General features: G+C 44.4%; 4 protein-coding genes across 16 annotated transcripts; 3 read left to right on the top strand and 1 right to left on the bottom strand.

Annotated features, from left to right (window-relative positions):
• The first annotated feature begins 7,417 nt into the window (after positions 1–7,417).
• ABRAXAS1 (abraxas 1, BRCA1 A complex subunit) lies at positions 7,418–105,772 on the top strand. Of its 6 annotated transcripts, none has more exons than XM_029599423.1 (10): positions 7,418–7,523; positions 14,176–14,505; positions 21,086–21,176; positions 49,544–49,580; positions 60,577–60,643; positions 61,134–61,327; positions 68,045–68,164; positions 90,193–90,277; positions 92,327–92,438; positions 105,179–105,772. In XM_029599423.1, the coding sequence occupies exons 2-10, from the start codon at positions 14,485–14,487 to the stop codon at positions 105,607–105,609; spliced, it is 1,158 nt and encodes a 385-aa protein (XP_029455283.1). In that variant the 5' UTR covers positions 7,418–7,523; positions 14,176–14,484; the 3' UTR covers positions 105,610–105,772. The 6 variants fall into 6 exon arrangements, with proteins under 6 accessions (XP_029455283.1, XP_029455302.1, XP_029455293.1 ...); XM_029599433.1 differs by lacking the exon at positions 7,418–7,523 and adding an exon at positions 11,854–12,630; XM_029599442.1 differs by lacking the exon at positions 14,176–14,505 and having other exon boundaries at positions 7,449–7,523.
• A 31,333-nt stretch (positions 105,773–137,105) lies between these two features.
• Positions 137,106–161,849, bottom strand: MRPS18C (mitochondrial ribosomal protein S18C). Of its 2 annotated transcripts, XM_029599466.1 has the most exons (6): positions 161,692–161,849; positions 148,683–148,741; positions 148,507–148,590; positions 139,001–139,058; positions 137,359–137,418; positions 137,106–137,276 (listed from the first exon to the last, which is right to left on the bottom strand). In XM_029599466.1, exons 1-6 carry the CDS (start codon positions 161,750–161,752, stop codon positions 137,200–137,202), a joined length of 399 nt encoding a protein of 132 aa, XP_029455326.1. In that variant the 5' UTR covers positions 161,753–161,849; the 3' UTR covers positions 137,106–137,199. The 2 variants fall into 2 exon arrangements, with proteins under 2 accessions (XP_029455326.1, XP_029455335.1); XM_029599475.1 differs by lacking the exon at positions 137,359–137,418.
• A 6,090-nt stretch (positions 161,850–167,939) lies between these two features.
• HELQ (helicase, POLQ like) lies at positions 167,940–355,567 on the top strand. Of its 7 annotated transcripts, none has more exons than XM_029599498.1 (18): positions 167,940–168,087; positions 179,885–180,647; positions 191,750–191,928; positions 195,489–195,689; positions 210,648–210,720; positions 227,493–227,590; positions 232,180–232,278; positions 236,113–236,258; positions 251,705–251,944; positions 264,080–264,221; positions 265,141–265,245; positions 287,177–287,399; positions 289,496–289,653; positions 301,594–301,692; positions 313,057–313,230; positions 320,761–320,874; positions 337,144–337,278; positions 354,987–355,567. In XM_029599498.1, the coding sequence occupies exons 2-18, from the start codon at positions 179,909–179,911 to the stop codon at positions 355,092–355,094; spliced, it is 3,033 nt and encodes a 1,010-aa protein (XP_029455358.1). In that variant the 5' UTR covers positions 167,940–168,087; positions 179,885–179,908; the 3' UTR covers positions 355,095–355,567. The 7 variants fall into 7 exon arrangements, 6 of the variants coding, with proteins under 6 accessions (XP_029455358.1, XP_029455349.1, XP_029455368.1 ...); XR_003856394.1 differs by lacking the exon at positions 354,987–355,567 and adding an exon at positions 306,076–306,104 and having other exon boundaries at positions 167,943–168,279; XM_029599489.1 differs by having other exon boundaries at positions 167,943–168,279.
• Positions 355,568–378,535: 22,968 nt separating this feature from the next.
• Positions 378,536–454,515, top strand: HPSE (heparanase). Its single transcript, XM_029599551.1, has 12 exons — positions 378,536–379,069; positions 389,582–389,727; positions 398,478–398,603; positions 398,985–399,158; positions 427,652–427,823; positions 429,570–429,617; positions 432,665–432,758; positions 434,460–434,566; positions 435,584–435,698; positions 441,393–441,520; positions 448,886–449,032; positions 453,384–454,515. Exons 1-12 carry the CDS (start codon positions 378,870–378,872, stop codon positions 453,541–453,543), a joined length of 1,617 nt encoding a protein of 538 aa, XP_029455411.1. The 5' UTR covers positions 378,536–378,869; the 3' UTR covers positions 453,544–454,515.
• The last annotated feature ends 21,161 nt before the right edge of the window (positions 454,516–475,676 follow it).

Here is a 475,676-nt window from a genome sequence, read left to right on the forward strand (position 1 = left end):
CCCAGGCAGCAGCTCTCTCTTCCCCAAGTCCCTTCTCCGTGCAGAAGGCAGGACACAGGGAGGAGAAGCGGAGGTGGTATCAGATGTATGTTTTACTGTGGGAACTACAGGGCAAATCAAGCAGGTGGAGGAAAAGGTGCCGATTCTGAGTACTGCCATGTATCCCCTGATTATGTCGGACAAACTCTCTTGCCTCCAGCCTTTGCTGTCTCTTTGCCTCTCTCGATTCCCTCCTCAAACTGCATTCACCTCCCCCGCCCCCATCACTCTCTGCCAAGACTATGGCTGACTACTTCCATGATAGTCACAAAATTACTCTGGGATTCCTAACCAGATCATCTCTGCCTTTCCCCTCTTCCCCCCTCCTTCCCCCTTCATCTTGCCCTTGCCACCCTCTCCTCTTTTTTTTTTTTGGAAGAAACTGCCCATCATCCAGGGCCGGGGCTAGTTTTTTTGTTGCCCTGTGCGAAAAATGATTGTGCTGCCCACCCGATTCATTCAGTGCCTGTCCGGGGCCTTTGAAATAAAGTCCAGCTCTATCTTGCAATCTATATTTTTAAAATTGACAAGCCCCCGCCCAGAACCCATGGATAAGGACGTCTATTAGGTACCCTAGGCAAACCTTACAGCCTTGCACACACTCCCCTGCCCCCTCACACACACACACACACACGCCCAACTCCCTTTACAGACACACAAAAAGTTTACATGAAAAAGAACATTCAAGAGTACAGCCTTCTGAGGCAAAAAAAATGCTTACAACATGCATAATATATTTACAAGCACTCCTGTGCTGCCAACCAGAAAACTCTGCAAAAAAAGACACTTGGAGCTCCTCTGGCATTAGACATTTTGTAATGCGTATTGGATGTGAGCTTGGCCATCAGAAAACCATGAATAAATTGAATTACCATTACAATATAGTAAACCTCCCATACCAAAACAACCCTAACAACCTTATCTACCAAAAGACAACACTGCATATATTACACCAGGCCCTAGAACACCAATAAAAGCTTTTATTAGGAAACTAGGCTATTATAGATCCCTACCAGAAATTACATGCTAGCAAAATACCTCACCTCAGTCACATGCGCAGAACACAGAGAGACCTTGACCAAATACAGCATAAAGAGATCAGAAAGTATAAACAGAAAAGTGCTGAGAAGAACTGAACCAGAACCCACAACAAGCCAGCCTCTATATGCAGAGCAACAATGGAAAAATAGAAACATTACCATTCTTCCTAAAAACATTAAATAAAACCAAGAAATATAAAACAATAATCAGAATAGTAAAGTCATATACATAAAAAGAATATTTCAAACCAGTTAATGAACAGAATATAAAAAATTTCTCAAACACCAAAAAAATGTTAAAAATCTGATGAATAAAAAATCCAATTAAAAAATGTTCTATTCCCCACCCCCTCAAAAAAAAAAAAAAATCAAAAAAGCAGAATCATCAAATTACACTAATAATTAAAACTAATAAGGATTTAAAAATCTACTCTCCATACATGGGATCTGATTTCCAGCCTCACTGAAATTGTTGTGGATTGGGGGAGGCAGGGCCACACAAATGTCATCTTCTCTCTCACACACATGTACAATAACAGATTCATTCTCTCACACACTCCCTCTCTCTAATATATACCGCTGCCTCTCCCTACTCTCACAGATATATTATGTGTGTATGTATGTGCGTGCCTAAGAGCCTAAATGTGACACATAGGCTCTCACAGGCACACAAACATACTCAAACACACAAGCTCTCACACAGACACATTCACAGGCACACAGGTTCTCACACAGACACACACACACACATAGCATCTCACACAGACACACACACATGCACACACAAACAGGCTCTCAGACGCACACACAAACAGGCTCTCAGACACACACAGGTTCTCATTCACACATACATACAAGCTCATACACACACATGCTCTCCTGTTTTCGTCGGGCCGTGATGGGATGAGCTCCACCACAGCCTCGCGGGCCTCCTGCTGCCTTCAGGCCATATGGCCCACCAATCTTCCTGCTTGGGTGGAAGATACAGCCCGAAAATAGCAGGAGACCCGCACACTCTCTCCTTCTTCGGCCACCAGTTGGTTAGGCTCTGCCGGCAGCCTTTTCTGCTACCACCAGCCTGCCATCTCCCCGGGTGTGCCGCTCCATGCAAATGCACGGTATGCACACCCGATTGCGCCGGGCTTGCCATCCTCCTCTTCCAAATGTATTACTTGTTCCTCCATTTCCACTCAGCTCCTCAACTCTCTTTACCCTGGAGTCATCTGTCTCATCCTCACTCTGTCATTTTCCACTGAAACTATTCCCACTGCCTTCAAACATGCTGTGATCACACCACTTAAAAAAAAACCCTCACAGGAACCTACCTGCCCTGCTGTTATCCCATCTCCTTCTTCCCCCTCACATCCAAACTACTCAAATGTGCTTTCACTTCTGCTCTCTTGAATTTCTTGCATCTCAAACCATTCTTGATCCCCCACTATGTACCACAGAAACAGCCCTTGCCAAAGTCTCCAACAGCCTATTGATGGCTAAAACCAATGGCTTTTGTTTGATCTTTTCCCTCCTAGACATGTTTGCTGCTTTTGACACTGTTGATTCTGTTTTATCACTTGGATTTCAGGGGCTTGGTTCTCTCTTGGTTCTTTTGCCATTGCACTTTTAATGTGTCCTTTAGTGGATCCTCCTCTTCCCCCATCCCACCTCAAAGCTCTATCCTGGGGACTCTTCTCTTTTCTTTCTGTACAAATTCCCTTAGTGCTCTGATCTCCTCCCATTGCTTTCAGTACCATGTTTATGCTGATGACTTCCAGATCTACCTCTCTATGCCAGAAATTTCATCAGGAATCAAGTCCCAAAAACCAGCCTGCTTGTCTGATGTTCCACCATCACCTTAAACGCAAAGTGTCTATGAGGAAACAGAAGTTTTAATTGTTAGTATTATTTGTTTGGAGTAGAGGAGTAGCCTAGAGGTTAGAGTAGCACATTTTAAACTAGGTAAGGCAAGGGTTCAAATCCAGTTGACATTCCTTGTGATCTTGAATAAATCACTTTACCCTCCTTTGCCTCAGGTACAAACATAGGGCCTCATTTGCTAAGCATTTCCTCATAGACACATAATGGGGAAAAGGCCCTAGTAAAAATCAGACTCTTAATATTTATATTCCACGTTTTTCAGCACTTCAGAGTGGATTACATTCAGGTACTGTAGGTATTTCCCTGTCCCCAGAGGGTTTAAAATCTAAGTTTGTACCTGAAGCAATGGAGGGTAAAGTGACTTGCCCAAGGTCACAAGGAGTGACAGCGGCACTTGAACGCTGGTCTCCTGGTTCATAGCCCACTGCTCTAACCACTAGCCTACTCCTCTTAGATTGTAAGCCCTCTGTTTATAGGGTAAAACCTATAGTACCTGAATGTAATCTGCTTTGAAATGGCTGAGTCACAAAAGGAAGAATATACAAATAAATTAAGTCTGTCATGTAAAATTCCTTTCAATTTGAAAACATTTTTTCTGATGATCTTGAGCTGAACAGCAGGTGGTAATACACAAAGCAGTGGTCAGTAGGCACTAGCAGTTGGAGCTGAAGGGATGAATCCCAGAGTCAGAATATGCTGCTGCTGTCACTCTATTGCTGAGGATTTATTAGGGAGACAGTTGGAGCTGGTTTAGGGAGTAACAGTTGGAAATAGCTGAGAGAGGCCTGTTTCATCCAGGAAGATTACACAGGACACTCAGATATGTCTGAGAATGATGCAGCATTTCACTGTGTAGAAGTGATCTTCTTTAATTATATCTTTATTGAATTGTACACATTATTATAATGTAAAAACCAAAGAAAAAAGTGAGCCATACACAGGTAAATACTACACCACACAATAACACTAATGCTTCCATGGTACGGCCAACACAAATCCCCATAATAGGGGGGAAAAAAGAGGAAATACCAAGAAGAAAAAAATATATATATCCAGTGCTGCATTTAAACATTTACTGTAAATGCCCTAATTACCTAAGGTTCAGCACTATTAATCTTATCTAACAAAAACATCTCTAAATGAGCAGGGTCAACAAAAATACCTCGAAAGCAGTAATTTACAAGACTGTTTTAAATAAAAGGTAGCTCCCACATCTACAACCTGCTGTTTTAATTGCAGGAAGAGCTTCCTTCTAAACTGGGTCTCTCTTTTTGCTACACATCTGGGAAGTTTTGAATACGTTGACCAAAAAGACTCGTTCTTGTATCCAAAATACTTTTTAAGTACTAAAGCTCTGTAAGAATCAAGAGAAAATGTAACGAATAACGTAGCCCTAGTCTCAATGTTATTTTGTGAATCCTAAGGTTCCGCCGATTCCACATCAAGCCTGGCAGCTGTCGCTCTACGCGCATCTATAGGAAAAGAAACTGGCCCCCCCCAAAGCCTTCCCTGCCTCATCGGGATAGAAACGGTGGAGGGAGCAAGCCGAGTAGCCAGAGGTGGTTTAAATTAGCCCCGGCGCTCTGATGACGTCAGCGTCTCGGCAGTGGGAAACAGCGGATTCCAAATCCGGTGGGGGCTAAGCAGAGAGCGATGACGGCAGCACTTTCTCCAAGAATTACCTACTACCCCCCCGCCCAGAACAACTGATTTAAGTATAGCAGCTAGTTATTATGAAAATTCCTTTTCTTTTTCTCTCAGTTGGTTGTTTGCAGTTTTTCAAGCTTTTTTAAAGTTCACTATAAATTATTTTATTAATGAGCAATTTAGGCTTTTTTTTTTTTTTTTTTACAGATACGTGACCCAGGTAAGTGAGTTGCTATAGGATCCCGGTATTTCTAATAAACCGTTTCTGAATGCCTTTCTGAGAACCCTGTGATTGCAGACTGTCATGAGGTTGTGGTGTTGGGGTTGCCCAGAGGCAAGCGGAAACCCAGTTAGCAGGTGGAAGGTTGCCAGGAGAAAGGCACATGCACAGGTCAGGCAAGGCCTGTGCAGTGCTTGCTGGAACCCTGAATTGGCCAAGGGTTTAATTCCTGGCGGGTGGGAGGGATATCTCAAGGACATTACATAACAGACCTTCTTTTCTGATGTTAACAGCAGGACAAACAGGCTCAGTGTGTAGGCTGAGGGTCACCACCTACTTTATGATTATACAGAGGGAAAGGTCTGTTGCTGGCAGAGAACAGGCACACTGCCCAGTCTCCAACTGAGAGGAGAGGTGACAAAAACCTCCTCTCAACAAAAGAGGGAAAAATACTTCACTCAACTGTTCTGAAAACACTTCTGGCAGTGCTACTGTCACTGCAGCCCTTCTCCGACCTAGAAGGAAACTAGCCTTCGGCTACACAGGATGGCCCTCTCCAGGAGTAAACCAGGCTGCTCTCCAGCCAAATAATTTACTATTAGGAAATCTTTTTAAATAAAGTCTCTGCTCTCTGAGGTAGATCCTTAATAAGTAGGCAGTGCCTGGAAAAGATTTTTCTTCCCCCCCCAAAAAAAATAAAAAATAGCTTCATTGAGGGAATAGGCCTCGCTGTAAAGGAAAACACTCAAAGAGCTCCTCTCTCTTCAAACCCTTAACTCAAATATCACACCTTCTATTACCTATTTATAAATAAAGGTCCACCCACTCAAACAGCCTCTGATCTAAAAGCACCTGTTCCTTGCTACTGTCAGAGACAATAAGGGATGAATTTGGTCTACCCCTACCCCAAGGTCCTGAGTCAGTGTCAGTTCCTTGCTATCCCCCATCCTCAACAAGCCTCCAAGTCCTATGTGATGCTGTCACCTGGACCTTGGCTCCAGCAGCAATCCACACAGCACATCATTCAGGGCTGATGGAAGGGTATTAGGCACTCTAGGCAAACCTTCTGTCTTGTGCCCCCTTTCCCTGGTCCAGGCCCCAGCTCCGACCCCCATCCTTATTCACTCTGACAGACCCCCTCTCTTACACACACTTAGGTTCCTTGGCTTATTCACACATGCATCCTTATACAGGCTCCCTCCCTTTCTCTCACTAACACCATTGCTCTGTTGTATATACACAACCCCTCTGACTCACAGACGAATAGAGGTGCCACTCGTGGCCCACAGAGACTCTGCTTCTCTTGGCCGCAAGTAGAATGGGCACTGCTCGTGTCCCGCCGAGTCTCTACTCCTCTTGGCCATGAGTGAGATGGGCTCCACTCGTGGCCCCACATGGCTCCTCTTTGCCACCCCCTAATGGTTGACACCCTAGGCAACTGCCTAGTTTGCCTATTGGGATGCACCGGCCTTGACAGCATGGGACTAAGGCTTTACTCATAGGCCCTGCTCCCTGCATTGAAGGCCAGAGGGGATGGGGGTCTGTAAGTGCAGACTTTGACCTAGTGCTCATTGCGCTGTGAGATCACCACTGGAGCCAGGATCTAGGGTGAGGGTGGCAAGGGCAGAAGCACTAAGGGCCTTTTGGAGGTCCGGGGTGGCAAGCAGGCACTTTGCTCTCCCCCACATTTTCCAACTTAGGTACAGGCCTAATATGACTGTGCATAAATCCAGGCCTAAAGACAATATGATAGGCTAGACAGACCACAGGTCTGACCCCTATTAGCAATTCTTACATTTTTAACAGGAGTGTGGAAAAAAGAATTAGGATGAAAATAAATGAGAGGATGCTAAAGGAGAGAGGGTAATGTGAGAAACCTGAATAGAGTCAAAAGGATCAATAAAGGGAAAGGAAAAAATCATATAAACTATATCCATGTAGAAACTGTACAGAAGAGTGCAGAGAAAATCACTCACAAAAGCTTTTTGATTATAGATGGTTGGAGAAATTACAGAAGCTTTATTTATAGGATATTTTAGAAATAAAAACCAGTACTGTAGGTCAGGGAGGCTTCACTATTCCAGGGGCTCAGATAGGATGGAGAGCTGTGTCTATCAAGCCGTGCTATAGACATGGTTAGTCTAAGCAGCAACAGCTGGGTAGTTAGTGGCTTCAAAAACAGTGACCTAAATTCTCCCTTAGACTGAAATCCTACGGTTCAACTATTAAATCAGAAAGTGCAGGTGCTGCTATCAAGATACAAGCTAGGGTTTGTCATCAGTGACACCATCACTGCATTGTGACAGGAGCAGTGAGCCTGGACTGTACAAACCTGGAGTTACAAGTCAGAAAGAAGCAGAGCTCAGCCAGAGAGAGAAAACCCCTGTACAGAGAGGACCAGGAAAGCAAAGATGGGATATTTCAGGGATTACTTATTACATTGTTTTAATTGCTACTGAAATTAATTCAGTTCCTCCTCCTCTGCCACCTCTCCTCCTCTCATCAGCCTCAATGGTCTCTCCCACCCTCTTGTGAGGTCATGATGACAACAGGAGGCTTATAAAAGGCAGAGCTGCCTGGGCTCAGTGGCATTTCACAGGAGGGCAGCAAGCAGTGAGCATCTCTGCTGGCTCTGGCTCTGGATCTCAGGAGACTGAAGGACCTGAAGTTTCTGGAGCTGAGCTACAAGCAACAGAACAAAGGTGAGATTATTGCAGCACAGAACTAAAGTTTAACTCTACTTGGAACTCCAAATTGTAACAAATCTTCCCACCCCTCTCCTGTCCCTTCTCCTACTTCACCTTTCCTCCCCAATGTTTCTCTCTTTTATCCCTATTTTCTCCCATCTCACCCTTTCTCTCTCCCATCAGTATCTTTCCTCTGCCCTATCTCTTCCCTATTTCTCATCCCCTACCTTCCCTTTCCACCCTCCTCTTCCCCATATCTCTTCTTCCCTCTCCCACCATTTCTCCTCTCCCCATACTTTCCCCCTTCCTTCATCCCCCCCTCGGGTTGGTGCACATCCCACAGCATATTTAAATAGTGTGTGTATTCTGTATACACAACATAAAAGCTTGATATATTTTTTGTTACACTGCCACCCTGTGATCTGTGGTTGATGCACTTATAGTACAAGGGCATGTAACCTTTGATCCAATAGAGCATTAAAGCTGGTCTGACACTTCTGAGTGTGACATTCCCCGTTTTCCATTTCCTGACCTGAGTGTAATCTTTTTCCCTTACAGCACCCAGGGCAGCTGTTTCTCAGGCAGGGCATTCTCCATTTAAGATAAAGGGATATGAGCTAAGCCTGCAACACTGTCCGTCTCTCTGTGACATTAAAAAAAAGCTTTATCAACTGCATTCAGCAAAGATATTCCAGAATGTTTCAGCACAGCTGTAACAATTTAATGATTCTGTAGTTATTCCTGATTCCATCTTACAGTAAGCTCTATATTTATTCAGTTGTTCAGAAATTGATATTTTGGCAATTAAGAAGCAACTCAGTCTGAATATCTAAAGTTGGATCAGAGGTTAACTATCTGTTTAGAAGCACGGAAGATGGAGAGTGAGCATAAGTCAGAAGAATGCTATAGCAGGCCAAAGGTAGAGGATGTAGTCTTAAAGAGAACTGCAATTTTCTAAAATTTCAGATATAACCACAAATTGAGAACTTGGGGGATCTGCTGCTAGAACTTGAATTAAATAAAACTGATCAATATCTGTCCGATTTCAGTTATTTAGATATCACTGCTGGGATGAACACTGTGGATGTGGCATCCCTCTGAGTTGGCCACTAGATGTCACTAAGACCCTGCTTAGAAATTTACAGCTAAGAGCCTTCAACACTTTCTGCCCCTCCCAACCTGGAGGATTTGGATTGGACGCTTCATCCTACTTAGTGCAGCCATTTTAGTAATCTGTGGAATAATTTTGTGTTAGCATTAGAGCAGTGAGGATGCAGTATTTCCATTTTCTGAGGAGCCTCCCAGCCTTATAAAATTATTTTTCAGACAGCAAGAATTCGAATATTGTTTTGTGGGGAGGTTTTTTTGACTTACCCCTCCCACAGGGTTGCAGGGCTGGGATAGCCTGGTTCCTATATTCCAGAGCCTTTTCCTCCAAGGGATGTCACCAGTACCGGCATTGGGGAAGGAGGAGCAAGATCTTGGGAGTTTTTCCAATCTGATCTCTCACTCCATGGAGACCAGGACAGGCTGAGCAATCATGAATAAACTGGTCTCGAGTAGGACTTTTTTGTGTTTGAGGGGACCCCTCCAATAGGATTCCTGTTTAGCCCCTTGGGAAAGCTTTTGGTCACTGTAAAATCATCGTGGGAAGCTTTACCCAGTTACCTAAAATAATGGACACCTACCCAGAAGAGAAAAAACATCTTTGTACATCAGTCTGCTGTAAATTAATCTTTATTGAAAATGGTCTTAAATTAAATATTTACTGATTCTTTAACAATTAGACACCCAGAGCCTTGACCTGCCTGGTTGTCCCAGCATCTCATATCTTGGGATGCAGCAGCTAACAGTAAACAGAGAGAGACACGCCTGGGCCATAAGCAAGAACTTCCCCCTACAAAAAGGATTCCACCCTTGGGACACAGAGTAAAGTTATGGGAGAAGTGCTAGCCGGAGCAGCCTCTAAGAAAACAAACATGTTTGTGTGCCCTTGGAACTTAACCCCCCCCCCCAGGAAGGGTTACATGGAGAACCTACCATATACCCTTCAAGAGAAATGGATCTCACTGGATTCAAGATACAAAGGAAAATAAAGTTGCCTTTCCTCATTTTGAATTCTCCTTAAGGCCTATTTGTTACTTGACAGACTAGAAGTTATATTTAGCACATCAGGGATGACTAGTGCAAGCTTCTGCAGAATGAAAAGTTGACTAAAAGCTATGATAAGCCAGGGATACTGAAGAGACTGCCACCATGTCTACACCTCTTGTAGACTGAGGACACGTGCAGAGAAAAATGAGGGAAGAAACAAGGGAAGGATGGAGAGCAGTGAGAGGCTGGAAAGGAATGACTGGAAGATGGGAAAGCTGGAGAAAAGGGGAGAGGAGAAGTAGTAGGTGAGGGGGATGGGCAAGAAGGTAGGTGTGTTGAGGAGGGAAGGGAATGTTCATGAAGTGGAAAGCGGGAAAGAAAGGGAGAAGGGACAAGCAGGAGGAGAAAGCAAGGAAAGTTAGATGGGGTGAAAATAAAGGGCAGGACTGAGTCAGGAAATGGAAGAAAGCATGAGGATGAAAGAAGGGAATAGAATGCAAAGGGAGGGAGGGGTAGGGGAAGGAAGGTCATAAATAGGAGTGGGGAGGAAAGAGCAGAGGGAGAGCAGGAAGATGGCAAGAAGAGACAAGGGGTGTGGGAAGGGGAAGGTGGAGAGAAAAGAAAAAGCAAAGCAAAGGGCATGGGAAAGCAGAGAGAGGCAGGAAAGAAGAGTTATAGGCAAGGGGAGAAAATAAGAAGAATGGAAAAGAAATGGGTAGGGAGAGAGGGGGGAAAGGAATGGTGGGAAAGTAGAGGAAACAGAGGGAAGGGAAGAGTAAGAAATTGGGAGAAGAGAATGGAAAAAGGGTAGGGATGAAAAGGAGGAGGGATGAATAGGGTATAGAGGGAGGGAGGTCAAGAATAGGATGGAGTGAAATGGGGATGGCAGGAAAATGGAGAAGGTACGAGGGATGAGGAGTGGAAGGGAGGAAGAAGGGGAAGGAAAGGAAGAGAATGTAAGGGAATAGGAAAGAGCAAGGAGAGGAAAGAGGGAAAATGGAAGGAAAGAGTGGGGGAGGGAAGAGGATAACTGGGGAGGAATGGAGGGAATGAAAGATGAGGTGATGGAAGGGATGAGAGAATGTGAGGAAAGGGCAGGCAAGGGGATAGAATACAGGGAAGGGCTGAAAGGGAAAGGAAGGCAGGTGGACAATTGGGGTGGAGAAATGAGGGGGAATGGCTAGGTAAAGATGAGTGGAAGGCAGAAGGGGAGGAGGAGAAGAAATAACTTGAAAAGAGGGGAAGGGAGAAAGTGTGGGAGGATAGGGAAGAGGGTGGTTAGGATACAGAATGGAGAGGGAAGGAGATGAAGGGGTGGGAAAGGGAGGAGAAAGTATGAAAGGGGAGAAGAATGGATGTTATTTGAGAGGGGGAAAGAGGGGAGAGTGAAGTGAAGGGGGAAGTTGAGAAGATTAGGAAATGGGGAAAGGATGGAGAAAGGTGGAAGAGAGGAGATTGTGGGTGGGGTGGAGTCCATGAATGGGGAGGGGAGAAGATGGGAAGGATTATGTGAAAGGAGGAATAGGAGATGGGAGGGGAGTTAAGGATAGTATGGTTGGGAAGGGTAGGTTGATCTGGGGGAGGAAGGGAAGAGAGAGTAGGAGTGGGAGGATAGCATGAGAGAAGAGGGAGGGGTAGGAAAGGTGGTAGGTGGGAGAAGGAAGAGGAGGTGTGAAGAGCAAGGAGGACCAATGGTAAGGAAAGGAAAGCCAACGAGATAAGGGGAGGAAATTAGGGCAGTGAGGGAAGAGGAGAGAAGGAGGAAAAAAGGCAAGCAGAGAATGTAGGTATGGCTAGAAAAAGAAGACAGAGTGGAGAAAAATAGAATTGAAGGGTAAGGAATATGAAGGAAGGAAAGGGGGTAGAGCAGAGAGAGTAGAGGTAGAAAGGAGGAAGGATAAGAAGTGAGGGTGGGGAGAGGACTGAAAAGGCAGAGAAAAGGGAGGGTGGAGAATACTGGAAATGAGGGGAGAGGTGTGGGGAAAAAAGAAGAGGAAAGGTGGACTATACAGGAAAAGGAGGAAAGGATAGGAAAGGGGGAGAAGAAATAAGGGGGAGGCAATGGGACAGAAGACAATGATGGGAGAGTCAGGAGGGGAAAAATGAAAAGAAAGAGGGTAAGGTGGGAGAGAGGAGAGAGAAAAGAAGGAAACATTTAGGAAGAAAGGAGAATTGAGATAAAGGACATGAGAGGTAGGAAGATTTGTTACAATTTGTAGTTCCAGTTAGAGTTAAACCGTAGCTCTATGCTGCAATAATCTCACCTTTGTTGGGCTGCATACAGCTCAGGTCCTTCAGAGCTCCAGAGTCAGCAGAGATGCTCACTGCTTGCTGCCCTCCTGTGAAATGCCACTGAGCCCAGGCAACTCTGCCTTTTATAAGCCTCCTGCTGTCACGACATCACAGGAGGGTGGGAGAGACCATTCCTCCAAAGCCAGCTTGATGGCGTGTAACTTGCGGTCTACAATGCTGGAATTTTGTTCTGCAGCAGAGAGTTTGCATGAGTAGAAGGAACACGGGACCACAGATTGAGAAGCAGAGCATTGGTTCAGGACCGCCCCCACTCAAATCGTGGAGGCTTCTACCTCAACCAGGAAGGGGCGATTAGGGGCCGGATGATGGAGACAGGATCCATTTAAGAAAGCCTCCTTGAGTGATGAAAGGCAGAAACAGCCTCCGGGGTCCAGTTTTGGGTGTCCTGACCCTTTCGGGTCCGAGCTGTAACAGGAGTTGCCAACGTAGAGTAGCTCGGTATGAAGTGGTGGTAGTAATTCGTGAATCCTAGAAAAAGTTGAAGTGTCTTCAGGCCCATGGGTTGTGGCCAGTTTCGGATTCCTTTTAGTTTCAAGGGATCCATCGAGAATCCTTTTTGGGAGCTTATGTACCCCAGAAAGGGCAAGCTGAATTTTTCAAATAGGCACTTGTCCAATTTCGCGAACAGATGGTTTACCCGAAGATGTTGAAGTACAGTACGAACATCGCTACGGTATGTGGCCAGGTCCTTGGAGAAGATAAGAATGTCATCCAGGTACGCCACAACTTTGATGTATAAGAGATCCATGAAGATTTCATTAATCATTCGCTGGAAAACTGCAGGTGTGTTACAAAGGCCGTAGGGCATCACTAAATATTCGTAATGTCCAATTCTGGTGTTGAAAGCAGTCTTCCAGATGTCATCAGGGCGGATATGACCAAGGTTATAGGCTCCACGTAAGTCTAACTTGGTGAAGATAGAGACTCCGTGTAGCCGATCAAACAATTCTGATGTCAAGGGCAGAGGGTACTTGTCCTTAAGAGTGATTGCATTCAGACTGCTGTAGTCGATACACGGTCTTAAAGAGCAGTCCTTTTTCATGACAAAAAAGAACCCTGCACCAGCAGGAGAGGTAGAGGGGTGAATGCAAGGTACATGGCAAGGCAAACAGAAACATATCTTATGTTCTAAAGGGAGACAGGAACTAGGAAAGAGAATACTCAGAGCCAGAAAGCCGCTAAGAGAGAAGACCAAATCTAAGACAGGAAACCAGAGGGCCAGTACAAGGAACTAGGAAATTCCAAAATGAGGTAAGGAGTTGTGAGCAAGGCAGGCTTTTAAGGCGTGGCAGTGCATATTCATATGCCTTTGAGGCAAGCCTGCATAGCTCAGACTGTGGCCCACTGAGGGCTCCTGTAGCCAGGGGGGGGCCCATACAGTGGCCAGGATTTTTACAGATAGCGTATTCTCCTTCCTGCCTGTATGGGTAGGAAGAAGGACATGACATCGAAGCAGTATTACCAGCATGATGGTCTGGAGGAGAAGTAGACTACAGCATCAGCCGAAGGAGCAGTGCAGCCAGCACTGAGGGAAGGAGCAGGAGGCCAGAATAGAATTGTTCCCTGCCCTTGTGGCCTGATAGAGCAGCCCTTTGGTCTGGAGAAGCAGGTTGCAATGATGGTCAAAAGAGCAGTGCATCTGGTGCCGCAGGAAAAAGCAGGAGACTAAAATGGGTCATCACCCCCGCCCCCGACCTGAAGGAACAGTGTGGCAGGCTCTGCCAGAAAGAGCAGAAAGTCAGAATAGATTTGGCTTCTACCCCCACAGACAAAGTAAGAGTCATCCCCTAGGTTGGGGGATGAAGAAGGAGGCTGCTACTCCAGAGGGTGAAAAAAGTGAACGAGTGAGAGAGGAAGCGTGTGTATGTGAATGAGCATGTGTGAGTGACAGAGCATATCTGTGTATACTACAGAAAGAAAAGAAAACTTGTGTGCAACAACCCTCTTCCTCTCTCCCTATTAATCCAAGACAATCTGAAGGCATCTGGAAATCAAAACTTCACAGTTTAGGAGAGCTGTGAATATTTTTCTATCTCTATTTTAATTATTGCATGTTACTTGATGTCTGCTGTTTTTAATATTTTGGTGTTTGGCCAATTTTTATATCAATTTTTAATTATTAGGTGTTCTATTCATCAGCTATTTTGAAATATTCTTTTCATTAGTGTGGTTTTACTGCTATTGATATTTTATATTTCTTGATTTTATTGTTTTATGAGAAAAGGTAATGTTTCGTTTTTTTCTGTTGCACTGCATACAGAATCTAGCTTGTTGCGTTTCCAATTTTCTCCTGGGTGAATTCTGAGCTACTGTGGAGTGAAAAATATGCACAGAATTCCCTTCCTGCACAGAAATTGGAGCAGGTCCAGCGTGGCGCAAATAGAACCAATTCTGCTTGTAGCAAAGAAGGAAGGAGCAGCCCCCAGCTTGTTGCGTTGCGGTGAAGGAAGCAATAGGCCCCCGGCATGCTGCATCACGGCAAGCAGCAGGTCCTTGGCGTGCCATTTCACAGCGAAGAGTGTGCAGATCCCGGCAGCCACAAGTGGAGCCCATTCCGCTCGCGACGAAAATGGAGCAGGCCCTGGAGAAAGTGAGTGAGTATAGAGGTTGTTTGTGTGAAAGACTGAGAGGCTGTGTAAGGGTGTGTGTATGATTGTGAGCCGGTGTGTGTATGTGTATGTGAGGGAGCATGTGTGAGGGTGTGTTTGTATGCCAGAGAGATGGAGTCTATGTGATGAGATTGTGAAAGAGTGTGTATGTATGAGAGATAGGGAGCTGATGTGTATGAAAAAAGGATTGTGTGAGGGTGCTTGTTTGTTTCTGAGAAAGGGAGCCTGTGTGAAAGGATGTGTGTAAGTGTGAGAGAGAGGAAGCTTGTGTGTAGGTGTGTGTGTGTGTGTATGTGAGAGAGAGAGAGCGGGAGTCAATGTGCAGAGGTATGTGAGAGAGATAGGTACCCTGTGTGAGGGTGTATGTGTGAGAGAGAGGGGGAGCATCTATGGGTGTATGTACAAGACAGAGAGGAAGCCTGTATGAGGGTGTGTGTGTGTGTGTGTGTATATGAGAGAGAGGGAGCAAGCCTATGTGAGGGGCAGAACTGAGAGAGGGGTCAAACTCTAGGAGTAGAGCTAGAGTGGAAGGAGTTGAGCCTAGCGGGGAAGGGGAGAGATAGTGGAAGGTGGAGGAGTTGGGAGATCTCAAAGGCAAAGTGAAAGGAGACTGGTCAGGGGAGCAGGGAGAGGATGGAAGGGACACTTTTGCAATGTATTTCTAGGCTAATTCTGCTCAAAATATTTAAAACTCTGCATCTCTAAGTAATAACTTTTTTCTGTATTATGTTTTAAATTAATTACTTAAAGACTGTCATGTATATTGTGTTACTTCGACCAATATAAATAATGTAGGATTTTGCAGAATTTTCCATTTTTGTGCGCAGAATTCCCCCAGGATTACAGCTTGTACTTGGTGAATGTCTGTCTGTGTTTTGCATGTCTGACCTGTAGTTTTTGTGTAAGAACTTATAACGGCCTAGCATGTTCTGTTTTCTTAACAAGAGATGTAGACTTGGGGAAGCCACTACTTATCCTGGTTATGAGCAAGAGGGTTTGGACTGGGATCCTACTGTGTACTTATGATCTGGATTGGCCTCTGTCAGAGACAGGATGCTGGGTTTGATGATCTTTGATTTGACCCAGTATGTTCTTATGTATTGATGTTCTGGAACCTGGTATAATAGGTTGAGTTGTTGCTGTTTGAGTGCTAGAGTTAATATTGTTTTGGTATGAAAGGTTTATTATATTGTGATTCCATTTATTCATGGCTTTCTGACAGCCAAGCTAACACCCAACATATGATAGATAGGACTAATACTATATGGGTTCCAAGTGTATTTTTTGCAGGGTTTTCTGGTTGGTACCACAGCAGTACATACAAATATAATATACATGTTGTGATATTTTAACCTCAGAAAACTGTACCTTGAATATCCTTTGTCATGCATAATCTGTTATTATAAATGAATAATTTTTAATTGTGTGTGTGTGGGGGGGGGGGGGCACGCCAATGGTGTCAAATGCCCTTGCCCCGGCCCTATTTATGCCCACTTGGAAATCCGCGGTTCCATCACTGGCAGTATATAGCACTTCGCGCGCGCTTTTCCCTGTACCACGGAAACCCACGCCACTACTTCTTGGCAGACGGGAGCTATCAGCCTTCAAATGCCTCTTTAAAAAAATAAAAATAACTAGTGTGTGAGAAAACCCTTCTAAATCGTGCGCTCCGGCTTCCTAGCACAGCCCACCCTTTCCTCCGCCGCTTCTCTCTCGGAAGAGGCTTGGGCGTGCACACACAGGGCTCCTTCCCTCCAGCAGAGGTCTCTGTGCGCCCGGCCCCGGGAAGCTGCCCTGCAGCAGCGGGTTTCTCTCTCTCTCTCTCTCTCTCGTTCCTTTCTCTTTCTTTCCCGCCTCTCCGCAAGCATTAGCGGAGGGGAGGGAGCGCTAGCGGGGAGCCGCGCCGGGCAGAGGCGGGCATGGAGGGGGAGAGCACGAGCGCGCTCATCTCCGGCTTCGTGTTCGGCGCCCTCGCCTTCCAGCACCTCAGCTCCGACCTGGACACCGTGAGTAGCGACGGACGCCGGCCCGGGATGCGCGTCCCTTAGCGTGCACCTCCTCCTCCTTTTTTTTTAGTTTTACTTTCAGTACGTTTCCATGCACCTCCCCGGGTCTCCTGCGACTGTGATCCAACGGAAGGGGGGGGGGGGGGGAGAGAGACAGCAGATGTGGAACTGGCTCGGTGTGGCTCCGTCTCGCTTTCTGCCACTTCCTGTATAGTTGTGATGTTGCCGTTGCTAGGAGCTTACTCAGACGTTTTATGTCCGCGGGTTTGTCATAATAATAATAATAATAATAATAATTGATTTCCTAGCTCTCTCCAGACAGTCCCCGCTCCGTGGAGCTTACAGTCCAGTCAAGACACATGAGAGGTTTGCGCGAGGTTCGGGGGACTGCTCACGCACCAAGCCGTGCTCTGTGTGTGGGGGGGGGGGGGGGGGAAGCCAGCGGGAGGATTTAGAAGGTGGGAGGGGGCGGCTAGGCGGGATTTGAGGGGGAGGGGGCGTCACTTCAGCTGAGCGAAAGCTCTCCGCTGCCCCAGAGTCTCCATCATGAGGCGAGAGGCCCTCGACTGTTACCAGAGGACGGGTCCTGTCACAGTCGCTATCTATGATCGTGTCCTTTGTGCAGCTTTTTTGAGTTTTAAGATTAGTTGTGTTTTTTCATTGCCATGCCTTATGGAGCCATTAAATGAACAGTATACGAAATTTATTGGCAAATACAACAAAATCTCCTCCACAAGGTTCTTTCTGTATGTTGATAAAAAAAAACAATGAGGGAGCCTGCAGACCTTTCTGGGATGCATGGAAGGGTCTCCTAATGGATTGTTTTTATGCATTTCCTGTTGGAGGAGTAAACTAGTGGTTAGAACAATGCCCGTTGAACCAGGGTTCAAATTCTCCTTGTGACCTTGGGCAAGGCACTTTACTCTCTCTTGTACCTTAGATTGTGAGCCCTCTGGGGATAGAGAAATAGTTACAGTACCTGAATGTAATCCACTTTGAAGTGCTGAAAAGCAGAATATAAAAATTAGAGTAAGTTTTAATAAATAAACATGTTGGGTGTGATTTTACTTCCAGTGCCAAAGAGAGCTTCCTTCTGGAAATTATAGTGTGACAGTATCTGGGAGTGCAGAACATGAGAGAGAGTAAATTTACTGGGGGGGGTGGGTTAATGTTTTACAGTAGAAAGGTCATAGTAACATAGCTCACTTGAGGAAGATGACCCAGCTAGTGTACAAGGTTTTGGAGAACTCAGAAATGAGTAAGGAAAGAAAGCAACCATCTAAAATCTGTTAAGGCAGCATTTCCCAACTTTTTCAAGCCCAAGGCACATCTGCATTAACAAGAATATTCATGCCGATACAGTAAAAATCGTGGGAGAGCTGGTGCTCAGTGTTGAGTGCCCACTCTCCTGACGCTCGCCCTGCCACCTCTCCTGAGAGCACAATTCTGTATATAAATGAGGGGTCACGCTAATAAGGAGGCGCTAGGGACAATAGCGCATCCTTAGCACCTGCTTATTAGCAAAGAGGTGGCTGTCAGTGGGTCCCAACAACCAATGCTCTATTTTACTAGCATCTGTTTTCGAATCTGCTGACAGCCATGAGTTAGGAAAATGGACGCTGGTAAAACTAAGCGACCGTTTTTCTAACGGCTGACCGGCGGGCAGATTTTTAATTTAAATTTTTTGAATTTTTGGTTTCTCCGACTTAATATCGCTAGGATATTATAGTATATTATGTATAGAAAAGCAGTATTTTCTGCTTTTCTGTATGCTTTTCCGGGTTGCTCAGAATTTAACGCCTGCCCTTGGACAGGCTTTACTTTATGATGTAAGGGGTAATAGCGCATCGAAAACGCACCTTACTGTATTGGCCTGATTGTGTGGCACACAGACCTCCATGGAGCAGGCAGTGTGATCATGTGGCCAAAAGATGAGCTATTCAGGAACAAAATCTCCACCAGTCTCTCTTCCAAAATGTAAAATAAAGGAAGGGAGTGCGCAGAGACATACATGAACTCATCACAATGGGCCAGCTCGCTCTCCGTATGCAAGTGCAGGAGAAGGGGAGGTGTGTGATGGTCAGCCGACTCAGTTACTTACCTTGGCTGTTACATGTGGATGCCAGAACTTCTCCACTGCTGTCCAGTGCTCAGTACACACTCTCCCCATCTCATTCAGCCTGGAAGGACTCAAAGGAGTACACATATGATGGGCAAGAGGAGGAGCTGCTGGGTGAAATGTGTGTACTTCACAAAGTGAGGCCTAGCCTTCTATGTCCTGCATGCTGCCCCTTAATTACTACACCCCAGGGCTCGTGCTGTAGCTAGGAAGGAGAGGCATGCAGGATTACATATGTTCTCAGAAAAGAGCTGTTACATGTTTAAGAGCCACCACTGGTGACATTTCTTGTTGTGAAGTGCTGTAGCAGAGCCCAGCTGCTGGTCTAGATCTGAGCATCCGATAGTGGTGACTTTCCATGGCACAACTGATCAGGTCTGAAGCCACAGTGGTTGGGAAAAACTGTATCAAGACACCAGGACTGAAATGTATCCAAGAGTAATATGGGAAAGGAAGGAAATGACTCCATATCTACTGAACCTAATAATATTTCGAGACTCAGTCATGTTAGGGTAGAAATTGCAAAACTGGCAAAGGACATATGCAGTCCTCACATTCAAGAGTTCAAACTATGTAAAACTTGCATTTCTTTGCAAGCACAGGGTCTAGACTTTCTAAGGATTAAACATCTTTTCTTTTTTCCATCGTAAAAGGCAGATATTTTGGTAAAAAACAGCCTAGTGTTCCAAAGCAAGGATCAAGCAACTCTTCAGGCTAGGGCTGAGGTGGCCATGAGGAAGTAATTTTGAGGCAGGAGTGCCTATAGTAAAGCGTAAGCATGTTTTGCTTATGCTTTAGGAGCTAGGGTTAGATGGCTTACAAATTATAGAAAGGGTTCAACCGTGGAAGAGTCAGAGTTTAGTAAAGTGTTTCAGTTCTTTGCAGCCAACTTTTGAGGTATGAAGCATATGATGTTATGAGATCCATAAATGTCTTGACATGTGGGGCCCATACTTAATACATTGGTCAGTGGATACTACATCTAAGGATGACCTTTTGACGTTACCTTTAAACTATATATAGGCAGTCTGGGCAGAATGAAGGACTTTTGGCAGTTTTATGTATTGTATAGTCCTATCAAGATACTGTAAATTGTTGGATGAGGAAAATGTTAAGGAAAGTTCTCATCATGCTAGAGCCTTTTTGCAAATTCTGGGCAGAGAAACTGAAATATTCATGTCACGTTTTGTGCAGAGCTGCTGCTGTCTTCCCTTTTCTTAACCATAGACTCTGTTTGAGATGCCCATGTTGCTTCTATTGGTAGAAAAGAGCATGCCAAACTTTAATGCAATAGATTCCTTTCATATGTTTCCAGGGACTGTTTAAGCCCAGTGATCCAGAATGATGTATGAAAAGTGAAGGATTTGTCTTGCCTGTTAGTTTTGGTTTTGAGAGTCTTTGTACATCATTCTGGACCAAACTTGCCATTTTATTGAAACTTGTAATTTACTGGGCTGGCCTGCATGCACCACAGAGGTGGTGCGTTTGGACCTGAGGAGGGAGGGAAGGTGACAGCTACTGCTGTGGTGGACCCTGATGCCCAAAGAGCGGTACTGGGGGTGTGACTTGGAAGTGCCCAAGCTTGTCATCTGCATGTAATACCTTTACTGCATATAATTAGCCTTACAAGTAATAACTATTATATGTAATAAGCCTTGCAAGTAATATCTATTATATATAATCAACTTACACCACATGATAAGACACTGATGATGCTTATACAACCTGTTGCATGACTCTGTAAACCGTTCTGATGGCAAAACCGAATGACAGTATACAAAACACGTTAAATAAATAAATAAAAAAAATCTGGGAAATGGAGTTTGAAGATAAAAGGGGGATAAGACAATAAAACCCTTTGTAAGTGCTGGAGAAGAGCATGTTCTGATGGGCTGAGGAAGACCATGTACATTAGGCCAAAAAAAAAAATAAAAAATGTTCTTATCCTGTTACACCTGTTCAGAACGACTGGGTTTTTATGTCCTCCCAGCAGATGGAGGCACATGCTTAATTAACAAGCAACACAGTCTTCCGCCTAACCATTCCATAAGAAGTCTTATGATTGAAATCCTTTCTTGAGAACACACAACTCACTTTATAATTCCCTGGTGGAGAATTTTGATTAACTTGCCCATTATATTTGTACTTTGGAAATAACTCATTGTTCGTGAAGGTTGACAGCTTTAATGAAACGAGTGACAGGCTGACCTCCTTCAGGAGACCCCGTAGTTCTGCTGCTCTCTGCATTCCTTCTCTGTGTGCTACCTCGAAAAAAAAAAAAAATACCCAGATCATAATGATCCTCTGCGCCAGAACAGTGTTTGTGTATACAGTGAACTTTAAAATACTAGTGCTGGTTTTATCATTGCATCTCCATTGCAGCAGATTATTTTGTCCAGCCTCTGTTAATACTGTTGCTCCCATCTGTTTACATAGGAAGGCTTTCTCCTTGGAGATGTGAAAGGTGAAGCAAAGAACAGTATTACTGACTCTCAGATGGATGACGTGGAAGTGGTTTATACGATTGGTAAGTCTTCATGCTGCCTTATGCTATGCATTTGCTAAATTGTGAAGTAGGTACCTGTTGTTTAGTTTAAAATACCTTTGATAATTTTGCACTGATAAAACCATGTCAAATCTTTCATCCCAGTTGGCTCCTAGGAGGCACCCTTGTACCATGCAATTGTGATCTCAATCTCTTAAAAAAAAATGTAATATACATTAAGTTTAACCATTATGAAATGGTCTTTATTTCACCTTGGATGAATTTGAAAAGCATTTCACATTTGATGTGACTTGCACACATTGAAAGAGAGGTCCTTAGGAAATTTATCCATGCCGCATTATCTTTTTATTATCAACAATTTGTTACCACCAATTTTTTACACAAACTCTATTACATACGTGGACTCTTCCCTATATTTCCTGTACTAGTTATACCTAATTACTAAATATCACCCAATCACGCTTTACCCTTCAATTACTTCAGTCATACCATACATGTATCCCACACATTCAACATTCATCCTTCACATAAAATATGAAAAATACTAAAACTTGTTTTGCACAAGTACAGTCATAATTGTCTAAATACTTATAACACGTTCAGTGCTTTCTTCAGGTATTTTTCAAAGGAAAAATGTCCCTACTCTTCAACAAGACAATTACAATTCAAGCTAGTACCATTATATTCAATTATCTTCATATGCTCCTATAATTGTATTATATTGTCCATATGTATTCCTGTGATCTTTGTCCAACGAGAGCCTCGTTTCACCCTAATACTTAGAGCTTCTTCAGGGACATCGCTCTTTTAAATTTCCATACATATCTTGATTTGTTGCTTCAATCATATCCTTTTCATAAAAGCATAGAGTGTTTATGGAAAAGGATATGATTAATTCAGATTAGCAGTTACGATTATGTTTGTTGTATTGTAGACATTGAAATAATACAACACTATACAGTGGACCATTTGTTGTGAACACAGGGGCTAGACTCTCTATAATTGAAGAAAGCACTGATCGTGTTATAAGTATTTAGACAATTATGACTATACTTGTGAAAAGCAAGTTTTAGTATTTTTCATATTTTATGTGAAGGATGAATGTTGAATGTGTGGGATACATGTATGGTATGACTGAAGTGATTTTTAGTAATTAAGTATAACTAGTACAGGAAATATAGGGAAGGGTCCAAGTATGTAATAGAGTTTATGTGAAAAAATTGGTGGTAACAAATTGTTGATAAAAAGATAATGCGGCATGGATAAATTGCCTAAGGACCTCTGATTTAGTATATAGTGTTTACTGAGTTTTCAGAGGACATGCAGTTTTGTATTTACCACATTGAAAGAGAGTCATTTTTGCCCTGTTGGCTCATCTCCGATATCTTTTTGAAATTCAGCAAGAAATGCATTTGAAGCTTGGTTTATTGAGATTTCATCATGCACCTGTGCAAAGCGCTTTGGGCAGATGCACTTTACAAATTACACAGAAGTATGATGCTCCGACTCTGCAACAGGCCCTTTTGTTACAAACCTTGTCTATGGCTAAGCAAAGTCATGTTCCCTGAATACATCTTGTATAGTTCTTTTCATCATAGTCAAATAGTGACATAAAAGTCCTCTCTGGAACAAAGAAATTAAGGGAATATACTATATTTTGTAAAAAGAAAAAAAATTAAGACTGTGTAACTGCTAGAAACAAAAGAACTTTCTGATATGCTCACTCATCAGCCACTTGGCACTCAAAGATTAAAGCATGGCCTTGTATTACTAGGCAGCTGAATAAGACTCCTCCAAATTATTATAACCATAAGAACTAGCAGGTTGATATTCTTTCTTGAAGAAATATACATACCTAACAGCAGGGTCAGTAAAGCCCTTGCTACTGACATGCCAGATACATAAGCCTTACCAAATGACATTACATACATGACTGATGAAGGCTTGTTTGCCTATCACTAGGATACATGAGGTGGTGTGTACTGCATGTAAATAGACACCCTTTGGATGCAAAACTGCAGGATGAATAGAAAACTTACATTGGTTTGCGAAATAGCTGCTGGGGGTTCAAAAAGTGCACATATGTATTTGGAAGCTTGCATTATTGCTCTGGTTTTGTGTTATATTAGAAACTTGGCATTATGCTTTTAGTTTATTACTATAGTTAAAAAAATGTGGAACATGTTTTTTTAGCTTTTCCAGTACGTTGCTGTTCATGGCCAGATTGCCATAATTATAGGTTGTGGCCCAGAAAACAACAGGAAATGTACATTGCCCCCAGCATCACAGCCCACAATTACAGCGAGCGCCACTCCCAGATGCCAGCTAGTGTGTGTCTGTCTCTTCTTCCACTCAGTTGTTTGCATGTAGGGCAAGTGTGGAACCTTTGGGTGAGAGGGGGAAATTAGTGCATGGAAGCGACCCAGGGTAGTGTTCTATAATGCACTGTAGTTGGAACCTAGTTTATCCTGCTTTCAGTGATAATACTGCTGATTTAGTCCAGACAAGAGGGTTTTGCATCCCTCCCAGCAGATGGAGGCAGAGAATAAAAACTTTTCAGGCACTGCTACTTAACTGAGAGTGCCACCTGCAGTCCCTTCTTCATGACTTCATTTTAGAATTTAAAGCTGATTTTATGTGCATTACAGAATCTCGGTTACATGATTCTGAACAAGTTTATTTTTAATCAGCCATGTCCTAGTGGTTTTATTGAGCATTACTGCTACAAAATCATATTCTGTGAACTCTAGAAGAAAATTCTTTTTGGCACAGTGCAAGTACTAAAAGAACATTAATAGTAAATTTGAGAAATCGAGATCATTCCCAACATACCTTGGCTTACCAATGATGTTCATTCCTGTCAAGGTATGTGCAGAACTGCCCCGGGAAAGAAGGAGGGAGTGTAGTGTTAATTTGTAAAAACTTTTTTTTTTTTGTTAAACAATTTCTATACTATATTTAGGGGGAGGGGGACAGAGTATCTTTTAGTTAAAATTCATGCAACCCACTATTTAGGAAATGTATTGTCTGTGTAGCAGTCCATGCGCTTGAGGTAGTCTTTCATGGGAAGATGATGGGTATTAAGCCCGCCAACTGGAAGATGATTCCATTATGCTTGCACTTAGATCACTACCTTATCAGTTTTCAGATAAGGGTGGGAAGTTTATCAGAGATGGAGAAAATGTGTGAAAATTTTGTGCTAAAGAAAATGTAGTATCTACCTAAGCTGCTGAAAATTTTGGACCCTTTACTCCTGCAATAGGAAGTATAAACATTAGTTGATCTTTGGAATTCTGATATGCATAAGGCCATTGATGAGATTGCTCTCGCAAAATTAGTAAATCTGAGAAGGAAGAAGGCATCTCCCTGATTCACAAGAGGACTCAAATACGAAACATGAAAGTAGAAGGCTAGAGAGATGTTGGCTGAAAGTCAAATCACTTGTTTCACAATTGTCTTTTAAAAGACATGTTACTAATAGGAAGGCAATAACAATTGCTAAGAAGGATTTTTCTAATGTAATCCAGGCATCTCTAAATAGGACCAAGGAGCTATTTCATATGGTTCAAGGCCTGACAGTCTGGTCTGAGAGTCAGAGTGCCAGAGCCAGCTACTGACCTATTTAATCAATTTGCTGAACATTTTGAAAGCCAGACTGCCTTGGAATTCCCAAATTTTGATGCTGTAGTATCTGCTAGCATTGATAGTGAGCTGGCTTCAATGTATGGGACAAATTCCAGTGTTACAGGACTGTTGACTGCTGATTTGGTAAACTCAGGGGACACCGTACTGAATATTAGGGCAATGTTAGCCCGGGCTGGTCTTCCTTTTCATGAGAAAACGAATAAGGCATTAGATGCTATTCTAACTATTAGGATATGTGAGATGTTATGGTTGTGTTTTTTTTTTTTGTTTAGTCCTATTGTTTAATCTATTTCAAGTTTAGTCCTTACTATCCACGACTCCTTCAGATAAACAGGGCTAGTTCTAGGGCAAATGGCACCCTGGGCGAAAAGCAGCCCCCTCCTTCTCCTGGACCTCTCTTCAGCTGCAGCGGGATGGAATCTACCACAGCCACGCCTCTGCAGGGCGGATGATGCTGGTGGTGCCCAGGGCGCCCTCCAGTTTACGGCATCCTAGGTAGTTTACCCATCCCGAAATCTGGCCCTGAAGATTAGAATTGTTACACTAAAAGACCCATAGGCATAGCAGTTTGTTACCCCTCTAATATTTTGTACCCCATTTTAGGTGAATTTCTTATTCAGAAAAGGCAGGTAATAAATCCAGATAATATCAAGCCAACAAGAATTGGATCTCTATCCATTCTCCTTAGTCAAAAGTGCAAGGGATGAGCTTATTGATAGGCTAAGGTTAATGATAAATGCCTCACAGCTAGAGAGGTCTTTCCAGCACTGCTTGAACAGGTAGTAATCAGACCATTCCCTGTACGTACCCGGATCAGTCCAGACTGTTGGTTGAGCCTCCTTTCCAGCAGGTGGAGACAGACTAAAACTGAAAGGATATCCTATATGAGGACAGAGCCTATCCTGTAACCCTTCAGTATTTGTCTGTCTCCAGCAGGTGCAGCACGTCTCCCTTTGGTCTCCTGATCTAGGCTAGTCAGCCTTCTTTCTCTTCCTTCCTTCTGGGATCAAGCAAGTACTTATTCCTTAGGGATTTTGTAGTTTTCTTCCTGTCAAAATAAAGTTAAAAGGTTAGTCAGGAAGTTGTGGATTTTTTCTTCAGGAGACTGTTCAGTCTCCTGGCTCTTGACGGACTCAAAAAAAAAAAGTGACACAGAAACAGGCTTAAGTTTAAAAGTGCTTCCAGTGCTTTTAATACTTACCTACAGCAGCAGACCAATATTCTGTGTCTTTGTCTCCCACCTGGGCTTGAACGGGCAGCCAGACAGGCAGGAGTCAGCAGGTTTCCCCCCTGCTTCACTCCGGGCCTCCAGGCTGTCAATCAAACTCTTCTCTGCAGCCTTTTTTTCTTCAGAGCGGCTCTCTCTTTGCCGTGGCAGGTAGCCTGCCTCTTCTCTGCCAGCCCCTTCGTGTTTTTTTGCGAGGGGGCCTCTTCTCTGCCTCCCTGTCGGGTGGGGTAGGTCCCTCCTCGGCAGGGCTGACAAATTTAGCCCAGGGATCGACTCCCCAGAGCTTAGCCAGGCCGTTCCCAGGTCGGGAAAGCCTGGGAACGGCGGCCAATTTGGATTTTTTGTCGGCTCCGTTTTTGGAGCACCCTGGGACTGGGGGGCCGATTTTTTTTTTTTTTTTTTTTTTTTTTTTTTTTTTTTTGCAACTACCCCCTGATTTCAGCCCCCTGACCCCCCAGAATGGGTTTTCTGTCACCCTCTCGCCTCCCCCTCCCCCACCCGGGACTTCCAGGGCTCGTTTTGTATCTAATTTTGCCCTCCTCCTGCATAGATTTTATTTAGCTAGCCTGCAGGTAGAGGAGGAAGGTTTCCCCCCCCCCCCCCCCCCGACCTCCCGGTGGATCCGGTACCCCCAGATCCTGCCCACAGCAAACTTGCAGCAGGCCAGTATTCTGTTTACTTCGTCATTCCCTAACAGGACGGGTCTTCGTCCGATCTTAGGCTTCAAAAGAGTCAACCAGGTTTTCAAGATCCCGCTTTTCCGCATGAAAACTCTGCGAACGGTCCTTGTGTCGTTTCGCCCCGGAGAGTTCCTCGCCTCGTTTTGACAGAGGCATATTTCCATATTCCGATTCATCGCGGCTACCGTAGTCTCTTCGCGTTCACATCCTCCACTGGGACTTCCAATTCGGGGAGCTTCCCTTGGTCTCGCGACGGCACCTTGCGCCTTCACCGAAGTCATGGTGGTGGTGGCAGCAGCTCTCCGCCAGATAGGGATCCTCGTTCATCCCTACCTGGACGTCTGGCTCGTCAGGGCTAAGGCGGAGGCTCTTGCCGGCAGGCAGTGGATCGCGTGTTAGCTCTCCTCGCGTCTCTCGGGTGCATACTGAATTTCTCCAAGAGCTACCTTCAGCCCTCCCAGGAGTTAGGGTTCCTGGGAGCCCACTTTGACAAACGGGTGGGCAAGGTCTTCTTGCCTCGTGCGCGGGCTCTCAAGTTGATCGGCCGGTTTCAGAGTCGGATCTTGCTGCCTTCTCCGACGGCCTGTGTCTGCCTGCAGGTCTCGGGCCTCTTGGCTTCTGCCATCGACCTTGTCCCTTGGGCTTTTGCTCATATGCAACCATTCCAGAAAGCTTTGCTGTCCCGTTGGCAGTGTCGGAACAGTTTCACACAGTCCTCCCGTTTTTTGGACCTTACCGTCGCCGACTTGCAGTGGTGGCTTTCTCTTCCTCATTTGCTACAGGGAAAGCCTCTCCAAGTCCCTCGGTGATGATAGTAACCACGGACGCCAGTCTCTCGGGCTGGAGTGCGGTCTGCCTCTCCCAGTACTCCCAGGGGATCTGACCGGCAGCTCAGTCTCGCTGGCACATCATTCAGTTGGAGGCTCGGGTGATGTTCCTAGCTCTTCTGGAGTTTCTCCCCCTCATCCGCGGCAAGGCGATACGGGTCTTGTCCGACAGCTCCTCCACTGTGGCTTACATCAGTCGCCAAGGAGGCGCCCGCAGTCCGCTGATGGACCTGGAAACCAGCCGTCTCTTCGCCTGGGCAGAGCAACATCTACAGTGTCCGGCGGCCTCCCACATTGTGGGCAAGGGGAATATTCAGGCCGATTTTCTCAGTTGTCAGTCGCTCGATCCCGGAGAGTGGGAACTCTCTGACACAGCCATGAATCTCATCGTCGACAGGTGGTCCCCCACCACCTGGGCCTCATGGCGACCCTTTGCAATGCCAAGGCAAATTGGTTCTTCCACCGCTGGAGGGAACACGGCTCGGAGGGCGTAGATGCTTTGGCTCTCCCTTGGCCGGCGGACGTCCTTCTGTACATGTTCCCCCCCCCGTGGCCCCTGTTCGGGGAAAGTTCTCAGCAGAATGGAACTCCATCGGGGTCCCGTGGTTCTGGTTGCACCAGAGTGGCCGCGCAGGCCATGGTTCTCGGATTTTCTCAACCTAGCACCGGACGGACCTCTGCGGCTACACCATCTTCCTTGGCTCCTTCGTTAAGGACCTGTATTTTTCGACCAGGCCTATCGCTCCTGTCTAGTGGCCTGGTTTTTGAAAGACGACGCCTAAGGCGCAAGGGCTATTAGGAGGAGGTCATCTCCACCTTGCTGCGGGCCCGGAAACAGTCGACTTCCCTGGCGTATGCGTGTATCTGGAACGTGTTTGAAGCTGTTTGTGCGGAGTCGGGTATCTCAGCGCTCTCCGCCCCGATCTCTTTAGTCCTCTCTTCCCCAAGAAGATCTTCTCCCCTCTCAGCTCTCTCCTGGGTCGGGTAGAATGTCATCACTGAGCGGGCCATCCGGATGTGATTGGTGCTTGAAGGGTGTCAAGCATCTATGTCCACCTTCTCGGCCGCTTGCCCGTCGGAGTTTTAATCTGATCCTTTGGGCCCTCTGTGCGGCTCTGTTCGCACCTCTCCTTCGCGCTACTTTGAAAGCTCTTACGCTTAAGACTGTCTTTTTGGTCTCTATCTCTTCTGCTCGTCTGATCTCTGTGATCCACGCGCTGGCCTGTTGGGAACCTTTTTTTGCGATTTTCCGATTCCGGGGTATCCCTCGCGACGGGCCCTTCGTTCTTAGTGAAGGTTCTTCTAACCTCCATGTCAACCTGTCGGCAGAACTCCCTGCATTTTCCCCTGCGACTGGGGACGATTTCTGTAAACTTGATACCATACGAGTTCTACTTCGCTATCTCCAGCTTACCCATGGCTTTCGGGTCTCGGTTCATCTTTTGTCCTCTGGAGTGGGCCCATTCGGGGTAAGCCAGCTTCTAAGACCACTATCGCGTGGTGGTTGAAGGAAGCGTTCTCCTCGGCCTATCTTTGTCGAGGTCGGGCGGTTCCCGAGGGCCTTACGGCTCATTCACTGCGTTCTCAAGCTACTTCCTGGATGGACAGTCAATCGGCTTGCATACTTTTGCTCGACACTACCGCCTGGAGGTGCAAGCTCCGCTTCTTAGTTCTTTTGGGCTACAAATGCTTCTAGCGGGACTGTCTCGGTCCCACCCGGTTTAGGGAAGCTTTGGTATATCCCACAGTCTGAACTGATCCGGGTACATACAGGGAAAGGAAAATTAGTTCTTACCTGTTAATTTTCGTTCCTGTAGTACCATGGATCAGTCCAGACGCCCTTCCCTGTTTGTCTTTTTTTCTGTCCTCTCGAAGCTTGTTTCTCTTGCAGATTTGTAGATTTCCACACATCTTTTTTTGTGCATGAATACTGAGCAAATACACCGGAAGCCTTGGTTGCCCAGCACCAAGTGTATGCAAGAGCGGTAAGTCATACCATATCTATCACATTGTTCTACATCTGCTCCATTGAGCTTTCTGGTTACTTGCTTGATCCTATTCTGGTTTTGTTGTTTTCTGCTTTGACAATGGTTATACTGAAGGATTACAGGATAGGCTCTGTCCTCATATAGGATATCCTTTCAGTTTTAGTCTGTCTCCACCTGCTGGAAAGGAAGCTCAACCCACAGTCTGGACTGATCCGTGGTACTACAGGAACGAAAATTAACAGGTAAGAACTAATTTTTCCCGTCGATAGCAGGGCTGAATTAGCCATGCTGTATGGGAACTGTCAATCAGGGCCCAGGAGGCGGAGCTTCATAGCAGAGTGAAGATCTTTTTGATCCTCTGCGGCTGCGCGTGGGTTCCCGCGCAGGAGTCAACGGTTCTCCTCAGTCTGTTTTTTTCCGCGCGCGGGAGCGCACGCGGAGCCTTCTTCTCCTCAGAAGAAACTTTGCAAAAATGTCAAAAAAGCAGTCGGGATTTAAACCATGCCCTTGCGGTAAGATCATGTCCGTCACCGACGGGCATGATCGCTGCTACCGCTGTTTGGGGCGCGACCACATTCAATCTGACTGCGAACATTGCGACAGGATGTCACCGAGAGCTCATCGGCACAGGAGTTATCGCTGGCTGGAGCTCTCATTGGAAGATAAGGCGTCCACTACCCATTCTTCCCCGGGGTCCAAATCAAGATCTTCGGCCTCCACCAAAAGAGCGGCTTCCTGGGACCCTCAGTCACCGAAAGTACGTGAGGCTAAAAGGAAACCCAGGGACAATGCAGACCAGAGACTCGATGCCGGGAAACAGAGGCCTTTCAAACTGTCTGAGCCCTGTTCTCAAAGGCCACTCCAGGACAATCCAGTAAGGGCCTTGATACTTTTGAAGCAACTGTTGCCTCAGGCCACGGAGCCGAAGCCGCAATCGGAGCCGGCACGAAAAAGACCAAAGGCGACACCGAAGGGCTTGGAGCCGGCGCCGGGGACTTCCCAGTCGTCGCCGAAAAAGCCACACTTGGCGCCGAACACGTCTCAGTTGGCACCGAAAACGCAGTCGGCGCCGAAGGTAAAACCGGCGCCAAAGACACACCCGGCGCCGAAGGAATCGGAGCGGAAGAAGTCAAACTCCACTTCCGGACCCGAACCATCGGAGCCGTCGGCTCGGCATCCGGCGCCGCAGCATACGTCCAACTCAAAACAGGGGTCCTTGGAGTCCGAGTGGCGAAACATAAAATTAAAGCCTAGCGGAGCAAATACCGCATCGCATATCAAAACTACATCGACAGCGCCGCTTCAGGTGCCAAACACACCTGTACGGGGGGAACAGCCGAGACAGGACTACCAGGCCCTGACAACAGCAGATCCTCTCCAGATATCAGAGCGTGACCAGTTGATATCGGACGATACACACAGAAGTAAATATGGGTATAAGCCACGAGACAGATCTCCACGAACGGAGAACCACTCATGCAGAAAGGCACGCTCGGACAAGGATTCCCGAGACAGTAGAGCTTCCTCTACAAGGAAGAGACATCGTCACTATTCTAACTCATCGCCCTCCCCTAGTCGAGGCCATGGGCAATCAAAGCAACATCATGTTTCCCATCACAGAAAGGGAAAATCTTCTTCTTCATCCTCCTCCCATTATAGGAGTAGATCTAATCGCTCTCACTCGACTTCGCACGGAGTAATACCTATTTCATCATCTCCGTCTCCCAGCAGTACACGCAGTGTACAGTCCAAAAGTCACCATGGAGCGAACTGGAGTGATCAATCAGACTTGGAGAAGGATGTTAATCCTCTTCCTTCGGAATTAATGCAATTGGCGAAAAGCTCCCCAATGCCACCTCCATACTTCAAAGGCTTTTTGGGACCTCACACAATCCTTAGCGGGATTCTTTGAAACCCTGCAATCCTCGTACACTCTACCACCAGAGTCTACTGTCCTGGCAGAGACTGCGTAAACCCAACAACAAACTCAACGGGATATTCCATCCACATTGTCCCGCTCTCCACCAATCTCTCCAGTTTCCCCTTCTCCTCACAGAGATTCCATATCGACACATTCCTCACCTATATCATCTACAGGTTATCCATCTGATCTGCCGGAGCAGCCGGCGGAACCATATTCCCCCCCCGGAGGATCTCACGTATCCCAAGTTCGTTGATAAAATGGGAAACATCCTAAAACTGGATATACAGAAATTACCAGAGCCGAGAGCAGAGACATTTGGGTTGCTCAAGATCTTCGACGCCCCGGGGGAGCCGTCGGCTCTTCCACCACACGCGGTTCTGCACGGAGTCCTACAAAAGTCATGAGACACTCCCTTTGCTTTGCCTGCAGTATCTCGGAAGACCGACTTGAAATTCAAGCTACAAAGACCATCTACGACCGCCATCCCTCAACTACCACATGAATCCATAGTAGTAGAGTCTGCACTTCAAAGGTCTCGAAAAACAAAATCGCATGCATCCGCCCCTCCTGGGAAGGACAATAAATGCCTAGATGACTTTGCGAAACGTGTCTATCAGAACGCAATGCTCACGGCTCGAATTCATCACCATCACTTGTACATGTACGAATGCCTACAAGCCACCAAAGGCATGTTCACGGCATTGGGGGAAGACATTCCGTCCCCGATATCAGACATGGAAGAGTGCACTCGTCATTTGCTGAGAGCGGTTTATGAAGGATTCGAAAATTCATCAAGGGCTTCAGCTATGGCGATAGCTGCCAGACGTCTGGCCTGGCTCAAGGCTAGTGCCATTAGAGAAGATCTCCACGAAAAACTCGCTAATTTACCATGCTCAGGCGATAACCTCTTTGGAGACCGTCTGCATGATACGGTTAGTAAACTAAAAGATCAGGCACTAGCGGTTCAGTCACTCGCAGCTCCAACGTCTGCTAAACGATATTTCACTTCCTCGCGCAGACAGCCATTCTCCAGGAGGCCATATAGGAATTATGAGAACTTCAGGCCGCAGTCCTATCTACCTTACCATAGACAACCCAATAATAATCCTCCTCAGCAACAGCAGAGGAGAGGCAAACCACGTTCACAACGCCAGCAACAACCACAGCAGTCACAGCAAAGACTGCACAGTCTTTTTGAGCTCACTGCCACCCTTTTTACCAGAAGCTCCCCCGGGCAGGATAACCGCTTGTTATGCCTCAGAGAACTCAACAAGTGCCTAGTTCGGGAAAAGTTCAAGATGGTATCCCTGAAGTCCATCCTGCCCTTATTACAACCCAAGGATTGGATGTGTTCTATAGACCTCAAGGATGCATGCACACACATTCCGATCCACAAATCCTATTGGCAGTACCTATGTTTCCAATACCGCAATCAACATTACCAATACAAGGTCCTACCTTTTGGACTTTCGGCAGCACCCAGGGTATTCACCAAGTGCATGGTGGTAGTGGTGGCCCATCTTCGCTTACAGGGGCTAACTATATTTCCTTACCTCGACGACTGGCTACTAGTAGCGTCGGATCCGAGCCTTCTGAAATCGCATCTCAACATAGCAATAATCTGTTTACAACGACTAGGGTTGATCATCAATTATCCAAGGTACAACCCTCACAAATTCTACAATTCATAGGAGCCCGACTTGACACACTTCAAGCCAGGGCATTCCTGCCAGAGGACAGGAAACTAATGATGTGCTCTTTGCGCCAATCCCTACAGAGAGCACGATCTACCACAGCCCGAACCATACTGAGAGTTCTGGGACACGTGGCAGCGGCGAACTTCACGGTTCCAAACACAAGATTACACATGCGACTCCTGCAGTGGGGACTAAAACGTCAATGGACGCAACACACTCAACCATTACACAAAAGAGTACAATTAACCAACCAGATGAGACAGGAAGTCGACTGGTGGCTCAGGGTGCCAACGCTGAACAAGGGAGCTCCGTTCAACCCCCAGCCACACAATGCAGTCCTCACAACAGACGCCTCGCGGAAGGGCTGGGGAGCTCATCTAGACCTCCTGGAGACACAAGGACTTTGGTCGCCAGCCGAACAGGAATTACAGATAAACCTCTTAGAGCTCAGGGCGATTCGCTATGCCCTGCTCACCTTTCAGGAGTATCTACGCGGTCGGAGGGTGATGATTTACATGGACAACCAAGTCGCCATGTTCTACATAAACAAGCAAGGCGGGTCCAGTTCATGGCCCCTCTGCAGGGAGACTCTGCAGATTTTCTCTCACGCTCACAGACAGTCAATTCACCTTCAAGCCACTTATCGGCCGGGAATAGCAAAAACCAGAGCGGACAGATTAAGCCGCATCTTTCACCCTCACGAGTGGAGGTTGAATCCCGAGGTACTACAGACAATCTTCGACAGTTGGGGAACGCCGACTATAGACCTCTTTTGCCACGGAAGCAAACACTCAACTTCCAAAGGTTTGTTCCATCCGACCCAGCCCGTCCAGGTTAGCTCAGGATGCGTTCCTGATTCCTTGGGCGTCAACTCTTCTATACGCCTTTCCGCCGATTCCGTTAATCACGAGGACAATACAAAAATGCATCGCAGACTGCAGTCAACTCATTCTCATTGCGCCGGCTTGGCCTCGGTAACCATGGTACAGCTATCTCTTGCGTCTGTCAGTAGCAACCCCAATCCGCTTCCCAGACCGTCCGGACCTTCTCCTCCAAGACGATGGCCTGCTCATTCACCCGCTCCTCTCCTCCCTCCATCTGACTGCGTGGAGATTGAGTGGGCATTATTAACCGAACAAGGGGTTTCACACACGGTGCAAACCATTCTTCTCGAGTCTAGGAAACCGTCCTCTAGAAGAAGTTACTCCTTCAAATGGAAACGCTACGCTAACTGGTGTAACGAAAGAGATATTTCACCTATAGACTGTTCGCCAGCATCCTTACTAGATTATCTGCAGTCTCTCTATGAGTCAGGTTTGGCAACCTCTTCTATCCGAGTGCATCTTAGTGCGATTGCAGCTTATCATAGGCCACTTGATAACCACTCGGTGGCAGAACACCCGCTACTATCTAGATTCCTCAAGGGTCTTCTGCACTTACGCCCACCGGTGTCTAAACCACCGGTACCTTGGAATCTTAACTTACTTCTTGAACAACTAATGCTACCTCCATTCGAACCCATGGAATCTGCGCACATGAAATATCTCACCTGGAAGGCAGTGTTTTTAATTGCCATAACCTCTGCGCGCAGGGTTAATGAGTTGCAAGCTCTAGTTCATTACGAACTGTATCTACAGTTTCATCATGACAAAGTTGTCCTACGGACTCCTCCATCGTTTCTTCCAAAGATAATTTCCTCGTTCCATCTCAATCAAACCATAGACTTGCCTATATTCTTCCCAAAACCACACTCGAAAGATAGGGAGCGCTTGTTACACACCTTGGATTGTAAAAGAGCGTTAGCATACTATAAGAGAAGAACACCTTCTCCCAATAGGACTCTTCGTATCGTTCAACCCGAATGCTCCCGGATTGCCAGTGGCAAAGCGCACAATCTCCAGTTGGATTGTACAATGCATCCAGTTTTGCTATTCTAAGAAGGGAAGCACACTTCCTTTCCGGCCAAGAGCCCATCAGCTAAGGGCTATGGCAACGTCGGTAGCGCATCTACATAACGTTCAACCAGTGGACATCTGTAAGGCAGCCACTTGGTCTTCGCTACATACCTTCACGACCCACTACTGCATAGATAAACAATTTGCAGGAGATGCAACACTGGGGCAAGCCATTCTGCACACCATCTCTAAGTAATTCCACGACTGCCACAGTATTATGCACGCTAAGAGAACATTACCACAGCGTGTACTGGAGCTTTGGACTCCCATACAGCATGGCTAATTCAGCCCTGCTATCGACGGGAAAAAGCAAGTTTGCTTACCGTAAACGGTGTTTCCGTAGATAGCAGGATGAATTAGCCATGCTGACCCACCCACCTCCCTGTCAGTCGTGGCTTCCCAGCTACGCTCAAGCTTAATTACAGACTGAGGAGAACCGTTGACTCCTGCGCGGGAACCCACGCGCAGCCGCAGAGGATCAAAAAGATCTTCACTCTGCTATGAAGCTCCGCCTCCCGGGCCCTGATTGACAGTTCCCATACAGCATGGCTAATTCATCCTGCTATCTACGGAAACACCGTTTACGGTAAGCAAACTTGCTTTTCCTTTGTTAAAGAAACCTTTGTTAAATCCCCCTATCTCTCTATTAGTTCATAATAGATCTCTTTTAAACCTTCCCATATTAGGAAAGATTGTTGAGAAGGTAGTAGTTGCTCAACATTGGGATTTCTTGGAGGACAGTGGCTTGCTTAGAGATGAATTTTCAAATAAGTTCCACATGAAAAAGCAGCATGTATATGTTTGTATGCTATTATAAATATCGATAGTACGCATATATTTTCGGTGTCTTAGCATTTGGATAGGTGGATCCAGAACCAGTGGGTTATGTACCCTCTACCAGCAGATGGAGATGGAGCAAAGCTGACATCACGCTATATATACCCTTGCACAGACATCAACCTGCCAATATTCTCAGTCTCCAGCAGATAGTGGACGTGCATCTCCCTACTGGGGATTGCCTTAAAAAATGTTTATAGGAAGAGAAGAGAGTTTATTGCCCTGCTCACTTGTGGTGATACTTACCACCTCGAGGATGGAGAAAATCTCTGGGGCTGGAACTGTATAGAACTATGTTGCGTTTCTTTAAAAGAGATGAGTTACTGGCTCTGATTTCCCAGACATTGAAGATTCTTGAGGTACTGGGGATTGATTCCATGTCTGAGCCAAAGAAAGATCCCATTTTGATTTCTTTGTGTAAAGCATCATGTTTATTCCCTATTATGGAGGCTATTCAAGAATTGATTGATCTTGAATGGGGTGCTTCGGAAGCCAATTTTAAAGGGGGACGAACTTTGGAAGGGCTGTACCCCCTGGATCTGGCTGCAGGAGAGCAATTGCGTTTTCCGAAAGTGGATGTGTGTGTGTGTACCGTGACCAAGCGGACGACTATCCCCGTAAAAGGGGGAGCGGTATTGAAGGATGCACAAGATCGAAGAATTGAGGCAATCTTTAAACAGGCCTTTGAAGCGATGGCAATGAATTTGCAGATAGCTTCTTGTTGCTCCCTGATGGCTCGCTCTTGTTTCATCGACTTCCTGAGAGAGAAGTAATCTGGAATGAATTCCACAACAGTGGTGGAACTGGCAGCTGCCTTTTTGGCGGATGCAGGCTGCGACCCGGTCCGCACTTTGGCCAGAGGGGTGGCCTTGGTAATAGCAGCCAGGCATCATCTATGACTCAGGAATTGGTCGGCTGTTACAATTTCAAAGTCTAATCTTATGAAAATGCCCTCTGAGGGATCACTCTTCTTTGGGAGTGAGCTACAAAAAATGGCCCATAAGTGGGGTGAGGCCCAGGTTCCTTAGTTACCAAAGGATAAGAAGCAGATGCTGTGCTCCTTCAGCACAAGAGATTCTGCAAGGGGTTTCATATTCTTTCGATCCTTCTGAGGAGCAGCTTCCCAGAGGGCTCAGCCTTTGGGTAGGTCTCAGTCCTTTCATTTCAGGCAGCCTAGAAGGGGCGCAGGCTCTGGTAGTGGTTCCCCCCCCCCCCCCCCCCCCCGAGCCTCTCAATGAAGTTGTGCCGGCCCTCTCCCGAGAACAGGAGATAGGGGGGGTCGCCTCTCTCTTTTTTTTTCTCGAGGTGGGTTGAGATCATGTCGGACCAGTGAGTTCTGGAGGTGATAATAGATTGTTACGCTCTAGAGTTTCTCAGCTTTGCTCGGTCATAGTGGCTTCATGCAACTCTCTTCTCAGAAGAGACAAAAGGTAGAGTGTACATTGTCACGATTCCTTAGCCTGCAAGCTGTAGTTCCGGTGCCCAGGTCTCAAGAAAATATGGGCCGATTATTCCATTTATTTCATTGTGCCAAAGAAGGAGGATTCCTTTCGCCCCCATCCTAGATCTCAAGGGAGTCAAGCATCATTTACGGGTGATTGTTTCGCATGGAAACCTTACGCACAGTGATAATAGCAGTACAGTTGGGGGAGTTTCTGACATTTCTGGATTTGTCAGAGGCGTACCTGCATATTCCTATTCATCTGGAGCATCAATGTTTTCTGTGTTTTGCTGTTTTGGGATGAAAATATCAGTTTTGAGCATTGCCTTTTGGGTTGGCCACCATGTCCAGAACCTTTTCCAAAATTGAGGTGGTTGCAACATTGTTGAGAGAGGATGGCATTCTGGTTCATCCATTCTTGGCCAGTTGGCTGATTCGGGCCAAGAGTCTGGAAGAGAGCCTTAGAGTCTCATGCAACAGGAACTAGGATGGGTGGTGAACTTGGCCAAGAGCAATATACAGCCATCCCAGACACCGGAGTATCTCTGTGTTCGGTTCAACACGAAGCAAAGCAAGGTGTTCCTGCAGGAGGGCTGCATTCAGAAGCTGATGGCGCAGGTGCGACTACTGACAGAAACAATAGTCCTCTAACAGTGTGGTCTTATCTACAGGTGCTCGGTTTGATGGCGGCCTCCCTAGAGGTGGTTCCGTGGGCAGGGACGCCCTTTTCAGCATACTCTGCTGGCTCGTTGGAGTCCACAGTCTCAAGAATATTCAATATGGCTTCCCCTGCCAGTAGAGATTGGCATATAGCTGCAGTGGTGGTTGCATGCGGACCATTTAAGGAAGGGGGTTTCCCTACGATTACCAGCTCGGCTAGTACTAACAATGGATGCGAGCCTTCTGGATTGGGGGGCCCACTGTCGGGAGTTGACAGCTCTAGGATGCTGGAGTACAGAAGAGTCTCTTTGGAGCATCAATCGGCTGGAAGCCCAGGCCATGTGGTTGGCTTGCTTAAGATTACCGATTGCAGGGTTGGGCAGTCCGGATAATGTCGGACAATGGAACGACAGTGGCAAACATCAATCTCCAGGAAAGAACCAAGAGCCAGCAAGTGTCGCAGGAAATAGCCCAACTCATGGAATGCTCGGAATTGCAACTTCAGGAGATCTCAGCCTCCCACGTTGCAGGAAAAGACAGTGGAAGAGCTGACTTTCTCAGCAGACAGAATCTGAAGCCAGGAGAATGGGAATTGTCAAACAAGGTGTTTCAGCTAATAGTGGACTGCTGGGGCCTACCGTTTCTAGACCTGCTGACGACATCTCGCAATGTGAAGGTTCCTCGCTTCTTCAGTCACAGGAACGATCAAAAGTCCTTGGGTATTGATGCCCTTGTGCAGGAATAGCTGGTGGGAAGCTTCTATATGCCTTTCCCCATGGCCCATGTTGGGCAGAATGATTCAGAGGATCGAGAGTCACACGAGCATGGTGCTTCTGGTGGATTCAGGTTGGCCTAGGAGGCCATGGTATGCAGATTTGCGAAGGCTCCTGGTGGACCTTTCTATCCGATTATTGGTTCACAGGAATCTGCTATAGCAGGGGCCGGTTCTTCATGAAGAGCTGACTTGATTTTGTCTTACGGTATGGCCCTTGAAAGGGCTTGGATGCTGAAGCAGAAATATTCCACCGCGGTGATTGCCACCTTGCTACGTGTGAGAAACTTCTCCACTTTCTTAGCCTATCTGTGGGTTTGGCTAGTATTTGAGGCTTGGTGTGAGGATTGAGCTTTTCTCCCTCGTTCGGTTAAGATCCCGCTCATTTTGGAATATTTGCAGGATGGGTTGCAAAAAGGGTTGGCCTTTAATTCATGAAGGTACAAGTGGTGGCTCTTGCCTGTTTCCGGGGTCAGGTGAATGGTGGACCCTTGTCAGCTCATCCAGATGTGGCTCATTTCTTAAACGGGGTGAAGCATCTTCGTCCTCCCCTGTGGTTGCTAGTACCCTTGTGGAGTCTTAATCTGGTTTTGGATTTCCTGGCAGATCCCACCTTTTTGACCATTGTGCAGACTTTCTTTGATATTACTTACATTGAAAACTGTGTTTTTTATGGCAATTTGTTCTGCACATAGAGTCTCTGAACTGCAGGCATTAATTCTTGCTGGGAAACGTTTCTGTGAGTGACTCCAGGGGGTGATACAGTTACGTAGTTCCATCTTTTTTTGCCAAAGGTGATCTCGGATTGTCACTTGAATCAATCAATTTCCCTGCCGACTCTGGACAGGGAGAGAGATGTGGAGGAATATTGCCTGTTATAGTCCTTGGATGTCAAGCGACATATTTTGAGGTATTTGGAGGGTTTTGAGCTCTCAGGAAGACTGACTGACTGTTTATACTCCATGGTGGGAGTAAACAGGGTGAGCTGGTGTCACAAGCTACAATAGCCCATTGGATTAAGGAGGTAGTCATGGCCATGAATGTTGATACTGAGCAGCAGTTGCCTAGTCAGGTTAGGGCTCATTCCACTAGGGCTCAAGCAATGTCATGGTCAGAGATTAGATTACTGTCTCCCATCGAGAGGGGGATGATCCGCGGGTGCTCCAACTGTTCAGGAGAGACGAGTTGGATCCTCTGATACCGCATGTGCTCACTGAGCTTGATCTTCCAGCTCTGCAGTTGGTGGCGGATCCACATCCGGGGGATCCTGTATTGTCCGGTCTTTGCACCCTTCCTAGGACCTTTCCTTTCCACCCGAGCCTTCTACAGCTCATGACTCTGGAATGGGATGAATTGGAAGCCACTTTACGCATTAGTAGGGCCATGGAGAAGCTCTATCCGCTCCCGGATGAGTTCTTGGAACTCCTTAAGGTTCCTAAAGTAGATGCAGCCGTATCGGCCATCGCCAAGCGCACACGATTCCGGTGACAGGCGGCACCGCCCTCAAGAATCTGTTATGGTTAATGGTATTTGGGTGGATCCTTGGACACTGTGGCAGCTGACCACATCCACGGGGGGCAGTCCTGTGAGGGACCACGGTGTCAGGCTAGACTCCGGACAGACAAACACAGATTTGAATCTTTTATTAAACAGTGTGAATGACCACCAGAGGTGGCAGTAGTGAGTAGTGGTTGTAGAGCCCGGCTGGGCGCATCTCACACAGAACGCTGGAACAGCGGATCCCCTGCAAGGCAGTGCTGTAGTGGAAAGAGGCTGAGAGTTATGAGCACACAATAAGATTAACATTCAGTCCCAATGTAGAAATAGGAGAAGCTCTGAGACAGGGAGAGCAGGCCCTCGAGGAGCGAGTACCTGATCCCTTAGAGCAGAGAGATTCGGTAGCGTTGTACTCATTTAGCAGTAACAGAGATTCCACTGGCACCGGAGCAGAGAGCAGGCCCTCGAGGAGCGAGTACTTGATTCCAGTGAAGCAGTACTGTGGAGAGAGATGGTTTCTGTACTCACTGATGGTAACTGTAAGTTAGTTCTTCCAAGTAGAAGGGTAGAGGTTGCAGGCAGCGACACAGGGAACATGGGCCCTCGAGGAGCGAGTACCAGTTTCCTGATAGCACCTGAAAGAAGCAAAGAGGCCCCCGAAGGGTAGTAAGAGTTCCAGATAATGCTGGAGAGGCAGAGTGAATCCCATCCGTACGAATCCTGTTGCTAACTCAACGAGCTAGCAAATACTGTAGGCAGATATACCCGGAAGACATGACGTCAGAACAGGGGGACGTCCCTGAGGTTCGCGCCAACGTAGAGTTAAAGATGAGGGTGGCATGCGCACGCGCGCCCTAGAGGTACCTTGAAGGAGAATGGCGGGAGGCAGCACCAAAGCCGGTCCGGGGACGCCAGAGAGAACGGCAAGCAGACGCCGAGGCGGCCATCAGTCCAAGGTGAGTGGGAGGAGCCGAGAGTAGAGAGAGGTAGGCGGGACGAAGCCATCTAAGACCGGATGCAACAGGATCTACAGGACAGGAAACTCGAGATTCTTCTTACAAGGATATTTGAGGTGTCAGCACTTGGCGTTAGGGCGGCCGTATGCAGTAGCCTCATGCAGAGAGCCACCCTTAGATGGCTACAGCAGCTGCTTACGGCCCAGGAACTTCCACCGGCAAAGGCGGAACAGGCGGACCGGATGGAAGCAGCTGTCGCTTATACGGCGGATGCTCTGTATGATCTCCTGAGAACCTCCTCTCACGATGTCATCCGCTGTGTCAGCAAGAAGATTGCTTTGGCTGTGCAGTTGGTTGGCTGGCATTTCTTCCAAGTCTCAGTTGGGATCTTTCCCATTTAAAGGGAAGCTCTTATTTGGAGACTATCTGGAAAATCTTATTAAGGACTTGGGGGATAACAAGGTTTACAAATTGCCGGAGGATAGACCCAAGTCTACTCGTCCCTTCAGCTCCTAGAGGGGTTGTTTCCGGGGCCAACGGTGTTTTCGGTCTAGTAGGGCCCCATCGTTTCCTCCTCGACAGGGGCCGTCGAGGTCCCATGCTTGGGCCCGTTCCTTTCGAAGCAGATGGCCTTCCCGAGATGGGGCCTCCCAAGGATTCTCTGCCAACAAATCTTCCCAATGAAGGCGTGCCGGCCCATTCCTCCGTTCCGGTGATCGGGGGTTGTCTCTCTCTCTTTCGAGAGGGATGGCTCAAAATCACATCAGATCAATGGGTCTTAAATATTATAGATAATGGTTACGCTTTAGCTTTTACTCGCCCACTGTGGGTCTTTTCTTGGTGTCTCCTTGCGGGTCTCGGGCAAAGCAGCAAGTAGTGCTTCAGACCTTGTGTCGTTTGAAGGATCTGGAAGCGATCATCCCAGTCCCGCCGGGTGAGTGTCGGACTGGCAGGTACTCCATTTACTTTGTAGTTCCCAAGAAGGAGGGCTCCTTCTGTCTGATCCTGGACTTGAAGAAAGTCAACAGGGCGCTTCGGGTTCTGCGTTTTCGCCTGGAAATCTTGAGGTCCGTCATTGCGGCCGTTCACAAAGGCAAATGTTTGGCCTCTTTAGATCTGACAGAGGCATACCTGCATATCGGCATCCAGGAACATCATCAAAGGTTTCTACGGTTCATGGTGCTGGGCGAGCATTATCAGTTTAAAGTACTTCCGTTCGATCTGGCGACAGTGCGACGCGTATTCACCAAGGTAATGGTGGTGGTAGTAGCATCTCTTCGGTGAGAGGGGATTCTGGTTCATCCCTATTTTGACGACTGGCTGGTTCAGGCGAAATAGGAACACCTTTGCAGACAGGCAGTTCAGTCGGTGTTGCTGCGTCTTCAGTCGCTTGGCTGGGTTGTCAATTTCCCCAAGAGTCAGCTGGTTCTGACTCAAGTGTTGGATTTTCTGGGATCCAGTTTCGACACAGGGGTATGTTAGGTTTTCCTCCCCATGGAAAGGATGACCAAGCTCATGACTCAGGTTCGCCGTCTGTTAGCCTTCCCCTTGCCCAAAGTTTGGGACTACTTTCAGGTTCTTGGTTCTATGGCTTCTACTCTGGAGTTGGTTCCCTGGGCGTTCGCTCATATGAGACCTTTGCAGAGAGCGTTACTTTCCCGCTGGGATCCCAAGTCCGAAGAGTTTCACCTCCGCTTACCTCTCCTGGATCCAGCCAGGAGCAACCTTGAATGGTGGCTGGTCCCAGAGCGCTTACAGCTGGGGATGGACTTGGAAACTCCACAGTGGCTGATTGTGACAACGGATGCCAGTCTCTCCGGTCGGGGGGCAGTTTGTCAGTCGCGATTGGCCCAAGGACAGTGGTCAACTTAGGAGTCCAAGTGGTCCATCAATCGTTTAGAAACCAGAGTGGTTCGTCTAGCGTTGCACAGCTTCCTTCCCCTTCTCCGCCATTAGTCAGTAAGGGTCCTCTCAGACAATGCCACTACTGTGGCGTACATCAACAGACAAGGAGGAACAAAGAGTTGACCGGTGGCCGCCAAAGCGGACAAGCTCATGGTCTGGGCGGAACACAATCTGGTTAGTCTAGCGGCATCTCACATAGCCGGGGTGGACAATGTCCAGGCAGCCTTTCTCAGTTGTCAGCAGCTCGACCTCGGAGAGTGGGAGCTGTTAGAGGAGGCGATGCATCTCCTGACCCAGAGGTGGGGAATCCCCCATCTGGACTTAATGGCAACGCGACTGAACGTAAAGGTGGCTCAGTTCTTCAGTTGCAGGAGGGAGCATGGGGTGGAAGGAGTAGATGCCCTGGTCCTTCCGTGGCCCCGCAACATTCTTCTCTTTGTGTTTCCTCCTGGCCACTGGTGGGCAAGGTCCTGAGGCGGATAAAGTCTCACCAGGGGTCAGTAATTCTCTTAGCGCCAGAATGGCCCCGGAGGCCATAGTTCATAGACCTGATAAACTTGGCAGTAGATGGACCCTTGCGGCTCGGTCACCTTCCAAATCTTCTTCATCAGGGTCCAGTATTTTTCGATTAGGCGGATCGCTTTTGTCTAGCGGCTTGGCTTATGAGAGGAGACAGCTGAGAAAAAAAGGGTATCCAGATGCGGTGATTTCTACTCTGCTCCGCGCACGAAAGACCTCCACTTTGCTAACTTATGTAAGGGTTTGGAAGGTTTTTGATTCCTGGTGCAGAGGGTTGAAGGTGTCCCTGCGTAAGGCCATGGAGGTGCATATTCTCACCTTCTTACAGGAAGACTTGAAGAAAGGTTTGGCCTACAGTTCGCTTCGTGTTCAGGTGGCGGTTCCGGGCTGTTTACGAGGTAAAGTTGACGGTGCTTCCCTTGCGGGGCATCCGGATGTAGCACGCTTTCTGAAGGGGGCCAAGCATTTACACCCGCCGGTGCATCCAGTATGTCCTTCGTGGAGTTTGAACCTGGTTCTACAAGCGCTGTGTGGTCTGCCTTTTAAGCCTCTCAAGCGGGCTACGTTGAAGGATCTGACACTCAAAGCGGTGTTTCTCGTGGCTATCTGTTTCTCCTCAGGAGATTTGCCGATCAGCTACTTGGAAATCTTTACATGCCTTTGCTAGGCATTACCGCTTGAACGTCCGAGCTCTGGAGGTCGAGTGTTTTGGTAGCGGAGTGCTTCGAGCGGCACTTTCCAGGTCCCACCCCAGTTAAGGCAGCTTGGGTAAGTCCCAGCAGTCTGGACTGATCCGGGTATGTACAGGGAAAGGAAAATTGGTTCTTACCTGCTAATTTTCGTTCCTGTAGTACCAAGGATCAGTCCAGACGCCCACCCAGGTGTTCTGGTAAGTCCGCTCGATTTCTTTACTTATCTTCCTACACAGGGGATTTGGAGTCTGCACAAGGTGTTTGAAGACTATGCCCAGCTTCATATAGGTAAGAACGAAAGAGAAATGGAAGAATATCTACTCCTTGCATGTACATAGTTGAACAGGTTGGGACCAATTATTGTAAGTTCTTTTGGTCTAGTCATTGGCTGTTAAATTGTTTTTTCATTCTACTTTGATATTGATTATACTGAAGGATCGCAGGTGGCACCCTGGGTTATCAGGGGGTGCCTTTCAGTTTTTTCTCTGACTCAATCTGCTGGAAGGGAGGCATAACCCAGCAGTCTGGACTGATCTGTGGTACTACAGGAATGAAAATTAGCAGGTAAGAACCAATTTTCCTTTTTACTCTCTCCAAAAGTACAAAGACCAGTGGACACACAATGAAGTTACTGGGGAATACATTTAAAACTAATAAGAAAAAATATTTTTTTACTCAACATGTAATTAAGCTCTGGAATTCATTGCCAGAGGATGTGGTGAAAGCTATTAGTATAGCTGCATTTAAAAAAGGCTTGAACAGGTTCCTGGAGGAAAGGTCCGTAAATAATTATTAAGGGAGAGTTCCAGAAATCCACTGCTTATTCTTGGGATAAGCAGCTTGGAATCTATCTATCCCTTGGGATCCTGCCAGGTACTTGTGACCTGGCTTAGCCACTGTTGGAAACAGGATACTTGAATGACCCTTGGTCTGACCTAGTATGGCAAGCCTTATGTTCTTATGACAAACAAAAAACACTGAAGTCCCAATTCTCCGAGGAACCACATCTTCAGCCTTCTCCTCAAGATGTGTCCTAGAGGCCCTGTTAAGTAACTGTCTCATAGTAGTTTCCCAAAAAAAAAAAAAAAAAAAACCCATGCAAAAGTATGCAAAAACGAGGCAGAAATATGAACCGCAAACTTTGGGGTAGATGTTCAAAGATTTGTGCGCGTCCAAGTGCACGCACTACCCAGACCGCACACATGGATGCCCGATTTTATAACATGCGCGTGCAGGTGCGCGCATGTTATAAAATCAGGGTTCGGTGGGCGCAATGGGGTGCACACTTGTGCATCCTGCGCGCGCTGACACCCGCGGCCTTCCTCAGTTCCCTTCCAGTCCGCTCCAATTTCGGAGCGGACTGGGAGGGAACTTCCCAACCCCCTCACTAACCTTCCTTCCCCTTCCCCTAACCTAGCCTCCCCCCCCCCCCCCCCCCCCCCAAATCTTTATTTTACCTTTTGCACCTGCCTTGGGGCACGCGCTGGCACCCTGCCAACACGCGATCCCCCGGCACAGTGGCAAATGGCGGGGAGGGGCAGGGCCTCTAGCCCTGCCCCTCCCCGCCCCTTTCCTGAGGCCCTGGGACTTACACGCGTAACTAGGCCTTTGAAAACTGGCCCGATGCGCGTAAGGCCGGTCATGCACATAAATCCCCGAAAATCTACCTCTATATCAACCAGCAACCATGTGACCAATGGTCTTTTGGTGGGGATAGCGAAACCAGCAGAAAAGGGAAAAAAAATCAAAAAAGGACAGTGCTCTTCGTCCTACAATAAGTCTCCCAAGTAACCAGTAGTACATGCAAGTGAGGAGAAGTGAAAAAAAAAAAACATGGCCAGATTCAGCAGGCTTAAATGGGCTGTTTATCAAAGAAATCCCCCAACAGGTCAAGCCAAGTTAGAAATCAGGCATGAAACCACATGGTGAGGTCAAAGAAAACAAACAAAAAAAAAAGTATTGAAAAGATAACCCCCCACCTGAGTGCAGCAAACCCAGTCAACTGAGTGATAAAAGAAGTGGTGTTAAGCTGGCCTTCTGTAAATTCCATTGTTAATCGTTCGTGCACCCAACCAGTTCACAGAGTCCAAGTAGGCTTGCGCTTGATCTTTAGTGGACAAAATCAGTCTTTCCGTTTGCAAACACAAATCTTTGCAGGATATTATAGGGAGAATTTTACTTCCTTGCGATAGAGAATTGTGCAGTTCGGCGCCATTTTGCGCCTCACTTCAGAAACTTTCATGGAAAATAGTTAAATAACAATAAAGATTTACCTTTGCGTTTTTGAAATGCTTGCATTATTTTAACTTTATCCACAAAGTTCACAGTTCGTGCAATTACTGGCGGAGGTCAAGTGTCGCCATCTCTATCTCCAATCCCTATGAGCCCTCTCAATAACAATGGACTCTGTTTCCAAGGACAAGCCCAGCGCCTCTGGAAGCCATATTTGAAATAATGCATGAGATCAGCATCAAGAACAGACTACAAGATCTTTGACACAAATATTATTCCTGTGTGTCCTGTTCTCTTGATCTTAGAGTCTATCCAGAAGTGCTGCATTCCCCTTCTTCAGGGCCATCATTTGCCCCGTTAGTTGGTCAGATACAAACTCTGCGCAGCAAACCTGTTGTCGAGTTTAGATATTTTTGTAGCCTGCGTACCATTTTTTTCTGACATTTCCTCCGTCGCTGATTGTAGCTTACTCAGCTGATCAGTCAAAGCAGCCATAATGTTTTGTGAAATATCTCTTATGAAATCCTCTTTAAGGTTTTGCAAGGATTGCTCGGTCATAGTCGCCATCTTAGAGTCAGGAGGAATAAACTTCTCCTTATTCTTATTTTTATCTTTCTCTTTCAGTACCCACACTGATCGCGTCGACATTCCAACCAGCACAGCCTGTAGAGCACAAAGTACTCACTCGTGTGCTATTTTAGAACCTGAATCTTTCACCAAGGCAGGCAGGAGACATAAAAAATAAGCAAGCCCTTGCGGAGCTCCCCTTACCTGCGACTTCTCAGATGGCCAGCATAACCAGAAGTCCCATACATAGTATTTTATTAACTGTGAAGCGCCTGCATTAATCTCTGCATGTCCACTTAAGTGTGCAAATGCTGTATTGCGGATAGGTTTGCAAGTTGGACTTCCTATGTATATCAGTCTGGTTTAAAAGCCAAATATAGTGCAGAAGCTGCAATAGTGTCTTTCTTAGATAATGTTTATAGGGGTTTGGATTATGAGAGCAGTGCAGTAATGACTTTTATTTGACTTGCTGACTGCCTTCTACACTATAAGCCATGACTTATTGATTGTACCGCTGAAGGTGGTTACCTGTCAGACCAATTTTTAAATGGCTTGCCTTTTTTTTTTTTTTTTTTTTTAGTGGACGATCTCAAAAAGTTAAGCTAGCATTGCTCTTTGCTCTGCAACTTCTCATGTAGGATCCTGTGTTGCTTCTGTTTTAATTTAACATTGATGCTGAACTGCTATGCAATGAGCTTACAGTACTATTTGTTTTCAGATGATGTGCACTTGTGACTTCCTTATATGAGGGGGGGGGGGGGGGGAAGGAGGGCTAGAGGAGTTAAACTGTAACATGTAACAGCAGTTGTTTCTTGGTTCACAGAGCATAAACTTGAACTAAATGCCAACAAGATTGAAGTCTTACGGATTGGAAATTTAGGCCCACATCCTGATTTTAAGTGTTCATTAGATGATGAATTTTACCATTACAGCAGAAAGTGAGGAATTCAGGGGTCTAATTTGACTTGAGGATGTGCTCATTTCCTTGATCATCAGTTCCTGTTATTGGCCACCTTGAAGTCATTCGCAACTTTGTTCGGTGTTGCCGCCATCAGATTTACCTTCACTGTAGAATAGACTACTATAATGCAGTCTGTATTGATCGCTGAAAAGATTACAGTTGTTACAGAATACAGCTGCAAGGATTCTTGAAGAGTTGAAATCCAAGGGATCATGTTTCTCCCTTGCTTAAAAGCCTGCACTGGCTCCCTATAGAATACCAGTTGAGATTTTAAGATTTTGCTATTGATTTTTTAAAAAGTTAGACTGGACCAAGGCTTTGTCTGTCTCACAGACTAGAATGATTAGCTAAGAGAGATCCATCTCCAGCAGGACTACCTTCACTTTAAGAAAACTCTTAAAAACCTGGCTTTTTACAAGCATTCTGTTGAAATTATGTTGGTTAACTATTCGATTTGTATTTCTTTTGCAAGGCTGAGATGAAGTTATTTTTTTTGGCTGTGGTTTATTCATTAAATTAAATTTGGGTAGCTTATTGATTTTTTTTGCATTGTTATAAATGCAGTGTTCTGTGGATTACTTATGGTTTTAAATATTATTAGGCGCTGTCATATTTTACCTGTTGGCAATAATATTAAGGCTGGATGTTATTGTATTATATAGCATCAGCATTCGTTTTATTATTGGACAAATTTGAATGCTATAATGCCGACTTGTATCTGTGTAGATTTTTACTGTGTTGTAAATTGCCATGAGCCTTTTTGAGTACAACCAGCAATAAATGCAAATATAAATATACTTAAAAGATTTATATTCTGCCTTTGCAGAAAACCCCCCGAAAATAGCAGATTACAATGTAAAACATAAAAAGAACAGTAAGTAAAGTGGGTTCATGTGATACCCATTGTCTGTCTGCATATGCAGGGAAGTTAGAATTCTCTAAGACCTTTCCCATAAGTTCAGAATGTGGGAGCCCGCTGATAAATTAGCCTTTGTTCCAGATTAAAGTTGTGATGGCTGCCCTTGTGTTTGCAAGCTCTAGATCTCTAAATTGGTATATTTACCCAATCCTGAACTTTCATTGTATTAAAGGGGGGGGGGGGGGGGGGGGGAAATCCAAATGTGTGATTCTTTCCTTTTTCAAATTTGAAAGATTAGGAAAAGAGAGAGTTGCATCTTCCAATCAGCTGGCTCCCGCTGCATAGAGCTATTCAGGGGTCAGTCTTCCAGCTTTTGCTGCACCTTAGAAGTAGCGATAAGCATGGACTGCTTTGCTTCAGAGTGGCTGCAGACCCATGGGTGAAGCAGTTGAAGCACAGCCCCTCTCTGTGCAGAATTCAAGAATCTGCAGAATGAACGCTTGACTAAAGTGTCCAGTTAATTGATCCATTTTCATTTTCTTTCAGACATACAGAAGCATGTGCCGTGCTATCAGCTTTTCAGGTTAGTATTTTAGCAGTGTGTGGATGATGGGGTTATTTAAGATGAGTAGAACCTGCAGCTGGGCAAGGATGAGATATAGCAGCAATAGTTGCTAGATTCCTTGAATACTAGCTTGCCTTCTGCTTGCTCTGCTGCTTCATTTTTTTGGGGGGCAGGTTTATTCTAAAGTCTATAAACGTTTTACTCCTTCAAGTTTAATTTTTCGTGAATATATGTTTTCTGGGTAAGACTTGCAGTGTTTTACAGCAAAGACTAGAAAATTCTGTGCCATGGGTTTTGGGAAGTATTAAAACTAAACAAAATATATAATCAAAATTATATTAACTACATTGATAAAAATAACAAACCATAATATAAATAAAACCAAATAAAAATATATTAGAAAAGGTAAGAGACACCTACTAGGTAGCAGGAGACAATAAACTCTGAGGGCAGAAATTAAATGCACTGGGCCTTCTCCATGAAAGGCTTTAAATACAAGGCAAGGAATCTTGAAATGTACCATCCAAAAGACTGGTAGCCAATGTAAATCTTGTAATGTAGAGGCGCTATGTTCATATGGACAGGACCCAGTAACTAGCTGGGATATTGCATTTTGTACAAGATGAAGCCCAGAAGCAGGCAAGCCCCTATAAGCGGCATTATAATAGTCAATGTGGGGGAAAAATGAGGATTTGAACCACAGATCTAAATCATTGGATGGAAACAATGGTTTCAACTTATAAAAGGCAGTTTTGGTAATTGATTTTATTTGTGCCTTCACAGAAAGATCAGTCAAACACAGTTCCTAGGTGTCGAAGCTCAGTTTGAACTGGTATAGTCACATCATCCTGGGAAAAACTGGAAGTCCCACCAGAACTGGGAGCTGGCTAAGTTATAAAGATTTGGGTTTGTTTAGGTTCAGTGCTAATTTATTTTCCGTCAATAAGCAGGATTGAATTAGACATGATCTGTGGGTGATGTCATCCAGGGTCACTGAATGGGATTGTCTCTCCAAGCTAGTAGAGTTTTGAGCTCTACAGAGCATGTGCAGATATTCCCAATGAATCTCCTCAATCTGTTTTCGTCCAAGCTTCGCACAGATGGTTTTGCTTGATCTCGCCTGATAATTTCTCCTTAGTAAAAAAAAACCAAAAAAAACCCTTATCGCTAGACTTTAGTGACCCACAACAGCACTTTTCAGTCCTACTCTTTAAAAATAAATAAATAAGTGTACAGAAGAAAAACTCTCTCTTCTTCTGAGAATAGTGAAGAAATCTACCAGTGACTTCAAGGCCTGCCTCTGTGGCTGGATTATGCCAAAAATGGATGCCACAACCTTTGCTACCGATGCTTGAGACCAGAACAAGACCAACCAAACTTCTTGTATGGATGGATGTCTCCCAGGTCCCAGAGATTCAGAGCAGCAAAAATACCTAGTCTGAGAGCCAGTAGCAAAAGTAGGTCTTGTTCAAGAAGTCACAGCATAGAGTCCAAGGCTGTATCTTCTAGCAGAGAAGATCCAGATTGGGGAGCCCCTCATCCATCGAGTCCAAAGTGACTACGATAGTCGGAGTTGGTAACAGGGTATGGCAGGGGTCAGGAACCTTTTTGGCTGAGAGAGCCATAAACGCCACATATTTTAAAATGTAATTCCATGAGAGCCATACAATATGTTTAAAACTAAATACAAGTAAATGTGTGCATTTTATGTAAGATCACACTTTTAAAGTACAATAAGTCACTGAAAATATTACACCAGGCCTTAAGACACCAATACATCTCCTATTAGGAAAACGGACCAAGTCAGGCTGCTATAGAGTCCTACACAGAAACTACACGCCAGCAGAAAACCTCACCTGAATCACGTGCTGTCCCTCACCTAACATAGAATAAAGAGACCAAAACGCATAACAAGAAGCATGCAGAAAAAAATGAATTGGAAACTGCAACAAGCCAGAGTCTCTGTATGCAGTGTAACAAAGGAAAAAAGAAACATCACCCATCCTTATAAAACAAATCAAGAAATATAAAATCATCAGCAGTAAAACTGTACTAACAAAAAGAACATATTTCGAAACAGCTGATGAGTGGAATATCCAATAATTAAAAACTCATATAAACATTTCCAGATACCAACAAAATATTTCAAAATAGCAGACACAAAGACCCAGTAATGAAAAATAATAAGGATACAAAAATTTTTTTGCTCTGCATACCTGGGAACGTTTGATATCCAGGTGCCCTGAGATTGTTCTGAATTAGCAGGAGGCGGGGTGGTTTGCTTGGAACTTTCTCCTCTCTCTCAGTCACATACCAGCGCTCTCTCTCACACTGGCTCTCAATGACACACCTATACACACATGCTCTCAGTACTCACATATACACATGTTTTTTCTCTCTCACTTATATAGGCTCTTAATTACACATTTACACACATGCTGTCTATCTTTTCACGCTTACACACACACACAGGCTTTCAATCACACACATACATGCTGTCTTTTTCTCTCACACACAGACTCATTCACATGCTTACAAACATGTCCTCTCTTTCTCTCATTTACACACAGGCTCTCAATCACATACTCACATGCTCCCTCACCTAAATCAGCTCTCAATCACACACAGACACACATGGTCTCTCTCTCTCATTTAAACACAGGTTCTCAATCACATACTCACATGCTCCATCACCTAAACCAGCTCTCAATCACACAGACACACATGATCTCTCTCTTACTTATACACACCGGCTCTTAATCATACATACACATGATTTCTCTCACACACAAAGGATCTCAATCATACACACATACTCTTTCACACAAACAGGTTTTCAATCACAAACTTACACATACAGGTTCTCAATGGTAAACTTACATTCATGCTCTCTGTCTCACAGACATACTCTCTTTCACATGTACAGGCTCTCAATCATTCACATACATGCAATCTCTCACTCACACACACAGGCCCCCCCCCTCCAGCTGTCAATCATTCATATACATGCAATCTCTCACACACACACACACACACGCACGCGCGCACCCCCCCCCCCCCCCCGCGGCCCGGAAGAGGAAGTGGAGAGTATCGGGTGCCTGCGCGGGAAGAAGAGGCCACGCTAGTGCGCTCGGCATCGGCCCGAAGAAAGGAAGACTGCAGCGCGGCTCGGAGGAAAATGAAAGAGGTTCAACCGCGGCCGATGGGACTCCGCCTCCGCGAGGGCTGAAAATGAAGAGGTTAGTGTTGCGAGGAGGCTGCTGCTGCCTCGAGTTCCCGGGGTGGGGGGAGAGAGAGAGTGAATGAGCTGTTTGCTCGCTCATTCACTCTCTCTCTCCCCCACCCCGGGAACTCGTGGCAGCAGCAGCCTCCTCCCAACACTAACCTCTTCATTTTCAGCCCTCGCGGAGGCGGAGTCCCATCGGCCGCGGTTGAACCTCTTCATTTTCTCCGAGCCGCGCTGCAGTCTTCCTTTCTTCGGGCCGATGCCGAGCGCACTAGCGTGGCCTCTTCTTGCCGCGCAGGCACCCGATACTCTCCACTTCCTCTTCCGGGCCCCAGGGGGGGGGGGAAGAAGAGAGCACGCCGGTGCCGCTGACTCCAGCTGTCCTGCTGCGTTCCGCCCGGGCGGAGGAGGACCGGGGAGCAGCTGGGTCAGCGGGAAAGTGTGGCGACACTTGTCTGCGAGCCAGATGCAGCCCTCAAAAGAGCCATATCTGGCTCGCAAGCCATGGGTTCCCGACCCCTGGGGTATGGTAAACAAGCATAAAGACTCCTTGATGAACTTCATGTAGGTTGGCCCCAATGCCATTGAAAAAGAAATGTTGATGCAGCATAGAGGAAAGAAGCCAGATGAACCATTGCTGATGCAGCATTCAATGCACAACACACCAAAGTCCAGGAAAGTACGTGTTTCGTCGTCCAAAACAAAATAGATGAATAGATCGACCGCATATTGTGTCAAGTCACTCAATACACACTGCATAGACTCATTCCAGTCACTTGATACATGAACCATCGATATGTCTGATGCACAGTACGTTGACACACATTACGTTGGAAAACCTGGTGCAAAAAGGCATTGAAGCCTATAACAAGAGGATTAAGCTTCACCGATCCATAATGCATCTGATTATCCTTATACACTAGGTGCATCAAAGAAATCATTAGCAAAATCCGATTTGTCAAAGAGGGAAATGTCGACATATCAGTTGATGCATGTGATTGTAGAATCGCTTCCACTTATACATTCACAGCTGGAAATGATCTCAGATGAAGGACAAATTCTTTCATAAGTATCGCCATGATCTTCTGCTTGTAAAATGTCCAAGGAAGGAAAATGACACCTGCTAGTGCTACAGAGTCAACCAGGAGAGTAATATGCACCCGAGATTCTAAGAGCAGTACTACCAACACAATTATATGCAGCTTATAGTTCTTCACTAGTAGAAGTCCAGCTACACCTGCCCCCTTCCATTACCAGGACCCTTCTATTTCCCCATCTATTAACTCAGGGCCCATACCTATAATCACCAGAACCACTTTGCTCTATTTTACCAGAAGCATCTAATCCTCTACCTATGGTAGAAAGAGCCCATTCTCAAATCTGAGGCGGATGCTCCACTGCTCACTCCAGCACAGAGATCCTAGCAGGACATGGTTACTGATATTGTACGAGGTTTATTCGCTTCATTTGTACCGGAACTGGAAGAAACTACCTTCCCCCTGTTTATCCCATTATCTCCCGAGAGGATCATGCCTGGAGCACCATCTCCGCCAGCATCCTCCTACTCAAATCAAAAGAGATCCAGTCCAATGAACATCCACCTCTTCATCCCATTCCATCTCAATTACTTAGTCCTCCTCACTCTCTGCAATCATCCTGGTCCAGCTATCGATCTCTAGGGAAGTCTTCCAGCAGCAACACGGGCAGTCCATCTGATTTGCCACCAGGACTGCCAGATCATATATCTCCACCAGAATACTTATGCTACTCAGATTTTGTGGAGAAAACAGGAAAAGCTCTTAACATTGCAGTACATAAAGATCCGGACCCAAGAGCAAAGGTTATGGGAATTTTGAAAATCTTGGAAATTCCTGTGGAACCCTCAGCCTTGCCAACCCATGCAGTATTGGACACTGTCCTCATGAAAATGTGGGAGACCCCATACTTGGGCTCCACCATGGTGTGCAAACAGGACCTAACATTTGTATGAAGTCTCTGTGATTCATAGAGGTACAATCCACCCCTCCCCCTCACATAGTTCTGTAGTAGTGGAAAGTGCTATGAAAAAGGCAAAGAAGACCTGGCTTCATTTGAACAGATCTCTAGATAAAGATCAGCATATCCTAGAAGGCTTCAGAAAGAAAGTCTCTTTCAGGATACATTGCTGATTGCAATGATCATGCAGAATCAGTTCTATACAGTTCATTATATCTATGATTGCGTGCAGAACTTAAAACCTTTCATCAAGACGGAGACCGGTGACCTATTTTCCCTACCTCCTCTCTACGATTTGGAAGAAGCCATCTGACACCTTTTACAGACAGTTTACGAGTCCTTTGATACTACAGCAAGAACATCTACTAGTGCATGATGCATGGCCTGTCTGAGAGCCAGCACAATTAAAGAAGAAGTCCATGAGAAGCTTGCCGACCTATTCTGTCTTAGGAGACAACTTGTACAGAGAAAAGCTATGGGAAACCGTAGCCCAAATCAGGGAGCAAAATATAGCAGTATAATCACTATCTACTTCAGCAGACACACATTCTTCAGTTAGAAGATCATATATGTCTTATAAATATCCTTATTGGGGACCACGTGATTCTGTGAGAGAGAGGAGACATGCAGCCTGATCTCTCTGAGGGCTCTGTCCTCTAAATCATTCTTTTGCAACGAGTTTAGAGCTGCAATTCGACAATTTCTTTATGGGTCATTTTCCATTTATCCCAGTGCTCCGGACATAGTCTGTGTCTGTCGCCTTACATTAGATAATGGCAAAGAAATCATCCAGGAAAGAAAAAGACAAACCTAAAGGGAGCAGACTATAGCCCAGCCTCCTCCAACCCAGACCTGATGATCACAGAGGTAGCTGCAGCAGTGCTTTCAGCTCTAGAGAGGAAATTTGCCCTGATCTCCACACAATTACAGGTGTAAGCATACAGCGTACTGAGATCCAACAACAGATGCATATGGCAAAGCAGCGTATATCTGATATTGAAGACAAGACAGTTCATGCTGCAAACAGAAATGGCCGAAGTGAAAAAAACAGTGCGACTCACTCCAGTTGAAAATCGACAATCTCAAAAACAGATCATGAAGGAACAACCTAAGAGTAATAGGAATACCAGAATCTGTACCAGACAGTTCATTGGGGACCCTAAAACTGGATGATAAACATGGCACACTGTTCATTGAAAGAGCTTATCATTTGGGCCACCCCGGGCACAGGGGAAAGTGTCAATTCTAAACCACAGGTAGTCCTTTTTCGGGTCCCGAATTTTCCACACAAAGTTGACATTTTAAGAGCGTATCGTCAAGAAGGGGAATTACAATTTGAGGGAGAAAAAGTACTTCTCTTTCAGGATTTCTCAGCTGCTGTAGCGACGAGGAGGAGGGCATTTGCCCCCATATGCACCCAATTGATAAAAATGCATATCAGAGTGACGCTGCTATTTCCAGCAAAATTGAAAGTTCTACATAAAGGGAAAAATGCCTTCCTTAATTCTGTTGAAGAAGCTGATACCTTCTTACAAGAACTGAATTCAGGCTGATATCTCATAATTTCACGCTGATGTTCCTTTGTGGATCCACTGTAAAGAAGTGATTCCCAGTGTTCCAGTTGTCTGGTCTCTTTATACTTGTTTTTGATATATGAAACTATTTGCTGTTTTCTGTTGAACTCACCAGTTGTGGGGAGGGTCCTCATAGCATAAATGGTTTAATTATCTTTTTGTTATAATTTGCCTGCTGTGCTTGGCAGATGGGTTAAAAAATATTTTTCCTTTGCTCATTGTGTAATAAGGTTGGGGATTTCCATTTGGGCACTGTTTTGAAGGCTTTAAAGCAAAAACTAATAAGATATATTCCTGGTAAGCAAATCCTTCTAGGCAACATTTATGCTCTGAACACATATTTACAGCCCTTTTTTTAAATAAGATTTTAGATCTTCTTTTATTGCACTCTCATTTACTTAAATACATTTTTTTTTAATTTTTTAATACTTTTTTTTTTTTTTTTTTTGGCAAAATGGACATGCAACCAGCCAAACCCATTTTACAATCTAATCAGAATCATGGTCTACCTTATTTATGTACTCATCTTGATTACTGGATGTTTGGAAGGCCCTTCACCCCTTGGAGAAGGACTTCACACATGTTTCCAGGGCACGTGGTTCAAAATCTCATTTAGATTACTTAATGTTAAGCAAGGAATGTTTCTCAAGTGTGGTGGGACCAGAGATAGGTCCCCTTGAGATTTCTGACTACACCTGGTGAGGTTAGGCATTGAGGACCTCGCTCCCTTGATTACCAACAGGAGATGGCGATTTTCTCCATATATTTATCGTGATAGTAACTTCCATGAGTATCTGCAGGAAAACTGGAAGGAATATGAATATTTCTATCAAGCCCACAAGACAATCCTACCTTTTTTATTGGGAGACTGCTAAAGCAGTACTAAGGGGAGAGGTAATAGCATATGTTGCTAAAAGGAGGAGAGAGATTGCTAATGAAATCTTACGTTTGGAAAAACAGTTGAAATTAGACAAACATAGATATTGTCAGCACCCTTCGGCGGACAGCTGAACGCAATTTTTTGCGACTCAAAATATGTTGCATGAACTTTTACATCAGAAAACTAAAAAGAATTTGCTGTATTATAAACACAAATTTTTCCTTTATGGAAATAAATCAGGGAAGCTAATGGCCACCATTATAAAGACTTGGATTGGTAAGAAATACATTTTAGCCTTGAAAGATAACATGGGTCAATTGAAACATTCCTCTAAAGAGATTGGCGACATTTTTTTTATCAATATTATAAAGACCTATATTGAGCAGAGCCCTGCGATGATCAATCGATCAGGCCTATTTAGCTAAAACAACTCTCCCCTGTGTGTCAGATGAGAATCTGCAGTGTCTGAATGCCCTAATCACTCTTCAAGAAGTATTGACAGTGATTAAATCTTCTTTATACAAATCTCCATATCTTTCTATATGTTCTGTGATTTTGATATTTGGAACACTTTCCACTATTTTTCCTGGCACTGAAGTCAGGCTAACTGGTCTATAGTTTCCCAGATCGCCCCTGGAGCCCTTTTTAAATATTGGGGTTACATTAGCTATCCGCCAGTCTTCAGGTACAATGGATGATTTTAATGATAGGTTACAAATGTTTACTAATAGGTCTGAAATTTCATTTTTTAGTTCCTTCAGAACCCTGGGGTGTATACCATCCGGTCCAGGTGATTTACTACTCTTCAGTTTGGCAATCAGGCCTACCACATCTTCTAGGTTCACCCTGATTTGGTTCAGTCCATCTTACAGACTGATCCCAGTGACTGACTAACTCTTGAGTTGAACTGCCATCAATATTTTTATCAGCTAGGCCCATGAGTCTGGGGAAATACTGGGACAGCTGTTAGGCTTTTGTGTTTTGCTGTTAAGTTCACTATCACCAGGGAAAGCTTAAGGATGTTAATTTGCTGGTTAAAAACTTCCTCTCCAATAAATATCACCTCTATTATATGCCCCACGGTCTGTATGGGAAAACTAACAACCTGAATAAAACTCATAACCTGCAAAAAATCTGAAGCTTTCACAGGGATGATCTGTGTCTGAATCATCACTTTTTGTTCCCTTTTCCCTTTTCCCTTTTCCCATTCCCTTTTTTATTTTTATTCCATTTCCTTTCTCCCAGTTCACTCTTATGCTTTCTGTAGCCTTTCTTCCTTAAATGTGCCTCTTCCTCTCAGCTCTCTCCTTTTCACCCTCTCTCCTCTCATATCTCCAGTCCTCCCTTCTCATCTCTAACCCCATTCATTCACTCATCTCATTCACTGTCCATCCTACTCCTCCCCATCACATTCCCCTTCCCTACTCTTATCCTATTGGTACATCATCTCCTCCCGGCCCTCTGTTGTGGCAGAACCAAAGATACCAACAGGAACAAGCTTGCCCATAGCTGTTACACTCCTGGGATGATGGGGGTGAGAACACAGTGTCCCAGCAGAATCTTCTAGATGAAGGAAAACTGTCTCAACCCTGCAGGCCTAAGAGGGGGGGAAAGTATGGCAGATGGGGGAAGGGCAAGAAAAGAGTATGGTGGTTAGCAGGGGATATCGGAGGCACCAACTAGGTGCACAAGACTGAAGGATACTTGGAAGCGCTTACTAGGATCTCTGATTTTTTTTCACAGTTCATGGAAAACAGGAAAGTCTGTGGCAGTTGCCATGGCTTTCAATGGTGGAAAACCAGGGGTGCTGTGTATATGATTTTTCTTTCTCACCTGGCTCTCTTCTTGAGCTTCCAGATCCTTCTCCAGCCTCAGGAGTTTCCATTTACAATGGGGGTGAGGGTACAGATGGTAGTTCTGAGGCTGAGATGTAATGAGTCTTCATTTACAATTAACTGAGTTTTTTTCCCCTCCCAATTAGAATTGTACATCTCCCTTTTCTCCCTGTCCAATCTAATCTCTGAAATAGTTCTCTGACTGAAGGGTGGGGATTGTGGTTCTCTCCAGAATTTGGTACAGGTGCAGTGACCAGGCCTTCCTTTCTCCAGGGACAGTGAATGATGGCTTTATGCTGTCCCCAGTCTCCACTGGCCTGAGAAGCAGGAGAAACTGTTTGTACTGATTAGCAGAGTAATGAGAACAGGAAATTCCACACTGCATGGAAATCTGAAGAAGTGCTTTGGCAGAGAGTTGAAGGCCACAGCCACCTTGGCTGTGGCTGTTGTCCTTTGGGTTACCAAGGAGGAGTGCTTCATGGCACAACTGCAAGACTGCATTGATTCTCAAACCAGCCCTTGGGAGCCTCCTAGCCAGCCAGTTTTTCAAGATATCAAAATGAATACATCTAAGATGGATTTGAATATATTGTGTTTCAAATGTATCTCATGCACATTCATCATGAATATCCTGGAAACCGGAGGATTGGGTTAAGAAGTATTGCTGTAGGACTTGGTGGATTATGGAGGACGAGATCTCTGAGACTGCTAGTGATTGGTCATTTCTGGCACATACCAAACCCAGTTTCTCTGTCTTTCTGCAGACCTGCCTCCTTGGCCTGTACGTAGGGTGGCAAAGTCCCCTGCCAGAGCGCCAGTCTTTGATCTCTCTGCTACAGCAATGGTCCCATTGGAGTTCCATGAGGATGGGCTTCTGTGACAGGAGATGAGGCCTGCAGGCACAGGCTGACTTCGTCCCCACGCTCACTGCACCATTGCTGGAGCAGAGCCCCCTGAGATCTGGAAGTGGGGGATGGAGGGAAGGGTTCAAAGTCAGTCAGGGTGAGTCAGGAAGCTGGAACTAACAGTGCCTATGGGCACCATTAGCCAAAATCCATTGCTATTTTTCAGTATCCAAATACAATGGTGCTTCCCCCACCTCCTAAAATGGACCCTTGCACAAGTGCTGGAGAGGGTGATGGCTGCTTTGGGATTATGAACAGATAATCCTGAAGCAGAAATACAGGACAGATCCTCAGAGAAGGAGAACCTGAAAATTAAAACCATTCCTAAACGTTCTATTTTTGATAGCTGTAGAATTGTAAATTGGTGTATGGGGGGGGGGAGGGCAGAATATTAGAGTGGAGGAACAAGAATTATGTCCAGAATCAGGTCATATCCTACCATCAAATTTAAGTAACGTTGGTTTACCCTAGACCTATCCTAGTCCCTGAGCTGGTGACTTCTCAGATTTAAATGGAAATGGCTGATTTCCTCTGTCCTTTTCCATAGGAGCTGTTGCATACTACAGTGCACTTACTGTCCTTATTTTTGTCTCTTCCAGTTTTTACAACTCAATTGGTGAAGTGAATCAGCAGGCACTGAAGAAAATACTTATGGGTTGTAAAAAGGTACATCTTATGCTTTTAAAGTTTGGTAAATTCTTACTCTGACTACTGTCAGTCAGCAGCAGAAACCCCCACTTGGCTTCCATCCTGATGCATCTCTTTCCTATGGGGCCGGGATGCTAAGTACTGCAGGGAGGCAGGCTGGCTGCACTGAAACATGGCAGCGGGGCACGTTCCCTGTCATGGCAGAGCTTTATAAATAAAACCAGTAATCATTTCAGTATTTTAAATTTTCCTGATAATTGCTCACCCTAGCATCCTCCCCTCTCCTCCTTCCCCTAGCTGCAAAATCTTGGAATAGCAGGGAAACTAATATCACTTCAAGCGCCAAACATGAAAAATGAAAATCTGCCTGTCGTGCCATTTTCATTTCATTCAGCAGGTCCTTCTTGCTGCAACTTATCCAAAACAGAAGGAGCAGCCTTTCGTAGAATACTGTGATGGGGGGGAAATGGGAGCACTAAAGGTATGTGGCGTGTGTTTTTCTACTTAGAATGTGATAGGCTGGTACAAATTCCGCCGCAACACGGAGCAGACCATGACATTCCGGGAGAAGCTTCTACACAGGAACCTGCAGATGCACTTAGTGAACCCGGGGCTCGTCTTTCTGTTAATAACGTCCAGCATCACCACAGAAAGCAGCTCCACACACAGGCTGGAATACGCTCTGCATAAGCCACAAGAGAGGTGAGTACCGCTGCCCGCCCCCTCCCTGGTGTTCTGGGGTGAATGGAATTTTGTGTTGTGGTGATGCTGGAGCTGACATCTGCTACCTTGTTCTGCTCATTCTGGGGGGGGGGGGGGGGTTTAGTGGTAAGAATGATAGACGTTTATTTCAATAATCTTTAATATAAAACAATAAGCTAGAAATGTGGCAGAGTATCTTGATCCTTGCATATACAGCCTGGCCATCACCTTTCAGTAGTTTCTTTCTTTTCTGGGGAGGGAGGAGGATTGTTGCATTTAAATTTTGGAATGATAACAGGTGCATTGTTCAGTTATGCAAGTTATTTTTGGTTGGGATGGGGGATGTAATTTCATGTCCTGTACTGTCCACATGCTCCTCTCTCTATATTTTTAATTGCTTCACATGTCTATTTCATGCAAAAAGAATATATTCTTGTGCTTTTAATTTTTATTCATATATTTTTATTGCATGCACAAGAATGTTTTATTACAATTTGAGGAAAACAGCATTGTTGGGGGGGGGGGGGTGCAGTTACAGGCAATATATTGTACAACAGAGTTTATCTATAAAAAATCGTTTTAGTATCCTCAACCAACACATGCAAAGGGGCTGATATTCAGCTGCAGAACGGCTAGTTCCCTGTACATACCCGGATCAGTCCAGACCGTGGATTGAGCCTCCTGTCCAGCAGGTGGAGACAGACCAAAACTGTGAGGGTATCCTATATCAGGACAGAGCCTACCCTACACCCCTTCAGTATTCGTCTTGACTCCAGCAGGTGCAGGCAGCTGAACCTATGGTTCCCCCTTCTTCTTCTTCCCTTAGTTTCCCTGAGGGGATTTTCTTTACTTTTCGTGTGGATCAAGCAAGTATTAAATTCTTGTTTAAAAAAAAAAAAAAGAGGACTTTGAAAGTTTTCTCCCTTTTTTTCCTCACAGAGACAGTTCAGTCTCTTCGCTCTGCTGGGAGCCTAGGGGGGGGCTTGCCCATCCTAGGCCCCTTTTTCCCGGTGACCAACTGGGATGATACTGGTGGTGCAGTCCCTCTCCCATTATCTAGCTGTCCACTGTAAAACCGTACCCTCTCAGGGAGTGTTTTCCCCTGACTTAGCTGAGCAGTTTAAAAAAAAAAAAAAGGGTACAAGCAGGGCTGTATTTGTTACTTGTATTTGTTAATTTTTAAGAACTGTGGACAGCTCCGGCAGCCTGCAGAGTTCAGTCGCTGCCTCCGCTGACCGACTTCAGCCCTGCACAGCTCAGCTGTTTTTACTTTTTTAGCAAATTTTTTTTTCTTCAGCGCTGATGCCCCTTTCCAGCACCTGTAAAGCATGTGGAGAGTCTGCCACACGTTTTTCCCACGGAGGCTTCTGTTCAGCATGCCTACCGGGTGGGGAGGGTCCCTCATCGGTCCCCTCGCCTACAGCAACCTGGGGGCGAGTTTCCGCCGCGTGGCCTGGAAAACCACGGGAACGGCAGCCATCTTGGAAGTAGGCTCAAATGCAGAATCGGATGTGCAGGAGAAAGGTGAGCCCGATTTTTTTTTTTTTTTTTTTTTTTTTTTTTTTTTTTTAATTTTTCCTCCAGATTTGAGCTCCCCTCATGCCCCGGAGGGGGTGCCTGACCTTTTCCTACCCCCCCCCCCCCCCGGGAAGTCTAAGTCTTGTTTCTCTGCGGATTTTGTGCTTCTTATGCACAAGTCCTATTTAATCAGCTTACAGCAGGAGGAAGATCCATCCCTGGAACCCCCCCCCCCCCCCCTCCACACCAAAAAACCCGCAAATCTTTCCTCCACAACCTTCGAAGGCGCCGGAGGGCCAGGATTCGGTTAGGGTGGTCCCAGGGGTCCAGCCGCCTCTGGATCTGCCACAGCCGCCGCCGGTCCCTTTTCCAGATCCGGATGATCCTCGGGTGCTCGCTTATTTCAAAAGGAGGAACTAGAACTGCTCATTCCCGTCATTTTGCAGGAACTGGGAATTGAGTTGCCCCCGGCAGATATGGTTATGGCCGCAATGCCTGCCTACATGGACCCGGTCCTGGCGGGACTCAGGGATCTTCCATGTAATTTTCCTTTTCACCCTATGCATAAGCTGATGCTCCTTAGGGAATGGGAGTGCCTTGAGGCAGGACTTCGAGTGGGAAGGGCTATGGACAAGCTCTACCCCCTTCCTGAGGACTGCTTGAATCTACTTAAGATGCCCAAGGTAGATTCCTCTGTCACGGCTCTAAAGGATGTCCAGGACCGCAAGTTGGAGTTTTACCTCAAACGCATATTTGAGGTCCTGTCCTTGGGAGTTCGGGCGACAATCTGCTGCAGTCTCATGCAGCGGGCAAGCCTCAGGTGGGTTCAGCAATTACTCAGCACCCAAGACCTCCCGTCTGCAGAAGCGGAGCAGACTGTTCGCTTGGAGGGAGCGATTGCATATGGGGCAGACGTCCTGTACAATCTTCTGCGAGTACAAGCTAAGGCAATGGTCTTCGCAGTCTCTGCCAAGTGCCTGCTCTGGCTGAGAATTGGTCTGCAGACGCCTCTTCCAAAGTGAATTTGGGAACCATTCCTTTCAAGGGCCAGTTGCTTTTTGGTGAGGACCTAGAGCAACTTATCAAATCCCTGGGAGAAAATAAGGCTCATAAGTTGCCGGAGGACCGCCCGAAACAGTCTAAGTCCTTCTTACCCTCTTGCACTAGATTTAGGGGGCAACGCCGATTTTTCCACCAGAGCAAGGGGCTCGTTCCCGAGGGGTAATGCTTCCCAATCTCAATCCTGGCCTCATTCCTTTTGGGGACGTTGGCCTTTCAGGGATGGTAGCCAGCAACACTCGGTCACCAAGTCCTCCTCTCAATGAGATGGGGCCAGCTCAGTCCTCCATTCGAGACTTATATGGACGACTGTCCCAATTTCTTGGGGAATGGGCCACCATAACGACGGACCAGTGGCTCCTAAAGGCGATAGAAAAGGCTACGTGTTAGAATTTGCTCAAGACCTACCGGATCTTCACCTGGTCTCCCCCTGCGGAAGTCGAAAGAGGCCTGCGGTCGAATAAACCCTGCGCAGGCTGCTGGAACTGGGGGCCATAGTCCCAGTCCCAGTGGAAGAACAAGGGTCCGGCCAATATTCCATCTACTTCGTCGTGCCCAAAAAGGAGGGCTCCTTTTGTCCAATTTTGGATCTCAAGCGTGTCAACCAGGCTCTCAAAGTTCCCCATTTTCAGATGGAAACCTTGAGGTTGGTGATAGCGGCAGTTCGATCCGGAGAATTCTTGGCCTCACTCGATCTGATGGAGACCTACTTACACATCCCGAATCGCTGTGATCACCAGTGGTATCTTCGGTTCGAGATAATGGGCCAACATTTTCAGTTTTGAGCACTCCCCTTCGGTCTTGCCACAGCACCGCGCACTTTCACCAAGGTAATGGTGGTAGTGGCGGCCACCCTGCATTGAGACTGAGTCCTAGTCAAATCAAAGTCTCTTTGCCAGCTGGCGGTCAGCAAGGTCCTGTCATGTCTGACCTCTCTGAGGTGGGTCATCAACTTTCCCAAGAGCAAGCTTCAACCCTCCCAGAAATTGGAATTCCTGGGAGCGTGATTCGACACTCGAGTAGGCAGGGTGTTTCTTCCGGAGAAACGATCTCTCAAACTCAGGGGCCAAGTGCGCATTTTTCTCTCTCTTGCCCTGCCAATGGCCTGGGATTATCTCCAGGTTCTGGGGTCCAAGGCCTCCAATATCTATCTGGTCCCCTGGGCTTTTGTGCATATGCATCCGTAACAGAAAGCCTTGCTATCCTGCTGGAAACCGGTATTGGAACAGTTTCAGAAGCCCCTGCTCCTCTCCGAGTCTACCGTCGCAGAACTGCAGTGGTGGCTATCGCCTGCCCATCTTCAGAAGGGGATGTCCCTTCTGACACCGCAGTGGATCGTGGTAACAATGGACGCCAGCCTCTCCGGCTGGGATGCTGTATGCCAGACCAGGTCTCCTCAGGGATATTGGTCTCCGACCCAATCTCGCTGGCACATCAATCGACTGGAAGCTCGAGCTGTCCAATTGGCTCTCAAGGTCTTCCTTCCCCTACTCCTCCACAAGGCGGTGCGGGTCCTATCAGACAATTCTACCACTGTAGCCTACATCAATCAACAAGGGAGCACCAGGAGTCGCCTAGTCGCTCTGTAAGCCAGTAGGCTCTTCGCATGGGCGGAACGTCACCTAGAGCGCTTAGCGGCATCCCATATCGCGGGGAAGGAGAACGTTCAAGCAGATTTCCTCAGTCGCCAGAGGTTAGACCCAGGCGAGTGGGAATTGTCAGATGCAGCGATGAACCTGATCATCCGCAGGTGGGGTTCCCCTCAATTGGATCTGATGGCCACCATGTGCAATGCGAAAGCTCCTCGGTTCTTCAGCCGCAGATGGGAACATTGCGTGGAAGGGGTGGATGCCCTGGGCCTTCCCTGGCCCCGCGACATTCTTCTGTACATGTTCCCTCTCTGGCCGTTAGTGTGCAAAGTACTCCGAAGAATCGAGCTTCATCGTGGGCCTGTCATTCTAGTGGCTCCGGAATTGCCTTGCAGACCGTGGTTTGCAGACCTCGTGAATCTAGCCACGGACGGTCCCCTCGCCTCGGTCATCTTTTCCATCTTCTTCGGCAGGGTCCAGTATTTTTCGATCAGGCAGATTGCTTCTGTCTAGCGGCCTGGCTTTTAAACAGCGGAGATTGAGAAAGAAGGGATATAAGGAAGAAGTTATATCCACTCTATTGTGGGCCAGAAAGCAGACTACCTCGCTTGCTTATGTCCGAGTATGGAAGGTTTTTGAAAATTCGTGCGTCGTCTCGGGTATCTCGGCTCGTAAGGCTCTGGTTTCCCAGGTCCTTTCTTTTCTCCAGAACGGTCTCGCAAAGGGGTTGTCGTTCAGTTCCTTGCAAGGGCAGGTCTCCGCTCTCAGTTTCCTCTTAGGCACCATTGACGGTTATTCAGTGGCAGCTTATCCAGATGTCGTCCGTTTCCTCAAGGGAGCCAAGCACTTGAATCCTCCGGTCCGGGTTACTTGTCCCTCGTGGAGTCTTAACTTGGTTCTCTGGGTTCTCTGCGAAACTCCTTTTGAGCCCTTAAGGATGGCTACGCTCAAGGATTTGACCCTCAAAACCATCTTCTTGGTGTCCATTTGTTCAGCCAGAAGAATTTCAGAGCTCCAAGCGTGGTCGTGCAGAGAGCCTTTTCTACATTTCTTGGTTTCAGGGGTATCCCTTAAGACGGTATCCTCTTTCTTGCCAAAGGTCGTGTCTTCTTTTCATGTCAATCAGTCCGTGGAACTTCCGGCTTTTTCTTCGTCAGAAGTAGCAAATACAGCTGGAGGTGATCTGCGGCGCCTGGATGTGAAACGGGTCTTGCTGCATTCCTGAAATACCCAGAATTGATTTTGACTGCTCCTTTACATTCTCATAGTACTTTTGTGCTAAAGCCTTTTCCAAGAGGTGTTTCACACTGTCTTCCTAAATTCCAATAAGCTCTTTTGACATAGGGGTTACTCCTTTGCTTCAAGTGAAAGCAACCTGAAAATGGATCACTTGAAGCGAGAGAAGACTTTGGCAATTTTGTGACATACTCCAGATATGTACTTCGCTACTATGGTTACATTCCACTGAAGCACTATCAAAGCAACGTTCGACTAGAACAACAAGTAAAATACAACTAGAAATACCATCACTCCCATTAGCCAAGCTATCCAACACAAGGAACAGAGACATATCCATTGCTGGCCCAAAATTATGGAACTCACTACCAGAACACTTGAGCTCACAAAGCAACATTAAATCATTTAAAGAGCTCAAAACATGGATATTTAGTCAAACATTCAAAGATGATGTTGATTAATATCACTTAACATAGCTCATGCATATCCTTTTCGGGTATGCAACGGCTCTAATAAGACTATGACACAGATAGCTTGATGCTAGAACTTGCATAGTTTCTGTTCACAGATATACACTGTTATAAACGTTGAAGCTGTTTGTAATATGTAAGTTTCTCTGTTTAAGTTATATGTAATAGGTTGTATTTGTAAACCGGAGTGAAGGCTGCTAGCTATACCTCGGTATAAAAAAAATGCTTAAATAAATAAATAAATAAAATAAATCTACTTGCTGGATAACGATCAACAGTGAACACCTGGCAGTCAGGCTATTGATTGCAGCCACAACTACTGTGTTGTCTGATTGAAGCACTAGCCACCTGTAGCTAACCACTCTGTTTCCATAAAACCAGTACTGCTAAAATTGGAAGGCATTCTAGCCAATTTACTGATAGAACTAAAACACGTGTATGATCACCTGAAACATGATTGTTTTCTTATCTGTGGATAATCAGATATTGGTGGTTGTTGACTGAGAGTGACTTCAAAAAAGTAGGAGCAGATAATTTTGAAAAAAAAAGTAGAATTTAGGTGTCACAACAGCTTTGCATTGCAGTTTCCCTGTCGTCTCTTACTTTATGGTTTCTTTCTGATATGTACAGAATACCAATGGAACCCAGTGACTGATTTGACAAAGTATTGTATATGAGAGAAATACATTGAACCCAATCTAAAATTCTTGTTGGAAGCCAGCCAATCTGAATATTGCAGGGATGGAAATTTTTATTATAGGGTAAAAGGGGAGTGCACTATAGAGCAAGTTCAGTATACAGCTTCTGAGTAGACCATGGCTAAAAAATCTGTTCTGCCTGGCCAGTCTTTTTCAGAGAGTTCCTCTGGTGGTCGCCAACTTGGGCATGTCTGAGCAACAAGGGTACAAGACCGTGTCAGGAGCCTGTGTTTCCGTGGGCTTTGGCCGAGCAGTGAAAAAGCACAGGTGAGATCTGCATTTCACACTGGAGCATGTGGCACTTGCAAATTTTAATGTGCACTTACAAAACAAAGAGGAAATAATCTCTAGCAGTTGAGTAAAGCTTACATTTGAACAAGAGATGTGAATAGATCAGGTCTTTACACTGTCTTTTTTTTTTTTTTTTTTTAATGCAGTTCATAAGGCCAAAACATTCTTGCTTTCTGGCAGAGGAATCAGAGAGCTAAACAGTGCTAAGCTGCAGAATGTTACACCAATTATGAGTGGCCATTGATAATCAGGGAAGGGGTGGAAATGTTTTCTCAGTCGTCAAGCAGGGTGAATTAGCCATGACGTATGGGTTGATGTCATCTAATGGCACCAAACAGACCCTTCTCTCTCAGCTCATAGAGCTTTTGCCCTACTGAGCATGTGTGGAAATTCTCGCATGGGTATTGCCTCATGAGCCCCCTCACTTTTTTTTTTTTATTGAAATTTTATTGTGTTGTACACAAAATACACAATTCACTGAGAGCCAAATGAACCCACAGCACTACAACAATAGATTTTTACATAAAAATATCCCCCCATCCCTTCCCCATTTTCCCCTCGAGGACTCGACAGTGCATTCTGTACAAACACAATCAAAAGCTTATCTCTCATTGTAGACAAGTGTTTATGAGCTGTGCTAGGGGTGGTAGTGGTACACATATAAATCAAATCATATTGTTACGTATGGGGGGGGCGGTGCCCTAGCTTTAATCATGGTATGTCATCCTTCCAAGTAGCATACTACTTCACATAAGAGGGCCATATAAAATCAAAATTGTTCATGGAATGCCTCTTCCACATGGTGACCTTACTCAGGCAATATACTCGATGCAGCCGCTTAATGACAGCCGAGAAGGCCTGGGCCTCAATCTTCTTTCAGTGTAGAGTGATCGTGCATCTAGCAGCAAGAAAGACTTTTTGCACCAAAGACTATATGTGTCGATCAGAGTGAGGTATAGGAATACCCAACAAAGCATGTTTAGGAGAGTCAGCATTTTCCAGCCCTGTGGCATTTTTAATAAAGGCGCATATTACCCCCCCAAATTTACAGATGGCAGCACATTCCTATCAAATATGATAAATCAAGCCAAGGGCCCTACACCCCCCTTCAGCATTTATCATCCACATGAGGATAGTGGGGCAGAGGGAGTATTTTTATAGCTTTGTACTTTTCCACAGTTTGCTTTTTCCACCTGGGTTCAATGTTCCCTCTAAGCTGCGCAATCGCGCAGCCGCGCACAAGTTAAATTCCTGCCGCGCACATGTTTTAATCTGCCGTGCAAAAAAAACGCCCATGTCGGCTTCCATTTTCCCCGGAAAGAGGGAGGGATAGAAGCCGCCCGCCACCCACCGCAGCGACGCCACTGACTACGGAGACACTACTGGGCGTTGCTTCCGCAGAGCCATGACCTCTTGCGTGACCCACCGAGACTCTGATCACATTTCCGTTTCCTGTTTTCCGTTTGATTGTGTGGTGTGGTGAACGGCGTTCATGAGAAAAGGTACAAGCTGACAGAAGATAGCGGAAAAATATGTCTAAACGTGAATTCAAAGACGGAAGAAACGATAAACGTTTGAATAAGAAAGCGAGATTGAACTTTAAAGTCGAATGGCTCAAGGAATATGTAGAAGCCGATATGCCGGAGTGCGTCATCAAACAGCGAACGATTCTTGGAAATATTTTAAGTTCAACTCGGAGAACTCTGTTGTCTGCGACATTTGCAAACATGCGAATGCTGATTGTGCTTTCGCCCAAGGAAAACAGTGGGACGAATGGAAACTGGATTATTTAAAGCGACATTTACTCCAGAAAGTTCACGTTCAGTCTGTCGATTTGCTAAGAAGTCAGCGTCGGGGAACACTTCGGGCATTGCTGAAGGAAACTACTGAAGAAAAGAAGACAAAAACTGAAATTTCTGAAAGAAAGTCTGCTTCCAGTGAGGAGGTAAAAATTCTAATTGATAATGTCCTCCTTGCCATAAAATTGAATTCTTCGATGCTATCTGTTCAGGAAATTCACAATCACATTGGAAAACATGTAAAAATACCGGAATCTTGGAGAAGTAAAAATTATGCGTTTGAATTTCTAGAGTGCATAAACTCAGTAATACAAAGAGATATGATAAATGATTGGCGCCAGTCGACATTCCACACTCTCATAATTGATGAGAGTACAGACATCACCGTGACAAAAATGTTAATTCTTTATGTAAAATTTCGAAAAGAAGATGAAGCTGCTTACTGTACTTATTTTGCTGGAATTCTGAAGCTGACAGAATGTAACAGTGCAGCTATTGTGACAGCCATTACCAATTTCTACCAAGAGAACAATCTTGACTTGAGCAAAATGGTAATGTTCACATCAGACGGGGCTTCTGTGATGCTCGGGAAATATAATGGTGTTGCTGCAATACTTCGGCGATCTAACAAACATTTGCTTGAGCAACATTGTGTGGCACACAGAGAGGATTTAGGACTTGATGATGCTTGGAAGCATAACGCTATGTTGAAAGATATAGAAACTCTAATTCGAACAGTTTACACGATTTTTAGTCGGTCATCTGTGAAGAAATCCAGGTTTGAGGAACTTTGTCAGGCATCAGAACATGATGCAGTTGCATTCAGGCCCCTTAATGAAGTCAGGTGGTTGTCTCGACATTTTGCTGTGAATGCCTTAGTCAAGAACTACGATATGCTGATTCAATATTGCAGAGAACGGATAGAAGAAGAGGATGACCCAATACACAAATACTGCTTAGACAAGTTGACAAAACCTGAGTATCATGTTACATCATTTAAAGTAAAGATGGTATTAGGAGAGTTGGCAGAGTTGTGTAGACGTCTTCAGAGGAGCAATCTAACAACTGTAGAGGCGTTCCAGATGACAAAAGCCAAAATAATGAAACTTCGATCACAGTATCTTGGTGACACCATTCATTTCTCAGGGGAAGTTCGTAATGTTATAGCAACGTACGCTTCTGTCAACACCACTGCTGTCATCCATTTCATAGAACGTGTCTGTGATCACTTTAACAGTAGATTTCCTGAAGATGAACTTGGCGAATGGTCAGTCTTTGATAAAGATTCCTTTGCAGCTGTTGAAAATGTTAAGAATTTTTTATTTGGTTCTGACAAAATTGAAATACTGGCAGCTAGATACTGCACCTTGCTAAACAAGCCAGAAGTTGTTCTTAAGAAGAATTTAGTTGCTCAGTATGTGGACTTTAAATTCATCATGAGTGAAAAATTGGCACAAGGTGCACTGAAGAATTTTGACGACATGATTGTTTATATTAGGCAGCAGGATGGGTTTTCTGACTTAGGCCAATTGCTTGACATTTGTGGAACTTTCCAGGTGTCTAGCGCAGATTGTGAGAGAGGTTTTAGTCTCATGAATCAGATTAAAACAAAGACCAGAAATCGGCTAGAAGTCAACCATCTGGACAACCTCATTAGGATAAAACTTTATTTAATGTCAGGACAAGCAGTTAATTTGGACGATGTGTATTCATTTTGGAAGAACTGCAAAGGACGACGAAATACTTCTACGGTTGATGTAATGTAATGTTTTCTCTTTCAGCTTTCTGCAAATGTTCATATTTCTGCAAATGTTCATATTTGAATCATATGTCGAGAAATTTTGCACAATAAAATTGACATTTGAAAAATTTGCACATTAGTTTCAATTTTTGCACACATGCCACCAAACCTTAGAGGGAACATTGCCTGGGTTATCAGTCTGTTCTTTTAGAAGGTGGAGAGAGCTGGAAATCCTACAAATGGAGTACATATGGTAAAATGGGGATATAATAAAGTTTAATTCATTGGTTAGAAAATTTAACCTCACCATAAAGGACAGCTTCTACGTCTCACAAATGAGATACTTTGTGAGTTTTGCAGAGATTAAAAAGGACTTCCAGCAGGGCAAAACGTTTTTTGAATGTCTATGTAATACAGCTGCTAAGTCTCTAGAGGGTTTATTTCAAAATTATATGCCTTGTTGAATCAGCAACTACAGGAACCCCTTAAGCATATTCAAGCTTGGGAGACTGACCTGGGGAAGGTCCTATCGGATTCAAAATGGAGCTCTGTTTTTTCACACACTGGGAGAAGTTCTATTTGATCTATCATTATGGAAAGTGAGTATAAAGTGCTGATGCACTGGTTCCTTACTCCAGAGAGGTTGGATAGAGCTTATCCAAATTTATCTTAAAACTAGAGACCTTGCTAAATCGCCCTATTTAAGTCACAACTCCTACTAAGGATTGAACAGGATCCACTAGTATAATCAGAATATCATCTACAAACAACTATAATATATAGTTCTTTTCCAATACAAGTCCCTCTACAGACAGGTCAATTCTAATCTTTACCGCAAAGGGCTCCAGGAAAATTGCAAATAGTAGGGGTGACAACGGGCACCCATGACGCGTTCCATGGCAAACAATAAAATATTAGTGTAGCTCCCAATCACCTAGAACAGTCATATAATTTCTGAATCCTGTTAATGAAAGCACCCCGAAAGTTCATCTTTGTCAGAGTTTTAAAAAATGGCCAGTGCACCATATCAAACGCTTTCTCAGCATCTACTGTTAAAAGTAAGGCAAAAGTTCCCTCCCTTTTGACCTATCAAATAATATCAGTCTTTTTTTTTTTTTTTTGTCTGAGCATCAATACAAAATTGTACCCTATCTCTGTTTTTTCTTGATATCTTTAGTAAAATTGTTTTTATACTTTTTTTTTAGTTGTCTTGCTGCCTCAGCAGCCCCCCAAACAGCACTTTTCAGTGCTATTAAACCAAAACAAAAAAAAATGTTCTTCACAGGACGGCTGACTCCAAAAAGGTCACCATTAGTAACTTCAGAAACTGTATTTAGTAAGAAAATGTCCATTATCTATGGACATGATATCTGGTACCTTTGCCTTGGACCGAACCACAACCAAGCAGATTGATATTGCTGTAGCTGGATATATTTGTGTTTCTAAAAGTCCAGGGCCTGGAAAATGGAGGAACTATGTAAGTCTCTCGAGCCATAGTATTTCATCCTCCCAGTGTGAAGCCTTGACTTGCTCCCCAAGTGCCATATTGAGCAAGAGCTCCTCTAGGAAGACTCTCTCTTTGTTTAACCCTGATGATTCAGCTTGTTCCATCAACATAAAAACCCGTAAATCTGTGCTGCTAAGAAGAAGAAGAAGCAGCACCCTTCTTTGGAGCTGGTGGAGCATCTGGTGCCAAAAAAGCATCAACTCTCAGCATCGTTGTAGCTGGCACATCATTCTCTGGCATATGGAGCCCTGACATTATCCATGCTTACTGCACCAGCACCATCGACGCTTAAGACCTCAATGCATTTGATTCATAGAGCCTAGATAACCATTATCGCTTCCTCCCTCAATACTTTGAGCATTAGAACAACTTGGTACATTGTCAACACACCAGACTGCGGAACTTCCAATGCAGCTGTTCACTAGATCACCAGGTACTTCCAGGGGATTTTCAGGGGTGGAAGGAGATATGTGCCACTTACCCCTCCAATTTCTAGGGCATTATCAAGGTTACTAGCACACCATATCTATGCCTAGATACACCCATCTGCTGTGTGGTGCCCTTGATATCTAACTGGCCCTCAACACTGATTTTACAAAGCATCTGATGTGCAAGAAGATTCCATCCTGGTATCTGAAAGAGAAGTTCCAACGCCTGGCCAGAGGGCACCTCATCCCTTGGATCAAGTGGCAGAGTTTGTGAAGACTTTCTTTACTTCTCTGATGGCTCTTCTTTCCAAAATATCAGATTTCTTCCTGCAAGGAGTCCCAGTAACCCCTGACTGAGGTATTCCCATCAGAACCCCTGCAAGGAGGTTCTAGTCCCCGGCATTCCCTTGCAGAGGATATACAACAGGAATATACCCCTCCAAGGACCTCTCTTCAGTCACCTGCTTCATCATTGGGGTCTTGAATTTGTGTTCCTTACCCTCTTGGTTCTGAGGAAGAATCAATGGGAATCCTCTCCAACCTCCTACCTGAACCTCCAGAAGCTCAACCTGAAGTCCTCGCTTACTCCAGATTTCTGCATATTGGGTAAAGCATTCAGAGTTAATGATCGTAAGAACAAAGATCGTCGCGCAGAGGTCTTTGGCCTTCTCCAGATTTTAGATGCCTCGGCGGAGCCAGCAGCCATTACAATCCATGCTGTTCTGCAAGAGTTACAAACAAAAATTTGAGAGAATCTGATTTCCTGTGTCCCAGTAGTGAGGAAATTTAGACCTTAATATAGAGTTCAGAAAACTCCAGGTTTTGGAGTAGTCCAGATACCACGTCAATCACTTGTAGTGGAGTCAGCTCTTAAAAGAGCAAAGAAAACAAGAATATTTTTGCATACTCCACCAGGGATCCAAGACTTCTAGACAATTTTGATAAAAAGGTGTTCCTGGGTTCCATGCTTAATGCATGTTTTTCTGCTCATCAGTTTTATATGGTTCAATGATTGCATGTAAAAACCGAAGCCCTTCCTTCCTCAATGTGATAGTGGTTCTTCTTACCCATAGCCACTCCTAGATGTGAAAGAGTGTATATTTTATCTTATTTGATTAATTTGAGGCATTCAATATGGCAGCCTGCTCCTCATCAGCTTCCAATGGCACACACTGAATGGCTTGGTTTGGAGCCAGTATTTTGCGCGATGACATCCAGGATAAGTTAGTGGATGTCCCTTGTCTGGGAGATCATCTCTTTCGAGACAAAGTCAAAGAGATGGTTGCTCAAATCAAGGAGCAACATGTGACTGTCCAGTCCTTGTCAACAGGTTCACAGCAACAGTTAAATTCACAGCAGCCTTACTGCACTTTTAAAAGGTCATACTTCCAGAGACTCCCCTTTCGGCAATTTCAGCGGTACTAGATCTTGTCTCTATTTCTGCAACAGCAGCAACTTCTGACTTGAAGTTAGCAAAGTGAGCACTGCCAACCAAAAGTGATGCAACAGGTCCAGTCCAAACCTGGACTAAGTTTTGACTAGTCTCCAAATCCAGTAGAGGACGAATCCAGCTCTGAAGGAATGGAGTAAGATTACCAAAGATCGCTGGGTTCTCAAGAATGTGGAGTCTGGATAGTGCTTGTGTTTCTCCTGGCTTCCTACACTTCTTCAGTGTTCACCCTTAAATCCAGTTCTTCTCACTCAGCACAACTCCTCCTGGAGGTGGAGTCACTTCTCAGTTAGGAGGCAATAGAACCTGTTCCATCCCAGCAGCATGGCCAGAAGTTCTACTCCTGCTATTTCCTTATCCCTAAGAAAATTGGGGGATTGAGACCCATCCTGGATTTTAGAAGTCTAAACAAGAATCTACTCCAGGAAAGGCTCAAAATAAACTCCATTCACACAATTCTCCCCTTCATCCAGATGGGGAAATGGATGTGTGCCCTGGATCTGAAAGATGTTGTTCTTGCCTACCCATTCACATAACCCACTGGCACTACCTACGCTTTGTGGAGGACCCCTCTCACTACCAGTACCGAGTACTCCCCTTTGAGCTATCAGCAGCACGGAGAGTCTTTACCAAATGCCTAGCTGTAGTAGCAGTGTACTTCTGTAATCAGGGAATCTGTTTTTCCTTTCCTGGATGACTAGCTAGTGACTGCAACTTACCAAGAAGATGTATTAACCAACCTACAAATGTCATTTCAACTTCTATAGTCATTATGATTCCTAATGAGGTTTGAAAAAATTGACACTAATTTCATCTCAGAAGATCAAATTAATCGGAGCTTAGATAGACTTTTTACCGAAGAGAACCTTCCTTCCATTAGATTGAGTGAATACTCACAGGACCCTTGTGTTCCGATTACTGACCACAGATCAGAAAATAAAGAAGCCAGACATCCAGGATTCAGAATCCCAGGAAAAACTGGATTACAGTGGGCTCTGGCAGAATAAGGCTTGTGATGAAGACACCCACTCTCCCCACTGGTACTCTTACATAATGCATTTTCTGCATTGGAAAATGGAGTCCAAATAACAGAATATAAAATGTCTGAAAGGGAAATAGTTGCACAATGCTCTCAGAAACCTTCTTCATGATTAAATGCCCTAAAAGAAATCTATTTCTGCTGGGAGATTCAGTCAGCAAAGGAATCAATTTGGGAACTCATTATGATGGGAACAGAATAGTTAAATGCCTTCCAGGATCTTCAGCTAACAAAAATGCAAACAAGGTGATCAATCTAATTATAGAATAAAGTAAGAAATCTGATATCAATGTTAGAATTCATCTGGGGAAAAATGACCTTGCTAGAAACAATGCCCATAAAGTACAGAAAGATTTCCAAAATCTAGGGAAGAAAATTAGACACATGGTAAAACTATTGCCTTTTCAGAATTATTACCTATTCATGGAAATAGAAAGGAAAGGTGGTGCCATATATATAAACTTCAATGCCAGGCTCAAAACCTGGTGTAAAGAATGTGGATTTGGATACATTGGAGGCTGAGACCGTGTATGGAGCAATAAAAAGATTATATGATAATGATGGCCTACATTTGTCAATGGCAGGAAAGAGGATGCTAAGAGAAAAATTCAAATCGTACATTATCAGGCATTTAAACTAAGGAATGGGGATGGCAGGAGGTAGCCAGGGAACTTGGCATGTCAGCCCCAAGCAAAACTTAGAGAGGGAAGAAAAAGTAATAAAATCAATCAGTTCAAAAATGTAGAAAAGTTGACTAGGAAGAGCAGCTGGAAAGTTATGACTACAAATATTCATAGTCTGGGTAGCAAAATCGCGGACTTGGACATTGTTGCGGTTATGGAGACATGGTTCATCGATTCTCATGATTGGGTATACAGACATCCCGGGCTATAACTTGCTAAGAAAGGAAAGAGAGGACAGAAAAGGGGGAAGAGTAGCTCTTTATGTCAAAAACAATATCCAAGCAACTGAATTGCAAGGGGCGTGGGGTAGAGAAGAAGCATTGTGGACCATCCTAAAAAAAGAAGATACTTCCATTTTTACTGGTGTGATCTACAGGCCACCAACTCAAACTGAAGAACTGGATAGAGAACTTATAGAAGACATCCAAAAGGTGGGAAAAAAAGGCAAAGTATTGCTTGTTGGAAATTTTAATCTGCCGGATGTGGATTGGAGTATCCCTTCTGTGAAATCTACAAGAAGTAGAGAGATAGTGGATGCCCTTCAAGGGGCTCTGCTCAAACAAATGGTATTGGAACTTACGAGAGAAGCTGTGATACTCAAGGTAGTGCTTACTAATGGTGTTAATATCTCTAATGTTCAGGTAGGAGCTCACCTGAGCACCAATGATCATCAAACAGTATGGTTCAATTTTGCAAATAAGATACAGAGAAGACACAAGAAGTCCCGAGTTTTGAATTTAAAACTTTGACAAAATTTTGACTTTGACAAAATGGGGATGTACCCAGAGGAACAACTGAAAGACTGGGAGAAAAAGGGTGAGGTGGAACAACGGTGGGCCAAGTTAAAAGGAGCTATTACAAAGGCAACAACTCTATATATTAGATAAGTAAACAAGAGAGAGAGGAAAAAGAAACCGATCTGGTTCTCTAAGGAAGTGGCTGAAAAAATAAAGGCAAAAAGAACAGCATTCAAGAAGTATAAAGGATTCCAAAAAAAGGAACACAGGGAAGAATATCTGTTAAAACTGAGGGAGATAAGAACATAAGAAAATGCCATACTGGGTCAGACCAAGGGTCCATCAAGCCCAGCATCCTGTTTCCAACAGTGGCCAATCCAGGCCATAAGAACCTGGCAAGTACCCAAAAACTAAGTCTATTCCATGTAACCATTGCTAATGGCAGTGGCTATTCTCTAAGTGAACTTAATAGCAGGTAATGGACTTCTCCTCCAAGAACTTATCCAATCCTTTTTTAAACACAGCTATACTAACTGCACTAACCACATTCTCTGGCAACAAATTCCAGAGTTTAATTGTGCGTTGAGTAAAAAAGAACTTTCTCCGATTAGTTTTAAATGTGCCCCATGCTAACTTCATGGAGTGCCCCCTAGTCTTTCTACTATCCGAAAGAGTAAATAACCGATTCACATCTACCCGTTCTAGACCTCTCATGATTTTAAACACCTCTATCATATCCCCCCTCAGTCGTCTCTTCTCCAAGCTGAAAAGTCCTAACCTCTTTAGTCTTTCCTCATAGGGGAGTTGTTCCATTCCCCTTATCATTTTGGTAAAAGGTCAAGCAGAAGAAAGGATGGCCAAAGAGAGAAAGTGAGTATACAAAACATTTTTCAGATATATCAGTGAAAGAAGGGCGGTCAGAAGCGGTATAGTGAAATTGAAAAGTGACAAAGAACAGTGTGTGGAGAGTAATGAAGAAATGGCAGAAATATTAAACAAATACTTCAATTTTGGTATTTACTAAAGATAACCCTGGAGAAGGTCTGTTGCTGATTAATAAGTCTGTAGATGGGGATGGAGTAGACCAAACTCTGTTTACAGAAAAGAATGCATGGGAGGAGCTAGGCAAACTGAAAATGGACAAGGCCACCCAAGGATACTGAGAGAGCTCAGAGAAGTGCTGATAAGCCTGCTGAAGGATCTGTTTAATAGATCCCTGGAAACGGGAGTAGTGCCGTGGGATTGGAGAAGAACAATCATGGTCCCACTTCAAAAGAGTGGTAGCATAGAGGAGGCTGGAAACTGTAGGCCAGTTAGCCTCACCTCAGTGGTGGGAAAATTAATGGAGACTCTGCTGAAGGAAAGGATTGTGAACTACCTACAATCCAGTGGGTTGCTGGACCTGAGGCAGCAAAGATTTACCAGAGGAAGTTCCTGACAGACAAATCCTGGTTTGTTTGTTTTTTGTTTGGGTGACTAGAGAATTGGATCGTGGAAGAGCACTCAATGTGATGTACTTGTATTTCAGCAAAGATTTATATATGGACCCACATAGGAGGCTTGTGAATAAACAAGAAGCTTGGGAGTGAGCGCCAAGGTGGTGGCGTGGATTACAAACTGGTTGACTGATAGGAGACAGGATGTAATGGTAAATGGAACCTACTCTGAAGAGACAACCTTGTTAAGTGGAGTGCCAAAGGGATCGGTGTTGGGACCGATTTTTTTCAATATCTTTGTGAGTGACACTACGGAAGGAATAGAAGGTAAAATTTACCTATTTGCGGATGATACTAAGATCTGCTATAGAAAGGACACACCTGAAGGAGTAGATAGAGTGAAAAGAGATGTAAGAAAGCTGGAAGAGTGGTTGAAGATTTGGCAGCTGGAATTCAATGCCAAGAAGTGCAGTCATGCATCTGGGGTGTGGTAATCCAAAAGAGCTGTATGTGATGGGAGATGTAAGACTGATGTGCACGGACTAGGAGAGAGATCTTGGGGTAATAGTATCTGGAGATCTGAAGATGGCGAAACAATGTTACAAGGTGATAGCTAAAACCAGAAGAATCTGGGATGCATAGAAAGAGGAATAACCAGTAAGAAAAAGGAGTTGATAATGCCCTTGTACAGGTCCTTGGTGAGGCTTCATTTGGAGTACTGTGTTCAGTTCTGGAGTCCATATCGGAAGGGGGATAAAGACATGCTAGAAGCGGTCCAGAGAAGGGTGACCAAAATGGTGTGAGGTCTGTATCAGAAGACCTATGAGGAGAGGCTGAAGGATCTGAATATGTATACACTGGAAGAGAGGAGGTGTAGGGATGTATTTTAGGTATTTATGATGTATTTTAGGGCTTATCAATGATGTGTTTGATATAGCATGATATTTTATGATTGTTGTGAACCGTTACGATGGGACCTTAGTAATGGTATATAAAACCTAATAAATCTAAATATCATACAGACCTTCAGATACTGAAAGGTTTGAATGAATCACAATCGTCAAACCTTTTGCTTTGGAAAGAAATCAGTAGAACTAGGGGTCACGAAATGAAACTTCAGGGAGGACAACTCAGAACCAACGTCAGGAAATATTTCTTCACAGAGAGGGTGGTGGATGCCTGGAATGCCCTTCCGGAGGAGGTGGTGTAGTCGAGACAGTGAAAGAATTCACAGGGGCATGGGATAAACACTGTGGATCCCTAAAAACTTGAGGATGGATAGGAGTAACTTGCTGGTGAGGTGGTTACTACACTCAACCAATAAACCTGATACTTTTTGATGCAACTTCAACATTTGCTCTCTGCTTTAACAGCAGGGTGTAATAGGGAATTGGATTCAGACAGTAACCAATGAGGGCCCTGACTTTTACGGTTTGGGAAATTGATAAGCACAGCACGACAGATATTACCATAAGCTTGCTGGGCAGACTGGATGGACCATTTGGTCCTTTTCTGCCATCATTTCTATGTTTCTTTGTAACAACCAGGGAAGTTCCAGTGGTTCTGGGCCACATGGCAGTCGCAGTTCTTATAGTTTGTTAGCATCGCCGGACGCAGCAAGCCGCGACCGGGACCGGGTGTCATGGCCGCCAGCCGCGGCGGACCGCGACTGAGGCTGGGCCAGCGGGTGCGGAAGGAATAGCTTACCCGGGACGCCGGGTATTATCTGAGGCTCCTGTGGGGGCAGGCAGCCCTTTCCTCTTTCTCCAGCGGCTGCCGCCATTGCTGGAAGCGGCATCATGGCTCCGCGGCAATCCGGCTCCTCCTCTCCTGTTCCTAGGAGCCGCGCGCGTGGTTGATGGGTATTCTTAAAGGAGCCATGACAGGAAGTGTCATGGCTTCCCCGGAGACGCCTCCCCTGGCCTCCTGTACTTAAGGCAAGGGCTGAGCATTCAGTCCTTGCCTTGGAATTGAGGTTCCTGCCTGAGTGTGTTTCTGGTTCTTCGTTCTTCATCCCGCTCTGCTCCCCTGCTCCGTGGATTGATTCTTGGCTTCTGACTTCTGGATTGGTGGACGTGTCTTCTCCTGGCTTGATCCTGGTACGGCGTTGGACCCTTCTCCTGGCTTGATCCTGGTACGGCTTTGGACCCTTCTCCTGCTTAGACCCTGGACTGGACTCGGACCCTGCCTGTGTATCGAACCTCGGACCAGCTTTGGACTCTTCTACGACGCCGTCCTCAGACTGCTACGACTTGCTGGAGGCGCCAGCCGTCTGGAACCCACGACCTGCAGGAGGCGCCTGCATCCAGACCTTTCTACAGTCTTCAGAGGAGTCGCCTAAGTCCCAGCGGCCGGACCCCTACAGGCTCCTCCTGGGGGGGTTGTGTGCTTCCAGGGTGAAGTCTTCTATCAAGCCTCTCCAGTCCAAGCAGCCTCACCCTTCGACGGTAGCTTTCTACCTCGAAACAGGGTCCACTTTTATAACAGAATACCAAGGCCATGAACCCGGCAGAGGCCTCAGCTCGACAAGCCATTCCAGGACGAGCCCAGAAGGTCATGGAACAACAACGCATACTGGAATCCATGGCATCCTCCCTTGAGCGACTTAACACACGGCTGGACTCCGTGGCAGCAGCTCAGGCTGCTTCTTCAGCAGTGCCAGCGCTGATGTCAAACACCTCCCGAACTGCAATTCCGCTACCTATACCTCCACGCTATGCAGGGGATCCTCAGTTGTGTCAAGGATTCATCGACCAGTGCAGCATGCATTTCCAGTTTCAAGCTTCCGCGTTTCCAGACGACCTCACTAAGACTAGTTATATTTTATTGCTCTTGGAAGGGAAAGCGCTGGCATGGGCTTCTCCCTATTGGCGATGATCAGACCCAGTTCTACAAGATCTCTGAAAGTTCTTGGAGCTGTTCCTCGCTGTTTTCGACGATCCTGGGAAGCAGGTAGTAGCCGGTTCTAAACTTCTGCAACTTCAGCAAAGGAACCGAGCTCTCGCAGATTACACCATCGAGTTTAGAACACTGGCTTCAGAGCTTCACTGGGAGGAGAATTGTTTGCGTTCCATATATTTGGAGGGTCTGTCATCTAAGATTAAGGACAAGATGGCGGCCCGAGAACTACCAAGGTCCTTGGACTCTATTATAAATTAGTAACTCGGATAGACCATCGACTGCAAAAAAGAGCTCGTGAAGGAGCCAATTCCAGAAGAACCACTTCATGGAACCCTCCTCGTCCAGTATCGACCATTTCACGAACTACCTCTGCTTCCGAAGGAATTATAGAAGAACCTATGCAACTGGGGCGTGGTCCTCTGTCTCCTGAGGAACGACAAAGATGCCGTTGTGTAGGCCTCTGTATGTACTGTGGAGGAACAGGTCACCTCATAGCCAGTTGCCCGATCCGTCCAGGAAAACTCCAAAGCCTAGGCTCCGGCGGGGGAGTAACCCTAGGCATTACCTCTCCAGCTCCCCCACTCACACTACGGATCTCTTTGGAACTGAAGGACCTCCAATTTTCTACCGTGGCCTTAGTAGACTCCGGTGCAGGAGGGAGTTTCATCCTTCAAGATATCGTGGAAAAACTCCATATTCCCCTTCAATTTTGCCCCAGGCCATTGATCATATCCTCTATTCATGGAGATCCTCTACCAGGAAGGATAACCCATCAAACTGTTCCTCTGGTGTGTCGCATCGCTCCCAAGCATTCCGAACAAATTTCATTTTATGTCATCCAGAGAGCCATACATCCCGTGGTATTGGGTATCCCCTGGTTACAACGTCATAATCCTCAGTTTGATTGGACAACCTTAAAACTTCTGCAATGGGGATCTACTTGTCAAGAGACTTGTCTATGAGGAATCATGCCAACCGACAGCTACGTCTGCACCGCACTGCTTGAAGGTCTGCCCACACAGTATAGTCAATTCGCAGATGTTTTTTCTAAAACGGCTGCTGATATATTGCCTCCGCATCGAGAATTCGACTGTGCCATTAACTTAGTTCCAGGGGCCTCACCTCCCCGAGGGAAGGTCTACGCATTATCTGTCTCAGAGACTCAAGCTATGACCAGCTACATTCAAGAAAATCTACAGAAGGGGTTCATTTGATGCTCTACTTCGCCAGCCGGAGCTGATTTCTTCTTCGTGGGAAAAAAGGATGGGACACTGCGGCCATGAATTGATTTCCGCGGACTCAACGCAATCATCATCAAAGATCGCTACCCATTGCCTCTTATCGCTGAACATTTTGATCGTTTACAGGGGGCCCAGATATTTTCACTAGCGCAGAATCCAGAACCAGAAGCCACAATACCAAGGCAAGGTCTGAGAAGCAGACCTTGCCTTAAATACTTAAAATGAGGGAGGAGTCTCAGAAGGGAGCCACGACCATTTCCTGTCGTGGCCCCTTTAAATCTTATCTTCGGCCTCGCGCGCGGCTCTAATGCAGCCAGGAAGGGGGAGGAGTCAGCTCAGCCCTGCTGGGCTCCGCGGCCGGCCAAGGCAGCGGGAAGAACGCCGGAGGAGGCTCCCTGCTCCTGCAGGGGCCTCCGGACTCACCCGACGCCGCGGGTGAGTAACTGGTCCCGGCTGCGGACCGCCGCGGCCGGCGGCTATGACAATCAGCCCCGGCCGCGGCCGGCTGCCATAACAATTTCTGTGGAGGCAGTGGTCTCAAAGTTGTTTAGGTTGGCATTGTGGGTTTTAGGAGGGGCTTTGATAGGAGATGTGGATGTAGGAAATCGTGTTGTGAGTTTAGATATTTTGTCATCGAAGTACTGTACAAGTTCCTTGCATTTTATTTTGGTTTCTTCGCTGGGGATGGGAGTTGAGGTTTTAGTAAGATTAGACACAAATGAGAAGAGGGCTCTGGGATTAAATTGTAGATCGTGGATTCTTTGCGCATAGAAGTTTCGTTTGGTTTTAAGAATATTTTCACGGTAGGAGTATAGGAAGGATTTATATTTTGCTAATTGGGTGGGTGAAGATTCCTTGCGCCATTTCTTTTCTTGAGTTCTCAGATTGTGTTTCAAATTTTTTAATTCTGGGGTGTACCAAGATTTTTTGGTGATATGTGCTGGTGTGTTGAATGATATGTTAGTTGCTATGAGTTTGATAAGGGGAAAAGGGTCCCTGTCTAGTATACCTGGTGGGGTGTAGATTAAGCATATTTGCAAATTAGGAGATTTGAACAGGCCTATTTCAAATTTGGGGGAGAGATTGACTGAGTGCTGTATAAGCTTGAAATCTTTTTTTGCGGCGAGTAGTATACCTCTGCTTCTTTTCTTGGGTCTGGGTATTGAGAAGATATCATAGGTGTGGTTAGGTGCCCTGCCGACTCAGCCCGTGCCATCGGACACGCTGGCTCCGAGTCTACCATTGAGGCCTCCAAATATTACGATTCCCATACTGGGTTCCTCTGAGGAGAAGGAGGCGACTTCCGGCCCGATCCTGGTATGGGATCCACCGATCCCGGAGCCCATTCCAGGGCCATCGGGATTGTCGGTGTCTAAATGCACCTCATCCACCTTGGAGCCTTCGATGCCAGCACTGCTTCCTTCGATGCCACCTCAACATCCATCGATGCCTTCTCACCCTGTAGGCTCTGGCATCATTCTTCCCTCAGGAATCCTGGCAGGAGAGGAAGAAACTCCCTATGATCCATGGGAGGAGAAATCCTCGGACCATTCCTCACAAGCTTCCGATGAATTGCTCTTAGAGCCTTCACCCCCGGAAGAAAAGCGTCGTTCTCCACCGGAAGACCTCTCTTTTGCCAGCTTTGTCAAAAGAAACGTCTGAAACCATACCATTTCCACTGATAACGGAGGAGGACGCTTGCCACAAAATGTTGGAGGTCTTACAATTTGTAGATGCTCCAAAAGAGGTAATGGCGATACCAGTGCACGAAGTTGTGCTTGACCTCTTGCACCGCCTGTGGGACCATCCAGGTACTGTACCTCCAGTAAACCGGCAGACAGATGCTACTTACCTGGTCCAAAAGCCCCAGGATTTCAAAAAAGCCGATTGCCCCATCATTCTGTAGTGGTGGAATCAGCCCAAAAGAAGGCTAAAAGATCCCACCCACACTCCTCTGCTCCTCCTGGAAAGGAACAGAAGGCATTGGATGCATTGGGGCACAGAGTCTTTCAAGGATCCATGTTGATAGCGCAAATAGCAACGTATCAATTATACATGACCCAATATAACAGGAATCTTTGGAAACAAGTCCAGGAATTAGCAGAGACTTTACCCACAGCAACATCAAGAGACCTTGTCCTCCATCCTACAAAAAGGATTGGAAACAGGTAAAAATGAAGTCAGAGCTGCTTACGACTCTTTAGAAACAGCATCCAGAGTCTCAGGAGCAGGCATCAGTGCTAGATGCTGGGCCTGGCTCAAGGACTCGGACCTACGCCCAGAGGTGCAGGACAAACTTGCAGATCTCCCCTGTACAGGTGAAAACCTGTTCGGGGACAAGATTCAAGACGTAGTAGCCCAGTTAAACGACCATTATGAAACCCTACATCAGCTTTCAACTATCACCTCAGACACACTCTCCATAGCCTGCAGGGGCACACACAGGAACACCAGGAAGCAATTCTTCAGACCACATAGATATTTTCCTCCCACATCCCGTGCTCGACCAGCTCGGGCCCCTCAGAGAGGACATGCATGCCAAGCAAGGATACCTAGACCACAGCCAGCTCCACAAGCTGGTCTTGCAACTGGATTTTGACTCCTTTCCAGAGTGCAGCAGCCACCCCTCCTTGATCCCACAACCCAGATCACCAGTGGGAGGCTGCCTCTGCCACTTTGCAACCAATTGGCGCCCAGTTACTGCGGACCAGTGGGTATTATCCATCATAACCCACAGTTACCGTCTAAATTTTTCAACGGTATCCCCGGACTCCCCATCTAGTCCAGCGTGGAGCCGGGACAATCACACAATAGATCTCGAGTCAGAGCTCTCAACCCTTCTGTATGCCAGAGCCGTGGAACCAGTTCCCTTGACTCAGCAGGGGAAAGGGTTCTACTCCCGCTATTTCCTAATCCCAAAAAAGACTGGCAGCCTGCAGCCTATTCTGGATCTCCGTTCCTTAAACATATTTCTTCACAAGGAACGGTTCAGAATGGTGTCCCCGTGCACCATGCTCCCCCTCCTACAACAGGGGGATTGGCTCTGTTCTCTGGACCTTCAAGATGCTTACTCCCATATTGCCATCTTCCTTTCTCATCGCAGATACCTGCGATTTGTAGTAGGTCACAGGCACTACCAATAAGGAGTACTGCCATTCGGCCTGGCCTCGGTGCCCCGAGTGTTCACAAAATGCTTGGCAGTCGTGGCTGTACACTTGTGCTGCAAGGGCGTCCACGTCTTTCCATATCTTGACGACTGGCACATAAAAAGCCAGTCCAGACAAGGAGCCCTCGACTCCCTCTGTCTCACTTATATGGCTTCTGCATTCTTTGGGATTTCTGATCAACTACCCGAAATCCCACTTGACACTGTCTCACTATCTCTCCTTTATAGGAGCAGACCTAGACACCAAAGTGGCCAAAGGGTTCTTATCCAATGACCGTGCAACCACGCTGTCCAACCTTGCCAGCTTTATCCGCAGTCGACAAACAACCTCGGCTTGCCAATTGCGCACATTACTCGGCCACATGGCATCAACAGTCCACATCACCCCAATGGCACGCCTAGCCATGAAACTGACTCTATGGACCCTAAAATCTCAGTGACACCAAGCCACTCAACCACTTTCATCCCTTGTCCACATAAACAACCGGCTTCGTCTGTCCCTTGCTTGGTGGACGCACAAAGCCAACTTACAAACAGGTCTTCCCTTCAAGCAACCAGCTCCTCGGGTGACCTTAACCACTGACGCCTCCAACCTAGGTTGGGGAGCCCATGTCGAAGGCCTTCAAATCCAAGGGATGTGGACAAAAGCCGAAGCGACCTATCAAATCAACTTTCTAGAGCTTTGAGCACTGCAGTATGCCCTTTATGCATTCAGGGACTGCCTATCCAACAAGGTCGTCTTGATTCAAACAGACAACCAAGTAGCAATGTGGTAGCTGAACAAACAGGGGGGCATGAGCTCTTATCTGCTCTGCCAAGAAGTGGCGCAGATTTGGGCATGGGCCCTGTCGCACTCAATTCTACTGCGAGCCACTTACCTGACAGGCACACAGAATGCAGTAGCGGACCTCCTCAGCCAGAGTTTCCAGCCCCACGAGTGGTCTCTGGATCCCTCTGTTGCGAGCAGAATCTTCCACTGGTGGGGTCAACCGGACATCGACCACTTTGCATCCAGCCAGAACCGCAAAGTGGAACGATTCTGCTCCCTACACAGGGACCGAAGAGCACCAGCCATGGATGCCTTCGCCCCCCACCCCCCCCTGGAACACAGGCCTGCTATATGCGTACCCTCCAATTCTGCTAATAAGCAAGACTCTCGTGAAGCTACAACAAGACCGAGGCTTAATGATACTCATAGCCCAGTATTGGCAACGCCAAGTCTGGTTTCCCATACTTCTCGACCTCTATGTCCAGGAACCCATTCGCCTGGGCACGGCGCCCCTCATAACACAGAATCACTGCAAGTTGCGCCACCCGGACCTCCAGACCCTGTCCCTGACGGCCTGGATGTTGAAAGGTTGATCCTACAGCCCCTCAACCTTTCTACTAGCGTCTCTCAAGTCCTCGTAGCTTCACGAAAACCTTCCATGCGGCAGTCTTACTGCTCTAAATGAAAGAGATTCACCGTCTGGTGCACGCAGAAAGGGTTAGATTCCTTTACATGCCCCACACCAGCACTCTTAGATTATCTCTGGCACTTCTCGGAATCTGGTCTCCAGACTTCATCCATCCGAGTACACCTCAGTGCCATCTCTGCTTACAATCAAGGAGTAGGGGATGCCCCGATAATGGCTCAACCCCTTGTGAGCAGCTTAAGCCTCCTCTATGACCACCAGTCATGGCATGGGACCTCAATGTGGTACTCGCAAGGCTCATGCATCCTCCTTTTGAGCCCCTGCACTCTTGCGAACTCAGATATCTTACGTGGAAAGTAATTTTCCTATTAGTTATCACCTCTGCTCGTAGGGTCATTGCAGGTCCTTGTGACCTATTTGCCATATAGAAGGTTCCTCCATGACCAGGTGGTTCTCCGCACTCACCCTACGTTTCTTCCTAAGGTGGTAACTGATTTCCACTTAAACCAATCTATTGTCTTGCCCACTTTCTTTCCAAGGCCTCACACTCACCCGGGTGAGTGAGCTTTGCACACCTTGGACTGTAAACATGCCCTTGCTTTTTACTTAGACCGCACCGCAGTCCACAGAAAGTCCACCCAACTCTTTGTTTCTTTTGACAAAAACAAGCTTGGAGTTGAGGTGGGCAAGCAGACTCTCTCCAACTGGTTGGCAGACTGCATTACATTCTGCTGCCAGCAAGCAGGCCTTTCACTTGAGGGACGAGTGAAGACGCACTCAGTAAGAGCCATGGCAATGTCAGTAGCACATTACCGTTCAGTACTAATTGCTGACATCTGCAGGGCCGCGACGTGGAGCTCTCTCCACACTTTCGCAGCCCACTACTGTCTTGACAAGGCTGGACGACAGGACTCCGTCTTTGGCCAGTCTGTCCTACAGATTTTATTTCCAGTGTAGAAACCCAACTCGTCCTACCTTGACCTGCTGTGAATTTCAGGCTGCCTCATCGTTGCCAACAGCACCCCAGTTGTTTTGCCTGTTGCACATATTGGGGCGGATTTTAAGAGCCCTGCTCGCCGGTGCGCCTATTTTACATAGGCCTACCGGCGCGCACAGAGCCCCGGGACTCGCGTAAGTCCCGGGGTTCTCCGAGGGGGGCGTGTCGGGGGGCGGGCCCGGTCGTCGCGGCGTTTCGGGGGCGTGTCGGCAGCGTTTCGGGGGCGGGTACGGGGGCGTGGCTACGGCCCGGGGCGGTCCGGGGGCGTGGCCGCGCCCTCCGTACCCGCCCCCAGGTCGCGTCCCGGTGCGCAGGAGGCCCGCTGACACGCGGGGATTTACGCCTCCCAGAGGGAGGCGTAAATCCCCCGACAAAGGTAAGGGGGGGGCTTAGACAGGGCCGGGTGGGTGGGTTAGGTAGGGGAAGGGAGGGGAAGGTGAGGGGAGGGCAAAAGGAAGTTCCCTCCGAGGCCGCTCCGATTTCGGAGCGGCCTTGGAGGGAACGGGGGTAGGCTGCGCGGCTCGGCGCGCGCCGGCTATACAGAATTGATAGCCTTGCGCGCGCCGATCCAGGATTTTAGTGGATACGCGCGGCTCCGCGCGTATCTACTAAAATCCAGCGTACTTTTGCTTGCTCCTGATGCGCCAGCAAAAGTACGCCTATTCGCATAGTTTGAAAATCTACCCCTTTGTGTGCTGCTTAGCCTCCTTCATTATGAGCCAGCCTGTAGCTTGCTATTCACCAATATGTGAGGACTATCATCCTGCTTGTCCTGGGAGAAATCAGAGTTGCTTTCCTGTAACAGGTGTTCTCTGGACAGCAGGATGTTAGTCCTCACAAAACCCACTGCCACCCGCGGAGTTGGGTTCAATACCGTTTTCTTATTTTATTTTCGCTCGTACTTTTTGCTACAAACAAGACTGAAGGGGGACCCTTTGTGGCCACAGGGTTAGTAGCATGCTTAGTGTGCCAGTCAAAGTTCTAGAAACTTTGACAAAAGTATTCCGTGACAGGGCTCCATCTGATGATGTCACCCAGATGTGAGGACTAACATCCTGATGTCCTGGGAGAACACCTGTTACAGGTAAGCAACTCTGCTTTCCAAAATGGAGCCTTCTGGTCAGCTCCCACTGTCTTCCTCTTATTAGCAGGTTTGTATTTTGCTGCAGGTATGAGGCAGTTGTTTCACACTTGTTACTGAACCAGCTTTGTATAATCAATCACAATAAAGCAAATAACTACTGTCTTCATTGTGCTGCTTGTCCACACTAAGAGCAGTTTGTAATGTGTTCTCAGCCACAAAAACTGCTACAAAGCACAAAACTTAAGATAGTTTTAGTATGCTCCACACACAAGCAGCTGGCAAAAACTACTCATGTGGCTTGACTTGGGACCTGATATTTTGTTACATAATGTAGGCTTTTTTGTTATGTAAATGCATTATGTCTGTTTCTATGTCAACAGGTCAGATTTCTTTAATGAAGATGGCTCTTTAAAGGAGGTTCACAAGATCAACGAGGTGTATGCTACACTGCAAGAGGAGCTAAAGGTAAAGAGTCATCTGCGTGCAGAGTGCACATATCACTTATTTATTTATTTAAAAGGTTTTTATATACCGCGTATACACACAAAGTGGAACTAAGCGGTTTACAAATTAAAAAATACAAAATAATATTAAGAAAATAAAAGGAAATGACACAAGTTAAAAGTAAAGGTTATAATTACAATCACAAAAAGTTGAAGTGGAGCAAGGATGGATTTGAAAAATAGGGTTAGCAATGCAGGTCAGGGAAAGCTTGTGAAAATAAGTAGGTTTTTACTGCTTTCTTAAAGTTGTGTTTTGTGGTGAGCTGACAGATGTAGTTGGGTAAAGAGTTCCATATTTGGGGCCTGCAACAGAAAAGGTGCGGTTGCGAATTAGGTTTAACCTGGCAGTTTTTACAGTGGGAACTTGGAGATAGTTTTTATCAGAAGAGCGTAAGGGGGGGGGGTGAGGATTGATAAAATTTGGAGAGTAGAACATAGCCATATAGAAGCAGTACTGTATATCAAAGTATGAATAAGCATTAAGATTTTGTATTGAATTCAGTGACGAATGGGTAACCAGTGTAGTTGCATAAGAATTGGAGTTATGTGGTCCCCACGTGGAATATTGGAAGCCTTATGAAGCCTGGCTGCGCAATTTTGAATCACTTGAAGTGGTTGTATTGAGTGTTCAGAAAGACCGTATAGTGAGTTGCAGTAGTCACGTCTGGTTAAGATGAGGGACTGTAACACACAGCAAAAATCTTTTGTAAAAACTAACGGTTTGAGGTTTTTAAGTAAGTGGATTTTTGTAGAAGGATGATTTTGTGTTGGAGGCGATATTTACAGACATCAATAATTTAGAATTATTGAAGACACCTAGGTTACGAGCGTGGTTACGTATGGGTATATGATAGTTATCGTAGATAAATTCTGCTGGAGAAGCACAGGCGGAATTTGGAATCGTAAATAAGTGTATAATTTCGGTTTTTGCTGCATTGAGGGTGAGACGGTTGTGTGTTTATCATGTATTTATTGTTTGCAGATATATTGTGGCTAATGAGAAGGTGTGTTTCCAAGACATATCTAATGAAGGATGAATTGAATGTAGTCTGTGTAAATTTTATAGTTTATGTTGAGGCTTCATAAGAGTTGACATAGAGGGAGGAGATATATATTAAACAAAATTGCAGAAAGAGCGGATCCTTGTGGTACTCGGATTGATATTTGCTGAGGGCGATGCTGTAAAAAGGATTTGAACCAGTTGAGGACTTTACCGGTGATGCCTATATTTTGTAGGTTGGTACATAGAATAGTATGATTCAAAGTATCAAAGGTGGCAGAGACGTAGAGAAGGATGAGAATGTAATCTATATTGGAATCGAAACCTCGAATTATGAAATCAAAGGATGAGAGAAGGAGAGTTTTGGTACTGTGACCTTTCCAGAAGCCATGTTGGTTTGGATGGAAAATGTTATTGTCTTCAATATATTCATTTAATTGGTGTAAGACGACGGATTCAATTATTTTGGCTGGAGTGGTGAGAGATGCATTTGGACAATAATTGCTTAAGAGACTGACATCTGTTGTTTTTTTCTTGGGAATGGGCAGAATCAAAGTTTTTTTTGAGCGTGGTAGGGAAAATACCAGATATCAGAGATGAATTGATTAGATGGGTTAAATGAGAGAAAACTGTTTCTTTTTTGTATAGTAAATCCTTCCCAGAAAAAATATTTTAGCTCTCCCTCATATACTTTCATATGGATTTTTAGGATGTGTTTGACCAAATTAGCAATTGAAAATGCCAGATTTTTTTTTAAATTTTTTTAAATTTATTTTAAATTCCTTAAAAAAAAAAAAGACTTAACAAATACAATTTTAAGACTCTCCCTGCAGCACTATACCACCACCACTTAATCCATCCAGAATTTTTTGGATAGTCCAAGAAAACTGTTGCACCATAAAACTTTCCACTATAATAAGCAAATATCAGAAGTCCGACAATCTCTTTTGAAAAGATGGGTGTATGAGCAGGCTCATTGTGAATCATCATTCTTTTCCTTTTCTTTTACAGAAGACGTGCACTAAGGTAGAGAAAAGTGAGCGATCAGTAGAGAAGCTCTTGGCAGATATAAACAAACTAAAACAAGAAATAGCAGAAAGGAAAACACAAATGCAAATGTCAGGTAATCTGGGATGTACTGCAGCTGTAAAGCCATATCTCTCTAACTTGTGTTTAGCTGCATTTTGAGATGGTTACTGTGTTTGTGTGGATGCAGAGATACAGAGAAACGGGTAAAGGTAGGCAATCGAAATAAGTCTGGACATGGTGAGACTGAAAAACCAGGCAGGGATCAATCAACTACATAACATGCATACAGTCAAATAGACATTCTGTTTCTTACATATTTGAGCTCCCCCTTTCTCATGATCCACTGAACTCTGTCTCCATCTCATCTGCTTTATTTATTTATTTGATTTATATTCCACCTTTCAGCTACTTCAAAGTGGATTACATTCAAGTACTGTTAGCATTTCCCTGTCCCCAGAGGGCTCACAATTCTAAGTTTGTACCTGAGGCAATGGAGATTGAAGTGACTCTCCCAAGGTCTCAAGGAGTGGCAGTAAGAATCAAACCCTGGCTTCCCTACTTCACAGCCTGCTACTCTGCTGTGGTCTTTAGTAATTCCTTGTTCCTATAACTCCTATAACTCCTTTTTTATATAAAAGGTTGATTTATTTATTTATTTATTTATTTTATTTAAGTTTTATTTAAGTTTGATGACTGCACTGACCTAGGTGGCTGGGAAAGCACAGATCTATCTCCAATGCTATTCTCTGGTTATTCATGAGGGTCTTGCCAGAAAAGCAGTGCTTGTCCTCCATCTCTAGCAGTGATCATATAGAGGAGGGGGGAGGGAAGTAGGATTGTGCCCTGGGGATGGCAGTCAAGTTTCTAGCAGAGAAGGCTGATCTCTAGATAATCAGGCTGGGCTAAAATTGCATAGGTGTGGTGTCATAACCAGAAACAGAGTCAATTCTCTATAATTGCATTTTTAAAACTGCTCTACAACCCAGTATGCTAGCTGGAAAGAGACAAATTGGCTCATTAGCATGGCTGATACAGCATTTCCCACCATGTAAGAACATAAGAACATAAGAAAATGCCATACTGGGTCAGACCAAGGGTCCATCAAGCCCAGCATCCTGTTTCCAACAGTGGCCAATCCAGGCCATAAGAACCTGGCAAGTACCCAAAAACTAAGTCTATTCCATGTAACCATTACTAATGGCAGTGGCTATTCTCTAAGTGAACTTAATAGCAGGTAATGGACTTCTCCTCCAAGAACGTATCCAATCCTTTTTTAAACACAGCTATTCTAACTGCACTAACCACATTCTCTGGCAACAAATTCCAGAGTTTAATTGTGCGTTGAGTAAAAAAGAACTTTCTCCTTCATGTCTAAGATACGTTCAGTGATGCGATTCTTATTGAGAGACTTTTGCCATGTCTGCTCCACATGGTGGTGCACTCTGTCTTCATGAAATAATTTAACAAGGAAGCTCTTTTCCAATGTGTCACAGCCATAACTGTATAAATCAGGTGCACAATGTCTTGTCAAAATAAAGCAACACGTGGCCTTAATGCACAAGCTGTTGAGTCAGAGAAGCTTGCCTGCTGCCTAAATGCTGCCTGATATAGATGAACTAAATTATTTAAACATTTATGGGACCTGTCTTACAGCTAAAGAGTATGCAATGCTAAAGTGGCTATATGTTTGTAAAGCTCACTAGGCTTCACAATAGATAGGGTGGCCAACTGCCTGGTTTTGGACTGGACAGCCAAGTTTTCAGGCATTCTGTGCAGCGTCCAGTCAGAACTACCGACCAGATGCTAAAAGTCCGGTTTTGCTCTTTCCCACAGCCTCTTAGAGGGAGAGAAAAGTCAGGGTCTCTGAGGCAAGCTGTGCTGTATCCATACCCCTTGCCTCCTTTCCCGTGTTGTAATTAGCCAGCATAGGGAGAGGAGGTGGGGCACAGCACAGCCCTCAGTTCCCAGATGTCTGTAGCTATGGCGCTCTTGGTCCCACCCCCCTTCCTTACAGGATGCTGGGCCAGGAACCAAGAGAGGGGCTGCAGTGAGCCTGCCAAGACAGGTACAGGCACCAAGGAGAAGGTAGCGCAACAGATGGAGATGCAGGTGTTGGGTAGAGGAGAGGAGAGACACAGAAGGGACAAAGATAAAAGGGGAGGAAAGGGGAGATTGGCACATGAGCGTGGGAGGGTTGAAATAGAGGGGATACATGGAGGGAATGGGTCACAAGGTCTCTCACAGTCCAGCTAATAGCTACAGCTGTCCAGGAGGCTGCTCTGAAGGCTGTACCTTCCTCTCTCAGGTCTCACTCTGGACCCATGTCTTGCCTCTTATTAACTTGAAATTTACCTGGTGTTAAACAAAAAAACGCATACTGTACTGCAGTGACCCCCCCCCCCCCCCCCTCTGCCCATGCTTCTACCCCTTTCCTGGTCCTTTCCCTGCCCAGCAGCTCCTGCCCTGAACCCACTCTTCCCTCACCTTGTTCCCCTCAGGCCTGTTGTTGGGCTGCCCAGTACCCCAACCAGTGCAGGTAATAAGACTGGCCACGGGGGAAGGGGAGCAGTGCCTCCTTGGATGACTTGACTGGCCAGCTAAGTCAGCAGCCACATAGGGGCTAAGGGGAATAAGTATTCCTTATTCCACTACAAGCCGTTAAGCCCGTTAAAACGGGCTACATCCCTCTGTCTCTCACCTCCCCCTCATTCTCTCTCCCCTCACTCTTCACCACCCCCTCCCTCTCCTCTCACTCAGTCCCTCCCTCCCACTCAGTCTCACTCACTCCCTCCCCCTCCTCTCCCTCCCTCTCACTCACTGTCCCACTCCCTCCCTCTCTCTCCCCCTCCCTCTCTCTCCCTCAGTCCCACTCACTCCCTCTCACTCAGTTCCCCCCTCCCTCTCACTCAGTCCCTCCCCCCAGTCCCTCCCCCTCACTCAATCCCTCCCTCCCACTCAGTCCCTCCCTCTCACTCAGTCACTCCCTCTCTCCCTCTCACTCACTCAGTCCCACTCACTCTCCCTCAGTCCCACTCCCTCCCTCTCTCTCCCACTCCCTCCCCCTCACTCAGTCCACTCCCTCCCCCTCACTCAATCCCTCCCTCCCACTCAGTCCCTCCCTCTCACTCTCTCTCTCCGTCCCTCCCCTCCCACTCAGTCCGTCCCTCCCTCTCTCTCTCTTCTCCCTCCCTCGCTACTGGCCGCTACCGCCGCCGCCGCCCGCTGCTGCCACTGGACTCCGCCATTTTTTTTCTTAGCGTCAGACCGACGTGCTCGCCCGCACATGCGCGGTAGAGCTGGTCTCTACTGCGCATTTGCGGCACGTCGGTCAAGCTTCGTTTATAGGTATTGATAATGATAATGGTGGCATGAGGCACTGGTGCCCAGCCCTCTGGGCAGTTGCCTTCCCCACTTGCCAGCCTTAGTACCCCTCTCTCCCCCCTCCCTGCCCAGCAAGCTTCTATAAATTACATTTCAAGCAAAATTAACAGATTAAAAATTGTTTAGGGGGAAAACTTTATTAACATTTAGAATTTTATTACTAAGAAAAGCAACTTGCCTTTAATTGTGAGATCTTGTGAGATGGAGCACATGTGTGCGAGTGTGATATGTGAAAGAATTAATGTGTATGAGGGACAGAGGAGAAAGTTTGTGCCCCCCCCCCCCCCATCACCTTCTAATAATCCATGATAAGAAATGGGAGCAGGTAAGTGGCAGGAGGCCTCCTTCATTGCCTTGAGAGGGTGGAACAGAAATTGTTGCCTGTATGCATCTCATTACTGCCCTTTAATGTTTACATAGATAAACTATATAGGCAGTTTACTGGCAGGATCTAAAAGTTTTGCAAATGAAGGGTACCATCATCCCAGCCCCTCACCCACCCACCCACACATCCTTAAGTGTCCATTCCTAGTCTTTGAAAAAGTTGGCAGTCTTAACTACAGAGTTAATATGTAGAAATTTCCCAGAGCGGGGAGTTAGCAGTGAGAGTAGAGTTTTTCTGAATGATAGTTCCAGTCTATCCCCAAAAGGGCGAGCATTTGCTTTAATGTTATAAAAGTGACTTCATGAGTCACTGGGGTGTGGTCAAGCAGAGGAGCCAGGGAGAGGCAGCTGCCTTTCTTTTCCAGTGGGAGAACAGGGTTTCCCTTTTTATTTATTTATTTTTTTTTTAACACCTTTATGGAGTAAGTTCCAGGAGGGGACTGGTGGAACAGTGCTGGTGAACATTCCCAGGTCTCAGGGACAGAAGTGCACCCTTTTTACTGCATCGTTCGTTGAACAAGGCATTTGAGTACTTCTCTTCTATGTGAGAGCCACGGATTTAAAGTTCCAATGGGGTCCTCAGAAAAAGGAAGCCATAGGGAAGAAGAGGTCTAAGTTCCTGCAGTTGTAACTCAAGCAGCCTGAGAAATGACTTCTTGCGATTTTATTTAAGAACATAAGAAATTGCCATGCTAGATCAGACCAAGGGTCCATCAAGCCCAGCATTCTATTTCCAACAGAGGCCAAACCAGGCCACAAGAACCTGGCAATTACCCAAACACCAAGAAGATCCCATGCTACTGATGCAATTAATAGTAGTGGCTATTCCCTAAGTTAACTTGATTAATAGCAGTTAATGGACTTCTCCTCCAAGAACTTATCCAAACCTTTTTTGAACCCAGCTACACTAACTGCACTAACCACATCCTCTGGCAACAAATTCCAGAGCTTAATTGTGCGTTGAGTGAAAAAGAGTTTTCTCCGATTAGTCTTAAATGTGCTACTTGCTAACTTCATGGAATGCCCCCTAGTCCTTCTATTATCCGAAAGTGTAAATAACCGATTCACATCTACTCGTTCAAGACCTCTCATGATCTTAAAGACCTCTATTATATCCCACCTCAGCCGTCTCTTCTCCAAGCTGAACAGCCCTAACCTCTTCACCCTTTCCTCATGGGGGAGCTGTTCCACCCCCTTTATCATTTTGGTTCCCTTCTCTATACCTTCTCAATTGCAACTATATCTTTTTTGAGATTCAGCAACCAGAATTGTACACAGTATTCAAGGTGCAGTATCACCATGGAGCGATACAGAGGCATTATGACATTTTCCATTTTATTAACCATTCTCTTCCTAATAACTCCTAACATTCTGTTTGCTTTTTTGACTGCTGCAGGACACTGAGCTGACGATTTTAAAGTATTATCCACTATGATGCCTAGATCTTTTTCCTGGGTAGTAGTTCCTAATATGGAACCTAACATTGTGTAACTACAGCCAGGGTTATTTTTCCCTATGTGCAACACCTTGCACTTGTCCACATTAAATTTAATGTGCCATTTGGATGCCCAATATTCCAGTCTTGCAAGGTCCTCCTGTAATGTATCACAATCCGCTTGTGATTTAACTACTCTGAATAATTTTGTATCATCCGCAAATTTGATAACCTCACTCGTCGTATTCCTTTCCAGATCATTTATATTTATATTGAAAAGCACCAGTCCAAGTACAGATCCCCGAGGCACTCCACTGTTTACCCTTTTTCACTGAGAAAATTGACCATTTAATCCTACACTCTGCTTCCTGTCTTTTACCCAGTTTGTAATCCACAAAAGGACATCGCCTCCTATCCCATGACTTTTTAATTTTCTTAGAAGCCTCTCATGAGAGACTTTGTCAAATGCCTTCTGAAAATCAAATACACTACATCTACCGGTTCACCATTATCCACATGTTTATTAACCTCTTCAAAAAAATGAAGCAGATTTGTTAGGCAAGACTTCCCTTGGGTAAATCCTTGTTGACTGTGTTCCATTAAACCATGTCTTTCTATATGCTCTACGATTTTGATCTTTAGAATAGTTTCCACTATTTTTCCTGGCACTGAAGTCAGGCTCACTGGTCTATAGTTACCTGGATCGCCCCTGGAGCCCTTTTTAAATATTGGAGTTACATTGACCACCCTCCAGTCTTCAGGTACAATGGATGATTTATTTATTTTGTTTCTTGTCTAACTGCTTGGCATTGTCTACCTATTGAATACTGTGAAGAACTGTTTCTTTTACTTGTATCATTTTGTGCCAAGTAACCCTCTTTTTCTTAGCGTCTAGCAGATGGACTCAGGACCAATGAGTACAGTGTACTCCTGATAGCAGTTGGAGACGGATCAGATTTCAATCTGACGTCAGCCCTAGTATATATACCCCTGCAGGAAGTGCAGCTCTTCAGTATTTTCCGTCTCCATAGCAGTTAGGGACTCTATGCACACTAACACAGCGTTAGAGTAAATTTTACCAAAGAAATCGAAATTAAGAAGAAATTTTACCTCTACAGATGAGCCCCGCTCTCCTGTGGTGACACCCGTTGGGTCCATCCCCCATCGAGATTCCCGAGGTGATTTCCACGATCCCTCGGAGGTAAGCCTCGGTCTGGCGGCCGACCCTCAGCGGGGACCTAGCTCCTGACATCGGGTGAGGCTGAGAGGCAGCGGGTGCAACCTCGAGCACGGCGGTGACGGTATCTTCCCTCTCCCTCCACAGCCGGAGATCGCCCGGAACAAAACCGGGAAGCGCAGAGACAAGGTAAGGTAAAAATCTATTTAAAAGTCTCCGGTCTCCGAAACTCGAGGAGACGCACAGGTCGCCAGCCGGAACCAGTGCCACTGGGTTGATCTGCCCTAGCAGGGCTAGACCCTGGTCAAATCAGAGGGTCCTCCCATGTGGAGACGCTCCGAGGTGGTTGCCATATTGTCTGCATGGTCGCCGTCACCATTTTGGCTCTGTTCGCCACCCTGTCCGCCGTCTCGATCCGTGCACACAACGTCGCGGGCAGAAGTACCAGGCACACAAGCGAAGCGCATAGCCACGTGCTCACTGTGCCGGGCGCACAACAGTGCACACATTGCTCTGTAAGCGCTCACCAAACCTACGCATGCAACTTCGACGCACACCGGAGCGCACAACTGCATTGTATGTGCACAAGCCATGGCACCACCTGAAAATAAGCTCAAAGCTCAGGGCCTTTGCCCAGCATGCCACATTAGAGCTACACAGTATAAGGAGGCCACGGCCCTGTGTATACAGTGCAAAGAGGCCCTAGGGGACCCAACTCATGGCCCTCCCCAGCCAGTACCAGACCCCAGACTCTCGAGCGGTACGCCGGACCTAGCATCACAGTGGGACCCCTCCTCAAACGGGGCTCCCCAGGGACACTGCACCCCCCCAGTCTAGACCCAGCTTCTATCTCCTGGGTGGAATTCTTCAAAGGTCTGCATACCTTTGTCCACATGCAACCGGGGCCTCCTAAAATGCGGTCACAGGCCCCACCAGGGGACCTCAACGTGCCAGGACCCTCTATGCCCACGGAAGTGATCCCACCGCCCTTAAGCCCCACCCTCGGGGACACAGACATCTCAGATGAGGGGTCAGAACCCCCGGAGGAAGGGGAACTCCTTCCGGGGACAGAACCCTATCGAACCATGAGACGTTTCTTCACCAAGGTCGAGCTTCCACACCTGGTCACACACAGCTTAAAAGAGCCTCGGGGGAACCTAAGATGAACCCACTTTTGGAGGGACTTTGTCAGACCTCTCACCATTTCCCACTATTACAAGCCGTCAAGCAACTATCTGATATGGTATTTAACCATGAAGGTCGGTATAGAAAAAATGTTAAATAAATAAATAAAACTAATTGACCTGCAATGGGATGCCCCAGAAACCACGTTCAAAGGGGGCCAGGCTCTGGCAGCGATGTACCCTCTGGACCCTGCCGCCAAAGATCTCCTGGCATGTCCGAACGTGGATGCCATGGTCTACGTGGTCTCGAAGCGCACCACTATCCCCGTGGAGGGAGGAGCAGCACTCAAGGATGCTCAAGACAGACGTCTGGAATCTATCCTCAAACAGTCCTTTGACGTCTCAGCTATGTCTTTACAGATCACGGCATGCTGTGCAGTGGTGACACGCGCCTGCATAGCACAGACCAGGAACAACACTCCTGGGGAAGCCCTGGAACCAGCTGTAACATTCCTCACGGTCGCCGCTTCGGATATGGTATGCACAGCAGCTAGACAAGTCATCCGCCATGGCAGCCAGAAGACAAATCTGGCTCTGAAACTGGTCAGCCGACGCATCCTCCAAAACGCGACTCACAAGGATGCCTTTCAAAGGAACACTCCTATTCGGAAGCGAACTAGAGAAACTAGCCCACAAGTGGGGCAAGTCACCACTGCTGCGGCTTCCGGAGGACAGGAATAAGACAAGTCAGCGATCCTTCCCTCGGACCTCCAGGGGCAGAGGCTCACAGTGCTTCAACCCATACAGAAGCTCATATCAAGCGGCCCGCCCCGCAGGCTGGAGCCAGTCCTTTCGGAACAAGCACAATAAAAGGGGAGCCTGCTTGGGCCCAGGCCCCAGCCGCACCCCACAATGAAGATCAGCTGACCCATCCAAAGGAAGAAGCCATAAGGGGCAGACTGGCCCTATTCTACCAAAGATGGGTCGAGATAACTTCGGACAAGTGGGTCCTATCCATCATTCGAGAGGGCTATTACCTGGATTTCCTCCACCTCCCTCCGGACAAGTTTGTGGAATCTCCCTGCCACGACCCTTCCAAGAGAATGGCAGTGGAAGCTACACTGACCAGATTACTAGCCTTAGAGGCTATAACACCGGTGCCTCCACAACAAATAAATACTGGCCATTATTCCATCTATTTTATCATTCCCAAGAAGGAAGGAACGTTCAGACCTATCCTGGACCTCAAGGCGGTCAACTGTCACCTGAAGATTCCCCGCTTCCACATGGAAACCCTACGCTCGGTAATAAGGGCGATACAACCGGGAGAGTTCCTTACCTCCCTGGACCTGTCGGAAGCCTACCTACACATTCCGATCCATCAAGAGCATCAACGTTTTCTACGCTTCTCGATCCTGGACCGTCACTACCAGTTCCGGGCACAACCTTTCGGGTTAGCCACTGCACCCCGGACGTTCATCAAGATCATAGTGGTGGTGGCAGCAACACTGAGGAAGGAAGGAATCCGCGTGCACCCTTATCTAGACGATTGGCTGATCAGAGCGAAATCCCCAGAGGAAAGCCACCAGGCAACCAACAGAGTCAAAACTCTACTGGAGAGCCTCGGGTGGGTTGTCAACACAAACAAGAGCTGCCTTCAGCCTTCCCAATCTCTAGAATACTTGGGAGTCCGGTTCGACACCAAACAAGACAAGGTCATCCTGACACCGACAAGGAGATCAAAACCTATGACCCAGTTATGAACCCTGTTGAGCGAGCTTCGCCCCACAGCATGGGAATACCTACAAGTTCTCGGCCTCATGGTATCCACACTGGAAGTAGTCCCATGGGCACGGGCTCACATGAGACCCTACAATGCTCACTACTATCACGATGGAATCCACTGTCCCAGAACTACACCGTACGACTTCAGCTCCCGGACAGAGTTCGGGCCCAACTACTATGGTAGCCACAAGAAGCCCATCTGAGCCAGGGAACGAGACTATCCTCCCCAACCTGGATCCTACTCACCACGGATGCCAGCCTATGAGGATGGGGAGCACACTGCCAGGAGCTAACCACCCAAGGGCAATGGAACAAAGAAGAGTCGGGATGGAATATCAATCGCCTAGAAGCCTGGGCAGTCAGACTAGCCTGCCTAAGGTTCATCCTCAGACTCCGAGGCAAAGCGGTCAGAGTAATGTCGGACAACGCCACAACAGTGGCCTACATCAACCGTCAGGGAGGAACCAGAAGCCAACAGGTGTCTCTGGAAATAGACCCCCTAATGTCATGGGTGGAAGTGAATCTTCAAGAGATCTCGGCCGTCCACATTGCTGGGAAAGACAATGTCGCAGCGGACTACCTCAGCAGAGAAAGTCTAGATCCAGGAGAATGGAAACTGTCAACCACAGCATTCCAATTGATAGTAAACCATTGGGGAACACCCACCATGGACCTCCTGGCAAACCGGTCCAAGCCCAGGTACCCAGTTTCTTCAGCCACAGGAGGGAACCCCAGTCCCAGGGAATTGATGCCCTGGTACAGACCTGGCCACAGGAGACTCTGTTATATGCCTTCCCGCCGTGGCTCCTATTGGGCGCAATCATCCACAAGATAGAACACCACAGGGGGCCAGTACTTCTAGTGGCCCCAGACTGGCCAAGAAGACCGTGGTACGCAGACATGGCAAAGACTGCTGGCAGGGAAACCCCTGCCGCTACCTCCACACAGAGACCTGCTCCAACAGGGACCGATCCGCCACGAGGATCCAGCTCGATTCTCTCTTACGGTCTGGCCATTGAGACGACTCGCCTAAGGAGGAGAGGATACTCGGGGGCAGTAATTGACACCCTACTCCGAGCACACAAGTTCTCCACATCCCTAACATACATAAGGATTTGGAGAATATTCGAATCCTGGTGCGAGGCCCATGACATCATACCACACAGTTAAAATTCCTGCAATTTTGGAATTCCTACAGAAGGGATTGTCCCTAAACGCCATCAAGGTACAGGTGGCTGCCTTGTCATGCTACGGAACTAAGAGCGAGAGCGGCAGCATAGCCTCTCACCCGGATGTCTCCCGCTTCCTGAAAGGAGTCAAGCACATCCGACCACCCCTAAAGTGGCCGGTGCCTCTTTGGAACCTTAACCTGGTCCTAGATTTCCTAGCAGGAACCTCTTTCAGACCTCTCTGCGGCCTGTCTCTCCGACTATTAACATTGAAGACAGCCTTCCTGCTGGCAGTCTGTTCAGCCCGTCGTATATCCGAGCTACAAGCCACTGTCCTGCCAAGAGCCGTTCCTCAGACTTACCCCAGGAACCATCCAGTTACGCTCAGTTCCATCGTTCCTCCCCAAAGTGGTGTCTCACTTCCATCTCAACAAACCATCTTGCTACCATCGCCAGATGAGCATAAGAATTCGGAAGAGGCTCGAAGTCTACGCCATCTCAACGTCGGCAGACTCCTAGTCCAATACCTGGAAAGATCGGAATGCGTAAGAAAGATGGACCATCTATTCACCCTTCACGTGGGAAGAAGCAGGGGGAAGTGGCCTTGCAAGCAACCATAGCCCGCTGGATCAAAGAAGTCATCAAGGCGGCCTACGTGGAAGCAGTCAAGCCACCGCCTTTACAAGTCAAGGCCCATTCTACTAGAGCCCAGGCAGTGTCCTGGGCGGAAACCCAGATGCTGTCACCCGCCGAGATCTGCAGGGCAGCGACGTGGTCCTCCATCCACACCTTCTCCAGGTTTTACCGCCTGGATGTTCAGGCTCTGGAGGACACATCATTTGCAAGGGCAGTACTAAGTGGGTCATGGGCAGCCTCCCACCCGGTTTAGGAGTAGCTTTTATACATCCCATTGGTCCTGAGTCCATCTGCTACACGCTAGGAAATGGAGAAATTACTTACCTGATAATTTAGTTTTCCTTAGTGTAGACAGATGGACTCAGCATCCCACCCACGGCTGCCGTTACTCATGGAATTCTCGGGGGACATCCCCGGGAGCGAGTGATTCACGAGTAAGCCATGCTTTCCTTTATCTAGGACACCCATCCGACTGGGTGTCGATGTTTCTCGATTGAGGACACTGGCGGTCTCTAGCTGTAGCCAATTCAACCAGTTCAAATTATTCAAGTTAACCAAGTTATAAAGTTATTCAAGTTATTCAGTCATATATATATATCCACAATGCTTTTTGAGGAGAATACTGAAGAGCTGCACTTCCTGCAGGGGCATATGCACGAGGGCTGACGTCAGATTGAAATCTGATCCGTCTCCAACTGCTATCAGGAGTACACTCCCACCCCCTTTTAATACCTTGTTCGCATGTTTTAATCGTTCAATGTAAAGCGCCATGCCTAGCGCCAGTTTGTTACAATGTGAACCGATATGATATCCTGGATGAATGTCGGTATATAAAAATTTTAAATAAATAAATAAATAAATAAATACACTATACCCATTGGTCCTGAGTCCATCTGTCTACACTAAGGAAAACGAAATTATCAGGTAAGTAATTTCTCCATTATGATTTCATAACTGACTGTGTGGGCAGTTTTGATTAAGAGAACTGTGCGAGTGATTCCCTGACTCTTATGGCTTAGCTATCTCTCCATGGATGAATCTTGATCTGGAGTTACTGCCAGGTTTTCCTCAACCCTATCATCTGAAGGTGACCTCTTGCCCATTTCAGGGACGAACCTAGAAAAAGGAATATATGGTTTTTTTGGTGAGGATTTTGGTGTTTTCTACATTTTTTACTTGCTGTATTGTTTTGTTATGTTGTGCGTTGCTGAGATCTCACCTGGATTAGCGGAATGTAAAAGATAACAAATAATTAAATACATAAATGAAACATGTTTTGTCAGTTTGTAAAGATTGCCTGGTACAGGGTGTTGATACAAAGGGATAAAAATTGTCTAAAAATAGTGAAAAGGGTGGGAGAAGTGGTTTGAAGAAATGTTGTTCCTCCACATTATGTTGAACGTCATCTTTTTTTATTGACAGTAACAAATTACACTAAAATGCTGAGACTGTAAATAAACTGTTGATGGGACACAATAGACAAGAATGGCATATAAGAATGTTTTCTTTATTGGTGTTTTTACTCTTTTTGGATGCTTTCTGAGCCTCCTTTCTGACTTTTTTTTTTTTCTTTTACAGGAAAAGGGGGGAAGGGAGGATTATTTATTTTTGTGAGATACTTTAAAGTATAAGGTAACATTTTTGAAGATAAAATTTTCTGTTTTCAGTTTGTATAGGTTTGTTGCTGTCATCTTCCATAACACCCATTTCTGAAATGTGTTTTTTTTATTATACTGTTTTTAGGGGAGAAAAAAATTGAAAGGGATGAAGAGGAGAACGTGTTGCTGTGTCAGGCCCTGCGGACATTTTTCCCAAACTCCCACCTCCTCCAGACCTGCACCGTGTCCCTGAGAGGAAGGCCGTTTCCTCACTACTGTTGCACTGTTGACCACAACATCAACATGGTGGATGAACTCACTCTGATGGTGGAGGAATGCAATATTCCAGAAGCTAGGACAAGGCCACTGGGCAAGCGCAAGGCTAGCATCACCCAAGATGGACCACATGAGCTAAAGAGGTCACGGTTCTTGCGCAGGAAGGTGGCGAGCAGAGCAAATCAGAGGGACAGCAGTGATGGAGAGAGGACACTTGCACTTTCTGGGCCGGAAACAGATGAGGATGCTTTGGAAACCATAAACAGCGACACGAAGCGTCCAGAGTCGCCTACTTTTTAACCCTTTTAGCCACTTTCTAGGTGGGCTGAAATTGGACTGTTATGCCCCCATGTTGTGTGGATCAGCTTAATACTGCTGGCAATCTGACTTGCACAGCATTTGCTGCTGGAGTATTTCCAGTTTTGCTGGGAAGCAGAATAAAATTTCTATGTTTGGTATTTCATGATTGTTCTGTTCTCTATTACATGACTAACAATATAGAATGCATTTGACATCTACATCTGGCGAAGTAAAATCTGTGCCTATAAGTATTGCAAACTTTTTTTTATTTTTAACTTTCCCCTTAGTATCTCACTTGAGTGGCTTCAACTGTTTTCCTCATTCTCGGTTAGAAGCAAATGACTGGTGCAGAGGGGATTGTGTTTATTTTTAATTTTGTAGGTGTTTTTGTTTCATTTGTATAGCAACCCCAGTTGGGGTGCTTTTCAATAAGTTTTATATAAGCATAAATCCCTGATCTAAAGAGCTTATCTAACTCTAATGCAAGAGGAACATATTCACTTAATAGGCAATAAAAAGAAATTAGTAAATTTAAAAATCCATGTTTATAAAATTATATATTTCCCTGTACGTACCCGGATCAGTCCAGACTGCTGGGTTTTGCCTCCCTTCCAGCAGATGGATTCAGAGAAAAATTTCAAGAGCGCCCTCTCTTAATCTGTGTTAAGAACGGCCTCGAAAGGCCTTGCATTCTGTTGTGTGCCCATGGGTCTCAGCCCGACCCCGACCTTCAGGACCGAGCCAAGGGTTGACGGTGGCTCCGTGTGGCTGAACAATCGTGCCCTCGGCCAGGCCGGCAAGCTCCCATGGCCAACATCCGAGGATGTTGGAAGGTGAATGGTCCTCCGACCATTCCGGGCCCTTTCGGACCTGCTGCAAGCAGCATGGAGCAGCAGGCCTGGCCTGAGGTTGAGGGCAAACGGCCTTGGCACGAAGACATGACAAAGAGTGATGCGACGGCATCTAGACGAAGACAGAGGGTTGATGCAACGGCATCCTTGGACGAAGACTCGGGGTTGATGCAACGGCATCCATGACAAGACACTTGACATCCACATAGGCAACACAAGGCATGGACATTGGCACTGTCTCTCAGGGCGCCCTACTCAGGCCACCCGCGGGACTGAGTCGTGGACCACCCTGTCCCATTACGCGCCCTACACAGCCCCAAGAGGCTGGTCACGGACCACGACGGGAGCGGGACAGCACAGGAACGAGTCCAACCCAGGCAGAGCTTCGACGGAGCCATAAGTCGCCCGGAACTCCACATAGGCTGGCAGGCATGACGGCTCCAGAGCGCAGAGACAAATCCCTCCTGCAGGCTGCTCCATTCCCGGGCACGACATCCTCCGGAAACACAGCCAGACAGGACATGAAGGCTCAGGAGCATCAGACGAAGACACTGGAGAGGACATCCAGGAAGACAGGAACATCAGGACGAGGAAACTATAACGAGACATCTGGACGTGGACAGGGACCTCAGGCAAGACACCAAGATGAAGACGTGAAGAAGGCAGGCAAGACGAGGAGCTCCGGGCCGCAGGAGAATCTTCAGGCCGCGGCCCAGCCGCATGAGAGGGCCGACGACGGCGTCCTGCCGCGTCGGCTGAAGATCAGCATGGTGGTGAGTGTGCCTGCTCGCGGGGAAGTCGGCGGGCAGGAGGGTTCATAACAATCTGGTGAGCCACCTGCTGCTCCTCAGTATTTCTCTGTCTCCAGCAGATGGAGGTGGTGCAAAACCTGCGGTTCTGATCCAAGCAAAAAAAAAAAAAAAAAGGATAGTGTTTCTTTCTTCTTGGAGTCTCCCAGGGGGTTGTGAGGTCCTGGTGGGACCATTCCCACCAGGCATTTGGATGAGCAGGGATTGGGAACCCCGATCTTTGTTCCTGAATCTGCCGGCGGGTGATAGCTGGTGGTCCAGCTCCCTCCCCCTCCTACGTTCCTCTTCCTCAGCTCTGCCAGCCTTCAGGAAAGTATATTTAATTTTATTGTTTAAAGTTTTATACAAAAAAAAAAAGAAAGGGCACTTTAAAAAAAAAAAAAAAAGCGCTGAGGTTTTACTGTGTGGAGGAAATTCTTGGCTCCCTTGGCGGCAGGCAGAGCAGGAGCTCTTGTGAGTAAGGGAACTCGGGGTTCTTTTCTTATTTTTAATCTCTCCTCCGTGCTGGCCGGCAGCTGCCCTGCGGCGTTTACCTGTCAGTCATGCTGCGCATGAGCCGGTGCTCCTGCTGCAGCGATCGGCTCCCTACCTGAGCAACTTCGGAGTTTCGTGATCAGTGTCTCCCCGGTGAGGAGGGCAGTTTCAGCAGTTATGCGGCAGCAGATCTTCAGCAGCTCAGTGCCGGGAGGCTGCTTGCTGCTTCGAAGGCCCCAGTTGGTCTGTTACCGCTCGGCGCGGGAACGGCGGCCATTTTGGGTGCTTTTCGCGCCATTGAGGGAAGAGTGTTGGGGGGAGGGGATCTCCCTCCAGCCCTCTCCCCAGCCAATTCAAGCCCCATGCAAGCCCAAGAACCCGTGGGAGTTTCCCCCAATGGAGATTCTGACCCTTTGGAAGACACTTCAGCAGGGCCTGCTCTGTTTTCCCCGCAATTTCATATTGATGCATCAGGCTTTCCTGGCTAGCGGTGGTGAAAAAAGTGGGTCCTGTTCTCTGCAAGGGCCCGGAGGTCCACTGACCAAAGTGCCTAGAAGGGAGGAGACGCTGGTGGCAATGAAGATCCATCTGGTACAGCCCACGGGAGTCCACCTGGGAGACCTCTTCAGCCGATTTGGACCAGGGAGAGGGACCAGTGGCCCTGTTCCTCCTTCGGACATTCCTGATGTTGGCACCGCCTTGGACCAGATTCCTCCGTGGAGGGGGATGACCCTAAGGGGCTCCGTTTATTTCAGAAAGACGAACTGGCGCCTTTGATCCCCCACGTCTTTGCGGAGCTGGGCATCCCAGACCCTCCCTCTCGGCCAAGTCCAGACATGATGGATCCTATCCTCGCAGGCTTGTGCGGTCCTGCTCAAACCTTCCCCCTGTAAGCTATGTTGAGACAGATATTCCGGGAGTGGGATTCTCCGGAAACAGGTCTCAAGGTTAGCAGGGCTATGGACAAGTTGTTCTGTTGCCTGAGGAAGTACTGGAACTACTGTGCAGTCCTAAGGTGGATGCTTCAGTCTCCACGGTGACCAAGCAGCCTTGAAGGATTTGCAGGATAGCAAATGGAAGGTTACCTCAAGAGGATTTTTGAAGTGTCTGCCCTGGGCACCCGGGCTGCAGTCTGCAGCAGTTACATGCTCCGGGTGAGCCTGCACTGGATACAGCAGTTGCAGAGTGTCAAAGATCTAGTGCCTTCGGAGTGAAGCAAGCCAAACGTTCGGAGGCTGCGGTGGCATATGGCTTGGATGTGCTTTATGACCTACTTTGCACTTCATCGCGCACTATGGTGTCGGCGGTGTCAGCCCAGAGGCTCTTGTGGCTGCAGAACTGGTCTGCGGATGTATCTTCCAAAGCCCAGTTGGGGACTCTTCCTTTCAAGGGCAGGCTCCTGTTTGGAGAAGACCTGGAGCAGCTGATCAAGAATTTGGGAGAAAACAAGATCCACAAGCTGCTGGAGGATAGGTCGATAGGCCAGAAGGCTTTCTTCCCCAACTGCTCTTGCTTTTGGGGGCAGAGGCATTTTCGTCAGAGCAGGGCTCAGAATGCAGGCAACAGGCAAACCTCAGCGAGTCTTGGGCCCCAACTTACCGTGGACGTCGCACACCCCGGGACAGAGCCGGACAGGGCACTGCGGAGGTCAAGTCCACTCAATGAATCGAGGCCAGCCCACTCCACGGATCCTGTGATAGAGGGACGGCTGTCTCTGTTTCTCCAGGAGTGGGTCCATAGCACGTCAGACGGTGGGTTCTCAGTGTGATAGAACACGATTACGCGTTAGAATTTGCTCGCCCACTCCGAAGCCTTTTTCTGGTGTCCCCTTGCGGTTCCCTAGCAAAGGAGTCAGTCGTTCACCAGACCCTGGGCGCCTCCAGAGCCTAGGGGCTATCTTACTGGTTCCTCCAGTAGAACAGGGAAAGGGTCATTATTCCATTTATTTCGTCATCCCCAAGAAAGAAGGAACTTTTCGGCCCATCCTGGATTTAAAGAAGGTCAATGTAGCCCTCAAGGTGCCCTGTTTCCACATGGAGATGCTCCGGTCGGTCATCGCAGCCTTGCGAAAGGGCGAATTCCTGGCGTCCCTAGACCTGACAGAAACCTATCTTCATATCGGCATTCGAAGGGACCACAAGAAATTACTCAGCTTTATGATCCTTGGACAGCATTTCTAGTTTTGTGCCTTGCCACAGCTCCGCGAACGTTCACCAAGGTAATGGTGGTGGTGGTGGCGTCCCTGAGGAAGGAGGGAGTGCTGGTGCATCCCTATCTGGACGACTAGCTCATTCGGGCGACATCGGCGGCCCTATGCTCGCAAGCTGTAGAGATGGTCTTAGCCCATCTGCTCTCAGTGGCTTGGGTGGTCAACCTCACCAAGAGCCATCTTGTTCTCTCCCAGGTCCTGGAGTTTTTGGGAGCCCATTTCGACACTCAAGTGGGCAAGGTTTTCCTTTCCGGGGACAGAATCATCAAATTGCGTGGTCAAGTGCAGTTCCTGCTGCGAGCCTCCGTGCCCAAAGTCTGGGATTACTTGCAGGTCCTTGGTTCCATGGCTTCGACCTTGGAGTTGGTTCCATGGGCCTTTGCACATATGAGGTCTCTACAAGCAGCTTTATTGTCCCGTTGGAACATGCTGTCGGAGGAGTTCTATCTTCCGTTACCACTTACGGATGTTGCCAGGTCCATTCTGTAGTAGTGGCTGGTGCAGCAGCACTCGGAGCGCGGCGTTGATCTGAAATTACCCTGGTGGATGGTGGTGACGACCGATGCCAGCCTCTCTGGCTGGGGAGCAGTGTGTCAGGATTAGGCGGTACAGGGCCAGTGGACTCCAGATGAGTCGTCATGGTCGATCAATCATCTTGAAATACGGGCCGTTCACTTGGCTCTGGAGAGTTTCCTCCTCCTTCTGCGCCATAAGGCAGTTCAAGTTCTGTCTGACAATGCAATGACAGTGGCCTATATCAACCGGCAAGGAGGAATAAGAAGTCAGTCCGTAGCTCTAGAAGCAGATCTATTGATGGCCTGGGCAGAGCGCTATCTAGAAATGTTGGTGGCATCGCACATTGCGGGGGCAACGAACATACAGACTGACTTCCTCAGTCACCACCAGTTAGACCCGGGAGAATGGGAGCTGTCTGATGATGCCATGCGCCTGATATGTCGCCAGTGGGGCAAACCTCAGGTGGATCTCATGGCGACCCACACAAATGCCAAGCCGTCACACTTCTTCAGTCGCAGGAGAGATCATGGCACAGAAGGAGTTGATGCTCTGGTAGTTCCCTGGCCTCGCGACAACCTCCTGTATGTATTCCCTCTGTGGCCACTGGAGGGAAAGGTACTCAGGAGGATCGAGCTTCACCCAGGCTGAGTCATGTTCATAGCTCCGGAGTGGCCACGCCGTCCATGATTCGCGGATCTTGTGAACCTGTGTGTGGAGGGACCCCTACGATTTAGTCATCTACTGAATCTTCTTCAACAAGGTCCCATATTTTTCAATCAGGCAGCTCGCTTTTGTCTTGCAGCCTGGCTTTTGAAAGGTTTAGGTTGTGGAAAAAGGGATATCAGGATGAGGTGATCTCCACTCTTCTTAGGGCTCGGAAGACTTCTACCTCCCTGGCTTATGTTAGTGTTTGGAAGGTTCTTGAGTCCTGGTGTGAGTCTGGGGGGTGGATCCTCGCAAGGCCTCTATTCCCCTGGTCTTTTCTTTCCTGCAAGACGGGCTTCAGAAGGGGTTGTCTTTTAATTCCCTCAAAGCCCAGATCTCCGCTTTGGGATGCCTGCGGGGCCAGATTCAGGGCTCTTCTCTCACAGTTCATCCTGATGTTACATATTTTCTTCACGGAGTGAAGCATCTGTGACCGCCGACTCGGCAACTATGTCCCTCCTGGAACTTGATTCTCCGTGCTTTGTGCGATGTGCCTATTAAGAGGGCTACCTTGAAGGACCTCACGTTGAAGGTAGTTTTTCTGGTGGCAATCTGTTCAGCCAGGAGGGTGTTGGAGATTCAGGTCCTATCCTGTAGAGAGACTTCCCTGCGCATCTTGGACTCTGGAGTTTCACTTCGAGAGGTCCCATCCTTTTTGCCAAAAGTGGTTTCCGCCGTTCATCTGAATCAATTGGTGGATCTTCCGATTTTACGGATGTGGAGTTGAAGGATCCTCATTCTAGAGAATTGAAGCGTCTGGATGTCAGATGGGCTTTATTGCACTATTTGGAGGCTACCAACGGATTCCGTTTATCGGATCTTCTCGCAGGACAAGCAGGATGGTAGTCCTCACATATGGGTGACATCATCAGGATGGAGCCCAATCACGGAAAACTTCTGTCAAAGTTTCCAGAACTTTGACTGGCCCCTACTGGGCATGCCCAGCATGGCACTAACCCTGCAGCCAGCAGGGGTCCCCCTTCAGTCTTCTTTTTTCCACACAGCAGTAGCCTCGTGGTTTAGGAGCTCTGAAGAGATTCCTGACAGGAATTTTCCTCACGGACGTAATTAAAATTACTTCGCCCCACAGGGGTCCCTCCTCTAACTTTTCTCAAGCCGCAGTACTCCGGTAGGTTTTTCACCGTTTTTCGTCGATTACCGTCGAGTTTGGCCCTTGCGGCCTACTGGCCATCGACCGTACCGTGGCTCGATTTTTCTATGGCCATGGCATCGGGCTTCCGTCTGTGCCCGGACTGTACTCGCACCATGTCTATCACAGACCCTCATAGAGTCTGTGTAATGTGTTTAGGCCGTGAGCATGATGTCCTGACTTGCACCAAATGTGCCCTCATGACACCAAAAAGTCGCAAAGCCAGAATGGAGAAGATGGGACTCCTTTTCCGTGCTCACACCCCGACGCCGTCCATCGCATCGACGTCATCCGAACCGGCACCGTCGAAGTCGCACCACCATCGACAACCGTCCGGTGACCTCCCGCCATCGACTCCCGTTTCTCCCCCTCGGGATCGAGGAGATCGTAGGGAGAAGCATCGGCATCGTAGTCTCGGACTGTCGAGGGAGCGAAGTCATCGATCTCACCACCGTCAAAGAAGCCCCGTCCAGGAGCGGCACCGACCACTCCTGTGACCGGAACATTGAGGCCACCCTCACCCGATCAGGATTTGGGAGTCGCGATTCCGCCTCTAAAGGTGGTCCCTCCGACTTTGCCTCAGCCTCCCTCTTTCGTCACGGAGCCAGAGCTGATTGCCCCAGGTCTCCGGGAAGAACTGGACCGGCTGGTCCAGGAGGACATCGACAAGGCGATGCAACAACTCCAGGTCCCTCCGGCACCAAGAGTGGAACTGGTCATCGACCCGATTCCAGCAGCGCTGGCACCGCTGCTATCCCGGATGGAGGCGCTCATGACTGCCCTTCCACCAGTGATTCCCGGGTCTCCTATGGCTCCGGTGCGCTCCCCCATGACTGCTTCATCGGGAGGAGAAACACCGTTCCGCATTCCTCCTTCGGGGGTATTGCCTCAGCCATCGATGCCATGTCGTCCCTCACCACCGATTCATTCATTGGGGGCGATACGCACATCGGCGCCATCGATGCCTTCGATGCCGGCACCGGTGCCCCCGGCGATTCCTTCAATTTTCTCGGAGCCTCAGCCGGGCCCTTCGGGTATTCAACCCCCTTCTCTTCCTACAGGTCAGCCTGCTGATCCTTATGACACCTGGAGTGATGATACTTCCACAGACACCGATGATTTACCTTAACCACCTCCTCCTACTGAAAGTAGAAAGCGTTCTCCTCCAGAGGACCTCTCTTTCATTAATTTTGTGAAGGAAATGTCGGAATTGGTCCCTTTTCAGCTTCAGACGGAGCAAGATGATAGGCACCAGATGATGGAGCTTCTCCAATTCCTGGATGCCCCTAAAGTGATCACTTCTATTCCCATACATCAAGTTCTGCTTGACCTCCTCAAAAAGAACTGGGAAAATCCCGGATCCATTGCCCCAGTACACAGAAAAGCTGACACTACTTATCTAGTACAGTCAGCCCCGGGCTTTCAAAAATCTCAACTTGACCACCACTCAGTTGTGGTAGAATCAGCTCAAAAGAAAGCGAAGAGGACAAAGCCACACTCCTCTACCCCTCCTGTCAAGGAACACAAGTTCCTAGACAATATTGGTCGACGAGTGTTCCAAGGGGCCATGCTCATCTCCAGAATTGCTTCTTACCAGCTGTACATGACTCAACACAATAGGGTCATTTTCAAGCAAATACAGGACTTCTCTGAAACCCTGCCTGACCAATTCCAAGAACATCTTCAAACCCTTGTCAACAAGGGCTTTGAGGCAGGGAAGCATGAGATACGAACAGCTTACGATATCTTCGACACCTCCACTAGAGTGTCTGCAACTGCCATTTCGGCAAGACGCTGGGCCTGGCTCAAGTCTTCTGACCTTCGGCCAGAAGTACAAGACAGGCTCTCTGACCTGCCCTATATAGGAGATAATCTATTCGGTGAACAGATTCAGCAAATAGTGGCTGAGTTAAAGGACCATCATGAGACCCTCAAACAGCTCTCATCGATACCTTCTGACTTCCCTTCTAGACAGCCCTTCAAGAAGGACTCCAAGAAGTAATTCTTCCATCCAAGGAAGTATTATCCCCACCAACAAGGTCCTGAGCTACGAGGCCTTATCAAAAATCTCAGCCTCGCCAGCCCTGGAAGCAAAAGCCACAAGCAGCTCCCCAGCCGGGGCCTGCTTCAGGTTTTTGACTTTCACTTGGAGAGCAGCAGCCTGATCCCTCTGCCAAGCATACCAGTGGGAGGCCGATTATGCCACTTTCATGGAATATGGCAATCAATCACAACCGACCAATGGGTGCTGGCAATCATTGCTCAGGGTTACCATCTGAATTTTCATGCTGTTCCACCGGACTTCCCACCTCTATAAGCGTGGAGAGTAACCGACCATCTGTCCTTCTGGAGCAGGAGGTTTCCCTTCTTCTCTAGTTAAGAACAATAGAACCCGTTCCTCTTTCGCAACAAGGCCTAGGGTTCTATTCCCGGTACTTTTTGATCCCCAAAAAATCCAGGGGGCTTCGTCCAATCCTGGACCTACGTGCCCTCAACAAGTACCTTCAGCGGGAAAGGTTCAAAATGGTAACCTTGGGCTTGCTTCCACCTCTTCTACAAAGAGGAGACTGGCTCTGCTCTCTGGACCTCCAGGACGCATACACCCACATTGCGATAGCTCCAGCTCATCTCAAGTACCTCCGGTTTTTAGTAGGCCCAAGGCTCTACCAATACCGGGTGCTTCCATTCGGCCTAGCATCGGCACCACGAGTCTTTACCAAATGTCTCGTAGTCGTCGCAGCTTTTCTCAGGAAAGAAGGTGTTCATGTCTACCCCTGTTTAGATGACTGGTTAATCAGGGCCCCAACCCAGCAAGCCGCTCGGTCGTCCATGGATTTGACCCTACACACTCTAATCTCTCTGGGATTTCTCGTCAATTACGAGAAATCCTATTTAGTCCCATCTCAAACCTTATCGTTCATTGGGGCAGACTTGGACACCTTACAGGCAAAAGCCTTTCTACCTCAACAACGAGTGCAAACCCTCGTGTCCCTCGCTCATCAGTTGCAGTCTCAGTATACAGCAACAGCTCGACAATTCCTTGTCCTTCTCGGACACATGGTGTCCTCAGTCCATCTCACACCAATGGCCCGCCTGGCCATTAGAGTCATGCATTGGACTCTGAGGTCACAATGGATTCAAGCGACTCAGCCTCTGTCAACCATTGTCCACATCACCGACGCACTCCGTCTGTCTCTCGCCTGGTGGAAAGATCAGAACAATCTCCTCCAGGGACTGCCTTTTCACCTGCCAGATCCTCAACTCATTCTCACCACTGACGCTTCCATCCTCGGCTGGGGAGCTCATGTAAACGATCTGCAGTCACAAGGTTTTTGGTCTCCAGAGGAAGCCAAACACCAGATAAATTTCCTGGAGCTTCAAGCGATGCAATATGCTCTCAGAGCTTTTCAGGATTGCCCTCGAAACTTTGGGCCGCCCGGCCGACTCAATCATTTGCGGCAAAACAGCTATTTTTCAATATATTTTTTTATGGTACTGGGAGTTTTTTCAGCTCTTTTCTTTTTATATTGTACAATCCAAACCAGTTTAAAGTTGTGAGAAATTTTTTTTAGTCTCTATAATTTGAGCAGCACTGTCAGGCTGCTGAACTGCCCATTGTTCATGAAAGATGGTTTTCCTCTTCCTCGTATACAATGAAAAGGTACGGTAATTTCATCACCTTCATTTGGTATGAAAGTATTGTAACTGTAAAAGACAGTTTGACTTAACCTCTTATCACAGCAACCAGGAGGAGGCAGCATTGCTAGGACTAAGAAAACTAGTATAGGCTGAAGGCTGAGACAGAATATGATAATCAAGATCCCTTGTTTCCTGTGAACCAAGGCAAGATCTACAAAATCCTAACTGCAGAATTAGCAGGAGGCCAAGGCCAAATCCAGGAGTCAGTGGCTGGCTGAATGTGTGCAATCAGGTGCGTACCCCACCCCATTACTGAGCCAGAAGAGTCATCTCATGTGGTTCAAAGCACAAGTCATGCCCTGTGTGGCAGAGGAAGCAGAATGGCTTGAGGCACCAGTGCTCTTCTTCTGCCAGCCCAGACTCTCATTGGGAGGACTGTCAGGATGAAGGAGGGGAGGAGATGATGATGGAGGCTAAAAAATCAGAAAGGGGAGGGAACAGCTGAGAGAACAGTAAGAGGTCTGTGTCAGGAGGGTGGGTGATGTGTGCAAGATTGGAGGTGTTTGTGTGATATGGGCAGAGGGAGCAAATAAGCGATTTAGGTGGCATGGGGGAAAGGGAATCTGCACCAAGATATGTGGCTGGATGAGAGGGGAAGGGATATTAAGATCCCTTTTCCTCCCTCCAAAACAACTTAAGAAAAAAATTGTTTACCTAAATACGTGCCACATAATTGCTTCAGAATTTTTTCAACTCTTGTGGCAGAATCTACCCCTGAGCTGCATAAGAAGATGAGGGCCGGGATGATAATATATACAAATAAGAAAGTTTGCTAAAGTTTCTGCTGCAGTAGCATTGCTGAAACAGCGACTTCTTGTTTCTCTTCTCTGGTCCCAATTCTAGTATACTTAAATCTAGATATATGTATTCTAAGAGACAAAAAAAGAGGTTGAATTTTTTTAGATAATCATCTTAAGAAATAAAAACCTTATGAATATATATATGAAAGATGTATAAATAGACAGGGTTGAGAACTTGACTGTTGGTGCTACTGCTCAAAAAATTAAAACATGTGTTAATTCAAACTTTTTGGGTCCATTACCATGTGCCCAATGGAAGCATATTTTTTGTTACTAAGAACGAACTCTATAATACACTTACTATACAAGTAATAATTGCAGTGATGCTAACTGTGCACCTATGCATGGTTTGGTTGGTTTATTTATTTATTTTTCAACTATTAGTCTGGTACAAAATTCCAATGGCCTCTGGACATGGAACAGCCTGAAAATACTCTCAAAATCTTACCCTGTGCAGTCACATATACATAAAACCAAAACCTAAAACAAATCTTGGGTGTAGTCTGAGGCTTTGTACAGATTAGGCACTGGCAGATGAAATCCAGCTGTTTGCAGGAGCCTGATCCTGGGAATACACCCTAGCAGGAGCACAAGCAAACAAATTTAAATAAAAGATAAAGATAAAACTGGTTGTTAGTAGCTAGGTTCACAGGAAACCTATAGAAGATCATTTGTAGAGGATGACAAATTAGAAATCTTCTAAAACAGTATTGGAAATGCATTCAGACCCATTACAGTACTTATAAGAACTGTGAAGAAAATAAGGATCTAAGATGGCTAACATGTAACAACGTACTGCACAGACTCCACCGTGTGTGTATTTCTTAGCTATGCCGGCACGTGCAACTTGCTCCAAGGTAGGAGTAAAAGGTGAGATTAAAAAAATCGGGCTAGTTAGGATACGGATAGGGGGGAGGGCAGGATAGGGGAAGGGAGATTAGGCTAGGGGGTTGGGAAGTTCCCTCCCAGTCCGCTCCTTAATTGGAGCACACTGGGAGGGAACTGGGGAAGGCCCTGATGCATCGCCGCGCATAATTGTATAACTCTACCCCCCTTTGCACGCGCCGACCCGGCATTTTATAACGTGCGCGCATGTTATAAAATCACATGTCCATGTGTGCTCTCACACATAAGTTCTGAAAATCTACCCCTATATGCATTGCTATTGAGGGCTTTGTCCTGCACCTAAAATAAGTGCTGAAGTGGCAATAAAGACCATATCTCTCTGTATATAGCAGAGGATTCCATGTCACTGCTTCTTCATTAGTTGCTCGCTTATGGTGGCTAAACTTATGGACAAAGGTGTGAGCTAAGAACATAAGAGCCATAGGGTGTTGAAGAAACGCAACTAGGAAGTCCCTGGTGAGTTTGGGGAAAAATTAGACCAATAAGTTTCTGCATGTTTAATATCATACATTTCTTTAGCTGGCAAAACAATGGGTAAAATCAAGGGGATATCATAAGTACCTTGGTGGCAAGGGCTACGGGGAGTAGCAGCTATAATACAAGTCATTACCATAGTCCAATTAAGGGAAAATGTTGCTAAGCTTGGGTTAACACTGTGGGATTCGTTCCTACAGCCAGGTCTAATTGGTGTGGTTTAATGGGTAGTAGAAACATAATCAGATCTGGCCCAAGAAGACAATCATTCAATGTTTTAGAAAGATGGAGAAACCAGGAGTAAGACTCAAATATTACTTACAAGGGGTAATGCAATGGGGACCTGAAAAACACTGGAGCTTACCCAAATGTGGGAAGGGGCAGGGAAGAGCTTATGAGCATAGCAACAAGGTAAGAAATAGAGAACTGAGCGAGACAGAAGGGTAATCAAGAGAAGGAGTGGTAATGTCTGAGTAGTGTATGCATGCAGTGACAAAATATGGAGTTATGAAAGCATGGGCAATGCTAGTTCTTGGGAGTGTTTGCACCACACCAAGGCACTTCTTGAGATACTTTAAGGGCCTGAAGGATCTCTACCTACTACTGCCAGGGTTTTTTTTACTTGCCATCCTGAAGAAGAAATCTGGTGTGGATGAGTCAAAGAATTGCCTTCTATTTCTTTGGATGTCTCTAACCAATTTTTTTGAGTCTTCTAGTAGGGCAAACATGACATCAGCCACTTTAATTGTGAATCTGGTCTTGGAGCCAGACAGGGTTTAGAAGTCGTTCTTCAGATATCATGATGAACTTTTTTTATAATCAGAAGGTAAGAATTTTTCCAGGCATGGTAAGAGGCACAAAGAAGGAAAAAATTGTTGCTTTTACAGTCAAGGGTTCTGCAGATTGGGGCATTGTGTTTTTGCAGTATCCATCCAAATATTTAATTAAATATCAAAATGTAAATTTTTTTTTAACCCAATCAACTAACTTTTTTCTTAGTGATAAACTGGCCTTGCAAGTTACGAAATAACATTTACCTGGAATTAGATTATAAGGTTAAATTTTCCATTGTTACTGGATGATTTGTAGAGCATAGTTCTTATTGGCCATTATTTGCTTTCTTGGTGTATGGTCCATTTAGCCCCTTAAATTTGTGGACTTTTGTGCTGTGGTGAGGATTTATATTTCCCTTTCAAGTTTGATTTAATGTTTTTTTACTTAAATTTTGAATGCATTTTTCCTAACAAGATGGTGTATATTGTATTTTTTTAAAGCAATAAAATTAAATGAAAAAAAAATTGTTGGTACCTTGACTAAGACCAGCATGGTTCTGGCAGTTCTGTGCTTTTTTTTTGGCTGTGTGTGACCAAGAAGAGATACTGCTTGGTTGTTCTGAGTACTGAAGTGTTATGAAAAGGACATCTCTATTTTGTAAGCTTTTAAAAAAACTCATAAAAGATAATTTTCTGCAAAATAAATTAGAGAATTTGAAGAATGTCATCAGAAGAAGAAATCTGAGATTTATTAATTTTCTAAATACTATAACTATCATATCTGTGGATGTGATTAAAAAGTATCTTACAAGAAGAGGTGAAGTATGCCCTGAAGCCTTACCACCTATTTCAAAAAAAGAAATTTCTTACCTGATAATTTCCTTGAGTCCAGTCAGACTAGACCAGACGAGTGGGTTATGCTCATGAGCCAACAGAGAGAGACTGAGACAAATAGGTTTGCTGCTATCACCCCTTACAGGCATATGTGACCTCAGCCTGCCAGTATTATCTGTAACAAGCTAACTCCAAAATGAAGCAATTAACCCCTTAAACTAAAAGGGCTTCCAATGACAGAGAAGAAAGTTACTGTAAACAGAGAAAAACTATGTACAGAAATGGTATTTAACATACCTTCACAGTCTTCAGTATAAATAGTATGGCCATCCAATTTTCACCTCCTTTCACCTATCTTCTTTTCCTTTTTTTTTTTTTTTTTTTTAGATGACTGAGGATATGAAATAGTTTGGCAAAAAAACTGGAAGGCTCTGGACGAATGTGACTGGATTTAAGGAAAGGAAATTATCAGGTAAAAATAAATTTCTCCTTCCTCTTCATCTAGTCAGACCAGAACAGATGAGGAAGATGGATCCAGCTACTCCTGAACTGGGCAGGCCCCTGCCAAATCTGCTTGTAATGCTTCCAAAGTGAATGAGATCTCTGCTCTGGCCCTCACATGGAAGTGATAATGCTTTGAGAGAGAATGTAAGGAGGATCAAGTCACTGCTCTGAACATCTCCTGTGAGATACCAAATGAGGTTCTGCCCAGGAGATGGCCCTTGGGCCCTAGTTGAATGTGCTCTGACCCTTTCCAGCAATATAGTTGCCTGGTTGCCACTTCCTTTTTTTTGCTCCACTGAATAAAATAAAAAGATGATCCTATTTCTTGAAATAATTTGTGACTTTAAGATACCTCAGTAGAACTCTCCGAACATGCAAAGAATGAAGGTCCTTGTACCCTTGTCTCTCACAACACTTGCCAAAAAAGGGGCAAACATACCAACTGATTAGATAAAAACTGACACCACCAGAAATAGCTCCCTACAAGATAAGGCCTGCAATTTCAAAATCCTTCTGGCCAAACAAATGGCTACCAAAAAAACTGCCTTCAAGGTAAGAAACTTCATAGAAATCTTCTTTTTAGGTTCAAGTTCCCATCCCTAGAGGGAACTGGATTCCTGACCGAAATCTAATGTGTTTGATTCCTCTTAAGAATCGAGAAATACCCAGATAGGATGACAAAGGCCTCCCCAGCATGTGACCTCTATAACATGCAATAGTAGCAACTTGTACCTTTTAAGGAATGGAGTGCTAATCCCTTCACCAAACCATCTTGCAGAACCTTCAGAATGCTGGAATTTATGCAGCTCTGGTATCTTCTCTACCACTGCCTGAACATTCTCCAAATTTGAACATACACCAGGGAAGTAGAAAATTTCCTTGTCTTCACCATGTCTTGAGGGTATCCTTTCTTTGTCAAATGAGTCCTCTCAAGGGCCAAGCCATAAGACAAAATTGATCCAGGTTATTGTGAAGAACAGGACCCTATGAGAGAAGATTCCTGTCCTGGGAAAGCTGTAATTGACTGCCGTCTAATATCTGACTAGATCTGCATACAAAGTACACCTCGACGAGTCTGGGTGCAACCAGAATCACCAGTCTTTGATGATTGGAAATTCTTTGCAGAAGTCTTCTTATCAAGGGCCACAGAGGAAAAAAATACAGGACTGACCATGTTGGCCATTCCTGAATCAAGACATCCAGACCTGAAGATCCTCTTTCCTTTCTTTGACTGCAAAACCTCCACACCTTCATGTTCCCGGAGGTAGTCATCAAATCCATCAGTGGAATTCCTCCACCTGTCCACTACCTGGTTGTTCACCACCTGAGTCAACGACCAAATGCAAAAGCGCCAACTAAATTGCTCTGAGCCCCAAATGATTGATAGACCATACCACCTCTTGCACTGACCATAAACTCTGAGCAATCTGATCTTTACAGTGAGCTCCCTAGCCTGAAAAGCTGGCATCTGTTGTTACTGTGATCCATTTTGGGGTCTTCACCTCCACTCCTCTCTCCAGGTTCTTGGACTTGAGCCACTAAATTAGACTCTTCCTGACATGACTTGTAACTGGAAACCTCACAAAGTAATTCTGAAATTGAGGGTCTCACCTGTATAACAAACCTTTCTGGACAGGCCACATGTGAGTTCTTGCCCAGGGGACTAGGTCCAAGGCAACCATCATAGAACCCAAAGCTACTGACAACTCCATACAGTTGGGCTCCTGCCTGAGGACCAACAAGAGAACTGGCTCAATCATTTTACAAATACTTTTTGCCATCAGTTAAATTTGACCTAACTTTCTTAAAGTGCTCCCAGATATTTCAGCGACTAAGATTGGATTTGATTGAGCATGGAGAAGTTCACTATTCATTCCAGTGCCTGCAAAAACTCTACCACTCTCTTGGTAGCCCAAGTACTTTCCTGCTCCAATTTTGCCTTGATAAGCCAATTGTCCTATATAGATGACCCAAAATACCTTTGCTTTCATAGCACTGCTATTACCACCATCACCTTTGAGAAGATCATTGGAGGACACTGCCTGAAACTGAAAATGACCTAGCATCACAATCCACAGATACTGCTGATGTACTCCCCTTATTGGAATGTGCAGATAAGCCTCCATGAGATCCTAGGAGGTCAGGAACTACCCTTGCCTCATCACCACTATAATAGACTTTAATATCTCCATCCTGAAATGAGAAATTTTGAGGAACTTGTTGACCATCTTTAGATTTAGAATGGGACAAAAGGAACCTCATGTCTTGGGAACCACAACGTAAATTGAATACGGATGTTGTCCCCATTGAGTATCACCACTCCTAAGGAAAGAAGGCAGTGTAGAGTCATCTCTCTTTTGGACGGAGTGGCAAGGAGAAACCGTAAAAGTGTCTGAAACTGAACAGGAGAATTCCAGTGCATAACCTTCCCAGATTATTTCTATGACCCACTGGTCTGAGTTGATCTGGACCCATCTCTGACAAAACCTTAATAGGTGGCCACCTATTTTTGGAATCTGCAGTTGGGCCATCCTCCATTCATTAGGAACCTTGCAAGGTACCTGTTGTACCAATGGATCCTTCCTTACCAACTCTCTTATTGGCATGAAAGGACTGAAGTTTGCCAAATGGTCACAATTTCTGACCACTTTAGGACCAACTCAACTTCAGTCTTCTAGAGTCTCAAAACCTACTGTGTCCTCAAGCTGAATGTGTAGAACTCTTAGGCTTGTCTTCCATGAACCTCAGTACCTTGGATTCTCCCTCTACCTTGGCTGCTACCCCAGATACCCTCCAAACAAAAACTTCCCTTTAAATGGAAACTTTGTTAAATTGGTCTTTGAAACTGAGTACACCAACCAGTTCCATAACCAGATGAGATGCCTTGCAGCTACAATGGATACTATACTCCTGGAAGATGTCCAAACAAGATCAAACTGGGCATCAGCCAGAGATGCCACCCCTGGCTCTAAGTAGGAGAGTTTCTTGACTACCTCCCTACATGGTTCTAACATCTGCTGGACATGTTGAGACAAATGCAAGCCCAACCTTGTGTCAGGGAAAAAGGTCTATTTCCTGGTCTTGAACCAGGGTCTGCTGATTCTGGGGTTGGTGTGCTGTGCATGATGCTAGGGGATAGCTCAGAGAAACCCAACTTCAACCTAAAGAGAGCCTGCTATATGGCCCCAAGTGAGGATCTGGATTGGTCCTCAGGGGAACTCAAAAGGAGGGCTGGGTCACCTTCCGGGTATTCCCAGTATTTAGACGTATGGAGGCCAAAGAAAGGTGTAGGATTCCGGAGGAGATGTGCATTCTTGCTGCTGTTATGTGTATTAATGCCATATTGTAAAGTTTGGAAAGCTTGTCTCTAATTGTAAGAAAATATGAAATTGCCATACTGGATCAGACCAAGGGTCCATCAAGCCCAGCATCCTGTGGGTGAGCAGTTACTGGAAAGAATCCACCATCAAAGACCCAGACTGATATCTACACTGAAAGTAAGTCTTATCTCATTTGTGATTTACCATCATTGTGAATTATCCTTTTAAGTTTACCTGCAGTGCATAAGTCAGGAAGTGTTCTATTGGCATTCCTAATAAACCACTATTCCAACATAAATACCATGTTTGTGTGTGTGTGTTGCAAAGATCTTCAGCTTGACACCTTGCAGCAGCTACAAGTGGCTATCTGCAGTGCCATACTAGCTGCCTTGAAGGCTTGCTTTAACATCGACTCTTATCTTTCTGCCTCTGGAAGAGTTCTCTTGGTCACAGAGCAAACCAGGGTTTCTTTGGGAATCTCAGCTTTTCCTACTGCTGCACCATTAAGGTAAATAATTTAGTCAGCGTACATCCTCCCTTAAAAATTTGCCTCTGGAAACTCCCCCTCCAGATCATTCAAATCCTGAACTGCCAGATGCAAAGTACAGGATTTTAGGAGACTTTCTGATACTAATCATGATGGAGTCCTCTGCGGAAGAAGAAATCTCTTCTTCACTTCTGCAGTATTTTAAGGTCTGCCAAGGCTAAGTAATTAAGAAAGAAAATTCTTCTCAATGAAAAAGACACACCATAGCCTAACCTTCTTCTCTCTGGAAGAAATTCTCCCTCCTCCAATACACTCTCACTGCTAGTGGCTCTCAGGATATTAAAGTCTCCAAGGAATCCTTACAGCCTGGCAAACATCTTCCTCCATGTCCTTGTTCTTTTCTTTCCTTGGCCTTTTTTTTTCTCTCCTGCAGTTCCAATAACATAGAAATCTGTGGAACAGATTTAGAGATTGAACTCTGTCCCATTGTGAAAACCTGATGCAGATATTTGAGAAATTCCTGGAAAAACACCCAGGAGGCAAAGGAGGCTTCCAGGAAGAAGGAATGGATGCTGCAGCAGTGCTACCCTGTGCAGGAACAGTAACCTCAAAAACATGGTCCATGGGCGACAGAGCTGGGGGTTCTGCTCCGCATCACCTCTCCGCATGCCCAACATGGCTGCTTTTTCTGCCACAGCGCTTATCACATCACTGTAAAAAAGTTGAATAGATAGTTTTGCCAGCATAGTCCCCCACTAGACCACTGAAATCCTCAGCTCACTGTTTCTTGCAGTGCTCTGCACACTGCCAGCACAGCTGTTCTGCTCCCCTCAGTGTAGCATGTGACTGCTGCATCTACTGCAGAGTGTGATCTTCCTGTGTTCTTTAGAAGAGGCCACAATTCCTTTTTTTTTTTTTTTTAATCCTCTCCAATTGAAGGAATTTATTAAAGAGCAACTCTCAACAGCAGGTGAGGGAACATCTGGTCCCCTGTCATCTTAAGCAGCATCCTGTCATTTGTTTTTGTCTATGCAATATTCAATTTTACAGATGTGGCATTAGTCAATTGCTATTTTTACTTGTATGTACTTTGTTTAATATTCAATTTTTTTGTCTTTAATCCTTCACTCTTTTTGGTCTTGGGTTGCCATGAGTATAGCAATTCTATTAAAATTGATGTTCTGGCTCTGGGGGTGCATGGCTCAATTTGCCTGCAAGAAGTTTTTTCAGTTTGATCATGTCCATCCTTCCTATGGTGGCATTGCGCTGTGCTCTCAGTTGCCTTCACTCTAGATTTTGTCTTCATCATTTTTAAAAATATTTGATGTAGTAAACTTACAATCTCGAGCTAAGCAATAAACTTGGACCAGAAAAATTAGCAAGGGCAGTTGGTACCAATATAAGAAAATTGAAGACTGGAAGGCTCATCTGCACCCCACAGCTCCCAGCAAAGGACTCCAGAGATCACAGTGAGAGACCCAGGCTTCGAACTCCACAGCCCCAGCTTCAAGAGGCCCTGCACCCCTTGCAGCAGAAGAAGACCGGAGGGCTCATCTGCATATTCTACCCAGCAGCCCCCGGAAGAAAATTCCACAGATCACAGTGAGCGATCCTCATCTTGAGTAGTGTGCTCAGTTCTGGTCACCACATCTCAAGAAAGATATAGCAGAATTAGAAAAGGTACAGAGAAGGGCGACCAAGATAATAAAGGGAATGGAAACAATTCCCCTATAAAGAGAGACTAAGAACATATGAACATGCCTTACTGAGTCAGATCAAGGGTCCATCAAGTCCAGCATCCTGTCTCCAACAGAGGCCAATCCAGGCCATAAGAACCTGGCAAGTACCCAAAAACTAAGACTATCCGATGCTACTGTTGCTAGTAATAGCAGTGGCTATTTTCTAAGTCAACTTAATTAATAGCAGGTAATGGACTTCTCCTCCAAGAACTTATCTAATCCTTTTTTAAACCTGCCTACACTAACTGCACTAACCACATCCCCTGGCAATAAATTCCAGAGTTTAATTGTGCGATGAGTGAAAAAGAACATTCTCTGATTAGTTTTAAATGTGCCACATGCTAACTTCATGGAGTGCCCCCTAGTCCTTCTATTATCTGAAAGAGTAAATAACCGATTCACATTTACCCGTTCTAGCCCTCTCATGATTTTAAACACCTCTATCATATCCCCCCTAACCTCTATCCTATCCCCCCTAACCTCTTTAGTCTTTCCTCATAGGGGAGCTGTTCCATCCCCTGTATCATTTTGGTCGCCCTTCTCTGTACCTTCTCCATCGCAACTATATCTTTTTTTAAGATATAGTTTTGAAGTGACCAGAATTGAACACAGTATTCAAGGTGCGGTCTCACCATGGAGCGATAGAGATTTAACTACTCTGAATAATTTGTTATCATCCGCAAATTTGATAACCTCACTCTTAATATTCCTTTCCAGATCATTTATAAATATATTGAAAAGCACGGGTCCAAGTACTGATCCCTGAGGCACTCCACTGTTTACCCTTTTCCACTGAGAAAATTGACCATTTAATCCTACTCTCTATCTTTTAGCCAGTTTGTAATCCATGAAAGGACATCGCCTCCTATCCCATGACTTTTTAGTTTTCTTAGAAGCCTCTCTTGAGGGATTTTGTCAAATGCCTTCTGAAAATCCAAATACATTACATCTACCAGTTCACCTTTATTCACATGTTTATTAACCCCTTCAAAAAAAATGAAGCAGATTTGTTAGGCAAGACTTACCTGGCGTAAATCCATGTTGACTGTATTCCATTAAACCATGTCTTTCTATATGCTCTACAGTTTTGATCTTTAAAAGAGTTTCCACTATTTTTCCCGGCACTGAAGTCAGGCTCACTGGTCTATAGTTTCCCGGATCGCCCCTGGAGCCCTTTTTAAATATTGGGGTTACATTGGCCACCCTCCAGTCTTCAGGTACAATGGATGATTTAATGATAGGTTACAAATTTTAACTGACAGATCAGAAACTTCATTTTTGAGTTCCTTCAGTACCCTATGATGCATACCATCAGATCCAGGTGATTTGCTACTGTTTAGTTTGTCAATCTGGTCTACTATAACTTCCATGTTCACAGTGATTTGGTTCAGTTCGTCTGATTCGTCACCCTTGAAAACCATCTCCAGAACTGGTATCTCCCCAACATCCTCATTAGTAAACACAGAAGCAAAGAATTTTAGTCTTTCTGCAATGGACTTATCTTCCCTAAGAGCCCCTTTAACGCCTCGGTAATCTAACGGTCCTACTGACTCCCTCACAGGTTTCTTGCTTTGGATATATTTTAAAACGTTTTTATTATTAGTTTTTGCCTCTATGGCCAACTTCATTTCAAATTCTCTCTTCGCATGTCTTATCAATAATTTACATTTAACTTGACAATGCTTATGCTTTATCCTATTTTCTTCAGATGGATCCTTCTTCCAATTTTTGAAGGATTTTTTTTTGCTAAAATAGCCTCTTTCACCTCACCTTTTAACCATGCTGGTAGTCGTTTTGCCTGGAATACATCTGGACTACGCATCTAGGATTGTATTTTTAAACAGTGTCCATGCCTGTTGAACACTTTTAACCTTTGCAGCTGCACCTTTCAGTTTTTTTCTATTTTCCTCATTTTATCAAAGTTTCCCTTTTGATAATTTAGTGTTAGAGCTGTAGATTTACTTATTGTCCCCTTTCCAGTTATTAGTTTAAATTTAATCATGTTATGATAACTATTGCCAAGTGGCCCCATTACCGTTACCTCTCTCACCAAATCCTGCATTCCACTAAGAATTAAATCTAAAATAGCTCCCTCTCATTGATTCCTGAACCAATTGCTCCATGAAGCAGTCATTTATTACATGCAGGCACTTTCTGTCTCTAGCAAGTCCTAATGTTACATTTACCCCATCAATATTGGAGAAATTTAAATCTCCCATTATTATTGCATTGCCAAATTGGTTAGCTTCCCTGATTTCTCTTAGCATTTCATCATCTGTCTGACCATTTTGTCCAGGTGGATGGTAGTATTCTCCTATCACTATACTCTTACCCAACACACATGGGATTTCTACCCATACAGATTCTACTGAGCATTTAGTCTCTTGTATGAACTTTATCCTGTTGGACTCTATACCCTCCCGGACATAAAGTGCCACACCCCCACCAAGTTAATCCTTCCTATCATTGCGATATAGTTTGTACCCTGATATAGCATTGTCCCATTGGTTATCCTCCTTCCACCAGGTCTCTGTGATGCCAATTATGTCAATTTCATCATTTACTGCTATACACTCTAATTCTCCCATCTTACTTCTTAGACTTCTAGCATTGGCATACAGACATTTGAAAAGTGTATTGTTTTTTTTTTATTAACAACCTGCTTTTCAGTTGTTAGGGATAATTTGGAAATCTTTAGCTCAGGTGATTTTTTTACATATAGGCACATGGACTCCCCAGGTCGCGGCCCAGCGCACAGGAGGCCCGCTGGCGCGCGGGGATTTACGCCTCCCTCTGGGAGGCGTAAATCCCCCGACAAAGGTAAGGGGGGGGTTTAGACAGGGCCGGGCGGGTGGGTTAGGTAGGGGAAGGGAGGGGAAGGTGAGGGGAGGGCAAAGGAAAGTTCCCTCCGAGGCCGCTCCGATTTCGGAGCGGCCTCGGAGGGAACAGGGGTAGGCTGCGCGGCTCGGCGCGCGCCGGCTATACGAAATCGATAGCCTTGCACACGCCGATCCAGGATTTTAGCGGATACGCGCGGCTCCGCGCGTATCTACTGAAATCCAGCGTACTTTTGTTTGCGCCTGGAGCGCAAACAAGGGTAGGCTATTCGCACTCGTTTTAAAATCCGCCCCTTAGAGAATAGCCACTGCCATTAGCAATGGTTACGTGGAATAGACTTAGTTTTTGGGTACTTGCCAGGTTCTTATGGCCTGGATTGGCCACTGTTGGAAACAGGATGCTGGGCTTGATGGACCCTTGGTCTGACCCAGTATGGCATTTTCTTATGTTCTTATTGGAACCTCTTGTTGGGATGCCCTAACTCTCCTGTTTCATTAGTATCCTTCAAGAATACATTCCTCCGAACCATGCACTGCTGAGTGACTGTTGGCTTTCCCCCTTGTCCTAGTTTAAAAGCTGCTCTTATCTCCTTTTTAAGAGTTAGTACCAGCTGCTTGGTTCCACTCTGGTTAAGGTGGAGCCCAACCTTTCGGAAAAGTTTCCCCAGTTCCTTACAAAACTGAATCCCTCTTCCCTGCACCATTGTCTCATCCATGCAGTCAAAACTCTGGAGCTCTCCCTGTCTCTGGGGACCTGCACGTGGAACAGGAAGCATTTCAGAGAATGCCACCCTGGAGGTCCTTGATTTCAGCTTTCTACCTAAAATCCTAAATTTGGCTTCCAGAACCTCTCTCTCACATTTTCCTATGTCGTTGGTGCCCATATGTACCATGACAGCTAGCTCCTCCCCAGCACTTTCTATAATCCTATCTAGGTGACGCATGGACTGCCATCTTCACACCAGGTAGGCAAGTTACCAGGTGGTCCTCACGTCCACAGCCACTCTGCTATAAGAAAATTATTATTTACCTGCTAATTTTCGTTCCTGTAGTACCATGGATCAGTCCAGACAGTGGGTTATGTCCCCAATCCAGCAGATGGAGTCAGCACAAGCTTTGAGGGGGCGTATCCATATATACTACTACCCCCTCTGCAGGAGTTCAGTATCGAGTATATCAAAGCCCGAGTAGAAACCCCCGAAGGATCAAGTTTGTGGAAACAGATAATGAAAACAATTGTAACCGCAACAAGTAACTGCAAACATCCTACCAACTTGTAGGGAGCTGTGAAAAACAGCGAAAAGAAACAACTGTGAAGACACAGAACACTGCGAGCAAGAAGCAGCGCAGAGCTGAGCAGGATCAAGAACCCAAACGCGGTGGGCGTCTGGACTGATCCATGGTACTACAGGAACGAAAATTAGCAGGTAAATAATAATTTTCTTTTCCCTGTACGTACCTGGATCAGTCCAGACAGTGGGATGTACCCAAGCTTCCCTAAATCGGGTGGGGTCCTGCGAGGCCTGCTCGGAGAACCTGCTCGCCAAAGTGTCCAGAGACCGAAGAGGCGAGGTGCAGACGATAGTGCCTCGAGAACGTGTGTAACGATTTCCAGGTGGCTGCCCTACAAATTTCCTGCGAGGATACCGAGCGAACCTCCGCCCAGGAAGCCGCCTGAGAACGTGTAGAATGCGCTACGATTCCGGGTGGGGGAGTCCGACCCGCCCCAATGTAAGAAGCAGCAATGCCGGCCTTCAGCCATCTGGCAATGGTAGTCTTCGAGGCCTGAGACCCCTTCTTAGGACCGGCCCAGAGTACAAAGAGATGGTCAGAGGTTCGGAACTCATTTGTAGCCTCCAGATAGAGGCGCAGAGTGCGCTTGACATTCAAGAGACGGAGAGACTTCGGCTCTGAGGAAGAGAAGGACAGCAACTCCACCGTCTGGTTCACATGGAATGCAGAAACCACCTTCGGAAGGAAGGAGGGAACGGTGCGAAGCGAAACTCCAGAGTCGGAGAAACGGAGATAGGGCTCTCTACACAACAGAGCCTGCATCTCCGAGATGCGTCGAGCGGAACAGATGGTCACAAGAAATACAGTCTTGAGAGTGAGATCCTTTATCGTTGCGCTGCGCAGCGGCTCGAACGGTGGTCCCGACAGGGAGCAAAGCACAAGGTTAAGACTCCAGGAGGGACAAGGGTCCCGTAACGGAGGACGCATATGCTTGACACCCTTGAGAAAACGAGCAATGTCAGCGAACCAAGGGCGGCCACCTGAACCCGTAGTGAATTATAGGTGAGCCCTTTTTCCACCCCCGCCTGTAGAAACTGAAGGATCTGAGGTACAGAAGCCTTAGCGGGTCTCGTGGCCTGGCTGGTACACCACAGCTCGAACACCTTCCAGACTCGAACATAGGCCGATGTCTTTCGTGCCCGCAATAGCGTGGATACTACCGCCTCCAGGTAGCCCCGACGCCGGAGGCGGCGCCTCTCAAAAGCCAGGCTGCAAGACAGAAGAATTCTGCCTGCTCGAAAAATACCGGGCCCTGATGTAGGAGCTGGGGGAGGTGCCCCAGCCTGATTGGCCTGTCGATCACCAGCTGTAGCAGGTCCGCAAACCAGGGTCGCCTGGGCCATTCTGGGGTGACGAAAACCACGGTCCCCTGATGGCTTTCTATTCTGCGGAGCATCCTGCCCACCAGGGGCCATGGTGGAAAAGAAAGATATGGCGGCCACGGGAGGACCAGGGCATCCACTCCCTCCGCGCTCTCTCCGGCGACTGAAGAAGCGTGGAGCCTTGGCGTTGAGAGCGGACGCCATCAGATCCAAGTGGGGGGCCCCCCACCGATGGACGAGAAGTTGCATTGCTTTGTCGGAGAGAGACCACTCTCCGGGTCCAGCAGTTGACGACTGAGGAAGTCCGCCTGGACGTTGTCCACACCGGCGACGTGCGAGGCCACTAGCCGGACGAGATGACGCTCCGCCCATTGCATCAGCAGCGCCGCCTCGAGCGCGACCTGCGGGCTGCGCGTGCCTCTTTGTCGGTTGATGTAGACCACGGTGGTAGCGTTGTCCGATAGGATTCTGACTTCTCGGTTCCGAAGAAGCGGGAGGAAATGTCGCAGAGCTAGCCGGACCGCTCTGGTTTCCAGACGGTTGATTGACCACTTCGCCTCCACCGTGGACCACGTCCCCTGCGTGGCGCTTCGATCGCAGACTGCACCCCAGCCTGCTAGACTGGCATAGGTGGTCACCACCACCCAATTTGGCAGATCGAGGGACATGCCACGGGCCAGGTTCGGCGGATCCAACCACCAGCCCAGACTGTCCCTGGCATTCTGTGGGAGCGGGAGAATCATCTGATAGTCCTGCAATACTGGTTTCCAACGGGAGAAGAGCGCCCACTGTAAGGTCCTGAGGTGCGCGAAAGCCCAAGGTACAAGGTCGATGGTGGACCCCATCACTCCCAGGAGTTGCAGGTAGTCCCAGGAGGTGGGCTCTGGTAACGCAGAGAACCGTCGTGTGTGATCCCGCAAGGATTGAGCTTTGTCCTGGCGCAGAAAAACTTTGCCCAGTAGGGTGTCGAAAGTTGCCCCCAAAAAAAACCCAAGCGTTGCGAGGGCATGAGGGAGCTCTTGGAGAAGTTCACTACCCATCCCAGGGAATGTAGAAACCGTACTACTCGAGTCACCGCTGAGCGTCCATGATCGAATGACTTCGCCCGGAGGAGCCAATCGTCCAGATAAGGATTAACCAGGATGCCCTCCTTCCGGAGAGCTGCCGCCACAACTACCATGATCTTGGTGAAGGTGTGCAGCGCCGGCGCCAATCCAAATGCGAGAGCCGTGAACTGAAAATGCTGGTCCAGAATTTTGAAACGAAGGAAACTGTGGTGGTCCGGGCGGATGGGAATGTGCAGGTAGGCCTCCGTTAAGTCCAGGGAGGCGAGGAACTCCCCCCGATGCACCACCGCAATCACTGACCGGAGCGTTTCCATGCGGAACCGAACGACTCGAAGGGATTTGTTGACTTCCTTGAGGACTAGGATAGGCCGGAAGGAACCGTCCTTCTTTGGTACGACGAAATAGATGGAATAGTGGCCCGAGCCCACCTCTCCGAAGGGCACGGGCGCAGTAGCGCCTATCTCCCGGAGTCTGTCCAGAGTCAGCTGCACCGCTCCTCTCTTGAGGTCCGAGCCACAGGGGGAAAAGATGAACCTTCCCTGCGGGGGGCGGACAAATTCCAATGCGTAGCCGTGTTTTATGGTATCCAGGACCCACTGGTCCGAGGTGATCCGTGCCCACTCCGCTTAGAAATACGTTAGTCGGTCCCCAATCCTGGGGACAGGGGAGTGGGCGAGACTGGCATCATTGTGAAGACTTGGTATAGGGGTTCCCGGTTCCGGGAGTAGTGCGTGCGGGCCGATGCCCGCGGAAGGCGCGCAACCAGGACTGAGACCTGGGGGCGGATGGCCGGGAGCCCGTCTGTCTGTAGCCCCTGTAGCGCCGTTGCGCTCTGGCTCTGGTCCGAGAAGAAGAAAACGCTCTGGATGGTCGAAACCTATCCTCCGGCAGCCGATGAACAGCGTTCTCCCCCAGGGACTTGATGATCTGGTCCAAATCCTCCCCGAAGAGGAACTTGCCCCTGAAGGGAAGAGAGCCCAGACTGGACTTAGAGGACGTATCAGACGCCCAATTGCGTAGCCACAGTAGTCGTCGTGCTGCCACTACCGAAACCATGGATCTTGTGAGGACCCGAAAAAGGTCGTACGAGGCGTCCGCCCCATACGCCACTGCGGCTTCTAGCCGATCTGCCTGGGCAGCCTCATCGGACGGCAGGTTCTGAGACGTGAGGAGTTGTTGCACCCAAAGGAGACTAGCCCGCTGGGCAAGCGAACTGCACATCACCGCCCGCATACCCAGAGCGGAGACCTCGAAAACCCGCTTAAGGAAAACTTCCAACTTACGATCCTGTGTGTCCCGCAACGCCGCACCTCCCGTCACTGGGATAGTCGTCCTCTTCGTGACCGCCGACACTGCGGAGTCCACCTTTGGGACCTTGATGAGGTCCAGAAAATCTTCGGGGAGCGGGTACAGCTTTTCCATAGCCCGGCTGCTCTTCAGGGAGGCCTCCGGGGTGTCCCATTCCCTGGTGAGAAGTTGTAAAAACGAGTCATGAATGGGAAAAGCCCGAGCCCTCGGCCGGAGTGCCGCCAGGACAGGATCTCCCTTCCTTGAAGAAGTGATGACAGCGGGAGCTACTGGGGCAGGCGGGTCTGGTGGCGGATCCAAATCTAATTCTTGGATAATCTGCGGGATGAGGTCGTCCAGCTCTGCCCTCTGTCCTGCCCACCGAAGAGGCGTAGGGTACGCGGATCATCCCCCTCCTGTGTGCCGTCCCCTTGTCCCCCGTCCGGGAGGTCAAGTCCATGTCCCGCTGGGTCTGGCACCGCCCCCACTGCCGCGGGCGTGGATCGGACCCGGGTAGGAAGGCGGGAGGCCCCCACTCCCGGAGGGTCGGGGGGGGGGCCGGCGTCGAGGGCGACATCCGAGGGATCTTAGGAGGGGGGGGGGGGTCCCACAGGTGCTTCCAGCCCCTGCAGATAAGCGGTATGCATGAGCAGGATAAACTCCGGAGAGAACCCCGGCCTGCTCGGGTGCGCTTCGGGGGCGGCGTGGTTCCTGCTCCCTGGCTCTGGGTGCTTGGTTCCTGCACCAAAATCGGGGGAACACCCCCGCTGGTAGAGTCCTCCAGGGATCCATTCTCCCTCGTGGCCTCCAGGGATCCGTTCCCCCTCGTGGCCTGCGCCTCAGGGCGCTCAGAATGTAAAATGGCCGCCGTTCCCGCCAAAAATGGCGGAGTGGCCGGCCCGCACCGCCCGGGCAAAAAAGAGAAATCAGTCAGGGACTGTGAGGTACCTTCCCCCCCGGGAAGGCATCGTGCACAGATGCCCTCCCGGGAAATCCGGGACCCCGGGTCTCCGCAGGCCGCACAGCGGGACGGCCGCGGCATCGGGATCGCTGCAGGAGAAAAGAAAAAGCCACGGGGGGGGGCCACGCGCACAAAGGCGCCGCTGCGGGGGGGCCCGGTCGGCCCGCACTGCCCGCTGTCTGAAAATAGAGGAGGGTGCCGCGGGGGGGCCTTCCTGGCCACACGACCCGCCCCAGACATCTTTCCCTAAATGGCTCAGCAGCCCATGAGGAGCTGTAAAATGGCCGCGGGTGAGGGAGTAAAGAGCGAAGAGGCCAGCTCCACCGGCTTTCGCGGGCACCGGGGGCTGAGCTGTAAAGGAAAAAAACTACAAAGGAAAAACAAACTTACCCCTGGCTGCAACGAGAAATAAACAGCAAGGCCGCAGAGAAGAGACAAGGAAGATAAGCCACTCCCCAGAAGTTGAAAGAACTCTGCCTTTTTTTTTTTTTTTTTTTAAACTTAATACAAACTTGATACAAACTTGATCCACAGATAAAGACAACAACAAGCCATAATCAAGCAAGAAAGTGAAGGAAAAGGAGGGGAAGCCTGATTCCCCTACTCGCATCTGCTGGAGTCAGAAGATACTGAACTCCTGCAGAGGGGGTAGTAGTATATATGGATACGCCCCCTCAAAGCTTGTGCTGACTCCATCTGCTGGATTGGGGACATAACCCACTGTCTGGACTGATCCAGGTACGTACAGGGAACAACATTTCTAATAATTGAATCACCAACTATCACCAATCACTTCTCTGCTCCAAGTTGTACTTATCCCTGTTTTATTGTAACTGTAACTGTTTTTTGGTTCAGCACCTGTTATTTACTTCGTTCTCTATACCTTTCATCACTCCCCTGTTTATTGTAAACCGGCATGATGTGACACTCTCACGAATGCCGGTATAGAAAAAACTAAAATAAATAAATAAATAAACTATGATGGCCGGCCTAACCCTTCCCTTCTGGGCAGTAGCCCTGGGAGACTTGTCCTCAGTGCAAGAGGACAATATATCACCTGGAGAGCAGGTCCTTGCTACAGGATCACTTCCTGCTACATCAGGGTGATGTTCTCCTACTGGGAGAACTTTCTGATCCAAGGCAGCACTGGGGCTGCCAGACTGCATTTCGGACTTGGCTACTATGTCCCTGAAGGTCTCATCAATGTACCTCTCTGTCTGCCTCAGCTCCTCCAAGTCTGCTACTCTAGCCTCCAGAGATTGGACTTCTTTCCTGAGAGCCAGGAGCTCTTTGCACCGAGTGCACACATACAATCTCTCACCGGTGGGTAAAAAAAAATCATACATGTGACAATCAATGCAAAAGACTGGAAAGCCCCCCCCCCCCCCCCTTGCTGCTGGACTGCTGCCTTCACCTTAATTTTATTGAGTTCCTAGTTAAGTTTAGGATACTAAGGAAGTTGGAATTAGAGTACTTTAAATTTACAAGTGTATTTACTAATTAATCTGCTAGTTAAATTTAGGGTACTAAGGGAGTTGGAATTTACTAATTAATTAGCTAGTGTCCTACAAGGGGATGATTAAACTTTCAATAAGGGCTGGTACAACTGTAAGATTTAGATAAGAGCCTGATTGTTTTTCCACTCTCTCATTCTTTTATTTCAGTCTTAAGATATTACTGTTCACATTTTTTTTAAAGCTCCTTGCATTTATCTACTCTCACCAGTACGAATCTAAATATGTAACAGGGTGCTGATATGATTCTGATCAGAACCTCATGCAAGCATGACACATAGACACCTGTAAAGTAAAAATATATCACAAACTACACACTGGACAAGGGCAGAAGGGAGTGTGGATCCACAATCCTTGCCTCTCATTTTTTCAGTATCTAATCAGTCAAAGAAACCTTTTCCCATCTATGGACAGTAATTTTTCTGTCTCTTCTATGTACTTTGTATAACGTATCACTGCTGAAATGCCACAGAATTCTGCCCATGTTTACTATTTTGGCTGTAGAATGAAGCCTTGTGCTGCTACCAAAGGGGGGCTGCTTCCACTATTCGTCCTTAAAAGCATCTTTCAGAGATGTGGGAAAGGATGCCCTTGGAAGCAAGTCTCCATAAATTCAATCTTCAGCAGTGTGGTTGTAGTTCTGATACAGGCTAGCTGCTGCAGGTCTTTATAAGAGAAGGTAAAGATCACTGTTCTTTATATAGCAACTGAAACTAATTGAATGAGACCATACTGTTCCACTCACCGGAAGCCTGGGACCCTGTTTTCCAGTCCGTCCCCCCCCCAGCTGCCTTTTTCCTCCTCTCTGTTGGGTTTAAGAAATGGCACCATGTTCCCTCCCTATCCTAGAAGCAAACAGCACTTAACATGAGTAGGCTCCAAGCAGCCCAGGTGTGATGAGAGCTCCCCTTCAATTCTAAAGCAAAACCCTGTTCCTTAGGACCAAGATTAACGACAGCATCATCTAATAAGTCTACATAAGGATTTATAGTTTTGTTTTGAATACAACGATTTTTTAAATAATTTTTATTACAGAAAGAAAGTTATTAACAGAGTATGCTATTCAGGGTGCCTGATGTCACAGATTTTGGGGTCACCGCGGAATGCAGGATGCTTGTAAGTCACTGGCATGAATCCTGCAATGAAACCACACTCCTGTTAGTTTTAGTAAATTAACTCAAGATCTTCCTTATCAAGTCATAGTCTTTGGTATCTTACCCATTATTTGAGCCCTTTTAATGGCTTTAGAAATGTTTTTCTGTTTCTTCCCACACAAACCTGCAAAGATACGGATGTCTTTCAATTGTAAAGTTTACCTGACAAATCAATTGCTCTGTAAGCAAGTCCCTCTTTTTATTAAAGTAATTTGCCTGCCGTGCTAAGCCACTTGACCGAACAGAAATCAAGGTTAACAAACAAAATAATATAAGGTGATACCTTTTAATGTGACTAGCTTAATACATTTCTTAACTAGCTTTCAGGAGAAAATACTCCCTTCCTCAGGTCAGAGGAGAATGAGCAAATGATGACAATTACCAGAAAATAAAAGTAAATCATAAAAGACCCAGCGATAGTGGGGAGGAGGAGGGAGCAGGGGCTTTGAAGGGTGATCAGAAAGTGATAGGCCATTTAAATTTTTGGCTCATAATCAGTTAAGAAGCTTAATCCTTCAGTCCTTTCTTGTCAGTTTGAAGGGTCTGATCATTCTAACTTTAAAAGGCATATGTTTCTGGATTTTGTTAAATTTTCCCTTTAATTATCCTGATCAGAAGGTCATTGATGCAATGATCTGGTTCCAAAAAGTGAGCCCCATGGAGGTGTTGCCTTGGTCTTCCCTGTTGTGATTTATCTTGGGTCTGCGTGAGTTGTCTCTTGCCTTTAAGGTCTGGCCTGTCTCATCAATGCAGCATGCATGTTCTAGTGACGCCACAGCCAATTTGGGTTTTCAGGTTATCCGCAATGAATCTTCATGAGATACAGCTGCACACATTAGAGACCCCATTTATGCAAATTTATCTCATGAAGATTCATTGTGGATAGCCTAAATGCCAGATTGGCTGTGAAGTCACCAGGATAGGTCTAGGAAGCCATGCTTTACCAACAGAAACCTGCCTCAAGTTGTTATAATTGCTTTAAAAAAAAAATGCATTTGAGGAAAACAATAACCAATAGGAAAATTAGGCTGGACTGTGGACATTTTATCAGGAGTAAGCAAACCTAAAACCTAACTGCCCACCCTATTCAGTTCACCATGAGCAGTGTGAATTTTCTGTCTTGGCTACAGAACTAAGGATGAATTGGGGGGGGGGTGGGGGGGTGCAAGAACAGACAAAACAGTGTAACATTTCTAGCCATGATACAGTATATTTACATTGCAGCAGGCTTCTGAAGATAAAAGGTATTATGTAAAAATGAAACCTTTTTGTTGCCTGTGGGAGGCTAGTCTACAACTTAAGTTACATCTGCTTGGGTTATTGGTAATCAAACACTCACTTTTAGCACATTCAGTTACTGCACAATAAAAACACATTGAACAGGGTTATTCTCTCAGGATGTGACATCATAAGACAAAGCCTTTCTGTTGTCACTTCCGGAAAGAATCATCCAGAGCCCTGAATTCTTTTTTTTTGGCTGGGGGAAAGGGAAACATTTTGATGTCTTTATTATGAAGAAGCAGAATTTGATTGGTGGCAGACTTAATTTGAAGGACATGATTTGTTTGTTTTATAACCAGACACTTATTATAAAGGCATTTCTTATAAGCAGGGACAACTCTAGTTTTACTATATGACCCAGCACTTTGAAATATCATAGTCTGTAGTTGTTCAAAGATCAATATACCCAAGAACATGGAAATTACCTGTTATATGTCTGCCATAAATACGCCCTGTGTATGGTGAAATGAACTGAGACAGGAGCTGTTTGGAAAAAGCAAAAAAAAAAATCCAAACTATTTATAATCACTTTTAATAAAAGCAAAATAAGACAGTCAAACTGGCAAAGCTTGGTCGTGATAGGTAAATATAAGATCCTACATTTTTCATTAAATGTAGGGATTGTACTTTTGCTGTAGCCAAACTAGTTTTTCATTGCTGATGATCAAGTTTGTGTAACTAAGCAAAAACAGAACTTCCCATACAAGCGCAAGCAAAGGCCATGCAGTTGGAAGACTGCATTCCCTATCCAGCCTATCCCAAAAACTCACTCTCTCTTGAGAGCTCCTCCAAGAACAAAGACTCCTCTTCCACGCAGCTTTAGTTCTTAAAGTAGCAATGGCTGCTTCAGAGAGATTCAAAATTACTTTTTAAAACCGCTTTCCTTACCTGCAAAGGATTTCTTCAGTCTCCTACGAATTTTTCTTTTTAATTTAACTTTGAGAATTAGGCATTTTCTGTTCAGTCCAAGGACCCAAGGATGGAGGGGGATGTGGGCCAAGCTACATTCTTTGGTTTTACTCAGGCCTTTCTGTCATCTCTTTACACCCTTCCCCTCCCCTCACCTCATCTTTGCTCTTCCGGTCACAGCTTCCCAAACCTATCCTAGTGACTCCACAGGTAGTAGGATTTTCATAGTATCGATAATGAACATGCATAAGATATATCTGCATACATTAGAGACCCCCATATAAACAAATTTCTCACATGACGAAAGATCATGGATAACCCGATAAGCAGATTGGCTGCGAAGTCACCAGGAGAGATTTGGGAAGCACTGCTTTATCCAACAGAAACACTCAATAATACTGCAAATTAAAAAAAAAGAAATAAAGAGATATGAGCTTGTAGCCACATTTAAAGTAGATCCTCCAATTAAAAAAAAACAAACCCCACAAATGAGGTTGGCCTGATGGCCCAGCCGCAGCCCTGTATGCTAGAGTCCATTTCTGGAGCTGGTTCCAGCAACCTGGGCTGCAAGGGTGGCATTCTCAGCGCCTGAGATAGAGAGAGCCCTGGATGGAAGGGACCCCACCATCTGTGTCTCTTGAGTAAGGGCTGTTGCTGTGCTGGCCAGATGGGGTGGTGTGGAAAAGTGAGGAACATAGCATGGAAAAGTTTCAGTGGCTGCAAATGAAAACTCACAATGAGGAGTGGGGAAGGTGCCAACCAGTAAAAAGAATAAATCGTTAAACTTTTTCTAATTCTCGGTGACCTGGGAATGAAAGGACTGTCTGCATTATTTAGCAAGAGGGGTCCAAAGGACCCGGCATTCATATTTGCTTGTAATTGAGCAAGTAATTAAGTACTAAAAGAATCAAATTAAAAGCCGAGACATTATAGATCCAGTCAGCTGCCTCTCCCACACAAAGCACAGAAGGAACGAACTGTTTTAGGCCTTACAGGGACGTTTACTGTGGCACAGTCCTTCCATTGTATCGCTACTCTCTTACAAATGCCTATGGCTTCCTTTTCTTGCGTGGAGAAAAGCAAGTTTGCTTACCGTAAAACGGTGTTTCCATAGATAGCAGGATGAATTAACCATGCTGTCATGGGAACTGCCAATCAGGCCCAGGAGGCGGAGCTTCTTAAGTGATGTCAGAGCTTTGCTCTGAGGCTGCGCGTGAGTTCCCGCGAAGGAGTCGACTCTCCTCAGTCTGTGATTAAGCAAGCGTGGTCGTAATGCGGAGTCAACTGTTCAGGGAGGTGGGTGGGTCAGCATGGCCAATTCATCCTGCTATCTACGGAAACACCGTTTACAGTAAGCAAACTTGCTTTTTCCCGTCGATAGCAGGGCTGAATTAGCCATGCTGTCATGGGAGTCCTAAGCTCCACAGCACACTGAATTAATTAATACTGTCTCATTCTTCAGGCAGTGTGATGAAATTAGTGACAGTTGACTGTTAACTCTGTGGACAATGTTTGTAGAATAATTCTTCCCAGTTTGGCATCTTCCGCAGTCTGTTGGTCTAAACAGTAATGGGAAGTGAAAGTGTGGAGAGAGGCCCTCGTGGCAGCTTTACAAATGTCCAGTGGAGCCACGTGTCAAAGATGGGCCAATGAAGTTGCCACTGCACTGCATTGTTGTTTTTCAAAACAGAATTGTATACATTGGGTGATCCAGCTAGAAATCGTATGTTTTGCTACTGGAAGACCCGGAGCATTGGGATTGAATGAGACGAACAGCTGAGAAGATCTGGCTTGCAAGTTGGTTCGTTGTTTATAGTAAGCCAATGCTCTTTTACAGTCTAAGGCAGCACTTCTCAACCGGTGTGTCACGACACACCAGTGTGTCGCCAAGCACCGGCAGGTGTGTTGCGTGCTCCCGGTCTCTCCCACTGCTCTTCCTTCCCTGCTGCCATTGCCACCGAGCTATCAGCACGTTCAAGCCCAGTGGGAACGGCAGCGGTGCTAGAAGAAGCTGTGGCACCTGCGGCCGGCCTTTTCTTCTTCCCGGCCCCCCCTCCCCCCCCCCCGTGACCTGGAACAGGAAGTGATACACAGTGCGGTGCGCGGGAAGGAGAAAGAGACGTGCCACGTGTAAAAGTAGCTGCGGCGGCAGCAGCATCGCCCCCCAAGCAGTCGAAGCAGCCGGTAATCGGGAAAGGAGACAGCAGCATGAGCCTCCCGCGGCCGATGGGATTCTTCTTTCTTGGCCTGCGGGGGCTGGAGGAGGGAGCTGCTACAGCTACCATTTGTGCTCGGGGGGGATGGGAGAGGAAGTGAGTGAGAGAGAGAAAGAGAGAGAAGCAGCCAGCCTGTGTGTAAGTGAGAGAATGTGTGTGTGATTGAGAGAAACTGGTCAGAGAGCTGATGTATGTGTATATGTGAGAGACAATGAAAGTGACTGCTCAGGGAGGTGACTGTTGTGTATATGAGAGATTAGTCAGGGAGGTGACTGATGTGTGTGTGAGTGAGAGAGAAAAAGCATGGAAGTGAGAAATCTGGGTATGTGAGAAAGCATGGGAGTAAGAAGCCTGGTGTTGTGGGGGTGTATGTGAAAGAAAGCATGGGAGTGAGAAGCCTGATTATGTGAGAGAGAGCATGGGAGTAGGAAACCTGTGTGTGTATGCATGCATGAGAGAGAGACTGGTTGGTAAGGTGATGGTGTATGTGAGAGAAAGAGACTGGTGTGTGTGAATGTGAGAGAAAGAATGTGATTCAGGGAATGAGAAGCCTGTGCACGTGGAGAGTGAGCATGGAAATGAGAAAGAGACTGGTGTGTGTTTGTGTGTGAGAGAGAAAGAAAGTGATTATGGGAATGAGAAGCCTGTGCATGTGAAGAGTGAGCATGGGAGTGAGAAACCTGGGTGTGTGTGAGACACAGCATGGGAGTGAGAAACCTGTATATCTGAAAGAGAACATGGGAGTGGGAAGCCTGTGTATGTGTGTGTATGCATGAGAGAGATCAGGTGACTGGTGTGTGTTTGTGTGTGTGTGAGAGAAAGAAAGTTATTATGGGAATAAGAAGCCTGTGCATGTGGAGAGAACAAGCATGGGAGTGAGGGATTGTTGAGTGTGTGTGTGTGTGTGTGTGAGACAGAGAAAGTGATTATGAGAGTGAGAAGCCCGTATATGTAAGTAGAACATGGGAGTGGGAAGTCTTTGTGTGTGTGTGACATGAGAGAAACTGTTCAGGAATGTGACTGCTGTGTGTGTCAAAGACTGGGAGATGATTGGTGTGTGAGAGACAGAAACTGGTCATGGGGGCATGCATGACTGGTATGGAGTGTGTGTGAGAGACATGGGCCCTAAGGAAGAGGACCATGAGTATAGAGCTTAGCCTCTACTTCTGCTTCTGGTGTGTGCTGCGGCCTGCATGGAAGAGGAGTAAGAGAGCTGCTGGAGGGAGTAAGTAAAGGTGGCTTTTTAAGTTTATTTTTCTTGATTGACTGCCATTTTAATTATTTAATATTATGTGATGTGTCTGCTTTTTTGAAATATTTTATTGGTGTTTGGAGAAGTTTTAATAGTTTTATGAGTTTTTAATTGTTGGATGTTATTCTGTTCATAGCTGTTTTGAAACATTTATTCTGCTTATTAGTATAGTTTTACAATTATTTCAGTGTGGGGATCTATAGCTGCTTGTTAGTTCTGTTTTCCTAATAAGAGGTCTATTGGTTTTTAGGGCCTGATTTTATATTTGTATTATGGAATACACTCAAACAGAAGCAACCCTATCTATGTGAGGATTAATTTATGTGCATTACTGCAGATCCTGGGAGTATGTTAGGTCGGTTCTGTTTGTGTTACTGAGGTGAGATATTTTACTAGCATGTAAGCATTTGTATCAGTCTTATTTGTTGTATTTTCTCAAGAGGACATGCATTGGTGGTAAACTGCTGTCTTTTCATAAGTAGGGCTATTGAGCCTGGAAGTAGAAGGAGTTTGAGTTGCTGTTACTGAGATGACACCAGAACCAGAATATCTTTTTTGTAGGGTGAGTTGTATGGGGAATGTCATAATTCTGCTTTACATCCATTATTGTAGGTCAGGGGGGTTCCCATGGATGCAAACTGTACTTCTACATCTAGCCCCGTGATGGTCCTCCTTGCTGAGGCTACCTGAATAAGAGGCTGTCTGAAAAGATGTCAGTAATGTTGTGAGCTTATGCTTCCCTCTCCCCCTTCCTTTAATCCTTGTTCTCTTAAACGCATTATTTAAGTTGGATAAGTTCTTGGAGGAGAAGGCTATTACCTGCTATTAATCAAGCTGACTTAGGGAATAGCCACTGCTATTACTGGCATCAGTAGCATGGAATCTACTTAGTGTTTGGGTACTTGTCAAGTACTTGTATCCTGGATTGGCCACTGTTGGAAACAGGGTGCTGGGCTTCATGGACCCTTGCTCTGACCCAGTATGGCAACTTCTTATGTTCTTTATTTACTGTTGTTTTTTAATTAATCTTTTTATATGTATAATCGTGTTATTTGCATAAGATGTAAAATGGAGAAGTTTGTGTAATTTTGGGGAGTTCTTGTTGTATTATATCTACTGGAAAATGTAATAAAAATGAATATTAAAAAAAAAAAATATATATATATATGTGTGTGTGTGTGTATAAAACTCTTCCAAGATAAGAGCAAAAGATTACAATAACAAATTACATCTTTATCAGTCATAGCCACCTCAGCTTCCAAGTTGTCAAACTTTAGTCTTGCTTGACCACATCACAGGCCACACTAATACCTTTACATGAGCTGTTTTTGAAAAAAGGCAGCTTTTTTATGTTTGTGAAATGAGCATAAGAACTCAAGATTATCAAATTCCCATGTCATTACCTGAGACAACTTCCTTTTAAATTCTAATTGCAAAAGCTTATAAAATGTTTACAAGGCCTCCTGCACAGCTTCCATCTGCAGCCCTAATAGAGGCCCTGATATAATAAGACTGAGTAAAGCATGTACACTAAACTTCAGTGCACATTTTCTTTACTCAGATGCTAAACATATGCAAATGCATTGCTATTTAAAAAAACGTACACAAACCTAAAAATGTGTGCCAAAAAATGAACTGCATGCATAAATCAGGTTTAATGCACACAAACCATGCTTTATGTTTATAAAACAAGATTTATGAATATGGTTTAGAACAGCGATTCTCAACTGCTGTGTCACCAAGCACCAGCAGGTGTGTTGTGCATGCCCACTGGACTAGCTGCTCTTCTCTTCCCCTTCAGTACGAGTGAGTGCAGTCATCTTTGCACTACTGTCATTGCCATCTGGGCTGTCAGCATGCTGAAGCCCGGTCAGGAACAGCACCAATATTAGTGGGAATTGGCAACTGCAGCATGGCCTTTTCTTCTTCCCGCCCCCGCGGTCCATAAGAGGAAGTGATGCTCTGCGGGGCGTGAACGAAGAAGAAATGGCCATGCTGCATTCAAATTAGCAGCAGCATTGGCCCGAGGAGCAGCGTGGGCCCAGAGAAAAACAGCTGACAATTCACAATGGGAGACAGCTGCATTAGCCCCCCCACGGTTGATGGGATTAATTCTTGGACTGCAGGGGCTGGAGGAGGAGGCTGCTGCAGCTCCCAGTTATGTCTGGGCAGGAGGGAGACAGTGAAATTGAGAGTGAGCCAAGGTTGTGTAATTGGGAGAGAGAGAATGTATGTGACTGAGAGATTGTTTTTAAGTGAGTGAGATCATGTGTATGTAAATGAGAGAGAGCATGTGATGTATATGTAAGTGAAAGAGAAAAAGCATATGATGAGAAACTGGTCAGCGAGTTGGACTGGTGTGCATGTAAGAGAAAGAGAGACTGGTCAGGGAGGTGTGTGTTTGAGAGAGATTGATCAGGGAGGTGACTGGTGTGTGGGTATGTGTGTGAGAGAGGGAATGGTGAGGGAGGTGACTGTGAGAGACAGAGACTGGTCAGGGAGATCAGTGGTGTGCATGTGAAAGATATCAAGGAGGTGACTGCATGTGAGAGAGAGATTGGTCAGGGAGGTGATTAAGTGTGAATGTGTGAGAGAGACTGGTCAGGGAGCTGACTGGTCTATGTGTTTGTATGAAAAAGAGGCAGAGATACTGGTCTTGGGTCCTAAGGAAGAGGACCATGAGGACAGAGCTAAGTAGCTCCTGCTATTTCTGGGGTGTGCTATTGGCCTGCAAAGGAAAAGAGTAAGAGAGTTGCTGGAGAGGGTAAGTTAAGGTGGCTTTATAAGTTCATTTTTTGTGATTGACTGCCATTTTAAATATTGGGTATTATGTGATGTGTCTACTGTTTAGAAATATTTTATTGGTGTTTGGAGAATTTTTAATAATTTTTATGAGTTTATAATTATTGGATATTATTCTGATTATCAGTTGTTTTGAAACATGTATTCTCTTTATTAGTATAGTTTTACAATTATTATTTTATATTTCTTGAGGAACATATAAACAGAAATTTGCAGACAAAACCTGAACTGGAAACAGCAAGAAGCCAAACTCTGTATGCAGTGCAACAATGGAAAACCAAAAATATTAGCTTTATGGTCTCTTTATTCTGTATTTGGTGAGAGTCTGTCTGTGCTCTGTATATGTGACCCAAGTAAGAGTATTCTGCAAGCTTGTTCTGAGTAGGGATCTATAGCAGTTTGGCTTCTTCTGTTTTCCTAATAAGAGGTGCATTGGTGTTTAGGGCCTGGCTTAATATGTGTAGTGCTGCCATTTCATAGGTTGGGTTGTTACTGTTTGAGTGTGTTCCATAATACAGGTGTAACTTTGTATGGATTAGTTTGTGTGCATTACTGCAGATTCTGGGAGGGTGTTATGTGCTATATTTCTATTTTCATTTCTCCAGGTTTGCAATGCATTCAGAGTGGCTTTTTTTGGGTTTCCATTCCAGTTTCTGTCTCTGTATTTGTAATTTGGGGTCTTTCTGTATTTGGTGAATATCAGTTTTGTGTGTATGACCAAGATGAGGTATTTTACTAGCATGTAGGCAATTGTATCACTTATTTGTTGTGTTTTCTCAATAGGATATACATTGGTGGTGAATTGTTGTCTTTTCATAAGCAGGGCTATTTCGGTTGGTAGTAGGGAGAATTTGTGTTGCTGTTACTGAGATGACACCAGAATTTTTTTTGTATGGTGAGTTGTACGAGGAATGTCCTAGTTCTGCTCTGCACCCATTGTTGGGTTTCCGAGGGTTCCTGTAGATGTAGAGTGTATGTTTATTTTTAGCCCCGTGACAGTCATGTATTCAGTGTGTCACACACATGAGAACTGCTGTCAGGTGTGTCCCAACAGAAAAAAGGTTGAGAGCCACCGATTTAGAAGCACAAAATATTTATGTGAAACAGTGTTTTGGTTAATGCACACTGTGTGCAGAAAACATGATTTCTGCACATAAAAGTTGTGCACAAAACATGAGTTGGCTCATAGAAGTTATGCGCACAAAGTACAGGACCCCAACACCATGATCTCCAAGCTCAATCCCATAGACTGAGACTAGCTCCAGAAACTTTACCTCTGACCAGATGTTCATTTTCTAGCATTAAGAAAACAGGAGTTAAGCCAGAGAACTTGCACTGGAGGGGGTGGGTGGGGGTGGGGGAAAGAATGGCTAATGCCTTGATTAACATTGGATTTGCATGGAGGAGCACTAAGCTGCATGCGCATTTTTACACGGGGTTGTGTGCATATTTTTGTGTGGAAAATTTGTTGCTATATCTACACATAAAAAGGGTGGCAGAACCACACACTGACATATGCGCACAGCCTCAGGGCTGGACTCTCTCATCTTAGTTGTACTTTGCCATTTTATTTCCCCAGACCAAAGAGGATTCCTGCACCCTAGAACTTCACTTTGGGGCCGATGCAATACAGTGAGTTCAGCCAAGCGCACTGTATAACCAGCAATCAGACCCGGGTTGAATAGGCGCTAATGAATCCCCTAATGCAATAAGGGGATTAGCGCCTATTCAACGCGTGTCCTAAGCGGAATGAGTCTAATAGCGCTAATCACATGCAAATGAATGTGATTGAGGCTATTTGCATTCACTCCAGATGCAAAAAAAAAAAAAGGTGCATCTAGGATACACATCAGGCGCTCAGCAATTAACGCATGCCTGGAGCAGGCGTTAATTGCTGAGCACTCCTTAAACCAGTACAGAAAAGCAGAAAAAACTGCTTTTCTGTACTGCCTCCTACTTAATATCGTTGTGATATTAAGTAGGAGGAAAAACAAAATTAAACAAAGTTTAAAAAAAAAAACACTGGCAGTCGGGTGCAGGAAACAGATGCTTAAATGACAAGCATCTGTTTACTGAACCCCCTGGCTGAGCGGCGTTTAGGAAAACCGACGCCAATAAACTTGGCATCGGTTTTCCTAACCGGTGGATCACCGATGCCGATCAGGTTCGCGTTAGCAAGGAGGCGCTAGGGGCGCGCAAGCAATCCTAGCGACCCCCCTAATTTAAATATTGCATGGCGCCCCCAAGGGGAGCGCATTACGAAAGCGGGCACTGACTGTTCAGTGTCCGCTTTCTACGCACGTTTATTGCATCGGCCCCTTTGAGAGTAACTTTAGAACAGTCAGCCTAAGGCTGAAATCCATGTGTAGAAAGTACATGCAGGGGATCAGTCCAAAGTTTCAAAATGGACTCACACACAGAAGTCCGCTCTGAAAATTAGGAAGTGCACGCGGAACACATGCTCACATGCTGACACTTGCTCAGAAGCAGGGGTAAATGTATAGGCGAATGCCAATATGTATTACTTTCGAAATTATCTCTGGTCCAACTTTGTCCCCCCGCGCCAGGAACACCTTTGAAGTAGGTGCAAAATTGCTTCCACACTTTTAAGCGCACATCCCCTGCAACAGTTTTCAAAAAAATCTATTTATGTGCGTAAAATCACATTTTGCATGCATAAATGCTTTTGAAAATCAGACCCTATAAGGCGGCTCAGGAAGGGTTATCTACAAATACTCTACAAGGCACTCACCTGTGTGTTTTTATAGTCTATAGATATTCCACACAAAATACACTTTTTAGGAAGCTCCTTGTATGGATTTTCCATTTCTTTAGGCTGAAAATACAATCCAAGAAACTAATTAGAAGTGGCACTTTCTCACTGTTTATTTCTAAGACAGCAGTGGTAGCTTTCTAAATTTTTCTTACCAAATCATCGTGATGGAACACTAGACCATCTTGTAAGCTATAGCTCCTTCTCCAGGGCACTGAAACAGAGAGAGAGAGAGAAAAAAAAACCCCAAACAAATCAAATTTGATCTAGTAAAACAAAAAATCCAAGCATGGTTTCAGAACATGTGGCAAATGTATTCAAGGACTCTTCACACTTATGTTTGAGAAGATTCTGGGTATCTTGCTCTAAAATCTTAGTTTAAAGTATTATATTCTACTTATTGTAAAGTTAATCAGTATTACAAATTAATTTTCTAATACAGCCTATAAAATAAAAGTAACTTTCTTTGCACAGTAGGGTGAAATCTAGCACTTGCAAGAGAAGAGAAAGCTGACAGGTAAAATCTACTTTAAAATGGCTGGCTTTTGTGGTTGCTGCTGTAGTATTTAATACTTTAAAAGAGAAGCTTGGTAACCCAGCAGTGTGAGAATTCTTTTAGCCTCCCTTTCTGACACAAAGGCTGTGGATACTATATACCCACCATCAGGGTACAAAAAGCCCTTTCCCCTTGTCCTTGCATACTGCGGGCAGACAACAAAAGATTTTCCTAACACAAATCATGGAACTGACAGCCTTGACCTTGTACTGGGTAAATGGAGCCCAATGGGATTATTCAGACCCTCTTGCTGAGCATACTAACAGCCAAACTGTTCTGATCCGTGCACATCAGCCCTTCACCTCCCATCAAATACATTTCTTGCGGATTTCCACACCCCATATGCATGACTCTGCACTTCTTGGCATTGAATCTCAGCTGCCATAACTTCGACCAGTCTTCCAGCTTCCTTAAATCCCATCTCATTCTCTCCACTCCTTCCGGCGTGTCCACTCTGTTGCAGATCTTAGTATCATCCGCAAATAGACAAATCTTACCTTCTATCCCGTCCGCAATATTGCTCACGAAGATATTGAACAGGACCGGTCCCAGCACCGACCCTTGCGGCACTCTGCTCATCACCTTCTCCAGTGCAACTACCGTATATCTTTTTTGAGATGCGGCGACCAGAATTGTACACAGTATTCCAGGTGCGGTCTCACCATGGAGCAATATAGAGGCATTATGACATTTTCCGTTTTATTAACCATTCCTTTCCTAATAATTCCTAACATTCTGTTTGCTTTTTTGACTGCTGCAGCACACTGAGCCGACGATTTTAAAGAATTATCCACTATGATGCCTAGATCTTTTTCCTGGGTGGTAGCTCCTAATATGGAACCTAACCATGTAACTACAGCAAGGGTTATTTTTTCCTATATGCAACACCTTGCACTTGTCCACATTAAATTTCATCTGCCAACTGGATGCCCTATCTTCCAGTCTTTCAAGGTCCTCCTGTAATGTATCACAATCCGCTTGTGATTTAACTACTCTGAATAATTTTGTATCATCTGCAAATTTGATAACCTCACTCGTTGTATTCCTTTCCAGCTCATTTATATATATATATATATATATATATATATATATATATATATATATATATATATATATATATATATATATATATATTGAAAAGCACCGGTCCAAGTACAGATCCCTGAAGCACTCCACTGTTTACCCTTTTCCACAGAGAAAATTGACCATTTAATCCTACTCTCTGTTTCCTGTCTTTTAACCAGTTTGTAATCCACGAAAGGACATCGCCTCCTATCCCATGACTTTTTAGTTTTCTTAGAAGCCTCTCATGAGGGACTTTGTCAAACGCCTTCTGAAAATCCAAATATACTACATCTACCGGTTCACCTTTATCCACAAGTTTATTAACCCCTTCAAAAAAATGAAGCAGATTTGATAGGCAAGACTTCCCTTGGGTAAATCTAGGTTGACTGTGTTCCATTAAACCATGTCTTTCTATATGTTCTACGATTTTGATCTTGAGAATAGTTTCCACTATTTTTCCTGGCCTGAAGTTAGGCTCACTGGTTTATAGTTAGCTGGATCGTCCCTGGAGCCTTTTTAAAATATTGGTGTTACATTGGCCACCCTCCAGTCTTCAGGTACAATGGATGATTTTAATGGTAGGTTACAAATTTTAACTAATAGATCAGAAATTTCATTTTTGAGTTCCTTCAGTACCCTAGGATGCATACCATCCGGTCCAAGTGATTCGCTACTCTTTAGTTTGTCAATCTGGCCTACTACATCTTCCAGGTTCACAGTGATTTCGTTCAGTTCGTCTGACTCCTCACCCCTGAAAACCATCTCCGGAACTGGTATCTCCCCAACATCCTCATTAGTAAACACGGAAGTAAAGAATTAATTTAGTCTTTCTGCAATGGCCTTTAACCCCTCTGTCATCTAATGGTACAACCGACTCCCTCACAGGTTTCTTGCTTCGGATATATTTAAAAATTTTTATTATGAGTTTTTGCCTCTATGGCCAACTTCAATTCAAATTCTCTCTTCGCCTGTCTTATCAATGTTTTACACTTAACGACAATGCTTATGTTTTATCCTATTTTCTTCAGATGGATCCTTCTTCCAATTTTTGAAGGATTTTTTTTGGCTAAAATAGCCTCTTTCACCTCACCTTTTAACCATGACGGTAATTGTTTTGCCTTCCTTCCACCTTTCTTAATGTGTGGAATACATATGGACTGCGCATCTAGGATTGTATTTTTAAACAATGTCCATGCCTGTTGAACACTTTTAACCTTTGCAGTTGCACCTTTCAGTTTTTTTCTATTTTCCTCATTTTAACAAAGTTTCCCTTTTGAAAGTTTAGGGGGTAATTTTCAAAAGAAGTTACATGCGTAAATGTAGCTACTATTGTAGCAATTTTCAAAAGCCATTTACTCAAGTAAAGTGCACTTATGTGAGTAAATCCTATAGACAAGTCAATGGCATATATTGTAGCAATTTTCAAAAACCCACTTACTCAAGTATTTACCCCAGTAAACCTGGTTTTTACTCGAGTAAATGCTTTTTAAAATCAGGCCCTTAGTGTTAGAGCTGCAGATTTACTTATTGTCCCCCTTCCAGTTATTAGTTTAAATTTGATCATGTTATGATTACTGTTGCCAAGTGGCCCCACCACCATTACCTCTCTCACCAAATCCTGTGTTCCACTAAGAATTAAATCTAAAATAGCTCCCTCTCTTGTTGCTTCTTGAACCAATTGCTCCATGAAGCAGTCATTTACTACATCCAGGAACTTTGTGTCTAGCAAGTCCTGATGTTACATTTACCCAGTCAATATTGGGGTAATTGAAATCTCCCATTATTATTGCACTGCCAAATTGGTTAGCTTCCCTGATTTCTCTAAGCATTTCATCATCTGTCTGCCCATTTTGTCCAGGTGGACGGTAGTATACTCCTATCATTATACTCTTACCCAACACACATGGGATTTCTACCCATATAGATTCTACTGAGCATTTAGTCTCCTGTTGGACTCTATACCCTCCTTTATCCTGTTGGACTCTATACCCTCCCGGACATAAAGTGCCACACCCCCACCAAGTTGATCCTCCCTATCATTGTGATATAATTTGTACACTGATATAGCACTGTCCCATTGGTTATCCTCCTTCCACCAAGTCTCTGTGATGTCAATCTCATCATTTGCTGCTATACACTCTAACTCTCCCATCTTACTTCATAGACCTCTGGCATTGGCATACAGACATTTCAAAGTGTGTTTTTTGTTTGTATTAACAACCTACTTTTCAGTTGTTAGGGATAATTCGGAAATCATTAGCTTCGGTGATTTTTTACATATAGGCACATGGACTATGTTTGCTTTTAATGGAACCTCTCTGTTGGGATGCCCTAACTCTCCTGTTTCATTAGTATCCTTCAAGGATACATTTCTCCGAACCATGCACTGCTGAGTGACTGTCGGCTTTCCCCCTTGTTCTAGTTTAAAAGCTGCTCTATCTCCTTTTTGAAAGTTAGTGCCAGCAGCTTGGTTCCACTCTGGTTAAGGTGGAGCCCATCCTTTCAGAAAAGTCTCCCCTTTCCCCAAAAGTTTCCCCAGTTCCTAATAAAACTGACTCCCTCTTCCCTGCACCATCATCTCATCCACGCATTGAAACTCTGGAGCTCTGCCTGCCTCTGGGGACCTGCACGTGGAACAGGAAGCATTTCAGAGAATGCCACCCTAGAGGTTCTGGATTTCAGCTTCCTACCTAAAATCCTAAATTTGGCTTCCAGAACACCTCTCCCACATTTTCCTATGTCGTTGGTGCCCACATGTACGACAGCCGGCTCCTCACCAGCACTGTCTATAATCCTATCTAGGTGATGCGTGAGGTCTGCCACCTTTGCACCAGGCAGGCAAGTTACCAGGCGGTTCTCACATCCACCAGCCACCCTGCTATCTACATTTCTCATAATCGAATCACCAACTAAGATGGCCAGCCTAACCCTTCCCTCCTGGGCAGTAGCCCTGGGAGACTTGTCCTCAGTGCAAGAGGACAATACATCACCTGGAGAGCAGGTCCTTGCTACAGGATCACTTCCTGCTACACCAGGGTGATGTTCTCCTACTAGGAGACCTTTCTGATCCAAGGCAGCACTGGGGCTGCCAGACTGGATTTGGGATTTGGCTATTATGTCCCTGAAGGTCTCATCAATGTACCTCTCTATCTGCCTCAGCTCTTCCAAGTCTGCTACTCTAGCCTCCAGAGATCGGACTCGTTCTCTGAGAGACAGGAGCTCTTTGCACCGAGTGCACACAACCGATCTCTCACCGGCGGATAAAAAATCATACATGTGACACTCAATGCAAAAGACTGGAAAGCTCCCCTCTTGCTGCTGGACTGCTGCCTTCATCTTAGTTTTATTGAGTTCCTAGTTAAGTTTAGGACACTAAGGGGATGATTAAACTTTCAATAAGGGCTGGTACAATAGTATGATTTAGATAAGACCGTGATTGATTTTTAATCAAAAAGTGTCTCATGCCTAAAAATTAAGGGTTGAGTGGGTGGGAAAGACAGACCCTAGAATTAACTATCTCTGGCTTGCTTATTACCTCAGACACACACAAACTCTAAAGAATATATCCCTTAATTTCACCTTTCACCAAACTTTTATAAGCCCAAACATTTCTGAAAACTATACTTACCAATCTTCTTTAACCACCTATAAATTAATCTTCACTCAGTTAATGGAAGGGCTTGAGTAATGGCGCATGCTTCCAGTCCTCCTCTACTGCAAAGGGTGCGGGGCCTCTGGAAGCTGGGGCTGTGGACGTCAGTCCCTGGATCGCTTGCGGTGACTTCTGGACTCCTCTCCCGGGGGATGCTGGGAGCAGTATGCAGATGAGCCTTCCGGTCCTCCTCTACTGCCACTTTGGTCTCATCAGACTATACAAAACCTTCTCCCACATTGTACAGTGTCCCCTAAGTGTTTCTTTACAAACACTGTGTGGCACATCATATGGCTTTTCTTCAGCAGTGGCTGCCTTCTTAACATCTTCTCATACAGTCCATGTTTGTGAGAAGTCTTGAAATTGTTGAACAGTCAATAATGTCCCAAATCTCAGAGAGCTCTGTAGTTCTTTAAAAGTAACCTTCGGCCTCACAGGTCCTGAAGTGCTTCAGGAAGCACTTCAGGACCGAATATTTCATCTATCTACTGGTGGATCTAAATGAAAGATAAGTGCATACATTTGCTGGTACATTATACACAGTGTCTGCACAAGCAACTCAGCCTTGATTGGAGAAATTGCACCTATAGCAACCTATGATTAGATAAGCCCAGTACTTCACGGGCTTGACCATATAAGCCATTAAGTTTCTGTGGCAATTTATGACGAGTTCCTTTTCCAGCTGAATCCTTGTTTTTTGTGTTTTTATGTCTAAATCCAGGCATGCTTGGTGGTGCCAAACTGTTTCCACTTTACAATGATGAGCTTGACAGTGCCTCAAGGAATATTCAAATACATTGAATTTTTCTTATACCCTTCCTCTGTATCCTTGAATAATGTTATCTTAGAGTTCCTTTGGCAGATCCTTGTTCAGCAGTTTTTTACCTTTGCTTAAAATTCACTTCATACAACAGAAACAACTTGACTCTTCATTCAGAAGTATTCAAATCACCTCAGCTATTATGAATGGACACAGGTGGGCTTTAATAACATACCATACATACTGGGTCAGATTGAGGGTCGATCAAGTCCAGCATACTGTTTCCAACAATGGCCAATCCAAGTTACAGGTACCCGGCAAGTAAGCAAACATTAAATAGATCCCATGCAACTAATGTTAATAAGAGCAGTAGCTGTTCCCTAAGTCGACTTGATTAATAGAAGTTTATGGATGTCTCCTCCAGGAATTTATCCAAACCTTTTTAAAAACCATCTAACTGTCCTAACCGCATACTCCGGCAACGAATTCCAGACATTAATTTTCTCTGATTTGTTTTAAATGTGCTACTTGCTAACCACATGGAGTGCCCCCTAGTCCTTCTATTATCTGAAAGAGTAAAGACCTGATTTACATTTACCCATTCTAGTCTTCTCATGATTTAATAGACCTTTTTCATATCCCCCCTCAGCTGAATCTTCTCCAAGCTGAACAGCCCTAACCTCTTCAGCCTTTCCTCATAAGGGAGCTGGTCCATCCCCTTTATTATTTTGGTCGCCATTCTGTGTGCCTTCTCCAGTGCAACAATATTTTTTTGAGATGCGGCGACCAGAATTGCACACAGTATTCAAGATGGGGTCTCACCATGGAGCGATATAGAGGCATTATGGCATTTTCCGTTTTATTAACCATTCCTTTCCTAATAGTTCCTTACATTCTGTTTGCTTTTTTGACTGCTGCAGCACACTGAGCCGATGATTTCAAAGTATTATCCACTATGATGCCTAGATCTTTTTCCTGGGTGGTAACTCCTAATATGTGTGGCAACCCTATCAGGTCTGGCCACTAAATGGCACTATCCCTGTATCTGGGTATTTAGAACACACTCACAGGCCGATACAGAACGGTGCGCGCCCCGTTTTGGCCACTCGTTTTTGATGCGCTATTCTTACCCCTTATACAGTAAGGGGTAATAGCGCGTGGAAAACGCGCAGCCAAACCCCCCCCCAAAAAAAACTAATAGCGTTCATCACATGCAAATGCATGTTGATGAGCCTATTAATTACTCACCCAAAATACAGAAAGTAAAATGTGTGGTGAAGTTGCACATTTTACTCCCAGAAATTAATGCCTGCCCAAAGCAGGCGTTAATTTCAGATGGCACCGGACAAGAGTACAGAAAAGCAGAAAAAACTGCTTTTCTGTACATCCTCTGACTTAATATCATAGCGATATTAAGTCGGAGGCCCCCAAAATAAAAAAAAAAAGCCTTTAAAAAAAAATCTGCCTGCAGCCCGGAAAACGGACGCTCAATTTTGCCGAACCCATGGCTGTCAGCGGGTTCGACAACAGACGCCGGTAAAATTGTCTGTTGTCAGACCCACTGACTGCTGCCGCTTCCGCCAATAAGGAGGCACTAGGGACGCGCGGGCCCTAATTTAAATACTGAATCGTGCGCCCAGGAGAGGTGCCTGGGTGCACATCGGGAGAGCAAGCGCTCGCCTCGGAGCGCTGGCTCTCCCGCGAAGCTTATTGAATCGGCCTGTTAGAAAGGGAGCCATCCATACCATTCAGTCCCTCCTACCTGGAGATTCTGATTGGATGACTCAGTGCTATTTAGCCCAGCCATTTCAAGACTCAAGGAGTTCAGTTAGAGAGAGCAGCTGAAGAGACATGTACTTTTTACCCACTCTGGTAGGGCCTCCCAGCCTTACCCAAAGGAGCTTTCTTTTAGAAGAGACAGCTCACCCCGTGCACTCCCTGCCAGAGGGTCCTTCTTATAATTTACAGTGAGATAAGACTTTTAAGCCTGGGCCAAGGGGCTTTCTTCAGGGGACCAAAGACCTGTAGTCTACTCTCTCACTAGGTAGGCAAGCACCAGTGATGGATCCTGCTACGAGAGACAGTGAGGGCAGAGAAGCCATACAGATTAAGATTTAAAGCATTTTTGGAACTAAAGAATAGTGGGGAGATTTTGGATTCCCCCTTCCCCACTGGGATTGCAGTGCTGTGAATAGCCTGGTCCCCAGAGTTTTCCACCAGAGAAATCACCTGAAGTAACAGCTAAGGAAAATGAACAACTGAATCCAAGGAAGGCTAAGAGAAGGAGATCCCATCCGAGTTTCCCCCCCAAGGAAACAGAACAGGTTGGGTGTCCATGGGAGAGAAGATGTCTAAAGGTAGGATTTTTGCAAAGCAAATGGGACCTCCTCCACTAGGATTCCCATTGCACAGCCGCTGGGAGAGTTATGCACAATTAAATTCACCAGAGGTCTAAAATAAGGACACCTACCTACATAGAAAGAAACCCTATAACTACAATCAGATGTACACTCAGCTATTTTGGACAATGGACTTTAAGAATCAGTAAACTTTATTTTAACACCCAGTTCTGGTCCTATCTGAGTTCTTACAGCCTTTCACCTCTTGGGAAGCACCTAAAGTATAGCACACACACTGGTGATCTTTCATCATCTGTGCCATAAGTAAGAGCTTCCCCCCATAAAGAGAGTCCCCCCTCAGGGATTTAAGAGTCAGCATGGGAATGACCAGCTAGCTGGAACAGCCCCAGAAGGTATAAATAAGATTGTATGCCCTTAGGAGTACTTCTCCTAAAAACAGGGTTACATATGGAATCTAACATCGTGTAACTACAGCAAGGGTTATTTTTCCCTATATGCATCACCGTGCGCTTGTCCACATTAAATTTCATCTGCCATTTGGATGCCCAATCTTCCAGCCTCGCAAGGTCCTCCTGCAATGTATCACAATCCACTTGTGATTTAACTACTCTGAATAATTTTGTATCATCACCTTACTCGTCTTATCCCTTTCCAAATCAATTATAAATATACTTAAAAGCACAAGTCCAAGTACAGATCCCTGAGGCACGCTACTTTTTACATTTTTCCATTGAAAAAACAGACCATTTAATCCTACTTTTTGTTTCCTGTCCTTTAACCAGTTTGTAATCCATGAAAGGACATTGCCTCCTATCCCAAGACCTTTTAATTTCCTTAGAAGCCTCTCATGAGGGACTTTGTCAAATGCCTTCTGAAAATCCAAAAACACCACATCTATCGGTTCACCTTTATCCACATGTTTATTAACCCGTTCAAAACAAATGTAGCAGATTTGTGAGGCAAGACTTCCCTTGGGTAAATCCATACTGGCTGTATCCCATTAAAACATGTCTACATATATTTGTGATTTTGTTCTTTAGAATAGTTTCCACTATTTTAACTGCCATTGAACTCAGGCTCACCGGTCTTTAGTTTCCAGATCTCTCCTGGAGCGCTTTTTAAATATCAAGGTTACATTGGCCACCCTCCACACTTCAGATACAAAGGATGAATTTAATGATAAGTTAAAAATTTGTATTAATAGGTCTGAAATTTCATTTTTTATTTCTTTCAGAATCCTGGGGTGTATACCATCTGATCCAGATGATTTGCTACTCTTCAGTTTGTCAATCTGGCCTACTACATCTTCCAGGTTCACTGTGATTTCATTCAGTTCAGCCGAATCATCACCCTTGAAAACCATGTCTGGAATCGGTATCTCCCCAACATCCTCTTTAGTAAACATGGAAGCAAATAATTAATTTAGTCTTTCCACGGTGGCCTTATCTTCCATAAGTGCCCCTTTAACCCCTCGGTCATCTAACTGTTCAACCAATTCCTTCGCAGGTTTCTTGCTTCGGATACATTTAAAAAAATTTTATTATCAGTTTTTACCGCTACAGCCAACTTCATTTCAAATTCTCTCTTAGCCGGTCTTAACAATTTTTTACATTTACCTTGACAATGCTTATGCATTTTCCTATTTTCTTCAGATGGATCCTTCTTCCAATTTTTGAAGGATTTTTTTTGTCTAAAATAGCCTCTTTCACCTCACCTTTTAACCATGACTGCAATCATTTGGCCTCCTTCCACCTTTCTTAATGTGTGGAATGCATATGGACTGCACCTCTAGGATTGTATTTTTAAACAATGTCCATGCCTGTTGAACACTTTTAACCTTTGCAGTTGCACCTTTCAGTTTTCTTCTATTTTCCTCATTTTATCAAAGTTTCCCTTTTGAAAGTTTAGCGTTAGAGCTGTAGATGTACATATTGTCCCCTCTTCCAGTTATTAGTTCAAAGTTGATCATGTTATGATCACTACTGCCAAGGGGCCCCATTTCCGATACCTCTCTCACCAAATCTCGTGTTCCACCAAGAATTAGATCTAAAATAGTTCCCTCTCTTAGAATGGGTCTTGATAATTCAATTTTTGGAACCAGAGCTAATTTGGGTTTGCTATGACAAAGGGTTTGAAGACTTACACTATCAAGACTTTGAGGGGGAGGGCTGAGAGGGGTATTTTATTTTTATGTTTCAAATAACATCACAGAAAACATCATCACCTGTCAATCCATATAATATAGATCAAGAACAATAATAAACATAGCCACTGATCTGGGAAAGGAAATGGAGATTTAAATGCCTCGTACAATTCTTCATTTGCTCCAATATATTCATTACCTCCCTTCTCAGTGCTTCCAATCTTTCCGTATGTTCCTTAATCCAAAATGCCTGACTCTGTGCCAATAAATTAATATTTTGTGAGAGCAAAATTCTATCCATAGAGCAAGGATTCACCAGGACTTCCCAAACTGTTCCAGGGTAACCACCGAACATTTCAGTGGGGGAGGGAGAATTTCTTTACTGACCAGCTTGAAGGAAGTTGATGTCACCAACGGCTCTCAAAGTCTCACCATCTGAGCTGAACTTCCTTCTGACTCAGAGCCCTGGCATTCACTCCTCCAATAGCCAGTCTCTATTCTCTCTTCTCAGCCATAGAGGTCTCCTCCTTCACTGCCTCTAATGCTGTTCGAGGGTGCAACTGAGCCTGCTCCCTCCACAGGATCCCTGGCTCCTGCATCATCCAGAAATACCGGGTTACTGGCCATGCTGTGACCGCACTCCCTTCTCAGTAGTGGCATGTGGTCAGGAGGGCTGCAGGAAATATCATTCAAAGTTGACTTGATCTCTTCTCCGATCAAGTCGGAAGTGGAATTCACATCCTCCACACCCCAGAACCTCAATTGGAGCATGAGAAAAGTGAAGACCTAGAAGGGAAAGATCCACACCTTTCCTTTCCTCTCCTCTTGGAAGGCATCATCCTAGAGATTTACGAAGGTAAATGATTAAAAAAGAAATATACAAATTCCCAGTAGGAAGAAGTCCAGTCACCACAGCCGTTCATGCCACTATCATGGCTCTTCCCTTTTTGTTTTGTTCTTAATTACTTTTGGAATATTTCTATTATTTCTATAATTGTTCTTTCACAATTAAAGTGTAGGGTAGTATGTTATGTAGATCACTGAAACGACTAATGCATTTTGATTTACATTTTTTAGACAGCAGAATGTGAAAAATGTTTGGGGTTAGGGTGGAAATTAAAACAAAAAGGAAATGCATGTGCATGTCTGTACTTTTTTTTTTTTGACAAAGTAAAAGTACATACCTAATAGCCTTGCATTGGCCCTGCCCAAAGTATAAGGCCTTACCACCAGCTCACACTGGCAGGAAGCAGGGAAATGCCTCACAGCCTATCTGCATGGGCCTACACAAGCTAGAAGGTACAGGCATGCTTGCATCAACCCCCATAGTCTTTAAGAAGGTGGAGGTGTGTGTGCGTGCATGCATTGGCCTACAGAACTAGGAACCAGCAGCATGCAGCTGGTTCCTAGTTCTGCAGTTGGTACAGAGGAGAAAAACTGAAGCAAAGGGGTGACAGCATTAATTTAATGGGGGATGGATGGCAGCAAGGAAGGGTCGTGATTAATATGGAAAAAATAAAAAAGTACCACTGGAATTACAACCATGTCACTACCACCAAAAGAGAAAGTACTGTACCAGAGCAGCCAATGGTATATAAAGTGGGGAGTTTTAATTCTGAGTATCTGCTCCAGGCACAGAAAAAGCTAGTCCTGGCACTATTCTAATGTACTCCCACTCTACCAATTCAGGAAAAAAAAAAACCTACATTGTTAAGTACCACATCTTTACTTTTAGCAATACCAGACCATGTCCTGGCTACATTGAAAAAGCTACTGTAAAAGTTCAGGCACCAATCCTGTATTCACAATATAAAAGTCTACATCATTTCTCAACTCATTATTGACATGCTATTAAATCTTTCACAATTTAATCTACAATATTTACAAGCTGGCCCCTGTGCCTTGACATTCTACTTCAAGGAGGCTTCCCAAGTGGAGTTAAACTCGTCTCCAGCATAAGAAAATGGGAGACTATCAGGCTTCTTCTGAGATTAAGGTGCTTGACCCCAGGACCGTGCTGAGGATGTTGTTAGGGCAGCCCTCCTATGACCACAAGAGTTACCCAGCAAGATGACGTGAGCAGGAGTATACCGAATCTCTGCCATATACAGGTAGAGAAGTGAAGGAGTATACTATTCAGCGAGTCAGCAGCTAGATGCCTGTTCCTAAAGGGCAGACTCCTGGCCAGCCCTGGGTTTTGGATGTGAATTTCAGTGCATTGTAGGATATGTAGTCCCAAAAGCACAAAAGAAACAGTGATTGATTACCCCAACCATATAATATTCAAAATCAACAAACGATGGGGCAGTGAAGTCTCACATTGTCCAAATGGCAAAATCTTTAAGAAATGTTTATTTGTAGTCGCACAGATGTGTCAGAAGGTGTTACAGGTTTATTATGCGTTTTCATTGCCCCATCGTTTGTTGATTTTGGATATGTAGTCCCGCCAATTCGATTTGAGATCGGATCTACAGACACCAGAGCGGAAAGGGGTGAGTAATCCGGCAGGACCTGAAGTCTACCGCCAGGACAGATGCAAGGCGGGAGACACACAAAGCACGTTCTTTGCAGCCTGCCCATCACTCGCAGAATGCAGAGCGCGTGCGGACTCGCTCGCGCCCCCGTTACCCGGATGTGCAGCGGCTGGAGTCGGCAAAATGCGACGGAATAATCCGCCAACTGCCTGCATCTCCCGAGCAGCAGAAGTCACCGTCCTTCCCGGCTTCCGTCAGGGCCGCCGTCCGACAGACGGAAGCGCAGGCAGCTAACCCTTGACCCCCTTCCACTTTAGCACGACTTCCGCCACACTGAGAGGAGCAGCCTGTAGTCAAATGCCCGCATGTCTTCCCCTGGAAGATTGCTTGTTTTCTTATGGGAGGAAAAAGGCGCTTCGCTTTATCAAATAGAGCTGGACAATGTAACATTCTAAGCCCAGATAATTAACATTGTTTCTCTGTCACAGCGGACAGGCCGTTTGGCGCTTGAAGTCTCTTTAATTTGAAGTAGCGCTCTCCACCAATAAAAGTCGCTTTGAGAACTCCAGGCTTCGGTGTGTGTGCCTGAGGCTGATCTGTGTCTCGTCGTTCATATCTGCTTTCAGATTTAAATAAATCAAGAACATAAGTTGCCATACGGGGTCAAACAGAGGGTCCATCAAGCCCAGCATCCTGTTTCCAACAGGTTGCAAGTACCCAAACATTCATGTCGGGTGTTAACCATTTGTACTATTTGCAGGAGGAGACATTAATAGACAATTTCTACTGTCTGATTTATGTCATTGCTTGACAAAACCACCTAGAACTATGCATTTTGCTGTTATTTAGCAGGATGGCTGACGAAGTACCTCAAGAATAGGGGATAATTGCATTTAGAGCATAGTGGCACCACCTATTCAGATTTATGCCAACAGAGAAAGAAGCAGACATAGATAAGAATTGTTGCTGTTCCTGTTGGCAGAAAGGAGAAGGCAACGGATTATGCCTTGTGAGTGGGCGGCAGGGTGAAGAAGAGGATCATATGGTGGAGAGGGGATAAATAGTGTATTAGAGGAGATGGACTGGGAGAACAAATGCATGGATGTGTGTAGAGGGATAAAGGTTAATTCACTGTACATACCCGGATCAGCCCAGACTCCTGTGTTTTGCGCCCCCCCCCTCCTCTAGCAGATGGAGACAGAAGTTTTCAAAACAAAACTCCGCCTTATATAGGATGGTGCCACCTACAGTCTGGCAGTATTTCTCTGTCTCCAGCAGATGGTGGAGATACAAGGCTTACAGTCTATGCTGATTGCTTAGTGGAGTTTAGAGTTGTGAGTTTTGTGAGGTTTACAGAGTTTTTGGTCGGTAAAATGTTTTTACTTTGATTTAAAAAAAAAAGGAGCAGTTTCTGTCCTGAGCCTCCAAGGGGGATTGTAAGGTCCTGAGGGGACCATCCCCTGCTGGTTGTTGCGGCAGCTGCATTACAGGGTCGAGGGCCCTCTTGTTCCAAGCTAGCAGCTCTGGGTTCGACACCAGGGAGCCCGGTTCACTCTATCCCGTCGGATCAGGACCGTGGACCACTGCTGGGCAAGTCTTTAAAAAAATTTTTTTTATTTTCTTTCATTTTCTGTCAGTGTCACCGGCACTGCGGCTCTCTTCCTTCCCTGACTTGGCGCTTGGGCGGACCGCGATTATTTTTCTATTTTTTTACAGAATTGAATTTTAGCTTTCTCTGGCCTGCTGCCCAATGCCACGCTCGTCTGCGTGCCTCACATGTGGCTCGGCCCGTGCGCATCTTTCTCAGGAGGGGCTGTGCTCGGCGTGTCTTCGCGGCAGGGGGAATGAAGAAAAGAGGACTTATATTCAGACAACAACCAACAAGGACTGAATTTGCACAGGCTGGGTAAACAAATAAGCGTAGGAGTAGCTTGCTTATTGCAGCAGTTACTACCCCTAACCAATTAAGATAGATACTTCACTTAGATGCGGCTCCAGCACTGCTCTCTACATCAATGGCGGGGGTGGAAGGTAACTAGAACCAAAAAGTTACTAATAAGGGCTAAGAGTAACAAATAAGTATGAGAAAAAAATAAATAAGTGTGAAAGCTTGCTGGGCAGACTGGATGGGCCGTTTGGTCTTCTTCTGCCATCATTTCTATGTTTCTATAAGAGCTGAAGGCATTATTGGCCTTATAGTAATAGATGTTGAGGTCAATATTCAAAAGCCATTAGACAGATAACTCACAAGCGATCCGTCTAAATGACAAAAATGGTATATTCAGCCACTTATTCAGCTAAATTATAGTTGGAGAACTACATATCTGGATATAATTTAGCCAGATAAAAAAAGGGCTTTTCAGGGGCGCTCTGAGGAGGAATTGAGTTATCTGGCTAACGTAGCAGAATATCACTTATAACCGGCTACATTAGCCGGATAACTTTAAACCTGCTCGGAAGCAGGTTTACAGATATCCAACCTTGTGTTTCTGGTTAACTTGCTACTTAACCGGATATCTTTAAAGATATCTGTAATGTGTGCCGTCCGTGGCAGACCCGCTGCACGGCCCCCTCACCTTCTTACAAGGACTCCAGCTTCTGGTACCTCCTCGCTAGCGGTGGTGGGCCACCAGCTCTGACCTCGGGCCTCCCCCGGTGCCTCCGGCTCCGCCATAGTCCCCAGTGTTTCAGGTCAGGATACCATTGCTTGTCAGGCCTCTCCGCATGGCCCGCGGAAGGACGTCACTACCCGTGCTGTGCCCCTCCCTAGGTGCGCGCGCATAACTGATCCTTATGAAGGGCCCGCGGCAGGAACCTGGCCCCAACCCCGGATGATGACGTCAAACTCTTCATTATATTTAAGCTCAGGCCTCGCTCCATAGCGTTGCCTTTGCAACAGGTCTCCTCGATACTCAAGTACTTGTTGCTGCTAGAGATTCGTTTCTACTCTTCATTCCCGATCCTCATTGTTCCTGGTTCTTGTTCTCTTCGATCCTGCCCTGCCTATGCTTTGGATTGATTGCATGGACTTAGATGTCGCTTTGCCTGACTATGCTACAGCCTACCTCCAGACCCAGACCTCCACTACGCCTGACTACGCTACAGCCTATCTCCAGAGCTTGATCATTGCTTCAATTGACCAACTCTATTGACTTCTCCGTGATCAGATCTCAGCATCGCTTTCCACAACCTTCGCATTGCCACCGGCCCTGATCCAAGCCTGTCATTTGGCGCCTCTCTAAGCCTACTCCCTGGATGTGGACTTAATAGGCTTTGGCCTACCTTTGCTCAAGCGCCACCAGTCAGCCTTTGTTCCATTGGTGCCCGAGTTCCGTACCTGACCCAGTCCAGAGTAGGACTGGGTTAGGTACGGAACTCCATCGCCTGCTGTCTCTGGGCTGAACCAACCACTCTTGCTACTCTTCCTCGAGGCCCACCTAAGTCCTTCCAGCCCCAGCACCCAAAGGCTCAACCTGCGGGGAATGAGGGCTGGTATAGGTGAAGTTCCAGTGGACTCTACCTTCAGCCCACTCCACCTGCTGATGGTGGGGACCCGTAGGTCCTCACCTACGGGTTGCGTCAACCCCACCTCGGCCCAAGGGTCCACCTCCGACGCAACAGAGGCCATTGTAAAACAGCATCTCGAGCATTGTAAAAGAGATGACTTGCAATGAGACACTGTATGAAAAATTGTGGTGTAAAAACAAATGCCCAGATATTTGAAACCATGAGACACTTTACGAATCAGGTATTCTGACATATCTACCAAAGCTCCAAGGAAATTTAAAGCAAGCATCTCAGTTTTATGCCGGTTAACCCTATAACCAGAAAGTAAAGAATAAGTAGAGATAAGAGCAAATAAATGGGGAAGAGAGGTGTTGGGGTTCACAACGAATAACAACACATCATCGGCAAATGCAGACAATTTATACACTTCTGAGCCAATGGGAACACCTTCAATGTTGGAATTCTGTCTGATGGCTAACAATAAGGGTTCCAAAGCCATGTTAAACAGGAAGGGAGAGGGCACCCCTGCCAAGTACCTCTGTTCAACAGAAAATGGGATGTGATCCGATTATTAAGAAACAAAAAGGCAGTCGGGGAGTGGTAAAGTAACTGTACCCATGATAAAAAAAAGTAGGACCAAAGCCAAACCAGCAGAGAGTGTCAAATAAATACCTCCACTCCACATGATTAAAGGCTTTTTTAGCATCTAAAGATAGGGGCAAAATTGGGGAAGGGAAAGAAGCGGCCTTTTCCTGCATATGAAGGAAGGCGAGCATTGTTTGTAATTAACTGATTTTTAATAAACCCAAATTGATCAGGGTGAATGAGAGAACACACAACATCCATCTGTTATGGTTTTGATGAATTTGTGAACCCCTGGCCGAGGTGAGAGATGTCTCCGCCCACAGGGAGGAGCCCCATGGGCCTCACTGTCGGTGGGCGTGGTCTCAGCGACGTAGGACACAGCTGTGAGAGACACTTTATTAAGGAGAAAAGATAGTACATAACCCGAGGAGCGGGAAATGTAATAAACACAGTCTTTGAGCAAATACAGTAGTCAGGATGATGATGTAGATACGAAGGTCTGGTAGTGGCCCGCAGCGCGGGATACACCCAGGGATTCCTGCAGGCTGATGTAAATACCTCTGAGTGCAGTTCTGGTAGTGGCCCGCAGTGCGGGGTATGCCGAGGAAGCTGTACTATAGATGCCAAGGAGGCAGAGGTCTGTGAACAGGAACCATGCCGTAGACCTTGTATAGATGGTATAATATCCTGAGGCACAGATAGAGTAGCGTAGACAGACTGAAGAACAGTAGTGGCCCGAGGAATGGGGTACGCCATGGAATCTTCAGTAAGGTTGATAGAAGTTGGAGAATGTACTCACACAAGGAAGTCCCAGCAGAGATACCCAAGGAGCGGGTCAGGAAGTCCCAGGCAGGAGGGCCCTCCGAGGAGTGGACAGCCAAGACACGGAAGAGCCCCCGAGGAGCGGGTACTCAGAGTGTCCAAATGCCAGGAGTAGAGTCTGGAACAGAAGATTAGCGCAGATTTAACAAGCGAGAGTACTCCTTGCTAACTCATTTTAGCAATGGGCCAGTCAGTATAAGTACACTAGTGGTGTTGGCGTCATCGGGAGGGGATGCCCCCCCTAAGGTTCCCGCCATGATGTATTCATAAGGAGGTCCTGCGCGTGCGCACACGCCTAGGTGATGCCGGAAGTAAGATGGTGGTTGGCAGCGCCCACGCTGTCCCGAGGACGCCGGGGAAGTCGGCGTTGGTTGGCGGAGGCCACCATTCTCCCAATGATTGACGGTGCAGGGAAAAAAGAGGTGAGCATGAGAGGTCGCAGCCATCTGCGACCAACGGGAGCAATACCATCAGCCTGATAGCCAGGATCTTGGCAAAAATTTTGTAATCAGATTTCAATCAACTAGAGATTAGAGATCAACTGAGTATCCCGCCCTGGCTTTGGAAGAACCACAATGCAGGCTTCACAGAAAAAGGAAGCAGAGGATGAGATACCATGTCAGAGAAAAATGTATGTAAGTGAAGGAGAAGCAAATCCTGGAAAGCCTGATAAAAGTCCAGGGTGAAGCCATCAGGTCCTGGGGCTTTTACACAGGATAGATGAGATAGAGCCACTGTTATCACCTCCTGAGTTATAAGTCCATCCAGGAATGCCCGTTGCTCCTTGGTGAGAGAGGGATGAGAAACCTGCAAAAGAAACTGATTAATATCCACTGTGGAAGCTGTGGATTCTGACTGGTACAAATTAGAATAGAAATCTCGGAAAGCACATGAGATATCAGTATCTAAAAGAACATCACCTGATGGAGATACGTTTCTTATCTTTTCAGCCCTTAAGATATGTATGAACCTGCCGATTTTGCATTGACCTGATAAAAGAAGCAGACTTGGCAAAAATTAGGCCAATAAAACTGTATCACCGACAATTTGTTTGCTGACCTATAATTTTACCCATTCAAGCAGTCTACGCACATTTCACGAAGTGCAAATTTGTAGAATACGTTCAGGTACAGATTACATTAAAGACAGAGTACAATGTACGCACGTGAACAAATTAGTAAAAAAGCTAGCTATAACCTGGCGCTTTCAGAGAAGAGTTAATTTATGACAGCTCCGTCAAAGCAGGGCAGCAACAGGCAACCAATGACATTTAAAAAAAAAAAAAAAAAAAAAGATCAATAAATACGCCCAGCAGCACCAAATGACCACAGCAGCCTCTGTGAGTCAGTGCCTCCAGTCCCCCTCTAATATGAAGCAGCTCACATCAAGACATCTATATAGGGTTAAAGCGTAAGGACGAGGGAAGACGTGACCTATGCCCAGAAAGAGAAATTAAAAGCGACGGGCAGAAGAAAGGCGGAACAGCAGCAGACTAGGAGTCACGTCGTCCAACTACAGCCTGCTGCTACCGCAGCCCTACGGCGGGGCGGAGATCTTCGCCGTGACGTCAGGACGGAAATGACGCTGTAGGAGACACTTTTCAAAAAGAAATAGAGCAAGCAAGGAAGGAAGGAAGGTTGGTCGGTGGTTCCGCGGGCGGATGGCGGAGAGCCGCATGTGCGGGGCGCCGCGAGTCCAGCGCCGCTGGCCGGCCCGTAAGAGGAGTCTGCCGGCCTCTCGCAGCTTCCTGACCCCGGACAACAAGAGGTCGAGCAGCGGCGGCTCTGCCGCCACTACCGCTTCCTCTCCCGGACCCTCCAGCGCCGAGGTACGGCCGCCTCCTGCTACCCCCCCCCCCCTATCCGTGAATGCCGCGGGACCGAAGCGCAGAAATCCCTCCCCATGCACAGTAGACGCACACACACATGCACAGGGCTTCCTTCCTGTAGCACAGCAGGGCCTCTCGGCACCTCTTGTTTTCATTTAATTCTTAGGAACGGTATCATTGTGTAAGAACTTTTCAAAAGTAAAGTATAACATTGTAAATAACTAGGGGTGAAGGATAGAAACAAACCAGACTGCTAAAAGCTCCATCAAAAGAAACAAACAAAAAAAGAGGCCATTTATTAAAATATCTATATAGAGAGAGGGCATCTTTAAAGCAAGTGTAAGCCGGCGGCGAGACTAGCTCGCACTACTCCGGCTTCTTCCCGCAAGTTGTTTGCATCACGGTGACACCAAGGGGCTTCTGATGTTACGAGATGTGGAGTCTGGGGACCTCGCTGCCTTTCCAATGTGTTTTTTCAGACCTTGTAATCCTACTTGTCTACCGTGATTATTCGTATAATGGGAAAAGCCATATGGAGAGGCTGAAACCCAAAGAAAGTTATTCAAGTTCGGGTAGGATGAAGGGTGCACAAAAATAAACTGGGCCAAGAGCTAGACTTTTGATCTATGTAACAACTTTTATTTGTGCTCTGTAAGAAAGAAGAGAGGCTATTAAAAAAATTAAATTGGTTAAAACAGCTAAATCTCTGAAAGTTCCAGATACAAATGTTTTTACATGTACTCAAACTATTTTTTCTATTCACTGGCATACTTCAGTTTCCTTACAAACAGCTTCAGACAATTTTTTTCTTGTATCCCCCAGTCTTTGTCTTGTACTTCAGGCTTGACTCTTCGTATTTATTTAAAAATTCTTATATACCGCCTATACAAATTATAGATCTAAGCGGTTTACAAAAATGTACATAAATTCAAACATTATGACCATTAAAAATTGAAGATTAAAGGGATAAAAATACACAAGTGTAAACAAACATGGAGAGTTATAAGAGTTGGACATATCATTAAGAAGGTATGAATTAAAAGAGAAATGTTTTAGGGTGCTTTACACTTATTGAAGATGAGGTGCATAAATATGTGTTGAGAACTTTCTTAAATTCTTTTCAGTTTGGGATGAGATGGGTATAATCTCTAAATAAAATTGGGGCAGCAATTGAAAACGTGTGCCTACGGGTCAAGCCTAGCCATTTTTACTGTGGGAACTTTCACTGTTTCTATTTATGCACAGATTATACAACACAAATGAACAATTGCAGAATACTGTGCTCTGGAAAACACTTATGGAAACTCAGTTTCCATTAGACATGATAGTGTGATTTACCCAAAGCAATAAAACTCTGATCAGAATTCTGGTCTCATGTAAGTGTGTGTGTCTGCGTTTGCAACATTTGTGAGCTCACCATTACACTTGTATGGTGCATAGTCAAAGGTAGACTACAGCTGCTGACAATCTTTTGCTCACTTTTTACAGTTACATTCTGCTTTTTATGTCAGGTTAGACACTTCAAAGCAGATTACATTCAGGTACTGAAGGTATCCACAGAGAGCTCACAATCTGAGCTTGTACCTGAGACAATGGAGGATGAACTGACTTGTCCAAGGTCACAACGAGCAGCAATGGGATATTAGCTTTGGCTTCCCTGGTTTGTAGCCCACTGCTTTAACCACTAGGCCAATCTTCTCCCCCAGGAGTCACAGTCAGATGCAGAATTTCTCTCAGCCCCCTCTTGATCCCATCGCACTATCTTCCAGACATTACCTGTCTTCCTGTCAAATTGCAGTACTTTGTATTCCACACTGGAGTATGTCTCCGTGATTGAGAAGGAATAGTTTCCTCTTTGATAGTTCCCTTGGTGCTTGCAGCCATTCATATTAGACAATTTTTTGTAGGTCCTCTTCCAATAAGATTCACGTCCCCAAATTTTGTCACAATTCAGCAACTTTTCTAAAGCAGGCATGTAGTGTTAGCCCAAAACACTGGCTTCAGGCCTTCTGGATTCCCCTGGGGTTTGTCTGTGTCAGCAGGGGCTCAAGGTTACCTGCTGAGGTTTTTTTCACACAAGTACTCCCAATGTTATCCCAACTAATGTTATCACAGGAAAAACAAGGTTTAATAATTCCCCATTATTGATTTTGTTTCTCAGGACCTGTCTCATAAGAGAGTCCCCGATCCCTCAGTGTCTCTGTTCACAGGCAATAAATGTTTGACTTAAACCTTGCATCCAAAGAGTTCAGTCATTAAGCCTCTTTTGTTCCTCATACTTGTAGAACTCTTGCTGTTGTTTTTTTCTTGGGCTGCAAATTGTAATCTGTGCCAAATCTTCCTCTCCTTCATCTGCCTACTAATTGCTTTTTCTTGCATATCAGATAGCTTTCTTAGCTCAGCTACCAGCTCCCAAACCTCTTAAAGAGACAGCCATTTTCATCGGTAGATAAATACATAAAACAGCTTTCCCATTTTTTTTTCCATTTCTACATTTTAATCCCTGATTACACATCTAGGGAATTTTTTTTTTTTTTTTTAAATCTACAGAAAATCTTCCCATGCTGACTTTCTTGTTTTTGCAAACAGGGTTTTTCTGCAGTTGAAAAAACTGACTTGCACCTCAGTCTATAACTTTCCCTGTTGTAGGTATCCATATAAAGGGTAGACTTGGGCTCCAGATTTGTAGCGCCATGACATCTGTCTGTCTGTGGTGGAAGCAAACCTCTTTTCAGCACCTGAATTACCATAAATTATTACAAAAAGGCTATTGCTTGTGTCCTGTTAAGAAGTTTGGCTTTTTTGGATTCAGTGTTTCAATAGGGCAGAAAGACTGTAGGGCCTGCCTAGTGTACCCATCCACACTAAATCATTCAGCTTAAAATTCCTATCATGCATCCATCACCCTTTCTGTAAAGAAATATTTTCTTAGATCATTACTGAGTCTACCCTCTTTCACCCTCTTCCCAAGACTCCTAGTTCTAGAGCCTCCTTTCCATTGAGAGGCTTACCACCTGTACATGGAAACCTTGGAAGTATTTAAGTGTTTCCCTTATCTCCCCTGTCCTGCCTTTCCTCTAGGGTATATATATTTAGATTTTTCTGTCCGCGTATGCTTTAGAACAAAGATCGCTGATCATTTTAGTTTCCACCCTCTGAACTACAACTGGTTTTTATCCTTTTCATGGTGTGGTCTCCAGAATTACATGCAGTATTCCAAATGAGGTCTCACGAGAGACCTATAATGAGACAATATTACCCCCTTTTTTCTGCTATTTCTCTAATATGCAGCCAAGCATTTTTCTGGCTTTTACACTCATTTTATTCATCTGTTTGGCTATCTTAAGATCATTTGAGCTCCAGTGGCGCAATTGGATAGCGCATGGTACTTATCAGATATGACCCCCAGCTCCTGCTCTTCATTTGTACTTTAAGGAATTTCATTCTATACTGTACCTCTCCCTTGTTTTTTTGCACCCTGTGGGGCAGATTTTCAAAGGGATACGCGCATACCCCCCGAAAATTTGCCCCAAGTTCTCCCTGGGCGTGCTGAGCCTATGTTGATTAGGCTCGGCGGCACGGGCAAGCCCTGGGACGTGTGTAAGTCGCGGGGCTTTCCTGGGGGGGTGTGTGCGCAGCGGGGGCATGTCGTGGCGACTCGTCATCCGGGGGTGGGGGCCGCGGGCGTGGTCCCGGCCCGGGGGTGTGGCGAGGCCTCCGAAACTGCTCCCGGGCCGGGGAATCACGCGGCTGGTGTGCGCGAGTTACGCCTGCCTCAGGCAGGCGTAACTTGTCAAACAAAGGTGGGGGGGTTTAGATAGGCCTAGGGGGGTGGGTTAGGGAGGGGAAGGTGCTGGGGGGTGGGGGTGGTGGAAGGAAAGTTCCCTCCGAGGCTGCTCTGATTTCGGAGCGGCCTTGGAGGGAACGGAGGCAGGCTGCGCAGCTTGGCGCGCGCAGGCTGCCGATTTTGCACAGCCTTGCGCGTGCCAACCCCGGATTTTAAAGGATACGTGCGGCTATGCGTATATCTATTAAAATCCGGCGTACTCTTGTTTGCACCTGGTGCGCGAACAAAAGTACGCGGGGGCGTACCTTTTAAAAATCTACCCCTATATATGTAAGTACCTGTTTTTTAGCTTTAAATCTTAGATACAAGACCCTAGACCATTTCTCAAGCATCGCTACAACCCTCCTCATATTTTCCACACCTTCTTGGCTATCTGTCCTGTTACGGAAAAAGTTTGAGCAATATGCTTTACTTGGACCAATGTGTGTGGTGATTTTGTTGCCCAGATGTTTAGACCTCTGAAGATGGCCTTCTTCAACCCTGATACTTCAGGAAAATATTGGGGTGTTAGAGAGTCGTTTACCCTTTGTCCAACTCCCTATCAGGTAATAGCTGTTGGTTTGGCGAGAGATTCACATTTTATGTCATTGATTTCTGCGGTGGTCTCCCACCTGAGCTTTGCTGCTGTTTCATGACAGTTAACATATGCCATCCATTTCTACTTCACACCCCATGTCCCTAAAACTTAAAACAACCTGGCTAAAAGGAAATGAATAGCATACCTAAACAAATGGCAACAAATAACATTGAAATCAAATTTCCATTATCTTCTGCTCCACCAGTCCCAAACCTATGGGTATATCCCCTCATCCAGCTCAAATGGAGGCAGAGCTCTAAAATATATATATCTTTTTTAATGACATCACTAGAAGATAAGTGATACATAGAACACATTCAACCGGTGTTCACTGCCTCCAGCAATTGGATGGGAGTTTGAAGTGTTAGCGCTTGTTGAAGATAAAGAACATTTATTATTTTTTGCTTTCAGCTCTTTACTGTAGTCAAGGTGCTGCAGCTTGTGGCCATGCTTCTGCGGACTTCTCTCCTGCAGTGAGGCGAGCCCTGAGACTAGTTAATTTATTCCTTACTGTCTGGCAAAGTAAGGAAGTATAGTCTCTACTCTTTAAATCGCTCAATTTGGGGATTTAGATTGTTTACCTGCTTTCTGCAGTGTGTATTAGCTGACCTGCCACAGCTGGAAGCTGAGAGATGTTTTTCCACTATGGCTGAGAGAGCCTGATGTTGCAGCATTTGCGGGGCGAAGCACAGCTCCACTGAAGGATGCAGCTTGCTCTGTGTGCCACAGTAAATCTGAGTCCTCTGATTTGAACTCTGCTGTTGCTGCAAAGAAGGTAGTTGACTTGTCTGGGAAGCAAAAGCCTTTATCTAAGGCTGCTTCTGTGTCAGTGTTCTAATGGCTGCCTCAGATGTGGCAGCCATCTTGATTGACACGCCAGGATCGGCGTTGTCGAGGGGAGTGTCTATTTTGAGCCAGGCTCCTCCCAAATTACTTCCTGCTTTTGATTTATCTGCCAATTCGAAGCAGGAACTCCTAGGCAATAGTACTGGTGTTTTCTCTCCTGAATTTAAGTTTTTACATCAAGCCTTTAATGTTTTACAGGGGAGTGATGTTGCTGACCCTAGCCATTCTAAATTATCTGCTGAAGTTTATAAATCTCAAAAGAGGAAGAGGTCTGACCCTGATGAGTCTGAAACTTTTTCTTTAGGTTTGGACTCTTCTCCTTATTTAAGGTTGGATGATGAAAAAGGAGGGAGCATTGTAGATTCCTTAGAGCAGTGATTCCTAACCCTGTCCTGGGGACACCCCAGCCAGTCGGGTTTTCAGGATATATACAATGAAATTGCATGAGAGAAAATTTGCATGTTATGGAGGCAGTACATGCAAATTTTCTCTCATGCATATTCATTGTGAATATCCTGAAAACCTGATTAGCTGGGGAGTCCCCAGGACAGGGTTGGGAACCACTTCCTTAGAGGAAGGTGAGATTTATTCAGCAGAGGATGGTGATGACCAGATTGGGCCTTTCCATAAGGAGGATATGTCTGCTTTGCTATCACAGGTTATTACTGTGTTAGGTCTTGAGGAGCATAAATTTGAAGAGACTCCAGGCTGGGATCCAATTCTTAAGGGTACTTGCAGAATGGCTTCTACTTTTCCTCTTCATCCAGAAATTGAGGCTATGATTTTTATCTGTGTGGGATTATCCAGAGGCGGGTTATAGACGCCTGAGAATTTTTAGTAAATTGTACCCTTTGTTGGAACATCGTTTTTAACAGCCTAAGGTGGATGCGTCTGTTGCTAGGAAGACTACTATTCATGTTAAAGCAGGTGCTTTCCTCCTTGATGCACAGGATAGAAAGTTAGAGGTAGTAATTAAGAATCTCTTTGCTGCCGGATCGTTAATTCTGCAAGGAGCAGTTTGTGCAAGTTATGTCTCCAGGTCTCTTCTTCGTTGGATTCAGCAGATGTCTGAGGTTTCTAGTTCTGTAAAGCTAGAATCGGCGACAGCATTTATTTCTGACACTTTCTATGACATCAGAATAACAGCTAGATATTTGGCTCTCTCTGTGGGAGTCAGAAGGCTTTTTTGGTTAAGAAATTGGTCGGCTGACTCTTTGTCAAAGGCAAGACTTTCTCGTTTACCGTTTATATGTAAATATCATTTTGGAGAGAGTTGGATTGTTTAATGAAAAATTTAGGAGACTCAAAGACACACATTACCTGAGGATAAGGTTAAATCTAGCTTCCACCTTTATAGAAGTCATAATCAGTTTATGGAAGCTAAAAAGTATAGGCCTGGCAAATGTGTTATGCCTCAGTCTTCGAGAGATAAGAAGAAATCTCAGTTCTTTCGCGGAGCAAGAAAGCCCGTTCTGCTGGCTGGCGGATCAAATAGTGCACAATGAAGTCAGGAGGATTCATTTTCCAAGAGAGTCTATAGGGGGCAGGCTATAGCCTTTTCTTGGAGAATGGGTCCACATTACTTCGGACCAATGAGTCTTAGACATAATAAGATCTGGTTATTCCCCAGAATTAAAGAGGGGTATAAGATCCTTTTGAAATCTTTCCTGTCAGTTCTCCTACCAAAATTGTTGCAGTTCATGAGACATTAAGCAAGTTAATTCATTTACAGGCTATTTACTTGGTTCCATTAGCAGAAAATCAAAAAAGGATATTATTTGATCTATTTTGTGATTCCAAAAAAATAATGGTTCTTACAGATTTAAAAGGGGTAAATCAGAATATATATCCCTCGTTTCCATATGGAGTCTCTTCGCACAGTCATGGAGTCGGTACACAAGGGAGAATTTTTATATTCCCTAGATTTGAAAGAGGCCTATTTTCATATTCCAATAAGTCAAGATTTCCAGAGATTTTGTATTTGCATGATTGGCCATCATTTTCAATTTGTTGCCCTTCCCTTTGGTCTATCGACTGCACCCAGGACCTTTTCAAAGGTGATGGTGGTAATAGCAGCCTTTTTATGGGAAAAAGGCATCTTAGTTCATCTGTATTTGGATGATTGGTTAATAAGGGCCAAGTCTTATTCCAAAGGGGTAGTTTCAGTGGAGACTGTAGTCTCTCTATTGCAAAGGCTGGGGTGGGTGATCAATTTTTTTGAAAAGTCATTTTCAGCCCACCCAGAAGTTGGAACATCTGGGAGCAGTGTTCGATTCAAGAGCCGGCCTAGTTTATTTATCAGATAAAATAATTTTAAAGCTTTGTGCCCAGATAAAGGAATTCTCTTTATGTCGAGCCCCATCTGTGTGGGATTACCTTCAAGTGTTAGGCCTAATGGTGTCGACTTTAGAGTTAGTGCTACTTTGCAGGTGGGATCCTCAGACTCTGGATTATCAGATTCGACTTTCTTTATCCGCGGATGTCCGCCCATCTTTGAAATGGTGGATTCAGGTATTGAATTTAAGGAAGGGAATGCCTCTAGAAGCTCCAGTTTGTGAGTTTTTGACAATGGATGCCAGTTTGGCAGGTTGGGGTGCTCATTACAAGAATCTTTACATTCAATAACTCTGGAGTCAGGAAGAGAGAAAATGGTCAATAAATTGTTTAGAAACCAGGGCTGTCAGGTTCCCTCTTCAGGGGAAAGCAGTAAAGGTACTTTGCAACAATGCCACAACAGTAGCGTATGTAAGCAAGCAGTGAGGCACTCGCAGTCGAAGTGTGTTGGAGGAGACAAATCCGTTGTTTGCTCGGGCCAAGATTCACCTCTTACATTTGATAGCTCAACACATAGCAGGTCAAAGCAATGTGCAGGCAGACTATCTGAGTTGGAACATAATAGAGCCAGGAGAATAGGAGTTGAATCAGGATGTTTGTCTACAAATAGTGTAGCGATGGGGCACACATCAGATAGATTCGATGGCATCCAATCTGAACAAAAAAGTGGAAGGGTTACAGTCTTCTATATCTTTTTCCTCCATGGCCTTTAATAGCTTGAGTTTTGAGGAAGATAGTGTTAGTTGCTCCCGATTGGCCAAGAAAGACCATGGTATGTGGATCTAATGAGACTTCTGGTGTATCAACCCTTTCTACTTCCTCAAATGAAAGGTCTTCTACATCAAATTCCTATAGAAATGGAAGATCCAACTCCATTTTGGCTTAGGGCCTGGCTATTGAAAGGAAATGATTAGCAAATAGAGGCTATTCACAATCATTTATTAGTACCATGTTCCATTCCAGGAAAAGATTCACTTCTCTTTCTTATTTTCTTATGTAAGAACATGGCGTATATTTGAAAGGGACTATCTCCTTGGAAGGCTCGGATAGGAGATATGTTCTCCTTCTTGCAAGGTGGTTTAGATAATGGTTTGCCTTTAAATTCTTTGAAGGTGCAGACTGCGGCCATTTCTTCTCTTCGTGGGAAAGTTAATGATTGCCTGATTTCTTCCCATGGGGATATTATTTGTTTCTTACACAGTGTAAAGCATTTGTCGTCCTGAGAAGCCGGTTTTTCTTCTATGGAGTTTAAATATATTTTTACAAGCTTTAACAGATTTACCTTTTGAGCCTTTATGGAACTCTACAGTTAAGGACTTAACTCTTAAAACAGTCTTTTTAGTTGCTATAACCTCGGCAAGGCGAATTTCGGAATTACAAGTTTTATTGGTGCAATCTCCGTTTTTGCGTTTTACAAAGAATTCAGTTATTTTAAGACCAGTTCCTTCTTTTTTACTGAAGGTTGTATCCTCATTTCATTTAAATCAACAGGTTGTTTACCTTTTAGTAAGAAGGAGTGTAAGAGTGATTTATAGTTTTTAAGATTTTTGGATGTTAGATGTTTAAAGCATTATCTTGAGAGAACTAAGGATTTCTGGAAATCGGAAAGGATGTTTGTGCTGTTTTGTGGTCGTAGAAAGGGAGAATCTGCTTCTAAGACTACAATTGCTAGATGGTTAAAGAATGCTATTGCCTCTGGTTACATGTTGAAGGGTAAATCAGTTCCTATTATGATTAAGGTTCATTCTATAAGAGCGCAGGCGTCTTCATGGGCTGAGGGAAGTTTTGCTAGTCCAATAGAAATATATAAGGCGGCCACTTGGTCATCTCCTAGGCACATTTGCGAAGCATTACAGGTTGGATCTGCTCGCTAGGCAAGATACCAGTTTTGGTTCATCTGTCTTGAAAGTGGGGTTGTTATCCACCCACCCTTAAATGGGCTTTGGTATGTCCCATAGGTTTGGGACTGGTGGAGCAGAAGGTAATGGAAGGAGAAATTATGTCTTACCTGTTAATTTCCTTTCCTTTACTACTTCTACACCAGTCCAGACACCTGCCCTGTATTGGTTTTAGGATGAGTTTTTTTCTAATCAGTTTATTTGAATTTTTAAGTTTTACTATTGCTTACATTTGAGCATGCTGTCCTTCATGTAGCTTTGATAATATTAATTTAATTTGTGGTTAAATATTTTTTCAGCTTTTGGCTGTGACACTGTAATTGAAATTTTAAATATTCTGTGTAACAATATTTCTTTGTTTTTTTTTATCTTTGACAATAGTAAACTGGTTGAATATGTTCTATGTGTCACTTATGTTCTAGTAATTAAAAAAAATATATATTTTAAAGCTTTGCTTCCATTTGAGCTGGACTGGTATAGCGAAAGGAAATTAATAGGAAAGACATAATTTATTCTTAGCATTTATAGATTTTCAGATTTCCCTTTTACTAAGCTTGAGTGTGTCTCTTTATAGGGAAATGCTTATACTCAGTTTGATTGTCATCCAGAAGGATGTAAATACCCACCTATGAGAACAAATTTTACATCACAATAGTAGACCCTAAGAAATTTAATTCAAAGTGGGCTGCTGCTGATGGGAGCATTTATTGGCAGCCAAGCAATTGAAATCCACTTACTCCTGGGGGAATTCTGCGCTACTGCAGAATGCAGAATTCCTCCTTCGCGTAGATTTCCTCCCTCACCTTGCAGATTTCTTCCCTCACCGCAGTTCCCACAGATTTTAGTGCCACCGCGCAGATCCTCCCTTGCTGCCCTCGCCGGAAATGGATAAAAAAGAACCAGAAGCATGCTGCGCACAGACAGCGGCCAATCCGGGACAGCAATGTCAGGTGGCGCACGGAGAGTGGGGGCATCACAGCACGGCACCGACGGCTCATGGAGCAAGCAGCAAGGAGGAGAAGAGGGAGAGAGAGAAGGGAGGGGAGCAGAGGGGAGGGGGAAAGAGAGAATGGGGAAAAAGGAGGAGAAGAGAGAGAAGGGAGGGGAAGTCAGGTGGTGCACGGAGACTGGGGGCAATGCATCACAGCATAGCACGACGGCTCGAGGTAAGCAAGCAAGCAGAAGAGGGGAAGAGAGAAAGAGAGAAGGGGGAGGGGGAAAGAGAGTGGCTATAGAGGCCCTGGCCCTGTGAGTGTATGTTTGAGCCCTTGTGTTTGTTGTGAGCCAGTGGGTAGGTGTCTACCTGGGAGTCTGTATGTGTGTGTGTGGGGGGTGGGGGGGGTATGTTTGTGTGAGAGAGTTGTATGTGGGGAGACAGAACATGTGTGTGACAGATGGCTTGTGAGAGAAAGCATGTGTCTGATATCAGGTAAGAGAGACAGTGAGCAGGGATACTCAGGTGGAGAAGTTAGCAGCAACTGCAGCAGTCCCTGCCAGCTTGGCTCATCTGCCAGCAGCAGCAATTGGCTCTTCTGCCAGCAGTGTCAAGTTGCCAGGGACTGGATTGCACTGAAATGCAGAAGAATTTGCAAAAAATATTGTGTTATTTTGAAAAATAAATGTGCAGAATTCAGAAAATGTGTGTGCAGAATTTTCAATTTTTTTGCGCAGAATCCCCCCAGGAGTAACTTGTCCTCCAAATCACCATAGCTGGGGAAGGACACGTATACAAATCTGCTCAATAACTCAAAGTGAATTGTTTTTATAGTAGCACAAAGCCTGCTTTAAAGTAAGTTTGCTGAGAATTTACTTGGATCTAACATTTTCTGTTCAACTCACTTGACTGGGCCATAAGAGTTGGGTATTATTAAAAATGACTTTTTTCCTATTCTACACAGAAAACATTTATTGAATAAGCCTCTTGACTTCTGAGTTAAGAGTGTTGCTCTTCTAGGGCACTAGCTGATAAGTGTCTTTCATTCCGTGCCATTGGAAAAAGACTTCATGGAGTAGGACTCTACTGACTTGAATAGTGTGCTGCTAATGATGTTTGCGAAGATGACTGAACTTTACATCTTATGTAATTTTTCCTTTCTTATGCAGTATAACAGTGGCAGTGATGAAGACATGTTTGGTGGTTATGACAGCTTTTCTGAAGACTTGCCAATGCTTGTTCAAGTGCATGATACGGAAGGAAAGTGTACAGAGTCTACCGATAGCTTAACCTCATTTGTTGGGAATTTGGACCCCAAAGCTACTGTAAATTCTGTAAATAGAGCTCCTGAGCTGCAAATTGACAAGAACAGTGAACGTGTTACTGATCAGGAAAATGTTACTGCTTGGAAAGATGAGAAGCAATGCACGTTCATAAAGACTACAGGGGACTGGGAGAAGAGGAAGAATGAAACTGGTGATGCATTTTCAGATGATTTGCCTTGTTCTCAGCGCTTTTATGATGCACACATGAACCGAACTCTGAATTTGGAGTCTAACAAAGAAAGAGAGATAATAGAGAAGAGTAATCAGACACATTCCTGCATTAAGACAATTTTGAATTTCTCTTCCAGTCAAGACACAGAGTATAACAGAGGTGGTGGTGATCCTTTGTCCAAAAGCAAAAACTCTGATTTCAGTAGGCGAAAGAGCCTAGCAGATCAACTTAAAAATACTTTGGCTGGCAATGCCCGGGCTCCAACGCCGCAAATATCCAGGTCTAAGCAGCTCAAGGAAGCTATCCTCTCTGAGGAGATTGATGTTGCTAAGAAAACTATTGAAAAGTCCTCTGTGGATATAGGGCCTTTTTATGGATTACCCAGCAAAGTCAAAGATCTCTTTGACCACCTTAGAGGAATTAAGGAACTTTATGGTAAAGCTCATCAACTTTTGCTAAGAAACCAGGATTACTTTCTGCTGTTGGATCGATATAGCTCCAGATCTTCAGCATATCTTCTTTATAGATGTCTAGACAATTTTCCAGTGGTTACAAAGAAAAAAAAAGTATTGGGCCTCAGTAATTGAAGCACTACACAGAAAATGCTCAGTTGCCTTGCAGACCATTTTAAATAAAAGAAGCATGTGCTTATGACTTTAGGCATTGTAAAATCTGCTATAATGTTTCCTAGAAATTGCAGGAAATTTGTGGTTTCACTCCTATAGTTTCCAGATTCTTCTAGTTTTTGAGGGTTTCTGTCCTCTGCTATTCTTTCTTATTTTTCCCTTCCTGTTTAATGCTGGTAGTTTAAATCTTCCAGTTTTCTTTTCAGCTTTTGATATACAGACAGGCTGGAATGTGATCAGCTCATATTGTCAAAATAGAAAATTACAGCCAAGCCTAGTAAAATACAGGACAGTGATGGAAAACTTCAAAAACTTTAGAGAAACCTGAACTTTCAGCATTTGTATTTTTTGTGGACACACTTTTACAATGCTCCTGCTTACATAAGACCATTTGTTTCACTTCAAAGAGGCAGTGTATATATGAATCCAATCAGCATTTTAGCTGTAATTCACCTGATACTGTGAGGCCTTTCTGGCCTCTTACAGTAGTGTGCATGGAAGCTGAAACTTTTTCAGGGTAAACTGAGCTGCTAATTTTGGCTGATCATAATTTTCTAAAGTAGCAGCACTAGCAGACATTTTTAAGCCTACTTTCTAAAGAAAAGAGCTTCCCTTCCCAAGTGTCCTATCCACATCATTTTTCAGGGCATGAAAAAGGAGTCTAAGAAGATCTTGATGGGGTTAATTAAAAAAATTATTTTCCTCTTCGTCCAGCCAGACGAATCCAGAAGCATTGGTTATGCCTCCCGACCAACAGATGGATTTTGATGATGTCATCCCTTATAGGCTCCTATGCTGACCTCAGCCTGCCAGTCTCCAGCAGTGAGGCCTGGTTAGAAAAGGTGGAGGAGGGTCTTTGTCTTTAGATGATTCTATCATGTTTATTTTGGAAAGCCCTCAAGATTGTGGACTTTGCACAAGTCAGTTAAGGCTTTGGTTGACTTGCAATAGGACACTTCTGGAAATAATTTTAAAGGTAGAAGGTTCTTGGCGAAGCTGTACCTCTCCCAAGACAAGGGGAAATGTCTGTAAGCTGTATGAACTCTTTTCTGTGGTAATGGAAAGGACTAATAATCCAATGGAGGGAGATGTGGATCTCAGTAACCCACTGGACTGTAGCTGACGTGACGACCCTTTAGGCTTGCCTTCAGGAAGTCTGGGAACCTTGAATTCTTCCCATGTCTTAGCCATCTTCTCAAGATCCCTGCAAAATAAAAAGTTTCCCCTTCAAGGGAGTCTTGGCCAGATTACTTAAATCTTCAGTTCTGAGGCCATACTAAATACTTAGCTGCTACCACAGCAGCCATGTTTCTTGCCAATGTGCAAACCAAACCAAAGGATATATTTGCAAAAAAAGGTTGTCCCAGGCTGCATATGAGTTGCTTCATCCAGAGCAGAGCCAATGTCTTCTAGTGAAGTCTCTTGTAAACACTGAGATAACCTTAATCGGTAACAACACTGGATGCTACCTGAAGAACTATATTAGAAGCCTCAAAGCCTGCTTACGAACTGCCTGTATCTCAGATTTGATTTAAGGAATCTGGCCAAGCTTCCCTTGAAGGGGAAACCTTTTTTTATTTTGCAGGGGAGAAGATGGCTGAGATATGGGAAAAATTCAAGGTTGACCTATGATAAATCTTGTTTCGTTGTACATTGGACATATTGATATAGGCATAAGAATTCAAGGTTCCCAGACTTGCTGAAGACAAACCTAAAGGGTCTTCAAGTCAGCTACAGGCCAGAAATGGGTTCAGAGATTGGAATGAAAGTAATCCAGGAAAGTTTTCAGTGGACCAGAGATCTAGATCCTTTGGTGGCTTTCAGTCATTTTGTAGTTCCATAAGAGGCAGTTAGGATGGAAGTTTAGGGAGCACAGGAAGCTCCTACAGCTCCCAGTGCAGGTGCTGGTACCCAGTCTTCCATATTCTAAATAGGTCAATTATCAGATCTTTTACTAGACATGGGTCCAAATCACTTCAGACCAGTGAATCTTGGGTTTAGTATGGTACCAGGGAGGTTTTCCATCCCATTTCAGATGCATTTATGGTTTTCTTGGTTCCATTCTGCTCACGAGGTTAAAAATAATTATGCTCAATCGACATGAGGGAAGTAAGTCATGTTCCAGTTCCTCATTGTGGTCAATATAACTTGAAGTCCTCGGGAGAGGAGGAACTTTTTGACCTATTCAAGATCTAAATCAAGTCAACAAGGCCTTTACTAGTCTTTACTTCAAGGTCAGTTATGGCGACTGTGAGGCAAGGAGGATTCCTAACATCTCTAGTAATATGGGAAATGTACCTACACAAATGCATCCAGGAAGGTCATCAGAAGTATCTTTGTTTGCAGTTTCAGGCCCTCTTTTCCGGGTTGTCTGCTGTCTCAGGACCTTTTCCAATGTTAGAGTTGTAGTTAGGGCAGCCCTATGTTGAGAAGGGATTCTAGTTCATCCTTATCTGAATAATTGGTTAATTTGTGTGAAGTCGCCCTACATAAGCAAGGCAGCATCCATCAGATTAGTGAACTTTGTGAAGAGTAGCTTGCAGTCTGCTCAGTTCCTGGAGTATCTGGGGGCTGCTTGTGACACAGAGAGCTATATCCATCTGTTGCTACAGGGGATCTAGATGTGGCAAGGCATGTGCATTTATTATTGAACACAAGCCTTTGATGTGGTGTTATCTGCAAATCTTGGCTCCTATGGCGGCGGCTTTAGTTCTGGTTCCTTGGTCAAGGGTGCATAGGTTGTTCCTGCAGAAGGCCTTGCTGTCCCAGTGAGATCCTCAATCACAGAATTGAGAGAAGGCTTTTGTCAGGATAGGGTTTGCTCTTAAAGTTGACTCCTCAATCCCAGCTGTATTTCATGAGATTCAGTCTGACCTCATAAGTCAGAGAGAGTTTTTTGCTTTGAGAGCTAATGTGCCTGACAATGGGAGTGGACAATTATTGAATCTCCTTTTGGAATTTGATGTCCTCTCGGGCTGTGGTGCTCAATGTAAAGGTCTAGTGACTCAAGGAACTTGGGATCTGGTAGAAGTGAAGTGGTCCATCAATCAGCTGCAAATCAGTGATAGGGAAGGCACTCCATTCAGTTTGTTTCTGTTCTTTAGGGTCAGGCTGTCATGATCTTGTTACCAAATGCTGCAACAGTAACATATATATCATTCCCTGAGGTGGGGGTCGGGGTCAGCATGTGGTGGAGCTGGTTGGTGTGCCGTAAGTCTGGGCAGAGAATAGAGAATGTACAAGTGGATTTCCTTAATTGTAACAGGCTAGGTTTCAGAAGATAGCCTGTCCTAGGAGGTGTTCTTCCAGATGGAAAGAATCAGTGATGGATTTGATGACAGTCAGCGGCAATGCATAGGAGGTTCATCTGATGTGGATGTCCTGATTCGACTCTGGCTGGTTCAGGTTTTCTTTAGGTTGCCTCCATGCCTTCCGATGGTTAGAGACTTGCAGAAGATTATTGGGAGTCAGGGGCTGGTTATATTATCTCAGCGTTGGCCAAGGCATCCTTTAGTATGCAGATTTAGTGAGGCTGCTGAATGGGATCCTTCATGGTTGCATCAGGATAGGAGCTCACTGTTCAGGAGCCGGTGGTTCACAGGAATCTGTCATTTTTCAGCTTGGCTTTGTGAAGACTCATCTGTCAGAGAGGGATATTCTCGGGATGTAAATTCCCTTTTGTAGTCCAAGAAAATTTCCACTTTCTTGCTGTGTGTGAGAGTCTGGAAGTTTTTGAGGATTGGTACTCGGATAGGAAGATCTTGACTAGCAGAGCTTCAATACCAGTTATCAGTTATCTCCTGCAGGGAGATTTGGTTAAGGGTTGAGCCTTAACTCCTTATAGGTTCTGGTGGCAGCTACTTCTCGTTATGAAGGTTAATTGTTAAGCAGACCTTGATTGCCTCATTTGGAGGTGTTTTAAGCTTCATTTACTCAAAGAAGCATTAGAGCCTCTGAGTGAGGTATCACTTAATCTGCTTACGTTTAAGGTGGAGTTTCTGGTAGCAGTCTGTTCTGCCAGGCAATTTCAGAGCACGGATTTTATGGTGTAGAGAGCCCAGCTCCAGTCCCAGTAGGGCGTGTCCGCCAGCTGTCAGCTTGAGCCTGGTAGGTTCACCTATCAGGCTGCGTCAACCATGCCACAGCCCAAGGGCTCACTAACCATGACAAAAATTTTGAGTGGAGAAGAGTAGGTTCAGTTTCGATAGTTAGGAAAGTTCTTCTGTTATAATTAAGGATTACTGATAGTTTCAAAACCTCAGAATATTGTAGGGTGTAGTGTCTGGAAATGGTTGGAGCACTTCAGACATTGATAGCTTGTTGAAGTAAGGAAGTGATGGGTTAGGCTTCCATATTCAAGGAGTTTCGTTTCTCAAGACTTTCAGGACCTATTCAGGATACTGGTGGCTTCATGGGCAGAACTTCACCCACTGTCACCATTGTAGATTGGTAGAGCAGCGACCTGGTTTTCCATGTATGCATGGAAGAGCCTTCCTGTGTTTCAGAAGTCTTCAGAGCAAGCTTGGCAGTGGCACCCAGTAGAGGGATAAGTTGGGTACTTCCAGTGCATCTGGACTGGTCTGGCTGAATGAAGTGGGAGGAGGAAATTTTCTTACCTGATATCCTTTCCAGCCAGACCAGTCTAGGACCCTGTCTGTTCTGTCAAGTATATTCTCCTGATTCATTTTCAGAATAAATGTGTGTATGCTAGTCGATATGCTGTATTTTAAAGTAATAACTTTATTAAGAAGTGCAGGTTATGTCTGTGCTGTTTCTTGTTTGTTTCTCTCTTGGAAACCCGCTGGTTTTTATTTAGAGGGTGAAGGAAAGGTTTATTGTATTAAAATGTATGTCTTGGCTTGTTACAGAGAATACTGGCAGGCTGAGTTCAGCCTGGGAGCTATAAGGGGGTGACATCGGCAAATGTGTTAAATCTGGCTCCATCTTCTGGTGGGGAGACCTAATACATGCGTCTGGACTGGTCTGGCAGGACTCAAGGAAAGGAAATTATCAGGTAAGAAGTAATTTGTCCATATAGATGAAGACATGCGCATGCTGAAAACTAGGCTCTATCTAGTTCTGCTTGGAGCTTCTTGTTAGATAATTGAGTTGCCAATTAAAACAAAGTAAGTCATTGGTCAGTCTGGTGGCTCAGCAGCAGTGCTGTGTACTGCCATATGGAAGACATGGATTCAATTCTTGGGCATAGCTTCAGCTACTTGAGGCAGCTGGGAATGCTGTGGAGGCAGAGTTCACAGCACTTCAGGAGAGTTTTAGCCACTGCAAAACAGCAACACCTGTGGCCAGACTCAGGGTGCGCGCATATTGGGTTCTAGAAGGAGGTATAGTTTTGGGTCTTTGGTCAAAGATTCTTTGCAATGGCTGTGCTAGGTGAAAACACCTAAGGAGTTGCAAGTGAAGGCTCATGGTTCCACAGCCTAGTAGAGGCTGATTCTTACTGAGCTGGACACCAAAATAAACAGGAGGATGTCATGGGGCCAAACATTGAAAACCACCTTAAAATAGCTTTAAGTAACTTGGTTTTGTTCTGGTTTGTTTCTGAAACCTTGTCTTCAGTAACAACTTCCTCAATGTATTGTAGTGAAGTAGAGTACTGCTATGCTGGCACTTACTGAAGCCTCCTTGCGGGTGTTGCACTAGCCTATGTAACACAATCTCCAAGGAAGTGGTTCTCGGCCTAGCCAGTGACATTTATAGAATGTCCACAATGAATATGCATAAGATAAATTTACATGCACTGCTTCCATTGTATGCAAACCCATCTCAATGAATATTCATTGTGGATATCTTGAAAAACTGACTGCGTGTGTACTAAGGACTGGCTTGAGAACCACTACTTTAAGGACAAGCAGAATTAAATTCCCCACAGTTGGATGACATCAATGGCAGCATGGGTTGGAAACTTTTCCAGGAGCTGTGGAATGCTTTAGAATATTCTCCTTGAGAATAATGGAAAGTCTTGCTCTGGTGTCATCTGATGTGTTCCTATGGGACAAATTCCTGTTTATTATTGTTGGACTTTTTTTTTTCTTTTGCTGCATTCAGCATCTCCTCTAAAATCTGCTCTTTTTTCGGTAATTTGTTTACCGAAAAAGAGCTCATTGTAAAGTGTTTATCTTTTTCGATGTGCCACACTGTCCCAAGCTTTTTTCTTGCCTCAGTGAAGCCTGTTGGTGATTTTCAGTCCCCCTTCCCCTCCCTCCCCTTAATTCTGAAAATTGCATCATTTGATTTTGCTTTGACAACTTTCTTTAGCATGACACAGAAGAAAGCTAGCCGCTTCAAGAAATGTCCTTGATGCAGTCAAAAGATATTCTTTTATAGACATTCATTCCAATTGTATGAGAACATGACATCCCTGGTTGCAACACATTTCAAAAGATGCACAGAGGCAACAAAAATAACGCTTAGATCAGATTTTTGTTTAAACATCAAAGCTTGACTCTCCTGCTTCAGCACTGAAGGACCTAGGAGCTGCACTGATCACTGGTATCCCAAAGGAAGCATCATACTTTCCTGAAGCAAGCTCCAAGCATAGGCACAGGAGTAGGAAATCTTCCACTCTTTCCTCCTAATGGTTGTAGAGGGTTGGTCTGCATCAACACTGGCATCGAGGGTCATTGATGTAGGTGAAGGCTTCAAAGCATCGATCCTTATCGATGCATGATGCTGAGAGCAGGAAACAGCTATGTATCCTCCCAAATAGCTTTCACCTTCCTGGTATGGCCATGACAGTCGTCAGAAGGCCATACCAGAGCCATTGGAATTTCCCTTAAGTGACTCAGGAAGACCCTTTCTTATGAAGACATCCTATTGGTGACCTTCCCAGAGAACCTCAACAGATGGTTTCGTGAGTCTGTCTCTTGCCATCTGTTCACCATTGATGCAGCAGTATTGAGTGCTTTATCACTGAGAGAGGCATCAATGGAACTTGTCCTTGAGATGTTCAGGCAAGGGAAATTGTGCCTTGTTAATATATTAAAATTCTTTGGAGGTCTAAATAAACATTTGGCTAAATGTGAGTTGGTTGATATAGTGTATTTGGAGTTTCAGAAGGCATTTGACAAAGTCCCTCATGAAAGACTCCTAAGGAAATTAAGAAGTCATGAGATAGGCAACAGTGTGCTATGGTGGATTGGCGATTGATTAAAAGATATGATTAAATGATCATATTTTTCCCATTAGGGAGGTGAACAGTGGAGTCCAAGTGCCTCAGGAGTTTGAAGGCAACCAGCATTGTTTTAACTTAATGCTGCTTTATAGTCCCAGTACAGATCCCTGGGGCACTCTACTAGTCTCCTTTCTCCAATGAGAAAATTGACCATTTAGCCCAATTCTCTGTTTTCTATCTTTTAATTGGTCCTCAGTCCACAATAGAGCATTGCTTCCTATCTCATGACTTTTCAGTTTCCTAAGAAGTCTCTCATGAAGGGGGACTGTGTCAAATGCATTTTGAAAGTTCAAATACACTATATTAACTGGCTCACCTTTATGCACATGTTTATTCATGCCTTCTGTTTAGCTTCTATTGGAAGCATTGTTAAATCATTCTCAGTGACCAATGATTAAAAAGGTCTAATGCTCCCCAGAGCTTCATGAGTCTGTAGCTATTCGGGCACGTTATATGAGGTCACTTTGAATTTACAATTTATTGACCTATATATATTTAGTAGGATACAGTCGTGTTATTCGTGGTTTCCTTGCTCGCTTGGATTCATTTGCTTAATGTATTCAAAAAAAATGTAGCAGTTTAGTGAGGATAAACTTCATTTGGCTAACTCCATATTGGTTTGGCCCATTAAACTATGACTATATGTTCAACAATTTTATTCTTTATAATAGTTTCGATCACTTTTCCCAGCACTGATGTCAGACTCACTGGGCTGTAGTTTCCTGGATCACCTCTGGAACCCTTTTTAGAAAAAAACTGGCATTACATTGGCTACCCTCCAATCTTCAGGTACTATAGCTGATTTTAATGATAGATTGCAGATTAGAAATAGGTCTGCAATTTCATTTTTCGGTTCTTTCAGTACTCTGCGATGCATACCATCTGGGTCACGTGATTTTAGTTTGTCAGTTTGCCCTATTCCATCTTCCAGGTTCACATTTTTTTCCATTTTCTCAGAATGATCAACTTTAAATATCACTTCTGGCATGAGTATTTGCCTTATATCGACTCCTCAATAAAATCTGAAACAAAGAAATTGTTTAATCTCTTCTATGGCTTTGTTCTCAGTTAGTGCCCCTTTTACCCCTTGATCATCTAACCAAATGACTCCTTTGCAGGCTTTTTGCTTCAGATGTACTTGAAAAGTTTTTATTATGAATTTTTGCTTCTTCAGCAAGTTTCTTTTCAAATTGTCTTAGCCTTCCTTATCAATGCTTTGTATCTAACTTGCCAGTGCTTATTCTGTTTCCTGTTTTCTTCAATGGATCCCCTTTCCATTTTTTGAAAGATGTTCTTTTTGAGGTAATAGCCTCTCACCTCACCTTTAAACCATGCCAGCAGTCATTTGACCTTTCTTCCACCTTTTTAAATCCCCATTCTTCTTCCCCTGCACCTCCCCCCACCTCCCGCTGACATAATTACCTTGTCCTCCCTTCCCTGTCTGTCTCCACCCACTTGGCATAATTACTTTCCATTTCTTCTTCACCATTCCCTGGTATAATCATCCCTTCCCTTCCCATTAGAACATAAGAAATGCCATACTGGGTCAAACCAAGGGTCCATCAAGCCCAGCACTCTGTTTCTAACAGTGGTCAATCCAGGATACAAGTACCTGGCAAGTACCCAAACAGATCCCATGCTACTAATGCTGGTAATAAGCAGAGGCTATTCCCAAAGTTAAGTTGATAATTCTGAGAAAATGGAAAAAATCTGTGAACCTGGAAGATGGAATAGGGCAAACTGACAAACTAAGATCACCTGAACCAGATGGTATATATCCCAGAGTTTATGGACTTTTCTAGGAAATTGTACAAATCCTTTTTTTTAAACCCAGCTACACTAACTACCTTAACCACATCCTGTGGCAATGAATTCCAGAGCTTAATTGAGCACTGAATGAAATGATTTTCTATGATTTGTTTTAAATGTGCTACTTGCTGACTTCCCAACGCCTCCTTTACTTAAGTCCCCTTCCCAATGGCCCTCCTTGGCTTCTTTCCTCCTACTGCAGCATCAGTCCCTTACAGGTTTCTCCACCCTCATCTTTTATGACTGCTCTGGCTTCAGTGACTGTTCCAGCAGCAGTAATAGCTCTGGCCCCACGTTGCATTTATTTTCTGTCTTGTGGGCTCCTGTAGGCCCTGCAGCATTCTGTCCCTTGCATGGGTTTCCTGGTTACATGATCCCTGTGCAAGAGGAGGGAATGGAGTCAGAGCAGGTAGCTGGTGTGTGCGCACCGACAGGCTTTGCAGTTTCCTGCCTCTTGCAAGAGTTTCCTTAGTTACAAGAGACTTGGATGGGAGGAGAGGGTGGGAGCTGCAGGGCTTGCATTTTTTTTTTCTGTTGAGCGGTGCTGTCCCAACCAATTTATTTTACTTCTGGCAGCAATGGGCCAGTCAGCAATAGTGCAGCTGGGGACTCACTGAATCCCTAGAAAGCTCTGATGGCACAACACTATGGGCAGGTATGATGCCTGCATGGGAATCTGATAATCTCTACAGCAGCATCCTTATTTTCTTTTTTATAATGGTGTGGCAATGGCTAAGAGTGTTAGCGAAACCTCAAACACTAATGTCAGTTCAGGAGTGAAATCTCAGAATGAAGAAGGTTCTTGATTTTGTTGACTTAACTGCTCACTGAATTGTAAATACAAATAATTATTGGTACTGCTACTTTAAGGGAAGGTATTGGGTCTGTCAGGCCCAAGAATTCTGCAAAATCAAAATATTTTCCCAAAATGATCAGTGCTGTTAGATTCTGTAGACTTAAGGACATAAGAACTGTTAGGCTGGGTCAAACTGAGGCCCATCAAACCCAGGATCCTGTCTGACAGTGACCAGTTACAAGTAGCTCTATTTCTTGTTAAGCCTTCCAAGGAATAGCGATGGTTTTCCCAAGTCTGCCTGGCTAATATTTTATGGACGTTTCTTCCAAGAACTTGTCCAAACTTATTTTAAAGCTGCTTATGCTAGTCGCCTTGACCACGTCCTCTGCCAACAGATTCCACAGCTTAATTTGTTTTGAATATGCTGCTGTTAGTTTCATGGAGTGTCCCCTTGTTTTAGTATTTTTTTGAAAGGGTAAATAACTTTTTTTTCCAAGCTGAAGAGCCCTAGCCTGTGTAGCCTCTTATCATAGGAGAGTCGTTCCATTCCCTTTATCATTTTTGTCGTCGTCTTCTGCACCTTTTCTTTTTTGAGATGGCACAACCAGAGCTGTGCTCGCGTCATTGTCAGGTTGGTGTCCTTTTAAGGTGTTAAAGGTTTTCAATACAGATCTTTTCTGTTTTTAACAGGCGATTCATAACTAGTCTGCTTACGTTAAAGGTTTTGTACCCTGTTGGAGCTGAAGCAGAATGGCTGCCATTCCCCATTTGTTTTTCTTTCTGCTTTATGTGTGATTGAGGCACTATGGTACAGGTTAATATTTCTGTTGTACATTACTGTGCTAATAAATGCTTTCCATTGTTTTGATACTTGTGTGACAAGAGATCTAATCCACCACTGCCTCATGACCTTAATCCTAAAAGTATACCTTGATGGTTTTACTTATGGGCATATGATAATTCAATGATAAATTAGGCCCAGGCCCTACTTCTTTTAATTTGCTTCCACTTGGAGTCTAAAATAAGCATTATTTCTAGGATTATTTTCAAAGTGGTAAAATAAGGAAAATATGTATTTGAAGGGGAATATAATGTGTTTTGTTTGATTCTACAGAGTGGCAACATACTTGTTTAACATTAGAATCCCTTCAACAAAGAAAAAACTTAATATATTCACTGCCAACGAGTGGTGGAAAAACACTAGTGGCTGAAATTTTAATCCTCCAAGAATTGCTCTGCCGGCAGAGGGATGTACTGATGATCCTTCCCTATGTGGCCATTGTCCAGGAAAAGGTATTGTTTTTGCTTTTTTTCATTCTTGTGGCACTTTGTGTACTTCTTATATGTCTAATTTTGAGGGGACATGATGGCAGGTGTGATGCAGTTTTATAGTTTTTGGGTTTTTTTCATCTCCTTAAGATAGTTAACCAGCAATTCTAGAAGTCAGCTTTGAAAACAGGTTTAAAAGTCAACTCATCAATATGAATTTTTGGGAGCCTATTTACTAATTAGTATAAAAATGAAATCTCAAAAATAGAGGGTGCCAGTGACCAGCTATCACAAATTTGTACAGGATATCTGGGTTTTCTATCGATTAAGCAGGACTGAATTAGCCATAATATATGGGTGACATCATTAAGCAACACCAAATGGACCTCTCATATCTGGTAGAGCTTTTGCTCTTCTGAGCAAGTGTGGGAAGTCCTGCTTGGCATTGCCTCATGAGACCCCTCAGTCTTTTTTTTTTTTTTTGTCTGAGCACTAGTACTTCTACTCTGTTTTTCTGAAAGATCATGTGAACTTCTTTAAAATTGTCTTGCTGCCTCAGCAGTCCCCAAACAGCACTTTTCAGTGCTCTGATTTCGTTGCCTATCCCCAAGTTTGCTGGTTAGCCACATAGCCAGATAAGTGACTTATCCGGCTATCTAGCAGCCACTGAACATAACCTATTCCACAGCTGCTAGATAGCCAGATAAGTCCTGCTCATCAGATTATCCGGCGTCTGAATATCGGGCCCCAAATTTATTCCATGGGGCCTGAACAGCATTCTGGCACATTGATGAAGCCATCATTTGGACCCATAGAATCAGATTCTCTAAAGTTTCTAACTTGGTAAGTAATCTTTCTGGTAGCAGTAACCTCAGCCAGAAAAGTCAGCGAATTTCAGACCGTAATTCATTATCCTCCTTATGTGCAATTCTTTCACTATAATGGTGCTTTGCATCCACCTGAACTTTCTTCCAAACTTGTCAGCTTTCCATATTTATCAAGACATCGTGCTAAGAACATAACATAAGAAATTGCCATGCTGGGTCAGACCAAGGGTCCATCAAGCCCGGCATCCTGTTTCCAACAGAGGCCAAACCAGGCCACAAGAACCTGGCAATTACCCAAACACTAAGAAGATCCCATGCTACTGATGCAATTAATAGCAGTGGCTATTCCCTAACAGGCCGATACAGTACAGTGCGCTCCGACGGAGCGCACTATTAACCTGCCCTTGGACGCGTATTTTCGCATAACCCTTATTCAGTAAGGGGCGGAAAATGCGCGTCCAACCCGCGGCACCTAATAGTGGCCTCAACATGCAACGATTTCAATGTGTTATCCACTATGACACCTAGATCTCTTTCTTGGGTTGTAGCACCTAATATGGAACCCAACATCGTGTAATTATAGCATGGGTTATTTTTCCCTATATGCTTCACCTTGCACTTATCCACATTAAATTTCATCTGCCGTTTGGATGCCCAGTTTTCCAGTCTCACAAAGTCTTCCTGCAATTTATCACAATCTGCTTGTGATTTAACTACTCTGAACAATTTTGTGTCATCTGCAAATTTGATTATCTCACTCGTCGTATTTCTTTCCAGATCATTTATAAATATATTGAAAAGTAAGGGTCCCAATACAGATCTCTGAGGCACTCCACTGACCACTCCCTTCCACTGAGAAAATTGTCCATTTAATCCTACTCTCTGTTTCCTGTCTTTTAGCCAGTTTGCAATCCACGAAAGGACATCACCACCTATCCCATGACTTTTTACTTTTCCTAGAAGCCTCTCATGAGGAACTTTGTCAAACGCCTTCTGAAAATCCAAGTACACTACATCTACCGGTTCACCTTTATCCACATGTTTATTAACTCCTTCAAAAAAGTGAAGCAGATTTGTGAGGCAAGACTTGCCCTGGGTAAAGCCATGCTGACTTTGTTCCATTAAACCATGTCTTTCTATATGTTCTGTGATTTTGATGTTTAGAACACTTTCCATTATTTTTCCTGGCACTGAAGTCAGACTAACCGGTCTGTAGTTTCCTGGATCGCCCCTGGAGCCCTTTTTAAATATTGGGTTTACATTTGCTATCCTCCAGTCTTCAGGTACAATGGATGATTTTAATGATAGGTTACAAATTTTTACTAATAGGTCTGAAATTTCATTTTTTAGTTCCTTCAGAACTCTGGGGTGTATACCATCCGGTCCAGGTGATTTACTACTCTTCAGTTTGTCAATCAGGTCTACCACATCTTCTTACTTTTGTAGCTGCTCCTTTCAGTTTTTTTCTAACAATTTTTCTCTCTTTTTTTTTTTTTTTTTTTATCTGCTGTGTCTCTTGAAGACATCTTTTTTATCTGCTGTGTCTCTTGAAGACATCTGCAAAGCCGCAACATGGTTGTTAGTTCACACCTTTATGTCCCATTATTGTCTGGACAATCTTTCAAAGAATGACAGTAAATTTGGACAAGCAGTTTTCCATAGCCTGTTCACCCAGTAGTCTGCTCTCCACAGTGGGGACTGGTTGCTTATTCAGTAAATGCTCTTCTTCAACCCTTCGGTTTGGGACTAATTCAGCCCTGCTTATTGATGGAAAAATCAAGTTTTCTTACTGTAAATATTTTCCATACATAGCAGTATGAATTAACCATACTAAATATCTGCCCGCCTGCCTCCCTGGAAAGGACTAACTAGCTAGACTTAGCTCTAAAATAAACTGAAGGGGCTCAGGAGGCAAAGTCTGGTGAGAATGCTAAGTAGAGAAAAAGCTGTACCAGCTATGAGAGAGAGGTCCAATCAGTGCTGCTGGATGAGGTCACCCACATCTTATGGTTAATTCATCCTGCTGACTACGGAAAACACAGTTTATGGTAAGCAAACTTACTATCTGTGCATAAATGAAGGGTTTTATTAAAAAAAAAAAAAAAAAAAAAAAAAAAGACTTTTTGTTCTGTGCTTATGGAAAAATTCTATATTGAATAAGGCATGTACATTGTGCCATAAAACATGTCCTCTTAGATTATTGTATGTGGAGCTTCGAAAAACTTTATATTCTCTGTAGACCCACACAGAAGAATACAACAGATGTGACTGGGTTGTTTGGGCCTGTTACCATCAAACGTTTCTGAAAGGTGGTATAATAATTCTTAGCCTGTCTTTTCCAAATGGTACTCAAGGATGTTTACAGCATTATTAGAATTCAGGTACAATGTCCCTTTCCAAAAGAGATCAGTTGAATACCTGAGGTAACAGAAGATGAAGTGACTTGCCCAGGGTCACAAGGCTTGTTTAGGAGAAGTGGGATTTGAACTCTGGTTTTTTTTGCTCGTCTGCTTTTTGTCTTAACCACTAGGCTGGAACTCTTTTCTGCATAGTGCCAAAATAGCTAGAAAGAAGGAGAAAATCTTACTTAATTTCTGTTTCTTACAGATGAATTTTTAACATCTGGGCTGAAAATACACATTTATCTTGCCTTAAAATTCTTTTCCTGACATGTATGGACAAAAGTAGTTAATGAATTTTATTCCTGTTTTAGTTTTGACTCTTTTAAAAAATTTTTATAATTTTGTGCTTTTGTAGGTTCGTGGTTTGTCAGGTTTCGGCGTGGAACTTGATTTCTTGGTTGAAGAGTATGCAGGAAGTAAAGGCAGATTTCCCCCTATCACAAGAAGAAGAAAAAAATCTGTATATGTTGCAACAATTGAAAAGGGACACAGCCTGACAAATTCCTTGATTGAAACGGAGCGAATTGACAATTTGGGGCTCGTTGTAATTGATGAGGTTTGTACCAATAAACTTGTACAGCTGTACATATTCAGTCTGCTGGTGGACATTAGCAATCTCTCTCAGAATTAGCAGCATAGAAGTTAAGCTGTATTGACCCACTGGATAACCACACCATGCTTATTTAAATTAGAGTAGCTATCCTGTAGTGTTTGAGTGAACAGTAGGAAAAGAATCAGTCTTCCCATGTTAATGTGGATTAAGGTGAACATAAACATGGTAAAATGTTCTTTTGATTTAATGTTCTATCTCCATTTCTAAGTACCTTAGGGTCTCATTTTCTAAAGTATCACAGGCCTGCGATACTTTATGGAATGAGGGGCGGGGGCCGAAACGGGGTGGTCCTGCGCTAGCCGGCAGCGATCTCACCGCCGCAGTACTATCGCTGCCGGTTTCGCACCCAATAGCGCCACCATAGAAGGTTTGGCTATTGGGCGCGAACTAGGACGTGAAAAGGGCCTTACCTTTTCGTCGTCTGCGGCATCTTCGCGGAGTTGGCCCCGGTTACGTCTCAACTCCTCCTCTTCCGGGGCCGCCCCCGCCCCCATTTTGGTATCGCATGCGATCCGTCTGGAAAATGAGGCCCTTAGTCTCTGTAATAGTGAAACAAAAGGGCTTGCATCCTCAGCAATGAGATTTTTTTGTATAATAGCAGTCATCACTTTGATGTTAACATGTTAGATTGTTCTCCAAGATAAATTGGATTAGAATTTTTGTCTAGAAACTGTCATATAAATACATATGGTATCAACAAACAAGCATTTATTGTAGTGGAGATGTAAAAATGCCCGACTCAGGCCGAGTTTCGCCACTACCCAAGTGGCTGCCTCAGGGGCTATGATAAAATACATAAATATCAGTACATATATACATATATATACAAGATTATCAATTGCCTTTATTTATATGCTTAAAGTTGAACTCAGTATTTTTACTATTTATTTAGATCAAGTGTTCTGATTTGTTCCAAGATTTGTTCCATGTAAACTGCCCCCGGCAGTAGTTCTTATTGTTATTTGTAAACCGGAGTGATATGTATTGTATATAGGAACTCCCGGTATATAAAAACTATAAATAAATAAATATATATATATATTTATGCACATATTCATAAAAATAAAAACATAAATATGGTACACACCATTACATAAATAAAATGCTGAATAAAAAAGACATAAATAATAGTAGCGAATAAAATGGTGACATCACATACTAATTTAAAACAGAACATCAAGCAGATAAAAATCATAAATACAAGAACATCAAGTAGATAAAAATTATAAATAAACCAACCATATCAGTGAGCAAGGTACACAACTAAAACACTGAATAAAATGGACATAAAAAAAGGTTGCTGATATTGAGCACAAAAAATCATTTAAAATGGCTATATACGTGATATTGTAAAATCTAATGTAAACTGCACACATAAGGATAAGTAAAACCAAAAAGACCGATGTTACCCAAGGTGAATAAGAGAGGCTTCTGAATGAAAATGAACATACATATATTAGAATTAGTTTTGAATGGAAGTATGTTTTTAAAAAAAAAAAAAAATAGACTCACCGGCTTACCACGTTTTGAGTTTATACATGCTGTTTGACTGACAATAGCAAAGCAGGCTAGAGAGCCATTAGCTCGGTGCAACGAACGGTGCACATGTACATGTAGTATTGATTCACCATAAGAAATAATGGATAACCAAGCAATCGTGTTAAATTAGATCAGATTGACCAAGACACACACAGAGTGAATAGACAATTGAGAAATGTTACATTTACAGTCATATATATTGAAGTATCTATTGCAGACAGGTATTGACTGGCGCTGTTCAAACCTGCAAACTAAATGATATATGTATGTTCAGATCCTTGAACAAGTCAGGTAATCTCATTATCATTCAGAAGCCTTTCTTTTTCATCTGACATCTATCTTGTTTGTTGATACCATTACGGCTTTCATAGATCGCCTCCCTTCTTGTTTTGTGGGTCCATATAAATACATATGACATGCATATATTGATTCCCATTTGTATATGGACTATGTAGATATACGAAACATGTATTTGTTTTTAAGAAAATATGTAGTTTCTTAGCGTCCAGACAGATGAATCCAGAACCAGTGGGTTATGAACTTCTGTCAGTAGATGGTGACGGAGCAAACTGACATCACAGTATGTGTACTCCTGTAGTGACAGCCTGCCAGTATTCTCTGTCTCCAGCAGATGGTGGACTTGCATCTCCTTACTGGGGATTGCTTCAAGTTTTAGATGAGAAAGAAACAAGGAAATTTTAATTCACCCTGCTCTCCTGCAGTGATACCAAATGGTCCCTCTCTCAGTTGAGAATTCCTGAGGTGATTTCTGTTGTCCCTCAGATGAGGGCCTTGGTCTAGTAGCTAGCCTTTGGGCTGGTGTGGATGTAGATGTGTAAAAAAAAAAAAAAAAAATGCAAGCGGATGCAAGAGGCCAAGTGTGGCGGTGACGGTATTTATCCAGGACAAGCAGGATGATAGTCCTCACATATGGGTGATGTCACTGGACGGAGCCCTATCACGGAAAATTTTCTGTCAAAGTTTCTAGAAACCTTTGACTGGCACACTGAGCCCACTGAGCATGCCAAGCATGTCATGATCCCTCGAGCCACAGGGGTCTCCCTTCAGTCTTCTTTTTTCCGCGCTGCAGTTAGCCTCGCGGTTAAGGAGCCCTGTGTTTTCTCACGGAAAAACTAATAATTTCTCTTAGAAAAATTCCCTCATTGGGGTCTCCCAGTCTCAGGATCAATTTTTCCATCGATCGGTGACAAAATTTATATTTGTGGTCAATACCGTCTCTTTATTTTTTCGGTGGACGCAGGCCGTCGACGGCTGACCGGCCTTTCACGATGGCAACCGGCTTTAAAAAATGCCCGAATTGCCCCCATACCATGTCCATCACTGATCCACATATCGAATGTGTTCTATGCCTTGGCCCCGGACACAAGGTTTCATCATGTCCACAGTGCGCTGAGATGACTTCTAAAGGTAGACGGGCCCATCTAGATAAAATGGAACACCTTTTCAATATCCAACTCATTCCATCGTCATCGACACAGTCGTCACCGGCAGGAGTAACAAAAAAGGTAATCCTTAAAACACGCCGGGTGCATGGGGGTAGTGGGGACCCGCTATCCCCAACTCCATTGAAAGCATCAACAAAGTCGGCATTGGTACTTGAAAAATGAGAGCACCGTGAAAAGCATGGTCATTGGCTTCGACTGGAACCGCCCGGCGCCAATTCCGATCTGGGGGTGAGTTCAATTCCTATTGACCCACCCGCTAAAAAGCCTAGGATTGAAGACGCTATGGTGCCATCGACTCTGGAACCAAGGCAATCCCCACCGACATCGGTGCCGCTTACTGAGCCCCCACAGGGACCTGTGGTGCAGCCAGTTTTGCCTCCTTTGCCACCCCCTATAGCTGCTCTGTCCACATCAGCTATCAGGGAGGAACTGGATGGATTCATTTGCTAGGCAGTAGTCGATGCCCTCCATGACCTCTATCCACCGGTGCTGGTTCCCATACCTCCACCGACTCCAGAAGCATCGATGCTTCAGCCGTTACTGTCTCGGCTTGATTCCTTACTCAGTGCCTTGCCAACTCAACTGGTGCCATCAAGGCTGAAGACCACCGATTAAACATCCGGATCCACTGGTGCCGATTCCGGATTCTTCGAAAGCTGACTCCTCCGATTCCGATCAGCCTCTTCTAGGACCATCGGGCCTATCGGGATCGAACTGACCGATTCCAGCACCAATTCCATCGATGCCTATTCCACCACCATTGATGCCATATAAAAAGAAACAAAAATCATCGATGGAGCCATCAAAATCTAAGTCTCCATAGATACCATTTTCCATTCCTCCTGCTAGTCCACGTCCACACATGTTCTCGGACACCTGGGAGGATGTAGACTCCGATTCCTCGACTGAAGGCATCTTATCTGACCTGTCACCACCAGAGGAAAGGAGGAAATCTCCTCTGGAAGATCTCTCCTTCTCTAACTTTGTAAAAGAGATGTCTGAGATGATCCCTTTTCAGCTGGCCACTGAAGAGGACACTAGGCATAAAACTTTAGAATTCCTACAATTTGTTGAAGCTCCTAAAGAGATTGTTGCCATACCTGTACATGAGGTTCTGGTTGATCTCCAAAGACGTCTTTGGGAGCATCCATGCACAGTGCCACCTGTAAATAAAAGAACAGATGCCACCTATTTAGTTCAGCATATCCCAGGATTTCAAAAGCCGCAGCTACCACACCAGTCGGTGATGGTAGAGTCTGCGCAGAAGAGGTAAAAAAGAATTAAACCGTATTCTTCCACGCCTCCTGGAAAGGAACAAAATTCCTAGATACCTTAGGTTGCAAGATGTTCCAGGGTTCTCTCTTATCTCATATTGCCTCATATCAACTATATATGACACAATACCAGCGGAATTTGTGGAAGCAAATGCTGGACTTTTCAGAAACCCTTCCACAACAGCATCAGGACTCTTTCAACTCCATCATTCATAAGGGTCTAGAAGCAGGAAAGCATGAAGTCCGTGCTGCCTATGATTCATTTGAAACCGGTATCAGTGCTCGTAGATGGGCTTGGCTTAAAGCTTCCGACCTCAGGCCTGAGGTTCAGGAAGAATTAGCAGATCTACCCTGCACAGGTGAAAACCTGTTTGGTGATAAGGTGCAAGCAGCAGTCGCCCAGCTAAAAGATCACAGCGAGACTTTACCCCAACTCTTCAGATACCGGCGGAAACTTCATCTTCTATAAGGAGACCTTCCAGAAAGGATACAAGGAAACCTTTCTACAGGCCACGTAGATACTATCCACCACCTTCTCGTGGTAGAACATCCAGACCGTCACAAACAGGTAAATCAAGACAGAACAAAACATCCAGTCCTTAGCCTCCCCCCTCAGACAGGCCAGCCATCTAGTTTTTGAAGTGATCCCAGGGAACAGCAGTCTCTCCATGAACCCGAATCGAAACTTGCCAGTCGGAGGCCGGGTTTCCTATTTTCTAACAAGCTGGTCATCCATAACCACAGATCAATGGGTTCTATCCATTATAACACAAGGTTATAATGGATATAATATATATAATATATAATAATATATATAATATATAATATATAATAATTAATATAATATAATGGGCCGTAGAACCAGTTCCCCGACCTCAGCAGGGCAGAGGATTCTACTCCCGCTAATTTCTCATTCCAAAGAAAACAGGAGGCCTATGTCCCATCTTAGACCTCCGAAATCTCAACAAATTTCTACGGAAAGAAAAATTCAGGATGGTATCCTTAGGCACCATATTTCTCCTCCTTCAAACAGGAGATTGGCTCTGTTCTCTGGATCTTCAAGACGCTTACGTTCACATCCCAATATTTCCTCCTCATCGCAAGTTCCTGCGCTTCCTGGTGGGTCGTCAAGACTTTCAATACCGGGTCCTGCCATTCGGACTTGCCTTGGCACCCCGAGTATTCACAAAGTGCCTAGCGGTGTCAGCGGCCCATTTATGCAAGGAAAGCATATACGTTTTTCCTTATCTGGATGACTGGTTCATCAAAAGCCATTCAAGACAAGGAGCTCTCAACTCTCCCAAGCTCACAATCAATCTGCTTCACTCGTTGGGATTTCTAATCAACTACCAAAAATCCCACTTCATACCATCTCGCCTCCTACAGTTCATCGGAGCGGAATTGAACACCACCATGTCAAAAGCCTACCTCCCAAAAGACCGCGCAGACACACTCTCCAGATTAGCGAAATCTCTGCGCACAAGGAAAATGGCGACAGCCCATCAGTTCCTAACTTTGCTAGGCCACATGGCTTCCACAGTCCAGATTAGCCATGAGAATAACACAATGGACATTGAGATCTCAATGGCTCCAAGCCATTCAACCACTGCCATCTCCAATTCAGATAACACACAGACTGCAATCCTTTCTCCTCTGGTGGACGAACACGAACAACTTGCTCACAGGCCAACCTTTCCAACAACCAGTTCCACAAGTCACCTTAACTACATATGCATCCACCTTAGGTTGGGGAGAGCATGTAGACAATCATCAGATTCAAGGTACTTGGACAAAACTCGAAGCAACATTTCAAATCAATGTCCTGGAGCTTTGAGCTATACGTTATGCGCTTTATGCGTTCAAGGACTGCCTTTCACACAACACTGTTCTAATACAAACCGACAACACAAGTTGCCTTGTGGTACTTGAACAAACAAGGGGGTACAGGCTCTTATCTCCTTTGCCAAGAAGCCACACAAATTTGGGACTGGGCCCTAAAACATTTCATGTTCCTCCGGGCCACTTATCTAGCAGGCATACACAAAGTAGTTGCAGATCGCCTCAGTCATCAGTTCCAGCCCCATGAGTGGTCCTTGGATCCTTTCATAGCGACCAAGATATTACAATGTTGGGGTCAACCAACAATGGACCTCTTTGCATCCAAGATCAATCACAAAGTGGACAAATTCTGCTCCCTGCACAAACAGGGAAACCAATTAGCCAAGGATGCCTTTGCTCGCCCCTGGAACTCAGGTCTTTTATACGCGTATTTCCCGACACCGCTAATAACCAAAACACTAGTCAAGCTACAACAGGACAAAGGGTCAATGATACTCATAGCCCCTTATTGGCCTCGACAAGTATGGTTTCCCATACTTCTTGACTTCTCGATCAGAGAACCAATTCACCTGGGCACAGCACCCACTCTCATAACTCAGGATCAGGGCAGGTTGCGCCATCCCAACCTTCAATCCCTATCCCTCACAGCCTGGATGTTGAAAGCTTGATCCTGCAACCACTCAATCTTTCAACTGTCTCGCAAGTGCTTGTAGCTTCACGAAAGCTTTCCACTCGAAAATCCTATCGTAAGTGGAAAATCCTATCGTAAGTGCACACAGAAAAGTATTGATCCTTTTTCCTGCCCCACATCATCTTTATTAGACTATCTCTGGCACCTTTCTGACTCTGGTCTACAGACTTCGTCAGTTAGGATACACCTGAGTGCTATCTCAGCTTACCACAAGGGAGTAGGCGATGCCCCGATTTCAACGCAACACCTTGTCAGTAGGTTTATGAGAGGTTTAATTCAACTTAAACCCCCATTACGACCACCAGTCACAGAATGGGACCTTAATGTAGTACTAGCAGGGCTCATGTGTTCTTCCTGTGAGCCCATAGATTCCTGCAATGTTAAATTTCTTACATGGAAAATTCTCTTCCTAGTAGTATTACATCTGCTAGAAGAGTTAGTGGGTTACAAGCACTTGTAACATACTCACCCTATACCAGGTTCCTACATGACCGAGTGGTCCTCTGTACTCACCCTACATTCCTTCCCAAGGTGGTTACAGATTTCCACTTGAATCAGTCTATAAATTTGCCCATTTTCTTTCCAAGACCTCACTCTCACCAAGGCAAAAGAGTTTTACACACCTTAGACTGTAAATGCACGCTGGTGTATTATCTAGGTCGCACTAGAGTCCATAGGAAATCCTCCCAGCTCTTCATTTCTTTTGACAAAAACAAACTGGGTAGGGCAGTGGGCAAACAAACCCTCTCTAACTGGCTAGCAGACTGTATAGACTTCTCCTATGAAAAAGCAGGCCTTTCTCTCCAGGGATGAGTAAAGGCGCACTCACAGCAATGGCAACCTCAGTAGCACACTACCGTTCAGTACCGATTGCTGACATAAGCAAGGCTGCAACATGGCGCTCTCTTCACACGTTTGCAGCCCATTACTGCTTGGACAAGGAAGGACGACAAGATTCAGCCTTTGGACAATCTGTCTTATTTCCAATATAATCCCAACTCCTACCACATCCAACCTGCTGTGATTTCAGGCTGCCTCATTTTTTCCAACAGTACACCAGTTGTTGTGCTTGTTGCACAAGTTGTACCCTGTTGGTCCAGCACAATGATGACTTAGCCTGTAGCTTGCTAATCACCCATATGTGAGGACTATCATCCTGCTTGTCCTGGGATAAAGCAAAATTGCTTACCAGTAATAGGTGTTAACCCAGGACAACAGGATGTAGTCCTCACGAAACCCACCCGCCACCCCGCAGAGTTGGGTCCGAAACATTTTATTATTTTATTTTTGCTAATGCTTATTGCTACAAACGAGACTAAAGGGAGACCCCTGTGGCTTGAGGGATCATGGCATGCTGGGCATGCTCAGTGGGCTCAGTGTGCCAGTCAAAAGTTTCTAGAAACTTTGACACAAAGTTTTCCGTGATAGGGCTCCGTCCATTGACGTCACCCATATGTGAGGACTACATCCTGCTGTCCTGGGATAACACCTATTACAGGTAAGCAATTTTGCTTTACCCTCTTCCCCTCGCACGGATGATGAAACCGATCCGGATTCCTTGGAGGATGGGGAGATTCCTCCAAGGCTGGGGCCATATAGATCTAGCAATGGTAACATGGAATAGACTTAGTTTTTGGGTACTTGCCAGGTTCTTGTGGCCTGGATTGGCCATTGATGGAAACAGGATGCTGGGCTTGATGGATCCTTGGTCTGACCCAGTATGGCATGTTCTTATGTTGTGTTTTTTTCATAGAGATGAGTTCCCTGTACATACCCGGATCAGCCCAGACTGCTGGGTTATGCCTCTCTTCCAGCAGATGGAGACAGAAAAACTTGAAGGACACCCCTGTAAGTAGGATGTGCCACCTGCAGCCCCTTCAGTATATTTCACTGTCTCCAGCAGATGAAGGTGGTAGAACCTGCAGGCCTGGCTAATTGATTCTAATCAAGGAAAAAAAAAAGAGTTGCAGTGACAGGAGTCCTTTAAATTTGTTTGGCTGAAAAAGCAGAGTAATTTCTCCTCGGTGGTAGGCCTGCTGAGTGCGTTGCCCTTCATTCCAGTGTACTAGGAGCAGCAGCCGGCGAGTGACAGGGGATTTACCGGTGGGCCGGTCCCTCCCCCCCCCCCCCCCCTCCCCAGCCCAGAGACAACCGCGGATTGTTCTCTGGTGAGGCCATCGCGAATTAAAAAAAAAAATATATATAGAATCAGAACGCGTTGTTTTTTGCCGCTGCGCTGCTCTTATTCGGCCTCCCAGACTCCGGGGCTTATTTTCGCGGCTTCCCCTTCTCGTTCAGTGTGGCGATGCCACGCGCTTCAGCCTGCAAATCCTGTGGGGAGCCGGCAGCACGGCTCTCCAGAGATAGCCTCTGCTCCTGGTGTCTTCCCTGGGGCAAGGGCCCATCAGCGGGTGCAGCTGGCCAGCAGGGGGATGCAGGCCCATCGGTTCCGTGGTGCGGGCGCCCCGATGCTGCCTTGTGATACTCAGCCTGCATGCTCCCACGGAACGTGGGAACGGCAGCCATTTTAGGAGCTTTAGATGCTGATGCAGACAGCTCAGCAGGGGGAGGGGATCTCCCTCCTCAGTTATTTCCGCAGGATTTTTGGCCCGGGTCTCCCCATGAATTATTTCCTGCTTTCCATGCTCTTTTGGGTACCCCCCCTCGGGAAAATTTAAAGGACCAGCATCCTTTTTTGGCTGATTTTATTTTACTAATATATAAGGCTTATTTAGCTATGCTCATGGGCATAACATGGGAGAAGAGACGGCTGAGGGGGGATATGATAGAGGTGTTTAAAATCATGAGAGGTCTAGAACGGGTAGATATGAATCGGTTTTTTACTCTTTCGGATAATAGAAAGACTAGGGGGCACTCCATGAAGTTAGCATGTGGCACATTTAAAACTAATCGGAGAAAGTTCTTTTTCATTCAACGCACAATTAAACTCTGGAATTTGTTGCCAGAAGATGTGGTTAGTGCAGTTAGTATAGCTGTGTTTAAAAAAGGATTGGATAAGTTCTTGGAGGAGAAGTCTATTACCTGCTATTAATTAAGTTGACTTAGATAATAACCACTGCTATTAATAGACATAGTTTTTGGGTACTTCCCAGGTTTTTATGGCCTGGATTGGCCACTGTTGGAAATAGGATGCTGGGCTTGATGGACCCTTGGTTTGACCCAGTATGGCATGTTCTTATCTTCTTATCCTTAGCCCCCTCCAGGGCGGCCTGGGGATGGGCCCTCTCTTCCTGTGCGGGTTCCTAGGTCGGATCCTCCTGAGATCTCCCGGATTAGGGTGGTCCAGGAAGGGTCCGGTTCCGGGAACCAGGGGGCGGTGACGCTGGCAGATCCGCTTCAGGCGGACATGGATGAGGATTCCGAGCGTGTGGCCCCGGTGGAAGGGGATGATCCTCGGGTCCTTCGGCTCTTTGGTAGAGATGAGTTGGAGCCGATGATTCCACATGTCCTAGCGGAGTTGGGCATACCGGCTGGTCAGAAGCAGACGCCTCAGGATCAGGGCACAATGGATCCGGTGCTGTCTGGTCTTCATCCCCCGGCTAGGACATTTCCTTTTCATCCTATGTTGCTCCAGCTAGTGTTTCGGGAATGGGATATTCCGGAAGCTAGCCTTTGCGTAGGCAGAGCTATGGAAAAATTGTACCCGCTTCCAGACGACTCTCTTGACCTCCTTAAGGTTCCCAAGGTTGATGTGGCCGTATCCGCAGTCACCAAGTGTACGACTATTCCTGTGGTTGGGGCGGCTGCCCTTAAGGACCCTCAGGATCATAAGCTGGAGGTGCTTCTCAACCGTATCTTCGAAGTATCGGCTCTGGGGGTTCGAGCAGCTGTTTGCAGTAGTTTAATGCAGCATGCGAGTCTCTGGTGGTGCCAGAGAGCTCTCCCCGGAGGAGTCGGAGCAGGCAGATCATTTGGAGGTGGCTGTAGCATATGGGATTGGATGCCTTGTACGATCTCCTTTGTACATCTTCGCATATTATGGCTTCTGCGGTGTCAGCCCGCAAGCCTTTATGGCTCCGTAATTGGTCGGCTGATGTTTCCTCCAAGTCGCAGCTGGGTGCTTTTCTGTTTCGGGGGAAATTACTTTTTGGAGATGATTTGGAGCAGCTTATTAAGTCCTTGGGGGACAATAAGTTGTACAAGCTCCCGGAGGATAGGCCAAAAGCTTCCAGAGATTTCGGCCCTTTTCGGGGGCAGCACTGTTTTCGCCAGTCTAAGCCGGCTCTGTTTGGCCAAAGATAGTCATCCGGCAGGTCGCAGACCTAGTCTCATTCCTTTCATGGCCGTAGACCCACCCGAGACGGAGGTGCTACAGGGGCGACGGTAGTCAAGTCCTCCCAATGAAATAGGTCCGGCCCACTATCCTGTTTCAGTCATTGGGGGGCGGCTGTCCCTGTTTTAAGAGGAATGGGTCAAAATAACGTCGGACCATTGGATTCTAAACATTATAGAACATGGCTACGCCTTAGATTTTGCTCGTCCCTTATGTGATCTATTTCTGGTGTCGCCCTGCGAGTCTCTGGAGAAAAGGTGCCAGGTGCCTCTCACACTTCGCCGGTTGTTGGACCTCGGGGTGGTCGTTCTGGATCCTGTGAACGAACTTCGAACCGGCAGATATTCGATTTATTTTCTGGTTCCGAAGAAGGAAGGGTCCTTCAGTCCGATTTTAGATCTGAAGAAGGTCAACAGAGCTCTGAGTGCCCCGTTTTCGTATGGAGAAGCTACGTTCCGTAATTGCCTCCATCAGAGCAGGGGAGTTTTTTTTAGCATCCCTTGATTTGACGGAAGCGTACCTACACATTGCAATTCGGAAGGACCATCAGCGGTATTTCCGGTTTATGGTCCTCGGCAAGCATTACCAGTTTCAGGCACTTCCTTTCGGGCTGGCGACCGCTCTGCGCACATTTACCAAGGTGATGGTGGTCGTGGCGGCGGCTCTCCATCACCAGGGGATCCTGGTCCATCCCTACTTGGACGACTGGCTCATTCAAGCGAAGTCAAAGGAACTATGTGAGGCAGCGGTCGCCAGGGTGGTGCAGACACCACATGCTCTGGGTTGGATCATCAGTGTGGACAAGAACCAGTTGTCCCCCGCCCAGGTCCTGGATTTTTTGGGGGCGAGATTCAATACTCTGATTGGGAAAGTCTTCCTGATCCAGGATCGGATAGACAAACTCCTGTTCGGTATCTCTTGTCCCTGCCAGTTCCCAGGGCAGGGACAAAAGGTTTTTGGTTCTATGGCGTCTACTCTGGAGTTGGTCTCGTGGGCTTTTGTTCATATGAGGCCATTGCAAAGGGCTTTGCTCTCACATTGGGACCCCAAGTCGGAAGCTTTTCAAGTTCCCTTACCTCCTCCAGGAACCGGCCAGGTCCAACCTAGCTTGGTGGCTGACCCACGAACACTTGATCCGGGGGATGGATCTGGAGGTCCCTCAGTGGACTGTTGTGACGATGGATGCCAGTCTTTCCGGCTGGGGGGCAGTTTGCCAATCTCAGGCAGCCCAAAGCCAATGGACGTAGCAGGAAGCGCAATGGTCCATCAATCTTCTTGAGACCAGGTCAGTCCGCTTGGACCTGCAGAAGTTCTTGCCTCTGGTTCATCGTCGGTCGGTGAGAGTGCTCTCCCACAACGCAACAACGGTAGCATATATCAACCGGCAGGGAGGCACAAAGTGGTGCCCTGTAGCGGCGGAGGCGGACAAGGTCATGGCCTGGGCAGAAACTCATCTGCTCAGAATAGCGACTTCACACATTGCCGGTGTAGACAACGTACAGAAGGATTTTCTGAGCCATCAGAGATTGGATCCCAGAGAATGTGAGCTGTCCGATGAGGCGTTCGCGTTGATATCTCATCGCTGGGGGCTTCCCCATTTGGATCTACTAGCGTCTCGAGGGAATACCAAGGTGCCGCGCTTCTTCAGTCATGGAAGGGGTGGACGCTCTTGTCCTCCCATGGCCTTGCGACATTCTGCTTTCACATTTCCTCCTTGGTCTCTGGTAGGCAAGGTCTTGAGAAGGATAGAAACCCATCCGGGAGTGGTGGTGCTGGTGGCTCCGGAATGGCCACGAAGGCCGCGGTTCCTCAAACTTGCAGTGGATGGGCCACTCCGTCTGGGTCAACTTCCGAATCTCCTGCAGCAGGGTCCAGTATTTTTTGACCAGGTGGATCGCTTTTGCCTAGCGGCTTGGCTTATGAGAGTTGGCAGTTGAGAAAGAAGGGGTATCCGGATTCAGTGATTTCCACTCTTTTACAGGCTCGCAAAACTTCCACCTCTCTTACATATGTCCGAGTCTGGAAGGGTTTTGACTCTTGGTGTAGCAGGTCGAATGTTTCCCCTAGACGGACCTCGATAGTCCACATTCTAGCCTTCTTGCAAGAGGGTTTGGCAAAAGGGCTAGCTTTCAGTTCTCTCCGGGCTCAAGTGGCGGCGTTAGGATGTTTACGTGGAAAGGTGGACGGTGCGTCCATAGCGACTCATCCAGATGTGGTTCATTTCCTTTGGGGTGCTAAGCATTTGCATCCACCATGTCGAGCTGTTTGTCCATCCTGGAGTTTGAATTTGGTCCTTAGGATGTTGTGTGAGCCTCCTTTTGAACCACTCAGGTGCATCACTCTGAAGGACCTTACACTCAAAATGGTGTTTTTAGTAGCTGTCTGCTCGGCTTGGAGAATTTTGGACATTCAGGTCCTATGTTGTCGCGAACCTTTTCTTAGTTTTTCCGATTTTGGCGTTTCTCTTAGAACTGTGCCGTCCTTTCTGCCTAAGGTTGTATCGGCTTTTCATGTGAACCAGTCCCTTGGGTTGCTTGTGTTCCCGGATTTGAATCAGAATTCTCCACATGCTCGTGATTTGAAGCGTTTGGATGTCAGACAGGCGCTGATGCGTTACTTGGAGGTCACTAATGATTTTCACCTGTCGGATCACCTTTTTGTCTTATGGAGCAGTCCCAGGAAAGGGCATAAAGCTTCCAAGGCTACTATTACCCGATGGCTGAAGGATGTTATTTTTTCAGCATACATATGTCACGGGCGAGCAGTTCCAGAAGGTCTTAAGGCTCATTTGCTCCTGAGTGGCTGTTTTTCCAGGGATTACTGGTAAGTGTCAATCCAGTACCTGGACTAGGGTTATTGTACTCCTTGTCTGAGCTCAGTGGTTCCTGTTGGCTGAATACTGTACTGGTTGTTTGTAATAGTTTTGTTAGTTTGTCCACAGTTGGCTTTTGCAGAGAATACTGGCAGGTTGATATCAGTTGCAGGGGTATATATACTGTGACGTCAGCTTTGCTCTGTCTCCATCTGCTGGTAAAGGTGCATAATCCACTGGTTCTAGCTCCACCTATCTGTACTAAAGAAAAGGAAATTATCAGGTAAGTAGTAATTTCTCTTTTTTGGTAAATGATTTGCTCTGCTTCCTGAGTATTTTGTCCCATGGCATTATGGGGTAATGATTTTTCAGCTACTTTTGATCCCTACCCAGGAGTCTATGTTGATCAGATACTGCTGTATTAGATATGTATTTCAGCAAGAAGAGAAATAGGAATGCTTCAGATACTATTTTGTTGAAGAATTCAGTTTTTGAGTCGTAGAATATGTATAGTTTTCAAAGTTCACAGAAAATTGAGAGGCTAAATTTTAAAACCTTTTCTTTTAAACTTATACCTGTCAGCTGAATATCAAACAGATTCTGTTTCCAAACATTAATTAATAAATGGGTGTTTTGATAGTGTCCATTGATATTTTGTTTGTAAGGCAGTATAGAATAATTTTGGAGGTACCTTTTTCTATTTTGGGATTCATGCTTGTAGAATCATTTTTGGGAGTAGCTGTTAATATTTTGGGACTTCCAATTATGTCATAAATAAACTGATGTTAGTAAATATGAAGAGTAGTTTTAATTAATGAAATGAGCCTGCAAAAACTGTCTGTAATATTATCACCGGTTGCAAGTGTGTCACTTCACAATTTGTGTTACGTGATGAGTGATGCTGACACCTTTCTGCCATGAATTTTTATTATTAATTTTTCAACTGTCAGTAATTTATCGCTTTTATTTTTGTTTTCTTTGTACAGTTGCACATGCTTGGTGAAGGGAGCCGTGGTGCTATACTGGAAATGACTCTAGCTAAAATTCTTTACACCAGTAGTAAGTAATGTCCATACTGTGTCTACATTCAAAATGATCAGCATGGTTTTATTTACATTCTTATAAAATTGCTTGATGTTTGCGCCTAATTTAAATGTATCTGACATTCAACAAGCAACAGGTTTTCAGTCTTCCAGACTTTTAGCTACTATGAAAAGAAAAAAACTTTAGGTTATTGCTTTCTATATTGGTTTTCAGAGTGCTTTAATATATTTTGTTCTCTGAGGGACGAGCAGGTGACGACATCCTGATGGTGCTGAGCCGGACATTTTTTTCCAGAGCTTTCCAGGAAATCCTTTATCTCCTCTGGCCAAGAACGGTAGTTCTGTGCAGCTGTACCCTTGCAGCATGACTCAGTCTTGATTTTTCCCCGAGGTTTCTGTTGGACCTTTTAGAGCAGCCCATTCAGTATAACTTGCCTAGTTTGCTGTTAGTCTTCAGTATGCTTTAGTGATATTTTTTCACTTTCCCTCTATTTTCTAGTTATGTTTTGTTTTAAAATTTTATTTTCATTATCCCTCCATCAAGCCCTTCTTTCTGCGGTTCCTTACAAGCCTTGAGTCAGCATTCCTTTTTGTCTCTCTATCCTGGTCTTCTTTTTTTTTTTTAAGCAGTCATTTTCCATTTTGATTTCACAATTAGTTTTTGGCAATGGCAAAAAAAAAAAACCAACTAGTGGTTTCAAAAGGTGGCTGGACTGTGGTCAGGTGATGTCCCTCATCAACCTCCACATGACATGCTAGAAATGTCTGACTGAGGACCATGTCATTGCCAGCTGCAACTTCTGCACACAGAAGTTGCAGACAGCTTTCAGGTTCCACAGTGAGAAGCATTGGACCCATCTCAAGAAGATGCCCAGTTCTACTAAACTGGCATCAAGACTCTCACAGCAGAAGGACATTGGAGTAGTATGAATGGCTAGAGGCAAGAAGTTGCTTAAATATGCTTGCCTTCAGCATCAAAGCCTATTGCTAAGCCCAAAAAGCGAGTCCAATTTTGTGCTCTGTTTGTGTTGACTAGAGGGCTCTGAGTGTTTAATCATTTCACCAAGGAGATCTAGCATTGAGAGGCCATTGAAGGACAAAGACTGTTGGCGTAGATCTCCCATGTTCCACAGCTCTGAGCGGAGGATTCCAGAGTGCACCATCTGATCCAAAATGGTCACATTTGAAGGATAATGCTGCCTCTGAGTAGTTGCTATGTCTGTCTCTTCAGGTCCAGGTCTCAGGCTGTCTACTTTCCTCAAAGCACGCTGTGGAAGGTCAATCCAATGGTTCCCATTGACTCTTTGCTTCAACTATCTTAGAGGAGGAACTCGGGAGACACATTGCAGAGGCTGTTACTCAATACATGAACAGTGACCTGTCTCTTACATTTTGGCTCCTGTTGGTGCTTTGTGACCCTCCTTTTTCTTTTGCCTCCTTGTGCATCATGCATTCCTGTTCCATCAATAAGCTTTGAGTGTCAAGGTTTTGCCATTCAGGTTTTGTCGCTGAAGGAAGCCCCCCTAGGGGCTTCCTTCAGCGACAAAAGACAGTTGACTAGGTGTTCAAGTTTCCAGTTTTTTATGAGAGTAACTCTGATTCCTGGGATTCATCTTATAGATCAGTAAATATGGTCTCTGAAGAAGAGTATCCACCTGATCTGTCCACTAACATATTTCCTCCACGCTCTAGGAAAAGTTCCACACCTGACAATCCCTTCTTTTCCTGTTTTATCCTAGTAATGAGTAAGGTCATTCCCATTAAGTTACAGGTCGAGGGAGAGCCCAGGGTACCTTTTTTGGCTGCCTCAAGTACCTGGATGCCCCAAAAAAGATTGTAGCAATACCCATCCACTCGGGGATGACCCTAAGGATTGTGGGGCCCAGGGCAAATCTGTCGGGGTGGATCTCCTCCCACCCATTCTGATTAAAAATGGCTAGGAGCAGTAGGTGCTGGCTGCTCAGATCTCCTCTACCACATCTCCCAGCCCAAGAATAGCAAGTGATGATGGCAAGTAGAGGGCAGGGCTATCATGGCAGGGCTGGGCAGTTGCTCTGGTTCTCCCTTCTCTCTGTCCCCCCAGGACCTTCCTATATTCATTGTCTCTATCATGATGGATTTGGAAAACCCCATCCTTCATGCTCCCAGTGATTAAGAAAGTGGATGTGAAGTATTATATCCAGGTGGCTGTAGGAAAAGGCTCAACTGCCATACCAGTCTGTGGTTGGCAAATCTACCTTAAACAAGCCAAGAAGTGTTCTACTCGTGTTTCCCTTCTCCTAAGTCATGTTTTGGGGAAAAAACATTATCAGCATATTATGCTCTATCCCTGCATAGCATCGTACCATAAGAACATGCCATACTGGGTCAGACCAAGGGTCCATCAAGCCCAGCATCCTGTTTCAAACAGTGGCCAATCCAGGCCATAAGAAACCTGGCAGGTACCCAAAAACTAAGTCTATTTCATGTTACCGTTGCTAGTAATAGCAGTGGCTATTTTCTAAGTCAACTTAATTAATAGCAGGTAATGGACTTCTCCTCCAAGAACTTATCCAAATCTTTTTTAAACACAGCTACACTAACTTGAACTAACCACGTCCTCTGGCAACAAATTCCAGAGTTTAATTGTGCGTTGAGTGAAGAAGAACTTTCTCCGATTAGTTTTAAATGTGCTACATGCTAACTTCATGGAGTGCCCCCTAGTCTTTCTATTATCTGAAAGACTAAATAACCGATTCACATCTACCCGTTCTAGACCTCTCATGATTTTAAACACCTCTATCATATCCCCCCTCAACAGTCTCTTCTCCAAGCTAAAAAGTCCTAACCTCTTTAGTCTTTCCTCATAGGGTAGCTGTTCCATTCCCCTTATCATTTTGGTCACCCTTCTCTGTACCTTCTCCATTGCAATTATATCTTTTTTGAGATGCGGTGACCAGAATTGTACACAGTATTCAAGGTGGGGTCTCACCATGGAGCGATACAGAGGCATTATGACATTTTCTGTTTTATTCACCATTCCCTTCCTAATAATTCCCAAAATTCTGTTTGCTTTTTTGACTGCTGCAGCACACCGAACCGACAATTTCAATGTGTTATCCACTATGACGCCTAGATCTCTTTCTTGGGTGGTAGCACCTAATATGTAACCTAACATTGTGTAACTATAGCATGGGTTATTTTTCCCTATATGCATCACCTTGCACTTATCTGTATAGTCCAGTACTTGCACTGCATGTTTTTTCTTCACTGAGCAGCTCCCTTACGATGTCCAGGTTGAGTTTAGTTAATTTTTGGCACAAGGCATAGAATGTGAAAAGCATCTTAGCTGTTTGGCATTCAATACTTTTGAGATAGCATTGAGAGCTTCTGCAATGACTATTGAGTGCAGAATCTCATGGCTGCATGCATCAGGCCTACATGAGGACATGCAGGAAAAGCTTGCTGATGTGCCATGTATAGGAGGGAATATCTTTGGAGATAGTCAGAGGCTATGGATCTCTTCAGGGACTACCACATCACACTTCAAGCTCTCTCTTCTACCACAACTTCCAAGTCAATATCCTTGTTCAGAAGGTACCAGAGTCATGAGGTCCGTATCCTCTGCCTGTGGACATTGCACGACGTCCGGGGTTGTAGTTTTTGTGATCAAATGACCCCCCAAGGGTTGTCTTGCCTGGTTAGATAAGATGGAAAAACATTTTGGTTCCAGGAAATCCGATCCATCGACTCCGGCATCAGGGACGTCGACACCGAAAGGCTGTGAGTAGCCCATGGACACTCTGTCTTCTGGGGCCCTCTTGGGGAAGAGGTGCAGGAGATAGGCCATCGTCAAGATAGTCATGCTCCAAGACATCAGAGTAGTCTCTGTCCACCTTGGCACTGGGGAAAGACCAGGCCGAGCACAGTCGGAAATCTTAGAAGCATCGTACCGGTCACCGTTACATGGCACGGGCTCGGATCAGCCCCGGCGCCTGCTGTGATGCCACTGAAGCGACCTCATGGAGAGGAAGCATTGACCTCCATGGAACCCGTGAGTCCCAGGCATTCCCTACTAATACTGGTGCTGGGCTCCGAGGGAGTTCTAGTGATGCCTTCTCCACCACCTCCTTAGTCCGTCCTATAGTCTGTGGGCTTCCAGAAGGAGCTGGACCGCAGGGTGCAGCTAGCGGTGCTCTGGGCCCTGCAGGGCATCGAGCCACCAGCGACCGCCGGTGCTCCCGCCGTTGTCGGAGCCTGCACCTTCAATGTTGGCACCGCTGCTGGAGTGCTTCGAAATCCTCCTGAGCATTTTATCTACACAGCCGGAGCCTGGGGAGGCATCAGCGATTCCCATCATGGCTTCCTCCGAGAAGGATGAATTGTTGCAGCCCTCAACACCACCGGGGCCATCGATACTGCATCCAGTGTTGCCCGCTCCAGTTCCCAGACCTTTGGGGGTTTTTGTGCTATTGATGCCCTTGATGCCCAAACCGAGAGGCCTGGGCAGGAACTCTCCACTACGGCCCCTAGGGGACCTTAGTGAAGAGGATGTCCCTTATGACCCGTGCAGGGAAAATACCTTGGAGTCTTCCTCGGATGATTCAGGGGATCTTTCTTCAGACCTGTCTCCTCCAGAAGAGAGGTGCTGGTCTCCACCGGAGGATCTAACTTTTGACGCTAGACATAATATGCTGGAAGTCCTCCAATTTGTCAATACCCCCAAAAGAGGTGGTGGGCGTTCCATATATTTAAGGAGTTACTCCTTCAGATCTGGGAACACCCCATCTCTGTTCCGGTCAATCGGAAGGCAGATGCAGTCTACTTGGTACAGCAGGCCTTGGGTTTTGAGAGACATCAGCTCCCACATCAATCAGCTATGGTAGAATCTGCCCTCAAAAAGGCCAAGTGTTCCCACACCCACGCTTCTGCTCCCCTGGGTCAGGAGCATAGGGCGTTGGATGCCTTGGATAGGAAGGTATAAGAGGGCGCCATGCTGATTGCCCGTATTGCTTCCTATCAGCTGTACATGACCCAGTACAACTAAAACCTGTGGAGGCAGGTTCAGGAGTTGTCCGAGCACCTGCCCTAACAACAGCGGGATGCTTTTGTGGCGGTGGTCCAACAGGGCCTAGCGTGTGATAAACACGAGGCGAGGTCCACCTATGACGTGTTTGAGACGGCAGCTAGAGTGGCAGCCGCGTACATTGGGGTACGCAAGATGGCGTGGTTCCAAGCATCTGACCTCTAGCTGGAGGTTCAGGAGAAGCTTGCGGACCTGCCCTGTACTGGCGAGAACCTTTTTGGAGGCAAGGTCAGGGATGCAGTGGCTCAGTTAAAGATCACCATGAGACCCTCCAGCATCTATCGGCCAGTATGTCTGATCTGCTGTCCTTGTCTAGGAAATCCTCGCACCAGGGCTCCAGGAGGTCCTTTTATCGCCAGAGGAAATACTATCCTCCTACCTCGCGCTCACGAACTCCACGCGTGAGCTCTTGGGGCCACCCTCAGCATCAGTGGGACCCCTAGGCCTCAGCCAGCCCCCAGCAAAGCCCAGCTATGGGATTTTGACTGGCTGTGGGGGGATCATAAGCCTTACCACTGTGCCCTTGACACCGTGCCCTCCAGTCGCAGGCCGGCTGTGACTTTTTGCGGACCATTGGCCCCAGGTTACCTCGGACCAGTGGGTCTTGTCCATTCTTCTAGGGTACTGGTTAAACTTCCTAGTGTCTCCGCAGACTCTCCCCCATGCCCATCTTTGGGCCTGTCCTCGCAACAGGGAATACTTTTGATGGAGCTCTCCAGCCTAATAATAGCCAAAGCGGTCGAACTTGTTATACTGCAACAGCAGGGGCAGGGGTTCTATTCTCATTATTTCCTGATTGCAAAGAGAACGGGTGCTCCACCCTATTTTGGACCTGAGGGCCTTGAACAAATTTCTTCAAAGAGAAAAGTTCAAGATGGTCCCTTTGGGCACCCGATTCTGCTTCTGCAAAGAGGAGATTGGCTTTGCTCCCTCGATCTAAAGGATGCCTATGCCCACATCGAGATCTTCCTCAGTCACAGGAAGTATCTTCGGTTTCTCGTGGGTGAAAGGCACTTCCAATACAGAGTGTTGCCATTTGGCCTTGCTTCATCTCCATGGGTCTTCAAGTGCCTGGCAGTAGTGGGGGCACAACTCCGCCAACGGGGGGTGCCCATGTTTCCCTACTTGGATGACTGGTTGGTCAAGAGTGCTACCTAAGAGGGGGGCGGTTTGCTCTCTGCATTTGACCATTTAAGTCTACAGTCTCTCGGGTTTGTCATCAACTACCCGAAATCCCATCTCAGCCCATCACCTCAGTTGAGCATCATCTTTGCCCAGCTGGACACTGCTCAAGCCAGGGCATATCTTCCCCACGATTGGGTACTTGCTCTGGCGTCTTTGCGAGTCTGGTCCGTCGGAGCCGGCAGGTCTCCGCCCGCCTTTTGTTTCACCTTCTAGGCCACATGGCTGCATCTGTCCATTTTACCCCCTTGGCTTGCTTGCACATGCACAGGGCTTAGTGGCCCCTGCAGTCTCAGTGGCAGCAAGCCACACAGGTCCTCTGTGCATGCATCTGTGTCACATGTCCTCTGTCTTGGTGGGAGAGTCTACTCAATCTGGAGCTTGGGAGTTCCTTTTTGGTCTCCCCTGACACAGGTTGTACTTGCCACAGATGCATGGGTTGGGGTGCGCATGTGGACAACCTCCACAGGCAAGGTCTCTGGTCTGCTTAGGAAGCGCAATGCCAAATCAAGTTTCTGGAGCTGCGGGCAATCCGCTAGGTATTTTGGGCGTTCCGGGATCACTTGTCCAGCAAGACGGTCCTGATCCAGACAATTATGTTGCGATGTGGTACATCAACAAACCCAGGGAGGCACTGGGTTCTTCCTCCTGTGTTAGGAGGCAAAGGCCTTCTGTATGCGTGTTCTCACTTTCCCTGGTAATGAAGTCTCTCTTGAAGCTCCAGCAGGACAGGGGAACCATGATTCTCATTGTTACCTATTGGCCGAGGCAGGTCTGGTTCCTGCTCCTGCGGGATCTTTCCATCAGAGAACCGATCGGTCTGGAGACCTCCTGCGACCTGATCATGCAGGATCAGGGCAAGCTGCACCACCCAACCTCAGGGCGTTATCTCTGTCGGCCTGGATGTTGAGAAGCTAGTCTGCGGCCCCTTGACCTCTCTGATGACATGTCTTGGGTCCTGGTAGCTTCCAGGAAGCCTTCCACCAGCAAGTCTTTCGAAATGGAAGAGGTTTTCCGTCTGATGCAAGGGCCACAGCTTGTTTCCATTTGCCTGCTCCACTCTGAAGTTGCTGGACTTCTTGTTGCACCTTTCGGAGGCTGGTTTAAAGACCAGCTCAGTCAGAGTACACCTGAATGCCATCAAGGGCTTATCACCACAGTGTTGACGGTACGCCAGTCTCTATGCAGCCCATAGTGGGGTGATTTATGCGGGGTTTGCTTAAGAATATAAGAACATGCCATACTGGGTCAGACCAAGGGTACATCAAGCCCAGCATCCTGTTTCCAACAGTAGCTAATCCAGGCCATAAGAACCTGGCCAGTACCCAAAAACTAAGTCTATTCCATGTTACTGTTGGTAGTAATAGCAGTGGCTATTTTCTAAGTCAACTTAATTAATAGCAGGTAATGGACTTCTCCTCTAAGAACTTATCCAATCCTTTTTTAAACACAGCTATACTAACTGCACTAACCACATCCTCTGGCAACAAATTCCAGAGTTTAATTGTGCGTTGAGTAAAAAAGAGCTTTCTCCGATTAGTTTTAAATGTGCCAAATGCTAACTTCATGGAGTGCCCCCTAGTCTTTCTATTATCCGAAAGAGTAAATAACCCATTCACATCTACCCGTTCTAGACCTCTCATGATTTTAAACACCTCTATCATATCCCCCCTCAGCCGTCTCTTCTCCAAGCTGAAAAGTCCTAACCTCTTTAGTCTTTCCTCATAGGGTAGCTGTTCCATTCCCCTTATCATTTTGGTAGCCCTTCTCTGTACTTTCTCCATAACAATTATATCTTTTTTGAGATGCGGCGACCAGAATTGTACACAGTATTCAAGGTGCGGTCTCACCATGGAACGATACAGAGGCATTATGACATTTTCCGTTTTATTCACCATTCCCTTTCTAATAATTCCCAACATTCTGTTTACTTTTTTGACGCCTAGAACTCTTTTTTTGGTTGTAGCACCTAATATGGAACCTAACATTGTGTAACTATAGCATGGGTTATTTTTCCCTATATGCATCACCTTGCACTTAACCACATTAAATTTCATCTGCAGGCTGGGCTCAGGAAACTACCATTTACCTTTGAAGATGTTTGCCTGTTTCAAATTCCCCATTTCTACAAAGGAGTTTTGCTGTTTTAAACTTTCTTCACTGCCTCTTCTGACTCAGCTGTGCTATTGGGGGCAGAACCTTTGCTCCGGAGGGCTGGACGTGCACCTCTGACGTCACCTGGGAGGAGTAGGAAGGGCTTTAAACCTGGCTCTTCCTGCAGTACGTAGCTGGGCTCAGGAAACTACCGTTTACCTGTGAAGAAGTTTGCCTGTTTCAAATTCCCCATTTCTACGAAGGAGTTTTGCTGTTTTAAACTTTCTTCACTGCCTCTTCTGACTCAGCTGTGCTATTGGGGGCAGAACCTTTGCTCCGGAGGGCTGGACGTGCACCTCTGACGTCACCTGGGAGGAGTAGGAAGGGCTTAAACCCGTCCCTTCCTGCGGCGCGTAGTCGACGCCGGCGCGTGCCTAAGCCGTGCGCGCCAAAGGGGCGCGCGGCTTTGACTGGAAACAACAACATTGAAAATTTTTTCCTTACGATTTGGATGAAGCAGAGGACTCTGTATACAAGGTACTGATTTCCTTAAGTATATTCCTTTATATTGAAAATGTTTCATTAACCCCCATGAGCTATTAATTTGTAAAGGGAGAGTCAGAGGCAAAGATACGTTCATATTATATACTTTGAATAAATAGTGTGGGTATGCCCCACAGCAAAAAAATAAATAGTGTGGGTATGCCCCACAGCAAAAAAATAAATAGTGTGGGTATGCCCCACAGCAAAAAAATAAATAGTGTGGGTATGCCCCACACCAAAAAAATAAATAGTGTGGGTATGCCCCACACCAAAAGAAAGGCTAGGATCAGGGAAATATTAACATCTACTCCTGATCCAGTGCTCTCACAACCAAGAATATCTACGTTCTTTGCCTCAACACTGGGAATGAATCTGGAGGACAGGGCCGCAGTGGTGTCTGACTTGGAGCAGGAGCCAGTACTACAGGCTGAAACAATCTCGCTTAGCCCCGGAGCTCCTAACACTCCCTTACCACCTGTGCAGTCAAACCTGGAACAGAGTGACTCTTTATTGGGGGCAGATAGGCCTGGAAAATCAATATTGCCGGTACTAGTCACAGGAATGAGTGGACAGCAAGCTATGGGGGGCCCAAGCAGGAGCTGAATATAATTTTACTATCTGAAATCCCAGAGATAAATATGTGGGGGTATTGTGGTCAGCCATATAGTCTCTTGAGAAAGCAATTGTGGATCTTACTCAAAATATTGGTAAAACACAGCAGAGTTTTTCTTGTTTGGAAAATTTAGTAACCCTGAATAAAACAAGTATTACAAAAACTGAAAAATGTTTAGAACAAGTGGAGGCATTTCAACAAATATATGTTAAACCTGAGTTGATAAATGATAAGAAAATTGAATATTTGGAAAATTCAATTAAATACTTGAATCTCAGGGTTCTAAATTTTCCAATGATTAGGCTAACATCAGCGAAAGAAATGTTTAATAGATATCTAGTGAATGTTTTGAAGATGCAAGAAAAGAATCTACCAGTAACCTCAAGAATTTATTATTTACCAGTGAAACCTGTTCCTGGTAATTTAGAGGAACAAGGAGTAACTGACAATTCAATTGGTGTCTCTGAGGTTTTAGAGAAATCAACTGATATGGAAATAAAAACAAGGGCTACTATGTTAGTATCCTTTGTTTTTACAACTGATAGGGACTCTGTCCTAAGATTATTTTTGAAACAGAGACACCAATTATTTTTTGGACAAAAGATCTGGATATACCCGGATCTGTCTAGGTTAATGCAGATCAGAAGGAAAAGTTTCTTGAACCTTAGATCTGATGTAGAAGCAATTGCTGCTAAAATGATTGTAAAGTTTCCTTGTCGATGTGAGATCTTTTTCTCAAACTACAAATATGTTTTTTATGAAGTATCTCAGCTCCAGATGTTCTTGAGCTCCCACACCCCAGTTAGCACAGATTAGAGGTTAGAAGCATATATTTAGTTAAGACTCAGTGTACTCTCCATTTTCTTTGGATAACAGTATAGTCTATATTTGATGTACCGCTTGATTTCTGTTAAATAGCTTGTGGATTTCCTATGTTATGTACAGGCAATCTATTTCAGGGTAGAGATTATTATAGAATTATGTAAATGCTTGTAATTCTAATTTATAATGTAATGTTATAATAATTTAAAAATTGAATAAAAATAAAATTTTAAATAAATAAATGTCATCTGCTATTTTGATGCCCAATTTTCCAGTCTCACAAGGTCTTCCTGCAATTTATCACAATCTGCTTGTGATTTAACTACTCTGAACAATTTTGTATCATCTGCAAATTTGATTATCTCACTCGTCGTATTTCTTTCCAGATCATTTATAAATATATTGAAAAGTAAGTGTCCCAATACAGATCCCTGAGGCACTCCACTGCCCACTCCCTTCCACTGAGAAAATTGTCCATTTAATCCTACGCTCTGTTTCCTGTCTTTTAGCCAGTTTGCAATCCACGAAAGGACATCGCCACCTATCCCATGACTTTTTACTTTTCCTAGAAGCCTCTCATGAGGAACTTTGTCAAACGCCTTCTGAAAATCCAAGTATACTACATCTACCGGTTCACCTTTATCCACATGTTTGTTAACTCCTTCAAAAAAGTGAAGCAGATTTGTGAGGCAAGACTTGCCCTGGGTAAAGCTATGCTGACTTTGTTCCATTAAACCATCTCTTTCTACATGTTCTGTGATTTTGATGTTCAGAACACTTTCCACTATTTTTCCTGGCACTGAAGTCAGGCTAACCGGTCTGTAGTTTCCCGGATCGCCCCTGGAGCCTTTTTAAATATTGGGGTTACATTAGCTATCCTCCAGTCTTCAGGTACAATGGATGATTTTAATGATAGGTTACAAATTTTTACTAATAGGTCTGAAATTTCATTTTTTAGTTCCTTCAGAACCCTGGGGTGTATACCATCCGGTCCAGGTGATTACTACTCTTCAGTTTGTCAATCAAGTCTACCACATCTTCTAGGTTCACCGTGATTTGATTCAGTCCATCTGAATCATTACCCATGAAAACCTTCTCCATTACGGGTACCTCCCCAACATCCTTTTCAGTAAACACCGAAGCAAAGAAATCATTTAATCTTTCCGCGATGGCCTTATCTTCTCTAAGTGCCCCTTTAACCCCTCGATCATCTAACGGTCCAACTGACTCCCTCACAGGCTTTCTGCTTCGGATATATTTAAAAACGTTTTTACTGTGAGTTTCTGCCTCTACGGCCAACTTCTTTTCAAATTCTTTCTTAGCCTGTCTTGTCAATGTCTTACATTTAACTTGCCATCGTTTATGCATTATCCTATTTTCTTCTGTTGTATCCTTCTTCCAATTTTTGAATGAAGATCTTTTGGCTAAAGTAGCTTCTTTCACCTCCCCTTTTAACCATGCCGATAATCGTTTTGCCTTCTTTCCACCTTTCTTAATGTGTGGAGTACATCTGTGCTTCTAGAATGGTATTTTTTAACAATGACCACGCCTCTTGCACACTTTTTTTACTTTCATAGCTGCTCCTTTCAATTTTTTTCTAACAATTTTTCTCATTTTATCAAAGTTTCCCTTTTGAAAGTTTAGCACGAGAGCCTTGGATTTGCACACTGTTCCTCTTACAGTCATTAATTCAAATTTGATCATATTATGATCACTATTGCCAAACGGCCCCACCACCGTTACCTCTCTCACCAAATCCTGTGCTCCACTGAGAATTAGATCTAAAATTGCTCCCTCTCTCATCGGTTCCTGAACCAATTGCTCCATAAAGCTATCATTTATTCCATCCAGGAACGTTATCTCTCTAGCGTGTCCCGATGATACATTTACCCAGTCAATATTGGGGTAATTGAAGTCTCCCATTATTACCGCACTACCAATTTGGTTAGCTTCCCTAATTTCTCTTAGAATTTCACTATCAGTCTCACCATCTTGACCAGGTGGATGGTAGTATACTCCTATCACTATAGTTTTCCCCGACACACAAGGGATTTCTACCCATAAAGATTAAATTTTGCATTTAGTCTCATGCAGGATGTTTATCCTGTTGGACTCTATGCCATCCCAGACATAAAACGCCACACCGCCTCCCAGGTGCTCCTCTCTGTCATTGCGATATAATTTGTACCCCGGTATAGCACTGTCCCATGGTTGTCCTCCTTCCACCATGTCTCTGAGATGCCAATTAAGTCTATGTCATCATTCACTGCTATACATTCTAATTCTCCCATCTTATTTCTTAGACTTCTGGCATTAGCATACAAACATTTCAAAGTTTGTTTTTTGTTTGTAGTTTAATTCTGCTTTTTAATTGATAGGGATAAGTTAGAATTTTTTAGCTCAGGTGAGTTTTTAGTTACAGGCACTTGGACTACTTTTCTTAGTATTGGAATCTCACTGTCGGGATGCCCTAATTCTAATGCATCATTAGTATCCTTTGAAGATACCTCTCTCCGAACCATGTGCTGCTGAGTGACTGTCTGCTTTCCCCTTTGTTCTAGTTTAAAAGCTGCTCTATCTCCTTTTTAAAGGTTAGCACCAGCAGTCTGGTTCCACCCTGGTTAAGGTGGAGCCCATCCCTTCGGAAGATACTCCCCCTTCCCCAAAAGGTTCCCCAGTTCCTAACAAAACTGAATCCCTCTTCCTTGCACCATCGTCTCATCCACGCATTGAGACTCCAGAGCTCTGCCTGCCTCTGGTGACCTGCGTGTGGAACAGGGAGCATTTCAGAGAATGCTACCCTGGAGGTCTGGATTTAAGCTTTCTACCTAAGAGCCTAAATTTGGCTTCCAGAACCTCCCTGCCACATTTTCCTATGTCGTTGGTGCCCACATGTACCACGGCAGCCAGCTCCTCCCCAGCACTGTCTAAAATCCTATTTAGGTGACGCGTGAGGTCCGCCACCTTCGCATCAGGTAGGCATGTTACCAGGCGATCCTCACGCCCACCAGCCACCCAGCTATCTACATTCCTAATAATCGAATCACCAACTATGACGGCCGACCTAACCCTTCCCTCCTGGGCAGTAGGCCTTGGGGAGATATCCTCGGTGCGAAAGGACAATGCATCACCTGGAGAGCAGGTCCTTGCTACAGGATCCTTTCCTGCTGCACCCGGTTGATGCCCTCCAATCATGAGACCACCTTCCTCCAAGGCAGCACCAGGGCTGCCAGTCTGAAGTTGGGACTTGGCTACTATGTCCCTGAAGTTCTCATCTATATATCTCTCTGTCTGCCTCAGCTCCTCCAGGTCTGCCACTCTAGCCTCCAGAGATTGGACTCGTTCTCTGAGAGCCAGGAGCTCTTTGCATCGCATGCACATGTACAACTTCTCACCGGCGGGTAAAAAATCATACATGTGACACTCGATGCAAAAGACTGGGAAGCCCCCCTCTTGCTGCCGGGCTGCTGCCTTCATCTCAATTTTGTTCAGTTCCTAGTTAAGTTTTAGGTTGCTATGGGAGTAGGAATGTGTCTAATTAACGTCCTTTAAATGTATTAGTGAATTCACTATATGTCTGGTAGTGGCCTACAAGGGACTGATCAAACTCTCAAAGTTTTTGTTGTTGTTTTTTTGGTTTTTTTTTGTGAAAGTGGCACCTGCCTATAAATTAAAGGATGAGCTAGGGCTGGGTGGATGAGGGATTGGGAGGGTTGGGAAATCCAAACAGTCTAACTTCAGTTAGTCAGCCAGAGTGACTCACTGCTCTCTTGATTATCAAATGTTGGTACCTAATCAAACCAAATCACACTGCCTCAACGCCTTTCCAAGGTGAGTAACTGAACTGAACTTTTCAACCTTTGTACTTAGGTATACACTGCTCCTAGCTTATTTCTAGCTTCTGGCTACTTTTTTTTTTAATTTTTTAATACAAACACTCAGTTCTGCTTACTAGTTACCTTACAAACTTTTAAAAATAAACACATTACTGCTTACTAGCTGCCTTACTGACTGACTATTTAAAAATACAGTCTAACTTGTTTATTCACTGGCTTACTGACTATTAAAAGCACAAGCACACAAGTACACTAAATAATATTCCCAAATAGTTAACTTTGCCCCAATACTTTTGAAAAAGACAATGTCCCAAGCAAAAACTTACTGATTCCTTTCAGCCACCAGCAAGGTGATCCTCTCCTCTCATTGTTCCCACTGGAATCTTCAACTGAAACCTCCCCTACGGCCTCCTGTTGTGTCCTGGGACCTTAATGTGGTTATTGGCTTGGCTCATGCGAGATCGTTTCAAGCCTCTGCTCTCCTGTGACCTGAAGTACCTGACCTGTAAGGTCATCCTGGTTTCGGTCACTTTGGCACACAGAGTCATCGAGCTTCAGGCGCTGGTGATGTATCCACTCTACAGAAAATTCTTTCATGATACGGTGGTCCTGCGTACTCACCCCAAATTCCTGCCTAAGTTGGTGACTGATTTTCACCTTAACCAGTCAATCGTTCTGCCTACCTTTTTTCCCAGGCCTCATTTGCACCAGGGTGAACAGGCTCTGCACAACTTGGATTGCAAGAGGGCCTTAGCCTTCTACTTTGAGCAGACAGCAGGCCACAGGCAGTCCATGCAACTCTTCATCTCTTTCGATAAGAGTAGATTGGGAATTGCAGTTGCCAAGCAGATTCTATCAAATTGGCTGGCGGATTGTATTTCCTTCTGCTTTACGGAGGTGGGTCTTCAGCTTGGAGGCCATGTCAAGGCTCATTGTGGGAGAGCCATGGCAGCTTTGGTAGCCCACTTGCATGCGGTTTCCATGACTGAGATCTGCAAGGCTGCCACATGGAGTTCCCTCCACACATTCATGGCCCACTACTATCTGGACAGGGATGGCAGATATGGTAGCAGTTTCAGCCAGTCTGTCCTTCAGAATCTTTCAGCTGTAGAACCCAACTCTCCCTGCCTAGGGCCCATTATTTGGATTCAGGATGTCTCCCTCTTTCTCCAACAGCACCGTTGTTTTTCGTACCAGTTGGCACCCGGTTAGGTGCCTGTTGGTCTTCTTGTTGCTCAGGAGCAGCCTGTAGCTTGGTATTTACCCATGTGTGAGGACTACCATCCGGCTTGTTGTAGGAGAAAGCAGAGTTGCTTACCTGTAACAGATGATCTCCTAAGACCTCCACCCGCCACCCTACAGAGTTGGGTTTCTCCTAAGTTTGTTTTATTTTTTCATAATTCTATGTTTCGAGACTGAAGAGGGACCCCGCATGGACACGTGGATAGTGGCATGCTGGACATGCTCAGTGTGCCAGTCAAAGTTCTAGAAACTTTTGACATACGTTTTGTGTGCCGGGCTCCATCAGATGATGTCACGTGTGAGGACTAACATCCTGCTGTCCTAGGAGATTTCCTGTTACAGGTAAGCAACTCTGCTTTTTCTCTGTCTTCACATCTTTGAGTCTTTGTAGAACTGAGAATGGTGGTCATCTCAGTAGAGTTGGCATGCATATGCAGTGACATATTTAAGTTACTTTGACTGTTCTTCCTCTGATTCTGCTTCCTTATTCTTCTGTAAGTCCATGCAATATACACAAAAAGTGGGAAAATAACTGATATGGTTGGTTGGTGATTTTGTTAGTTGTCTATGTTAACTTGTTACAGAAATACTGGCAGGGTGGTGTAATCACGGATGTATATATATATATATATATAACCCAAGTTGACACCAAAACTTTCAAAAAATAATTAAAAACCTGGCTTTTTACCAGAGCTTTTTCAGAAGATCTCAACTATCAACACCAACAAACTCCCAACCAGACAACTCCAAAGAAAACAAAGACACCATCCTATCAACTTACGACAGACTAATCAAACCATGAACTCTATAACAGAAATCTAAAAATTTCCCCTATATAATCTAACCCTCTTTTACTCCCATTGCTACCCAACTTTATCTTTAAATTGTATTTGTTAAAACTGTCACTCTCCTAATGTAAACCGTTATGATGGTAAAACCGAATATACGGTATACAAAACATGTTAAAAATAAATAAAATAAAATAAATATATAAGGAGTGACATCAGCAAGTCGATTGCTCTGTCTCCATCTGTTGGTTGCTGTGCATAACATGTTGGTATGGACTTGTCTGACTATATTAAAGGAAAGAAAATTATCAGGTAAGTAATTTCACCTTTTCTGAGGACAGCAGTTCACCAATTCCATAAACCCACCCTTCTCCCCGTCTGGAGATTGGCTTAGTAGTATGATGACAGGACTGAGGCACACTGCAAGTGTATGGCTACACAGGAACTACTGTGTATGCCCAGAGGAGCTAAAGAATCTAGAAAGCTCTGGAAGAAAGCATCTTGACTCTGTCCATTGGAACGAGGTCTCCCATTTTGTGACTGATGAATTGCTGTCCTCAGAACACCTGTTACAAGTAAATATCTTAATTTTGTATTGTGCAGAAGCAACACAAATAATTGGAATGAGTGCAACTTTAAACAATGTGGAAGAACTTCAGCAGTTCCTGAAAGCGGAATATTTCACACATGACTTCAGACCGGTATGTATAGTAGGTTTTAGTAATGAAAACTTTTTTGCAGCACTAATTCTGCCTGATTGCTTTATGTGGCTGATTAGGCCTAATCAAGATTTCTTAATTGTAGCATAGGACCTATGGAATTTAAACAATTCTTCGTTAGCTGTTGAAATGTAAACTATTTGGAATTTTAACCGCAAAATATTTCTCAAGAGGAAAATCAGCGATAGATATCAAAATTCTTAGTCTGATCCCAGCACAGTCCTGTCCTTCATCTAAAACCCAACATGGCATTTCTTATGTTCTTAACTGGGAAAGTTCCTATAGCTTCTTCAAAGTATCACCACTGCTGGTTTACTTCTGATAGCAAGGTTTTCCCAGACCGTAAAATTCAATGTCCTTGGTGGTTGCTGTCTGAAGTAATTCCCCTTTTCCCCCTGCCGTTAAAGCAGAGAGCGATAATGAGTTATATCAACAATATGAAGGCTTTTTGTTTAAGGGTAGTAACTGCCACACCTCTAGGGTATACATCTTCAGATTGCTAGATACTATCACCCCAAGGTCCCTCTCTTGCTCCGTGCACAACAGCCCTTCACCCCCAATTACATACAGCTCTTTTGGATTACTACACCTCAGATAAATGACTCTGCACTTCTTGGCACTGAATCCCATCTGCCATATCTTCGACCACTGTTGAAGCTTCCTTAAATCATGTCTCATTCTCTCTACTCCTTCTGGCATGTCCGCTCTGTTGCAGATCTTAATATCATCTGCAAAAAAAACAAACTTTACCTTCTATCCCTTCCACAATGTCACTCTCAAAGATGTTGAACAGGATCAATCCCAACACCTATCCCTATGGCACGCCGCTTAACACCGCTGTCTCTTCAGGGTAGGTTCCATTTACCATCACATACTGTCTTCTATCCATCAACCAGTTTATAATCCATGACACCACCTTAGCACTTGCTCCCAAGCTTTTCATTTTATTCACAAGCCTCCTATGCAGGACCGTATCAAAAGCTTTTCTGAAATCCAAGTAGATTACATTGAGTGCTCTTCCTCGATCCAATTCTTTAGTCACCCAATCAAAAAAATCATATTTGTCTAACAGGACCTTCCCCTGGTGAATCCATGCTGCCTCTGGTCCAGCAATCCTCCTAAGTGTAGATAAGCTTTCCTTCAGCAGAGTCTCTATTACTTTTCTCACCACCGAGATGAGGCTAACCGACCTGTAGTTTCCAGCCTCCTCTCTGCTCCCACTCTTATGAAGCGAGACCACCACCACTAGTCTCCAATCAATCAGCACCACTCCCGTTCCAGGGATCTATTGAACAGGTCGTGCAGCGGATCCACCAGCATATCTCTCAGCTCCCTCAATATCCTGGGATGAACCTCATCAGGTCTCATGGCTTTGTCCACTTTCAGTTTTCCCAGCTCTTCCCATACATTCTCTTCTGAAACGGTGTTTTGTCTACTCCACCCCCCTCCATTGTCTTAACTAGTGACTATACTTCTCCTAGGACATGCAGGATGGTAGTCCTCACACATGGGTGACATCTGATGGAGCCTGGCATGGAAAACTTTTTTCAAAATTTCTAGAAACTTTGGCATACTGGGTATGCTCAGCGTTTGTCACCATCCACGTGTCGATGGGGGATTCCTCTTTTTCTGTGACGCTGAAGCCTTGTGACTGTGGTGCTTGTGCTTTTTTTGTGGAAAACTATTCTTCTGTTCTTCCCGGGTCCCACTGCGCTTTTCGGGGTTATTTCATGCACCGCATTGTATTTTTCATGCGCTGCGTTTTTTCGTTGTTCACGGTCGGTTGCTGACTCTGCAGCATCCCAGTGGCCGCTGGGCACTGACCTTGTTCTTTTTCCCATGGCGTCATCCAGCTTCCGCCCCTGGACTATGTGTATCACAGATCTCCATGAGGTCTGTGTCTTGTGCCTAGGGGCATTGCATGATGTCAGTGGCCACAATCTTTGTGCCCAGATGACCCTTAAAGGCCTTCAGGTGTGCCTCGATAAAATGCAGAAATTGGCATCAAAAGAGCAGAACCCTCAATTTCAGCATCCGGGACTTCGACACCAAAGGATAAGGAGATCACCTCAACTCTAACCCCATGTGTGCAGTTGCAATTGGTGTGTCTATTGATGTTCCACAACCCCCTGGATTATAGAGATGGTCACTGATGCCTATGGGGACATTATTGTTCCCTTGCCAAAAAGGATTTGACCACATTCCACGAGAGTGTTGGCTGCTTCTTGGACAGAGCTGCCGTGGGAAGTGTCTCTGTGGGCTTTGATGAATGACGAATAGGTTGTCATTTGTTCTTTCCCAAGCACCTCCATTTTCGATGTCCAAGTTAAGGAGGACACCTCCTTTGCCCCAGCTGTGTTGTGGGGAGCCTAGAGCAGCATCTTGCCCTATGAGGTGGTAGCTTTGGTACATCCCACTTGCGTGGACTAGCCTGACTGACTCCAGGAATATTTGATTTATTGTCTCAGATCTCCTGCAGCCATCTGATAACCCTCTGAAAAAGCAGTTAAATAGTATAGCTCTACTATTTGCTCTTTGTACAACCTTTACCTGAATATCTGTTGAATGGCATTACAAGAACATAAGAAATAGCCATGCTGGGTCAGACCAAGGGTCCATCAAGCCCAGCATCCTGTTTCCAACAGAGGCCAAACCAGGCCACAAGAACCTGGCAATTATCCAAACACTAAGAAGATCCCATGCTACTGATGCAATTAATAGCAGTGGCTATTCCCTAAGTAAACTTGATTAATAGCTGTTAATAGACTTCTCCTCCAAGAACTTATCCAAACCTTTTTTGAACCCAGCTACACTAACTGCACTAACCACATCCTCTGGCAACAAATTCCAGAGCTTTATTGTTGTTGAGTGAAAAAGAATTTTCTCTGATTAGTCTTAAATGTACAACTTGCTAACTTCATGAAATGCCCCCTAGTCCTTCTATTATTCGAACGTGTAAATAACCGATTCACATCTACCTGTTCTAGACCTCTCATGATCTTAAAGACCTCTATCATATCCCCCCTCAGCCATCTCTTCTCCAAGCTGAACAGCCCTAACCTCTTCAGCCTTTCCTCATAGGGGAGCTGTTCCATCCCCTTTATAATTTTGGTCGCACTTCTCTGTACCATCTCCATTGCAACTATATCTTTTTTGAGATGAAATAGTTGGGATATCCTTCTGAAGATTTTTACTTGGAAAGCTCTTGTCATACTTGAATGCAGTCGGCGTTGAAAACTCAAAATGGTCTTGCTGCTCCAAACTTGCCAGGGTTCCCTTGCAGGTTTCTGGCCTTGTATCTTAGATAGAATGGTTAAACTTCAAAAAACTATTACACAGTTGATGACATTTGTTTAAATGTATATATAAACCTCTGTTGGTAGTGGCTGCTAAAGCTTTCCCTTGTTACTGGAGTTCTTTGAAATGTGATTGAGCAGCTGGTATAGTGGACTAGGCTCAAGATGAGTTTTTTTTCCTCACTGGATAGGGCAAATTCAGGTTCCTATCTGGCTTACTCAATTTCTTTCTGAACAGTGGTGCTATATGCCATGGTAAATAGTTAATGGACACCTTTACGGCTCCAAACCCAAACCCTGGCTAATGAGTTGTCACACAAGTACTGGTGGTTTCCATAATGTCAGGGTATTCCATTCAAAAAAACTGAACAGGAATGTACTCCACAATTCAAAGTTCTGCAGTAAGAAGTTTACAAACACGAGCACAGTACTAGCAGCAAATAACTTTCCCAATGAGCAAAATTCATTCTCTGGCAAAAGCAATTCAATTCATCCTCAACAGCAGTTTGAGATTGAGATAAATGAGATTTCCAGTGGACCAAATTTTTCTTTCTTGAGAGTACATATTCCTTCTAGAAACTCTTCAAGATAGAGGCCTTTGGTGTAGGGGTAAAGAAATTGTTTTATTCTTTCCATTGGGGAATATTTATGTTCTCATTGACTGTCTGCACCAGAAGTTATTCTACAAAGAGAAGCAAATGCAAAACCAGGAAGGAAAAATCCCCCACACTTGCTGCATGTCTCTCCTTTATGTCACTGATGATATCATTTCTTAGATACAAACTCCTATTCAGTCCTTGTACTTAATAAATATGAAGCATTATTCAATATGGGTTAAGGTTAATTTCCTTACAGACCTACGGGTCACCTATGAAAATCATTTTAGAAAAGAGCTATGGTAACTTATAGCTGTGAAGCCATTTGTCTTATTTTGATGGTACAAGTAGTACCTACCACATTGTATACACAATCTCCTAGGCCACTTTGCGTCCCATTAACCCTATCTCAACAGAAATGTTCTCCAAAATTTACAATTTAGATTTACATATCATAGGTGAACCAAATAGAATTCATGTTCCATTACAGTTTTGTATCTTAGACTTTATAGCTTTTCCTAAATTCCAGATTTTTTTAAATCTGGAATTTAGGAATTTGCTTTTGGATATGTCACTATGACATCCAAAAGTTGTGATGATACAGAGCTCAGTGGTGGCAGAGAATTAGAATGCAAGACATTTCTGTGCTTATTCATCACTTTTCTCTTTTCAATTATAGGTTCAATTGAAGGAGTATGTTAAACTTAAAGACAACATCTACGAAGTTAACAGTAAAGAAGAGAATTGTTTAAATTTTTCACGACTTCTTAATTATAAGGTAAGAGCAATAAATCTTGGGGGGTTCTTACATGTGATGGTGCTTATTAAAAGAAAAGAAAAGGTCATGGCAGAGTACAAAAGTTTAGAGATGTTTGGATCATGCTGCTTTTTATAGCTGCTTCTTTAGTGAAAACAAATCATGTGAAGTAGTGGATCGATAATAGTTTTAAACAGAACATATTTCCCTAAGCATGTAGTCATGTGTATATATGGAGAAATTTTTCTTACCTATTAATTTCCTTTCCATTAGTCCTGCTACACCAGTCCGGTCTTCTACGGGTAGATTGTTTCCCCCTACCAGCAGATGGGAGGCAGAGAATGCTGTTTTGCTTATGTGACATCATTTCTACTACTTAGGGGTGGTGTACCTCAAAAGGAAATGAACTTACTACTGACAAACCTCAGAATCAGACCCCCAAACTGAACTTGAACCATTAATAAAAACAAAAATTGAACCTGAGAAGTCTTCCTGCAGCTTCCAACCTATCTGGAATGTGAAAGGAAAAAGATAAGACAGACACAACTGTGTACAGCTAGGCAGCAGACAGAAGAGAAATCTAGCACCTGACGTGAATTGGCCTTGCTTCCTGAGAAGGGTCCTGGACTGGTGTAGCAGGACTAATAGAAAGGAAATTAACAGATGAGAAATATTTCTCCTTCCATATCATCCTGCTACACTACCAGCCCTATACAGATGGGAAGTACCCAAGCCCTACCGACCGGGGTTGAAGAAGCAAGGGCTGCTTTGAGAACCCTAACTCCATACATAGAGTACTCCTTGACCAAAACATCCACAAGTTTTGCCATACTGGGTCAGACTAAAAATTCATCAAGCCCAGCATCCTGTTTCCAACAGTGACCAATCCAGGGCATAAGTACCTGGCAGCATTTTTAAGTTCAATAGATTCCATGCTGTTTATCCCAGGGGCAAGCAGTGGATTTCCCCAAGTCCACCCTAACAATGGTTTATGGACTTTTCTTCCAGGAACTTGTCCAACCCGTTTTTAAACCCAGCTAAACAAACAACTTTTACCACATTCTCCGGCAGAAAATTTTGAGTTTATGTTGAGTAAAAAAAGTATTTTTATCCAGTCAGTAATATTTCACAAAAGTATGCAAGGAAGACCATGTGACCACCTTACAAATGTCTGCAGTTGAAAGTGCTTGCATTTCTGTCCAAGAAGACAACTGCACTCTTGGGGAGTGTGCTCGATTCAACTTGGGAGGTCTCTTGCCACCCAGCACACAAGCTGAGACAATGGCCGCCTTTATCCAGCGTGCCAGAGTAGCCTTAGAAGACATTTCCCCTTTACGTGCCCCCCCCCTCAAAAAAAAAGTACAAATATACAAATGTGGAAAGCATTAGTCACCTCCAGATACCTAATCAGCAGCCTATGGACATCCAAACATCTGAGAGAACTGAATTCATCTTTGCACTCCTCACGTGAAAATGCTGGAAGAGACCCTGCCTGATTGATATGGAATTGATCTTTAGGGTAAAAGGAGGATACTGGCTGAAAGGTGACTGCATCCGAAGAAATAACTAGGAAAGGATCACGGCAAGCCACAGCTTATAGCTCCGAAATCCATTGAACAGAACAGTTAGCAACCCCAAAAGTCACCTTCAGGGAGAGATCTTTCAAGGAAGCATGCTTCAAGGGCTTGAAAGGAGGCCCCAACAGGGCCTTCAACACCAGATTAAGGTCCCATGGAGGAATAACCTCTTAACCCCTGAAGGAACCTAGAAACATCTGGATGAGCTGCTATTGACACACCGCCCAACCTCCCTTGGAAGCAAGAAATAGCTGCCATCTGGACGTACAGGGAATTTAGAACTAAGCCCTTCTCCAGCATCCCTCCCTCCCTCTCCACCTCCCAGTAGAAAGGCCAAGATGCACGGAATCGCAGTCTGCCAGGGGGATTCCAAAGAGTCTCACAAAAGGCTTCAAACACCTAAACAAATGTAGGCCGAGGTCAGTGACTTTCGCCCTTTCAACAGGGTGGAAATCACTAAAAAGGAATATCCCTTTCTCTGCAGTCACTGCCACTCAAGAGTCAAGCCGTAAGACAAAATGGAGACACATCTTCCATGACCACCAGTCCTTGAATTGACATTCTAAGATTCCCCGGGAAATGCAGTGAATGGTCCACCTGGAGACGCACCAGGGTCTGCATGGCCAATTTGGTGTGATCAGCCCGATCCAACTACACTCCATCTCTACATGCTGAAGCACCCTTCCTATGATAGGCTATGGGGGGGGGGGGGGGGCGGGGGGGGAATGGAAGATGAAATTCCTCTGTGGACCAAGGCTGTACCAGTGCATTGATCCTCATGTTGCCTGGCTCCCTTTGCTGAATGAAAAATAATGAACCTTGGCATTCTGATGGGTCACCATTAGTTCCATTCATGGGCAACCCCACCATCGAATGATCAATCGAAAGCTTCCACTCCCCTGAATCTAGAAGAGTTCTTTTGAGGAAACCTACCTGCACATTTTCTTGTGCTGTGATATGTGCCACAGATAACAGATTTTCCTTTGCCCATGGAAAAAGAGTTGTCTCCTCTGACACTCTTTGGCTTCTGGTTCCCCCTGTGGATTCACATAAGCTACCACTGTCACATTGTTGGAGAGAGTCCAGGCTGCCTTGCCCTTGAGGATAAGGGAGGAAGTGTAACACGGCCAAGCAGATTGCCCTGGTTTCCAACCTGTTGATGGATCATGAGGCCTCCACCAGAGATCAACTGCTCTGAGTCACCTGTTGCTAGCAATTAAACCCCCCCACCCCGGCTGGTCAGATTGGAATCCATCGTAACTAGAATCTAGGAGGACATGACTAGACCTTCACCACCCTCCCTTCTCCAGCAGAAGATGCAAAGGTACCAGCGAAGAGACTCGTGAACAGACTGCCTTAAAGAAAGCAGCACTCTGTAGTCCTGAGACTTAAGGAGACTAGTAGGTCAGAAAGGAAATCTGCTGCTGCCTCATATGCTCTATGGACCATGGGTCCAGATCCAGCATCGCTGCCATCAATCCAAGGACTTGCAAATAATCCCAAGCCATCGGAACAGGTTGAGCCAACAACCTTCAAACCTGCAGGACCACCTTGTTTACTCTCTAGTTTGTAAGAAAACCTGCCCTCGCTGTGTATCGAAGTATGCCCTCAAGAATTCTAGGGACTGCATGGGCTAAAGTTTGCTCTTTGTAAAATTGAATACCCAGCCCAAACTTAAAATGTGAACCACCCTGCTGGACACTTGAACTGCCTCCTGATGAGACTTTGCCTGGATCAGTCAGTTGTCCAGGCAGGAATAGATCATAATTCCTTCTCATCTGAGAGGCGCCACCATTACCAGCATGACCTTGGTAAACGTGTGGCACAGTTAATAGCCCAGAAGGCAACAAATGTATTCCTGCAATACACAGAACCACAGCTACCTCTAGATGGATGGGGATATGGAGACAGGCCACCAACAAGTCGAAATAACAGAGGTTTCCTTTGTTTTTTATTTTAATCGTAATTCTGTTATACAACTGAAGAGGGACCCCACATATGGTATAGGGCATACTGGGCATGTTCAGTGTGCCTAGTCAAAGTTCTAGAAACTTTGACATAAGTTTTCCACATCGTGGTTCCATCTGATAACGTTACCCATATGTGAGGGCTAACATCCTGCTGTCCTCAGAGAATACCTATTACAGGTAAGCAACTGTTTTATTAGGTATTGCTGTATTCAGTTTTGAGAGTTGTATGTCTTAGGACTTTTAGCAATTTCGATGCTGAAATCACAGAATGGATTGAAGCAATGATTTCTAATAATTTTTATCTTTAGTATTCCAGTAGTATGCAAAAGATGGACCCCGACCACCTTATTGCATTAGTAACTGAAGTTATACCAAATTACTCCTGCTTGGTCTTCTGCCCCACTAAAAGGAACTGTGAGAACGTAGCTGAAATGATATGCAAGTATCTTAGCAAGTATGTGTACCTGATTTTATTAAAATAATATAGTGATTTAAATTGGTTGTGATGTGAAATGAAAATATGCAAAGTTGTCTGGTAGTTGGTTGAAATGAAACTAGTCAGTTTTTAAATATGTATATAGTGCTACTGGCTGGATTTGGGGAGCAGATGTGCCAAGATCCAGAGGGAGCTGCATTTCATGGGCCCTGCCAAGGATGGTCACTGCCATAGATGGGGGAGGGGGAGGTTATAAAGTAGGATAGGAATGGCCAACTCTAGTCCTCAAAACAGGCCTGGTTTTCAGGATATTCATAATGAAAATGCATATGAGAGATTTGTATGTGCTACCTCCATCTAGAGGCTGTTTCTGATTGAGCTGAAAACACAAAGGGGCAAGAGTAAATGCCAGGCAAAAGGAATAATCTGTATGCACTATACACTCAAATGTATTTGCAGCAATTACATAAATTTATTATATATGTATACTAATATGCATTTTCATTTTGTGTGGATACTGTACTAGAGCGTACTCTATTGGCCTAATCACATGGTTAAGGTCTTTGAAAAGAGTAAAAGTTGTAATTGTACTTGAAAATACTGGTTTTGAGGAAAAAGTGACATTCTATAGGTGAACAAAAGAATGGTTTGTTTGTGGATGTTACAGCGACTTTTATAAAACTTGACTGCTGCATAGATGTACTTGGGCTCCTCTTACCAGGCACTGGTCCAGGTATCCCTTCTTGGGTCCTGAGAGAAGAAAAAATGTAGGGATTCTATTCCCTTGGCCACAGGAGGAGAGAAATGTGAGTTCGGAGTTAGAGAATCCCACTTCTTGGTCTGCTAAAGTAAAAAGACATTGAATACAGAACTGGGGATACCCTTGCTGAGCTGCAGAAAGAGAGTGAATGAGTATGGCACTGAGGATCCACTTTCTGGGGCAGAGAGGAGGAGCGAGAAAGCATATGATGAGGATCCCCTTCCTTGCAACAGGAAGGGGTCTGAGACAGGAATTGCACAGATCTAGAGATCCCCCTCCCTGGAGCTTGAAAGCAGACTTGAATATAGGCAACATTTTTCAGAAAGTCAATAGGTGAATTTTCATGGATTTCCACTACTTCACATTCTAATACCAAACTTTTTGATTTTGTGTGGGCATGATGTTGACTGAATTTCTCTTGCGATAAACATATACTTTAGGCATCTATTTAAAGAAGAAAATGTAGGGGGTGACGTGATATGGTGGTCAGAGATAGATGTGTCTGTCTCGGCTCTGGGTGCCATGCTCCTGCAGTCGCCAGCAATCTGACCCCCATAGGTATTCTGCCTGCCTCTTCCATTTTTCATATAATTCATGCAAAAATCACCAACTGTTATGCCAACTAAGGCAGGAAGAAAGGAGCAGGATAAACTGCGCGGCATAGAAACCAAGATGGCGACTGCAAAGGATGGCTTGGAGGCCCGACTGCTGGCAGAAACAATGCTTGCTGATATTAAGGAGGTAATTCAAATGGCTCTTGACGAAAAGCTAAGTAGCATCTCAGAACAAATAACCGATCTAAAATAGACTATTTTTAATCTCAACCCACGACTGGAACAAACTGAAGGCCGCATCTCTCTACTCGAAGATGATATGCTTGCTCTTACAACTAAAATAGCAACGCTAGAGAAATGAATGTCTGAGCAGGGAGATAAACTTGACGATATGGAGAACAGATCTTGAAGATCTAACCTGCGATTCCTTGGGTTCCCAGAGTCTATAGATAAAAATCTAAGGAAAGTCCTACTGGACTGCCTACCTGAGGTTTTGGCTCTTCCAGACTTGTACGGGTCCTTAGAAATTGAACAGGCCCACCGGCTGAGTGCCCGTCGGAAAGCGGATTTGCAGCCCAGAGTAGTCCTTGCAAAAATAATAAACTTTGTACATAAGCAGCAGATCATGCAAGCTTTGCGCAAAGTGCCGGATCTCAAATTTTAAGATCAAAAGATCCGGATTGCGCAGGATTATTTGTTGTGGGTCTCAGAGCTACGAAGAAACTTTTCGCCAATTTGTGCGTCATTAATTCATAAAGACATTCACTTCACTTTACAATTTCCGGCCAAACTGAGGATTTGGTATAAAGGGCAAACTATGATTTTTGAGACTCATGCTGAGGCAGAAAAGTTTTTGGAGAAACTGAATAAATAACTACAGTGCTTTGTTTTCACTCCTACTTCCTTTACACAGCGGAGCCCTTATGTGTCAACTGTAATGGTGGTATGGAAACTAATTTGATATCTCCTGAAGGGTTCCTTTCTTTGCATCCCAAAAGTTGGATATGCCCCAACGCAAGCATTTCTTCAACTGGCCATTTATAGGTCTCCCTACATTGAGGTCTTCCGCTGGCTTTGAATCGACGCCATAGTGGAAGCAACCCAGAGAAGTTCTCGTTACCTCAGCTTGCCGATTGCCTGTTTAAGGACCTGAACTGTTATGTTGTTATGATGGATTGGCGATGGAAATGGCGGTCTATGATTAATATAAATCAGATTTCTTTCGTCCTTCTTGCTAGTTTGAACCTAAGATGTTGATGCAAGTTTGCATACCCTGTTGATTAGCTTGTAGCTTGTATTGTTCAGCTGTGGGAGCATGGCACCTACTTACGTTTAATGTTGATCCTGCTCTCTGGTTCCCAGAGACAAGTTAATTTTGGGGTTGTTAAATGTGATGGGGAGAGTGAGGGTGGGGGAAGGGCCAGCATTGACAGTGGTGTGATAGAGTGAGAAGCCGAATGGCTGGAGGCTGGGATTGCCTTTACTGCAGATGCATTATATGATCTGATTCGGACTTGTTCATGTGATATGGTTACTTCGGTGGTGGCTAGGCGTTTGCTGTGGCTGCACACTGGGCAGTAGATATTTGGTGAAAATCCCAACTGAGTAATTTACCATTTCAGGGTAAGCTTCTCTTTGGAGAGGTTGGTTGAGCATATGGAAGAGTACAAGATTCATAAGTTGCCAGAGGACAGACCCAAGGGGCTTGGAAGACACTCCTCAGTTGTCCGAAGTTTTGGAGTCTAAACTGTTATTGTCCAGGAAAGAGTTTATTGGCTTAAAGGCAGTATAGTGGGAAGACTCATTCCTTTCATGGAGGTTGCAGAAAAGCAAGAAAGAGCGCTGTTAGCAGTTCAGGAAGACTTACGTTTCTCAATGAAGTCCAAATGGTCCATTCTTCAATTTGCTCAGGTAAGGGACCAGTTGGTACAGTTTTCCAGAGAATAGACACAAATAACTATGGACCAATGGTTACACATTAGCATTTGTGTGCCTGGTGGTAAACGCATTCATGGTCTCCCTGTGATCTTCCAAGGCGAAAAAGGAGATGGTCAGGTCTACAGTTGACCATTGTCTTCATTTGGCAGTGGTTGTACCGGTGCCAGAAGAATGAGGCCTGGGTCTTTATTTCATTTATTTTGTGGTGCTAAAGGAGGAAGCATTTTTCATCCCATCTTGGACTTGAAGAAGGTGAATGCGTCTCTCATTAGAAAATCACATAAATTGCCATACTTGGTCAAACCAAGGATCCATCAAGCCCAACATCCTGTTTCAATCCAGGATACAAGTATCCAAACATTAAATAGAATCCATGCTACTAATGCCAGTAATAAGCAGTAGCTATTCCCTAAATCAACTTGACTAACAGTCCAGGAACTTGTCTGACTAGGCACACTGAGCTTGCCCCGCATGCTACTATCCACACAGGGTCCCCTCTTCAGTCTCATCTTTTCCACGGAGTATTCCTCTTGTGGATGTGGAGCTCATGCGTTTTTTTGCTGGAAAACTACTTCAGTCGAGTAAGAGGGCTTTTTTTCTTGGTTCATCGCACCGGGTCCCTCAATCTCTTGACCCTAGTTAGCGAGTGTTGCGGTAAATGTATACGTTCCTAGTGGTTGATTTCCGACGGTGCTGTCTCCTGATGGACACCAACCATTGACTGCTCACCAGTTGTTTTTTACGATGGACTATGTCCATTACAGACCCCCACAAGCTCTGTATTTTGTGCCTGGGGGCATTGCATGACTTCCGTGGGTGTGAGTTCTGTGCCCAGATGACCCCAGAGGGCGCCAAGTGCTCCTCAACATAATGGAGAAGCTGTTCGGTCCTAGGAAGTCTGAGTCCTCAACCTCGGCAGCAGGGGCGTCAACGCCTCGGGATAAGGAAAGATCGAGGTCTACCAATCCTGGTTTAGCTTTTCCCTTGTCGGGTTCCCAAATCGAGTTCGGTGCTGGGGACTGGCCTCTTTCTATCTCCTCTAGATCCAGGTCCAGTTCAGTGCCATCTCCCTTGGCTCTAGGGAAAGACTGGGCCGAGCACCGTGGGAGGTCGAAGAAGCACAGTCATTGCATGAGTCCAAGCTTGGGAAGACTCTGACATCAACCAAGGTGCCACCGAAGAGGCCCTGGGCAGAGGAGGTTTCGCCCTCCATCAAGGCCGAGGGCCCAACGCGATCCCAACCGCTGTCACTGCAGTTGTAACCTGCTCAGTCAATGCTGGCACCATTATTGAAGCGCATAGATTTGCCCCTAGGTGTGCTGCCGATGCAGCCTTTGCTGGTGCCTTGGGCGCCTTTTATGCCCCAGTGGATACCAGTGATGTCTCGAGCGGAGGCTATTCCGATGGCCAATTCCTCGGACGACAAAGGGCCGTCAGGGTAAATAGTCCTGTCTCTGCAGCCGGCCCCGCAGCCGATGTTGCCCGAGATCCCATCGGGTTCTTCGGTATCCTCGGGGGCCCCAGTGCCGTTGGTAGCCCCGGTTCCCGCTGCACCCCCAGTGCCTTCCATGGCCCCGATGCCCTTCAGACTTTCGGTGACTTCGAGGTTCCGGCTTAGGGGATGTTACTTGAGCTCTTCCACTGGGGTCCCCACATGGCCTGAGTGAGGAGGATGCGCCATATAACCCGTGGGAGGATGAGGCGTCTATGTCCTCTTCAGAGGATTCCGAGGTCCTGCCCTCTGATCTGACTCCTCCAGAAGAGCGGCGTAGATCCCCTCCTGGGGATTTGAAATTTGCTGGTTTTGTGTGGGCCATAGTGGAGTCAATCCCGTTCCAGCTTCTGACAGATTTGTGGATGCATCTAAAGAGGTGGTGACTGTGCCAGTGCATGACATTTTCAAGTAATTGCTTGTTCTGCTTTGGGAGCACCCTATCTCGCTAATCCCCAGTGAAGCGGAAGAGCGATGCTGTGTATCTGGTGCAGCCTACCACGTGTTTTGAGCGGTGTCATCTTACTCACCAGTCTGTGGTGGTAGAATCTGCCCTCAAGAAGGTGAAGAGGTCTCGGATGCACTCTTTGGCTCCTCCAGGCCACTAACACAGGGCCCTGGATGCCCTGGGAAGGAAGGTCTTCGAAAGCTCCATGCTGGTGGTACATATTACTTGTTACCAATTGTACATGAACCAGTACTCCAGGAACCTCTGGAAGCAGGTTCAGGATCTAGTGGAATGCCTCCTGCAGCAACTAGAGGAGGACTTTCTAAAGGTGGTACAGCAGGGCTTGGAATGTGACAAGCATGAGTTCCGGTCCACCTGTGATGTATTTGAGATGGTGGCAAGGGTGGTTGCGGCAGTCATAAATGTTCGGCGCGTGGCCTGACTTCGGGCCTCTGATCTCTGTCTAGAGGTGCAGGAGCGTCTACATAAGAACATAAGAAATTGCCATGCTGGGTCAGACCAAGCCCAGCATCCTGTTTCCAACAGAGGCCAAACCAGGCCACAAGAACCTGGCAAGTACCCAAACACCAAGAAGATCCCATGCTACTGATGCAATTAATAGCAGTGGCTATTGGCTAAGTAAACTTGATTAAGAGCAGTTACTGGACTTCTCCTCCAAGAACTTATCCAAAATGTTTTTGAACCCAGCTACACTAACTGCATTAACCACATCCTCTGGCAACAAATTCCAGAGCTTAATTGTGCGTTGAGTGAAAAAGAATTTTCTCCGATTAGTCTTAAATGTGCTATTTGCTAACTTCATGGAATGCCCTCTAGTCCTTCTATTTCCAAAAGTGTAAATAACCGATTCACATCTACTCGTTCAGGACCTCTCATGATCTTAAAGACCTCTATCATATCCCCCCTCAGCTGTCTCTTCTCCAAGCTGAACAGCCCTAACCTCTTCAGCCTTTCCTCTTAGGGGAGCTGTTCCATCCCTTTTATCATTTTGGTTGCCCTTCTCTGTACGTTTTCTGTCGCAACTATATCTTTTTTTAGATGCGGCGACCAGAACTGTACACAGTATTCAAGGTGCGGTCTCATTATGGAGCGATACAGAGGAATTATGACATTTTCTTAACATTCTGTTTGCTTTTTTGACTGCTGCAGCACACTGAACTGACAATTTCAAAGATGTATCCACTGTGATGCCTACATCTTTTTCCTGGATGGTTTTTATTATGAGTTTTTGCCTATACGGCCAACTTCATTTCAAATTCTTTCTTCGCCTGTCTTTTTAATGTTTTACACGTAACTTGACAATGCTTATGCTTTATCCTATTTTCTTCAGACTTGCCTTGCACCAGAGAGAATCTCTTTGGAGATAAAATTAAGGAGGCAGTGGCACATTTGAAAGATCATCGTGAGACCCTTCAACATCTTTCAGGCAGCACATCAGACCCTCAGTCTGCTGGTAAGAAGTCCTTGAGACAAGAACCCAGACGCCCTTTTTACTGCCCGAGGAAATACTACCCCTTGTGACCAGAGCAAGGCTTCAATGGGCAAGACCCAGGATGTGTCTTTGGCAGCCACATACACCTTGGACATGGCCAGCGTCCCAGAAGGGCCCTGCCATGGGGTTTTGACTGACTGAGAGGGGAGGATAAGCCAGCCCAACCGTATCCCTGATGATGGTCCCTTGGTTGGGGGCTGGCTGCGGTTCTTCACAGATTGTTGGCTGGCTATCATCTCTGACCGATGGGTCCTGTCCATTGTTTAAGGGTATCTGTTAAATTTCCAGCAGGTCCCTCCAGACTCTCCTCCATGCCCCTTGTTGGGGTTTTTGGCGAATCAGCAAATACTGTTGATAAAGCTCTTGGCCCTTCTAACAGCTAGGGCAATCAAGGCCATTCTGCTAAAGCAGTGGGGCAGCGGCTTCTACTCAAAGTATTTCCTGATTCCAAAGAAAACAGGAGGCCTCTGTCCTATTCTGGACCTGAGGGCCTTGAACAAGTTCCTGGAATGGGAAAAGTTAAAGATCTCACTGGGTGCCCTAATTCCTCTTCTGCGAAGGGTGGAGCTGGCTTTTCTCCATTGATCCTAAGGATGCCTACACCCACATCGAAATTTCCCACAACCATTGAAAATACCTCTGATTTATGGTAGGAGAGGATCACTTTCAGTACCGAATGCTGCCTTTTGGCCTGGTGTCTGTGCCCCAAGTCTTCACAAAGTGCCTGGCCGGTGGTGGGTGCTCACCTAAGGAGACTGCGGGTGCAGGTCTTTCCCTACCTGGATGATTGGCTCATCAAGAGTGCCACCTGGCAGGGTGCGCTGCAGTTTCTCTGCCCCACCATCGCAGTGTTGGAGATCCTGCATTTTCTGATCAATTACCTGAAGTTTCAGCTGGTTCCATCCCCGCAGCTGGAATTTATTGGTGCCAGGTTTGAACCAGAGCAGGCTCTGGTGTTCTTGCCCCAGCCTCTGGCACTCACCATAGTGTTCCTGACAGGAGCGATCTCTGTCACCAGGTCTATGCCTACCGCATGCTGTGGCTGTTGGGTGACATGGCTACGACCATCCATGTCACGCCATTTGCTCGTCTACATATGTGCAGAGCGCAGTGGACTTTATGGTTTCAATGGCATCAAGCCACCCAGGACCTATGGGTGCACATCAGGGTTTCTCCACCTCTCTGGGGATCTTAGTCGTGGTGGGGGACCCTATCCAACTTGGTGGTTGGGGTCCTTTTCAGCTTTCCCCTGCTTAATGATAGGTATATCCTTTGCCTAGGCGCATTGTATGACATCCAGAGTTGCAGCAGATGACCCCAAAAGGAATTCTGGCCTGACTGAAGAGGTTTTAGCAATTCCTGGGATCGGGCAAGTCCGAGCCATCAATAAAGAAGGACCTCGGAACCACACTGCTGGCATCAGGCCCTCGACATCAGCAGGGCCATCTGTTCCATCGGCATCGAAGGCTGATGGGGTGCCGGAGACAGGCATTCGCCTAGCTCCTCCATGTCAAAGACGTCAGGTTGGTAGTTACAGCTTTGGCACTGGGGAGAGATTGATCCGAGCATTGAGGAAAGCCGAAGAAGCATTGGCATCTGTCCCCATCAGTGCATGGGGCTGCATCAGCAGATACTGTGATGTCCCCAAATGACCACATGGGGAGGACAGCCAATCCTACATGATGCCCAGGGGCTTCCCATGGACTCCATTGGTCCAAATGTCCACCATCGATCCTTGCTGGGTCTGAAGAGGAGCTTGAGAAGTGCGTGCAGGTGGCTGTGGAGTGGGTGCTGCAGAGCCGCTGCATTGGGGCATAGATGACACCTGGACCAGCACCAACCTACCTTGTGCCACTGCTTGAATCTCTACACGTGCTCATCAGTGTGCTGATGCCTGGGGTGACATCGATGCTCAGTGGGGCATCAAAGGTGCCACTGGCCAATCTGGTGATCATCCCCGATTCCCTGGAAGGGGAAACTCTTCCGGAGATGGGGGTGGCCTTGGGGCCAGACCAGCACAGCTGGTTCCATCGGTTCCCATACTGCCGGCTGGGTGCCAACCACCAAGGAGCCTGTCTCCTGTGATGACAGTGATGATGATGCCCCTTATGGTTATTCTGATGCTTCCGACACTGACATATGACATGGTCTCCCCTCTGACCCGTCTCTTTCAGCTGATCGAAGGAAGCCTCCATCAGAGGACCTCTCCTTCTCAGGGTTTATTAGGTTGGTGGCAGAAGCCATTCCCTTTCAGTTAGAAGAAGAGGTTATCTGGCACAAAATGCTGGATATCCTTCAGTACATGGAAACTCTCAAGGAATTGTGGCAGTCCCAGTACACGAGATCCTTGTGGAGCTGCTGATGAGGATATGGGAACACCCATTTTGAATGGCCTCCTGAAAACAGGAAGGCAGACGTGGTTTATCTTGGCCAAAAGACATTCTGATTCAACAAGTGTCAGCTGCAATGCAAATCTGCTGCAAAAGGCCAAGCGCATGAGGTAGCTGGGCAGCTGTGTCAACAGCAGCAGCTGCTGCTGTCACTCCACTTTCTGGTGTTACAAGGACCTGGAGTGCGGGAAACACAGGGTCCAGTCGACCTATGATGTTTTCGAAACAGCATCGAGAGCCTCTGCAGTGGGGATCAATGCTCATAATCTTGCCTGGCTGTGGGCCTCTGACTGAAGGTACAGTAACAGCTTGCAGACATGCCATGCACAGGAAAGAATGTCTTAGGAGATAAAATGAAGGGTGCAGTGGCACAAATTCGGGACCACTCTGTGATGCTCCAGCAACTCTCCACTGGCACCCAGGACCTGTCCTCCTCATCCAGGAGACCTTTGAGTCTATCTGCCACTGAGGAAATACTATCCTTTTCCACCTCTTGCAGCTGCCAAAGGCAACAGAGGACCCCAAGGTCCCAGCCAGCGCCTTAGTAAACTCCAGTGATAGGATTTTGACTGGATCACAGGGAGCATCGCCACATCTCCCATAGCTATGGCAAGGGATCTTCCAGTCGGGGGCAGGCTGCAGTTCTACACAAACTGGTGGCTGAGTGTAATCTTGGACCAGTGGGTCCTTGCCATCGTACACAATGGATACAAATTAAATGAGTGCCCCACCAAACTGCCGCCCCCCCCCCCCCTCCCCGAGTCCCTTCTGAGGGGCCGGTATCTCATCAGGAAGTATGTGAAGGACCCTTTTAATGGTTAGAGCAGTTGAACCTGTTCCATCAGGGGAAAGAGGGCAGGGATTTTACTCCCAGTATTTCCTGATACTAAAGAAAACTGGGGGACTCCATCCCATCCCAGATCTAAGGACCTTGAACAAATTTCTGAAAAAGGAAAAGTTCAAATTGGTTTCCCTGGACACTGTAATCCCTTTCTTACAAAAAGGGGACTGGCTATGCTCTCTCGATCTGAAAAATGCATACACCCATATCAAGATCTTCCCCAGCCATCAGAAGTATCTCTGATTTGTGGTAGGAACTCAGCACTGCCAGTACCACGTATTGCCACTTGGGCTAGCATCCGCCCTATGTGTTTTCACAAAATGCCTAGCCATGGTGGCAGTGTACTATGCATGGACAATTGGCTGGTCAAGAGCACCTCTCAGGCAGGGGCCGAAGCATCCATGTGCTTGACCATCCGGATGCTGGCGTCAATAGGGTTGGTCGTCAACTATCCCAAATCCCATTTCAGCCCGTCTTCTCAATTGAACTTCATTAGATCCCTGTTAGACACGGCTCCGGCGAAGGCCTTCCTGCTGCGGTAACATGCCATCAACCTGATGATCATTGCGATGACGATTTAAAAGTTAGTAAGTACTGGCCTGGGACATGTTTAGGTTGCTGGGCCATATGACTGCACATGAGGAGAGCCCAATGGACCCTAAAGTCCCAGTGGTGTCAGGCCACATAGGACTTCCAAGACTGCATCCAAATTTATCTGGCCCTCCAGGATTCTTTGCCCTGGTGGTGGGTCATTCCAATCTGGAAGAGGGGGTTACCTTCCAAAGTCCCTAGATTCAAATTATGTTGACAATGCATGTATCCACCCTGGGCTGGGGAGCTCATGTCGATGGGTTCGGCACCCAGGATTTGTGGCCTTCCCAGGAAAAGCAATGTCAGATCAATTTCTTGGAGCTTTGAAATTAGCTATCCAACAACATTGTCCTGATACAGACTGACAACCACATGGCAATGTGATATGTCAGCAAGTGAGGTGACACAGGTTCATACCTCCTATGTCAGGAAGCGGTTCAGATCATGGTGCTCAGGGCCATGCATCTGGCCAGCATGGAGAAAGTATTAGCAGAAAGGCTAAATAGTGTCTTCAAGCCTCACAAGCGGTCTCTGGATCAGAGTGTGGTAAATCGTGTCTTCTAGATCTGGGGGAGCCCAGACAGGCATCTAGGCTCCTCAGTGCTGTGCCCTGTCCAGGACTCATGGCAGGCCAGCCTTAGATGCCTTTGCCCTGACTTGGAGCGAGGAGCTTCTGTATGCGTATTCTCCAGCGCCACTGATTGCGAGGACAGAGGGACTATGATTCTCATAGCTCCTCATTGGCTGAGACAGGTTTGGTTTCCACTCTGATAGGAGATGTCCATCCGGAAACTGATAAGACTGGGGACTTCTTAGATCTCATCACACAGGATCGGGGCAGGTTGTGTCATCCCAACCTTCAGGCCTTGTTGCTCATAGCCTAGATGTTGAAAGGATGACTCTCCAACTCCTTGTTATCTCTCATATCCTAGTGGCTTCCAGAAAGCCTTCCACCAGAAAGTCGTATGGACTGAAGTGGAGGAAGTTCTCAATGTGATGTGAGCAAAAAGCCTTAGATCTTTTCTCCTGCCCAACACACAAACTGATTGACTGTCTTCTACACCTCTCAGAGGCTGGTCTTAAACCAAATCCTTGAGGGCTTCCCTGAGTGAGATTGAAGCGTATCATGGTGTAAAGAGTAAGCCCATCTCTGTACAGCCTGTAGTTGTACGGTTCATGCGAGGTCTGCTTTAATTGAAGCCTCCTGCTGTGTCTTAGGACCTCAATGTGGTGCTCATGAAAGCTTGTTTTTTGAGCTGCTGCGTTTCTGTGACCTGAAGTACCTGATCTGAAATGAAATATTTTTGGTGGTGGTCACTTCAGCCCGAAGGGTCAGAGAGCTCCAAGCCTTAGTGACTTAATCGTCTTATACTAAGTTTTTCAAGACAGAGTGGTCTTGCGTATGCACCCTAAGTTCCTGCCTAAAATGATGTTGGAGTTCCCATCTTAACCAGTCCGTCATCTTGCCAACATTTTCTCAGGCCTCATTTGCAGCAAGGCGAACAAGCCCTGCATGGTTTGGACTGCAAAAGAGCCTTAGCCTTCTATCTGGAGCACACAGAAGCCCATAGACTGTCCACCCAGCTTTCTGTTTGTTTTGACCAGAACGGGCTGGGTATCGCCATTGCCAAGCAGACTCTAATTAGCAAACAGAGTGTATTTCTTTCTGTTCTGCCCAGGAGGGATTGCATCTTAGGGATCATTACATGTTCAAGCCATGGTAGCATCAGAGGCTCACGTACGAGCAGATCCTATGGAGGATATCTGCAGAGCTGTGATGTGGAGCTGTCTCCGCACATTCACATTGCACTGTTGTCCGGATAGGGATGGCTGACACAGCAACAGGTTTGGCCAGTCTGTCCTTTGGAATTTGCTTGAGGTTTAGAACCCAACTTTTTTCCCGCTTAGACCCCATTGTTTTTGTTCAGGCTGCCCCTCCCCTTTGTTACCAACAAAACTGGTTGTTATTGTGCCCATGGGCACTTATTTTGGTGTTTTGTTGGTCCCAGGGGGCAACCTTTAGTTAGGGATTCACCCATGTTTTTGAAGACTGCCATCCTACTTATCCTAGGAGAAAGCAGAGTTGTTTGCCTGTAATAGGTGTTCTCCAAGGACAACAGGATGATGGTCCTCACAAAAACCTGCCCTTCTCCCTGTGGTGTTGGGTTTCCCCTTCATGGGTTATTCCTGAATTCTATATATTGACTCATGTAGATATGTGGTATAATGGCATTCTAAGCATGCTGAAAAAGGCTCAGTCACAGTTCTAGAAACTTTAACATAAGTTTTCTATCCAAGGCTCCATTGGATGTCACCCGTATGTGAAGCCTTGCATCCTGCTGTCCAGGGAGAATACCTGTTACAGATAAGCAACTCTGCTTTTGTGACGGTGGAACAGCATCTGTTGACTGTTAGCTTCTCACATAGCCAATTTGAAGAATGTGCAAGAGGATTTTGAGTGGTCATATCTTGGATCCCAGAGAATGGGAGCTGGTGAAAGAGGTATTGTCTATCATCAGGTTCATGTGGGGAGTTCCTCAGATAGACTTGATGACGATCAGTGTAAACTCCATGGTCCCACAGTTTTCAGTTGAAGAGAATCAGGAGCAGAGGGTTTTGATGCTTTCTCTCAGTAATGGTTTCTTCAGGGTCTTCTGTATGTGTGTTTGCTGTGGCTTCTAATTGGAAATGTGATTTCAGAAATAGAAGAGGCATTTTGCGGTTTGTGGGGGTAGGGGGGTGATTTTTGTGGCTCAGAAGGCCTTGGTACACCGATTTATGAGGCTCAAAGTGGGTCCTCAGATTCAACCACAATTCTGATCTTCATCAAGGTCCAATTTCCTTGGAGTGGGTGGATTACTTTTCTCTTGGCGTATGTTCAGGTTTGGAAGGTATTCAAATCTTGGTGTCAGGGTTGTCTGTCTAAGACTTTGACTAAATTGATTTTTGCTTTTTTGCTGAGGTTTGCAGAAAAGTTTAGTGCTGAATTCTCTTAAAGTTCAAATGACCACTTTTGTTTCAGAGGCAAGATAGAGTTTCCTTGGCTTTGCACCCAGATGTTCTCAGATTTTTAAATGGGATAAAGTATTTGCGATCTCCTCCAAGGAGTTTGATAACTGCAGTGGAATCTCAGCTTAGTGTTGATGGCTTTATGTACATCTCCTTTTGAGTAGTTTAGGCAGATGGCCTTGGAGGATTTAACTTTGACAGCAGTATTTCTCATACTTGTTTGGCGAGGCATATTTTGGAACTGCAGGCCTTGTCTTGTAGAAATCCTTTCCTCAAGTTTATGGAACATGGGGTTTTGAATCATATAGTTCTGTCTTTTTTGCTTAAGGTGGTCTCCTCTTTTCATATGGATCAGGCAGTGGAGATGCATTCTTTCCAAAAGTCGCATTTAAGTGCAGGAGTCCAATTCAAGACCTTCATTTTCTTGTTTGGAGGGTACCGTTATGGTATTTAAAGGTAACAAATGCATTCCACCAGCCAGACTATCGTTTTGTGATGTTCAGTGGTTGCAGGAAAGAGGAAAAAATATCAAAAGCTTTGATTGCCAAATGGATTAAACAGGTGATAGCGTCAGTTACCTAGACAAAGGTCTAGAGGTTCCAGATGGCCTAAAAACTTACTTGACTAGAAACCAGGCAGCCTCTTGGGTGGGGTATCAGATGGCGTCACCACAGGATATTTGTAAGGTGGCGACTTGGTTCTCTTTGAATACCTTTGCCAAATATTACAGGTTGGATGTACTGGCTTCAGATGCAACTGCCTTTGTGGCAGGCATTTTGTGAGCAGATTTCCTCTTTGTTTAGGGTGACTTGAGTACATTCCATCCATCTGGACTGGTCTGGTAGATAATAAGAAAGGAAAAATTGGTTCTTTCCTGCTAATTTTCTTTCATTGAGTCTTATCAAACCAGGCCAGAATCCCATCCATGATACCTGAAGACCGCTTGTTTTCTGTATGTGTATATATTGGTTACATAAGGAACTTTGTATTGGTTTAGGGCTGTCACACTTTCAAAGGGTAAAAGTATTGGGCCTTGTTTTGGATTCACTGAGGAGTTTGATTTCCCTTGCTCGTAAGGGGTTATTTGTTTAGTGTTCTAAAGATTTATTGGCAGACTGCAAGTAGCATAGTATCTTAAGTGCAGTATGTACAGTAAAGCTTTTGTTCACTGTCTCCATCTGCTGGTAGGAAGAAAAACCCATCCATCTAGTCTGGTCTGGTAGGACTCAAAGAAAATTAGCAGGTGAGATCCAATTTTTCCTTGATAAACAGTTAATGAAGAACCTAAAATATTTTTTCATGTGCAGTAAATCTAAACGCAGGGATCCCCATAGCTGTATTTAGTACTGTTGCCAGACCAACTAGCAATCTGGCCAGCTACAGTGGGCAGGATGACATGACTGGTTTGCCAAAGTCGCTCTCAAGATGACATGGCTGCAAAGCTAGTAGTCATAAGGATTCAGGAGAGCTGCTGCTGCTCCAGAAGTGATATGGAACACTGGTGCCCTGCACCCTACACCCTAACAAGTCATATTCTTGTTTTATTTGGTCCTACCTCATGCTTTTCGATGGTAGCTCAAGGCAAGTTACACTCAGTTACTGCAAGTATTTCCCTGTCCCCAGAGGGCTTAGAGTCTGTGTGACCTGAGACAATGGAGGGTGAGATGACTTGCTCAAGGTCACAAGGATCATCAGCAGGAACACTGGCTTCTCAGGTTCTCAGCCTACTACTCTAACCACTAGGCTGCCTAGTGTTTAGAGCAATAACAAAAGGAATTGAGGTGTTCCTTTTCTCCTGTCCCTTGCAATTGCTATGGCTATATATATATTCTTCTATTTTGTCTGATAAAATTTGCAGTATCATATTTATCAGAGCCTACACCCTTGAAAATGAAAAAAATGTGTGCTCCTTTTTTTTTTCTCTGCAGGGGATATATCTCACACAAGGAAAAAGAAAAACAAAACCTTATTAAAGACTTGAAGAGTACTGGTGATGGTGGTCTCTGCCCTGTTCTGAAACGAACAATTCCCTTTGGAATTGCCTTCCACCACAGTGGCCTTACCAATGATGAAAGGAAGCTCATTGAGGAGGCCTATTCTGCGGGTGTCCTATGCCTTCTTACCTGTACATCTACTCTAGCTGCTGGAGTCAATCTGCCAGCTCGCAGGTTAGCACAGTGTTCAGCATTAAGCTTTGTGTATCTCATGTCCATATGACTATTCTCAGAGAACAAGCAGGATGGAAGTCCTCACACATGGGTGACATTGGAAGGAGCCTGGCACAGAAAACATACTCTTTGAGTGAGTCTCATTGAGCCTGCTCATGCATGCAATATACCACTTGTCCATGTGGAGCCTCACATCTCGTGGTTTGGTGAGTCTCAACCTTTTTACAAAGATTTTCACAATTTTAAAGTGCTTTTTCAGCGATTCCTTTTTTGTGTTTCTCACCCAGTCGACACAGAGTCCCCCTGGTTCTCCTGTTAGCATCCTAGATAGGTTTCTCAATGTTTTGGGGTAAGTTTATTTTCATTGTCAATTCCCCCCGCCCCCCAAATGGTGGTGCACTCAGTGCCTGCCAGCCATAGACTACCACCACCATCTATTTCGATCTCTCGCCTCATGGTTTGCAACAACATGTCCACTTCTGGTTTTAATCAATGCCCCAGGTTTACAAGGTCCATGTCTATCATGGATCCCCATGATAGATGTGTCCTCTGTCTTGGGGCATCACATGTCATCAGGGGTTGCAGCTCATGCACCAAGATGACTTCAAAGGGATGTAAGATCTGGCTTGAAAAGATGAATCTCCTCTTTGGGCAGGAGAAGAGCAATCCATCAGCATCGGAGGCATTGGCATCGAGGGACCTCAGAGCTGCAGAAATGGACACCGAGCCATTGACATTGGTGAGGTAGGCTGCTGACAGGGTTGCTGGAGACTTGCCATTGGGCTCCTCCAAGCTGAGAATGCCTGATTGATCGTCCTCTACCTTGGCACTGGGGAAGAACTGTTCTGAGCATCGAGGAAGCCAAAGAAGCATCAGCATCAGTCACTGTCGATGCATGGTGCCAGGCACAGGGATACATCAGTTTCTGCTGTGATGCCCCCAAAGCGAACCTGTGGTCAGGAGAGCCAATCCTCCTCCATTGGATCAGAGTGTGGTAAATCGTGTCTTCTAGATCTGGGGGAGCCCAGATCTAGAAGACATCAGGCATCAGGGCCCTACACTGCCTGGGACGGAGGGCCCTGAAGCCCCAACTGGCAGCTCAGTCAACTCTGAGGACGGGGTTTTGACTGGATTGCAGAGAGCATAGCCAGGTTGTCTATATCCAAAGTGATAGACCTGCCGATCAGGGGAAGGCTGCAGTTCTTTGCGAATCAGTGGCTCAGTATAACCTCAGACTAGTGGATTCTATCCCATCATTCTGAGTGGAGGAGCAGCTTAGTGGTTAGAGCAGCGGGCTACAAACCAGAAAACCAGGGTTCAAGTCCCACTGTTGCTCCTTGTGACCTTGGGCAAATCACTTTACCCTCCATTGCCTCAGGTACAAACTTAGATTGTAAGCCCTCTGGGGACAGGGAAATACCTACAGTACCTGAATGTAATCCGCTTTGAAGCGCTGAAAAAAAAAGTGCGAAAAGCGGAATATAAAATATCAAAAAAAAAAAAAAAAATTTGTAAGGGGTACAATTTAAACTTATGGGGTACCCCGCCAAATTGTCCCTGAACCCATTTTGGGGCCCAGTAGCACATCAGGAGGTACTAGTAGGGGAGCTCTCCACCCTCGTAATGGCTAGAGCAGTCGAACCTGTCCCATCATGGCAAAGAGGGTGAGGATTTTACTCTTTTTATTTATTTATTTATTTTATTTGACATTTTTTATATACCGCAGTTCTAGCAACAATGTTGCTAATCACTTCGGTTTACAAGTAACTTTGGGTTGACAAAACATATGTGTGTCTTACAGAGAACAGGAATATGAACTGGGAATGGTTAAGATAAATATATATTTTATTTATTTATTTATTTAAAATTTTTATATACTGACATTCATCAAGTGATATCACATCGGTTCACAGTGTAACGCAAACAGAAGCCTGGGAAGGCGTTTTACATCTAACATAATTATATCGAACTGTAATAACATGTTAACATTAGAACGAGAGAGGATGGGAGGCAAGAGGAGGGATATAAAGAGGAAATATAACAATAAATGTTAAGAACAAGCTTATATAACTTCCAAACATTAAACATTAGATTATTATATGACATTTTCAACAATGAGCATGAGTCTAACATAAATAGCGGATTGCTTATCTTATCGAGTGTTAGTCCTGTAATGTGTCAGCACCAAAGAAAACAGGAGGAGTCCATCCCATCCTAGACCTAAGAGCCTTGAACAAATTTATCAAAACAGAAAAGTTCAAGATGGTTTTCCTGGGATGCCTATTCCCCTTCTTGCACAAAGGGGACTGGCTATGCTCCTTGGATCTAAAAGACACCTATATTCACATCTTGAACTTGGCAGGCCACTGGACGTATCTCAGATTCGTGGTGGAAAAGCAGCACTTCCATATCGCGTTCTGCCGTTTAGACACGTATCAGCCCACGTGTCTTCATAAAATGCCTAGCTGTGGTGGCAGCGTATCTTCACAGACTAGGGGTTTGTTTTCCTGTATTTAGGCGGTTGGCTGGTCAAGAGCACCTCTTAAGCAGGGGCCGACAAGTCCATGCACTCTACCATCCGGATACTGTAGATACTAGGGTTCTTTTTCAATTACCCCCAATCCCATCTCAGTCCATCACCACAATTGGACTTCATTTAAGCCCTGTTAAACATGGCTTAGATGAAGGCCTTCCTGCCCCGGCAATGGACCATCAACTTGATGACCATTGCAGTGGGGATTCAACAGAGCCAGCAGGCATCATCATGGCACACGTTGAGGCTGTTGGGCCATATGGCCGCTACAGTACATGTCACTCCCTCCACACGTTTGCTGATGGGAAAGGCCCAATGGACCTTGAGGTCGTAGTGGCATCAAGCCATTCAGGACCTCAGGATTGCATCAGTCGCACCGTCCCTCCAGAATTTTGTTCTAGTGGCGGGAAATTTCAAATCTGGAAAAGGGTGTGTTCTTCCAAAGTTCAATTTCCTGGAGTTCTGGATGATCTGGTACACGCTGTGGGCTTTGAGATCGGCTGTCCAACAAAATTGTTCTGATATAGTCCAACAACCAAGTGGCAGTGTAGTATTGCATTAAGCAGGGATGTACAGGCTCAGACCTTTTGTGTCTGGAAGCAGTCCAGATCTAGTTGTGGGTGTTAGCCCTGAGCACCATCCCATGGGAGGTATACTTGACCAGAACGGAGAATGTAATAGTGGACAGGCTGAGTCGTGCCTTCAGACCCCATGAATGGTCTCTGGACCAAGGGTCTCAAATTGGATCTTTTCACCTCTAGAGAAGCCCAGATGTAGGAAGGTTCCTCAGTTCTATTCCCTTTATAAGACACATGGCAAACCAGCCTGATATGCCTTTGTCTGCAGTTGTGGTGAGGGTTTCCTGTATGAGTATCCTCCATCTCCACTGGTAGCAAATACTCTCTTGAAGCTTCGTGAGGACAAAGCGGCCATGATCCTCATAACCTCCCATTGGCTGAGACAGATCAGGTTTTCACTCCTCTGGGAGATGTTCCATTCCTAAATTGATCAAACTGGATACTTCCCCAGATCTCATCACCCAGGATTGAGGCCGGTTGTACCATTCCAACCTCCATGCCCTGTCGCTCACACCCTGGATGTTGAGAGATTGATATTGAAACCACTCGATCTCTTGAAAGATGTGTCTCGAGTACTGGTGGCTTCCAGAAAGCCTTCTACAAGAAAGTCCTATGAACTGAAGTGGAGGAGGTTTTCTATGTGTTGTGAGCAGAAGGCCTTAGATTCATTCTCCACTCATAAAAGCTGCTTGACTGCCTTCTACACCTATCGGAAGCTGTTTTGAAGACCAACTCCAGTAGAGTTCATCTAAGTGTGATTGGCGCATTATCACCATGGTGTAGATGCTACGCTTATCTTTGTACAGCCTATAGTTGTACGGTTAATGCGGTGCCTGCTTCATTTTTTAAACTAGAACAAAGGGTAAAGCCAACAGTCACTCAGCAGCACATGGTTCGGAGGGAGGTATCTTCAAAGTATACTAATGACGCATTAGAATTAGGGCATCCCAACAGTGAGGTTCCATTAATAAGAAAAGTAATGCCTGTAATTAAAAACTAACCTGAGCTAGAAGATTCCAATTTATCCCTATCAATTAGAAAGCAGAATGAAAATACAAACAAAAAACACACTTTGAAATGTTTGTATGCTAATGCCAGAAGTCTAAGAAGTAAGATGGGAGAATTAGAATGTATAGCAGTGAATGATGACATAGACTTAATTGGCATCTCAGAGACATGGTGGATGGAGGATAACCAGTAGGACAATGCTATATTAGGGTACAAATTATATCACAATGATACAGAGGAGCATCTGGGAGGTGAGGTGGCACTTTATGTCCAGGATGGCATAGAGTCCAAAAGGATAAAGATCCTGCATGAGACTAAATGCAAAATCGAATCTTTATGGGTAGAAATCCCTTGTGAGTTGGGAAAAAGTATAGTGAAAGGAGTATACTACCATTCACCTGGCCAAGATGGTGAGACGGACAGTGAAATGCTAAGAGAAATTAGGGAAGCTAACCAAATTGGTAGTGCATTAATAATGGGAGATTTCAATTACCCCAATATTGACTGGGTAACTGTAACATCAGGACATGCTAGAGAGAGAGAGTTTCTGGATGGAATAAATGACAGTTTTATGGAGCAATTGGTTCTGGAACCTACGAGAGAGGGAGCAATTTTAGATCTAATTCTCAGTGGAGCGCAGGATTTGGTGAGAGAAGTAATGGTGGTGGGGCTGCTTGGCAATAGTTGACTTAGAACATAGCCACTGCTATTACTAGCATCAGTAGCGTGGGAAATACTTAGTTTTTGGGTACTTGCCAGATACTTGTAGCCTGGATTGGCCACTATTGGAAAGAGGAGCCTGTGCTTGATGGACCCTTGGTCTGACCCAGTATGGCAATTTCTTATGTTCTTAGTTGAAGCCTCCCCAGAGGCCTCCTGCTGTGTCTTGGGACCTCAGCTTAGTGGTAGCTCAGCTGATGAGAGCTCCCTTTGAGCCACTGCACTCCTGTGGAGTCAGATTCCATCTTAACAGTCCATTGACCTGTCAACATTTTTTCCCACACCCCATTGGCACCAAAACAAGCAAGCCCTGCACAGTTTGGACTGCAAAAGAGCCTTAGTCTTCTATCTGGAGCAGACAGAAGCCCATAGACAGTCCTCTCAACCTTTTGTTTGCTAGCCAGTTAGAAAGCATTTCCTTCTGTTATGCCCAGGTGGGGCTGTTTCTTGGGAGCTATGTTGAGGCTCACTCTGTTCGGGCTATCGCAGTGTCAGTGGCCCACTAGCGAGCAGTTCCCATGGAGGAGATTTGCAGAGCTGTGACATGGAGTTCCCTCCTCACATTCACATCGCATTGTTTGGATAGTGATGGCTTAAGCGACAACAGATTTGGCCAATCTGTCCTTTGGAACTTATTTGAGGTGTAGAACCAAACTCTGTTCCCACGTAGGTCCCAATGTTTTTGTTCAGGCTGGCCCCTCCCCCTCCCTCTCGGTACCAACAAAACTGGTGGTTGTTGTGCCCATTAGCACTTGTTTGGGTTTTGTTGGTCCCGTTTTATGTTGGGGCAGCCTGTAGTTAGGGTTTCATCCATGTGTGAGGACTGCCATCCTGATTATCTTCTGAGAAAGCAGAGTTGCTTATCTGTAATAAGTGTTCTCCTAGGACAACAGAATGTGAATCCTCTAGAAACCTGCCCTCCACCCTGCAGAGTTGTGTTTCCATTGTGGATTTTTTCATTTTATATTTTTATTATTCTGAATTCTGATATGACTGAGGGGACCCGGTGTAGATGTGTGGTATATTGCATGTGTGAGCAAGCTCAATGAAGCTAAGTCCATTCTAGAAATTTTGACATAAGTGCCGGGCTCCATCTGATGTCACTCATTTGTGAGTATTGACATCCTGCTGTCCGCAGCAAATACCTGTTACAGGTAAGCAGTGCTGCTTTTTTCACAGTGTACACAATATTTCAGTTATCAAATTTCAATGGCTAAGCTCGTTTGTCCTGATTGGAACATGAATGGTACTTTTATTCATAAAATATGTGCACATGTATTGGATACATAACTAAGATAGAGGTTGAATTGGTCCACGCATGTCTCTTCTGAGCAGTGGTGCCAATCATCAGAGCTTTAGCTGTAGCTACTGATCATTCATTATTGTTACCTTAAAAAAATATAAAGAAATGTAGTAAATATGGGAGCAAATTTTTGTGATGAAGTGAGTGAATGAAAGATTTATGTTGACTCTTCATAGATTAAAAAATGTTTTTCCCTGTACGTACCAGGATCAGTCCAGACTGTTGGGTTATGCCTCCCTTCCAGCAGATGGAGTCAGAGAAAAGCTGAAAAGCACCCACCATATAACCTGGTGTGCCACCTGCGATCCCCCAGTATTTCTCTGACTCCAGCAGATTGAGAGGCATAACCTGCGGTCCTGGTTCTCTCTAAATTTCCCGGGAGTTGTTCCCGTCAGGTTTGATTTCTTTCTTTCAGACAACCTTTGACTAAATCAACCTTTGACAAAAAATAAGGAAAGGATTTTTTGAATTTACAGTGAAGCAGCAGCTCTATTCTGGCAGGCACGGTAGGGCATTGCCCTCCAACTAATTTCCCGGAGAATTGAGTTACTAGCCCGGTGAGCGGAGGGGGAAAACTTACCGGTGGGCCGGTCACTCTCCCCCTCCTTGGACAGATCTGAAATGTTTTAATTTTGCTGTTTATGGCCTGGCTGTCCATTACAGGCTGACTTACAAATAAAAATAAATAAATAAATAAAGAGATCAAGTAAAACAAATTAATTTAATTTCAATACTTTATTTTTACCTTTCATTAATTCCTCTTGACAGCCCTTGCCTGCTCGGAGTCTCCCGGGCCTCCGGAGGGGGTGGAGTTCCACCTGGCTGCTGCACTTCTCTTGATGCCGCGTGGCAGTGCTTGTATAGCTTGTGGAGAGCCGGGGATCCGGCTCTCCCGCAAAGGCCTCTGCTCCCGGTGTCTCCCCAGGGGCGAGGGGCCTTCGCGCAGGTCAAATTTGGCTCAGAGGGGCGGCCTTGCCGGGCCCGCGCGGTTGGCAGTCAGCTGTCAGGCAGAGGCCTGCCTCGCTCCCGATCAGCGCGGGAGCGGCAGCCATCTTGCTGCAGCTGACAGGGACGCAGATTCATCGGAGGAGGGGGAGGATCTTTCCCTGCCGGCCCTCAGTCCTCAGCGACCACGCGGCTTGCAGGATGCCTCGGCTCCACCTCTGCCGTCGGGGGAGCACTTAAAGCAATGGCATCTCTTTTCTTCTTAGTTTGTTCTCCTTTTACACAAGGCATATATGGAAGCTGAAGCTGATGGGGAATTCCAGCCTCCTAGCCAGGCTAAGCTTTTTAGAGCTTCCAAGGATCAGGGGAGACCTGAATCCTGCACTACACGGCAGAATCTGGGAGTGGGGTTGTTTGACCCCCTTATTATGGCGGATCCGGATCTTCTGGATCCCTCCACCCAGGCAGGGGGTGATGGGGTAGATAATGCCATCCCGGTGGAGGGGGATGATCTGCAGGTACTCCGCTTGTTCCGCAGAGAGGAACTGGACCCCTTAATTTCCCATGTACTCCAGGAACTGGAGATCCCTATCCCGCAAGAGGTCTTGGATAACTCCCCAGGGGATTTGGTTTTGGCGGGTCTTCGGGCTCTTCCCCAAACTTTCCCGTTCCATCCAAAGCTTTTCCAGCTCGTGACCCGGGAATGGGAGACACCTGAGGCTCCCTTGAGGGTTAGCAGGGCTATGGAGAAGCTTTACCCGCTTCCCAATGATTCGCTCGATCTCCTCAAGGTTCCCAAGGTAGATTCGGCGGTCACAGCCATAGCAAAGCCTACTACTATCCCTGTGAAGGGAGGCACAGCACTCAAGGACCTCCGGGATAGGAAATTGGAAGTATTAATTAAACGGATTTTTGAAGTGTCTGCCTTGGGGGTACGAGCCACAGTATGTAGTAGCCTTATGCAAAGGGCCACCCTCCGTTAGGTTCAACAGATGCTCACAGCCCAGGACCTTCCCCCCGGGGGAAGTCGAGCAGGTCCTATACAGCTGATGCCTTTTATGATCTTCTTCGTACTTCGGCACGCACTATGTCGTCGGCAGTGTCTGCCAGGCAACTTCTATGGCTACGTAACTAGTCGGCAGATGCCTCGTCCAAGTCTCAACTGGGTTCCTTCCCTTTTAGAGGAAAATTATTATTTGGAGATGAACTCGAACAGCTTATAAAAGCCTTGGGAGACAAGGTTTACAAGCTCCCGGAGGACAAACCCAGGTCGGGCCGCTCACCTGGTGCCTACAGGGGCCGTTTTCAGGGGCAATGCCGTTTCTGGACTGGTAGGGGTTCCTCTTCCTATAACCCTCGACAACCGGCTAACCAAGCACAATCATGGGCATATTCCTTTCGTGGCAGACGGCCACAGCATACTGCAGCCACCCATGCCTTTGCCCACAACAATAAATCTCCCCAATGAAGGGGCGCCGGCCCATTCCTCGGTTCCACGGATCGGGGTCGACTTTTGCGTTTTCGAGAGGAATGGGTCAAGATTACCTCGGACCAGTGGGTTCTAGATATTATAAATCACCATTATACTTTGGATTTTGCTCTGCCCCTGCGGGATCTCTTCCTACAATCCCCCTGCGGACCCCCGCAGAAGCAACAAGTTGTCTCCAAACTTTGTCCCGGTTGAAGGCTCTCGGGGCCATTGTTTAGATTCCCGGAGCCGAACGCCAGACCGGTCGCTACTCCATCTATTTCGTAGTACCCAAGAAGGAAGTCTCCTTCCGGCCAATATTGACCTCAAACAGGTCAACAGAGCGTTGAGAATACCGAGGTTTCGCATGGAGACGTTGAGATCGGTTATTGCGGCTGTCCACAAAGGCAAATTTTTGGCTTCTTTGGATCTGACGGAGGCCTACCTCCACATAGGAATCCAACTGCACCATCAGAGATTTCTGAGGTTCATGATCATGGGACAACATTATCAGTTTTGCGCCCTGCCATTCGGACTAGCGACAGCTCCCCGCGTGTTCACCTAGGTAATGGTGGTAGTGGCAGCGAGCCTTCAGGAAGGGATATTGGTACATCCCTACCTGGACGATTGGCTTATACGAGCAAAGTCGGAGATTCTTTGCAGGGAAGTGGTTCGTTCAGTATTGCGTCGACTACGGTCCCTGGGCTGGGTGGTCAATTGTGCCAAAAGCCAATTGGTTCCTTCCCAGGTGTTGGAGTTTTTAGGAGCCCGCTTCGATACCGCTGTCGGCAAGGTTTCACTCCCTCTGGTGTGGATGGACAGGCTGATGTCTCAGGTAAGACGCCTGTTTTCTCTTCCCTCACCTGTAGTGTGGGACTATTTGTAGGTTCTTGGTTTTATGGCATCTATGCTGGAATTGGTTCCTTGGGCTTTTGCGCACATGAGACCTTTGCAGAGGGCACTCCTGTCACATTGGGACCCCAAGTCGGAAGAGTTTCAACTTCCCTTGCCCCTCCTGGAACGGCAGGTCCAATCTGAATTGGTGGCTAATTCCAGATCACTTACTTCGAGGGGTGGACCTGGAGAATCCTCAATGGATAATTGTGACGACCGATGCCAGCCTTTCATGTTGGGGGGCAGTTTGTCAGTCAAGGTCAGCACAAGGTCTTTGGACACAGCCACAGACCAAGTGGTCCATCAATCGCCTGGAGACCAGAGCAGTTTTTCTGGCGCTGCAGGAATTTCTACCCCGATCCATCACCGGGTAGTATGGATTCTGTCCAACAATGCGACCACTGTGGCCTACATAAATCGTCAGGGAGGCACAAGAAGTCGTCCCGTGGCCGACGAAGCAGACATGTTAATGGTCTGGGCGGAACGCAATCTTGCCCGCATTGCTGCGTCTCACATAGCCAGGTTCGACAATATTCAGGTGGACTTCCTCAGTTGTCAGCGACTAGATCCCGGAGAATGAGCGCTATCCGAGGAAGCGAATGCAGCTGATCTCCAGCCGGTGGGGGACCCCCCCACCTAGACTTAATGGTGACTCGTCTGAAAGCCAAGGCGTTCCATTTCTTCAGTTGCAGAAGGGATCACGGATCGGAAGGGATGGACGCCCTGGTACTTCCTTGGCCGTTGGTAGGAAAAGTATTACGCCACATAGAATCTCACCAAGGACCAGTGATTCTAGTGGCTCTGGAGTGGCTGCGAAGACCGTGGTTCGCGGATCTGGTCGACCTAGCGGTGGATGGTCCCTTGTGCCTCGGTCACCTGCCGAACCTACTACATCAGGGTCCAGTATTTTTCAATCAGGCAGACCGCTTCTGTCTAGCGGCTTGGCTTATGAGAGGAGACAATTAAGAAAGAAAGGTTACTCGGAGGCGGTTATTACCACCCTCTTACGGGCAAGAAAAACGTCTACATCTATAGCCTACATTCGAGTATGGAAAGTGTTTGATTCTTGGTGCCGTGGGTTGACTTTGCCCCCACAGCAAGCTACTATTGGTCACATTCTTGCCTTTCTACAGGACGGATTACGGAAGAGATTGGCGTGCAGGTAGCAGCCTTGGGCTGTTTTGAGGGTAAGGTTGAGGGTGCTTCCATTGCCGCTCACCCAGAAGTGGCAAGATTCTTGAAAGGGGCCAAACACTTGAAGCCTCCAGTGCGCGCAATTTGTCCATCATGGAGTTTAAATTTGGTTCTCCGTAGCCTTTGTGGCTCTCCCTTTGAACCTTTGAAGCGAGCCACATTGAAGGATTTAACGCTTAAGAGGGTGTTTCTCGTGGCTATCTGTTCGGCTAAACGAGTTTCGGAGCTCCAAGCCTTGTCATGTAGGGAGCCTTTTCTGCATATTTTTGATTCGAGAATTACTATTCGGACAGTACCCTCATTCCTTCCGAAAGTAGTCTCGGCATTTCATGTCAACCAATCTATCGAGTTGCCAGCATTCTCTGTCGAGGATAAGGATCTGAGGCGGTTGGATGTCCGTAGAGTCCTTTTACAGTACCTAGAGGTTACCAATCCGTTCAGATTGTCGGATCATCTTTTTGTGTTGTGGAGCGGAGCGAAGAAAGGATCTAAAGCTTCTAAGACTACTATTGCCCGCTGGTTGAAAGACACTATTGCTTCTGCTTACATAGGTCACGGGCGCCCAGTACTAGAGGGCCTTAAAGCGCATTCTCTTAGGTCACAAGCAGCGTCATGGGCAGAAAGCCAATATGTTTCGCCCCAAGAGATTTGCCCTGCAGCTACTTGGAAATCATTGCACACATTTGCTAGACATTACCGGTTGGATGTCCGGGATCCAAAGTTGGATTCCTTCGGCAGCAGTGTGCTCCGCGCCGGACTCTCCAGGCCCCTCCCCTTTTAGGGCAACTTGGGTACATCCCAGCAGTCTGGACTGATCCTGGTACGTACAGGGAAAGGAAAATTAGTTCTTACCTGTTAATTTTCGTTCCTGTAGTACCAAGGATCAGTCCAGATGCCCGCCCATTGGCAGGAGAGTTCGTACAGCAGTTTGTATTCTCTTGGAAGATTATTTCAGTCTATGCATCTATGCGACATGGTTGGTGTTATTTAAGACGTTTATATAAGTTTACTTCAAGACATTTAAGTTTGTCTTGGTCTAGTCATTGGTTGTTGAATTACAATAAAAGTTATATTGACAGCTGTTCATTCTGCTTTGATATTGATTATACTGAGGGATCGCAGGTGGCACACCAGATTATATGGTGGGTGCTTTTCAGCTTTTCTCTGACTCCATCTGCTGGAAGGGAGGCATAACCCAGCAGTCTGGACTGATCCTTGGTACTACAGGAATGAAAATTAACAGGTAAGAACTAATTTTCCTTTTTTTTTTGTCAATACGTATCTGTTCCAATAAAAATCTTTAAACACAAAAAAAAAAATTTGTTTTTAAGTTAAATTAATTCTTATGAGAGACAGGTAAATGGTTGGTAGCTAAGGTTGAAGTTTTGATGATTGGTGCTACTGCTTACAAGTTTCAGCCTTAAGCAAGTTCAGTATGTTTTATTGTAACTGAAATAGATTCTGATATGCAAGGTGTTTTCTCTTTTGGTAGGGTTGTGATACGGGCTCCCTATGTGGCTAGAGATTTCCTGAAGAGGGCACAGTACAAACAAATGATTGGTAGAGCTGGACGAGCTGGAATTGATACTGCTGGTGAAAGCATTCTTATTGCACAGGAGAAAGAGAAACAGCTGGTAATTCACTCATTCTTTGCTTTTAAGCCTTGTTAAGGTGGGTATGAGATATCTGCATATGATCTTCTGCATCATTTTATTTTCTCAGGACCTTTATCTTGCACTCTGTCTTCTTGTCATAGCAGTTCAGTCACAAAAGTGAAATATGTGGCCATATCATAAGTTGCTGTCACTGCTGCAAGTGCAAATTTCCATTGACCCTGGGGAAGCTGTGGGCACAAAACCTGCTATTCCATAGGGTAGCACAGTGTATATCAGCCATAGCACTACATTAGTGCTGTATTCTTTCTTGTGTGTTTCTGCATGTTCTGTCCAAAGATTTTTCTTTTTAACCCATTACTACCAGAGATCTGGTATGGGAATCTGCATGGTTTTTGCTGTGTGCTGGCACATGCTACCCTTGTATATAGGTCGTCTAATAATCTTTACAGCATTTACTGGAGATGCTTAAACTGTGAGCTATAATTTATAGATATGTTCCACACAATACATTCAATACACTAATCTATGTTCTAATGCAGATTTACAAATTTATGAAGCCAAATCTGATTTTTGAGGTTAGTTTGGTACATTAATGTAAAGAAAAGCAAATTAATGTGACAGATCAAATAGGTAAGAGTTAAACATTGCCCTTTGGATAAGTAATGATTGTTGATTATTAGGCACAATAACAAACTTGGGGATGCAGTAAGACACTGATTTCATAACCAGGAAACTTTATCAACACACACATGTGACAGTTGAAAGTGTTTGAGGGAAAAATGTCAAACATTTCTCCTTAAAGCATAATGAATCAAGCAAGTTCAGAATGGAAATTATAAGCTGAGTTTATTTATGAGAAGAACTTGAGGCGTTTATTGTGATTGTGGTAAGCATCTCAAGACAAAGTTGTAATAGTTGTTGTTGCTTTTATTGCTAGGTTAAAGACTTGATTAGTAGACCTTTGGAGAACTGCTACAGCAATCTGATGCATGACTACTGCAAGGGAATCCAAAGCCTTTTCCTGTCACTGATTGGGCTAAAGGTATGATTTAATAGCTTTCTAAATAACTGGAGAGAGGAGCTTTCTCCAAGGAAAAGCAGGATGGCAGTCCCTTACACATGGGTGACGACATCCAATGGAGCCTGGCACAGAAAAACTATGCCAAAGTTTCTAGAACTTGGGCGAGCCTTGCTAGGCCTGCTCATGGCATGCTACTATAACATGCATCCATGCAGGGTCCTTTAGTCTCTTTCCATGGAGCCCATAAACCAGTCTAAACTGGGAGATTTTTCTCTCTTTTTCTTTCTTAACTCAAATGTTTCTTTTTACTTTCAGTTGCATTGCAGGATCTTGCAGTCTTTTCCTCTTAGTCTTCCTAGGAAGGTTTTTTGGCGTTTCTTCAAAGTTTTCTTTTGCAGTTGTTCTCCAGAGTGGAGCCTCTGGCCCACCAGCCATTGAGCCTCTGCTGCTATAGTTGGCTTTGAATCCCTTTTGTTTTGTGAAACCATGTTTAGTGGGCTCCAGCAGTGCCTTCACTGCAGGACCATATATATCATGATAGATATGTTCTGTGCCTGGGGGCATCACATGCATCAGGGGAATGCTGCAAGTGCACTGAGATGACCCCAAAAAGATGACTATCCCAATTAGCATTCATGGAAGTGTTTATTGGATATCCCGAATCACAAAATTATTCATCTAGTAGACTCCCAAGATAAATTATCTGCTGCTGGTGCTGAGATGTGGAACAAACTACCTTTATCATTATGGAAAAGTAGACATGTCCTAAGTATTAAAAACAGCTTAAAATACATTTGTTTGAGATTGTATTTTTTTTAATATGATTGGCAGGAATATTTATCAGCATTGTGAGCAAATGTGGGCCACTTCTTAATTTTAATTCATTTTATTTTATTTTTTTTCCATTTTTGTGTATTTTATGGTGGTTTTATCATGTAGAAATGTATGTAGATCTGTTACATTATGTATGTTTTAACGGTAAGCCTCTCAGAATTTTAGATGATGCGGCATATAAATTTTGTTAAATTAAATAAATGGAATGTCTGGGCACTGGAAGACCAATTCTTCGGCATCTGCAAGGGAGATATTGGCACTGAAGGAACCCTGAGCTGCACCAATGTCAGGAACAGCATCGGAAGGATTACCAGTTCCCTTGACTTTAGTGGCTGGTAGGAAACCTGGAGAAAGACGGTCGTCAAAATTCCCCCGTTTAAAGAATGCATCGGGTTTGGAGTCTTCGACTTCGGCATCAAGGAAGATACATGCCGAGCATTGTGGGAAGACTAAGAAGCATCGAAGCATGGTGTTGAGAATAGGGACGGGCCGGCATATGCTGGGAACTCCCCAAAGCGGCCCTGGGATGAGGAGAGCACATCCTCTATGCCTGCCGTGGGGCTCAAGACACCTGGTGCCAGCTATCAGTCCTCCTCCTCTCAGTTCCGAAGAGGATGTGGTCACATCTCCTACATCCCAGTTGGTGTTGGCATCTGCTGTTTTTGAGGAGGAGCTGGAGAAATGTATGATCATAGGTGTTTTCAAAGTAGCATTGAGAGTCTCTCAAGAGATTGGGACATGCAGACTCGCCTGACATGGTGATGCAGGAGTAGCTCGCCGATGTGCCATGTACTGGGGATATTCTTATCAGAGAGTGAAGGATGCAGTGGCATAGATCTGGGATTGTGCAATGCTCCAGTAGCTCTACACAGCCATGCCAGACCCAGCCTCCTCTTCTAGGAGGTACCCAAGATTGGAGCAAAGAAAGCACTTCCATCCGAGAAGGCACTATCCTCCACTTCCTTGGTCCTGTTTGCAACAGGCCCCACTTGCCAGTCAGCGGAAACAGTGGGCGCCTAAGCCTCAGACATCATCCCAGGCAACACCGGGAATGGGGTTTTGACTAGGCCGTGGAGAGCATTGCTAGGATACCTGTGCTGCAGGACTTTCCTGTTGGAGGCAGACTGTTTTTTGGAACCATTGGCCCAGGATAACCTCGGACATATGTGGGTCCTCTGCATCATCAAATCAGCCCCAGACCTGTTATGGAGTTGCTCTGCATGTGGAGCTCTTCTCCTTTTTGCTGGCCAGAGCAGTCAAACCTGTTCCACCAAGGCAAAAAGGGCAGGAATTCTACTCTAAATATTTCGTGATTCCAAGGAAAACAGACTTGAGGGCCTTGAACAAGTTCATAAAAAAAAAAAAAATTTCAAGATGTTTTCCCTGGACATCTTGATTCCTTTTCTGCAAAAAGGGGATTGGCTCTCCTTTTTTAATCTAAATATTGCAAGCACATAGAGAAATTTTCAGGGCACAAGAAATACCTACCATTCATAGTAGGGGACCAACATCTCTAGTATCACATTCTGCCATTTGGGCTGATGTCTGTATCACGCATTTTCACTAAACGTCTGCCTTTGGTGGCAGCGAAGCTGTACAAACACGGGATGCACGTGTTCCTATATCTGGACAATTGGCTGGTCACGAACACTTCTTAGGTCGGAGCAGAGGATTCGATGCACATGACTATCTGGATGTTGGCATTACTAGGGTTCATCATAAACTAACCCAAGTCCTATCTCAGTCTGTCACTTCAATTGGAGTTTATTGGAGCTCTGCTAGACACGACTCAGGCAAAGGCCTTCCTTCCAAAACAAAGGGCCTTCACTCTGGTGTCCATAGCAGTGGAGATTCAGGTGAGTCAGCAGACATCAGTTTGGCACCTGTTAAGACTGCTGGGCCTCATGGCATCTACTGTACATGTGACTCCCAAGGCACATCTTTATATGAGAAAAGCCAATGGACTAAGGTCACAGTGGCTGTAGGCCACCCTTGACCTCCAGGATAGCATCCAGATCACACAGCTGCTCCGGGACTCCCTGTCCTCTGTGGAACATTTCGGATCTGGTCATAGATTTCCTCCCATCCAAATTCTCCTTATGAAGGATGTGTAATCTCGAGTGGTGGGCCCATGAGGGTGCAACCAGGGAGCTTGGTCCGCTCAGGAGAGGTTACATCAGATAAATTTCCTGGAGCTCTGGGCGATTTGGTATGATCTATGGGCTTTCGAGATTGACTGTCCAATAAAGTTATCCTTGTCTAGACAGAAAACCAAGTAGTGATGTATTACATCAACAAGCAGGGAGAATAGACTCTTACTTTGTGTCAGGAGGCCATCCACTTGTGGAGCTAGCCATCTCTCACAGGATGATGATCCTGGTCATCATGGAGATTGTGTATTGGACAGATTGAGCTAGTCCTTGCAAGCACATGAGGTATCCCTGAATCAGGAAGTGGCGCACCGGATCTTCCACTGCTGGGGAACCCCAGTAGTGGATCTGTTCACGTCTCCCTGGAACTTAAAGGTACCACTCTTTTGTTCCAGGCAAACTAGCCTTGGACATCCTTTCCCTGCATTGGGACAGGGGCCTTCTTTATGCATATCCTCCAACTCCACTAGTGGTGACATTCTCTTGCATGTCAAGCAGGACAAGTGGGTCATGATCCTCATAGCCCCCTTTTGGCTGAGAGGTTTGGCTCCCGTTCCTCCAGGAGTTGGCAATCAAGGAACCAATTAAGCTGGGGACTTCCCCAGATCTCATTTCTCAGACCAGGCCAAGTTGCATCATCCCAACCTCCACTCCTTCTTGCTCACTGCATAGATTTTGAGAGGTTCATCCTGCAAACCCCTTGGTGTCTCTGAGAATGTATCTCTTGTCCTCGTGGTTTCCAGGAAAACATAAGAAATTGCCATGCTGGGTCAGACAAAGGGTCCATCAAGCCCAGCATCCTGTTTCCAACAGAGGCCAAACCAGGCCACAAGAACCTGGCAATTACCCAAACACTAAGTGTGCTGTGTGGTATGAGCAACTGGCCCTAGATCTTCTCCTGCTCCACCAAAAAACTGCATAACTACCTTCTACATCTATCAAATGGACTCAAAACCAGTTTGGTGAGGGTTAACCTTAGTGCGATTAGCACCTACTATCACCATGTAGAAGGTAAACCTATCTCTGTACAATCTTTAGTTGTCCGTTTTATGTGGGATCTGCTTCACTTGAAGCCACCTGCAGTGTCATGGTACTTCAATGTGGTTTTGCCCCAGTTGATTGAAGGCTCCTTTTGAGTCACTGCACTCTAGTGCCCTGAAGTAATACATCAGCACTTGTTGACCTGGAAGATTGTGTTTTTGGTGGCAGTTACTTTCACTTGCAGGGTTAGTGAGCTCCAAGCCCTAGTAACTTTTCCACCTTACATTGTTTTTCCATGGTAGGTTGGTATTGCGCACACATCCTAAGTTCTTACCTAAGTTGGTTTGGAATTCCATCTTATTTAGTCGATCATCATTCCAATGTTTTTTCCCAGGCTGCATACCCACCGTGGTTAACAAGCACTGCACTGTTTGGACTGAAAGAGAGCCTTGGCCTTCTACCTGGAGCTATCTGAAGCCCATAGGAAGTCCACCCAGCTTTTTTTTTATTTATTTATTTATTTATTTTATGCCAACAAGTTGAGAATTGTCATTGCCAAACAGACTATTTCTAATTGACTAGCAGATTGCATCACCTTTTGTTATGCCCAGGCGGGGCTGAATCTGAATCTTTGTTTGAACCATGACAGCGTCAGTAGCACACCTACGATCAGCCCCATGGAGGAGATCTGGAAGGCTGTGAAGTGGCGTTTTCTGCACTTATTCACATCACATTATTGCTTGGATAGGGATGACCAGCGTGACAATAAGTTTGGCCAATCCTTCCTTTGGAGTCTTTGGTGGGGTAGAGCCCTACTCCTTTCTGCCTATGGTCCATTATTTTCTGTTCCAGGCTGCTGCCCCCCACTAGAGGTTACTGTAAGGATAAAGAAAAAAGGCTGGTTGCTGCCAAAAAAAACCTCCCAAACCAAATCATTGTTTTTGTGCTGTTTGCTGTGTGCCTATTGGCACTATACTTCTTTTTGTTGTTGTTGTGGGTCAGTCTGTAGCTACAGGTTACTATGTGTGAGGACTGCCTTCCTGCTTGTCCTCTGAGAAAGTAGAGTTGCTTACCTATAACAAGTGTTCTTAGAGGACAGCAGGATGTCTGTCTTGACAATACCACCCATCTGGGTGTTAAGTTCTCCTCCTTTCTTATCACTTCATTCTCTGCTACATACGAGACTGACTGGACCCAGCGTATAGACTCATGGAATAGAAGCATGCCTTGAGCATGCCCAGTGAGGCTCACTAAAGTTCTAGAAACTGACATAGTTTTTCTGTGCTGGGCTCCATTAGATGATGTCACCCATGTGAGGACTGACATCCTGCTGTCCTCAGAGCACCTGTTACAGGTAAGCAGCTCTGTTTTCTCCTGATGCATACCTGTGAAACCAGGGTAGATGAGTTGGTTTTTGTTTTTTTTTTTTCTCAAATGCTAGAATTTCATTTTACTTTGAGGATATTGGAATGCTATAGAACAAGCAAGCAGTACGACAGAGTGTATCTCATTATGCACGTGAAGCATGGATGTTTGAAGCAATGAATCGAGCAGCCAATGTCACTGGATGTTGTCTTTTTCGCCTCACTGAGTTTTTCCTTGTATTTTCTTTTCATCTCTTTGTTTTCTTTTTCTCCCCTTGTTCTTTTTCAAGTTGTTCTTTCCTTATTTTTTTCCTTATCCCAATCTTTCTTCTTCATACTATGCCCTTGTTCAGTCTTTCCCATCCTCCAGTCCAACCCTTTTCTATGTTCAATCCTCATTCCCTTTATGCTTGTTAGGAAGACTTGGTCAGAGTTCTTGGAGAAATGACCAGATAAGTTTTACGATTTGTTTTATGGATTTACTTGACTTGCTAGTTTTCCTTATATTTTAAGGTTACTGAAATATGAATGTTTGTGAAAGATGTGTTTGTATGTCTTCTAGCTGGCTGTAACTAAGTGCATTGTTGCTAAAGCAAATAAGAATCCAAGAGTGAGAGTTAAAATATGAGTGGCATATCTAGATTAACCAGCCTATTTGAAAACTAGGGAGACTACTTTGGCTGATTGCTTGAGAGCTATATGTTGAAAGGATAAGAAATGTCTTCTAGCCAGAAGGAGCCCACCAAAATAAAACCACTCTGTGCCTCCATAGAGGGTACCTTGCACAGCTTAATTAGTCTCTTAGAAGAAGAGTATATATAGCATCCTTCTAGAGAAGACGCTTGTACTACTCTCCTGTGTTCTGGATGAGTTCCTAATAGACAAAATATATTACTAAGTATTACTGCTGATGTATTTTGTAGTTTGAGACTATCACCATATGCAGGTGACTCTGAAAGTGAAATATGAATTTCCTTTTCTTTCTGCTACACCAGTCCAGAATAATTGGGGCTAGTTCCCTCATCCAGCTGATGAAGGCAGAGAACATTTTCTTTTTTTTCTTTCTTTTTTTTTTTTTTTAATCTGTGACATCACTACTACATCCGTTGAGCACGGATGGGTTTGAGCCAGTATTCTTTGCCTCCAGCTGATGAAAGAACTACTGATGGAGCAGCAGTATTTATTCCTGGTCTGGCAAACAATTTGAATTAATAAAAAAAAAAAAAAAGATTCTTGGGTCATGAATCTTTAATCTTACGAGGGTTTGTGGCAAAGTACCCTATAAAAATCCTCCAAACACCTTAATAGACCGGGCTCAGTCCACCTTAACACAGGGTATTCTGGGTGCAAAGTGTCTCCTCTGAGCAGGAATAAAGCATAAGCTCAGAGGAGAGCAAGGGAGGCCGAAGCTTTTCTTAAATACTGCTTGGATGAAGTGTTTGGTACGAAGTTTTGTTGAAGTAAGCTGCTGCTATGTATCATTTGAGTGTGTGTAATAAAAGTATGCGAGAGAAAACTGGAGCACAGACTGTAATCTGTCCTCGAGCCACCCATAGACTGCTCATGCTCTTTGACAGGGTTTTTAGTTGAGCCAATTTATAGCAAATATCTAAGGCATGCGCCTGTAAATTTTACAGAGTAGCAAGCCAACATTTTGTTATGCTCCAATTCCCATTAGAGGGTTATTGATTTGACCAATTCAGAGCAAATATACATATATTAAGGAAAAGAAGAGGAGGATCCTCCAAGAGCCTGTCAGATCTTCACTACCTTTCTTTATTCATGGTAAAATTAAAAGAAAAAAAAAGACCCTTGAATGTTAAGGTATGGCTTAAGAGTATTCAACCAACCAGTTTCTAATGGTTGAAAAACGATGCTAGCCTTCATCTCAGAGATTATAAAGCTGTTTTAAACTCTGTACAATCATTATTACCATTGTGCTCCCTGTGGCAGCAACAGAACAGTCTAAGCAGATAGCACAGCCTGCACTGCATAAAATCACAGCAAATAAAACAGAGGATGTATTAATAAGAGAATCTATGGCTTTGAATAAGCTCTAAAGTTATTATTTATTGAATTTAATATTCTGCCTGTAAAGTGGCTTATCTAAGCAGTTTACAATAAAAACATACTTAAAATCCAATCACAAGTACATGCAAACAGAAAACGAAATAGTTCTACAACAAGACTCCTGCAATTTGGCAATCTTCTCTGGTGTCATGTATATATATATATACCATCCCTAGCTTCATATCAAAGCAGGTTCCTAAACAGACCAGGGACCGAGAGGGTTGAAGTTGACTCTTGGGTGTGTTCACTATCCAGCCCAAAGTTTCCATTACGTGCAACACTCTGAGAATGGTTTGTTGGCTCTCTTGCCAAGATTTGGTTCAGATGAGCCAGTCATCCAGATTTGAGTTACCAGAATGGCCTGCATGTGTAAAAAAGCTGCCTCTACTACTATTACCTTGGTTAAAGATTCATGGGACTATGGCTAGGCCAAACGTAGGGCCTTGAATTGGTAGTATCTTTCTAATATAGCAAACTGTAGAAGCTTCTGTTGGTCTTTCCTGGTAGGGATATGGAGCTATACCTCTGTCAGATCCAACAATATTAGAAACTCTCCTTTTTATCATCACTAGGATAACCGACCTCATGGTCTCCATACAAAAAATGGGATACCCTCAGGGGTTTGTTTAGCTGTTTTAAATCTAGTAAGGGGCAAAAGGTTTCTTCCTTTGTTGGGAATTTGAAGTAAATGAAATTTATATTTCTTCCTGCTACTTGTTGCGTCCGTCTGTCTCAGAACGCTTCGACCTCTGTGCCTCACCTTTCTTCCTTCTCTGTCCTCAAGCCTTGGGAAGATGGCTGCTGCCGCGTCTTCATGCCGCTCTCTCCGGTGTCCCCGCAACAGTGACTGTGTTCGCCATGGTTTTCCTGATGGCCTCCTAGGGTGCGCACGCCACCCACGTCTTTATTTACGTCATGGCGGGAACCTCGGGGGCATCCCCTCCGAGTGATGTCACGACATCTGGGTATTTAGCCTGCCCTTCATTTGCTAACAAACCGAGTTAGCAAGGATTGAATTGCCTTCGGTCTAAGCTGCTCTGCCGCTGGAAGCTCTCTCTCTGCCCTTCGGGGTCATTCATCTCTAACCTGGGTACCCGCTCCTCGGGGGTCCTTATGCTTCTTTCAGGTACCTATCTTGGGATACCGGGTACTCGCTCCTCGAGGGCCTGCTCTCCCTACCTTGGTGCCTACAGTTCAATTACTTCTACCTGCCAGGATTTTCATCAATACAGATATCTACCTCAGTGAGTAACTAACCATTGTCAGTCTGTTTCACCTTCAGCTTCAGCGCTGCAAGTCTGCATCCGGGACTTCTCTACTATCTTGTGCAGCCCACCATCTACCTGAGCGTGGGACTGGTCTCCTCTGCTGAGGACCCCGGGACTACTTCTACTGGGTTATCTCACTGCTGCCGTCCCTGGGCAGTACCACCAAGCTGTATAATAAATACGAATTCTGTGTCTGCCTGTCTAGAGTCTAGCCCAGTACTGCGGTTCCTCACGGGGCTCCCCCCTGTGGGAGTGGCCATCACCGCAGTACCCAAGAATCCACTGCAACACCTCAAAACCTTAACACTACTCTAGTTCTGTGAATCCATACAAGTGGGTGGTTTGCTCCGAAAAGCAGGAGGAGGCAGTGACATTGCCACCTTACAGAGATGGTGCAACATTGTGAGAGAAACCAGTATTCTCTGCCTTCAGCAGATGGTAGGACTTGCAGGTGATGCAGCAGGGTTTTATATTGCGAAGCAAAGACACAGATGGGGCCAGGCTCTGGCACACTCAGTCAAGCGAACCCACCTTAGATTTTATATTGAGAAACATTGATGCTGTTAGGGCCAGGCCCCTGGTATTCCAAGGTGAGCCAGCCCACGTTTTGATTCCCAGTCCCAGATCGTGCTTGGTTGAGCCATGGTTTTTTTGTTGGTTTTTTTTTTGGGGGGGTGGGGGGATTCTCTGTATAGGTGAGGGGAAAAAATATATTTGAGGAGTCTTTTTTTTTTTTTCCATTTAAAGTTTTATTAACAAGAAGTCAGATACAAAGACAAACTTTTTAAACAATTTTGATACTCTTTATAATTCCCCCCTGTCCCCCCTCCTCCCCCCCCCTCCCCCGAAATTGGATGTTCAGCTAGAGAGCAAGAGTCACCCCTGTCCCCATCAGGTAAGTCAAACTAATAACAAAAAACAGTAAATGTCCCTTCTCGGCTATATGAGCCCAAAAAAGAGTCATGGTGGGACTGATCCGAAAGCGTATCCGTGTGAGGCGAGATCATTGTGTGCATGCCAGCAGAACTGTGTGTTGGAGTGTTGTACATTGAAGAGTGAACGCTCATATCTTCTGGTGAGCGAGCCAGCTCAGGTGGGGTTGCCAAGTTTTCTGGAAACGCTGGATGGTATGGTGTTTTGCTGCTGTTAATCTACTCAGGGTACAGACATGATCAAGTCTTGCCAACACCGCCGCCAAGGTTGGGCCTCGGCATGCCTTCCAGTCCTTTGCTATTTCCAGCCTCACTGCAATACAGGTCTGTACCACCAATGCACGATGAGCAGGTTGATGGCCACTATCGGGCGCATTCAGAAGTGCTGTGTCAGGTTGTAATCGGAGCGGTGTATGCAATATCTTAGTTAAGTGGTCCTCAACCTGCCTCCACAACAGCATTATGCAAGCCCCCGACCACCACATATGAATATAGGTTCCGACGGATGCACACCCTCGCCAACATAGAGGAGAAATAGTCGGTGAGATTTTGGCCATACGCTCAGGCGTGAGATACCATCGGTACAATTGTTTATATCCGTTTTTGACCAAAGCCGATGATACAGAGGCTTTACTCAGAGAGTCAAAAAGGGCCTCCCAATCCGAGTCCATATATTCTCTGGGTAAGTCTTTCTTCCATGCCCGGATATGTGTGGTATCGTCTAGTAGTTTTGCATTCAATAGTTTATAGACTTTTGCAATAAGACCTTTATATTGGCTGGGAACAGAGCAGTAACCTTCAAACAACGACTTTCCCTTCATTAAGCACACCTTAACCCGCTCCCCATGACAAAAGTGACGAAGCTGGGAATATGCCAGGTACTCAGTAGGAGGCATATTATAATCTCTAAACGATGCAAAGGATAGAATGTCCTCCCCTCCCCAGACATCCTCAAACTTGTTGAGGTTATGAGCCTTCCACAGGAGGAAGGCTGTGTGTGGGATTCCTGGCTGAAACTTAGTAGTACTAAACAGATGGGTAAGATGATAACAGGATTTGTCACCCACTAGTTTACACTTCCATCTTTTCCAGAGGTTTAGCGTGTGTCTGGTGGTAGGTAGCATGTGGCCCGTGGGCCGCCAGGACTTGGGGTCCTGCCACGCCAAGGCGGCCAAAGCATCAAAGGAGTTTGTGATTGTTCTATTATCGCCCAATGTTTAGGGTCACGGGACTGGTGCCAGAGGATCAGAGGGCGCAGTTGTGCTGCTACATAATACCAACTGAGGTTCGGTACACCAAGACCATCCTCCATCTTAGATTGGTATAACACCCTGCGGGCTACCCTAGGAGGCCTCCTTTTCCACAGAAACCTCATTAATTTACTCTGCCATTGTTTTAAGAGCTCTGATGGAATCGGGACTGGCAGGGACTGGAATAAATATAGCAGCCGTGGGAGAATATTCATCTTTGTTATGGCCACACGCCCCAACCATGATATTGGAAGACTACCCCACTTATCCATATCCAACATTAATTTCTTAAGTAGGGGTACGTAATTGAGGCTATATAAATCCCTGGGATGCGACGCAATATGAACCCCCAAGTATTTTATTGTGTGTTTTGCCCAGTGAAATGGGTGGAATGGTTGTGTCGCCTGAACGGTGCTGGGACTACAGGTGATATTTAGAATTTCAGATTTGTCCCAGTTCACTTTGAACCCTGAAACATGACTGAAACGTCTGATATCATCCTCTATAGCCGTAAGGGAGTCATGGGGATTGGTCAGGGTAAACATAATATCATCTGCGAACAACGTTATTTTGAAGGCTTGTTGGGCAAACGTAAAGCCGGTTACCTTGGCATTATCTCTGATAGTAATGGCCAGGGGCTCGAGGAATAGGGCAAATAGGGGCGATAAGGGGCATCCCTGCCTCGTCCCTCTAGCTACTTGGAAGGTATCTGAATAGCCCCCGTTAATTTTTAGGCATGCCCTAGGGTTACTATATAGACTGGTTATCCAGGCGTGGAAACGCGGGCCAAACCCCATCTTTTGCAGAACCCTGAACAGATAAGGCCAGTGGACCATATCAAACGCTTTCTCCGCGTCTATAGAGAGAAATATGGTCTCCTGGCGGTGGTGATGAGCCCACCACATTAAATCAATCAATTTACGTAGATTATCGCCCGCCAAGCACCCTGGCATAAAGCCCGCCTGATCTTGATGCACCAATGACGTGATAAAGCAGTTCATGCGAGCTGCGATTATTTTCGCTAAGATCTTCAGATCAAGATTTATTAATGATATGGGTCTATATGAACCACAGGCGGCGGGGTCCCTGCCCGATTTCAGTAAAATTGTAATCCCTGCAAGATTAGAATTGTATGCCAAGGATCCTCCATCTCTCAGATAGTTAAACACTTTTTGGAGGTGAGCTACTATATAGGGGGCCAATGACTTGTAAAACTTAGCTGTAAGCCCGTCAGGGCCCAGTGATTTTCCATTCTTTAATGACTTAATTGCATGGAGGATTTCAGCGGACGATATCTCTTCATCCAGCCGAGCTTGTGCTTCAGGGGTTAGGGTGGGTAGGTGTACCCCATCCAAGTAGGAGTCTATATCAGAGTTACTAATATTACCATCTGAAGCATATAATTTACCATAAAATTCCAGGAAACGGTCACGAATATCAGTATTGGTGGTAAGTACCTCCCCCTTTCCATTTTTTATCTTGGAAATAGTATTCTGATATGTGATTTGTTTAAGCTTACGGGCTAGGATCCGACCTGCCTTATTTCCCCCTTCAAAATAGACCTGCTTGACTACGTTCAAGGAGTGCGCCAGAGACTCAGCCCCCAACCTTGATAGCTCCTCTCTAGTCTTTAATATTTGTCGCCAAAGTCTCTTGGCCCCTGAGAGTTGGTGGGCATGGGTAAGTTGGCTTAATCGTTGGCGCAGCTCACATACTTTCTGTGTGTCCCTTTTCTTGAGGAAAGACGCCCTGGAGATTAATAGACCCCTAATGTAAGCCTTAAACGAGTCCCAAACTACAGGCGGATTCACCTCCCCGGTGGCATTGATATTGAAAAATTCTTGAGTCTGTTGAATTAGGGATTTAGTGAAATCCTCATCTGACAATAATGAATCATTTAGGCGCCAGAATCTCGCCCCCTTGGCGTACTGTGGTATATTGATATCCATCAGGACCGCAGCGTGATCTGTCCAAGCTACTGGGCTTATATCGGGTTTGGAAACGCAAGACATTATGGCCTTGTCAACCATTAGATAGTCAATTCTGGAGTAAGTGGTATGAGAGGCTGAGTAATATGTATAGGAACGGGATTTTGGAAAGTGCATTCTCCACACATCCACTAATTGACAATCGTCCATCAGCTTCTGTAGCTGCTGCCTGTGGGTAGGCGCCAGGGACGCACTCCCCCTTGAGGTATCCAGCCCTGGTTGTCTAGCCACATTGAGATCTCCCCCCAGGATTAAATGCCCCTTTCCCTGTAACAAGAGCAAGTTGTTGATTTCTTTGAAAAATGACCCCTGATCTTGGTTAGGGGCATATAAGTTTACCAAGGTATATTCTTGACCATCTATCGCAATCCTCAGTAGTAAGTAACGTCCCTTCGGATCAGTTATACAGGCTCGTTGCTCAAACACCAGGTGTTGGACAAGCAAAATACATACCCCTGCATATTTGGTGGAGTTTTTGCATGGAGTGAAAAACTGATAAGGGAACTGCGGATGTTTAAGCAGGCCCTCATACTTGCGTTTTAGGTGAGATTCTTGTAGAAACACCACATTTGCTTTAAGCAGATTTAATTCTTTAAACAAGCTATGGCGTTTATATGGGGTATTTAATCCCTTAACATTAAGGGATACTACACGGAATGAGGCCATGATTAGGAATCAAATAATAAGATAGGCCAGTAACCTCCACCGTGCTATCGCACATAAAATACAAGTGGCAGTAAGTCCCATTTTCACCTCCTCCCCCAACAAACTATGCTGCGCGGGTAGGCTATACATACATATCACAGACATCGTAGTGGAATCAGAACTCTCAACAAGGATAGATATCTGCATTTCATGGAACAGTAGTTGACTCTCCCCCTCATACATACTAATAATAGAACATAAATTTCCGAACATCCCCCCCCACCCTCCCTACCCCCCCTTCGTAGCCTGCTAATATCTCCACGCAGGCTCATCTGTAATCCTTTTAAGGAGGAATATATCAATCAGGAGCTGCATGCTCCCGCAAGCCACCAGGCATACATAAAATCTAAGTGGGCTAGTGTACTACAAAAGCAGTAAAGATTGCCATCATAATAACAAAACAGCTAAAGAAAACATTAACAAGAGAACTTGCTCAATTAATCCTTGCCACCGGATTAAGGCCTCAGAGAGGTTATCAAACCCGTTTGTCGTAGGTTTAATGTCAAGTTGCCGCCTCCGGAGGCCTCCGATGATCTGAGTTTCTTTTTAGGCGACTGTTTCTGGCCCCCACCCGTTGCCATCGGGGGGTTGGTGTTTAGATGACATCCTGCCAGGCCCCGCCACTTGGGATCCAGATGGGGAGAAGCCTCTATCTTTTAGTTGGGAGGCTGCCTCCACTGCTGTAAGAATACGAGAGGACTTGCCCTCCCAAGTATACTGAAGGCCAAACGGGTGCAGCCATCTGTATTTAACATTTTCCTTTCTGAGGAAGGCAGTGGCTTCTCTCAACTCCTGCCGATTCGATAGAGTGGCCTGAGATAAATCCGCATAAACCGATATTTCTTGCTCCTCCCAGGCCCATCGGATTTGTTTCCTGGCTATATTAGCTATCTTTTCTTTCATGGCGTATTCGTGGTAGCAAACAATGACATCGCATGCCTGATTGGTGCCCGGTGCGCGAAGCACTCTATGAGCACGGTCCAATTTAATACTGTCTAGGCTGGCATCCTTAAATTCCGTCGTGGAATGCAGCAAAAATAAGCTGAAGCGCTGGATGAGGGCAGTACAGTCAGCATTTTCAGGGGTTTCCAGAAATCCCCTGAATCTAAGGTTTCCCCTGCGAGCCCGATTTTCGAGGTCAGCTAACTTGGATTTCATGGCCGCATTTTCTTCCTGTAGGTCCGCTAGCTGTTCAGTATGATTTTTAGAGGATTCTTCCTGATAGTCAAGGCGTGTATCGATATCATCGACCCGTCTGCCCACTGAGGAGAGCTCTTCTTGAAAATCATTAATGATCGTCGCGATTTCCTTTTTATATGATTTCAAGTCCGTTCTAATCTCCCCAAACCACTCCCGAAATTCCCTCCTAGTCGGGACTTCATCAGCGTTCAGGGGAGCTGAATCTTCATCCAGTGCGCCGGTCAGCGCTACCGCGTCGGCGCCATCTTGTTCCCCCGCCTCGTGGGCCGTACCGGGCACTTCGCCTTTGCGGTATGAAAAAGACTGGAGATTGATCCCTTTCTTTTTAGAAGTCATCCTGACCTGATTAGTGTCCTCTTGCAGCTAAAGATCCGCTTTTCAGCTCGCAGGTATGCCCAAAAATGCGCAATTAAGAGCGGCTTGCCGAGGAGCTCCCTTTTCAGGCAGCCATATAGCTCGCTGACGTCACTTCCTCCCGCAATTAAGAGCGGCTTGCCGAGGAGCTCCCTTTTCAGGCAGCCATATAGCTCGCTGACGTCACTTCCTCTATTTGAGGAGTCTTACATTTCTGGGCTATTTTCTCTGTAGAGAATTCTCTTGCTGACCTCCCTTCTATCCCCTTCTGCCCAGCATTCTGCCGAGTTGAAAAAAAAAAAGAAAAAGCTGCAAGGAAGCCTTTCTACGGTAGGGAGCCTTCTGGCAGAGCAGCTATTACCTGTTTCAGACTCCTTTCTGAGTAAATGCCTGCAGGACGGAGGGGTGGGGTCAGTGGATGTCTTTCCTGGTTAGAACTGTTTTTCTCTTAAACAATGGTTAGGCTGGAGTACAGCCACAGATGTGGAGCATGCTTCTGCAAGGAAGTTGCTTCTGTTCCAGGACTTCTTTGTGCGGCGTGTGGGTGCGTGGGTTAAATACCGAGGGAGTCTTCTAAATTCCTCGGTAGCAAGATTGCTGCTCTGATGGCAGTGGCGGGGAAGGCCTCTTTTGGTGTGCCATGGGCAGAGCTCAGTTCAGGGGAGGCCTCAAGTCCCATGGTTTGTCCTTTTGGGATTTTCTTTTGCGGGGGCCTTCAGGTTTTCTATAGTTTCAGGCCAATTTGGCAGCTTTATTTACCGCTTCCTTGGTGTTGGCCCCATCTGCTAATCCCTCAAATAAGGAGTTCTTCAGTCAGTCTCTGGGGTTTGGGCACTTCCCGGGTTTTTTCATTTTCTGCACAGGGCCTTTCATACACTGCAGCAGCTTGGTGTAGGGGGGGGGGGGGGGAATGCAGTTCTATTCCTTGATATGCAGTAGGTTGCTTCTGGAAGATCCAATGTCCAGTTAGTGCCCCAGAGGGCCTGGGCAGTCAATACCCTCTGACAAGGTGGAAATTCAGGAAGAGCCCAAGGAGCCTTTGGACTCTGCCAGCTGGACTTCTCTGAAGGAAGTTGATGTTCCTTCAGATAGGGAGGATGACTCTATTATTTGGCTTTTTCATTGAAATTCCATCATCAAAGGGATCCGCAAATTCATTAATGCCTTCTCTTTATATTTAGAGGTAGAAGTGATGGTCCTAGTAGAATGTGAGTTCTGAGAGTGGCCTCAAGGGTGTGAGGAACCTTTTTAAGCATTATCCTTTTTCACTTGACACAGTACAATGTTTGTTCAATTCCTCCGGTGAATGCTGTGGTTACTGCATTTACCAGTTATACAGCTATTCCTGGTGAGTATAGTTCTTTTCTTTTTTTTTTTAAGGACCCTGAGGTCAGAAAGATTGAACTCCCCTTGAAACATTTATTTACTTTTCGGCTCTTGCAGTACAAATCTCTATTTGTAATGGCATCATGAAATAGGAACTATTGTGGTGGATTTCATAACTCCCAGAAGGGGAGGAAGCTGTTAGGATGGCTTCTCTTTGATATGCTCCAAGGTTGTTCTCACTCAGTGGCTTCAGTCATGGTCGTCAGAAGACTCCTTTAGCTCTGCAACTGGTTAAAGGACTCTTGGTCTAAGTCTCATTTAAGGAAGCTTCCATTCAAAGGGAAACTTCTAATCGATCTGGAACAGCTAGCCAAGAATCTTGCAGAACCAAAGCTGCACAGGCTCCCTGAAGATAAGACCCATTCCACCGCTCTGATAGAAGTTGTCTGTTTTGAGAAGCCAGAGATTATGGGTCTGGCAAAATAGCATTTTCTTACTGTTTTCAGGGCTTGTAGGGGTGAAAGCTAGTCCTTTTGTGGATTCTGAAAACCTAGATCTGACAACTCTTCCTCCCTGAAAATTAGTCTGACTTCTCAGTGAAGTGGGGCCGGTTCACTCGCTGTTGTTTGTGGTAAGCAGTTGATTATAACTTTTTTTTTTTTTTTTTTTTTACTATGAACGCACATAACCTCGTTTTAATGTGTTTTAGAGGTAATCTGCCTCAGTTAGGTCTTAGAATTGGCCACTCCTTTCCTTATGCTTTTGGTGTCTCCCTGTACACAGTTACCAAATGAAGAGCAGTCCTCATCAGCAGGCTAATGCGGCTTCAGCAATTGCAAACAGTGGTTCCAGTTCCTCTAATCGAACAGGATCATGGATGGTATTTATATTTCCCTAAAAGATAGAACTTTCTGACCCATTCTCGATTTGAAGGGAGTGAACAACAAACTCTACGTCTCATTTGAGAATGGAAACTCTTCGCTCACTGTTAATGGCTGTTCAGCAGGGCAAATTCCTGGATTTTCTGGATCTGTCAGTGGCTTATTTTCATATTCCAGTAGAGAGGAAGAGCACAGATATCTCCATTTTTGCATGCTTTAAGTTTGGAGTGCTTCCTTGGGGTTGGGGCTCATCCGGAAGTGTCTCACTTCTTCAAGGTGTGAAGAAGTTACACCCTTCCTTTTGATCTTTGTTTCTTTAGTGAGGCCTTCAATTAGTTTTCGGGCATTGGTTTTACCTCTCTGAGTCTCTCAAACAGGTTTTGATTAAGGACCTTGCCTTGAAAGCTGTTTGTTCTAGTGGCTATGTGTTCAGCTCGCCGTATTTTGGAAATACAGGTCTTGTCTTGCAGGGATCTTTTTTCTGATTATAGCACCTAACTGTATCCTTTGGCCTGTGCCATCTTTCTTGCCAAAGGTGATGTCTCTATTTCTCTTGAATCAGTCTTCCTCTGTTAGCATTTTTGATGGAGGTATGCCGGGGCAATAATAGATCTTTGGGATTACTGGGTATTCATTGGGAATACCCCAATGAACTCCAGATATTTGTCAGTATCTGGAGTTCACTAATTCTTTGTATAACAGACAGCCTGTTTGTGCTATTTTGGAAGGCCTTTTAAAGATGAGGTTTTTAAAGTTATCTTAGCAAGATGGATCAGAGACAATTTCTTCAGCTTTTCTTACTCAAGGGTTGGTGGGTCACTGACATTCTTGTTCATTTTTACAAAAACTCAGTTTTTGGTGGAAGCAGTTGTTGTGCTGTTCAGTATTTGTAAGGGGACTTCTTGGTCATCCTTGCATTCATATGCAAGGCATTACAGATTGAATGTGCTTGCTAAGAAGGACTCTGCTTATGGAGCTGGGATTCTCAGAGCTGTCTTTACTTCCTTCTTCCCAGGTTAGTGGAGCTTTGGTACTTCGTGCCTGTATGGAGTCGCTAGACTTCTGTGGAAGGAGAAATTACCTGTTAATTTTCTTTCGATGAGTCCTGCTACACCAGTCCAAGACTCTCCCAAGAAGTTGGGCCTCTCGTGAAAATTTGTCTTATACGTGTACATATGAAGCAAAAAAGAGAGTTTTGTTAGTCTATGATTGTCTTCATCCCTTTTTGGGAAAGGTTGTTCCAAGTCTGAGCATTTTCTCAACAAATGTTTAGTTCTTTTTCTCTGATCAGTCTGTGATAGTTTTTCAATGCGTTGTCAAAGGATTATTAGTTTCTATCAGTGCTGCACCACGTCTACATAGTGGCGATGATGTCACAGAGGAAAACTATGCGCTCTGCCTCCATTTACTGGTAGGGGGGAAACTTTATGCACCTCTACAACTCACCTGTATAGACTCACTGGATGTGTAGCAGGACTCATGGAAAGAAAATTAACAGGCAAAATTTCTCCATCTTCCCTTGCTTCTTTCTGCCTGGGGTGCCAGAATTGTGGCTTCTGTTTGAAGAAGTTGTTCTGTTGTTGCCTGAATTGCTCTCCTCTTTAAGGAGACCTGCAAGATGAAGAGAAGAAACTGGGACTGCTAACTTTAGCGCATAACCTTGCCTAATAATCTTGAGGACCCATTGTTATGTGGATCCACTTCTCATTGAAGCAGTTTAGTCTTCCACCTACTGGAATACCCCTGACTGCTGCTTAACCATGGGAGTTCCCTTTTCAAGCCTGCCTTCTGCCAGGTTATGTCCTATTCAGCTGCATCACCCTCTGAGTGATGGTAAGGCCTCCCAGACTTGTAGTGCTTGGCATCTCTATAAATGCTTCACGGGAAGCTTCTTCTCAAAGCTTCTCTGAATCTACTTTCTAGAAGCTTCTGAGGCTTTGATTCCCTTCATTCCTTTACCAGTTTCTTTAGTTTCTCTCTAAAGAGCAGTCGCCTTTTGAATAGGAGTTTACTTAGTTGGATCTTGAATGCTAATTCTGCTGACCGGTTTCTAAGCCATAACAACTATCTAGCAGTTACATCATCACCAGTTGTTTGGTTGCCATTCTAATTAGGTTGTATAAAATATCTGCTAGGAAAGCTGCCTCTGACTCCAAGCAGGCTACTTCTCCACTATGGGTCTGAGAGCCATCATTTTCTGACTCCGGCTGGGACTGCTGAATCCATAGAATCATAGCCCTGGCCACATAACCACCACAAACCACTGCCTGTAACAATAAACTTGCTTATTCAAAGGATCTTTTTAGCAATGTTTCCACTTTTTTTAATCCAATGAGTCTTTTAGCACTGGCATTCCCTGAGTTGGGATGGTCATTTTGTGTGCGATTACTTCTATTGAGGCATTGGGCTTTCGAAACTGCCTGTCTTTCTTTTCGTTCTGTATTGGGTACAGCATATTCATGGACATTCTGGTCATGAGGGTTACATCTAGTATCTCCCATTCAACGGTAATTGTATCCTCGATTAGTGGCATGCAGAGGAAAGACTTTTGCAGTTTCTTAATTCCTGCCAAAATCTGGTCTCTCCTGGACTCTGATTCCTTTGCCTGGGTCTCTGTCAACTTTAGGGACTGCATCATCTTGTCAACAAGTGCTGCCAGTTCTGTCTTCCTGAACAGCCTTATTTGCCACCTCCTCTCCCCAGGATGAAATTAGCTCTCCTTCCTCTTCTTCTGAATATACTTGGTCATCATCCTCTATCTGCTCATTCTATCCACTAGGTGATGCCAGTGATCTTGTCAGCAAGGGCTCTCTTCCCTATGCCAAGCAGGGAGAGAATCCTGGTCCCCTGGGGTCTGAAAGTGAACACTCCCCCTTTTACCCTGAGTTCCCCAGGACTTCGTCTGTTAGCCCCTTTATCTCCTAATAGGCTTTATGCCTCAACTTTATATATTCTGGAGAAAATTCTTGTATAGCCTCTTTAGAGTGTGCTCTCCATTCCCCATTCTCTTGGGCCTCTCTCAAGTTCCATCCATTGACACCTGTGCCTGGTTTGAGGCTGATGCTGTTTGGGATCCCTCCTTTGCTGCCTGCCAGCGCACTGCCCCATTTCTCAGCCATGTCCCCCTTACCTTTCTCCAGGGGTATTTGGCCACTGTTCCCCATAACAGGTCAGACAAAAGATGCCCACCATGCTGTATTGTTAGCAAGCCCTGCAGCATCCACACTTTCTTCCCCTCTGGACCATCTCTGGCACTGTTTGGGGGGAGAGGGGGTGGAGGAGGAAGACAGTCACTGTAAAGCCTTGCAAGCTGTACCTCCCCTGTCTTGCTTCCACATTACTCCTGCCTCTCTCTTTCCCAACTTTATCAAGTTGGCTACTTAATGGCAGGAGCTGGAGGGGTTTTTGGGAAGCCAGCTCCATTCTCAGCTGTTTCGGCGGGTCTTGTCTCTTCTGGATCCAGAGTTCCTGCAGAAAAGGAAGATCAGTCAGCCTGACTCTTTCCTGGCTTTAACTTGTTGAACCAGAAGACTATACTGGATCTCTTTTTTTTTTTTTTTTTTGTTAGCAGCACCCATCCATCACATTTGCTGGAGGCAGAGAATTACTACAGGCTTTCTTGGCAGCACCAGACTATATAGAGGAAATCAGCAGTTCAAAGTTTGGGCTTCTGCCTCCATCTACTGTTAAGAGGAACATTTCCCATGTGGCTGGGCTGGATAACAAGGAAGACCGAGTTGGTCTGAGCAGCAGCAGCACCTAAGAATCTTATTAGAAAGCAGTTTAATTTGGGGAAAAAAGTGCACTGAGAGAAATTCTCCTAGAGCCTGCTTTTCCACTGTATGCGCTGCCACTAGCAGAAGTACAGGTGTGGGTGTGTCAGTCAATAACAGTGATCTTCTAGCAAAAGGATCTTTTAAAATACAGTTTATCATAGAGTAGGTGGTATGAAAATTTACTGTAATGTATTAAAAAATGGAAAAAGACTGGTCTCGTAGATTGGTTATATAGGGGGCCACAGGTGATTTGAGGGTTCCAGTCTCCTTGTCTGGGGACAGTTGGGAGCAGGGACTTCATAGAGATGATATGTTAAGGCAACTGCTACTACGGAAGTAATTTTTGCTGACAGAAGGGCCACACAGAAGTCTGAATCTCAACCAGCCCTCAGCCAGTGAAGGAACCTGAAGTTGTCTAAGCCAGGGGTGAGTAACGTCAGTCCACAAGGGCCCCAAACTGTTCGGGTTTTCAGTATAGTCCTAAAGAATATGAATGAGAGAGATTTGCATGAATTCTTCCTCAGTTATATGCAAATCTTTCATGCATATTCAATAGAAATATCCTAAAAACCTGGACAGGAACTGCTCATTCCTTCTCTAAGCAAGCCATCTGAAGAGGAATATGAACAAGCTATGAAAAGGGAGGAAAACTAAATGTTTTCCTTCATGTGTTGGAGGGGATATTACATAAAGTGCTGCAAATTTACACAAATTATCTTTGGTCTCTTGGGTTCTGTACGCATGTAGTAGTTTCTTAATGAGTGCCTTAACCTGTATTTTCTAGGAATTCTGTCATGCACTTTTGAAAGGTTCTTTCCACTTAAAATCAGCTTGTTTGTAGACAGTGTTGTACATGTTTGCTAAATGTTACAGATCTCACAGACACCAGAAGAAATCTACCATTTCATGTGTGGCACGCTGTTTAGTGTTCAACAAAAACACCTATGCAAGGAAAAAAGTATTTGGGATATTACAAGGGAATCGCTGGAATATCTGATGGAAAAAAAGCTTATAAGTGGAAAACTGGCCAGTGAAAGAGAGCAGGAATACCAAGGAACGCTACGAGTCTCAAAGTTAGGTCAGGCCATATTCAAAGGTAATTGTTCAACCTTTGATATCTTATTTTTCTTAGGGAATTGACCTCATTTCACTTTGCAGGTTCATTTCATTTCATTTTTCCATTTATTAAAATTTATTAATCGCTTAATGCAAAATAGGTCTAAGCAATTTACAATAAAACGTACATAAAACAATTTGATTACATCATATACAAAATAATAAAACAGTAAATAATTCTTCAAAAAACAACTTCAAAATAGCATCACAAAAACAAACAAACAAAAAATCCCAGGAGGTAGTCTGTATTAAACCGAAATTATCAGGAACATAACTTAACCATCATCAATTATTCAGAGCCCACCATAGGCCCGCCACAGATGGAGATAAAGAAAAGAAAGCACAAAGTTGATTTCACTCTTCTTTCAGGAGTCTGTTTTTGCCTTTGGCTCTTCAGTATTTTATATCCCCAGCAGAGGGTGCAGACACATGGCCTGATGCTGCAGCAATGAGTAGGTTGCTTCTGGGAAAGATTTAGGCCCAGGTTTCTTGTGAAGCATAGGCTGAGTCTTGGAGGCCATCTGGGTGAACGTCCTTCCCTTTTGGGAACCGACTTACAGGCCAATACAGTACAGTGCGCTCCAGTGGAGCGCACTGTTAACCGGCATTTGAACGCGCATTTTCGACACGCTAGCTTTACCCCTTATTCAGTAAGGGGTAATAGCGCGTCGAAAACGCGCGTCCAACCCCCCTGAAACTAATAGCGCCCACAACATGCAAATGCATGTTGATGGCCCTATTAGTCATTCCCGCACGATACAGTAAGTAAAATGTGCAGCCAAGCCGCACATTTTACTTTAAGAAATTAGCGCCTACCCAAAGGTAGGCGTTAATTTCTGCTGGTGCTGGGGAAGTGCACAGAAAAGCAGTTTTTGCTTTTCTGTGCACCCTCCTACTTAATATCATGACGATATTAAGTCAGAGGCCCCAAAAGTTAAAAAAAAAAAAAGTTACAAATATTAAAAAAAAAAAAAAAAAAAATTTAAAATGGGCCCGCAGCTCGCAGGTTGAAAACCGGACGCTCAATTTTGCCGGCGTCCGGTTTCCGAACCCGTGGCTGACAGTGGGTTTGAGAACTGACGCAGGCAAAATTGAGCGTCGGCTGTCAAACTTGCTGACAGCCACCTCTTCCGTCAAAAAAGAGGCGCTAGGGACGCGCTAGTGTCCCTAGTGCCTCTTTTTACCGCGGGCCCTAATTTAAATTAAGTTACTGAATCGCGCACACAGGAGAGTGGCCTGTGCGCGCGCCGGCTCTCCCGCGTGGTTTACTGTATCAGCCCGTTAGTCAGGGTCGGTGTTCCTGCACCAATGGGTTAAGCACCGGGTGATCCCAAGTGACTGTGTTCCCTGGTGGATTTGGCAGCAGGAGCTACTTGACAGCATACACTCCCTCTATTCTTTGAGAGCAGCAGGGAGGCAATAACATTTAATTTATAAAAGGCTTTTCCTTAGACTGCCTTCCCAATCTTCTATGATGCTGTGCTGGATTTGGATACGGTCAGGCAGTCTGAGGTAATCACTCTCCCTACCTCTACTTGCTTCTGGTATAACTGTAAAAAGAGGAAAACACAGTGTTGCAGGAAAGTCATAGTGACTCAGAGTGTCAGTCAGTGCAGTCTGTCTGGCTTGAAAGAAGGCAAGCACCTGACAGGCGGATGTAATCTGTAGAGGATCAGTATCCTGCTAAGAATAAAACTGGGTCGGTTCCCCTCCCATTTGCAACATTCGATTGAAGTCCATTGTTCCTACAGATTACATTCTGTTCCCCAACCACCTACCTGACAGCTAATTGGCTCAGCAAAATGGGTCCATGCTGGTGGTAGAAATACATACACTATAGATAAGTGCAAGTAGTATACAAGTAATGGATAAAAACATCGGTGCTCAAGCAGTGCATCTTACAGTACTAACTAGTATAACAGTAATTGGCATGCAGTGTTTCTCAGTCATTTGTGTGATACACTTTTTAAATTGGTTTTAATTTTAGTATTGCATAAAGTTTATTATAGGGACCCTCAGTAACAATGAAGCTGTGATGGAATACAAACACTGAAATTTTATACTAAATAATTTTAGGATCCATAGATTTGGCTTACTCCGACATTCTGTACAAAGATTTGAAGAAAGGATTAGAAGGACTGGTTCTTGATAATTTCCTGCATCTAATCTATTTGGTGACTCCATATGACATGGTTTCTCACTGTAACCCAGACTGGATGATTTATCTCAGACAGGTAAGATGGTCTATTTCTGTTTCTATAGCAAGTAGTCTTTTCTTCTGCATAATCTCTTTTGAATTATAAGCAGATTATCACTAAATGTAACACACAATCACTCTGGACACCGTGCATGAGGCCATCTATGACCACGGGCTTCGGATCTGTGACTGAAAAGACGAGGAACCCTTTGCAGCGTGAGAAATCTCTAGTAGGTCCAGAAACGGAAAGCCCCAGTGATCCACTACCAGCTGAAATGCATTTGACAATTCCCATTCACTTGGATCCAGACACTGTCTGCTGAGAGAGTCCGCTCTTACGTTGTCTTTTCCTGCAATGTGCGGGCCTGAGATCTCCTGAAGATGCACTTCCACCCATTCCATAAATTGGGCTATTTCCTGTGACATTTGCTGGCTCTTTGTTCCACCCTGCCGATTGATGCAAGGCACTGTTGTTGCATAATCCAACATTATTCGGACTGCTCGATCCTGCAAATTGGTTGCCGGACCGCATGGGCTTCCAGCCTATTGATACTCCAGAGTCTCTTCTGGACTCCAGCGCCCTTGCAAGCCCCCCCCCCCTTTTTTTTTTTTTTCAGATGATCCGCCTGTAACCACCTTCAGGTGAGTGCAGACCTCCATCAGCAGGTGAAGCCGAATCGAATAGTCCTGAGACTGTGGGCTCCAATGAAACAGCATGGAACGTTGAAGAGGATGCGTATGCGCCCTCGCCCATGGCACCACTTCGAAGTTCGCCGCCATCAATCCGAGTACCTGTAGATAGGACCACACTGTCAGGCGTATTGTGTTCATAACAGATGCACCTGCATCATCAACTTCTGAATACAAACCTCCGGCAGGAAAACCCTGCCCTGGTTCATGTTGAACTGTATACCGAGATACTCCAGCGACTGAGATGGCTGAAGACTGCTTAACCCACTAAAGCCATTAACTAAATTAAGATCCCGATGGAGGACCCAAGTACCTAAAAGGGGGTTGAAGATGTATACTCCTTAAAGGAAAAGAAAAAAATCTAGACGAAAAAAACGAAACCCCCCTGACCTGATTCTCTATAACAGAAGATAGCAGCCACTTTAAACTTTAGATATATTTGGGATTAAACCTGAATGGACCCCTCTCTGAAAGAAGGCCAAAGTGTTGTAAATATCTAGTCACAAAAACAAAATAGGTTTCACTGGTCAGATTGTCTCATTTATATTATAACCACACGTATAATCCCCCACATGCGGAACTGAATGCAGACCGCGAGAAAAAGAGGTTGATTTAGCCACGGAAGGAAGTTATGCTGATGGAACGGTGTAAAATTGGAGCCACTGCAGGATATGGAGTACAGTTTTTGAAGATTGGTTTCCCCTGAAGCAGGACCGGGTGGTCCGAAACACGATCGTGTCGGGACAGTTTTTTCAAGCAGTTCAGATGAGTATTGTTCCACAGACTTGCTTGTGATAATTTCTAACATGATCTGCAATAGTATATCCAGTTTGTGATGAACATGGGACTGTTTCTAAAGTAGTACAGATGATTATTGCTCCATTGACTCTTTTGCGATAATTTCCAAATATGATCTACAATGATATACCCGTGTTGGGATAAATATTGGAGTTTGTCAACTTTAGTTCGTCAGCTTATATGAAGATTTTACGATAGAAATGAAAAATTAAAAAAAAATAACAATGTAATAAATTATTAAAATAGAATAAATTAAAGGGACCTATGACCATAATCATGAGTTTGATTGACAGACAAACTCGAGTGTGGGTCCTACAAACAATATATGTGGGGGATTACACGCGTGGTTATAATATAAATGAGAAAATCTGACCAGTGAAACCTATTTTGTTTTTGTGAGTGTGTTGCGCTTGTGAGGGTTTCTGGAATACATTGGATTTTGGGCGTTTGTTGTGGGAAATATCTAGTCACCACAGCAATACAGATTCAAGGCATTCTTATGGGCCTTCAACAGGGTAAATGTTACTGAAAGGAAAGCTCTCTTACTATGCAATCGCAACCTTTCAAGAATTAGGCCATAAGATAAATGGAGCCATATGTTGGATGCCAAGCTTGAGATCAATTGTGGGTGAATTGTGGCGACTATGCCTATATGTTCTGTTTGCTGATAGTTCTCTCCTAAATTTTAAATCCCCTGCCTTTCTACAGACCTTCTGACATCAACAAGTCACACCCAACAATGAGATTCATAACTGATTCCAGTTCTGTCTTACCATTTTTTTTCCTAAGCTATGAACAATCTTGTCTGTAATCTACAGTCCTATGCTGCAGTTATCAAGCTGTTATCAGTAGATATAAATTCACCTCTCTTTACTCATTTCTGCATCTGGTTTTCATCCATGTTTGATTGCTGAAGTTATTTTGTATTTTTATGCTGTATTTGTCCTTTTACCCATTTCATTTCCTTGTTTGCTGGTCTAGCTCTTTAAAGCATTTTTTCTCATTGTAAAAACTGTTACTTTCTGTAAGCATACTACTGGATTTTCACTCATTCCTTCTGTTCATTGGAATGCTTGGAGAAGTTGAAAGTACAGCTTATCCATTGGAAATGGTATAAACACTATAACATTTTCCACTTCATCCAGCTAGAGCAGTCCAGGTGGGTGGGTTATGCCCACCAACCAGCAGATGGACATGGAGATTAACAGTCTTGTTGTTGTCACCTTACCTAGGTTCTCGGCTAATGTCAGCCTGCCCATATTCTCAGTCTCCTGCAGATGGTAGGAGAGCGTACCCCGTGCTCTGAGATGAGACCTTGTTAGACTGTTTGAAAGGGATTGAATTAGAAGGGCAACTCCTGCATTGAAAGCTTTAAGACACCCCCCCCCCCCCAGTTGAGCAGGCCCTAAGACCATGGGGCCTTCAAGGGATTATTTTGGGCTCAACATGTTGTTTCTCTGTTACTCTGTTTCCTCCCTTCTCTGGACTTGTTAAAAAAAAGACAGGTTTCTTGAGATCCCTCTAATTTTTGTAAAAGAAAAGGTAATGTAATTAATTTTCCCGGTTGGGAGGAAATTTGTATAGGTTCCCAAAACTCAGCTCTGCATATAAGAAAAACCTCAGACAGGTGTAATCATGCTTCTCTCTTTATATCAGATAGCATCCATATCTGAGAGACAGGGCTACTGACCTAAACAAGAACAAGCCAGCCTGTGTTGCAGCAGAAATTATATTTTATAAGAGTACATTTCTTAGCGTTCAGATAGATTAATCTAGAACCAGTGGGTTATGCACCTCTACCAGCAGATGGAGCAAAGCAGACATCACAGTATATATATATATATATATACCCCTATAGTGACAGCCTTCTAGTATTCTCCTTCTCCAGCAGATGGTGGATGTGCATCTCCCTGCTGGGGGATTGCTTAAAAGAAAAAGCAGATTAAGAAGAAAGGAAGAAATTAAAGGAGACTATACTCACACCTTTCCTGAGGTGATACCAAAAGGTCCCTCCCTCGGTCAAGTTTCTCCTGGGGTGATATCCATTTGATCCCTCCCCCAATTGAATGCCTTGGGTCCCGTAGGTGATACCTGGCATGGACTTAACTGATGGGAGATCTAGCTGAAAGGCAAGCAGATGCAGGAAACAGAGCGGACAGTGATGGTATATGCACTTTCTCCTAGAACAAGCAGGATATTAGTCCTCCCACATGGGTGACATCAGATGGAGCCCTGCATGAAAAACTTGTCAAAGTTTCTAGAAATTTGACTGGCACACTGAGCATGTCCAGCATGCCACTATCCACCTGTCCACTCGGGGTCCCTCTTCGTTCTGTCTTCTTCCGCGAGGCTTTCGCATTGCAGCTGTTGAGCGCGTGGCTAATTTTGTGGAAAACTATTTCTTTCCATTTTCCTGGTTGCGCTGGGTCCCTCGGTCTCCTGGGGTTAGTGGCTAGGTGTCACAGTAATTTTTTACGTTGCTCACGGTTGATTACTGACAGGGCCATTCCCAGTATCCGCCAACCATTGACCATGCACCAGGTTCTTTTTCCCATGGTGTCATCTGGTTTTCGTCGATGCCCTCGGACCATGTCCATCACAGACCACCACTAGGTCCGTATTTTGCCTGGGGGCATCGCACAACGTCCGTGGATGCGCCTTCTGTGCCCAGATGACTCCGAAGGGCCGTTGTGCATGTTTTGGCGCCAAAAAAGAGCCCTCAACTTTGGCATCGGAGTCATCAACACCCTGGGAACATGAGTCTGTGACCCCTGCTCCTGAGTTGCCTTGTCCACTGCAGAGTTCTCTGGTGGAACTGGGCGTGGGGGATCATCCACTTTCTATTTCTTCTTGTTCCAGGTCTTGATCTTTTCTGTCGCCCTCAGCTCCGGGGAAAGATTGGATTGAGAAGGATCCTAGAAGGATCAAGAAAACATCACCATCTTCCCATGGCTCCAAGCTTGGGAAGGCATTGGCACCGTCCAAGTTGCCCCCGAAGCGGCCCTGGTCCGAGGAGGCTCCACCCTCCAACGAGACTGAAGGCCCAAGGCGATCACCACCAGTTTGGGCACCGATCCCCCTCATGGCTCCGAGGATTCGGTTCCACTTCCTCCTCCTCAAGCTGTCTTCTCATTGTCAGCATTCGAGGAGGAGTTGGAGCGCCATGTACGGTTGGCAGTCAGTTGAGCCCTAAAAGGCATCTAACCACCGGTTCCTTCAGGGCCACTGTCCCCGGCACTTTGAGTGAAGACGACGCCCCCTATGACTCTTGGGAGGGAGAGGCATTTCCATCCTCTTCAGAAGACTCGGAGGACATTCCCTCTGAGCTTTCGTCTCTGGAGGAAAGGCGTAAGTCTCCACCAGAAGACCTGCCATTTGCCGGTTTAGTGAGGGCTATGTCAGAATCGGTGCTCCTCCAGCTTTTGACCGAGCAGGACTCCAGGCACAAAATGCTGGAGATCCTACAATTTGTGGATGCCCCTAAGGTGGTAGCTGTACCAGTGCACAGCATTTTTAAGGATCTGTTCATCCAGTTATGGGGGCAACCTGTTTTAGTTCCCTCAGTGAACCGAAAAACCGATGCGGTTTACTTGGTGCAACCTACCATGGGCTTTGAGCGCCTCCATCTTCCACATCAGTCCGTAGTGGTAGAATCCGCTCTGAAGAAAGCTAAGAGGACATGGACTAATGCTTCAGCTCCTCCAGGTCGCGGGCACAGGACCCTGGATGCTCTAGAATGGACAGTCTTCCTTGAAACATCTGTGGAAGAACAAATTGAGTTTTTTGGAACTCTGTTGGTAACCTTTATATTTACTTCGGATAGGGACAATGTTTTAAGAATGTTCCTGCGCAACCGCGGAATGTTGTACTTAGGTCAGAAAGTTTGGATCTATCCGGATCTTACTAAAGAAACACAAAAGCACAGAAAAGATTTTCTGAATATGAGCCAGGAAGTAAGAAACTTAGGGGAGTCAAATGATTTTAAGATATCCGTGTAAATGTACTCTGAGATTAGGTGAAAATAAATATATTTTCTTTGACCCTAACCATTTAAGACAACTGTTGGACAGTCGTACAGTGACAAACTGAGGAACCTATCTCTAGTGTAATAGATAGAAACATGTGTCCTCTCTTTTTTTCTCTCTGGATTAATGTTTGAATATGTCCTGATTATATAATATTGGATCTCCCATATTTCTTTGTTTAAAATGCAAGGGGAATATGTTATTTCCTATAATTTTCCAAATTTTGTTTTTTACATATTCTTTACATAAGAGATGCAAGATGTATTGCCTCTAAGGAAAATATAATATGTTGTCACCTGGTTCATATATTCTTTACTTGTTATAATTAATGAAAATGATAAAAAAAAGAAAAAAACCCCACATCCTTCAAAAATTGGAAGAAGGATCCATCTGAAGAAAATAGGATAAAACAATAAGCATTGTCAAGTTAAGTATAAATCATTGATAAGACAAGCAAAAAGAGAATTTGAAATGAAGTTGGCCATAAAGGCAAAAACTCATAATAAAAGCAAGAATCCTGTGAGGGAGTCGGTTGGACCATTAGATGACCAAGGGGTTAAAGGGGCTCTTAGGGAAGATAAGGCCATTGCAGAAAGACTAAATGAATTCTTTGCTTCTGTGTTTACGAATGAGGATGTTGGGGAGATACCAGTTCCAGAGATTGTTTTCAAGGGTGATCAGTCAGGAAAACTGAACCAAATCATTGTGAACCTGGAAGATGTAGTAGGCCAGATTGACAACTAAAGAGTAGCAAATCACCTGGACCGGATGGTATGCATCCTAGGGTACTGAAGGAACTCAAAAAGGAAATTTCTGATCTATTAGTTAAAATTTGTAACCTATCATTAAAATCATCCATTGTACCTGAAGACTGGAGGGTGGCCAATATAACTCCAATATTTAAAAAGGGCTCCAGGAGTTATCCAGGTAACCATAGACTAGTAAGCCTGATTTCAGTGCCGGGAAAAATAGTGGAAACTATTCTAAAGATCAAAATCGTAGAGCATATAGAAAGACATAGTTTAATGTCTTGGGTAAATCCATGGTCAACATGGATTTACCCAAGGGAAGTCTTGCCTAACAAATCTGCTTCATTTTTTTGAAGGGGTTAATAAACATGTGGATAAGGGTGAACAGGTAGATGTAGTGTATTAGGCGATGTCCTTTTGTGGATTACAAACTGGTTAAAAGACAGGAAACAGAGAGTAGGATTAACTGGTCAATTTTCTCAGTGGAAAAGGGTAAACAGTGGAGTGCCTCAGGGAACTGTACTTGGGCCGGTGCTTTTCAATATCTATATATATATATTTCTAGATATATAGATATATACAAAAATGATCTGGAAAGGAATATGATGAATAAGGTTATCAAATTTGTGGACGATACAAAATTATTCAGAGTAGTTAAATCACAAGCAGACTGTGATACATTACAGGAGGACCTTGCAAGACTGGAAGATTGGGCATCCAAATGGCAGATGGAATTTAATGTGGACAAGTGCAAGGTGTTGCATATAGGGAAAAATAACCCTTGCTGTAGTTACACGATGTTTGGTTCCATATTAGGAGCTACCACCCAGGAAAAAGATCTAGGCATCATAGTAGATAATACTTTGAAATCATCAGCTCAGTGTGCTGCAGCAGTTCCTGATGTTTAGACATACATTTTGCCCACTGAGAAGAGTTTCTGTTCTTACTATTTTTGAGTAACTTCTGCACTTGCAAGCAGTGGTTCCAGTTCATTGTGAAGCGCAGGTGCATGGTTAGTACTCCATTCCTTTTTTGATCCTAAAGGAGGACAGTTACTTCAAACTCATCCTCAATTTGAAAGGGGTAAACAGACTTCACGTTTCTCGTTTCAGTATGGAAATTGGAACCATACTCCAGTCCATATTAGTGACTGAGGGAAAGTTTCTGTCATTAGAATCTTTGAGACTTACTTCCATATTCCCATCTGGAAAGATCCTTTTTTTTTTTCTTTTCATCCTAAAACAGCACTTTTTCAGTTCAGGGCACTCCTGTTTTGTTCTCTCCACAATCCTTTCCAAGGTAATGGTAGGGTGGCAACATTCTTACAAAAGGAATGGATTATGGTTGTCCATAACTCGGTGATTGTTTAACAAGACCAAATCCCACCAGAAAGGCTTTTATGGTGTTAAACAGAGTTGTACAAGTTTAGAAGGCTTGGGCTGGGTAATTAACTTTGCTAGGAGTAAGCAGATTCTTTCATTCTCCGGAATGCCTAGGATCAGTCTTTGATACCAAAACAGGCCACACCTATCGAAATTTTTTCTAAAGAACAAAATCACAGAGCATATAGATAGACATGGTTTAATGGGACACAGCCAGCATGGATTTATGTGAGGAAAGTCTTGCCTCACAAATCTGCCATTTTTTTAAAGGGGTTAAAAAGGTGAGCCAGTAGATGTAGTGTATTTGATTTATTCAGAAGGTGTTTGACAAAGTCCCCCATGAGAGGCTTCTAAGAAAATTAAAAGGGATAGAAGGCAATATGCTTTCATGGATTGCAAATTGGTTAAAATTTAGGAAGCAGAGTTAGGATTAAATGGTCAGTTTTCTCAGTGGAGCGAGGTAAACAGTGGAGTGCCTCAGAGATCTGTACTAGGACTGGTGCTTTTTAATATATTTATAAATGGTCTAGAAAGGGGAGCAATGAGTGACCTCAGATTTGCAGAGTAATTAAATCACAAGCGCATAGTGATAAATTGCAGGCAGATCTTGTGAGACTGGAAGATTGGGCATTCAGATGTCAGATGAAATTTAACATGGATAAGTGCAAGATGATGCATATAGGGAAAAGTAACCAATGCTGCTATTACATAATATTAGGTTCCATATTAGGAGTTACCAATCAGGAAAGAGATCTAGGCATCATAGTGGATAATACATTGAAATCTTTGGCTCAGTGCTCTGTGATGGTCAAAAAAGCAAACAATTTTAGGATTATTAGGAATGGTGAATAAAACAGAGAATGTCGTAATGCCTCTTTATTGCTCCATGGTGAGAATGCACCTTGAGTACAGTATTCAGTTCTGGTCACTGCATTTCAGAGATGTAAATGCACTGGAGAAGGTAAGGAGAAGGGTGACCAAAATGATAAAGGGGATGGAACGGCTAAAGAAGTTAGGGCTATTCAGCTTGGAGAAGAGACTGCTGAAGGGGGATATGATGGAGGTCTATAACAGGAAAGTGTGAATCGGTTATTTACTCTTTCAGGTAATGGAAGGACTAGGGAGCACACCATGAAGTTGGCAAGTAGCACAAATTAGAGAAAATTATTTTTCAATCAGCGCACAAGCTGTGGAATTCATTGCCAGAAGATGTGGTTAGGGCAGTTGGCTTAGCTGCGTTTAAACAAGTTCTTGGAGGAGAAGTCTATAAATTGCTGTTAGTCAATTTATTTAGAGAATAGCCACTGCTTATTACCGGCATTAGTAGCTTGGGATCTATTTAATGTTTGGCCACTGTTGGAAAGAAGATGTTTGCTTGATGGACCCTCGGACTGACTTTAGAATTTGCTCATCCAGTGGTTGAAGTTTTCAGGTTCTATCTGTGTGTTTCAAAGGAGGGATAAGCTACAGTTTGAGTCATATTGGACCACCAGCTTCTGTTGGATGTGGTGTCTCCAGTCTCAGAAAGGTAAATGCGCCTTTATGGATGGAAACTCTGTGCTCTGTGATCGCAATGGTTAATAAGGGGTGTTGGAGGCTTATCTTTACATCCTCATTCAAAGAGATCATAAGTTTCTCAGATTTGCAGTGCTTTGGGGCATCCTTTTGGGTTTCCAGCATCACCCCTCAAGTTTTCCAAGGTTGGGATAATAATTGCTGTGACCTTGCACAAAGAAGGTATGGTTCATCCTTGGATGACTGGCTTTTCTGAGTTAAATTGAGGGAAATTTGCCAACAGCCAGTTCACAAAGTGTTGGCGATGTTGCAGACCTTATGTTGGGTCATATATTTAGCTAAGACCAAGCTGCTTCCATTACAGAATTTGGAATACCAAGGTGTGCATTTTGAGACAAGTGTAGACCATGTATTCCTTACAGCAGACAGGATGCTGAAGCTGCTGGGTTAGATCTTTCACTTTTTGCACCTGAGGATTCCCAGTGTCCAGAAGTATCTTCAGGTTCTGGTTTCCAAGGTGTCTACAATAGACCTGGTTTCTTGGGTATTCACTCACCCGAGGCTATTATAAAGAAACCTTTTGTCATGGGAGTCCTCAGTCAGATGATTTCAAGGTCAGGTTACCCCTCTCTGGGGAAGCCAGATCGAGTCCTGGTAGCTCTCACAGGACATTTTGTCCAAAAGTATAACGTTAGGAACTCCAGATCAAAGTGATAACTGAGACGAGTTTGAAGGGCTGGGGAGCCATTTGTCAGGGGCAGACAATGCAGAGCCGGTGATCAGTCTCAGAAACCTCATGGTCCATCAGTCACTTAGAAATAAGGGCAATCAGAAGAGCTTGGATGCTCTTCTTTCTATTAGTCCAAAACAGAGCAATAAAGGCCTTGTCAGACAATGTGATGGCAGTGGACTATTTCAACAGACCGGAGTGGGGGGGAGGGGGCTCCAAGAGCCCAGCAGTTTCATTAGAACTTGGGATATTGTTCCATGGGCACAGTGGCATCTGAAGGGCTTGTCGGTGTCTCATGTGGCTGGGATGGAGGGTGTGCAAGTGGATTTTCTTAGCAGGCATACTCTAGAGCCTGGGGAACGAGTTAGTGCAAGGAGTGGATTTGATGGTGACCAGACTGAATGCAAAGGCTGCTTAGGTTTTCAGCTGAAGATGGGAGGCAAGAATGGAAGGAAAATGGTTCGCCTTTGTCTAGTGGCCTGGCTTTTGAGAAAGCTGAGACTTAAGGATTATTCAGAAGAAGTTATCACAATTTTGCTTCCAGCTAGGAAGCCCATGATTTCTATGGTGTGCAAGCAGGAATTATTCCATTTCAGGCCTCAGTTCTGCAGATACTTTTCCTTTCTGCAGATGGGATTGTAAGAAGGACTAGCCTGAGCTCTTTTAAAGTACAAGTGATGGTGTTGGCCTATTTATAGAGGGAAAGGGCATAAGGCTTCGCTGGCCTCTCACATGGATGAAGTGAGATTTCTCAAGGGAGTACAGCATTTATATCTTCAGATTCATCAGGTTGTTCTACCGTGGAATCTTATTTTGATTTTGATGGCATTGTGTAAGCCTTCTTTTGAGTCATTGAGAAGGGCATCTCTGAAGGACCTTACTCTGAAGAGGGTATTCTTGGGTAGCTATTGCCTCAGTGAGGCATTTTTTGGAGAGATAGGCCTTGTTGGGCAGGAATCCCTTTCTTCAGTATTCGGAGGGTAAGGTTTCCATTAAAATGGTACAGTTTGATTTACCGAAGGTGCTTCCTTCATTCCCTTTGAATCAAACTGTGGATCTGCCTGCTTTTAAAAAGGTGAAACCTTGTTCTGCTCCTACCAGGGGACATTATATTTTGGAAGTGCATAGGGCACTCCTAAGGTATTTGAAGGTCACAAGCTGTTCTTGTAAGTGGGTTCATCTGTATTATTCAATGGTTGATACAGTGGAAAAAAATATCTAACAGATGGATTAAGGAGGCAACAGCCTCTGCTTTCATTTGCAAGGGACTTCAAGTCCCTGTGGGCCTTAAAGTTCATTCCTCTAGGGCGCAAGACGCATCTTGGGTTGAATGTCAGTTGGAATCACCTCAGGAGATCTGCAGGATAGCCACTTGGTTCTCTTTGCACAGTTTTACCAAATATTATAGGCTGGATGTTAGAGCTCCAGAAGCAGCAGTGTTTGGTGAGTGGGTGTTTCAGGTTCCCACACAATGTAGGGAAGCTTTGGTACTGATTTAGGGAGATGATGAGGAAGGAAAAATTGCTTCTTCCCTTCTAATTTTCTTTCCTGGAGTCTCACAGATCAGTCCAGACAATTGGGATGTATCAAAGCTGAAGAGCAGTCAGAATCCCACCCAGACTTTTCTGAAGACCATTCTGTATAAATGTGCATCAGATAATTGATTTCCATTGTCATTCAAATTTTTCTTGTTGGAGAGGGTTTTCCAGTTGCAGTTGAGGTTACTAATAGTTCGAGCCTTTTCCCTGCTTGTACATAAAGGGGTTAATTGGTTGGTTCTTAGATTGGTTGCAGTGCATACTGAGTGATTACAGGTGGCACATTCTTATGTAACAATAGTACAATAAAGCTTTTCTTCAGTCTCCATCTGCTGGTAGGGGAGAAAAACCCAATTGTCTGGATTAATCTGTGGGACTCAAAATTAGGAGGTAAGAACCAATTTTTTTGCTCCCCAGCTTACTTAATATGGACTAATGGACTCTAGCACTGATGATCATTTGCATGTGAAAATTAAGCCTGTACTTTAACTTTTAAAAATCCATTGAGTGTGATAATCTAACTTCAGGGGTTTGCTGTTTGTCTTTTCAGTTGAACATGCTAAGTCCAACAGAACTAAAGCTAACAGCTACTGTGGGAGTCCCTGAAAGTTTAATTGCAAAGAAGGCATCAGGTCAGACTGTGAAAAAGGTAAGACTGAGATCAATGGGCTTTGCATTTAGTTTCGTATTTAGGCTTTTTGTTCTGATGTGGTTTTAAAAGGCAATTTTCTGAGCCATTTACCAAAGTAAATTGACCTGTCTGAATGTGCTGTCCTCTACTTTGCTAAATGTCTGTGCAGGCTTCTATAGCATGCACACTTAACTGGGTTAGAGGCCTTCCTGGTGGTACGTTTAGGTCAGGGGAGGAAAATAACTTGCATGCATAGGAAATTTTGGGCAGAACTTCATCATGAGGATTAAAAAGATGTATGAAAATCCAGAGGCTTGAATTAAAATTAATGAGGGATACTTTGGAAAATGTAAGGTATGACGAGGTGCCCTGCAAGATTGCCCCATCCCCTTTGCTATTTGCACTATTCCTAGAACTTTTTGTGTCAAAGATCCATAGCAGCATGAAGATTTCTGGGGGTGGAAATGGGATCAACAGCCTTTGAATTATTTGCAGACATAATGTTCACGTTAACTGATCTGGTGTGTTTGCTTGCTGAAGTAATGGTTGAATTGGAGGCTTTTAGCCAAGTCTCTCAGATTTTAAAGTAAACCTTGATAAATCTGAGAGATATAATTTTTATGTTCCTAAGGCCCAGGTAGCTCCCGTGAAGGGTCTCTTCTCCATGGGCCAAATCTAAGGTGAAATATTTAGAAATTTTTATAGGGGCTCTTCCTGAAAAATTTTCTCTGTTATCCCCCTTTATCGAGTGCTATTAGCTAGGACTTGAGCAGATGGTAGGGATGTAATCTTTCTTGGCTAGGCTGGATTACATCCATTAAGATGAACACTTTGCTCCGCTTCTGCTACTTATTCCAAACTTTGCCCATCCATATCTCCTGGACACAGCTCAAAGTTTGGCGAGAGAAGAATTTTTTTTTTTTTTTACTATGTCTGGCACCACAGACCTCCTTGCATGTCAAAAGCTGTAATGTTTCGATCCAAAATACGAGGCGGCTTGGGGGTCCCATTTTTATGCTGGTATTCAGCTCCACAATTATGTGCAGTGATGGAATGGCAGAGAACCACTGAGGCAAAGCATTGGGCGTTGTTAGAACAGTATTTTGCTGGCCCTTTACCTTTCAGTGATTTGCTCTGGCTATCTAAACGATTCTGGGGTCGTATGGTTACTCGCTCACCTGCAACTTTGAAAGTGTGGCTTCAGTGGAAAGAGCTTTTGGTGGGGAGGAGTAAGTATTTTTATTGCATGCCCATCTTCCACAACAAAGAATTCCAGCCAGGCCTATCGTCTGCTATTTTCCGGAGTTGGAAAGTGTTAGGAATTCTGAGACTGGAACATTTACAGGATGAGAGGGCAGTTTGCTCCTTTGCGCCCCTACAAGGAAGGTTTCAATGCTGAGGGATAGGTATGCTTATGCACAAATTAAACATTTTATAAAGCAAATCTTTATTAGGAAGGACCTTAATCTGGGTAGAACCTTTTTTAAGGTGCTGTGCGACTCGGCTAATAGAGTAAAGGGCTGCAAGACCTGAAGGAGAAATAGAGACACATGAAGATGTGGGAGCGCTTGACCTGGGGTGGTGGTGCTCACTGAAAACTGAATGGGATTTATCATTTTTGCAGTGAGGAAATCCTCTGTTTCTGTGCTCTTAATTGAAAATGGTTATAAAGTGCTATTTTGGTGGTACTTTACTCCAGACAACATTTGTAAAATGTATCCACAAGCAAATGGTCTGTGTTGGAAGGGTGCAGGAAAAAGGCACTCTTTTTTTTTTTCATATTTGGGATTGTTTGGTCATTCATGGTTTCTGGGCAGAGATTGTCTTGGATTGCCTTTGTTACTGGAGTAGTGGTGGTCTGCTCCCCTAAATGTGCATTAAGTTTACCAATTGCAAGTGTCCCGGATTTATTACAACCACTTATCCAACAGATTTTCATTGCGGCTCACTGCATGATAGCTTTTTGCTGGAAACAAACCTCTGTACCATCATTAGATGCCATTCAGTGTCATTTGGAACAGTCCTTCAATTTGTGCAAGCTTACTGCGATCAAATACAAGTATCTGGGCAGATTTAATAAGACTTGGTCTAAGTACATTTCCTGGAGAGACAAATTGGGTTGAAAAGTGTATTTTAACCTCCCACTGTTCTTTGAGAGAACTTTTTAGTGGGATGGGGGGGAGGTAAAGGGGTTTCTCTATTTGAAGACATATTGTATAATAATGTATTCTTATGTGTTATTGTATGAGCAGTTGGATGTTCAGATGCTGTTTAACAAATAATTTAAAAAATGTAATTAGAAAAAAGAGACTAAAGAGGGCCATGTGCTCAGAACCAGGGTAGATGAGCCCAGACTTCAACAAACCTGTCACAGTTCAAACTGATATCTAAGAGGTAGGCTTAGGAGCAGTCCTAGCCCAGGGAAATGATGGTCAAGAATACCCAGTGTCCTTCATAGCTGAAAGCTAATGCCGAGGGAAAAAATTACTGTACCATAGAGAAGGAAGCATTAGTGATTAAGTTGAGCCTTGGAGGCTTTCTGTTACTATCTGCTAAAAACATAAGAACATAAAAAGTGACACAGTATGGCAAGATCAAGGGTCCATCAAGACCAGCATCCTGTTTCCAGCAGTGGCCAATCCAGGTTACAAGAACCTGGCAAGTACCCAAACATTAAATAGATTCCATGCTACTAATGCCAGTAAAGCATGGCTATTCCCCAAGACAACTTGATTAATAGCATTTTATGGACTTTTCCTCCAGGAGCTTACCCAAACCTTTTATAAACCCAGCTATACTAACTACCTTAACCACATACTCCAGCAACAAATTTCAGCGCTTAAGTGTGCATTGAGAGAATTGTTTCCCCAATTTGTTTTAAATGTGCTACTTGCTGACTTCATGGAGTGCCTCCTAGTCTTTCTATTATTTGAAAGAGTAAATAACTGATTCAAATTTACCTGTTCTAGTCTTCTTATGGTTTATAGACTTCTATCATATTCCACCTCAGCCGTCTCTTCTGCAAGCTGAATAGCCCTAATCTCTTTAGCCCTTCCTAATAGGGGAGGCATTTCATCCCCTTTATCATTTGGTTGCCCTTCTCTGTACCTTCTCCAGTGCAACTATCTTTTTTGAGATGCAGCGACTGGAATTGTGCACAATGGGCCGGATTTTAAAAGGGTTACGCGCATAAGTTATGCGCGTAACCCTCTTAAAAAGCCCCTGCGCGCGCCGAGCCTATTTTGTATAGGCTTGGCGGCGCGCGCAAGCCCCGGGATGTGCATAAGTCCCGGGGCTTTGCAAAGGGGGCGTTTCGGGTGGGCGGCGCGAATTTCGGGGCGGGGCAGGAGGCATGTCGGGGGTGTGACGCCGGCCCGGGGGCGTGGTCGAGGCTACGCGCATATCTTATAAAATCCAGCGTACTTTTGTTCGCGCGTGCGCTGTTTTTTACAATGTATCCCAATATGCTGCAGTCTCACCATGGAGTGATACAGAGGCATTATGATATTCTCTGTTTTATTCACCATTCCCTTCCTCATAATTCCTAAAATAGTTTTTTTTGACCCCTGCAGAGCACTGTGCTGACTGTTTCAATGTTTTATCCACTATGATGCCTATATCTCTTTCCTGGGCGGTAACTCCTAATTTGGAACCTAACATTGTGTCACTACAGCATGGGTTATTTTACTCTACATGCATTGCCTTGCACTTGTCCATATTAAATTTCATCTGCCATTTGGACACTCAATCTTCCAATCTTGCAAGGTCCTGCTCTAATTTATCACAATCTGCATGTGATTTAACTACTCTGAATAATTTTGTGTCATCTGCAGATTGATCACCTCACTCATCTTATCCCTTTCCAGATCTCTTATAAATATATTGAAAACCACTAGTCCAAGTACAGATTCCTGAGGTACCCCACTGTTTATTTTTTTCCAGTGAGAAAACTGACCATTTAATCTTATTCTTTCCTGCCTTTTAACCAATTTGCAATCCATGAAAGGATATATCCTTCTATCCCAGGACTTTGTCAAACACCTTCTGAAAATCCAATTACACCACATCTACCAGTTCACGTTTATCCACATGTTTATTAACCCCTTCAAAATAAAATGTAGATTTGTGAGGCAAGACTTCCCTTGGGTAAATCCATGGTGACTGTGTTCCATGTCTTTCTATATGTTCTGTGATTTTGTTCTTTAGAATAGTTTCCATTATTTTTCCTGGCACTGAAGTCGGGCTCAATGGTCTATAGTTTCCCAGATCAGCCCTGGAGACCTTTTTAAATATCGGGGTTACATTGGCCACTCTCCAGTCTTCAGGTACAGTGGATGATTCTAATGATAGGTTACAAATTTTTACTAATAGATCTGAAATTTTATTTTTGAATTCTTTCAGAACCCTGGGATGTACACCATCCGGTCCAGGTAATTTGCTGTTCTTTAATTTATCAATCTGACTTACTACATCTTCCAGGTTCACTGTGATTTGGTTCAGTTCATCTGAATAATCACTCTTGAAAACTGTCTCCGGACCCAGTATCTCCCCAACAAGCTCATTAGTAAACACGGAAGAAAAGAATTTATTTAGTCTTTCTGCGATGGCCTTATGTTCCCTAAAAGCCCTTTTAACCCTTCAATCATCTAATGGTCCAACTGATTCCCTCACAGGATTCTTGCTTCAAATATATTTAATTGCTATGATGCCAGTTCACTCTGACAGGCCACCTACCCCTTATCTAGATTTCCTGAAACAAAGAAAGTAACAGGATAGTTATGAGATGATTCTTGGCCCTCCAGTCCTTCAACTTTAGGGTCCATCAAGCTTTGAAAAGAAACACCAGCGCTGATTTCCTTTCCCAGGAGGTGTCCCTTCTTCAGGCAGGTGCTCAGCCCAAGAAGATTGAACTGAGTGGGGGAGGGTGCGTAACAAAGGAATCAATAAAGAGCCACATTCTGTCTTAAGGGACCAGCTCCAAGTATCTAGCCTGATCCAATTTAAGACAGAGAATGGAAAAGAATTCTGCTTTCAGGGCTGTTCCCTTGGTAGGAGGATAAGTAGACAAACCTCAGAGGAAACAGAGATACCGTGGAAGAAGAGCAAAGCCCAGGATACACCAGTACAACTTATCTATGAGTTTTGTAAATACCTGTAAGTTGTGAATGTTACTTGCCAAACTCCTGAAATAAGTAGCCCTTTTTTGCTTGTTTGTTTTTTCATTGTATAAAAAATAGTTTTTATGGGCAAAGACTGCCAGAATCCAGCATCATCTGTCCTTTGGCACATCCCCTAAACCCAGACCACTCTCAGGTTACCACATGGCCTCATAATATATATAAAACACTTAACTCAATACCAATAAAATCAGAACACCCATCATCATTCAGCTCTAAAACTCACCCATCATATTCCTCCCAATTTCATTCAACTTGAAAATCTTCTCGTTCTCTTCCCAGAACATCAGGCTCTGAAATCTCCTATTTAATCAGAATCTTACTCCTCCTCCTCACTCTTTTATATTAACCAAATTCCCTAGAAAAGAGCCATGTCTTCAGCTTAAATATCAGGTAATTTAGTTCCTCTTATAAAAAACTGAATGAACGTTTTCTAGTAGATGCAAGCTTCACCTCAATGACTCGGCAAAGACAGCAAAGCTTGTTTGGATGACCTAAATGGAATATAATCGGGCAATAATTTAGCTAAATATGTTGGCTTCCCCTGTGCAATGGTTTTAACATAGTGCAGAGAGCTTTGAAAATAATCTGGCTGCTAGCTGGTAACCAGTGTATGCTCATTAGTAAAGGACTGATGCTTTCTTCAACAGTATCCTTGCAACTGTATTTTGAAGAATCTGGAGTCTTCTGAAAATCTTTTTGAGGAGACCTTGATATAGGATGTTGCAATCGCCCAATCTGAAAGTAACTGTTCAGTGAATAATTGTTACAAGGTATTTATACTGAAATAGGAACGCAAATAACTAATCAAGCAAAGACTATTAAATATTCCCCATACCATAGCACTAATCTGCTTTTCTAGAGAAAATCTCTAGCAGCACCTCCAAGTTCTTCACCAAAGCTTTAGGCTGAAGTTCAGTCCGCTGAATACAGGTGAAAATCTCCAGTGACCACCTCTCTCTGATTAGCCACATTTTGTCAAGATTCAATTTGGTCATTGCAGCTAAGCAGTTATTTCAAGAGGAATGAAGGAAATGAGAACTTTGGCCTGAGCTTTCAAGGCCCAGAGAGCTGGCAAGTGCGCTGAATAAGGATGCAGGAGATCTCATAGGCAGAGTCAGAATTTCTTTTCAGAGAATAATGGCAGAACACCATCCTGATCTCCATTGCATCCCTGCTCTTAAGCACCTCAGCATGGTTGTGCAGGCTGGAAGAGGCTATTCCTTGGACACAGGATTCCTGAGAGCTATTGTGGCTTCTCCCTGCTCAGTCTAGGAGGAGCTTGGGTACATCCCACTATTCTGGAATGGATAATAAGGAAGCTGAAATTTAAATTTACTTATTAATTTCCTTTCCTTTAGTCTTGCTAAACTAGTCTAGAACCAATCCAGGGAAGCCATGGTGATCAAGGATTCTCAGTCTGAGTTCAGAAAATATAACAGCGAGTACATTGTTGCACCCTCTGAAGTAGTAGACCTAATCACGATTTTGGTGTAGGGATTATATAGTTCCTATGTTAATGACCCCAAGTTGTTGAACAATTTCAGGAAGAAAGTGTTTGAGTACAATGATCAATGCCCTCATTGCAACTGAACTGTATGTAGAGCAATATTTACATGACTGCATCAATGAGATGAAGTATCTGGTAGCATCTCTGGACAGGGAGTAGCAAGGTTATCAGGCTCTTCTGGATGCGAAAGAGTGCAAGCTCCATCTCATCTAGTTCAGTATATGAGTCATTTGACACTCCAAGATCCTCTCGGCTATTGGGACATGCTGGATGGCCTGATTGAGAGCCAGAAGTCTGTGCTAGAGCATTCATGACAAGTTGGCTGACCTTCCTAGTTCCAGGGATAGTCTTTTTGGGGATAGTCAGGGAAAGTGAGACTCAAATTAAGGAGCAGCATGCAGCCATTCAGTCCTTGGCTGGAGCCAAACAGCCCACATTACAGAAGCAGATAAGTACTGAATTTGAGAAGCGCATACGTCATAAGGGAGTTGGGTTGACCGCCAGGGAGAGTGAAAATCAAGAATTAGAAACTAAAATGAATAAGAATAAATAAAGGTGTTGGAGAAAAATATAAACAATACAGAAAAATTTGGCTTGAGAATAAAGACAGCAGCCATAAAAAGGTATAATCACATGGTGGTTATTACATATATATGGCTACCGCACATTACCACACATCAAAGAGTTCCCTAGAAGTGGTTATTAATATTTTAAGACGGGGAACTGAGGTTTTGGTTTTTGGTAGGTTTCACTGGTTTGAAGCCTGATACATTCTGCCCTTGGATAGTTACCAGATGTTTCAGCGCTCAGTACTAGTTTGTAACTTTGAAACTTACAGACTCAAGAAAGGGAGGGCTATGAGGGAATCTGTGGATAAAGAAGGGAGAACTGTGTGAAGGGGGAGAACTATGGGCAAAGGAGGGCCATGGGGGAATGTGTGAAAGGGAAGTAGGGAGGGTGCCTGCCTGTGTGCATGCTGACCTTGTAAGCATGAAGCAAAACTGTTTCTTAGTGACACAAAAGTATATGCAATAAATCATAACTAAATGACAGTATTTTTCTCTCAGAAAAGACAGAAAATAACACGCTAATACAAAAGGATAGATTTCTTGGAAGAGAGAGCATTTCTTCCATCAGATTGGGCCTTTTGTCTTCAGACACTGATCCAGAACTTCCTGAAACAAGATCACATCCTGGCCAAATCCTGATTATCCTCTTACATATGGCAGTAGTAGTGTATGTGGTCCAATGGGGATACACTCTCGGTGGAATCAACTGTTTCAGCCTTTGTCACATGCAATAAGAGTAACCACAGAGATGGAAACATCCTTCCATTGATGGCTAGATCCAAAGGTCCTAGAGATAAGTACCCTTCTTCGAGTTTTACGTCTTCAGGTAACACTGCTTCCTGACACATCCATCAGGGAGTGGGGTGCATACACAGGCTCCTTCCGAACTCAGGGGATTTGGTCGGCAACAGAACACCTGTTCTAGATCAGCCTCTTAGAGCTACGAGCCGTTCAACATGTGTTGAGAGTTTTCTTGCCTTTCCTTCATGGAAAGAGAATTCTGATTCAAATTGACAACCAAATGGCAATGTTCTGCATCACAAAAATCAAGGGGGCACGGGATCTTGTACCCTCTGCCAGGAATCTCTGAAAATTTGGGAATGGGCCTTCAGTCACAGATTTTTTTTTCAAACAACTAACCTTCCCTGGAATCTTCATCATATTGATGGATCACTTCAGCAAGATTTTTCACACCCATCTGTAGTCCCTGGACCAGGGCACAGCAGACAAACAAATAGTAACATAGTAATGACGGCAGAAAAGGACCAAATGGTCCAGTCTACTGAGCAAGCTTCTCATGGTAATATCTACCGTGCTGTGTAGGTCATCCCAGATTTCTCTTAAAGGTAGTTCATGCAGTTACCCCCAATCCTTATGATAAGGGAAGAAATATTTACAATCAAAAACCAAGCAACTCTCAAACCCATAAAAAAATTACCTCTAGCAATATTTTTATTGGGTGAGGAGCCTTCCAGAAAATTTATGGTAATGCTGACTTGCTTTGCTTTTGGACTTGGCCGTAGAAGCAGTCCTTTGCTTTTTCCCTTATGTCTGCATATCAGTACCCCCAGACTGTAAAAGTCTGGGCCCGTGTTGGTTGCGGTCTGAATCCATTCTGCCCCTATTTTCCCCCTCTGTGGGATTGCCCATCAGTCTACTTGTTTGTGTTAATAGGAAAATCAACAAATTTTGCTCCATTCTTCAAAGCAAGTTTAGCTCCAGTCCAAATGCTTTTCTGCTCAAGTGGGATGCAGATCTGTATCTTTCCTACACTTCCACTGGTGGCAAGGATAATACAGAAGGTACTCAAAAACTGGGCATATTTTATCCTTCTTGGTCCAGGCAAGTGTGGTTCTTTTATGTCATCAAGCAGGCTATGTGTCCATCCTCTAGTCCCTCAAGAGGTGAGTCATCTGTAGAGACGAGTCTATCCTCCTTCCCCTCAGGGGCGGATTGGCCTATCGGGGCATCGCGGCCTATTGGGGCATCGCAGCTGCAACAGAGCCACGCTTGGCAGACCACGGGGTATTTTCTGGGCCGGTTTGGGGGGAAAATCCCCGGGGCGATCTTTACCCGGAATCCGCCCCTGCTTCCACTTGATGGCATGGATTTTGAGCACTGGATAATCTCTTCATTTTCACTGTCTAAAGAGATTAGGAAATTGTGGTGTTGGCCAGGAAGCTAACTACTAGAAGCATATACAATTTTAATGGAAGTGTTTTTCATCTTGGTGTCAGGCAGGTTCCCTAAACCGGTTTGCCCCGTGCTCCAAAAGATCTGCTTCAGTACTTGCTCTCGCTCTTCTCTTCAGACCCTAGTATGTCATCTGTCAAAGTACTTCTGCATACCATTGCTGCTTATTACCCTCAAGTGGATGGAAAGTCTATCGCTAATCATTCTCTGAGATTGCGGTTTACGAAGAGTTTGTGGCATATGAGACCTCCAGTTGCGAAGCCACCAGTGACATGTCATCTTGGCATAACTGATGAAACCTTACTATGAGTTGGAATCCACTTCCTTAAAGTTTCTTACATGGAAAGTGGTATTCCTAGTCTCTATCACTTCAGCTAAAAGAGTCAGTGAGTTACAGCCATTGGTTTATTTTCCATGCCTATAGTTTTTACACAATACAATGGTGCTCCGCGCTCTTCCGAAGTTTTTGCCTAAAGTGGTTTTTGCATTTCATTTGAATCAAGCCATTGTTTTTTCTACGTTCTTTCCAAGACCTCATGCACATAAAGAAGAGAAGGCCCTCCATTCACTGGACTGTAGAGCCTAAGTCTTTTATCTGAAAAGAGCTTACCCACATGGTTGGACTTCTCAACTTTTCATCTTAGACTGTCCTAACAGATTGGGAGTAGTTGTTGCCAAACACATGTTGTGCACCTGGCTAACAGGCTGTATTGCACATTGCTATGTTCTGGCTGGCCTTCAGATCACAGATTGTCAAGGTTATCAAGTAAGATCCATGGCTACCTTCGTGGCTCACCTAAGAGCCATTTCAATTGAAGACATTTGCAAAGTTGCAACTTGGTTGTCATTTCACACATTCACTTCCCACTGCTGTCTGGACAATCCCTCCAGAAGTGACCGTTTTTGGCAAGCAGCTTTTCACAGCCTGTTCACTATAGGGGTCTAGGTTGCTTATTCGGTGAGTGCTCTGCCATGCAACAATCAGCATGGGACTCCCCATGCTGATTCAGCTCTGTTGCTTGAGAAAGCAAGCTTGTTTACCTTAAATGGGTTTCTCTATAGATGACAGAATTGCTTAATACCTGCCTGCCTCCTTGGAGAGTTGACTACATAGCTTAAAGCTAAGTTCTACAAACAACTGAGGAGCTCATGAAGCAGCACATGTGTGGGATCTGCCTTCCACAGTAGTAAAACTTTACTGAACTAGAGAGATGGATCCGTTCGGCACCATCAGATGTCACCCACATCATATGGCTAGTTCATCCTGCTGACTATGGAGAGCCCAGTTTACGGTAAGCAAATTTGCTTTTCATACAACTCTCAGCTTGATAGTTCCCACTTACATGGCTGGCCCACAGAGAGAGCTTATCTGTAACAGGTGTTCTTTGTAGACAGCAAGACACAGCAGCAGCTATGCGGGCCCACCTGCACGTGCTCAGAAAACCTCGTATGTTCTGTCTCTGTATTGTTAGGTGACATCACCCTTTCGAGTGGTTGGTTTGTCTTACTGTTTATGGAGAACACCTGTTAAAGGTGCAAGCAGTTATGCTTTATTCTATTTTCTGAAAGTGTTCTTTATGTGGCATTTATTATCAAGCAAAAAACCCTGCTATGATAGGAAATAATCATTTGAAAATAGTGATTGAATTTGTTTCTTTAGACAAATGGAAACAGTATTTTGGAATAATAAAACCTCTTCTTTCCTCAGACTCTGAGAAGTAGTGTTAAGATGCTAGCATTTATAGCATAATCTAATCATAACATAATATCGCAACATAAGGTTTTGGACTAAATGAAATTAATATTTGTTTTCCATAAGCATAAAATGGAAGAAACCCTTCAAATACAACTCGCCCATAGTGCATACAATTAGTATGGCAATATTTTCTCCATTGCTTTGTTGTAATGATTCAAATGTTTGCTGTGTTTCTAGGGTGTCGACAGTGGAATTGTTAGCAGACTGTATCTTGCCTTTGTTCTTTACGCCCTACTACAAGACACTAATATATGGAATGTATCAGAGAAATTTATTTTATCCCGAGGATATGTACAGAACCTGCTCACCTCTGCAGCCTCTTTTTCATCCTGTGTGCTGCACTTCTGTGAGGTAGGATGAATTACAATACATCTAAACTGCTCACAATTAAATGAATATCGTAAAGGAAGTAGATAGGCCTAGAGACGCAAAGATTTTTTTATTTTTTTTTAATCTCTAGCTAGTGTTTTCCAATCCTTCCCAAGTTTGTAGAATCTGAAAGTTGTTGTCATCTGAAAGGCATTCACATGAGCTTCTAGAGCTATGCTTGAAATGTTTAGAATTTTTGCTGGAGATATTCTGATTTTACTCCTGACTCATGGATTACAAGGTATCTTAAATGCTGGAGCCTCTAGGAAAATGCAAATATAAGGGCAAAAAATGCTGACTTTTGGGAAGACATGCTTTTTTTCATTTCTGGAGAACTGTTTTCCCTCCAGTTTATGCCACGAAAATGACCTTTTTTCTAGATTTTCTTTAACATATTTTCTCTCTGCAAAATGTACCATCAGAGCAGATTCTGTTAACAGTACTAAACATTACATATTTAATAGGGATAGTTGTTCCTGTATGGTCTTGTGATACACAAAAGCTCATTTGGGGCTGCTCCTATGGCTTGGCTTAGGGGAAAAAACTTGTTAAAGCTCCGCCATATACTGGAGGACCAGGAGCAAAGTAGCAATATCACAATTCATTATCATTGCTGATTATGTGAGTGTTTAACAATAGCAGGGGAGTTAAACATGAATATACAAGAAAGAGATGAGGGCAGGAGGAGGGAGGGCACAGTTAAATAGTAAAGTGGTGCCTATATCTCTTGGGGCAGGCTCAGGGAATAACCAAAGTTGCAGAGTTGGGGAGGGGAATGCAGAAAATTCAAGGAGAAGGAAGGAAAAACTGAAAGAGACAGACACAATGGGACAGACACAGTAGAGGGTTGGATAGGAGGAAAATGAAAAAAATAAGAGACATGAATATAGGAGGAAGACTTGAGAATGGAATGGTGGTAATGGAAAGCCCAAGGTGGGGAAGAGAGCCCAAGGTTCAGAGGGGTTGGACACGCATTTTCAACGTGCTATTACCCCTTACTGAATAAAGGGTAAAGCTAGCGCGTCAAAAACGTGCATCCAATCATGGGTTAACAGTGCGCTCCGCTGGAGCGCACTGTACTGTATCGGTCTGTCTGTTAGTAGTTTTGCCCAGAGCAAAACTGAAGCAGTTACAGAAATACATCCTAATGCAAATTAATTCAGTTTTTAGAAAGCAAGCAAGGAAGAGTGGATTATGTATGCAGACATGCGCACCCATACATACAGCTACAGTTGAAAAATTTCAGATTGGGTGCTTGTGTGTCCCTGGGCTGAGTTGTCTGTGTAAGAGTAACAGGCTGTGTGGGTGGGGATTTGAAGAGCATGTGCCTTCCATTCAGGCCGATACAGTACAGTGCGACGGTACGCACTGTTAGCCGGTATTTGAACGCGCGTTTTGGACGTGCTAGCTTTACCCCTTATTCAGTAAGGTATGGAGAGCAGGAGATTTTTTAATCCTTATTAGTTTTAATTACTAGGTGTAATTTGATGTTTCTATTGTTTTGAAATATTTTAAAGATTGGGAAATATTAGAACCAATTTATGCAAGTTTTTTTAAATTGTATGTTTGGCTGTATTTATTTTTTCTAATTAATATTTTTATTGAAATTTTCATAATATACAAATATAAATTCAATTAAACAATAACAATTTTATTTAAACATTTACAATTAAAATATAATTTGTAATTCTTTCTCAATTATTAATTCTCCCAACTATTATTCCCCTTTTATTACTAATTCCACCCAACTATTTCCCCCCTTTATTACTAAATCCTCCCAACTACTTTCCTTAAATACTTTTCCTTATGTTTATAATAAAAAATTGGTTCTAAATAAATAACATCAATATATTTTTCTATTCTAAACAATATATTAATTATTATAAACATTCTCCTTTAAATATATTTAAGTAATACATAACAAAACATTTTTCCATAATTGGAAATATTTTTTAAGTTTTATTTTTTGATGAGGATTTTGAATATCTTTTCTTCTTTGAATTTCATATAATGCAGTATGGTGTAATAATTTTATCCATGTTTCATATAATGGCACTTCTTCTTTCCAAGACATTAATATATTTATTTTAGCCAATAAAAGTGATAAACATAAACATTTTTTTCTCCATTGGACATCATATTCATGTGTTCACATAAGTGTAAATACAATAATTTACCTGACCATTCAATATTGGTATTTAACATTTTTTTCTAAAAAACATTGTACTTTACTCCAATATATTTTTAATTTATGACATTCTGTAAACATATGACAAAATGTATCATTTTGTATTTTACATTTTAAACATAAATTATTATTCCACAATCTCATATAACCTGTTGTTCTAGAAATATAACTTCTATGTATAATTTTAAATTGAATTTCTCTTAAATTTGCTATCATTAAATACTTATAAATTAAAGAAAATGCTATAATAATTTCAGCCAAGCTGCACATTTTGCTTTCAGAAATTAGCGCCTACCCAAAGGTAGGCGCTAATTTCTCCGGGCACTGGGAAAGTGGCGATATTAAGTCGGAGGTCCCGAAAATTAAAAAAAAATAGAAAAAAACATTTTGAAATAGGCTCGCGGGTCGAAAACCGGACGCTCCAATTTTGCCGGCATCCGGTTTCCGAACCCGTGGCTGTCAGTGGGCTCGAGAAACGATGCCGGCAAAATTGAGCGTCGGCTGTCAAACCCATTGACAGCCGCCTCTTTTTACCGCCGGCCCTAATTTTAATAAATTAAAATACGGTATCACACGCACAGGAGAGTGGCCTGTGCGTGCACCGGGAGAGCGGGCGCTCGACTGCTCTCCCGCGATTTTACTGTATCGGCCCGAAAGTGATATAGAAGAGTGTACTGTGCTCTAGGGCACTTGGCTGCAGCAAATTTTCTGGTGCAACCCCAACTTCAGCAGTCACCCTTCACCCCAGATTCCAACAATGAACATCAAAAGTACAATATTATGACACTATAGATGTGAAGATATCTGTGGGCGTTTCCTAACTCAGATTTCCCCAAGCTACGTTCTTATTTTAGCTTAATATTACTACAGAACCTCTCTTAATTTTACTTTGACTGCAGTCGTCCCTTCTCCCCACCTCTACCCCCTCCATTGTTGGGCGGTGCTTTTCATGGTTCATTGCAGCATAGCCTAATTTAAGACTGCGAAAAAAGGATCCTCTCCAGGTTTGATATATTTATCCTTATTTCAAAGTAAACTTTTCTTTATCTGATTGAAACAAAAAAAAAAAAAAAGACTGCTGAAGGGAAGAGTAATTTTTCAGAGTTCTTTAAGGTAAGGCAAATTTTTTAAACTCTCAAGGGAGAGTCCTTCAGCAATTTTTACTTAATTAAAACTATACCTGGTTTTATTTCGGCCTAGAGTGCTATATTAAATGGCAGAATGAAGCCCCGTTCTGTGGCAGCAAAAAGACTCAAATGGCAGAAAGCAAAGCTTGCACAGGCTGCCTATATAGGGAGAAAATAGAGAGTACAAAAAAAGAAAGAAAGAAGATTCTCTCAGAATAGTCATTAGAGGCTGGCTCTCGCTCAAAATGGATAATTGTTTTAGATGCATACCCAGAATTGTTGGAATCAGCAGTTTTACCTATTGATATTCGAATGGTGGCCATCTTGGAATTGTCTCGAGCAAGTGCCAGCTCTGCTCAGCCATATTTATCCAAAGAGCAGGGCCCTCTGATCTTAATCCCCAAAGGTAATAATCAAAATAACTCAATTATTTACAGCCCTACCTAGCTCCGGAGATTATTCTCTTGAGTTGGTTTCCTGCATTGAGGCCTACTGTGCACTAAATAAAAATAAGGAAACAGACACCTCAGGTTATATGTCACTTAAGGCTTCAGGATCTAAGAGCATCATTTAATGGCAAACTTTCTAAAAGAACAAGGCTTCTCCAAGAAACATTAGAAAAAAATTCTCCACAGCCAAAAGAAATTCCAAACAAATTTGGAAGTTGAATATGCAGGAAGTAGTTATGATTCCCTGGAGGAAGGGGAAATGTATTCTGAGGAAGAAGACTCCATAATTCATTTCACAAAGAAGAGATTATATAGTTAATAACTCAAGTAAATGCATCTCTAAGACTTACAGAATATAACAAGGAGGAGACCCCAGATTATGATCCCATAATAAAGGATATATATATATATATATATAAAGCATATATATAAAGTTCTTTCAGAACTGGAGAATATGATTTTATTAGAATTGAAACTCACCAGAATACAGTTTTAGAAAAATGTATTCAAAGCTACATAGTCTATATTTAAAGTATAGGAATCATTAATGCAAATACCAAAGTTGATACTATTCTCGCAATAGTGACCAGAAAAACAACCATTCCTGTGGAAGGGAGCACCATACTTAAGGATCCTCAAGATGGAAAGATAGTACTTTTACTAAAGCATGTGTTCTCATCAAATGCTTTAGCTATTCAGATAGCGATTTGTACCAGTAAAGTATCTAGAGCCCCTACTAAGATGGCTAAGCAACTTATTGAAGGTGATGATAAAGGGAATGGAACAGCTCCCCTATGAGGAAAGACTAAAGAGGTTAGGACTTTTCAGCTTGGAGAAGAGACGGCTGAGGGGGGATATGATAGAGGTGTTTAAAATCATGAGAGGTCTAGAACTGGTAGATGTGAATTGGTTTTTTACTCTTTCGGATAATAGAAAGACTAGGGGGCACTCCATGAAGTTAGCATGTGGCACATTTAAAACTAATCGGAGAAAGTTCTTTTTCACTCAACGCACAATTAAACTCTGGAATTTGTTGCTAGAACTTGTGGTTAGTGCAGTTAGTATAGCTGTGTTTAAAAAAGGATTGGATAAGTTCTTGGAGGAGAAGTCCTTTACCTGCTATTAATTAAGTTGACTTAGATAATAACCACCGCTATTACTAGCAACAGTAACATGGAATAGACTTAGTTTTTGGGTACTTGCCAGGATCTTATGGCCTGGATTGGCCACTGTTTGAAACAGGATGCTGGGCTTGATGGACCCTTGGTCAGACCCAGTATGGCATGTTCTTACATAACTTGAATATGCAGCAGCTTATAATTCTAATGATCTTTATGATATCATAAGTATCTTCACAACTTTTAGTTCTGGCAGTGGATGCTAGAAGATTACTATGGCTGTGACACCGGGCTGCTGATTCCTGGTCCAAAATGCGACTTTCAGGATTGCCTTCAGTTGCAGCAGAGTCATCTCCCTCAGGGATAGCAGAAAACCCTATCTTTCCCCCAGTTCTTCTGGTGAAACCACCATCATCTCCTGAAAACCACCACCATCTCCTGAGTCTTCTAAACTAACATAGTCAAGAAGTGGATCCCCTCGCAATTCAGAGGAGATGTCAACCTAAATCTGCTGAGCAGGCCCAGCCTAAGTGAGCGCAAAACCCAGCCCCCCAACCGGGGGGGGGGGCAGGATCCTGTCTTTTCTGCCATCATGGCATCAAATAACCAAAGATAACTGGGTATGGCTTCTGATTGCATTTCTTCCAGCTCCCATCCATTCCACAGGGGGGTTTCTGCCTTCCAGACCACTCTATTACCTCATCTCCAAATCGAGATTCAGGCCCTGCTTCAGCAACAGTTGATAGAATTGGTTTCAGCATCGCAACTAGGCCAGGGGTTTTACTTCTGTTACTTTTTTCTCCCCTAGAAGCTAATGCTCAACTTGCAGCGCTTAAACACATTTCTGCACTGGGAGAAATTCAAGATGAGCTCTCTATAAATGATTCTCCCCTTTATCCTGCAGGGGGAGTGGATGTGCTCCCTGGACCTCAAGGTTGCATACACTCATGTTCCAATCCGCCCTTCCTGCTGTGTCATCGGCGAGCTTCTCAGTTTTTTCTCTCCTATGATCCTAATAGACTGGGTACACTTGTGACCAAGTGCACTGTATCCAATTGGATAACATCCTACATTCAGCACTGTTACACTGCAGCGGGACTTGACCTCACTATTCCAATAAGGGCTCACCAAGTGAGAGCTATGGCTTTTTCCATTGCACATTCGAAGGAAGATATCTGCAAAGCTGTCATTGGTATACACACTCATTTTGCACTACTGTTTGGACAACCTTTCAAGGACTGACAGTAGTTCTGGACAGTCAGTGTTGCAGAACATAGTCTTCAAGTCATCTGCTTTCCACGGTGGAGTCTGAGTTGCTTATTAAGAAAATGCTCTGCTGCAACCCTCAGCTTAGCAACTACTTGAGATGTTGTCTTACAATACAAGTTCAGGGACCTTCATTTCCAGTTATTCTGTTTTTCCTGGAAATTTCAATGTTATAATAAAAGATGACAGTGGAAAAAATGACATAACGCAGGAGAAAAATCAGTGGGAAAAGTCACATTTCCACTGATTCCCTTTTTATTCTAACATGGAAATTCCCAGGCAAAATAAAATAAAACCTGAAAAATAAGATCCCTACACATTTTTTTTATGTTGTGCATGATTATGGGATAGGGGATGGGTGGGGAGAAGGCTTGTTAGAGGTGGGGTAAGGGCTTTTGTCAAAACGTTCATAACCTTGTTGTTTCATGATATTTCTGTGTTTCAGCTCCTAGTTATGATCTTCAATAAACTTTGAATTAAAAAAAAGAAAACTGCAGAATGTGGTACTATCCTATAGGTTATTTTTCCCAAAAAAGGACAGGATGAGGGCTTCAGAGATGGCTGGCAGTTCTTTACCCTGCAGTATTATATTTGATAAGCCCCCTTATAGTGGATCATTGTATATTAGCTCCCCATCAGATTCTGCATACAATTCAAGTTTCTCTTGCTTAGAAATGCATTCGCTCTGCAGTTCCTCATTTAACTATTATCTTTTCTCTCCTTCTTCCCTTCCTCTTGAACTTGTTCATCAGGCAAGTTGCTCTTGTCCGTCTTCCTCCCCCACTGCCAGCTCTCTACTGTGTGCTTTCCACCTAGCTGAAATCTATGTATGGAATAGACTTGCTGATTGTGTCATGCTCCCTCTCTGCCCATATTCAAATCCAGTCTAAAATATCACCTTTTTGAGGCTGATTTAAATTCTAACCACATCTCTGCAATAAATTCACTTCCCACGGACTCATGTATGTGTATCTTGACTAAACTGTAAATTCTATGAAACAGGGACTGTTTTCTATATGTATCTGTATAGTGCTAAGCAGGTCTAGAAGCCTTTCAAAAATAAGTGGTAATTCTACCTTTTTTCCAGATAGATAAAATGTATATGTGGCCATGTACTTACATAATTTTAGGACCACTAGAAAACCCTTTTGCTTAAAAAATATGTATATATGATTTCCTTAGATACTTTAAAAAAAAGAGTACATTTTTATGGTTTAAAAACTATTGTAAAACTCATTAAATCCCTTGGACCTATGAATGTGTATGTAGTAAAGTTCAGTACATAGTTGCTTTCTGCCAAAATGTGATCTTTATTTATAAATTAATATGAACTTTTTTTCATCACATCTTTACTTCACTTGCAGGAGCTGGATGAATTCTGGGCCTATAAACCCTTATTAATAGAAGTTACAAAGAGATTAACTTATTGTGTAAAACCAGAACTCATCCCACTGATGGAAGTTGCTGGCATTTTGGAGGTTGGTACCCATAATGTAGTGTATTATAGGGCAATCTCAATTAAGGACTCAATCCGTGATCATTGGTCAATGTTCCATCATATTCCACAGGTTAGCATGTTACTGGTCTGTTTACTTCAGGTATCAGCCCAAGTTTAGTTCCTTATCATACCATAATTAACTTTGGGGAATAAATTATAAAACTTAACCAGAATGATGTGGACAGCAGTAACTGAGACATTTCTTGCCACTATTAATTTCTATGGAAATTGATATATCTTAATAATAAAAATTGTTATGTAGCATCTACTATCCAAGCAAAATCTCAATACACTTCATAATTTTAACCCTTGAGGTCTATACATAGTCACGTGTAGCTCCTGGCAACTTGTGCCTTGCTGAGTAGTTTAGAAAGTGGGGAATATTGATCTTATTAACCAATAATGTTGTGGATGTCCTCAAGATTGGTCAGTTCCAGAGCAGGCCATATCGCATTTATGCTGAATTATCTTCAGCTTTGTGTTTCAGTAGGGAAAGTTTAGGCTTCAGCATTGCTGTTAGCATTTTGCTAACCTGCCTAGAAGGAACTGCTATGTTAAGCTTAGACTCCAAAGATCAGAAATATTATGGATATCTAGGAGAAATTGAACTCGTACAGTATTTCCTCAATTATTTGGATAGAAATGAAACCAAGAATCAATTCCTGATCATCCTGCAGACACATGAGTTTATTCTACCCTGCTAGCAGATGACCATAAACAACTTTTCCAGTAACATAGTCATTCCTATTAGTAGTGGTATGGCATAGTCACTTGCTGGTATTCTCTGTCTCCAGCAGGTGGTGGACATGTTTTGGTCTAGTACCGCAGGATACTTACTCTCAGGGTCTGGTTTATTTTTGCCTACCCTTGGTAGAGAAGATTCGTCCTTGTTCCTAGGACTCTTCTCATGGAGGAATGAGGCTCAGGTTTCCTGGGGCAACTGTACTAATTGCACTAGTTAAACTGGCATTCTCTGGGCTCCCTGCTTAAGCAGGTTCCAGCTTATCTCCCTGGCTGAGCAAAGGTATTTGAGGGTTGTGGGGGATGTGCTCTCCCTTCATGACCCATGGTTATTTTTTGTCACACTTTTTTATTTTTAATTTGACTTCTCTTCCCTTCTTCCTGCCCCTTCCCCACCTCTGGCTTGAATTTGAAATGTCAGCAGCTCATGAAGCTAAAGTTGTTAAAAAAAAAAAAAAAAAAAAAAAAAAAAAAAGGAAAAGAACGAGGCATCTTCAGCCGGCCAGACCAGTCCAGACACATGGGTTTATGGCTCCTAACCAGCAGATGGAGACAGACTAACAGGCTTATTAACATCACACTATATAGGTTCCCATGCTGACCTCAGCCTGCCAATATTTTCTGTCTCCAGCAGATGGCAGGCAAACATCCCATGCTGTGAGCCAAGGCCTGATTAGGCCAGGTAAAGAAGATAGAAATTTGGATAGGCGGCTCCTGAGGTGAAATTCTTGTACTCCCACACTCATTTAAGCACAGCCAGTGAACCAGGAGGTTTCCAGTTATTAGACCAGGGTTCTTTCCTGCTATTGTCACTGGAATTCTCCAAGAGCAAGCAGGATTTTTATTTATTTGAAAATAATTATTCCGCAACTTTCAAATTTAAAATTTGTCCAGGGTGGAACACATAAGTACATACATAATACATAAGTATCAACAAATATATAACAAATAACACCTATATTGCATAGACATTACATAAAATTGACACATCTCATTAATACCATGTACTACTTGAAAAGTTTTTTACTCCCTTCCTGAAGTGTTTCACCTTCTGCATTCCTCTCAACTCAACTGGCAAATTATTCCATTGTGCTGGAGCAACAAATGAAGAAGTTCCGGATTCAGTTCAAGATACCCTACCCTCTTTCACTGATGGCACGTTCAGTAAACCCATGGATTGTGAACACAAAGTTCTACTTGTGGTATAATATGATAGCATTTTCTTATTTACTGTCTATCCCCATATACCAACTTAGTACCCTAGACATTAGACGAACCCTTGCCTGAAATTTTACTGGTAACCAGTGTAGGTGCTGGAGCACGGATGATACATGCTCAAATTCAGGCAAACCCAAACAAATCTGCGCTGCAGCATTCTATAATATATGCAGTGTTCTCAGCAAGTTGTCTTGCAGACCCACCAGCAGTGTTCCTTAATAGTCGAGTTGACTCAAGACGATTGAAGTACAGTCCTAAATGGTCCCTTGGGCAAAAAAAGGGTGTACTGGTTTCAATAGTTTCAGCTTATAAAATCTGACATTTGATACACAACTAACATGTGGCTTCATTGACAAAGAAGAGTCTAAGACTACTCCCAGGCTGCGAATTTCAGACAAAATTTTAAACTGGTTACCCTCAATTACTAAACTGGAATTGACCTGAGTAACTGGCAGTCCTCACACTTGGGTGAGCCTGGCATGGAACTTTGATTTCAAAACTTCTAGAAACTTTTAGAATGCTCTACTGACCCTGCATCCAGCTCTCTGCCTCTTAGGCAGGGCCCCACATTTCACCTTCCTGTCTCCTAGGCAGAGCCCCTCAGTCCATGATAAAGCTAAGACTAGGAGAAACAACTCCAAGGGAGTCATGAGAACTGACATCCTGCTGTCCTCGAAGAACACTTGTCAAAGATAAACTCTGCTTTCTTCAAGGACAAGCAGGATAGTATATTCTCACATATAGGTGATTACCCAGGTACAGGCTGCCTCAAACAAAAAGGAGAAAACCTAACTGCTAAAGGCAGCATGTAGACAGATGGACTCAGGATCAGTGAGTTTATGCTCCCCTGCCAGCAGATTGAGTTAGAGCAAGCTAATGTCACAGTATATATAACCCTGCAGTGACCCCAGCCTGCCAGTATTCTCCGTCTCCAGCAGATTGTGGAGGAGCATCTCTCTATGGGGACTGCTTTGGCTCTTTGAAAAGAGAAATTTGGGCTGAGCACATGGGATCCAAGATGGTGCCTGAATAGTAGGCTGTGTGAGAAGGAAGCTCCCGAGTTACGATTTTCTTTGAAAAAGATGCCGCATACAAAGAGAAAAGGGAGGGTCGGGGTCGAGACCCCGACTACCCTGGCTCCTACCTCCTCACAGCTTTCAATCGGGAGTTTTTTCTCACCAAGTAGCGCAAGCACCCCGGGAGAAGTGCCAGATGTCGGCGCAGATGTGGAGTAAACATTGACGCAGCAGGGCCTAAACATCTCGTTGAGCCCCGGGGCTCCCCTGAAGTCTGTACCTCCTTGTCTCGCTCTAACCTCGGATTTGGGAATGAAAGACCGACCAGAGATGCCGGATTCTCCAAACCCCATCGAGGGAAATCCGAGGGAAGAAGAAGTGAGCATAAAAGTCAGAGGTGAAGGAAATCCCCAGACTTCGACACCGGAGGAGCAGAAGGACTGGGCGGTGGCCCCGAGTGAGAGGCAAGTACGCCGCTTGAAGGAAACAGTGAGTTTAAACGCTATCTCAAGCGAACCACAAACGCCTATAACTTTGGAAAATGTATGGGCAGTCCTAATGGAATTAAAAGTCCCCATTGAGAGTTTAAATAATACTCTGTTAGAAACACAGAATCGTGTTTCTCAGATAGATCCTATTGTGACTGTTCACAAAGAAAAATTACAAGGCCTTGAAAACAGAGTGGCTCAAGTGGAAAAGGCCCAGATAGGGCTGATACATGGAGAAATGGCAAATGCTCGGAGAATTGAAACTATAGAAAATCAAACTAGATATAATAATCTAAGAATACTCAACTTTCCAAGTGTAAAATTAATATCCTCTTATGAGTTGTATAAGAAATACTTAATGGAAGTGTTGATGTTAACAGCAGAGGAGATACCTACAATTGCAAAGATTTTCTTTGTGATACAAGGGAAAACAGAGAATGAAGATCAAGAAAAAAGAGGTTTACAACAGCAAGAGTTAGACAATATTACAGCTTTCTTAGAACAAAGTATGTCTGAACAAATTGAACATCGAGGGAAATTTGTACATGCAGTAGATAGAGACAAGATATTAAAATTGGCTCTTAGAAATAGAGACAAGTTGTTTTTGGAACAAAAAATATGGACATTCCCCGATATAACAAAGGCTACACAATTACGTAGGAAAACATTTCTCCAGATGTGCCAAGAGGCAAAAAACCTCGGAGCACAGATTACAATTTATTACCCCAGTAAATGTGTAGTAAAATTCCAGAATGATAGGTTTGTGTTTTTAGAACCGCTTGAATTGCGTAAATTTCTTGATGCAAAATTACCTAAGCACTGAGACCTTATCTAGGGATTATGTTAATAAGCGCTACATAACCTACTTATTGATTTTGATGTATATGCTTCTTAAATTGCTCAATTTTATATCTTCTTGGATCCTATAATACTTTATAACAGGGGTTTTCTGCTTTAGATATAAGGCTGTATATTTAGTAAAATATTGCTTGCAAAAATAAAATTTCTGTTTTAGGTCTTTAATATATAGTACAGCCATGGTATTACTAATAATAATTTGTTATATGTACCTAATCTGTGACAAGCTGGTATTGCTGTCTATGTTTGTTTAAATGCATTAAAAAATAAATTTAAAAAAAAAAAAGAGAGAGAAATTTGAAATTCTAAATTCAGGAAAAGAAAGCCCCGCTCTCCTGAGGTGGTACCTAAAGATCCCTCCCCCGGTTGAGAATTTCTGAGGTGATTGTGCCTTGGTCCAGTAGCTGGGTTTCCCGGAATGAATTTAGTTGCTAGTTTAGCTGAAAGGCAGCAGGTGTAGGAGGCCAAGCGCGGCGGTGACGGCAGATGCCCTCTACCCTCGCAGCTGGAGACTGTCTCTGTACTCAGCCGGTAAGCGCTGAGCTTAGGTAAGGTTTAAAAACAAAAAAAGAAAAAATGTTTTACCTAAATCAGTTCTCTGGTCTCAGTTCTCGGCACGCCATGCCAGTGTTCGTTCTCACTCCCGTTAGGGTTGGGGAACTGAGCAACCTGGCAGGTTGAGAGGCCCCCGGTGGGCTAGGCCGTGCACTTAAGCTTTTTTCTTGCATGCCATTTGGTAGGCCACGGCGGCCATTTTCACACACTCTTGGGCGTGTTCTGCTTCTCTCTAAAGGCCATTGGTGTGCGCAGTGTGTCGGCTCTGCGCATGCATTGTGCACTCGGTTTTTGGGCTTGCTTTTTACACGCACAAACGTTTTACACATTTAACTTGGCGCACAGGTTGTGCATGTGCCTTGCTACGCTTTCTTCTGGGCACATTTGTTTTGAGCACGAGCTGCTACGATGCATGTTTACCGCAGTGATGGCGCTGGTAAGCAAGAAGCCCAAGCATCTTCCTATTTGTGTTGCCTATCATATTAGGGCTTCAGCCTGCCCTGGCTTCTAACCTGTCAGCGCTGCTCAGACGCTCAGGGAGAGTTGTCTTCCTCAGATTTTGCTAAGCCTGGCTCTTCCCATTCTGATGGGAAGAGCCAGTTCTTGATTCTCCTTTGACTGGCTCCTCCGCTGGCAAGGGCAGTTCTGTGGGACCAGCTCCAGTTCGTTCTGGGCTTGGTCTGGACCTAGCTGCTTTTTCTTGGAATTGTTTCAAGGCTTACAAGCCATTCTTCAGGCTCAGTCCTCCGCTTCCCCCATTTCTGTCAGCCAGTGGCTCCTCCTTCTTCCAGTCTTATGCTTAAGCGCCGGAGCTCACCTCAGTCCCTGCAGGTGTTCCCAACAGGAATCCGGATGGCACTGATGATGAGCATGATCCCGATTCCCTGGAATATGGAGAAATATCTCCAAGACTGGAACCGTATTGAACCATGTTGCGGTTCTTTCAAAGAGATGAACTGCCGGCTCTGATTTCCCAGACCTTGAAACAGCTGGGTGTTCCTGGTTCGGAGGCTATGTCAGCGCCGAGGAAGAATCCTATTTTGGTTTCCTTATGTAAAGCCTCTTGTTTTTTTCCCAGTGATGGATGCCATCCAGGAATTGATCTGGAATGGGATGCCCCAGAGGCAAATTTTAAAGGGAGTCGGATATTGGAAGGCCTGTACCCTCTGGTTCCGGCTGTGAGTGAGCATTTGCGTTTTCCCAAAGTGGATGCTCTGATATGTGCCGTGTCTAAGTGGACAACTATCCCCGTAGAGGGAGGAGAGACTTAGAAGGATGTACGCGACAGAGGGATTGAGGCTATTCTTAAGCAAGCCTTTAGGGCAATGGCGATGAATTTACAGATTGCCTCCTGTTGCGCCCTAGTAGCGAGATTTTGTCTGCTTCTCTCTCAGGAGGTTGATGAGTCTGGAGGGAATTCCAGAGCGGATATGGAGCCTGCTGCCACCTTTATAGCAGGCGCAGGCTGTGATTTGGTCCGGACCTCGGCCAGAGGAGTGGCTTCAGTGATCGCAGCCAGGTGGTAATTCTGGTTGCGAAATTGGTCAGCTGACACAGCTTCCAAAGCCAATCTTACCAAGATGCCCTTTAAAGGCTCACTCTTGTTAGGGAGCGAGTTGGAGAAACTGGCCAGTAAGTGTGGCAAGTCTGGTGCCTCGGTTGCCAGAGGGTAAGAAACAGTTATAGTGCCCCTGTATGAGGGGTAGTTTCTGGGGTTCCAGGTGCTTTTGTCCCAGAGAAGGACGACCCTTCAGTGGACTCAGCCTTTCGGTAGGTCTCAGTCCTTTCGTCCCCGGCAGCCCAAGAAAAGTGTTTGCGTGGGTGGTGGACTTTCCCAAGCTTCCCAATGAAGATTTGCCAACCCACTTTCCAGAAAAGGAAATAGAGGGGCGTCGCTCTCTCGTTTATGAAGGTGGATCAAGATTACATCGGACCAGTGGTTCCTCGAGGTGATACACCAAAGGGTATGCACTGGAATTTCACAGTATTCCTCAGGACGTGTTCATGGTGTCCCCTTGCCACTCCCCACAGAAGAAGCAGGCAGTTGAGTTCATGCTTCAAAAGCTCCTCAGATTGAAGGCTGTGCTTCCCGTGCCCATGTCTCAAGAAAGTATGGGACGATATTCCATTAATTTTGTTGTGTCCAAGAAGGAGGGCTCCTTTTGTCCCATCCTGGATCTCAAGAGGGTCAATCATCACTTGAAGGTGACTCATTTTCGAATGGAAACCTTATGCTCTGAAATAATGGTGGTGCATTTGGGGGAAATTCTGACCTCCTTGGTTCTGTCAGAGGCTTACCTTCATAATTCCCATCTGATTGGAACACCAACTCTTTCTATGCTTTGCGGTGTTGGGGCGCCATTATTGGTTTTGAGCGCTGCCTTTTGGTCTCGCTCTCAGAACATTTTCCAAGATTATGGTGGTGGTAGCAGTGGCCTTGTGAAAAGAAGGAATCCTAGTGCACCTGTATTTGGACGACTGGCTAATTTGAGCCCAAGTCTCAGGAAGAGAGCTACCTGGTGACACACAAGGTGATCTCCTTATTGCAGGAGCTTGGTTGGGTGGTGAACCTGACCATAAGAACATGCCATACTGAGTCAGACCAAGGGTCCATCAAACCTAGCATCCTGTTTCCAACAGTGGCCAATCCAGGCCATAAGAACCTGGCAAGTACCCAAAAACTAAGTCTATTCCATGTTACCGTTGCTAGAGATAGCAGTGGCTATTTTCTAAGTCAACTTAATTAATAGCAGGTAATGGACATCTCCTCCAAGAATTTATCCAATCCTTTTTTAAACACAGCTATACTAACTGCACTAACCACATCCTCTGGCAACAAATTCCAGGGTTTTCAACCATCCCAGTTGTTGTAGTATCTTGGAGTCCAGTTCGACACGGGACAGGACAGAGTTTTCCTACTGGAAGTTCATATACAGAGAATAATGTCTCAAGTGCGTTAGTTGAACACCATACATCCAACAGTGTGGTCCTACTTACAGGCAGCTATCCTGGAAGTGGTGCTGTGGGCAAGGGTGCATATGCATCCTCTTCAGCGCTCTCTGCTGTCTCGTTGGAACCCGCAGTCTCAGGATTCTCATCTGAGAAAGGGAGTTCCCTTGTCTGCTCCAGCCTTGTTGGTACTCACGACAGATACGAGTCTCCATGGTTGGGGGATGAGGGAGGGGGCTCACTGTCGGGAATTAACAGCCCAGGGCGCTGGAATGCCAAAGATTCCTGCTGGAACATAGTCACCTGGAGGCCCGGGCGATACTTCTGGCATGCTTGCAGTTCAGCCACAGGCTGCGGAATCAAGTAGTTCGCATAATGTCAGACAACATGGTGACCTATATCAATCACTAGGGAAGAACCAAGAGCCAGCAAGTGTCGCAGGAAATAGACCAGCTGATGAAATGTTTGGAAGGTCATCTGCAGATGATCTCGGCCTCTCACGTTGCAGGAAAAGACAACGTAAGAGCGGACTTTCTCAGCAGGGGAGAGTTTGGACCCCGGAGAGTGGGTGTTGTCAGCTGAAGTGTTTCAGCTGGTTGTGGATCGCTGGGGCCTTCCATTCCTAGACCTGCTGGCAATTTCTCGAAATGTGAAGGTTCCTCGCTTCTACAGTCACAGGAGAGATCCGTGGTCCCTGGGAATAGACGTTCTTATACAGGTCTGGCCAGAAGACACATTGCTTTATGCCTTTCCTCCATGGCCCTCGCTGGGCAGGACTATTCACCAAATCGAAGACCTCATGGGGCTAGTTCTCCTGGTGGTGCCGGACTGGCCCAGGCATCTGTGGTTTGCGGATTTGTGATGACTTCTGGTGGAAGCCCCCTTCGTCTTCCATTGCACATGGATCTGCTTCAGCAGGGACCAGTTCTTCATGAGGATATGACTTGATTCTGTCTTACTGTTTGGCCCCTGAGAGGGCTCGCAAGTTAAAGCATGGTTATTCCTCTGCAGTGATTGCCACTTTACTCCATGCTCACAAATTCTCCACTTCCTTGGTTTATGTGCAGGTTTGGAGAGTTTTTGAGGCCTGGTGTGAGGAGCGGGGTGTTCTTCCTCGTTTAATTAAAGATCAGTCTCATTCTGGAGTTTTTGCAGGATTGATTGAATAAAGGCTTGGCCCTTAATTCCTTGAAGGTGTAGGTTGCGGCTCTTGCCTGTTTCAGAAGCCTGGTAAATGATGTGGCTTGTTCCATTGTGGAGTCTTAATTTGGTGCTGGACTTTTTGGAGGGCCTTATGTTCTGACCACTGAATAGCCTTTCCTTATGGTTGTTGACTTTGAAGACTGTGTTCCTGGTAGCTATATGTTCTGCGTGTTGGATTTCTGAGCCGCAGGCCTTGTCTTGTTGGGAGCCGTTCCTTCGGATGACTCAAAGGGCATTACAGCGGGGTTCTGTTCCAATCTTCTTGCCCAAGGTAGTCTCAGACTTTCATTTGAATCAATCCATCTCCTTGCCATCCCTGGATAAGGTCAGGGATGCGGAGGAGTTTCGCTTTTTGCGCTTCTTGGATGTTAAGCGTCTTGTGCGGTATCTGGAGGTCTCTGAGTCTTTTCGAAAGATGGATTGCCTGTTTGTTCTCCATGGCAGGAGTAAGCAGGGCACTCCAGTTCCGTGGGCTACCATAGCTCGTTGGATTAAGGAGGTGGTCACAGCCGCATATGTGGATGCTGGAAAGCCATTGCCTACTCAGGTTAGGGCTTATTCCACTAGGGCTCAGGCAGTGTCATGGGCGGAGTTTAGTCTGTTGTCTCCAGTCAATATCTGCCAAGCTGCGACGTGGTCTTCCTTGCACATTTTTTCCAGGTTTTGTTGTCTGGATGTGCAGCCTTTGCATGGGCTGTGTTCACTGGAACATAGGCAGCCTCCCACCTTGTTGGGGTGTAGCTTTGGTACATCCCACTGGTCCTGAGTCCATCTGTCTACATGCTAGGAAATAGAGAAATTACTTACCTGATAATTTTGTTTTCCTTAGTGTAGACAGATGGTCTCAGCTTCCTGCCCTCAGCTGCCACATGAGTATGTCAGTAGTCCTCCTCTGGGGCTCTGAGTCCCAAAGGATTACTGGTAAGTATTCATCCAGTCCCTAGCTTGGGGTACCTAGAATCTTATGTGAGTTCACCGTTTATGGTTGGTTGAGTGCAGTTATGTTTATCTGTTTTTAATTATGTTTTTAATCAAGTTTTTTGCTAGTCTGTCCACAATTGCTTTTGAAGAGAATACTGGCAGGCTGGGGTCATTGCAGGGTTATATATACTGTGACGTCAGCTTGCTCCGTCTCCATCTGCTGGTAGAGGAGCATAAACCTACTGCTCCTGAGTCCATCTGTCTACACTAAGGAAAACAAAATTATCAGGTAAGTAATTTCTCCATTCCCTCCACTCCCCCACACACACTTCTCTCCAAGGCAGCCAAAGCAAAAACAGGCCCTAGGAGAGAATAAAGCTGGATTCTATACTTCCAAGAGACTTCGTAAGACAGACTGATTTAAAATACAGCTTTGCAGCAAGAGCCCATGCCAGAAACAGAGATGTAGTGTGAAAGTGTGATTGTACTTGTGCTTTTATTTTTGTTTTACATAGATATGTTTGGCTATATGTTGTATTGTGACGATTTTATGATTGTACTTTTGTAATCCGTGCTGGACTTACATCAGGAAGTAGTAGAATATAAGAGAATTTAAATAAATAAAGCATGGTGAAAATGCCACCTTGACATGTCAGAAGCAAACTCAGGCAGAGCTCCAGCACAGTGAACTTTGACATACCTGCTCGACCCAGGTCCTTCTGAGCGAAGGAAAGGGCTCAGATCCCTAACCAAAAACAATAGCTCCTGACCACAGACTGCACAGGGTTTTCTAGTGTTGGAAGTAAACATGAGTAGATTTTCTGGAGCTGTAGAGCCCTCTAGCAAGAAACTGCTGACTTTCAAGTATCTGAAGAGTAATAACAAATTGCTTATACATACCTGTGTATAATGGTAGTACTCAGGTAGCACATGCATAGGACCCATGCATGTGTGGAAAAAACTTTGAAGAAGGTGAAAAGGCACAGGGTCTGTGGCAGACTCTGCTTGACAAGTGATCACTAATAAAAACGTGACCATCCAGGATCAGATACAATAGGAACAAGAGTGTTGAAACATGAAAAAGCTACCAACCATTAGGAGCACCATACTAAGACACCACAATACAGTGGAAAGCTCACCCACCAAAAAGCACATGCAAGGCAGTCCTTTATCAACCATCTGGTGGGACAAACACCAGATTCACCCATGTGAAAGTAAATTGCAATGGCCAGTCAAGTGACCCACCAAAATGCTAAAGGCATTCCAAATAGAAGTCTGGCAAAAAAATAGGGGAAAGGGAAGTGGTCCTTTTCTGGAAGCCTTACAGTAAGACTTTTCCATTCTACATCATGGCCTATCCCTGAAATCTCTTCTGAATGCCAGAACAACAGAAGACAAATAAGGAAGCAAATTCCAGGGCTGTCAAGGACAGAAAAGTAACCCTAAGTTTAGAAATTGGCATTGGGCAGTACATCAACCATACCAACTCCCTGATCGGCATACACTCAAGGAGCTTCCACTGAGGCTAACTCAGCCAGTAGGGTTGAACATCTCTGTAGACATGGGGCAATGTAAACTGAGAGGTTCAAATAAAATTTAATATAAACCTGAAATTCCCACAAGGATAAGAACACCTTGTGGAAGAAGTCCAAAGACTTCTCTGTTAAGAGACAGATACAGGAATGCCACAGGATTTAGCACCTGTGGGAATGTTTATCTATCCTTGACCAGAGATCCATGAGGGTTCCAGACTAGATTCAGTTTGACCAGCAGAATTGGCTCCTCACCTACTTGGCAAAGGGCTTTAAGTCCTACTGCCAGAGATAGCCTGTTCATCAATAGAATGACTCTTATATGAGGCAAAAAGACAACGGTATAGACAAGGACCACCTTGTCAGGCAATGAACTTTCACAACTTTCAGAGTCACAATAATTGCCCTTACCTGAAAGAGGAGGGGGAAAGAACCCCAAATGACTTCACCGTGGACACGGAGCTTCCCATGCAAGAGTCCAAACCCAGGATGCTTGCATTCATGGTCAGGACAAGTTATGCTAGACAACCACAGAAGAATTCAGCCACCAGGACCATGTGAGACTCGTAACTGAATATATGTCTGTTGAAAAGCATAGAGGATGGAACCATCCCTCCCTCAGTGGCCCAGGCACAGCCCAAGTGTGATACTGAATTGCTAGGAAATGGGTGCAGAGCAAAATGCACTCCCCATATGCAGGAGAAATCCCTCACCTGCTGCTGGGGAGCAGAGCCCTACTAGACGGAAGCCATTGACAAAGCCACGGGAAGCCATGCAATATCCTGGCTATGTGGAGCACACAGTAGCAGTATGAATGCACCTCCCCTGACAGTGCCCAGAATCCTGCAGGGTACTGAAGACTGATAAGGAAGCAAGCAATTTAGAAGCAAAGCCACCTGGAGAAGGGAAAGTGAAAATGATCCCCTTCTCTGAGCAGAAAAATAAGGCACTGAGAGGAAAACCCACTTAGGTTTCCCTTAGCAAGCCTAAAACACATTTACATTGAAGATGGGATTAAGTGTGCAACTTTATAGAGTCAACAGTATATATACAATCAGATCTCTATCCCCCATCTGTGATGCAAGCTGAATATCTGGAGATGCTCTCTGGATCCAGGCAATGACTCTCTTTTTTACCAAAGCCCCCTACGCTCTGCATGAGAGCGCGATACTACTCTGGTTAGATGGAGAGGGAGGTGGGCTTAACTCCCTTACTACAGTGTTCCACTGGTAAAAGACCAAGTAGCTAGTGACTGAACAATAGGACATTACTGACACAAAAACAGTAACTGCTTTCAAGAATATAAGTGAAAAGGTCTACCTGACCCTTCATTTTACCTGCCTAGCTCCATATAGCTTCTCCAATCTTTGGCTAGCCAAAGGCTGTGCTATTGAGGGCTATAGCCCCTGTAAGACCAAAGAACTATTGCATAAGCCCTAGAAACTCCTTAAGAACATAAGAAATTGCCATGCTGGGTCAGACCAAGGGTCCATCAAGCCCAGTATTCTGTTTCCAACAGAGGCTAAACCAGGCCACAGGAACCTGGCAAGTACCAAACACCAAGAAGATCCCATGCTACTGATGCCAGTAATAGCAGAGGCCATTCCCTAAGTCAACTTGATTAATAGCAGTTAATTGACTTCTCCAAGAACTTATCCAAACCTTTTTTGAACCCAGCTACACTAACTGCACTAACCACATCCCCTGGCAACACATTCCAGAGCTTAATTGTGCGTTACGTGAAAAATAATTTTCTCCAATTAGTCTTAAATGTGCTACTTGCTAACTTCATGGAGTGCCCCCAAGTCCTTCTATTATCCAAAAGTGTAAATAACCAATTTACATCTACTCGTTCAAGACCTCTCATGATTTTAAAGACCTCTATCATATCCCCCCTCAGCCGTCTCTTCTCCAAGCTGAATAGCCCTAACCTCTTCAGCCTTTTCTCATAGGGGATTTGTTCCATAGAAACATAGAAACATAGAAATGACGGCAGAAGAAGACCAAACGGCCCATCCAGTCTGCCCAGCAAGCTTCATATTTTTTTCTCATATTTATCTGTTTCTCTTAGCTCTTTTATCATTTTGGTTGCCCTTCTCTGTACCTTCTCCATCGCAACTATATCTTTTTTGAGATGCGGCAACCAGAATTGTACATAGTATTCAAAGTGCAGCCTCACCATGGAGCGATAAAGAGGCATTATGACATTTTCCGTTTTATTAACCATGCCCTTCCTAATAATTCCTAACATTCTGTTTGCTTTTTTGACTGCTGCAGCACACTGAACTGATCTTTTTCCTGGGTGGTAGTTCTTAATATGGAATCTAACATCGTGTAACTACTCCATGGGTTATTTTTCCCTATATGGCAACACCTTGCACTTGTCCACATTAAATTCCATCTGCCATTTGGATGCCCAATCTTCCAGGCTCACAAGGTCCTCCTGTAATGTATCTCAAGCCGCTTGTGATTTAACTCCTCTAAATAATTTTGTATCATCCGCAGATTTGATAACCTCACTCGTCGTATTCCTTTCCAGATAATTTATAAATATATTGAAAAGCACTGGTCACAGTACAGATCCCTGAGGCACTCACCGTTTACCCTTTTCCACTGAGAAAATTGACCATTTAATCCTACTCTCTATTTTCTGAATTTTAACCAGTTTGTAATCCACAAAAGGACATCGCCTCCTATCCCATGACTTTTTAGTTTTCTTAGAAGCCTCTCATGAGGGACTTTGTCAAACGCCTTCTGAAAATCCAAATACACTACATCTACTGGTTCACCTTTATCCACATGTTTATTAATTCCTTCAAAAAAAGAAGCAGATTTGTTAGTCAAGATTTCACTTGGATAAATCCATGTTGACTGTGTTTCTTTAAAACATGTCTTTCTATGGTGCTCTGATTAGAATAGTTTCCACTATTTTTTCCGGCACCAAAATCAGGTTCACTGGTCTATAGTTTCCCGGATCACACCTGGAACCCTTTTTAAATATTGGGGTTTCATTGAAATCATTCATTGTACCTGAAGTGGATCTCTCCAGTCTTCAGATACAAAGGATGATTTTAATGAAAGGTTACAAATTTTAACAAATAGATCAGAAATTTCATTTTTAACTCCTTCAGTACCCTAGGATGCAATCCAGGTGATTTGCTACTCTTTAGTTTGTCAATCAGGCCTACTACATCTTCTAGGTTCACAGTGATTTGGTCCAGTTCATCTGACTCATCACCCTTGAAAACCATCTCCAGAACTGGTATCTCCACAACATCCTCATTAGTAAACACAGAAGCAAAGAATTCATTTAGTCTTTCTGCAATGGCCTTATCTTCCCTAAGAGCCCCTTTAACCCTTCGGTCATCTAATGGTCCAACCAACTCCCTCACAGGTTTCTTGCTTCAGATATATTTTAAAAAGTTTTTATTATTAGTTTTTGTCTTTACAGCCAACTTCATTTCAAATTCTCTCTTCGCCTGTCTGATCAGTGTTTTACACTTAACTTGACAATTCTTATACTTTATCCTATTTTCTTAAGATGGATCCTTCTTCCAATTTTTGAAGGATGTTTTTTTGGCTAAAATAGCCTCTTTCACCTCACCTTTTAACCATGCCGGTAATCGTTTTGTCTTCCTTCCACCTTTCTTAATGCGTGGAATACATCTGGACTGTGCGTCTAGGATTGTATTTTTAAAAAATGTCCATGTCTGTTGCACACTCAGCTGTACCTTTCAGATTTTTTCTAACTAGTTTTCTCATTTTATCAAAGTTTCCCTTTTGAAAATTTAATGTTAGAGCTGTAGATTTACTTATTGTCCCCCTTCCAGTTATTAGTTTAAATTTGATTGTTATGATCACTATTGCCAAGTGGCCCCACCACCGTTACCTCTCTCACCAAATCCTGTGTTCCACTAAGAATTAAATCTAAAATAGCTGCCTCTCTCATTGGTTCCTGAACCAATTGCTCCATGAAGCAGTCATTTATCACATCCAGGAACTTTGTGTCTAGCAAGAAACTGGTGCCTCTTCTAAACCTCCCCAGCTCTATACATGCATGCATAAAATGATTCCCAGACATTGGATATGTACAGTGAAATGTTATTATACCTGTTTGTAAATTACATTTGTTTACTGTTCTTATTTGGTGATAAACTATTTAGTTTGTTAGCTCTGTCCTATGACTGACTGTTTCTAGCATTTTTCTCTATTTGGTCTGTAGGTACATTTCTAGGAACTGTGTGACCCTTGGGTTATTTGGGGTCTTAGTGTTTCTAGAAACCACCAGGAGATAGATTGCAGAGAGAGTGCTTGCCTAGAGACAAACAGGAACCCAAATGAGTGGAAGGCTGCCAGCATAGGGGCACATGCACAGGTGTGGGACTTTTGGGCAGTGCTCGACAGGACCTTCCAAGTGTCTACAGAGTGTTGAGAGTAGTGCTAAAGTGTTACGCAACACCTCACTAGAACAGCATGCTCACTGATGAAATGTGGTCCCAGAATGGTATGCACAGTAATTGTATGAGAATTAAGTGTTTTGTTGTACAGAAAATCTGCAGATCTTAGTATAGGTGTATAAATAGCTCCTTGAAACTGAAACAAGGTTGTAATATAACTGACACGTGCTTATTTTATGCATGAATGTATAGTACTGATAGCTGGCACAGGGATGTACCTGGTAGATTGAAATATCAACACAATTATGCGATAAATGCTGGACTCAAGTGAGACAGCTTATATTTTATTTCATTTTATTTTTGAAATATAGGCTCGGGCAAAACAACTCTATAATGCAGGGTACACAACACTTGCACATTTAGCTAATGCAAGCCCTGAAGTGTTAATAAAGACAATTGAACACATGTCTCGACGTCAAGCCAAGCAAATAGTTGCATCTGCTAAGGTAAGCATAAGTTTTAAAATCTAGAGTGGTGAAACAAATGTTTGTGTTTATATTTTTTCTCTGGACTTTTTTGTTGCACAAACATATATCTTATATCAATGGATTACAGCTTTCCTTCCTAGACATTGTTTGCTTGTAAGACAAATGGTTTCTGAGATAAGTTTAGGAACAAACTTATTACAATACAAAAATATCCCAAATTGAATCCAGAGCTCCAGCTCCTCAATGCCCCAAAACTACCAAATAAAGTAAAATGACCTATTTTAATAATTGTGAGGTTAACCTTTTAGGTACCAACGTTCCATAAGTGGAACATTTTTTCATATACTTTTAATTACTTGCAAATTTTTTATACCATATTTATACCATATCTGGGTCTAGTTAACTAAGATATGTAAAAAGGGGCATCAGGAAATAATTCCTTCAATGAGCAGGATCTAAAAGGTTAAAGTGATGACTCAGTTTTTAAAAAAATCCTCTTGTTTAAGCACACATTAGTAAATTGTTTTTTAGACACTTTAAAAAGCTAAACTCTGCTCACTGTTGTACTACCATTGCATCATGGATGGTTTTCTATTATGTTATTTAACAATTTTCTACAAAACACATTGCTGAAGTTTTACTTTTGATATATAATGCAGCAATGGGGCAATGCTGCTTTATCCCTAACAAGTAAATACAGTACATACTGTTGAATCTTTTATTACTAGAGGCAACTTCTGGCTGCTTTCTTCACTAATATTCTAGGCCTGTATCCATTCTTTGAGAAACAGTCTGATTTCAGGATCAGCATTTTTAGGAGCATGCTTTATACGTCCGGTTTGAGGATTGATGTACCTCACTAGAACAGAATTGGTACTTGTTCTAAAGTTCAGTTCATTGACTTCTGATCCATGAATGAACTTATCACCTATTGACTTATGAATCATAATGACATAAAGCTCTGGTCTTGTCATCAAAACTCCACACATCTGAGCATTTGTTCTAATTCTAAGGTACTTCTGAATGTCAGTAGTTCTGTCATAATACCAAAAGCATCTGAGAGAGCTGCTCAGTTGTAGACTTCTACCAGAGATGCCCGAACAGTATTGGTGCTTTTTCGTGCCTTCTTAAGACTATGTGCCGAGGTGACTACACCTAAGGCCTCAAATCTGTTTGCTGCTGACTGAGGAAGAGTGGCTTAGTGATTAGAGCAATGGGCTGTGAACCAGGTAAGCTAGGGTTCAAATTCTGCTTCTCCCACCAACACTCCTTGTGAACTTGGACAAGTCACTTTTTCCATCAACTAGCAGGGCTGAATTAGTCATGACATGTGGGTGATGTGATCTGGTGTCATCTCTCTAGCTTAGTAAGGTTTTATTACTGAACATGCATACACTGTCTTGTGAATCCCTCAGTCTTTTTTTGTTTGAGCTTCTGCACAAATGTATACCCTTTTACTTTTTTCTGTCTTCTGCTCTTAGCAGTCATTTTGTTTTGTTTTTTTCTTTTTACCTCTCTGTCTCGGCAACCCCTCAACAGCACTTTTCAGTGTTACTGGAAAAAATGAAAAGTTGAGATGTCTGGTTCCAATAAGGTTACAACCAGTGGCTTCCAGGAATGCATCTGAGGCCATAAGATGTCAGCCATTGGTGATAACATCTGCTACAAATGCCTGGGACCTGACCACAATGCTGCCAATTGCTATGACTATAGTCGGATGTAACCTAGATCCCAGCAGAACCAGGCATGAAAGATGGAAGAGCTCTGTAAGTGGATTCTGAAATAGAGCCGTTCCTCTTCTCAAAGCGGGGCCTCCTCAGACTCCATCTGTGCCAGGTTGAGCAAAGAATTCTCTGGCAGGGCTGCTCTGCCTATGGTGCTGCAATCTGGATCCACTGTAGCTCAAGGGTCAAGCAAGGTGCAGAAGCCGGCATGCTATGGGGAGCACTCCCAAGTCTCGTTTCCCTCTTAGTGCCGAAGAGGAAGTGCCGATCAGACCAGTTGGTGCCAGTGGTTTTGCACTGGCTTTTGGCACCATTTTGATGCACAGGATCCCTGACCCCAATAGGGATTCTTCCCTGGTACCCTCCTTGCTTTTGGCACCTTTATCAACATCTCACATCCTGTTTCCAGATCCCAGACCCTCTAAGGCTCCATCAGAATCATATGCCTGGAGCACCTAGTCTGGATTGTGTCTGACAACCCCAGAGCCCATCTGCTTTATTGTGCCCTTGGTCTCCATGTATCCTCTATCACAGACTGCATAGGAATGTGGTCTCTACCTGGAGTCCAGTGCATATCTCTCAAGGCGATGACCCTATACTAGTTTCAGAGGAGGTTGTCTCTTCAGTTCCAGCTCAGAGGATGCATCAGTATGTGGACAACATTACAAAATTGGTAAAAACTTTATTTACCTCTCTGGTGGCCATTGACAAGGAAGGAACCTTTCAGCCTCTCCTGTCCAGATTGATGGATTTATTTCCCTTCCACTCAGAACTCTCATCAGAAATCCCAGCAGAAGATAGCTCACCTCAATCAGGTAGGCCATCCCTCTCAGCAAAATAATCTAGCCAGTATTCATAGGCTGAAGAATGGGGCAAAGACCTTCCCAGGGAGGAGTTCCCTCTGAGATGACCAAGTTCTCCACTCTGATCTCCCACTCTCCTATTTCTTTATCTGGCTCATAGGTTAGTATCCCTCCACCCTTTGGTTTGGAGGAGTCGTCCATGGAGATTTCCTTGGACTCCTTTTTGACTTGCTGGAACATTCCGGTCCACCAGAGAAATACCTCTAATATTCCAGATTCGTAGAAAAACTGGGTAATGAGAGTCATCTGGATGGATAAGGCTCACCTTAAGTGTTTTCAGCCACCTTCGGATATTGGAAACTTCCTCCGAACCAGCAATGAACCCAATATATTAGATTCTATATTACCTGCATAAAACACAAGACTGTAAGAATTACAATATTGGGTCAAAAATGACGAGGTGTGGGTGGCATCTTAGAATAGCCAGTTTATTGAGGCATGAGCTTTCGAGGACAGAGTCTACTTCATCAGATGCATGAAGTGTAGTACAGGAGGTGGCTAAAATATATATGGGGGGGGGGGGGGTGGAACGGTGGGATACAGAACAAAGAGAATACACTGAATTAGAAAGGACAGGGAGTGGAAGGAGTGTTTATAGCATTATAGTCCAGCCTAATGACAACTGATGTAAATGTTAAAAGACAAAATGATCTGAGAAGAGTTAAATTCATGATATTTGTAGTGTGCTTTGAAGCCATTGTGTCTGTTCAGATCTAGGGTAATAGTGGTGTGTGTTATGAGTTCCTGTTCAGCAGTTTTTATGTTTACCTTTTTAAAAGAGTTTCATGCTGAAGTGTCCTTTTGAAATTTCTTTGTAGGATTATGGCAACCTTAAGGGTCAGTTAGTGTCCTGGAAGGCTGATATGGTCTCCTAATGTTTTCGGAATGTTGCCATTTCTAATGTTAGATGTATGTCAATTTATTCTTTCCCTTAGGGATTGACCTATTTGTCCTGTGTTGACAGGAGAGGCACATTGCTAGCAGGTGATGTGTCAAACTGAGGGTCCATAAATCCAAGTAACCTGCTTCCAACAGTGGCTAATCCAGGTCACAAGTGCCTGGCAAGATCCCAAATGGTAGATAGATTCCATGCTGCTAACATCCAGAGATGAATAGTAGCCTGTTGCGTCCGTTGGTGCTAGACTGCTTCGCCCCATTTGCCTCACCTTATTCACGGCTCCTCCCGCTTACCTAGGAAAGATGGCTACCGCAGCGTCTACAAGCCGACCTCTCTGGTATCCCCGGAACGGCTATGGTGCAGCCTCCCACCATTGCTCCTCCCAGGTACCTACTAGGGTGCGCATGTGCGCGCAACCCACGTCTTTGTACCACCCTTGGCGCGAACCTCAAGGGCGTTCCCTCATGCTGACGTCACGCCATCCAGGTATATTACCTTCACTAGTGTTTGCTAGCTCATTGAGTTAGCAAGGACTCGAATTCGTTCTTGTCTACGCTACTCTGCCACTTCCGTGCTGCCGCTGGAAGCGCTCTCTCTGCCCTTTGGGGTAACTGCTAACCTGGGTACCTGCTCCTCGGGGGCCCTCTGCTTTATTTCAGGTGCCTTACAGGGAACAGGCACTCGCTCCTTGAGGGCCTGCTCTCCCTGCCTCGGTGCCTGTACCTTTTTCAACATACGTGGTGGAATCGTATACCAATAGCAAACACCTAGTGAGTACTCTAACTCTGTCTATCTCATCCACAGTATCTCCTAGCTGGGAAACCTGCTGCGGAACCTCCTATCATCATCAAGGAGAGAAGGGCTCCCTCTGCTGAGGTCCCTGAGACTGCAACTACCAGACTGCTTCACTACTGCCACCTCTGGTGGCTCTCTTCAAGTTGTTTAATAAAGAACTAACTGTGTTTTGTGCATTACGAGTCTAGCCCAGTGCTGTGGCTCCTCACGGGGCTCCTCCCTGTGGGCATGGTCATCTCCCACAGCACCCAAGGATCCACCAAAACACACTTAATCATAACATAGCCTTTCCCAAGTCTGTCTGGTTAATAACAGTTTATGGATTTCTCCAACAACTTGTCCAAACCTTTTTGTAAACCAGCTATACTAGCTGCCATTACCACATTGTCTGGCAATGAATTCCAGAGCTTAATTGTGCATTGAGTGAGAATTTTCTCATATATATTTTAAATGTATGAACTTCATGGAGTATCCTAGTTCTGTATTTTTAGAGAGTAAATAACCAATTCACATGTATCAATTCTATTCCACTCATGATTTTTATAGACCTCTATCATATCCCCCCCCCCCCCCCCCCCCCCCCCCTCAGCCATTCCTTTCCCATGATAGCCTAACCTCTTTAGCCTTTCTTCATAGGGGAGCCATTCTGTCCCCTTTATCATTTTGATTGCCCTTCACTGCACGTTTTGCAATTCAGCTATATATTTTTTTTTTTTTTGAGATGCGGCGACCAGAATTGCACACAGTACTCTAGGTGCGGTCTTACTATGGAACGATACAGATGTGTTATGATTTATTTTCCATACCTTCCTAGTAATTCCTAACATTGTTTGTTTGCTTTTTTGCACAAAATATTGTCTACAATGACACCCAGATCCTTTTCCTTGGTGGTAGATCCTAATATGTCATATGTCCTAATATGTCATATGTCTAGTGTAGGTTTTGTTTCCCAATGTGCATCATTTTCCACTTGTCCACATTAAATTTCATCTGCCATTTGGATGCCCAATTTGTGTCTCGCAAAGTGTTCCTGCAGGTTCTCACAATCCACTTGTGATTTCAGTACTCAGAATAATTTTGTCATCTGCAAATTTGATCCTCACTCATTGTTCCATTTTCCATATCATTTATAAATATATTAAAAACATTGGTCCCAGTACAGAAGACTGTGGATAATCCAGTCTCCTGCCTCCCTCTCCCCCCCCACCCGGTAGCCAGGAAGCTAGATCTCAAATACAGCGTGCAGCCGGATCCTAGTTTTGGTGTAGTCCAACAGCTTCATCAGTAACTGTTGGTGGAGTTGGCTTTGAAGCCAGTTAAGGGAGACCTGGGTATTTTCCGACACACCACCAGATAAGGACTCTAAGTTAGACAATTTTGGGAAGAAAGTCTTCAAGAGCTTGATGCTGAACATCCACATTGCGGTCCATCGGTTTTATATGGTGCAGTACTTAAATGACTACATCGATAAGCTGAAACCCCTTGTAGTGTCCCTGAACAAGGAGCACGAGGGATATTGCCAGGCCCTCCTAAACGCTGAAGAATGTGATGTGGCATCGCAACCAGTCTGTGTACAAATCCTTTGAAATGGCAGCAAGATCCTCGGCAGCAGCCATTGGACTTGCTGGATAGCCTGATTGAGGACCAGCAGTCCATGAGAAGCCGGCCAATGTCCTATGTTTCGAGGGCAATCTCTTTTGGGCCAAAATCAGAAACTGTTGCCCAGTTTAAGGAGCAACATTGGCTATCCAGTCCTTATCAGCAGGTACCAACCAGCCTCCTGTCTCCAGGTGGTCTGTCTTTGCTTTTAGGATGTGCTTCTTTCAGAGACTCCTTCCATCAATTTCAGAAATATAGCATTATGCCTGTGCTGTCACAGCAGCAACTTCCAGCTTGAGGACGTACACAGCCTAAAACACTGCAGCAGTCTCAACCCAAACCAGGACCTAGTTTTTGACAAGTCCTAGTTATCATGACCTGATACTTTGGTAGGGAGAAGAATCATTCCCCAATGAGTGGAGAAAGATTGCCAAAGATGTTCGAGTCCTCAAAATTGCAGAGTTTGGTTACTGTTTGCATTTTTCCCAGCATCCATCGTTTTGGGTTTTTTTTGTAACTTAATTTTTATTAAACAGGTAATAGTAGCATAATGCCAAAAAGGAAATTGTATGACAATACAGCAGGGGTTATATTACGGTTCAATAACATGGAAAGTCCCTTTCTCAAACCAAAATCCTGTATTTTCCTGTTTTCAATCTTCGTCCTCCCTCCCTTCCTCTCCTCATTTCCAGGCATTTCTCCACCTATCCTAGTTGACACTGATGGTCTGTTAAATGCAGCTTGTCCTGCAGATGTCTCTGCCAGCTTGTTGACTTTATCTCTGTATTTGTACTCCAGTTTGCCTGATGGTAATCACTAAATCCCTGTGTTGTTTGGAGAACACTGGCTTCACCGTCCTCATTCTATCCCCCACCCCCCTCCATTCCCCTCCCTCCTCCACACTCCAAATTACAGTTTTTGGTGTTACCATACATCCATTACATATATCCGTTATTAAAAACAGGCAATCAAGCCCTTTTTTACTCTGTTCTTGAACTCTCGTTTCCTCTCCCATTTTTCCTCCATAGAATATAGAGGTGCCAGTTCTTTTTAAATTTCATAATGGTGTCATGTTTATGAGCTGTTAATTTGTTCGAGGTATACCCTTTCTAATCTTGCCTGTATTTGGCCAAGGGATGGTACCTCCTCCTTACGCTACAAAGTCACCAGCTCACACTGTGCCACTAGATTACTGAAATATCAGTCATTGAGCCTGGTCCTCTATAGGCAATAGATTGAGCAAATTGAGCTTCAGATCCTTAGGGACCTCAATATTCATTATGTCCACAATTAATTTGTTAATCATGGGGCACTCCAACCATATATGGTAAAAAGTCCCCTTCTGCACTTGTGCCAGCAGAGATCCATTACCCCTGGGAGCATCCCATGAAGTCTTAATGAGGTCAAGTATCACCTATATAGAATCTTATACCCGTTTTTCATTATTTGTAATGAGACCGAACTCTTCCTTGTTGACCTAAAACAATGATCTCACTAAACTGCTTCCTCCAACTCTTCTCCCAGATTGCATTCCCATGCTGTTAAGTGTGCCTGTTTGTTTTAGTTCCTCATTTAGTAATATATATATATAAATTAATCTTAGTCAATTTATCTGCTCTCTCACAATATTAATTTTATTTTAAAAAGCGGTATATAAATACTTTTAAATAAATAAATAAAATCCCTCAAAAATCGTTTTGCCTTTTTGGAGAGCTTCTATAATTTCTTTGTTGCAGGCATAGGATGCCAGTTAAATCTAGGGGAACCGGTATCTCTCTTCCAAGGGATAGATCTTGCTAATGTCCATGAATGAGCTGACTCCCCTGTCATCCCAGACCTGTCCTAATCTCATAAGTCCCAGGGTTCTCTAGCACTGTGCAGCAGCTTCAGAGTTTCCCAGTGGGAAATCCCCATTGAATACCAAAGGATGTCCTGTAACAATATACCAACCTTACCTTTCTTCCTGGCTACTCTAGCCCCCAAGTTCAATGCCCCTGTTTTATGTAACTTTGCTTGATTCAGCCTTCTTGTTCTTGGTTACACTTGTTTTTCCCCCAAGTTCCATGTAAACCGGCCTGATGTGAATTTCTATTCGTGAAGTCCGGTATAGAAATATATATTAAATAAATAAAATAAATAAATCCTATTCCCCACCAGAGCCTGCTTTTACTTGTGCCATATATCCAGTATTAACTGAATGAAGGGGGTGCACTCTCTTTCTAGTGGCAGTTTACCTGCTATCTCCTGTTCTATCTGAACCCAAAATTTGCAGTCAGAGTGGATTTGAAATCTATCACTGCGCGTAGCTGAGCAGTGCTGTAGTGTAGCTCAAGGTCTGGTACCCCCAGCTCACCCTGTATGTTAAGCTGGTATAAATAAAACCCTCTTTTCCAAAGAGATCTAAGGAGCTTTTTCTGCCACCATCTCAACAGTTTTTCAGAAACTGATGCTAGTAAAGTTTTGAATGCATATCAAAATCTTGGTAGAATATTCATTTTTACAATATGTATTCTCCTCAACCAAGTCAATTGTATTCGGTCCCACCTCCCCAATCCTTATTTATGCTCGCTATTAGAGGGTCATGTTTCATCTGAAACAGCTTATCCAGATTTGCCCCAATGTGTACCCTTAGATACTTCAAACTTTACTTGGCCCATCTAAAAGGGAGCTGTATGTGCCAACTAGATGCAGCGTCCTCTGCTACAGATATGTTCAGTACATCTGACTTATTTTTGTTGACTTTGAAGCCTGCACTGATTCGTATCCTCATTACCTCCAATAGGGTTTTCAAGCAAGGTTTTGGCTCTTAATGTAAACATTAAGTAAACAAGGTCAACTTATAAGTCTTGCCTCCAATGGTTATGCCCCTGATCTACGAGTTTTGTCTCACTGTTTCCATGAACGATTCTAACTATAGCACAAATAGAGGTGATAGTGTTCAAACTTGTCGGTGCCCCTACCTACTTCAAAGGTGTCAGAGTTCCTCCTATTCACTTTTATGTAAGCTCTAGACTGTATATAAAAAGCCCATATCCATGTAATAAAGTAGTCTCTTTTTCTAGTACCTTGATCAGAAGGGACCAATGGACCATGTTAAAGGCCACCTCTGTGTCCATTGCGAACAGCACAGCAGGTACCTCTTGTTTCTTCACTCACCACACCAGGTTCAAGACTCTTCGCACATTATCTACTGCAAGCCTACCCGTTACAAACCTCGATTGATCACACTGGATGAGGTACGGCACCACACCTCCCAAATGCAACCTTCGCTAATATTTAACTTTATATTACTCAGCGAGATAAGCTGGAAGGAGCTACATAATGCAGGGTCCCGTCCTCCCTGCGCTATGATTTTTATTCCCACCATATTCACACTTGGGGCTATTTGTCCCTTCTCCCTTAAGAATTTAAATGTAGACACCAGTGGACATATCAACATAGGCTTAAAAAGCTTATTGAAACTATCAGTGTCACCATCTAAGCCCAGTGACGTTCCCACTTTCATTTCTGAGATCACATGTGCCATTTCCTCCTCGCTGATCTTTCTGTTCAAAGTCTCCCGCACCTCCTTCAGTAGGCATGATAGTGATACCATTTTTTAATATTTATCTATGGGGGCATCGTCAATTCTTTCATCATTGACATATAATTCTCGCAGAATTGGGCAAATCTTTCTATGTGCTTATTCTACACAAAGTGTACCTCCCAGTTTTTGATTTTCAGTATTTGGTTTTGTGCTGATGTGCCAGCAAACGACTCTTTTTTTTTTTTCCCCTAACTCAAAGTATTGTTTCGCTCTTTCCATTTGGAATGTGATACCCGCTAAGTCGAGAGATTGCATTGTATGCAATCTCCAAACTCGCTGGGTGTGCTTGTCTAACATCCTTTTATGCTTTAACTATAGCTTAGCTATTCTCTGTAGCAGCTGTATTCTACTCTTTTCTTCCTGAGGAACGATGCTTGAGCGATTAATTTGCCCCATACCATACTTTGAAGCAATCCCATATCGTGACCAGATTTACCTCCCCTGTGTTATCTAAATACTCCTGTATCACTGCCCTCAGTCATTCTTGGAATGTCTTGACCGAGAGCATGTTGTCATTTAGCCTCCAAAACTTGTGGCCTGCTGATCTCTCCCTACTTCTAATACCACCCAGACCAGAGCATGGTCTGACCTCATGATGCTACCTAGGTCAGGGCCCCCCCCCCCACCCTCCCCACCATATTACCCATCAGCATTTTGTCAATAAAAAAAAATAAATTCTCGAATAAAAGAAGTGGGCTTTTGAGAAAAAAAGAGTAGTTCCTCATGGTTGGATTTCTTAGGTGCTAGATGTCTGTGCTCCTGGAGAGAAGGCCAGCCCTTCTAGAATAATTAACAAGTTCTTTTCTTAATGGATAATCTTTATTAGTAAAAGACAAGAAAGTAATATGTAATTAGCTTTCTTGGTAGCAGCACAGTGCATCTAACAGTGATATACTGCCTAATCTGCTCAGTTATTAAAAGATACATCATTGTCTTATATACAGGCATGGCTGACAATATCATTTTTTTCTCTTCCGGGGTGGCTCCCTTATTTGGAGTTACTGAAGCCTCTACTAAAACTAATGATGTCATAAGTGCCGTTATCTTGGTACACTCCTTCTTTCCCCGCTCAGTAGCCAGGCCTTGAAGTGTGGTCAAGTTTCTACGCAAACTGCTTCTGCCTGTCACCCAAGGATTGTTTTGCTTCATTCATACCATACACATCTCATTCATTCCCCACTCATTCTATACATAAAATATATAAAGTGCTAGAAATTCCCCTGCATACAATGCAATTACAATGCTAAATACATCATATTTTAATTTGACACTTATATCCCATATACTTATAAACATATGATGTTGATATTCTTGTACTATTGTCAATTAGTTAAGTCCTGCTGAAAATTAATCTTGTCCAACGAGAGCCTCATTTCGCCCTAATGCTTAGGGCTTCTTCAGGGACGTGATTTCTTTTAAAATCTGGTATACATGTTCATACAGAATGGGTCCATTACATGGTATTGTATCATTTCATACGTCTGAAAAACAGTAAATTTCATAACAACTACTCTATATCTCATGTAATTATATAATTGAAATACATACATTATATATTTATTTATTTATTTTTAATTTTTATATACCGACATTCTTGTATAAAATACAAATCATGCCGGTTTACATTATCAAGCAGCTATTAAACCAAATGGAGCTAGTGATTAACATAGAGAAGACAGAATTCTTACACTTAGAACGAAAAAAAAATATGGAGATCTCACAGAGCCCAATCACAGTCAACAACAACAAAAATATAATACTGACAGAGAAAGTACGGAATCTAGGAGTAATAATTGACACAGAACTAAGCTTCAAACAGCATATATCCCTAAAAGTAAAGGAAGGATACGCCAAACTCATGGTCCTCAAGAGACTTAAACCACTTCTAACAACAGCCAACTTTCGATCAGCACTACAGGCATTGATATTCGCAAGCACTGATTATTGTAATGCCCTTCTACTAGGTTTACCACACACCTCACTAAGACCACTACAAATCCTGCAAAACACGGCTGCAAGAATCTTAACTGGCAAAAGTAAAAGAGACCACATCACTGAAACACTGGCTGAGTTACACTGGCTTCCCATTGAACAAAGAATACAGTACAAAACACTGTGCACCATACACAAATTAATACACAATGAAAATGCAGACTGGCTTAACACAGCCCTTCGTGTACACATCCCCAACAGAAACCGAAGATCAGCCAACAAAGCACTCCTAACTATTCCATTAGTCAAAACAGCAAGACTAACACGGATAAGGGAAAGGGCCCTATCCTTAGCAGGACCCATACTATGGAACTCCATGCCCCTGGATTTAAGGTTACAAAGAGAAAACAAAACATTCAGGAAAAATCTGAAAACCTGGCTATTTAAACAAGCCTTTCATAAAGAGAGGAAAGAATAGAAACCAGGAAGTGCAAGGTACACCCACACACAATACAGTAATCACTAAGTGGGTAGTTTTTTAATGGATAAGTTACATTAATCGAGTTTTGTACTCAAAACTGCTATAGAATTGACCTGGACATGATGTTTTTCACATTTACAATTAACTTTGATTAAAAAAACTATGTTACTGAACTCTATGGCACCTATGTAAACTGAAAGATTTTAATAGCATCACTTTTATGTGCCTTTCTGTAAACCGTTGTGACGGTACCCACCTTAACGACGGTATAGAAAAGATTTAAAATAAAATAAATAAATAAATAAATAAAGATACAGGAAAAATGTTACCTTTGTCAAATACATTGAAACATTAATAACAAAATTGTTAACAAGAGATAACTAAGAAAAGAGAAAGGTAAACAAGAAGAAGAAGTAGAAGAAAACATAGAAGATGAAAAACAAAAAAGGTGGCACAAAGGGTTGCATGAAGGGGTGCACAAAGGGGAGTGCCCCTTTGTCGCGCGACGCCCGGCGGAATGGCGCCATTTACCAGCTTGACGCTGGGCAGGATGATGTCACAAAAGGGGCGGGTCTCATGCTCACTGTTCTCTTTTCAGCGATCTCTCTTCACAATTCAAAACAGATGTTTTATCAATATATCAATCCACATAGTACCCCAATATACCGTTACAAAAATGTTTTTAATGATACCATGAATTTTCAGTCACTCTCATTATTGCTCACTCCATTCATATGTCAGCTTAGCTGTAGTCCTCAGGTATCTCCAATGTAGATCCGTTTCCCAATAGAGGATATGACTCTTTAATATTCATATCCCTGCTTGACTGTCTTCAGGCATCTTCAGGACAACAGTATAAAACCATGATGTCAACACAATATCCTGCCTCCAATGTCTGATGTTATATATCTAAAAATCCACACCTGTCTTCATTCTACATTCAATATTCATTGTGATATCAAATAAAACGAGGACTCACTACATTTCCACTATAGCAATACTGTTCATACCTATCTGAACAAAAGATTTTTACTGAATTCTATCAGTTTCCTCCTCCACCCTCAATTTACAAATTAAGACACACATGAATTTCCAAAGATTATTACCAACTTACTTAAATCAGCATCTAAGTTCACAAACATTTTTCTCACTAACCAATACCTCTCATCTGCATCTTTTTCAATAATCCACCACACTTGAAAGTGCCCAAACACCAACACTAAAATGAGAATTACTCAAAGTAATACACTTACCGTAACATACACTCTGACTCCATCTCAAAATCTTTCACAACCGTGACAGGTTCCCCTGTTCAAACTTTTTAGACAAACATAATTTCACGACACAGTAATTCAGTCTACCAGCAAACCAGAGGTTAAAGGTTAAACGAATGAAACTTATTTCGACAATTTATGTATGTTTCCATAAATATATACATAAATAAAATGTTTCACGACACAACCTATCTCATGAAAACCTTTCATTTATATTAAAAATATATAATATTCCAAGATTAATGTTGTTATAATGTATGAGTAACAATAATAAAACAAATTGAATAACACCAATAACTATCTCTTTAATGAGATGTATGAGCTTGATGGGATGAACACAGCTTTTGAATATTTGGTGGAATATTAGATAAAGACACTCGCATTTTGTCATCAAGCATTTTTAAGCTTCCACGTTTCAATGTCTTCAAATTTGTCATCGTTGAAAAGGATACTTCACAAGTGTATGTAGTGGAAAACTGCAGAAGAATTTTTAACGCTTTTTTTTTACTTATGTTTGGATGCATTTTTGAAACATGAATCCAAAAGTTGTCTGTCACCCTCTTCATACATCATTAACAGACTTCGATTATTTTTATTTCAGCTAATTCTTCTTCTTCAATAAGTGAAAAGTCAATCGTTGCTGTTGAAAGAAATGGATTTCTGATCCAATCATAATCTTGGATTTCAATATTTGGGAAGTAGTGATGAACTTTCTCTCTGAGCAATTCTAAATGGTCAATAATTAGCGAACTTATCTCACATTTTAGCTCACAGTCAGCAGTTTTGGAAAACATTTCAAAATTTTCTTCTGTCACTTTCCTTTTCCAAATTGCTATCTTGTCTCTCATAGTACAAATTTTATCTACCGCTGTTAAAATATTTTCTCCTTTTCCTTGCATACTGCTATTTATTTTATTCAAGTATTCAAATATGTCGGCAAGATATGCCAGTTTTGTGCACCACAGTTTGTTTTGAATTAGATCGCAGAATTTATTTTGCTGATTTTCCTGAAAAAGTTTAAGCATCATTTCCTTCAATTCGTATATACGACAAAGCACTCGACCTTTTGAGAGCCTCCAATTTCTTCACAAATATGAGCAAATAATCTTGATTTAAGAGGTCTACTTTTAATGTAATTGACCATTTGAACCACTTGATTCATAACCTTTCTTAATTCGTTACCAATGCTTTCCGTGACTAGTGCTTCGCGATGTAAAAAGCAATGAGTAATTATAATATTTTCACTCTCTTTCATTGTTAAAGCTGTAAAACCTTTGATTGAACCAACCATTGAAGGGGCGCCATCTGTGCATATTCCTATACAATTTAACCATTGCAAATTATTTTCATTCATGAAGCAATCTAATGTTTTAAATATATCTTCGCTTCTAGTTCTCATTGGAAGTTCTAGACAACACAAGAATTGCTCAATAATTCTGTCAGCATGAATGAAACGTATAAAAACCAGTAATTGTGCTAACCCACTGACATCTGTTGATTCATCTAACTGCAATGTAAAAAGCATATTATCGCCTTGAAAAATATCCTTCATTTGAAGCTTAATGTCAGCAGACATGTCTTGAATACATCTTCCAATCGTGTTATCTGCCAAAGGGATTTTATTAACTTCTATCTCAAATTCAGGCCCAAACATTGTTCGAACAATAGCACAACAAGATTCCTTTATAGTGATTTCGGCAATAGTGTGCGGCTCCTTATTTTGGGCAATTATTTGAGCAACCAAGTAACTTGCCTTTTGAGCTTTCTCTAATGACTTCATTCTCTTGGTGAATGATGCAGACTGCTTCTTTATAGATTTTGAAAGTTCAATAAAGTATTCTACTGGCTTTTCTGACAAATGACTGTATGGCGTTTTAATTTGTTTGGTACCATACTTTCATTTTCAAGTATCATCCCACAAACTAAACACTGGGGACAAAGATTGTTTGCATTACCAGAAAATGTGAACCCCAATTTTATATAATCTGCATTGTATAAACGAGGCGTGGAAACTTTTCCTTTGCACTTCTTGCTTATTAATACAGACCATTCAACAGTTGATTTTTGTGTAGTTTTCGCTATAGGCAATACATTTTGTTCATCACAAACATCTTCTTCAGATTTTCTTTTCTTAATTAGAAACTTATCCATTTTACCCTAATGAAACAGATGGTTGTATGCAAGTCGGTATTGCTTATTTCAGTTGGCCAAAGTTAGCGCTGCGTGTGCAGTTGGAATTGACGGCACGTGACGCTGGAGGGGAGCGGCTTCCGACGTGACGACTGCTATGTGGACCGGGCTTTAACTTGCTACGTTCGCGCGACACACTAACGTGTCACAAGACACAGTTTGGAAAGCTCTAGTTTAAATAAACATTCGTTGTCATATTTGTAAACTTCAGAAAAGGTTCCCAAGTTTCAAGGAATGCAGACTTTCTTCTTTCCATATATAAGTTTTTCCATGCTTATGCCTTCCCAGGCACATTCCATAACGTTTTATTCAAGGGGAAGAGCTTTCTTCAGTGGACAGCAGGCTGTAAAGAGAAGAGTAATAAGCTTACTATACTCATTCTGTGCAGGGCCAGTGCAAGGGTATTAGGTGCCCTAGGCAAACTTTACAGCTTGGTGCCCCCACCTCCCCATACACAATTTTAAATTATGCTTTTATAACAGATTTTACATGAAAAATGGCATTCTGAGGTAAAAATAATACACACATTGTTATGATAGTTACATGCACTGTTGGGATGCCAACAAGAGAACTCTGCAACTTGGAATTCATATGGCATTACACCTATTGTAACATGTTTTGTGTGGGCATGTATCAACACTCAAAACAGTAACAACCCTACCTATGAAAAGGAATACCGCAAATATTACACCAGAATCTAAAATGTCAATACGCCTCCTATCAGGAAAACAGAACAGGCCAAGCTACTACAGAGCCCTACAAAGAAACCACATGCTAACAGAATCCTTCATCTCGGTCTCGCATGCAGAACACAGACCCTCACCAAATACAGAATAGGGCCACCGTAAAGTATAAATAGAAATATGCAGACAAAAACTGAACTGTAAAATTCAACAATGGAAAAACAAAAATGTCATCATTCCTCATGAAACATCAAACAAAATCAACATATATAAATCATTAATCATATTAGAAAATCATTCTAATAAAATAATTTCAAAACAGCTGATGAATAGAATATCCAATAATTAGACTCATGCAAATTTTGAAAGCTTTCCCAAACAGACACACCAAACACCACACAATAATTAAAAATGTAGATAAAAATCTCCCGCTCTCCATACCTGGGAACTTTTAATTTTCAGTCTGAGTTTGTCATAGATTAGTGGAGGAGGCAATGGCTGCGATACACTGACTTTCTCCTCTCTCTCACATACACACGCTCCAACACATGCATGCTCGCCTACTCACACATATTCATACACAAACTCACTCTCTCACACACACACATGCTCTCTCTCCCCATATGCTCTCACACACACGTGCACTCACACATGTACACTTTTTTTTTTTTTTTTACTCTCCCTCCTCCTACATGTAGGCAGTCCTTGGACTTCTATGGCATCAGGAGGCCTCCATTGTCTTCCTTGTTGAGCAGAGACGCTGCTGCCCAGCGATGCCACCTCTCTGCTGCCGCATGGTCCGGCCGACACTGCAAAGCTATTTCACAATTCTGAGCAGGTCCAATGGAAGCAGTAGATGGCTGCTGGGCTGCCCCCAAACCTGTGGTGCCCTAGGCCATCATCTAGTTTGCCTAGTGCTTCCACTGACCCTGATTCTATGGGGATTTACCTAGAAAGAAAACTCCAAGTCCCAAGGTAGGACCATTTTGGTTCAGAAAAGCATTAAAATAACTAGCCTCCAATTTGTTTATTTTGGGGAATTTTCCACCAAATATGGATTCAAGTGCCTTCCAATCCACACTTGTTCCAGCATTGTGTTTGGAGACTCTATATCCTGGAGATTAAGCCTTTGTCAAGCAACAGTTGAGACATACATTTTCCACTGTGCTATATGTTCGGGGGAGGGAGGCCCTGAAAGAAGACACCAAAATCATTTTAAGATAACGGATATGTATGAATATGTGTGTGTGGTCATCTAAAAGTCTATTTCTTTGAAGTAAACCCTTCTTTTGTTTACAGTTTGTCCATGTTTTACATGAATTATTGTGATGCTAGCTTGAAGTTCTAAAGATAAGCATTGTATCGCTCTAATTTCCTCAGATATGTCTGTAGGAGGAGCTTTCAAAAACTTTTAAATGCTAATTTCTCCTTAGGATTAAAATACATATCTGAGCAAAAAGAGGATTGTAAAGATTGTACTTATTTTCTTTGCCATCTGAATTTATAGAAAAGTGTGTTTTTCTGGTTTTTCTGGTATTAAATGTGAGGTTAAACAATGGTCAGTAGGTATTTGATTTACATGACCTTTTGTTCCTAATATTTTGTTTTAGAATTTCTAGATTTCTCATCAAGAAGATAATTTGAAAAAAATCCTTGATTTGTGTTAATGACTGCTCTAAATGGTTTTATTTCTTGCTGCAGATGCTGCTGAGTGAAAAAGCAGAAGCACTTCAGGGAGAGGTAGAAGACCTGCTGCGGTTACCCACTGATCTCCCTGGTCTTAATGTCTCTCCTGTAGAAAACCAATAAAGCTGCTCAATAAACTGCTTTATCTAGACCCAAACCTTTCTTTTTTTTTTTTTTATTGCAGATAGGAACTATTTAAGCACCTGTTTTAAAACACCTTTTAACTGGCTTTCTAAGCAAGAGTATTTTTGATCTGTGGATTTATACATGTGCTGTAGTGCTCCCGTCTCATGTTTCTAAACCTTGCCATGTGGCAGGAGAGTGTGGGGATCTGTCTGCTCTATGATCCATTCACAGGGCTGCATATATGACATGATTTTCTCCCATTTTGTCTCAGTAAAGAAAATGCTTTGTATCTAGTGCCCAAAGAAGCAATAATGTCCATCCCCCAACCTGCTCCCTCTGGCCCTCCTCACCTTCCACCCTTCTCTCGAAAAAAGAAAGGGTTTATTCCAGTGTGTGTTCATCTGTTAAAAAAAAAAAAATGCCCCCACTTGTAATTATTGATATTTCTTAATTTTACATCAATCCCAAAACTTGTATGCTAATAAAATGGTGAAAGCATCATGAAATTCTTTTGATAAATTTTGATAAATACAATAAATGAACTGTATTATACATAGTATTTTATGTTGCTTTCTTTGACAGAATGGCCTCCTAAAACCTTTTTTTTTTTTACATATAGCTAAGGCTCCCCAGTTGCGGCAATTCTGTAGCAACTGCTGCATAATTTGCTTCTTGCTGCAGAATTGCAGCAATTTACTAACCAACCTACATACATACCTCCCTGCACTGCTGCTGTGCAACTGAATCAACTTCCCTCTTGCCAGCCCTTGCCTCTGTCTATTGGACCAGCTCTTCCCTTTCTTTTGGTCAGCCTGCTGCACTGGCTGATTCTCCGTTAAGTAAATCTGCCTCCCACAGCCATACTCTACTTCTCTTTGCTCTGTCAACCTAACTCTATCTTCATTCCATCCCTTTTTTCTATTGGGTCTGATTTCCTCTTCCCCTAGTCGGCTTTAGCTATTGCTGCTGTGAGTTTGACTCTTCCGCCTTCCTTCCACACTCAACCTCCAAATGAGCTGACTCCTCCCCCCTCCCTCCCACCAGGTGAGGGGAAAAGGGTAGCAGGCCATTTTTATTAATTTCCTCAGCCTCCAAAACTGAGTAATGATTCCATCCTGTGTAGATGTGTTTAATTCATATTGCCTCAGTAACTGGGTACAGCAGGGGGAAAATGTTTTAGGAGCAGGATATGTCTTCAGAATCCTTGCTCCCTACTTTTGCCTTGCAGAGCCAGCCAGTAAGCATAGCACCTCTGGTTTTATCTAAGTCACATCCATCTCAAGGCTTGGACCGGTTGGGTTACCCCATCTTCCTTCCACAAGACTCATACAATAAAGTAATCATAGCCTTGAATCACCTGGAGGCATCAACAGTGTTTCAGTAGGTTGGACCGTTGAGGTCTGTGTTGCATCTTGGTTCTGAGGTGGCAAAACACATGGTAGATAAAATCTAAGTGCTCCAGAGAAGGGGAGAAGCTGCATAGCATGCAGGATTAGGCTCCAGGTAGTGGAAGCAGATTTTCTTTACTACTGTATTTTGGTGGAGCCCTTATCTGACAGGGAAGAAATGGAGAAGTCACCAGAAAGGGAGACTGGAAGAGGAGGACAGTTAAATATTGCCAAGTAAAAATCTTTTCATGATTATGTAGTTGTCTCATTTCTTTTTTTTAACTAAGTCTCTCTCAGCACTGGACAAACCACCTAAGACAGATCTCACTGCCCCATAATTGATTCTGGTTTTCAGGTACCCCAGAACCTTCCTGACATAACTCTTTGCCTACAGGGCCCTTACTCCATGTCAAACCAGGAGCAGTTGGTTAAGGAAAAGACAGCTTTTCAAAGATTCTGCCATGGGCTCCTATAAACCTCTTGATCTGTGAACCCATCTGTGAGGTCTCTTCCACCCAGAAACCATAAGAAGATGGTTTTCTTTATTACAGCTGTTAGGAGCTTGTTAGTTACAGCAGATATTACAGAAGGAAAGGTGAGATAGCAAAAGCAACGACAGAGAATTCTGACTCTCTTTCATGTTCAGTTTTACAGGGACAAATCCCAAATTTTCATATTTTGTTTCCATAATTACACCTAGATTCTGGGACATCACTACATTATCTAATATTGGTTAGTAACAGGGATAATCATCATAACTTCTTGACCTATGGTACCATCTAACAAATGCAAGTTTACATAGCAGAATACAACTTTGTCTATTTTAAAACAGTTGGACTGATTAACATGCCATAGCAGAATGGGTTTTGAGGGTGATTTCCAAAAGCCATTTATCTGGGTAAATGGGCGATGTGAAAATTGCCCAACCTCCTGAGGCTACTTTTACCAGCATAAGGTAGCGGTGGTCTGGGGGTAGGAGTAGGGGCAAGGATTTGCACCATGTTTAATTTTATATTTCCAAAACTACCCGTTTTAATTGGAAAATGTGTCCACAGAAAAAGTAGGTGCAAGTGGCTGTGAGTATTTTTTCATTATGCAGTTTTCAAAATGAAGGTATACATATACAAAATGGATGCAAAATCTGTGGGGAAAAAGCACCTGTGGACTTTGCAGCTATGCATGCAGTGTGAATATTGCTCCGTTTATGATTAATAATGACTGTTGTCATCTTCCCCCAACTCTACCTTCACCAGCTCCAGTTACTAAAGTGTCATTGATCACAGTTTTGTCCTTATCTATTACGAGCAAGTCCTATACTCTTGTGTTCTGCAAGTAGAAACCTGTGTCTGCCTTTGCTAGCTCTGCTCAGAGAGGAAAGGACCTAAGACTTCGCAAACCTCCATCCTTTTTATATGAAGGTACCAGTCTTCAGCTCCAGAAGGAGATCAGAAGAGAGACTATCTGAAGATAACATCTCCGTTGTTTGGGATACAGTTCCTCCTATTTCCTCTAGTAGCAAATTCCATGGTAAAACACCAAAGAGACCAGAGAAATATGACACTTATAGCTGTTTTTGGCTAAGACAGATTTGGCTTCCAGTTCTGCAGGAACCTCTGCCTGAATAAACTAATCAGATTGTGTTCTTTCTCCAACCATAATTATGCAATAGCAAGGGTCATGGTGCCACCCCAACATCCAGTTTCTAGCCCATTTGGCCTGAATGTTGAAAAGGGTGACTGAAATGATAAAGGGCATGGAATGGCTCCCCTATGAGGAAAGGCTAAAGAGGTTAGGGTATTCAGCTTGGAGAAGAGATGGCTGAGGGGAGGATATGTTAGCGGTCTACAAAATCATGAAGGAACTTGAACAGGTAAATATAAATTGGTTATTTACTCCCTCAGATAATAGGAGGACTAGGGGGCACTCCATGAAGTTAGCAAGTAGCTCATTTAAAACAAATTGGAGGAAATTCTTTTTCACTGAACACATAATTAAGCTCTGGAATTCATTGCTAGAGGATGAAAGTTAGTGTAACTGGGTTCAAAAAAGGTATGGATAAGTTCCTAGAGGAGAAGTCAATAAACTGCTAATAATCAGTAAGGATTTATATTTGGGTATTTACCAGGTATTTGTCAGGTATTTATGACTTGGCTTGGCCACTGTTGGAAACAGGATGCTGGGCTTGATGGTCTGATCTAGTATGGCATGTCGTATGTTCTTACATCACTCTGATAAAGTATTTCAAGTCCTGGTTTCCAGAAAATAATTCCTAAGGAGGTCTTACAGATTCAAATAAAGTGGATTTGCCATCGGATATGAGATCCAGAGCTCTGGCTTCCTTCTATATTTTATATAAAATCTGTTTGAATACCTTTTACATTTTTCTGAGTTCAGCCTCAAAACCAACTCTATCAGGGTTCACCTCAATGCAACTGGTGTTTACCACCATGTAAGGAAACCCTATTTATGTACAGTTCTAGTTATCAGGTTTATGCAGGGCTTGCTTCAATTGACACCTCTTATCAGGCCTCCTGTTGTGTTATGTGACATTAGCATAGTTCTGACTCACCTGATGAAAGTAGTAATGACCCAGTGATTTGAACATAATTCATCAAAGAATAGATACTAAATGAGAGCGAGATCTCCAGCGTTGTGTCAAACATGCATATAAAAAGGCTTTATGCTGATCGCTAAAATTTTCTTATCAAGAATTACAAAGAACCTGTTTCGCGTTTGATTTGTACACTTCCATATTCTGCCCGCATGACTGAGGTGAAACTTTTTTTTATTTATATGCATTTCAAATACATTTCAAGAAATCACTTGAATAGCAAACAATAAGAGACAAATGGAATTTAATCTAAACAAAAATATCTAAGAAATAAAAATAAAATAGACATATTTTAGTCCTCGATACAAGGATTCAATCCCACAACTTCAGTAATCTATTATGAAAAAGGAAAAAAAAAAATTTGTGAAGACGAGGACTATGTATTATACGAACGGAATCCTAAAGCCTGCTTTCCAGTTACACAATAGGGGAAGAGTTTACAACCAGAGGCAATCTTTCACTCAAAAAAGAGGAAAGTTGTGAAGGCAGAAAAAATATACATGAAGCACTGACACTTTACAAAACATTTACAGGGAAACAATGAAAAATGAAGCTCCCAATTCAAGTACCCTAGGCTTTAATAACAAAATCTGTATACTCTTTCTTTGTCTGTCTGGCCAAGTCAGGGAAAATGCGAACTTTTAAGTCCAGAAAATTCTCTAAATGATAGCGGAAAAACTTCTTGAGAATCCATTCTCTATCGGACTCCAAGAGGAAACAAACAATAAGAGTAGCAGAAGTAACCAAGTCCATGTGAGAAGTTTCCAGAATATTAGTAATATCTAATTGAGAATCAATAGTAGTGATAGCCTGGGTACCGTGTTGATCTTCACTACCTTTTTTTTAAAAGGGGTATTATAATAAACCTTGGAAACAAGAGGAAGAGTTTGCTCAGGGATCTTAAGAGCCTCAATCAAATATTTCTTCCACATACCTCTGGGAGAGATTAATGGATCTTTAGAGAAATTAATAAGACGAAGATTCTTCGCACAAGCTTGATTTTCCAGCAATTCCATCTTATTATTTATCTCAATATTTTCTTTTAACATAGACTGTTGGATTTCTTTCAAATTACTAATGTCTTTTTTAAGGGACTCCCAAGCATTTTGATTACTTGAAATCCCACTCTCTGCTAGTTTCATATGATTGTCCAAAGACCTCAAAGAATTAGCAAATGGTTTAAACTGCTTAGTGATGTTAATATTCAGAGATTGGATCGCTTCACAAATAACATCAAGGGTAATAAGTGCAGGTCTCACCAACTCGGCCATTTTGTAAGGGAGCAGGACTTCCAACCACATCCCCGGCAGCGCCCAGGATATCGAAGGGCTCCGAGGCAGGTCCCACGGGACTCGCAGATGCAACACAAGTTTCGTCATCATGCGACGCAGTCTCCCAAAGGGGGCCTCGTGATCTTGTCTCGGCAGGATTTGCTGGGGCAGTCCATTCCTCTGGAGACAGAGATGTAAAGTGTTCAGGAAGGGTGTCAGGTACAGCTTCCTCCCAAATGCTCTCCCAAAGCCAAAGAGCCTCACTACACATGGGTGTCCATCGGGCCCGAAATAGAAGAAGTAACAGCTCACACTCTCTGGCCCTCTGCTTCCTTCCAGAGTAAGGCATATTTTAGGAAAATTCGGACACTTGATGGAACCAGCCTCAAGTGCTTCTCACCAGTACAGCCATCTTGGATCCTTCAGTGAAACATAATTTTATGCTGTTGGCCTGTATTGTCTTCATTACCTGATTTTGTTGAGCGACCAATTTTTGCTGAAAAAAAAGGGAGAAACCTAAGAAGCATATTAGTTCAAGTCACTATTTGGTGGTTAGAGAAAAGTTCTTAGGGCAATATAAATGTAATGACTGTTCAATATGTGATCATGCTATGTGTATTAAGCAGTTTTCTCACAGTTGTCTTTCACATTCTTATGTTATACTGGGATCGTTTTATTTCCTTGTTTAATTTCTATTTCTATTCTATCTTGTTTAAGTTTTATTTCCTTGTTTAATGTAATGCAATTCTTTTGCAATGGTTATCATTATTATGTAAACCGAGGTGATTTGTAACTTGTTACATGAATATCGGTATATAAAATTGCTAAATAAATAAATTGCTAAATCGTTTACATGCACCTCTAGCAATGTTATTTATGCTAATGTATGTCCCTGTTTTTTTTATATTTACATTGGGCAGACTTAATGAGAAATTAAGCAGTGGATTACTGAACACAAAAGCAGTGTTCGTAGATTAAAAGAAAATGCCCCTTTAGTATCTCATTGCATATCTGGCTCACATGTGGCTGCTGATATTAAATTTTTGTTATTAAACAATTGAACATCTCAAGGGTGGACGATGTCTCTCATATGCTATGCCAATGTGAACAACACTTTATTTATACATGGCATACGATGGCACCTTTCGTCCTTAATGATGATATCGAGTGATCCACTTTTATGTAGTTTAGATTGGCTTTTTGTTTGGTTAGTTAAGAGCTCTACCATATGTCATTGTAAAGCTGCCTTCTCATTGGTTTAATGGTTTTTAAAAACTTTGGGTAAGGACGTAATTCACGTCTGTGTTTTGTGCTTTTTGTTGGAGATGTTCATGACAGCCTTTTCTGCTGGTAAGCTTGGTTTGATTTATTACAGTGTGACGCATAGATTTCTATTCAGTTTGTTAACTTTTGAATATAGATGCTTTAATTCATTTTTTACATTGTAGGAGTAGTTTACAATCTTTATATTCCAAGTGTTGATATGTGAAAACGATTTGAATTTATATATGTGAAAGTGTATTGCTGTTGAAAATTGTGGAGATTTATGGTGGATACACAGCAAAATATTTGAGGTAATGGAGTTTTAAGAGAATTTTTTTGAACAGGAGGGGTTGTTTATTAAACTAGCGATTATTTATTTTATTTATATACCAACATTTGATCTCAATTCAGATATCACACCAGTTTACATTCAGTGTAGGTATTTCTTTATTCCCAGAGGGCTTACAATCTAAGTTTTTTGTACCTGAGGCAATGGAGGGTAAAGTGACTTGCCCAAGGTCACCAGGAGTGACAGCAGGACTTGAACCTTGGTCTCCTGGTTCATAGTCCACTGCTCTAACCACTAGCCTATTCCTCCTCCCTCTTATTATGATCTTTGATGGTCATTTATGTAGTTTTATAGCCCACTATTCCCTGAAGAAGCCCAGCCAGGGTGAAACAAGGGTCCCTTGTCGGGTTTAGAAGACGGGTTAAGCATTGGAAGCAAAGGCTAAGTAGACAAATTAAGCATTGAAAATATTCGCGAGGGCAAGAAAACCGCTTAAGTGATGAAAATAAAAGAATTTTCATGAATAAGAGAAAGCTTGGAAATAAATTCGGAGAGCTAGATTGAAGAAGTTACTTCAATATGGGAATTAAAAAGTGAAACTGATAGCTATATGAGTATAAGATTTTCCATGCTTTCAAGTTGTTTGTGGATGGATGTGAATGAGTGAGTTTGTGTGTTTTGTGGAATGTCTATTAATCATAATTTTATATCGCTTTGTAACATTTTTGTAATTTTTTTGGAATAAAAAACTCATTGTATAGTTGTTGATAATATGGTGTATTGTTAATGCTTATGTTACATTGAAGCAAACTCTCTCATTTAGTATCTATCACCTGATGAAAGCCCCTTTTGAGCCTCTATTCAGAGCTCATGTATGTGATCTGGAAGATGATTTTATGTGGTGGTCACTTCAGTCCACAGAATCAGCTCCCGGCCCTAGCAATTTATCCATGTTATACACATGTGTGGCGGTGCTTCATGCACACATCCCAAGTTCCTGCCTAAGGTAGCATTGGACTTTCATCTTAATCAGATGTCCTAACAACATTCTTCCCTATGCCACTTGCTTATGAGTAAAGCAGCTTGCCTTGCTCTGAATGGCGAAAGAGCAATTGCCAAATCACAGTGGCATAGCGAGGGGAGGTCCAGGGGAGCCAAGGCCCCTGAGCGCCAGGCTGTAGGAGACACCCGGGGGTAGAAGAGGAGGCCTGCGGCCACCTAGAGCAGGGGGGCACCAGTAGCAGTTAGCTGGGACGTTCCGTACCACTGGGGAAGGTGCATGCAGCCGTCAGTAGACCCGATCCCACCAGTGGCCGAAAAACAGGGAGAGAGGCCATGCAGCTGCCAGTGGACCTCATCCACCGGCAGCTGAGTAGAGGACACCCCTCCCCTCGTCTGTGCAGGCCCACTGTATTAGAATTTGCGAGAGTAGCATGTTCTCCATGCTGATCTCGTGATGCACCAGATCAGCATGGAGGAAGTGCTAGCCCTGCAAATTTTTAATATTGCGGGGCCTGCACGGAGAAGGTAGAAGCAACGATGAGTGATCTGTTCCTCCCCAACAGTGACATGGCAGCGGTGACAACAGCAGAGGAGAGAAGCTCTGAGGCTGCTGGCAAAACAAAGAGGGGGGAGGGGGGGGCCTCACTTCAGTGGGTGAATGTATATGAATGGGAGCTTGTGTGTGTATGAAAGAGAGAATTGGTGCTTGCTTGGGGATTTGTGTGTGTGTATGTGTGAGAGAGAATGGGTGCGGATTTTCTGCATGTATCTCATTTACATACGCAGCCGTTAATATATCCCACAGCGGTGCCTGCTTTTGTTGCGCATACAAAAAAATAAATGTGCATAGACAACTAGCGCCGATTTCACCATGGGTCTTATTAAATCGGCTCCTTTAACAGCTGACAAGCAACACATCCTACCCTTCCCCAGCCCCTTACAAACATTCATGCCAAGGCTTAAAGAAGCAATGATGGCAACCAGAACTGAAGGCATACTTAAGAACACAAATTAGCCAAAATAAAAAAAAATCACTACTATTTAGTCATTTGATACCATGCTTCTTGCTTTATGGGACAAAACTTGCAAGTACTGATCCCAAACTTTTAAGAAGACTTTCTTTTTCTTAGAGACATCTGTCTTCACATAGTTTTCAAAAAGGCAAACTTGACGAAGCAGGTTTTCCGAAGGTTTTAATATATACCTCTGCCTTCAAATCCTCTAGAAGACAGTTCTAGAGTTGTGGCCCTGCTATAGTAAAAATGTTTGCTGTCTCAGCTAGGCACACTTGTCATGCATGGTGACGGCACAAGTAAAAAAAATTGCATTCTACAGACATCAATAACCTTGAATATTTATAAGTCGTCACAATAGTGCTAATTTTTATTGGAATGTCATCACTTAATGACTTAAAAAGGCACTAAAGCTTAAATATGGTTTTAATCTTCACATTGAGGTGCAGTGTGAAGAATGTACTTCGCACCAGTTTTTACTTGCAGCCGAAGAGAGAGATCAGGCTCGAGCACGGCTCCTAATTTCCCTACCTGTTGTGATACAGGGATTGTCCATTCTTCAAACTGGAATGAAGAGGGGATATGTTCAGAGGCAAATCTGCTCAGCCCCATTCATTCATTTTTTACCTATATTCAGCATCAGTGTCAAGGTGCGTGCCCTAGTCCTATCTTAAAAGGTAAGTAACTCTTCCCTAATTATCTTTTCCTCTTTACTCATGATTTTATAAACCTCTATCCTATCCTCTGTCATTGCTTCTCTAAGCTATCTGGAATTTAGGAAGCATGTTAAGATAGGGCTGTTCAATTCAAGCTTTTAAGAGATTTTTAGAATGATTCTATATTTTCTGGGTCTGAATTTTTTTTTTCATTTTAGTGATTTTAATGATTTTGTTAATATTTGTGTATTTAGTTTGTCATATTGAAACTATTGTATAATTTTGTGTACTATGTTGTAATGATATTTGATCTTATTGTACGCTGTTTTCATTTTGATGACAAAACAGTATAATCAAACAAAAGGAGGCCCAGCCGCTTGAGGCAGGGGCCTCATAACCGGGCAAGCATGAGGGGGGAGGGGGGAAGGATGGGGCGCAAGTGGCCAATAGGGCTCCCTGGCCGATTTGAACCTAAGTCAGGAGCCAAAGCAAGGGTTCAGAAGCAATACAGGGTAGGGCAGGGAGAGCAGCACATTTGCTGGAACAGGGACAAAAGCAACCCTCCTTTCACCCCATGGCGCTACAGGGCACGGGTTATGGGTGGGACTTTGTCACAGCCTTAAGCTTACAGCAGCAGGACTCGCACCAGCACCTAGGGGGATGCTTTGGTGTCTGTAGGAGGGGAAAGGGTCCAGACGCCAAAGATTATGCTTAGGGGGAAGCTTGTGGAGGGCGCATGAAGCAGGGTGTTATTGGTCAGCCTATAAATAGGTGGTGGGGGGGTGTGTGATGGACCTATGCAATGGATGGTGCAGACCGAGATGGTGGCCAAATGGAGGCCTAGCGTAAATAAATAGGCGTGGCCTGCAAGGATGGCCAGGGAGTTGGTGAGGCAGCAGCACACTGCATGGAGCAGCAGTGGCCACTGTGGCATTCACGGAGCTGGATGCCAGTGGGTACCACCTTCACGGAGCAGAAGGTTAAAGGGCTGCCACCTCACAGGGATAGCGGCAGCAAGCGGGAGATAACAGCATGAAGTTATCTGTATTTCTGTATTTTTGGGTTTAAGTTCACTGGGATGGCCGTGGCTGTTTTTATCCACTTAATAAAGAGCATTATGAAAATCATATTGTCATTATTGGTAATGGGAGTGGGGATGGGATTCCAGAAGCTATGGCATGCCCAAATTATGAAATCTAACCTAAATAAAATCTAAAGTGCCCTAACCTGTTTAGCCTTTCCTCCTAAGAGAGCTGTTTCATCCCCTTTATTATTTGTATTGCCCTTCTCTGTACCTTTTCTAGTAATTTTGCATGTTTTTTTGATACAGTGACCAGAACTGCACACAATCTATCATAATAATATGCAGCTGTCTGAGAAATGCAAGAGGCTGCATTGGTCACAAGGTGTCACTGTTTCCTAAACACACCAACTAGGTATTTATAGTTCAATCAACAGTTAAAATGCACTACAAAAAGCTGTACTGTGCAAAATGTGAAGAACACACTTGGCATTCTCTTCTGGATTAGTTGATCTGGTGTTTGTCCCTATTTTATTTACATTTGGAAACTGCTCCAGGATTAAATGTGGATTAGTTTCCTTTTGTATTCCTACTGAATATTGAAGTTGACACTAAAATTCCATTCATAAATAATACTGGTCTTTAAACAACAGGCAATCTACAGTCAGGTCATAAATATTCATGACAAACTACTAATGCTGATGAAATCTGTGATTTATAGTGGTTTTCTGGAAAATGTAAGGGGACCAGTACTATACTTGTGCTCAAATATTAATTACTTCTGGAAGGATTCTGTGCAAGTGTACAATTCAGAAATAGTACAGAATTCCTCTCTTATGCAGAATTTTGCTTTTGTCAAGTAGAATTCAGCACAAGGTCCAGAATCCAGCTGCACAGCCCATTCAGCCATAAACAGGAAGCAACGCCACATGGGCCTGAAAACGAAGGCAGTAGCAGAGTTGGCCTGCATGGCCAGAAGGATCCTGTAGCAGTGTTATCTGGAAGATGGAGGCAACAGTATTAGCCAAGTAGGCTAAAGACAAAGCGACACGGGCTGCAGCAGTCTATTAGGTCTTGTAGATGGAGGAGGGAGCAGAGAGAGAAAGCTTGGGGTGTGATGGAGCAGAGAGAACTGGAAGGGGGGGGGTGGGTAGCAGATGGAGACTCAAGCCTGGAGGAAGCGGCAGAGAGAGAAACTTAGGAGAAGATTGAATCTGGAGTGATGGGCAGAGATTTTGTATAGCTCGTCGCGCACCGGCTATACAAAATCGATAGCCTTGCGCGCGCCGATCCAGGTTTTTAGCAGATACGCGCGGCTCTGCGCGTATCTACTAAAATCCAGCGTACTTTTGTTTGCGCCTGGAGCGCAAACAAAAGTAGGCCTATTCGCGGAGTATGAAAATCCGCCCCTAAGTCTATCCCATGCTACTGTTGCTAGTAATAGCAGTGTCTATTTTCTAAGTCAACTTAATTATTAGCAAGTAATGGACTTCTCCTCTCAGGCCGGTGCAAGGGTATTAGGTGCCCTAGGCAAACCTTACAGCCTGGTGCCTCCTCCCCATACACAATTTTAAAATATGCATTTATAACATATTTTACATGAAAAATGACATTCTGAGGAAAATTAATCTACACATTGTGATAATTTCATGAACTGTTGTGATGCCAACAAGAAAACTTTGCATCTTGGAATTCATATGGCATCATACCTATTGTGATATGTTTTGACATGGTCCTCCCGTATCAACACAGTACTATCTGCCAACACTCAAAGAATAACAACCCCACCTATGAAAAAGAATACCACAAATATTACACCAGAATCTAAAATATTAATACACCTCCTATCAGGAAAACAGAACAGGCCAAGCTACCACAGATCCCTACAGAGAAACCACATGCTAAAAGAATGCTTCATCTCAGTCTTTGCATGCAGAACACAAACCCTCACCAAATACAGAATAAAGCCACATAAACTATAAATAGAAATGTACAGACAAAAACTGAACTGTAAAATGCAACACACCAGACTCTATACAGTGCAACAATGGAAAAACAAAAATTTCACCATTCCTCATGAAACAATAAAATCAAGATATATAAATCATTAATCATAACAGTAAAATCATACTAATAAAATAATTTCAAAACAGCTAATGAATAGACTATCCAATAATTAAAGACTCATGCAAATTTTGAAAGCTTTACCAAACACCAATAAAATATTTCAAAACAGCAAACACATAAACACTACTCAATAATTAACATAAGGATAAAAAATATCCCACAATCCATAGCTGGGAACTTTTGATTTTCAGTCTGAGCTTGTCATGGATTAATGAGAGGAGGCGATGGCTGCGAAACAAAGACTTTCTCCTCTCTCTCACATAATACATGCTCCAACACAGGCATACTCGCTTACTCAAACATATTCATACACGCACTCACTCTCTCCCCCACTTGCTCTGTCACACACACATATGCTCTCTCCTCCATATGCTTTCACATACACATACACTTGCTCTCTTGCCCCTACATGCTCTCTCTCACTCACACATACACACGTTTTCTCTCCCCCTCATGCTCTCAAACACAAATGCTCTCCCCCATAGGCTCTCACCTCACACACTTGCTCTTTCTCACATGCTCTCTCTCACAAACACATACTCTTTTTTTTTCCCCCACATGCTCTCTCTCCCCATATACTCTCCATCCTAGTTGTAGGCAGCACCAGCAGCTTTCTTCTTGGACTTCCATGGCATCAGGAGGCCTCCACTGTCTTCCTCGTTCAGCAGAGATGCTGCCTCTTTTCTGCAGCATGCCCAGCCAATCCTGCCTTTCTTCTGCCGTGCAGCCTGGCTGATTGGTGCCTCTCTCCTGCTGCGTGGCCCGGCCAATCGCTACCTCTCTCCTGCGTGGCCCAGTCGATCGCTGCCTCTCTTCAGCCGCACAGCCCGACTGATCCTGCCCCTCTCCTACCGTGCGGCTGGCCGATGCTGCAATTGACCCTCTCAGTCTTTTCTTCTGGCCACTCCTTCCAGCGATGATGATTGGGCATCCTTCTTCCTGCCCATGCGGGCTCACCACACATTTCCTCTTCTGGTCCTCGAGGGCTAGAAGAAGGAAGTCCAATTGCCTAGGTCAGTGGTTCTTAACCTTTCTTCTGTCGGGACACACCTGATAGATGGTCCTCACATGTGAGACACACTGAACACATGACAGTCACAGGGCTAACCCCTCTCCCACCCCCAACCCTCAGTAATGGGTATAAAGCAGAACAAGAACATTTCCCATACAACTCACCATACAAAAATGATATTCTGGTGTTATCTCAATAACAGCAACACAAACTCCCTCTACTACCAGGCGCAATAGCCCTACTTATAAAAAGACAGCAGCGTATGCGCAGTCAGTAGAGCGCTGGAATAAAGATGGGAGTTTTCAATTGACGCCTCGCATCTTAGCAGGCAGCGTGAGGGGGATACTACCGGTAACCATTAATATGTACTTTCGTGGAATGCATTTTAAATTTCTGTGCCGGGCGTATGTCTCCCCCTACATGGCATTTAAATTTGGGGTCAACTCCACTGATCGATGCTTGCGGTGTGGAACGGAGAAAGGCACCTTAGCACATATGTTCTGGTCTTGCTCCCAAACGCAAAGGTACTGGCACAGAATTTCTGCTTACCTGGAAGGCCTGGTGGGAGGGCAGTTGCCTTTCTCTCCGTACTTGTGGTTGTTTCACTGTGTAACTAGCCACCTGATACCTAATTATGGCCATCGGACCTTGTTAAAGAAAGCAGGTTTAGTGGGGAAAAAAATGCTTCTATTGTATTGGCGGGATGCAAAGGGGCCTTCATTTTGGACCTGGAGAGTACATTTTCACCGGCTGATGGAGTTTGATAACCTGGCTTCTCGGACCTCATCGACCAGTCGTCGGCTGTTTTTACAGACGTGGGATGTTTATATTCAACATCTGCCCCACAGGGCCAGGAGTTTGATACTCAATAGTGGATGTTAACCATACTGGACTGCAATCCGGGACTTGTTGGTTTTACGGCACTGAACTCTTGGGAATGATCTGCAGGGAGGGGGGGAGGGGTATTTGGTGGCTAGGTTAATGTGCGGAATAGGCTGACGGTGCCCAGTCGAGAACCTGGGTTCCAAGGCCGATAGAATATTGTGATACTATGCCGCTGGGGTAGAAAATGTTAGTGGTATCTTTTCTCTTTATCAGATGGAAACTTTACCCTTTGTGGGTGGATGCCTTTTGTTGTATTACTGAGTTCCATGCCTGTTGTATTTGGAGCCCTTACACCACTTAATAAAAATATATTGAACATAAAAGTGGAGAAGGGGCCGAAAGGGGAGATTGTACAATCCATAATACTTCAGTTTTAGCCACATTTAATAATAAACCATTCAACCTCCAATTCAAAAAAAAAAAAAAAAGACAGCAGTTCACCAATGCATGTCCAATTGAAAAAACACAACAAATAAAATGAGGTATTTTATGTGCCTACGTGCTAGTTAAATATCTCACCTCGGTCATACACACAACATCGACCTTCACCAAGTACAGAAAGACTACAAATTACAAATATGGAGACAAACTGGAATGAAAACCCAAAAAAAGCCACTCTGCATGCAGAGCAAACCTGGAGAAATGGAAACAGAAATATAGCACCTAACAAAGTCCCAGGATCTGCAATAATGCACACAAACTAATCCACACAAAGTTACACCTGATTATGGCATGCACTCAAATGGAACAACCCTACCTATAAAAAGGCAACACTACAGATATTAAACCAGGCCCTAAACACCAATACACCTCCCATTAGGAAAACAGAAAAAGCCAAGCTGTTATAGATTCCCACACAGAAATAATTGTAAAACTATATGAAAAATTGTTTCAAAACAGCTGATGAACAGAACATCATCTAACAATTAAAAACTCTTAAAAATTATTTAAAATTCTTCAAACACCAATAAAATATTTCAAAACAGCAGACATCACATACTACCCAATAATTAAAATGGTAGTCAATCGAGAAAAATGAACTTAAAAAGCCACCTTTACTTACCCTCTCCAGCAGTTCTCCTACTCCTTTCCCTTGCAATCCACACCAGAAGCAGCAGTAGCTGTTGAAGCTGTCCTCACGGTCCTCTTCCTTAGGGACCACAACCAGTCTCTTCTCTCTCTCACACATACACAGCAGTCACACCCTCAGGACCAGTTTCTGTCTCTCACACACCAATCATCTCCCCAACCAGTCTCTCTCTCTCACACACACACACACACACAGTCATCTCCCTGATCAGTCTTTCTCACACATACACACGTCACCTCTCTGGCCAGTCTCTCTCAATCACACAATGCTCTCGCTCTCTCTTACTTACACACAGGCTTTCAATCACATACATGCTCTCTCTATTTCGCTTACACACAAGCTGTCAGTCACACACATGTTCTATCTCACTTACAAACAGACTCAATCGCAAACATGCCCCCTCTCTCTCACAGGCACAGCCAGTCTTTGAAAGTAATCTCTCTCTCGCACACACACATTGACACACACAAGCACCCTCCCTGACTCACATATACACCACACACACATACAGAAGCACCTTCCCTGTCTCACATACACATTACACTCTCACAGAAGCACCCTCCCTGTCTCACACACAGAAGCACCATTCCACTCTCACAGAAGCATCTTCCCTGTCTCACATACTCACCACATACACACACACAGAAACTCCATTCCTTTCTCACATACACACCACACATACACACATAAACTCCATTCCTTTCTCACATATACACCACATATGCACACACAGAAGCACCATTCCTTTCTCACATATGCATCACATACACACACACACACAGAAACACCATTCCTTTCTCACATATACATCACATACACACACACAGAAGCACCATTCCTTTCTCACATATATACCACATACATACACACAGAAGGACCCTCCCTTTCTCACATATACACCACCAACACACAGAAGCACCCTTCCGATCTCAAATACACACACACACACACACACACAAAGGTCCCCAGCTGAACAGCTCATCTTTGGCCCACCGGCCTGGTCTCCAATGGCGGCTAGCAGCGCCGGTCTTCATTTCTTCTGCCCCGCCAACCTGGCCTCCAGTGGCGGCTAGCAGCGAAGGTCTTCTTTTCTTCGGCCCCACTGGCTGTGAGTAGCATGCAACACACTGGTGTGTCATGATACACCGGTTGAGAATCGCTGGCCTAGGTCCTGCAGCTGCCACCAGTGTCGGGAATCAGGACAAAATTTTTTCACAATTCTAAGCAGGTCCGATGGAAGCAGTAGGTGGCTGCTTCCAACCACCCCTAAACCTGTGGCACCCTAGACAATCGCCTAGTGCTTCCACCGGCCCTGTCTCCTCCAAGAACTTATCCAATCCTTTTTTAAACCCAGTTACACTAACTTCACTAACCACATCACCTGGCAACAAATTCCAGAGTTTAATTGTGCGTTGAGTTAAAAAGAACTTTCTCCGATTAGTTTTAAATGTGCCACATGCTAACTTCATGGAGTGCCCCCTAGTCCTTCTATTATCCGAAAGAGTAAATAACCGATTCACATTTACCCGTTCTCCCATGATTTTAAACACCTCTATCATATCCTCCCTCAGCCGTCTCTTCTCCAAGCTGAACAGTCCTAACCTCTTTAGTCTTTCCTCAGAGGGGAGCTGTTCCATTCCCTTTATCATTTTGGTAGCCCTTCTCTGTACCTTGCCTTGCTTTGATTCTGCCATTCACTTGTCCTGATTCCTGCTTGCCCTGCCTTTCCTTTGCCTTTGGACTGACTTTTTGCTGCCGACCCGGCCTGACTCTTTGACATTGCATCAATTGCTGCCTGCTCTGATCTCTGCTCGCCTGCTTTTTGTCTCCGCCTGAACTCTACCAGCCCTGACCTCTCCCTGGACTCTTGCTGCCCTGACCGTAGCCTGCGACACATCAGCAGCCGCCTGTCAGAGCCTGGTCTGTGCTAGCATGAACTAAGCTATGCCGATCTGACAGCAGTACGAAGGCTCATGTTCCTGAACCATGACATAAATGCTGATTTCACTATTCTGTTAAAGGCATTTGTGAAAACCTGAAGTCCTGTATTATGGCAGTAGGTTTGAAGAAGTGCTCCTAACAAGAATGCTGTCCCACCCATTATTTCAAGAAATTGGCCTTGGAATTTCTCCCCATTGCAAACCACTATTATGAGGCTTTCTCTCTCTTACAGCTAGTCTGTTTTTTTCAGGATATGGACTGCCGTTTGCACTATAACAGGGATAATTTTTCTGATTGCCTAGATCTATAATTCCTTGATGATTTATAAAAACACTCAATTGGCAAGCCATGCTTCCTCTGACCTCCCTCTCTGATCTTAGTCTCTTGGGTAGATTAAGGGTTTAAGATTTCTTCAGTACTGCTGTTTAGATTATTCCTATTTCAACAGGACTACAAAGATGTATTTATCTAGGCTGATTCTTCAACTAAGCTCTTATTTAGCTTTCTGCTCAAACATTTTCAGTACTCACCTTCTCTTCTTGGATGTGTATTTTGTTTTGTGTCTAATCATCCAAAGTCTGGAGACTTCAGAATGAAAAAGAAACACAGACTACTTACTAGAAGCATTAGTGTCCTGTTCACCACTATTTTCCATCCTTTTGACCTTTGAGTCCCCAATTGCCTGTGGAGAAAGAGCAGAGAATCTTCTAGGTTGCTCCACTATATTGAATCTCTTCAACCACAGACACCTTCCACGTGGGGAGTGTAAGTGGAATCATCATATGTTCTAGCTGACGTCATTGCTTTGCGTCTATGAAGATGCACATACCTCATTGGTGGGACAGTTTAAGACCCCCCTTACACTTATTTATGTATAGTCCTTGAGGATGGAGTAACTCTGAATCAGAGACTTTGATGGCAGACAAAGACCACGCCTCCACCAACAGGCTGTTCCAATCCTGTGATGATACTTTCTTCTACCTTCTACAAGGTCATGAGGTCATACAGCAATAGTCCATTCTTTTTCCTGTTCCTAAAGTAGAAGAAAGTATTAAAGCAGGAGTAGAACAGCCTGTTAGTGGAGGTGTGGTCTTTGTCTGCCATCATAGTCTCTGTTTCAGAGTTATTCCATCTTTAATGAGCTGCAAGAAAAGAAGACAAGTGCTTGGAGCAGCCTGAGGGGCAGTGAGTAAGAGTTTGGTGTAAATTCTAAGCGATTGGGAGTAATTTCCACATGCCTTGATCCACTGAAGAAGGTTCACAAGTCTGTTCTCCCCTGGACCTGAATGATCTGCATTCAGGCGCAGGAGGAGCTCCAGCATCCATGTCTGCAGCTAAGGAGGTTCTGCACCAAATAAGTGGCATCAGAGTCCTCCTTACCAGTGTGAACTGTCAGAGGAGAGCCACAGGAATGTTGAGGGATCTCAGTCTTGTGCAAAGGATCTGATTTCAGAGAATGAGATAAAAACTACATGATGGATTCAGGTACAGAATAAGGAGTCCCCACAGCTTGAGAGGTTCCTGGGGATTATCCTAAAAAGGATAACCCTTGCTAGCATGTACTTGGATTTTGTGACTGTGTGAATGTTTATTTCTGCTATGAGTATTGCTAGGAAATCATGCACTTGATTTTTGGAACAACCCGAAAACTGAGGGCTGTCTGCTTTATGCTGATGGCCATTCATCCCGGAGAGGGCAATAGCTGCTGTTTTTTATGTTTTTTTTTTTTTTTTTTGTTGAGGCAATAAGAACATAAGAAATTGCCATGCTGGGTCAGACCAAGGGTCCATCAAGCCCAGCATCCTGTCTCCAACAGAGGCCAAACGAGGCCACAAGAACCTGGCAATTACCCAAACACTGGATTGTACAGCCTATTGGGATTCTGTTTAGGTAAAAGGTGCTTAGATAGATGTGTTTATGTGTAATGGCCTCTCTGGGCTCATAACCATTAAGACCCTGGGAAAACTCTTTTTAGCTATGGTCAGTGTAAGTTGGAGTTTAAGGGATGTTGCATTCTGGACAGCCCCTCCCTTTAAGGATGCTGGGATGGTCATCCCCCCATGGATAGGATTTATAAGCAGCTCTCTACTTAAAGCCTGGTGCCAGTGCAAGAGTGTTTTTCTGAGTTTGGTTTTTGGCCTACTTTGAGGATCCAGGCAAGCCCTGCCTAGGGATCCTGAGCCATGTCGGGAGGCTGCATTACCAACCTAACTGACTGGTTAGGCTTACTGCTGGGTTTTTTGTGCCTTTTTAATGGTAGGACCCATGTTCAGAGCTCAAAGTAAGAAGACCTGCCCCTCTGCAGCTAATTTGGGAGCAGAGGAATGGTGGTGACCTGATGCAAGGACATTCCGGTGTATGGCTTTAGTTATGTGAAAAAAGAAATTTTGTTAGAAGATCCAGGAGAGAGAGTTTTGCTGTCCCTTCCTACCTGAAGAGGAACATAGAGAGCTGCGTGTTCTGAGGGGATCCCTTCCAACTTGGGATTTGATACAAAGGAAAAGATGTTGAGAACGAGAGAGAGAGAGAGAGGACAAACTGTGAGTAAAAACCATCTGGACATCAGAGAACCCCCAATTGGAGCCTTCTAGATCCTGGGGAGAGAGGATTTGGTCTCTCTGTGCAGAGACTATGAGTTATCTCATTTTTACCAGATTCGGAGAGGTTTTCCTGTCCCAACAAAGGATACTCTGGCCCCCTGGGGACCTCACTTAGCCTAGCTCTGGAGGGTGAGTGATTCCCATGTTTGTTATGTGACACCCAGGCACAGATAGAGAAGCGAGACTGTAAGAAAGTATAAATTATCTGTGGTGCTTGGAACGCTATGTATTGTGCCATTTATCCATCTGATTACCCATCAAAAACCAGTTTATTTTTGGACACTAACCCAAAGACTCTGCTGTGTTACTGGCATATTCAGCACTCACCGTGGGGAAAAGTCAGAGTTACCTCCCCAGGGAAGAGAGAACCCTAGCACCCCTGTTACTCTGGATCCTGAAAGAGATTTTCTTTCCCTCCGCCAACAAAGGACTTAAGCCCTGGGGCAAGGGTCTCGGTGTCAAGCTAGCCTGTGAGATCCAGCCCCTAAGATACAAATACTTTTATGGCCCCATTGCTGTGCAGCCTGTACCCGAAGATGGAGTTACATATACAGATTATTTTATGGCCCTCATCTGTTTGTTTACAAGTTTTATCAACATTGGAGTTAGCCAGCTTGACCAAACCTTTCGTATCATCTAAAACACATACACGTATTTCACTAGGTGTATATTTTTTGCTGTATAAAAAATAGTCGTTCCCTGGGGGAGGTATTTAGGTTAGGGGAAAAAAATTCCAACCTAGAGCTGTAGTTTTTCCAAGCATCAGATGCTGCTCAGAAATAGCTGGGAATAGTATAGGTGGGCACTTTGTACTCACAGCACTTTTAGGCTGATTTTTTTAAACAGAAGCTGCCCAGGTGGATTTTGTTTGAGAAACTGCCTAATAATGTCCCAGCTACAAGGTCGTTGCCTATGTCGTCACTGGGCAGCTTACTCACAGTTGATCCTATAAATCATACATGCAATCCTTTGCTGGGGTGTTGGTGGTTCCGTTAGGGCCATAAAAGTATTTATTTGCCCCAGCTGATCTTGCCATCTTTCCCCTCCTTCTTGCACTTCCCAGGGAGCAGGCTCTTTCTGCGGGGTAAGAGGAAACCCTCTGTGGCCCAGCTGATGAAGTATCTCTCCTGAGGTGTGTGTATCTTTCTGGTGTGGTGTTCTCCTCAGACTGGGGTTTCAAATCATATTTAATGATTAATTCCAAAATGTCAATCGCTGTCCCACAAACATTTAGCAAATGAAATTGTACAGTTGGGCTATTTACACGGGGTCCCTGCTGCTGGTGTCCATCTCTCCAGCTCCTGGGAGGGAGCTTGCTACTGCCTACTCATCTGTGCAACAGCCCTGAAGAGGGAGAATCCTAGTGGGGGAGTCCCCATGCCACGAAAAGATCCTATCTGAGTCCAAAGTTCAGTCTGACGCCCACAGCCTGTGTCCTGATCCCTTTGGGGTGGAGATCCGAGCGGGAGTCTCCCAAGGCTTGATGGTACAACCTTGATGGACCTCTCAGGGAGAGAGGCCAGATGTTTCAATTCAACTTACAGCTCTCTATCTCCTTCACCAAGTTGTGCAGAGCGGTGGGAAAAAAACCTTCCACACAAACAAAAAGGGGGGAAAATCCCAAAGTCTCACGCTGGGTAGTGCTGTCGCTGGTCTTGCTTCCTCTACGAGTAGAAGGGGTTGCTCACAGGTCTCCAGCCCCTGCTCTCAGGATCAGAGGGGGTTGCTCCTTTCCCAAGGCACAGGGTGTTCCCCAGAACGAGAAAACAAAATTATCAAAGCTGGACCAAAATCTACAAAACACCTTAACTCTCTACAAAAGGGAGGCAGACTCTCTCAGCCAGGGAGTGTACCGAGAAGGGATCTCCTCTAACTGCAAGAAAATACCAAGCTGGGTTAGTGGGCTTAGCTCAGCAGGGAGAAAACAAAAAAACAGCTCCTTACTCCTCAAACTCCAACTCAGAATATCCACACTCTATACTTCTCTACCTCCATCTTATGCCCCTGGGAGAGCCAATCCAGTCAGCTCAGTGGAGACACTGAAAGAGAATGGAAAATCCCAAGCTGTTACTAATCCAGTTGGTAAGGGACCTAGGGCCATCTAGTGATAAATTGAAAGGTTGGTCATATGCATAAGACTAATTCAGCGCTGCTTTAACCACTTATGGGGTCCTGGGCAAATATTTGTGTATGGGCCCCTATGGTTTTCCTAGATTGATTCCAACACCCAGGGGCGGTTCTATAATGAGGCAGGGTGAGGCGGCCGCTTCAGGTGGCAGAACTTTGAAGCAGCAAAATGTACCCCTTCACAATTCTGCCCAGCCCCTGCTTCACCCTGCCTCCCCCATTGTGCCACCCTCCTAAGCCCCCCCCCCCCCCCAAGACTCACAAAAACCCCTGGTGGTCCAGCAGGGTGCCTAGGAGCGATCTGCCACTCCTGGGCCTGACGGCTGCCACTAACCAAAATGGTGCCGGGGGTCTTTAACCCCTACCATGTGACAGGGACTACCGGTGCCATTGGCCAGCCCCAGTCAAATAGTAGGGGCAATGGATGACCAGTGCCATTTAAAAAATGATTCAGGCCATCCATTGTCATCATCTATGGTGCTGTCATCCATGGTGCGGATCATCCATTGCCCCTACCATGTGACTGGGACCGGCCAATGGCACCGGTAGCCCCTGTCACATGGTAAGGCTAAAGGCCACTGGCACCATTTTGGTTAGTGCCAGCCAACTGTCCAGGAGCGGCAGATCACTCCCAGGGCCCCCGCTGGACCACCACGAGTTTTCGTGAGTCTTGGGGGACTATTTTATTTAAATTTGGGGGGGGGGGGCGGTGGCATGTGGTCCCCACCTCAAGTGGCACATTGCCTTGAACCGCCCCTGCCAATGCCCATCTTACAATGCATTTGAATAACTGATTTCAAACCTTATTTAAATACAATTCATGATCTTGAAGTGCTTTGTTTACATTTCAGTGCTGGTTAGAAATCAGTTTCCAACGTTTTTATAAAGATAGTTACATGTGGATTGTACTATATATATAAAAAAAAAATCCACAGTCAGTGTTTTGTTTGTTTTTTTTTTCTTCACAAAGACTCTGTAGGAAGAATGCTTGTGTTATGCCAGTCTTCAAATTAACAAGGCTTTTGAGAATCCTACTGAGTGGTTCTAGCACTGACAGGGTTAACGAAGATCAATGAATGGTTTTCGCTTGACTGCAGGTCTCCTCCCTCTACCTGGTCAAATCTCGGGTCACGTGCTACTTCCTGAATGAAGAAAGTCTGCTCTTCACTGCCACTTGAGCAAACAAGTCCGTGTGACAGAAACAGAAAGAGCAAGACTCTTTTTTTTTTTTCTTTTTATTAAAGAGAGGCACGTCAGGAAGTGGGCTTAAGTGGCTTAAGCAATCCACTGAGACTACAGAGCAAGAAAGAGGTCTAAGGGTTACTGGAAATCCAGTTTGCGTTCCCCCCTCTCAGTGTGGATTAAGGAAGGGAAGCTTTTTTTCCCCTCCGCTTTTAAGCGTGAGCTCGCTCGCCTCAGCAGCCCATCCCTTCGGGTCGGTCTTGTTGCCCCCCCGAGGGCTGTCGCCTCGCAGGGATGGCTCACGTCGCGCTGGGCGGGTTGGTCCTCATCAGTGGGCTGCTGCTGCTCGGTGGCTGCTCGCCCTCTCCCAAGGATGCCGTGGAGCTGAGGGCTGACCTTCGGCAGCCCAGGGGGGACCTGCTGAACCCGCAGTTCCTCTCGCTAACCATTGATGCCAACCTGGTTTCAGACCCCCGCTACGTCACCTTCTTAGGGTAAGTGCAGCCCTTTCCCTCAAATTACAGTTCTCACAGCACAGCCACGTTATAGCAAGATTTTAGCCTACCCCCACCCCACACACACACACACACACTAGGTAGGGTTGTAGTCCCAGTCCCTACCAATCTACTGAACTTCAGAAAAAGAGTAATACACGTGTAAGTATTGGTCACATGGTAACAGACACAAAAAGGGACTGAATTAGCGCAAGTTTGAAACTTGTCAGCAGTAGCACCAAGCGTCAAGGCTTCAGCCCTGGCTACTGTACAATTTGTGCATCTTTTGCGTGCATGCAGGATTCACTCATCTTAAAAAAAAATAGTTATCTAAAATACAGAGCACATCTCACGTTTACTTACCTCACATGTGGATTTAAAATGGCTCAACAGCATTTAGACTGCAACTCATTTGCCCTGGGAAATGTAATTATTAACAGGGGAACAGTTTGTAGGTGGATGTGATTAGGAGGCTGGGGGGGGGGGGAGTACTTATTTTTTTGTAAGATAGCTGAGATGTAGTCTTGGGGAAATGGAGCAAAAATAACAAACAAAATAAAGCAAGAATCATACATTACTCCTGATCCTGCCACAATCTTCACCTTACAATATACATTTCAGGGACATTAACTTTTAAACAGGCGCGCGAGCACACATGGGTGCATACGTTCGGCGGCCCGCACCCAGGGACACGGCCGTTTTATAACATACATGCGTATATGCGCACATGTTAGAAAATAGCTTGACCACATGCACATGTGCGCGCAATTTTAAGTTGATGAGCGCTTGTACGCGCAAAGGCCGCTTCTGCTGCACGAGGGGGTGGATTTTAACAGATGTGCGCCAGCACCATTACCGATTTTCCCAGTTCGTTCTCAGTTTGCCCAGGTAGGGAATAAGACTTCCAAACACCCCCTCCCTCCCCCTTATTTAATAGCCTCCCTTCTCTCCCGTTAGCCCCGACCCTTAAAACCCCGCCAATCTGTCTCTTTGTAATTTGCACGACATCCATAGCAGAAGTAAAGCTTCGTGGCAAGGGACCCCAGCACGCGCCTGAGCGTGTAAGTATTTGCGCACTAATTTCAAGTTAAAATCCAGGAATGCCCGTGCCCCACTCCCTTTTTTTTTTAACTTTTCAGTTGTGCATGCAATGCAAGTACACACATATCCAGGCGGCTTTTAAAATCCGCTTGGTGTGCACTGGCCCAACTTGTGCATATATCTCCCAGTTTTGGTTCTCGCAGGACTTTTAAAATTCACCTTAAAGCTTGATTAATTCTTTATAGGGTTTTTAGACTTCCCGATTTAATTAAAAGTACTCCTGATATACTCACTGCCAAGTGATAATCTCAGACGCCCAGGGAATCACATTTCCTTGCATCTGTAAAGAGAGTATCCTTGATGCATTATACAAATTGCATAGCTATACTGGACACGTTAACAGACGCGAAAAGAGGTTGAATTAGCGCAAGCTTGCAAGTTGTGAGCAGTAGCCTCCATCATTCAAGGCTTTAAACCCTAGCCCTCCCTGAACAATCACAATCCACCTACAAACCTTTCACCTACTGATGTTTAGATTTCCCATGGCAGCTCCTTATGTGTTGCAGTCTAAATGCTCTCCCGTCAATTTCAGATCCAAGCATAAGGTTAACAAATATGAGATATGCTCTCCATTTTTTATTTCATAAAAAAAAAAAAGATTGATAATTGAATTATGAATATAAAAAAAAGGTCAACACACCAGAATTGCATTATATTGGGAAAAGAGAGTACATGTTCATTTATATTCATTTATTGTCAGGAGCTTCTTTTGATCCATGTCTATTTCAAAAGCTTGGACTTTTAAGCCCAACCTTTAAACACTTTAATTCAAGGCAAATGTATTTGGTAGTTCAAGGGTTTCATTAGTGCATTCCCCCCCCCCCCCCCCCCCCCCCCCCCCCCCGTACAGTTAACTAATAATACTTTCTGGCTCATGGGAAAATAGGGCAGCATACAAGTCCTGATGTTGTTTATGGTATAGACCCCCTCCTAGTTTTACAAACATTGCCAGGGTTGGCTTTAGGGTTTAATGGGTAAGAGAATCATTTGGTGCACCTTAGAAACTTAATTTGATGACCTGTAAACAAGTCAGACTTTTTTATTTAAATTTCACTTGGCCTTATCCATGAAACTGCAATGAAAGTTGCTTTGTGGATCTTTTTAGCATTCTTTGCTGGAGTCCAATATATAGTTGCATGTTAAAAGGCAAGCATAGCCAATTCTTTGTAAAATCTCCCTTCCCAAAAACTATTTACTGCAAAAGTTTGGGGCGGTTGCCCAGTTTGCTATCTCCTAAGGCTGCTGCTGACACCGACGCTGCATTAGTGTAATGTCAAGACTCTTAACACTAATGAGCAAAAGTTAGGAAATTCAGAGTTATAGCCAAAAGTGTTTTATGGTGGTATTGTCCCATAATTACATGAAATACAGACTATTATAGAGGGAGACCAGGAATGAAGAAGCACAAGGTAAATCAACACAAAGGAAAAATCTAGGGGAAAGCAAAGACATGCAGGAAAGAGAAACATTTTTAAATGTATTATTTGATTTATATTTTGCTTTTCAGCCGAAGAGAGAGAGAAACATGAGGGGAGGTTTTGGAATTTTCTAATGTATCATATTTCTAAATAAAAACAATATCCATCCTTTTCATTTAACAAAAGTGTTGTTTGTGAATTCATGAGTGTGTAAAAGGATGCTGAGTTATAGTTGACGTGATGTCCTTAACAAGTGAAAACATTAATTGATACCCTAGCTGAATGTTACTATATTGAGTGGTTTCAATCATTTAGGGCAGGGATTCCCAAATAGTGGGTCGGGACCTGAAATGGGGTTACAAAACCTTCAGCTGGGGTCAAAAGTGCCTCAATTGGCAGCACTCTTCAGAAACCAGCAGCATTAGTGGTGGAAGTCAGTGTGGGGCCTATGAAGCAGCACACACTCAACAGGCCCTGAAATGGCCCCGCTCTCGCACATGTTTCTGTGGTAACAGAAAGCTCTACTTGAGGAAGTTAAGAGAGGAGGTTACCTGGAGAGGATGGAGGTTGAGAGAGACAACTGACTAAGGCTGGAGGTCGGGGCGAATCGCAGGAAAATATCATTCCGGGACCTTTTTTAAAACTGGCCCTCTGGGTATCAGACTCACTCATGCGATGTACAGCACATGCTTCAACAGCTCCCAAAAGCACACCAAGCCGGTCCTTGAGAGGTACCATCATATTACCTGGAGCCTGGCAGAACTGAGACAAAAAAAAATCTCCCCACATACATTTCATGTTTTTCCTAAACGACTAAATAGAGCACACTGAGCCGCAGGCCCATTTGTATCCATGCAATAAGTCAGGAATACCCTCCTCCACCCCAAGATTGATTACATCTCTCATATATCCTGGGTTTCTGGTCTGGTGTTAGTCTTTTGCCAACCAATCAGTTCTTGAGCCAGTTGCCAAGTAATGACAACCATGCTGCCAGCCAGTGGCTCAGAAACACAATCAGACGTAGACAGACACACGCAGGCAAAGACATTTGTTGTGCTGCCGCTCGTGCTCATTCAGTGAGTGCTCCCTGTCCCAGCACTGCCGCATCATCATGTAGAAGTTGATGCTTGCTGCCAGCCCTTCCTCAGCCTGCAGCAGCCTGCTCACTTTCCCATTCCCACCTCTTCTAGGCCCTCTCATGTTGCAGGAGACCCACTGCTTCCACAACCAACTTCCCTGCCTCAGAGCTCAGCCAAGCCATCTCAGACAGAAGCCTCTCTAACCCTGCACAAGCACCTCCTTCTGGATCACCCCCTCCCTTTTACTGACAGTAGATTGCCTCCACTTCTCAGGGCCTCCCCCACTCCAGCACATTCTCACTGACGTGCGCTACACCAGAGTCTGCTGCTTGTACGGTTCCCTAGGCAAGTGTCTCCCAACTTTTTCACACCTAAAGCAAACCTACATTAATGAAAATGTTGTGTGGCACAACACCTTCCACAAAGCAGGCACTGCAGACATGGAGAGGACTTTAATGGCCAAAAGGGGTAGGAAAGCACTGAAAGCCCCACCAATCTCTCTTCCAAAACAGAAGAGCGGGAGCAAAGACACATATGAACCTGTCACAATGTATCAGCTCCTAAGGGAGAAATTGGTGTGGCGTGAGCAATCGGCTCGGTTAGTTACCTTGGCTGCCACATATGACTGACAGAGCTCCTTTGCTGTGCTCCCAGCACTCAAAATGAGACCCATCCAGCGCTAAATGCACGCTCTCCCTGTCTTACTTGGCTTGAGGATAACACAGAGGCTTCAAGGACTCAGATGGAAAAGATGAGGAAGGGCTGTGGGCACTGTGTGTGCTGCACAAAATGGGTCTCTGCCCTGCATGCTGCCCATTAATTACCAATCTCAAGGGTTCATGCTAGAAGAGGCATGCATGATTACACATGTTCTTAGAAAGGAGTTCCCATCAATTTAAGAGCTACCGCTGGTGTCTCTTGTTGCTGCAAGGTGCTGAGAACAGAGTCCAGGTAGTGCCCTGGACCAGAGCATCAGGAAGTGGTGGTGACTTTTCCATTGCATACCTGATCAGATCTGGAGGCACACTGGTTGGGAAACACTGCTACAGGCTCTGCTCTGCCTACCTACGTCTGGGGAGAAGGAGTGTCAGATGTGTGTTAGGATTTGCGGCTTGTGGGAAGACTCCACGAGCCACTGGACTTATCCCGGCCTCCTTCAACAGCTGGCCTTGAAATCACAGCAGGAAGTCGCCAGGATCCCCTCACACAACACAGGATGCTGCCATGACCTCTTCTGGTCCTCCTTAGGCACGCGCATGCCTGCCTGATCTCTGTCTATTTAAAGCACCCTTGGCGGGAATATAGACTGTGGCGCTTACTGATGACGTCTGCAGCCTCAGCCCTATATAAGGGCTCCCCGGACTTCCCCACCTTGCCTCAGCAACAGGTCTCCTGCATAGCAAGGTGTGTGCAGGAGACCTGTTCCTGTGTTCCACCCAGCCTCATCCAGCCTTGCCTTCCAGTCAGGCCTGTCCAGCTTGTCTTCCTTGTTTCTTCCAGTGTCTTCTGTTTGTCCACGTCCACCCTCGGCTTGTTGCTCCAGGTCTTATATCCTTGCATGGACCCAACCACAATTGACTGCTGCCTAGATCTTGACCTCCTGCCTGGACCCAACTATTCTTGCCCGCTACCTGCCCCAATCGTGGCCCCTCCTCTGATTCTCGCAAGTCTGCTGTCTACTCTGCCTCTGGTGAGTCTCTGGGCTCTAAGCACCACCTTTGCCCTAGGGTCCCACCTAAGTCCTGCCAGCTGCCAACATCCAATGGCTCAACCTGCATAGGAGGCAGCTGGTAAAGGTGAAGCTCCAACTGTCCTGCTACAGGGTGTGCTTTCCAACTACCAGCGTAGGCCTTGGGGTTCACCCTTGAGGCTGTGTCAACTACTCAGCAGCACTAACGGCTTACACAACCCTTATCCATTACAGTTTGCTGGGGCCATGAGCTTGGTGGGTTCTCCTCTGTCATTGCCAACCTAGCACATCAGCTTCAACAACAGCAAGATCAGCAGAATGCTATTTCTGGCTATCTTCAAGGCATTGCGGCCTGACCTGCTCCAGCACCCATCTTCCGACCAGCCATGCTCACACTCCACTTGCTTCCACCTCCGAGGTATGATGGGGATGTCAGAAGCTGTAGAGGCTTTCTTAACCAGTGTCTGATGCAATTCGAGCTGCAGGCACCATTAATTCTGACAGACCAAGTCAAGATAATCTACATTCTTTCCTTACTGGAGGGCACCGCATTGGCCTGGGCTTCCCCCTCTGGGAAAGGGATAACCCATTCTTGGGGATCTGGCCCACTTCCTACAAGAGTTCTGACAAGTATTTGACAAGCACGGTTGCAGCACTTCCAAGTCTTCTGAATTTCTGCAGATCAGGCAAGGCTCCCGGTCTGTGGGGGAGTACATAGTGCACTTCTGCACCTTGGCCTCTGAACTACAGTGAGGCAGTGACAGCCTGATTACAATTTTCTGACAATATCTTTCGGAGCACATTAAAGACAAGCTGGCTGTCCGAGACCTACCATCTACTTTGGATGGGCTAATCAGTCTATCCGTGCGAATAGACTGGAGGTTCCAGGAACAAGCCAAAGAAAGAAGCTTGATTCGTCGCCCCATCCATCTTGCTCCCAATATTCAAAGGCCAATAACTAACCATTCTCCTCTCGAGTTAGGATCACCACCAGCAGAACCCATGCAAGTGGATCATTTCAAGATCTCAGACAACAAGAAACAGAGGCATCATACATTTAACTTCTGCTTATACTGCACTGCCAAACAAACCAGGAAATTCAAGGACCTAGGTCTGGTGGGAGAGGCCACCCTAGGTCATCCTTGCATCTCTCCACAATTATTGGTTGTCTTGTGAGGACATCCTTGTTGATGCTCTTTCCTTCCTGGACCCTGGCGCTGGAGGTTGCTTTATCCATGAGGCTCTGGTCCAACACTATAACATACTCACAGTGCCCTTGAATTCCCTGCTTTTGATATCCTCTGTTTATGGAGATACCCTGCCTGGACAGATTATTTAAATCACCGTACCTCTGACCATGCAAACTGGGGTCTTGCATGTAGAAAAATCTGCCTAGGGCAAAAAGTAGAGGCTATCAGTGTAATTATTCTGGGCCTGACATGGCTCCTGCCTCACCAGCCCCATATTGACTGTGCAATGATGCAAATTGCCAGATGGGGCCCTAACTTTCATGAAGAATGTATTACCAAAGTCTCTCCTGTGGAACCTGCAGCCAAGACTGTCACCTCAGAACTCCCAGGTCTGCTACCACAGTATACCAACTTCACTGACGTATTCAGTAAACAGCCGGCAGAGTTCCTGCCACCTCATCGCTCCTACAATTGTGCCATAGACCTAATCCCAGGCAAGGTTGTGCAATGCCACTGCAGTCTTCCAATTTATGGTAAATAAGATCTTCCAAGACTTGCTCTACTCCCATGTGGTGGTTTAGCTAGATGACAACCTGATCTTCTCAAAGTCATTGTCTGAGCACCAACACCATGTGAAACAGGTTCTTCAGAGGCTCTGCGAGCACCATCTGTACGCTAAGTTAAAGAAGTGTATCTTAGCACAGGAAGAACAGCCCTTCCTGGGGTATTTCATCTCACAGCAAGCACTTCAGATGGACACAGAGAAATTAAAAGCCATATTAGAGTGGCCCTGGCCTGTAAGCCTCAAAGCGATACAACGCATCCTGGGATTCGCAAACTACTGCAGGCAATTTATATCCAAGTACCCCACCCTGGCAGTTCCAATCACGGCCCTCACAAGAAAAGGTTCAGAAACTAAGAATTGGACATCAGATGCGATTCAGGCCTTTGAACAGCTAAAGGAAGAGTTCATCTTTGATACATGCTTACATCTTCCAAATCCGTCTCAACCATTCATTCTGGAAGTAGATGCCTCTGCCCTCAGGGTAGGCACTGTCCTCCTACAGCATAACTCTAATGGTACTCTTGTGACTTGCTTCTATTTTTCAAGGAAATTCTGTCTGGCAGAGAAGAATTATATCATCAGTGATCATGAGCTGCTAGCAGTCAAGCTAGCCTTGGAAGAATGGCAACATCTGCTGGAGGGGGCAAAGTACCCTGTGATCATTTATATGAATCACAAGAACCTTGAACATTTGGCTCAAGCTCAGAGGTTGAACCCCAGGCAAGCTCACTGATCTTTGTTTTTTAATCGATTTCACTTCAAGCTACAATACCAGTCCACTGACAAGAACCATCGAGCTGATGCTCTCTCCCGGTCATTCGATACTCAAGGAACCTTGGAACCCTATAGCACATTATTAACCCAGGCAAGATTGTGGTCACCACCACTTTCACAGTGCTCCCTGGCAAGACAGTAGTATCCCGAAGTCTACATCAAAAGGTTCTCAAGTGGGTGTATGGCTCCTGTTTATCTGATCATCCTGGCATCACATGGACATTGAATTGATTGTGCGACACTACAACAAAGAAACTGCAACCTAATAGAATACCTCATCTCTGTCCGACACAGGCAGAACACATATGGACCCCCCTCAAATACAGAATAAAGTGGCCATAAAGTATAAATAGAACTGAAAACTGCAACAAGCCAGACGCTGTATGCAGTGCAACAATTGATAAACAGAAACATCACCAATCCTCATAAAACATCAAACAAAATCAAGAAATATAAAATATAATAGTAAAAAAAATACTAAAAGAAATAAACAATATGTAAAAAACAGTTTATGAATAGAGCATCCATTAAATAAAAACTCATTGGGAAATTTTTAAAATATTTCCCAAACTCCAATAATATATTTCAAAACAGCACACATCAGATAACTAATAAGAATAAATTAATCCACCATCTGGGACCTTCTGATTCTAGCCACCATAAAATATAAATAGAAATGTGCACACAAAAACTGAACTAGAAACCGCAACAAGCCAAATACTGTATATATAAAACAGAAACATTACCATTCCTCACAAAACATCAAACAATAAAACTAAGAATATAAACCCATAGTAAAAAATTAACAAATATTTCAAAACAGCTGACAAATAGAATAGCCAATATTTAAAAACTCAATTTTTTTTAAATTTTATGTTTTGAAATATGTTTTTGGTATTTAGGAAATGCATCAAATAGCACCCAATAATTAAAAATAAAGATAAAATATTGTGTGTTCTCCATACCTGGGAACATTTAATTTCCACTCATCCTGAGATTGTCATGGATTTTCAGAAGAGAGGTGGATGCACAAACTTTCTCCTCCCACCCTCTCTCACATAGACACACACCTCCCTCCCCCCCCCTCTCTCTCTCGCTCACACACACACAAACACCTCCCTTTTCTCTCACAAACACACACACGGTCAGACAAATGCATCTCCCTCTCTCTAGAACATAGACAGAAGCATGCTCCCTCTCACACATACAGACAGAAGCATGCTTTCTCTCTCACACATAGACAGAAGCATGCTCCCTCTCTCTCTCTCTCTCTCTCACACACACCTTCTCTTTCACTCACACACACACAGTGGCATGCTGCCTCTTTCTTACACACATACATAGAAGCATGCTCCCTCTCTGTCTCACACACACACACAGACACACATGCACACACACAGAAGCAAGCTCCCCCTTTCTCTCTCTCACACACACAGAAGTACACTCCCTCGCTCGCTCTCTCTTACACACACATACAGACAAAAGCAAGCTCCCTCTCTCTGTCTCTCACAAACACAGACAGACCTCCCTCTCTTTCTTCATCTCTTTCCTTTCTTCAACCTTGCCAGAATGGGCTCTGGTGGTGGCCTGCAGTTCCTGTCTTCAGCCCCACTGGCCTGGGCTCTGGTGGTGGCCTGCAGTTCCTGTCTTCAGCCCCACTGACCTGGGCTCTGGTGGTGGCCTGCAGCTCCTGTCCTTGAGTTCTCTGGCCTGGGCTCCAGCGGTGGCCCACAGCTGAGAAACTTCTTTTTTTCAGCTCTGCTGGCAGCCTACAGCCTTGCCGGCGTGGGCTCTATCGGCAGCCCATATCTGTTTTCCTCAACCCAACCAGCCTGGGCTCCATGGGCGGCCCGCAGCTGAGCAAGTCATTTCTTCAGCTCCCTTGGCGGCCCCCCAGCTGTTTTCTTCAGCCCCACCAGCAAAGAGAAAGACAGGAAGCGACCCAAGTATTTCCCACTGTCAAGGTGCTGTGTGGGGCAGAGGAGAGTGGGGAACAGGTCCCAGTCTCAGGTTTCCCCCATGCTGATTGAAGAGAGAGGAAGAGCAGGCCTCGTGGCCCATGCGGCCGCCACTGAACATTAAAGGCAGCTCTGAGTGGAGAAAAGAGCTGCCTTGGATTGGTATTGGGCCCAGCAGCTCTGCACGCGTGGGGCCGCTGCGACCAACACCAGCCACATGGTTGGGCTGATCAGCTCACTGGGGCATACCCGAAGTCCCGATAGGCCAATCCACCCCTGCTGGAGGTTGCGAGAGAGAGGGACCGCACCCCTGCTAATTTATTTTAGTCACCCTCCGGGCTCATGTGAATTTTCAAGTGCTAAAATCGGGTCACAGTGGCTAAAAGGTTTGGAAGCTCTGAGCTAGATCATGAAAGGAAGCCATTAGGAATTGATTATTTGCCACTATGGACTGTAGAGTTTGTTGTCTTGTTGTGCCTAAGTCTAATGTGGTAACTTGATAGTGATCACAGCTGAAGGGTGCGGTTGTCCACTAATTTGAGGCAGATGTCAGAATACTTTAGTACTTTGCATTCTAATGGAAGGGAGAAGTCTCCAATAATATGGTTTGTTTTCACTTGAAAGCAACCACCTGTGATTCACTAATCCCTCGACTTCCTAACCTTGAAAGAAGACTTCACAAATAGTTCCGTCATGGCTAACCCTTTTGTCATATTTCCTGATGCTCTCATCCCCAGCTCTACAAAACTCCGGACATTAGCCAAAGGTTTGTCTCCTGCATATTTGAGATTTGGAGGCACTAAAACAGACTTCCTGCTTTTTGATCCAAACAAGGAGCCGTCCATAGAAGAGAAACTGTACTGGGAATCGCAGACTAATCCAGGTGATAAAATATTTACATGCTGACTGTTTAAACATAATGTAGACTTGGTTGGGTTTTTTTTTTGTTTTTGTGGGATGGGATAAATGCAGTAGGGTAAGCACTGGTATCCCTGTTTCATTGAGACAGTTCTGCCTTTCCATTAAATAAAATTGGTTCTATCAGCCATCATGGAAACTCAAAAGGGTATTATGTGTACCGACCCAGAACCTGATAGAGACTGGGTGCTTAGAATATTTTTCCACAATAAAGGTTTTCTTTTGTTTTTTTCATAAATTTAGTGTTTCCAATTTTTTTTTTCTAACAGTACTTGGCTCAAGAGAGAGTCTATCCTACATATGTGATAAAGATTGAAGCACACTGTTTTCTGAAATAGCCTTATAAATGTATTGTTAAATTTTAAAGGAACAGTGATATCTTTTCTTTTTTTTTTTTTTTTTGATCCAGTGCAGTTAGGAGGTTATCATAGAGGTAAACCCTCTATGGCTAAATGGAGTGGAGGAGTAGCCTAGTGATTAGATTAATGGGCTGATAACCTAGGCAGCCAGATTTCAAATCATGGTTTTCTCACCAACTCTCCTTCTGACCTTGGACAAGTCGCTTCACCCTCCTTTGCCTCAGGTACAGACTTAGGGCCTTGCTTTATTAAGGCTTTTCGCCATTCTGTGACTATGGGAAAAATGTTTAGTAAATGAGGTCCTCTGGGACAGGGATCTACTAATTACACCTGAATGTGCAACTTCCTTTAAACTTGGATTTGGAAAGAGAGTAATTAAAAATCAAGTAATTAGTCAGACTCCCAGGGATTGTTTTGGATGGTTCTGCTAAATAGTTACTGGACAGATCTTTATTTCTTTGGCCTTGTATAATTGTTTTCCTTACTTTTAAAATTGTTTTTGAGAGCTGCCACTGGTGTCCCCCTCCATATTGTGGATTTGATACATGCATTTGTAAAGGGATTTCCTGTGTAATTATTTCTTTCTTTCTTTTTATTTCTTAGCACATAGCACAAGTCCAAGCCAGAGGTAGCAGAGACTTTACTATGCTCTCGGTGCCCAGCATTGCTGTCAGAGCAACACTTGATGCTGCTGGGAGGGCTGTAGGCCGGTGTCCTCCCAGAGGCATCCAGCATTGCTCGATCACCTCTTGGCTTGGCCTTGAGGGTTTTGGGTGAGTTGGGAGGGTGGAGAGGAGGAGTGGGAGAGGATGCACAATCTTTTATTTAAATATCTGTAGGGGAGCACACTTAGAAGGGGGAGCTAGAGAGGAGAGGGGGTCTGTCAGGCTCCCTGCCTTAACTTTTTAAGAGGGTAATATTCAGCAAGGTGGGGAGTGGTTATCCAGCTAACTTTAGGCCTGCAATTGCTCTGACTGGATCTAGACAAGTAAGTTTACCTGGCTATCACTGAATATCAGACCCTGGAACAGCCCTGCACTGCCTCTTTTTTTTTTTTTTTTTAACTGGTTAAATATTAACAAGGTAATAAATTAACCTATTAAAATTTTACTTCTGAGGGGGCAAGAAATTCAAAAAATTCAAAACTTGGGGTTTGTCTAACTTCAAAGTTAGCCTTTTGAATATCAGTTTCATGGTGCCTTTGAAAACTGTCCTCATAATGTCTAGGAAAAATGTTGAAATGGAGAATTACGGTGAATTCTTAGGCCCAGCTGGTTGGATTAGTGGAGGGATTGTGGAGAAGCAGGGTCTTTCAGGCCACATGTTTTGGTCTTTCCCCAGATGTAGGTTTTCTGGAATGAAAAATAGGCCAAAATCAAATCACATGCAAAGATGCTTTTACCTGGGAACTCTCCAGATTTGGCTCAGAAACTCCAGAATGCTAAAGGAATTGCTGGATCTCCAAGCCAATGACACAAAACGTCAGGTGAACTGCATAAGTGGCCTACGCAGCCCCAGAGGAGTCACCTGGCCTGCACAAGTGGGAATAAGGCAAAGAATAAGCTGCATGGCCAGAAGGAGGAGGAGTGTCTGGCCCCGCACAGAAGAAGAGGGTGGTTGCCTATTAGATATGCAGCTGGGAAAAGAGATGGCATCATCTGTATGGCTGGAAAGTGGAGGCACATTTGGCTACGCTACCGACAAAGAGGGCTTCCCTCATTATGCATGCCCAAAGGAGGAGGAGGCTGCTGCTACAACCGCCCCATGGGCCTAAAGGAGGAGGAGGAGGAAGCTGTCCCTGGTGGGCTTGAAGTGGGGGAAAGAATTAGTGAGTGTGTATATGTGAGAGGGAGAGAAATGAGTGTGCGTGGGCATGTGTGAAAGTGAGTGGTTATAAGTGAGTGACTGGGCATGTGTATGTGGAAGAGAAAAAGAAGTGAGTGAGCACGTGTGTGTAGGAGGAGTATGTAGAAGCATGAGAGGAGTGAGTGTGTGAGTGAGAATGAGCATGTGAGGGTGTGTGGGAAGATGAACGTATCATGTGTATGACCATGTGAGTATTAAGAATGTGTGGGATGTATAATATGGGGCGGATTTTCAGAGCCCTGCTCGCCTAAATCCGCCCAAATCCGGGTGGATTTAGGCGAGCAGGGCCCTGCGCGCCGGTGAGCCTATTTTACATAGGCCTACCGGCGTGCGCAGAGCCCCGGGACTCGCGTAAGTCCCGGGGTTTTCGGAGGGAGGCGTGTCGGGGGGCGGGACCGAGTGCAGCGGCGTTTTCGGGGCGTGTCGGCAGCGTTTTGGGGGCGGGTACGGGGGCGTGGCTATGGCCCGGGGCGGTCCAGGGGCGTGGCTGCGCCCTCCGTACCCGCCCCCAGGTCGCGTCCCGGCGTGCAAGAGGCCCACTGGCGCGCAGGGATTTACGCCAAAATCCCCCGACAAAGGTAAAGGGGGGGCTTAGACAGGGCCGGGTGGGTGGGTTAGGTAGGGGAAGGGAGGGGTAGGTGAGGGGAGGGCAAAAGGAAGTTCCCTCCGAGGCCGCTCTGATTTCGGAGCGGCCTCGGAGGGAACGGGGGTAGGCTGCGCGGCTCGGCGCGCGCCGGCTATACAAAATCAATAGCCTTGCGCGCGCCGATCCAGGTTTTTAGCAGATACGCGCGGCTCCGCGCGTATCTACTAAAATCCAGCTTACTTTTGCTTGCGCCTGATGCGCCAGCAAAAGTAGGCCAATTCGCGCTATTTGAAAATCTACCCCTATGTGTGCACCGCCACACACTAATCGACTACAATCTTAGGGTGACTGGAAATTAAAAGTTCCCAGGTATGAAGATTATACCATGCTTGCTTTATTTTTATTTTTTTTTAAGGTTTCTACCACACATATGTTACAAATTCCAAGGCAGGGTATCTGTCACATCAATAAAAGCCGACCAAGAGCACATCAAACAGCAATATGTGCTCACACCGGCACCCTCTTCGTCCCCTCCGCCAAATACATGCACCTCAAATCCATCAAAGACCGCGCGCTATCTACTGCTGGCCCCTATCACTGGAACTCCATGCCCCCCGATATTCGTCTCGAACCCTGCACCCAGAGCTTCAAAAAGAAATTAAAGACCTGGCTCTTTAAGCAGGCCTTCACATATCTCCTCCCCTCCCCCCCCTTCCTAACTTACGACCCTTCTCCAATGTATATACTCTCCCCGGTATATATTCCAATGTATATACTCTCCCCTTTAAGTATTCCAATGTCTATACTCTCCCCAGTATATATTCCAATGTATATACTCTCCCCAGTATATATTCCAATGTATATACTCTCCCCTGTATGTATTCCAATGTATATACTCTCCCCTGTATATACTCCTCCCACGAGTTATCTCTACTACTCCTTTTCCATCTACCTGCCTCTCTGTTGCTTCTCCTCCCATGTGCCTTTGCTGTCCCCCCCCCCCATCCTTTAATTTCTACTCATTAATTATGAAGGTGAATCAGTTATTTGTTATTATGTAACTTTATTTCTTCCTTTCCCTTTCCTCCTCTCTGTCTGTTTTATGTAAACCCATGTGATTGTTCCATACGAGCTTCGGTATATAAAAGCGCTAAATAAATTAATAAATAAATATCAACACTATAAATATCAGATAACAATTACATTATAAATAACTGGTGTAAATGGCAAAAAGCAGCTAGTTGATACTGAAAGCTTGGCTTCGATGGCCTTGTTTGAGGATGATATAGCACAGGGCTCTCAAACCTTGACCCATGAGCCAGATGCAGCTTGCGGAGCTCTTATTTCCAGTCCCCCCCCCCATGCATCTCCTTGCCGCGGCCATAACCATCCCACGAAGGACATTTTTGTTTTCCCCCTCATGCTCATAGGAGAGGGGAAGGCAAGACCGGGGGCAAAAGATGACGTCTCTGGCAAGTTTTCCTAGGCCCCAGGAGCAGCAGAAATAGGAGCCGTGAGCTGCTGGTGAGAACAGGCCCCACCAGCAGGAGACGAGAAGGCCAGGGGAAGAGCAAGAAGATGTTGAGTTAGGAGGGAATGAGAGAGGGGGGAGTTAGGGAAAGGAGAAGAGAAGGGCGACAGTGAAAAGATGGGAGGGATTGAAAGACAAAAGAGAAAAGAAGGAAGGGGTGAAACATGGAAGAATGAGAGAGGAGGGGTTGAATGAGAGGTGAGAGAATAGGAGGGAAGAGGGGTGAGTGAAGCAAGGGGAAAATAATGAATGAGGGGGGAAAGGTGAGTAAAGTGAAGGGAGGAGAGTGTGTGAGAGAGGGGTAGGGGAAGAGGGGAGTGAATGAAGGCAGGGGTGTGGATGAGGGGAGGGGGGTGGGAGAGGGGAGTAAAGGAGGGAAGGGATCCGAATAAGAGGATGAGGAGTGAGAGAGGGGGAGAAGGAAGTATCACACACCCCTGAAGTGTGCACCTTCACACTTCAGGGGGCAGGACTGGCAGCTTCAGATCAATGTAGAATTATTATTATTACTAACACGTTGACTATCTTCCACAGCCCTGGGACCCCTGCCTCCCGCTTTATCAATTCCTCAAAAGGGCCAGAAATATTACATCCCCCCTCCCCTCCCTCCCAGGCCCTCCTGGAGATTTGAAGTGTCCGATGTGGTCCTTTGCTAGGCTGGGGATCTCTGTTATAGCACAATTAAATGTAATACCCCATAGGAAGGCCTTACTTTATTGCTTTCTATTCTCAGCTCATAGTGCCTTATAAAAGATGGACCCTCCTTGCATTCCACAGTGGTTTGACAACTCAGTATTGTTTAAGAATATGAGGCAAACAGCTTCTAGGGTTTCTGTATCTCAAAGAAATGCACGTAGAGGGGAACATTGCATGTGTGGTGAGCCTATCTCCATGTTTGTATAAAGGCAGTTCTGTCTGTGCAGTTTGTTCGTGGCTGCTTTGTCTGTTTCACTTTTGTGCTCCAAGCAAACAGTAAGCGCTACATAGCATTCGTTTGTACTAACTGCAAATAGCACACATTTAGCGAAAACCATTACCTGGAGCACAATATGCAGCGTGGGAGCTGGGATCTGGCAGGCTGCCATTGACTGTGATAAGGGGCCAGAGGCAGTGAAGAGAAGCAGGCGGAAGGAAGACAAATATTGAGGAAAAAAGAGGAGCTTCCAGGAGCACAAAGTGGCAAACTCAAGAAACCAAAAATGGAAAATCAATTTGCCATTTCTGAAATACGAGTTTGGCACAAGAAATGGTATTTATTTCAAAGATCATCTGTGAGGTGCGAGCGTCCCTGTTTTCACACTTTTTGCTTTTAAATATAAAACCCTTCGCATGTAGGTGGTAATTTCATCCTTTATAAATCAATTAAAAGTCGCAATCGATATTTCAGGAACCTTGAATGAGGAAGCCGCTTCTCACTCTGTCACGTTTTGCAAGTCAGCTGCAAGAGGAAACATTGCTTTGTTGTACTACGGGGATTGCTTTTTGTGCGTAGAAGACTGTGTCTTGTGCAACATCTACAGAGCACGCAACTAACACAGGAAGGGTGAAAAAAATAAGCTCCAGGACCTAGGTTGCAACTTTTATTTATAGGAGTCATGTGAATATTCTCTTCATGGACATCGCAGTCTGGGATTGCTTGGCAGGGTTTGCTTGGCCTTTTTTGGTCAATCAGCCAGCAGCTCGGCAGTGAAGAGTGGCCTTATCAGGCACTTCCACACGTCAGAATGTGCTTGTGTTGCCTGACTTACCTTTTTTTTTAGCTATTTAAAACACAGTTGGTGTATCTTGTACTATTAAATGCTTGATAGCAAAAGTCGAATGACTTTTTAAAAATTCATTTTTTAAGACACAGTTAAAGTACAGTAAGCCAAACATCAAAATGCAAATTTCAACTATAACAAAATTTCTATCAAATAAAGACTAAACATTACTGATTCAATCCTAGGAACAGGTCAGTAAAAGAAAAGATCTTGACATATGATAAGAAATCAGTTTATATCACCATGAGAGTCAGGCTTAATATCTAGTGTTGGTATTAATCCAAACTAAGGCCTGGATTTATCAAAATGCGGTAAGTACCGCATGCGATTGCAAAAGGGGCGTGGTTTATGCAAAAATTCAGTTTATCGCAATTTGCGCTAATTACCTATGCAAAGAGCTAAGTTACCCAGGTAGAGAGTCCATCAAACTAGGTTGAGAGAACATTGCCAAAATCTCATCTTGGAGTGAGTTTCCTCACTCCGAAGGTCATCAAATCTTCACAAGAGACCACTGTTCTGTTCGTACGTGTCACGTAGAATGTCAAAGTGGCTCCTAACCCCCTATACTCATACCTAAACCCCACCTCGAGTTACTAGGTGGGCCGATCTCTCTCTCTCCCTCTCCCTCTCCCTCCTCTTCAATTCACCTCAAATAGGCCTTACGGGAGACATCACAAAAGGCAATGAAACCTTACCGCGCGCTCATGGCAGCTAACGCAATTCAACGAGGTGTTGTCAAAATCGGCGTTGCAGCTGTGCGATAGCTCTTTGCAGACAGGCTAACCCAGCCCACTCTCCACTCCTAACTCCTCCTATTTTCTGAATTTGCATCGCACCATACGATATGGTGCTATCGCATGCGATAAGCCCTTAACGCGTGCGAAAACGCCTTATTGCATTTTGATAAATGACCCCCTAAACTATCTTGTTTATATAGTATTAGTCTCTTCAGTCCTTAGGATAATTACTCCACCCATCTAATTTTAACCCCCATATTTTCAAATATTGAGCCTGCTTTCTAGTGAAAGAGTTACTGAATTTAAGGATCTTGATAATAAAAATTTGTAACAAAGACCACTGTAAGACCTGGGTTGTTTCCACAACAACCTTACCCAGGAATTCATCAAGGGGATTGCCGAAGCTCACCAACGGCAGGCTTCATTTTGCCTGGCTGACACTGGCATTAAAATAATTGTATTTCCCTTTTGTGGCAGATAAAAACCCTTCAAATTGGCAAACCAAGAAGAATTACTATAAAGGCAAGGGGAAGTTGAGCCCTCAAGATGTGATAAATCCATGAGCTACTGTAATTTCAGATCAGAATATCGGGATAATTGGGTGCATCCACCAGGTATAGATTAAGCAACCTTTCCTCCTCACAGTTACGCCAACATTTATCCTGAGAGGAATGGCCCATCTTGGCTCATCTGTCAGATGTGAAATACCAATGGTATAGGAGTTTGCAGTCATTTTCTTGAGAGCTGACACTGAGTCTAACTTTCAAACCTATTCAAGGTACTGCATTTGCATGTGTACGTGTGCATGCAGAGATTTATCCTAGTATTTTATAAACTGTGCAGCAGGAGATGCACATTTTGCAAAATGTAACATGTACATATAATAACCCCATTTTATACTCTCTGAGACAGGTATTTTATAATGTATATGGTATACCATTTTGAAAATACTTGCGCACATACTTGACGTCACCAGTTTGCCGCTATTTCTACCAAGTCACCCAGTCCGTCTTCAGTTCACCCAGATCCTCTAGCACTTCACCCAGACCTCCCACCCAAAAACTGCAGACAACAGACAAGTCCAATTTTGCTTCAGTTTGCAGGTGTAAAGTTGTACGCATAAATTTGATCATTCATACATGTCTATCTCTTTTAAAATAGCAACTAGTGCATGCACATCTTGACCCCGCTTTTTTTTGTGCCAGTAAAATGTGCACATGAAGCCAGAAATACACACGTACTTTCTATGTTTATAAAATAGCATTCATGTGAATACATTCTACTTATGTGCATAAATGCTATTTTTCCACATGGAACCCCTTTGAAAATTTATTCTAATCCGTAACAAGATCTTTGAGAATTCCTTGTATGATACTTTGCCAATATTTTTCACTCATAAATGCTGATCTCTTTTCAAGAGGTCCTCCACCTCTTTAGATAATAATTGGTGATTAAACATTTTCCAAGTAATGCTTCTAAGGCCACAGTTCCCAAGGTGGATAACCCTTTAGAGTTGCAGATGGATTTTTAAAAGGGATTATTTTGGATGTTTAACACACTAATTATTAAGCATAACTGTAGATGCTTTATAGAGTAGTGCCAAAACTGAATGCAGGCAATGATGTAATTTGGATAAGATAGCCTCCAAATTATATCTTTTTAATCAATATTTAAGCATTAATTCAGCTTAATATGCACTTGAAAATAAGCACACACTGCTTGAAAGCACTGTACTAAGGCTCTGAAGGATGGCAAATTCATATCCCTGGCAGTTTCCTAATTATTTAGGATGGAGTTGAACCACTGACCAAGTCTAGGTGGTTGATTTCCTCATCCACCCAGTGTGATGGTGTAAAACGGTTTATTTGTCCTGTAGGTCTGTGTGAACAAAGGCACCTTCCTCCTGCTGTGGAGGACAACTTGCGGACTTCGTGGCCCTTGCAAGAGCAGCTGATACTCAAGGAGGAATTGCAGAAAAAATATAAAAATACTACCATTTCAAGTAAGAAGCCCATACCAATCAAATCAGAATTGTTTTTTGGTTTTTTTTTTCATTTGTCTAAACTTGCATGAGATTGTAAACATCCTTTTACCTATGGTTTAATAGTTGCTTCAGAACCTCCTGTCCCATGTTTTTACACATGCAAAGCATTAATTTCAGTAAAGCTCATTTTTGTTTATGTTTGTGTGTGTACATATGATTTTGAATTTGACTCTGAAACTACTTCAGATTATTAAGTCTTGATTCAATTCAGGGCACATGACATTGATCGTGGGTTTTTTTTCAGATATCTTTCTGCACTATTACATTATTTTTCTTAATGATCGTATTAATAATATCTCTAATCAAGCTTGTAACATTCCATTACGATTCATTTTCCAGGAAGCACAGTCGATTTGCTCTACAGTTTTGCAAATTGCTCTGGACTGTATCTGATTTTTGGCCTGAATGCTTTACTCCGGAAGGGAAACTCCCAGTGGGACAGTTCAAATGCTAAACTGTTTTTAAATTATTGTGCTTCAAAGCAATACAACTTATCCTGGGAACTTGGCAATGGTGAGTATAATAAAATAAAATTCTGAGTAAAAGTATGTATGTATGTATGTATTTATTTAGCCATTTTATATACTGTTGTTCCAAATGAAGATCACAACAGTTTACATCATGGCATACATATTATAAATAGACAAATACTTTGACTTGATGTGATCATATGACATACATTTTAAAGACAGAAACATATGTTGACTAATGTAATCATGGGTGAAAAGATATGCAGGGATGAACTAGCACTTTTAACTCACGGTTCTGGAGGGATGAAAGGTTGCTGGTATAAAAAATGTTTGTTTTATTTATTTGGAAGGGGTTGGAAAGGGATGACGTATTTAATTCAATAGTTAGGATCCTAATGAATTTGTCCGTGCAGGAGCTTGTACTGACTTAGAAAATTTTAAGTTAGGTTATAGGTATTTTGAAATAACCATGTTTTTAGGTCACGTTTGAATTTCTTTGTTTCTGGAGTCAGTCGTAGAGTCTCAGGTAGAGAGTTCCATAGTATAGGGCCTGCTATGCAGAATACATGGTCTCTTATTTTCGTTAATTAGTATTTTGTAAAGATGGCACAACTAGTAATCCTTTGTTTTGAGATCTTAATTATTTCTGAGGCTTGTATGGTTGTAGTGCTGCCCCTACCAGACCAATGTTGTTAGAGTGGATGGAGGCATGTATTAATGTTAAGACTTTGTAATGGATTCGGGATTGTACAGGTAGCCAATGAAGAGCTACCAATGATTGTGAAATGTCATCGGGTTTTCTGGAACCTGTTAAAAGTCTAGCTGTGGCATTTTGTAATAGTTGAAGTTTTTTTAGAAGACAGTTATGTACTCCGAGTAGAAGTGAGTTGCAGTAGTCTAAATTTGAGAAAATGAAGGTTTGCAGGACCATGCGGAAGTCTGCGTGAGTCAGCAGTGGATTCAATTTATGTAGCAGACACAGTTTAGCATAGCATGATTTGATTAATTTATTTATGTGCTTTTCCATTGTTAGGTTCTCATCAATCTGTATTCCTAAGTCCCACACTTGGTCTGAGGTTGTAAATATCTGTGGAGTCATTCTAGATTAATTTCTTCTTAAAAGAATGATTTCAGGTTTTTTTGTGTTTTAGAGATAGTTTGAGCTTGGATAGAGCATGTTGTATAGCCTTCATGTGCATTGTAAGAATCAGTATTGAATTTCCCACAGATGTGGTGCATGGTATGTAGAACTGAATGTCATTGGCATATAGGTAGAAAGAGATTCCTAGATCAGATAGTGATTTACAATGGGGAAGCATATAGATGTTGAATAGAGTTGCGGATAGTACTGAACCCTGGGGGGACACCTGCATCGATCGGGAAGGTGTCGGACATTTGGTTGCCCAGTTTGACTTGGAATGCCCTTTTGATAGGAAGGTGGTGAACCACTTAATTACATTGCCGCCAATTCCAATTTTTTTCAGCTGATGGCAGAGAAGGGTATGGTCAACAGTGTGAAAGGCTGCTATTAGGTCAATTAGTAGTACTAGGATATAAGATTCGTCATTGTTAAATCCCTGTAATATGGGGTCCATTAAGGATATGAGTAAAGTCTCAGTCTAGCGATTTTTTTTTTCTGAGCCCCAATTGGTTTGGATGTAGAATGTGATGGTCATCAAGATAGTCTTCCAGTTGTGATAATACAGCTTTTTGAAGAATTTTAGATAGAAAGGGCAGGTTGGATATATGTCAATAATTTTCCCAATTGTCAGAACTGCTGGTATTATTTTTTAGAACCGGTTTTATCACTGCTTGTTTTGCTCTGTCTGGAGCTAGACCTTCTGAGAGAGATTGATTGGTTAAGGATGTGATTGTTGGAGTGATAGTGCTGTGCATGAGTTTTAGGGAGCTAGCTGGAATGGGATCAAGTGGGTGATTTACAGGTTTTATTTTAGTAATGATTTGCGTGATTTGTAGTTTAGATACTCTGTCGAAAGTGGTCCATTTAGCTGGTTCATGAAAGTAAAGAAGCTAGAGCACTTTGTTTATTCCTTTGGATAACAGGGCATATCCCAAAAAGAGAGGAACCCCTGTGTACTAGTGTCCCACAGAGAGATGCAATGAGCATGCTCTAGGGCAATGTTTTGCAACTTTTTGGATGCAAGCAACTGATTAGCTACTTCTAAAGTGACAGGGACAACCCTATTTTTAATCTGCTTGGAGCTGTTTGTTGGATAGGTAGTATATAAACTGAAGACAGAAAGAAGTATATAAAACCAAGACTGAAGTTCCAAACCCCCCCCCCCTCACATTAAGGAAGTTAAATTTTTATGCACATTCACTGCACATACAAGTACAGTACATAATGTTTACAAAACCAAATTAAAGGTAATAAAACTGTTTAAAAGAAAAATGTCACCATCTTCCATAAAACCATACAAAAACATAATTAAAATATATTGCTATTAACAAAAAAAGTCAAATACACCCACAGCTAATCAGTCCCTACCCACCAGCCACATACCTAGCTAAACCCCTCCAGCCAGATAGTCACCTCTCCCTGCCATCCCTCTCCTCCCTCCTGCCAGCCCTCCACCTAGTTACTCCCCTCAGCTTGCAAGCACCACTTGTACCCAGTCTCACTCCTTCCTCCTTCACCTTGATGGCATGGCCTGCTGCAGGACTGCTAATCTTTCAGTCTGCACAAGCTGCTGTTGCTCTTGCCCTGCCACAGCATTGCCATGAAGGCTGTTGCTTTGGTGTTGATTTGGTCCTCACGTGCTGCTGCTCTGTTGATCTTTCTGCCTGTGCGGGCCACTGTTCCTCCTAGCCTGTTCTTTCAGCCTACTGATCTGGTCTAGGCCTGCAGGAAGGAGGTGATATAATAAAGTGGGAGGGGGGTTTTGAAGGACACTACATGGACTGGCAAAAATGGTGCTGTGGCTGCAGAAGGTCCGTTCACCTGTTGTTGAGAAAAACTGCGCTAGATGGAATGTATTCAGTTTTCCATCAATGAGCTAGTGAGGAGGGGGTGTGTGTGTGTGTGTGCTGAGAGGGAGTATGCTGCAGAGACAGTGTTTGCAGAAAGCCTGGCAGAGAGGACAATTTCTGGAAGCTACACCTCTTTGGACTATGAATCCCAACAGTAGAATGTTCCCACCCCAGTAAGACAAATTCCAAGACCGGAACTGTGAGTATAAGTAGAAACCTGTCCATAGTATAAACTGCAGACACAAGGAACCCAGTGAGGATAAGCCCTTGAAGAAGAGAGATGTGTGAAATCTGTAAACCTCATAAAGGCTGGGACAAACAAAATGCTATCAAACCTTTAAGGTGTGTTTTGAGAATATAATCTGAAATTGGGATTGAATTTTGAACATAAGAAATTGCCATGCTGGGTCAGACCAAGGGTCCATCAAGCCCAGCATCCTGTTTCCAACAGAGGCCAAAACCAGGCCACAAGAACCTGGCAATTACCCAAACACTAAGAAGAACCCATGCTACTGATGAAATTTAATAGCAGTGGCTATTCCCTAATTATAATTGTTTAATAGCCATTAATGGACTTCTCCTCCAAGAACTTATCCAAACCTATTTGAACCCAGCTACACTAACTGCACTAACCACATCCTCTGGCAACAAATTCCAGAGCTTTATTGTGCGTTGAGTGAAAAAGAATTTTCTCCGATTAGTCTTAAATGTGCTACTTGCTAACTTCATGGAATGCCCCCTAGTCCTCCTATTATTCAAAAGTGTTTATAACCGAGTCACATCTACTCGTTCAAGACCTCTCATGATCTTAAAGACCTCTATCATATCCCCCCTCAGCCATCTCTTCTCCAAGCTGAACAGCCCTAACCTCTTCAGCCTTTCCTCATAGGGGAGCTGTTCCATCCCCTTTATCATTTTGGTTGCCATTCTCTGTACCTTCTCCATCGCAACTATATCTTTTTTGAGATGCGGCGACCAGAATTGTACACAGTATTCAAGGTGCGGTCTCACCATGGAGCGATACAGAGGCATTATGATATTTTCCGTTCTAGGAAATATGAATCTGAACCAAAAAGCTCAGCAAAGCTTCTTGTGAATTTGCCCATTCATTTGTTCTTGTGGAGCAGCATTGTAAATATTTTTACCCTAAGTATTACTGGCATTAGTAGCCTGGGATCTGCTTACTGTTTAGGTACTTGCCAAGTACTTGTAACCTGGATTGGCCACTGTTGGAAACAGGATGCTGGGCTTGATGGACCCTTGGGCTGACCCAGTATGGCAACTTATGTTCTTAAAAGTCAAACCAGTTAGAACCACATTTTTGGAGTGTCTGCAGAATCTGGAGTATGTTGAAATCAGATTTCCCAGATAGGATTTGATCACCCTTGCCTGTGAGCACTTTCACCAGCAGCCCACTTCACCATCTGATCAACAACTTAATAAAACCCTTAGTCCATCAGGATTTGACACCCCCCCCCCCAAACTATTTTATAATTTTGCCTGTGTTGCAAAGGTGGACCTTTTGGACTGAGATGAGGTTGACACTACCTGCAGGGAGGAGCCCTGCAGGTCCTCGTCGGCTGGCATAACTGATCAGTGCGGAGACCAAACAGGACCTTCACCAATATCAGCCCTCATTCCCCGCAGGTTGAGCTCTTGGGTACCAGGGCAAGCTGGATTAGGTGCAGGTCTTCGAAGAGGAATAGTTCCACGAAGGGCGAAAGTCACGAGCTGAGTCAAGGTTCCTAGGGTCAGGGCACGCGGCAATCCAACAAAGTCCAGAAAGCATACCAGGAGTCGAGGCAGGCAGCAATCCAACGAAGTCCAGAAGGCATACCAGGAATCAGGGCAGGCAGCAAACCAACGAGATCCAGAAGTTGTACCAGGAATCAGGGCAGGTGGCAATCCAATGAAGTCCAGAATGATCCAAGGTCAAGGCCAGAGAAGGAATCCAGTTGAGGACAAGGACAGTGACACGGAGTCAGGAACATGGAGTCAGGCAACTAGCTACTCACAAAGAGCTCGACCGGTTGCTGAGGCAAAGTACTGCAGGCAGGAACGGGCTTAAGTAGTCTGGAATGCTGACATCACCAGAGGGGAGCTGTGAGAACTTTCCTGCCGTGACCCCTTTAAATTCCACAGAGGGGTGCTTCACCTAGGGAGTTGCTGGCGGGGTCGGACGTCGGCAACTCGAGCAGCAGCTCTGAACCATGAGAATGCTCGGCGTTGGCGGTGGCTCCCTGCCGCTGTGAGGGAAGTCGGAGCTGGTCCAGGGTAGCGCTAAGTAAGTGTGGCTGGCTGTGGAGCTCCACAGCTGGCGAGCGCAACAGTACCCCCTCATCTAAGCTCCCCTCCCAAAGGTTTAGGCTTCTTGGGATGAGAGGTGTGGAACCGTTTGAGTAGACTCTTGTCTAGTATATTGGAGGCAGGTTCCCAGATATTTTCCTCCGGGCTGTATCCCTCCCAGGATATCAAATCCTCCCACTTCTTATTTCATCGCCAGACGTTCCAGTATTTCCTTTACTTGATAAACCTGGTCCTCCTCGGTGGATATCTCCCAGGGTTCCAAGGCCTTCTGGGAGGGCCATGACAGAACTAGTGGCTTGAGGACAGAAACATGAAACGTGCTGAGGATCTTCAGAGATGCGGGTAGATGTAGCTGATATGTAAGGGGCCCTATTTGCTGGATAATGGGAAAAGGTCCAATATAGTGGGATGCGAGACTCATAGAGGGCACCCTAAGTCTGGTTAAGCACCTTAAGCGGGTGCTTAACCAGACCTTGTCTCCTGGCTTGAATTGAGGGGGGCTGGTTGTCGATGGATGTCAGTGGCTTTCTTAGCACTCCGGGCAGTTTTCTGGATCATCACCTTGGTTCGGATCCACAGTTCTTGAAGTTTTTGTGCTGTCAATTGGGCTGCTGGGGAGTAGACGGACAAAGAAGTGGTAGTGGGAGAAGAGGCTGTCTCCCATAAATAATCAGAAATGGGGATGATCCGTGGAGTCATTGCTTTGAGAGTTATGAGAAAATTCTGCTCCCGGGAGGAGGGAGGCCCAGTTGTCCTGGCGCTCATTGACGAATGCCCTCGGGAAGGTTTTGAGTGTGCAATTCATTCATTCTCCCTGACCATTGGCTTGTGGGTGATAGGCCGTGATAAAGTCCAGCTTGATGTTAAACTTCTGGCACAAGGCACGCCAGTAATTGGCTGTAAACTGGATGCCATGGTCAGAGGTGATGTGTCATGGCAAACCATGTAGGCGGAAAATGTGAGCGATAAACAACTTCTCCAGTTCTGGTGCTGAGGGGAGGCTCGGGAGGGTGATGAAGTGAGCCATTTTGGAAAACTGGTCAACAGCGACCCAAATGACATGACAGCCATTAGAAAGGGGAAGGTCCACTATAAAATCTGTGGACAAATGGGTCCAGGGTTCCTTGGACACTGGGAGCAGCTGCAACAGCCCCCAAGGTCTTCACACCATGGATTTTTGCTGGGCACATGTAGGGCAGGAGTCCACAGGAACATAAAAAATTGCCATGATGGGTCAGACCAAGAGTCCATCAAGCCCGGCATCCTGTTTCCAACAGAGGTCAAACGAGGCCACAAGAACCTGGCAATTACCCACATAGGCCTTGACATCTCTTTGTATCTCTTTGTATCTGGGGCCACCAATAATATCACTGGAGTAATGCGAGAGTCTGTGCCCGGCCAGGGTGTCCTGCCACACGAGCATCGTGAGCCTATTCCAAAACTTTCTGATGATGTTTGTGGGGAATGACCATCTTCCCTGGAGGGACTGTCTCAGAAGCTGCCAGAAGAATCCACACCAGATCAATGATTTACCCGGGGGGGGGGGGGGGGGGGGGGGGAGTTTGGGTGTATCCTCAGCCTTCAAAGACCAGGAGAGGGCATCAGCCTGGGTGTTCTTGGTAGCAGGTCTGTATTTCACCATGAAATCAAAGCGAGTAAAGAACAATGACCTTCAGACTTGGTGGGCGTTCAAACACTGGGGTTGACGGAGGTGCTCCAGGTTTTTATGGTTGGTATATACGGTGATACAATGTTGTGCTCCCTCCAGCCACTGTCGCCACTCTTCCAAGGCCATTTTAATAGCTAGTAACTCTTTAACCCCAATGCCGTAGTTACGCTCGACAGGCAAGAACTTACGGGAGAAGAAGGAGCATGGGCGGACTACCCCTGATTCAGAGTGTTGGCTTAACATGGCTCCTATCCCCATGGAGGAGGTGTCAACTTCCAGAATGAATGGACGCATGGGATCTGGGTGGTGAAGGCATGTTCCCTGGAGGAAAGTCTGTTTCAATTTACTGAAGGTAGTGACCACTTCAGGGGGGCATTCTTTGGTATTTGCCCCTTTCCTGGTTAGGGCGGTGAGGGGAGCCACAATCTGTGAGTAGTTAGGAATAAAATGATGATAGAAATTCACAAACCCCAGGAACCTCTGTAAAGTCCAGAGGGCTGGGAAGGTCCCAAAAAACACGAAGGTAGGCGGTCTAAGAAAGCCGTCAGGAAGAAACCAAGGTCAGACACCAAAGTCTTTTTCAAAACTTTATTGTAGTGGAGACGTGTATAAACTTAAAGCCCGACTCTGGCCGAGTTTCGCCGTTAGCAAATGGCTGCCTCAGGGGCTCAATTTGATTAGGACTCAGGTTGAAACGTGTGTGATCCGGATTGCCACACTTGTTTGGCCGATTGTAATCCGCTGTGTGATTAATTCTTTCTATTGTATATAGCAAACATAATCTTGTTGATGTGATGTGTTTGTTGGATTCCAACTCTGGCATCACATTTATCAAACACAGCGCTGCCAACAACTTCAGCTCACGTTTCAATGTTTGTCCCCACTCTGACTAGCGATCATACAGATTTCGATCTTTTTTAATGCACGGAATATATTTTGTCTGGGTCTCGGGGATGGTAATTTTGAACAGCATCCATGCCTCCTGCAAGTTTTTTACTTTGTGCATTGCACCTTTCAGTTTTTTCATAACAAATTTTCTCATTTTATTATAGGCTCTGTTATGGTTTGTTAGTATGTGGACCCTGGGCCAAGGTGAGAAGTGTCACCGCCCACAGGGAGGAGCCCTGTGAGCCTCACCGTTGGGAGGCGTGGTCCCAGCAGACGTCAGAGACAGCTGTGGAATAGAGTCATTATTAAATAGATAGAAGAGCACAGCCCACAGAGCGGGAGTGCAGGAGAAGTGGTGATGTCAGAGTAGAGGGGTATACCCAGAGGGAATACCTCAGAGAAGGAGATCCGGTAGTGGCCCGCAGGGCGGGGTACGCCGAGGAAGTCTCTTCGTAGTGGTGGTAGGTAGTGACCTGCGGCGCAGATACACCAAAGGAGTCTCTCAGTAGTGATGATATGGTAGCGACCTGTAGCACAGGAAATACCCAGGTAGTCTCTCCGTAGTGATGGTATGGTAGTGGCCTGCAGCGCAGGGTACACCGAGGGATTCCCCACAGAGATGGTATGGTGGAGGTCCGAGGCACAGGAATATGGAGAGGGTCCTGGAGGTGAAGCGGTAGTGGCCTGCAGCACAGGGTACACCAGAGTAGCTCTTACTAGAGAGAATACGGTAGTGGCCCGAGGAACGGGGTACACCAGAGAGGATCCCACAAGAGTTGATAGAGTAGATCCGTGGAGTTAGGTCACTGAAGGGAAGTTCCAGGAAGGGTCCCGAGGAGCGGGACAGGCAGCAGTCCAAGGCAGAAGGCCCTCCGAGAGCGGATAGCCAGAGACAAGGAAGGGCCCCCGAGGAGCGGGTACCCAAGGCGTCTCACGCCAAATGCTGGAACAGGAAGTCCGTGAGCGAGAGCAGATTCAGCAACGAGGGAACTCCTTGCTAACTCGTCGATAGGCAGGGCCAGTCAGGTTAAGTACAGCAGAGCGAAGACGTCATCAGGAGGGGACGCCCCCAAGGTTCCCGCCATGACGTGTACAAGAAGTGTCCCTTGCGCGCGTGCCTATGTGATTCCTGGGGCAAAGATGGCGGTCGGCAGCGCCCACGCTGTCCCGGGAACGTCAGGCAGGTCGGCAATCGCTGGCAGAGGTCAGCGTTCTCCCCAGTACTGACAAGGCAGCAAAGAAAGAGGTAAGCATTAGTGGTTGCAGCCATCTGTGACCGGGCGTAACAGGCTCCCTTTTTATAGTTAAATGCTACTGCAGTAGTTTTCCTTAGTATTCGCCCACCACTGATTATGTCAAATTTTATTACATTATGATCGCTGTTGCCAAGTGGATCCATCACCTTTACCTCTTGCACCAAGTCTTCTGTTCCACTGAGAACTAGATCCAATATAATTCCTCCCTCCCCTTGTCAACTTCATGACCAACTGCTGCATGAAGCAGTCATTAATGACATCCAACAACTCTGTCTCTCTTGCACGTCCTGATGTGACATTCACTAAATCAATACTCAGGAAACTGAAGTCTCCCATTATTATTGTGTGGCCCATTTTACTAGCCAGTCTGATCTCTGTTAGCACAGTGCAGTCTGTTTCCTCATCCTGGCTACTGTACGCTTCCATGTTACCCTTGGAATTTCTGTCCATAGGGATTCCAGAGTGCAGCTTGTCTCTTGCATAATTTTTATCCTGCTTGACTCTATGCCATTCTTAACATATAGTGCCACCCCTCTACCAATTTTATCTGCCCTGCCATGTCGATATAATTTATCCTCTGGTGTCAGTGTCCCATTGGTTATCCTCCTTCCACCAGGTCTCACAGATGCCTATTATGCTTATATCTTCCTTTAGCGCCATACATTCTAACTCTCCAATCTTATTTATCAGACTTCTGGCATTCACATTTAGATATTTAAAGTAGTTTTATTTGTATTTTGATATGTTCCCACAACCTGCTTATTATCAGATGATACATGCAGTTGGAGTCAATTTTTATCTGCATGCTCTGTATTTAAATACACCTGGATTTTTTCTCTGTCAGGACATTCTAACTTAGGGCCTGATTTACTAAGGCTTTTCTCCCATTCTGTGTCTATGGGAAAAGTGTTTAGTAAATGAGGCCCTTACTTGGTTTGCCAGTATCCTTTGAAGATACCTCCCTCCAAACCATGCGCTGCTGAGCGATTGTCTGCTTTCCCCCATGTTCTAGTTTAAAAGCTGCTCTAGGTCCTTTTTAAAAGTTAACGCCAGCAGCTTGGTTCTACTCTGGTTAAAGTGGAGCCCATCCCTTCAGAATTGGCTCCACCTTCCCCAGAATGTTTCCTAATTCCTCACAAAGCTAAAATTCTCTTCCCTATACCATTGTCTCATCCAGGCATTGAGACTCACACGCTCAGCCTGCCTCTGGGGTCCTGTTCGTGGAATGGGAAGCATTTCTGAGTATGCAGCCCTGGAGGTTCTGGATTTCAATTTCTAACCTAACAGGTGAATTTTCAAAGGAGTTACATGTGTAACTGTAACGAACTATTGTAGCAATTTTCAAAAGCCATTTAAGCACCTAAAGTGCACTTACACGAGTAAATCTTATGGACAATTCGATGACATATTTTGTAGCAATTTTCAAAAGTGCATTTATATATGTGAAATCCATTTTTACACGTGTAAATACTTTTGAAAATCAGGCCCTAAGAGTCTCTCCTGCTCCTTCCTATATCATCGGAACCCATATGTACCATGACAGCTGGCTCTTTCCCAGCACTTTCTAAAATCATATCTAGGTGGCAGATGAGGTACACTACCTTTGCACTAGGCAGGCAAATTATCAAGTGATCCTCACGCCCAACAGCCATCCATCTATCTACTTTCCTAATGATCAAATCACCCACGACGACAGCGCATGTTATAAAATCCGGGGTCGGCGCGCGCAAGGGGGTGCACACTTGTGCACCTTGTACGCGCCGAGCCCAAGGGGAACCCAAATGGCTTTCCCTGTTCCCTCCAAGGCCGCTCCGAAATCGGAGCGGCCTTGGAGGGAACTTTTTTTGCGACCCCCCCCCCCCCCCACACCTTCCCCTCTCTTCTGCTATCTAGTCCACCCCCAGCCCTAACTAAATCCCCCCCTTACCTTTTGTTTCCGAAGTTACGCCTGCCCCAGGCAGGCGTAACTTGGGCGCGCCAGCTCGCCACCCCTGGCACAGGCCCACCCCCCCGGACCGCCCCCGAACCTCCACCGCACCCCTGGACCACCACCTGACCCCCGGACCTGCCCCCGGACCTGCCCCCTTCCCGCCCCTTTTTCGAAGCCCCAGGACATACGCTCGTCCCGGGGCTTCTACGCGCTGCCGAGCCTATGCAACATAGGCTCGGCGCATGCAGGGGCAGCTTTTCAGGGGTTACGTGTGTATCTTACGCGCGTAACCCTTTGAAAATCTACCCCTAAGTGTGTTTCAATTTAAGGGTCGCTAAATGTGATAAGGTTTTTCTTTTTAAATGTATTTATTAGGTGTCTTTCAAAATCTGTTTTGTTTTTTGTTTTTTTTTTAATTTGATAACTGAGTGATTAATGTTAATGAATGACCAGCAGCAGGTCTAAAATTAGTCATAAGAACATAAGATGCCATACTAGTTAATCAAGCCCAGCATCCTGTTTCCAACAGTGATCAATCCAGGATACAAGTACCTGACAAGTACCCAAACATTAAATAGATCCCATGATTTTAATGCAGGTAATAAGCAGTGGCTATTTCCTAAGTCAACTTAAGTAATAGAAATGTATGGATTTTGCCTCCAGGAATTTGTCCAAACTTTTTTAAACTCAGCTAAGCTAGCAGCCTTAACCACATCCTCTGGCAACAAATTCCAGAGCTTATCTGTGTGTTCAGTGAAAAAGAATTTTCTTTTGTTTTAAATGTGCTACTTGATAACTTCATGGAATGCCCCCTGGTCCTTCTATTATCTGAAAGATTAAACAACTGATTTACATTTACCTGTTCTAGTCCTCTCATGATTTTATAGCTCTCTATCATATCTCCCCTTAGCCATCTCTTTTCCAAGCTGAACAGCCCTAACCTCTTTAGCCTTTCCTCATAAAGCCGTTGCATCCCTTTAATCATTTTGGTTGCCCTTCTCTGTACCTTCTCCAATGCAGTGACCAGAACTGCACACAATATTCTAGGTGCGGTCTCACCACGTAGCAATACAGAGGCATTATGACATCCTCTGTTTTATTCACCATTCCCTTCCTAATAATTCCTAACATTCTGTTTGCTTTTTTGATCGCTACAGCACACTGAGCCAACAATTTCAATGTATTATCCACTATGACGCCTAGATCTTTTTCCTGGGTGGTAGCTCCTAATATGGAACCTAACTTCGTGTAACTACAGCATGGATTATTTTTCCCTATATGCATCACCTTGCACTTATCCACATTAAATTTCATCTGCCATTTGGCTGCCCAATCTTCCAGTGTTGCAAGATCCTCCTTCAGTTTATCACAGTTGGCATGTGATTTAACTACCCTGAATAATTTTGTGTCAATCACTTAAATCAGGGTTAATTGAATGTTATTTTAAGTGACTTAGTAATTTTGAAGACTTTCCTCCTAGTGGGAGTGATAATCTATGTATCAGAAAATGAAAGAATGTTTTCTTTGTTTTTTTTTAAAGTGAGTAATGGCTTTTTAAACAAAGTAGGTTGAGTCAGAATGAATAGTAAAGTGCTCACCACAGGTGTAGTGTATTTTAGGGTTACAAAATTACCTGTATTGGCAGATCTGGCATTAGAGACGATCAGACCAATGCAATAGCATCGCGTGAAAAACATGCATCCAAACTGGGCGCACGTTTTTTGAACACGCGTACATCCACCTCTCCTGGGAGCTCATTGCAATAGGCAAATGAGCAGCTGTACTAAAAGGGACGCGTAATGGGTAATTTGTGCGTTCCTAGAGCTCTGCATCCTGCGCCCAGGATGCGTGGCTATGCACCCACAACAGCCTGGACAGAGCTCCCTCCCCACCCCCAGCAGGGCTGTTCCTGATTGGTCCTTTTCACTGACACTTGTCAGTGAAAGGACCAACCCCCTTTCAGGACAGCCTTCTGAAAGGGGATTGGTTCTTTAAGAACATAAGAACATGCCATAGTGGGTCAGACCAAGGGTCCATCAAGTCCAGCATCCTGTTTCCAACAGTGGCCAGTCCAGGCCATAAGAACCTGGCAAGTACCCAAACACCAAGTATATCCCATGTTACCGTTGCTAGTAATAGCAGTGGCTATTTTCTACGTCAACTTAATTACTAGCAGGTAATGGACTTCTCCTCCAAGAACTTATCCAATCCTTTTTTAAACACAGATATGCTAACTGCACGAACCACATCCTCTGGCAACAAATTCCAGAGTTTAATTGTGCGTTGAGTGAAAAAGAACTTTCTCCAATTAGTTCTAAATGTGCCCCATGCTAACTTCCTGGAGTGCCCCCTAGTCTTTGTATTATCTGAAAGCGTAAATAACCGATTCACATCTACCCGTTCTAGACCTCTCATGATTTTAAACACCTCTATTATATCCCCCCTCAGCCGTCTCTTCTCCAAGCTGAAAAGTCCTAACCTCTTTAGTCTTTCCTCATAGGGGAGCTGTTCCATTCCCCTTTATCATTTTGGTTGCCCTTCTCTGTACCTTCTCCATCACAATTATATCTTTTTTGAGATGTGGCGCCCAGAATTGTACACAGTATTCAAGGTGCGGTCTCACCATTGAGCGATACAGAGGCATTATGACATTTTCCGTTTTATTCACCATTCCCTTTCTAATAATTCCCAACATTCTGTTTGCTTTTTTGACTGCCACAGCACACTGAACCGACGAGTTCAATGTGTTATCCACTATGACGCCTAGATCTCTTTCTTGGTTGGTAACACCTAATATGGAACCTAACATTGTGTAACTATAGCATGGGTTATTTTTCCCTATATGCATCACCTTGCACTTGTCCACATTAAATTTCATCTGCCATTTCGATGCCCAATTTTCCAGTCTCAAGGTCTTCCTGCAATTTATCACAATCTGCTTGTGATTTAACTACTCTGAACAATTTTGTGTCATCTGTAAATTTGATTACCTCACTTGTCATATTTCTTTCCAGATCATTTATAAATATACAAGCCGTTAAGCCCGTTAAAACAGGCTACATCCCTCTGTCTCTCACCTCCCCCTCTTTCTCTCTCCCCTCACTCTTCACCACCCCCTCCCTCACCCACTCCTCCCCACCCTCCCTCTCCTATCACTCAGTCCCTCCCTCCCACTCAGTCTCACTCACTCCCTCCCCCCTCTCTCCCTCCCTCTCACTCACTCAGTCCCACTCCCTCCCTCCTCTCCCTCAGTCCCACTCCCTCCCTCCCTCTCTCTCCCTCAGTCCCACTCCCTCCCTCAGTCCCTCCCCCTCACTCAATCCCTCCCTCCCACTCAGTCACTCCCTCCCCCCTCCCTCTCACTCACTCAGTCCCACTCACTCTCCCTCAGTCCCACTCCCTCCCTCTCTCTCCCAGTCCCACTCCCTCCCTCAGTCCCCCCTCTCCCTCTCACTCAGTCCCACTCCCTCCCTCTCACTCAGTCCCTCCCCCTCACTCAATCCCTCCCTCCCACTCAGTCCCTCCCTCTCACTCAGTCACTCCCTCCCACTCTCTCTCTCCGTCCCTCCCTCCCACTCAGTCCGTCCCTCCCTCTCTCTCTCTTCTCCCTCCCTCGCTACCGCCCGCTACCGCCGCCGCCGCTCGCTACCGCCGTCGCCGCTACCGCCGTCGCCGCCCGCTACCGGTACCGCCGCCGCCGCCCGCTGCTGCCACTGGACGCCGCCATTGTTTTTTCTTTCTGAAGCTGCCTCAGAGCGACGTGCTCGCCCGCACATGCGCGGTAGAGCTGGTCTCTACTGCGCATTTGCGGGCCGTCGGTCACAGGCCATTTATAAGGTAGATTGAAAAGTAAGGGTCCCAATACAGATCCCTGAGGCACTCCACTGCCCACTCCCTTCCATGAGAAAATTGTCCATTTAATCCTACTCTCTGTTTCCTGTATTTTAACCAGCTTGTAATCCACGAAAGGACATCGCCACCTATCCCATGATTTTTTACTTTTCCTAGAAGCCTCTCATGAGGAATATTGTCAAATGCCTTCTGAAAATCCAAGTACACTACATCTACTGGTTCACCGTTATCTACATGTTTATTAACTCCTTCAAATCATTTCTGGTGTGGATATCTACCCCAATATCTGCCTAATATAGTTTTTCTGCTATGTCCCTCTCCTCCTTATTACCCTTTGGTCATCTAGTGGTCCAACTGACTCGCTCACAGCTTCTTGCTTTTAATGTACTTGAAAAAGATTTTCTTATTATAACAAGTTTGATTCTCATTTTCTCTCTTGGCCTGCCTTATTAATGTTTTAAATGTAACATGCCAGTGCCTTTTTGTCTTTTGCCTCGCTGACAGTTGTTTTACATTCCTTTGACCTTTTTTTTGTTATGATTTGTGGGTATGTGGGCCCTTGGCCCGAGATGCAAGTTGTTACTACCTGTGGGGAGGACCCCCACAGGTCTGCACCGTCGGGAGGCGAGGCCAGAGACAGCGGAGAGCTCTGGGTGAGACAATGGAGAGGTCCCGCAGTACCAGGGGAGAGCCCCCGTGAAGAGGAGTCTGGAAGCAATACCTGGGCAGAGATCCCCAGGGGAAGAGTGCCAGACAGACCGCAGAGCGGAGAGTGTGAGACTTGGCCAATCAGGAGATTATCCGGAGGGCCACCCCGAGGGGAAGAGCTGCACAGCGTATGATGATGATGTAACACCATAGGCCAACCCCCTGGGTAGGGAAGCCCAAGCTGAGCCCCTGGTGATGACGTAGCACCGCCCCAAGGAGCGGGGAAATGTTAGTAGTCTCGGGATAGTAGATTGTTACGACCCCGTGGAGCAGGGAAGCGTGCAAAGTCCCAAGAAGCCAGAGGGCACTATCCAGAGGAGCAAGGAAGCCCCGGCAGTCACTGTAGAATGTGAGCGTGGTCCTGAGGAGCGGGAGATGCGAGCAGCCTTGTTCAGGTCGTGGGCTCAACCCCGAGGAGCAGGGAAGTCCCTCTGTAGAACTCACAGGAGGCTGAGATGTCCCAGAGGTAGTCCCGAGGAACGGGAGGTCTTGTTTGTTAGAACCCAAGAGACGCAGAGCCAGCCCAAGGAGAGGGGTAGGCGAGGAGAGCAAGTCCCCAATGCGTGCACTGGCCCTCGAGAAGCGGGTACCAGACAGGGTCCAAGTCCAAGGCACGAAAACGAGTCTCAGGAACACATAGGCAGTAGTTGAAAATGAATGGAACTTGATGCCAAGTCGGCTAGCTGAGAGCGAAGGTGGAGTTTAAGTACAGCGATCTGATGATGTCATCAACTGGAAATGCCCGCGAGGTTCCCGCCAATGAGGCTTTATAGGAGGGCCCGGTGGTGCCTAGGAAGGCCCAAAGTCGAGGAAGATGGCGGCGGTGTCCAGTCTGCCATGAGGAGTCCCGGGGAATGCGGCGGTGAAGGCTGGCCCGAGCTGCGAGCAGCCCCGGGGTGGGCAGGAAAGCAGTGCAGGAAGTAAGTACACATGGTCACAACCGAAGGGCATAACATTTTTAATGCATGAAATACAATTTATCTGGGCTTTTAAGATGGCGGTTTTAAACAATCTCCATACTTCATATACATTTTAAATCTCACAACCATTCCTTGAAGTCTTTTTTCTAATTTCCTCATTATATTGTAGTCTTTCTTTTTAAATTAAATGCTACTTATGTAGGTTTACTTAATATCCTCCCTCCACAGGTTATGTCAGATTTGATTGCATTATGATCACTATTGCCATGTAGCTCCACCACCTTTACCCCTTGCACCAGGTCATGTATTTCACTGAGAACGAGATGTAAAGTAGTTCCCCCTCTCATCAATTCCAGGACCAGATGCTCCATGAAGCAGTCATTATTGGCATCTAGAAACTTTACATTCCTAGCATGTCCTGATGAGATATTTACCCAATCATTGGCATAATTGAAACCTCCCTTTAATATTGTGTTGCCAGTGTTATTAGTCTGTCTAATGTCTTTTGGCATGTCACAGTCTGTTATTGGCCAAACATGCAGCTGTATATCCCCATAGCTACATTTTTCCATGTCACACATGGAATTTCTATCCATAAGGATTCCAGAATGCAATTTGTTTCCTGCAGACCCTTAATCTTGCTTAACATAATTGGCACTCTTCCACAATTTGGCCTGCTCTTTAAAGACCAAAGTAAGCAATTTAAATTTAATCCTTGGTTTTATTGGGAGCCAGTGAAATTCCTGGAGCATAGGTATGATCTATCCAAAATCATGCATGCTGCTGAATTCTTCAGGAACTGCAACTTTCCTATGAGTCTCGCAGTAAGCCCTACCTATAGAGCATTAAAGTAGTCTAAATGGGAGATCATGCTTGTGGCTCTAAGTGCCTAGGAATTTGGCATTTGTAATTTAAGGAAGGCATTTTTTGCAGCCTCCGAGACCTGGATTTCTGTTCCAAAAGAAGAGTACACCAGGACACCCAATTGTTTTAAATTTTGGCCGTCAAAGGGCAACACACCCCCTTTGGGGATGGCCAACCAATTCTTAATACCTCACTTTTATCATCATTCATTTTAATTTACTGACTAGCAGCTACTGAGATATATCGCTTAGACAGAAGTTCAGTAGATTCACTGCAAATTCTTCATTTGACTTTAATTGAAACAGGAGCTGAACGTCAGCATACAAATAATGAAATTCAAAATTTCTTGATAATTCAGCATAATGGAAGAAGATATATTTTAAAAAGGAGCAAGGGAGCCTTGAGGACCCTCCCCCCCCCCAATATTATCTGGGGTTACACATTCTATCCCCAACTTTGATTTTTTTTTTGCTTATTTATTTAAAACTGCTTATAATCTGCAGATTTGAATGACTTGTTCTCAGCAGAGTACAACAACTGTATAAATACATCTACAAAAAAAACCCCAAACTCACTGGTCATTTAAAAAAAGATGCAGTCCATTGATCTTAACCCACCCAATCAGTCCTCAAGAACCCCTACCAGTTCTGGTGTCAGGATATCCATCTTGAATGTACATGAAATATATTTGCATAGCTTGGAAAAGGGAATAGCTTAATATGCATTCTTGCAGGGGCTCAGTTGATAAGTATTTTTCCTGGTTTTTTATTTAAGTGCATTCAGTTTTGAAAAAAGAATATTTCCTTTGTTTTTTTCAGTTTTTATTTTTGAAAAAGGGATATTGTTGTCTTCATTGCTTTTATGTTTGTTGGGCTTTTCTTGATAATTGGTTTTATAGAGGAATTTTATTTCTAGACATTTGATATTCTGCCTTTTTTCCCCACGAGTGGCCTCAAGGCAAATTACAAAACAAGTTTTAACTATCAGAGTACATTGGTCTAAGCTCACAGTTGAATCAAATTTACAGTGGCTAGCATTGAGATGCTAGGATGTATAATTTATAATCCTTACTTGACGGTTCAGGTAGACAGGTCAGACAGACTGAGTGTCTCTACTGAGAGGATTCTAAGGGAAGGTGTGGCCAAAGAGACATGCCTTTACTTTTTTCCTGAAAGTGAGGTAAGATCAGGCCTGGATTTAGGTCAAATGGCACCCTAGGTGAAAAATGCACCCCCCCCAACTGATGGTTCCCCCACTCAGAGGCTGAGCCAAAGCCTGCTTCAGAGAGGAGTGGAGGCACCCAAGGAAAGTGAGTGTCTGCAAGAAGGCAGCACCTGTGACAATGGCAGTGGTCTGCGGGGGGGGGGGGGGGGGGGGATGGAGGAAGGTCACAGGCCAGATTTATTAACATGCTTTGTTCCTCAGGCAGCTGAACTAGATCACCGTGCTCAGGGCGCCCCTCAGCTGACTGCCTATCTCACCCATCCCAAAAATTGGCTCTGGATGAGATGGCTCGAGGTGTTTGGGTCACAGTACCTTGTTTCAGATTTTTGGAGCATAACAATGAAGGCTTGAAGTTTTTTTCTACAGGATAGTCTAGCTGAAACTAAAGGAGGGAAGGAGAGAAGAGCCATTTCGGAGGGTCGGAGTTCTCTTATGGGAGAGTAGGGGAAAAGAAGTTGAGAGAGATCCTCGGGAGCTTGTTTATTCCCACATTTGTAAACAAAGCAGAGGGTTTTGAAATGTATCCTGCTTTTGATTGGGAACTAGTGCAGCTGGTGTAGTGTTAGTATTATGTGGTCAGTTGCTTTGGCCAAGCTTCTAGCAGCTGTAGTCTGTAGAAACTGGAGGCACTTCAGACAATGTTGTAAGATACTGTTAAACAGAGAGTTGCATTATTCAGTTCAGCTGGTGATTAACACTTTTATTTACCTAAAGAGTTCTATATTATCAATCACTGTTTCTTAGTGGTTTACAATAAAAAAAAACCAAACCATTCATAATAAAATAAAAGACATCATTACCTTGGAATCAATGATTTCTTCAACTTCAAATTCAGTATCAGTGTCAGAATAAAGAGAGTCTGGAGAGGGTGCCGTCCAGAAGTACCTGTTGAGGGATAGGTGCTTGAGTAAGGAGATATGGAAGGAATTAGAGATGCAAAGTGAAGATGGAATCCTGAACTTATAGGTGACTGGATTGAATTGTTTTATAATCTGGTAAGGACCATTAAACCTGGAAGCAAACTTGACAGAATCCTCAGGTGGATGTTCCTGGTGCTGATCAGAGCCAAGCTTTGTCTCCTGGAGTGAACTGGAGGGTCGGCCTGCATCAGTCAGCATCATTTTTGTACCTGTCAGCAGCCTTAGTGAAGAAGGTTTGAGTGCCTTCCAGATCTCCAACAGGATGGAAGTCAGGAGGTCAGCTGCTGGGGTTTGAGGCACTTTAGGATGCTTGCTGCGTACCACATAGAAGGGGGAAGCCCCAGCAGATATCATGATTGTAAGATTGAAACAATTGTAAGATTGATAATAAGGATCAAAGGGGATGACCTTGATGACTGAGCCAGAGTAGATCTGCTTTGGCAGGATTGAATTTTGAGTTTCTGGTTGCTAAGCCATTGGGTTCACTGCTGTAAGACAATTTTTATTTATTTTTTATTTAAAAAGGGCTTATTGCCTGTGCCCTCCAATGTTCAGGGCGGGTTACAATCATTTTGATTGGCAACAGATAAGGTTTGGTCTGATCCCATTTATGTGCAGAGTTGAATGCCATCAGCAATACTGAAGGACTGAATGAGGTTGCAGATTAGACAAATGTTGAAAAGATCAGGGAGTGGCATAGGCATTACTGTGGGGTGACAACTGCCACCCCAAAAAATGGCTTGCCACCCCAGCTTTATACATCAGATCAGCTTTATACATCGGATCAGGCAGGGATAAACCAAACCAATCCGATACTGAGGTACAGCTATCAGTTGTGCGATTCTTCTGTTAAATCCACCTCCCTCCAGCCGGCAGCAGGAGTTTCATTTCACCCCACGGCGGCAGGAGATGACATTGTTAAATGTGATTCCTGCTGCTGCCCACGACATGACCATGGGCAAGAGGGAGAGCATCGTTCGCCCCCCCCCACCCCTAAAAAAAATGTAAAAAACCCCATGATCCAGCAGCCACCAGTGAACCTCATCCTGCTGGTGGCTGAAGAGAGGAGGAGGCCCGGCAGGCCACCATGGAACCCATGTCATGGCAGCTGAAGAAAACTGAGAGAAGAGAGGACCCAGCAACCACCAGGACCCTATTCCGCTGTGGCAAAAGAAGAGAGGGGGAAAACCTGAGCCTGTGTGTGTGTGAGAGAGAGCAAGGGTTTGCCTGTATGTGAAAGTGAGCATCTGCATGTGTGTGTATAAAAATCTGCCTGTGAATGTATGTATTAAGGAGAGAGAACCTGTGTTATGAGCAGGTGTATGTGTGTTAGGAAGAGGGAGTCTCTGTACATATATGGGGGTGAGTTTGAGGGCATATGTGAGGGGGAAGATAGTGTATGTGTGTATGAGAGTCTGTGTATGTGTGTGCGAGAGAATGAACATGTGTAAATATGATAGGAAAGGCTGGACTGAGTGACTGGAAATCAAAAGTTCCCAGGTACAGAGAGCGGGAGATTTTAAAATCCTTATTAGTATAATTATTGGGTGGTGTTTGGTGTTTTGGGACATTTATAAAACTGTGAGGTTTTAATTATGATGCCCTATTCATCAGCTATTTTGAAATATTTATTATTTTTATTAATATGGTTTTATTATTAGGATTGATGTTTTATATCTCTTGATTTTATTATTTTATGTTTTCTGAGGAATGGTGATTGTTCTGTTTTTCCATTGTTGCACTGCATACAGCATCTGGTTTGTTGTGGTTTTCATTTCAGTTTTTGCCCGCATGTCTTATGCTTTATGGTCTATTTATTCATATTTGTCTAGTTAACCGGCATAGATTTTGTTTAATCTAGAAGGTGTTAAATATTATCTGATAAGATATTGTATCTATTTTCTAAAATTGATACAATGCTGTCATATATATATATATATATATATATATATGTGTGTGTGTTCCCTACACCTATATATATATATATATATATATGTTACCTACACAGGAGAAAGCTGTGCAGTAGAAACAGAAAAATGCAGTACTGTTGCTGCATCTTCATTTGATGAAAATGCATCACCCATAAAAGCACAAAATAAATGGAAAAGGGATGACAGTTCTGAAATGTCACCATACACGAGTGTGTCCAAGGCATGTTCAAGTTGTAAAATAAGAAAATACGAAGAAGATATTAAACTGGGATTTTCTTGGAAACTGGTTAATAATCAGCAGTGGCCACAGTGTGTTCTTTGTTCTGATATTTTGGCCAATGACAGAAGAAACCAGCGAAGGTAACACACCACTTGGTTGCTAATCATCCCGAACATATGAAGAAAGATATAACCTTTAAACAGCATGAGGAAAAGAATTGAATGTGTCATGAGCAAATATGTAACAGTGTCAAAGGCACAGAGGCATCTTTTAAAGTCATTTGATTGCAAAGTCAATGAACGCATCTAATATTAGCGAAACAACACTTTCTGCTGCAATAAAGATGTGTGAGTGCGAAAGCATACACTGCAACACATATGCTGAAGCCTTAAAATCTATACCAATGTCGCGTGACAAGTGAAGAGACATATGGTAGATCTGTCCAAAAATATTAAATTGCAACTTTTGATTCAAATGCAACAAAAGTGCAAAATTTGCAATTCAACTCGATGAAACCACTGATATTGCAAACATGTCACAGCTTATGTTTCTGCCAGGTTCTATTAGGTAGGTAAAATTTTTGAAGAAATGTTCCTCTGCAAATCACTTCCAGAACAGCTGTACAGGAAATGACATATTTCCAAAAAATAATTGGTCCTGGTCCAATTGTGTTAGGTATGTGTGTGTACAGATGGTGCAGCTGCAATAGTGTGACATAAAAAGGGCTTCAGAGCAAGGGTATTAAACGTCACCCCTCATGAAATTTACACACTGTGGGGTAGATTTTAAAAGGGTTACGCGCATAAGTTATGCGCGTAACCCCTTTAAAAAACCCCTGTGTGCGCCAAGCCTATTTTGCGTAGGCTCGGCGGCGCGCGCAAGCCCCGGGATGCGCGTAAGTCCTGGGGCTTCGCTAGGAGGGTGTGTCAGGGCCGATGTGACATTCGGGGCGTTTCCGGGGGGACCTGTCGGGGGTCGTGGTGCCAGCCTGGGGGCGTGTCCGAGGCCTCCGAAACAGGTCCTGGGCCGGGGAATTGTGCGCCAGCAGCCTGCTGGCGCGCGCGAGTTACACCTGCCTGTAGCAGGCGTAACTTTTAAAACACAGGTAGGGGGGTTTAGATAGGGCCGGGGGGGGGGGGGGGGGGGGTTAGGTAGGGGAATGGAGGGGAAGGTGCGGGGGGGGGAGGGAACGGGCAGCGTGCACAGGGCTCGGCGCGCGCAAGGTGCACAAATGCGGGCGTAGATTTATAAAATCTACCCCTGTGTATGACTAATCGTCAAGCTTCTATTGCAAAAAACTTAGATCCTGAAGCAAATGAAGTCCTTAGTGATGTGGTAAACATAGTCAATTTTGTTAAAGCTCAACACTTACAGAGTAGATAATTTTCCATTTTCTGTAATAAAATGGGCTCACAATATAATAACCTCCTTTTACATAGAGAAGTCAGATGGTTATCACGAGGAAAATTCTTCCTCGCTTCTTTGAGCTCAAGGATGAACTCCAACACTTTTTTTCAGAACAGAAAAACACTGATTGAAAAGTTCTACAGTGATAAATGGCTTTTAATTCTGTGTTACCTGACAGATATTTTTTAAAAAATTAATGATCTGAATTCATCATTACAAGGAAAAAAAATATTAACTTTTTAACACTGATAAGATTTTGGCATTTCTGCTAAAACTCATGTGGAAACAGAAATATGAAAAAGGAACTTGTGAAATGTTTCACTGCCTCAGTGAGTTTGTTGAAAACTCTGATATTAATAGGAATCAGATTGATATGATTGTAGTAACACACCTTGAAAATCTCCATCACAGTTTCTCCATGAAGTTCCAGGACTTACAAATGGAAGACCTTGACTGGATCTGAAATCCTTTTGATGTGGATATAGCAAACCTCCAACTATCAATTGTTGACCAAGGGAAGTTGATAGAGTTATCAAAAGACTCTACATTAAAAAATTGAATTCAGACAAAAAGGCCTTGCAAACTTTTGGATTTCCATAAAAGAAGAATATCCAGGAAAGGCTATTGATGTACTCTTGTCTTTTGCTTCAGCATATCTGCTTGAAGCTACGTTTTCCAAACTAACAACAACAAAGAGCAAACTGCGTTCACATCTGGATGCGGGACTAGAACTCGGAATAGCTGCATCTGAAATTTCTGCCTTTATGTTTCTCTGAATATTTTGCTTACCTTCCTGTCAGAAAAACACAGACCAGTAAGATGGCTTCTAGGATTTGCTGGATAGTGATGCATATTTTTATAGACACCTATTTCCTTGAACTGGACAAGTGGTGCTCAACCTTTGTTATTCAGAGAGCTATGTTATATCCTGGCAACATTAACATTTAAGCATTCATTCCATTAAATTTGAAATATACACACACTGCTTGAAACCACTGTACTACAGATCCTAAAGTTGGCTACAGAAAATCAGTTGACTTTTGTCTTGTGATTACTTGGGATGGTGTTGAACCACTGATCAAACCATCTTATTTATTTATTTATTTTTAGATTTTTATATACCGGTGTTCCTATATGAAATAAAGATCACATCGGTTTACATTGAAACAGAACATGAAAATTGCCAAAAGGCATTACATAGAACAAGGTTATGAAACTTGGAACAGTGTACATAAGTTCAAAATTTAACAATAACGTTGTAACATTGATGACCAAAAGATAAAGGAGAAAAAAAAAAAAAAAAAAGACTTAAACAATTAAGTTGACAGGTCTTATTGAGCATAAAAATTATAACGTATAAGTGAGAAAGTCTCAAGTGTCCTGCAGCAAGAGATTAGATACCGAAGTAGGTAGTGGTATGGAAAATGGGGGTTTGTGAAGAAGATATGTTCTTGCTGGTTGGAGGGGAAAAAATGATGATCATGGTCCTGGAAAAGCTTGGCTAAAGAGCCAGGTTTTAAGTTTTTTTTTGAATGAAGAGTGGCAGAACTCAAGCCGAATGTCTGGTGGGAGCGCATTCCATTGAATGGGGCCTGCTGTAGATATGGCACGTTTATGATGCGAGGATTTTGTTGAAGGTACATAGAGTGTGCCTTTATATGCTCCTCTGATGGGTCTAGAGGAGGAGTGAGGGCGTAGTTGGTTACATAATTGAAGAGGAGAGATATTGTGAATGGATTTATGAATTACGGTGAGTACTTTATATAGGATCCTTTGCTTTATAGGCAGCCAGTGGAGGAGCTTGAGAATGGGGGTGATGTGATCTCTTTTATTCGTATTGGTAAGGATTCTGGCTGCAGAGTTCTGTAGCATTTGGAGGGGTTTGATGGATGAATATGGAAGGCCAAAGAGAAGCGAATTGCAATAGTCGACTTTTGATAGAATAATGGCTTGTAGGACCATCCGAAAATCGTTGAAATAAAGAAGAGGCTTCAATTTTTTTAAGACTTGTAACTTATAAAAACAGTCTTTGGTGGTTGTGCTTATGAATTTTTTAAAATTGAGCTGATTGTCTAGCATGATACCTAGATCTCGAACATGTGGTGAGTGATTTAATATGGGAGTGGATGAGTTGAGTAGGTCAGCTGGGTTTAGAAGTTTGATGTTGATGTCTTGATTGATGATTAGGATCTCAGTTTTGTTGTTGTTAAGAATGAGGCAAAGGCTGGAGAGAAGATGATTGATCTGTTGCAAACAATTGTTCCAGTGAGCCAAGGTTTTTTGTAAGGATTCTGAGATTGGGATGAGTATCTGGATGTCATCCGCGTAGAGATAGTGAGTTAGGTTTAGTTTAGTAAGTAGATGACATAGAGGTAAGAGGTAAATGTTGAAGAGGGTAGGGGAAAGGGAGGAACCCTGAGGGACCCCCCGGTTGGAAGGGATCGGTTGTGATTCTTTGTTGTTAATCTTTACTTTGAATTGTCTATTTGCTAGGAAGGATTTGAACCAGCTGAAGACTGTTCCTTTAATGCCTATATCTGCCAGACATTTTAATAGAGATGAATGGTTGACAGTGTCAAAGGCTGCAGAGAGATCTAGTAGTATCAAAAGATGTGGTTGTTTTTTGTCCATATTAGATAGAATAGAATCGGTAAGAGAGATAAGGAGAGATTCAGTGCTTAACGATTTCCGAAAGCCATACTGGGAAGATACAAGAATGTTGTTTTCTTCCAAATATTCAGATAGTTGTTTATTGACTATCTTTTCCATAATTTTGGCGATCAATGGCAGATTAGCTATTGGGCGGAAGTTAGCTGGATCTGTGGTTGGAAGGTTAGGTTTTTTAAGTAGAGGTTTGAGAATGGCTAATTTAAGTTGGTCAGGAACTAGACCCTGGGAGAGAGAGCAGTTAATGATGTCTGCAATTGGTTTTGATATGGAGTTTCTTATTGCGATGAGAAGGTTAGTAGGAATTGTGTCTAAGGGATGAGATGACGGTTTCATTTTTTTAAGTATGTTTTCTATCTCAAGTGCTGAAGTGGTCTCGAAAGTTTCCAGCGTTGTATTTAGTTGAGGTGAGGTAATGTGAGGGAAAGGGGGATATGAAAAAGATGATGAGAAAGAGATAGTCAGTTTGTCAATTTTATCCTTAAAGTATTCTGCTAGTTCTGATGCTTTGTTGAGTGCTTGATAATCAGGAATGGTAGGAGGTGATGGTTTAGTGAGAGCTGAAACGTAGGAGAAAAGTGCTTTTGAATCAAATATGAAATGATGTATTTTTTTTGAGAAAAAATCTCTCTTTGTTCTCAGTATGGTGATCCTATAAGCATTGAGGGAGGTTTTATAAATAGCTAATGTTGTGGGGGATGGGTTTCTCCTCCAAGTGTGTTCTTTATTTCTTAGCTCTTGTTTAAGCAGCTTCAGTTCTGGGGTGAACCAGGGTTTCCTGTTGTCTGGCGAAGGTTGTACTACTTTTGTGATGGAAGGGCAGGTAATGTCTGCGATCTTTTTGGTGATGTTGCACCATGAGGTGGTGGCTGTAGATGCGTTGGAGAGATCGAGATGTGATAATTCATTAGTGAACTGATTTATGAGAAGGTCTGTAGAACAAGGTTTCCTGAATTGAATAGTGTTTTTTGGGAACGAAAGTGGAGGATGTTGTGAAAGCTTGAAGGTCGTGTTGATGATTTGATGGTCCGACCAAGGGACAGGTGAACATGTGATTGTATTTGTGTTTGAGATGCACTGATTAATGAAAATAAGGTCTAAAGTGTGACCTGCTTTGTGGGTAGGGGCTTTTATAATTTGTGTGAAGCCCATGTAGTTGAGAGCCGAGAGTAGGGTAACACAATTTGGGGATTGTGGTGAAGCATCGACATGTAAGTTGAAATCACCCAGTAAGATGGCAGGTTTGTCTGGGTTGAAGTATTTGGCAGAGAGTTCAATGACTGGTGAAGGGTCAGAATCTAAAGATCCTGGTGGAGCGTAGATTAGGCCAATTTGTAAATGATCAGATTTAAAGAAAGAGAGCTCTAATTTTGATGTGGTATATGAATGTTGTAAAGATATTCTTAGACCTTTCTTGGCTGCGAGAAGCAGACCTCCTCCCTTTCTTTTGGTTCTAGGTATGGAGAAAAAATCATAAAGCTGAGTTGGTAGTTGATTTAACAGAGCTAAATCTGAAGGTTTAAACCACGTTTCTGTGATTGCACAGATATCTGGGTTTACTTCAGTAAGGTAGTCGTTTAAGATATGAGTTTTTTTTTGAAAGTGATTGAGCATTGAATAGAGTAAGAGATAACAGAGAAAGGCCGAGGAATTGTGTGATTGGTGAAATCATTATTGGAATTAGCCTTTGATGACGGTTGTAGTGTTGTGGGAGAGGCTTAGTTTGATGTTTACGTTGATTCTTGATGATTGGTATGGAGTATTCGCCATGGCAAACATGGTGATGTATAGGGATAGGGAAACCAAGAAGCATGTTGATCTGTTTGTGTGGTATAGAGAGAATATTAGAGGCTTACTCGAGTGCTCCAAAGAAGATGAAGATTCAAGGGCCAGTAAACTGGCTTATTATTGACCCGAAGCTGGCTTTAGGATCAGGGAACACTATCTGTTGAGGTTCCAGGGTTTGTGGAGATTTTGGATTACAATTTCAATTTGTTTTCCTGTTGATGAATAAAGCTTGGGATCTATTCTCGTCTCCCTTACACGAATCAGCTGACTTGAATCTTGTTGCCAATGTAATTTATAGATTTAAAGATGATATGCTGAATTCTAATCAAGGTATGAAAGGAGAATTAAGCAGATAATGAAAAAGAGTATGATCTCAGGGGCTGCACGAAGGGGCGCACAAAGGGGCAAGCCCCTTTGTCGCGCGCCTTTGGCGCGCGACGCCGGAGAGATGTGAAATTTAAAATCCCTCTCGTCTCCCCGATTGGATGGTAAGTCTGGAGGGAGGGACTTAGCTGTTGTGCTGTGATGCTGTCTGTGCGATCGCAGATCAGGCTCGCCGGGGGGAAGGGAACAAAAAGGCCTTACCCCGACGGGTCTGGGCGCCGATCGCGCAGGCCTTCCTCTTGCAGCGGCAGCAGAAGCGGTAGCGGTAGCGTCAGCAGCAGCGGCGGCCTCAGGTTGTTATTGTCTGTTTCCGCATCCTTCCAGTCCCTTTTCTCTAGGAAATGTTTTGAATATTATATTTATTTCACAATAACAATGACTAATTTAATGCCAGTATTTCTCATGTTTAGCTTCTTTCCCCTCCCCTCTCCCAAGGAAGTTTAATAAAAGTATTCATAGGTCAGGATTCTGGTGACTATTTACTATTTCACAAATGAACAGTTAATTATGATTTGCAGCTTACACTCTGTTTCCATGTTTCACGTTTTAAATCAATACAAGTTAACTACAGGTGTTTTATAATGCTTTCTATTTATATTTATTTATTTAGAGCCTAACAGTTTTAGAAAGAAATCAGGAATCTACATTGATGGTAGCCAGCTTGGCCAAGACTTCATTCAACTTCATAACCTTCTGAGAAATTACAGCTGTTTTAGATCATCTGGCCTCTATGGTCCTGACGTTGGGCAGCCTCGAAAGGAAACTCAGAAGCTTTTAAAGAGGTAAAAAAAAATCTTCCATTTTCAAATTAGCTCTAGAATCGTTCTTGATATTCTGTCTCACTACAGTAGAACATGGATGGCCGGTTCCACACTGAACAGTGTAATAGAAGCAGTGGAATATAAGAATGTTAAAATGTATTTATTTACAAATATTTATATACCATCTTTCCATACGTGATCAGGGCAGTTTACAATAATAAATGTGCATAAAATAAAGCAAAATATTACATTAAAACATAAAACAAAACCAGATAAAACAACAAAAAATAAATTCTCTAGAACCCTAGACAGCATGAAGCTGATATTAAAAAAAGGCTGTGCTCCTAAATTAGGTACCTAATTTTAGCACCTATTTTCAGCTGAAATTAGGAGCCTAATTTTTGAGCTGAAACCTAAAAATTTAGACCCTAAATTTAGGGATGTTGTCTCTAAATTTAGGCTCCTACTTTAGGTACCTAGTTCTGAAAATCAGTGCTAAGATCCTAACTTTGTTTTCCTGCCCTAGTTGTGTCCCTGTAGCCACCCACATTTTAGGGTTATAAATTTAGGAACCTAGTGAAACCAGGAACCATAATTAAGTACTCATCCCTAGCAAATGATCTAAAGGGACAATTTAGGAGGCTAACTCCCAAAGTTAGGAGCCTAGACCTTTGAAAATTGACCCCCATGCTTGGTTTTCAAGATATCTACACTGAATATTCCTGAGATTTGTGTATATGTTATGCATGAAGGAGAATAATGTGCTTATATTGGTTTTCCACTTAACTAGACTTCATTTTGGCTCTAGAGGAATGGAGTTGTTGTTCATCCTGTAGTTTTGTGCAGTATGTAAGAGTACATGTTTGGATTCTGAGGCTGTCAGGGTATGGTCCATGTTTCCTTGGAAATGAATCAGTGGAGAAGAAGGACTGTGCTGAAAATATGAATGGGCTACTCTTCATCTAAATTACTGGACAGTTAAGTCAATGTTCTATCCCAGAGTTAAAAGGCAAGGGGACGAATCATTTTAAAATGTTCTTAAGGGTTAGATAAATTTCAGTTTGAAACTCAATTTTTGGGTTTATTGAATCAACCTGGCACAGTAGTGTAACTCTGTCATCCTGCCAGAACCCACAGCTCAGTTTTAGCTGCATTTTACCTAAAAATCTGATTTAACCACTTATACAGAACTGAGGACAAATCAAAACAGGCTTAAAGAAAAACTGAGAATCCTGTATCAATCAAATGCATGGTTTTATTGTAGTTTTCCTCCCTATATTCCACTGCTGAATTTTCTGTAGAATTACTGTATATTCAATATTGCTATTGCAATATAATTTAGGAAAGCCTAAGAAAACCTAAAGATGATCATATAGGAAGGGTCAGAAAATGTATTCACCAGCTCAAAGCCCTGCTGTTTCAACTTTCATAATCTAAGTCAGAAAGCTCAGCTCACATTTTAATTTAATTTCTTAATTTATAGATCGCATTTCCAATACAAATTAATTGCTATGGGTATTTTGCAAAAAGCATCCAGCAAAGCGTCCACATTAGCTTATCACACACTCCGAAATAAATCATTTTGTGCTTCTTTGCTGAATATTCTGTGATTCTGGAACGTAAGGCGATGCGCTGAATCTGCGACACTGTGTTTTAGTTGTATTTTAGTTACTTATTACATTATTTATCACAATATGCAATAAAAATCGATCTATGCAGTTTACAGTGCAAAACATCACCCAACAGATATATCTCTCTTCCTTGTAGTTTCCTTAAAGCTGGAGGAAAAGTCATCAATTCCGTTACTTGGCACCAGTAAGTATTCAGGTTCTTTAGATATTAACAATGTATTGACCTTATGCAGAAAGTTTTTTTTTCCCATTTTGATGGGAAAAACTATGTCGGGCTCTTTCTGCCTCCCTATTATAATAATCTAAACAGTAATCATTTTTCAAATGACTACTTTAGAATATGTTTTATGGATTTCTAGAATTTGTGCATAATAGTCAGAAGGAAGGCTGTCACAGATTTCTGGGAATTATATTACTATAAATAAACCTTTTTATCACCAGCTGTAAAAGACTGTGATCTATTAAGTTCTTTTTGACAGTGTTGCACTCATGGGAACTTGGCTTTGCTATTACTGTGTGCATGAAATCCATGGGGGGTGTCAGCATAGCTCCCCCACATTCCTAGAGTGACATCGGAAGCCCAAGTTCCCACTATCGAAGTGCTCTTGGGATCAATCCCAAGCACCACGTTCAAAAAATATTTCAAGAAGAGTGGCTCCCTACAGTAAGACTTAAAAGACTCATCGACAATAATCTGGTCTTAAAAAAAAAAAAGAGAAAAAATGCTAAGTGGCCAATTTGGTGCATTGTGAATAAAGCCATAATATTCTAAGGGAGCAAAAGGATGGAGAGTGCTTGTGTTACTATATTGGGCGAGGTTCGTTAGGGCTTCTGGGTTATACAGTAAATCGGTTGCTTTTATTATGGAATACACAACGCAGAGATGAACAGAGCTGTGCAGAGGTGTTCTGTAGAAAGAGAGAGAGCACATACCTGCAAACGCCCCTGCACTGTATGCATGGGCTTCCTGTTCATGGAGAACACTCAAGTGCCGATTACTGTATAATGTTACACCGATCTTTGCACTGGTGTGAGCATATTTAACATATGGAGAACTCTTTGCTTCATTATGAAATATGATCATGTTCAAGCGACAACCTCCTGATAGAATATTGTCAGCATATCACTGGCAGTTTATTCTGTATTCATCATAGGAGCTGTAATCCTCCTACTGTGACAATAGTCATAACATTATTGGGTCCCCAAAGGGTTCAGGTGGCAGTGCATCAACCTCCTACCTTGTATAGCTTCTCAGTCTCGGCCTAAAAGGGCCCACCATGGCTCAGATTCTATACTTGGATCTTGATCACCAAGATTTGAAAGGTGTACTGCATGGCATACACAAATTCCAAAAGTGTTTTTTAACTTCCATGTACTTCTCCTGCCCTGACGCTAATGAAGGGGAGGGCTGCCCACCAGTGCTGAACACCTTGTAACATCCAAGGTAAAAAAAAGACAAAACAAATTGTAAAAAACTACCTTTGAAGCTGAGAGGAGAATGCTGTGGGGAAAGCCATGTTTGAGAGACCCGCCCCCCTCCCCCAACGTCATCACCAATGGAGCTGGACTGTTGAAAGGCACCAAGCCAGCAGGTGCCGCACGTCGAAGGGGGCGCGACAAAGGGGCACTCCCCTTTGTGCACTCCTTCGTGCAACCCTTAATGTTAACCTTTCCCATGTTTTTATCTCCCTTGTTAACAATTTCCATGTTTATTATTGTTCAATGTACTGACAAAGGAAACGCTTGATTTCCTGCATTTTTTGTTGGAATGTAAACCGATGTGATGTGTAAAATCGAACACCGGTATATAAAAATAAATAAATAAATAAATACTTTGGGGCAGGGGCTGGCAGGAATACATGATGATGCATTTCTTTTCTGGCGAGTGCACACTCCCAACCCCACCTTCATGTAGATCCTTTTTCCTCTTCCACACCTGAAGTGTGCTGAAGGCACAGCCTCTACTGCCAGGCGGCGACTGTCTTCAGCATCCACTGCAACATCGGAAGGAGATGGGAGAAGAAAGGGTGGGAGAGAAGAGAAGGGGGCAGCAGTTCTCTGGCAGGTGGGATCTGGGGTACCCCACCTGTCCTGCTGATCAGGCCACTGGCTGCCCCCCCCCCTTTTCTTTGGCTGGTAGAGCCTGGGAAACCCTTCCAGCCCCACTGTGCCCTCTCCTGGCTTCACCTACCTCATCTTTTGTCCATCTGTGTTTTTAAATCTTATCTGGGTAACTTTCCTATTACCCATTGTAACGCTCTGCTGCCAAGAAAGTTTCCTGCGTAAGTTCCTGCACATGTGCAATTGAAAAATTATGCAAATTGACGAAAAGTAATTTCTACGGTTCTCGCTGTAAGGAATGCCTAAAAAGTGCAGAGAGCAGCCTTAGGTTTGTGGAATACAAGTTGTGTTTGTGAGATAATGCACCTCCTGGATATGAAGTCCAGCAGCAGTGGGAATGAGGGTATGGAAAACCCAGCAGTGTGCATGAGAGCCTTGTGCGTTCCTTTGTCTGACTTCACTGTTCACGTGGCACTTTCCCTTACTCCCGCACTGTACTATGGAGGAGCATTCGTAAATGGGGCTTTTAGTGACTGAAGTGCAGGCGAGGGTTTTTCGGTTCACACTCTTCATTCAGTCAAACCTCATGGCGGATGTCTGCTCATTTTACTCCCCTCGCCCAGTTGCTGACATTACTGACTTCAGGAGGGTGACTTTGCATATCAGGAAAGGGAGAGCGAGGCTGAGGATCCTGCATATTGTAAAGAAGCTGATTAATGCGCTACATGATTCCGAGTGGGGGCTGCTCTAAAATGTTCATACAATTTTTCTGAGATATGCAAGACCCCTGAGATTTATTTATTTATTTTTTTACTTTAAGGTCCAGTTATTTGTATTTTCCTAGCTTGGCGATAAACTTTTGGCTGCCAATGTTTCTTCTATGTTGATTTTAGGTGAATCAAGCCCATTGAGCTTATATGCATTGCTGTTTTAAATATCACTTTTCACACTGTGGTAATGACGTTAACTCAAACCACTATGTATGTGCAAACAAGGGAGGAAAAATACCGCCTGCCAAACTACAACTTTAAACTTAAGGGGCTAACAACCATATTGGGCTTTTGGTAAAGTTTGAGATTAATATTCTGGATACTGTCTGTAAAATTAGACAGCAGACAATTATCCATCTGGTGGAGTGGATTTACAATTTTCTTCTTTTTTGTTTTGCAGTTATTATGTGAATGGACGAACGGCTTCGGAGAAGGACTTCCTGAGTCCCGATGTGTTGGATGCTCTGAAATTAAAGATCCAAAATGTTTTTCAGGTGTTGTCCCATCTACCTGATCCCAGTGGTTTTAATGACTACAATCTATTTTACTTCTTTGTTCTTATTTTCCTAGTTTCCTTGCACCTTAGACATTCTCCGTCGCTAGGGCCTTTTTTAAGGTTTCTGATTGTTGTAGGCAGACAGAGGTCTAGATTCAAAAGATTGTCCTGGGATGTTAGCTGGACAAATCTGTGGAGTGCAAAATATTCCCCCATTGAGTGGGTTAAAATTGTTGTCTGGACAACTACTACTCACACAAAATCCCCAGCGTCGGCTGTCAAACTCGCTGGACAGCCACCGCTCCTGTCAAAAAGGAGGCGCTAGGGACATGCTAGTGTCCCTAGCGCCTCCTTTTACCGCGGACCCTTAATTTGAATAATTTTATTACTGTATCGCATGCACAGGACACTGGCCTGTGTGCACGCCGGGAGGTCGCTCCCGCTCTCCCGTGTTTCTTTTTGTATCGGCCTGAATGTCCAGAAAATCTAGGAGGCTTATTGAAATCTGTTTCATTGCAATCAGCTCTACAGTCTGGACAGTTCCTCTAATAGACAGAGGGGCACATCAAAACTAATGGAGCTTTTCACATTTTTTTTGAAACACACTAAAGAGGAGAATATCAATAGTTTTAGTTTCTGCGGCGCTATCCATGTCCTCGTAATGGGATGAGGACAATATTAAGAGAATTCGCTGCAGCCTGCAATCCAACAGTGTGCCCTGCTATTAAAAACATTGCCAAAAGCACTGCAGGCCTATCAACTGCGAAAATTGCCCAAGGTGGAAAAAAAAAAATATCCCTCTGGGCATAGCATAAATATTCTCCTGAGAAAGAGAAAATAACTTTGTAATAAAAAGCTATTTTTCTCCTTATTTTTGTGGCTTTCCAAATGCTATGAAATCTTTTATTCACCCTCAATGACTCTCTGGGCCTTTGCTGAGTGGGGCAGAGAGCCCTTCCGCATCCCCACTGCTGCTCCCTGATCAGCCCACTGGAGGGGGGGGGGGGGGGGGGCTCGTAGCGGGTAACTGAGTGCCCATAGCTGAGAGAGGGCCCGGAATTATGTTGAAAATAACACTTCTTGACAAATGTAGTATATTTTCCTGCTAAGTGTGTCTGTGTGTGTAGCACTGTATAACTGAGGGAGCATTACAGCCTAGCTGGCATTTTTTGAATCAGCTAGGTTGAAGTAACATAGAAACATAGAAGTGAGGGCAGAAGAAGACCAAACGGCCCATCCAGTCTGCCCAGCAAGCTTCCACACCTAATTGTTTTCATACTTATCTGTTACTCTGACCGCTGAAGTCAGGGCCCTTATTGGTAACTTTTTGGTTCCAATTCCCTTCCACCCCCCACCATCGATGCAGACAGCAGTGCTGGAGCTGCATCTAAGTGAAGTGTCTAGCTAATTGGGTTGGGGTCGTAAGCGCCGTATTAAGCAAGCTACTCCTACGCTTATTTGTTTACCCTGCCTGTGCAATTCAGTCCTTGTTGGTTGTCTGAATATAAAGTGCTCCTTAAAATACCAGTTCTGCAGTTCTCTGAATAATTAAAGCCTGCATGGCAGATCCAGACCTCTCACGCAGCCGGTACATACAGTAGATACTTGCCGTGAGGCTGTCTGTCGGCTGCCTGAGTGCTGTCACGCGGGCCAGTTCCTGTGTCGTGCTGACTGCAGTCCTGCTGTGTTTCATGTTTAGATTGTGAATCAAACGGTGCCCGATCGCAAAGTGTGGCTGGGAGAAACGAGCTCGGCCTACGGGGGAGGGTCACCCGGACTGTCCAACACCTATGTTGATGGCTTTATGTAAGTAATTCCTCATCGGTGCCAGTTTACAGCACTTCACATTAAATGCGGTCATGGTGACTAGAAAAGGAATGGGGGGGGGGGGGGGGGGGTGTGTGATTTGTTTTAATGAGATTCCTTGAGAGAATGACAGAGTTGTGTTTCTTCTTCCTCAAAGGCTCTGTGACAGTCCCCATGTAAGGCTGCTCAGTAATTGTGCTCTCCATGCACTGATCCTTGATAAGAGGTTTGGAGTGAGAGGGGAGTAGATAATAATAAATCGGTAAAACACCACTTCTGTAGCATGGGACCTTATGTACCACTGACTTTTGCCTGTTTGCCAGGATTATGAGGACTTCAAAACAATGGAAGAATCTCACAGTGAATATTAGAAAAAAAAAAATCACCCAATAGAATACCAGTAAATATAGACATATAAATAAGGGAGACCTTCATATAATTGAGCTCTGTGGACGCCAACTCTCTGGGACTAAACCGTCACTCACCGTGACTTAGGGCCCTGTTCAATAAAGGCAGTCCTAGGCATAGAATGGGAAAAGGGGGGTTTTTTGGGTTTGTTTTTAATAAGGCCCTTAGATGTCAAACTTAAATTAATGGTGGCTAGCATAAATGACTAAGGGCTCTACCATTTAGTTTGCAGAGGGAGGACTTACAATAATTGAAAGGGAATTTTCTCTCTCTCACACTCGCCTGCCTTCTTTCCTCTCGACGTATAGCACTTGCACTAGCAAGTTACTTCCCTGCTTGAAGCCTTCCTGTCGGCGCCCAAGCTGAGACTTAAGCGTCACTCCTGGATTGCAAGGGACCCAACAGCTCGTTCTGGTGGTGCAGTGAGAGCCCCCCGGGCAGTGCTCCTGAACATGGGGTTTGTAGGCATCACTGCACACTGCACTGAGATTGGGCATTCCAAATGAGTGTTTGTTACATGTTTGAGGAGGGGATTGTGGTATCTTTGCATATGTTTCTTTTCATGATTCTGCAGGTTGTGTGTCCCTTTTTTCTTTTTTTTTATAACAGGTGGTTGGACAAGCTGGGACTGTCGGCCACACTGGGGATTGACATAGTGATGAGACAGGCCTTCTTTGGAACCGGAGCTTATAATCTAGTGGATGCAGATCTGGAGCCCCTGCCTGTGAGTCTAAATGACTTTAAACATCAGAGCCGTTATGGGGTCAAGGAGGGCTCTCAGCCTGCTGATTTTCCAGCTGGTGTTTTTTTTGTTTTTTTTTAAACATCAGCTGTGATCATAGTTCCATGTTATCACTTCTCGGTCTTTTGGCTAAGATGACGTGTACTTCAGTATCTGTTCTGTACTGCACAGGCTGAATGTGAAGCCGTTTGGGTGCTTGGTGACCATTTTTGATTTCAGTAGGAAACTCCTGACGGGTAGAATTTCTATGCAAGCTTAGCCACGCTGCTATCCCACCCATTGCATGCATGGCTTTGTAGTTTGTTTCTTAAGCAGCTAGGTCCATGCATGCAAGGAGAGAAAAGGCAGGCCTGGCTCAGCCTCTCCCGACGGGACCTGGAGTTATACTGTAACACTACCTATATGTCTCTTTTATCCCTACAGGATCTTGTTCCTGTGGCACAAGGTTTCCCATGCACTTGTGCAAAAAATTAAGTCCTCTCTTTTCATCTTACTTTGTGCTTTCCTAAATACACACTGATAAGCTCTGTTAACAATTATGGAACCAAAGCCCCTCTTGAGGAGACCTCCTGACTTGCAAACAGTTTTCATAGTGCAAAGGAAAGGACAGCCTGTCAGATTGCCTTAACTCTTCCCAAATTCCAGGCCCCTTCTTCTGGTTCTGATCTCTGAGGTAGCTAACAGCAGGACCGAGCGATCCAGACTGACTCTGTGCGAATCGATCATTATTATATATGAAAAGTTTATGTAGCTCTTCTTGTGTTGCTAATTGACTCATTTTATTAATGCACCTTCTGTCACCTGATTGTTTTGCTGTTTTTTCCTAATAAGATTGAATGTGCTTAGATGGGAGTTACTTCAGGCAAGTTTTTGGGACAGGTGACATGTCCTTGAATTGGTTTATATAGTATGGTCAGCTGTTTCTTGGAGCTGCTCCTTCTCCGTTAGCCTCTTACCACTCTTAGAACATGAGTTTCTTGCAGATACACCAGTTCCTGATCTTTAAATAGTCTACAAGCTATCATGCTGTTTGTCCGTTTCTGCATTTCTGGGCCCCTTGTCCTGTTTCTACGTTTCCAAGATCTATGCCAGCCTGTCTTCCCCCTGCGCCTTCTGCAGATCTTGTGCCTAAACATTAATCGCAAAGCATTCCTAGCTACAACTACAGTCTTCTGCTTGTATTGCTGCATTGTCTTGGTACAAGTCATTTCATTCAGAGGCTGCATCTCCCTCCTCCTAAACATTTCTATTTCGCTCCATGACACACACGCAAAAAAGACAGTCCCTGCTCAATTGAACCTTTAGAGACCCTTGTAATCTGCTGCTGTACGTTGAGGCTCCTATCATAAATCTCAATGACCCACTCTCTCACTGGTTCTGTGCGGCTACCTCCACTACCGATTGCCTCTTGTCTGACCATATCTTTCTTACTCCAGAAGTCTGCATGCTGAAGCTGTTCAACAATATGTAAAAAAAACAAAGCCCCTTTATGGGGTTTTTTTTTTCCCTTTAACTGTTTTTAGTTTTAACTTCTGCTGCCACCTTCCTTATCAGAGCATACTGGAACTTGCAGCTAATTGTCTGAGTTGAAGTGCTGTGGCATTCAAGAGATTTTTTATGGCCTTGTTTAGTATAAATAGGAGTCATCTAATCTTTAATTGGGGCATAGGCTTAAAGACCTGCCAGAGGTTTCTTTAAGCTGTTCAGTCATAGATTGTACTCACAGACTGCATCAGCAATAATCATCACTACAGATGATCAGGAGTAACTTGAAAATGTCACCCTAAGTGTTACTGTGAGGCTTGCTGGTAAAACGAGTAACACCATGACAGCAGATGCTGCATGAAACAGCACAGAGCTTAAGACCATGGCACAGAGTTTTGTGATGAAAGGTGAGGTTTCTCCCATGCCTTCGACAGCAGTCTTTTAAGAAACAAGCCCAGATAAGGAACAGCTGCTTTTTTTTATCGTTTCTGCCTCAGTTCAAGCAAATCATTTCCCACCACCTCACCCCCAGGCTCCATCATGCTACACTTAATTTACATCCAAAGCCCTAACATCAGTCCGGCTCTGAGCAGGGGTTATGGAACAAACTTGCTCCAATAGCATGATGTGACTCTAGGAACAGAAAGGCAAATGCAAGGAGACAGCAAGAGAGTTCCTTAGGGTGAGGGTAGAATGATCAAGTAAAAAAGATCCTTTAGTGAGACGGTGAAGAATGAATAGATTGCATTTGCTTTCTGCCATGACTAGATTCTCGACAAATTATGTGTGCTCTTATGTCTCCCCAATCTCTTAATTACCTGCCTACATACATACCCCCATCTCAAACAGTCAGTCGCACAATTATATGGGACAGCTAAGATGGAAGCAACATCTGAACTTGCTGTTGGTGAATAATTCTCATATAAGGAAATTGTGCTCATTACTCTTTCCAGTGTAAACACAACTGAAATACATTAAATGCTGCTAACATTAACGTATGTTAGTATCTGTTTAGTTTGTATGTGTTTTTACATTTAAAAAATAGGGCAATGTAACAGCAGGTAATGGTACATAAGGACCATTTGGCTCAGGCAGTCAGCGCATTTGCCTCTGCCTACACTGGTCTAGATAAGGATCTCTCTGTTTTCAGGCTTACAAACTTGACCACCTACATTGCTCTAGCTCTGATCATCACCTTTCTTTGCTGCTACTATCACTCAATAAACTAAAGATATTTCCTAGTTATCAGCCACACAGGTGTGAGGTCCCAAAAGACTATTCTTGCCTCCCACCAGCAGGGGCCTCTGTGAGCTTTAGGGACTGTCTGGTTGATCCTCCCAGCTCTTTGGTCCATACTTCCTGCTGGCGGCCATTTGTTTCCTGTCTGGACATATATAATTTCAAGACTTTTATGTTCAATATATTTATTGAGTGGTCCAAAAATAAACAATAGACAACAGATGAAACCCATGATAACAGACAAATCAGCGAAATCAAGAAAACGCTATACAATGCTCTTGCACATGGGGATATTCGACCACATCAGACTTTTATCCCAATGCAGTGGTATGTCTCTGCCCCCTCCTCAGTCAGCTGAGAACCCTTTTGTCTGCCCCCCATATTCCAGGGTTCCAAGGAACTCCAACTGAGGAGAGGCAGGCCCCCTCCAGTCCCCCTCCATCTCCCCTCCCCCCCAGCCCAGAGATCTATAGCCATAAGACATATAAGTCCAGGCGATATCCATATCATGCAAAGTCAACTATTGAGGACCAGACTCCGAGCTCTGTGGGGTAAATTTTGTAGATAGGCTTCCCACGTCTGAAGAAAAGTTTGTCGAAGTCTCGATGAAGTTCTGGATGCCAAATTTTCAAATAGCATAATAACTGATCTACCTTGTTAAGATCCCTGGAGAGCAGCACCAGAGGGTAGTTCTGTAAGATATACAACCACTTAGGCAATATCACCATCTTAAATAGTGCTATTCTACCGCTCACTGAGAGAGGCAGATTGCGCCATGCAGAAAGCTTCTCCTGCGTAGATTTTAAGAGAGGCAGGATGTTGAGAGGATAAATATTTTGTAAATTGGTTGCGATGTGGATTCCCAAATATTTGAGGGAACCCCGAGCCCACTGAAGGAGAAACGATGTCCCCCAACACTCTCTAAGTGAATCTGGGAAAGCCAGCACTTCTGATTTATTCCAATTGATACACATGCCTGAAAGTGCTGAATACTGATAGTATAATCCAAGTAAGTTCTGCAGCGAGTGATGAGGGGAAGTAATAAATAACAATACATCATCAGCAAAAGCCGCGTATTTAAACAGCTCCTTTTGTCTCCCATCTCGAAATTGTATGCCCCGAACTCCGGAATGCGCTTGAATAGCCAATAAAAAGGGCTCTAGGGTAAGTGAAAAAAAGCAAGGGCGAGAGCGGGCAGCCCTGCCTAGTACCCCTTTCCACCAAAAATGGCTCAGTTAGTCCCCCATTAACCTGAAGGATTTAGCCAAAGGTCATCCACTGCATGTTGACTGATTTGCACTGTAGTCTTGGAGCATGACATACTATGCCATCACTGTGCACAGGTTAGCTTTATCATCTCCTATTTTTGGCCTTCTACATTCTAGGCAGATCAGCATATATGTTTCCAATGTCAGGTCCCTATTTCTTTTACTCTACACCTGTTCTTACCTTTGGAGCAGCCCCAAGCATGCTTACATTAAATTAAAAACTGATATTTTTCATTTTCTTTTGTTTTTTTAATTTTTGCTTGTTTTGTTCTCTGCTTGTATACATAAATTATAAATGATAGCCGAATTGTATTGTCATGCTCCCCAGAGTATTTAAAACTGTTAGATGTATGTAGTAATAAATTGTAAAACAGGAGAATGGCAGTAACAGACTTTCAAACAGTTTTCTTATCCTTTAAAATGTGGAGTCTTATTGTTTGACCTCTAGAAACATAACACTTGTAGAGAAATTCTACATAGAACTATTTTTACTCTAAATGAAAGACATTTTTTCTTATCTTTCATTTTTGTTCTTACCTCTTTACAACACACAAACACACACACTTGCACATATCTGGATGCAAACATATTCATTGGAAGTTTCAGTTAGCAATATGGTGATGGGAACCACATGGATTAAGAGAAGTGGTAGCAAACTATGGAAGAGACAAACCGCTTTTTGCCTCTCGCTTCTCATTTGATTTTTCTCTTCCCTTCTTTCTGCTTATCTGCTTCAAGGATTCTCTGCCTCTCGCTTCCTCACTGTCAGTGCTTCTCACCAATCAGTCCCTACTTTTTGATACGTCAGTTGCCATTGGCTATACATGCACTCCCTGTCTCCTGCAGCTTCTTGGAGTTTCACTTCCCTGTGCTGGATAGTGGAAGATTGATTTGATGTGTAGGTGATTCCCTTGAACTGCAGAAGATTAGCCGTGACTTTGGGTCCTCGTAATGGCTTGGGGTTGTTTATTTTATTTATTTATTTATTTATTTGGAGCTTTTTTATACCGGCATTCATGATACAATCATATCATGCCGGTTTACAGATAATAGGGGGTGCAGTAACTTCGTACATATAACAAGTGCATAAGAAACAAAACAGTTACACTATAACAGGGTTGCTAGAACTGGTGGAGCAAGGAGACAATAATTAATACAGAAGTAAATTATTTACATTGAGCAGTATTTACATTGTGCAGCAATGGTCAGTTAATGGATATTAGACTCGGGAAAGGCTTGTTGTAAGGGAAGCTCTAGTTTTATTTTGTTTCATTGATCCCTAATGTTTTAAATTGTAATGTTTTAGTTGTGTGTTAGCATTCTTATGTTTCTAAGAGAAATTATGTTGTATCCTGTTACACTTTTTGTTCCCTGCCTAGCATGTTCTCATTATAGGCAGGATATAAAAATGGAAATAAAATAAATGCAACTTGAGTGCTAGTGGACAAGTCACACCTGCAGAAATAATAGTCATCCTATGCCCCAAAAGACAGGAAATCAAATCTAGGTCTCTCCTGCTCTGTAGTGCCAAGCCTCAGGACCAAACCAAATTGACATTTTGCTGGACCTTTGACTACTAGATTCATTCTGGATCTTTAGAATCAGCATTATCTCCCCATTCTTCTTGGACTAAAAACCTCAACTTCTCCGCTTAAATAACAAACTGCCTTTATATTTGATACAGGACTACTGGCTGTCTCTAATTTACAAGAAACTGGTTGGTTCCAAGGTACTGACAGCTACTGTTTCAGGTGTGAATGGTAGAGATGACAGGAAACTTCGAGCCTACCTCCACTGTACAAACAGCAACCAGTAAGTATTTACAAGTTCCTTCAGAAGATGAGAGTTTAAAGAAGCATTCCAACCTATTTAATAACAAAACCAACTAGGCCGAAATTCAGCCTCGCATATGTATAACATTATAGTACTATGCACATTTTAGGGAACAAAATATTTTTTTAAAGATATTTCAGACTAGGTTTGAGAATTAGACAAAAATAGATAAAATCTTTTTTTTTTTTAAATTTATTCTTTATTAATTTTTTAATGATTTACATCATGAAAACATAACCAAATATGTATCACAGTACAATTACCGTAGTACACATTTACATAATATGGGGGAGATAATCTACTATTTTATCAAGAAAATTGTACCTAATTAGAGTCCCCAATAATTAAATGAGGCTCTCTTTAGACAATAACCATAATTGGAGACTAGAGTATATTCTTTACACAAGGGCCTTTTACCATTAATTTTCAATTTCACTTACTGATTTATCCATTAAGAATGTCTCTAGATGAATTGGATCAGTAAATCCAAATTTTTTCCCTTTAAAATTAATATAACACAAACAGGGAAATTTTAAGAAGAAAGATGCCCCTAGAGCCACCACACAATGTTTTAGTGCTAAAAAGGTTTTCCTTCTTGCCTGGGTGGCTCTGGCTACATCAGGGAATACTTGAACTTTTGATCCACAAAAAGAGACATCCTTATATACAAAGAACTTTCTGAACAATTTATCCTTGTCTTGTTCTGAAACAAAAGTAATAAAAAGGGTAGCCCTATTCTCGATTAAGTCTAAAGACTCCTCCAAGAAGGTTGATATACCTATACTTGGGGGTGATTCCAGACCTACACCGAGTATGTTCTTTTCCCTTTTCTTTGTTAAGTAATAAATTTTTGACAAACTAGGAATTTCTTCATCTTTATACATTAATATTTCCTTTAAATTTTTTAAACATTTCTAAAGGGGACAAAAGGCGGGTAACAGGAAAATTTACCATTCTCAAATTCCTTATTCTTAGCAAGTTTTCCATGCATTCTAGTTCCTTATGCGTATTTAAGCTATCAGACATAAAAGTATTCTGTGATGACTGAACTAGTTGCATTTTTTCCTTCACCTCAAATATATCTTTCTCACATTTCGAAATTTTTATCCCCTATTCATTAATCTTTTCAGAATTTACATCAATAACTGAAGACAAAGATTTCTTCATAAGTACAATGTTATTATCCATTTTTAAAATAGCTTTCCATAAATCTGATAATGTAACGTTGTCTGGATTAGCATCCTGGACAACGCTAGCACTAAGAACTGAAATAGGTTCTATACTTATAACTTTAAGTAAAGATTTCTCAGACCCCTGATTTTCAGCTTGAGAAACCAAGCTTACTTCCAGGGGATTAAGTCCTACCAGTTCTGTAGCCAAGTCAGTTGGTGGAGTCTTACTTGGCTGCGGTGGTAAAACAGGACCTCCTTCTGGACTAAGGGAAGCAAAGGATAAGCTTCCCTGACCATCCTGATTTGGACCAAACCTCTGTCTCACGACGTGTTGATCCATGGGACCGGAGCGTTGTTGAAGCACAGGTGATGATGTAGCTGCCTTAGCTTTCCTCTTTTTCCCCATCTATGAAAAAGAGATTTCACAAAGACAGACTCCTGGCCAAACTCCCAAACTCTCCCAGACGAAGCCACGCGCCCCTTTGGCGCACACGGCTTAGGCGACGCGCCGGATTACCGGCAGATTTCAAAGCCGTAGCCCCGCCCCTTATGCAAGCGGGGGTGTCCTCAGCTGCAGATGGTAATGGAATCAGGGGCTTTCCCTCGGCGCTGAGTCCACGCAACTCTCACCAGATGTCAACAGGTTAGAGCCCCTTACTCCTGCTCTCAATCTCAGGGAGAGACGGCCAGCGGCCCCCTCTGTCTCCTTCACTCTCCCCCAAAATAGATAAAATCTTTTGCCCAAGGGTTTAATTAATTTCTTTCAATTATGAGATGGGAAAAAATTCCACAGAAAATATTGTGCCAAAAAAGCCCTAGGGAACCTTTGTCCAAAAGTACTAAAATGAAAAATATGGCAAAAATGTTTTGTTTTTTTACACAAAGTTGTTTATCTGTGAAAATGTGAGAACATGAAAATAGCAAGGAAGCAATTTAGGGAACTGACATGAAGACTCTAATTAAAAAAAAACATAAGGAAGAAAGAAAATTTTTAGCTGTGTCTTCTGTTAAAATCTTTTCCATGCAGATTTATTTATTCTATTTGTATTTATTTAATTGTATTTAGAAATCATTTTTCCAGAATCTTCACAGAGTGGTGTGCAACAGAAATATAACAGGCCACAGGCTTTTGTAATAGTAAATGGGTGGGGTGTCTGTATGTGTAGCAAGGGGGATTGGGGTGAGTTCTAATGGTTTTCCCCATAAGTTGCACTTAGTCACATTAACCTCAGAAACTGAAAAGAATACAGGTTGTTTGCTTATGTTAGTGATAATCCTCTGCACTCAAAAACAAAAACTATTCAAAAAAACAACTGAACATATTTAATTTAGATCACTGATTCCCACGCTTATCCTGATAATGTATGGTGGGGGGGGGGGGGGGTGTGAAGAGGGAGGACAGAATTGGTTTTAAATTAGGATCGGTGCCCCAAATGAAAACAGTGTGTAATTTCTTTGTCACCAGAAACAGGAGAGAAGGTGAGAAGGAAGGGGGAGAGAGAGAGAGCCCAGGAGCACACCTATACATGTCTATTTACATAGGTCTGCGTCTGCTGCAGAGGCAGCAACCAAATCAGACTGGCCACTCTGCTTGCAAAAGCTCCTCCATGGATGTTCAGACTGGGAGACCTCACACATCTTTGCACAAAGGTGGTGGGTGAGCCTCTAGCTTGGGGAGGTATTCCGGGCCCCCAGCTGACACATGTGCGGCAGTCACACAAAAAGAGCACAAGCCACAGTGCTTTCCGCTCCCCCAAGTTGACCATTGCCTTGCGCCACTACACCAAGGACAGCTTGCATCAATCAGGATACTCGCTGAAGAGTTTTGAAGTGGGACTGCAGCAAAGGTATTTTTCAAACTACGCAGGCCAGTTGTGTTAATCTCTCAATGCACAAGATCAGCACTGCTAGCCTGTGAATTAAAAAAAAAATACTTGCACAGTGCTGTGGTGCTGGCTAGCTTAAACGTACATAGGTTGAGCTCCAGCTGCTCAAAGTGCTCCACCTCTTTCTTCTCCAGCAGGGTAAGATGGGCTCCACTGGCTATCCAGGCCAGCTGGGCTTTGGAAAGCTGAGAATATACAGATAACTAATTTACTGTCTGCATTTCACAGATCAAAGAGCAGTAAAACAAAACAACTTGACTCGTCATGCTGAATTATTATCAGGTCAGACTATCCTTCATTGGACCAGCGTAAGAATTATCCAACAATGTGGCAGTTACTGAGGGTTGAAAGCGCATGGGTTGCTTCTTGAGATGAACATGTGAAGAAGAGACTTTTGCAGTCTGGCATGCCCATGCACATCATTATCACTGGACAATTCTTATGCTGATCCAGTAAGGTATCACAACTTCCAATGATGCCATTTCTTCAGAACTTATGTAGTTTCCATTGATGGTCTAAACTTGCATTGTCCATTTCTGTTACGGTCGTGGACCCTTGGGCCGCCTGAGACGGTAGATGGAATACTGTGGGAGCCCACAGGAAGCATCACAGCTGGGAGGCGGCGCTGAAGAGACTCTGGAGAAGACTTCACCACTGGAAGCCCGAGGTCCTCCCAGGAGGAACCCGTAGGAACCCGGGCCTCTTGGACTTAGGCGGGGCCCTATGCGACCAAGGATCCGGGCAGTGTCCGGAGAGATGGACGAAGAGGACAGCTGGGCCCAGGAGGCTGGAAGAGTCTTCACCCTCGGAAGCCCGCAGCTCCCCCAGGAGGAGACCGTGAGAGCCCGAGCCACTGGGACTTAGGAGAATCCTCTGGGCCAGCGAGTACCGGATAACAGAGGCAGTGGAAGAAGCCAAAGTCGGAGTCCAGGAGCGAAGCCGGGTCAGAAGCCAGAAGTCAGAGATCCAAACCAAAGCCAGAGGCGAAAGCTGAAGACAGAGTCGTGGGACGAAGCCGGGTCGGAAGCCAGAAGTCAATACCAAAACCTGGGGCGGAAGCTGAAGGCGTAGTCAGGAGATGAAGCCGGGTCAGAAGACAAACCAAAGCCAGGGGCGGAAGCTGAAGGCGTAGTCAGGAGATGAAGCCAGGTCAGAAGCCAGAAGACAAACCAAAGCCGGGGCGGAAGCTGAAGACGTAGTCAGGGAATGGAGCCAGGTCAGAAGCCAGAAGTCAGCAGAGACGAACCAGAGTCCAAATGCAGCAACTAGTGACTCAGGGGAACTGCGCGAACCTCGTTGCAAGGCGAAGTTTAGGCCAAGCTGCAGGGTTTAAATACCCTGCAGCGTCTGACGTCATCCTGAGGGCGTCTCCTGAACCACTGCGCGCGCGCCTAGGGGGCGAGGCCAGACGTGACGGGACGTTGGCGTTTCCCTCGAGGAGGGAGCGCCGCGACTGAGGCCTGGGAAGGCCGAATCGGCAGCGCAGCAGCCCGGGCTGGCCTCGAGGTGAGTGAAGGACCCGGGGCACGGCCTGGGGCCATAACAATTTCTAAACCATAGAGACTTCCGCACCTCAGAAAGAAACAAACTGACTTTCCCTACTGACATCAGTTTGAGAATCTCCGAGAGAAGGTCTGCAGTACTGTCTGTTTATGAGTAGAACAGAAGTAAAGAAAACATGTAGAGCTGTACCCATTAGGTTACCCCCGTGGTACTACAGCACGGGAAACTCAAGTTCATGTCCCCCTTCTGCTAGGGGTGGGAGGAAGGGATGAAAGAATGCTGCTGCTACATTCAGGATTAACCTCTGCCAGCGAAAGGTAAGCGCTGAAAGTCCCCCAACCAAACTTACCTCAAAGCCAGCGCGGATTCAGCATCTTCTGGGCATTCCTCCTGAACTGGAATTGGGGGAGAAAAGGGATGGAAAAAAAAACCAGTTGATGTTATACAGCTGTTTGGAAAATGAGTGCAGCCGTGCAAGACATCTCCTACCACTGTTTTTGACACTTTCAGAGGGAAACATTCAAAACAGCACAATCTGTTTTGATGATAACAGAACTAAACGACACAGAATATGATGGCAGATCAGGACCTTAAGGCCTGTCTTGTAGCATGTGAAAACCTCCCTCCTGGCATGCCACTTACCTGTAATACCAGCACCACACTCGAAATGAGCATGTGGGATTTTGCTGGGCTCCCCCCCAAGTGAGGATGCAAGATTTTGCTGGGGAATCCCTAGGGTTCAGCACACCAATATCTTAAAAAAAAAAAGTTTCCAACTCCTGCCAAAGACCCCAGTTGATCTCTGGCTTTCCCTTCAATTCTTCAAGGCCAATGATTCTCTGTACTTACCCCAGGCTTTTATGAATTCTCTAATTTATTCAATAAAGTTATATTTAGCACATACCCATTTGTTCCAAAATAGTCTGGGCTAAGTACAAAGCAACATCAGCAATGAATGTTAAATGAATAAACTAAACAAATATAAAACGAAATGCATCATGAAATACTAAAATTCACAGGAATGAAAGAAGCAGAAAACATTGACCCAAACCTAAAGCAGGGCCTCAGAAAAAAAAAGAATGTCTTAACCAGTTTAGTAAAGTGCAAATAATTGGTGACCAGATGAGCCTCAAGAGGCAAGTTGTTCCAGACATGAGAAGCAATAGAAGTCAAGAAGCACACTTCCTAGTGTAAGGGAAGTGCTATGGTATGGTTGGCGCAGCCTAGGCCCACACCGATAGCTGGCGAATGTGTCCCAGGACAAAGAACGAGAGGGAGCTTCACCTTTACCAACCTCTTTCCCCACAGACTGAGCCCTTGGGTTCTGGGGGCCGGAAGAGCTTAGGCAATGGTCCCGCAGATCAAAGAGGAGGAGCTGAGGTCTGGGCAGGCAGCAATCCTAGAAACACCAGGGGCAGGCAGCGAGCAAAACGTAGTCCAGGTCCAGGCAAGCAAAAGGGTAGTCCAGGTCCAGGCAATAGTCAACTCCAAAAAAATTCATCCAAGGCAAGAGCAAGGCAGGGGAAGCTGGACGAGGCAGAGCAGGCAGGAAGAGGGCAAGGACGCAGGATCACATGGCAACACATACTGCAAGGCAAAGGGGACCCGTTGTTGAGGGCACTGGCTGGTACTTAAATACCCAGCCGTGCCGCAGAGCTCCTTCCCACCACAGGGCCTAGATAGCTGGGACAAGGGCTCGTGTGAGCACCTCAGAGCGGGTGTCGTGCGCCTGGCTGGGGCCTCGATGGCAGCATCCGGCCGCAGAGGAGCTGAACGGGTGCAGGCGGCCTTCCTGCTGCACTGGGAGGCCGCTGGGCTCCTGAGAGTGAGTGCTGCCGACTGCAGGATGGCCCCGCGACTGGCAAGCGTTACACCTAGTACATACCAGCTGGACCTGTTTAAAGGAGGACCTCTGTAGAGCATCCTGTGATGAACAATGCCAACTTGTAGGTGTGTACAATGCAAGCTAGCTTTGTAAAGAAGCAGCACCCCCATCCCAGAAGGATTGTTCTGTTTTTGCCTCTACCAACCCCATTCAGAGGCAGTTCCAGGATCCATCACACTGTACAGAAATATTTTCTAATGTTACTCCTGAATCTGCCCTCGTTGAGCTGATGTTCTTCCTTACCAACAAGAGCAGCTAGAGTGAGTAATACCATGGAGAGGAAGGGGAAAGCAATGGAAGACAGAGAGGTGTGAGATGAGATGTGGATGAGAGTACGTGGCCCAGAGTAAGTTGGGAAGCTGCCTTAAGAGTAGCACTCGCATCTCTGGATGGAGGAGCTATTGGAAGTAGCAATCGCATCTCTGGGGAGTGGTAAAGGGGAGCTGCTGGTAGTAAGTACTCATATCCCCAAAGGTTGGGGGGGGAGGGGGGGGACTTCTGGGAGAAGCACTCAGTCTTAGGAATGGGGGCTGCATTAGAGTAGTACTTACATCCCAGGGAGGAGTTAATGTATTTAAATGATACCATGTGAGTAATACTGCTTGCATGCACTTTATTAGACAGAGGAATGCAGCTTCCTTTTAAGTGAGTTATCTCCTGAGGCATAAGATGGATATTAGAAAGAAATTGGAAACTGCACAATACCATTTTTCTCATGGGTGTCAGGTAGGAAGGGGTAAGTATCAAAACCTTACAGGGCTGATTGAAGCCGAAAAGTGGCCAGCTCTGTTCACTGCATCTCTGCCTGTGCGCGTGCCTGGCTCCATGACTGCAGAAAACCTGTCACCTTTCTTAATACATGATCATTCATGAACTTTTTTTCTCCTTTCCTTTTCAGTCCAAAGTACAGAGCAGGCGATGTCACTTTGTTTGTGTTAAACCTGCATAACGACACCAGGCAATTGCAGCTGCCATCTTCCCTAGCAAACAAATATGTGGACGCGTATCTTCTGCTGCCGGCTGGGAAGGAGAGCTTACTCTCCAGGTGAGCGATACCTCCCCTCGGGTGGAAAGCCTGGTTACTGACCGCAGTGTCTATGATGGCAGGCAGTGGTTAACATTCTGACTATTGGTTTGACCCTTGTTACAAGACTTGAAAACTCGGTTCAGTGAAACTGAAAGTTTGGCAAGTAAATGTCGTGTGGTCTAACTTTTTGGAAGTGTTATCCTTGCAGCATCAGTTTGTATAATTCATGCAAACATTCTGATCTGGAAGAACAATTGTCAAACCCGTTTGCCTGAGTAAATAGCGATGCACTTGGGTATAACTGGCTGGCCAAAAATTTCCCCTTCCCAACAATAAAGTACCTCCAAGCAGAGTGGCCTGCTTCAAGGGGGAGGCTCTGGCAGTGATGGATTTAGGATTTTGTCAGGCCCTAGGCACTGTTGGTGCTGTCTCCCCCTAATATGACCAGGCAACAGGGAGCAGGAAGTATAAGGCACTACCCTACAGTTTCCTGCAGCAGCTCAGGGGTGGATGCTGTGGGAAGAAAATTAAGAAAATTGGGAAGCACGCTGGCAAACATTCCCATCTTTTATATTACATGATAAAAATGAAGTCGTTTCCCAACCTTGCTCATATCTGTTTTTTGGTTTTTTTTTAAGTGAGGAAAAGAGATCTCAAGCATCAGTAGAGGGAGGAGATCTCGGGGACTGGGAAAGAATAGGGACCAGGAATGGTATGAGGAGAAGGTGAGAGGACTGGGGATTGGGAAAGGAGAGGCATAGAGAACAAGGGATGGGGAGGATGGGAGATGGGAAGGTGTGAGGAAGGGGGGGGGGGGGAAGATCCTGATTTTCAGGTGGAAGGAAGGAGAGGAGTGAGAATGAGGAATTGGGGGTGGGTTCCAGGATCTGTGGAGAAGGGAGAGGAAGGAAGAATGGGAGGGAGATTCCAGGATCTGGGGGAAAAGAATGCACGGTCAAGGGAGAGAGGAACTGAATTGCATTGATGGGGATGGGGGAGGAAGCAGGTATCCCTACCTAATCCTCCAGCCTCTCTTCTCCCCCCTCCCCCAGTGATCCCCACAGCCCTTCCTGACCTGCCCAGAATGATCCCCCTTTGCTTTGTGTACTTCAGGCTCAGCCCTCCCTTCCCTGAATGACAGGAAGGGAGGGGCTGGATCAGGGACCAGAGTAGCTCTTTTTTGCTTTGCTCATGTTTACTCCAGGCTCAGCTCCTTCCATCCTGTTTCCTGCTGGCTTCTTGGCAGGCGAGGAACTGAATCAGGAAAAAGAGGACTGTTTGTTTTTTTGCTGATCGAGGTTCAGCACAGCTGAAAGGCAGGTTTTCAGCCAGCCTCCTTCCCCTCCCGCCAAGTTTCTGCTGCCCTAGGCACAGCCTTACAGAACGATGTAATATCGACATGGGGAAAAACAGGCATTCATGATTGAGTGCCTGCTGTCCGGGGCTCCCGATTTAATATTTAACTCGGCCGCCGAGGTAAAAATGAAGTACTAGGGGAAATTGTGCGTCCCTAGCACCTCCTCAGCAGCGGGTACCCAGAAGAGGTGGCTGTCAGCAGGGTAGGAAAAGGGACGCTCAGTTAATTGAGCGTTCCTTTACCTAACCTGACTGCCGGCACACTTTTGTTTTTTTATTTTTTTTTTAAACTTTCTTCTCCTTTTTATTTGAAATAAAGACAATTTTTAGCTAAGCTCGGAGTTAATAAGCAGAGCAAAGGGCCTCAGCTCCTCACTCCCCCCCCCCCCCCATCCCCACTGGGCACGATCACCACTGGCCTTCCTCGCTGGCTTCTTTGAGCTGTGTAGCCGGGCCCTGCAAGTGCCTTGCATTTAGTTGCTGGATCTTGCTAGATTAGTGGACGACACTGGCTGTAGCTGTGACTTCTTAAGGGGCCCCTTTAACCAATATGAATTCATAGCCTGCACCCTACAGAACAAAGACATAAAACTTCACAAGGTTTCACTGGCCCTTTGCTCAGAGGTACTAATGGGACATATTCAAGAAAAGGGGCCCATACTGGTAATTCTTTGTAAAAATGCACGATTGTTCAAACTGTTCACACTTTTACCAGTTGTCTACCAGCCAGCAATGCACATTACCCATACACCATTTGTCAATAATCAGACTACTTTTCTGTACACTTGTTGGGCTGCTCAAAAATTAGCACCTGCTCCGGGGCAGGAGTTAATTTTGGAGAGTAAAAATGTGTTTGTTGGGTGCACATTTTTTTTTCTTTGCTTCGGGGGGAGAATATCTAATAGCCTCATCAACATGAATTCACATGTGACGAGCGCCATTAGCTTTGCAGGGGGTTAGACGCACAAATCCCCTTATAAGGGGGTTGTGGACGCGCTTGGCTGAGCGCCCTGTATTGCATCGGCCTGCTAATGTGCTTTCTTGACAAATCCAGGCCTGGGCTCCAGGAGATACCGGGACTACATTGTGGCTGCACAGAGAGAACAGAACAGCATGATTACAGCTCCTACGCCTACTGACCCCTAGTTCACTGCTGTAACTACTAAACCACCGCTCCTACCTCTGCCATACACCTACATAAATGACAGCAACCACTGAGGATCATTTATCAAAATGCGTTATGGCGTTAACGCGTGCGATAACGCGTTAACGCCATAACGCATGCTGAAAGTATAGTAGCGCGTGGCGCAAATGCAAATTTTTGAGGTGTGTGGGATTGGGAAAGGAGTTTAATTAAATTAGGGGCCATATCGCACCATGCGATAGCAAAACCGTGCGAAAGCATGTGTTATAATGCCGGAAATAACTACAGCTTTTTCCCTGGGGTTAAGTTGTGGGATATGTCCGAAATGGCCATAATGCAATTCGCGATAAATTTTTGGAATTACATTTTAGTCATTTCTGGGTTTGGGGAGGGAAAGGGGTGGAGTAGAGAGAGAGAGGTGGAGAGAGAGCCTCTGGGGAGGGCCTCACTGTGTGCTCCTATTTATATCTCTATAGGAGAGCCACCTGATAGATCGAGGTGAGGTGTTAGTGGCGGTTTAGGGTTGGTTTAGGGGCCTGTTTCGCATGGAGAGTGAGACGTATGAACAGCACAGTACACCTTGGTGAAAATTTGATGTCATTTGGAGTCAGGAAAGTCTCACAAAGATGAAAATTTGTACTATGTTCACCTCGACCTATCCGGTAGCCGTCCTGACAGCTATAAAGACTTAACTACTGTCAGGGCCTTGTAGATAGTCTCTCTCTCTCTTTCCCCCCCTTAGCGCAGTCCGTGGTAAGTTTACTGCGCCATGCGATAATACCTATGTGAAGCGGTAAGGTAACTTACACATTTCCATAAACACGCCCTGGATAACACATGCGTTATTAACTTTTTTTGAGGAATGATGGGGATTATTAGCAATGAAGACAGAAAAATAAAATATTTTAACTACTGGTTTAATTATGTTTTGAAAGCTTTGCTTTCTGCCCAACACTATTCATAAGCATTCCTATACTGAGCTACTGAAAAATGTGGCAAACACGTCCAACTTGTGAACCAACTTTTATAAATTTAGAAATCTAGTATCTGCTGTACTTAGAATGCATAAAACTAAATTGAGCATTACAGATTAACTCCAGTAGGCATGAGAGAGTGCGCCATACTCTCTGCCAAGCTGCACGGCTTAGGAGGCTTCAGTTCCCCTTTGCTAGGGCTTCACAACAGAACTGGGGCAGACAGGGGAACATCAATCACTATACTGCTCATTACTTAGTGTCAGAAGAAGCGCTAGAACGAGAGAAAGATCTACCTACATGCTGTATGGGTAATGTGCATTGCTGGCTCGTAGACATCTGGTAAAAGTGTGAACACTTAGAAACAATCATGCATTTTTACAAAGAATTACCAGTTGGGCCCCTTTTGTTGAATATGTCCCATTGGTACCCTCTGAGCAAAGGGCCAGTGAAACCTTATGAAGTTTTATGTCTTTGTCCTGTAAGGTGCATGCTATGAATTCATATTGGTTAAAGGGGCCCCTTAAGAAGTCACAGCTACAGCCAGTGTCATCCACTAATCTAGCAAGATCCAGCAACTAAATGCAAGGCACTTGCAGGGCCTGGCTACACAGCTCAAAGAAGCCAGTGAGGAAAGCCAGTGGTGATCGTGCCCAGTGGGGATGGGGGGAGTGAGGAGCTGAGGCCCTTTGCTCTGCTTATTAACTCCGAGCTTAACTAAAAATTGTCTTTCTTTAATCCAAACCATGCTTCTTACAACTCTTGGGGGGGGCGGGGGTGCATATGTGATGTAGTGGGCCTCTCATCTACTCCTTTTCCAGAAGTTTAAAATTCAAATTCTACACTCAAAACCATTATTTAACCAGTCACTCTTTTGCTTTTTGTCCCCCCAAAGATCTGTTCAGCTGAATGATCATGTCTTGAAGATGGTGGATGACAAAACTTTGCCAACCATAACTGAGAAACCTTTGAGTCCGAGCAGCTTTCTCAATCTGCCAGGCTTTTCTTATGGATTTTTTGTGATCAAAAATGCCAAAGCCACAGCTTGTATCTAAACAGCTGGGAACTAAAAGACTTTCATCTTTGTACCGATCGCACCTGTAAGACTGTCATTTGTGAATAATGCTGAGCACCAGCAAACTTGTATCAAGGGGAGGGGAGAGCACCTAAATACTAAGGTGCACATCATATAGTTCTTCAAACCTGAATAGCTTTTATAACACATTCTCAGGTAAAATCTGCCTTGCTACTTCTGCCATTGACAAAGGGACTGGCCCAGAGGGGCCTTGCTCTGTTCCTTGCCCCATAATCATGGCACAGAGAAGAGCTATCTGTAGCTAGCACAAATTAATACGGCGCAATTCATACTGCATGTGGCGGGAGTGAAGGCTACCTCAGCAAAAAAAAAAATAGGTAACAGAAGATGACGGTATGTATACCTCTAGAAAAACACATTTTAAATTGTAAACCTTATATAGAATTGTACAATGACTAGTTCTTGTTTTTTTTTTAAATTGCCTCAGACATACATGCACTCTAGAGAAATAAAAAAAACAAAACAAACTACAACAAAAGTTAGACCTGGCTGGCCCAGAGCCTCAGTGACAAATGAGCCTCAGTGACAATGTCTGGTGCTGCCATGCAGGGAGCCTGGTTTCAGTTCCCTGACCAGGACTCTACTTGCCAGCCTGGCCAGGTCGAGCAGGCAATGTCCACAGGATCCGAGGGGGAGGGGTGGTGGAAGTGGCTCTGCTGTCACTCAATGGTGACAGCTACTGGATGGATTCGGGGCCCAGAGAGAGCTGTGATGTGGTGGATCCTCTCCCCAGCTATGGCTGGATTAAAGTAAAGAGGGCTGGGAGATTTAAAAAGTGTGTGTGTGTGTGTGTGTGTGTGTGTGTGTTGGGGTCAAATACTTTGGGTAGTTCTGAATGTTCATGGTGCTAAAGCCTAACAAAGGACAGTTCTGACTGAGCTGGAAGTCTAAAGGAACAGGAGGAACTTGCTGGGCCAAAAAAAAAAAACAACAAACCACCAGATCTGAAGCCAGCAAAGAAAGCAGGGAATGCAGGTTTGCAAACTGATGTGAGAAATCTGCAGGTTTGATGGATCGGCCATGACTGGTAGAGATGTGCTTTCCATTTGAAATGAAATAGGAAATGTCAGTGTGAAGGAGAGGAGAATGTCGGAGGTGGAGAGGTAAAAACTCCATGCTCTCCACCTTGCAACACTGCACACCTGGAACAGATTCCCTGAATCGGCGCATCCTGCTCCCTCTCTGGCCTTACTCAAAGCCAGCCTAAATCCCCATCTCTTTGGGCCTGATTTTAAATCTTGGCCCCTGGTCCTCCTGATCATGCCATTTTCCATAATAAATGAAACACCCTACTTATTTGTCCTGTTTGTCAAGAATAGAAAGCAGGGACTGTCTCTAGTGTGTCTGAGTACAGCGCTACCTACATCCAGTAGCACTTTAGAAATGATTAGCGGTAGTGGGCTGGGTGGGACTGAGACAGGAGAGGAAAGACTGGGATGGAGGGAAAAGAATGAGGCATGAAGTGCTGACAGATGGAAGACAGAGAAGAGAGATAATGGGAGGAGTGAGAGGTAAGGGAGAGAATGTCAGCTAGAGGGAGAACTGGAAAAAGATGAGGAGTCATAGAAGGAAAAGGAAAATGGAAAGAAAATAGGAAAATGAGTCAGAAAAAGCCAGAAGATGAAAAGAGGAGAGCGGATAATGCAATGTGTGTGTGTGTGTGTGTGGGGGGGGGGGGGGGGGAGTAAAAAAATGTTTTGTTTTTCTTTAAATTTTCATTGTAAGCAACTGATTCTTTGACTTTGGAATTTTTAAATTATTTTATTTGTTTTTCTGTTTTAAGTCCAGCTGTCTGAATGTGCATTATAGAGTTCGTTCTCAGGGCTGGCACGAACCCTAGTAGCAAGCATCCAGGGGTGTCAAAATCACTGCAGAGCCATATTTACTGGGATGGTAGGATAATGTTCTTAATATGGTTTCTCCAGATGCTAAGAAATTCATTACACGACTATTGTTAGCTCCCAGATTCTCCATTGCTAGATACTGAAAACCAGTGCTAAATATGAACTCGTGGTGTAACCAACTCTTTGAAATTGCACATATTGGAAAAACCGTCATATTCGCTTCAAGACAGGTCTAATGTTGTTTGGGAGAAGTCCTGGGATTTCTATGCTATAAATGAAAGATGATTAGCTGGGATAATGTGTTAAGTTCTGAAGATGTTTGCTCTCTGCTATGAGCAAGAAATTGTATTCTCTATTAAACTGCCTGATGTTTCAAGAAGTAAAGAATTTAAAAATAATACAAAATGCAACCTGAATAAATGAATGGATGAAATATCACAGAATGAATGTTGCAGTAGCAGCTACTTACATTTTCTCTTGCATACCTTAACTGTCACACACTCAGCCTCTCTACCCACCAGCACCACCTCCCAGTCACTTATTCACCCCCTCCTCTCTCTATAGCCCCCTTACAGTCACTCTGTACCTCTCAAGGTGCTGAACCACTAATCAGTGAGATTTTTCTAGCCATACTCCTGATCTTTGGTAAACCCTCTCCTCTCCGCCATTCATCTTCTTGGATTCCCCATCCATCAAATCCAGAGTCCTCTATCAGTCCATCCCCAGTCCTCTCCCCCTCCACCCAATAAGCAATCCTATTTCCCTTTCCATCCTCATTCCTCTCTCCCTCACATTCCCCCATAGGGTGCTTTCTTCCTCAGGCCCCAGTTCTCCCTGCCTTCCTCTCCTTCCCTCCATCCTGGGTCTTTTTTACCCCTCTCCCTAATCCCCATTCTCCTATTTCTCTTGCCCCCATCCCAGGCCAGTCTTCCTTCTCCTCAATCCCCAGAATGCTCTCCCTACATTCCTTCCCCTTGCTCCCCAGAAAGGCGTTATCATTATCCCCCTCCCAACCTTGGAAAAACTCTCTCCATTTTCCTCTCCCACCCCTAGAAGGCTCTGTCCTCCACATCCCACCACTAGAAGGCTCTCCCCATATTCTCCTCCTTTCCCTGAAAGCTTTCCACACATTCTTTCCCCCTCAAAAGCTCTCACACATCCCCTCCCCAGCTCCCCCTTGCCTTCTCTGCCCAGAAAACCCCAGTGCAGCCTGGCCTCCAGATCCTCCCTGCTTGGCAGGAGTGGCACTTAACAGGGTCAACTTCCTGTGTTGTGTGGGTCCAGTCTCATGATATCAGCTGCAGGGAGCTCATAAATCTTGTGCCTCATACTATGAAAATAACCCCTCTCGGCCCAGGAAGTTGATACTGTAGTAAACATCACTCCTTCTGACAGCCAGGGGAGAGGGGTGCAATGGTTTGGGGAGAGGATAAACCAGGTTTTGCACTGCTTAGACTCCATGGCGTGTGATGTTTGCCCCCTTGGAGCTACTGCCCTGTTCATCTGCACAGTTTGCACAGTGGGTCATGCCAGCCATAGGTGGAGCCCACAGCATTGATTACAGCAGTGATACTTCCAGGTGCTAGAAAATCAGAAACAGTGGTAAAGGAGGAAAAGACAAGAACAACACTGCTGATAGATGTGGCAGTTGCAAGCACCTATTTTAAACAATGTATGGCGAGGAAGAGAAGATCCTCAAGAGATACACTCAGAAACCAAGAAAATATGCAGAAAGATATTGTTCTGGGCGCAACTGGCCTGATTAAAATAAAAACTTCCAAGCTTACCTTGGCATGTTGCCTTTATACACTATAAAGAAAGAAGCTCACGTTGGCACAATGCAAATATTAGCAGTAAATTTGAGAGAGTGGGATCATATCAAACATGCCCTGTCTTACAAGTGAGGTTCATTACTGTCTTGGTTTACGCACAACTTACCCATGTGGAGTCCCTACACCCAAGTGCATTGCTGACTTCAGAGACAACGGAAGGAGAGAACAAACATTATGCTAAGTAAACTGTAATTTGAATAATAACAACCTGAAGTTTCTATTCCAAATTTCTTTGACCTGGGGCAGAAGTCTGGGTGTTTTTCTGGCTATTCAGTACGTTTTTCTAAGTCAGTCCTAATGCCTTACAGAATGAAGAATTCAGCATTAATTAATTTTGGATTTCAGAAAGACAACAGATTTAGATATTCTGGAGTTGTGATTCCCAATGATCTGAGTCTTCTTTATTCTCTGAAGTATAAGATATTGGCTACAAATATTGTATCTGACCTAGAGACCTGGAGAGAGGTGGTGATTTTCTGATGGGGTAAGGTCAATATTATAAAAATGTGGATACTTACCAAAATTCCTTTCCTTTTTACTTGACTACCTATTAGCTTTCCTAAGAAGGTTTTTTGTTCCTTGAAAAAGATTATGGCAGGCTTTGTTTGGCAGAGGAAGAGGTCTCTGGTATGGTTTAGTGTGTTATCTCATAAGGAGAAAGGAGGACTAGGGCTTCCATTGTTGCCTTTGGGCTATTTACATTTGGTCTTGACCTTCCTCTTATATCCACTGAACTAGAGTGGAGAATTTGATGATCTACCATATTTCAATATTAGCTTTTATGTTTCTAGCTCCAGAAGAGAGAGAGGGAAGTTATAGGGCACTTTCGTTTATTCCTGTGGTACTTATAATTTGGGGCAGAATTGTTAGGATGCTTATAGGCTCTTCTTTCTCCTTTTCTGTATTCCTTTGGCAGTTCTAGGGCTCATAAGAGTTATTGTATGGGCAGGGCATTCTAGTAATCTCATGAGAGTGATGAGGCCGCTGTTAGATTTTTTTATAGTGTCTTGGCAGGCGGCAGCTTTGCCTCAGTGGAAGTTGTTGGGCAAGCGACCCACTTTGTTTTTCAGATTAGACGTTTTGCCTTAAAGTCTACCACGCTGTCATTCTTGACAATTTGCCTTTTGAGTTTGAGTAGGCTCTTTTTAAGGAAAGGGGTCATGCGAGTTTAACTTCATGTTTGCATAAAGCTCTAATTAAGGATCTGCCTGATCATTCTTAACAATATCTGAAGGGATGGGAAGACGTTTTGGGATGGCAGGAGTCTCAAACTTTTTGTCCATTGGTTTGGAGATACACTCTCTGATGCTCTAATTCCTTTCACTTGGTGGGTTACTCAGTTGAAGATTTTGCTGAGGTCATATTTAACTCCTGTTAGAATCAACAGATGTGATTTTTCCATGTCTTTGTTTTTCTGGTACAGTTATGGCTTGATTAACCTTTTTCATATATGGTGGGATTGTCCCTCTTAAAACGTTATGGACAGAAGAATACATATTCCTTCATTAAGATTTCAGGACTCAATACACCCTTTACAATGTCAGTTTTCGTGTTGGAGGAAGATATATAGGGCAAGGGCCTGGTGAGACAAAAAGATTATTAAAGCATATTTTGTCAGTGGTAAGAGTTGTAGAGAAAAATTGGAAAAACGAGCATCTGCCATTCTGCTATGAATGGATGCAAAAAGGGGCTGATGTAATATCGTGCAATCAGGCTAGCGCACAGCTTAACCAGTGATTGGACCCGCTAGGCTAACAACCAATGCAATAAGGGTATTAGCGCATCCAAAACATGCGTCCAAACTCACGCATAGCTAATAGTACTCATCACAATTAAATGCCATGTAGAACATAACAAATTGCCATGCTGGGTCAAACCAAGGGTCCATCAAGCCCAGCACCCTGTTTCCAACAGAGGCCAAACCAGGCCACAAGAACCTGGCAATTACCCAAACACTAAGAAGATCCCATGCTACTGATGCAATTAATAGCAGTGGCTATTACCCCCGCTGCAAAAAATTCCCGTGTGCCCAATGTGTACTTTTTAACACAGCAAATTTAACGCCAGCCCCAGAAATGGCGTTAAGTCTTGCCGTGCATCAAGGGCTCACTAAAAAACAAAAAATCTTGCTTTCTGTGGTTCCTCCTACTTTTAGTATTATCACGATGCTAAGTTGGAGGAACTACAGAAAGCAGCAACATGAAAAAAAAAAAAGTCTTGATGGCAACCAGCTTAGGAAAATGGAGACCCAGTTTACCAGTGTCTGTTTTCCTAACCTGTGGCTCTGTGCGCAGCCATGAAGGATGTGCTAGGGATGCACCTTGGCGCATCCTTTTTAACGTGGCACTTCATTCCCTTACTGCATTTGACGCCCAGGAGACCTGGCTGTGCATGCTTTAAAAAAACGGGCGCCCAGTTTGGATCCACGTTTTTACGCGCAGCTTATTGCATCGACCCCTAAAGTGGGGGAGGATTATTGCTATGGAAAAACCTCACATGGATGATGAAGAGGAAGTCGGCCATTTTCTATACTATGTGGGTTCCCTTCTTTCATTTTGTGAAGGGTTGATAGTCATGATTGATATGAGGCCAGCTTTTCTCTCCTGGCTGGTTGACAACATTTTGATGCTCGGCCTTTACATGTCTTGGGACTTGAAAGAAAACTGCAGGACCCAAAAAAGAAAAACAGAGGTGGTTAACCATGTTGCTTCCAAACTTGGAGAGTTAATTGACAGGCCTGCAAAAAACAAAGAAACAAAAAATACCGAAGTTTAACCACTAATCATATACCATAACATGATATAACAGTATGGATCTGATTCAATCACTACTACAGGTTTTTCTCCCACTCCATGTCTACTGGGAGAAGACCTTGATTACTCCTGGGGGAATTCTGCACAACTGTGCAATGCAGAATTTCCCATCTGTGCAGAATCTGACAGCACACAGATTTTGGTCGGGGGGACGAGAAGGCAGCCATCTCACACTTACCAGTGCTGACCAAAACAGAAGGAAGATGGCTGAATGGGTCTGAAGAGGAAGCAAAGGTCTCCTTCAGTCCTCATATCACACCCACCTCCATAGCATGGCCCCTGCTTTAAAATTGGTTATAAAAAAAAGTCTTAATAAGAAATTCCAAAGGGTCTTCTGTATAATTTAAAAAAGCTGGCTAGTTTCACACTTGTAGTAAAACTACTATTAAAATTATTTGATAGTTTCATTCAACTAATTCTATATGGCTATGAGAGTGAAGTCTGGAATGTATTCAGGAAGGAAAAGAATGTCAATATAAATCCTGCACTTCCAGTTCTGAAACACACTGCATCCACAGAAATTAACCCAACAATGGAGCTTGGATGTTTCCCTTACAATTCATCACACAAAACACATTTTCAAATTCTGGTGTCACCTCACAGTAACAGCAGCACAAACACCTTCCACTGCCAGACATGTTGTAAACTAACACAAAACCCCGTAAAAAAGATACTCAAAATCTATGTTAATAAATTATTTTGTGGACTCTTGTTTGATTAATGTTATTATAAATCAAAAATAGATCTTAAAAGAAACAGTCTTTCAAATAACTGACCTTGAGCTGGAGAGTCGAATTGAGCACAGTGGAAATTCTTGAAAAAATATTTATTCATAAACCAATGTGGATAAAATTAGTTTTCAAACAAGAACATCAGGAACAGGTAAACACTACTTGGCAACTAGTCAATAAGTAAAGTTCAAAGCAACAGGCAAAAGTACAAAAACATTCGCAGAGACAAACTGAGGAGATGCGTTCAGGGCTGCAGCTAAGTTGCCAATGCAACCAGAATGCCTCTCCTCATTACAGTTATAAAATAAAGTTGTGACGTACCTTTTGCAGTAACCTTAGAATTAGCTCGAGCCCCAGAACTCCTCGAGATCTCACGTCCCGACACTGGCTCCTTACCCTCCCTAACGATGGCACAAGCTCGAGCCGCTGCACACGAGGCCATCCCTCATTCGCAGTTTCCCCACCAAACACTCGCGCACGCTGCGACCAACCCCCCATCCAACGTGCAAGCATGCAGACCGACGTCAGGTACGCAAACACACGCATGCACGAGATGTCGGCTTCGAGGCAGAAGCAAGCCCGATAAAATTCCCCGACCGACGCGCAGACCTGCAAAACCAGCGAAAATGCAGATCTAACATCAGACCTGCAAAAGGTAATTTCACAACAATCTATACAGCAAACCTATCATAACGTAACAGTAGTAACACCAAGGTCTCAAACAAGAATCCTATCTGTGAAAAAGCAGCACTGTAAATATTACAGTGAGTCCCAGAATACCAATACACCACTTACTGAGGAAACAAAACAAACCTAATTGCTATAGATCCCTGCACAGACACTACACGTTAGCAGACTCTCTCACCCTGGTCACACTCACAGAGCAGAGACAGACCCTCACCAAATCCAGAATAAAGGATCACAAATTAGAACCAGCAATATGCAGACAAAAGCTGAAATGGAAACTCCAATAAGCCAGACTCTGTGTGTAACAATTGAACAACAGAACCACCATTCCTCATAAACAAATAAAATCAAGAAACATAAAGCAACAATTATAATAGTAAAACCATACTAATAAAAGAATATTTTAAAAGTACTGACAAATAAAATAACTTCTATTAATTAAAATCATATACATTTTTAAAAAATTTTCCAAGCACCAATAAAATATTTCAAAACAGCACACATATCAAATAACACCCAATAATTAAAACTAATAAGGATTAACAAAAAAGCACCCCTGCTTGTCCATACCTGGGAACTTTTGATTTCCAGTTACCCTGAGATTGTCGAAGGTTAGGGGGGTGCACAAACTTTATCCTCTTACACATACACTGACACATATACACACATACATGCTCTTATACACACCCACAACCTCTCTCTCACAGACACAGACTCAGGCTCTAAGAACTGCTCTCTCCCCCCATCCCCCCCAGCACAAGCTCTTACTCCCCCGGATTCTCTCATAAACACACACAGGCTCTCACTCTCACTGGCTTCCTCATATACACACACACACACCTAGGCAAGCTCCCAGTCATTCTCACACCGCTCCCCCCTCCCCCCCCCCAGGCTGTCATGGTTATTGATGTTTGGGTGGATCCTTGGGCACTGTGGCAGCTGACCACGCTCACGGGGGGCAGCCCCGTGAGGACCACAGTATCAGGCTAGACTCTGGACACACAAACACAGATTGAATCTTTATTTAAACAGTTTTGGAAACCACCAGAGGTGGCAGTAGTGAGTAGTAGATGTTGAGCCCGGCTGGGTGAATATCCCACAGGACGCTGGAGCAGCGAATCCTCTGCTTGGCTGTGCTGTAGTGGAAAGAGACTGAGAATTATGAGTACATACAGAGTCCCAGGTAGACGAGGAGAAGCTCCTGAGACAGGGAGAGCAGGCCCTCAAAGAGCGAGTACCTGATCCCTTAGAACTGGGAGACTCGGTAGTATTGTACTCACACAGCGATTCCACTAGACGAGAGGTCTGGCACTGGAGGAGTGAGTACCTGGTTCCAGGGAAACAGTTCTGTGGAATAGATGGTAGTTGTACTCACAGATGTAAACTGTTAGTGAAGTCTTCCAAGTAGAAAAGGTTGTAGATGCAGGCAGCGACTCAGGGAACATGGGCCCTCGAGGAGCGAGTACTGGTCTCCTGATAGCACCTGAAAGAAGCAGAAGAGGCCCCCGAGGAGCGGGTACCCCGTTAGCAGTAAGAGTTCCAGATAACGCTGGAGTGGCAGAGTAGCTTCAGTACGGAGTGCAAATCCCATCCGTAGAGTTCTGGTAAGGAGTCCGTGAAGATTTCCGTTGCTAACTCGATTAGCTAGCAAAAGTTGTAGGCTTAAATATCCGGGCAGCGTGATGTCATCTCAGGGGACGCCCCTTAGGTTCGCGCCAATGAGGAAATAAAGATGAGGGCGGCGTTCGCGCGCACGCCCTATGGTACCTTGGAGGAACATGGCGGGAAGCAGCACCAAAGCCGGTCCAGGGACGCCAGAGAGGTTGGCAGACAGACGCTGTGGCAGCCAGCAGTCCGAGGTGAGCAGTCCGAGGTGAGCAGTCCGAGGTGAGCAGTCCGAGGAGCCGCAAGAAGAGTAAGGTAGGCGGGGCGAAGCCGTCGTAGACCGACGGTCGCAACACAGGCATGCACACATATATTCTCACACACACAGACCCCTAGGCAGGCACCAATTAATTTTCTCTCTCTCTCACACACACATACCCAGGTAGGCACCAATTCTCACACACACAGACCCCAGGAAAGCACCCATTCATTCTCATACACAGACACACTGCTAGGTAGGCACCCATGCATTCACACACACACACCCCCGGCAGACTCCCATTCATACACATGCACACACTAAAGGCAGACCTCCCTCTCTTTCTTTTGCCAGCAACCTTGGAGCCTCCTTTGTTCCTCTGCTGCCGCTGTCACTGCTGCTGCATGGCTATTGGTGAGGCACCAATCCCTGTTACTGGCACTGAAGCCCATTCTGCTGCCTCCTCTGTGCTGGTCCTGTAGTATAAAAAATTTGCGGGGCTTCCAGTTCCTCCATGCTGATCTCGTACATCACGAGATCAGCATTGAGAAAGTGCTACTCTTGCACATTTCCAAAGATAACATATGCCAATCAGTAAAAATTCAAATTTTTTTTTTTTACCTTTGCTCTCTGATCTTAATTTTCTAATCAGTTGTTCAACAGCTTTTTTTTCCACGTTCCTTTTCTTGGTCTTTTGCCAATTCCTTTTACAGGGTCTCTCTTTTTTATGTTTCTTCTCTCTCCGCCTATCTTCTTCCCTTCCTCCCTCAAACACACACTCAGGCTCTCATTCTCACATGCTGTCTCTGTCTTTCACACATGCACTCAGGTTCTCATTCTCACATGCTGTCTCTCTCACACACACAAAGGCTCTCATTCTCCCATGCTCTCTCATACACATACACAGGCTCTCTCACATGCTGTCTCACACACACAGGCTCTCTCACTCTCACATGCTATCTCGCTGACTCATAGAGGCTCTCACATGTTGTCTCTCTGAACATACAGGCCCTCACTCCCACACTCACTCTCAACTCACTCTCTCACATACAATCTCTAAACTCACTCTCATACACACACACACTCTATAGTGCCTCAGCCTCCTACTTGCCTCTGCATGCAGGTCGATGCTCCTCCTCCTTCCTGCCCATGTGGCTCCAGCAATGTTTTCTTTCTGGGGCCACACAGACAGGAAGGAGAATGAGTGCCTGGAGATGACTTGTTTTCTTCAGGCCTTATAGAAACATAGAAACATATAGAAACATAGAAGTGACGGCAGAAGAAGACCAAACGGCTCATCCAGTCTGCCCAGCAAGCTTTCACACTTATTTTTTTTCTCATACTTATCTGTTACTCTTGGCCCTTACTAGTAACTTTTTGGTTCTTTTTTTTAAATTTATTATTTATTGAATTATAACATTTTAAACAAATGAAATAAATAAGAATTCCAAGATAAACAGAAAAATCTCCCATTATTATTAAATCTCGTTTCTTAGGATATCTAGTCCACATCTAAGGATGAGTCGGTTACAAGGAGAGTGGGAGGGTAGGTCAGATCTACTGATACAATTTCTGATTACAACCAATTTTTATACAGCCCCCGTTTCTACTGATGACTTATCCCTTAGGAATCGCTCTAAATGCAATGGATCGGTAAACACAAACTTGTTGTTCTGATACATTATCTGACACTTGCAGGGGAATTTCAAATAAAAACTAGCTCCTATATTGTTTATGAGACAAGAACTGCTTTCTATGTGCCTGAGTAGCACGAGAAACGTCCGGAAAGACCTGTATCTTCTGACCACAAAAATTTTGATCTTTAAATTGCAAATATTTTGAGAAGAATAGGTCTTTCTCTTGTCTTAAGGAAAAAGAAATTAGCAACGTTGCTCTAGAAGGTATATTGTCCATGGAGTCCTCTAAAAAAGTAGAGACCCCAGGACTTTCCATAATATCAATTCCTCCTTCCTGTGTCAGTAATGTTCTTCCTTTTGGGATATAGTACATCTTAGATAGTAAAGGAATCTGTGTAGAGTCATAGGATAATATCTCAGCTACATATTTTTTATATAATTCAAAGGCAGAGATTAATCTAGACCTCGGAAAATTCAACAATCGTAGATTACTTGATCGTAACTCATTTTCTAATAATTCAATTCTATTATGTAAAATGAGATTATCCTTAATAGATGATGCAACAATAGCTGGAATATTATTAACTGTGGGGTTCAAATTCCCAATAATAACTTCTATTTTATTAGTCCTATCTTCTAACTCCACAAACGTTTCCCTGGTTTCCACAGAGAAAGTATGGATTTTAGCGACAGAACTAGATAATTTCTTGTCTATTTTAGTTGTCAGCCTCCATAGATCTAATAATGACACATTTTCTGGCTCTACCTCATTATCTAATCCTTCATCACTTGAATTAAAAATTATGCCTGGACATTTAACTATTGTGTTGGGAACAACATTCACCCCACTCACACTAGAAGCCTCTAATTGTATATTCCCACTTGGTACTGACAACCCCTTAACTTCTACAGGGGTTGCACTTCCCATAGGGTTTACAACTATATTAGCCTCAAGTGCACCTACCCTTCTTGGCTGTATAAGTGGTTGTAAGGGCCTAGGACTTAAGGATATCCCCGAATGGGAATTTCCTTCTAACACGTCCTCTACAATGGACTCCCCCCTACGAATTATGTGGGAGTCCATGGGCCCTATCATTCTCGGCACTGAAGATATTGGAGATGATGAGAAATTTTTTGATTTCCGTTTCCTACCCATTATTTTACCAATAAATAAATTTCTACCAGGGGTGCGCCCATTTGGCATGCAGCTTCGGCAGCACGCCGGCGGCTGTGCGCCGCAGGGCCCACGATCTTATAGTGTCCCGGTGGCGCCTTTTGATGACGTCATGACCTGGGTCTGCCCACTCGGTCTGGGCTCACTTCTCACCTCGTCGCAGAGCAGAATGGTAAGTCTCTTTGCTGCACTCCTGCAGCTAAACGGGTGCCTCTCAGCTCTCTGACTGCCTTCCTCCACACTCCCCAGTCAGTCGCCGCAGGGCCCACGATCTTATAGTGTCCCGGTGGTGCCCGTTGATGACGTCACGACCCGGGTCCACCCACTCGGTCTGGGCTCACTTCTCACCTCGTCGCAGAGCAGAATGGTAAGTCTCTTTGCTGCACTCCTGCAGCTAAACGGGTGCCTCTCAGCTCTCTGACCGCCTTCCTCCACACTCTCCAGTCAGTCGCCGCAGGGCCCACGATCTTATAGTGTCCCGGTGGCGCCCGTTGATGACGTCACGACCCGGGTCCGCCCACTCGGTCTGGGCTCACTTCTCACCTTGTCGCAGAGCAGAATGGTAAGTCTCTTTGCTGCACTCCTGCAGCTAAACGGGTGCCTCTCAGCTCTCTGACCGCCTTCCTCCACACTCCCCCAGTAACGTTTTGGTTCTAGTTACCTTCCACCCCCGCCATTGATGTAGAGAGCATTGCTGGAGCTGCATCTAAGAAAAGTATCTAGCTTAATTGGTTAGGGGTAGTAACTGCCGCAATAAGCAAGCTACTCCCACGCTTATTTGTTTACCCAGCCTGTGCAATTCAGTCCTTGTTGGTTGTTGTCTGAATATAAATCCTCTTTTCTTTATTCCCCCCTGCCGTTGAAGCAGTGAGCTACGCTGGATATGTATTCCAAGTGAAGTATCAGGCTTAATTGATTCAGGGTAGTAACCGCCATAACAAGCAAGCTACACCCATGCTTATTTGTTTACCCAGACTATGTAATTCAGTGCTTGTCGGTTGTTGCCTGACTATAATTCCTTTTTTCCTCTCCCCCTCCTGCTGTTGAAGCAGAGAGCTATGCTGGATATGCATTGAAAGTGAAGTATCAGTCTTATTTGGTTTGGGGTAGTAACCGCCGCAACAAGCAAGCTACTCCCCCGCTTTTTTGTGAATGCAAATCCTTTTTTCCACATTTCCTCTTGCCGTTGAAGCATAGAGCAATGTTGGAGTCGCATTAACAGTGAGTATGTTTATTGAATAAGGATATTAATCTCCAGATAGTAGCTATCAACTATCATTCCCGCAAGCCACCCCCATGCCTCTTCTCTTCATTCACATACTCTAGGACTTTATGGATCCACAGTATTTATCCCACGCCCCTTTGAAATCCTTCACAGTTTTGGTCTTCACCACTTCCTCCGGAAGGGCGTTCCAGGCATCCACCACCCTCTCCGTGAAAAAATACTTCCTGACATTGGTTCTGAGTCTTCCTCCCTGGAGCTTCAAATCGTGACCCCTGGTTCTACTGATTTTTTTCCAACGGAAAAGGTTAGTCATTGACTTTGGATCATTAAAACCTTTCAAGTATCTGAAAGTCTGTATCATATTACCTCTGCTCCTCCTTTCCTCCAGGGTGTACATATTTAGATTCTTCAATCTCTCCTCATAAGTCATTTGATGAAGACCCTCCACCTTTTTGGTCGTCCTTCTCTGGACCGCTCCATCCTGTCTCTGTCCATTCGGAGATATGGTCTCCAGAACTGAGCAGGCCTCACCAAGTACTTGTACAAGGGGATAATAACTTCCCTTTTCTTACTTGATATTAGGGATGTGAATCGGGCTTCGGACGATTGAAAATATTGGACGATATTTTCAAAATCGTCAGAAATTGGGGGCTCCCCCAAAATGATAGGAAAACCCTGGGGGTTCTCTTATTGTTTTGTTGAATATGGAGGCAAAGAAGACACTTCAGGCAGCTTTCATCGCAGGCAGGTCAAAAGGACTTGAGCACAATGTAGCGCTCTCTTTTATTGTACATTCATACAAAGGCAGATGATGTGTCATTACATGATTGGCTACTTTCCCCATAGCAACAGACGAGTCCCTACACTATTGGCTTTGGCTCAGGGGGTGTGCACGGATCATTTCATTGGCTGCTGAAATCTATACCTCCTGACTTTTGTCCTGCCTCTGACTAGGGAACACCCAGCCCTTCCCCCAGGAATTCAGGGCCAAGCACAAGCCAGAGAAATACATGATAGTCAGGTATCCTTTCCCAGGCAGAGACTTAAGCACAAGTGATGCTTTTATTCAGGCAAATGTCAGGGAGAAGAGAAGTTAATGTTTAAACCCTGATGAAATGGCTTGCTGGCAAAGCTCATATTTCCCACATCTCACCCTTTCTGTTTTGTTTAGGCAGCTCAGTAAAGCTTTAGACCCTTACTGAAATCTGTTATGTCTTGGTATGGGCTGGAAATAGGAGAAGGGGGATTATGGAGAGAAGAAAGCTGATTCGGCGTGGTGTGCCAGCCACCGATGAGCTCCTGAATCTCCATATCACCCAGAGCTGGTGCAGGTGGTGTGCCAACGCTGCAGGGCTCATGATTCCCTATTAGGCATCTTACAAGACATCTTTGTATTCAGGCTGAGAGCAAGGTTTCAGTATGGATATGAGGTTGGGTATGCACTGAATACAGCATCACAGGCAAATAATTAAGATAATTACAGTAATTATAATAGAAATCACCCCTTTGAGACCAGAAATAGCAGGGAGCCAGGACCATAGCCAGTCCCATGGAGAAGTTGGTATTCTGTCTGAAAGTGGTGCATCAGCAACCATGGTTTCTATCTGCTCTATGGTATGTGTGAGGTTTGCTTTATAAACTGATATGTACACACAGCAATGAGATCCAATTAATGCACAAACACCACCCTTTAAGGCTAAAATGGTTTCTAAGATATAGCTGTTCTGTAATGCTACTTCTCTAATCTGAGAGACTTCTGTTGTGAGTAGTTTTAATGCATGGACTGTCTGATTAAATAGGGCAGTCGTCCAGTTAGCTAGGATGTGTAAGTCTCTGTAATTCATATCTGTCCCCATTGGGGGAAACAGGCTTCTAGCTATCTGAGTTTCTGTATACTTTTCTATGGGATTATTTATCGCCTCCCCTTTGTTACGGAGCCTTGCTTTGGGTAAATTTTTGACTGCATAGTATGAGGGGAGGATGTAGCCTAAAGTGCATCTGTCTCTCCATCTTGGGGAAATGTACATATATGCTCTATGCCCACATAACATCCATATGTTTCCTAACAGATTAGTGGACATGTCATTGGTTATCATTTGGGCTATATAACTACAAAGGGTAAATCCTTCATCCCCTCTATACTTTCTGTACTTGCTTGGGTCTCCCACTGCACATCCTGAAATCTGCCAATTGCATACATATATGTGGTATAATTATGTAAGTGTTCAGTGATTAATACAAAGGTTCGGTTACAATATGGATATTTCCCACCTGAATTCCCTTTCCATCCCCTGTATCATAGTCCCAACAAAGAGCGGCAGTCTCTTGAATACAGCTACCAATGTGTAGTATGGTATTATTAACTGGAGAGTTAATGAAAACCTCTCTGTAAAGGATAATTAGTCCATACTGTAAGGTTAAATGGTACAGCATGCATCAGTCGTTCTCCGCAGGCTTGGGTTGGCATGTGTGTGCAGATCCAACAGTCTGTTCGATTCAACAGGTGTGAAAAGTTCTGTGCATTGAGGATGTACATGTTGTTCTGTCAGAGTCCTTGTTCTGAAATCGCCATAGCTGGAGAAATAAGGCAAAAGATGAGGGTGCAGAACACAATTGTTAATGAGTTGGTATTCAGGCAAGAAAAAGGCGGCTAATAAGTTCTCTGGAGTTTTCTCAAGGCCTTGCTGTTCTAAGAGTTGTGCAGATTGGTTGGATAGGGCCTTGATCTGTCCCCAGGTCATGTGGTGCTGCTTTTTGCAAGGAGTCCGGTCTCTGTCCTTCTGAGGGCTGTGGAGGCTCAGGGAGAAGTTGGGGATCGGGTCCTGTAGACCTGGACACCTTTCCATCTTTCCACGGCTTGATACCTGTGGAAGCAAGCAGAGAAACATATCCTCGTTCCCCATTTTAAGGGAACGGGACCGTACCAGACATTAAATATTCTATACAAAACTGATGGCTGTGGATGACTAACCCTAGTCCCATAATGATTACTCATGGCTGTGGTCTTAAATTTGATATGTTTGGATGATTTAAAGTGATTTAAAACAATACTTTGTTCTTGTTCAGCCAGTCCTTCTTAGGGGGAAGTCCAGGGGCAATCCCTCCTTTTTGTTTTTGTTTTCAAGAGCTCTTAAGGGTATGATTTGCTCTCTCCACAATGGCTTGCCCTGTGGTGTTGTAGGGGATGCCAAATAAGTATTTAATGTTCAATTATTGACAAAATTCATGCAAAGGAATGGCTGCAGTAAGCAGAGCCATTATTAGTTTTCAGAACAGAGGGTAACCCCATTATCAAGAAAGTTTTGATGCAGTGATCAATTTTCATTCAGTAAAATAGCATACATGTAAATTAATCATTTAAAGGAAAAGTCATTTGTAGTAAGCTGAATCACAAACAAGTATTTCAGACATTACATTAAACATATGTTACACAAGACTGACACATATTCATTCATCTTGCAAATATTCATTTACACAAAACTGACACATATTCATCCATCCTGCAAATATTCATTCATAGTCTTCTTGGCATCAAGACAGACAACAGATAACACATAATATGAGCTAAAAATCTTATCAAAAAGTTATCAAAAACAAAATTAGATCAAGGATCAAAAGTCAAAAGGTGTTAGAAAAATGTTAAAATAAACTGCAAAGTGTTCACCTTCACATCTCCTCATGGCAGGAAGGCTGTAAATCTGGAAAATATTAAAAACTGGCATACAGCAAAAAATTACTAAGGTAAGGATAAAAGTGAAGTTCTTACTTTTTTAACCTTGGATAAATCAATTCTATTATTCAATTTAATAAAATCAATTTGGATTTGCAAGAAAAGGTTTGGGAGGGATTGCTTTATATGTAGCAACCTCTATCAGTAAAAATTTTAAGGTTCAGAATTCTGTATAAATTTTGTGAAAAAGAAAATAAAACTGAAGTGTCCTTAATACAGAAGGTCTGTAGGCCTGAAAAATAAAAACTATTATACAACAGAATTATTAAAACAATAATATAATATAACTGGTAGAATAACATAGTGCCTCCTAGTGGAGACCCCATCATTACTTTATAGAATGCAACTATTGTTCCAAGTTGCAATCAATAATACTCTGAGCTTACTTTCAATGTGGAATATCAGAATACAATTTCTTCTTATAATTATTAGAATAGGAAATTAAACACACTGTTCGCTCAGCTCTGTCTGCTGCACGCTAAAGTTTGAAAGTATTAAAAGATTAAATAACATATAGAAACTAGAGAGAGAAACTGCAGTACTGAGTTATAGCATATAGAAACTAGAGAGAGAAACTGCAGGACTAAGTCCAGTTTTTTTTTTTTTCTTTTCAAAAGTTCTCCCTCCCTCCCCCATGAGTGGCAAGCAAGAGTTAACAGAAAGACAGTAAAGGGGGGGGGGGGGGAGGAGCAGTGTTTCTCAAAAGAAAAGAACTGCACCCAAGGAATTAATCCTTCAGTCAATAGGAACTTAAAGATAGCATTGTTTAACAATTTAGATAACATCAACCATAGACAATGGCTTGGCAAGGACTTGCTGATTCCTTGCAGACAGATACTATTTTAATTTACTTTTGTCCTGAAAGGGAGAATCACAGTAAAAATATAAGTTCTGTATGCTAGCAATTCAAACTATAAACTTAAATCTCAGAGAAATGGAGTCATTTTAAATGTGAGCCAAATTAATTTTGCAAGAAGTGAACATTTCACATGAAATTCACACAGCAATTGTTCAAATTTCAGTACAGTTTTAACATAAGGTTCTGCATTCACTTTGTGTGGGGAATACTCTCAAAGTATGCAGACTTTCTGTAACTGAATTCAAAGACTAAGAGAAACCATTTTTTCCAAATCTGTACTGTTTGTTAAGAGAAACCATTTTTTCCAAATCTGTACTGTTTAAGAGAAACCATTTTTTTTTTCATAGTGATATTTTCTTTGCTTGTAACGCAGGAGTCTAATTAAATCCTTTTTTTCATATTGATATTTTCTTTGCTTGTAACGCAGGAGTGCAGCTGCCTGGCCCAAGGTCTTATACGCTGATTTCTTTGAAGACCTGTGGGCATAGCCACTGCTCATGGCATTTGCTGCCACACCCAGCTCTTTAATCCCCTTTGTAATGGGAGAAGCTTGAATCCCTTTCAATAATTCCTCTCTTGTGAGATTTCCATGTTCTAGGTGAAATCCCATGCTGACCGCGGCACATAAATTGTTACCGGGAGCAGTGGTTTGAGATGGTAATTTACCTGGACAAATTGATGATGCAGAATCAATGACTGTCTCAGGCAATGGCAAATAAGGGTACAGGGAGTTGGTGGTTGGTGGGGGAAGGGCTTGCAGGCAAGATGGAGGAAGGCTAGTTTTTCTGACCTCAGTGTTTTCAGTTTCCTGGGGCCTTTTCTCTGAGGTGGACGCAGAGGAAGCCACAGCTTGAAGTTCTAATAATTCTTTTTCTGTAAGGTTTTCTTTCTGCTGAAGTTCAATGCTAATCACCCCACCCAGGCCAGGTTGTGGCTCAATTGTTCTCAAGGGTTGCTTTTCTAAAGAAGTGGGGAAGGTGTGAATGGGCTTGGGTGTGGGTATGGAGAGCTGATACAAAGAATTTGCTGTCTCTGAGGGAGACTGAGCATAAGATGGGGGAAGGGTATTCTGATTGAGTCTGCCTGCTTCTAAAAGCACATGGTTTGAAAATGCTGTCTTGGAACTTTTTTTTCCTATGTGTTCTATGGCCTCTGTACATTTTTGCCAGATTAATCTTTGCTTTATGGGAGCTCTGGGAGCCATATGAAGACAATTGCCGATTAAAATCCAGTCCTGGGTATTTAGAGTTCCAGCCTCCATTGAATACCAAGGGCAACGGCAAGCTATTTCACTTATTAATTTTTCTAAGTCCCCCAGGCTGATTTGCGCTTTTTCTTTCCTTCTGGTGATGAAATAATGATTATTGATGATTTGCTGCAGCTCCTTGGCATGTAGCCTTTGCTGTACAGTCAAATCACTGCCCATGCTCACAAATGTGGGGAACAAACTTGCTGAAAAATACTTAAAAATGACTAAAAAGTACTTTTTAAAAAATATTTACGATTGCAAATCTGTCCAGCCGAATGAGCAGAGAGTATATCATCACGTGCGGGCTCACCAGATATAGAATATGGAGGCATAGAACACACTTGAGGCAGCTTTCATCGCAGGCAGGTCAAAAGGACTTGAGCACAATGTAGCGCTCTCTTTTATTGTACATTCATACAAAGGCAGATGATGTGTCATTACATGATTGGCTACTTTCCCCATAGCAACAGACGAGTCCCTACACTATTGGCTTTGGCTCAGGGGGTGTGCACGGATCATTTCATTGGCTGCTGAAATCTATACCTCCTGACTTTTGTCCTGCCTCTGACTAGGGAACACCCAGCCCTTCCCCCAGGAATTCAGGGCCAAGCACAAGCCAGAGAAATACATGATAGTCAGGTATCCTTTCCCAGGCAGAGACTTAAGCACAAGTGATGCTTTTATTCAGGCAAATGTCAGGGAGAAGGGAAGTTAATGTTTAAACCCTGATGAAATGGCTTGCTGGCAAAGCTCATATTTCCCACAGTTTTGGGGGAGGGCTGGAAAAACGGCACACAAAAATAACCCCTAAACCCACCCCGACCCTTTAAAACTAATCCCTTAGCTTCCCTCACCCTCCCGATCCCCCCAAAAACTTTTTACAGGTACCTGGTGGTCCAGTGGGGGTCCCTGGAGCGATCTCCCGCTCCCGGGCCGTCGGCTGCCACTAATCAAAATGGCGCCGATGGCCCTTTGCCCTTACCATGTGACAGGGTATCCGTGCCATTGGCCAGACCCTGTCACATGGTAGGAGCACTGGATGGCCGGTGCCATCTTTAAAAATGGCACGGGCCATCCTGTGCTCCTACCATGTGACAGGGTCCGGCCAATGACACGGATACCCCGTCACATGGTAAGGGCAAAGGGCCATCGGCGCCATTTTGATTAGTGGCAGCCGACGGCCCGGGAGCGGGAGATCGCTCCAGGGACCCCGACTGGACCACCAGGTACCTGTAAAATGTTTTTTGGGGGGTCGGGAGGGTGGTGGAAGCTAAGGGATTAGTTTTAAAGGGATTGGTGGGTTTTTTATTTCTCGGCTCGGGCGCAGCCAATAAACAAAACCACGATTGGGCCAGACGAAAAAAAAACAGGATGTGAATCGGAACCGAAATCCGAACCGATTCCGGTTCCGATTCACATCTCTACTTGATATTCCTCTCTCTATGCAGCCCAGCATTCTTCTGGCTTTAGCTATTGCCTTGTCACATTGTTTCACCAACTTCAGATCGTTAGACACTATCACCACAAGATCTCTCTCCTGCTCCGTGCACATCAGCCCTTCACCCCCCATCGAATACAGTTCTTTTGGATTTCCACACCGCATATGCATGACTCTGCACTTCTTGGCATTGAATCTCAGCTGCCATATCTTCGTCCACTCTTCCAGCTTCCTTAAATCCTGTCTCATTCTCTTCACTCCTTCCAGGATGTCCTCTCTGTTGCAGATCTTAGTGTCATCCGCACAAAAGACAAACCTTACCTTCTATCCATCCGCAATGTCGCTCACAAAGATATTGAACAGGACCAGTCCCAACACCGATCCTTGTGGCACTCCACTTAACACCACTCTCTCTTCAGAGTAAGTTCCATTTACCATCACACATTGTCTTCTGTCTGTCAACCAATTTGCAATCCAGGCCACCACCTCAGCACTCACTCCTAAGCTTATCATTTTATTCACCAGCCTCCTGTGTGGGACCGTATCAAAAGCTTTGCTAAAATCCAAGTAGATGACATCAAGCACTCTTCCTCGATCCAATTCTTTAGTCACCCAATCAAAAAAGTCGATCAGATTTGTCTGACAGGACCTTCCCTTGGTGAAACCATGCTGCCTCTGGTCCATCAATTCTGCTGCTTGTAGATAGTTCACAATTCTTTCCTTCAGCAGCAACTCCAATACCTTTCCCACCACTGAGGTCAGGCTAACAGGCCTGTAGTTTCCAGCCTCCTCTCTTCTCCCACTCTTGTGAAGCGGGACCACCGTCGCTCTTCTCCAAGCACTCGGCACCACTCCCATTTCCAGGGAGCTATTGAACAAGTCACACAGCGGAGCCGCCAGCACATCTCTGAGCTCCCTCAGTATCCTGGGATGAACCTCATCAGGCCCCATGGCTTTGACCACCTTCAGTTTTCCTAGCTCTTCCCATACATTCTCTTCCGTAAACGGA

This window comes from Rhinatrema bivittatum, chromosome 1 (assembly GCF_901001135.1).
Source record: "Rhinatrema bivittatum chromosome 1, aRhiBiv1.1, whole genome shotgun sequence".
In the NCBI taxonomy this organism is placed as follows: domain Eukaryota; kingdom Metazoa; phylum Chordata; class Amphibia; order Gymnophiona; family Rhinatrematidae; genus Rhinatrema; species Rhinatrema bivittatum.

Excerpts from the sequence above, each read along its gene's own strand:
- ABRAXAS1 (XM_029599405.1), top strand. The coding sequence starts at position 16,444 with ATGGAGGGGGAGAGCACGAGCGCGCTCATCTCCGGCTTCGTGTTCGGC. Across the intron at positions 21,177-49,543 it reads GGAAGTGGTTTATACGATTG|ACATACAGAAGCATGTGCCG; the intron begins GTAAGTCTTCAT and ends ATTTTCTTTCAG. Across the intron at positions 49,581-60,576 it reads CCGTGCTATCAGCTTTTCAG|TTTTTACAACTCAATTGGTG; the intron begins GTTAGTATTTTA and ends TGTCTCTTCCAG.
- MRPS18C (XM_029599466.1), bottom strand. The coding sequence starts at position 161,752 with ATGCAGGCAGTTGGCGGATTATTCCGTCGCATTTTGCCGACTCCAGCC. Across the intron at positions 148,742-161,691 it reads TCCAGCCGCTGCACATCCGG|TGCCCTGGAGAAGGAGCTAT; the intron begins GTAACGGGGGCG and ends TCTCTGTTTCAG. Across the intron at positions 139,059-148,506 it reads TAGACTATAAAAACACACAG|CTCCTGTCTCAGTTCATTTC; the intron begins GTGAGTGCCTTG and ends TTTTCCAAACAG.
- HELQ (XM_029599489.1), top strand. The coding sequence starts at position 168,112 with ATGGCGGAGAGCCGCATGTGCGGGGCGCCGCGAGTCCAGCGCCGCTGG. Across the intron at positions 191,929-195,488 it reads TGGCCATTGTCCAGGAAAAG|GTTCGTGGTTTGTCAGGTTT; the intron begins GTATTGTTTTTG and ends GTGCTTTTGTAG. Across the intron at positions 210,721-227,492 it reads TAAAATTCTTTACACCAGTA|AAGCAACACAAATAATTGGA; the intron begins GTAAGTAATGTC and ends TGTATTGTGCAG.
- HPSE (XM_029599551.1), top strand. The coding sequence starts at position 378,870 with ATGGCTCACGTCGCGCTGGGCGGGTTGGTCCTCATCAGTGGGCTGCTG. Across the intron at positions 429,618-432,664 it reads AATTCCGTTACTTGGCACCA|TTATTATGTGAATGGACGAA; the intron begins GTAAGTATTCAG and ends TTTGTTTTGCAG. Across the intron at positions 435,699-441,392 it reads CAGATCTGGAGCCCCTGCCT|GACTACTGGCTGTCTCTAAT; the intron begins GTGAGTCTAAAT and ends TATTTGATACAG.